This window comes from Leucopleurus acutus (genome assembly GCF_964270905.1).
Source record: "Leucopleurus acutus genome assembly, chromosome: 8".
NCBI classification, from domain to species: Eukaryota; Metazoa; Chordata; class Mammalia; order Artiodactyla; family Delphinidae; genus Leucopleurus; species Leucopleurus acutus.
Window position 1 is genome coordinate 9,111,111 of NC_139151.1, and position 468,390 is coordinate 9,579,500.

Genomic DNA, 468,390 nt, shown 5'->3' on the forward strand with positions numbered 1-468,390 from the left:
ACCATATCATGGGCTACAAAACATACTTCAACTACAAAAGAATTGAAATCATGTAGACTGTGTTCACCAAACAAATGGAATCAAACTAGAAATCAGTAACAGAAAGATAAGAGCAGACAACAAGGGCACCTACCAGGCACTGGTAGGGGACCACGGACACCTAAGGGGACAGGAGGAACCCCCAGCGACTGGCTTGCAGGATCTTGGTTCCCAGGCCCGAGGTTGGGCCTAAGCTCCTTTGGTGGGAGCTCCAAGTCCAAACTGCTAGACTAACAGAGAACCTCAGACCCCAGGGAATATCAGTTGGAGTGAGGCCTCCCAGAGAATCTCATCTCAGCACCAAGACCCAGCTCTATCCAGCTGCCTGCAAACTCCAGTGCTGGAGGCCTCAGTCCAAACAACCAGTAAGACAGGAATACAACCCCACCCATGAAAAAAAAAAAAAAAATGTTACAGACGAAGGAGCAAGGTAAAAACCTACAAGACCAAATAAATGAAGATGAAATAGGCAACCTACCTGAAAAAGAATTCAGAGTAATGACAGTAAAGATGATCCAAAATCTGGGAAACAGAATGCAGAAAATACAAGAAACATTTAACAAGGATCCAGAAGAACTAAAGAGCAAACAAACAGTGATGAACAACACAATAACTGAAACTAAAAATACTCTAGAAGGAATCAATAGCAGAATAACTGAGGCAGAAGAACGGATAAGTGAGCTGGAAGGTAAAATGGTGGAAATAACTGCCAGGGAGAAGAATAAAGAAAAAAGAATGAAAAGAACTGAGGACAGTCTCAGAGACCTCTGGGACAACACTAAACGCACCAACATTGGAATTATAGGGGTCCCAGAAGTAGAAGAGAAAAAGAAAGGGTCTGAGAAAATATCTGAAGAGATTATAGGTGAAAACTTCCCTAACCTGGGAAAGGAAATATTCAATCAAGTCCAGGAAGCACAGAGTCCCATACAGGATAAACCCAAAGAGAAACAGGCCAAGATACACTAATCAAACTATCAAAAATTAAATACAAAGAAAAAGTATTAAAAGCAGCAAGGGAAAAGCAACAAATAACATACAAGGGAATCCCCATAAGGTTAACAGCTGATCTTTCAGCAGAAACTCTGCAAGCCAGGAGTGGCAGGACATATTTAAAGTGATGAAAGGGAAAACCCAACAACCAAGATTACTCTACCCAGCAAGGATCTCATTCAGATTCGATGGAGAAATTAAGACCTTAACAGACAAGCAAAAGCTAAGAGAATTCAGCACCACCAAACCAGCTTTACAACAAATGCTAAGGAACTTCTCTAGGCAGGAAACACAAGAGAAGGAAAAGACCTACAAAACCAAACCCAAAACAATTAAGAAAATGGTAATAGGAACATACATATCAATAATTACCTTAAACGCGTAAGGACTAATTGCTCCAACCAAAAGACATAGATTGGCTGAATGGATACAAAAACAAGACCGGTATATATGCTGTCTACAAGAGACCCACTTCAGACCTAGGGACACATACAGACTGAAAGTGAGGTGATGGAAAAAGATATTCCATGCAAATGGAAATCAAAAGAAAGCTGAAGTAACAATTCTCATATCAGACAAAATAGACTTTAAAGACTATTACAACAGACAAAGAGGGGCACTACATAATGATTAAGGGATCAATCCAAGAAAAAGATATAACAATGGTAAATTGATACAAACAGATGGAGAGATATACCATGTTCTTGGATTGGAAGAATCAATATTGTGAAAATGATTATACTACACAAAGCAATCTACAGATTCAATGCAATCCCTATCAAACTACCAATGGCATTTTTCGCAGAACTAGAACAAAAAATTTCACAATTTGTATGGAAACACAAAAGACCCCGAATAGCCAAAGCAATCTTGAGAATGAAAAACGGAGCTGGAGGAATCAGGCTCCCTGACTTCAGACTATACTACAAAGTACAGTAATCAAGACAGTATGGTACTGGCACCAACACAGAAATATAGATCAATGGAACAGGACAGAAAGCCTAGAGATAAACCCATGCACATATGGTCACCTTATCTTTGATAAAGGAGGCAAGAGTATACAATGGAGAAAAGGCGGCCTCTTCAATAAGTGGTGCTGGGAAAACTGGACAGTTACATGTAAAAGAATGAAATTAGAACACTTCGTAACACCATACACAAAAATAAACTCAAACTGGATTAAATACCTAAATGTAAGGCCAGACACTGTAAAACTCTTAGAGGAAAACATGGGCAGAATACACTATGACATAAATCACAGCAAGATCTTTTTGACCCACCTCCTAGAGTAATGGAAATAAAAACAAAAATAAACAAATGGGACTCAATGAAACTTAACAGCTTTTGCACAGCAAAGGAAACCATAAACAAGAAAAGACAGCCCTCAGAGTGGAAGAAAATATTTGCAAACAAAGCAACAAAGGATTAATCTCCAAAATATACAAGTAGCTCATGCAGCTCAATATCAAAAAAAAAAGCCCAATCCAAAAATGGGCAGAAGACCTAAATAGACATTTCTCCAAAGAAGATATACAGATTGCCAACAAACACATGAAAGGATGCTCAGCATCACTAATCATTAGAGAAATGCAAATCAAAACTACAGTGAGGTATCACCTCACATGGGTTAGAAAGCCATCATCAAAAAATCTACAAATAAATGCTGGAGAGGGTGTGGAGAAAAGGGAACCCTCATTTACTGTTGGTGGGAATGTAAATTGATACTGCCACTATGGAGAACAGTATGGAGGTTCCTTAAAAACTAAAAATAGAACTACCATATGACCCAGTAATCCCAATACTGGGTATATACCCTGAGAAAACCATAATTCAAAGAGTCATGTACCACAATGTTTACTGCAGCACTATTTACAATAGCCAGGACATGGAAGCAACCTAAGTGTCCATCGACAGATGAATGGATAAAGAAGATGTGGCACATACATACAATGGAATATTACTCAGCCATAAAAAGAAACAAAATTGAATTATTTGTAGTGAGGTGGATGGACTTAGAGTCTGTCATACAAAGTGAAGTCAGAAAGAAAAAAACAAATACCATATGCTGACACATATAAATGGAATCTAAAAAAAAAAAAAGGTTCTGATGAACCTAGGGGCAGGACAGGAATAGAGGCAGATGTAGAGAATGGACTTGAGGACACGGGGAGGGGGAAGGGTAAGCTGGGACGAGGTGAGAGAGTAGCATTAACATATATACACTACCAAATGTAAAATAGATAGCTAGTGGGAAGCAGCTGCATAGTACAGGTAGGTCAGCTCTGTGTGTTGTGATCACCTAGAGGGGTGGGATAGGGAGGGTGGGAGGGAGATGCAACAGGGAAGGGATATGGGGATATACATATGCATATAGCTGGTTCACTTTGTTATACAGCAGAAACTAACACAACATTGTAAAGCAATTATACTCCAATAAAGATGTTAAAAAAAAGAAAGATAAGTGCAAAATATCCAAACAACACATGGAAATTAAAGAAAATATTTCTAAGTATTCCATAGGTCAAAGTATCAAGGGAAATAAAAAATACATTGAACTGAATGAAAAGGAAAATACAACATGCCAAAATTTGTGGCACAAAGCTAAAGCAGTGCTGAGAAGGAAATTCGTAGCAATAAATGCACACTTGAGAAAATAGGGAAAGGCTCAAATCATTTTCCTAAGTTCCCATCCCCAAGAACTTAGAAAATGAAAACCAAAATAAACCAAAACTAAGCAGAAGGAAGGAAGTAATGATAAAAGCAGAAATCAATAAAACCAAAAGCAGAAAAATAGAGAAAATCAATAAAACAAAGAGCTGGTTCCTTGGAAAGATCTATTAAAACTGACACAGCTCTAGCAAGACTAATGAAGACAATAAAGAGAAGATACAAACTGCCAATATCTAAATGAAACAGGGGATATTACTACAGACTCTGAAGACATCAAAAAGATAAGGACTACTATGAACAACTTAGATAAAATGAACCAATTCTTCAAAAAACATAAAGCACCACTACTTGCTCATTATGAAATTAATAACTTAAATAACTTTATAACTATTAAGAATATTGAATCTATAATCTAAAAACTCCCCCCAAAAGAATCTCAGTCCTTGATGGTTTCACTGGAGAATTCTACAAAATGTTTAGAGAAAAATTAACACTAATTCTATACAATCTCTTTCAGAAAACAAAAGTGGAAGGAACACTTCCCAACATTTTAAGAAACCAATGTTGTTACCCTAATACCAAAACCAGACAAAGACAGTGCTGAGAGAGAGAGAGAGAGAGAGAGAGAGAGAAAGAGAGAGAGAGAAACTGCAGACCAATATTTCTCATGAATATAGACCAAAAAATCCTGAACGAAGTATTATTCAACAGAATTCAGTAACATGTAAAAAGAATTAAACCGTTAAACACCATAATCATGGGATTTATTCTGTGGATGCAAAGCCAACTCAATATTTGAAAATTAATCAATGTAACACATCTTATTAACAGGCTAAAGAAGAAAAATAACATTATCATGTCAATTCATACAGAAAAAAAAATTACCAAAATTCATCATTCATGATAAAACTCTCAGAAAAACAGAAACAGGAGAATTTCCTCAGCTTAAACAAAGAAACTACAGGTAACAATTTCCTTAACGATGAAAGACTGATTTTCCCCCAACACTGGGACAAGGAAAAGATGTTTACTCTCACCACTCTTATTCAACATAGTGCTGGAAGTTCCAGTCTGTACAATAAGAGAAGAAAAGAAAAGAAGAGTCATAAAGACCAGAAAGGAAGAAATAAAACTGTCCCTATTTGTAGATGACATGATGCACCATGTAAAAAATTTGAAGGATCTACAAAAACACTCCTAGCACTACTCAGTAAGTTCAACAAGATCACAGAACACACTCTCAATGTACAAAAATCAATTGTACTTCTATATACTAGCAATGACCACTTAAACATCAAAACTAAAACTACAGTATTTTTTCCAGTGGCTCAAACAAAGTGAAATATTTAAATATAAATCTAACAAAATACGTATAGGCTGTGTAGGTTGAAAACTACACAATGCTGATGAAAGAAATCAAAGATCTTTGTTTAAATGGAGAGACATACTATGTTCATGAATTGGAAGACTCACCACAGTAAAGATTTCAATTCTCCCTAAATTGATAGCCAGGTTTAACAGAATTCTTATTCAAAACTCAGCAATAAGGAATGACATTAGCAAGATGACGAACTAGGTAACTCCAGGCCCTCATTCCCCCATGGAAACATTTTAAAAAAGCAATTAGAGACTTGCTAAAATACCTTTATAGGAGCTCTGGAAAACAGTCAAAGGTCTATAGCAAACAAGTGAACATCCAACCAAGAAAAACCCACATTAAAAATGATAGGAAATTTCATGGCATTTTTCACTTATCCCTGCCCCATCCCCTTTTCCAAATGGTATAGTCAGGAGGAAGCAACAGCCCACAGCCAATACACGCCCTCCAATGTGAGTGAGCAGAGCAGCCCTTATCGGCAAGCTTCTAACCTGTATGGGGGCTGCCTGAGGGACTGCTCTGTTTCAATCAACTCCAGAGCTCAGGTAGGAAAAAGCAGAATAGCTCAGATCTCAGGCTGTAAAAAAACATGGGAAGCAGTAAGCACTGCTGGTGAAAGCTGCAGAGGGACTGCAGACTAAGAGATGCCTAGGCAAGAAATTATGAGTGGGTGGTAGGAATGTAAAAGGGTGCAGCCACTATGGCAAACAATACGGTGCTTCCTCAAAATATTAAAAATAGAATTACCACATGACCCAGCAATTCTACTTCTAGGTATATACCCAAAAGAACTAAAAGCAGAGACTCAAATAGATATTTGTATACCCTTGTTCACAGCAGCATTACTCACAAAAGTGAACAGGTAGAAACAATCCAATTGCCCATCAAAGGATAAATGGATAAGCAAAACATGGTATATAAAATAATGGAATATTATGCAGTCTTAAAAAGGAATGAAATCTGTTACATGGTACAGTATGAACAAAGCTTGAAAATAAATGCTGAGTGAAGCGAAAACCAGACACAAAAGGAAAAATATTGTATGATTCTCCTTATGTGAGGGATTAGAAGCACTCAAATTCACAGAAACAGAAAGAGGAGTGGTGCATGCCAGGGGATAAGGGGGAAGGGGAAATGAGTTATTTTCTAATAGGTATAGAGTTTCATTATGGGAAGATGGTTCTGGAAATTTATGATGGTGATGACTGTACAATGGGAAGGTACTGAATGCCACTGAACTGGACACTAAAAAATGGTGAAAATTATAAATTTTATGCTCTATGTATTTTACTACAACTAAAAGTAAAACCCAGCAAGATAAAAATAAAACCCAGAAAAGATTATTCTGAAATTTATCTGAAAAGGCAAAGGACCAGAAGAGATAAAATAATTTTGAAAAAGCAAAATGGAAGGAATCAGTCTACCCAAATTGGTATTAACATATACACACTACTACATATAAAATAGATGATCAACAAGGACCTACTGTATATCACAGGGAACTCTACTCAATACTCTGTAATAACCTATATGGGAAAAGAATCTGAAAAAGATGGATATATGTATATGTATAACTGAATCACTTTACTGTACATCTGAAACTAACACAACATTGTAAATTAACTATACTCCAATATAAAATAAAAATTAAATTAAAATTTATAAAAGATTCATATTATATAGGTATAGTAATCAAGAATGTGAGGTATTATTGGATAGACAGACACATACATCAATGGAATAGAACAAAGAACACAGAAACAGAACTACAAATATACCCAAATGATTTTTTATAAAGGTGCAAAAGCAATTCAATAGAGGAAAGATAACCTTTTCAATAAATGGCAGTGGAACAACTAGATATTCAGAGGCAAAAAACTTACACTTGACCTAAGGCTCACAATTGAGCCTAATTTTTGAATTATACAAAAATTAACTCAAAATGTATAACAGTCTTGGGCTTCCCTGGTGGCGCAGTGGTTGAAAGCCCGCCTGCCGATGCAGGACACACGGGTTTGTGCCCCGGTCTGGGAAGATCCCACATGTCACGAAGCGGCTAGGCCCGTGAGCCATGGCTGCTGAGGCTGCGCGTCCAGAGCCTGTGTTCCGCAATGGGAGGGGCCACAACAGTGAGAGGCCCGCGTACCAAAAAAATAAAAACAAATGTATAACAGTCTTAAGTGTAAAATGAAAAACTTAATAGAGGAGAAAATCTTTAAGATCTAGGTCTAGACTCTGTCTAATAAATACCAAAAAAAAAATCCATAAAAGGAAAAATTAATAATTGGGCCTCATTAAAATTAAAACCTTTTTCTGTCTTCAGACCTGTTAAGAGAATGAAAATGCAAGCTATAGAATGGAGGACATATTTACAAACCACATATTCCACAAAGAACTAGTATCTAGAATATATAAAGAACTTCTACTACTCAATACTAAAAAAATCCAATTAGAACATAAGTGAAAGACATAAAGAAATATTTCACCAAAGAAACAGAGATGGCAAATTAAGTACATGGAAAGATGTTCAACATCATTAGCCACTAGGGAAATGCAAATTAAAATCACAATGAGATATTACGACACACCTATCAAACAGAATGTCTAAAATAAAAAGTAGTGAAAATACCAAATGCTGGTGAGGATGTGAAGAAACTGGACTGCTCATATATTGATGGTGGAAATATAAAATGGTATAGAAAAATTTGGAAGTTTCTTCAAGAGCTAAACATGGAACTACTATGTGAATCTGCAGTTGCACTCCTGGACATTTATTCTAGAGAAATAACTACATTCACACAAATATCTATACACCAGTGTTTATACCTGTTTTATTCATAACAGCCAAAAAAGTAGAAGTAACCTAGATGTCTTTCAACAGGTGAATGGTTAAATAAACTGTGGTACATTCATACCATGAAATACTACACAGCCATAAAAAGGAATTAAGCTGGTATAGGATAACAGCCTGGGTGAATCTCCAGAGTTATGTTGAATGAAGAAAGCAATTCCCAAAAGTTACAACACTGTATGATTCCATTTATATAACATTGTTATAATAATAAAATTATAAAGATGGAGACTAGATTAGTGGTTGCCAGAGGATGGGAGGGAAGTGAGTGTGGTTAAAAAAGGGAAACCTGAGGGATTCTTGTGGTGAAGGAAATGTTCTCATGACTGTATCAACGTTAACACTCTAGTTATGACATCGCTTTACAAGATATTACCATTGAGAGAAACTGGGTAAAGAATAAACAATATCTTTCTGTATTATTTCTTACAACTACAATTTTGAAGCTACAATTTTCTCAAAAACGTTTATATAGACATATTTACATACAAACACACACATAATACTAAAATACACAACAACAAAGTGTAAGGTCTCTTGATTATCCAGAGTACTTGGAATTAATGTCAGACTTTACATAATTCTGTAACCCCCAACCTAACTAGAAAAGAGTTATAGTTTCAATCTAGAAAAGGAGGAAAAAATAAATGATTTTAAAGAAAATACCAAGCAAGACAAAAACAAGACAAAAAAGGGAGAAAATAATATAAATACAGTGGGACAAAAGTAAGATGGTAGAAATAAATCCAAATAATTACAAGTAATTATAAATCCAAGTAATCACACTGATGAAAATTAAATAAGTGTGCTAGTTAAAAGACAAAGATTGTCAGATTGGATTTAAAAATAATCAAAAGAAGTATACTTCAAAAGAAGAATATTTTACACACGATTTCGAAAAGTTAAAAGTAAAAGGATGAAAAAGATATGCCATGCAAACATTAACCAAAAGAGAGCTTGTGATGCTGGATTTAGTTATTTATTTAAAAACCTTTTTTTGAATTAACATTAAAAAAAAAAGCTTGTGAAGCTGTATTAATATCAGGCAAAACACATTACCGTATCTATAAAGTGGGTCACTTCTAAATAAATAAATGATTTAACTAACTGAGATATGACCAGTTTGCACCTGTATGCAACCTAAGCACATAGCCCCAAAATATACAAAGCAAAATTAATAGAATCAAAAAGATAAATACACAAGTCCACATAGTGGATTTTAACTTACTTCTTCAGAAATTCATTGAATAAGCAATAAGGATATAGAAAATTTGAATATGATTACCTGATTACATAGATATATATCTAGAAGTCTGTCCCCAACAACTATACATACCATATTCTTTTTAAGCACAGATAGAGTTTTTATAAAAATTAACTATATTCTGAACCACCAAGCAGGACTCAACAAATTTCAAAATACTGAAACCATACAAAGTACGCTTTATGACCACTTTTAGCTTTTTATTGAGCTAAAAATCAATTTAAAATGCTCATGAAACTATTACCACACAGGAATTCTCTATTAGGGATATACCCAAGAGAATTGAAAATGTATGATCACACAAAGACTTGTACAATATTGTTCACAGCAGCCTTATTCATATAGACAAAAAGTAGAAGAAACCCAAATGTCCATCAACTGATGAATAAACAAAATGTGGTATACATGTACAATGGAGTACTGATACATGCTACAACATAGATGAACTTTGAAAACATTAAGTAAAAGAGGCCAGACACAAAAAGTCACATATTATACAATTCCATTTATTAAGAATCTAGAATAAGCAAATCCAGTCATACAGAAGGTAGATTAGTGTTTCCCAAGGGCAGAGGGAATTAAAAATGGGGAGTGACTAAGGAGGCTCACACAGCATCTTAGATAGCCTCATCCACCAGAGGGCAGACAGCAGAAGCAATAAGAACTACATTCCTGCAGTCTGTGGAACAAAAACCACATTCACAGGAAGACAGACAAAATGAATAGGCAGAGGACTATGTACTAGATGAAGGAACAAGATAAAACCCCAGAAAAAAAACTAAATGGAGATAGGCAACCTTCCAGAAAAAGAATTCAGAATAATGATAGTGAAGATGATCCAGGACCTCAGGAAAAAAATGGAGGCAAAGATTGAGAAGATGCAAAATGTGTTTAACAAAGACCTAGAAGAGTTAAAGAACAAAAAAACAGAGATAAACAATACAATAACTGAAATGAAAAATACACTAGAAGGAATCATTAGCAGAATAACTGAAGCAGAAGAACGGATAAGTGACCTGGAAGATAGAATGGTGGAAATGACTGCCGTGGAACAGAATAAAGAAAAAAGAATGAAAAGAAATGAAGACAGCCTGAGACCTCTGGGACAACATTAAACACACCAACATTCACATTATAGAGGTCCCAGAAGGAGAAGAGAGAGAGAAAGGACACGAGAATATATTTGAAGAGATTATAGTCGAAAACTTCCCTAACATGGGAAAGGAAATAGCCACCCAAGTCCAGGAAGCACAGAGAGTCCCAGGCAGGATAAACCCAAGATGAAACACACCAAGACACATAGTAATCAAATTGACAAAAATTAAAGACAAAGAAAAATTATTAAAAGCAACAAGGGAAAAACAACAAATAACATACAAGGGAATCCCCATAAGGTTAAACAGCTGATTTCTCAGCAGAAACTCTACAAGCTAGAAGGGAGTGGCACGAAATATTTAAAGTGATGAAAGGTAAGAACCTAAAATCAAGATTACTCTACTCGGCAAGGATCTCATTCAGATTTGATGGAGAAATCAAAAGCTTTACAGACAAGCAAAAGCTAAGAGAATTCAGCACCACCAAACCAGCTCTACAACAAATGCTAAAGGAACTTCTCTAAGTGGGAAACACAAGAGAAGACAAGGACCTACAAAAACAAACACAAAACAATTAAGAAAATGGTCATAGGAACATACATATCGATAATTACTTAAACGTGAATGGATTAAATGCTCCAACCAAAAGACACAGGCTTGCTGAATGGATACAAAAACAAGACCCATATATATGCTGTCTACAAGAGAACCACTTCAGACCTAGGGACACATACTGACTGAAAGTGAGAGGATGGAAAAAGATATTCCATGCAAATGGGAATCGAAAGAAAGCTGGAGTAGCAATACTCATATCACATAAAATAGACGTTAAAATAAAGAATGTTACAAGGGACAGGAAGGACATTACATAATGATCAAGGGATCAATCCAAGAAGAAGATATAACAATTATAAATATATAGGCACCCAACATAGGAGCACCTCAATACATAAGGCAACTGCTAACAGCTCTAAAAGAGGAAATCAACAGTAACACAATAATAGTGGGGGACTTTAACACCTCATTTACACAAATGCACAGATCATCCAGATAGAAAATTAATAAGGACACAAAAATTTTAAATGATACAATAGAACAGATAGATTTAATTGATGTTTATAGGACATTCCAACTGAAAACAGCAGATTACACTTTCTTCTCAAGTGCACATGGAACATTCTCTAGAATAGATCACATCTTGGGTGACAAATCAAGCCATGGTAATTTAAGAAAATTGAAATCATATCAAGCATCTTTTCTGACCACAATGCTATGAGATTAGAAATCAATTACAGGTGGAAAAAACATAAAAAACACAAACACATGGAGGCTAAACAATACATTACTAAATAACCAAGAGATCACTTAAGAAATCAAAGAGGAAATCAAAAAATACCTAGAGAAAATGACAACGAAAACACAACAATCCAAAAACCATGGAATGCAGCAAAAGCAGTTCTAAGAGGGAAGTTTATAGCTATACAAGCCTACCTCAAGAAACAAGAAAAATCTCAAGTAAACAATCTAACCTTATACCTAAAGGAACTAGGAAAGAAGAACAAACAAAACCCAAAGTTACAAGAAGGAAAGAAATCAAAAAGATCAGAGGAGAAATAAATGAAATAGAAACAAATGGTACAGATGAACTGGTTTGCAAGGCAGAAACAGAGACACAAATGTAGAGAACAAACGTATGGACAGCAAGTGGGGAAAGCGGCGGGGGGAGGGGGCTGGTGGCAGTGGGATGAATTGGGAGATTGAGATTGACACATATACACTAATATGTATAAAATAACTAATAAGAACCTGTTGTATAAAAAATTAAAATAATATAAAATTCAAAAAAAAAACAATAGCAAAGATCAATAAAACTAAAAGCTGGTTCTTTGAGAAGATAAACGAAATTGATATACCTTTAGTCAGAGTCATCAAGAAAAAGAGGTAGAGGACTCAAATCAGTAAAATTAGAAATGAAAAAGGAGAAGTTACAATGGACACCACAGAAATATAAAGCATCATAAGAGACTACTACAAGCAACTCTATGTCAATAAAATGGATAACCTGGAAGAAATGGACAAATTCTTAGAAAGATATAACCTTCCAAGACTGAACCAGGAATAAATAGAAAATATGAGCAGACCAATTACAAGTAATGACATTGAAACTGTGATTAAATATCTCCCAACAAACAAAAGTCCAGGACTAGATGGCTTCACAGATGGACTCTATCAAACATTTAGAGAAGAACTAACACCCATCCTTCTCACACTCTTCCAAAAAATTGTAGAGGAAGGAACACCCCCAAACTCATTCTATGAGGCCACCATCACCCTGATACCAAAACCAGACAAAGATACTACAAAAAAAGAAAATTACAGACCAATATCACTCATGAATATAGATGCAAAAATCCTCAACAAAATACTAGCAAACAGAATCCAACAACATATTAAAAGGATCATACACCATGAACAAGTGGGATTTATCCCACGGATGCAAGGATTCTTCAATATACTTAACTCAATCTATGTGATACACCACATTAACAAACTGAAGAATAAAAACCACATGATCATCTCAATAGATGCAGAAAAAAGCTTTTGACAAAATTCAATACACATTTATGATAAAAACTCTCCAGAAAGTGGGCATAGAGGGAAACTACCTCAACATAATAAAGGCCATATATGACAACTCCACAGCAAACATCATTCTGAATGGTGAAAAACTGAAAGCATTTCCTCTAAGATCAGGAACAAGACAAGGATGTCCACTCTCACCACTATTATTCAACATAGTTTTGGAAGTCCTAGCCACAGCAATCAGAGAAGAAAAGGAAATAAAAGGAATACAAATTGGAAAAGAAGAAGTAAAACTGTCACTGTTTGCAGATGACATGATACTATACATAGAGAAATCTAAAGATGCCACCAGAAAACTACGAGAGCCAATCAATGAAGTTAGTAAAGTTGCAGGATACAAAATTAAAGCACAGAAATCTCTTGCATTTCTATACACTAACAATGAAAGATCAGAAAGAGAAATTAAGGAAACAATCCCATTCACCATTGCAACAAAAAGAATAAAATACCTAGGAATAAACCTACCTAAGGAGGTAAAAGACCTGAATTCAGAAAACTGTAAGACTGATGAAAGAAATCAAAGATGACACAAACAGATGGAGAGATATACCATGTTCTTGGATTGGAAGAGTCAATATTGTGAAAATGACTACCATACCATGTGAAAATGACTACTATACTACCAAAAGCAATCTACAGATTCAATGCAATTCCTGTCAAATTACCAATGGCATTTTTTACAGAACTAGAACAAAAAATCTTAAAATTTGTATGGAGACACAAAAGACCCCTAATAACCAAAGCAATCTTGAGGGAAAAAAGAGTTGGAGGAATCAAACTCCCTGACTTCAGACTATACTACAAAGCTACAGTAATCAAGACTATATGGTAGTGGCACAAAAACAGAAATATAGATCAATGAAACAGGATAGAAAGCCCAGAGATAAACCCACACATCTATGGTCAGCTAATCTATGACAAAGGAGGCAAGGATATACAATGGAGAAAAGACAGTCTCTTCAGTAAGTGGTGCTGGGAAAACTGGACAGCTACATGTAAAAGAATGAAATTAGAATACTTCCTAACACCATACAGAAAAATAAACTCAAAACAGATTAAAGAGGTAAATGTAAGGCCAGACACTATATAACTCTTAGAGGAACACATAGGCAGAACACACTATGACATAAATCACAGCAAGATCCTATTTGACCTACCTCCTAGAGAAATGGAAATAAACAAAAATAAACAAATGGGACCTAATGAAACAAAAGCTTTTGCACAGCATAGGAAACCATAAATAAGACTAAAATATAACCCTCAGGATGGTAGAAAATACTTGCAAATGAATCAATGGACAAAGCATTAATCTCCAAAATATATAAACAGCTCATGCAGCTCAATATTTAAAATAAAAAACAACCCAATCAAAAAAGGGGCAGAAGACCTAAATAGACATTTCTCCAAAGAAGACATACAGATGGCCAAGAGGCACATGAAAAGCTGCTCAACATCACTAATTATTAGAGAAATGCAAATCAAAACTACAATGAAGTATCATCTCACACCCATTCAAATGGGCATCAGAAAATCTACAAGCAGCAAATGCTGGAGAAGGTGTGGAGAAAAGGGAACCCTCTTGCACTGTTGGTGGGAATGTAAATTGATACAGCCACTATGGAGAACAGTATGGAGGTTCCTTAAAAAACTAGAAATAGAATTACCATATGACTCAGCAATCCCACTACTGGGCATATACCCAGAGAAAACCATAATTCAAAAAGACACATGCACCCCAATGTTCATTGCAGCACTGTTTACAATAGCCAGGTCATAGAAGCAACCTAAATGCCCATTGACAGACGAATGGATAAAGAAAATGTGGTACATATATACAACGGAATATTACTCAGCCATAAAAAGGAATGAAATTGGGTCATTTGTAGAGACATGGATGGACCTATAGACTGTCATACAGAATGAAGTAAGTCAGAAAGAGAAAAACAAATATCGTATATTAACGCATATATGTGGAATCTAGAAAAATGGTACAGATGAACCGGTTCGCAAGGCAGAAATAGAGACACAGATATAGAGAAAAAACATATGAATACCAAGGGGGGAAAGCCGGGGGTGGTGGTGGTGGTGCTGGTGGGATGAACTGGGAGATTTGTTGACATATATACAGTAATATGTATAAAATACGTAAGTAATAAAGAGATAAATAAATAAAAATGGGGAGTGACTATTAATGCATATTCCTTTCTGGAGTGATGAAAACGTTCTGGAATTAGATAGTGGTGATAGTTGCACAACTTTGTAAATACACTTAAAGCTGCTTAAGGCTTTAAAAGGTGAATGTTATGGTATATAAATTGTATCTCAATAAATGTTTTTAAATAAAAACAATTCCCAAAGCTTTGGAAACTCAGAAACATAATTCTAAATAATCCATGAGTCAAAAAGTAAATCATAAAGAAATTAGAAAAAAATTTGAGCCAGATGACAAAAATACAACACATGAAAATTTGTGGCATGAAATAAAGTGATACTTAGAAGGACATATGATTTTAAATACTTATATGCAACACATATAATTGACACAGGACTAGTATCCTGAATGTCTGTATTTACAGAAAACACACAGGACAGATGAAAACATGTAGAAACTGAACCACAGTGATGCAATCAGAAATTCAGACTAAAGAAAATTTACACAGTAAACCAGTTGGATTCTTCTACCAATAAACTGCAAGGGGAAAAAAAAATCAGAGAGAGGGAGGATGAAAGGGGGACTTACAGACCAAAAGCAACTTAGACACCAGTCAATTGCTAGTATGGACTTTATTTGGATCCTGTTACAAAACATAATGTAAAAAATAAGAATTGGAAATCTGAACACTAGATGTATATCAATGAAGAGCAATGAGAAAAGGATAATCTTTTCAATAACCAGTGCTAAGTTAGATAGGCATATGGGGGAAAAAATGAAAATGGATTTCTATCTAATATTATACACAAAAATCATTTTCAGGTAGATTGTAGATCTAAAGGTGAAAGCCAAAACCATAAAGCTTTTGGAAGATAACATACAAGAAAATCTTCATGATCTTGAAGTAGGGAATGAGTGTGTAAATAGGAAACAAAAGCTGCTAGCCAGAGGAAAGTCTTAATTGGACTACAAGACTACAATCTTAAATGAAGTGTGAAACAATAAGCCACAGAATGGGATACATGCAACACAGAACAAAGAACTAGTATGCTAAACATACAAAGAACTGAAATCATTAAGAAAAAGAAAAAGCAGTAGAAAAATGAGCAAAAGACTGGAACAGGCACATTGTAAGTTACTCAACCTCATTTAAACTTAAGAACAAGCAAATCAACAACACACTGAGATATTATACACCAACTACTTTGTGAAAATTCCACTGACAACATCAAATGTAGGTGAAAATTTGGAATACTACCATGAAAATTCCTATGCTTTAGTACATCATTCCAAACTGTTTTTCTAGCAATGGCAAATTCTTTTCCTATGGCAATATAAGTTGGTACAATCACTTTAGAAAACAGTTTGCCATTATTCTACTGAAGCGGAAAATATGCATATCCTAAAACCCAGCAATTCCACTTCGATACATACAATAGCATGAATATAAAGTAAAAGCAACAGACAAAAAATACATACAGCCCCATTTTATTTATATAAAGTTGAAAAGGGGCTTCCCTGGTGGCACAGTGGTTGAGAGTCCGCCTGCCGATGCAGGGGACACAGGTTCATGCCCCGGTCTGGGAGGATACCACATGCCACGGAGCGGCTGGGCCTGTGGGCCATGGCCGCTGAGCCTGCGTGTCCGGAGCCTGTGCTCCACAAAGGGAAAGGCCACAACAGTGAGAGGCCCGCATACCGCAAAAAAAAAAAAAAAAAGTTGAAAAAAGGGAAAAACTAAACTGTATCATTTAAAAATGCATAAATAGCTGAGAAAACTAAAGTAAGTCAAAAGGATTACTATAAAAATAAATTTTGTGATCACTTTCAGGGGGAAGGAGTAGGTTATGATTGGGAAGAGGTACATTAGAAGGCTGCTGAGTGTCTCGAAATGATCTTTCTTCAATTGAATTGTGGTTAAGCAAAGGTTGACTTTACAAATGCTTGTTAAGCTGTACATATTTTATGTATTTATATTTATCTCCACAATCACACACACTGCACACACCAAACTACACACACACACACACACACACACACACACACACACACCATAATGGATCTTTTCATCAAAGTTTTAGCTGCTATAAATTCTTCTCCCCACATTTCCACACTCTGCAAATTTTCATTCATAAGCAGCTATTACTTTTCATAATGGGAGTAAGTACCTTCTCCCAATAGCATAATGAACACTGCTGAAAAATTATGGCAGCTAATGTTTATTGATTACCTTTTTATGCAACACAGTATACTACACTCTTCATATACATTAACACATTTAAGATAAAAAACAACTCTAAAAGGTAGCTATGATCAGCCTCTTTACGGAGGTAATTGCCAGTGTTCACATAATTATAAATGTCAGAGTTAGTCAATCTGAACTGAACTTTTCCCACCATTCTACACAAAGTCCAATAGTTGATAGTTTACTAACCCTTCATTCACCTTCCCCTTACAATATTCTGTGGCATTTTCCTCATCTGATATTTAACTACTTCATTCATTTATTCAACATTCATTCATTTATTCAACACATTTATTTAGTATCTACTATATACAGGATATACAGGGGTGAAAAGGAATGACAAAGTCCAAGCTTATATTTTAGTGGGGGAGGCAGACAATAAACAAAAATTTCAGATAGTGATCAGTTCTGTGAAGAAAATAGAATAATGTGATAGTGATTAGGGGGTAGCAGAAACATTTGGGCTGAGATTTGAGTGCTAAATCAGCTATGCAAACTACTAGAAGGGGTTCCAGGCTGGGGATGCTATAAATATCAAAGTCCTGAAAGGGAAATGAGCCTTGGCATATTCAGTGAAGAGAAAGAAGGCTGCTCTGCCTGCAGTACAGTGAGCAAAGAACACAGAGAGTGAACCATGCAGGGTCAGGTCAGCCAGAGCAAGGAACTTAGATTTCATCTTGATGCAGTGGGAAGACATTGGAAGCTTTTAAGGGAGTGTCACAGAACAATTTACCTCTAAAAGAAAAAAAAATAACTTAGGACCTATGTTAAGCAAAGACTGTTGGGGTAGGGGGTGAGGGAGTACAGGTGGGAAATGACAAGAGTGGAAGTGGGAAGATATTCGTTTTTATTAAGAAACCCAGGGAGGAGATGAAGGAGCTTGAACTAGAGGGGTAGCAATAAAAATGGAGAGAAGTGTTCAGCTTCCAGACATATTTTGAGGGTAGAGCAAATAAACTGAATGTCTATTTCTTTGTTAAGTATTTATTGCATGCTATAATGTACAGGCACTGTTCTAGGTGCTGGGGATGCAGAACTGAATAAGACAAATAGGGTCCCTGACCTCAAGAAGCTTATATAGTACATATTCCAATGGGAGAAATAGACATTTAATAGATAAATAAAAATACCCCATAATGTCAGATAATAAATGCTATGATGAAAAATAAAGGAGCGTGGCAGAGGTGGGGTAATATATTAGGTAAGTCAGGAAAAAGACTTTGCATAGGAGGTGACACTTAAGCAAAGACTTAAAAGTGAAGCACAGGCCACACAAATACTTTGGTAAGTACTCCTGGAAGAGGGAAGAGCAAACGAAACGATCACCTCAACGATCTTGAGGTGAGAATGTACCTATGTTGTGAGCAGAAGAGCAAAGCCAAGGTGGCTAGAGTGGGATGAGCAAGTAAAAGTGGCAGATGAGGCCAAAGAGAACATATCCCATAAAGCCACGTAGGTCGTAGAGAATATTTTGAATTTTATTTGAAGTGTGACAAAAAGCTATGAGAGTTGAGAGCAGGAAGGGATACTTGATTCACATTTTAGAAGGACCAGTCTGACTGCATTTCTGAACTACTGAAGGACAAGCAATATGAAAAGAGAGATAACGATGGCTTTGATTAGAATGGTACTATTAGAGGTATTACATTTGCTGAATTAAATAGGAGTTGCTGAATTGAATACAAAATATGAAAACCGTGTCAAGGATGATTCTAGAGTTTTGGCTTAAGAAAACTAGGGAGTGAATATAACGTTTACTGAGATGGGGGAAGCTAGGGAGGAATAGGTTGGAGGACAGGGATCAAAAGTTGTTTTTGTTCATGAGATGACTATTAGTCAAGGGGAAATTTCAGGTAGGCTGTGGCTATAGAAGTCTGGAGCTCAGGGGATAGGTCAGAGACAACTTTGTTTTTGAGTTACTAATGGCTGGCTGACAATTCTCAGGAACAAAATGTCTTTCGTATTTGAGGAGGTACTGGCTCAATTCTTAGGAGCCACCTGTAAGTTCAATCGCATGCCTCCTATGGGTATACTGCAGTAATACCATTTACCAGGATATACTACATATGATAAACTCTATAAAATTTCATGTCCTTGGCTTCCTTTTTTTTTTTTTTTTTGCCACATCACACGGCATGTGGGATCCTAGTTCCCTGACCAGGGATCAAACCCGTGTCCCCTGCAGTGGAAGTGTGGAGTCCTAACCACTGGACCACCAGGGAATTCCCTGTTCTTGGCTTCAGACTAAGATAATTGATTAAGTTTTATAAATTACCAAGAAAAGAGAATACTGGGTCCCAATCTAACATTCAAAAATTAATATAAATTTCATTGAAAGAACAAGGTCTTACTAAAACTAATAGGTAAAAAAAAGCCAGGAATCAGATCTATGTCCATTATAGCTTCCTTACATCCCCTGCGCCTTCTTTCATGCCTTATCACCTAGAAGCTTAGTCACCAATAAGTTCACAGAGTTAGCTATTCATTTTCAAAACAGAATTTATTTCTGTAATAAAGAATTAAAATATAGCTGTGAAAGTAGAAAATAATATAGAAAAATATTTAAAATGTGCAACAGTAATTTTGAGTAAAGGTAGTTAAGCACTAGAGGTTATGCTCAACTTCTACTTGAAAGACCAATCATATATATTATTACCTACACCAGAAAAAACATACCTACTTGCAATTTTAATTAATAATTATAATTCAAAAACAGGTTTACACACCTGGTCAGGCCCTTTTAAAAATATAATATAAATCTTGGGGATATATTTTTTGAAGCTGGCTTCACTTCACAGACAGATAAATCTACTGTCCCAAAATCACAAGGTTGTTTTTACTAATTCATCCATGTAATCAAGCCAAAGTGGAGGAAATATGTACTTTTTGGATGAAACCTAATGTTTTGGTAAAAATGGAACAAGAGTATCATTTTTCATTATGTTGGTATAAAAGCTGGTAAGCTCATGTATCCCCAGAGCTTGGTTTCCACCAGGTGGGTCTCAAATTCAGACACTAAATGCAGATGAAGAAATATCTAGTGAATTCTATCTATCCCTTCCCCAAAGTTTTACTTACAATTAAGATATAGGTATTATTTGTATGAAGAACATACAAAAAGAATTGGAAACTGTTTGGCTAGAGGGAAGACAACTCTTCAGGGACTACTGTTTGCAGTTTGCAGAACAGGATAATCTTCTCTAGGAAGAATAATGTCCACATAGCAGCACTATATTCACCAGGAATCCCAGAGCCAGTGGATCTATCATGTAGCAGGAAGCCAAACCTTCTGGCTGCTCACAACATCACTCAGCTTCCCTTTAATCTTCAGGAAGTGTCTCTTGAATTCCAATCCATCACCCTATATTAGGAATAATATCCAAAACTAATGTCAAAAAAACAAGAAAAAGAGACTATGCCATAAAATCAAACTTTCTTTAGGGGTAAGTAGAGACAAACATCCATGGATATGTCCAGATACAGTTATCTTCCGGTCCTCTTATGAATACAAAATATCTTGGTAGAAGAAATGGCTACCTAAATAATTCTGACTTGACTTTGGGCCCATCACTGCTCCCACCACCCTGGGCCCAGAGAGCAGAAACAATGGCATCCTGTCCATTTCAAGGGTTGGTATCTCTGTACCTATGTCATTGTTTTTCATAGGTGTTTATAAACTAAATAAATAAGCTACACAACTATGCTTTAAGTCCTGCCACAACAGAGCCAGTGATTCAGTTATGAGAAGGGTTTCTCTACACTAGGATCTTAATTTAATTCCATACCAAGCATCTGGACAATAGCACTGCAGCAAATCTCCAACGTAAAGAATGTGACCAACTCCTCCAACCTCATTTAGAGCCACATACAATCTTTCGGTAAACAGAGAATATGCTCTTTTGGTCTTATATGTCAAAGGCTTTAAAACTGTAACCTCAGAACCAATAATTTCTAAAGAAAGAATCAGAAATGTGAACAAAACTCCATGTATATGAGTATTAATCATAGAGTAGCTTGTAACAAACAGATAAACGTTCATTAATTATAATGTACAAACATTTGGACAAATCATAATTTTTATGAAAAAATATTAAATACAAATTCAATAAGAAAAAGCTTAGAATGCTACAAAATATTAAGGGTAATTATTTTAAGGACAAAAATAATTTAGGACTATTTTTATTTTTTTATTTGTTATTTATTTACACATTCTACAAAAAACAAAAACTTTTATAATAAGGAAAATGTCATTTGAAAAAACTGTTTTAGAATAGCTAATGACAAGAACAAATGTTCATAATATTAAATTTAAAAAACCAGTTACCATATATTTATAAATATAATGCCATTAAAAAAAAATCTACACATAAGAGTAATTCCATAGAGGATATATTATAAGTAATAGTAAGGTTATTGTAATACAATATCAAAAATAAATCTGTATTCTCTTTGGATGACAAAATTAAAGTTGATTCTTATCTTCTTTATACTTTTTTGTGTTTTTAAAATTTCTAAAATGAACATGTAATACTTCTTTAAAAATAGCAAAACAAAGTTTTTTCTTTTAAAAAGTGTTCTATTCTACATACCTTAGAAAGCCGGAAGTCGACCAAGATCTTCTCATCCATTTCTACCAAATTCACTTTGAAAATAAGTTTATTGTTTCTTCTATCAGTTGTTGATACAGTAACCTAAGACAATGAAAATAAGGTCAAACCAGATGTGTGGGCAGAAAATACTCTAAATAAAAACTATAATCTTAGTTCAGTGATACTACTGGGATAAAAATTTGAGAGACGCTTTTATAACAGGAGCTGTGCCAGCTGAAAATCCCACTCCTTCTAGGACTTTCCTCTCCCAATGGGTATGTGTGTGTCCAACCAGACCGACCTGTAAACAGGACGCAGCTCCGTTATCGGGGATTGAGTCTATGTGAACTCTTAGCAACAAAATAAATTTAGTATGTTACCAAGATACAACCAAAAGAGGAAACAATTGAAGAAAATAAAAACGAGGGACTTCCCTGGTGGTCCAGTGGTTAAAACTCCATGCTTCCAATGCAGGGGGTGTGGGTTTGTTCCCTGGTCGGGGAACTAAGATCCCATGTGCCATGCAGCATGGCCAAAAAATGAAAAAAAAAAGAGAGAGAGAGAGAGAGAGAGAGAGAGAGAATAAAAGCAGACTGAGAGGAAAAACAAGATTATTAAAACATAAAGAAAAAGAGAGGCCAGATTTGTGGGTAAAAAGCTATAGTGGCAATCAGAAGATGGTGAAGGTCTTAAGAGGCCTTTCAACTTCCACTTTCAGTGTTTTAGAAGCTCAGGCTAGAAGAGTGACATGGAAAGAAAGGCCAGGCCAACAGCCAGCACCAAGACCCCAAATGTGGATGAGGCTGGCCTGGACCACAGAAAAGCCGTCAACTCCAGCTGGATGAATGAGCCCAAGCAAGATCAGCAGGTTTGCCTAGTTGAGCCCAGCACAAATTACAACAACATTTTTAATAATTCTCACCTCAAGAAATGACTATTAAAGAAACACAGGTGTACCACAACGGTGCAACACTGGAACAACATTATGTTCTGGGAAAACACAAGACACTCAGCACATCTGAAGTAGGTTATTAAACTTCAAAAACAAAGAAAATTTTCCAAAGATTCAGGCAGAAAGAATTAATTGAGGAGTAATGTTGGTAAAAATGGGAGATTAGGAAAATTCAAAAGCCCATTAACTCCACAAAAGCAATGAAAAATCTGGCAAAAACTGTCAGAATCAACTTTTTCAGAACACTGAAAACTAACGAAAAGCTTGCAGCAACACAGGGGCACTCATACAAAACAGACGAGCTTTCTCACGTTGTAACCACCTTATTCCCAACTCCCACTCCTCAGCTCAGTAGTAGCCTTGAAAATAACCATCCACATTCCAGGTCCAGGTACAAATGCAAGAATAAACCTCATTCATAAACTGTCTTAAGCTGTTCTACCTTCCTGGAAGACCTGCTCAACACACTTGTCTTTATTTTGCCTGCCTAACTACACAGGACTTGTGTTAAAGTTGCCACCTGGGGAGCATCTGTCAAAAGTACCTACAGGCAAATGCTTTAACCCTTGCTTACTGGGGTAATGCAGAACAGTTGGGACAAACAGATTACCTAAAAAGGCTGAAAGGAAAGGTTTAGGAGTGAGATGTTTTTGAGGGATAAGAGTTCTGAAAATCTCTCACATATTCCTGGGACTGTAAAGCCTATACTTATGCCCAGGGCACTGCACATGCTCAAGAAAGGTCTGAGAAGGCTCTAAGCTCTGCCTCTGGCTGACCATGAGGCACCACACAAGCAGGAAGTGAAGGCTAACGCAGAGCTGTAAACTGCCTGGCTGGGTATTGACGGCATGCCCCAATACGCACATAGAACCCCTCTGCAAAAACTAGCTTTTGGTTCCAGGAATTTAATGTTTAATCATTACCTGACCATTGAGCTAACAGAACAAAGATTTCAGAGATCACACACAACAAAGAAGACAGACACTATAATATTTGATCAGAAATGTCACTAAACAATTAAAAACTACATCAATTGTCAATGATAACAAACCCTGGGAAGAGGGGAAAATCTATTTCCAGGGTTGTCACATTATAATATTCAAAATGTCCAGTTTTCAATAAAAAAGGATAAAGCATACAGAAAAATGAGAAAATATGGCCCCCACACAGGAAAAAAGAAGTCAGTAGAGAATGTTCCTAAAGAACAGAAAGAAGAATGAAGAAAAATGAACAGAGTCTAAGAGACCTGTGGGACATCATCAAGTGTATCAGAATATGCACAATGTGAGTCCCAGAGAGAGAGGAGAGAATGGGGCAGAATGAAGATTTGAAAAAATAATGGCCAAAAACTTCCCAAATTTGATGAAAAACAATCCCATCCAGGAAGCTGAATGAACTTCAACTAGGATAAAATGAAAGAGATCCACACCAAGATACATCATATTCAAACTGTTGAAAGACAGTGACGAGAGAATCTTGAAAGCAGCAAGAGAAAGTGACACATCATGCGCAGAGACCCTCAATAATATTAACAGCTGATTTCTCATCAGAAACCACGGAAGCCAGAAGGCAGTGGAATGACACAAAGAGCTAAAAGGAAAAAACTGTCAAGAAGTCCATATCTGGCAAAACTATCCATCATAAATGAAGAAATGAAGACATTCATAATTAAAATTTGATAGAGTTTGAAACTACCAGACCTGCCCAAAAAAGAAAGAGTAGGTAGGGGCTTCCCTGGTGGCTCAGTGGTTGAGAGTCCACCTGCCGATGCAGGGGACATGGGTTCGTGCCCCAGTCCTGGAAGATCCCACATGCCGTGGAGCGGCTAGGCCTGTGAGCCATGGCCACTAAGGCTACGCATCAGGAGCCAGGGCTCCGCAACAGGAGACGCCACAACAGTGAGAGGCCCGCGTACTACAAAAAAAAAAAAAAAAAAAGAAAGACTAACGGAAGTCCTTCAGGCTGAAATGAAAGAATGCTAGATAGCAACTCAAATCCACATGGAGAAATAAAAAATATTGGTAAAGGTAATTTATATAGGTAAATACAAATAACAATAATAATCAATTTTGTTGTTTGTAACATCTATTTTTTCCCTACCTGATTTAAAAAGACAGCCACATAAAGCAATAATTATAAATCCATGTTGTTGAGTACACAATGCAAACTATAATCAAAACAGAACTAAAGTGGTACACTAACATCAAACAAAAGACTGTAACAAAAATTTTTGCAAGAGACAAATAAGGACATTATATAATGTTAAGATGATCAAGAAGATATAGCAATTATAATCATATATTTATCTAGAATCCAAACTCCAAAATTTATGAGGCAAAAACTAACAGGGTTAAAGTAAGAAATAGAATTCAGCAATAACAGCTGGAGAGTACAACATTCCACCCTCAATAATGGATACAAAAATTAGACAAAGATAAACAAAGAAATAGGGCTTTCCTGGTGGTGCAGTGGTTAAGAATCTGCCTGCCAATGCAGGGGACATGAGTTCAAGCCCTGGTCTGGGAAGATCCCACATGCCACGGAGCAACTAAGCCCATGCGCCACAACTACTGAACCTGCGCTCTAGAGCCTGTGAGCCACAACTACTGAACCCACATGCCACAACTACTAAAGTCCACATGCCTAGAGCCCGTGCTCCACAAAAGAGAAGCCACCACAATGAGAATCCTGTGTACCTCAACAAAGAGCAGCCCCCACTCGCCACAGCTGGGGAAAGCCTGCGCACAGCAACGAAGACCCAACACAGCCAAAAATAAATTAATTAAAAAAAAAATTAAAAAAAAAAGAAAAACAAAGAAATAAAAGACATGAACAACACTATAATGCAACTAGACCTAACAAATATGCCTAGAACACCTCACCCAACAACAGAATCTACATTCTTCTCAATCACACCTGGAACATTCTCCAGTATAGACCATATGTTAGGCAACAAAACAAGTCTCAATAAATTTTAGATAATTAAAATAATACTAAATATCTTCTCTGACCACAATGGAATGCAATTAGAAACCAACAACAGAAAGGATTTTGAAAAATTCACAAATATGTGGAAATGAAACAGCATACCTAAATAATCAAAAAGGAAATCACAAGGGAAATTAGAAAATACTTTGATATGAAAAAAACTGAAAACTCAAAATATCAAAACTTATGGGAAGCAGCAAAAGCAGTGCCCAGAGATACATTTATACCTATAAGATCTTACACTAAAAAAGAATGATATCCAATCAACAACTTAGCCTTCCACCTTAAAAACTAGGAAAAAAAAAAGAGCAAGGTAAATCCAAAAGAAGGAAATGATAAACAGTAAGGAGAAGAGAGAGATAAATTGGCAAACCTTTAGCAGACTAACCAAAAAAAAAAGAAAAAAAAAGATTCAAATTACTAAAATCAGGAATAAAAGGATGTTACTACAAACTTTACAGAATCTAAAAGGACTATAATACTACAAAAAATGGTATGCCAACAAATTGGATAACCAAGATGAAATGGACAAACTCCTAGAAACACACAAACTCCCACAAATGACTCAAGAGGAAATAGATCTATAACAAGTGAAGACATTGAGTCAGCAATCAAAAAATTTCCAACAAAGGAAAGCCCAGGACCAGATAGCTTCACTGGGAATTCTACCAAACTTTTGAAGAATTAATATCAATACTTCTTAAACTCTTCAAAAAATAGAAGAGAAGGGAATACTTCCTAACTTGTGCTACGAGGTCAGTATTACCCTGATACCAAAGCCAGACATCACAAGAAAACTACAGATCAAATCCTTTATGAACACAAAAAAAATTTTCAACAAATACTAGCAAACTGAATCTATCGAACACACTAAAAGAATTATGCACCACGATCAAGTGGGATTTATCTCAGGAATGCAAGATGGCTCAAAATACAAAAATCAGGGCTTCCCTGGTGGCACAGTGGTTGAGAGTCCGCCTGCCGATGCAGGGGACACGGGTTCGTGCCCCAGTCCGGGAAGATCCCACATGCTGCGGAGCGGCTGGGCGCGTGAGCCATGGTCCCTGAGCCTGTGCGTCCAGGGTCTGTGCTCCACAGTGGGAGAGCCCACAACAGTGAGAGGCCCGCGTACCAAAAAGAAAAAACAAAAAAAACACAAAAATCAATTAATGTAATATACCTTATTAACAAAGGAGAAAAGTTTAGCCAAAAAGTAGATACATCCCAGATGTCCATCAATGGATAAATGGATAAACAAAATGTAGTCTATCCACACGATGGACTATCATTCACCCATTGAAAGGAATAAAGTATTAATAAATGGTACAACATGAATTAACCTTGAAAATATTATGTTGAGTAAAAGAAGACAAACACAAAGGGTCACATACTATACAATTCCATTTATATGAAATGTCCAGAATAGACAGTTCACAGAAAGTATATTAGTGGTTGCCAGGGAGGAAGGTATGAGGAATGACTGCCAATTGGTATGGAGTTCATTTGGGGGGCAGTGGAAGGTTCTAGATTTAAATGGTGATAGTTGCATAATCTTGTGAATATACTTAAAACTACTAAATTGTACCCTTTAAAATGGTTAAAGTGATAATTTTTATAGCATATGAGTTTTATCTCAATAAATCTACCTAAAAAAAAAAAGAGTGTATTATCTATACAAATGAGAGGAAAATCAGGCTGGCCTCAGATTTCTGCACAATCATATTTTTCCCTAACTTTTAATTTTGAAAGCTTATAAATCTACAGAGAAACTGGAAGAATTGTGCAATAAATAACCACAAACCCTTTATTGGTCTTATCAACCTAGATAGCATGTTTACTTTTCTTTTTTTATGTGATTGTCTTTTTTTTTTAGCTTTTAAACTAAGTTATCAACGGCACACACTTCACTATGTGCCTCCTGCAAAGACATTCTCCTACAAACCACAATATTATCATCACACCAAAAATCTGACACTGATTCAAAAACATTATCTAATATAAAACCCATATTCAAATTTCCCCAACTGTTCCAATAACATCCTTTACAGCTTTTTTTCTTTAAATCCACGATCTAGTGAAAGATCATGCATTGCATTATTTATCAGGCCTCTTTGGTCTCCTTTAATACAAAATATTCCTCTTTTTGTTTTTCATGATATTAAGATTTGTGAAAAGTCTAAAGACAGGTTAGAATGTCAATGTTATAAAAATGCTACAATAACATAAACAACAAAAATTGGTAGATGGGAGCAGGGAGATGGAGGAAATATGGGATTGTTCATGGATCCATCTTTCATAGAAGGGAGTTGATTGTTAACTGTTACAATTTAAGTATAGTACATAGTTTTAAAGAAAATGACTTGAGTCTCTCAGTGTCTTTAATAACCTTAAAGAAGTCTTTTAAGAAATATTATTTCTTAAGATAAAGAACATTTTACTTAAATTTCTTCAGTTTCAACTGTTTCTTTTTCAAATTAAACTAATTATATTTTTAAAATATACTGACAATGATAGTTTTTTATTCAAATATGTAAATTTTTCTTCAGGAAAAAAATATAACGAAAATCAATGAAACATACCTGATTCATACAACTTTTCTTCCACTGATAGCCCAATTTCTCACAAGTCTCTTTCAGACATTGGTAAGATTTGTCAGCATCCAATTTGGTAAAAAATCGTGTCATTCTTTTGACCAGGCGTTGCCAGGGGTTCTACATGTCAAACAGAGGAAAGCTGAATAAATCACCAGATTTATCACCAAAAGCAGTCATATCATAGCTATTTGGTCTGAAAATTTTTTTCTCTGACTTAAGATTCTTATACATCAGAGTCTCCCCTAGGAATTCCCTGTTGGTCCAGTGGTTAGGACCCTGCGCTTCCACTGCAGGGGGCATGGGTTTTATCCCTGGTCAGGGAACTAAGATCCCATGTGCCATGATGTGGCCAAAAAAACAAACAAAAAACAAAAAAATCTGTATCAAGTTTTAATATTATATTTCTTAGATTTATATATTAAAAGAAAAAAAAGACTTTAAGACAATAAAAAATAAAGGGCTGCCATTATTTATTTGAAAAACTTTACCTGTGAGGATCCTGGGGTGCCGAGCAACTGACTGTTCAGAAGCATATGATCAGGACATGTGGGCTGGGAAAAACTGATCCCTTGTACCAGTTTATCAATGTATGAAGGGCTGGTGTCCCATAAGGAAAGACCTGTCCGTGGTTCTGGCTGAGAAGTGGAGTACTTCACATTTTCTTCACTGCAGTATTAAGATATGGAGAAAAGTATATCTTTAAATAAAATTCATCAGGCCTTTCTTATATCACATTACCATTCTCACACTGAAAAACATATTCATCATACGAAAACAATATATACTTGTATTATTTTTCATGGGGACTATTATATCCAACAACTACTTGATTTTTTATTAATCAGTCTTACCTAGAAGCACTGTTTACTGGAGAGAAGTCCAAATTCGACTGAATATGCTTAGAGAATCCGCCAGGAGACTCTGATACACCACCTGAAGTGACTCGGGGCCTCTTTGCCCCTAAAAAAGAAAACATAAATACAAACGCTTTCAAGTTTTCTATGCAGATATTTTTCAATTAACCCAGCTGACAACTTGAAGAAGTAAAACCATATCTAAATTCATTTATTTAACACAAAATACTTATACGACAAATAGTGGCTCTTCCTACATGATTTTATGAGAAACGTGGTCGTTAGGAACTTAGTAGGACTCACTTGCCAAATTGTATAAACTACACATTTCATAAATCCTGACCTCTAAGTATGTTCCAAGTGCAGGCCATAATTTTAATGGTACCATTTATAGTAACAGAATAATGTTCGATGAAGACTGAGAGACCCAGCTAAGGCATCAAAAATTTTTAAAATAAAAAATAATTTGTGATGATGACAATGAACATTATGAATCTGCTCTACCCAATCTTCTTTGCTCCTCTAGAAAAGCTTTACCTAAAATAATCATTATATAGAATATGATGCTACTATAAATTCATGGCTACTACCCTCAGCTGGATCCTCAACCTGGACAGTTAGTCCTACGTTTCTCTAGTCAGTTTCCTCTCCTTTTCCACAATGATTCTTTCAAAACTTCTATACTCCTGTCAGATTAACCAAGACCACCCTCCAGGACCTCATTACTTAGCATATGATACCATCTCCCATTTCACAAAGAAAATAAAGTCACTGGAAACTCCCTCAACTTGCCACTACCAAATCTGCTAACTTACTTGCATTCCTACCCATCCTCTCCCCTTCCATCCTCCCATCAAATGTCCATCCCTCTACTTGTAGTTGAGCCCATACCCTCCTTTCTCCTCAGGGACATTGATGCTCTTTTATTCCCTCCCTCTTAGACTTTGAGCCTCTTCCTCTCAACTGGATCTACCCCCAAACCATTTAAACATGCTTAAGTTTAACCAACCTTTTTATTTATTAATCCATTCATTCAAATATTTTATTAAGCCTACTATGTTATCAGGCAGTAAGATGGGAGAAATGGCATGTTGTTATGCTGATAAGAAAGATCCAGTAAAGAGGGAAGAGTTAATAATGAAGCAGAAACAGAGAAGAATTGCTAGACTGAATAAGCAAAAGAGAACTGCATCTAGTGCTCAAGAGAAAGGGCTGGTTTATATCTGGAGCAATTTAGCCAGAGCAACAGGAGAAAGCAGAGTATACGAGCACAGAGGCAGTTAATCAGGTGGGTAGAGATGGTGGTAGGAGTTTGTGGGAATTCCTTTGTTATTGCTTCTGTTTCCCAGCGAAATAGGAAGTATTGTCACCAACTGAGAGTGAGGATGGAGAAGTTGAAGAGAAAATGAAAGGTATAAAAATGTGATTTAGGAGAGTAGCATTGTGAAAGAAGTGGGGAAATGCATTATGATTGCCTGGAAGGATTAAGGGCCCACTTGAGATCAGTGATCTTGAATTTAAAGCAGACAGTGCTGCATATTTTTCTCCAGCTGCAATCAGCTGTGGAGGTATAAGTGTAGAGTGGGTATAAAACAGGATTAAACTTAGGTTAGGTAGACTTGCTCAGTAAGTATGATGAAGAGAGAATGGGCAATGGACTTCCCTGGTGGCACAGTGGTTAAGAATCCATCTGCCAATGCAGGGGACACGGGTTCAAGCCCTGGTCTGGGAAGATCCCACATGCTGCAAAGCAACTAAGCCCGTGAGCCACAACTATTGAACTCTGTGCTCTAGAGCCCGCGAGCCACAACTGCTGAGCCCACGTACCACAACTCCTGAAGCCCATGTGCCTAGAGCCCATGCTCCGCAACAAGAGAAGCCACCACAAGGAGAAGCCTGCGCACCTCAATGAAGAGTAGCCTCCACTCGCTGCAACTAGAGAAAGCCCGTGCGCAGCAACAAAGACCCAACACAGCCAAAAATAAGTCAATAAAATAAATAATTTTTTTTTTAAAGTGAGAATGGGCAAGGAAGTTGAAGATAAATGTAAAGAAGTCATTACAGGGCTTCCCTGGTGGCGCAGTGGTTGAGAGTCCGCCTGCCGATGCAGGGGACACGGGTTCATGCCCCGGTCCGGGAAGATTCCACATGCCGCAGAGCGGCTGGGCCCGTGAGCCATGGCCGCTGAGCCTGTGCATCCGGAGCCTGTGCTCTGCAACGGGAGAGGCCCGCGTAAAGCAAAAAAAAAAAAAAAAAAACACACACACACACAAAAAAAGAAGTCATTACAGTGACTAACCTTGGGATTTAAAATAGTGAGGATGGAACTTGGGACCGAGAAGGGGGCAGATAAAAGATAGTGAAAAGGTAGAATTGATGGACTGCAAGTCCAGGTGGGATCAAAGTGTTGCTGGAGTCAGGGTACTAGAGGGAGGAAACCAGAAAAAAATATACTGGTGGTCCAAGCAGGATGCTTGAAGACAAGATCGCTAGAGGAGAGAAAGTCAAGGAAATGTGAGGTGATGACAGTGGAAGGACCATCTAAATGAATATTTAAATTACCAAGAACCATGACAAAAATTATGTCAAGAGCTGTGTTGGAGAGAGTGAAAATGTGGCAGGAATTTTAATTTGAGGTTCAGAAGGTGATTATTACGAGGGAATAGTGGGTGGTAGAGTCTGATAATAGGATTCAAAATGACGGGCAGAGGAATATGAAGAAAGAACAAGGAGGATGCCTGCTCCACTCCCAGATCAAGGGTATGAGGGTGCAGGAAAGAAAACACCTACCACCTGAGAAGATGCAATGTCATGAGAAGAAGCAATGTCCTCAGGGGAGAGCTGGATTTCAATTAGAATAAGGTGAAAGGTAAAAGAAACATTCAGGGAAGAGTTAAAAATTCCTCATTCATCTCTAGCTATTGTTCTCTCTCAGCCAAACTTCTTTACTGAGCTGTCTACACTCTGCTTAACTCTCTTTTACACTAGAATCCCTGTACAATAGAGTTTATTCTTTTTTTTTTTTTTTTTTTTTTTTTTTTTGCGGTACGCGGGCCTCTCACTGTTGTGGCCTCTCCCATTGCGGAGCACAGGCTCTGGACGCGCGTGGCATCTTCCCAGACTGGGGCACGAACCTGTGTCCCCTGCATTGGCAGGCGGACTCTCAACCACTGCGCCACCAGAGAAGCCCTAGAGTTTATTCTTAACTCTCCACCAAAACTGTTCCTGCCAAGATCATGAATAACTGCCGTATCATGGAATCCACAGGACAGATTTACTCCACATTCTTCTGATGTCCCATCTCTCTGGCTACTTTTCTGTTTCTCTGGCCTCTGCCCATCACTTAAACACTGGCATTCCTTAAAATTTCACATACTCAATTTAATTTACTACCACAGTTTAAATCACCATCTATTTACAGAAAGCACCTAAATCGACATCTCCAGCTTAGCCCTGTTTCCTGAGTTACACACATGCATGCACACAAGCACACGCACACACACACACACACACTCCTATGAGACAGTTTTACTTAACTTCTCAAATTCAAATAAAATGTCCAAAATCGAATAAAATTTCCCTGCAAATCTGTTTTTCCTTTTGAGTTACATCCAAGTAAATGGTTTCACCATTTACACAGCTGTTCAAACCAGAAAGGAGACATACTTTGACTACTCACTCTCCTTCATTTTCCACATATAAACAATCACCAGTATTATCAACTCTAGTTCTTAAATTTCTCTGGAATCAACTTCTTCTTTCCAATCCCACTATCACTAACCTAGTCCAGCCTACCATCTTCTCACATCTAGGATCAAAAACAGTGAAAAAAAGTAGCTAGAAAGATCTTTCAAAACCAAATACATAAGCATGTCATTTCCTTGCTTAAAGTCTCTCAAAAGGTTTTCCCAACAGCCTTCGGTTAAAGCCCAAGATCCTTAACGTGGCTTACAAGGTCTTCCACGGTTTGGCTGCTATCTACTTCTCCAACCTCATCTCAAACCTCTCTCTCTCTCTCTCCCTTCTCCATTCACTTACTTTCTCAGCAAACATTTACTGAATGCCTGTGATGGACCACACACTATGCTAAGCACAGGTGATGCAATGATGAACAAGCCAGACATGGTCCATGCCATACTGGCCTTCTCTCCAGTTCCTCAAATGCACCACTTTCTAACCTCCAAGACATCCCAGATGCCGCCTCCATGTTCAGAATCTGCCACTCATCTTGCTACTACTCTTCTGGCTAGCTCCCCTTTAATCTTCAAATCTTAGATTTAACGTGATTTCCTCAGCAAGATAAGTGTTCTTTGTCACTTAAGACTTGGTCAAATTCTTAGCTGTAGTACCCTGACTTTCCACTTTATAATTATTAATGAGCTTAAAATTATTTTTTCTATTTCTGGTTTTTGTACTAGACATTATAATCTTCATGAGGACAGAGACCACAGCTCTTTTGTGTTGTTGACTTATACTGACTTTACAAGTACCTTTTTTTCACAGAAAAAAAAAATACTTGTATTTTAAGGATATATTACCTTTCTTGAGTGGTTTGTTGTACCATCTATCTTTTTTGATGTCTGGGATGGTAATCCTTACTGATGGATTCTCAACTAGGATTTTATGCAGCAGAGCTGAAAACAAAACATTAAGACAAAATTTATAAAAGACTGAAATAGATTAGAAAAGCCTACAGCTTGTGGTGTAGAACACACATCCTCTATTGCTTTCCTTATGTCCAAATATTATTTCTGGGGAAGAGAAAGAATAAAGCTACTGAATTTTTGCTTTAATTTCATGCATTCTTTGCTACTGTCTATATTTCTGAATATTCTTCCCAGAGCTGACTCTCAGTTATTTGCAAATAAATAGAACAAGAGCTAGGTGGAAATGTTTCTCTTCACTTGGTATTTATACAAAGATAGCAAAAAAAAACCCCTTTTATCCATTTTCAATACCAAACTTCACTGTTCCAATATGTCATATTAAGTCCTCATTCACACAATTTTACAAGGGAAATTTACTTTCCAATAACTTTTTAAAAAATATTTATTTATTTGGCTGCGCTGGGTCTTAGTTGCGACACATGGGATCTTTGCTGCTGCACACGGGATCTTCACTGCTGCATGCGGGATCTTTAGTTGCGGCATGTGAACTCTTAGTTGCAGCATGCATGTGGGATCTAGTTCCCTGACCAGCGATCGAACCCAGGCCCCCTGCATTGTAAGCACAGAGTCTTAGCCACTGGACCACCAGGGAAGTCCCTCCAATAACTTTTTAAGAGACAGTAATAAAAGCAACCATCATCCTAAGGTACCTTAATTATATTGATAAAGAATTCATTCATCTCCCAACACCAAAATAATTTTCTAATGGACTGAAGATTTAAATGAAAAAAATAAAGCCTTAAAAACATAAATGAAAACATAGGTAATTTTTTTCTAATGCTGAGGGTAGAAAAGACCTTTCCAAACATGATGATATAGTCAGAAACCACAAAGGACAGGTACTAGATTCAAATAAATAAAAATATAAAACTTCTGGGGACTTCCCTCGTGGTCCAGTGGGTAAGACTCCATGCTCCAACACAGGGAACCCAGGTTTGATCTCCGGTCAGGGAACGAGATCCGCATGCATGCCACAACTAAGAGTTCACATGCTGCAACTAAGAAGCCCACATGCCGCAACTAAGACCCAGTGCAGCCTAAATAAGTAAGTAAATAAATAAATAACTACTTAAAAAAAAAAGTTAAGTTTAAAAAATATATGTAAAACTTCTGCATGTCAAAATAGCATAAACAAAATAAAAATACATGACAAATTGTCAAAAATATTTGTAACGAATGCAAAGATCTAATGACATTAATATGTTTTTCAAAAACCTCATATAAAGTAAAAAGAAAACCTCCTACCAAAAATGAGCAAACTAGACACGTTCACAAAAACAGACTAAAAGCTAATAAATATACAATGAATATACAACTTCATTGGTACTAAATTTAAAATAAAAATAAAAAACAGAGGGGCTTCCCTGGTGGTGCAGTGGTTGAGAGTCCGCCTGCCGATGCAGGGGACACAGGTTCGTGCCCCGGTCTGGGAAGATCCCACATGCCGCGGAGTGGCTGGGCCCGTGAGCCATGGCCGCTGAACCTGCGCGTCCGGAGCCTGTGCTCCACAACGGGAGAGGCCACAACAGTGAGAGGCCCGCGTACCGCAAAAAAAAAAAAAACAGAATACAGTTCTTATAATGTAGGCCTATTAGATTAGTCAAAAAAAAAAAGTTTAAGGGACTTCCTTGGCAGTCCAGTGGTTAAGACTCCGCGCTCTTCCACTGCAGGGGGCACGGGTTCCATCCCTGGTCAGGGAACTAAGATCCCTCATCCCGCACAGCATGGCCAAAAAAAAAAAGTTTAAATGTAAACTAGTTAGACTGTGATGAAATGGTACAAACTTCCCGGAAAACAATTTGGCAAAGTAAATAATAATAATTAAAAACTGTATACATCTTTGACCCTGCAATTCCACTTCTGGGGTTTTACTTTAATTAAATAATTTAAAGGTATGTGCAAAGATTAAGTTATATGGATGATCATCATATCTCTTTCACAGCAGTGAAAAATTAGAAAAAATCCTGAATCTCTAAAAAGGTGAACTGGATAAGTATAGTAAGCCATGTCCATATAGCAGAATACCATCACAGTCTTTAAAAACAGTGATGTAGACCTACAATTATAGTCATGAAAAAATGTTCACAAAGCATTAACACACAAAAAAATACTGGTTACAAAATAACATGTATAGTGGGATGTCATTTTTTGTGAAAACACACATACTTATAAATAATATACATATATAACAAACACATAGTTTTTACTACAAAATATAGAAGCACATATCAAAACATTAAAAGAAGCTATTCCATGGGAGGGAGGGAGACGCAAGAGGGAAGAGATATGGGAACATATGTATATGTATAACTGATTCACTTTGTTATAAAGCAGAAACTAACACACCATTGTAAAGCAATTATACTCCAATAAAGATGTTAAAAAAAATAATAAAGAAGCTCTGAGTGCTGGGATTATAGGGTTGGATTTTACAATTTTTTAATTTATTATTCTTCTACTTCATCTATAAAGATCATGGATTATTTACATAATGATTTAAAAGTTAAAAAGAAAAAGAATGTAAGAAAAAATTCAAATACCACTAGGCTTCATTATCCAAGAAATCAGTACTTTACATCAAAATAACCCAGTTACCTAGAGGAGCAGAATCGATTTTTTTCCAAGGGTTGAGGTATGTTTTTTTTTCTTTCCAATCACAATATTCCTGACAACTATCACTAGGCTGGTCCCATGGCAATTCTGAAAAAGAAACAAGTCCCAGTTTTCTGAGTGTTCAAATAATTATACAATTTTAAGGGAAAATAATCAATGACACAAATCTAGTAAAAGTTTCCTCCAAATTAATTCAATATGGTTTCCAAACTAAGAATGCCAACTCTAAGAAATTTTAGAGGCACTTCTAAGATAGATAGTCCACTTCCTGCCTTACTCTTTTCCAAAAGTATTCACATGAATTTTAAAAGAGAGAGCTACTGTGATATTTCATTTAATAGCTATACATACTTCATTTTTAAAAACCTTTGGGATTAAAAGTTCCAAATTAGTTATAAATAAGTTAATATTAAAATACTATTACATAAATATGGATCCCCTTGATTCATTTCATTTATTTTGGTATAAGAAACCTGGCTTTCCTAAGGACAGGAATTTTATCATGATTAAAAAACTCAAAGCTGCTGCATAGCACAGGGAGATCAGCTTTGTGACGACCTAGAGCGGTGGGATAGGGAGGGTGGGAGAAAGGCTCAAGAGGGAGAGGATATGGGGATATATGGATACATATAGCTGATTCACTTTGTTGTACAGCAGAAACATACACAACATTGCAAAGCAATTATAATACTCCAATAAAGATGAAAAAAAATTACGCAGAAAAATAAATAAATAAATTAAAAGCTCTTACCTCCAGCCAACATTGCAGTAAGTACTATTCCACAGGACCAAACATCAACTGGTTCTGCATGAAATTCTTTTCTCTTTAGAAGTTCTGGAGCAACATACGGTAAAGTACCACACATCTTGTTCAATAAACGCTCTCGATTATTATGCCGAAACACTGTCGCCAAACCAAAGTCAGAGATTTTGAGGTTATCTAAACCAAAGGAAAAGAGGATGGCACTGGATAAAAATGTTTTGTAAATAGATATACTTAAAGGAGTTGAGTTGTATTGGAAAACCACTGGTGTTATGACCAAAAAGAAATTTTAAAAAAGAAGAAATTAAAGACATTATCATATAGTTAAAACTAGAAAAAGGCCTCATGGCTTCTATTAACTTAAGACAAATATTGTCAATACACAAACAGTATGGACCAGATTAAAGAAAGATCCTGGAGTCAAAAGGGCCTTCTAGAAAAGAGCACTCCAGACTTAAACACTGAAAAGAGAGCCATGCCCTCATCGGGTTGTGCAGAGGGCAGGAGGGAGACATCAATAACATACTAGGCACAACTTTTCCAGCAGTGGACAAACCCAGCTGGCTGGACCGAAACTAAAGACCCACAAACCACCAGAACTTCTTGTCAAGGTGGCTAAGTTTAGAAAAGGAGGACGAACTCTGTACAGAAAACAAACCAGAAGAGCAAATTTCCACTCTAACTTCCCATCTTCAGCACACACAAGCTATCGGCAGATCTTTCACCTTAACTACACTTAGTGAATATCTACCGTAACTGAGTGACACTGTGCTAGCCATGTAGGTAGATAAATTACTGAAGACTAACAATAACAACTGCTGTCGAGGTTATGAAAATACAGAACATTACAAGATCTTACAGAAAGGGAATATAACCTAGTCTTCAGAGATAGGGGAGACTCCCCTATTATTAGGTATCAACTGGTAAAACTTTTTTAGAAAGCAATCTGGCAAAAGATGCCAAAATTTGAAATATTCCTGCTCTTTGAACTAGGAATTCCCACTTCTAGGACCATACCCACAAAAATACTTCCACAAATTCACAAACATAAGGATATCCATACCATGACAATACTGTTTGTAAATAACTTAAATGTCCATCAATAAAGAAATGATTAAATCTTATAGTACACATGTACAATGAGATTATGTAGGTAACAAAAAACAAACAAAAAAACACAAGGTATATCTATATGTACTGACATGGAATCAGGTATAAATGGAAAAAACGGCAAGTGCCGTAATAAATCTTCATTATGACATGACCTAATTTTTATATTGGCCTGTGCATTAATTTATAAAATAGTCATCACTGCCTTATATTTTTTTAAAGCTAGAAACAACTTAAATGTTCCAAAACAGGGGACTGATTCTTTAAAAATCAATTACATCCACCCAATATAATATGCAAGCCACTGATGTCTACTTCTATGACTCGGGAGGTGGCTACTGTAATTATCCTTTTAACAGCTATATATGACACAATCTTGACAAATCACTGAGATTAGGAGTTCCAAGTTACCTATAAGCAATAATCACTGAAAATACTAATGGATGACCACAATATTCCTTACAGTCTGTAGTTTCACTATGTCTGTGACATAATACTTACAGAACTGTATATAATAAATTTTAACTTGAGGAGTGTGGTTACTTCTGAGAAAAAGAAAGGGGCACACATTTGGAAGGAATACAGAGGAGGACTTCAACTATATTGATAATATTGTATTTCTTTTTTAAAAAATATTATTATTGAATAGAAACAAAAGATTATTTATATAATACGCAAGATATGAAAAATCATTATAATCAACATGCACTCACCTAACACCTAGTTTAAGTACACTCTATTTTCTTTGAAACCTCCTATAAATCCTTCCCTTTCCTAACTGCAATCCTTCCTTTCTAGAAGATTTTATGTAGCTTGAAACCTATTTAATAAAAAAAGGACTTAATTTGTATATGAGGAATGGGAAGAATTGATTATAATACCATCAAAGCTATTAGTATTCAAAAAGTAGTGGACATAGAATGAAAAATAGAAGCAGAGGGAAGTCTCCCAGCTTGTGCTCTCATTTCTTGGGATTCATCAACAGACCATTCTACAGTTCCTTTTCCCAATACACCAAATTTTTTGAATATCTAAAATTTTGCTACATACTTTATGGAACAACTTGCAGAAGGCTAAATAACCAAAGAATGGTCTTAAGTAGCTAGGTTAGTAGATGGGTTAATAAAAAGATACCTAAAAGATATTAACCAAAATATTAACACTGGTTATAAATGACTGGTGAATTTCTGGTGATATTTTACTTTCTTTTTTATACTTTTGATCTTATTTCATGATTACTTTTATCTTTATAAAGAGAAAAAAAACAGTATTTTTAGTTTGGGAACAAAGTTTTCACATTCCAGATATTACATACTCACATCTCCATTATTTATATAAGCTGGCTTAATTTATCCCCTTGTATGAAGGTCAATTATAGAGTTCAGAAAGAGGTAGAAGAAGGCTGATAAGAACATACACTGGTACTTATGATGGGGCATGATAATGCCAGAAACACTAAACCTCAGGGTTGGACAAGATGTGAAAATTACTTTGGTCCAACCAGCCAAGCAATGTTTAAATTCCCTTTACAATATCCCTGATAATTAATAATCCAGTGTTTGAATCTCCTGTTAAAAACCTACTACAGGGACTTCCCTGGTGGCGCAGTGATCAAGAATCCGCCCGCCAATGCAGAGGACATGGGTTTGATCCCTGGTCCGGGAAGATTCCACATGTTGCAGGGCAACTAAGCCCGTGCGCCACAATTACTGAACCTGAGCTCTAGAGCCCATGAGCCACAACTGCTGAGCCCACGTGCCACAACTACTGAAGCCCACGTGCCACAACTACTGAAGCCCACGTGCCTAGAGCCCATGCTCCGCAACAAGAGAAGCCACCGCAATGAGAAGCCCATGCACCACAACGAAGAGTAGCCCCTGCTCGCCGCAACCAGAGAAAGCCCATGCTCAGCAATGGAGACCCAACGCAGCCAAAAATAAATTAATTAAATTAAAAAAAAAAAAACCTACAACAAAGCAACCTATTAAGTTCTGGGGCAGATCCATTAATGAGGGTCATCTTTGTACTAATCCAAATTGCCTCCACATAGTTTTCACCCACATACTGTGAAGAACTGTATTTAACAATTAGCAAATTTCCCTTGAGTTCCTCAATTATGCCTTATTTTACATAGTTTCTAGCCCTTTCAGCATTCTGGTCACTCACCTATAAAAGTACTTCAGTAGTCTACATGCCTTTCACAGTACTGTCCCAAACACCTATTATTCCCGCCATGGCCTTCCGGAGAAGTGCTGGACTGCTGCCTTCCTCATTCTCACCTTATCACCTTAATTTTCCAATGATCAAATTACATGGGTGACTAATATGAAGTCTGCTGCCTAGTAAGTCTTTTTAAACCTTCTTTGCTGCCAAAGACATGCCATTAAACTGTACTTATTTCGTTAGTTTTTTTCAATCCAAATACTGAATTGAGTAACGATCCAGTATGTGTTAAATCTGACCCACCTCTCTGGTCTGCTAAATTCATTCATCTAATAAACATTGTTGAAAACCTACTATTTGCCAGGCACCATTCTAACACATTAAACAAAACAGACAAAAATCACTGCCTCATATGCAGTGGATATTTGTCACCTTTTTCGATTCTGATTCTATAAGCTAACACTAACACTATCCATCCCTCTCAGTTTTTATGACACCCATAAAATATAACTAAAAGCCCTGCATCTTTATCCAAGTCATAAATTAAAAAGAACAAATATGTCAAGGCTAAGGTCCAGGGTATTTCAATTTCATATTTTTTGCCCTGAAATTTTGGTAATGGAAAGCCTTGATCCTGCCTTTGTATGGCTGTACTAAAATGATTAGGTAGCAGCAACAAAATGCTAAACTTACCCCTTTCATCCAATAGGAGATTTTCTGGTTTAATATCCCTGTGAGTTATTCCAATACCATGCAGATAAACCTAAAAGAGAAGCAGAGGAAAGCATACCAGAATAGGGTAACTTACTTCACTAAGACTAATTTTAAGTAAAAGTTAGAGACAACTGTACCTACCACCCCTGCCATGAGTTGATGGAAGAACCTCTGAGCATCTTGTTCAGGCATGCCTATGTCTGGCTCTATAAGAATTAGTTATGAAAGTTAGTTCACCAGGTAAATATAATCAGTCATCAACCACACAGTCTCCTAATTCGAAAGTTAAACATTTGTGATTGTACTTTAGCAAAGAGAATCTAATGCTAACAATGAAAAGATTCTGAAGTCCACTAGTACATATAGTACTTAATAACTCACATTTCCCCATGTGTTAAGTGGCAAAAATAAATTAACATCACAGGAAAAGTACAGAGAAATAACAAACTATCACCCAAATCAAGAATGCAAGTCATACCTTGAAAGCCCCTACTTATACTAACCATGATTTATTTGGTATCTTTCAAATTCTCCCCTAATTTCTTCTAAATGCTATGCCAATATTTTTTCCACTCCTGAAATGTAATTGCCGAAGTGGAAGCCTACACAAATCTAAGTTGATTTCACTAAATACTTAGGAACAAATTTAAACTTCGTATAATTTCTCGCACTACTACAAAACCATGAATTCCTGTGAAGTTACTTCAGGAAATACAGTTTTATTAAAAAGGTTCTATTGTCAGTTATCTTTTTATATTTTTATCTCCCTCATTAACTTTTGATTTCTTTTATTCTCAACTTTGCTGAGATAGATACTGAAGATTCTAATAATCACTTTTTAACTGCTAATACAATAGCTCTAAATAATAAATTTAGATCCACAGAATATATTTTATGTACTTCTTACTGTTCTTTAATATCAAGACTTTGAATCTACACAGAAAATTTAAGCAGCAAGCACAGATTTTACTTAATATATATAAAGCAATCGTAGAAAATTCTCAATTTCACTTATGTAACAACTTGCTATTATTTTGGATCTGTAAATGTATGCAATGATTTCATGAGACTAGAATGTCTACAAAGAAAAAAAACTTTTTCTGCATATGCATACATCACACTTATGATTCTTCACCATGAGACCACAGTTTACCATTCTTAAACTCTACATAATAGCAATCCCACCCCAAATCACTTATACAACTTGGGAAAAAAGTTTCTTTGATGACTCTACATATGTATCCAGTGTTTACATAAGTTGCAAAAACAAGAAAATTTACTCCAATTTCACTATTGCATAAGCAAGTCTGAATGGACAATGAAGAAGCAGCAGTCCCAAGATTAAAAAACAAATTTAAAAACTTATTTAGCATAAGAATTATCTTCAATCTTTTCCATACCTATTCTATCAAAAAGTTCTCCCCCACTACAGTACTCCAGAAATAGATACTGGATATTGCCTTCTCTCCTGTGACCATAGAATTTCACTACATTCTCATGATTTAACATTTTATTGATACAAATCTCTTTCTTAATATTTTCTGGACAGTCTATGGCACGCTTCATGTCCACAATCTTCACTGCAACTGCTTCTTCAGTTCTTCTATTCACAGCAAGTTGAACTCTAAAAAGAAAAAGGAAGAGTTATAGTATTCCAGACATTTGAATTATATTTCTTTTAAAACTTCAAAAGGCTAAACATAACTCATCCAAAACTATTTTACCTTTACTAGTTTCTCCACCTGGGAGAAACCAAGGGAATGGTTTATGCCATGTTCTCAACAGATACTACTCCTTTCTGAAATGTGAAGTATGATAGCTAGTGTTCCAAAGAAGTCATTATGCTGTACATCCAAGTCATTTAATAAGTTCTTAATAAACTAAAATGGGATAATAGCAATTGTAGGCCACATCACTTATACACATGCTCTATTCATTTAACTTGTTTTTCTTCCACTTTTACTGAGCTATAGTTGACATAAAGCACTGAAACGATTATCACAAGTTTAGTGAACAACCATCATTTCATATAGATACAAAATTTTAAAAATCGAAAAAATACATATTTTCCCTTGTGATGAGAACTTAGTATTGACTCTTTTAACTTTCATATATAACATACAGCAGTGATAATTATATTTATCATGTTGTACATTACATCCTTAGTACTTATTTATCTTTTAACTGGAAGTTTGTACCTTTGGACCACCTTCATCCAACTTCCCCTCCCCTACACCCTGCTTTTCTGGTAACCACAAATCTGATCTCTTTTTCTATGAGTTTGTTTGTTTGTTTTTGAAGCATAATTGACCTACAACACTATGTTAGTTCCTGTTACAACATAGTGACTCGATATTTCTATACATTTCAAAATGACCACGATAAGTCTAGTTAGGATATGTCGCCTTACAAAGATATTACATAGTTCTTGGCTATACTCCCCACACTGTACATTTCATACCGGAGACTCATTTATTTTGCAACTGAAAGTTTGTACCACAGGTATTTCTCTCCTCCCCAGCACCATCCTCCCCTCTGGCAACTACCTGTTTGTTCTCTGTATCTAACTCTGTTTCTCTTTGTCGTTTGTTCATTTGTTTAGTTTTTTAGATTCACCCTATTAAGTGAAATCATGCAGTGTTTGTCTTTCTCTGTCTGACTTATTTAAACTTAGCATAATACCCTCTAGGTCCATCCATGATGTCCCAAACGGCAAGATTTCATTCTTGCTCTATTCATTTAATTGTAATAACATTACCTAGCATTTATTAATCCGATACTATATGTGTCTACAGTAACTGTTCTAAGTACTTGTGGGATATGCCATTTTACAGAGGCACACAAGGACATTAAGAAGCCTGCCTAAGAACACAAAACAATGACCAGCAACGTGACTCCAGAGTCTGTTCATTTGCTCATTTAACCACTATGTTTGAACCCCAGGAAGGAGTATGTGGGAGGAGAAACTGACTTCAGAAGTCTCCTCTAGCTCTTTAGGAAGAGAATGTTTTTGTTTTGTTTTGTTTTTAAAAGGAAGAAAACAAAATAACCCTTACAAAAGATTGTGTAGCTTCAGTTCCCCAAAGTTTTAGATTTCAAATGCAAAGATCTGTTCTCCAAAATAACCAACTTGTACTCAAAGTGTGAAGTCGGGGTAAAAGGACTCAAACTCACTCTCCATAGGCACCTTCTCCCAGGGTTTGCACCAAGTCCCAGTCTTCCACAAAGGGCACTGCCATGACTCCACTAAGTCCCGCGGCTGTAAAAGCAGGAACCCAGAAAAGACGGTGGCTGAGGACACGCTTCAATCATCTGTGAAGCCGCTGGGCTCCGCCTCTTGCCGTGATTCTTCAAGGTGAATCACAGCTCCTGGTTTCCCTTTACACCTCATCCATATTTTACCCAAGTCTTTAAAGCACAAGCAAGTATTCTAAACTCTGGCATTTCGTTGGTAACTCACAAGCCCCGTTCCCACGCAAAGCGAAGGCTGAAACGCCGCCTTCCAGGCGGCCGAGGAAACGTACCAGTGGCGCGGAGGAGTTGGGGGACCAGTGCTTTACGGTGGGGGACTGGGGAAGGGGGTGAGAGGTGAAGCGTCGGGCTAGAGTAAGGGGATGTGGGCTAGCAGAGGAGGAAATAATCGCTACGAGGACCGCAGCCGCTCCTCCCGACCCGCTCACTCCCAGTTCCCACCCACGCCCCGTCCCCAAGGCCAGGAGGAGCTCGGGGCGGAGCCAAACTGCCCCAAGAAGCGGAAGGAAGGGCTGGGTGACACGCGGACGGCTGGGGCCCAAACCTCGGGTGCTCTCGGCCGGCAGAGGAAGTCTTCTCTCCAGTCCCCGTACAACGGGGTCCGCCTGGCACCCCACTCCACCCTCCGAAACCGCCCCTCCGCAGGAGTCTCTCCGATCCTCTAGGCTCGGCGCTGAGAACTTTCTCTCGCTGTGCCCCTCCTAAATCATGTAGCCCCCGAACTCCGGCTCCAGGAACTTTTCCCCCTCTACCGGCCGCCCTTCCTCACCAGGCCGTCCTTTGCCCGCCACGACAGGAATCCAAATGCGGGGCTTTTCCCGCCAAAACTTGCTGGCGTCACAGTGTCGCAAACGCGCGCTCCCTTGCCGGAAAGCAAGGAGGCGCGCGTTCCTGGGCCGGCTGCTCTGCAGATTGGGCCGGCCAGGGCCTGGCGCCTGCATTCCCCGCAGGCTCACGCTGGCCGGGGCCGGGTTACTTTCAAACCAGGAGGAGATCCTGGCTGAAGAGGTTTAAGAACTGCCGAGCGCATCGGTGTGAATGACCCCCGGGCCCAAACGCGAAGTGGGACCCGGCGTGTGACCTCGGCCGGCCGGCTGGCCGCCCGTCCTCGCGCTCCCGGGGAGAGCAGCACTGCGGAGCTAGCTACCGCCGCCCCGGACCCCCGAGCATCTCGCCCCGCTGCCTGGCAGGGTAGCGAGGATCACACTCCGTAAGTGCTGTCTCTGTAACTTTAAAGCGCGGCCCAGATAAAACTGGAGCCGAGAAGCCAGGGACAGCTGTTGAGCATTGATCCTGTTTAGAATGAAAGGAACTTTGTGATAGGAGCGAGAAGCATCAAATACTGGCTGCACTGTAATGGGGGGTGGGAAGGCATCGGGATGAAGAAAGCTACTCTTTTGTAGCTGGAGGTAATGTCAGGATAACCAGTTTTACCATGTCTCGTCCGAACAGGCACCAAAACAATACCTCCACTCAACCTTTTTGAAGGAAGTGCAACTGCATAGCTTAGTTCTACCTGCTCTCTCTTTAATGTGTAAGAAACGGGCAGGTAGAAGCAAAAACGCTGCATTTTACAATGCAAATTTTAAAAGCAGAATAACCAGTTTAGGTGTGAAAGTAAATTCTGAAAAAGGGACTGGCTAGAGAAAACAATGTGGAAAAACTGAAATAGATACTCCCTCTCAACAGTAAACTAGACTGGGAACTCAAGGCGCAGGCAAGATCATCTATTCTCCAATTCTTAAAACTGGGCCACATACAATAAGCATAACTAGCTCTTGATTGTGATACTGGTAAAATAAGTGTAAAATATGTTACACAAAAATGCATACATTTGTTTAAAAGACAAAAAACAAGACCAGAACCCTTCGAAATGCTTATGTGAGAAGTTTTTAACCGTGACATCACTGTTTAGGTTTCGTGTAATAAAGTAAGTTTTCCAGATCGTTTACTCCATTTTCTCTAGTTTCTGCACTGCATGCTGCAAACAAAGAATATGAAGAAAGGAAGAGGAGGACCAGACCGGCACAGTTCCTTTGTGTCTAGATAGAATAAAGGTATCTTAGCCTGAAAAAAATAAGGCATACACATCTCAGGCAGAGTATCAGTTAAAGAATAGATGCTCACAAAAACCTGTTCCCTTCTGAAACCTTACTAAAATAGTAAATTTTAAGAGTAAATATTAAAATAAATTAACTTAATAATGAAATATTAAATTTACTATTTTAAAATAGTAAATGTTTAAAAGGCAATAACCCACAAACACAGAACACGAAAAACAAAATTTTTGCAAAGTGGAAAGTCTTTAGATGAATGGTAATTTAGATGAAAGAAAGATGAATCCTAAAGCCAGCAATGGGAAAGCAGAAAAGCAATTTGGTTTACATCATAGAACTCCCTAAAGGCTCAAGTTGAATTAGTGACAACAGGTACTGAATGAGGTGAAGGTGGGGCTAAAAGAGGGTGAAAGACTATGTATGAAGCAAATAGACCCTTGGGTCCTCTCCCTCCTCTATGTATACAAGGAACTGCCCCTCCCCGAAGCTGGTACTAGACTTGAGAGGGTAAATACATGGTTATCTGAACTGGATAGCATCAGGCACAATTAAGGGTTAGGTACCTAACTGAAACCAAAAGGATTAAGTTTATGCACTGAAGGTCGAACCTGTGAGCCTTCTTTCCTCACTTTACTCCCAGAAATCTGGCAGCCTGGCTTGTATCCTTCAGAGGACATAAAAGCCTTCTCAAGGGAATCTTACCTATATAGAAGAAAAGATCTAAAGATACCAATATCAGGGATTTCATAATGTTAACAATGCAGCCAGATCACAGGAGAATGAAGCCCACATTCAATAAGCCCCACCCCAAACCAAACAGACCTTCCAGTCATCTTTTTAGGGTCCCACTCTTTAATAAGAGCAAACAAGCAAGACTTTGAAAAGGCCTTTAATATGAAAGATGTCCAAACAAAGGAATATTCAAACAAAAAGCTCTTGGATATTAAAAAAAATACATGATAGTAGAAAAAAGTAAACAAAATAGATAGGTTAGGAACAAAAAGTTTAGGAAATCTCCAGAAGGAAGAATAAAGATGGGAAACAGAGGATTAAATATAAGAATATTGGGAGACTAATCTAGGAAGTCCAAAATCCAAGTAACTTATTTTTCACAACAAGAAAGGGAGTCGGGGAATCCACAAATGACTCAAGAAAATTTCCCAGACAAAAGAACTTGACCTTCCATACTTTTCCCATACTTTCCATACTTTACTTTTCCAAGGTTAAAGTACCCAGCTTCTGAACACATCATTGGGAAAATTTCAAAATAGTACATACAAAGAGAAGATACTAAGAGGTCTGGGGAGGGAGTGAGAGGGAATGGACACATACAAAAAAAATAAGAATCAGAATATCATTGCATTTCTCAGCATTTAGAAGACAGAAAACAATGGGCCAATGCCTTCAAAAATAATTCTAAGGAAAAGTTAATCCCAACCTGGAACTCTATACCTAGGCAACCTATGAATCGTGTGATGACAGACACTCAAGACCTCAAGAAATTTATCTCCCACACACTTTCTTAGGAAGGTAGTGGTGATAAATCAAGAAAGTCAGGGGATTAACACACAATATAACAGTGAAAGGATACACCAACCCAAGAGGTGGGTAGCAAACCTAGAGAGTAAACCAATCCAAACTGGAATATACCAAAACAGACGACATCTCTAAGAATGAATACCTAATGAGTTGAACATACTAAAAGGAAGCTGGCACAAATGAAGGTGAGTCTGGGGAGAAATCAGTGACGAGTACAAAACACAAGTGAAAAAACTCCCTTCAAAAATGTTATGCAGAAAAAAAAAAGTAGTAACATTATATATACCACATGGCCTAGTTGTGAAAAGCCTTAAGGTAAAAACTACTGAGTTAACCTAAACCATAACTATAATAGAGCCTTGAGATGGTAAGAATATGTGTGTCCATGGGAAGAGCAGGATGGTGAAAAAGAACCAAATCCTCAATTTCCACACCAGAAAGTCAACAGATGATACCTAAAATTGAAAAACCAACACATAGCAAAATAAAGCAAGTCATTTAATGATATGGAGGTAAGTAATATGAGAATCAGCTGAGTTGAAAGTGGGTACCTCGGTGGGGGGGGGGTGTGGAAAACAGTGTTGCTTTTTAGAATTATTTGATTTTCTTTTACACTAAGTGCACTGTAACGATGGAAATTAGAAGTAAATTTTTAAAAAATATAGCTTCATGTAGCCTAGAAAGTAACAAAATTAAAATCATAAGAGTAACAAGTACAGTGATAAAGGGTTATCCCATTCCTACAGAGGTAAATCACTAATGATCTCTAACTGGTATTACTCATATTGGTTAAAAAAACAAACAAAAAACCCACGTCTGAATAACCTCTTCCACTAGGGAGGAATTCTGTATATAAATCAAGTCATGTATCTACATATAGTAAATCAAATCTTACATCAGATCTAAATCTCACCCACAGTTGAAGCACGTGGTACATAAAACTGGTTTGGAAGGCTGCTTCCTGGGTACACAGGTAGACCTGAGCATACCTTTAGGAGCACCATTTTGACTTATCTGAAAGTCACGTCATTGCTCCTGTTTCTTAAACAGGTAACAGTAAAGAGTTACCTTGTATTTTTTTTTTAATAACTAAGGGTTTATACACATCACTGACATATGTCTAAAAATACATAAAATACCCTATTGTAACTGAACATAAGGCTGTTTGTCCTGACATTAAATATAGATGGAACTCCTGTGCTTTTTGTAGCTAATTTGGCAAGGGCTTCAGAACTAGATCATGGAGCTTGTTAGTGATATATAATAACAGAGGCTGAGACTAAGGGAGAGAGAAGCTCACCTTTAAATATTCACAACAGTTTTAGTGCATGAGCTAAAGGAAATCGCTAAAGGACAAGTGAAAGTACTGAAAAGCTAGATTTCAGATAGATACGTATGGTTACAAATCAGCTAATTCAAAAACACCTACTGACCATCAAGTTCTATACATGATGTTGGAGGAGTTTCGTCCTCTCCATCGAGAATAATTTCACTGTTTGCCTTAAGTCTTCAAAACTACTGATTTAGTATCACTGGATTTACTCCTGCATAAAAACAAAAACACCTAGCTAGTCCCAAAGAAACTGGTGAGATCAGGTCTGGCTAGCCACCTTCTGTCCCTTGTAATCAAAGAGCCTCTAAGGACAAGAGATGTTGAGAACAGAGACATGATGGCAATGCAGCTACCTTTCCTGCCCAGAAACGGCACTCCTCTGGTCCCACAAACTTTTATTCATTCAGTAAAAGCTTACTGAGCACCCACTATGTGCAAGGCATTGTGCTAGGTACTGCAGTTTTTGAAATGACAAAACTGTTTGTATATGTAGGATCTGAGCTAGTCCTTGATAGTTCTCCTGATTTGAGAGAGAAAGACAGAATGCCCCTACGTGGCTCATTTAGGGAGCCAAGAGCACAGATGAGGTCTGTTTTCTGTCCTTCTATCAGCCCAGCATAAACTTTAGGCTTCCTCAAATCAGTCATAAGTCAAAACAAATAAGGCACATTTTTAAAAAAATTCCCCCCTTTAATTGACCAAAGTAAAGCCATGACATTTCATTTGGTAACCTGCTCAGAATTATAAAGATCATTCCATCTGGCTCAGCCCATACTGCCCAGGACAAAACCTCCCGACAATTCTAATCTCGTCGCGCTCTGTTCTTATAAACTGCATATTTTTAAACCATCTTCAGCGCCCTAAATGTGACACACTCAGTGCGAAGCAGATCAGAGCCGAACGGACGTAACATTTATGTCCTTGACAAGCCACGATTATCCAGGTCCTTCACCTGCCAACAGAAAGGTATCAGTTTAATATTTACAATCATCAGGTCAACATGGGAGAGCTTCTCTACTGAGCTGGGTTCACCCAGATGGGGACAGATTATGTTGGATTATGCTTCCTGGTTTGGCTCTGGTGTGGGACTAGCTACTCTTCCAAATACAGCAAGAGTTCTCAACCTTTTCTTACGTAAGAGATATAACACACTTCTATGTGACTCTCTATGCCATAAGTTCTTCAGTGGGAGAGAAGAAAATGTAGTTCGAAAACACACACACACTCTCCTTCTCTCCTTCTCTCCCTCTCTCCCTCTGTCCCCGTCTTTCTCTCTCCCCCCACCGCTCCAAGACTGACAATCACTAAAACAGATCAAGTCTGGCTCCAACTGGAAAAATATCACTGTAACCACTTCCAGGATGACAGAAGACTGGAGTGTCTACTTTCTAAGAACAATCTAAAATAAAAATATTCTAAGTGAGTCACAAGCTACTTTTTAGACATTAGAAATATCCCTATTTTATAAACATGTGGCCCCGTTTTTAAGCACTAGAGCTGCTTTCTCAGTGTTACATCTGCTCACCTTGTATATCCTGACCAGCCAATGTTCTGTGGTATATGCTTCCTCCAGGACATCAAGCTCAAAGTCTTTATTCCCAATCTCAGCATTCCGAACACGGTCATAGCCTAGTGGACGCTCTAGAGAGTGACAAAAATGGAGACACACATCTTTCTACAGTGCTTATTTCCTACAGAAATACTAAGTCAACTTGATTAATCATCCCACTGGAATGTTATTCCCTAGCATGCAGTTTGTTTAGACAGTAGGGCTTGCAGAAAAGGACATCAGTTAGTAAGGGCAAATCAAGTGTTACCCTAACTCACAGCCTCTCCGAGATGATGCTTGGCAGAGTGCATGGAGGTTATCTCTTCTAAGAGACAGAGGGCTGACTTCCAAGCACCTTTGTTCCTGAGGATTACCACCCATGGCCTCTGTGATACACTAGCAACCCTTCTGAACCTATCAGATGTCACAGGCCTGCATCTAATTCAAAAGTAGTCCCAACTGCAGAACTAAGAAAGGAAAGAAGTCAAAAAGAAAGACTTAATCAAATTACTTTCAATTTATCTGAAGAAATGTAAAGTCCTTTATCTCGCTCTATCCCCTTTCACATTCCTTTCTCCACTACAATACCGTTTACTGAGAGGCAATAAAAAGTAATGGGCAAAAGCACAAAAGCTAGAGCCAGACTGCCTGAGTTTAACCTGACCCTGCACTAGTTATGTGCCTTTGGGCAATTAAGGAACCTACTTGTACCTCAATTTCCTCATATATAAAATGGGAATAATATTAGTATCAACCTTTTGTACTGTTATAAGGATTAAATGAATTAGTAGATATAGAGCACTTAAAGCAGTGCCTGGCATATAAAAAACACTGTATGGGGCTTCCCTGGTGGCACAGTGGTTGAGAGTCCGCCTGCCGATGCAGGGGACAGGGGTTCGTGCCCCGGTCCGGGAAGATCCCACATACCGTGGAGCGGCTGGGCCCGTGACCCATGGCCGCTGAGCCTGTGTGTCCGGAGCCTGTGCTCCGCAACGGGAGAGGCCACAGCAGTGAGAGGCCTGCGTACCGCAAAAAAAAAAAAACAAAAAAACACTGTATGTGTTAGCTATTACTGTTGTTACTGTTGTTATTATCAGGAATCACTCACTGGCTTCTGTGTAGACTTGTCCAAAGCGGTAGTAACACATCTTATACATGAGGCAATTGAGCAGCACTGGAGAACCCTCACGGTCCACACGGAATTCCCCAGTTGGAGTATAATAATCATGTTCCTTGATATGTTTGCCTGTATCTGTGCTCCCTCCAATCCGGACCATCCACAGAAATTTGTTGATGTCTAGAAAAAAAAAGAAAAAGAAAAAACTGCTGTTATCACAAAGGTTGCTGGAGCTAAATCACCTAATGAAAGGTCACTATGTCTAAGGAAATTCCCCCAAATACTTTTCTAATGGGGTATAGTACCATTTAACTCTAAGTTATAAAAATAACAAAGCTAATGTATGGTCAAAACTTTTTTCCTCAAAATATACAGCTTTTCCTATAGATTTTCCTGTAGACTCCTAAAATCCTACGCTATTGGCCCAGACTTAGGTCATAACTGAAGTTAGTCCCAAGTATTAGCTAGGGCTAAGCTGTCCAATATATTAGCTATTAGCCACACGTAGCTGCTGACACTTGATATGTGGCTAGTCCAAATTAAGATGTGCTATAAGTATAAAATACATGATGAATTTCTAAGACTTAGTCCAAAATAAAACAAAAAAAATGGGTAAAATATTTTGGTTACACATTGTTTTAGATATATTCAGTTTAATAAAATTATTTAATTCATTTTCCCTGTTTCTCTTTACTTATTTTGATATGGCTAATAGAAAAAAAAATTTTTTTAATAAATTTATTTTTTTATCTTTGGCTGTGTTGGGTCTTCGTTGCTGCGTGTGGGCTTTTCTCTAGTTGCAAAGACCAGGGGCTACTCTTCCTTGCGATGCGTGGGCTTCTCGTTGCAGTGGCTTCTCTTGTTGCGGAGCACGGGCTCTAGGCATGTGGGCTTCAGTAGTTGTGGCACATGGGCTCAGAAGTTGTGGTGCACGGGCTTAGTTACTCCACAGGATGTGGGATCTTCCCGGACTACGGCTCGAACCCCTGTCCCCTGCATTGGCAGGCGGATTCTTAACCACTGTGCCACCACGGAAGCCCCGCTAATAGAAAATTTTAAGAATACATACGTGGATCCCACATGTCATTGGACAGCAATGACCTAGGGAGTAGCAGCTTTACCAAAAAGGTAGAGAAGAGAGAATGTGCTCTCTCTTGACCTACAGTTGCAAAGTTACAAACTTCTAAAGCACATGTATGAGAAGTCAACATTTCTATGTAAAACACACTACCAGGCTCCATAAATACTGACAGCACCATCAACTCAGGTTATCTCTTAGAATATGTCACTCCCTGTATCTCCCCCAAAGGCTTTAGGGAAATAGACGATTAGTATAAGATGAATCATTGATCCGTAAGAAAAGATTCCTACTGCCCTACTAAAAAGGGTTCCAGGGAATATCACAGTGGTGAAGAACACAGACTCTGGATCTGGACTCTGGATAAACTGCCTGGGTTTGAATTCCCACACTGCCAATTCTAGGTGGGTGACCCTGAACAAGTTACTGAACCTCTCTGTGCTTCAGTTTCCTCATATGTCGAATTAGAAAAACAAGAGTATCTGCAACAATAGGGCTGCTACAACATTATAAGTAAAAGCATGTTACCTTACATATTGTTTGTCACATAGTAAGTATTCAAGAAATAATATTATTATCCTCATGGAATGTCTGCAATCGTACCTCCGTCTTTCAAATGGAAAACCTGAAGCACAGCGACTTGCCTAGACCACACAGCCAGAAATAGGACCAAAAATAAAACCCCAGAGCATCAACTCAACTATCTTAAGAGTACTGATTTTATAGCTCCCTGGCAGGTATGTTTGAAGCAAAAAGCTGACAAGCTTTGAGAATGGAAGACTGCACAGCAAAAGAAATGATCAACAAAATGAAAAGGCAACCTATGGAATGGGAGACAATATCTGTAAACCATATATCAAATAAGGGGTTAATATCCAAAATATATAAGGAACTCATACAACTCAATAGCAAAAAACCCCCAAATAATCCAATTAAAAATGGGCAAAAGACCTGAAAAGACATTTTTCCAAAGAGATTCAAATGGCCAACAGATACATGAATGAAAAGGTGCTCAACATCACTAATCATTAAGGAAACACAAAACTACAATGAGGCATCACCTCATACCTGCTAGAATGGCTCTCGTCAAAAAGACAAAAGACATGCTGGTAAGGATGCTAAGAAAAGGGAGTACTTGTGCACTGCTGGTGGGAATGTAAATTGGTACAGACACTACAGGATCAGTGGGGAGGTTCCTCAAAAAATTCAAAATAGAACTACCATGTGATCCTGCAATCCCACTTCTGGGGATATATCCAGAAGAGATGAAATCAATATCCCAGAGAGATATCAGCAGTCACTGCAGCATTATTCACAATAGCCAAGACATGGAAACAACCTTAGTCTATCCACAGATGAACAGATAAAGAAAATGTGATATATATATATATATATATATATGTATCATGGAATACTAAAGATTTCAGGGAACTATCCATTTCTACCACATACGTGTGTACATTCGCATATATAAAAATACACATGCACACAAACATACATACATACACAAATACTTTTCTGTACTATTTGGATAAATTATTATTATTAGCAAGAAAAAGACCTATAATCACACACAACCAAATGGTGCTGAAACAATTGCTTGTGAAAGTTCAAATCCATGGGACCACATCCCTGCTATCATCATTCTTCCTCTGCTTGTACAAGACACACCACACACAGAAACTAGTCTTATTACTTTATACTGACACTTTACATATACTCTCCAGGTGGATTTGTTAAGTCTGTCTATATCAGAAGCCAGACATAATCTAAAATCTGAACATCTCTAAGAAGCAACCACATATTCAAAGAAAATTAAGACAGAAATATGAGGTAATTATTAACTGCAGAAAACAAGTTATTCTAGATAAGAATGTAACCATGGTGTACAGGTTGACTCAGCAGTAAATAATATTTACTTAGTCATGATGAAAACACTTTATCTGGATTTAACCAAAAACTGATCATTAACTCTACTGAGAAGATGCAAGACAGAAAGGGGGAGGGGATCATACAAAGAACTAAACTCCTTATCTACCTTAATAAGAAGTTGACACAGCATATCTAAAATGATAGATCAATGAATAGCAGGATATACATATTATTTAGAAATATGTACATAAGTACTAGAAGAAATAACTGAAGGAATAATTTTCCTGGGAACTGACGTTATAAAGTAGTTTAGGGGCAGAGGACTTTTTTTTTTTTTTTTTTTTTTTTTGTGGTATGTGGGCCTCTCACTGTTGTGGCCTCTCCCATTGCAAAGCACAGGCTCCGGACGCGCAGGCTCAGCAGCCATGGCTCATGGGCCCAGCCACTCCGCGGGATGTGGGATCTTCCCAGACTGGGGCACGAACCCGTGCCCCTTGCATCGGCAGGCGGACTCTCAACCACTGCGCCACCAGGGAAGCCCTACCATTTTTATTATAAACCTTCAGAAGTATTTAACATTTAAAAATATAAACAGGTATTGCTTTAATTTTTTTAAGGCAGAGAACTATATTTGGATGATTCTTCTAAACATACGATTTTGCTAATAATCATAGGGAACATGGTTAACATATGCCATATAAATATACATATATAAAACATTTTAAGTTGGCAGATGATTCTATGGCTTAAACCCACTAAAAAATGTTAATTCTTAAGCTCATTTTCAGAAGCCTTATATTCTCTGTTGTTCACTGGTTGTGGAACTACTCCTAAGTCTTTAGACAATTATAGCATGCCATATCTACATGAGAAGAATTCTTTATATCTACTTCCTACCTGTTGCAAAATAAATAAATAAATAAATAAAAATAACCAAATCTCAAGTTGCAAATACTTAAAAACTTCCCCAACTAAGAAAATATGTTGATAAGATATTGGTAAAAGGATAGAAAAATAAAGAGATTCATCTAGTTTTCTTAGAATCTATGCCTTGTAGCTAGAAGTAGAATCAAGTACATTACCATCAGAGGAATACCCAGTAAGGCCTCCAAAAATGACCAGCACATAGCTAACATCAAGCTCCCTCATGATCTCATAGGCTTTTTCTTCTGTGGATGCCATTGCCTAGAAAAACACACGCACGTTTCTCAGCGCAAAAGTCCAGGCCATATGACCCCTCATGGAGAAGTATTTCCCACTAAACCCTGTGCATCAAACACTCAAATGACCCCTTCACCTTACCTGCCCTACTCGAGAAATATGGGTATTATTCCATGTGTTGTTATCCACTAAAATAGTCCGATTCGCCATAGCTGTAATCTGGTAGCCATAATCCCACCATGACATGACCTTCGCATCCTGAAAGAAGAATGGGAGATGGAAATAACAAGCTTCTCACTGCCTCCAAAATCAAATACAAGAGGGGTGGAAGGGCATCTGACAGGAAGTGAGATATTGCTAATTAATCAGTTTCTTCACAGAATAACATATGCCCAACAAGAAAATACATCTTGGTACCTGGTCCTACATTTACATACAATCATGAAATCTCACCGCAAATTATACGACCCAACATTGCCAATACTTTCATCCCAGATCATCTCATACAAACAAGCATAATGGTGCGGGAGGTGTAGTGGGCTGTGCAGTATTTCCATATAAACAGCCTGGTGTCATCAGATAACCGTATTAAATAAATGACCAAAAACAAAGTCACAATAATCAGTTACTAAAAAGAAGAAGGGTTGGGGAGGGGAAACAAATCACAGGCTAGGACGAAAAAGGATTAAGAAATTCTTATAAGAATCTAACTCAGGGCTTCCCTGGTGGTGCAGTGGTTGAGAGTCCACCTGCCGATGCAGGGGACATGGGTTCGTGTCCCGGTCTGGGAAGATCCCACATAACGCGGAGCAGCTGGGCCCGTGAGCCATGGCCGCTGGGCCTGCGCGTCTGGAGCCTGTGCTCCGCGACGGGAAAGGCCACAACAATGAGAGGCCCGTGTACCGCAAAAAAAAAAAAAAAAAAAAAAAAAAAGAATCTAACTCAGAAGTGCCATTCCCAGCAGCTATTGGAAAGAAAATCACTTCAGATTCTCAAATGGTATAAACCAAAATGTTAAAAGTGGTTATCATTAGGTGATCCTTTATGGAAAATTTATGTCTCCTTTTTCTTTTCTTTGCTTCTCTTTTCGGATTTTTCTACAATAAACATGCATTATTTATTAACTACTTTTCTTCTTTTATAATTGGAATGGCCTACCTCATGATAAAATCACCATGCTGTCAATACAAGTGTCCAAGCAGAGTGCAGATAATTACCAGTAAAGGTCACTTACAGAAAAAATCCTGAATTGAATGGAGGTTGACCTTTAAGGCTCATTCAACACCAGGTTCGATAGCTCCAATTTCTCCAAGCTTTCCACCCATCTAAAAGCTATCTGATTCACTCTAACATCAAATGTCTCTCCCTTCCTCCTACCGCACAATCCCACGCCTCCCAAATCTTCACCTCTGGAGTGTTGTGACGAAGCCAATAGTACGCTTCTCGGAAGTCATCAAAAATGATCCTACTACCATCCCCACCACGAGCAGACAGCACAATGGACGGAGAAGAGTAGGCCTCGCTGGTCACCCAGGTTGAATGAAAGGTATAGGTGATGAGAAAGAAAGCCATGACGAGTATCATGCCACTTGCCACCTAGACAAGGAAGAACAACTGTGCTGTAAACCAAATTAAATTTATGTAACACAGAACAGCTTCTTACACACAGTCAGTAATACAGATGAGATGACTCAGAATAAATTAGAGGCTATGAGTTCATTCCGAGCTCTTGTGACAGTGCTCTACTTTACTCCCCCTCACTCAAACAAACAAACAAACAAAATACAAATGCAAACACACACACAAAGACACACACAGTTCCCCAAGCCAGTTCTTTGCGTTGCTTAATTCTCACTTCATTCTTAATAGGGTAGGTAGAATCCTGTTGCTTCTTGTTCTTCTTGTCTGGTCTACTTATGTCCAAATTCTTCATATAAGTGGACAGCACCTGAGAGACTCCAATGCCAGAAAGAATGCACATAACAGGCGCCAACACTAGCATCAGACGCACCTAAAAAAAAAACGGAAGCAAGATCACAATCAGTGTTTTACAAATTACAGATTTCAACCTATTAGTGGATGATGACATCAATTTAGGGGTTTTCAACAAACATGATTTGTCAGTGAAATGGAACAAAAATAGAAGAGAAAATACTTGATACATCTATAGTAGAATATATATATTTTTAAAGTTTGTTTTTCAGGTCTACATGTATATATGTATACCCTGAGCAATGATATGATATAAAATGTATTTCTTAACTGTGGTTTGGGATCAAAAAAGTGTGAGAAGCACTAACTTAACTGCAATATATAAACTCTCTTCTCTCTTTTAACAACCTAGCACTCAGAACCCAGGCCTTTAGAAAAAAACATCATCTCCCATTTTAAGACACCAGAAAGAGAGGGGAAGGAACCCGCCCAGGGTCAATTTCTCCAACAAGTGACAAAGTGCCTCTCCCTAACACAAGGGTTATGAATCCAAGGAAGGTGGGCCCCACAATCAGAATGTATGAGTGCCCCATACATTCCTGGGAAGGATCAACAACAGTGAGCAGCTTTACCACGCAGCCCCTCAAGCACTCAGAGGGAAGCCCCTGCACAGCATCAATACTGAACCTGCCATGCAGGGGTACGAAAAAAACCCTCAGAGCTAGGGGTGGAAAGGTTCGCTAAGACTGCAGGCATTCATTCCTCACCATCACAGCTGAAAAGTACATGCTGGTCACACCATACATGATGATGAAAATCCGGGCATCAGACAGGTTGCTAAAGCAGTAATAAAGACCAACTACAAAAGTAAAAGTAAAAAGAAGTGAAAAGCTGAAAAAACAATCATAGATACATGCAAAGATGTTACTACGGCACTCTTTAAAACAGCAAAAAATCTGAAACCACATAAATGTCCAACATTAAGGATGTAGTTAATTACAGAATATTTATAAAACAGAATAAAATACATCAAATAAAGTACTGCTGTGGAAGTTTTTGGACCATATGCCTTCCTCTTTACACACCTCTGTACTTAAAAAACTAACAAATGATATATCTTATATATTATTTCTCTAAAGTAATACTAAATAACAAATTATCGTGATTATGAAATTTTAAGTCAGAGGAAAAACTCTATCATCTGACTTCTAATCAATAAATAAATGGATGAATATACATCAAAGCGTTAACAGTAGCAACAGGTGTGTGGTGAGAACTCCTGAAATTTTACTTTTTGAAATATTTGTCTATATTTTTACAAATGACAACTTACTTTCATAATAAGAAAAAAAAAGTTACTTTAATAAAAAACAAAGTCCCTACCACTGGTAAATTCTAAGATATATCTGAATTGGCCAGAAGATAAGTTAGATGAAGAAGTTTTACAGTCAGCTATGCCTATTCTCAAAATTCAATACTGCCAAGAAGATAAATGGGGAGGAGTCAGGGATGAGGGGTGGGGTATACTAGAAGCACTCAAAAACCCTGAACTAGGGCTGAACTGTAACTTATGACACAAATGAACAGAAAACTGTGAGACTCTGAACTTGCCAGTATCTGCAATTGTTCAACTTCTGCTCTGCTTCAAATATTAGAAAAATGTGCTTAGCCATCCTCTGTACTGCATAGATAAACAGGCAAAAAACAAAAACAACAACAAAAGCACAAGGATGAGGGTATTTTACTTATTTTGAATCAAATGATGATTCTTAGAAAGAAGACCACTTCAGAACAAGGCAAACAGACCTGGAAACATGAAGACGAGAAGCTGCAGGTCGAAATAGTACGAAGACCAGGTCGTAGGCTGATGCTCAGACACAGAGGCAATGATGGGGATGTTGTTCTTGGCATAAGAAGGATCCAGCAGTGAGTAGAAACGGCCTGTCCAGGGAGATATTTTTCCTGGCAGCAAAGAGGCAACAAATATTTCACAATTACTTCTGAAACAAAATAACATGTGATTCTAACTAATCACAACTTTCCATTTTAATAAGCTTCTCTGAGACAGAGGACTAGGTTTTTGTTTAAATGCCACCAATACTTCGAGAATTTCACTCCTTCCTTTCTTTCAAACTTGAGAGTATTTATGTCAGCACAGTCAGTAGAATAAAGTCAGGCTGTATATAAACTCAGAGAGAAGGGAGGCAGAGATACTTCCTAGAAGGGTTTTAGGACCAATCTGGTCAAACCAAGGCCAATGCTATAAACTAAGTCACTCAGCCCTCCAGTGGTGCTCTGAATACACAGAGTCTTGGGCAAAATCAAATCAGACTCTGAGAAGTGTATGTGGGGAAGATGAAGAGAGGAGGAGAACGTGGCATGCTACCCAAACTAAACAGTCACGGTTTTGTCATATGGGATTAGATGAGGCCACGCTGTAGGGCAAGCAATGTTAGGATTTCTCCCACCCTACCAATAGGAAAGAAAAGGACGGACACACACACACACACACACACACACACACACACACACAGAGGAGAAAGATTAGCATGGTAAAATACAGTCCTGTCACCAAGTGTAGGTCTTCTGAGATTAAGAGCTGATCTAATTTGATTTTCTTTCTATGCTGAATCCAGACACTGGCTGACAATAGGATTGAATGTGCAGAAGTTGGACTTTATATGCTTGAAATCAAGAGAAATAGGAGGAAAGAATGAATCTTTCTGTGGCCAGGAAATAACCCATATTTTTGGAGTTTATTCTATGTTCATACCCATTTACACTTAATACTAAAAGCCTTCCCTACCTGTCAGCATGAGGAGAGCTCCCACAGTGAGAAGGACAAAGCCTACCAGGGAGATGACACTTCGGAAAAGAACTTCAAATTGCTGTGGATTCAACTTGCTGCGTAGATAATCCACAAAGGCATGGATCTGGCAGAGACCAAAGACCCCAAAGGCTGCCATGTGCTCTGATGAAAGGACGGGCTGTAGGTGAAAGCATATGTATGAGGTTGTTAGGAAAAGAGCAACAAGAACAAAAGAATTATCCTGACCAAGTTCAGACCAAAGGGTCCAATGAGTTCTAAGGCCACCAAGGAATTAGGACCAATCCAGAGGAGGGTCTAATTCACCTACCTCATTTTTCAAAGAATATTTAGAGTCCTCCAGAGTGTACCACACTGTATCATTATCACATCTCTGGCCTTTGCTCAGGCTATTTCTTGAGCCTCGATTGCAATTCTCACTTTCCCAAAATTTGCATTCACAGAAATTCTGATCATTCAAGGCCCAATGCAAATACCATTTCCTCCTAATCTACCAAACTGAAATCCATCTCTCCTCTATATTCCACACACTTTAGATCTCTTCCATAACTTAGACCAATGGTCTCAAACTCCACCAGGCATAATCATGGCAGGGGACAGGAAGAGGGGGGGTTTAGACAGACTGCTAAGCCCTACCGCCAGAGTTTCTGATTCAGTAGATCTGTGGCAGGTCCCCAGAATTTGCATTTCTAATGAGTTCCCAGATGCTGCTGACACTGCTGGTCCAGGAACTACATTTCTAGAACAACCAGACCACAGACTAGTGGTTCTAGAAGCGTGTGCTTCTTTCCCAACAAGACTGTGACTTCCTTAAGGACCAGAACCACATTTTTACTTTTAACATTTCCCAGGTATTATTAGCAAATTGCATACAGCAGGTGATCAGTAATGAAAAACTTGCTGACCTGAATAAGGGTTCCACTTTCGTAAGAATTTTACATGACAAATCACACATACCACATTATTCTCTGACTTAATAGCTGTCTCTTAACCCTGTGGGGTAATGTGGTTAAAAGGTTCAGACTTTGCTTGCTAAAGAACTTTCACTTGGGCCCGATTAAGAAGTTCAGGGGTCATTACTATTAAATGGAGTCACTCGCATTAAAAAGGACTGAAAAAGATAACTGTGATCACTCACCTTAACTCAGCTCAACCAAAATATCCCTCCTCCTCCCATAAACCTAAGCCAAGTTAGGAGTCATTAAATTCAAACTTCATGAACAAATATTAACACACTCCAGGAGGCAGACTTTAATGACCAATAACTCTGTTGCTTCAGTTAACAGAAGCAGTGTTAGCAAGGTCAGACCTGTGAATAAGTTTTACTATCCTCACCAGAATCCAAGATAAATCAATTTAGTTGGAGCTGCTTAGAAAAAGTGGAAGAAGCTAAAAACCTCACTCAGTCTAGGGCTCACCTGGAAACCCACAAAGGAGATCTGCATGGAAAGGATGGTGCCCAGGCAGTAAACAGTACAGTAGGCCACATAGATCCGGTGGGAGAAACGTCCTGTGAGCATCAGCACCAGTACATGAAGCGGGATCAAGTTGATCAAGAACACATAACCTCCCCATGAAGAGACCTAGGACAGGATAAAAAAGAAAAGTTCGTCTGAGCACTCCTCCTTGGATCACCACCATTGTACCTTAGGATGTTACCTGTGACCTTTTTTTTTTTTTTTTTGCAGTACCCAGGCCTCTCACTGCTGTGGCCTCTCCCGTTGCGGAGCAGAGGCTCCGGACGCACAGGCTCAGCGGCCATGGCTCACGGGCCCAGCCGCTCCGCGGCACATGGGATCTTCCCGGACCGGGGCACGAACCCACGTCCCCCACATCGGCAGGCGGGCTCTCAACCACTGCGCCACCAGGGAAGCCCTACCTGTGACCTTTTTAAAGAACATCTCTTTACAGTAACCAAAAACTTTATTTACACCAAGTGGTTTAAAGAGTTTAAATAATTGACTTCTTTAAGTAGGAAAATCAAATTAACACCCATTACTGTAACTCAATCCTCTGTTTGCTATGGCTCCTGCCATCACGATCACAAAACAAGAGGCCCCCAACTCTCAGCATTAATCTGGATACACTCTACGGTAAGGTCACACAGAGGATTTAAGGATTCAAGGGAAACGTGATCAAGTGGAAGCAGTTAAGGAAAGAAGTCTCGGTGTTTACAAGATTGAACAGAAAAAAATATATGTCAGGAAAGGAAAAATTTAAGGGGAACACACCAGAAAAGAGAGTTGGCCAACCAATATGTACCCATAGGAAATACAGTATCTGGAAACCTTTAAAAATTAAAAAAATTATCTCTATCTTGCTATTATACAATGGATATGCCTGCCTGCCTTGGATTAGGCTTTGTATGGACACAACAGACTATATAAAGACTTTTAGCCTCTAGTTCATGGTCTCAAAGCCCAAGAGCTACTTCCAATTTATATCAGTTGATCCCGATAGGTATTCAGACATAGAGAGACTCCTGAAAGTAGGGAGTGAAGAGTTACCATGTAGAAATAAGCAAGGGCACACTTGGCTGCCCAATAGATGGAACCAGTCTTTACTGCTTTGATCCACATGTAGTAGGTGAGTAGCATGCAGAAGATGGCAATCCCTGCAGAAAGAACACAAAAATCCAGTAAAAGGCCATGCTGGAAGAGTATTTCATACTGTTCTGGAACAAACTACCTGGATTCATATCTCAGACCTACTACCCATTAACAGTGTAATTACTCTACCTCCCTTTGTCTCAGTTTCCTGTAAAAGAGTCCATAATAGTATCTACTTCATAAAACTATTGTGAAGACAAATTTAACTATTGCATGTAAAGCACTTAGAACAGTACCTAGCATGCAGCAAGCACTCAGTAAGTATTAGTCATTATTGCTACTATTCTTTCCAGGCACTAAATTCCCTGCTGTTTCAGTCCTAAAGATATCCCGTACTATCAAGCACCAGCCTGCCTCTACATCCTACCACAAGCTGGTCCGTATGCCCTGACTGCCTCTCTCCTTAACATCTGCCTAACGAAGTTCCAACTTCAGGGCCCAGTTCAAATACAACTACTTCCAAAAAGCCTTCCGTGATCCCCAAATCTGAATTAATCTCTCCTCTCACCACATTCCCAAAGTACTCTGCTCACCCTTCTCTCATGGCACATAATACTATCTGCCCATTATTATTAATTTTTATAGTCTGCATTAATCTGTGTTAATAGATTATGGGCTAACATAATTTTATTCATTATCTATCCCTATAATTCCTTAATTATAAGCCAATACTCCTATTCATTAACTATCTTTATAATACCTAACACTGTTTTACCAATAACATTCAATAAATACAGGCTGAATTGGAAATAAGTCAATGAAAGTCACTATAGTTTTAAGAATATCCATTCCTCTCATCTAGGAAAATAAAGCAAATGATTACAATGTTAAAACAACAGTACCAACCAACACTAAAACTTAACTCTACTTTTAGGAGTACAGAGATGAGCCAAAGGCCTTATATAAGGAAAATTACCAGCTACCTTTCTAGAGGAAATGACAGAGAGAGAATATAAACTTGTCTGAGGTCCCTTCCTGCCTATTATTATTTTTTTTTTTTTGGATGTGGACTGTTTTTAAAGTCTCTTTTGAATCTGTTACAGTATTGCTTCTGTTTTATGTTTTGGTCCCCTGGCCGAGAGGCATGTGGGATCCTAGCTCCCCGACCAGGGATCAAACCCACACCCCCTGCACTGGAAGGCAAAGCCCCAACCACTGGACCACCAGGGAAGTCCCTTCCTGCCCATTTCTCATCTTCTCACCCAGACACCATTTTTGCTATCACTAAACAACAGATTTGAACCCAGATTCTACTGCACTTCATGAAGCTCTACTAGATAATGAGGTGAACAGATCCTCTTCAGCCCTTTAAGTCTTACCTTCATTATCATAGGAGCCAGCTACAGATCGGGAGATATAGCCAGGAACTACAGCAATCATGGCTGCAGCAAGAAGTCCAGCTCCTGCATCCTGTAAGACAAGAGGGGTAACAGGAAGTTAACACCAATACAGCTATGAAAGAGAAGAGAGGGTCCACTAGTCCATTCTGCTTACAATGGGCCCAGTGAACAGTCTGACACTTTCCACGGTAGATGTGATGCTAGAAATGTTTGTAGCACAAGAAAGCTACATACTTCACAACCAATTCCCCGCGATGATGGCAAGTCTGAAACTGAGTACACACATGCTAAGAACAGACAAATCATGTAAGCTGTCAGATGCTGCCCCAGAATGGGCTGTTTGGCTGGAGTATCCCCAGACTTATGAGTCCCTACCCCTAACAATATCTGCACACCACAGGAACACCAGTCACCCCTCTACAAGCTATTCAAGGACAACCAAAGGAAGACCATACGTATTTGAGCTAAAAAGCCAACGAAGACAGGTGACAATCTCTCTGGACTAAAGATGCCAGGATCTTAGATAATAAAGCTGGAATATTCCTAGGCAATCTGTGAACTCAGGAGAGAAGAACAACAAAGTATAACCCACACTCCAAAAAAGGAAGGACTTGTCTGTTCGTAAGAGTCAAATTTGGAACAAGGGCAGCAAGGAGAAGGATGAAAACGTTTCCAAATTAAACTCAAGCCCTCCTACTAGTTTATCACCTCTCAGGTATCTCCCTGACACCATAGCCACAAACTAAGAATAGCATGCAAGGAGCCAGGGTCAGCAATGCAGAAACCTAGAAGAAGAGAGTCAGTATTATGGAGTCTACTACAAAAGCCAAGTGGTTTAAGAATTTTTAAATAAACATTTGAAAAAAAAAAAATCAGCAAATAATTGCTAACTGTCCATTTCCTAGTAGGAAGTAGGAAGTCCTACTGTCCATTTTCTAATAGGAAGAACTAACCACTTCGGAACGCTTCTTGTAGTTATTTTTCCTCTCCCTTAGATTGTGAGGAATTCAAAATCTGAACCTCATTTTAAATATTTTTTTTCCCATATGTAGCAATTTATATTTGACCTTCATATGTTCTCTTCTAAGGATAAACAGTTGCTAATGACAAGAAACCACATATTCTCGGGAGGGGCTGGGGTGAACTCAGGAATTCGGCTCAGCAAAAGCTGGCTTTAGCCTCTGGCTCCCTGCCCTTCTAAGGCTCTCAGTCCCCCACCCTTTAGCATCAACTTGAGAGGTTCAACAACATTCATTCCCAAGCCTCCTGTCACCCCAAATCCTTCACCTTGAGCTCTTTGGTAAGGTGGTACGTGACGATGGTGGTGAAGGAAGAGAAGAGAGGGGCCAGGAACACACAGACATTCCGAATGTCGATGGTGATGTGGAAAAAATGGAGGACATGGTAGATTGCAGCAGAGGTGATCATTAAGCCTGTAACCAGAAGAAGAAGGGCCAATAGGTTATCCTAGTAAGACAAAGACCTTAAGGGAAAGAGAAAGGGAAAATCCAAGTATCAATAACGTGGTAACACCGGTTTTGACAAACCACCAGAAACACTAATACAGCAACTGCAGGAGGTCTATAAATTTCTCTCCTATGGATTCAAGCAGAAGTCCAGAATTTATGGAAAACTACCCATTCCCGCTCTCCCATACATGTTCTCCCTTCTATATAAGATCTACTTTTAGGAATCTGCAAGCAGAATGAAATTACAAGTGTCACAAAACGAAGATACTAGAAATAAAAGACACTGTTCCATAATATAAAAATATCTTACTGCTGCAAAGGAAAAAAATCCTGTTCCCCTCACCTGGGTAAATTGTTCCTCCAATGATTCGTCCCAAAGGGTACCAGGCCCGGTCATCAAACCAGTTATGGAATTTATAAAATCCCTCCTCAGCCAGGAACCGGGTAGTCCGATAATTAAAGTACCTATAACAAGAAAGAAATGAATTGTGTCTCCTCCTCTCCATACCCAAACACTTGCCTCAGTTTGCAGTGACTTTTGCTCCTCAGGTTACACCACTGAGGAACTTATCATTACTCCAGTAGCAGTTAGTTTGGTACCAAAAAGTATTTCAAGCATGAAAATCATTTTACATCACCATAAGCCTCCTCATTTATAGCTCCATGCTTGTCTCAGTTAAAGCACTGATTCTCTCGGAAGGAAATGCAACCGCTGTCTAACCTTATAAGAAAACACTCAAGAAGGATGCTTCACCAGGCTGGCATGTAGTAGGCATTAGCCCCAGTCAGAAAATTCAAGCACTCCAAAGACAGGACAGCTGAGATGTGGACACCAATAAACTTGACTCTTTTCAAGTGACAGGAACACACCGAAGAATATTTCCATACCACAGGCAAGGAGACAAGGATAACTTGAGGTGATGAGCATCTCTAAAGATGTGGGTGTAACACCATACGCAGGATGAACATTTTTTAGTCCACTCCATAACACAAACTTCTTAATAAGTGTTTAAACTTGTAATTAGATCTACTCATGTTGTTATCTAAAATAGTTCTGAATGCCACCTCCATGGTAGCATAAAAATACAGACTACATAAAAAATACTTGACATAAAATGCTTACGGTTATATACGGACACAGTTCTTTAGGTCCAAGCTATGTAACCCCTTCTCTTAAGTTTCTCATTTAAAAAGAAATAAAAAAGACAAAAATATATATGGAAGTAAGAAAAATATAAACAAATAAATAAAATAAAGGGAGCTGTTTAATCACTAAAGATAATCATTACTAACCATCTTTCCTGCCCACCCCTCTAACCCCATTTCCTCGTTGGTCAGTCAAGTTTTAGCAGCTGAAGTAAGTAAAGTAGCAGATGGCAGAAATCTCTATCCTTCTGGTTGTTGCTGATGAATGTTATTTTGGTAACTGTCAGGGAGACAGAAGGGATGGGGGTAGAAGGCAGTCAACGTGTGTCAGAATCATGTCCTTTACCTAACAGTAGGAGAGGCAGAGTCACACAGAGGAAGTGCAAGTTAGTGGGAAAAGGTCTGGCCTGGGTTCACACCCTGGGCCTCAGTTTCCTGCTCTGCAAAAAGAAGTGTCAAATCACATGATCTGTACAGTCCCTTTCATCTCTACAACTACAGAGCAGATGCTCTTGCTTTCCCTGACCATCTCATCTCAGTGTTTGCTCATCTAGAGGGTCTGAGAAAAAGCCCTAACAGACTGGTGATCAAGAAACAAAAGGATGTAAGTTTCCTCATTCATGAGAGAGAAAACAAAAAACAGAAAAAACTGATTTGGGAGGCCCCAAAGAAAAGATCTGTATGCCTCCAAAGTGCTTTCAAATATCTACACAAAACAATACGACAAATCTGTAAATACATGCAGGTATTAAACTTGAATCCATGCTCCATAAACTGAATATGCTATTTTTAAGATATCAATGATGTTTCAAGAACCTATGATTCTGGTTCTCCAAATTTTTAATTAAGCCTTAACGTTAGGTAATATAATATAGTTACTCCAGTGTCTAGGAACAGACAAACGTAGATTCACATCCTGGCTCCTCCATTTACTCTGTGTGTAACCTTGAATGGTCTCTGCCAGCCTCAGCCACATTTGTGGAAAGGAGACACCACTACCTCCTTCTCGTAGGGTCATTGTAAGGATTTATAGATAATCTGTAAAACAGTTCTTGGAACAAAATGAAGCTCAGTAAATGTTTTTCACCTATGCCTCTTTTTATCTAATAAAATCTCCAATCCAACTCACAGCTTTAAATTTTCCTCAGTGTCTTACAACTTAACCGATAGGCCCAATTTCTAACATATTCACTGTTAAACAGAAAAAAGTCACAGATCTCAAGTTTATGACCTATAATTTTTCTTTTGAACCTCAAACACACACCAGGCCCAGGCCCCTTTCCCTCAGTCTGCACCATTAACTGTCTACCAAGCTGAGAAGCCAGGCTTCTCTTAGCTTAGCCAGATCTTAAGTGATAGGCACACCAGCAACGCCTCTCTCATTTTTTAAGAGTATGAGAGACTCGCTCAAATTCCAACAGAAATGTTTCAAAAGGAGACAATTATCTCCTTTGGAAAACTTGAGAGTTTTCCCCCCAAAATGTATAGAAAGTCCATCTCCATTACGGAGAGCTCACTGGAACGTGAATCTGATAACCATGAACCTAAATGCTTCCCAAAGGAAATACCAGACCAAGCAAAGGTACTCACGGATCAAATTCATGGATGACACTTTCAAATCTCAGGACAGCAAAGAGACGAGTGGAGAATGCTGCAAAAACCAGAGAACCATTATTTTAATGGTAATGTACCATGAAAAACAATAGTAGGTAGTAATATTATAGAGATAATAGTATTATCCAGCACACAAGTCACAGGAAATACAAAATGATGCTGAATAAAGTATTTATCCATTCCTTCCACACAGGAGAAACAAAGAAGTTCGCCTTCCCCTGACAATGACACCTACATTTCCACTTAAGTAGGACACATTTAACTACTTATTGTCAAGGCCTATGACAACACATTCACCTACTAATATTGCACCCAATTTACATGGTCGTCTTGTATATATGTTGACCTCCCCTCCCCACAACCTTACCTCCCCAAACCTTAGTTTGAAGCAAACTAAGAGGTAAGGAAATCAAGACTACTTATGACTCATGAAGAGCTAGAAAAACCTAAGAAAACAGAGTAAGTTCTGGAGAGATTTTCAGAAATACTAAGGCAGGCAACCACAGAAGACAAGTATCTTTTACAAAATTCAGTATCTCAGAGTCCCCGGTATCTCTTTCAGTCCTAAGAGAAAACAGAATTAGTACAGCGTGCTTCTCATTCTTTCCCAGATGATCAATAGTCCCAACTTTTATAATCCTTGTGTTTCTTTTATTTTGCTTTCGCAAAATTCTACTGATTGAGAACAGTAAAAAGAACACATTGTAATCTGCTGGAAAAAAACAAGGCATTTAAGAGAGCCATTGTTGATTTTTCAAGATTTTCTCCTTTCCATATCTGAAGGAAGAGAGGTCCACGTGCACACTCACATAACACAGCAGCCATTGACAGAATTAGAAGCTTCAGAAGTGTGTCCTGCTTCTCATAGGACAACCGTAAAAATCCCAGCTTGGTCATCTTGACATCAATGGGTGGCAACAGATGACACTCAAATAGCTAAAATGGAAAAGTCAAGACCATAAGATATTAAACACCTTCAATTTACCTAATTCAGTTTCATATTTTATGGTGGTAGAGAAACACAGAAACAGGAGTAATGCGCACACCAGAGAGGGTCAGGGCTAATACTAATACCCAAGTCAAGCCTGAATTATGACCAACTGGCAAGTAAGTAGGCACGTCAGGTGTGTGAGTCAAGGACGAAAAGGAATGAGACTCTATCACCACAATTCTGCTTCCCAGTCCTCGCAGCTAACAAGCACATAAGCACAATTGGCAACAGTGTGGTACAACAGGAGTAAAGAAGAAACACAGAAAAAAGGGGGTTGGAGGAAGACATGCAAAGAAAACAGGAAAGACTGGAAATACAGAAAAGAATAATTAAATGGAGAAACAGAGCATTCAAGAAAAGGCAGGAATGTATGAAAGAAAGCAGGGAATGAGCACAGAAGTGAAAGCAGAAGGCTGAGAAATAGAAGTCATGACTGAATCAGCACAGTTTACAGCCCTAAATTTCAGCTTCAACTGACTGGCTGCAAACTTTCTGTTCCCAATCCCAGTGGGGTTGCAGGGTCAACGAGAGAGCATGACTGCTCACTCACTAATGCAGGTACAGTCATGCACTCAGAAAGAGAGGAAGATACACATAGATCACTGCACTTTCAATCGCTTACATCGCACTATAACTACTGCTCAGATCTACACCCACTTCCCATCAGCTGTCTCAAAGCATCCTGGAATTGACACTGCTGATTTAAGCCACTAATCCCAGAGACAGCTCATGGAACCAGATGACAATCTGGAAGGAAAAGAGAATAAAATTTTCCTACTAAAGCAAAGAAAGGTTGGGCTGGGGTGGGGGTGGGGGGGCGTACTGTATTAAAATAAAATGTTGAGGGAAGCAGGCTGTAGACCATTCAGAAGAGTGATCACTTGGCGGACAAGATTTATCAGCACTAATTAGGAGGTTAGCTATTTCTGTTTAAGACAGCACTGCCTTCTTAAACCATAAACTGGTCAAGGACTAAGTGACAAAGAATATGATAATAAAGAATATGCAACACTGTACAAGACTGCAGGGGAAAAAAAGGAACCTGGATCCTTCCTGATCTTTCTCCCACTATTACTAGAGGAAAGGAGCGGAAAAAATAACACTGGACAGGGTGGAAGGCGTGAAGAATCATATATTTCTAGCTCCAACTGTGGGAAATCAAGCATCTTTTCCATAACTGTCCCAGAGGGGTGGTTTTACATTTAATCCTAATCCCAAAGGAAAACCTTATCTTGAAATCAAAACTAAACACCTAACTCCAGGAAGTCCCTAATCCAGCCACATCCCTCAGGTTTGTACTTGTTTTCTCCCACGCCTGAAACAGGAAAACTTACCACCGCTGAGCTGATATGAGCCACACGCCTAGAAGACTAAGCGGACGAAATGAGTACTAGAACCTCTACCTGAAAACTGAGTAAAGAAGCTGGTAATTTAGGCCAGGACCTTAAGGGAGTTTCCATACTGTGCTCTCTGGTCGTGTTCGCACACCGCTAAAGCAAATAAAGGCAAAGTCACTTTCCTTAAAGCACCTGGCATCTGCCCTCCACCTCGCCTGTGCCGGCAAGCTGTGGCCCCCTGTCCCACCCTGGCTCTAGTTCCGAAGACGGCAACTTGCCCACCGGCTGGCTCACACTGGCCCCACCCTCCCCCACTTCTGCTCACTCCTGCGCGTCCCTCCTCCCTCCGTCTCCCACCTTCACGAAATGCAACACCCCGGACACCACCCAGCGCCATCCCACCGCCTCACCACCCCACCGCCTCAGCATCCTGAGCGCCAACCCCTCCAGGACTAGTCCCAGGGTCCGATCTTTTCCACGCCCTCCTAGCCTAAGCGCCCGCCCAATCCTAGACCCCCGCCATCCTTCCATTCCAGGTCGTCCCCCACACGCCCCACGCCCCCTTCTCTGCAAGGCCTCAGACTCTGCCCGCGCCCACGCCCACGCCTGACGCCGTTAAAGCCCCACCAGCGCCTTGGACTGCACTTGCCCCTAACCCTCAAGTTATATCCTAGGGTCTTCTCACCTGACCCGAGTTCCTAAGGAATCCGCTCGCCTCCCCCTGCCATCCGTTCAGGGGCGCACCCAACCCTCGCAGCGTCGGGTCCGCCTCCCGGACCTCTCCCCATTGGTTGACTCAGGGCCAATACGACACTTGAAGAGAGCGATAGGATGACGGAACTGTCTGTCAGACTCGGAGGCGTGGACGAAGCCGCGCTCCCACTTTTTAACTGGACAATACAGGTATCATTTAGTAGCCGGAAGGCGGGACTTCGTGCAACCGCCGAGCCATGATAGGCCAGCTCATGAGAGCGAGAGCGCGGAAAGAACACACTCGGAGCAGTTTGGTTGAGGGCCGAGCAGTGACGTGTCAGTCTGCGGGCCGCGAAGGAGTCGCGAGCGGAAGGTGTGGCGCGTTTAGCATAGTCACGTGACAAGAAGCGGAAACTACGCGAAGGAACGGGCAGAAACTACAAATCCCGAAAAGCCGGGCTAAGGTCGCTCGCCTCCGTTTCTGAGAGTTTCGTTTCTTTATAGGTAGAAATTGATGTTGCCTAATATAAGGTTAAAGGAGAGGTGGGAAGAATTTTCTACCTATTCTCAATGAAACCTCAATCGTTTCCCGGTCCAGACCTCTACATCTTGTGCAAGATCTTGTCTGACAGTTCGCTCAAGAGCTGTTTGACTTTGCTCTGGTAAACTGCGATGTACAAGAGCCCTGCAAATGTCACGAGGCATTTATTTCCCTTTCTTAAGCCCCTGACCTCGTGAATGAGCATGCCTAGGGCTAAAGAGGTCGTCGGGGTTCGGTGGGAAGAACCTACGCCGCGGGCTGAGTCCCACACGGTCGCAGAGGCGGTCCTCCCAAAGCGTAGACAAGCTTCTTCCTGGAACCAGCTTGCAGCCTGGCGGTGCTTTGCTCACCCCTTTGTAAGTAACCTGCCAGTGAAAGCTGCCTTGCCTCTCTTCCCCTTCTCTCCTCACACATAAAGAAACGTTGCTTGAAGGCACGGAAAGGGGCGAAGTTTCAGCAGCCAATTCCATCACCTCTCGGACACGCACTCCCACTCCCTACACATCTCAGTGAGCACGAGCCACACCGACAAAAACGGGAGCATCCGGCAACTGTTCAAATTTAGTGCCTGCGGCACTCCTTTCTCTTCGCGGTTACTCTACTGTTGAATGCAACCGACTAAACTTACTGAAAGCATATTAAATCAGTACTTCAAAATCACGTGTAGTTTTCAAAATATACACGACCAGGTTCACCCCAGGATGAGTCAATAGATCTGCTTTTTCGTTTTGTATTTATAATGTGTTCAGTGTAATTTTATTAACAGAAGGAAAATGAAGCTGAACCTGAAGGAACTGCAGAACTTCAAGCAAATGCTTCTTCAAAACGAGTTTTTCTTTAAAAAAAAAAAAGGAATTAAAATTAGAAAGATTCCTTTACATAAAAAAAATACTGCTTCAAGAACATTTAAGATATCGAGGTTCTTTTTTTTTTTTAATTACTAAACCTGTTTCTTAAAGGGATATGTTTGACTTTCCAGGTGGTACAATTAAGTCAGCTTTTTCAGAAGTCAAAATATACTACTAAAGAATACAGTTCAAAATCTAAGCCAAGAATCAACTGTACTCCAATAACAATTTCTAAAAAATCTAATGCTATTTTTAGGATGATTCTTTAATATCAGTTGATAGGGAAAGGCTTATCTTACAAGTAAAAGTCTGGATGGCAAAATCATGGGGAAAATTATAGTTATTATAAACCCAGAGATTATACACGAACATTCAGGGTATCAGTTAATCTCTCTCCCTCCTGACTTATTGGACCAGAAGTTTTGATTTGGTTCCGAAAAACTTTTTACAGTCCTATCAGTTGCTTAAAATAATGCTATTTTTAGCTTGCTTTATAGGAGTTGTCATTCATGTGGAGCTTTTGGTCTTTCCTGAAGTGTCTACTTACCTCTTTTATATTATTGATCGAAAGAAACATGTCTTCATCTTACCTGGAGCAGACCAGAGTAACAGTACGTTTTCTTCTTGAAGATGTTCTCCCCCGAACCCACCTTTCCAAGTATGCTGTATAGCTGTATTATCAAGATTTCTTCTCAATGCACTCTGATTCCACTGTTTCATGTTGTTTGGTTGGGTGTTTGTTTTAATTAGTCATCTATTTCTTGGAATTTTCACTTCGATAGATTCAAGTAACTTTTTCAGAAAAGCTGAATGGAAAGCAAACAATGCCTTTATTTTGTCCTTGATAGCATAGCTAGGTTTAGAGTTCTAAGAACGAAATTGGGACCCACCCATCCCATATACAGACAAGCACACATAAAAGCATACTTTCAAGGCACTACAATTTTATCTTCTATTACTCAGAGTTGTTCTTGAGAAGTCTAATAGCAATGTGAGTCAGTCTCTTGGAGGTAACCTATTTTCCTGGTGTTTCTCCATAGAGATCCCATCTGGTTTTTTGGGTTTTTTCTTCCTTTCATTGCTTTTCACTTGGCAGTGAAAAGCATCTATACGAAAAGTCCAATTTTCATCGTTTAAGTCCCGAAAATTTCCTGATTTTATTGTCTCCATGCTTCTGTTCTCATTTTCTGAAACAAATGTCAGATCTGATTCTTGGATACCTCCACGATTCTTAACTTTTTCCATGTCTTAATCTTTTTGCTCTTTGTTCTGAGAAATTTCCTCAATTTTACGTTGTAGTTCTCTAATTTAGCATCCTCGGCATCACTTCTATAAGCCATCTCATTTTATTTCCACAACTGTTTTAACTTCCAAGAACCTTCCTATTCTGTCCCCTTTTCACAATCTGTTCTTACTTCATGGATGCAATAGTTTACCAAGTTTCTATGAAAGTAGTTATTAGAATTTGTTAACTTTTATTTCTAGAATTACTTAAATTTCCTCCAGGTCCAGGTGGGGTTACTGTGTATCTTAGAAAAGCTCCTGAAATGATGCTGCTGTTAACCCATGGTTAAGAACTACTTATCTAAATGATCAAATGGTTACTCTTTGTCCCACAGGTCTGAAGGTACAACATTTAAACTTGAAATCAGAGAATGAGTCCAAGGATGGAAGCCTGAACACATGGCATAATCTCTTATCCTACTCAAAGATTCTCTGAATTCCAATGTTTTATCCAACTTTGAGACCTATGGAAAATAATAGTTATCTGAACACGTAATTCTTAAGAATTTGATCATTTCTCAGTCTCCTGCACCGTATCGTTAGGTCCAAGAGGACAGCAGTCATCTTTTTGGTTCACCCTTGAATCCCCAGTGCCTTGCAGAGCCTGACAGAGAAAGCGCTCAAATGACTGTTACGTACTTAAGTCATCTGTTCCCCTCACTTGATCCTTTACTGGTTCTATGGTCTCGCTTTAGGTTTATCCAAAATATTTCACTGAATGTACAGCTGTCATTGTTAAAAAGACCAAACTTACAGTGACCTGGAGTCAGCTTCCTTATAGCTTCTGTGGGTTGAACGATAGCACAGGAGGAATGTTAGGGTGGGGGCAAAGAAGGGGGTTGGTGAGATGACTGCTGAACAGCCTTCCATCACTACTGAAGAACCAGTAACATCTACCAGAGCAACCTCCACACAGGTAACCACGGAGCACAGAAGCTGAACAAATGTACTACTTCTATAATCAGAAAGTAAGTGGATGGAAAATGAACAGTGAACAACTATAGCTGCCCTTTTATTCCCACATAAGTTATCCTTTAAGGTGGTTCACAAACCCCTAACCATTAGTTGCCCTCTTCTGGGTTTATTCCAGTTTGTCACAATTTCTCTTAGATTTTCTCTTGGCCCCTTACCGGGTGCAGAGCAATGAACAAGTGCGTGCATGAATTTGTCCATTTAAAAGTTTCCAACAGACTTAACATACTCAGGTCTAGAAAGCATTTACTTTGTACAGTTACTATAATGGACAACTCAGCTCTAGATAGGATAAAAGGGTCGTGTTTTCAACACACATACCTGTCCAAGCTGTGATGTCTGCCCCTGAAGAGAGATTTGTGAACATGATTCCTTAGATCCTCCTGGCTGTATGACTGAAACTCAAGCTCTCACTTTCGTCTGTAGTGATGTGCCCTCCCTTATTTTCAGTTACTATTAGTCTGCCTTAAACTGCCATTCTGAACTTGGCAAAAACAGAGCCTACTCTCCCTTTGACCCCAATTTCCTAATCGCTGCCCTCACTGCCCATATGCTAGTGAAAAGAGAAGTTTACACTGCTTTTGTGTACATCTCATGAAATTAGGAATACCTACAACAATAGACATTTGGTAATCTAGCCTTTGTACCGGACTGGCCTCTCAGTTACACTAATAAAACTTTACAGATTCCTCACATCCAGTGACTTACAGCATTTTCTACAGCCAGGCACAGTGCTGGATAATATCACTTGCCTTCCTCTACTCAACTTCCCTCACCCTTCTAAGACCAGCTTAGCTGACACAAATACAAATTTCAGGCAGCAAAGATGCGGCCATTTTAATCTCATTTTAAAAACTACAACAACTAATCTTAAGTAAGGCAGTCGCTGATCAGCTGCAAGCTGATGAAATCCTGAGGTCTTCTTCAACCACCCCCTCGGCAACCTGGAAGTAGTTCTCTGCAATACTACTGTCAAAGGACCAGAGGGATATTGAAAATAAATCTTAAACTGTCTTTTACAATTTTTTGTTCACGAGCTGGAAACACCTACTTCCAAAATACCCACTATTTTAAAACCTGTATATTCAAATTTGGTTCACATCTGCTGGCAACGATTTTTAAATCCTTACTTTGTCCTGTACATAGTAAAGGTTTCTGTTAACCAAATGTCTAATCTCTTCCCTAATGAGAATGTTCAATTCTTGAAGTCTAGAAGGCCCTCTCTTCCTTCATGAGTACACAGGACGGATGCACATATAGACTTTAAAACAACTCAATCCCAAATTCTTTCACAAGATGTTAACATGATTATAATCACATAACCCAAACTTCTTCAGGGAACATTTTTCAGAACTAATCTTCCAAATTATCCAAGACAAGTCCTGGGTTCCATGCATATGTTTCTTGAAGTGACTTGTAAATTTCAACCATTACACATTTGTGGGAAACAAGCTCACGTTTGTGATGTCTTAAAACTGTACAAGTGCTTTGACGCCTGCCCCTCCCCCCATAGTCTCTTTAAAATGACAGGAAAACACCAACCAATCACAGGTTTAATGGGTTTAATAAGTTTACCCCTTCAGTTCCTATTTGCAGCACCCAATATTCCTTTGAAATACCAGACAGACCCAGCAGTGGCCAACAATAAAGTTCAGACCTCCAGAGTTTAAAAGTTCAGGTTCTCTGAGCATTCTGTGTTGCAGTGGCACTTGTCCAAAATTGGTACCTCCCTATAGCTGGGGAAGCTTTAAATGTACCAGTGAAAAAAGCTTTTTCCCCTTCAAGGGGAAGAAAGAAAACCACTCCTCAAAACCCAGCAGATCTGGCTGTGAGGTCTTTCCTCCTGTCCCATCTCTTCAGGCTTGTTTTCTTTTTGCAGTGGAGCAAGAGACCAAATCTAGCCTGAGTTATAAGAAACAAGACAGTGATGGCTATAACGGGAGTGACCAGGAGCAGCAGAGTCTCCTTTACTTCCCACGTCCAATATATGTGCTTCACAGAAAAACCAAAACAACAGGTCCACAAAATACAACAACTAGAATTACAAAAATCCATTCATCCAAGGGTGGTGGAAGGCAGGAAGGGGAGGTGGGAGGATAAATGGCACAGGGAGAAAAAGTATTCAAATCAGTCCAGGCACGGGGGCTGGCAAATGCTAGAAAAGAGCTGCAGAAAAACCTGTGGTCCTTTCAGACTCACCGGTGTTTAAAATCCATACTGGTGTCAGGACGATCCTGCCTTACGTGCACCAGACAAAAATCCCGATTCCTCAGAGAGAAGGTAATATGCACAGGGCCCTTGGCAGAGTGGGTCCTGCCTTCCCTGGTCGGGGAGGTGAACAAGAAAAAGAGCTGACGCGGCATCCTTCCAATCCCACCCATCCCCTCTGGGTGGCAGGCGACTCAGTGGCCCTCAGCAGCCTTCAGTTTGGCAGGAGATGGGTGTGGTGAGGGGAACTTCTCTGCAGAAGTTGAACTACTCAGGGCAGACTGCAGGTAGACCGTCTTGTGGAAGAGTCTGTTGCTTAAGAAAACCACCAAGGAGAAGAGGCGCAATTGGAAAAGGCTAAAAGGCAAAAGAGACCCAACCTGTTAGACACCCCCAGTTGAGCAAAATTGTTTTAATTATTTGACAACTTACTTGACTACTTTCAATTTAAAATGATACAGGGGAAAACAAGACACCAGAAATTTGATCAAGCATGTACAGAGGTTAGACACACAGATTAAACAGGCAGCAACTAAAGAATGCACTGGGTCCTGTCAGAAGTGCAGTAGTATCACCATCTGCAGTATCGGGGCTTAGAGGAAACAAAGTTCTATTTTAGATTAATTCTGATTCAAGAAGTACCTTTCTAGGGTACAAACTTCAAGCTGTGTCTGAAGATATCATATGCTATGTGTATTTCATTTTCAGGAGAGCTTCAAGAGAAAGTTAGTTATGTTAAAGATACACACTTAGCATTTACTGGATAGCAAGAACATGCAAGAACCCAAAGCAGATTGGAAATTTCTAATAAGTATATCCTCACTGACTTAACCAAAATTGATCAAAAGATTGGGCTTTTCTCTGAAGTGATAAAACTTTCAGAGTGCTAGTGTTACTAAAGATTCATTTTAAAATACTTTGTTTTACTGTCATTATCAATAAACTCCTGTAGCCAGAACACATGGCCCACTATTTTTAAAAAGTTGGCCATTCTTACAAAATGAGCTCTACAGGTATAAGTGCCTTATTCGGTGAACTGTTACATTTTAAGAATATGTATAATAGCAGAATTTCTGAAACACATATGTGCACATATGCATGGGGAAAATTTTGGGATACATCCCAGAAGTGTTTCTCTTGTTGAACTGTATATTAATAGTTTCCTGCAATGTAAGGCTATTTTTAAAAAACCTTAACAAAAATGTCTCATTCACATGATTGCAGTGTTATGGCCCCAACACTTTAGACCAAAAAAACTTAATACATTTTAGCTAATACTGGCTAATACTTACTATGCTTTGCCAGGGGTCTTTGCTTCATTGGCGCTGATAATGAATAAAGGAAAGAGGATAGAGAATAGGCAGCCACTGTTTAAAAAAAAAAAAAAGAAAAGAAATAATTAGTCACCTTCAAAACAGCCATGACTTTGAAGATATTAGAAGCCCAAAGTTCTTTGCCTCCAGTGCTAAATATCATGGCTTGATGGACCCTTAATGTATCAAACACATCTTTAAAAAAAAAAAAGGATTTTTCTAAGCGCTGGCTATGTTTAACATTGTTCGAGGAAGCAAAACAGAAGAAAGAATATGGCATATATGATCATGCAGACTATATTTTAATGATGAGAATCCCCTGGCGGTCCAGTGGTTAGGACTCCGCACTTCCACTGCTGGGGGCACGGGTTCGATCCCTGGTTGGGGAACTAAGCATGCAGCAAAACGGGGCAAAAAAAAAAAAAAAAAAAAAAAGCTAACTGACAAATGTCTATGACTATCTGTCAGGGAGAAAAAATCCTACAGACCTCCTGATGGCCAAATAAGAATGCAGAATGCCTAGCACAGAACCAGGCATACAGAAGGTGCTCCCTACACTGAGTATTTTTACCAGTCCCCTTCAAGTCCCTATAGTCAAATTACCTGACAATGTAGGAGGACTGCATTGCTGTGAGGAAAGCCAAGGGCAGACCAAATCCAAAGTAGTAAGGCCAATTCCTTTCTATGTTTGACAATCGCTGGTGCATTTCAATTCCTAAAACAAGGAGCCAATACAATTAGGCTGCATATTTCCTTTTAGCCAAATGACTAAATAAGGTAGACAATTTATTTGAGGTTTGAGTTGTAGGTACAGACCTGCCATTTAGAATACAACTAAAGCATATAAATTAGAATTGTCCAAATCTGATAAAACTTCTATGCGAAGGTTTTACAAATGAACAATCACAATTTCAAAACTGGCAGGCTAAGTGAATTCTGAATTACAACACCAGAATCCTTTGTAAGTATCAGTCTTGAACAAAGCAAGAAACAAAAAAAGGCAGCTATCCTCTAGGAATCAATTAACCCCTTTCAACCAACCACACCCAAATATGCCAAGGACTTTCAAAATATTCCCCAAAATAATCTGTATGCACCGACGTCAAATTAATTTCTCTAATTCAAAATAACTCGTGCTCATTTATGCCATCTTATGGCTGTCAGAGCTACGTGACATTAAGCTCCATAAGGATGATGCTACACTGCTACATTCCCCAGCAACAAAGTTAAGGGTTAACCCCCCCAAGCCAAATCTAAGTCCCCTCTTGCCAAAAAGGCTGCTTCATTACAAAGACGATTTGCCAAGGGCCTAAGTATTGAAGAATTTAAGAAGTCTACTTAGCAGCACCATTTCCAAATTGGGCCTCCAAGTTCTGAGTTTCTTTAGACAGGCTTACCTTTATTGAACCAACGATATTCGAAGCAGTATAGTGAGTAGAGAAGAGACATATGCAGGAGACTAACCAGCTGACCAACAAGATGGATGGGAAAGAGACTCACAAACATCCCCTGAAGAACAAGTATGGAAAATCTTAATTCCAAAGCTTCAGAGACCTGACACTGTTCACCTGCCACTCTGAGTCATCACTCTCTACCCAGATAGCCTGATAGTTGCTTCTCAAGTTTCTAAATAGCAAGAGAGTGAAGAATGCTCAGGGTGGCAGGGAGGAGCAGGCAAATTCATGTTTCTTTACCATTTTATGATTTTAAGTCTCTAGTTGTTTCTGTGAAAAAATGATTTACAAATCATTGCCTCCCATAAACGTATCTGCTGAGTATAAATGTGACACCCTGTCTTTGTGAAGCTCCCTCTAGTGAATCTTCTTTTCTTAATCTGCTCCATATGCCCAGAAGGCCAGTCTCACCTGGAGGAGGAAAAGAGCCTGCAGCAAAAGGTTGAAGAGCATGTCAGCAATTATTTTGCTGACACTAGGGAATGGGTGAGGCTTCCTCCCTGATACCTCGAAGGCCAGGTCAGCTATATCCTGTAAGAGAGAAAAGAGCTCAGCAAAACATGAATTAAGTGGCCTCAATACCCAGCCCCAAAGCTAAGGCCACTGATCTGCCATGAGACCTGCCAGGGGAGAAAAGCCCCTGGACATCTGGCCATGAGATGCTCTGGTGACCTGAGAGGATAACTCCATTTTACAAGAGCACAGAGATCACCCACTGGCTGCTTGACCAAGAAAAGCTAAGGCGGTGAAATCGCTCCCTACATGGCCACTAACTTCGCAGGCTGAAACCTGCCACCTGGCGATCCATTATGCCATAAAACCCAGACTCCATTCTGCCCTGTACCTACCTGAAACCAAATTGCATTCACAACTTTGCTAAGCACAAACAGGGGGAGCACCCAAAGAGCACTGAAAATTGACGTGAGGAAAAACTCGAGCCACGACCAAACATCCCCATGTAGTGACGGATCACCTAAGAAGGACGGAAAGGCTTGTTAGTTTAACTGGAGAAATGGAAAACCAGAAGACCAAATATGCAACCCCTACTGCACACACATACATCTTTGGTTCCTGCCAGCACATCACTGCACCTATTTCAGAGAGTCTTATTCTTCATAGACACACCAAATTCTGGCCACAACTCCAATTCAGAGTAGCCACGGAGATGTGCTGCTTACCTTGAGACAAACCTGCTTACCGGGTGGTGACTGATATGTCAGTGACCAGCAGTACACTGTATGCAGGAAACCACCCTGGTTCAAATCCCAGCTATGCCACTTACTAACGGTTTAACCTTGGTAACCAATTTCCATTTCCTCATCTATAAAATGCTATCTGTAACAATACCCAAAGGGTTGTTGAGAGATTTGAGTTAAAAACATCTAAAGCTGCAGGTACAGAGGAAGTATTCAATAGACTGAGGGAGACACAGGGAAACACCTCCCACCTCGGCAATGGACATACTTACCAATAATTTGGGCCGTTACTGACTGAAGCACGGGAATAAACACTCGATAAAACAAAAGGAGACTGAACTAAAGGAGAGAGGAAATAAGGTAAACATTAAAAGCCCTTCTTTAAAACAGGAGTTCCAAGTTTCAGTGTAATTATTTTCCAGATGGAAGTGTCTTTTACAAATTAGGAGCCCTGAAGTGGTACCAAAATTGGACTCAGTTCTATTTCCCAATTCTCCAGCTGAGGAGTACAAACCTGACACTGCCTACGAAAACAGTAAAACTTCTGGGGGACTAGAAGAACATTTCAATTAGTAGTCACACCAAACTACAGGCATATACTAGGTACACAGTCATATTTTATTAATTAAAGCTAACACCTAAAAACATCTGTGAAATGTTTAGATTAACAAGTTGAATTATACTGAATTTCAAGTCCAAGAAAATACTTAACTATTTGTTCTTCAAAGTACTCAAATTTCACTTAAGCCTGTGTTGGTTCTCAGTCAGCTGTAGGCAACCTTCTGGTATGAGTTTCAATAGTAATCAATTCGAGGACATTGCTATGACCAGACAAAGGGAGAAGCTTGCCCATATCCATCTCTTTCCCCTCTGAGCCCTCATAGTTGCTCTTAACCAAAATGTCCAGACAACGTCACAAGAAACTGTTACCTATTAACATTAAAACTTGTAAGTCATTTAAGAAAAAAGTGTATATTCAGGGCTATCTATTCCTGACATTTACATACAAGTTTTCTCTGAGTGGGAATAAAATGAGTGAAGGTGCACAGAATCCTGGTCATGGCCTTAAGCACATATTAGCAGGTGAAAGCTACCTGTCTCAGTTTCAAGAAGACAGTTGAGAACCATGAACACCAAAATAATCTGAATAAAGATGCTTATAAGGCACCTGGAATTTGACGAAAAAGAACTTACCCAGAATACTCCACCATTCCAAGCGCAGCACTGAAAAATTCTACTAACAATACGTGGTTCACTGGAAAAGACCACATGTATTTAGCTTAAAAGGCATAAAGGCTATTCCCATAGTATCATTCAGTAGCTCTCCTTTTTACATCTTTTGTTCACATTTTATTTTTCCAGCACCTACTGTTATCCCAATGTTCTCTCCTAATATCAATAAGAAAACGCTAAAAATATTTCAAGAGAAGCAGTTTTTCTTAAAAAAAACAAACACACAAAAAACTATATTTTCTAAATTCCAAGACTGGAGACTAGAAGAGGATGTCTGAGCTTCTTCTATCAAAATCCACACAGGCACTCCTAGAAGTATCCACCAATCCAAGTAATTTTTTTATGGCTCTCTATTCACCATCCTGATTTCTTTTAAACACCACGACATTTTGAACAAGGATTACTGCTAGACACCAGTTTAATTCAATGTGAGGGGAGTGGGGGGAAATCACCTGTAACTTTTTTTGGGGAGAAAGCACAAAAGACAAATAATGGGGTATTGAAACTCCAAGTCACTATGTAGTGTCTGAATTCTATACTAAGTTTAATCACTTCCTTAAGTGCCCACAGAAGGGAATTCAGATGTTTTCTGACATCAGCCTCCACTCCTTACCTCTCTTGCTTCCTCTCTATACTCTGGGCTCTCCTCTGAGCCAGGACACTGCTTGCCCTTCTTCGACGCTGCTCCTCTCTCTTTTGCTGAATTCGAGCATCTAGCTTTGAGATGGTACAAATTCCCCAGATGGAGTCTTTGATTCCCTATACACAAGAGTATTACTTTTAAAGAGGGAAGATTTTGGATCAGAAGACTTTCCAAAGTTACATACAGGCAAGTGATGAAATAACAGTGGAAATCATGGTACTTAAGTTTGCTACAAAGCTTAGCGGACCCTTGATACTTTTGTATTTTGAAATAATTCCCAATTTACAGAAGAGCTACAAGAACAGAGAACTCCCTAATACCCTTTCTCAGGATTCACCAGCTATTTTGCCACATTGTTATTTATTCTTGTTTATATATATATGTATATATATATGTGTGTGTGTATATATATATGTATATATACATTTTTTTAGATCATTTGAGTAGGTTGCTGTGTCATGTCTCTTTACTTTTAATTGTTCAGTGTGTATTTCCTAAGAACAATATTGTTCTTAGGAAATATATATAGTTATCTATTAAAGAAATTAAATATTGAAACAGTTTAATCTACAGTCCATATTCCAATTTCCCCATTTGTCTCAGTAATGCCCTCTATAGCATTTTTACCCCTCAAGTATCAGACATCAGTTCAGAATCACATGTTGCATTTAGCTCTCATATCTCTTCAGTCTCCTTTAATCAGGAACAGCTCCTTAGTGTGTCTTCCTTTATGAAGTATACAGGTCAGTTATTTTACGGGATGCCCTCAATTTAGGTCTGTGTCCTCATGATTAGGTCCCACGTTACATATTTTTGGCAGGAATATCACATAAGTGATGGTATGCCCTTCCACATATTACATCCAGAGGCATGTGATGTCTGTCTCACCTTGCTGGTGATGTCAATTTTACATATTCAGTCAAGGTGTTATCCAGCTCCATTGTATGGTTGCAAATTTTTGTCCTTGCAACTAATAAGTAATCTGTGGGCAGACATTTCTGAGACCAGGCAAATATCCTGCTCATCAAGTCCTCTCCCCTAGATTTAGCATCAATTAACAATTCTTGCCCAAACCAATCTTGAATAACATGGTTGCAAAATAGTGGTTTTCTACTCCCTCTAACACTTACCGATACTATAAAGCCAAGTTATTGCCCTCCTCTATACTCTTCCAATATCAATCTAATGTCTACAAGTACGAACTACATCCTGTACTAAACTAGCAATACGAGGGTAGATTAAACACTGGTCTCAAGAAAGAACCAGGGCTGGACCAAGGCTAATGGAAGACACAAAGAAATAATCACTGTAAAAGTGTGCAAAGCTGTAGGATAAGAGCATGCCACATAAGACAGAAACAACATTGTAGTGTAGCTGGAGAAGAATGGCTTTAAACAGTGTATGCTGAGGAAGAGGGCTGTTAAGTCTATAAGTCACTGACGGGGGCACTTGCCAATGACTGGAAGAGCCCCAATGGCAGAAAGATTACTGTTATTACTACAAACATCAGAACTGCCTATTACCCAGTTCAAAGGACTGCACTCATTTATCCACCCACTCCCATATTGAGCATCTTCAATGAGCTAGACAACATATGGAAATGCTCAGGAAACTTATAACTCAGCAGGAAAAGTACATCAGTAAACCAAAAGAAAAAAATAAAGAAATAAAAATTTATAGTTTAGTAAGTACCACAACAGATTTATGTCCAAAGTAGAGTGGGAAGGACTAGGGTATTCAACTTCATCAAGAAGCAGAAAAAAGGGGACTTCTCTGGTGGTCCAGTGGTTAAGACTCCACACTTCCAATGCAGGGGGTGCGGGTTCCATCCCTGGTCAGGGAACTAAGGTCCCACATGCCACGCAGCCAGAAAAAGAAAAAAAAAAAAAAAAAAAAGCAGCAGCAGAAAAAGGCATTCTGGAAGCAATGGCCAACCTGGATTTAAGAATGGCATTTTCACCTATTGTTATGAGCAAAACAAATTTTAGAGAAAACTGTCAGGATACAGAGAAATGGACAAGTTTATGAAGTACCTGCCGATAGGAGCATAAATTGGCAGCATGCACCTACCTGGTCTTTTATCTACGAGTAATGTTTAATCTTATTTTGCTTTTTAACTTCTAAATCTTCTACAAACAGTTTAAAATTAAGATAGTTAAGTTCAAATGGCTTAGGGCCTAGTATGTGCTAGGATGATGACAGCATCCCCACTTCTGAGATACTTACAGTCTAGTGGGGCAGACAGACACACAAAGTTCACGTCGTACAACTGATCCAGGGTTGAAATTTTATCACACAAAAGGACATAAGGTATTAAAAGAAGATCACATGAATTCTCTTTGGCCCTTCTAAGATATTCCTTCAATTCCCCCCTCTTTGATTCAAAGATAATAAACTTTTAAACACTTCCACTCCCCGTCAGAACTGGCCTCTCTCCTGCTCCCGGGAATAGAGCTACAGGGGCTACAACTAGGGCATTAGACCTCAGACAGCCACTATAATGGAATGTTATGCTACTGATCATGTGGGTGACTACGTCCTAAACAGATCTCTATGGGACATTTTTCTAGAGCATCATCATCTCCGCCTTGTAGAATGGGAGAATAAGACAGGTCCTATAATGTAGATCCAGACAAAGTAGTTTAGGTAATAGCACTGTACCAATGTTCACTGCTTGGTCTTCAACAACATACCATGGTTACATACGATGTTAACATTAGGAGAACCTGGTGAAGGATATAGGGGAGTTCTCTGTACAGCCCTGCAACTCTAAAAGTATTCCAAAATAAAGTTTAGGGAATTCCCTGGCGGTGCAGTGGTTAGGACTCCATGCTCTCACTGCCAAGGGCCGGGTTCAATCCCTGGTCAGGGAACTAGATCTCATCAGCCATGTGGCATGGCCAAAAATATATATATATATTGATAAATAAAGTTTATCAAAAAAAAAAAGAGGGTCTGGGGCCAAGCTGGACAGGGTTTCAATACTACAGACACTCACTAGACAGTTCTCCCAAGCTTCTGCGAGATGCAGGATAATACCTCTCCCTCGAGTAGTGTGATTAGAATGAAAACTTGTAGGTGAAGAACCCAACAAACATAATAAAAATTTCAAAAATACCTAAAGGATTTTCTAGTCAGTTCCTGCAGCAGAAGGGTCAAAAGATGACTTGACGTACTCACTCTGGCAAGGTCCTGCAGAAAGGTTTTGACACTGTCAGCCATCTCTTCACCGCCCAAACTATCAACTACACAAAGGAGAGAGAAGTGTCCCCAAATGTCTCATCATGAAGCACCTGGAAACAGACGGAGCGTAAGCGGGGAAAAATATTTATCTTCAAGTTACTCACGTACATTTCTACATGATGACGTTTTCCACATACTTCTCTAATAGGAGTGCAGTAGCTTCTAGCACTTAGGTAGATACTAGCACTGTTAACTAAGTGAAGTTACACCTGTAACTACTGAAAAACCTGAAATCAATAAATTTTTAAATCCCTTACCACCCTTTCACTTTTACATGGACTAGTAATCCCTTCTCTGGGCCTTGATGTCCCTAACTATCCCTCCTACACGTCCCAAGTACTTTTGAGATTTGAGATCATGAGATGGGTGATAATTACACTACAATATCCTCCTAAGCAATATCTGTGCTTGATGTTACTTGAATACAAATACAGGAGCAAAATGAAAGTTCTAACAAAAATTACTAAATATGCACTTCATACACAGGGTCCTCCAGCACACAGATAAGTTCAAAGTATGATGTGAAATTTCCCACCAAGACCCCCAAATATGCCTTCCCTGTTTTCCAACTTTAAATGTATACATATATGTACAATTTCAACAAGCATGCAGGAAACAATGAATTTTAAACTAGGCCAAAACAAGGTTAAGTCCACGTGTATAAACATTCTTTAACACACTACAGCTTTCCCATTTTATTTATTTCTTAGGTGAATGAGAAATCTAGCTTCATAAAATAATAACTTGAAAGTTCACGTGTATAAGTATTTTTAAAATACTACGCTCCCATGTAATGTCTAAGATGAATGCAAAACCCATTTTCAAAAATTTAATTAAGGACTTGGGATTCTAAAATTCTCAAACCTGACTAAACCAATCTAGGGTATTCTTAATTTAAGAGATAGACCATAATGACAATTTCACAGGCAGCTTCTATACACCTCGAATTTCAAAACATAAGCACACTTTCCCTAATGACCACTTCACCAAACTGTACCTTATTGACCCAACTGGACTACTGCCACCCAGAACAGGAAGAGCAGGGAATACAGCAGAGGGAAGGCAACTTGCACAACACTGTATGTACCATCTTCTCCTTGGGTCAAATCCTACCCAGATGCACTCACTTCAGGTAGAGAAGTTTCTAGGGTAAGAAACTTTTGTTAATGCTCCCACTTAAAAACAAACAAAAAACACCTGAGTGATAGGATACTCAGTGACAGGTGAATAGTTAATGCTCAATGATGATATATAAGACACTAGTTTCTAAAGATTATCATGGATTCACTTTTAACCATCTACTTCCTCATCTATGAATTAAGAGTATTAAAATTTTTCATAGGTTTTGAGTACAAAGTGCAGTAACATGAAAATAAAAACTTAACTTCTACATAAACATAATCCCACTACAGAATGAGCTAATGTGGGAGTTTAAGGAAGCCGATTAGTTAGTCTGGGTTTCTCACAAGGTGCTGACACAGCTGGAAGCATGTGGGTCCTAATCCAAGGAGAGGAGCTGTGTTACCTGAACCATGGCCATTAACAACTGGCTTCTGCAAGTACCAAGTGGCAGGTTACCTACTGACCAACAGTGGCCTGTGAAGGACAAGTCACTTCAATTTTATATGCAGATCCTATTTGAATTATCCGGAATATCCAGAAATATTATCCGGTTTGACAAAAAGCTCAGGCAGGGAGAAAAGCAACCTGCCACGATTTGAGACCAGAGACTGTATAACACGGAGGAAACCCTCCAACTGTGGTGGACGTAAGTGAGATGCATCTGGTTCACAGCATTTCACAGACGGAGGAACTGAACCTCCAAAGTTAAATGGCTTGCCCAAGATTACAGCACGTGAAAGGCTACAGCGAACTTCAAAACCCCGGTGTCTGAACCCTCAGTCGGGGCTTTTTACTCAAGTTTTGCGATGAGGATTTTTGTTTAACCCGAGCATCCCATGGACAAAATGTCTCGTAAGCCTGTAAATACAACTGGCCATTAAATTCCTAAACAGTCATGAGAACTTATTAAGCATCTACTGCGGCACGGTCCTGTACTTTCTAAGTCACTAAACCCAGAAACCCAAGTCCGGAAAGCAGGAGGCTGTCACATCCCACTCCAGTTTCACTAAAGGTAAGCATCCTCACATCCCACCGGGCTCCCCGGATGCTCAGAGCCCACAGGTCCCTTCGGACCCGTTTCCCCCCCCAGCTCCTTGGCAAACCCGACTGGAAGCTGGTCTCCCTCCGCCACCACAGCCGTGCACGAGGCGCGGGGCACGCTCACATCCCGTCACGCGCGGAGCTAAAGACAGCCGCGCCGCACCTGGGCAGAGGCTCGCCGGCTACCGCGGGCTGCGTCCCGCGCCCCGGCCCTGCCCCGCCGCCGCAGCACCTTCCCGCCAGGCGTCCCCGCGCGCAGCCCCCACCCGCACCTCCCAACCCCGCGCTCGGGCCCTGCTGCCCTCACACGCCCTCGCCGCCCTAGCCACCGGGGCCCCTGCCGCGCGCGCAGGCTGCGCGACGCCAGGGCCTGGTTCGGCAGAACTGCACCTACCCGGCAGCTTTGCCCCCGCGGCTCCGGCTCCGGACCCTGGCCCACCGCTGGCCCGCTCGGCTCCTCCACGCCCCTCCGCACCCCTTCGCGCCCGGCCACCCACTCCCGCCAGGGCGCTCCCAGGGCCGGGGCCGCTGCGCCCACACTGGGCATGCCCGGGCCGCACAGGGCCGCTGGGAAGTCGGGCGGGCGCAGAGTCCAGCCGCCCGGGCGGAGGGGGCGGGGCCGCGGCGGCGGAGGGGGCGGGGCCGCGTGGTGACTGAGCCTGGGAAATGCAGTCCGTCCTCTGGGCCCACCCGCGCCGCTTCCGGGCTTGCCGTCCTTCCTGATCCCATATCGTGTTCTTTGCTCTCTCCCATTTACTTCTGCAGGTTTGCTTGTCTTTCTATTATGAAGCCTAACAACAGAACAATAAAATGCAGAAGTATCTTGGTCTCTTTGGTTGGAGACTTCAGTAACCAAAGGGTACTAAGCAATGATGGGTTTAAATCAAGTCATAAAATAAGAATAGGTCAAGCTGCCATGCAATTCGGCTGCATTAGGCGTGTTCTCTGACAGCAAAGTGTTGGCTGAGATTAAAGCGATCAAGTAAATAGAAATGAAACTGTTTTCATCTCTGTCCCCAGCAGTCCGTCTCTACCCCAGGGACGGCAATTTCTTGGCATCGAACCATCAAGCCTGACCTATAACCTTTTTCTCCCCTATTCCCAGCTTCTTATATCTCTCATTCCCCATTTTTTCCTCTTTTCTCCACTTCCTATTTTCCTTCACCTCTAGGTGTGCTTAGAGCTGCTCTGCTCAGGCCACCTATAAAATCAGATTTTTACAACTGGAAGCCCTTTAGTATAACCTTACATAGTGTGAGCCCAGGTATCAACTGACTTACTCAAGGTCAGTGGCAGAACAACTACCCAGACCTCCTGACTCTCCTCTAGTTAGTTCAGTGGGCTGGGAGAGTGGGGTCGTTGACCTCTTCTACCCTGCCCAACTTCCAGCCCCATTCCAGAACAGACGAGTCCCCTACTCTGAGCCTGTGGAAACTACCTTCTCTTTCAGGAAGAGGGTCATGAAGTCGAAACTAACACGATGGGAGAAGAGAACTAAGCATTCAGAGTAGCAGAAGCCCTGAAATAAAAGGTCCAACCTGGGATTTATATATGTAAACTCCTTTGGAGAGGGGACCTCTTTCTTATTTATTTTAGCCTTGGCAATAATCTCATTTTCACTGAGACCAGATCTATGAATACCCACTGGTTTCCTTTTCTTATAAATCTATTGCTTGATTTACTCCACGATTAAAATCATCACAAAGAGGAGACATTCCTAAACTTCCTTTTTGCCCCATATGAGTAAATATCTTCAACTATTTATTATAAGGAACTACATAGAAAAGATTTTTATTTCTTTTGGAATTTTGATTAAAATAAGCAGTTTGCTGAGGCTTAGATATCTTATTATAAAGAGACTAAGTGGTTTAATGATAAAGTGATTATTGTAATTATTAATTACAATAGCAGCAATTCCTCCAAACTCTATCGTTTCTCAAAAGTGTGAATTTAGGGGACTTCCCTGGTGGTCCAGTGGTTAAGAATCTGCCTTCCAGTGCAGGGTACATAGGCTCAGTCCCTGTTCAGGGAACTAAGATCTCACATGCCACAGGGCAACGAACCCTGCCACAACTAGAGAGCCTGCATGCGGCAACCCAATGCAGACAAAAATAAATAAATAAATATATTTTAAAGTGTGGATTTAGGAAGAATTTAGTAGATAGGAGTCTACTCTAACTTGCTTGATGGAAGGACATCTTACAAATCCCAACATGTATAATACAGTCCAGATTTTTAAAACAATAATAATTATACATTGCATTTTTAAAGAGCTCTTGCATACTTATTAAAGATTAGATGCCATCTGTGAAACAACTAGGAGGGGCATTATTTTCCTCATTTTACAAGTGAGGAAGCTGTGTGGCAGAGCATGAAACTCAGAAAACTTGATCTCCAGTCTAGCTATGAGCCTCAGTTTCTATAGCACAAGGCTGCTAAATGGGACCTATATGAAGGTCCCTTCTTACTCTATGGTTCCTTGATTTAGTGAATTGGTGACAATACCAGATCCAGAGGCCAGATATCCTAGTTTCTAGCCTTAGAATCTTCCAGGGGAGAGAGATGCTGTGGTTTATTAAGTATCTACCATGTACCAGGGCTTTCCTATTTATTATTTCACAACAACCATCTAAGTGTTGTAACTGATCAAAAAAAATCCAACCAGGTTTGGCGGATTCCCAGAACCATGCCTTTTTCTTTACCATATCTGCCTTCCGTTATGGATCACAAGGCCACCCAGATAAATTTAGGCTTTGTATTATCACCACTAAAGAAGCACTCCTCAGATTTTAATGTGAAAAACAATCACCTGGAAATCTTGCTAGGTTCAGATTCTCATTCAGTCCATCTGGGGTGAGGACCAAGACTCTGCATTTCTAACAAGCTCCCCAGCAATCTACATAAGCATTCGCGTAGTGCCTGTTCTCTATCTACCTACCTTGGCTAGACGTTTGGAATACTTAATGCCCTCAACTTGCTTCTCTTCAGTGGGAAAACAGACAAGGTAATGCAATGTGATAAAAATGAAGTCTTGAGGAACAATGAGGAATTAGCAAAGAGAAGAAAGGGTGGGAAGGCAATTCTACTCAAGGAAAAAACGCAAGCAAAGCTACCCGGCATATTTAGAGCACTGTTATTTGTTCATTATGGCCAGAATAGAATAGGAGGAGAAATGGCAAGAGATAAACTTCCAATTTACTGAGTGCCCTCTATTTGCCAGACCCTTTTCATATAATAGGATTTAGTGGTAAGCAAGACAGACAAGATGTCTGCTTTAATGGAGTTTACATTCAAGTAAATAGATAGAATAGAATAAAATAAGGTAATAGTGATAAGTGATTTTTAAAAACAAGCATGAAAATGTCATAGAGAAAGGCTGGCAGGGCAGCTGCCATTGGCTATTTGAAGGGAAGGAGCTGACTTGAATGTGTTGAGATTTGAATACAGAGAAGAAGCCAGCCTTGTAAAGGTCTGGGGTTAGCAGAGGGAACCAAGTACATAGCCCTAAGGCAAAAACGCGCTGGTATGTGGCAGGAGCAGAAATAAGGACAGTATGGCTGCACATATGATGAAGTCATAGTTGCCTGCCTCTCCTTCACCTCCCACATCCAATCAATTACCAAGTAGTTTTGATTCTACCCCCTAAAAAATGTGTTCAAATCCACGCCCTCGATTCCATCTTGACTGCCACCATCACCTTTCACCTAAATTATTGGAAAAGTCTTCCTGCTTCCAATCAGCTACCTCTAATCCATTCCCTACACAGCAGCCAGATAGAGCTTTAGGAAATGGAAATCCGATTCTTCTTTCTGCCTAAGAGCCTTCAGTGGCTCCCATTCCCAACAGAATAAAGTCTAAACTCTTTATCGTGATTTATAAGGGCTGTGGGTGTCTGGGTCTGCATACCTCTTTCACAACATGCCTCTCTGTACTCTTTCAGTCATCATTCCTAAAATACACCAACTTCCTCTTCCTTCTGAGTCTTCTTATGACATTCCCTCTGCCTTTCTCCATCCTCTCCATGCACACACCTTTCTCCTGGCGAGTCCTCCTCATCCAGCATATCGGCTGTGAAACCTGCCCCAACTACCTCCCTGCTCCTCCTTTGAGCTCCTGGAACACCCTGAACTTCTCTTATCAAAGTATTCACCCTGCTAAATTGTAATCACTTATTTAATTATCTGCCTCCCCCATTAGACTAGGGGAAGACCATCACATTCTTCTGTTTTATATCCCCATGCCTAGCACAGCGTCTAGCATTGGAATAGGGACTCAAAAATTTGTGAAAAAATAAGTGAATAAATTAATGGAAGTTGAGATAGGCAGTTAAGTGATAGCTTTAAGTCATCACATAAAGTTTGGACACTGTCTTGGTGGCAGCAAGGACCTACTGAGAGACTTTAAGGAAAATGATACGATTATATTCGTATGTACAAAAGACCGCTCCCGTAGCAAGGAGACACATGGATATCAGGTGAATGAGATTGGCAGTAGTGAATGTAGAGGCTAGAGGCTGGTTGTTTCCATTATTCAAGGGAGAAATGATGAAAACCTGAATCTGCAGAAAACAGTTTAGAGAGATGGCAAGAAGGAAGAAACTTAAGGACCTGGTGATTGGGTGAGGTGGTAGAGAGAAAAAGGGCTCAAGACTGCACTTATATTCCTAGGTTGGCTAACTTGATGGATAGAGATGTCATTCCCTGAAACTGGAACTATATGAGAAGTAGAAATTATGGAGGAAGATAAATTATATTTTAGATATGTTGAGTTCCAGGTACCCGCCATATATACAACTGGAGATATTTTAGGAGGCAATTGGATCTGGACTCAGGAAAGAGATCAGTGCATGCATTTGAGGAAACTACTCAAGTCTGAGGAAGGGTCACCTGAAAGGCTTAGAGGAAATAATCCCTGAACCTCACAAAGAACTAGGAATACTTCGTGTTGCCACCAGCCACAGTGGAAAAACCCATGATAATTAAAGGACGTAGGGTATAATAATGCCTGGAAAAATATTGCCTCAGTAGTGGGAAAAACTAGTTCCTACTAAAGGCTGCTCTGACAAAGCAGCCTACCTTTTTTGTCCTCCATGACAATGTTTAAATGCTATCCTCATCCTTGAAAGTACTAAAGTGTTTCATGGAAGGTAACTATATCTCAGGGAAAAAAAAGCTCAAGAATATGTATATTAATCCAAAAATAGCCAACTCCCAGCAAGGAAACATTCATAGTGTTTGACATTCAAATAAAAAATGACCAGGCGTGCAAAGATGCAGGAAAATATGCATAATAAGAGTAACTGCTCAATAGAAACGTCCATGAATGACACAAAGGATGGAGTGAGTCAATAAAGGCATAAAAACCTAATGTAACTGTTACCTGTTCAACAAGGTAAAGAAAAAAATTGAGTAAGTTGACACAAGAAGATACCAAAAAGGTCCAGATCAAACTTCTAGAGGTTTAAAATACAATGTCTGAGATGAAAAATTTTTGAAGAAATAATGGCTGAAAAGTGTCCAAATCTGATAAAAACTATAAACCCACAGATAAGACCTAAATCAGAAGAAACATGAAAAAAAAAGTACAGCAAGACACATCATAATCAAATCGCTTAGGGGGAATTCCCTAGCAGTGCAGTGGATAGGACTCCGCACTTCCAGTGCAGGGGGCACAGGTTCGATCCCTGGTCATGGAACTAATATCCCGCAAGCTGCGTGATGCGGTCTAAAAAAATTTTTTTTAATAAAAATTGCTTAAAACCAGTCAGAGACGAAAAAGAAACATTATGTTTGGAGAATCAAAAATAAGAAAGACAGTAAACTTCTCATCAGAAATAAAGCCATATGAGAAGGTAGCAGCAACTTTAATTTTTTGTTTTTTGGCCTCCGGGCATGTGAGATCTTAGTTCCCCGATCAGGGATGGAACCCAGGCCTATGGCAGTGAAAGCTCAGAGTCCTAACCACTGGATCCCGCAAGAAATATTAATGGAAGTTTTTCAGGAAAAAGGAATATCACAGCAGATAGAAACCCATGTTCACGCAAAGGAATGAAGAGATCTAAGAAAGGTAAATATGTGCGTATAAAAGAGTTTTTTCTTATTTCCTAGATCTCTGAAAAACAATGGGATGTTAAGAGCAAAAATAATAATATATTGGAGGTTTATAACATACGTAGAAGTAAAACGAATGACAAAAATAGTATAAAGTCCAGGAAAAGAGTAATGAAAGAATACTGTTTTAAGGTTCTTATCATATACACAAATATAATATTACTTGTAGGTTGAACTGTAATCAGTTAACGATGTAAGCTATAAACCCTAAGACAACCAGTAAAATAACAAATCAAAGAGCTATAGTTAATAAGCCAAAAAGGGAAATAAGATAGAATCATAAAATATAGTTAATCCAAAAAAAAAAAAAAGAGAAAGAGAAAAAGGGAGAGAGACAGATGGGACAAATAGAAAACAACAAGATATTAGATTTAAGTTCAGTCATATCACTAATCACATTAAATGTAAAAGGCCTAAACACCTCAATTAAATGCATACATTTAATGAGAAAATGCATTGTAAATTGTACATCAGTAATATTTTGCTAGCTGCCTCTTTTGCCATTTCTGGAAGCAGGTATTCTAGGAGTCTTGGCCACATGGTCTGTAGATAGATAGTTAGAAGGAGCCCAAATTCAGTTGGCAAAGATCCCCTGCACAAATAAACCAGTGAAAATATATTTTAGCAACTGAAAGACATTATGAATAATACATTATAATGTCCTATCAGGCAGTGATTTGCAAATAAAATAGTAGAAGCCTTACTTTATTCACTTGAACTAAAATATTCAAATAAATTATTGATCATCATAACTGCTATTCATTGAGGGCTTCCTACGTACGTGGCAGAAACTGGGCTTGTATATACGTACATTACTTAACATAAACCTCAGCCAACTCTATATAAGTGTTGTTATCAATTGTTTCTCTCTCAGCTAACAGATAAGGAACTGAGATTTACAGAGGTTAAGTCATTGCCCAAGGACAGGCAGATAATAAGTGGCAGAACCAGTCCAAACACAGATCCATGTTACTCCAAAGTTTATACACTTAACCATTGTTCTATACTGTCTCCTGAAATTGAAGAGGAGACTTCTGGTTCAAGATGGTCACTGATACCAAATAATTTATCAAACATCTGCCTTAGACCCAGTCCTGACACAGATGCTAAGATACACAGGTGTATGTATGTATATATATATATACACACACTTTTTTTTGGATATCAGTTATAGCTGAATGAGTTCATTGAACTTAGTTTATGTGTCATCATCGGTCTGGGCATGGCCTTGCTTGTTTTGTCTGTTTATTTTGTAATTGAAGTATAGTTGATTTATAATGCTGTGTTAGTTTCGGGTGTACAGCAAAATGATTCAGTTATATGTATACATACTTTTTCAGATTCTTTCCTTTATAGGTTATTACAAAATATTGAGTATAGTTTCCTGTGCTATATAGTAGGTCCTTGTTGTTTACCTATTTTATATATAGTAGTGTGTATATGTTAATCCCAAACTCCTGATTTATCTCTCCTCCACCTTTCCCCTTTAATAACCATAAGTTTGTTTTCTATGTCTGTGGATCTATTTCTGTTTTGTACATAAGTTCATTTGCATCATGTTTTTTAGATTCCACGTTAAGCGGTATCATATATTTGTTTTCATTTATATGTTCCCCTTTATCACAAATAAAGGTGATCAGGGTGATTCTCCCCTTCCTTTCTCTATCCTGCCCTCCATAAATGTTCCAAAATGTTTGCTATGTGTCATTCTCTTTGTATTTGTTCTTATAAAATGTGAACTGTTTTATTGTATGTACATAATTTTACTTGCCCTAAGGGATGCGCTAGGGCTCTCAGCCTGTTTCTTTTTTTCTGCCCAGGTCTGTTATGACGGTGGCACCATGTTGATACTAATTGACAGCTAACCCTTTACCTCTCCTTGCTGCCTGAGGAGGTGGTTTAATCTTGTCTTTTTTCTGCAGACCCAGAAGGACCGTTCAGACATGGCTTTGAAAGTCAGATGTTTGCACACCCTGTGACAGGCTGAGCAGGATGGACTGGGTGGAGGAGGTTGTTACTCAGGTTCAAGTGGTTGTCGCCATCTGGCAATGCAACCAATGTTGCAAGATCATCAAATTCAGTGAGTGAGGCCAGAAATCAAGATTTTCACGTGAAATCTCCTGATTTCTTAAATGTTGGAAAAACTGAAGGCCAAATCAAATACCTCTGCAGGCTGGGTTCAGCCGAGAATTGCCATAGCCCGACTAGTACAGTAAGACATCAGAGAAGGAATGGGATTGGATTTGTGTTTCAGAAATTACGAGGAGGATGACACAGAGCGGAAGGCAGGACACTGAAGATTATGACTTGAGGTTTGAATGTGAGTAAACTGAGGGGCTTACGGAATGAAATTCTGACACGTGCTACACGGAGGAACCTTGAAAACATTATGCTGAGTGAAAGAAGCCAACACAAGAGGATAAATATTGTATAATTCTACTTAAATGAGGTCCCTAGAATAGAGACAGAAAGCACAATAGTTGTTACCAGGGGCTGGGGACAGGGGGAGGCTGGGGAATTATCGTTTAATGGTTATGAAGTTTCAGCTTGGGATGATGAAAATGTTGTTGAGGTGGACGGTGGTGATGACTGCAACAGTAACATGAGTGTACTTAATGCCATTGCAACAGTAACATGAGTGTACTTAGTGCCATTGAACTGTACACTCAAAAAGGGTTAAAATGGCAAATTTTATGTCGTGTATATTTTACATACACACACACACACACACACACACACAAGTTTACTCCGAAACCAACCTCTTCTGTCAACAGGAGAAAGATGAGTTTATTGCTTAGGACAGTAAGGGAGAATACCACCTGGACAGAACTTCCACAGTATCTTAGAGGGCAAGGTTAAGTCAAAATTTATTGAGAATTTGAAGTTTGGTTCAAGGCAATTCTTTCCATACTTGGGGACTTGATTGGGTAAGACTGAGTAAAAATCATGATAGACTAGGAATGATAGAAAAAGCAGGGTGAGGATTGAGAGCAGAGATTTAAAGGATCTTTTTTAAAAAACAGCTTTATTGAGATATAATTCCCATACCATACAATTCACCTATTTAAAGTGTACAATACGATGGTTTTTAGTAACTTCACAGAGGTGTGCAACCATCATCACAATCAATTTTAGGACATTTTCACTAACCCCCCAAATAAACCCCCTACCTGTTAGGAGTCACTCCCCATTTTCCTCCAACTCTCCCCATCCCCTCTGTTGGGAGAAAAACCTTTCCCTCTGCTAATTTAGGTTCAATAATGGGGGTCTTTGAATTAACAATAGATGAATAGGAGAAAGGAAAACAAGTCTTATTCATAGGCATGCAGGACCGTTCTGATGAAGAGGCTCTCTGAACTGCTGTGGGTAGAGGTTTATATATCAATTTAATAGAGGAAGGAGAAAGGAGAGAAAGAGAGCTTCTATGTGAAGTACAAAAGGTTTGGTGTTTTGGGGTTTGTTTTGTTTTAAGAAATACAAAAGGGCTTTTAGGGAAACAAATGCAAGACAGTTTTGTTTGTTGGTTTGTTTTTTGCGGTACGTGGGCCTCTCACTGTTGTGGCCTCTCCCGTTGCGGAGCACAGGCTCCGGACGCGCAGGCTCAGCGGCCACGGGGCCCAGCCGCTCCGCGGCATGTGGGATCTTCCCGGACCGGGTCACGAACCCGCGTCCCCTGCATCGGCAGGCGGACTCTCAACCACTGCGCCACCAGGGGAGCCCTGCTTCATGTTTTTTAAATTGTGGTAAAACACACATAAAATTTACCATATTAACCATTTTTAAGTGTGAAGTTCCATACTGTTAAGTATATTCACATTGCTGTGCAACCCATCTTCAGAAATTTTTCATCTTATAAACTGAAACTTTACACTCATTAAACGACAACTCCTCATTTCCCCCTCTCCCTAGCCCCTGGCAACCACCATCCTGCTTTCTGTTTCTGTGAATTTAATCTAGATACCTCAGAATTTGTCTGTGACTCGTTTATTTCGCATAACGCAATGTCTTCAAGGTTCGTCTATGTTATAGCATGTGTCAGAATATCCTTGGATTTTTCAAGGCTCAATAATATTCCTATTCCATTGTATGTATACACTACATTTTGTTTATCTATTCATCCATTGTTGGACACTGGGTTGTTTACCCTTGTCTATTATGAATGATTCTGCTATGATCATGGGTGTGTCAGGGAGGAAAAACTTTTCCTCTACTCTTTTAAGTTCAGTGCCTGGAGCCTGAGAATTAAACTGACAAAAGAATAAATAACAGGAGAAAAGGCACTTAATTTTTTTTTCATTTTTATTTTTGGTTGTGTTTGGTCTTCGTTGCTACACATGGGCTTTCTCTAGTTGTGGCGAATGGGGGCTACTCTTTGTTCGGTGCGCGGGCTTCTCATTGCGTTGGCTTCTCTTGTTGTGGAGCACAAACTCTAGGCACGCGGGCTTCCGTAGTTGTAGCACACAGGCTCAGTAGTTGTGGCACATGGGCTTAGTTGCTCTGCAACATGTGGGATCTTCCCGGTCCAGGGATCGAACCCATGTCCCCTGCATTGACAGGTGGGTCCTTAACCACTGCACCACCAGGGAAGGCACTTTATTTTTATAAATGTTCATGTGCACGGGAGGTGACAAAAAAGAAGTAAAACTCAAAGAAGTGTTTACACTTGGGGGGTAGTTTACCCTTTAACAAAGGAAAGAGAGTTTGTGCTTCAAGGGACAATAAATTCTGGGGAAGTGACTAGGAAATATAGGAGGAACTGATGGAGGATAAGGACTATTTTAGTAAGGTCTGTTTATGGAAACTCATCTTGGTGTCAACTCCCTATCTTCAAAGATAAAAGTCTCTTATCCCTCAAAGGGAAATTTACCCAGTTTTCAGGCACAGAAGGTAACTATGTTTTTCTGAGGAGCTGCCATTTTTTGTTTGACAACTGATAGAAGCAGAGAGAAAATTCACCATAGCAAAATCTGAATAAACTAAATTGTATTTCAAAAATGATGTTCGACAACTATGTAAGACAAACCAGCAACAACAAACCTGTATATTTTTGAGAGAAGAAATAAATATTTTGACTTTGGAACTGTGAATGATTTTTTCTTATTTTCTTTATTTTTGAATTTTATATTAAAATCCACTTCTTTATATTTGAGAGAAAATATTGGTGTTTATTTAAATAAAAACCAAACAAACAAACCTGGTGTGGCCTACGATTGTCAACCCAGGGAGGAATACCGTAAGGAGAAAAGCAGATTCTCAGACAAGAGAGCCAATGGTTGCGACAGCAGAGCATGTTTTGCATTTTGCCATTTTCCTAGCTAGACAAAGAGCCCGGATGTATTATTGTATTTACATATTAGCATGATCTTCACAATGTGGTGTCTATTTGGACCTCACACTAGGTAAAACAATGGACTTGAACTAGGGCCAGGCACCTCTCTCCCTAGGTTTAGGGAAGAGAGAACTTGAGTGGAGGTAGCAGGATTTGGTCCAAGGTCCAGCCTGGAGACATCAAAGATAAACAAATCTGTCTTCCGACATCCGCTGGACTGAGACCCTTTCGGTGCCTTTTTTTTTTTTTCCCCCTTGGGGCCATACTGGTCTCTTTTTCTCTTTTGTTAGGTAGGTGCTGCCTATGGGAATGCAGCAGCTTTTCTTAGTAACCATGGGAACCTTATTGGCATGGCAACCTGGCAGCCCGAGGGAAAGGCAGCAAGGGGAGGAGGGATGGGAGTGGTGGGAGGTAGTTCTATGGAAGAAGGGAGTGGGTAAGCAGGCTTCCTTCCTGCTGAGGAGAGAAAAGGAGGAGGAAAGATGCCCAGCTCTGTAGATGGCCCCAAGGAGAAGCCTCTGATGAGTTTAAACCTCACTCCATAGTCCAGTTCAGGAGGGGCTTGGGGCAGGGTTATAAGCCAGACTGGACACCAGGCCCTAAATCTACTGACCTTTTCTGTCCTATGGCACGGCTCAGCAGCAGCAGGAGAGTCATGGGGCTGGGGGCTGGGAGACACAGAGTGAAACATCTTATAACATGAGAGCATATTCTGACCTTAAGGTTGTTTTTGTTTGTTCTTTGTTTTTAAAGTTTTTATTTAAACAGCTTTGATGCAGTGTAATTTACATATGCTAAAATGAATGTATTTAAAGTGTACATTTTCATAAGCTGTGACCTATGTGTATACCAATGAAACTATCACAGAAATCAAGGAAACAAACGTATGGGTTATCTCCAAAAGTTTATTAATGTCCTTTGTCATCCCTCCCTCTTTCACCTCTCCACCTTACACCCTCCCCCAGGCAACCACTGATCTTTCTGCACTATACATTAGTATGCATTTTTCAGAGGTTTATATAAATGAAATCAACTGTATGTACCTCATTTTGAACTGACATTAAGTTTTGATTGCAGGCAAAATACCATGCAGAGCTTTTGTTGGGCTCTGAGAGTCCAAGCACCTTTTGTTAAAGACGTCTAGGGCTGAGGAAATTTCCAAGCAGTATCTAGAGCAAGAAACGGATCTATGCAATAAGGTTGAGGAAAGCTGAGAATGTAGTAAAAACAAAAACAAAACAAGATCCACTAGGGAGAAAGTACTTCTACTGCAGAGGAAGGAGTGAGCAGCAAGGAAGCTGGCAGTGCCCTGATGGTCCTGTTTCTAGGCTGAGCTAGAATCCCTGGGTTTCTGCGTTTCTCTCATGGACAGGTGTGAACTGGGCTATCCTGGGCTGTGGAGTCAGATGCTGCCCTGCCCCTTACTTACCTGTAGAAGCCTCAAACAAATTAGTCTCTTAGAGTCCATTTCCTCTTTTCCTAAGACAGAGGATAATAATACTCTATAGGGCCATTGAGAAAATGAAATGAGATTAAAAACTTTAATAAACAGTAATAGTAATCAAAGCTCCTTGCATGATAGGCACACAAATAATAGCTACTCATTACTTTGCTGGCTCTAGGAATGGCTCTGTTTGGCTGGTTCTGTAGCATCGACTGAGATTTGACCAATTTTTTTTTTTTTTAATGCATTGACTTTAAAAAAAAAAAAAAACAGTTTTGGGCTTCCCTGGTGGTGCAGTGGTTAAGAATCCACCTGCCAATGCTGGGGACACAGGTTTGAGTCCTGGCCCGGGAAGATCCCACATGCCGCGGAGCAACTAAGCCCATGTGCCACAACTACTGAAGCCCACCTGCCACAACTACTGAAGCCTGCACACCTAGAGCCTGTGCTCCACAATGAAGAGTAGCCCCCGCTCCACGCAACTAGAGAAAGCACGCACCCAGCAACAAAGACCCAAAGCAGCAAGATAAATAAATAAACTTATTTTAAAAAAGCTTTATTGAGATATAATCATATATCATAAAAGTCACCCTTTTAAAGTGTACAATTCCATGGATTTTCATATAATCACAGAGCTGTACAACCATCAGCATCATCTGATTTTAGTACATTTTGATCACCTCAAAAGAAACTAAAGAAACTACACACCCATTAGCAGCTACTCTCCATCCCCAGCTCCTCATAACCTCTGGCAACCACTAATCTACTTTCTTTCTCTATGGGTTTACTACTCTGGACGTTTAATATAAATGGAAGCATGCAATTTGTGACTTTTTGAGTCTGACTTCTTTCACTGAACTAAATGTCTTCAATGTTCATCCAAGTTGTAACATGTATCAGTACTCTCTTCCTTTTTATGGATGAATAATATTCCACTGTATGTTCTTTATGCCTTCATCTGTCAATGAGCATTTGGGTTGTTTCCACTTTTTTGGCTATTATGAATAAAGCTGCTGTGAACATTCAGGTACAAGTTTTTGTGTGTATGCACTTATCAAGTTTTAGTTTATGGTTTATCAAGCCCCATGGCCTACATATGATCGGATAAAGAAATGGTCAATATGAAAAACAGGTTGACATGATTATTTCTTTTAAAATTTCCCCCAGACTGTACTGTACTTTACTCTTATTCCCCTCCTTACTCTTACTCTCATCTCTCCACATAGAACAGTCTAGTCGATCTCATGCATATTTCCAGATATGGCAGCTGAAATGTTCACAAAGGATGTTTCCCCCCACAAAACATATTCTTGAAGTGTGGAAAGGGGAGAGGCAGAGAGGGACAATGATATGTAAGCCAGACATTATTCAAGGACAATTAAAATATCATTTAGAAACATTGTTTTAAACTTTATTGAGATAGGCTATCCATTCAAAAAGTGTACAAGTCAATAAATTATCACACACACAGCACCATTTAGGAATTGCCTACCTTTACCAAAGTGAGGATAGATATAGCGTTCTCAGAAAAAATATGGAAATACAGAGTGCCCAGTTAAATTTGAATGTCAGATAAGCAATGATTAATTTTTTAGTGTAAGTCTATTCTATGCAATATTCATGACAGTTTTTTTTTTAATCCATTGTTTATCTGACATTCAAATTTAACTAGGTGTCCCATATCTTTCCTTGGAAAATCTGGCAATCTTAGAAGGGGAAATTAAAGACCATCCAACGAATGTAAATCAGTTTTATGACAGGGTAGCAACTGAGGTTTGGTTATAGGAAATCTCAGAATAAAATGGAATTTGGAGTTAATTTGTAGATTTAATTTACTTTGCTCTCTCCCTGATTTTTGTTTTTTGTTTTTTTTTAGGATCCTTTTGGCTGCTTCCTCGTCCCTGGGGTTTTGTACAAGTAAGTGTTGGGTCATCTTTCTTTCTTACAATATCTCTATGAAACACCTAGGAGTCTACACATGGGGAAACAAAGGCAAAGGTATTTAAAGACACTCCAAGATCCCTCAGTGAGTTTGGGGTCAATTTAAACAAGTGTTGCCATTGGTGTTTGAAAGAAAATATAGATTTTAAGACAGAAGTGTGGGAGGGATAAATTGGGAGACTGGGGTTGACACATACATGCTACTATATATAAAATAGATAAGTAATAAGAACTTATGATATAGCACAGGGAACTCTACTCAATACTCTGTAATGGCCTATATGGGAAAAGAATCTAAAAAAGTAGATATATGTATATGTATAACTGATTCACTTTGCTGTACACCTGAAACTAACATAACATTGTAAATCAACTATACTACAATAAAAATTAATTTAAAATATAACTTAAGTTATATAGATTTTAGATTTATTAAATTTAAGAGCAGGAAAGGATTTTATTAGAAGCCCTTTATATTATAAAAGAGGAAACTGAGGTTCAGAAAGCCTAAATAATTTTCCCTAAGTCACAAAGCTTACTAACAGTAAACTTGACACTGAAATCCCAAACTCTGGACTCCTAGTTTATGGAGCTTTTCCCAATGTAAACTAAATTTGGTCCCTTCCCTCTAGTTTTCCTCTCCTTTAATGTGGTCTGGATAATCAGATCAGCTATAATCACACAATTATGTGAAACACTAAACTGGGAATTCTTCTTAGATCTTCCAAGTAGTGGTAGAGCACTAGATTACTTAACAGGGAGCAAATATTTTCCCAATATTTGGGAAATTAATAAATATTTATTTACAATAAATATTAAATAAACAACAATAATAAATAAACAATAAATAAACAACAATAGTAAATAAACAATAAAACAAATATTGTTCTAAACAAGGGTTTCCTGAAGGATTTGAGAACAATTTCTATTCATTTTTTTTTAGCTGCAAAGAGCTGCCATTATCAGATTTGGGGGTGATCTTTCTTTTCTAATAGGCAGTGAGTGAGATTCCTCTGATTTATATATTTTGCATTTTATCCATGTCCAATCATTATACCCAACGAACAAATTCTTACCTCGTAAAGAAGCTGGATTTGTCTGAATATGCAAATCTAAAAAAAATCAGCAGATTTTGGAATGATCATAGATTGCCAAGCCTCTCAAAGCTTCTGGTTTTACATTCATTCTATGTCCAATTGCTTTGTGTGTTTCTAAGACAACCGTTAGTACTTGGCCTCATCAACTTCTTCTCACACGTTCCAGGAATCTGATCAATATCCAAGAATGAAGTTTTCCTTTCACAGCTCTCCAAAGCTCAGTCTCAATGCCACGCCATGTCAAGGACCTCGCAGGATATTTTTTAGTCCGTGTATTTCAAAGGGAGCAATCTTGCCCATCACCAGCCCAGCATACCTCTTGGTGTTCAGTGTGGTTAATCTCTCATCTTGTAGGACATGACGACTAGTAGAGACTGGCTTATTTGAATCCTGGCTACAATGACTTTGTGAAAAAGACAAACTGTTGAAAAGAGACTTTGGGGAAGAGGTGAGTTTTTTTGCTCATCATTTTCACAGGGTTGAAAACGCTTTGTGACCCAGAGTCCTGCCTTAGAGAAGACAGCTGTGGCCTAGAGCAGGATTTGCAGAGCATGCTGGGCTCTGAGGGTTTGCTGGTGAAGTGAGTTTTACATGGCTAGACTGGTGCAGTGAAATGGCAATTTTTTGGGGGGGCATTTTTATTCCCTCAAGTTTGTTTCTGAATCATCTCTGAATACCAGGGCATCCTGGAGATAGCAGAAAATAGAGAAGATTTCCTGAGATTAGGGGGGTGGGAGTCAGTCAGTCTTCTGGGGTTTATACAAATGATGTCCCTGCTTGGACTGGGGAGGGTCTCTCTTAAAGAACCAAACGTTAACCTAAAAGTGCGCTGGTGGAGCTGAACCATGTCATGAGTGGTCTCCCCTCATGACCTGGCTTCTAGGCTCTGTTTCCTATTGTGAGCAGGTGACAACAATAGGCCTATTCTCTCCCCATTCACCCAGGACACATGCTGATCTGCGCTGATGAATCCCTTGGCAGCCACCGAGTAGGGAAGATTAATGACCTTTCTTTTTTGACCACTGTAGATCTAAAATCTTCCCCCACACTGGGGAACCTCATTTTCCTTTTCCTGGTAAAATCTGTGGCTCTCCTTTCTTGAAATCTTCAATTCTTTTCCTATATAGAAAAAAAATTGTCATCACACTTACACTTATGGAATTTCCACTGTCTTAAGAGACCTCATTCTTTATTTGCCAGTAGCTCATGTATTTGGTCATTTTTCATCAGAAAACAGAGGTGACTATTCTGGAATTTATCATTGTTCTTGGGGGTGATTTACTGTCAATTTTTGTAATACTGCTTATTGTTTTTGAAAGTAATATGGTCTTGTTCTCGATGCGTGTGCTTTGTGGTAGGGAGTCGCTACCTGCTGACTAGATGGCTATGAATGGAACTTGAATCTTGGGGAATATCCCATTTCCCTTCTGGAAGCTAATCAGGGAGTTTAATCAACCGTGGAGCTTGAGGACTGAGATGCCGGGTATAGGCTTGAATTGAATGTTGGTGTTCAAGGACTACCAGTGATAGAAAAATCAAGTCGTCTTACAAGGTTAGGAGGTATGAGCTCATCTTTATTTGCTGGGCTGTGACTGAAGTAGGTTTTCAGTAAAGATTCAGCAGTTCATTTCCAGAATTTCATGGAAAATGGGCTTCTTCGAGAAGGATCCTTTTAAGGAAGATAAAACAGGATGAGCACAATACATAGCATGTTATCACTGAATTTCTAAACTTAAAAGGTCATTTCTAGCCTTGAAAGCCACTTTTAAAAAATGGAATGGGCAGCCCTGTGATGTCAAGTTTCTCATCACGAGAGGTCTCTAAGTAGAAGCTGTGTGTAACATAATCTAGGAAGGATATTGGTTTCTGCATCAGGTGGGTGTTTAGACTAGATGACCTTTAAATGCTCTATGTACTCTAAGATACTTTGGTTCTATCAAGTAGATAAGTTCAGTTCAGGAACTAAAATAAGCCATGTTATCAGTGTAATGCTAGGAGTGATTGTCTACCTGTACTGCCAACAACCAGTGGTTTGTACCTTATAACCCAGTCTTAATTTTTTTTACTTGAAAGGCATGTGTGTGACTTTTCACATATCCAATCTTTAGTCCCGTTAATTCCCTCTGTAGGAAATGCAGCCCCATCCTAGCAGAATGTTCACTCACTCCTTAAAGATTTACATATAAGGTAGTGGTTCTCAGCTGGGGCGATTTTGCGATTTTTTTCAGCCCTACAGGTCGCCTGGAGACATTTTTGGTTGTTACAACTCGGGGGTTGCTACTGGCATCTAGTGGCCAGGGAAGCCTATGGCATACAGGGCAGCCCCCAATGGCAATCCCCTAGCCCAAAATACAACAGTGCCAGGCTTGAGGTTATCTGGTCTAAGTTAGGTGACCTTCGGGGCAAACCCCCTGCTCTAGTCCCCAATATCACATAACAATCATAGAGCTTTGTTTAAAACACTTTATATCGTCTTTAAAACACCTTTGTCCACTGGGAGTGTCATTTATTTAGAAACTTTTAGAGCTCTAGGAACTCTTAACACGTATAAAATAAAATTGGACTTACTCCTATTGGAGAAGTGGGGAGGTGGGAATAGCTCTACCTCTCAGTTCTATGGAAGATTCTTGAAACTCCTAACAACAACACACAAGCAGCCCTTATCAAGCACTTCCATACACTAGGTCCTATGCCAAAGCTTTACATGGATTGCACACAGGATGTATTAATGTATGTTGAATGTTGAATTATTTAATTCTTCTAGGGTTCTGGATTTGTTTTTAAGACTGCCTTAGCAATGACACCAAATCATTGGATTTCAGGCCCACCTTAATTCAGTATGATCTCCTCTTAGCTAATTATTTCTGCAAAGACCCCATTTCCAAATAAGGTCACATTCTGAAGTTTGGGGTTGCTATGGTCTGAATGTTTGTGTCCTCCCCAAATTCACCTGTTGAAAACCTAATGCCCAATGTGATGGTACTAGGGGGTATGACCTTTAGGCAACCTCATGAATGAGGTTCCTCATTTCCATCTGAGACCATAATTACAAGAAGCACATTTAAGAGCCATATTTCTTTCTTTCTTTTTTGTGGGGGGATACGCAGGCCTCTCACTGTTGTGGCCTCTCCTGCTGTGGAGCACAGGCTCCGGACGTGCAGGCCCAGTGGCCATGGCTCACGGGCCCAGCCGCTCCACGGCATGTGGGATCCTCCCGGACCGGGGCACGAACCTGTGTCCCCTGCATTGGCAGGCGGACTCTCAACCACTGCACCACCAGGGAAGCCCTTAAGAGCCATATTTCTAACAACATTCTGTTCATGACAATATGTATACGTTCCATGGTGATAGAAGCTTTCTTGATAACTCTTCTTTTTTTCTGAGCCTTTGCTAGAATCACCTTTAACCCATATTTCTACCAACAATGTCTTCAAGACAACCTAGGCTTTTTCTGTCATGTGCCTCAAAATTCTTCAAGCCTCAATCTCTTTCCCAATTCCAAAGCCATTTCCACATTTTAAAGTATTTGTTATAGGACTTCCCTGGTGGTGCAGTGGTTAAGAATCCGCCTGCCAATACAGGGACACATGTTCGAGCCCTGGTCTGGGAAGATCCCACATGCCGCGGAGCAACTAAGCCTGTGCACCACAACTACTGAGCCTGCGTGCCACAACTAGTGAAGCCCATACACCTAGAGCCTGTGCTCCACAACAAGAGAAGACACTGCAATGAGAAGCCCGCGCACCGCAACGAAGAGTAGCCTCTGCTCGCCGCAACTGGAGAGAAAGCCCACATGCAGCAACAAAGACCCAGTGCAGCCAAAAATAAATAAATTTATATAAATAAATAAATAAAACACTCCCTCCTTTTTTAAAAAAAAGAAAAATGTGTTACAGCAGCACCCCACTACTGTGCACCAGTGCCAAATCAAATCCCAGAGACAGAGTTTTGGGTGAAGAAGAAAAGAATAGCTTTGTTGCTTTGCCAGGCAAAGAGGGACACAGCGAGCTCCTGCCCTGAAAAACTGTGTGTCTCAACCCAGGAGGATTTGCTGAGGAGTTTTATAGCAGTGGTTCAAGTGTGGGGTTGCCCATAAGATCAGGGTGTGTCCAGGGCCTGCACTCCTTTAATCTGGTCTCAGGTAATCTCTTGATGAGTTTCTTTGGTTCCTTTAATCTGGCCTCAGGTGGTCTTCTCTGGAATGAAGAATACTGACATCTTCCATTTCTTGGGGGTTTTACTTCTATAAAGAGCTTAAAGATGTAGTTATGTGTATCCCTTGAGATGGAACCAGGACCTGTCCCAAGGCTGCACTATTGTTTCTTGGCTGTTTCTCCCTTATCTCTGCATCCCCTCCCTTCCCTGATTAGCAACTGTTTGAATCTGCCCTTTGGAACTCAGGGAAGGTCATGGCGGCTGGAGTCTATTCCCTACAAACAAGAAATGGGGGACATGGAAAGGTTTCTGTGCCCAGGAGCCCCACAGGGTCCTGCTCGGTGTCACTACCAAAATCTATGTTAGTTTCCTATGGCTGCTGTAATAAATAACCACAAACTGGATGGATTAAAACAAGAGAAATTTATAGTTTCATGGGTCTGGAGACTAGAAGTCCAAAATCAAGATGTCAGCAGGCCCATGCTCCCCCTGCAGCCTCTAGGGAAGAATTCTTCCTTTCCTCTTCTGGGTTCTGGTGGTTCCAGGCAATCTTTGGTGTCTCTTGGTTTGTAGTTGTGTCCCTCCAGTCTCTGCCTCCTTCATCATGTAGCTTCTTTCCTGTTGCTCTGTGTCCTCTCTACTTATGGGGACATCAGTTATTGGATTTAGGACCACCCTAATCCAGTATGGCTGCTTCTTAACTAACTACATCTGCAAAGATCCTGTTTGCAAAAAAAGTCACATTCTGAGGTTCTGGGTGGATATACACTTGGGGGGGAGACACTATTCAACCCCTTACAGGTTCCAAGTAGCACAGTTTGGAAATCAATGCACTAAACTCTGCACCTATTGAAGGCAGGCCTGCCTGCCTTCAATTTTTACCCTCCCCGCCCCCCCCAACCCCCCCCCCCCTCCAGGTTCTAGCACACGTCATAGAATGCTTTTTTAAAAACGTTGCCTGGAATTCATACCTCTGCATTCACAGCATCGTTATTCACAATAGCCAAAAGGTAGAAAAAACCCAAATGTCCATAGAGGGAAGAATGGATAGAGAGAATGTGTTATATACATACAACAGAATATCTCTCAGCCTTAAAATAGAAATGGAAATGGAAATGGGATTCTGCCACACGCTGCAACATGGATGAACCCTGAAAGCATTACGCTAAGTAAAATAAGCCAGACACAAAAGGACAAATACTGTGTGATTCCACTTACAAGAGATACTGAGAATCGTCAAATTCATTGAGATGGAAAGTAAAATGGTGGTTACCAGGGTCTGCAGAGAAGAAGGAATGGGGAGTTAATGTTTAACTGGTACGGAGTTTCAGTTTGGGATCCATGAAAAAGTTCTGTATATGGATAGTGGAAACGTTCGCAGCTTTCTCGGCCAGAAGCCAACCCCATCCTGCGTCTTTGGGAGGTAAAAGCGTTTATTACTTTTGACTCGAGGTCTGAACCCGGTTCAGCGTGGCAGGCATCCTTTCACTTGCTCACCCCAGCCCCCAGCAGAATAGAAGGGGGAGGCCAGAAAGTCCAGGGAGGTCTTTGAGTGTGTCTGCGGGCATCCGCCTGCCCGTCCACTCGGCCACCCGCTTATGCTTTTATGGGGAAGCTACAGTGTCAGGCCCTCCCTGTGAGAAATCCACACTGGGAGTTATTGCAAGCGCACATCTTGAGCTTCTGAATATTCATGAGGGAAGCAGAAAGACCAATGCTAAAGGGGGGAGAAATAGTAATTCATAAATATTAATAAAGGCAGGCCACATGCACCAAGTAGGGCTAGGAATGTTAACGAGAAGATGACGTCCGGGGCCTGCGCGTGCCCGTTGGGCGGGTGCCCGGCGCGGGCGCGGCCCCCGGAGCCCGGGCACGAGCGCGGGGGAGGTGGGGGTGGGGGAGGAGGGGGGCCGGGGCGGGGAGGAGGGAGCGGAGCCGGGCGCCGGCGGAGCTGCGAGGGGAGCGCTCGCTGGCTCGCGGCTGCCGCTGTCGCTGAGCTGCGCTCCGGCCGCTCCCCGCGGCCAGTGGATGGGGGTGTCCAGCTGAGCCCCGCGATCCGCCTTCCTCCTCCAGGACCCGCACAGGTGCAGTCGCGGGGGGCGACCTTAATCCAGACCGACCCACTGCCGTGGGTGGGGGTGGACGGGGGTGGGGAAGGAGGCCCCGCGACTTGGGATGCTCCGGCCGGCAGGTCTGGGGGCGCCGAAGCTCCGCACCCAGGACGGTCCCATCCCGGAATCGGAAAGGGAGAACCCGGAGGCCGTCGCCCTCCTGCCCAGCCCTTCACGGGAGAGCAGCGGGGCGCAGCGCCGGCGCCGGGAGATACCGGATAATGGGCACTTCAAGCATCATCGGAGCCGCGGCCCCCTAGCCAGGCGTGTGCGTGCGTGTGTGTGTGTGTGTGTGTGTGTGTGTGTGTGTGTGGTGTGTGTGTGTGTGTCGAGAGGCGGCGCGGTTTGGGGACTGGGGGAGGCAGGGAACGCAGCCCGATGGTGCTGGAGCAGTGGGTCGGTACCTCCTCTCAGGACCGTTATCTGGTCCGGCTCTCTCAACGCCCCAGAATCATCTATGCCTCTAAGAACCTGACCCCGCACCCCGCCCGTGCCCCTCCTTGGGACGCCGAGCCTCCTCTCCCCAGGGACCGTGCATTCCTGCAGTGTCAGAACCGCTGGCAGCTGCCGCAGACGCTGGCGGAGCGATTGTTTTACCGCGAACAGGTCGGAGAAAGGACGGGTGTGATGGTGGTGGGGCACGCTGCCCTCCTGTGGGCCCAGGGCCTCTGGGGCTGGGAGCGCATCTGACGGAGCCCCCAGGGGGTACATCACAGCCCTCTCTTCTTCTCTCTTCCCTATTCCTGCCCTACTCGCCGCGACACCTCCCGACCCCCTCCGCTCCCATGTCCCGGTCTTGTTTGGCTGAAAGGGCCGTGGCCGTTGGAGTATGCGTGCGGCCTGCGCGGGATGTCCCCGGCTTTCTTGGAGCTCCAGGCATTGTGCTGCTTGGAGGAGCCTTTCTTTACCCCAACAGACTGGGGGAGGGGGATGTGAGATGAGGGTGAACGGAACAGCAGGAGGAGGGGGAAGGGGGAAGCGGAACCACAAAGGGGTTGCTGACTTCTACGCGGTGAAATACTCTCTTTCCGTCAAAATGTGCAGCTTGGCAGGAACATGTACACTGACTGGGCTTTGCTGAGGAGCAGTGGGAAACCGAAGGTGGGTCAGGGGAGGGCAGCTTTAGGGATGCTATGGGGGGGTGGGTGGGCATAGAATCAACTGGTCTGTGGGGCAAGTAGTGGGAAGAAGGGGAGATGGAATGGGGCCTGTGTGGAGGTGCAAAGGCCCAGCAGGGGGAGGCATGGTGAATTCTCTGCTTCTCCGCTCAGCAAAGCAGGCACTGGGAAACGGTGCTGCAGCCCCGAGCTGCAGCTACTATGCACCATTGTGCTGCACGAGAGGCTAACCGTGTGTTTCCTACTGGGTCTCTGTTAAGTTCTGAGCCGTCTTTTCTTTTCCAAATTACACCATCTATTGGGAACCAAAATAAATGGAATAGATTATAGGACATAAGCAAACTATAGTCCTGCACTCTTATTCTATGATAAAGAGAAAAAGACAAGACCACCCTCCTATGGTTCCTTCCTTCTGCCATTCTTCATGTATTTTTTTTTTTCAAATTGATTTTGGAAGTATAGAGAAAGAGGATAAGCTCTCAATTGAATTATCCCTAGCTTTTAAGGGAAGGAAGCTTCTGAAATGAGCTGTGACTGAAGACAAGGGCAAGCTTGCCAGGATGCAAGAGTAGGACATCTCATTTGGGGGGCATAGTTACCCCACCAAGAGAGAAGAGCAAAGGAAGGAGGGAAGGGGAACCATTTAAGAAGGACTGCCAGCTCTAACCCAGAGACCCCTCCTTGAGGCCTTGGTGGGGCCAGTCAGATGCCTGGCTCTCACCTCCTCTGCCACAGCCTGGGCTCTTTCTACAAATTCTGGGCTCAGTTTGGGAGTCAAGTGACTTTGATTTTCAATGCAGGCTCTCAGTTTTAGTTTCCTCCCCACCTGGTCGTTCATGCGGAGCTTCTTGGCCCCTGGGTAGTGAGTGAGTTGATGAAAAGAAATCAGGCTATATTGCAGATTGTTCAAATGATCACATTTCTGAACTACAGAGCTGTGATAGCCATTTCTTCTTTTATAATCTTCTAGGTGAATCTATTTTCTCCAGAGCCTGGGCTGAGGATAGGTGCTTTCAGGATAATCTTCTTTGTTGCCAACGCTCAAAACTCAATCGTAGCCCTAGGTTCCACTTGGCTAGCCCTCTTGTTACTGGTTAATGTTATAGATTGTGCTGTTTCAAATCAGCACCCTCCTTGATATCACCTTCTCACACCAGCTCCCTTGTCCTCTCCAGGAAGAGTACAGATTTAAAGGAAGTGTCATATCTGGAGTACCAGCTGGTTAGCTTTCATGTCTCTCTGAAATGGAACCAGTGATCTGAGTGGCTTTGACCACATGAATTGAAAATAGCAGGGGTGCCTTAGTAAAAAAGATGGTAACATTCATTCAGCGATAGTTCTCTCATTTGATAAGCATTTTGAAGCGTCACACCTGGAATTTCATGGCAAGGATAGTTTTTCTTCTCCTTGAAGCACTCTCACCCGACATTTCCACATAACAAGTTAGCCTCGCTTTCCTCATATTATTGACATTTACTGGATACTTCATGCATTCCACACATTGTGCTTAGCACTTCCAAGATTATCTCATTTACTCCACCAAATAACCTCCAATATAAGTGCTATTTAAACACCATTTTATGGATGAGGAAGCTGAGTCAGAGAGGCTTATAATTTGCCCAAAGTCTCATAGCTAGGAAGTAATAGGAACAGGATTGCACCCTGGGGCCCGGCATTAGCCATCAGAGTCCTTCCTCTCTCCATACGAATCCCTTGTCTGTAAAACCTTCCTTACTCTCAGTTGCACTCAGTGATCTTTTCTAAACTCACTTTTTTGGCACTCGGAGGTTCCTAATCTTTTTTGTGCTATGGGCCACTTTGCCAATGTAGAGAAACCTTTGGGATCCTTCTCTGAATATGCTTTTAAGTGCATAAAATACAATATGGTTATATTCAAAGAGCCCTTAGGGGTCTGTCGACCATAGGTGAAGAAGCTCTAGCTGGTAATTAGTTGTGGGTATATTGCTTAATAGCTGGATTGTCCAATATGGTAGCCACTAGCCATACGTGGATATTGGACACTTGAAATGTGGCTGATCCACATGGAGACATACTGTGAATGTAAAATACACATTTCAAAGACTTAGTATGAAAAAAGAATGTAAAATGTCTCATTAATATTTAAAACTATGGATTACATTTTGCAATGGCACTATTTTGTGTATATTAGATTAAATAAACTATACTATTAAAATATATCAATTAAAAGTATTAAGTTAATATGTTATTAAAATTAACTTTCAGAGGCATTAACTCTATACCAACACCTTCATTTTAACAAACGAGGAAATCAGGACCCACAGTGCTTGTCACTCAGCCAGCCTTTGGCAGGTCTGTTGGCTCCTGAGCCTGTGTTCTTTCCAAGCTGTCATAATACTGCTTTTATATCTTCTTGTATTCCAAGGTCCTGTTATGTTGCCTTTGCAGACTGTAAATACTCAGAATATGTTTTGATGAGATGTGTTGGTAACTGACTTAATCCCAGGAAAATCCCAGTAAGAACTGGCCGGGTCCTCACCTGGCATACCCTCTGCCTCGCTTATTTAGAGTTTTAGTTTTGTAGGTAGAGGCGGAGAATGGCAGTCCTGGGGCAGAAGCCGTGGTTTTTGCTGTCTGTTTGGTCCTCTTGAGGTAGTGGTTCCAATTTAAGCATCTATCTGGATCAGTCATCACGCAGATAGGAGGGAAAAGTTTGGTTGCCTTGCCGTGTTTCAGGGAAGGAAGCTGAGTATGTGGAGAAGGGTATGATAGACAATAATGCTTGTGCTGCCTGCAATGGAAAATGAAAACTGCGTGAGGGGGACAGAAGATCATTTGTCAGTGAGCACACATTGATTGATTGCCTCGCCGCAGGCAGTGTGTGCTAGAAACCATGGAGGGTATCCAGAGGACGTCTCTGCCCTCGAGGAATTTAAATTAAAATTGGGGAAGGGCTTGGATGTACGCACAGATGGTTAAATCACAGCGAAAGGCAGTGTATGTAGAGGACCCGGAGCTGTTGGGAAATGAAGGGAGGTGAGTGTACAGCCTTCCAGGGTGTAGTGCCCAAGGTGGTTGTGGAGTCTGGGCTTTGGAGCACATGAGTCTCTGGGTCTTATCTCTTACAGCGTACTAGGTCATTTAATCCATTCTTCTAGTTTCAGACATATGCTGTGTGTCTGGGAAAAACTCAGGTGCTTGTTTGAAAGTCTGTATTAGTGTTCAATTAGTCTATCATTTATTGATGAGAGTAATAATATCCAGGTCTATGAAGCCCTATCCAAAACCCTTGGGGCCAGGCATGTTTCAGAATTTAGATTATCTCAGATTTTGGAAGGCGATAATAGAGTGCATATTCTGCATATCATCCCCCGGGGCCTGGGGTATCAATCTCTATAATTTAAAAAAATTAAAATTTCTGCAGCAAAACACACTAAATAGGATAAATTAAAACCATGAACAGCTCTATATTCATGTAGATCAGGTTTAGTTGCCAAACGTGTTTAGGTCAGGGCAGGTTTTACCACCAAATAAGTTACGAAAAACTTCCAGGTGTTTTCTTTTTTTTTAAAAATTATTTTATTTTATTTATTTATCTCTGGCTGTGTTGGGTCTCTGTTGCTGCGCGCAGGCTTTCTCTAGTTGCGGTGAGCGGGGACCGCTCCTCATCGTGGTGCGCGGGCTTCTCATTGCGGTGGCTTCCTGTTGCGGAGCACGGGCTCTAGGCGCGGGGGCCTCAGTAGTTGTGGCTCGCGGGCTCTAGAGCGCAGTCTCAGCAGCTGTGGCACACGGACCCAGCTGCTCCACGGCACGTAGGATCTTCCCGGACAAGGGCTCGAACCCACGTCCCCTCTATTGGCAGATGGATTCCTAACCACTGTGCAACCAGGGAAGCCCAAACTTCCAGTTTTGAGAGCACATGGTTAGGGTTGTGGACCTATTATAATAGTAATAATAATAAAATAATAGTAGAACATAAACTGAACAACATAGACATTTATTATCTGCCAGGCACTGTTCTAAGCACTTACCAGTGTTTACTCCCTTAACCCTTAGGACAGTCCTTTGAGATAGGTCCTGTTATTATTTCTGTCCTGAGAAGAAAAAAAGGGAGCACAGAGAAGTTAAGTTACTGCTAAGGTCACAGCTGGTGAGGGGCAGAGCAGGATGCAAACCTAGGCAGTCTGGTCCAGAGGCTGCATGCTTAACCATTAGGCTTTGTTTTTTGGAGCAGGGAATTGGAAGCAGGTGTGCCTCCAAAATGTATGCTAATTGGGTTAGCATTATTCACACTAACAATGATATTTGAACTCCTTAAGGGTATAATAGTGAGGAAGTACGGAAGCGATGGACCAGTAAAGTGGAAGTTTTGTTTTCAGAGGGATGAGAGTTATGGAATAAGTGATTATGGTTCCTCAGCAGAGTTGGCACAGAAGTCCAGTCCAAACTCACATCACCCTGTTTAATTCTTCTAGATAAACGAATCCTGAACATTGCAGTTGTTCTATTGCTGTGCAAGAATGGAGGCCCCACTGGTGAGTTTGGATGAAGAATTTGAGGACCTTCGGCCCTGCTGCTCGGAGGACCCAGAAGAGAAGCCACGGTGTTTCTACGGCTCATCTCCCCACCATCTAGAGGACCCCTCCCTCTCTGAGCTTGAGAATTTTTCTTCTGAAATAATCAGCTTCAAGTCCATGGAGGACCTGGTGAATGAATTTGATGAGAAGCTCAATGTCTGCTTTCGGAACTACAACGCCAAGACCGAGAACCTAGCTCCCGTGAAGAACCAGTTCCAGATCCAAGAGGAGGAGGAGACCCTGCAGGATGAGGAGTAAGCTGTCTTAATTGCCCTCTCTTGCCTCAGATTAGAGCCCTGGAATCTGGGGCTTCCTGACGTAGAACGAGTTTCTGTCCTTGGGTTCATGGCGTATTACTTATATTTTTCTTTGTGTGGCAGCGCCCTGGTAACTGCTGACATTGTTCAGTTATGTCCCTTTACAGTTACTCATAGAGCTTTCTTAAGTTGAAACCACAAAGGAACGAAGGATTTTTAGGAAATGGGTTTTCTTAGATGCAAAATTGAATTTCAGGAGCATGGTACATTTGGGGGTCTGTCTATCTTCAGCTTTCTTTATATCCATGGTAACCCACCCAGATATTAGAAATAAGGACCAGAAAAAAATTTAGTTAACTGTGACAGAGGAATATATGTCGTTGGAACAATTTGCTTTACAAAACACCAGGATTGTGAAAATCTGCAAATTGTTTATAACCCCTTAGGACTGGAAAAATTATCTACAAATGTTAAGATATGTCCAAATAAGAAAGCATACACGTTGAACCGAGAGAACAGGGAATCACCCTGAACACAATAAAGGTGACACCAGGTGAAGTGGCTTTTGAGTATGCAGATTCCCTGGGTCACTTACTAGCCACCTTGCGGGGTCTTAACAGAAGTCAAGAAAAGGAATTTGAGAAAAGTGCTGTTCAAGGAGGGACTAGAAAAGAGAAGAAGGGAGTGATTTGTCATATAAATTAAAGAAAGGTGTTTGGGGCATTTAGTAAAAATAGGCGTAAATTCCCCGTAGGGATAAAATATGCATCAACTGTTCTTTAGGGATCACACAAGAAATGTCAAGTTGTTGGCAGTGGAAGTTTGGAGCAACTGTACTTTTGGTTTCTCTTTTTATGGACTTGGGTGGGAAGAGTTGCCCCTGAGTAAGTGGGGGAAGAGTTTTGTCCCACAGGATTGAACCTGATTGTATTGGGCAGATAGTTGCTTATTTGATGACTACTGAGACTGTATCTCTGTGAATACAAGGGTTGTATATCTGTCTGTCTTATTCATTATTATCTCTCCACTGTCTGATTCAGCACATGGTGTGTAGTAAGTGATCAAATAATATTTTTGGAGTGAATATTGAATATTGAATTACCTGGATAAGCAATAATAGCTAGCCTCGTAGGTGCACTTAATGTATTTCTAGGCCCATGCCACTTCCTTCTTTTCTTTTTAATTAATGCTAGCCTGAAGGCATGATCACAGAGAACATTTCACTCTGGTGACCAGTACTATAACTGTGGGCTACGTGTTTCAATTCAATCTTAAGTTTCAAATTGATTCTTTTAGATTCTGAGCCTTTTATAATTTGCCCAACTCCTCAAGGTCAAAAAAGAATGGCTCTGGGGCTTTATTATACAGAGTAGCTTTTACTGCTATCTACTTCATTGCACCAGGCAATGGACTAGAAACACGATGAATTGCGATTTTCATACTCTCACTAACTCGCTGTGTGACCTTGGGCTTGTCACTTAACTCTAGTTGACTGCGTGGGTCCTCATCTTTGGGACCTCCCGAGCTCAATCTTGATGAAGCAGGGCTAAGGACTTGCCAATAAGCTAATTTCTCACCTCACCCAGGCTGTGCTCGGAAAATTCCTTTTGCTTCCAACAAATCATTTCTCCCCTGTCCAAACCACCCCTTTGCCTCATTAAGGACAGAGGCCCAGCAAGCAGGTTCTTACTCTTTCCTAGCACATTAGCAGAGGCCACTCAATGTTAATTACCATCACATGAGATTATTAGTCTTATCCTGATTTTTCTGACTTGCCTGCCTCATTGACTGCCTCAGCTAAATGACCAAAGGTTGAATAATTCCTTAGAGATAAAATATGATTTGGGGAAAGCGTGGTGGGAAGAATCTGGGACGAGAAATCGTAACACAGTGGTTTCTAGGCATTCCGCGTATCTAAAGCTTTACAACTTAAAATAAAAATGTGAATTAAATTACACACTTTGTTTTAGAGACACCTATCAAGCTATTTCAACTGTAAAATTATGATGAGGTAAAGGAAGAAGATAATTTAATATCCAGCGCGGTTAATAGTCTCCTGAGCCCTGCTCTGGTGTTCTAATAAACCTGCCTAGGTTTAGTAGTTAGAGATTTATTTCATCCACCCATGAGTGGAAAGTGTTTTGGGTGGGTTAGAACCATACAATAGAGGCTTCAAACAAAAACAGTGAAATTCGTGGTCAAACTAACCTCCTGAAAGAGCATGAATCAGAAAGCAGGGTCAGTGATTCCCTTTGACGTTTTGACTTCTTTAGTTTTCATTTGGAACTATGTGACTCAGAGGGAATAGGCTGAGATGTCAACTCTTCTCTGATTTGTCAGGGCATGGAAGTCCTAGGCATTGAAAGAGTCAGTATGTATCTATATGTATTTCTTGTTTCTAAATTTAGAAAATATTCCAGAATCTCTTCTTTGCATATGTAGGAACACCCTTTCCTTTGTCATAAGAGATCCGACCTGGAGGCCTACAGAGTGGGAATGGTCAGCCCTCACCCCACTTCCTGCTTCTCCGGGGTCCCTGTCTTACAAGGACCCTGGAGACAGAGGGGCCAAACATGTGAGAACACTGACAGTCCTGTCCTTCCGGTAGAATTACTGGATTAAAGGTCATGTTAAAAATCAAGTTCGCATGATAAATAAACACGCTGGAGTCAGCCATGCTTTAAGTCGAAGAGAAGTGACTCCGAAATAATCAGATAGGGAAAGTTGACAGATGCCTGTGATCTTTAGGAAAGTTAATTCTCTTCTCAGAGGTTCAGTTTCCCCATGTGGAAGGCCGAGATAGGATGGATTCTACTGAAGCATTTGAAAGAATCTAAAAAGTTGTTCAAAGTCATTGATGTGTTAATAATTCATAACTCCTAAGTATTAACAGCAAAAGTATACTCATGTTAACACACATCTAAGTGTGGATATTGGCCTGACTCGACACAAATAAAACTGGACAAGGGCAGTAGCCAGCCTAGAGGGGCTTAAGGGAAATGTTCCCAAGTTGGAATTCTAACAAGCACTATAAGCTGTCCACCATATTGTCAGGAATAGGTATGTAGGGGTGTGTGTGTGTGTGTGTGTGTGTGTGTGTGTGTGTGTGTGTGTGAGAGTGTGTGTGTGAGGATTGATGTAGCCTTGATAGCTATGTTGCCAGTTCCAGACCCAGATTTTTGGATACGTGTCTTGTCCAACCTGTTCTGTTTGGTTTGCTCATCCTCTGCTAGCATCCTTTTCCAAATCCCTAGCCCTCCATGGTGAAAGATACTTACGGTCATTTCTATAGGCATCTAAGCCCATGATATAAAATATGCACATGAAAAGGCTTTTCTGTTATTACAGGGACTGAAGGAGCAAATTGGATCTCAGGTGCCGTGGCAGCGTAATGACAAGAATGGAGGGAACCTGTTTAATCTTAGTTCTTTGATGAAAGATATAGTGGATAGCTTTCAAAGTCTCCTTTCCCCGAGATAAGTGTCAATAGCAGGATGCTTCTCAGGAAGTGGAGTTTTACAGTCCACCCAGGATGCTTCTAACAGGGAATATATCTCTTCCCAAGAACCGTCTTAGGATAAGATGGATAACCCCTCTGGGGAGAAAAGTCCGTCCCATTCTCTCCCTCACAGAAAGCTTTGTGTTTTTCCCTCCCACCGCCATTCTTCGTTCCTGTGCCTGCCTTTGCCGTCCATTTTACCTTCCCCGGGCTGGAGATCTAAACAGAAAGCAGGCGTGTACCCTTGCTGACCTTCCCATTTCTCCTTTCATAGATTGATGAAAGCACCGGGTCCAGAATAATGCAGTTATAGACTTTTCACGCAGAGCCGGCTGCTGAACTGCTGTTCTAGGTTGTGATTTGGAACTTGCCATATTGTTCTGATGCCCATGCCCATCATAAAGTTCATAAAGAATTGGAATAGTTAAGTGGGTAAGAATATAGGCTCTGTAGCTGTATTGCCTGGGTTCAAATCCAACCTCTGTCATTGCTGGCTGTGTGAATCTAGATGAGTTAATTAACTTCTCTGTGTTTCAGGGTTTTTTTCTCAGTATCTGCCTTATAGAGTTGTGAGGAGTGAATGAATTAATCCACAGAGAGTTTAGGATAGTGCCTGGCTTATGCATAGTAAATGCTCAGTAAGGTTGGCTGCTATGGTTATTATTGTTAAATGGGCACTGAATGAATACGGGAAGGGTGTGCAAGTGATGACAAAGAGGTGAGAGTCATTCTATTAAAGGCTGCTTATGAACCTCAAAGGATAAAAAGTATGTCCATCAGAAAGCAAGAAGAAAACTTGAAACAGAAAAAGGATGGCTTGATATCCCGAGGAGATAAAGGTTTAGGGAATTGTCACTAAAGGTCTAGAATTAGAAGGTAAAATCCAGAGTATGTCAGTGAAGGCTCAGGTGAGAAAAGTTGCCACCCTAAATGATTGGAGGCAGTCTCCAGTTGTCAGTTTAAGGATATAAACAGTTTCAAGGTCATTGGAAAGTGTGCGGTCCGTTAAAGGTTCCAGCTTCCATCCTATCTAGGAGAGGTACAAAAGGCTCCTGCCTGTTTTGGGCTTTGCTGAATTTTATTTTTCCGGGCGCCTGCTGCAGGGTCAGACCTGAAGGTCAGTGCCTGCATGCAGTTGTTCATTCTCGACGCAGAGTGTGTAATGCAGTGATGCACGGAGGACTTGACTGCTGACCTTCCTAGTGGGTGTGGCGCTGGGACTTTTGGAGACAGCAAAGCATATTTGCCTCTTGGCTTTAGAATGCTAATGAGACTTGGATTTAGAATTAGGCTGGATTAATGAAGCTCTAATAGTGCTTGATGGAAACGGGATTATCACCCCTGTTTAAGACGTAGACTGAAATCCTGCTGAAGAGATGTCGAATGAACACTTGATGAGGTCTCTCCAAGTGCCTTCTTGCAACTGTACTACAAAAAATGAATACGTGGATAACCAAAGCAGTGCCATTATATTGTGTTTTCTTGAGTTGCTTTTTTTCTATCACCAAATTGTGTGCATTGTGCACTAGGAAAATCTCCTTGATTATATACCCATATGTCATATGTCATTCCAGATCTTATATCTGTTAAGAACACTCCCCTCCCCCATTTTATGTATCTGATTTCAAGTGTCTGTGCTCTGAAATATACATAAATATATATATATATACATATATATATATACACATCTTGCTATATATATAAAATGTGCACTTATCTTTTCAGCATCTTACACCATACTTTGTCACGTTTTGGATTTGATTCGTATGTGTACATAGTTGCTTATTTTTAAATGACCCTTTCCTTATATTAGTAAATCCAAATAAATTGTACTTTCTTATACCTTGTTTCACAGGTATCATTCATGTTTGATGTGCACAGGCACCTGAAGGAGATTGCACTGAGCCCTCATTATTTCATTACCTAATATTAACTCAAGCGCTGCTGGCTTCCATGGACGGCGTTCATTATTTTAGGAGCTTGGTTTACTGATTTACATTAATCTCTTAGTGCTGACTAATTTATTCATTTTCCTGTGTGTGAGAGTTTGTGACTTTGGGATTTTCCCCAAACCCCTCCCCATTTTTTTCCCCAAGAAGATCTTTCTGAAATAAGTGAGTTAAGCAAAAAGAATTGTAGAATACCCTTTCCTATAATGTACCTATCAGAACTTTAAAAAAGAAACGTAATAAAGGGAACCCCATCTTCCCCCACTAAAAACTAATTGTGTAGACAGTGGTGTATTTATTGGTTCCTTTCATACATTTTCTTTGGAGTCTCCATGATAGAGACAGGGCACACTTAGACTCTACATTGCTAGAGGACAGGATTGTGCCACTCTGGGATCCCTAGAACGTTTTGGGTAATAAGTTACATTTAATAGCATTGGCATCATCCCCTTACCTACACTAGATGTCAAGGAATTAATTCTTGACCTTTTAGATTGCAGGCAGTTAACTCTTAAACAGCATGGGGGATTAAGGGTGCTGACCCCCTGGGTAGTTGAAAAATCCATTTCCTGCTGTTTCTGCCTCAAAAACAAAGGAATTAGTAAACCACAAGGGCAATAAGCTGAAACAATTTGAATAGAAGCAGGACTCAAAGCCTACTTCTTTTAAGTCCACATATTGTGATCTCTAATCGAACACAAACTTTCCTCCACACTTAGTTAAAGTGAAGAACTGTAAAATGAAAATATTGGTACTACAATATCTATTGGAAAAGAAATCCACATGTAAGTGGATGCTCACAGTTTAAACTCGCGTCGTTCAAGGGCCAGCTGTATATATAAACTAGACAATGACCCTGATCTTTTTTTTTTTTGCGCGGTACACGGGCCTCTCACCGTTGTGGCCTCTCCCACTGCGGAGCACAGGCTCCAGACATGCAGGCCCAGCGGCCATGGCTCATGGACCCAGCCGCTCTGCGGCATGTGGGATCCTCCGGGACCGGGGCACGAACCCGTGTCCCCTGCATCGGCAGGCGGACTCTCAACCACTGCGCCACCAGGGAAGCCTGACCCTGATCTTAATGAGATTCAGCCAGAAAATCTGCCCAGATCAATCTCTCTCTTCCTCCCTCCCCTTCTTCTCATTCTTCTCTGCCCATAAAAAAGGAAACATGGACATTTCTTAAGTTCGTGAGACAGGAGCCATTTGGTTGAGGGGCAGATTTAGTTTCAGGGGCAGTTTATCTGTTGCCAGAGGTGTTTTACTTGTAGACGCTACCATTGGTTTCTCAATGGTGAGAAATTCCTCTTCTCTTAAGCAAACACCTTTGGCACTGAGGCTCCTGGCCAGGGTCTATTCTCTTGGTTCCTTCTCTCCTGGTAATGCCTGAAATTCAGTTTTGAAGCTACTTCGCTCCTGCATGCTGGAAGGCAGATGATCTCAGCCTGGCACACACAGAAGCCTCTCTCCTCCCCTGGCCCAGCTCTTCCTTCCTCCAGGCCAGGCCAGGCCACAGATGTGTGCTAATGAGAGCTTCTCTTTGTTTACAGGGTTTGGGATGCTCTGACAGACAATTACATCCCTTCACTCTCAGAAGACTGGAGGGACCCAAACGTGGAGGCTCTGAATGGCAACAGCTCTGAAACTGAGGTACCTCTCTGGGGCCCCCAGCTTAGCAGGGCTTGAGAAGCTGTGGATTCCAGTTAGAAAAACATTCAGTAGTGCAACAGTCTTCCCCATTATGTACTGAAGCTCGACATCATTACTGGGAAAGTAGGAGTTGTGGAGGAAGTGAAAAATAAGATGAAGGGGGACATCCAGGGTATATGAGGTGATTGGAGTGATTGTAAAGACTGTGAATGCAGATCACTTCTGTTGCTCATCATCGACCTACAACATGCAAAATAAGGTGATCTGAAGTAAGAGAGGAGAGTCAATATAATGGGCTTTTTTTGTGTTGGAATAATGATGGTTAAAAAAAAAAATCAGGGTTTTGCATCTAAGATGGACAGTTCAGTCCCATCAAAAAGTGTTGACAGACTTGTGACCAGCTCAGGGCCTGGCTAATGGCCAGAGTGGGGACCCAGATAATAGTGAGGTGACCATGCAACGGGGAGGAATTCTTTATGAAACTCATTAAACAGGCACTTATATGGCTGGACCTGAGTCACGGTCTGTGGTTACTGATGCCGAAGAGGAAAGTAGCCTACAGACTTCTGAAAAAGGAAAGAGAAGACTTATTTTGAGTTGACTTGCATGGGTTATGGAACGTGACCTTTCAGAATATCCAAACTGCCCCTCCTAGCTGAATATACATATAGAAAGCTAAATCACGTAAGGGCTCTGTCCTTGCTAAAAGCCTGTTTCTACGTTGCTTTGTCTTCTAGTTTCATTTATAAAGGAAATTTGACAATTTCTTATCAGGAAGGGCTGTCACAATCCTGTGCGCACAGCAAATGAGGGTGGGAGGTGGATCTGATCTTTCTAGGTGCCCCAGGATTGAGTCCAAGGAAGAGCGAGAACCAGATTTCCCCTACTGGACGACATTTCTGCAGATCATTGGCCAAAATAGCACAGCAAAGAGATCAGCAATTGGCCGATTTGTTGAAAAGGTGGCTGAATACCCTTTTTAATTCTTCTAATACTTAGCCATCCAAAATACTTAAAACCGCAAGAATAGACTTCGAAACAAAGAGATTTGCTTCAACCCTACTTAGCATGGATGTGGGATGTCTCAGGTCCTGTTTTGAACTCCCGAGCGCTTTTTTTCTCTTGCGGTACTTATATGGATCGTGTTTAGTACTTACCCAAAATGCAAAGGAGAAGATAGGCAATAATGGAATAACCCTAGTGACTGAAATGAAATCAGGTCCGTCATGGTGCAAAAGGCAGATTTTGCTTTGTTATCTCCTTTGCCACCTTTCCAACTCATTTTGTGGATTAAGCCAAAGTATATATAAGATAGCCTACCCTTCAAAAGGACTCTAATTTATCCTCATTTGCAGATTTCCAAGAGGGTTAATATTTCAGGGCAAACTGAATGACCCTGAGAAGGATGATCTTGAGCTCTGCTCCTTGTAGAATATTCTCCATCTGACCCACGGGAAATGGACGGCGTAGCAAAAGTGGATGGATTAAGGTTGTTTTATTTTAGCCTCCTTTATTATCTGGATTCATTACAGTAGAAGCTCTTTTCACTGACATCAGTTTAAACGACTTGCTATATAACCAGTGCTCTGTATTCCTTCTGTAAAACATGCCAACCGAAAGCCCTTGGCATGCGGCATGAACACGACTGGTAGGCTTCTCTCTGGGAAGTCTTATCTCTTCTTCCACTTAATTCATTGCCAAGAATCAGTTGTGTTTGTTCCCAAACCTGTTCATGCTTGTCCTTGTGACTGTAACTAATGTAATGAAATGTTATGGAAACTGTAGGGTTATGACTGCAAAGAGTCATTTTTGCTCTTATAAAATCAAAGTAACACATGTGTGTAATTTTAAAAGTCAAATAATACTTTTAAAATAATACGAGACAACAAAAAATATAAACGGCAGTCTCTGACTTATCTTTCCTGGCTCCATGGAGGCAACCACTTCGACTTCTTATAGCTGTTTCTTTTGGCGGGTACCTACAATTTTCTAAATAACACATTTATGTTACTACTTCTTTGATTATCTAAAATGAATAATTTTGGCTGTTGTCCATTATGGAAGATAAGATTTAAGTCTCTCGCATCACCTCAAATACTCACATTTGGCCTTCCCCCTTGTCACCAATTAAATCAATATTACAAGTACACACTAGGGTAACTGTGTAAATACTATTTCTGGCTGAATCATGTAGTGTTCTATAAGAATATTTCCTCTCTTGTACAACTTCTTATTTAACCTGGAGTGAAGAATTGCCTTGTTTTTTCATTTGCTTAGCTTCCTGTATATCTATCATTAGTTCAACCCCAAACTCTGAGTGAACTCTACATCTCATAATATGTTTTAAAAAAATCAGATGGTCTTTCAATTCAATCAAAAAAAAAAAAATCCAAACTAGTACCCTCCATCTTTTTGCTATAAACTAATGTGGTTGTACTCTAGATCTGGTGCACAGCTGTTGTCCTGGGAAATCTTCATGTCTCTCTATCCTGTCCTCTGACTGCCATGCTTTTATTTTTCTGGGCATGTTCCCTTGTTTTGGTGAAAAAAATTCAGTATATTCTTGAGAAAGGGTAGAGAGGAATATATTTGTTAGAATAGATGAGAGTGTCTTTATTCTCCCATCATACTCTTGATTGAGAATTTGACTTGATAGAGTTATTTTAGGCTGCAAGTGAATATTTACTCAGAATTGCAAAGCCATCATTATCTTTTCCTCCAGCTTTCAGTGACGATTGAGAAGCCCCATTTAGAATCCATTCTGACTCTTTGTCTTTTCTATGTGACTCTCTTTTGGTTCTCTTTAGAAGCTTTCAGAATATTCTCTTTTTCCTTTCTCATTTCTTTTACAGTAATGTGCCTTAGAGTGAGCTTTATTTTTTCATTCAGATGAATTATAATCCATGGGCCCTTTTGACCTGGAAGCTCATGACTTTAAATTGTGGCATGGTTTCTTGTTATTTCTCTGAAGATGAATTATTTCCATTTTCTGCCTCTGTTGAGATGATTATATGGTTTTCTCCTTTATTATGTCAATGTAATGAATTACATGAATTGAGTTTCAAATGTTAAATCAACCTTGCATTCTTGAGATTAAAGGCAACTTGGTCATGGTATATTACTTTTCCTTTTTAGTCATAGCTTTACTGAAGGATAATTGGCATACAATAAACAGCACATGTTAAAGAGTGCAGTTTGATAGGTTTTGACATATGTATACGTCTGTGAAACCATCACCACAATCAAGATAGTGAGCATGTCTGCACGTCCATCACTCTTCCCTTTCACCCCCCAATCTTCAGGCAACTAGCTTCTGTCATCATAGATTAGTTTGCATTTTCTAGAATTTTGTATAGGTGGAATCACGCAGCATGTACTCTTTTTTCGGTCTGATTTTTAAAACTCAATATAATTATCTAGATATTCATCTATTTTATTGCATGTATCTACATACATTCCCTTTTATTGCTGAGTAGTGTTCCATTATATTGATATACTATAATTTGCTTATTCATTCACATGTTGATGGACATTTGGTTTTTTTCCAGCTTTTGAATATTGCGAATGAAGCTACTATGAACATTCTCGTATAAGTCTTTTTGTGGACATGTCTCTGTTTCTCTTGGGTAAAAACCTATGAGTGGGATGTCTGAGTCATATTGTAAGTGTCTTTTTCACTTTTTTTTTTTTTTTTTTGTGGTACGCGGGCATCTCACTGTTGTGGCCTCTCCCGTTGCGGAGCACAGGCTCCGGACGCGCAGGCTCAGCGGCCATAGCTCACAGACCCAGCCGCTCCGCGCACGTGGGATCTTCCCGGACCAGGGCACGAACCCATGTCCCCTGCATCGGCAGGCGGACTCTCAACCACTGCGCCACCAGGGAAGCCCTGGACAGCCTTTTTGATTTTAGTCATTTGAGTGGGTATATAGTAGTATCTTATTTTAATTTACATTTTCCTGGTAACAAATGATGTTAAGCATCTTTTCATGTGCTTATTCACAGACCATGCATCTTCTTTGGTGAAGTGCCTGTTCAGATCTTTTGCCCATTTTCTTAGTGGGCTGTTTGTGTTCTTAGTAATGAGTCATTGGAGTTCCTCATGTTAAAAGATAAAATGAGGCATATTAAATTTCTGAGAGTTTACCTGAGCAAAAATCTGTTCGAATCAGACAATGCCAAACCCAAAGTGGGTAGGAGTGCTCCATCGACAGGAGCTAGAGGAAGGACTTTTACAGAGAAGAGGTGGGAGCAAAGGAAGGAAATTATCTGATTGGCTGTAGCTTGAGTGGTTGTATCATCTGGAAAAGTCTGGGTGGCTGTTTGTGAGTGGCTGTCCTTTGGTTTGAGTTCTTAACCTTGAGGGATTAGAGGTTTTGGTTTGCTTAGGAGGCTCCTGAAGCATTCAAGTCATCTCAGTCTAATAGCCTCTTTGTTTACTTATTTTAACACATATATATTCTAGGTATAGTCCTTTCTCTGTTGTATGTTTTACAAATATTTTCTTCTTGTCTATGGACTGTCTTTTCACTTTATTAACAGTACATTTGAAGAGCAAATGTTTTTTAAATGTGATGAAGTCCAGTTTATTCATCTGTGTTTAATAGTTTGTGCTTTTTATGTAGTACTTAAGAAATTGCCAAGCCCAGGGTCACTAAGAGTTTTTTCTTAAGTCTTCTAGAAGTTTTGTAGTTTTAGCTCTTATATAGTTTATGATCCACTTCACGTTAGTTTCTGAATATGGTGTGAGGTTAATGTCAGGGTTCATGTGTATGGCTATCCAGTTGTTCTAGTACAATTCATTGGAAATATCCTTTCCATATTGAATTGTCTTGGCACCTTTGTTGAAAATCAGTTGACCTAAATGTGTGGATATATTTCTGAATTCTCTGTTCTGTTTCACTGATATATGTGTCTATCTTAATGTCAGTATTATGCTATATTCATTACTGTAGCTTTATAATAATGTCTTGACATAAAGCATAAGTCTTTCAACTTTGTTCTTTTTTTTCAAAGTTGCTTTGGCTATTTTAGGTCCTTTGCATTTCTGTATAAATTTTGTAATCACCTGATCAACTTGTACAAAGAAACTTGCTGGACATTCAACTGTGATTGTATTAAATCTATAGAACAATTTATGTATGTAGATCAATGTTAATGTGATGAATTACACTAATTGATTTTCAAATATTAAACCAACCTTTCATTTTTAAGATAAATCCCACTTAGGTGTGATAGATATCCTTTTCACATAATGTGAGATTTGATTTGTTTATATTTTATTAAGGATTTTTGCATCTATGTTCATGAGGAATCTTTCTTTTTAATTTTCTTTTCTTGTAATGTCATATGGTGAATTGGGAATTTTTCTTCTTCTATTTTCTGAAAGAATTTGTGTTATATTGGTATTATTTCTTCCTTAAATGTTTGATTGACTACACCAATGAAACTATCTGGACCAGAGGTTTTCTCCGTGAAAGTTTTTGATTACAGATTCAATTCCTTTAATAGATATTGGGCTGGGCTTCCCTGGTGGCGCAGTGGTTGAGAGTCCGCCTGCCGATGCAGGGGACACGGGTTCCTGCCCCGGTCCAGGAAGATCCCACGTGCGCGGAGCAGCTGGGCCTGTGAGCTATGGCCGCTGAGCCTGCGCGTCCGGAGCCTGTGCTCCGCAACGGGAGAGGCCACAACAGTGAGAGGCCCACGTACTGCAAAAAAAAAAAAAAAAAAAAAAAGATATTGGGCTATTTAGATTTTCCGCTTCTTCCTGAGATGATTTTGGTAAAGTGTGTTTCTTAAGGAATTTATTCATTTAATCTAAATCATAGTATTGACCACAAAGTTGTTTATGATATTCTCTCATTCTTTTAATGTTAGTAAGATCTATAGTGATGTTCCCTTTTTTATTACTGTTATTGTTGATTTGTGTTTTCTCTCTCCTCTGTCCCTCTCCCTCACCCCCTTCTCATCAGTCTGTTTTTGGGTTTATCACTTTTATTAATCTTTCCAGAGAACCACTCTTTTTTTTCTCTGTGTTTTTTCATTTTCTAGTGTGTTGATTTCTTCCCTTAACTTGATTGTATTCTTCTTTGTATTTAAAATAGGGTTTTACTTCACCCTTTATTTTTTAAGCTTCTAAAGTGGAAGCTTAGGTCATATTTTAAACTTTAAAAAAATGATCTTAGTCTATTTGGGCTTCTATAACAAAATACGACAGACTGGGTGGCTTATAGAAAACAGAAATTTACTTTTCACAGTTATGGAGGCTGGATATCCACGATCAGGGTGCCAGCATGTTTGATTCTGGTAAAAGGTCTCTTCCAGCTTGCAGACTGTCAACTTCTGACTATGTCCTCACAGGACACATGGTACAGAGGAGCTCTGTGGAGCCTCTTTTATAGACATACACTCCCACTGATGAGGGTTCCACCCTCCCCAGCACCTCCCCAAGGCCTCCTTATACCATCACATTGGGGGTTAGGATTTCAACATGAATTTTGGGAGGACACAAACATTTAGTCCATAGTAATAACATAAGCATCTTAAAACAATAAAATTTCTTTTAAGCATTGCCTTAACTGAATCCCACAATTTTGATGTGGTATGTTTTCATTATCATTCAGTTCAAAATATTTTCCAGTGTCCTCTTTCTTTTTTGGCCTATGGGTTATTTAGAAGAATGTTTATAGATATTCTGTCATTGATTTCTCATTTAATTTTGTCAGAGAACAAAATCTGTACACATTAAATCTTTTAAAATATATTGAGACTGACGTATGACCTAGCACATGTTGTATCTTAGTGAATGTACTATGTATCACTGAGAAGAATGTATATTTTGCAATTGTTGGTTGTGATGTTCTAAAAAGGTCAACTAGATTAAGGTGGTTTATAGTATGGTTGGACTCTTTATATTCTGATTTTTTGTCTGTTTATCTTATCAATTATCAAGACAAGAGTGTTAAAAATTTCCAGTTATTACCCTGGATTTGTCTATTTCTTTCTTCAGTTCTATTAGTTTTTGTTTTATATATTTCGAAGCTCTGTTATTAACTGCATACACTTTTATTATTGTTATGTCTTCCTGATTGACCCTTTTATCATTATGAAATATCCTTCTTTATCTCTGGTAATACTGCTTGTTTTGAAATCTGCTTTGTCTGATATGAATTTAACCACAACAGCTTTCTTATGCTGTTAGGTATACATTTTTTTTAATCCTTTTACTTTTCATCTATCTGCGTCTTTAAAATGTGTCTTTTATAGATTGTATGTAGTTGGGTCTTTTATATTCAGTCTGACAATGATAATCTGTGCTTTTTAGTTTATTGTGTTTAGTTCACTTGCATAGCATTTAGTTCATTAACATTTAACATAACATTGCTAGTTTGTGTTTAGGTGTACCATCTTGCATTTCTATTTGTTCCATCTGGGTTTTTTGTTGTTATTGTTCCTCTGTTTCACCTTTTTTTTGGTTAATCAAATACCTTTTGGTATTCCATTTTATATCTACCTTTGGAGTTTTAGTTATACCTCTTTGTATAGCTGTACCTTTTTTTTAGTGGATGCTAGGTTGGCATCTGCTCTCTAGCATCTCTTTTTTTTTTTTTTTTTTTTTGCTGTACGTGGGCCTCTCACCGTTGTGGCCTCTCCCGTTGCGGAGCACAGGCTCTGGACCCACAGGCTCAGCGGCCATGGCTCACGGGCCCAGCCGCTCCGTGGCATGTGGGATCTTCCTGGACCAGGGCACGAACCCGTGTCCCCTGCATCAGCAGGCGGACTCTCAACCACTGCGCCACCAGGGAAGCCAGGGAAGCCCTCTAGCATCTCTTTTGCTGTTGTCTTTTCTCCAGTTCTCTTTGTCCCTGTGGGATATTCTCTTTTGATCTCTTTACTCTCACTTTAGCAGAGTTTCAGGAGATAACTGCGTGTGCTCAATCTCCCACGTACCTTCCTTCTACTGTTCAAAAACAGAAACAGGAAACAAAAGTTGTGTTGTAATGTGGATGATGCAAGAAAGACTACATGAAATTCTACTCGGAGGCCCACGATGGAAGAAAAGGTCTTGGCCTTACGTTAGGCGCTTGGTGAATGAATAAATGTACATTTATGTTTTTAGGTCAAAATAATCTGCTTGAGCTATGTATGTATGTATGATTATTATTCACAATTCTCCACTTTTAATTGGGTTTTTCAGTTAATGAACCTATTCTGTTCCTGACTGTGATGTAAAAGATGGTCTCTTTTATCCCTGTTACTTTAATTGATAGCAGATGGTGGTCCTCTTAGACAAGAGGAAATGGGAGTCTAGGACAGTAAGTTACATCCTTCTGTTTTCAGGTGAATAAGCAGCTCATTTATCTGTGGAGCTGGGACTGAATATAGGAGGTGATAGTATTGCCATTCAGTCCTCTCCTTTTCATTCCTTCTTTCAACAAATATTTGTTGCCACGTGCTGTTTGCTGTGTACTGGTGCATCTCCCTTTGGGGATATAGAAGCACTGACTTAACCCACACAGATGGGTTAAGTTGCCCTTTCCTTGGGCTGGGTACATATTGGTGATTTTTTTCTCTTTCTTTTACTTTTTGACTGGAGGTGAAAATGTATCGCTACCTCTTAAATTTGGTCAAGAAGACAACCACCCATGTGAAACAGTCGTGGTAAGGAGAGGGAAATATCGTGCAGTAGAAATTCCCTTTCCTGTGAATGGAATCATCTGGAATGCTTTAACAAACAACACTGGTTAATAGGCATTATTGGACACAAGAACTTGATGTCATTTTAATTCTCACTCAGACTCCTGTGCACCTAGATTTAGCATTCTCATAGTCTCCAGGGAAGATTCTCTGCATTTATTTTTAAGCTTTAAGTGACCAAGTTACAGCCCTAAAGGCACACCGTTTACCGAAAGCAGGAGGAGGAAACAGCTTGCTGAATAGTATGGCCAGGCTCATTTCTGGATCTTGGTCTTCTATTCTCAATTCTGGAAAGAAGTCACTCAGAAGAATGAGGTTTTTTTCTTGGAAGAGCCATAGTTCACTTCAATAATATGGAGACAACTTGAAGATTTAGTCTACAGAGAAATTTCGCCCCAATTTGACAGCCTTCTCGTTTCCACACAAGAATCTAAAGAACTCCCTGCAGTAGTTCCTCTGCATGTGTCATATATTAAGGATAAGAGTATTCATACACTCGTCCGTATACCTATGTGTATGAATATATATGACGAATACTGTTATCAATATACGTAAATGCTGTCATTTTCCAAAATCTTTCTCACCAGCCTTCCACACTCTGTACAAGATGCTGTCCTGGGAACGGAGGGAAGGGAGGGAGTCTGTAAACAGCACTGAAAGGAAAGAGGGCTTGTTGAGAAGTGACGGGAGCAGAACAGAGTCCACTAGATAGAGGCAAAACATGGGACCAAGCTTAGAGAGGGTGAGGAAGATGAGGGAACCAGAACAAAAGCTACAGAGTGAGGAGAAAAGGAGAGGGACAGGGCAGATGCAGTGAAAGCAGAGGATGGCAGAGATCTACGTGGGGAAGAGGGAAGGGGCCAGGGCTTTCTTGGGAGGACTTTGTGCATGTGTCTCCTTTTATTTTATTTCATTTTGTAGCGGCAGACTTCTGAGATCTGAGAACATATGGGTTAGGTATAGCTCCCACGATACTACGAACTCATGGTAACTTTCACAAGCTTATAATTCATTTTCAAATCTCGTTTTACCCATGCCTGAAAAATCAAACCAGCAGGCTTTGTACCAGAGGGGAGAGAAGGCTCTAACTAGGGATCATCCATGCCGCTGCCTGGCTTCCCTAATGTCTGAACAGCAAGAAGGGTCTATGCCTAAAAGCTCTCCCCTGCCTTCACCGGGAGCTCAGAGGGAGGACCTTGGGAAGGGCGATGGTGTAGTTGAAAGATGCAGTATTAACAGCCAGTGAGGTAAACTCGCTAAAATTGGCCACATCTCAGAAAATGTAAATATTCCATTTAAAAAATCAAATTACTATGAAAAAAATTCTGGTTATAGACTAACACTTGCTGTCAGATGCTTATAAAAAATAATCCAAACAGAAAAGAAAACTTTGTTTCCCAGCATGAGCCTAACTTCTACCACAGGACTTTCTAGCCCTAAGAAAGTTCTGCCATGTGAGAGTAGTTGTGAACAAACCGTGGCTACAGGAGTTTCCTTCTGCACAGTGGGGAGCTGCAGAAAGCAGGCGGGTACCACAGGTGGTGGACTTGGCGGAGAGAGGAGCATATGGGTTCGACAGCAGAAATAGATGTCACCATCTGGCACAAAACCCCTCAAATAATCCCATTACCTCCCTGTCCTACCCCTTATCCAGGTTGAGAGCAGAGGGCCTTTGAGATATATTTGATGTTTTCTTTATGACATAGTCCCGGTTTTAAGCAAATGTAGCTAGAAGGTGATGTGTTTTGTTGGGGGTACCTGCCAAGGTGGAGTTCAAGGAAGAGGGGAGAAGTTTCTGAGGATGGACTCCCTCTGACATGATTGCTTGGATTGGAACTGGGATGTTTCCTGCAGGTGCTAATTAGAACAGGAAAAGTGTAATCCCCAGGAAAGAGGGAGATCAGCATGCCAGCTGTTGGTGCGCAAGTGAAATTGATTCCTGGATGACAGGTGTCTGCAGAAAGATTTCCTTGAGGCACTTCCTGCCAGACCCTAAATGACTTTCAAACGAGACTCCTGGACACAGACAGCTTGTTAGGTGGTTTAGGGGCTTATCTTGTGCAGGTTTTGAACATCAATACCAGGATATGGCCGCTTGGGACACCGACAGTAAAGTCAGATATGCTGTGAATACCTTGCTGGACGTCTACATTTAGAATCTCAAGGGTTGGGAGCTTTCAGAGCCTTACTTGGGATGATGGAAATCTGGAGACACGTGGCAAATGTTTCAGTATGTGCTGTTGCTGTGGAGTTTGTCCTTTGGTTGGTGTGCTTAGGTTGTTCTGTTGGCATGTCCAACGGAGCTTCTGTACATCCTTCATCAGCTACGACACCATGCCTAGATTCCAATGACACGATGACATTTCATCAAATTTTAAAAACATGATTATTTGCACTGGAACAGCCCACCCCTTTAAATGCCTAATAAAATAAAATCTGGAAACTGATCCCCAGATTGAAATTCCTTATATAAACAAGTGTGCCTTTGCTGCAGGAGTTGGTTGCCATTGTTACTCACCTCAAGAAGGTTCCTTGTTCATGTAAAAATGACCTGTCTGTCGGTTAAAGAACAGTTCTGCTCCCCATGGGTCGGAATGGTGCCGGCCACACATGCCTTATTGTCTTTTTCTAAGCTGGACCCAGTGATGCGTGCTGTGTGGACAGGGTACGCTTGGAATTGGATGAAACTCTGCACACCTCTTCAGATTTTCTCTTTACACAGGGGATGGCCAGAGTGGCCTCTGTCAGTGTCATCTATTCTAGAGACTGGAGAGAATCCTAGTTCTGCTGATGGTCAATCAGAATTCCATCCCCCACCCCCCACCTCTTTCAGATCCATGAGAAAGGAGAGGAAGAGTTCAATGAGAAGAGTGAACATTATTCTGGAATCAGTGAGGAGCCTCTGCTCACAGCAGATCAGGTACGAATCTCTCTCTCTCTCTCTCTCTCTCTCTCTCTCTCTCTAAGTTCTTGGAACTTTTAGTTCCTTTGATAGACAAAAAGTCTGAATACATACCTGCCACATCCCTTTCAGGCAGTAGAAAAATGTATGGTCTTGTGGTGGCTGTGTCTTTGGTAAATTTCATGTCTCTTTAAGCCTCAGTTTATGCACCTGCTGTAATTAGGGATGTAATTCCTGACGTGTGTTGGATGTGGTCCATGTTTGATAACAGCCAGAGATGGGCTCAGCGTTTACTGCCTTCATTTCCTGCTAAGTGTCTTTATTGCAGCTCATTGTACTTGGCGTCAAGACACTTAAACAAGGGTCCCAAATAGCTGTTCTACAAGAATAGAAATGGCAGAAGAGGCTTCCAAGTGATGGACATTTTCTCATATTTCATAGAACACTGAAAACATTGAGCCTTCCAAAAGAAGTATTAGAAACACTTGTTTTTTTTTTTAAAAAAGATCTAATGTTTCACATTTTATTGAGTTACTTAATTTTAGTTTTAATAATTTGTTACTTAGGGAAAATACTCCTGAGTCTCTGGATTCCTTATTCAACCTTTGAGTCAACAACTATTTATGGGCACTTGCTTTGAGCAGGCACCTTTCAGGTGTTTTCACAGAGTGGTTCTGAAAAAGCTCCACTAGGAGTTTTGGTTCCAGAAAGTGCTTTTCAGTAAAAGGAACTCTTTCATATCTGTGGTAAAAAGGTGGGCTATAAACAGATAAGGATCAAGAGATTAAAGGGAACCAGATTAAAAAGAATAGGGGCTAGCAGTTACCTTGTGAATTTGGGGGGAAATACAATTCAGTGACACAAGTTCAATGATAATGACTCTGAAAGAGAAGCTCAGCCATAAAATTCTAAAGGGTGGTCGTGTAGTTCGCTCGTGTTCCATGAGTGGCTTGCAGTAGTCAAAAACTAAGTATCCCTTAAATTTGTGAGTGGAGATGGGAAAGCTTGGGAATAAAATAGAAATTATTCCAGAGGAGGGGACCTAAGTGCCTTTATCTTTGATCCAGCCTAACATAAAGGAACCCACTTCAAAGACCAGTTGGCCTTGGAGATGGAGTCCATCACAGCATCGAGAACAGACAAATATATAGATGCACTGTTCTGACCAGACTCATGGATGACTTCTTTCAGAAGTGGTCTTTGCTTATTCCATTTCCTTTATGTGTAAACAATTAATGTACAAAGTAGTTCAGCCTTATTCCTTTTGGCAGTTATCTAATTTTACTCTCTCTTCTAGGAGCTGTCCCCTACAAGAGTCTAGATTACAGCGGGGATTCTTATCGATTTTCTGCTCTCCAGAACCTACCTGTCCTTTTATTATGTCATTATCTTTATTTCCACTTTTGTTGGGCAGCTTTAGTTCCTGTCCAGGTGAATTCTGGAGGAAGAGCTGTTTTCCTCTATGTAAAAAAGCAACTCCCCATTTTGAGTTATCCTAGGAACACTTTGGTTTTTTTCCCATCTTAAGCATCATCACAATGAATGGACTGGATTTTGTGTTTGAGTTGGGTGGATAAAATGTCTTTCCACTTAGAAAGAAAGTGCTCAGAAAATTGAAGTAAATGTTCCCTTCCAGGAAGCTCTGCTTCATTTCCTGAAAGAGCAGTTTATTCCCAAAAAAGCACTCATCTAAATGATGTTCTTGGAAGAGGTTTGACATTAAAGAGGACTTTATATCAAAGGAAGAGTGCTTGTAAGCCTTTGGTCAGATCTAGTTTTATTATTATCCAGTATTTATTAAGTAACAATATTGCTTTAGGAATTTTACAGACAGCAAATTAGGAGCATCCTTCCCTGATCAGAATTCAAGCTGGGATGTCCCTGCAGCAGAGAAGAGTGAGCACTCCCTTGTGTACCTTCTCCAGGTGATTGAGGAGATTGAGGAAATGATGCAGAACTCCCCAGACCCTGAGGAGGAAGAGGAGGTTCTAGAAGAGGAGGATGGGGGAGAAACCTCCTCCCAGGCGGACTTGGTCCTCCTGCAGGAGATGCAGGCCTTGACCCAGACCTTCAACAACAACTGGTCCTACGAAGGTGAGAGTCCTGGGGGCGGGCTCACGGAGGACAAACTCAGCTCTGCCAGGCAGGGCACATGCTTCACATGCCACTAAGAGAACCTCGGATCTAGGGAGTTGGCAATACCTTTCTTACTGGACATCAGGAGAGAAGTTAGCATTGCTGGGAGAGGAAGCAAGATTAAAAGGATAAAACGACCTGCTGTACAGCACGAGGAACTCTACTCAATACTGTGTAATGGCCTATATGGGAAAATCTAAAAAAAAAAAAAAAAAAAGAGTGGATATATGTATATGTATAACTGATTCACTTTGCTGTACACCTGAAACTAACCCAACAGTGTAAATCAACTATAATTCAATAAAAAATTTTTAAAAATGAAAACAATGGTAAAACAAACCAAAGGACAAGACTAAAGCAGAACGAGTAGAGGAAATCTGAACCCACTATTCACAATGATGCTACCGTGAAATCAATGAACAAACCTACAAATGGTAATGATAATAAGAGCTCGTATTTTTGGAGAGCTTTGGAGGGCCAGGCGCTGTTCTAAAACTTTCTATGCATAATCTCATTTCACGCCCGTGCCAACCCCATTAGGATTGAGCTAACTGAGTTTCCAAGAGGGTAAGTGACTTGTTCCGAGGCCACCGTTGCAGAAATATAATTAAGAAATAAAATCTCCTCCCCACCCAGAAAACCTCTCCACAGAAGTAGAGGTTTTCTTTCTGAGAAAATGAAAACAATTTCATTATTGAATTGATGCATGTCACAGTCAACCCACTAAAGGGATTGCAAAACTGGAAAGAAATCTAACCCGTGTCTACAGCTAACTGGACACAACCCATTACAATTTTGCAATTTAGAGTCAGGTGGCAAGTTAGGCCCCTGTTTTCTTTCTTGGGGATGACTTTTCAAAGCAGTGGCTCCCAGGTCCTTGAGGAAGCACATCTGAGTCCTGAGACTGGCCAGTGGCTTATTTAACCATTAAAATGATGCACATATATTTGAAAAACAGAGAGAGAGATTCTGAAAGAAAAAGGGAGGTGAGGGGGGCTTCCCTGGTGGCGCAGTGGTTGAGAGTCTGCCTGCCGATGCAGGGGACGCGGGTTTGTGCCCCGGTCCGGGAAGATCCCACATGCCGCGGAGTGGCTGGGCCCGTGAGCCATGGCTGCTGAGCCTGCGCGTCCACAGCCTGTGCTCCGCAATGGGAGAGGCCACAACAGTGAGAGGCCCGCGTACCGCCAAAAAAAAATACAACAAAAAAAAGGGAGGTGAGGAAGAGGGGAAGTCTCTTCCCTTATTTTCAACAGGGAGAATCAAGCCTCTTATTTTAGTTTTTTAACATCTTTATTGGAGTATAATTGCTTTACAATGGTGTGTTAGTTTCTGCTTTATAACAAAGTGAATCAGCTATACGTATACATTTATCCCCATATCTCTTCCCTCTTGCCTCTCCCTCCCACCCGTCCTATCCCACTCCTCTAGGTGGTCACAGAGCACAGAGCTGATCTCCCAATGCTATGCAGCTGCTTCCCACTAGCTATCTATTTTACATTTGGTAGTGTATAACATGTCCATGCCACTCTCTCACTTTGTCCCAGCTTACCTTTCCCCTCCCCGTGTCCTCAAGTCCATTCTCTATGTCTGCGTCTTTATTCCTGTCCTGCCCCTAGGTTCTTCAGAACCTTTTTTTTTTTTTTTAGATTTCATATATATGTGCTAGCATACAATATTTGTTGTTTTCTCTTTCTGACTTACTTCACTCTGTATGACAGACTCTAGGTCCATCCGCCTCACTACAAATAACTCAATTTCGTTTCTTTTTATGGCTGAGTAATATTCCATTGTATATATGTGCCACATCTTCTTTATCCAGTCATCTGTCGATGGACACTTAGGTTGCTTCCGTGTCCTGGCTATTGTAAATAGAGCTGCAATGAACATTGTGGTACATGACTCCTTTTGAATTATGGTTTTCCCAGGGTATATGCCCAGTAGTGGGATTGCTGGGTCCTATGGTAGTTCTATTTTTAGTATTTTAAGGAACCTCCATACTGTTCTCCATAGTGGCTGTATCAATTTACATTCCCACCAACAGTGCAAGAGGGTTCCCTTTTCTCCACACCCTCTCCAGCATTTATTGTTTGTAGATTTTTTGATGATGGCCATTCTGACTGGTGTGAGGTGATACCTCATTGTAGTTTTGATTTGCATTTCTCTAATGATTAGTGATGTTGAGCACCCTTTCATGAGTTTGTTAAGCCTTTTATTTTTAATGCATATTTGCCCCATGTCACATTCAAGTCTTAAGGGGTGGAGTCAAAATTTGAAACTAGGCAGGTTAACTGCAGAGCCCACACTCTTAATCTGTGTATCGTATTAACTCTCTGACACAGGTTTGTGGTAATTATGATCCTGCAAAGAAAGAGGTGGATGAAGCGTGAAATTAAAAGATGTAACAGCAGTGGCAAAACTGAGTATAAAATTCATCCATCTGCGGGGATAGTGGTAACTAGGCGGCCGGAGGGGACACGTTCCCTGGGAGCGGATCCGAATGGGGGTGACGGGACTTATAAACGACGGAGAGGGAAGGCAGGCTGGTCAGGGTATAAAGGTCCAAGCATAGACTAGAATAGTGGTGAAAATAGAGGCATGATCTGAAGAACTGCACCCTCTAAGTAAAACCCTGTGGCTCTGAAGAGCAGAGGCAGGGCGATGGCAGCAGAAGGAATCTGCTGGGAGGGATGGAGTGGATTTGGCCCTGGTGCTGCATTCACAGCCGCTCCAATCAGGCCATTCTCCGGCACACAAAGGTCCCACACATAGAACTGCTCAGCAAAAGACTCGGGAAAACGGCTGAAATGCAGAGTGAAATGGCAAAAACAGAAGGAGGAGGACAGCTCCAAAGAGTGAAATTAAAGGGGAAGGTTGAGCTAAGTCAGCAAATCCCCCGGCAGAGCAGGAGCAGAAAGGGAAAGGAAAATGGATTCTGATGTAGAAACAAAAGATGCCACTAGGAAGGGGCACATTCAAAAATATGCTCCCGAATCTACTTTAGGTGAAGAAGTCTTAGGGGACAAGCATTTAAAACAAAGTGATTGGTGTCCTGTCTTCCCAGGTTCCCTTTCCTTTTCTCTGACAGTAGCAGGCGACTCGGTACCAACAAGCCAGACTTCATTTTTCTGTACGTGTTGCCCATCTTTACATGTTTCACGTATTTTTGGGCACGTGCACCACGACACAGGACAGTAGGTGTAAAGAAGGCCTCAGGTCGCTCTGTTTATTTTGCTGTCGGCTGTGTCTTGATCAGGTTTTGGGAATAAACACCACCTTTCTATTGCTCCTCAGCACGGATGCCAAACCCCTTCATCATGTATTTTCCCCCCAATTCTTGACCCATTTCACATGAGGAATATTACAGAGACAGAGGAAAAATAGGGAGATGGAACAAGGGACCAAAAACCACATGTCTGCCCACACACGTTTTTGTGGACAGAGTCCACAGAGTCCACAGTCCTTGGGGGCTGTTTTTCCTCCCTCCTTCGTTTCCCCGAGATGATGTTCTCTTCCTCAGTCGATAACTGGCTCTCCCTGCTGGCACGCCCCTAAATTGTGAAGGTCTGTCATGGCCCTTTGAGGAACTGTCTGGGGCCGGGGGGTCTCCTCCAGACCTGTCAGGCGGCCAGGGCCCCGGGGGCCTCTCCAGTGGGCTGGGCTTGATGCAGTGACCCTGCAGGATGGTCTACCCCTGCAGGACTGAGGCACATGTCTGGGTCTGAGCTGACAGAGCTGCTGGACCAAGTGGAGGGCGCCATCCGAGACTTTTCAGAGGAGCTGGTGCAGCAGCTGGCCCGCCGGGACGAGCTGGAGTTCGAGAAGGAAGTGAAGAACTCCTTCATCACGGTGCTCATCGAGGTGCAGAACAAGCAGAAGGAGCAGCGAGAACTGATGAAGAAGAGGCGGAAAGAGAAAGGGCTGAGCTTGCAGAGCAGCCGGATAGAGAAGGGAAGCCAGATGCCACTCAAGGTAAGAGGACAGCCCGGCACGAGGACCAAGCACACCCACGCCTCCGGGCTCCCCGTTGCAGGTCCCGGGACCAGCCCTGCCGTGACCCCAGACAGACCTGTCCTAAGCCGTGACAATGAGCAAGGACACCCTGGCAGACAGCAGGGCCACGAGAGGGAGAAGAGCCCACCCGTGTCCTCTGCCCCCCTAGAGGACGCCCGGTCTAACTGCAGGAGACAGGATGTAACACGGAAAATAAGTGACTATGGCGTGTGCTCTCTTAAGCTAGATCTGAAAAAGTGGGTTGAAAGCATTTAGGATTGAAAGGGGTTGTGCCCTGGGACGAGCCTGCTACCAGCACAGCTTAGGGTCCTGAGTCATCTCTTTAGGACGTCCATAGAGTGTTTCCGGATGGAACATTATGACGCCTTGTGATATTGACCAGATTCTTCTAACCAGTGGTTCTCCATCAGGGAAGCTCAGCAGAATCAGCTAAGGAGCTTTTTCAAAATACCTTTTCCTGGGCTCCCTCTCAGACCTACTGAATTGGGCCCGGGCATATGCATTTTGGAAAAATCTTTCCAGATGAGGACAGTCGTTTTACACCTGCCCTTCCCAATGGCTGGGCATTTTTTTTTCTTCCCTGAGACATTTTCATCCTCATCTGTCCAAGTTTCCCTCTGCTGCTTTATTTTTCTGTGTACACAATGGAGGCTGAAATGCGGAAACCCAGGAGTGCGGGGGTGGGGGTGGGGTCTCGTCGCCCGAGGCACTCACTCAGATAAGAGCCTTTGAGACTCTGCTATTGCTTCTTGCAAAGCTCAGGCTGAAATTTTGGCCTGTCTCTTAGCCCAGGTCTTACCTTTGCTTTCTAGTCGCAGAATCGGGGTCCGGATCTGGGACAGTGTGGAAGCTGACGGGTCCAGGTAGCTTAGGGAGGACACAGGTGTCCCTGGGGCAATGAATATGAGCAGGAAGCACTTGACCTTCTGAGTCTCGTTGTTCCCCCCCCTCCCCAGCGCTTCAGCATGGAAGGCATCTCCAACATCCTGCAGAGCGGCATCCGCCAGACCTTTGGCCCCTCAGGAACTGACAAGCAGGTACAACCCATCTCCCTGCTCCCAGCTTCCTTCCCAGATTCTTGCAACTTGGTCTCTCCAACAGAGCAGGGGATGCTGATTCACTAGAATTATCCCTGCACGGGGCCAGGTTGCAGGGGGAAATGACCTAATAATTTCTTCCATTCTAAGGAGGAACAGAAAGTGTCTTTTTAAAGGCAAAGTTTTTTGAGCTTTAATATGAGAGGGCCTGGATAAAACTTAAAACTCAACACCACTTGTAGACCTATGAGTTCAGTTGTTTTCAGAACAAAATGCATTAAAGGGGAATCCACTTCATGAAAGATCCCATCCAAGAGCTTCATTACCTCTGCCACACTGGGCCACCAGGTGAGCCAATCCCACCAAGACTGCCTCTTCACTTCAGCTGCCCTGTTGACTGTAACCTGCGCTGCGGGGGTCTCCCGTTGAGCTCCATTTAGTCAATCTCTTCTCACCTGAGAAGTGGCTAGCAATTCTGGCTCTCAGGTGCCTGCCATGTGCTAGGCTCTGTTGCTTAGGGCAGTACAGAGATGAGGAAACCCTGGTCCAGCCCTCATACAATGCATAATAGTCTAACAGAGAAGGCCAGTTTGTCACTAGACACCTTTGAGATTGTGCACAAAAACTGTGTATGTTTTAGACATATTTGTAGCTGAATCCTAAGTGTTAGAATTCTGGAACTACAGCCTGGGAAGAGATTTTAGGAACATCTAACTCCCCTGAGTTCACAGCAGTGAGAACTAAGGCCCAGAGAGATTAGGCGTTTCCCCAGGGCCACGCTGCTAGTGGCAGGGCCAGGACTGAAACACAGGCCTCCTGGTCTAGAGCTCTTCTCACTCACAACGCCCAGGCTCCCTCAGAACCTTCCAGGTCTCTCTGGCCGGTGTTCTTTGATATCCCACTGGACCCTAAGATGATTTTGTTGTAGGAGCACCTCATCTCCAGCAGAGGGAGCAAACCCAACATCCCAGACCCAGGGCGGGGTTGAGGTTTTCTCACCAGTCATTTTGACAGAAGAGAAACCATTCATTCTCAAGTTGCACTGCAGAAGATAAGAAAATATCACCCCCCACCCCCTTAGAATGTTGTCTGCTTTCAGCCTGGAGGAGAAAAAGCTCACCAGGATTCCTAAATAATCAAAAAGTTTCTAGTGTCAGAAGAATATATCCGTTGGAGTGGAAGGACATTTTGCCTGGCTAATATGGTAAAGTCTTACTTTTAAAGAGACATTTTCCAAAAATGGGGAAAAAGTCCTGAAACGATGGTGCGCACATCATCATGGGTGTTGTCGAGAACGTCAGATTTGATGGAGCGTGTTTTTTAGAGAAAAGCCCAATCCCCATGCAAGCTGTCAACCGTATCTCAGCCCCCGGGGGCCGGACTTCTGTCTCACATGCTGCACACCCTGCTTGTCTTCTAGTACCTGAACACGGTCATCCCTTACGAGAAGAAGGCCTCGCCCCCGTCGGTGGAAGATCTCCAGATGCTGACAAACAGTGAGTTCCTCCCATTCGCAGCGAGACCAGGGGCTCATTTCCCTCCCTCCCACACTGTGAGTTGCACCCATGATATCTCAGTCCGGAGGTGTCCCCAGAGCAGTTTCTATGGGTCAAAATGTGCTCCACACCGTTGCATCACGTCCCCGGCACGGGGTACAATTAAAGAGTTCTGCAGCGATACCCAGAGCTGCCTCGTCTTTTCCCCGTTCCTGTAAGGGAAGAGACTTGCCAGAGAAAAGGAGCTGGTGGAAGAGGCTGGGGCGGTGGCCGGGTGGTAGTGGTGTGCAGGGGCTCTCTGTGGTTCATCCACAGGTCTCAAGGCTGTGCACTCTCTGCCTTGCCATTTCTCTCTTCTGAAGCTTGAGGTTGCCTCGCGTCCCTAAGGCAGGGAGCTCCTTCTAAGGGACTGGCTATATTTACTGAGAAGCAAGGTTTCTTGAGTGGGGTAAGGCTGATTAGAGAGAATAGAGTCTGGTTTTCCTTCCAGGCAATGACTGCTTCCTCTCTTCCACTCTGACTCTAGTGTTAAGTAATATTAAGAAACATTCTGAGCTATGGGAGAAAACAGCCTGTGATAAAGAGCCTTTTGGAGGCAAAATCTCTTTATAGACATCAAACACTACAACCCGCAAAGGGCCGGGGGGCACGTGGTGTCAGCCCTCAGTGTCAGCTTGATTCTTTTAGGAAGAGAAAAATCCTAGGCTGAGATGTGGGGACGGGCTCAGTGAATCACGAGACCGTCCATCTCCCTGGCAACCGTGCACTGCATTGAGTGACACACTAACCGGGCTGTGCAGCCCGCAGCCCGTTGCTGTGCTGCTGCCTCGGCGGGAATGGACCCCTGCAGGGCTATTTGACACCCTAGGGAATGGGAAGAGGAGCTTCAGCTGTTTGGCTGAGGAAGATAGATACCTCCTGGGCCCAGTGCTAAAAGTGCCCAAACGGTTTCATTTTTATCGTTTTAGAGAACTAAAGCAGGAGGTTCTGGTAAACGGAAATCTTGCCTACATCAATAGATACTGCGGCCTTGAGAATCTGGAATTTTAAATTCAAAGTGCATCGGCTTCCTCTAAACTCATTTGGAGCGCCTTTATTTGCATACATATGCACAAAGATTTTTTTTAACGGAAGCAGATAGAAACGAGCTGACATTTATAGGTGTTTGTATTTTCACAAGGAGTAAGCATTTGGAAAATAATTTGGACAAATTATGAAGGTTGATATATGTAGAGTACTCTATCGTGCTCTTTTTTTTTCTATCATGCTCTTTTTAAAAAAGGAAGAGCTATAAATTTATTACAGATACCTATTCAGGAATTCAGTGTGAAATCCTTTCATTTTAATTAAGAAACACTGGGTTTGTTTATACATTTCAAGTTCATTTTAAAAGTTAGGGCTAGAGTATATCCATCATTTAGAATACTTTGGAAACATAGAAATGTGAACAAAAGAAAATAAGTAACTTCTTGTCCCCTTCACTGTGGTTACTGTATGGTGTTTTTCAGCCATAGTATTTTATGCCTTTTCCATATGGTTGGGATTATACTGGCTATAAAATTTCATATCATGATTTCAGTCACATCAGTTAACATTTGGTTAACATCCTTTTTATGGCTCTCTCTTCTGTCATATGGACATACGACATTCCAATATTTTATCCCTTTAAAAATAAAACTGCCAACTTTCCTGAATACCAATTCTCCTGTAGATTATGAAAGCTCTCTTTTTGGGCACATCCTTGTATGGGTTCGTGAATAACAACTCCTCTTTCCCCAACTCCTGAGTCAAAAATGTAGGCCAGGGCTTCCCTGGTGGCGCAGTGGTGGAGAGTCCGCCTGCCGATGCAGGGGACGCGGGTTCGTGACCCGGTCCGGGAAGATCCCACATGCCGCGGAGCGGCTGGACCTGTGAGCCATGGTCGCTGAGCCTGTGCGTCTGGAGCCTGTGCTCCGCAACGGGAGAGGCCACAACAGTGAGAGGCCCGCGTACCGCAAAAAAAAAAAAAAAAAAAAAAAAAAAAAAAAAAAAAGAATGTAGGCCAAAGACTGGCTCCGGGGACTGGACAATTTATATGAATTTTGGATTTTGGAGATCACCTTAGTCACATATTGACTGAGTGCAATTATTGTATTTTTACGCCTATCTTCTTGGTGGGCAGCATTTAGTCTGCTCGTGCTCAGTTGCAAAGTATTTTCAGCCTATTACATCGAAATGAATCCATGTCTAAAAATACGGAAGAAATAAAAGAAAACATTGCCTGGATGGCCTGAGGTCCAGTCTTTTTCTGGAGTTGGCCACGGACTCATGCCACCATCAGGCTCTGTTCCTCACCCACTCCTGAGCTTTGGAGTCAAGTTCCATGACCCTGACTTGCAACGAGGCAAGGTAATCAATGGAAAACAGGACCTAGGAATGGACTGGGGGGTCCCTCCATTGTAATGGTTGCCTCCTGACCCCAGCTATCAGGGCCAGCTGATCTTTAGTGTTTTCTCCACTTGCCAAAAGTAATACATGTTCATGGAAAAAAACTGGACACTGTAGAGATACCATGTAGAAGGGAACAACGCCCGGGGTCTCACACTCCAAGGTATCTGCTTTTGACGGTTTCATGCACATTCTTCCAGATTTTTCTATGAATATTAGCATTTATTATTTACTCATTTAAAATTAATACATAAAGTTCTGCAGCCTTCTTTCTTCATTCTTAAGTATGTCTTGTATACAGAGATCGCTCTTATCTCTCATGAAGCTGTATGAGACCGTGTATATATTACATACACCATAGTTTACTTAAGGCATCCACTGATGAATAACTATTGTTGGATAACCCACCCCTGCCCTCACTTTTTGATAGTATAAGCAAGGTCCAGGTATTTCCTTGAAGGATTTTCTACAAAGCTGACTTCCACAACATGAATCATGAATATGAGAAGATGCTTCCTAGTTTAATAACAGAAAAATCTATTTTTAAAACTTTTATAAAAAGCCTTTAGGCTTTATTCACGTCCCTATTGTTTGCTTCAGGTGTAGGTCATATCCTGTTTCAACAAGAAGTCTGTAAGCTCCTTGAGGGTCATTAATACTCTTGCATTTCCACAAATTCTAGTGCTGTACTGGGCATAGAGTAGAAAATATTTGTGAAATTGAATTCATTTGCAGTTAATAAACTGGAGGTGAGAACTTTGCTAATATCTGTTTATACGAACAGAATGTCTTTAAAGACAGATTTATCGGTGGTTCGGTGACGTGACAGCTGTTATTCTTAACATTTGGATTGCATCTGAAAGCTGATTCCTTTTTAAAATTGCTTTGTTTATTTTTATGATCATTAAAGATACATACTTAGGAGGAGATGTGGAAATTATAGATGAGCACACACACCAAAAGTAAAGGATAAAAGAGAAGTCACCTCATCCACAGGGCCACCCTGACGCTTTTTTTTTTTTTTTTTTTTTTTTTGCGGTACACGGGCCTCTCACTGTTGTGGCCTCTCCTGTTGCAGAGCACAGGCTCCGGACGCGCAGGCTCAGCGGCCATGGCTCACGGGCCCAGCCGCTCCGCGGCACGTGGGATCCTCCCGGACTGGGGCACGAACCCGTGTCCCCTGCATCGGCAGGTGGACTCCCAACCACTGCACCACCAGGGAAGCCCCGACCCTGACTCTTTTGATGGATTTCCCAGCAGCCCCCTCCCCGCCCCAGCAGGTTGAATGCTGACTCTTGCCAGAGGCTTCTAGACTTTGCTCAGTACTCAGTGAATGTCTTGTTTCCTTGACTCTGTCTCGCTCACTTTGGGTTGGTGGGTTGTCTGGCCCCAGAGGTGAGCCCTATGCCCTGATGCATCTTAGCTCCTTTCTCTCTCCTTCTCCAGTTCTCTTTGCCATGAAGGAGGATAATGAGAAGGTGCCCACTTTGCTGACGGACTACATTTTAAAAGGTGAGAGCGGCCCAGGCCTCTGGGAGCAGAAGCATCCTCTAGGGCCCCCTCCCCCAGGACTCCTGCTGGACACGTGGAACCCGCACTGCAGCCCTCCCAGGGCATCCACGCCAGGCCAGATCGGGCAGGGCCAGGGAACTCAGTGGACAATTGTGGGGAGGCCCTCGCCTTTGGATGTTGCTAGGAGGCCTGAGGAGGAGATTCCATCACCCCCGAGTCACCAGAGTGACTCCACACAAAAAGCAGCCAAACCAACAAAAGACTTATTGTGAAAGTTCTCTGCGGCTTGGGCTATTTAGTTGGCAAAAACAAAGCCAGAGGATACCTTTAACAGTTTCAACTACTTGAAAGGCAGCAAACTAGAGTCATGATTAGCTACATCCTTTCATAACTTTTTTGTTTCATCTTTTATTATGAAAATTTTTAATATATATAAAAGTAGAGTGAACGGTATGATGAACTGCCATGTACTTAACATCCAGCTGTAACAATTATTAACTCCTGGCCAATCTAGTTTTCATTTATATCACTTCTCTCTTCCATGTTATTTTGAAGCAAATACCAACCACTATATATATTTTTCATCCATGAATATTTCAATGTACATTCCTAAGATATAACCACAATATCATGATCACAACTAGAAAAATAAAAAATGTAAAAGTATCTTTGAGGGACTTCCCTGGCCGGCCAGTGGTTAAGATTCCACACTTCCACTGCAGGGGGCTCAGGTTTGATCCCTGGTCGAACTAAGATCCCACATGACTCATGGCATGGCCAAAAAAATATATATATATATATCTTTGATTACCCAACCAGTGTTCAGGTTTCCCTGATTTTCCTATAAATTTTTTTCAGGTTATTTGTTTGAATCAGGATCCAAAGAAGGTCCATATATTACAATTGCATAATGTATCTCTTAAATCTCTTTTAATATATATAGGTTCCCCTTTCCCTCCTCTCTCTCATTCTTTGTATTTTATTTCTTAGAGAAACCAGGTTATTTGCCCCATAGCATTTCCTCATTCCGGCTTTTCCTCAGTAGTTGTGTCCTCATGGTTTCATTTAATACGTTCTTCAACCTTTTGTATTTCCTGTTGCCCAGTAGAGCTAGAGGACTGATCACATTCAGATCGTCCACACCAGACCAGACCAGGCAGGGCCAGAGAGCTCAGTGTACAATTGTCCACAAAATTTTTTATAAGTTTTAGGTTATCAGTGGTTGTAAACTTCCATTGCGAGACCTATTACCTGGTTGTCTTTCTTTGGGGGATATTAATATCTGTATTAGTCTGCTCAGGCTGTGAAAACAGAAGACCAGGTGGCTTAAACAACAGAAATTTATTTTCTCGCAGTTCTGGAGAGTAGAAGTCCAGGATCAAGGGGCCAGTAAAGTGGGTTTCTAGTGAGGGCTCTCTTCTTGGCTTGTAAACAGCTACCTTCTCGCTATGTTCTCACACGGCCTTTCTTCTGTGTGTGTGGGGAGAGTGCCAGAGCGCTCTGGTGCTTCTTCTTACAAGGACACTAATCCCGGCAGATCAGAGCCCCACCCATATGACTTCATTTAACCCTCCCTCCTTAGAGGATCCATCTCCAAAGACAGCTGCACTGGGGGTTAGGGCTTCAACATGAATTCTTGGGGGGACACAAACATTGACTGTGTAACACTCTCCATCAATGGTCATTCATTGTCCAGATTCTGTTTTTCATTAGGTTTTGCTCCACAGGCACAACCTTGGGCGCAGCTTCCAAAGGCTTGTGGACTTCAGTTTAGAACCTCTGAGCTGTATTGTTTCCATAAGGCTCAGAAAGATTAATATTAAATTTCTGCAGGATGAATGTAGGCTAAACATTGGGAAGAACTTCTGACTCTTAAAGTTTTAAAAGAATATCCCATTTCTCAAAGGAGGTGTGTAGAAATGGGTTCTGTAAGTCTGGGAGCCCGAGAGCTAGACTTTACCCCTCACGATCCACTGAAATGTCAGTGAATTTATAAAACTAGTTAACATTTACTGAGCACTTTCTATTTGCCTCTGAGCAACCCTGTGGGGTAGGCAGAGGCACAGTCTACTGTATACATGAAGAAGCAAGCACAGGTAGGAGAACTTATTTCCCGAAGGTCATAGAATTAGTAACAGCCAGACCCAGGATGTGAACCCAAGCAAATGGGCAGCAGAGACCATGCAGTTAATCATTACACTGAACAATCGCCTATCCCTGGCTCTTCCTCCTTCTGGAAGGAAGACACGTGATCACCATCCTTCCCTGGTTCTAAGGGGGCAGTTCTCTGCTCAGGACGCAGGCGAGAGGCTGGCGTGACCGCTCTCGGCCACGGACACCCCGGGCTGGCAGGTCTGGCCACACACTTGCTTTGACATCCCTTCTCTCCTCTTCTCTTTCCAGTGCTCTGTCCTACCTAACCTTGCCCTTGGGAGCAGCCTTGCTGCGGAGGTCACTGAGCAAGAGTCATCCCACCGCAGGGACTGCATGACACCACGTAGCCTCCGCCGTGTATTTAAACGTGTATAGCTTAACCTGGATTAAACATGAGCAAATGCGCGGGGTCCTTTGCTGTTGGCTTCTAGTCCTAGTAACCATTGGATGCATGACCGAGGGGCAGGGCTGGTGACGTCACCTCCTCTCTGCCTGTGTCGGAGGGAGGTAGACGCTGTCGCCACTCATGGTGTAGTCTGGCTCCAGCCCTCAAAAACAGCTTCCACCCTAAGACTAATTTTGAAATAAACCTTCATTTAATTAATATTCCTCATGTGCTTTGGCGTGTGGTGTCCCTCGGCCCTCTGGTACAAACCTCCAGAGAAAGGATGTGTAGCTGCAACCACATGATGCTCGTGGCCCGTGGCAGCCAACACGGTGTTTAGGGCTGGGCCGGGTGTGGGTGTGCATGCCATGCCCTGTGGCGGGGCTGCAGACGGGAGGACGAGGCCATCTGCAGACACCTAAGATCTAGCTGCTTGACAGTTTTACAGGGAGCCGCACGCTGAGTTGGAGGAGCTACTGGTTAGAGAGGAGATTGTGAAGTTAGCGCATGGCAAGTGAAGCTCGGGGGGAGCGGCTGGGCAGCTGGTGCCTCCTGTTGGGATGGCCGGGTTGACTCCAGGAGGCCCGGGTGCTGGAGGGCATCAGCTCCGCTGGGTTCTCCCAGTGTGGGGGTCCCGGCTGCTTTCCTGACTGCTCCCACCGACCCCTGGTACCCTCTGGCCGTGCGTGCCCTCCTTGCCCTCCCTGCAGCCCTCGACTCCCATGTGCTGTCCCCGGCATTGGTGGCAGGCAGTTGCCAGCCTCTTTGGGCCAGCAGGTGAAAGCTGTCCTCGTATCCGGAGGGGGCGCGATTTCACCACGACCTGAACTGTTTTGGCTTCCATCTTCTGGCTTGAGTGATATTAACTCTGCAGATTCTCACAGCCCTGTCTTAAAACAAAACTTTTATCAAGTACTTGCTATGCACCTGCCTCTAGCTTTGTCACCTCTACAAATCATCTTGCATCTCAGCAGCCCTACGTAGGTAGTAGCATTGCCCTGATAGAAGGATGCGGAGACCAAGAAGCAGAGATGCTCAAAGTGGTGGAGTCAGACTGGCACCTCGTCCTCTTATCCAGTTAGATCTGCACCCCCTCTTAGGAGTTTGGTGTTTGTGTGCCACACGGAAAGCCGTGCTTCACCACACTGGCAACTCCACAGAAGGCCACAGATCGACACAGGTGACAATAGAAGGCATCCTTGTTGCCCTGCCTCTCACTTCCTGGGCCTCTGCTTTTCTAGGAGCGGTGCCGCAGAGCAGTAGCAGTCTTCCCTGGGGGTGAGGGGGGGAAACTACCCCAGTGCCTGCAGCTCAAACTCAGGCATCTACACAGAGCAGGACTTCTGTGTGGGCAGAGCCCCGGCCACTATAGGAAGGTGGAAACACCACAAGGTACCCAATGCAAATCCTCAGGGGTCAGCACGTGTACCTAAGTACCAGAGCTTTGACAAAAAGGGGCCCCTGCAGCTCTGCATTCTTTGGTGCCACGACCAAGGGGCAAAGGGCCACTGGCAGGGTGAGGTCCTTAGCACGATTCACACTTTGCCAGCTATGGGGGGTGGGGGAGCAGTGAATTCCCAAGAGCCTTCCTTCCTGCCTTGGATTTGTCAGATCTGGGTCAGCCACTCCTTTCCCCCAATTTATCCTGCCAGCAGGTGTCTGAAGCAGCAGAGACAAGCTAATCAAAGCTGCTGGCAGTTAAAAATAAGCCTCAGGTGCCAAGGAGATGCTCCACCTCGGAGGAGGTGAGTCTAGCAGGACGGGGGTGGGGTGGGGGTGGGAGTAGCGGCTGCCGTTTCCCTCCTGTTGTCCACATCGGGAGCCGAGGGGGATAGTAAATCAATGTCTCGTGGTTTTGCATCACCCTTTCCTCTGTCCTTGCTGCTCAACATGAGGGGCCCAGACCAGCAGCAGTGACAACGCGTAGAAACTTGTTAGAAACGCAAAACTCAGGCCCAGCGCCCAGCAACCCCCCGCCCCACCGTTGGAAGCTGCACTTTAACGAGATTTCCAGGTAATTGGTGTTTGTGTTACGTTTGGAGACGCTTTACTAAGCTTTCAGTAAAAAGCTGGAGCCCTGACTCTCGGAGACTGAACCCTCAGAAAGCAAGGATGGTGTGATTAACAGGTGACCTCACTGTCTCTCCCCCCGACTCTGGTCCTCATCCCTCAGGACTGTTGTGACGTCCAGGAAGAGTCCCAGGGTGGATGGATACTTCAAACTCCAGTCAGTCCCGATGGCAAAGCTCAAGTCCACCTAGGGACTTGAGCTAGGCACTCAGCCAGGGCCACCGGGCAGCCAGGGCCTGCAGGGCACCCTCCTGGGCAGGTAGGACTTAGTCCGGCCAGCAGGCTCCTTTACTGAGGTGCATCCGCATCAATTAAAGGCCTCCATGTGGGTTTGCGAAGCTTAATCTGATCCAGTCTTGGTGAGGAAATGCCACTGTAGGGCCTGATGCCAGCCTTTGGTTGTGTAGAATTGAAACCAACTATCCTATGTTCCCACATTCCCTTTCCTGGCATCTCTGCTTCAAGACGGGAGACAGATGTGGTATCTCAGAAAGAAAACCCAAAGGAAAATAAATAAATAAATTAATTTTAAAAAAAAGGGACTTCCCTGGTGGTACAGTGGTTAAGAATCCGCCTGCCAATGCAAGGGACACGGGTTCAAGCCCTGGTCCAGGAAGATCCCACATGCCATGGAGCAGCTAAGCCCGTGTGCCACAACTACAGAGCCCATGAGCCACAACTACTGAAGCCTGTGTGCCTAGAGCCCGTGCTCCACAACAAAGCGTAGCCCCCGCCTCTCCGCAACTAGAGAAAAGCCCGTGCGCTGCAACAAAGACCCAGTGCAGACAAAACTAAATAAATAAATAAACAAATTAAAAAAAAAGAAAACCCAAAGGGAAGGACGTTGGGATACTAAGTTTTATGGGATGAGTTGGATTTTTAAAATGAAATAAACCTTTTGCGTGCTCGCTGGAATAATATCTGGAGTATAACTATCTTCAGCTAGAGGCCCGGGAAGAGACGGGGAAAATCATAAGGTGCAATCCAACGGGTGTTCTAGTATGAATGATGAACCAAGTCCTAACGGGCGTGATGAGTCCGTTCCATGGGCTTTGAGCATCACTGTGTCCTAGGGACTCCCCCAGTGGCCCCGTCACAAAGAGCGCTTCCGGTCTCACCAAAGGCCAGGAGCAGGGGGCACCCCAGGGGCCCAGCCCTCCTTCAGCAGAAGCGTGAATCGGGAGGGAGCCGGGAGAGGTGACACCCGGGCCAGCGCCCACAGTTAGTATGCGTGGAGGGGAGAGTAATTAGACGCAGCTCTTGGAGAAGAGACGCGTTCTTGATGGCGCAGGGGGGTGAGAGGAGACGCCTTAGGATTTCTGCCTGAGCCTGAGCTTTGCCCTCCTCCTCCCTTCATGAGAGAGGGGACGCAGAGGCCACTCTGCTTACCAGGAAGGTGCTTGGCTTCATATTACTGCCTTTCTTTTAAAAGAACAATGGGCCACCTTAGCCCACAGCCTCGCAGCTCCACCCCCCCTCCGCCCAAGCCCTCATGCATATTCATCCTGCTTCAGAGCACAGCATGGAATATGCAAATTGGCCAGGCAGGAGCTGGTTGGCGTTTTGATAATAGCTTTGTCTGACAAACCCCAGAGACACACGCACATCTAGTCCCTCTCTCTCTTTATCTCTCTCTCTCTCTTCCCCCACCTCTCTCCCCTTCCTCTATCCTGTGTCCCCCTCTTCATTCTCCCACTCCCCATCTGTCAGAGAACAGGAAAATGAAGCGAGTTAATGAAAGGCCAGGTGTCTGCATTCCAGTCCAGTGTATTTCCACTTTTCTCTCCTCTCCTCCTCCTTGAACAGAACCATTTTGTTTTTCCCATTAAAGTGTTCCTGATCCGACAACGCCTGGGGCCCCGGGCCCGCCCTCTGCTCTCAGTGCCTCCCCCACTTTGTCTGGGCCCCATTCTCTGCTCTCTCTCCCAGAGATGAGCTCCCTTCTCTTTGTCCTTCCATCTTTCAACCTGGTTTTACTGTCAACAGTCGAGCCTAAAAAAACCCAAGAACCTGGCCTTGCCCCCTGAACGGGAGGGAAGGAATCACCTACACAGGCTGGAAGTGAGGGGGGCTTGGATGTCTGTTGTCATCACTGACAGATTACTCGGACTCAGCAGTTCCTGACCTCTCGCATCCATCTCTACAACACATCTGAGCAGCCATCAGCAATGGCGCAATGGACCTGCCTTTGCCCCGTTCTTGGTCCCCGTCTGTTGATAGTCAACAGCGGCCTCTTCCCCAACACTATCTCCCCAGCCCCCTGCCGCAGCACCGCTCCTAGAAAAGTACGCAGAGCAATTTCTCAAGGACTTAGGTCCTACCCTCCCCCCCACCCAATGGAAATGGTTACTCCTAGAAAAGTCTGCAGAGCAATTTCTTAAGGACTTAGGTCCTGCCCGTCCCCCCAAAATGTAAATGGTTTCAGCTGGAGGTGGTGGGCTACTGGGTAGATGCTCTGCCTTGGGAGAAGCAGCTAAGGTTTGGATCCCACGTCTGTGAAGGCTGTTTCATCTGGGAAACTTACAGGAGAAAAGCAGAGGCAGGGGCAGGGATGCAGGCACCTCCGAGGATTTCAGGGAAGAGGGGAGTCTCTTCCATTGACCTTGAAGGCCAGCCCTGATCAAGCCAAAGCCCAGGAGGCAAATTACCTCATAGAAGGAGCATGGGTTTGAGGCTTGGGTTCAAATCCCAGCTCTACTACCTATTCGTAAAATAATTTTTGAGAAAATTATTTAATTTCTGTTTCCTTATTTTAGAAATGGGATATTAATAATATGCCAGTAATTCTCCCAGGGTTTTTTTGGAATCATTTACAGTATCTAGCATATATGCTAAGTGCTCAATAAATTGTGACTTTTATTGTTGCTGGTAAACTTCCAGGAACATAGAGAAAGGACTGGGCCCTATGGCCTCGTAAGCCTCATCATTTTTTCAATCCAGAAGCAACCAGGAACACCTGAAAACAAAACCAAAACAAGATAGGGTGTGGCCTGTTCCCCTCAAATTGGCCTCACCACCCCCACCCCCTTTAGGCTCCCTAAATCCTGCTTAGTGGTGGCCCATCTGATTCTAGGACCAGTGGCCTCTGGGCTCTCCTGCACAGGCGACAAAACCAAGAGGCAGAGCTGGGTCATATTCTGATTTCTCAGCAGGTTCATTCAAGGTGGGTGGTGGAGGAGGGACGGTGAAAAGTCACATTTATTTTTGCACTTAGAGAAAAGGTTCTATTTTCACTGGCAAGGAGACAGGTAGAATGACAGAAGAGGAAGCACACAGGCCACTCCAGATGCAGTCAGAGAAGCCTCACGTGCTGTAGGATTACAACGTGATCCGATCAGGTGGGGTCATGAGGATAAATTCAAGAGGTTGGAGAAAGGCACTGTAGATACCCCGCAGAGGAAGTAAGCCTCGAAGACCACTGCTTCCTCCACCCGCCGCCAGAGGGCAGCTCTCAGCTCGAGGGGTGGAGGTTGGCGGGATCCGGTGAATCTATGCAACGCTGGAGGGCCCCGGGCTCCCGTAGCTGGACGTGGACGGCAAAGGTGGGTGACAATTTACAATGCGCTGTGGATGGGGTTCCCACAGGGAGTGGGCAAGTTGGGTTTACTGACCCTTGGTGCCCTTTCCAGGACTGAGAAACAGTGTTTTCACTCTAGCCTGGGATCCTTGTTGTGTGCAAAGACCCCTGGAAGGGGCGGTACGGAGGGCAACAAGGCCCTTTCGGCTCAGAGCGACTCACCGCGGAGCTTTTTCTGCAATCAGGCTTGGGTGAAGCGGTGGTTCAGCATCTCCGGGGTGCTATTCAAAATGCACCGACCTCAGCCCCACCCTTGGAGAGTCTGCTCTAGCAGACTGAGAATGGAATTTGGGCGCCTTCACCTCCAAAACCCTGCTCAGCAATTCTGAGGTGCCTCCTGCAGAGAATTCCTGAGGTGGGAATTGGGAGAGAGACGAGATGCCCCTGGGCATGGAGGTGCTGGGGGGATTTCGTCACAAGAGAGCTAGGTTATTTCATCTCCTTCCAAAATGTGACCCCACCTGCATACACAGCGCTATGCAGGCAAAGGGGCAGCAGGAAAAGTGGAGTAGGCTAGCTGCTGGGGGCCTGGGCAGTGATGGGGTCTCAGCTTCCCCAGGAGGGCTGGGGCCGTCCGCAGGGAGGAGAGGCATCCCCAGGAGAAGCTGGGGATCCGCTGCACTGTCGTCCGCGGGACTGAGTTTCATAGAAGATCCACCAAAGGGGAACTTAAAGACCCTCCCCTCTCACCCCCTCGCTGTGCAGGTGAGGAAGTGAATTTAGATGGTCCCTGTGTGTGAGGGGAAGTACTGGCAGAGTCTCAGTCAAACCCAGGGGAAGCCAGTGCTCTTTCTTTTCCTGCAAAGGAGTCACGGGAGGCCCGCAGGTGGGCAGAGCTGGCCTTACATGAGTCTGATATCATAAAATGTGGCAGTACTGTGGGGGGAAGAACCACCCAGAAATTCACGAAAGAGCAGGTGGATGGGAGATCTGCACACCTGAAGTGAGTTCTCTGGATAATGCTTGGGTGTAATAAGATGAAAAAAATCTGAAAATGAAAAGGTATAATGAGATATACACAACTGAAGGGAATTGTCTTAAATGGCTGATTGTAATGAGATGCACATAAATTGTCAGGCTTGTAATGAAAAGAAAAAAAATTCTTGCCTGGTAATACTGGGTGTAATGTCTACACCTGAAATAAGTCGTCTCAGTGCACTGAATGTAATGAGATGCACATAATTTTAAAGAGTGTAATGAGATGAAAAATAAATCAAACACTTGTCTTAAAATGAAAGCGGTACTAAGATGCATACACCTGAAGGGCATTGTCCTAAATGGTTTTGGTTTAATGAGATGCATTTAATTTGCAAAGGGGCTAAATGAGATTGGCCGAGAGAGAGACTGAGAAATATAAAAGTATAGGGTACACTTGAAAGTGGTATCATAAAATCTGCCTGGTATGTGGGATGGAAATAAGATGCTACCTTAGAAATGTGTGGAGGACTTCCCTGGTGGCACAGCGGTTAAGAATCCGCCTGCCAATGCAGGGACACGGGTTTGAGCCCTGGTCTGGGAAGATCCCACATGCTGTGGAGCAACTAAGCCCGTGCGCCACAACTACAACTGCTGAGCCTGCACTCTAGAGCCCGCAAGCCACAGCTACTGAGCCCAAGTGCCACAACTACTGAAGCCCGCATGCCTAGAGCCCGTGCTCCACAAGAGAAGCCACCGCAATGAGAAGCCTGCACACCACAATGAAGAGTAACCCCCATTCACCACAACTAGAGAAAGCCCATGCACAGCAACGAAGACCCAGCACAGCCAAAAAGAAAGAAAGGAAGGAAGAAAGAAGTGCGTGGAGTATGATGCTATTGGCATTCTTTCTGCCAGTCCTCTGTGACCTTTGGCCTGGGCTGCTCTGCAAAGTTAAATTATCCTCTGTCCCCCATACGATGCCAGGCACATAGTGGGCACCTGTGGATACTCACTGAATGATTAACTGGCTTAGGGAGTTGTAGTGTATTTAGCAAAAGGAAGTTAAGGGGAGCAGCTATAAAACAAGGAACGTCTAAAAGGCACCTGAAAACTACTTTCTGAGAGCGATGTTTCTCAAAGTCTTTAGCATCTTGATCAGAATCTGGGAAAAATCTAGTCGTGGGACCTAATCATATATAACAAGCAACCTGGTGGTTTTTATGCCGCAAGGCTCATGATCGCCTCTGAGGGTCAGGTAGGCAGGCAACGTATGAGTGAAGGTATCTGGATATCAGACACAGGTACCTTTGCAATTAAAGGTGGGAGATTCTTCACTTCCACAAATATATTCTCCCCAATTTTTTTCAAAGGCAGAGCCCCCCCCCCTTTTTTTTTCCTGCGGTACGCGGGCCTCTCACTGTTGTGGCCTCTCCCGTTGCGGAGCACAGGCTCCGGACGCGCAGGCTCAGCGGCCATGGCTCACGGGCCCAGCCACTCCGTGGCATGTGGGATCTTCCTGGACCGGGGCAGGAACCCGTGTCCCCTGCATCGGCAGGCGGACTCTCAACCACTGCGCCACCAGGGATGTGCAGAGCCCCCCCCCCCTTTTTTTAAAGGAACCATTGTTTTATTTTTATAAATTTACTTTTATTTATTTTTGGCTGCATTGGGTCTTCGTTGCTGCGTGTGGGCTTTAGCTGCGGTGAGCGGGGGCTACTCCTCGTTGCGGTGCACGGGCTTCTCGTTGCGGTGGCTTCTCTTGTTGCGGAGCATGGGCTCTAGGTGCACAGGCTCAGTAGTTGTGGCGCACGGGCCTAGCCACTCTGCGGCATGTGGGATCTTCCCGGACCAGGGCTCGAATCCGTGTCCCCTGCATCGGCAGGCGGACTCTCAACCACTGCGCCACCAGTGATGTGCCGCCTTGACTCTCGATAGAGCAATGGGTATAAAGCTATATTGTCCTTTTTTAAAAAAACCACTCAAATATTGGAGGGAAAGGCAAAAAAGGAAAAGAATAAAAGGGAGGAGGAAGCTTAATTAGTCAATGAGCCATGCAAGGAGCGGCCGCCCAATAATAAATGACCCTCAGCCTTCCGGTTGGGGATCACATGAGTTGCCATTGTCATGACGACCTGGAGGCTACATCATGGGGGCGGCAGTGACTCAACTACATTCAGCTGTAGCCGGGTGGGAATATAGGTCCCGAGTTGCCTGATTGCCCGATTTTTGAAGAGAAACCAGGAATCTGAATTTTTATGTGCAACCTTCTAACTTAAATGTTGGCCCCCAAATTTTACAAAACAATATATGATCCAGACAAAACATGACCGTGAGCTGAATTTGACCTGAGTGTCTGCTGTATACAGCTCTGAATGATCAAGTTTGAGGTCATTGTCCTAGGAAGCGATCATAACTCATCCATTATGGGGATGTTAGGAGCTCACTTCAGTCTCAATCTTCCCCTAGAATGTGAATTCCCTGAAGGCAAGAACTATGTCTTTGTTGATCACAGTTATGTCCTCAGTATCTAGAACTGCCTGGGACAGAGTCGGCGCTCAATTAATACATGAATGAATGAGTTCGTGCCGGCTGCAGTGTGACAGCCACTGCCCTCATCTGGTCACATCCAAGGCAGCAGAGAGGTCCCATGGTCGAGGAAGTTGAGCTCTGGTCATGAACTTCCCTGAGCAGGAATCTCCAATCAGTTCATCTCTCATGGGCTCAGGGCTGGGGCTAAAAGTTAGTCTGAACATTTCCCAGGGCCCTGATACCACAGCTCCATTTAGGGGGTAAAGGAACCTCTCCCCCACCCCCACCCCCGCATTGTCCCACCTCTTACTTCTGCATGGATTGTGGCACGTCTTCTCCGTGGGTTGGGTAGGATTGGGGTCATGCACAGACAGAGCTTGCTGCCTTCTCAAAACACAACCACCCACATCTCAAATGATTTAGGAAACCACTTTTTAGTTAGAAGCATTGTGTAAAAGATGGTGGAACTTGAGAGAAACACTTAGGAAGGGGTGGGAGAGGCTGGGGTAGGCCACTGTAATTTCTGAGAGTAGTGTTTCCTAAAATGTGTTTTGTGTGTAACTAGTATAATTGAATAGACATTACTTGAAAAAAAAAAAGATAAATTTGGGGAACATGTTAAACAGAGACAGGTTTCTTTCCTGCAGGACTTCTCAGAGGCTTTAATGTACTAATGCACATTATGAAACTCCTCATCAAAATATAATATGCAGTTCATCCTAGACTAATTAGGCTGTGGAATTTTTTTTTTTTTTTTTTGGATGGCATGTCTTTTAAGACTGTGTTCCTTGGCAATCACTGCTTTGAAAGCTGTCTTCCTGGCTCTGGAAGGTGAGGTTCTAGGTGTCACCGTCCTGTGGCTTTTGAGACTTTTTTCACTGCCCAGGGGTAGCGTCTCTGCTGTGTTTGCAGAGTCTCCAGGTGTGACTGGGGGCTGGGCTCTGGGAGGGCGGTGACCCAGGGGACCGCTATCCACGCTGCGTGGAGATCCGTTTTGCCTGTGGAATCACTCCCTTTCCCATCTTCAGCCTGGCCAGAGGGTGTCCACGGGTAAGCGTGAACTCTGCAGCCTTTTTGAACGGGAACGAGGAACCCTCCCTCCTGCGTCTAAACCGATACCCCAGTACAGGGCCCAGATAAGGAAACCTCTAGGTTGAAAGTAACATGAAAGACTGCCTCTCACTTAGCTGGGGAGATAGCTGCCTCTAACTTTCTTCCCGCCCTAGGGAATAGAGTGCTGAATTATGGGGGTCAAAGGGCAGGCTACGCTCTGGACACAGCTCCTGGATTCAATGTGGCAGTCAAGACTGCCTCTCCTTCCTGATTCCCGGGACCTTTCACCTGAGGGATAGGGCATGTGAGGGCTGGGGGAGGGGCAGTGGTGGCCCCGGCTTGGATGGAGGTCGGAAAAGCAAGGGGCTTTGAGGGTAGAGTGTGGTGGAAGAGCTCCCCTGCTATGGGGGCAACCTGCCAGGAGAGGGCAGTGCAGAGCCTCCTCCCGTCTGCCCTCCTTCATCTCTTTGTCTTGGAGCAGACACGTCTGCGCTGAGTGTACTGAACTTGGCCGTCGTCCTCCCCAGAGAGATAAACTGAGGACACCCAGAAAGCCTTCTTCCTTGGTCCTTTCGTGGGTATTCAGGTCAACAAGGAGTATGCTGAGGCCTCCAAATTTTCTCTGGTCCAGGGTCCCTCTAACCCCTAATCACAGAAAAAGAGAATTGCGTGCCAGAATTGTGGTAGGTAATAAGGTTTACTGAAAACTCGGCCACATTCAGTACTGGTTTGGTGGATACATCAGAAGAGGTTGCATAACATTAATTAGGCAGGTGGAGGGGGCTGGGAGGAGGATGTGTGGGCACATGTGTGCAGGTGTGCCTGTGCTGGGGTGGGATGCCTGTCCAAAGTGATAAGTGGAAGGGTGTGCATGTGAACAAGAAAAATGAACCAGAACAGGAAATGTATTTTATCCCACTTCACGTTGCAAAAGTCTCACGCCAAAAAAGCTAGACTTTCCTCTACCTATGGCATCAAAAGGGAGTAAAAAATGATTGGATCACCCAGATTATAAATAAGGTTATTTGTTTCTCAAAAATCCTTATTAAAACATTAAATATCAGCTCTTTTGGGGGAAGAAATACATTCATTTCAGGGAGACCTCAGGAAAGCCACCATCCTTTTGCTCCTCCTTAGGGGGCCCCGCGGGGGCCCTTGAGTTGAGCCAGGCAGCCGCTCACATCCTGCCACTGATGGAGATGGCCAACGCACGACTGACAAATGAAGCTAGTCCATTAAATTAACTTCAATGGAAAGCACACGTGGGATCAGTCCCGTCATTCACAGCCATAGGGGTGGAAGGGAACGGGAGGATGGGGTGCCAACCCCGGGGGACTGGATGTTGGGGTGGGAGGGTGTGTGTTGGGCAGATGGTGGGAAGACGCCTCCTCCTGGTGGAGCCCCAGTTCCTCCAGTGCTGTGTAAGTGATGGCGTGTAGAACAGTGAGGCGGGGGGTGGGGCACCTCCTCCACACTTTGGATATTGATGAGAAGAGGGACGTAGCACCTTCTCCAACCCCTGGCTTCCCACTGGGCTGGATGCTTCTTTCCAATGTTTCTTCTGCCTCCTCTGAAGGACAGAGTGAAGACGAGAGGATGAAGGCTGGTGGAGCCGGCCTGGGAGCAGGGGGACAGCAGTGAGGGACAGGAAGGGTGGACAGATTCCAAGCTAACCTGGCTCCACCCTCTCTGATGGCCCCTGGAGGGGGTGGAACGTCTGGGGAGCTCCATCTGAGGGCTGGAACATCCGGGATAAGACACCGCTGTCCTGTTGTTACAGGAGCTGAGTTCTGTGACCACTGGGGATAGCTGTGGTCCCCAAAGTCACCTTGATATGGCTCCTAGCCCAGGTTCTGCCATCTCCTTGGGTCCTGGAGCCAACCCAGGTGAAGGGACTCCGCTTTACCTCCTATAAATGAGCCCACCAGCTTACCACTGATTTCCAGGAGAGAGAGAAGGCAGCTCCGGTGGCTCCCATGCCTCTCTCCCAAGTCCACGGCTGCCTGTGCCCAGAGACAGGGCCTTGGAGGGCTGAGAGGAGCTCCAGGAGTCCAGGTCCCACCCTGGTCTGCCAGATGCGACGCCTCAGGCCGTTCCCCTCCTCCAGCCATGGATTATACGTTGAGGCTCCCTCCTGCCCTTGAATGTCTCTCAGAGGAGCTAACAGCCCTCTGGCGGTGGAACGCAGACCCCCTTTGTCTCTCCCTTTCCTCCTAACTCTGTTCCCTGGCAAAGGCTCACTCTGTGAACAGCACTGATCCACCTCACGGCGCAGGGCTTGTACACAACTCAAGTCCTTCAGTGGCGGGGGTTTGGGGGCGTGGGTGCCATCTGTCCTCAGGGATTTGGTGAGTCCAGATCTCACTCCTGCCTTTCTGTCCAGGCTGCTCGACTGGCCCCGCCAAACGGAGTCCTCTGCAGCTCTAGGGAAGTGGGGCCAGGGTACTGGTGGAGGCTTGGTGGTTGGGAAGGAACAGGTGTTTCCTCTGCATTTCCTCCAGCTACTGATTTTGGGAAGCCAGGGTCCAACTTCCTCGGTGCTGCCTGCCCGTGTCTCCTCCCCCCCCCCCCCCCCAGCCTGAAGCCCTCCTGACGACACTCCTGCTCGGTGATCAGTGCCACCCGGGCTGCCCGGCTACTCCAGGGAGTCACTGTGCTCCAAGCCCAGGTCGCTGACATTCGTTGTCTGCAGCTCGTCGGCCTCGTCCTCCAGCTCCTCTTCCTCTTCCTCTTCCATCTCATCCTCATCCTCTTCTTCTGTCCCATCCAGTGAGTCGTCGTGTGCGGCCATCATAGCCTGCTGCATGGCCATGGTGGCATTGTCTGAGGACAGGGACTGCAGGTTGTCCAGGTTGATGGAACCTATGTGGGAGAAGAAGGCAAGGGTCAGGCCCAGGAAAGCCAGTGGCTTCAGTGATGAGCTCCTACGCTGGACAGTCCCCTGGCGCGAAGTCTCCCGTCCGTTCCCCTGTCAGCCGCTCCCTGCCCCATCCCAAGCAGCAGCGCTCCTGGGGTACCACTTCCTGAGCATCTTCTGTGTAAGTATGTCAAACACTGTTGCCTTTCGAAGAATTCTGTAAGTAGGTGTTATCACGCCCATCCTCAAGAGGAGGGAACAGTCTCAGACAGTCGAGTCATTAGCTCAGAATGACACAGTCAGGCATGATATAGCTGGGATTCTCTCCCTGGTTGGTCAAGCTCAAAATCTGTTGATTTCTACTCTACCCCATAAGACTATTGCCCACCACACAGAACCGGTACCCAGTCATATAAATGCACGTAGACATGAAGGTATGCCTGCACACATGTACACCTCCACTCCACTTCCCACACAGAGCTAGCTTCACATGCTAAGCTATAAAACGTTGTCTGGCTCGTGGCTCATTGAATTATTCATTGTGCACCAGGCGACCGGCAATTAGAAACGTGTATACGAAGGGTGTGATGGAGAAGCTGTGAAAACAATGCTCTTCCTGGCCTCCGTTCGCAAGCCAGCTGCCTGCTTCGGTATTTATAGATGGCCCTGGCTCTTGGGGAACTGTGCGGACACGGGTGCTGAGGAACTTCAGGTGGGTGTGGGACTGAGGAGGGGGGACTCTGCTGAGGAGCCACTGACTCAGATGACCACCAGCTGACTCCCACTCATCTCTGTGAGATTGCTTTTGGCTTGTTAAAGTATACGCAAAAAAAAAAAAAAAAAAAATCCTCTTCTTTCAGGCTGACATACATCGTTTGATGGGGATCAGGTAGGGATACCTATTGTGACAGAGCTGACACGGCCACTCAAGCGTGTAGACTATCAGCCCCTGACTCTGTGCACAGCTGCGCCCATAGGAGCTCCAGGAGCCCCTCCCGACCAGCTCCCCACCCCCATCTACGGTACCCTCAGCCCCAGCTCTTACCATCGGGGTTTGTCCCCGGGGCACCACCCTGCTGCTGCAGCACCCCTGCAGCAATGGAGTTGGGCCAGAATCTTTGGGTGGGCCGGTGCTGCGACTTGATTTTCTTGGCTTTGGGGGCGGGGTCGGGGTTGCTGGCGTCAAGCATGGGCTGCAAGATGCGCCTCCGGGCGTTGATGAACCTGCCCAGGAGTAAGATGGAGACGGGTTAGTCACCACCAGGGGGCGGGAGCATGTGTGCGCAGGTACGTGTGTCTGTGTGTGGGTGTGTGCACGTGTGTATGCACACGTGTGCGTGTCTGTGGGCGCGTGTATGCACACGTTTGCCTGTGTGTGCAGAGAGCGCTAAGCTGCTTCCAGACTCTGAGAAGCTGGTCCTTGTACGGAACGGACCCGGGTCTGGTCTAGGTGTGGAAGCACAGCTGTGATGAGCCCTGGGCACCGAGGAGCTCGTGACGTCACCAGGGGGCTTGGTGACCACAAACCAGCATGGGACGAATGCGTGAGAAGGGTCAGGAATCTCTGCTCCAGACCGGTCAGGACTGAACAGAGGAAGGAAGAGCCCCCCAGTCAAAGGCACTAACCTCTGACCTGACCTCTCTCCAGAGGGCCAAGGGTCTGCTCCCATCCAGCCAGAACTTGCCCTCTGAGGTTTCTATGACACCCCAGGCGGCCACAGAGGAGGGGGCACGGGAGCCCTGTGGGGTGAGGACTACCAGCTCCTCCCTATTCTTCCTGCTCCCAGCCCTGCAGAGCGTTTCAGCCTGAGCTCTTTTTACATGGGTGGTGAGTAGACCAGATGACCACCGGTCGCCTCGGGTCGTGGGATGCAGGCACCCCTGTGTGTCCGTGGTGCAGGTGGGGCTGGGTTTTCTGCAAGAAGGCAAGAAGCTCCCAGTGATGTTCCTGACACAGTTTCCCAGGAGAGGGCGCTGAGAAGCTGCAGATGAAGCTATAGGTGTTGATTCCGGGTATCTGCTTCCAGCCCACATGCGATGGCTGGCATGGTCGCCAGGTTGAGACTGAGGCCAGGCTGGGCACTCTAGCCTCTTTCCCCCGCTATGCATTCCCCTGCCCATCAAGTGGGCCCTGGCTCTGAGAGCCTCTGGGCAGGCGATACTAACTCACCAGTTATTCACTTGCAGGAGGGTGAGGTTTGTCTGGGCTGCGATCTGCCTCTTCTCATCCTCCGTGGGGTAGGGGTGCTGAAATGAGAGGTGAAGGGCTAGTGAGGGGTGGGCCCGTGGTGGCCTGGTCCCCCTAGAGACCGTGCCCACAACACAGGCAGCATCGCGGGCCAGGTAGCCCCAGGGGTTTGGAAGCCCAAAAAGGGGAAAGTGTAATGTTCCCCAGAAAGAATGGCCAAGGGCTTGGAGGGAGGCTGCTCTGTGCCTGAGGAGGGCTACCTGCCCTGAGCCCAGCCCCCCATGGTGGAGGACCAAGTGGTTTCCCAAGGGTTGGTACAGTTCAATACTGATCGCTTCCAAAGCAGTGTCACATTCTCACTTGGTCCACCCCCCAAACAGGCAGGTCAGGCATTATCAATATTAGGATTGACAATGGCCTCAAAAGCCCACAGGACTCTCAGAAGGTGGTAAACGGGTGAACGAATCCATTTAATTTAAACTAACTGACATTTACTGAATATCTACTACGTGTGCAGATTCATGCAGGCATCCTAGGAGACAGGAGATAAATATAATGATGACTACGACTTGTGTAATACTTTGTAGCCTATGAAATGCTTTCATGCACTTAATTTCACTTCATAAAGCATATCGGTAACACTTGGTAAGAGGCAGGTTAGGTGCAGAAACTGAAGGACTATCTCCACTGTCCCCCAGCACTCAGTTCAGAACTCCCCGTCAGAACTCAGTTCTGACGTTGGTCCGGGCTGCCCCCATCACTTCATGCTGCCACTTTGTGAGACGAAGTCAGTGTCTTTGTGGGGGTGAGTGAGGACGTGGGGCAGGGCCTTCAGTCCTGCACTGATTACACGTTTGTCTCTCTCTCGGATCATGTTTCATGAGGGCAGAGACCAGCTCTTATTAATGTATCCCCAGCACCCGCCACATGGACCTGAAGTACAAATGGCTGCTGAGCAAAAGAAACAAGGCGGTGCGTGCTGGGGTTTGGATAACAAGCACCGGAGAAGCTTAGGAGAAGTGGGTGTTGGCCAAAGCGCTGGGGAGACTGAATAGGTCACATTAAAGACTGGGAAAGTTTGGGGTGGCAGAGGGTTAGGGGACCTTCTGGATCCCACCGGGTGGTGAGCCCCACGATGTCTGGGTCTATGTGTCTGTGTGTCTTTCCCAGGCTTCTGCATAACACCTGGCACCCAGCAGACTTGCAATATAGGTGTGATGAGCGTCTGAACGGGTCAGAGCCTTGCCCTGGCAGCTAGGGGAGGTTCGGGAGCTCTCAGGGTAGAGGGCCAAGCTGTCCTCAGGTCAGAATCATCCCCGTATCGAGGTGGTAATCATCCCCTTATTGAGATAGTGGTGCTTGGGCTTTCCAAAGTCCTGAAGACGGGGGCTCAGATTCTGGCTCTATCAGGAAGAGCTGTGAGATCTCAGGCACATCACTTAACCTCACATGATAAAGTCATCTAATGATTAAAAGAAATTATACTTGTAAAGTGCTCAATAAGAGATCGCTCTTCATACTACTGTTGGACAATGTTGGCAAGGTGCTTAAAGCCTCTAAGGGATGAGCTAGAGATCAACAACCTCCACAGAACTCTCATTATCAGTGACAAAGGAAAGGAACCTCTTCAGTGTCCTCAATGTCCCTCGACTGAAGCAGCAATCAGGGTTGTGTGTTGTTTTAATTCACACTTCTGACCCTGATCACAACACCAGGGCAGCCGGGACTCGTGATCCATATAATATTAAGATTCTAACAAGAAGGAAAGCACGTTGGTGTCATAGGAGCCAATTTCATCTAACTGGGAAGGAGCCCAGGGAGGTGGGGAGGAGACTGTGGCCTCCCAGGGGCTCCGTGCATCTGACACCCTCGGGGGAGGGGTGGTGGCCAAGCCCTCCTCCCCTGCCCCGTGGAGCTCCAAGCTCAGTGGCCCTGATAGGAGCTGAGCAGCCTCCCCGTCATCCATGGCAACCGGTCTGAGAACACAGCAAAAATATAGTAACCTTTCGGCCTTCCCGGGCCCCACTAGGTCCTTCATACCTCCATGCCTTTGCACATGCTGTTCCCTCTGCTGGAAAGCTTTCTCCCACTTTTCCACTGCGTACGTTTCTGAGCTTCTGCAAAGACCTTTCACACGTCAAGTCCTCTGAGAGGCCTTTCCCCCCAGCTCCCCGGGGCAAAGTTAGTCACTGCTGCACTTGAATAACTGCCTTTAGCCCGCTATACGGTGATAGATATCTCCCCCCTATCCTGGGAGTTGCTCTCAGGCAGGGACCCAGTCTTATTAGACATTGCATCTCCAGTGTCCAGACCAGTAACAGGCAGAGTGGATATTCAGTGTTCGTGTATGAAACAGATGAGTGAACCAGCACAAGAAGGAGATGGCTGACTTGTTCCCTGAGCCTTGCCGACTGCGCCGGTTCATCAACCACAAATGCTGGGAAGCTGCTACCTCGGAGGTGGCCGCAAGTGAACGATACCCGGCCATAGAGCTCGCAGCTTAGAGGGCAAGGCTACAGGCAAAGGAAAAAGCCTCTATTAAAAGGTAGTGTGTCTTCAGCACTGCAGTCTGTAAACTGTTTTAGTAAAGAGCTCAGATTCTGGAGGCAAAAAAAAAAAGAAAACGTAGTGTGTAAGTACCCGTCGGGTGGTAAGAGAAGTCAGGGGAGCCTTCCCTAGGGAGGAGGGGCTTCAACTGGATTTTGAAGAATGGCCAAGCCATCCCAGTAAAGGAGGACCTGGGCCTTCCAGACAGGGGCTTTGCACTGGGACTTAGAGTCAAGTCGGTCAGATGCAAATCTCGTCCGTCATTAGAAACCTCCAGAGAAGGAAATGCTTCAGCGCCACCCAGATAATATTTGCTGCTGTCTCTAAGGAGGCTTCGCGTGCGGGCCGCCACTCTGAGTGGATGTCATCAATCCACAGATTAATGTGCTCCCAATTAGTGGAGAGGGAGGAGAGGCAGGGTCCCTGAAACTGGCTGGTGGTTCTCTTATGGTAGGGATACAAAGCCCTTATCCTCCTGGGGGGCAAGTCCCACCACCCATCGCTCCTGGGACCAGTGTCCCGTGAGGCACGCAGTAGAGGCCATGGGGTGAGTGGCTGCATCGGGCACGGCCTTGGGGACAGGTGTGTCGCCAGAACGTTCCTGGCACCACGTCTGGGTGCTCGTGGGAGCAGTCCAGCTCGTCTACGCCTCACACCAGATGATTCCTGAGGACAGAGTCAAAATAGTCCTGGCCCCTGGACAGCCCTCGATTTGGTCAGTGCTACTTTTAGCGCGATCGGAAGGGCTCGAGGCCAGGGACGGGGAGAGGAATCCAGCGAGACGGTGCTGAGCCATCAGGCTGCGGCAGCTGCTCTCTGATCACAATTTGGAGGGGCTCCTCTAGAGTCGGGAGGGAAGGGCACAGACAGCAGCCCTCTAGGAGAGACAGAGAATGGACCAGAAAATTCCAGCTCCTTTTCAGGGCCAGCGGGGAGCCTCAGGGGGCTGGGCAGTGCTGCCTGGTGGTTAAGAGCATGGCCTTTGCAGAGGTCGCGTCCTGCACCCACCACTTAACCAGCCGTGTGACCCTCCTGGCGATTCACTGTTTGACGTATGCCATCCTCAGTTTCCTGGGCTTAAGATAGAAATAAGAGGATGGTGGCTACTCCCTGGACTTCGGGGGTGATTGAATGAATGATGCAGGCAAAGCATGTGCGCTGCACTGACTCACTCTGCACCACATGGTGAAGCCTCCCAGACACGGTATCGTTGAATATTTAGTCTCTGGGGAAGGGAACTGCAGGATTTATACTGAGTAGGCGTTTCACGACACCACAGTTGGCATCGGGAAGCTCCTCTGACGTCTGACCAAACTCTTTCCCTGACACCTCCCTTTTGGCCCTGGAACTCAAGTCTCTTCTGGGCTAAAATGGAGCTGAAGGCATCTCTCAGTCTGAACTATGGGTTCCCCCTAGGGTCCCGGGTCTGAAAGCAGCTCAGCCAGGCTGGCCCATGGGCCCCTGGCCACGTCTTTCACTCAAAGCCCACCCAAGATGGTGCACCCACCTCCTAGCCCAGAAAGACCCGCGGGAGGCCGGCCACGTCCCGGAGGGACACAGCGCGTGGGAAGCAGCAGCCTGCAGGTGTGAGTCGGAGCTGCCGCTGGAGCAGGGGCCGCCTGGAGCTGGCTTTCCCACTTTCCTGCACTGGGGTCAACCACACCCTCCGTCCCTTCTCGCTCCAGACCAACTGTGGGCACGTGATCTGCTGCGGCCACACTTCACAGCGTGGCCGCTGCTCTAGAAGAGCCAGAGACCAGCCGGAGGGAGGCAGCCAGGATGGTGAGGGGCCCTGAAACAACCACATTTCATCACATCGAAGATGCGGGGCACACCCTGACTTCAGAGATGCTAGAGCAGTTTGGGGTGGAGAGGGGCGCACAAGTCACCCAAGGACCCTCCCTTTCCTGCTGTAGCTGCCCTTGCTCATATGTCCCACTCTTCCATTTCTCTCTCTTTTCAACTCCCCTCCCCACTTACAGTTGTGCACACACAGAAAAGCACAAAGAACGGAAATGCATAGCTTGGTGTAGTATCACAAACACCCGTGTGACCACCCGCCAGGTCAAAAACTAGAATTCTACCAGCACCCCAGCAGCCCCTTTTCTGCCCCCTCCCAATCACATACCTCCAAAGATATCCTCCCCAAAGATAACCTGATGTTTATGGTAATCACTTTTTTTGCTTTTCCTTATAGTTTTACTATCTATGTTACATCCCTAACCATTATGGTTTAGTTTGGCCTGGTCTGGGACTCTATATAAATGGAATCATATAGCATGTAGTATTTCACGCCACAGTATGGTGTGAGATCCACTTATGGCTGTTCTATGTAACAATCACATGCATGTTCATTGCCGTATAGTTTCTCATTGTAAAAATCTACTGCCTTCTCGTTCTTCACCCTCCTGCAATTACAAAACCACTCTCCCTCCCTCTGGCTTCTTCAATCCATCCTTCTCATGGCAGCAAGATTGGTCCTTCTTAACCTGCTCCCAACCCCTTAGGTCCCCCTCCATGAGCTCTGAGCCCTCACCCTACCCAGGATTCCACACACTACAAGGATGATCTGTTGTTTTTCACCCCAACCAGACAGGCTGCAATGTTTGAGAAAAGGGTCCACACCTGTCTTTTCATCCCCACCTCATTGGTGCCGAGGAAAACGCCTGGCCATGCCGAGCGTTCAGTATGTCTTCGTTGAATGATCATAGGACCCTAGGTACTTGTCACCATTCCCTTTGTGTGTGTTTGTGGGTGTGAAGATGGGTAGGAGAGGGTGGGGGAATTCTAGCTTGTATCAGGCTGCCTATGTATTAACGGTGCTATTCCCACAACTGATGGTTTCAAGCATATTTGTGGGGGAAGGGGGACGGGGAGGGGGTACCTTCTACACATGAGAAAACTGAGCCCAGAGGCATTAAACGCTGGCCCCAGGTTATATGGGGGGTACATGGCAGAGCTGGGACCCATACCCCCTGTGTCTTTAACCACATCCATTCCACCTCTGTCAGCTACTGCGCTTTTTAACGTATTGTTGATATTCACCATAGGTGCACAGAAACACCAGGGGCCTTCTCTGTTTGATTCTTTTGGTATTGAAATATAACTCACATGCCATAAAATTCACTCTTTTTAACTGTACAATTCAGAGGTTTCAAGTATATTTACAAAGCTCTGCGATCATTACCACCATACGTTATTGTTGATAACGTATTGTTGATATTCACCATAGGTAGGTATTATTATCTCCATTTTATGAAGAGGAAATTGACATCAGAGAAGTTAATTGACCCGCTCAAGGTCATATAGTCAGTAAGAAATGGAGCAGGGCTCAATCTCAGGTCTGTCTGCCTCCAAAGCCTTGTTCCTTCTACTGTACCAGGCTGCCCTAAAGGAACTAATCTTTTCTACAGACCAAACATCCCCAGCCTTTAACCATTCATTATGTGACACGTTTCCTGTCGGAATCATTTGAATAGACATTTCCCCATCCTAGCTGCCGTTCTCTGGACACAACTCGTCGAAGGACCTTTTGATATCTGATGCTCAGTCCTGGACACACTATGCTGGATGTGTCTGACCAGCAAGATGGGCAAGCCCCCCACCTCTATCGAGTCATCTCTTCCCCAGCCCCTTGCGTGTGTGTTTGTGTAACAGCACTGGATTACATCACGGGTTGACCGCTCGTAGTACGTGTATGATTTATTCCCCCGATTCATTGATCAGCCCTTTGAGTGCCGAAATCATGTGTCCTACCTGAAGCTTAGGTTTTAGTGGACAGTTCAGTTAAAGATCTGTGTTCTGGTGGAGAGAAGCCCCCCCGGATTCAGGAAGAACAAACAAGAGATCTTCCCCTACTTTCAGGGAACAGAACTAGACCTGGGTAAACGCTGAGACTGGAGAGCACAGACTTTGTCAGCTTCTCCCTTTTTGGTGCCTTGCTGACTCTTCCCAGCACCCCTCTCACTAATCCCCGGGTCTTCATGTTATCCTACAGTCAGCTTCCTGAACTGGAGGCCTCTGGCCTCTAGGGCTTCACGGTCAAATGCCCTGCAACTATGTTCATGATGATGGAGATAAAGCTTTCATCAGATTCTCAGAAGGGTCAAGGACCTAGAAGAGGTTGAAAACAATTGCTAGGAACCTTTCCTCTGGCACCCCAGTCTGGCTTACCTCCTCAGAATGCTGTGTTTAAAAATGTTCTAATCTCATCTTCTACCAATAATAGGCACTGGCACTCTTCCCATGAAAGTGATCTTAGCTGAGTGGGTGTAGAAGACCAAGCTTTTGGATGAATTCATACCTAAGCTGTGAAGGAGTGATGGCCTCAGGGCCTCGCTGTAGGTATTTTGACAAGGATTGGCTCATTTTAAGTGGGTCTCTGATGAGTGAGATTTCAGATAAGGTGATGAAGTTAAAGGAAAAAGTAGTAGACAAAATATTCTGGAACAAGAATGGTTCAGTCTCCCTAGGCCATTTTCTTGCTTTTCAATGTTTCCTACTTTCCTCCACAGATTCCCTAGAAGTGTCAAGCTTTCTCTCAGCGTTTTCCAAGGCAGGGCAGATGGTGGGGATTCCTGGAGGGAGACGGGGGGTATTTGTAGCAGCAGCTGTGTCAGTATCAGGACAAAGTACCTTCACATCCATCATCTTATTCTAGCTGGGTATCGTGATTCCCATTTTACAGCAGAGGAAACTGAGGCTTCATGAGGTTAAGCAATTCACCGCAGGTCTGCTGGCTACGAAGAGGGGGCAGTGAGACTCAAATCTAGATCCTGCCTCCGAGTACCATGCCCTTTCCATAGACTGTCTCTGTTGTAAGAGCCACCACTGTTCTAAGTCAGCTGTCGATGAAGCCTGTACATGGGCCTCTGACAGGGATGGATGCATGCTTCCTTCAGAGCTTAATACAATGCTAGGCACAGGGAAGGGGGCAAGAACGTTTGCTGAGTGACTGAAAGCAACACCAAGGCGCAGAGGCAACCAACCGGATCTCACCTCCACAAGCCTTCCCCGGCTGGGAGCCCTTGTGCAGGGCACACACTGTACCCGGGTGTGCGGCAACCCTGTTTCTCCCAGCAGGGATGAGCCCAGCATGTGAGGCTCTAGCCCTGTGGGTGAGGATAGCTGGCAATCTGACAAGGAATCTCACAGATAAGGACGGGCTCAGAATCGTGGGGTGTACACGAATGTGTGTAGCAGTATCACTCAAGGCCCAAAAGTTGAAACAACCCAAATGTCCATAAACTGATGAACGGATAAACAAAATGTGGTCTATCTACACAATGGGACACTGTTCAGTCATACACAGGAAGGAAGCACTGCTATAGGGTACAATACAGATGAACCCTGAACACATCACGCTAAACAGAAGAAGTCAGTCACAAAAGACTCCATATCGTACAATTTCATTCACGTGAATTACCCAAAACAGGCAAACCCATCTAGACAGAAAGTAGATCGCTGGCTTCTAGAGGCAGGGGAGTGACGGCTAACGGGTACAGGGTTTCTTTCCAGGGTGATGAAATAGTCTGGAATGAGATGGTGGTAATGATCGCAGAGCTTTGTAAATATACTTGAAACCTCTGAATTGTACAGTTAAAAAGAGTGAATTTTATGGCATGTGAGTTATATTTCAATACCAAAAGAATCAAACAGAGAAGGCCCCTGGTGTTTCTGTGCACTCAGCTTTTGTGACTATAGCCGAGTTTATACGAGGGCCCTGGAGCAAGGTCCTCAGCTCTGTGGGGCAGGGGCGAGATGGCTGCAAGCAGAGGGCAGCTGTGACCCTGGCTGGATGCGTGCCGGGCTTGTGGATGTGATGGATACGGAAGGCAGAGGAGGGATGAGATAGTAAGACAGCCTCACTGTATCTAAAACTAGGGCCCGGCTATCAAAATCCTGCAGCTGTCCCAGGACGGGGCTCTGGGCCTCCGCTGAGGGTCGGGGTCCCCCTTTGCTTCACCTAGACTTTGCATGGGAGCTGAGAGATGCTGCGGTTTCTTGCGTCAATGCAGAGGCAGTAACAGCCTAGTGGGTGAGACGTTAGAGGCTCAAGCCACACAGACCTGGGTTCAAATCCTGCGGGACCTTGGGGAATGCGTTACCTTCATGGAGCCTAGTATTGTTATTGGTAAAATGAGGATCATTTCACCCGCCGGCTGGGCGGGTGAAACGAGATGATGCAGGAAGATGCTTGGCCCGCACCCTGGCGCACAGAAGTAGCTAAGGGAGGAGGGGCTCCTCTGATGGTGGCAGGGCCGCTGGGGCTTGGTTTCTTCTCTAGGCTCCCCCCACCCTCAGAAAATACTCTGTAAACTTGCTCCTGTGCTTGGGTAACAGCAGCACAGAGAACAGGCACATTTTTGACGGCAATAGGCAGAATCACCCAGGCAGGACAGGGGGAGGCTGGGATCTGGACAAGAGGGGATGAGGGCAGAAGCGGGGGCCGAGCTGCGCCCCTCCCTCTCTCCTCCACGGAGAGGACCCTCTGCCAGGGTTTCTCACCCTATCTGGATTTGTAATGGAATGACTGCTTCCAGCAGGAGTTTAGCTGCTTTCAGCCAAAATGCAGTAGCAAGAAAATCTCACTGGATTCTTCAGGGACCCAGAAGCAAGGAACTGATGGATGAAACCATTCCAGTCTCACCGCAGCCTAACAGCAAAAAGGCTCCGGGGTTTAGCCTCCATCTCAGGAGCACGCTGTCATCTGAATGCATTTCTATAGCTGCTAGTGCCCCAGAACAGTGGAAATGACAAGAAGCCTCGGACACAGGGCAAAAGGAATCAAAGAATACTAACTTCTGCCTGAGGGAAAGAAGAAAACAGGAAAACCAGCATCTACAATAGAAGTTCTAATAACCGATCTCTATTAAACAAGTCTACAGATTATACCACGCTCTCCCTTTCTGCTGTCAACCATTAGAACTGCTGTCTACAGTACCCTGACGGCTTGAGATGAATAGATTACTCTGTAGAATGTTCATTAGCCAATTTATGTGCTTGTCAGAAAGTCAGCAGTGTTTGTGTTGACTAGTTTATGCCAGTTATATGTGTTACTGTAATTATGTAACTTTATTCTGTAAACCAATAAAGTATGAGTGCAAAAAGCAAGAGTTGTTGCTAAGAACACTAAGCGGAGTGCTTTGGAAAGACTCCAGACTCAAATTTGCTTAAAAGTGAGATCAGGTGAGACAAGTATAAGAGATTGGGATACACAATAAAAGTCTAGAAATATCCTGCAGACAGATTACTTCCCCAAAGCCAAAGTTCTTATTCCATTTTAAATAAAGATGAAATTTATAGATCTTATAGGAGAAGTTTGTGCAAGTAAAATGACAAACTTTAATCAGAAAATGACCTTGTCCTTATATCAAAACATTAGCAAACAAATATATTATGTATGTCTTTTAAATCAAAATAAAATGTATCTTACATGTACCCCTATGTTCATAGCAGCACTATTCACAATAGCCAAGACACGGACACAACCTAAACGTCCATCAGCAGATAAATGGATAAAGAAGATGTGGTAGACACACACACACACACACACACACACACACACACACACACAATGGAATACTACTCCGCCATAAAAAAGGCTGAAATAATGCCATCTGCAGCAACATGGACGGACCTAGAAATTATCATACTAAGTGAAGTAAGTCAGACAGAGAAAGACAAATACCATACGATATCACTTGTATGTGGAATCTCAAATATGACGCAAATGAATATATCTATGAAACAGAAACAGACTCACAGATGCAGAGAACAGACTTGTGGTTGCCAAGGGGGATGGGGGTGTGGGAGGGAAGGATTGGGAGTTTGGGGTTAGCAGATGTAAACTAGTATATATAGGATGGATAAACAACAAGGTCGTACTGTACAGCACAGGGAACTATATTCAATATCCTGTGATAAACCATAATGGAAAAGAATATGAAAAAGAATGTAAACATATATATATATAACTGAGTCACTTTGCTGTACAGCAGAAATTAACACAACATTGTAAATCAACTCTACTTCAATAAATTTAAAAAATAAAATGTATCTTTTTAATGGCTGTTTCTTTCTTCAAGCAACTTTTCCAATTAAACAATCAACAAATTAGTTGTCTCCCCTGCACTGGATATGAGAACATCACTGATATTGAGATCTGCCCTTTTTCATACCTTTTCTAAGACTGAACAGCTACTATATGCCTAATACCATGTTGCCACAGAGTGGGGTTCTCCAAGAACTACAGTCTCAGACTTGTTCTCAGAGCAACAATGAAAACAAGAGTGACTCAGAGTGATCAAATATTTGGGAAAAGCTTCAAGCCATGCCCCCCCTTGCAAATTCACGATGCCCCCCTAGTATACTAAGGGTAAAGAAATAAGCTAAACTTCGTATAACCAGATTATCCCAAATCTGTTTCATCAGGGTACCCTTTCTTGGGAGCAACACCTATTACATCCTGTAAAGGTACCCACTTTGGGAAGCAATACTTTGGGGCCCAGAGAAGAGGTATCATGTATGATCTCTATTCTTAAACAATTTACAGCTGAGTCAGAGATATACAACATGTAGATTCGACACACACATATACACACAGAACAGGTAAGTAACAGTATTAGTCAATGTATTCTTAGGGTCAAATGATGGGAGAATCAGGAGGTATTACAGATCAGAACAACAGGTCAGCCATCCACCTCTAAATAACTTTCACAGATGTTGGGCCTTGGCCTCAAAAACTTGCTCTTGGTCTGCTGTTCTAGAAAGTTCACACTTCTTGAGTGTGATTGTGTATCAGGCATGGCTCTTTACATAAGTTATCTCATTTAGTTTTCTCAACCATGGAAAATGGGTATTATCTCCTTTTTCAAAGAAATAAAGTGATTGCCCAGCTAGTGGAAGGGCCTCAATTCATACTCCTGCCTGTCTGGCTTGAAAGCCTGTCTTCCTTCCACTGCGCCCTGTTACCAAGAGCCTTCACAGGATTTTTCCTGAGCTGGGGTTTAGGGGAACTGTGTGCCCACCTGTATCTGGGGAGCCAGCCTTGGCCTGCAGGGGACAACTGCGTCATGCTAAGTCCCTAGAGCCTGGACTTCTCCCCATCTTCTTCCTCCCCCTCTTCCAGAAGTTCTGAGTTCTGACTTTAAAGGCCCACGGGTCACTCTCTTGTCCTCTCTCCATGGCCTCTGTGGGGAAGGCATTAAGTGGGGGAGGACTTGCCAATGTCAAGTGCTTTATCGACAGTATCCACACTGAGTGCACTCTGCGCTGCAGAGGGCCCGGGGCGGGTGACGGGCTCACTCACACTGTTCAGCAAGTCCCCGCCATCGTTCCAGGTCCCTCCTGCAGCTCTAACCTGGGTCCTTCTTTCCCCTCTGCTTTGTGCTCAGCTGCTACACCCTCTCTTCCCTACCTCTACCTTCCTCTGCCTTCCCACGTCCGGCTGGAGGTGGCCGTAGAGTGGAAGGGAAAGACCCTGAGCCTTTGAGGGGGCTCAGTGGGGCGGGGCGGGGGGCGAAGGGCAGGGTGAGAGGCAGGACATGAACTGAGTCCAAGGTCAGAGGAGGGATGGATAGTGTGACCCTCTGTCTCAGGCTGAAGACTTAACTCAGGGGTGAGTTGCCATCGGGTACGGGAGGCACCGGAAGTGACAGGAGTCAGTGGGGGGCACTGGCCTGGACGTCAGGCTCCTCTCCCTCCTATACTTGCCTTTTCTCCCCTCAGAAATAAGGCTGTAGGTGTGTTCACATCAGTCTTCAAACATGCACACGATGGGGGTAAGGAAAGGAAGAGAAGCGAGGGAACGAACATTTAATAAGCCCCAGTGTGCTAGGGTCTTTGCACTCATTTCACTGCTCCGTCACGATCGCCACAAGAGGTGAGTGTGGCCAGATCACAGAGGAAGAGGGAAAGCCTAGATGTGAAGCTGGGTTTGGTTGCCTCAAAAGCCCACGAGCTTTCCACCAAACCCACAGCCCTACAGTTACACAGCAACACAGCGTAACACGTGGCCTCCTCTAGGTCCATGGCTGGGGCCGGGGAGGTAGCCTGGGTGCCCCCAACTTGGGTGTTACAGCTCAGTGCACAGAGACAGAACCTCCCCTACAGAGGCCCTCTTCCCGGCGCTGGGGCTGGGAGCTTCGCACAGACACTGGGCTCTCAGGGCCACCAAGTCCATCTGAGCCCTCTGGCTCTCTAACAACATGGAAGAGAGAACAGGCAGGAGACCTGGGCATCCCCACCGCGAGCTCCAGATACTGAGTCAGAACAACAGGCCGAGGCTGCACCTGGCTTCATCCCTAGGCTCCGGGAGTCTCTCCAACCTCCTTTCCTGGCTTTAACCCTCAGCCTTCCAGCGCTTTCTCTCCAAATTTGGTTATTGTTTGCTCCCAAGGTTGTGCCTTCAAGATGTGCTTCCTCAGCAAACGCTGGGGCGGCCCCGAGTCCTCATTCCCCAGGGCCGGCGGGGAGGGTGGGGGGCGCAGAGCTCAGGCCACATCCCGCACCTCAGAGCAGTTCTGGCCATCTGCTGGGGGGCAGGAGACCCTACGATCCCCAGATCCTAGGACCACCTGGGCCTGGGCGCCCTGGCTCTTGGAGGTACTTCCATTTCAAATAAAGGGCTGATGACTGACTAATTAATTAGTTCCCATGATCTGCTGGCTTTGTCTCCTTGTCTCTGAAGAAAGAGTCCCCCTAACTCCTGATTCTTCCCCACACTTTTCCGACCAATATATCTACAGACTCAAGCTTGGTATCTGTCTTCTGTCTGTGTGTCTATTACTCATGCCAGGCCAAGAGCTTGCAGTCCACTGGGAGCCCGCCTGTGCTCGAAGAATCTACCTCCCCACCCCAGACACACACACACACACACACACTCAGCCCAGAGTCACTGGCTTTCTTTATTGCTCCAGCCCTTGAATGATACTAGGAGGTTGCTAGTGATAATAGTGTTAAAGTCACTTCTGATAGTCAAGGCCTGTCTGCTGCAACTTACACTGCACACAAACACAACTACCGTCATGGTAGGTGCACAGGGCAGGTGCTTTATAAACATTATACTTAAATCTGAGGCCGTGTCGTCATTTTACGAAAGAGGCTATGAAAGCAACTGCTCTGCGTTTCTGAGCTCGGCTGGTTACGCGAGGCCAGGATTTCTGCCTGGGCGGCTCCTCCGGGGGGTGGGCTCAGCCACGGCTCCCCAGTCTGTGCCTCCTCTGGCTGCCCTGATCAGAGGGAAACGGACGCACACCCTCTGCTTCCCTCCGCACTGAGGACTCGGGAAGCAGAAGGGTCCTCATGGAGAATCAGCATTTTCTTCTACGGGAGAGGGCAGGGGTAAGCATGGCTGACCGCGGGAGGAGGTTCTGAACCAGTAAGCACAGCCCTGGCTCCCACGGAATCTCACCCTGTCCCTGAAACCACCCTGTCCACTAGCCCAGTACTGCGTTCTCTCCAGAATGTGTCTGTCCCCATTCCCTCATCGATGTCACACTTTTTTGAGGCAGCAGCCGCAAGCACTGGAACTCCCAGCTGTAGGTCCCATTTAAGCCTCCCTCTGCCCTGGCCTCTGGAAGATGGTATCCCTATCAGAGGGCCTCTCTTTGAGGCCACACCCTCTGCAGATCTAGGGATGATGGTCTGGTGCCCCAGGGCTTATTCATACCCCATGCTGCAACTCCACACCCCAACACACACACACACACTCACCATGAGATGCTGGAAGAGCCAAGAACGCATTATATTGGTGGCATGCTTGGGCAAGACTCCTCGTTTGTTCTTGGACTTCTTATCCTCATTTTCCAGGAGGGAGGTGAGGTCAAGGTTAACCTTCAGGGCACGTGGAGAAAAAATCAGCATCAGCAGCCTGGCGGGCCAGCGGCTAGGGACCTGTTGCCATAGAGACAGCAGCCTCTCGCTGCCAGTCCCCTTTCCCAACTCATTCTGAGGGCCCGGGGGAGGTTACCTTTCCTGTCACCCAGCGCCAGCCTCTCAGAGGATGGGAGAAGGGAAGACGGTGAAGAGGGAGGAGAAGGGGATGAGAGAGGAGACAGAGGAAACAGGGTCATGCAAAGGGCACAGGAGAGAGAGATTGGCCGTAAACCATCCAATAGTTATCAGCATTCCTGGGGTACGTTAGAGTCTGCACAGCGCTTTCCTATCCATTACCATGGTCAGCCCTCACATCAGCTCCGTAGGCTGGTGGGGCTAGTGTGCAGCTGGTGTCAATCCCTCATCTGTGGATAAAAACTCAGAGGCTCAGAGAGGTTACGTGACTCATCCGAGATGGCAGAGTTAATGTCAGATCTCGGGCCTCTGACTTCAGATCTTCTCACTCCCACCCTGGCTCCCTTGTGTACGCTCTACCCCACTGAGCTACAGAGTGGCTCGCAGTGTAGACCAGGAATAGGAAGTGCAGGATCCCTCGATGTAACCCCGAGAGGCAGCAAAATCCCAGTTGATAAAACCGTTCCAACACCCACCTTCTTTTCTGTCAAGTGGGGGTAATGATACTCCTTAGAGGACTAATGAGGATGTAAGGAGTTACTGGTGTAAAGTGCCTAGCAGGCAGTAAAGCGTCACGGTTGCCCTCCCCCAAACCCATGCACATACGCACACACCTACACTGCACACACACACTCACCTGTGTGTTCTGGAGCTGGATGGCTCCCTGGGGGATTGCTTGGGTGACCACCTGACCCTGGGAGGTTACCATGGTAACCGGCTGGTATAAGGCTCCACCTGAGGAGACAACCACTTTTGGAGTCCCCTGCCATAGGGGTGGGTAGGAGTGAGGGCAAGCAGGGTTCCCAATGCCCTTGGCACTCACGTGTAAACACCCTCTACTCTGGAGGCATTCAGCCCCTGTGGAGGAGGGGTGGGACGGGGATGGGGTCCAGAGAATAGAGTCTCTCTGTGTGTTTGGCGGAAGGGTCTCTGACGGGCTTATGAGACTTTGACCCAAATTTGTTCCAAACCACCATCATCAGGTCTTGCTAACCATCTACAAGCTTACAGAACACTTTAGTCAAGAAACGCAGCTGGAAGCCCCTCCCTCGGCAGGGGGCACCTCTCCCATTTCCTAGGACGTTTTGTTCAGTGCCCTGCCCCCCAACCCTGGAATTCCCTCAGGGCCACCCGGCCTCCTCCCAGGGGTGTTCCCCACAATCCGCTGCACACACCTGACACCACTTGTGAGTTGACAGTTGTCATGGCGATGTTGCCCTGCTGGAGCGCTGAGGCTGGGACCACAATCCCCTGGGGGTTATTGGAGACTCCGGACATGGAACTGGGGGAATTCTGCAGGAGGTCCTGGCAGTAAGGGAGGCGTGGTTTGTGACAATGCCACTAAGAGCTTAGATGCCACAGCCCCAAATTTCTCCTCTCCCCTCCCCCTTCCTGCCTTGCCTCCTCCCTTTTCCTGCTCCTCTCAGACCCAAATCCAGAAAGCAATTCTCATGGCTCCCTAGAAAGTGTGAAGAAGGCTCAATCTGAAAAAAAACCAACCAACAATAGTCATGCATTTAGCCATTCCATTCCCCTGCAAACCTGAGACATAAATTATCCCAGAAACCAGCGGTCCGCACCTTGGCTTCACTTTGCAAGTTCCGGTATCCGTACCTAGATTCCATCCCCGGCGATTCTAATTTAATTGGTCAGGGGTGTGGCCAGGGCTTTCGGCGCGGGGGTGGGGGGGAGGGGCGGGTGTTGAAAGCTCCCCAGGTGATTCCAACCCCAGGCCAGGGCTTCACCTGCACGTCCTTCGCACTCAGTTGTCTCCAGATGCCCCACCCCCACCGCAGGGCCTCGCTTCCCCGTACCTGTATCGCAGCACTTATTACACCAAGATCCACACAAAGGGGCCTCCGACATATTCTCTTTGTATCCTTAGCACGTAGTTTAGGGCCTGACACATCACGGCTACTAAAATATTTGCTAAATAATAATAAAATATAGCCGCCTGGCCCCTTCATAACCTGTCTTCCAGGAATCTCACGTGAGCCTCCCCTCTGCCAGCCTCGGGCACATTCCATCGGCTGCTTCCTCTCCCTCAGGCCCCCAACACAGAGCCCACCACGGAGGTCCCCTCTGCCCCACACTGTCACTGCCTGCCCGTTTCCCCCAGACAATGCAAAGCAGCTAAGAAAACCATTTTTCCCCCTGGTACCCTCATCATTGCCACGTAAGAGCTGGGCTAGGATCGCTTAGACTTGATGTAGAGGGACAGGAGGGAAGCTTGGCCGTGGGTCTCCAAGAAGGGCAGCAAGGCCTCCCTGCTTGGCGGCCGGGCGCTCTGCTCTGCTCTGCTCTGCTCGGGAGGGTTCGTGAGGAAGGAATTGGGTGTGAGAGGTCGGGGTCTCCAGGCTTCATCTGGAGACAGCAAGGCAGGCGCGAATGAGGTGTAGTGCCCGGAGCCCGAGGAGACCCACCAGGGTCGCTTAGCACCTAGCCTCCGGTGCCCCCGACCACAGGCCCACATGTAAAAACAGGGCTTGAACCGGGTAACCTGCCCAAAAGGCCAGCTGGAAGGAATTAGGCAGGAAAGGCCAAGGAAATAGGGGGGAAAGGAGGCCCCTGGCTTCCTAGCTTTGGTTTTAGGACCAGAGGAGCTTGGGCCTTCGGCTGCAGGAAGGTCTAGAGTGTGGAGTGAAGAGAAACGTGTGCTTGGAGGAAACCTGGAGCCAGTGACGGCACACAGGGAGCGACAGACAAAGGAGAAGCATCAAAGGCCGGGGGACAGCTAGGGCGCATCACCTCCCAGACCCTGGCCCCCGGGAAGCCGGCCAAGCCTCTCACAGAAAGAGGCAGTCGGTCCTGACTTACACGTCCCATTCGATTCAGCTGCTTAACCCCCCTTGGCGTCTCCTCCGAGCTGCCTTTCCTACCCTCCTGTACTGTCCGGCTCAGGGCTATAAATACGCAACAGCGGGGCGGGAGCCTGGCTTCCCCTCCTCCGTGCCGGGGCCTCCCATCTGGCTCCTGGGAGGAGGCCTCGCTCCCATACTCGGCTCACCTCTGCGGCTGTGACCTTGGGGAAGGGAGGGAGCGGCTCCTGCCTCAACTTTTCCTTTCTGGGATCGGCGAGGGCCTCCCCACCAGCGAGGTTTATTCTTTGAGCAGAATTCTTGGCCTTCTCATTTGTACAGCTCCGGGGTAATGCTGAGTCTGACCTGCAGAAGCCTAGAGACTGGAAGGGCCCTCACAATCTGAGTATTTCAGCTACCTGAGGTACAAATAAGGAGCTGAGGCTTAGACATCCCAGCGACTTGCCCACGGTCCCCCAGCTGGGTAGCAGCAACAGGGCTAGAACACAGTCCTCCGTCCTCCACAAACACTGGACCCACACCCTGTGCCAAGAACTGGGCTGCAAGGTGCTCCTGGAATCACAGCGGTTCAATAGCTGTTGAAGGCAAGTGAGCAGATTAAAAACAGCCCAAACCTGGAAGTACGGAGACAGCGTGGGCACCCAAGGAATGAAGGTGGATTGGGAATTAGCACCTCCTGCCTCAGTCTCTGGCTCGTTGCTAACACCCAGGAATCCTCAAAGCCTCACTCTTCAGCTGTGAGTGTGCTCCAAGCTTGAGCTCCCCTCGTCCCAAACTCCCAGCCAACCATTCTCCCAGGGTGTAAAGCAATACTGAGATGACGTGAGGCTGAGGCAAACGTGGAAGGTAAATTTAATGGGGGGCGGGGTATCCACTCCATGCCACTCACCCTAAAACTAATGGCAGTGACTTTTCAACAACCTCTGGTTTGGAATCACCCATGCCACAGTGCTCGTTGAATAAGGATATTTGGGAATTTCAAACGTAAAAAGTTGTCCCAGACTTTCTCCTCCAACCCCACCCCCTGCCCCACGGAAAAAATATCCAGCAAGGTTAGAAAAACACAGGCAAAGCCAGTAAAATAAATATAAGATGTATGCCTTGGGATTCAACCAACACATTTTTACTAGCAGAGGCAAAAGGGTGAGCTATCACCAGCTTATTCAAACTCTGGCTGGCTCTCAGACTTGTGGCTTGGCTAGCCTCCATGCCAGCTTCCCCAGTTTAGGTAACTAAAGGCAATTTACGCATTGGCTCAGACCCTTCTCTTTCCTACCCTCTCCTCCTACTCTGGGTCTTTGCTGGGAGGTGCTAAGAGGCCAAGTTACATTAGTAAAGGAATGGGACGGAGAACTTCATGGGTAGAGACCGTGGGCAGGGCCTGGGCTGGCCCCACCTTAGCTGGGACAAAGAGAGGAAGTGAAAACTTGGCATCCCTGAGGTCTGGAGAAATGATATTCAACTCTTACATTTGAAAATATGAGCTGTTTCACAAACCTGCCTGAGAACTGGGGTGTTTTTTTTGTTTTGTTTTTATTTATTATTGGCTACATCGGGTCTTAGTTGATGCATGCGGGATCTTTCGTTGCAGCGCGAGCTCTTCGCTGTGGTGGCTTCTCTCTAGTTGTGGAGCGCGGGCTCCAGGGCGTGTGGGCTCTGTAGTTTGTGGCACGTGGGCTCTCTAGGTGAGGCGCGCGAGCTCAATACTTATGGCGTATGGGCTTAGTTGCCCAGAGGCACGTGGGATCTTAGTTCCCTGCCCAGGGATTGAACCCGTGTCCCCTGCATTGTAAAGCGGATTCTTTACCACTGGACCACCAGGGAAGTTCCCACTGGGGTGTTTTTTTAAGACACAGATTCTTAGGACCATTGAATTAGACCATCAGCAATCCGTGTTTTTTAAAAACCTCCCTCACATGGTCCCAAAGATCAGATGGGTCTGAAAACTACCTATTTATCATACACACTGAATATCAGAGAGCATTCTTTCACTGTGCTATTTCATTTTAATCTCACCACTACCTATGGGGTCAGCAGAGGAGAGATTCTTCTATTTGCCTGAAGAGGAATTGAGGTCCAGAGAATGGAAGTGACCTTCTTGAGTCACATGGCTCTGCCTCGAACCCAGGTCTTCTGGCTCCAAGTGTAGCACCGATGCTCCCATGGAGAGATGAACTTTGGAGTGAGACAGCCAGGCTCCAAGGTAAGCACAGTGTCCGGCACATTTAGGCACCCAATAAATCATTTCCCACTTCCTTTGGCTAAAGTCGCGCCACTAGGGAATGACACAACCAGGGTTTAAAACCTGTCCTAGACACGTAGGGCCTCGTGGGTTCCTTACTTAGCAACAGCAGAGGTTCATCCGGGGCTGCACGCCTAGCAGTGGTGGTCACGCCTTGACACATGCCCCTTCGTTCCTGCCTCCCTGCCTTCGGTGTTCCTGGGCCAAGGCCAAGCCCCAGAAGTCGAAGCTGCGGTCTCTGTCCCAGACGAGCTCCGAGACTTGACCTTGCAACTATTTCTGGTCACGCCTTAGTTTCCAGCCCGCTAGAACCTTGTCTCTACAGAGACAACGGGGCTGCGTCTCTGGAGACCGTGCACCGGTCTTTTCTGAGGAAGGATCTATGACAGCGGCAGTGGGAGCCCCCTGGGGAGAAGATGTTGGCTAAGCACACAGTGTTATTATCTTCTCGACAGCTTCCTCCTGGGTCTCAACAGACTCCAAACCAGGTAGATGGTGCTCTGCCTAGACCCACACAGAGCTGTTTCCTGCCAGGCTCCTTGGCCTCATGAAGAGGCTAGAAGCACATCTGGTAGTTTCAGTGACATTTCAACATCCGGAGACTCACATCCCTGCTTGAGTTGTCCAGGAACCAGGGGCTGAAAGCTGGTTATCCAGTCCAGGAATTCTTTGCCGTGATCAGGTGCATGACAGTGGTGTCCGCAGGCCTCTGGAAACTGCCAGAAGGCTGGGAATCATGGGCACTTTCCTGGCTCTTCTGGTGGAGCCGTTCCATCGGGCTGGGGAGCATCAGTCTCTTACTTTCTAGTGGGAAATGGGCCAAAAGGCTGAAAACTTAGAGTTCCCCAGCAATGACGTCTTTTAGGGCATGGACCAGGTGACCAAGAAGTCAGGTGGAAGTCAATGAGCTGGCCTCCACAGACCTCATTCCACTGTTGCTCCTTGTGTGCTGTTTCCCAGAGACACAGAGAGGCCAAGAGCCTCTCGGGAGGGGCACAGCGAGGTAGGGGAGCAGCTTTAGGATGGCTGAGAGCTCGCACTCCTGGACGCCACCCGTGGGCCAGCTTCCAGGCCCTCGTGTCCTGGGGCCATCAGTCATTCTTTCTGAACCACAGTGGTCACTGGGTGAGTTTTACTCCACATTTCATTTTTGGAACAAAAAAAGATGACTTGTTCAATAGGAAGCCATTACTAAGAAAAAGTGAAAGGCTCTGCAATTACTTTTGGAAGCAGAGGGTGGAGACGGTGGGGAACAAATGAACTGGCATTGACTGTGAACTCTGACACGATGGTCTGATGTCAGCCCAGGAGGAGCTGTGTCAGCCCCTCGAGTCATCTTTCTTCACTGTTAATAGCGAAAGGGCTTATGCTGCGTGGGAAGACTTAATTTCCACTCAAGGAAGAGACTCCTGGAAGAAACCACGATGGTAAGAAGAAATGAAGGAGTGAAGGAAAGGACTGATTAGAAAAGTTTTCCTTTAAGTTATTTTGAAATAGCTGTAATTTTTATTGGACTAGGATGCCTGTGAAACAGGGGAGTGAACTGGATGACCTTGCGAAGGCCCTTCCGGTTGGGGATTTTAGAAAAACCAACGCCATTCCCTGGGATGTATTGTGAGTGGGTGGAGGGAGTGGGGGGGCAGCGGGAGTGGGGGCCCCGGCTGTCTGCCATCCCCCCCCAGGCCACTAGGGGTCTCTGCTGATCCACCAGCCCAGACCATCCTCCCTAAAGCCTCCGGAGCCTCCCAGGAGGACGGGTTTGTTGCTAACTTGCCTAGACTGGGGGTGGGGAGCTGGCCTGCTGGAGAGCTTGTCTTGACCCACCCGGGCAAGCCCTCGGCCCATCCTCTTGACTCCCTTAATGCTCCCTGTCAGCCTGATATGCTGGGCAGGCGGCACAAGGGTTCTCTCTCATGCGCGTGTCACCTCCCCCTGCTTGGCTGCAGGGTTTTCAGGGAAAGAGGGGTCTTTCTCTGAATTCCCCCAAACTGCCTAGCACAGCGCTGGGTGCAGGATAGATGCTCAGTAGATGGGTGGCCTGAGTGGGCTTCAGCCTGGAACGGGGTGAGCGTGTGCCTTTGGGGGGCAGGGACATTGCCACTGTCCCCAGACACCGTGTTCTTGGCCGCGTCCCTCCAGTGCTGGCAGAGCCAGCGTGCTGTCTCAGGCTGGGAAAAGCTGGGTTCCCAAACCCGGGGAAGCCAATCACATGTACGCAAGCCACCTAATCCCATTCCTGTTCCACTCCAGTTGGGAGCTTTCGTCTCAAGGGAACAGCAGCTGCTGCTGCTCTTAAGGAACATTCCCTCAGAAAGAGGGAGCCGCTCAGGTTTCTGAGCCTGGCAGGGCCGCCCCCTTGGGGTCCTGGCCCCCGAGCGGAGGCCGGGGTGGGGGGCTAGGAACCCAGAAGGGACAGCCTTAACGCCCAAAAAGGAGAAAGGCAGTGGAACTCCCGGAACTCAGCTTCCTGTCACTTGGGTCTGGGGGTGACCCCTTTTCATCTCAGCAGTGACCTTGCAGGGTGGGTCACCACCCCCAGCTCGGCCATGGGGCAGAACTTCCAGGGGCTGGGCTGAGGTGCTGGCTTCCCACGCCCTTGGCCTCCAGCTAATGTTGAAAATGCAAACTCTGTGGGTCAATAGGTAAGTTTCCCCTTCCCCAGGTGAGGATGTACTGATGAGTTCCCTTCCTATTTTTCTGGAGAGTAGCACAGCTGCAGAGTTACATCGGGTCGGCCGAGCCCGGAATCTCAGAACCATGCTTACTCTGTGGCCTCTCCCTTCCCTACTTTCAATGTATTAGCAAATCCAAATTCTTGCTTCCCAGCCATTGGTTTCTTACTCGCTGGTCTCTGAATCCCTGATCTACAGCTAGGTAGGGTCATGCCTCCCCACCCAGGGCCCAGGACGCTTGGTTCTCCTTCCTACGTGTCACAGAAGAAGTAAAAGGATCTAGTAAATGAAAATAGACTCATCCCTGACTCTGCTGCTTAGTAGGTGTGCGACCTTGAACCAGTGACTTAACTGCTCTGAGTTTCCCTTTCCTTGGGTGTACAATGCAGAAAATAATGTGCACCTTGCAGGCTGGTTGTGAGACATAAGCAAGATAATCTATGTCAAGCACCTGGTACACAGAGTGCTTGGGACCAGGGAGCTCAATAAACGTGGACGTTCTCCCCTTTCTCTGCCAGTTCTTCCCTGAGCAGCTCAAAAGGTGGCCAGTCGGTTCATTTGTCTCCAACGCGTCTCCAATCCTTACCCCATTACCTACATTCTCCACTGCCTTTAAAGTCTTTGGCAATTGGCTGTGGTGATCAGACTCAAAGCGTAACATCCCACAAATTTGGCCGCAAGATACTCCATCATTACATTCGCAGTTAGAGATTGTGTCACAGTGGTTTTCATGCCCTTGGAACCCAGCAAGCTCATTGGTGCTTGAACAGATGCACATGGCATGAGTGAGTGATGTTTCCCCCATACCCCGGCCCCTTCTCTGCAGGGACTGTGAAAGGCTCTCTCTGTTCCTTACCTTCTCCAGACTTCTCTCTACTGTGGGAACATTCACACTGAGAGCTCCCAGGTAGTCTGCTAACTGCCCTCCACTCCCCCAAGCTTGCCTGAAATGCCCCCTCCTCTAGGAAGTCCTCCCAAGGCCAGTGAATCTACAGTTTCTCCAATCACAATAGGATTTGAAAGTCCTCCTGCTGGCCTATTTGATCCTTACAGAGGTTTGCTCGTCCTGTCTCTGGGCAGGAACAGACAATGGCCATGAGGGCATGCAGGCTGGGGCCTGGGCTTTCCCCGGGGAGGAAGACGGATGCTGAGTGGTGACTGGGCAACCTCAGGCCATACACATGCTTTGCTCAATCCAGACCCCTTCCGGCGGCTGCCTTCCTGCCCTTCCTCAGGGTCCCCTTGCCCCTGAGCACTCTGTGCTCAGATAATTTATCTAGATCCTTGGGTGTGACTCAAGTTCCCTCCCACTGAGATTGGGCACTCATCATGGACGATTCCCTGTGTTCTCCCAGGACCTAGCGGGGTGCATACAGTAAGCTTCCCCTAAATGCTCGGCAAGTGAATGAGAACTGTGGCTCTGCCCGATTTGCACTGGAACAGAGCTGAGGTTTAATCTCCACGGGGAAAGAGGGATGGATTTCAGGTCAAACTAATGCTTGAGGGGGGCGAGCATGAGGGTCTCTCCAGTGGAATGGTTTATTTGGGGCCATCGAGGAAGGGCTTCTTCACTGAGGATCTGCCCCCACAGGAAGCCTGGGTTCTGCCGAGTAAGAATCCTGGGTGTCATTAGGTGCAGGCAGGGCAGGGTGGCCTCCTCCAGAGGGGAAAGGACAGGCTGTGGCCCAAGTCCTTGGAAACCCCGGTTTAGCTTTCCTGCTTGCTGAAAGCAGTCTCCCCCGCTCCGAACCCCCTTCCACCCCCCCTTCCCCATAGAAACGGAAGACCATGCGGAGAGTATGCCCCGACCTCACAGAGCTGGATGGGGACACAGTATGGCATCTGAGAGAGGGGGACCAATTTGAATAAAAAAACATCTCCCACTCTGCAACACAAGGCTGAATGATTAGCACACAGGCAAAACCATGAGCCAGCAGTTTGCAACAAAGCTGGCAGGCGGCTGGAATGTTGATCCTGAAGATCGTGTTCCAGAGGGGAGACACCCCTCCCCAGGCCAGGCTGGGCTCGGCGCGGCTATTTCAGGCTGGGGGGATTAAGGTCGCACCATGAAGAATGTGTGCACAGACGCACACGCACACGCGCACACGCACACGCACACGCTCCTCCTCTCTCCTCTGCCGAGCTGGCTCCCACGGCCGGACCCCAGTCAGGCCTGCCTCCTGCACTGAGTCTCTTGGCCCCGAGGGTCTCTCCTTCCTGGGAAGGCCCAGGCCAGCCCGCGCCCGCCTTGGCGAGGCAGAGATGGGAGCCTGACCTGGGGATGTGGACGGGGCAGCGCGGGGCACATCCTGCTCACCTTCTCCCGGACACACACCTGGGGCACTGCACTGACCCCACCCCTCCCCTCCCCCCACGACTGCCGCCGTCTCTCTTTCCAACCCCTTCCGCCTCTGCCTGTCGTCAGTCTCACTCTCCTCTTCCTCGGTCTGTGTCTTTGTCTTTGTTGTTCTTCTCCTCTCGTTCTTCAGCCTCTCCGTGCCTCCCTCGCAAACGTGGCCATTGGTATTTGCCTCTCTCCCCCTGTCTTTCTCCCTACTTCCCCTTTCCTCCTGGCCTTCCTGTTGCCCTCGCAAACGTGGCCATTGGTATTTGCCTCTCTCCCCCTGTCTTTCTCCCTACTTCCCCTTTCCTCCTGGCCTTCCTGTTGCCTCCCTTGATTTCTCTCTAGATTTCTCATCATATTACTTCTTTCAACAGATATTTACTGGCTGCTTATCATTCGCCAGGAGAGGAAAACGTGAAGTCACGTGGGATATTTACCATATAAATGGCCCACTGTGCCCAGGAGTTAGTTGAGAGGAAGAAAAGCCCATGCTTTGGGGTGGGGTGTCAGGGAGGCCTCCATGGAGAGAGCAGCCTTATTATTGCCGTTGGGGAAGAGGCTGGGTTTGGTCCTGCAGAGATGTGCCGTCATCACCCAAACACACAGGCGTGGAAAAATAGTGACCTACGAGGGCATCAAATGTCAAGTGAAAGGATGTGAAAACTCTGGGGGGCAATTGGGCTTTCAAGCAGGAGAATGGCTTGAATAGAGCTTCAGAAGATAAAGCAGCAGCAGAAGGCTGAGGTGTGCATATGTGAATGTGTGTATGTGTGTGTGTATGTGTGTGTATGCGTGTATGTGTGTGTGTGTGTATGCGTGTGTGTGTGTGTGTATGCGTGTATGTGTGTGTGTGTGTGTGTGTATGTGTGTATGTGTGTGTGGGGGGGGGAGGGCTTCGAGGTAGCCAGAGAAGACAGAAGAGCAGGTTAGGAAGCTATGACAGCAGCTCGTGTGTAATTCCCTTATTTACCCACTGAAGCCTGAACAAGTAGGTGGGGCCAGTGAGAAGAAATGAAGGGACAAATCTGAGAAGCAGCAAATGGGACCACCTCGCTAAGTGTCTTCTCCTCTCTTTCTTGGTGTCTTTGTTTTTGTCTGATCGTCTGAGTTCCTCTTTCTAAGCGGATCAGAGGCCTTTCTGCAGTGGTCACCCCAGGACCAGCTTCACTGTCAGGCACAGATGTGATGCTTACAGTGATAGGAATCAAAGTTCCTTCCTCTTTCCTCTAAGCTCAGAGGCACTGAATGCAGGGATTCCCCAGGAGGACTGATTTTTGCAGATAGCACCTCCGAGGCCTGGCTCACCCAGAGCCCACGTTATCCTTCTCTGCTAACCCGCGTCTCCAGTGACCCTGCTTTCTGCACACCAAGTTGTCGGTCCGGGGACCCCAAGCCTGAGGGGCCCACTGTGGCTGCAAAGCCCTCTGGCCCTCCTTTCTTCTCCCACTGCCCTGGTTACACCCCCGATGCCAGAGCTCGAGCTGGGGTTGGAGGGCCCAGGAGGGAAAACCCAGGGCCTCTCCAAGGACCTGATTATTTCCAAAGACTTGTGCTAATTTTCTGATATGATCCTTACATCTCTGTGAGGCACTAAATCCTCATTACTTTTCCTGACCGATGCATTCTAATTAGATCAACACTTAAAACAAATTCACAATAGCCACAGGATGGCTTTCCATCTCATTAACTCCTCACTTATTATTTTCATGAAAATTACTGATAAAAATGTGCATCTCCATTTGGTGAGGCCTCACAGCCTCCTTGGCTCCTATCTTGCATCTCTCCCATCACCGGGGCTGCGCAGCATCGCCATGGTAACCCACAATAATAGAAACTAATAAATTACAAACGAGATGCTCGTTGAGCAATTATTGTCCTCTTTTATGCAAGTTTCTTGCTAATTTTGATCATAAGGGAAAGTACAATAAGACTCTGAAGGAATGAGTCTATTTCAAGAGAATATTAGCAAGCAGAAGCCTGGGCGGCTGAGTTTAGATCTGTAATAAAGTGATTTGGTGATTTCAAGCAATGGGAAGAGGAAATAAACTTCCGGCCTCGTGTCCCATACAGTACTCACTATCGAGTCCCACAGAGACCCCACTGGGGTGGGTTCGACGTGATTCCTGCTATCAAAATGTACAAGGCATGGCTGGCCTTCTAGGGGTCACCATGTCCTTTCCTCTGCCTCCACCAACCTAGAGAGATAGATTACACGTCTCGATCCTTAAAACTTAAGGATAAAAATGGCACCACCTTTCTTTGGCATTCTTTCCAGCACCTCTCACCAAGCGTTCTTAGAAAGTTTAGCGGGATCCCCAAGCCTGATTGTCTCGTGGGCAGAGGCTAGCGCAAACCCCCTGGGGGACCCTCCATGTGTCTGTCCTGGACTCAAGAGCTCAGTGGGAGAAGAAGAAAGTGGTGAGTCTAGGGCTTAACATAGACACCAGCGAGTTGGGAAGGTATCACCAGGAAGCTTTCTTCGTTCACAGGTTTGGGGAAGATATTCTGTCCTGGAGAGAGAGCCCATTCTCTGCCATTTCCACAGTTCCCAGTTCCCAGGATCTTGTGAGGGGTGACTTTAGGTGACTTACACAGCGGCCCCGGGCCACAGGGAGACAGATGTGCCAGGGCAGGGCGAGCAACTAGAGAATGATCGGGAGAAGCTGTTGCCTCCTATTAGGCGGGCAGGGTTCAGGGAAGGCCCACTTCCCCACACTCCCCTGCCCCAGACGCAGAGAGCCCATCGAGCTCCAGCCCCCTTGAGGAGCCTGCGAGGCTGGGATGTCTGGGTCCACTCCCAGCTCCGCCCGCGCCTCATCCTCCTGCAAGGCTCTCCATCTCCTTAACTCTCGTGCTCATTTTTTGGGATATCTTGGACCAGGAAGCCAGGAATCCCTTTGGACATTGTCCCTCTCAGATCTGGTCATCTTCTAGGGAATACTGACACCCTGGTATGCAGAGCTCTGGGTGAAAAAGGGACTGAGCTGCCTGCAAATAGCAGGAGGAGTGGATCAGAGGTGAAAGGATACAGTCAGTCTAAACCATTTTCCTAGGTCTCCACGGGACCTTCAGACATTCTGACACCTCGCTGAGGAGCCTGGCTGGGAGACAGGGCCCAGCCCCGCGTGTTACCTGTGAGTGAAGGTTTATGGAGGGCTGGTTGGGGGAGCAGGGCCCCCCGAGGTCATTCCTGAGCAGGTTATCACTGTGCATCTTGGTTTTGAGGCAGGTGATGTAACGGTTACAAAAGTCCTTGCAGAGTTCATTGACTTTCTCCAGCTCCAGCAGGTGGATTCTCAGGACCTGGATTGCCTTCACCATCTGTGGAGGGGGAGGAGAGGTGAGCCCAGGTGTCTGGATCCCAGTCCCCTCACTGCCTTGCCCCCCCCCCCCCGCCGAACAAGTCCCAAGCCCACGGACAGAGAGGAGCCCATGCTCGCCCTAGGGACGTACGCTTTCCACCCGCAGGATTTAAATTCTCCTTGTGGGTAGCTGCCGATTGCTTCCTTGCTTTGAGTTCACTGTTATCACAGCTGTTCTTGAGGCAGGTGTGGTATTCTGAGAACAGCACTGTGCTTAGAGGTTAGAAGGCCAGGTCTCAAGCCCCCTGCCTGCCATTTACAGTCTGTGTGGCCTTGGCCAAGTGCTTAAGCTCTCTGCGCCTCATTGTCTGACAAATGGGGACCATTACGCGCTCCCTGACAACCTTACAGTTTTGTGGAGAGGAGCACCTGAGGGAAGGCGTGAGCTGCAAAGTGTGAGGCCTTGAACAGGCACGAGGAAGACCGAGATCAGAGCTCCTTGCAAGAGCCCCAAGAGGTCAGGGACTGGCTACTCTTAAACACGTATTCTGAGTACCTCATGTGATGCCAGTCACCTAGCAGACACCCCACCAATGCATGTTGACCGACTGCATCGTCCAGCATGACTTAGCTGGGTGCTGGGACACCCAACTGTCTGAGGTGGCCTTTTGCGTACCCTTTGGTACGTGTGTCTGCCGCCTCTTCAAGCGGATGTTCCTAACCTTTTCAAGGCAAGAAGCTATTTCTCAATCGAGGCTTTTCCCTTTATCGTTGTTATTATTATAAAAAGAAGGTGCTATGGAAGGTATGGAAAACAGAGGATGAAAAAGACTGCCCTTGATCTAATCACCCTAAAAAGAATGACGATTTCTTTGTTCTTTTTCGCATGCGTGTATTTCAACACAGCTTCAATCACCTTGTATGTACAATTTTGCTTCCTGTTTTTCCCCTTAGTTTACCAAATGTACTTTTCTAAGTGGCAGGAATGTTTCCTCTATTCTCCCTTCTAGACTGCAAGCTTCTAGAAGAGAGGGGTGGTGGCTAATTTGCTCACCCCATTATCCTCGTTACTAACACAAGTGGATACTGAGTAAATATTTGTTGAATGGGTGAAAGTTATTGAGTAAATACATTTTAAATTGCTGCATATCATTCCATGTGTGTGCCACACTTAGCCAATTCCTTATGGTTGGGCATTCAGGTTAATTCCAATTTTTTAATTTTATTAAAAAACATGTTACAGTGACTTATCTTCCAACCTTATAGCTTATTCGTGTTTCTGCATTATTTCCTTAGGACAAGGTCCCGGAAGTGACAGGAAAAAAGCTATGGACATACCTTTGGCTCGTGATAAATATGGCCAAATTGCTTTTCAAAAAAGGTGTTGGAGCAATTGGATATCCACAAGCAAAACAGTGAACCTTGATTTAAATCTCACGCCTTATACAAAAATTAACTCAAATGGATCAAAGACTGAAATGTAAGACATACAAACTATAAAATTTTTAGAAAAAAAAAACAACCCAGGAGAAAATCATCAGGACCTAGGGCTACGCAAAGAGGTCTTAGACTTAACACCAAAAACATGACCCAGAAAAGGAAAACTTGATGAATTGGACCTCATCAAAATGTAAAATGTTTGCTCTTCAAAAGACCCTGTGAAGAAGATGAAAAGATAAACTACAGACTGGGAGAAAATATCTGCAAACCACATATCTGACAAAGGACTTATGTCTAGAATATATAAAGAGCTCTCAAAACTAGCCAGTGAAATAACAAGCAATCCAATTAGAACTTGGGCAAAAGACAACATCAGACATTTCACTGAAGAGTATATATACATACATGGCAAATAAGCACATGAAAAGATGTTCAATGTCATTAGCCATCAGGGAAATGCAAATTAAAACCACAATGAGATATCACTATACACCTATCAGAATGGTTAACATTAAAAATAGAGGTAACACCAGATGCTGGCAAGGAATTAGAAACGGGACCACTCATATGTTGCTGGTGGGTATGAAACATGGTCCAGCCACTCTGAAAAACAGCAGAACAGTTTCTTATGAAACTGAATACACCACTCAGCTCAGTAACTCCAACTCTTGGGCATTTATCCCAGAAAAATAAAAACATCTGCTTCCCCAAAACCTGTATGTGAATATTCCAAACAACCTTATTCTAATAGCCCCAAACTGGAAACAACCAAAATACACGTCAACAGGTGAATGGATAAAGAAACTATGGTACATCCATATCACGGAATAGTACTAGGCAATAACAAGGAACAAACTACTGATACACTCAGCTACTTGGATGGATGTAAAGGGAATTATGCTGAGCAGAAAAGAAAAAGCCAGTCTCAGAAGGTTACATACTGTATGATGCCATTTATATAACATTCTTGAAACGACTAAATTTTAGAGATGAAGAAGAGATTAGTGTTTGCCAAGGGATGTGGTGGGGGAGAGAGGGAGGAACTGCCCTGTATCTCGACTACCATAGTGTTTCCATGAATCTACACATATGATAAAATGGCACAGAAGTACACACACACACACACACACACACACACACACACACACACACACACACACGGCTGCATGTAAAACTGGTGAAATCTGACTAAGGTTGGTGGATCATACCATAGTCATTTCCTGGTTGTCAAACTGTATTCCAGTCATGCAAGAAGGGGATCAGGACTTCTCTGTATTAATTCTTACAACTGCATGTGAATCTATAGTTCTATCAAATCACAAAGTAAAAAAAAAAAAGTGGGGCTCGCCTTGGAGACCATTTATGTTGACATAAGCAATATATAAGCATCCCTCTTAGCTTTGGGCCGGCATTTTGATGCCCAGGAAAACAAGGATGGGCATCGCTCCCAGAGAATCCTATCAGGTGTGTCGTGCTGCGTGGCTAGAAGCCAGGGCCACACCCACTCTGAGCTTCATCTGCATTTCAAGTGGAGAGCAAGTGAGGCGCCCCCAGGTTGGCATTTGGATTGTCCCATGGGTAGGGATTGTGCTTGACTAATTAAAGGCTCTGAGTACTGAATTAGACTAAGTGTCACTCAAAGACAGAAACCAACAATTGTGTGTTTTCAAGCAGGGCTCAGTCACAGGGTCTTGTCCTCAGGAGATGCCCCCTCCGTGGGGCTGAGACTAAAGGAGACTGTGCCGTCCCAGGCAAAGAGGAGAAGAGTGACTTTAGTCCAGATTATTTGGACCAAAAGATGGAGTCGGGCACTGAATAAATTATTTGCTCTTGCCTAAATTTTCTACTTGACAATATATGGTGTTTAATAAATACTCATTGACTGACTGATGGATAACAATACCCAAACATTTCTTATTCTTACTATGTCTCAGGGACTGTGTTAAACCCAGCACATGCCTGATTTCTTACACATAACCACCTCTGCAAGTGGGTACCATTATTGCCCATATTTTACAGTTGAAGGCAATGAAGGCCACAGGTAGAAGTTTACTTGCTTAACGTCACACAGTCGGTAAGTGACAGAGCTGGAGCGTGAAGCCACGTTGCCTGTGTTGCTTCACCGGCAACTAAGGGTCTCAGGATTTACACAGAGAAAATGTCAGTTGATAGGGTGCATGGTTTAGGGAGAAAGTGGCTTAGTGACAGGAAGTACGGGCATCCAGGAAACTCAAGTTTAGGATTTCCAGAACCCTCCCTGGCAATGTTCCCACATTCGGCTGCTCTGGCCTGGCCCGCAGGAGAGCCAGAGTACCTCAGCGTGCTTCCCCACGCGTAAGAAGAGGGGGTTGGACTGTCAGGTGCCTTCTGTTTTCTGATTCTCTGAACGTTACAGGGACTTCTGATGGTCCTGGAAGGGACCACGTGAGATGATCTAGGCCAGTCTCTAGGTGACTGGATGGTCCAAACCCTCCCGGACACATGGCTGCATCTCCTCTCCTGAGGCCCTCTTACCACCTCACGCCATCTCCATGTTCTCTCAATCTGCTGAGTTCTTCCAAACATTTACTGCAATCTCTGCTGCCTTAATATAAAGTGCTGACTCAGCCTTCTGTAGGCACCGAGAACATCCAGGGCTTCCATCAATACAAGCTCCCTTAATTTAATGTTACACATTCAACAAATATTGAGTCTCATTATATGCCAAACACTGGACAAGACCTCTGACTTAAATAAGTTGCCCAGTTAGCTTTGTCTTCCCCAGACAAAATAATCCTAATTCCTTAAACCTTTCTTCTTTCTCCCTCCCTTCCTTCCTTCCTTTCATTTCTTCTTTCTTCTTTCTCTGAGCTTTCCTTTACTGGACTATCCTTCATTTTCAATCAACATTTTATTTATCCATTTTAAAATCTTTGCGTGAATACACACATACACACCCATACACACAGAAAAGTGCACCTATCTATTTATAGCCAATAAATCCTCATTAGGTAAAAAGAATCAGAAAATACAATTAAGTAGAACAAAATACAAAGTAAAATCTACCCAAAATAGCTTTGCTCAAATGAAATACGCATGCAATGTGTTTAAATAGATTTGGTGCACGGTGGCCAAAAGTGGACCTACATTTTGGTCTAATAAAGTACAGGTGAAGGATTACTTTTTTATGAGGTAATAGACTTGGTTTAAAGATTTAAGAACATAGAGTAAATCATAATGGTATTCCAAGGCAATGAATATGTAGGACCTATTCAGTATTAGAGGAAAAAACGGGCAATGCCATTAATGTGGGGCAGCTGCCTGGCCTGGCGCAAAGCCTGTGGGATTTACCATCAGACAGCTTGGATTTGAGGCCAGACCTACTATTTACAAACTGGGTGACATTGGGCTAATTCCACGACTTCCCTGCGACTCAGTTTTCCTCATCCCTGTCTCACAAGATTTGATAACGGCTAAAAGAGATAATAATGTGAAAGTGCTTTATAAACCACAGGGAACCAAATGCATATAAACTTTTGCAACCTCTTTTAATGATTTCTAATATCCTGTTGGCTTTTCTATTGCTGTTCCAGTTTCAGATAGTGGAAGAATCATCATCCTCAGTTTTTTCTTCTATATTTATGTTTAGTAAGTCATCCTCTATCTTATTTTTATGCAATTTTGGGTTTTTGCCTCTAAATCAGAATAAAACTCTGACATATTAAACTATTTTTCCTAAGTGATCAGGGTCATGTAAAAAGTTATTCCAAATCTTCTAGTGCGATAACAATTCCATTTAATTTAATATCGTCATCAAATGTGATGAGTGGATCCTTCATTCCTTTTCTCTCCGTTTTGCTTCATCTTTCAGCTTCTCTCCCTCCCTTCTCTTTCAAAAGAAAAAAACAGCCCTCTTCTTCTGAGCAGAGGGCTTCACAAAAGCAAAACAAGATGCACCCTTGCATTTCAGTCTCATATCACATCACACGAGCCCCACAAGTCTCAGGAAAGCCCGCAGGACCGGGGCCTCTAATTTTCTGGGAAGTCGCATGGCATGATATCCTGAATCTACTATTTTCTGCCTGGGGTATTTTGGACAAGTCATTTAACTTCATCTATAAATGTAAGCTGATAGGTAATACTTACACTGTAGAGTTGTGGTGAACACTGAAAAAGATCATGTACACGTATGTCCTGGGCACACAGGAGCTGTGTGCTCTATGGAGATTCTTACGCCAACACGCCCCTCCCCCCCACCATCAAATACTTTTCCGAAAAGTGGCCTCTCTCTCGTAGGATTGCGGCCTCTTCATTTGATAGTACTGTCCTTGCCTTTCAAAACATTTATATACGTAGCACTTTACAATTTGCAAAATGCTTCTCTCTCCATTACCTCATGTGAGTCTCAGAAACATGGGGACACACAGGCAATGTTATCACTGTGCTAGAGATGAGGAGATCAAGGCTCAGAGATTAGGTAACCAGCAAGATTCCACGCAGTAATTAGGGAGGGAGGTAGCTTTGCCCTGGAGGGCAGATTCTGTTTATCCTCTCCTCCTGCAATTTGGGAAGCTGAAATGTTCTCCCTCATTTACGGAGGAAGAAATTGGGAAACACACATTCCTTGAAGTGCTCTGACGCTTCCTGCATGTCACTAGGTCAGCCAAAGCTAAAATCTATTCAGGAATTTTTCCAGACCAGACCAGACCAGCCGGACCTGGCCTGAGCAGTTGGAAATGTGGGGTCACTGGAACAAGGCCTGGGACATGGAAGAAAGGTGAAGTCCAGAGCCTGTAGACTGCTTAGGGAGGCCACCTCGCAGGACAAGTCAAATGCTTTCAAGTCACAATGTGGCACTTGCCTTCCCACGTCCCCAGAGTTTGGAGAAGCACTGTGGTTCAGGGGAAAGAGGTGGGCTTCAGGAGCTACACCCACCTGGCGCAAACCCCAGCTCTGTAACTTACTGACCATAGGGCTCTCGGTCTTGGATTCCCCCTTCTGTAAAATGGGTATAATGATAACCCTCTCATAGGGCTATGGTGAGAATTCAATAGCAGAGCTGGGTGCTAGAGAACAGCGGGTTTTGGAGGCTAGGTCTGGGGTCCTCCACTTACTGGGACGCTCTGGACAGTTCACGTGATCTCTGCACTTCGGTGTCCTCATCTGTAAAGTAGGATAGCGACAGCAACCCCCTCAGAGTCGTACTGAGGACAAAATGAGATCTGGCCAGAAAAGAACTAAAGACAAGTGCAGAGGAAGCACTAAGAAAAGACTGGCTCTAGGGCTGCGTCACTGCTGAGCGTGGGCCGGGCTCCACGCCTGTATTTGACCCACGTATGTGCTGTGTGGTCTTGAGCTGGTGATTTCACCTCGTGTCTCAATCTCCTCATCTTAAAACGGGGATAATAATAATCTGTGCCTTGTGGGTCTGAGAAGAGAATTAAATAAGATAATACAGGTGAAGTGTTCAGAACGGCACCTGGCACCCAGTAAGTGCACTATAAATGTTAATTATTACTGGCTTTGATTATTATTTCCTTTCCCTGTTCTGGTGTCTTGTGGGATTTTTCTGCTCCCATCAAGGCGAAGAGAGTGTGGGTGGGAGGCTGAAGGGAATGGCTCTCTGAAGGGGGCCGCCCGCGGTCTCGGTGGGCCCAGGGCTCTGCCTGGCCTCCTTATTCACAGCCTCTGGCCTCTGGCCCTGCCTCTTCAGAGTGGGCCCAGGGGCCTGGGGGGGGCCCATTTTGGAGCTGGTTTTGCGGTCAGGCAGCTATAAGCCACACCAGGGTCTCATTAAAACGTGCCCCGTAAGTGTTAAAAAAGTTACACATAAAAAAATTCCATGCATGAAACTGAAACCGTACGTTTTAGAGCTTCGGTTTGAAATCCTGCATAATATATAAAACGTCGGCCCTGCACTGGGGGCCCGTAAATCAGATTTCATAAAACAAAAAGCTTTCACCTTTCAAAGGGGTTTGGGGAACTTGCGAATTTTACAGACTGGACCAACTGCCAGTCGGAGGCTGCTGGGCCCAAGCAGGGGATCCGAGGCCCAGGTGCCAGAGGCCTGGTGAACGCTGGGTGGGTGTGGGAATTGGAGTGAGGGTATCCCCGGGGGAGCATTCCAGCTTAGCCACCATGGGGGTGGAAAGCCACCCGCATGGCACTGAAATGGGGAGGTGGAGAGGCTCAGAGAGCATGGGTACCAGGGGGAGAGATGCTGGGGGTACCCTGGATAAATGAGGCGTCTGTTACCCCCCGGGAAGCAGAGAGGTGGGTGATGGCGTGCAAGGAGCCAGCAGACCTGGATGCTGACAAGTCACTTCTCCAGACTCCAGTGTCCCCATCTATAAAATGGGCTGCTTTCCACGCTTGTGGTTTCCCCACCAGCGTTTTGGGATTCTAAGTTTCTTTCGGGCAGCTGGCTAACCGGGAAGGGAGGTTCCCTCGGAAACCTATACTCTGGGAACTTCTCTGGTCTCTGAGCATCTCCGGCAGAGCTTAGTAAGCAGTGCCCATGGGAACTCGTCTGAGAGACCGTGGAGAGGGGCAGGTAGACACAGAGATCTGCGTGGACGAGAGGAGGGGACCAGCTGGAGGGGGAGGGCCCGCGTGCCCGTGGCGGGCCTGGGGGAGCTGGGGAGGAGGCAGGACCCGAGCGCCCAGCGCGGGACAGAGTTCGGGGGATCCTCGTGTCCTCCTGACAATCCCATCTGTGAAAGTCAACATTCAAGGGCAAAGGAAAGCCGCCCTGACACACATATATATAAAAAATAAATCTCTCAATTATCTCAGCTCATTTGCTTGGGGTCTCATTTTATGTCCCTGCTCCGCTGCGCAGTATATCTGTCCGGATAAAGAGTTACAGTCCGTTGGGCTACGTGTGTGGGGTTGTAAAAAACACAGATGCCAAATTAACTGGCTGTGGCACTCAGCAGCTGATTGAGCTGATAATGACGCGATCTGACCTTTTTCTAATTTCTAATTATGTGCATCTCGGCTGTGCTGGCTGCATGATTCTTGTTGTAATGATGGCTCCTGTGATCGGCCTCTTCATCTCTCCCCTCCCGACACAGGACTACAAGTGGGGTGGCAAAGGGCGCTGCCTGACACCCTCCCCCCACTGGAGGTAAAGTTGCAGGCTGCAGGCCACACAGTCTCTCTGATGGCCTGGAGGTGAGGTGAGGTGGCTGGAATGCCTGGCTTTAGCGATACTGCATTTGACCTTAACCTTCTGGGTGCCGTGCACTTAGTTCCACAAGCCATCTCGTGAATATTTTATGAGTGTCACAGGAGACAGGCGTATTGGCTCTATAGACGAGGAAACTGAGCTTCAAAGGAGCTGTCATCAAAGTCACCCAGAGGGTGAGCTGTGTAGCTGGGCTGAGGTCCTTGGCTCCTTCAATGGTCTCCATTTAAATAATCGACCCATCCATCAGTCATTGACTGCAGCTAACTCTGGGTCAAGCAGGTCCACATGAGGAGGTGGGCTGTCCAAGGCCTGCTCCACCAGGGGACCACTCCCAGCGCAGTCCCCTGAGATAGAGGCCCAGGGAGCACCGGGGGTCTGGGGCCATTGGGGCAGCTCCTACAACATCCGCGTGCCTAGGTCAGGTGTGGCACGTAGCAGACACTAACCAAGTTTTGTTGGATTAATGAAGAAATCTGAGTCTTTTGAGTGAACAGAACTCTGAGAGACCCAGGTAGTGTGGGCCAGGGGAGAACAGGGAGGTGGCCACACTTCTTGGTATTTTCCAGGCTGGGCTAGAATAAGAGGCTGTCCTCGGGGGGTCCTCTATAGCTCACCTGGCAGGGGGTAGTGGGCAAGGTCTGTGAGGTTTGTTTCCCCAGGACTCCTACCTCTGAAGGTGTAAATTCTTTCATATTACTCAGCCTATTGTAGGTATTTCCTACCAATTTAGGCCTCAGTCTCTTTTGGGGTCAAGGGAGAGGAGTGCCCATTCCAGCTCCTGCAGAAACGGCTGCCTCACTTCCTGGTTCCGTGGCTGCTGCGGGTGTAGCTTCTAAAGACCTGATTCACAACTGCGATTCTGAGATTCTGAGCAACCGAACAGCAGGCACTTACTGCTGGACCAACGGGAGAACCTGCACGGGGACAGCTGTCCTAGGGGACCTGAGAGACAGTGGTCTGGGCTCCCAGGAAGGCTGTCTGCTCAATCCCAGCCAGGGGAGAGGGAGGGCCAGGCACAAGCCGAGGTGGATTTGCGGCTCCGAGAAATCTGCACTGACGCTCCCGACCCCGGTCAGGTGCTTATCCTCTGTCCTCTAAACGCGTCATAATACTTCACAACTTTCCAGGCCAGGCTGGGGGGCTCTCTTGGTAGCTCTTCTGGCCTCCATAAAGGAGCATAATCAACTCTTGAGAGAAGCAGTGGGGTGGATAATTCCCAACACAGGATAATACCCACGTCATTTAAATCTGTTCTGCTGGTGCACCGTGTGTGTGTGTTTTTCTTCCTTCCTTTTTGGAGTCACATTTGCTTTTCTAATTCTGTCTCTCTTTTGGGAGTAGGTACTAACTAAACTCTGACTGCAAGAGGTCAGTGCTCTAATCAATCAATTTGTGGAAGAAAGAGTTTTTCAGAGTTTCCAAATTCATCCTGCATCATCTCGGTAATCCACCCACAGAAAAATCAAGAATTGTGGTTAATAATCCCAGGATGACCGCTGTCAGGATGAACAAACAGAGCACCCTCTCTACAGCTCTCTTTCTCAACAGGATTCCCAGGGCTAGATGAGAATTTCAGGCACCATCTAATCTAGTGGTTACCAAGCCTTATTGAAGATTGCAGCTGTCTGGGAAACCTCTAAAAATGTACCTTCACGGGTCCCACCAAACTTACTGAATCACGGTTTCCAGGTGGTGGGCCCCAGGCCCGTGTGCTTTTCAAAGCTGTAGTGATGATGTGGATGACAAGCTAGGTTTGGGAGCCTGATCTACTGCGTCCCCCTAAATGGGCAGGACATCTGCTGATCTTCTCAGTGTGACTCTGTTTCCGGTCTTCCTATCCACCGACCTGCTTGACGGTGCCTGTCATCCCCACCTTCCACACTGTAGCACATGGCCATCAGCTCCTCTCTGGGCAGCCCAAGACAGATTTACCAGCGTGCCAGGGCTCTAGCTCTTGGAACAGCTACACCAGACATTCTGGGCGCCATGACCCTCCTTTCCTCCCGTCTGCACTGCAAGGGGGTTGTAGGTGATGCTACTAGTGTTGCAGCGGCAGAGGAGGGGAGAGCTTTGGCAGCAACACCTTTGCATGCAACTCTTGGTTTAAGGTTCTCAGATGCTGGAAGGGTACACCTAGTGCCTGACCACGGGGGGCATGCAAATTTCTTTGTTGAATGCATGAATGAAAGGGTCGCTTCTAGGGCATCTGGAGGGCATCAGAAGGTAGGGAGAACCTAGCCAGGGCGGGTTGCAGGGTCTTTACCAGGTTGTCCAGCTCTGGGTCGTCGCTGAAGAAGGGTTTGTGCTCTTGCTCTTGCTGGTGGACAAAGTTCTCGATGTCCACGTCAAAGCTGGCGGAGGTGATGCACTCCGAGCCCTGCGTGGCCTGTTCACATTTCTCAAACAGCAGCGTCAGGAGCGGGAAAAGAGGGTGCCTGCGGGGACATCAAGAGCTCACACATGCGCACTCAGAGACTTGCTGCCGTCGGGGCTCAAAGCCACCAGGGTCCCTTCCCACATTGCCGTCACTTCTTCTCCCAGGGTCCCACTCCCTGAGAAAGGCCCCAGTCCCCATGGTCAGCCTAGACGGCAGCATTTCACGCCCTGGCACAGAGAATTCAGTCTCCTGATTCCTAGGGCCTCAGAGGCTTCTGTCCCTCCCCACCAGGGGCCTAACTTTTCTCTTTGTGCAGAGAAACTGCACAGATATTTGATGAGGGATGCTGGGTATAACCCTTCCCAGAAGTAGGTGTCCATTTCTGGCTCAGTGTCAATCTGGGAAGGAAATATGGGAAATGTCCAGAAAAGTGCTGGATGTGAACATGTGTGGTTGGTCACACACCCTCCCGTGGCTGCGTGGAGCCAGCCGAGGGCAGCACCTGTGTGTTTGCAAGTGTACATGGCGGGGTGTGGACCTGAGTACTCGTCACACGTGGTGGGCAGAAGTCTCCACCTGTCCTGCATCTGTTGACCGACTCAGTTTAGGTCAGACACCCCAGTCACACGTGTAACACTTCCCTACACGTTTCTATCATCACACACTTAGCACAACTGTAATTAAATAATTCTTTGCATCATTATTTGTCCAGTGTTTTCCTCCAAGGCTGTCTCTGTCTCAATGATCACTGTATCCTTAAGACCTTGCCCTGGCGCTGATAGCAGGCACTTAATAAATATTCGGTGATTGACAATGAACCAGTAAATGATGAATACGTGAGTGTGAGTGTGAGTGTGCGCATGTGTGTGACGGTTCTGTGATGGATGGATGTAAGCTGAAGTGCTTACCTGGCGACTCTATGGGTCTTGGCTTCGACATCACCCACTCTGGGAAGGTTCCCTGACTGCCCCTCCCCTCAACCTGTGCCAACGGCTCCCTGGGCTGTTTGCTTTACCACCTGTCTTCCGCACTAGACTCTCAGCTACGTGAGGGCAAGAAGCAAGCCCACCTCATTCCTCACTGTCTGCCCAGAGTCTAGCAGCGGCATGTGGATACTAATAAATCTTTGTTGAATATATACATGTTAGGTGTATGACCCCATTTGCATATACAAGTGCATCTCGTTCTCATTTCTCTGCAGCATGAGTGAACAACTATGTCTTCACACCCGGCACGTGCACATGTGTTTACATGGGTATTGACACCGGACGCTGGAGCCCCATTCCCTCCCACCATGGTTCCCAAAAAGCAACGGCACATCCCTCTCTGGTTGCTCACCTCAGTGCCCTGGAACCACAACATCTAGCTCCTTTCTTTTTGAGTAAGCTCTGCGAGCTGGGAGAGGAGAAAGTATGTATGTTGGGTCTGGTCCCCAGGCTTCTGCCAACGGGGATGCTGTAGCCAGCACTGCCCAACAGAACTTCTTGAGGTGATGAAGACATTCTACAACCTCTGCTGTCCAATACGGTAGCCACCAACTTCATGAGGCCAATGGACATTTAAAACATGGCTGTTTTTGAATTATGGTTTTCTCAGGGTATATGCCCAGTAGTGGGATTGCCGGGTCATATGGTAATTCTATTTTTAGTTTTTTAAGCAACGTCCATGGTGGATGGACCTAGAGTCTGTCATACAGAGGGAAGTAAGTCAGAAAGAGAAAAACAAATACCGTACGCTAACGCAAACATATGGAATCTAAAAAAAAAAATGGTACTGATGAACCTAGTGGCAGGGCAGGAATAAAGACGTAGACATAGAGAATGGACTTGAGGACACAGTGGGGGAAGAGGAAGCTGGGACAAAGTTAGACAGTAGCACTGACATATATCACTACCAAATGTAAAATTAGATAGCTAGTGGGAAGCAGCTGCATAGCACAGGGAGATCAGCTCAGTGCTTTGTGACCACCTAGAGGGGTGGGATAGGGAGGGTGGGAGGGAGGCTCAAGAGGGAGGGGATATGGGGATATATGTATACATATGGCTGATTCACTTTGTTGTACAACAGAAACCAACACACTATTGTGAAGCAATTACACTGCAATAAAGATCTATTAAAAATAAATAAAATATGGCTCTTGTGTCTAGGACACTGAATTTTTTATTTTGTCTAATTTTAACTAATTTTAATTTAGATAGCAACATGTGGCTAGTGTCTACCATATTGGAAAGCACAGTAAGTCCTGAAAATGAAAACAGATCATGCTTCTTCCCTCCAGCATGCTATGATTAAACATGCCGAGAAGGACTGAACATTCAGCCTGCATAGTGTTTGTAGGCTGATGGGGGACCCCTGTGAGCCTGTCCCATCCTGGGATTCCAATAATTCTGGGCAGAAAGGCAGAAGGTGCTGAGACCCATCCACACTCAAACCTATACCTACTGGTCATTCTACTCAAGCTCGGGGGCAGCGGGGGCTGAGGGGAGATGAATTCCTGCCACAGATGAGCTGCGTGGCTTGGCAAAGCTGTCTCTAGACATTATCTCCCTGACCCTTGTTTTGGGAGCTGATGCGTAAATAGCTGGGCTCCAAGGCTGCAGGCTGGGTCACAGTCTGGAGGAAAAAAGGGTCAATATCTGAGGGTAGCACATCTGCAGCCCCAAATTGCTAGAAGAGCTATTTGGCCCCCTCAGGAAGCTGGTGGGAAAACAATGGGTTCGCTCAGCCATCCGCTGAAGACAAAGAGAAAACCAGGTGAAGGGGTTAAACTCCAGTATAAGTCTTCATTTGCAGCCACTAATACCGCAGCATATTATAGTCTAATCTAACCTGATCCCAGTTTAATGCAAGATTCTCCCGGCCCTGAGTGGAATACCAAAGGAAGCCTTCATGGCTGTGATTTAAGCAGAGACCTGCAGTGGTTTAGCTGAGGGACATGAAAGGCAAATTCCAGACGGTGTTATGAATTATTGCGCCTTATGAACCTTCCTACTCTCAACAGATGCCTGCTGCCGTTTAAACAGCCACTAGATCAATTAGGAGTGAAAGGCACAAATCGACTCCGTACAAGGGCACTAAATTACCAGGAACTAATAATCCGCAGCATCGTGCCAGGTGGTGGGGGGCACAGCCCCTGCCCCATCCCCACGGCGGCCGCGGTCACTGCACGTCCCTTCCTCACCGGCTGGAGGCAGTGTGGGCAGCTGCTGACGGTGTGTGGGTGTGCTGGTGCACGTGCGTGCGCCTGGGTTGAATGTAGGCTGTCAACGAGAGCAAGTGTGAGCGTTGTGTAAGTGGGTTGCCCTAGGTGTTTTTTTTTTTTTTTTTTTTTTTGCGGTACGCGGGCCTCTCACTGCTGTGGCCCCTCTCGTCGCGGAGCACAGGCTCCGGACGCGCAGGCTCAGCGGCCATGGCTCACGGGCCCAGCCGCCCCGCGGCATGTGGGATCTTCCCGGACCAGGGCACGAACCTGCGTCCCCTGCACCGGCAGGCGGACTCTCAACCACTGCGCCACGAGGGAAGCCCGCCCTAGGTGTTTTTATTGCGTGTGCACACACGGTGTTACGTCTCTGCTGTACTATGCGCACATGGGTTGTGTGTATGGAGCTGGGGTGCGGAGTTTGTGTGCTGTGAATACAGGGTGCCTATGCCCTCTATTGTATGCAGTGTGTGTGCAGGGCTACGTGTTATCTGTATGCAATGCGTGTGCGAGCATCATGTGTTTTGTGTACACAGCGTGCGTGGCATGTGGGGCGGGGAGGAGGGAGCTGCCGGTGACTGTGTCTCCCAGCTACCAGCTCTGGAGTTGGGCTGGGGGGAGAGGGTGAGCTCGTCTGCCACTGTCCTGGCCTCTGCAGGGAGGAGAGTGATCAGGGAGGGCCTCTCTGAGGAGGTGACATTTGAGTTAAGCCTGGAAGGACAGAGGAGGCAGTCAGGCAAAGGTCAGAGGGAGGGGCATGCCAAGCAGGGGAAAACGCAAAGCACTTCAGAGAGAAATGAGCTTGGCGTGTTTCTGGAACAAAATCCAGGCGCTTGTGGCTGGAGCAGGGTAGGCGAACGGAGGGAGATGCCGACGAAGAGGGAGCAGCAGTTAGATTCGAGGTCTCGCACAGAGCTGGGCTTTTGGGGACTGGGGTGGAGGCACTGTCCCCTCCACTGGGGGACAGCGTGCACCTTCCAGGCACAGCTCTAGCATTGGTCCATTTTATAAACCTCTCCCCTGCAGGTGTCAGATCTCCCGTGTGTGTGTGTGTGTGTGTGTGTGTGTGTGTGTGTGTGTGTGTGTGTGTGTGTGAGACGAGGGCATATCTGGGGGTGTTTTCTATGGCTTCTGCCATCTCTCAGTAGAAGAAAACGTGCTTTCCATCCTCTCCCCCAAGTTAAGCAAGGACCCGTGGAGCACAGAACAGGCCTCCTGGTTGCTGCCATGGCCCCTCTCCCCAGCCCCTCCCCGACTGAGCTGCACTATCAGTTCCCCAATCCTCCCTTCATACCTCACCCTCCCCAGCCTCCTGCCTCTGGTTCCACCCGCCCTGATCCCTGGATCCCTGAGCCCAGGAGTTCGGATGACATCTGTGCTCACCCACAGCTTTTCATATGAACCATAGCCAGGGTTGGTAGGGCTGCCTGTGGCTCCCGTGCTCTATCCACCTGCATCTCTCGATCACCCTGACCGCTACCTGCTACCTCAAGTGCGGGGACTGCTGAGATGCTCTGTACCACCCCTGAGAAACAGGCTCAGTTTCCCAGTGACTCAGATGGGTTCTGTGGCTGCAGTGATGCTATGGCCTTCTTTAAGGCTGTTCCCGGCCCAGTTCCCAGCCCCTTCCCCAGTTGCCCATCCTACACCTGCCTAAGCGTTGACCTATATTTTAAGCTATCCTCCAACATCATCCCATAAGACTGGGGAAGAGGCTGGAAGCCACCTTCAAGGAGTCCTTTCCAGCAGCCTCCACTGTGGGCCTGGGGTGGGGTGGGGTAACTAGAGCAGAGACCAGGAGGGCTGGGCACTTTACCCTCCCGGGACATGAATGCCCTTGTCTGAGCCAGGCAGGGGGTCGGAAGGGGGATTTCCGGTCATGCGTGGGATACTGGTCCTGTCATTCTTGACCTTCCCTGAGCTTCAGTCTGTCGAACTAGAAAATGGGTTTTAAGGAGTTCCTCTTCCCGCTGTCCAGATCTCTCCCACCGTGGATCAGTAGTACCCTTCAGAGGCTGCAAGCAGAAACATGGAAACTCGGTCCCCAGTGTCTGGACGATGATGAACGAGACGTGAGAGATGGCCATTAGCCTTTATTTCCGGAGAGCCGAGGACATCTGACTTCCAGAAGAGCTCGCCTTCTCCCTCCCCGACCTTTCTCCACGCTTTTCCCTGTGTCGCCTCCCACCTGGCCGCCCCCTCCAGCCCAATCTCTCTCTTTTTTTTATTTTTATTTTTTTGAATTTTATTTTATTTATTTTTTTATACAGCAGGTTATTGGTTATCTATTTTATACATCTTAGGGTATATATGCCAATCCCAATCTCCCAGTTTGTCCCACCACCGACCCCCCTGCCACCCCCCCAATCTCTCTTAAGCCGTTCAAAATTTGGAGAAAATAAATCTCACTGCACTAATTCAGGGAGAGTTTGAGCCTCGTTGGTGCAGAACAAATAAAAGGAGTGAACTGGCATGACATTTTACTGCAGAAGAGAGGTCGTTTCCAGCCACTAATAGAAAGGATCTGACACAGACTAATAAAGAGAAATGAATTTCTCTAATGGCCTCATTTATCACATTCAGCACTGTGCCTCTGCCTGGGTGCTGGGAGGGCGGGCTGCCCCGAGTGCGGACAGTGCCAGGAGCGGGGGGCGAGAGAGGACCTCAAATAAGATTTTATTATATCTTGTTTTCTTTTCGGAGTCCCCACCCCCAGGCCCACCGTCATCACCTCTCCCCAGGAGCATCTGAACCAAAAGCAAACTCAAGATATACAGTTCTTATTAACGATCCAGAGAAATAAAGAACCCCTCTCCACAGAATTGCAGTCTTGTGCTAGCTTAAGAAGGTGATTAAACCAGATGTGTTGATTTCTACAGGGGTTTAAGCTATCGTTTGGTTTAATTACTTCTGACATTTCTGCCTTCGTTGTTTTCTGCATCACCCAAATTTGCGGGCCTAAAATGCCCAGCCTGGGGCCAGGGTGCGTAGGGCTGCCCCTGGGAGCGCCCCAAAGGGCCTGGGCCTAAACAGGGCAGGATTTTGGCTGAAGCCCTTTGCAGAGTTGAATGTCACCCTCTCTCCAGCAGCAGCGAGGCTGAGACCCCTCGCTGAAGCCCCAGATTTTCTTGAGGGCAAAGCGATCCGGGCCCCCTTCATCCCCCCACCCACACACATATTTCTAGTGAGGCTTCTGAGAGCGTCCTCAGGCAGGAGAGCTTCAGCGCCTTCCATTTTACTCCTCCCTCTTTCAAGACAGATGTTCTCACCGCAGATGGCCCAATAGGTTTCCCTCACATTTCGAAGACCTCTTGGGATGGAGACCATAACTTCCTTGGTAATTTTTATACTCGTATCTAACTGCAAGTTCCCCTATAAGGCTGAAGCTCATTTCCTTTTGCTAAAAGGACTCAAAAGAAGACAAGTGGACTTTGTTCTGCTTCCCTTCGTTCCTCCTTGGACAACCTGGGTTAAGAAAAACGTTTTTTTTTAACATTTCTTTCTGCTCATAGGGCCATAAACAGAGAAGCAGAGATAGGAAAAAGAAAGGATGCCAAAATATAGAGCTTCAACAGATAATAAACAAGGACCTACAGTACAGCATGGGGAACTATACTCAATATTTTGTAATAACCTATAAGGAAAAGAATCTGAAAAAGAATATATAAAACATATATATATATAAACATATATATATATAAATAAAACTTAATCACTTTGCTGTACACCTGAAACTAACACAACATTGTAAATCAACTATACTTCAATTAAAAAAATTTTTTTTTAAATAGCGCTTCAGAGAGGCTATAACGCGAAGAACACAAGAAACACGGAACAGATATGAAGAGAGAAACAGAGCCCCACAGACTGGGGTTGGGGGGTGGCGATGACAGTCGCACACATGGGGGGACATCAGTGTTGAGCTCCCTTTCTGGGTGGTAAACCTTGTGATTCACAGTCATGCCACTCTGTCACTTCTGAGCCTCTCAGCCATCCCTCCCTTTGTGACCTTGGCCAGAACTGCAGACCTCAATTATGGGTCCAGCCAAGTGTGTGGCAGCCTGCCTGGCTGTCCACTGCCTCTCCCTGTGACTGACCTTGGAGCCCCCAGGCCTGTCCTGTACCTCCCTTCACAGCCCAGTGTCAGCGCTCACCACCCCCTGAGGCTTGTCTGCTTCCTCCGATGGGGACGGGGTGGGATGTCAGAGCCTCTGACCCTTCCTAGCTGGGATGTGAGTGGACGGTCCAGAGGAGGGAATGCATAGTAGGAAAGGAACATTTCTGGATGGAGGTTTTTGGTGATGAGGCAGTGGGACCAGAGCCTGTGCAGAGGACATCAGCCACTGGCCAGTGAGGTGGGGGTAAAGGGGGGCAAGCATCGACCCAACCTGGTCTCCACGGACACACACAGCGGAGGTCTCAAGTTGTCAAAGGCCCACCACCCTGGAAACCCTACCCGGGGGCTGGCATTGTAACCCTTTATTTCTAGTGCCCCAGGTCAGGTCACTGAGATCAGAGACAATACCCTGGAGGCACCTTTCAGGACGATCCTGCCCCTTTCCTGGGCATCTTTTCATGGCCAGAAGGCCCATTCCAAGTAGTCATTCTGAGAACTACAGTGCAATCTCTCCTTGATGCTGATAAAACAGAGTCAGCATCGTCAGAGCACACCACGGTGCTTCACAGTATGGCCTCAGCTTTCTTGTCAGTGTTTCTCCTGGATAGACTCAGTGGAGAACATGGTAGTTGAACAGACAGCAGGTGGCCCTGGGCTCCTGGCACCTTCATCACCCCCTCAAGGATAGACTTTGGAGACAGATAATTAATTGTGTGACTCTGGGGCAAGTTACTGAATTTCTCTGAGCCTCAGTTTCCTCTTTTATAAAATAGGGATAACGCCACCTACCACAGAGGTTATTGTTAAGAATTACATGAAGGAACAAGTAGAGTGTCTGGCACTCAGTAAGCTGTCAATTAACGCTTGTTCCATTTCCCTGGAATGGCACAGGGGCACCTTTTCTTATTCAGGTCAACATGGACGCTATCCACTCCAATAAATGTATAATCCCATCTCTACTGACTCATTTGGCAGGGAAACAAGCCCACATGCCAACTCAAATAGAGGCACAGAAAGAGGAGGAGGAGGGGCAAAGGACAACTTACTGGACCTCGGAACCCCATTTTTGAAACCAAAAAACACTGCCAGTAAGAATTTATTTTTATTTCCCACAGGACAATGATTAAATTCTATTGACTACAGTTGTCTGTGCACAGATCTGTCTTCCTCACTACATGGGGAGCTTCTCTGGTCCACGAACTCGTCTTACCTCTGAATTTCCAGCACAGTGCCTGGCACAGAGCAGAGGATCAATAAATATTTGGAGGATCAATGAATGGGGACAAATGAATGAACGAAGCGAGCACTGACAGCAAGCGGAGGTTCTGAGACACAAGCCTAAAGTTCTTTCGGGCCCGGAATCCACTCCCCTGTGGTACCCAGGTCAGCTACAGCCATCTGGCAGCTTCAGCCACAGTTACTACAAAGGGCCCCAGTCCTCCTCTGGGCTCTGCTGGGTGTGTGGGGTGAGGGCTGGCAGGGTCTCAGGGGCAGACGAGTAAGTGTGAAGGAAGCGCTCGGCCAGCCCTCCTCTCCTCCCCTCAAAGGCACCAGATGGAGAGAGCAGAGTGGGGTGGGGGAGACCAAGCCAGCAGCTCCTGGTTGGATGTATTTTTACTTCAGGTGTGACGTTGAAACCATGCGGGTGTATTTTTAGTCCTGCCCAGTGGGCGGTATGTTCGCCTGGGTTGCCTTGGAGAGGACTTCTTCTTGTTGCTAAATTGGAATTGCATCTGCTGGGTTCCTGGGCTCCAACCAGCTCTCCTCCCCCAGGTGGGTGGACAGGTCCATCCCTGGTGAGTGTGGGGCTCAGGGGAGGCCACAGTCTGCTTTGTCTCCATCCCTTCACACACACACACACACACACACACACACGCACGCACACTCACACCCTTCCCTCCTGGCACATTAAAAAAAAGTAATAAATGTGAAATCTCAACAAACTGGTTGTTAAGGCTGGTCTACAAGGGCGAGAATACAAAGAACCTAAAATTTGAGACCTGGTAGGATCGCATCTCCAGCCCCTTCATTTTCTCCCCAGTTTTACTAAGAAATAATTGACATGCATCACTGTATAAGTTTAAGGCATGTAGCATCACATACTATGAAATGATTACCACGATAGGTTCAGCTAACATCCATCTTCTCAGATAAAAGAGAAAAAGAAAATTTTTCTCTTGTGATGAGCCCTCTTAGTGTTTACTCTCTTAACTTACCTATATATGATAGAGCAGTGCTAGCTATAGTCGTCATGTTGTACATTACATCCCTAGTACTTCCTTCTTTTATAACTGGAAGTTTGTACCTTTTGACCACCCTCCTCCGTTACCCCCTCCTTCTACCCTTCACCTCTGATAACCACAAATCCAATCTCTTTTGCTCTAAGTTTTTTTTTTAGATCCCACATATAAGTGAGATCCTACAGAATTTGCCTTCCTCTATGATGTATTTTACTTAACATAATGCTTTCAAGGTCCCTCCATGTGAATAATATCCCACTGTATATATAAGCCACAACTTCTTTATCCATTCATCCATCAGTGGACATTTAGGTGGTTTCTGTGCCTTGGCTATTATAAATAATTCTGCTATGAACACGGGGGTGCAGATGTCTTTTCGAGTTAGTGTTTTCATTTCCTTTGGATCCCCAAAGTGGGACTGCTGGATCATAGGATAGTTCTATGTTTAATTTTTTACGGATCCTCCATACTGTATTCTGTGGTGGCCGCACCAATATACAATCCCAACAGCAGTGCACAAGAGTTCCCTCTTCTCCACATCTTTACTATCACTTATCTCCTGTCTTTTTCATGACCAGCCTCTTCATTTTAAGGGGAGGTAACTCAGGAAGAGAAAATAGAAGTATCTTTCCTGCAGTTAGGCAGCGCGTGAGAGGCAGTTTCTATCCAAGTCACCAGAGAGCCAGCCAGTCCCCGACAAGAAAGCACCAGAGGAAGGTCTGGTGTGGGAAGGGGAGCTCCATCCATTCTGTCATGGCAAAATGACAGTGACACACATCTGGTGGCACTTCGTAACTTACATTTCATGTGCTTATTGCATTGAAACACCCAATATTTTTATTATTCCCATTTTACTGATTAGCAAACTGAGGGGCCATGTGGTTAAAGAATTACATCAGGCAGATAAGTGACTGAGTTGAGATTTAAATCTGGGTATCCAAACTCCAAATTTTGTGTTCTTCCCCCTTTCCCAGGTACTGTTTTGAACCATTATTAGAATCACTTCATCCTCCTCTCCCTTTTTTTCTCTACTGCCCTTGAGTCCTATGCGTCCTGGGGTCACAGAACTGAGCTGCCACGTTTACCCTTTGAGCATCAGGACCCGTGCAGCACAAGACAGTCTCTACCTCACCAAACAGGTTTCCAAAAGAACTTTCTCTCATAATAATACTTCTGTGTGTTGGAGAAGGCTTTGACGTTTTTATAGATCTTTCATTTTCTCATCTTATGCCTACCCTGTGGGAAAGTTTATCTAAAGAGGTTACATGAGCTGCTCAGCGGTAGAATCAGAGCTTAGGCTGAGGTCTTAGTCCTATGTTCTTTCCACTTGACCACAAAATGGCCCAGTGCTTGGGAAAATCAGACAGTGGGGCTTAGAAGGGCTAGACTGGCTTAGTCCAGCCCTGGTGAGAAGCCATGGGCCACATGAGCCCTCAAAGGCCAAGCTTGCTGGCTCCTCGCCCCTCCCACCTGATGCCCCCCCCCCCCCCCGCCATTCGCACCAGCGGGAGGCCCAATGGCTGGTGTCTTCCCTCTAGTAAGGGGGACCGATCCAATCTAGTACTTGTCGCAGTAATTCCTCACAACTGTGGCCACCATTCACTGTCAGCCTTGTCTGTGCCAAGCACTGTCAGCTGTTAGCATTGGTTACCTCCTTTAATCCTAACATAACCTTGTGAGGATAAAAGTCACTGGGATTCCAGGCTCCTGGATCTCTTATCTGTGTGCCTTGTCTTGGCGGGGTACCTGGACTTCTCAGCTCTGCCTCGGCCAGGTGGTGAGCTGTGGAAGGATCAGGACCCGCTGCCTCTGAACACACCTGCTCTCTGAGCCAGGCAGCCGCAGCCTCTGGGCCTGCCAGCGGCATGTGCAGAGGCTGGGTCCGGGGTGAGGGCCTTCGAGATGCCGGCAGGAAGGGCAGGGAACAGGCTTTGCCTGGTGCCGGGGAAGAATTGAGCACGGGTTGACGTTCAGATTACGGCTCCAGCAGGATCGCTCCCCTGACTGTAGTCAACAGCTACAGTTATGTTTGCTCAGATGTCAGTGAATCCAACTGCTTCCAAACGCAAGGAGTGTCTGCTGGAGCCCCAGCCCATAAAACCCAGCTCAGAATGCAGCCTGGAACATCTGCTCCCAGCACCTAGTCCAGAAGCATCTGGTCCTGACTCTTCTGCTTGGAATGGCTAAACTTCTCCCACACCCTTCTCAGGCCACCACACCCAGCACGTCCCAGGAATGACCAAGCTCTATGCCAGGGAAGGCACAGGGTTAAGCCCCGGGGTGAGCTCCCTGGAGACAGAACACCCCTTGGTCACAAGGTGGAAGAGTTCCCTCAAAGACAATTCATTAGGAGGTACCAGTTCCCAGGGTCCTGGCCAGGCAGCTGCTAAAGAGGACAGTCACACAGCAGTCAGCCCCTCTGCCCAGCCCCAAGCCCAGGGGGCTCCCGCCTCCCCATTCACCAGCCCGGCCCCAGGAGAGGCCGCTTGGCTATCATTTCCCTTGGGCTTCACCTCCCTTGGGAAAAGCAATGCTACTCTCCTACACTGCGCTGTGGGCCAGAGGCCTTGCAGTCAATTCTACATAGAGTTTTTTGAGCCCATTAGATGTGCCAATTTTATATTATAGCTACTTCCTATCCTATCTTCTTGCCACTCCCTGGACTGATTCTTTTTAATTCAGAACCCCTCTTGGAACTTGACACGATGCTTCCGCGTAGCAGAGCTCAGTAAATGTTTAATTGAATCGCGGTGCAGGACCACTCAGCTGGGAGCCCTTTCCTGTCTTGCCTCTTGCTGGATCGCCCCTCAGCATTTACCTTCTAGCCCGACCAACCCCTGTTTCCATTCCCCCAAACATCTCATAGCCGCTAACCGCTGCAGAGTACTCTCCACATGCCAGATTCTTTATCCAGCACTTCATGGTATTATCTCATTTAATCCTCATGACCAACCTAATGAAGAGACGGCACTATTTTCAGTCCTATTTTACAGATGAGGAAACAGAGGCCCAGAAAGGTTTACTGCCCAGTGGCGGAGCCAGAATGGAAACCCAGGCGATCGAGGTCCACAGGCCCTATTCTGCAGCCTGGATTTCACCTCCCTGAATGCCCAGATGCCTCACATGCTGAAAAGGCCACGGGGACCATGCTGGCCCCTTTGTTTAAAACACCCCCATCCCATCCCACCCCAGGCAGCAAACACTGATCTCTGTGTTAGACATTATCATATATCATCTCATTTTAGTCTAGCTATGACTATTTCCTTTTTTACAGTTGAGAAAACAGATTCAGAGGGACTAACTTTCCCAAGGCGACCAAGCTGGTTATCACCACATCTATTTTTAGACCTTGTCCCACAGCTCAGTACAGCTGCTCTACGGCCTTTGTCCCTCTAGCTATTGGACCATTAGGATCGAGCCCGAACTTCAGTGACCTTTAGAGGGATAGTCTCAAGGGAGCGATCTGAACATTGCCCACTGCCCCGTTCTGATCTTTCCCTAAACAAGTGTGGATTCTAGAGGGATCCGGTCTGAATGCAACAGGGGCAAATGTATCATAAACAAGGGCTTAGCAATGTGTACTGCTTTCGTTGAACTAGAAGTGGACTTCAGCGTGAACTGTCTAGGGCTGGGTGCCACATGGGCAGAAGCTCTGAGTGTGGTTTACAGAGAGATGAGACTGACAGGAAGAACTACAAACACTACACGGAAAGGCCGAGACTCTGACAGCTGAGAAACTAAAGACTGGTTTGATGTGGGGTTTCTGGAGCTGCTGGGAAGGAACTCATTAACGGAGGAAACAGGAAAGCCTTGGAATCTACCTGGAGAACGTGGAGGCATCAGGGCTTTGCTCAAGCAGATGTTAAGAGTTGGACGGCACTGGGTAGAATCTAGGAAGGAGAAAATTCACTGCCTTGGGGTTCGGGTGAGAAATCACAACTGCAAACACTTACATAGCGCTTATTCTGGGCCAGCCTCTAAGCATTAATTCGTTACGTGGGAACATTTCAAATTTAGAAGCGGGGAGTGGGCCAGACAGGTCAGTGAGGGCCAACGAGTGTAGGATCGTGGCTAATGCTATGAGTTAAAGCATTCCACAAAGTCGGCTGTAAAGGTGCTGGTAAAACTGGGCACCTGTAACTCGGCTACCCGCAGGGGTTTGTGCGTGAGGCTGGGGAGAGCCGACTGTGTGCATCTCTTCCCACCTCTGTTCAGCAGCACCCTGGTAGCTTGAAACGGGCCACGGTGGATGCAGTTACACCACGGAAATCGACAGGTGCTACATGAGGGCTCTCCCCTCCCCGCTCCCCCCGGAGCCAGTTAGCCAGCACACCAGCCTGGAACCATGGACTATGGACGGGTCCTGCCTCGCCTACTTAAGGAATCCGCTCAACGGGCCCTGCTTTAGTACATGCTCGTCCAAGCTGCTGGGTCTAAGGTATTGTGTAAGGCGCTGGGGATCAATCAATGAAAACGCATAGACCCTGACTTCATGGAGGTAACGATCTAGTGGTGGAAACAGAACTAATATTAACACAATCGGTTCAATTGTGAGTTAACGCCACAAAGGAGAGACACAGGGTCCTGCAGTCACCTCACCCTCCGCACCTGATTCGCAGCTCAATTCTCTGGCATTTTTCCTGGAGAAGCAAAGCACAGCTGTCCCCACCCTTCTCTCGCTGTTCCTGCCTCCAGGCCAGCACTTCCTGTCACTAACAGGTAACTTCTGCAGTGCCCGGCGGGCCATTTCCTGGGTCCCCAGACAGTATTTCAGCCTCAGGGGCGGAACCCAGCATGCACAGAGCCGTCTCAGCGGAGCCCCCTCCTCCCCCACTGCACCTGGCCAGGCCCAGCTCCTGCCACTGTTCTGCTCCCCAGGACATCACGGTTTCCATGGGAACCCACTCACTTCAAAGGGGAACGGCAGAGACTGGAGGGGAGGAGGGACAGTGAAAGCTGGATCAACCTCACCCTCTTGGCCCCGTCCCTGTGCTGCTGGCAACCTAACCTCCAAGCTCCCCGCCACCTAACACCGTCCAGTCCGCAGCCCACCGGTGGAGAGGTGGGGAGGTGTGGTCCAAGCTAAATTTTAACTTCTTGGGGGGAAAACCCCAGGGGTGAGGTGCACCTGCGTTAGGAGAGATCTGAGCTGGGTCCAAGCCTGCGGTCCCCGCTCCATGGGGCCTCCCCTCGGCAGACCCCTCTCAGCATTGCTCCTGGGCCACAAACACAATTACCCGCGATGTGCATCCAATCATGGGGTCTGCTCGGATTAGACTGCAATCATTGATCTGAGCGGGAGCTCCCGGCTGCCTTGCTGATTAGCCCAGGTGATGCTCTGGTATGATCCAATTAAAGACAGACTCTGCCTCCCTTCCCCCCTCCCCCCACCCCACACGCAGAGTTTCCACATCAGAAAGAACCAATACATTTCATCAACACATCCTCCTACACAAATAAAACCTCAGGGCACCAGGAGGCTCCCTCCCTCTTGTCGCACTGCCCGATGCCGCCCTGCGGGCCTGGCCAGGGAGGGGCCTCCCCCACCTTCGTTCTTCGAAGTAGTTCAGGGAGGGGCCTCGGCGGGGACACCCAAAAGTCAGCGCTGGCACTAATCTCCGTGGAGAGGGGATGCTTACATTTATGGACATGAAATGCCGACTCCCTGAGGTGCTTTGAGCAGCCAGGCCGCCCCAGGTGGGCAGATCTAATTAGAATTACCTGACCCTATGGGAGGTGGAGTGTCTCCCCTCAGCCCGCAAGGGCGGTGGAGAGGGCGGCTGGCACTAATGGGAGAGGGGTGGTCATGGGAGACACCCTGGGGGCCCTGGGGCAAGCAGGGCTGCAGAAGAAAGAACTGGGCAAGGGTGCTGATGTCCCTCTGCTCCGTCGTCCTGAGATGCCGGGCAGCCTTGTTTGGCTGGACTGTTGGTGGTACCCAGCCTGGGGTTTCTTCTTCATGGTCAGACAGCTGCAGAGATAATTTGCTCAAATGCCATGGGCTGTGAGGTGACAGCCCCGTGGGAGAGGGTGAATCTCAGATGTGGAGGTGAGGCATGTTGGTTGAGGGAAGATCTGGGCCTTTGTACTTCAGGTGACGTCATGGTGGACAGCTCCCTTGGGGACGCGGCCCACCTCCTGGCTGGGCCTGGGTGGGGTCTGAGCCTGGGATCTTGGGAAGGGCTATGGAGCACGTGGGGCCCATTGGCAGGAACAAGGGAACCGTCTGCTTTGTGCCAGACATGGAGCCAGGTGCTGACATGGGCTGTCTCGTCATTCTTGCCGAACCACTGATTAGGTTCTGTCCTGAAACCAACGCTCAGAGAGACGAGTACAAGGAGGAGGTAGGGCTCAAGCCTAGGTTTCCAGAAACTTTATGTTAGGCCACTAATTTGGGGTCTTTCTAGACTAAGATCTGTGCTCACTACAGGTCCCTGCCCCTGGGGGTCCGAGAAGGTGTCAGGGATCCGTCTCCAGTGCGAATATGAATCACCTGGGATCTTGTCAAAGTGCAGATCAGGAATCCTCAGGTCGAGTGGGGCCTGAGATTCTGCGTCTCCAGTGAGCTCCCAGGTGACGCGACGCTTCTGGCCCATGGACCGCACTTGGAGCAGCAGAGATTTAAAGGGGGTGTGATGACTGTACCCAAAGTCATCAGACCACGGGGCAGTTTTCAGAGGCCAGGCCACTCTCGCTCCCTGCTTCTGTTCCGGCACAAGGTGAGGCTACAGGCCCTGTGCAGCCTCATCTTCCCACGCCCAGCTGCTCTGGCCACTGGCCGTCCTGGGAACACACCAGGCTCTCCTCTGCCGAAAGTTCCTGACCCCCCATTTCTCCTCCTGCTGAGCTCTCTTACTCAGCCTTGAAGATCAGACTCTACTGCTTCCCCCGTGAAGCCTTCTCTGTCAAAGCTCTGACCACTCTATGTTGGTTTCTTGTTTGCATTATGTCTCCGTTCCTGGAGAGGCAGGGAACAGCCCATGCATAACCTTTACCTCTTTCCCCTGGAGCCCAGCACAACGCCTCCACGTGGTAATAGCAAGGGTTCAAGGCAAGTGTGAAGGGAGGACAGGAGTGTAGGTCCCATGCTGGGGGCAGGGGAGCTGGGGTCCTCCTCAGGGTCTCTGATAGGTCCTGTGACCAGATCCTGGCATTCTTTGGGGCCCAAGGCAGAGGTCTCTATCCACAGGAGCTGGGCCTGGCCTGTGCGCCGGGCAGGCTGGGGCCCGGGAGCTGTGTTATCCAGGCCTTGTGTCAGGACCTAGGGATCAGGGCCCACTGCTTTGGACTCCCAACTGTTGGCATTAGAGGCATTCAGCTCATCTGAGTAACTAAAACTAATGCCAGTGATAATGATCATAACGGCAATAATTACCACCATTGCCATAAAGCCACTGTCATGGGCGGGGCTGGGTGGGCCAGTCCACGTGTGACTGGAGTTAGCGCCCGCTGCAGCGCACATTCAGCCAGGGGTCGGCCCCACTGCTGATGCACGCGAATGTATGTGCTCACACGAGCGAATGGGAGCAAGGGTCCAGCCTCAACGGAGTGCTGGCTTGGGCGTCTCTTCTTAGTGATGTGGGCTCCCCATGGGTAAAGGGTGACTGAAATCCCTGCTGGGACCTCGCTCAGGTCTGCCCTCAGAGGACCGCATCTTCACCCCAACAACGTGCACAGCACAGACCGGAATTTCCCTGAGCCCTTCCCACCCTCTGCTACATTCAGGGCCCAGCCCTGGGTACCAGGGGCTGATGCAGAGTAAAACGAGACAAGCCACCTGCTCTCAGCAAACCGCCCATCTCGGGGCGGGTGCCAGAGCCTACACAGTCGTGTACAACCTCTACTGCTAAACACCAAAGACTACCATGAATCGCAGTGTGGGCCAAGCCCCAGCCGCATTAGAGTCGCCTGGAATGCTTGTTAAACATTCACACCCTCCTCCTACAGCTTGACCTGCTGATTCAGCATTTCTGAGCACGGAGTCCAGATACATGTGTTCTGACGAGCGCTCCCGGTGGTTTCCAGGCGTACTAAAGCTTTGCTCACAACCGAGTCCTGGATGGCGAGCGCTGGAATGAAGGCGACGACGGGGCACGTGGGCCAGGACAGTCCTGAGGCAGCTGCCCGTTTACTGAGTGGAGGGCTCTGATGCTCGTCAGGGCTCATCTCCCCAGCTGGGCTGAGGAAGAGGCCCTCCTGGAAGACACAGCCCAGGCCTCATCTCCCTCCCTGGACAATTCCTGCATGGCCAGCTGAGGGCTCTCTGGAGTGACTTCAGAGAGAAGGGACCTGGCCCTGGCTACTGGTTTCCATGAGCCCACCTGCTGGCCTGCACTCACATCTCTCATGGCTGAGCTGGGCCTGAGGCCACTTGGGGGCTCCTGCGCATGGCCCGGCTGAAGTGTCTCCTACCTGTACACAGCTCGCTTGTCAGCCTCCAGCTGGGCCTGGGGGTCGATGGGGGCACTGGGCACAGGTGTGCTGGCAGCAGCCGAGGGTGCGGCGATGTGGACAGCCTGGGCCTTAGAGGGGGCCTGAGCGGTCGCCGTCATCTGCAGAGACAGAGAGGAGGCGTGGGTTAGTAGGGCCAGGACCACTGGTTCCCCGGCTGGAACTGTGAGGTCCACCTCATCCTGTGGGGTGAGTGTGTGGAAAGGAGAACGTGTACGAGAGAAATGTGAGGGTATAACGAGCGTCCATTTGTACATATGCTGCAGTGGGAGGAAAGCTGGTGCTTCCTCAAATGAGAAAATTCTGGGGAACGATTTAGGACCATCCAAAATCAGGTGGTGTGGAAGTGAGCTCACTTTAAAAGCGACGTAGAGGGGCTAGGGGCCTAGATGGGGAGGGCGGGAGGGAGGCTCAAGAGGGAGGGGATATGGGGATATGTATATATGTATACATATCACTTTGTTGTACAGCAGAAACTAACACAACATTGTAAAGCAATTATACTCCAATAAAGATGTAAAAAAATAAAATAAAAGTGATGGTTCTTAATGCAAATTAAGGTGGTGGCCTCTGGCCAGAAGCAGAAAAAGACAGAATGATGAACCCTTTAAATTGTGCTTATGAGTCACTTGGGCTGTACTGGGCAGTGTTAGGTTTGATTTGATGACTTTGGAGAGCAGGAAAAAAAAAGCTGAGTCAGTTCTCAACTGGGCAGAGGTTTATCCCATTTAACACAAGCCAGAGGTAACTTTTAATGGTTTTGACTGACAGCTGAGTGTTCTGCAAATTTGGTTTACCTGGGCACTTGAAGATAAGCAGGTTGTAGTGGACGATGAACAGATTTCTGTTCTTAGCCATAACAAATATTTAGCGTAGTGGTTCTCCTCCTATGTTACATGTTTTTGAAGGTGCCCCTGGGTTCCCAAGTTTGTGCCAATCAGAGCACCTTTTAAAAATATATTCTATATTGGACTTTCCGTATAAGATTTCATTTAAAGAAATGGTTAAATGGCTTTTAAATTTTGGGTAACCGTCATAACAGAACTTAATGCTTTTATATTTTATTTTCCTTAAATGGATCCCTGAAATGTCACGTGTGGTGACATGCCTCAACTATTGCTTTCCTCCAACCGGCCCACAGAGCCTGACAGCTCTCACCCACTGTGTTCTTGGACTTGACGCCCTTGTCTGCCTCCCGAGCTAATACCTTGTTCACACCTTCATCCCCGGCACCCAACTGACACAGACTGGATGCTTAGTGTTTGCTCAGAAAGTGAATGAGGGAATAAACAAGTGAACACACCTTGAAAGAATCGTATACTTCACAGCTGGAAAGTTTATCATATGATCTAGGTCCCTGCTTTCTGGAAGAAAGAGTACTGTACTTCCACGAATACAAGCACAAAACACTTGCTGTCTCATTTTCTTCATTAGATCTCTGTTCACGTGACACATCTTCACAGTAAAATAGAGTCCCTCTGCCCCTGCTATCCCCTTACTCTGCCTTATTTCACAGCCCTTATTATGACTATATATTTCATAGCCCTTATCATGACCAGATACTATATATCTACTTGCTAAGTTCTTTTCTCTCCCACCTCCAACTCAAATGTAAGCTTAAAGAGGGCTGGTTAACAGTTGTGTTCCGAGGGTCTAGAATAGCCTGGCACTAGTCAATGCTCAACAAATATTTGTTAAGTGAATGAATTAATGAGTGATGGGTGGTAAATAAAATTGAGACTATAAAAGAAATATACTGTATCCCCATCATTTTTTGTTAGGAAGAAATATCCTTGTCACTGTTAGCTGAGCTGGGGGAACTTTCCCAGACTCAGTGCTAGACAGAGCATCATGGTACCTTGAGGCCAGCAGGGTACCATGCTTGACTCTTACTGTCTCCTGTTAATAGCTTTTTGACTTTGAGCAAATCCCTCAACTTTCCTAAGTTCCTCCTTTTCATCAGTAAGCAAACTGGTGTCCTTTTAGGATTCATGAGTATTAAAGAGGTGCTATAAGGAAGAAAGTAGAAACAAATGCTGTTCTAATTTTCAAAACACAGAAATAAGGTGGAATCAGACAAACTAAGTATACTTCTAACCTTCACATTGATCTGGGCTAGTTTCTTTCACTCACCAATGCAACTGATTAGCTTTCCCAATACTTCTCAAGTCGCCACCATGTACTAGGCACTGGGGTGACTAGGATGAATGCCTGCTATAATGGAGCCCAGTTCTGGGTTTAACATGATCACCGAGCTGGCAGATCAGGAAAATGGTAGACATTTTCATTTCCATGGTGTAAATGACCTCAGCAAGGTACCTCCCATGATATCCTCGTGGAAAACGTGGAGCGACGTGGTCTGGTGGACAATTGTGTGGATTAGGAAGCTACACCCAAAGGATGACAATTAGAGGAGAGATGTCAGAGGGAGGAGGGCTTCTAGGAGATGCCACATGCTTTCTCCTCAACTCTCTTCTTCAATATTTTTATCAGTGATTTAGAGGATGTCTGAAGAAACGCTCAACAAACTTATGGGTGACGTGAAACCGGGATCCGAACGATCTTTACAGATTTTGGCAACGTGCTAAGTCTAATAAGATTAATTCTCGTCTAATAAGTTGGAATTTAACACTTCCAACACTTCAGCCAAAAAAAAGAAAATCGATAATATAAGTGCAGAAGAGGAGAGACATCGTTTAGCAGCACCTTTCAGTTGACGGAACGCTCAGTATGTCCACAGTGTACTGTGTCTGTCAAACAAACAAACAAACAAACAAAAACCCCAAACTGATGCTCTGTGAGGACCCATCAGCAGAGGCACAGCTCACACGAAGCTTCCAGCCCCACCTACTAAGCTGAGACAGGTGCAAGGAAGTACACTCAGAGGAGAGTGGACCAGGCTGCTCAAGGGATTCTGAGGAATATTTGCAGGAATCTGCAATGTTAAGGAAGATTTGGGGGATGGGAGGGAGATGGAGGGACGTGAGAGCCCCCTTTGAATATCTGAATGAGGGATTAGATTGTGTCAGTTCTGTTCTGTATGCCCTAAAGCGTCAAACTACAACCGATGCATTACATCTGTAAAATGCAGAGACACATTTGGGCTCAACCCAAATAGTAAGTTTCCAAGCCTCTGAGCTCTCCAAGGCTGGGCTGGGCTGCCTCCCGGAAGTGGTGAGTTTTCACTGGTGCAGGGGCCAAGCAGAGACTCCCGCGGAGGCGATGGACGCTCTCTAGCTGGGTGGGCTGGCGTAGGTGACATCTGAAGTCCCTTCTAACAGTGACAGGCTCGGACGCCGTGAGGGTGCTTTCATGACCACTGCCCACCCCCAGGGTTGGCGTGGGGCTCAGATTAGATGACGTACGGTGTGTAAAAGTGCTTTGGAAACTCTATAAAGTTTTCCCCATATGGAGGGGTGGTTGTAGTTCTTCAACTCCAGCACGTGCATCTTTCAAAAAGCAATGCACGGCTACGTGCACGGCTCATTTAAGCGTAAAATACAGGGTAGGCTGGTGTGCTCTGCTCTGCTCAGTCCACGAAGGGTGAATTTCCTCGTGTCCTTGAAGGAATCCACAAGGGGTTTCTATGCAGATGAGCTTCTAGGAGTGGGAGGACTGAGGGGAGGGGCTCCTTTTCCTCTCACCTCCCCTTTCTAGACAGGACTCTGGGGGAAGGTGTGGCCAAAAGCCCAGCTGGGGCCCAGAGGAAAGTGTAAAGTCTGTCATACAGAGGGAAGTAAGTCAGAAAGAGAAAGACAAATACCGTATGCTAACACATATATATGGAATCTAAGAAAAAAAAAAAAGGTCATGAAGAACCTAGGGGTAAGATGGGAATATAGACACAGACCTACTAGAGAATGGACTTGAGGATATGGGGAGGTGGAAGGGTAAGCTGTGACAAAGTGAGAGAGTGGCATGGACATATATACACTACCAAATGTAAAATAGATAGCTAGTGGGAAGCAGCCGCATAGCACAGGGAGATCAGCTGGGTGCTTTGTGACTGCCTGGAGGGGTGGGATAGGGAGGGTGGGAGGGAGGGAGACGCAAGAGGGAAGAGACATGGGAACATATGTATAACTGATTCACTTTGTTATAAAGCAGAAACTAACACACCATTGTAAAGCAATTATACTCCAATAAAGATGTAAAAAAAAAAAAAAAGCGGTCACTTGTCAGCATCCCAAGCGCCGGCCCCAGCTGAGAGGCTGTTACTGGGGCTCAGAGAGCCGGGACGGGGGAGAAGAGAGCAGAGCTGGCCTGAGGAGGACGATGATTCAAATTTATTTAGCTCCTGGGGGCCAGTTCAGCAAACTCTGCATTTCCTCCAGGTTGGGAGAATGTTTATCTTCAAATAGATTTCTTCTTCTAGCCAGAGACACCCATTTCTCAAGAACTGGAGCTCAGAGGGAGAGGCCCGCAGCTGTCCCAGGGAAAGGGAGCAGGGGGATGAGGGTGTCGGGTGGTGAGGTTTTGGGGGAAGGTTCTAGGCCTAAAGAACAGAAGCGGGGGGAGAGGCTGGACAGATGGAGGGCGGAGATCCCTTGCTCTGGCCTATGAAAGCCAACTGGTAAATTGTCAGGAATTTTGCAAGCCGGTTGATATCATATCGGTAGCCTGAAGCTGACCATGGTGGGAGTAATTACACCACAGAAACTGGCAAAGGCTGCAAATCAATCCTCTTTCTAACCCCCAACCAGAGAGCTGGTTGTTAAACATTTATCAGCACGCCACTAGTGTCAGAGTTTCTCTCCAAGTAACTTTCTCCTATTCTCCTCGATCTGGCATATGAAGAAACTACACTCTATGAGGCCACTTGGTGTGCCCACAGCTGGTCTCAGACCCGGAGCCTTCCTCCAAGGACGGCACTGGACATCCTACCCAGGCAGGCTGTGAGGCCTGATTAAGAGAATAGGATAACGACTAGCGGGTGGGGAAGGATGGCAGCATTCCCCAGGCGGGCCTGCCCGCTGGGAGCTGCGGTACTGGGTCCAGAACCTACACAGCGTCCTTGCCGTCCTCCTGCCTCCCATAGATGCTCTAGCCACTGGACTCTTCTCTATCATCCAGCTGGAACCAGCCCTGCATTAAGCTGGGAGCAAAAGGGCCCTGTCCAGATTCTCAGTTTGTGACCCCTTGAGATGAAAGTTCCTGATGCCCTGCAGGGGCTGAGAGATCCAGCCTCTCCGACGGTCTAGTCTGGCCATGAAAATGAGCAGGGGATGCTGTGTGGTGTGGTTTACAAGGTGCTCACCTGCCTACCTAGTCGCCCTCACTGACACTGGAACGCCCCATTGATACTTTCCTTCCTGCTAAGGCTCGCCCTTTCCCAGTTGTAGGGGAGAGTGGCACGTTGTGTTCCAACAAGCTAATGAAGTCTCTCCCTGGGGGCTCACATCCAACAGGGATCCCGTGCAATGGGTTGGTGGTACTCCCATTTTACATATGAGAAAACAGAAGCCACTGCAGCAGAGAAATTGCTGGAGACCACAGACAGTTTCTGCCGAGGTTGAGACAGGAACCAAGGGCTTTCTGACTAAATCACACTGCGGGAGTGATCGTATTTAATTACTTTTCTTTGAAGAGGAGAATAGGAAGACTTTTCCCCTGGGTGGAAAGGGGCAGAAGAGGAAGGGCGCTAGCGTCAGATGGAGTGTCACGCCCCAGCATCAGGCTCTGGGTCTCCCTTGAGCCCACCCATCCTGTCGCCGGCCCCCATCTCTCCAGCCCCCAAAAGACCTCACAGATCAACTCCCCAAACACTGGTCGTGCCAGAAATGGTGCTTCCGGTGGAACCCAAGTAGGAAGAGCAGGGTGGTTTGTTAATTGACGGTGCCTCAGTGCTACCGTGTTCACCTCCCTGACCGCGCAGGGCTTCAAGCTTCAGGGCGCACAGACCTGCAGCGGCCGCCTTCCGCCAGCTGCCACGGAGAGCTCCTCCCTTCTGCTCCTGGGAGGTGGGAGCAGGTGGCTCAGATGGGGGATACTGCCAGGGTCTTTCTAGCACCCCAGGGAGGGAGTGTGCACGAGACATTGGCGTCAGATAGAACGGATTTCCGCCTTTGCCACTCGCGGCTAGCCGACCTTGGACATGTAACTTTGCCTTTCCGGGTTTCAGTTTACTCATCTCTGAAATGGCACTGACGCTCCCGACCTCTCACCACTGTCGTGAGGTTGGCTGCCTCCTTCAGTGGATGTGGCTGCATCAGCTACGGGTCAGGGCCCTCTGCTCTGGGCTTCCAGGCCCCGAGGACACCGTTCAGCCACGTCTGCCCACTTGCCTCTCCCCGCACTAGATTGGGGCATCCTGGAGGGCAGGGACCACATCTGTTGTAGCCCCAGCTGCAGCCCCAGAGTCTGAGACAGAGTGTCCACAGCACCTACGGGATGCAGGGATGACTGGTGTGGAGTGGGTGGGCCTTCCCATCCATTGATACCTTTTCAGCTGCAGATGGACCCTCCTGACCCCGAATGCCTCAGGCCACAACAGAGAAGTCACAGTCCCCGACCACATATTTATTGGGAGTGGTGGGCATCCAGCCCAGAGCTGGTCAGTCTTTCTGATCCAGGGTCCTCATCTACACATCAGGAGTAGTCATAGCTAAGGTGCAGGGTAGTCAGCATTAAATGAGATACTGTATGCAAAGCAGCGGGCCTTCATACGTTCTCAGCGCACGGTGGTTACCGTTAACATAATCCCTGCAGCCAGCGGCCCATACTCCAGTTGGCCACTTTTGCTTCCGCTACCTGTGCTGCCCTGGGAGTCCTGACCCTGCTGAAGGAACCCTCTCTCCCATAAGCACCCAGAGAAGTGGGCGAGGCATGGGCCCCGGCATAGGGAGAGGGGCCGTGGTATCGTGGAAGGAGACGTTACCCATCGCTAGCGATGTCACCTTGGACTAATAGCTCAGTTCCTCTGAGCCTCAGTTTCCCTCTCAGGTAAAAATGGAGCTAATGATACCTCTCGCCAGGCCTACAGTGACCATATGTGAGGGTACATTATTGCGCACCCCGGAGGCTCAGTGAATCTTGGTTTCTAAGCATTTTTAATGCTTCTTTTTGCTAGCCCTGTCCTCTGAATCCAAACCCCACTGCCTGTCCACACCCGGCCCCAGACACCCTGGCACCTACACCTCCCATGTCCCCCTGCGTACACCTGTCCCCCTGCAGCAGCCCTGCTCTTTACGACGCGTACATCCATGCACCTCCCACAGGTCCTTTCTGCAAACCCTGGGCAACCTAGGTCTGCACCTTGCCAGCATGACTCAGCACATACACCCCTCCTAAGGGGGCACCCCTCTTCTGACCTGGGAGGGTGCGGGTTGCCCATCCCCAGAGCTGGCCCACCAGGCCAGGGAAGCCTTGTGTTCTGAGAACATGGGGGGCTGCACAGGCCCAGCCCACTAGGGGCCGCTGAGGCTCCAACAGGGCAGGGCTGGGCTGGGCTGAGCTGGGCTGGGCCTGCCGGGGGTGCTGACGCTCCCTGAAGGGCCAGGGCAAGCCAGTAGAGCCAGATCTGGTTTCCTCGCAACCAGGAGAGAGTCCAAGGACCTGGGATGAGGTCAGGGCTTGAAGCCATTTAGTAAATATCAGGTTTGGCCTGAATAGGTGGGGGGCACAACGGATGGTTTTTGGGGGAGGGCACAGCCCACAGGGCGCCCCAGGCCGGGACCTGCTCACGGACTCAGCCTTGTCTCCGGTACAGCACCCCACCCCTTGCCCGCACCCCAGCAGACCCTCCTGCGTGTGGGTGCCTGAACCCGCCCGATGCTTTACATCTTTATGCCTTTGCATCTGGGGCTGCCTCAGCAGGACCTGTCCACGCCTCCCCACCCTGCCCCCCCCAACCCCCTACCACATGCAAACCTACCCCTCTTTCAAGACTCAGCTGGAGGCAGCATCAGCTCTCCCAGGAAGCCTTTCCCAATCCTCCACACCTCCTGCCCAGGTAGCCTGGACCCCCGCCTTATCTGCCTGTGCGTCAAACCTTAAACCCCATGACACTTCGGGCCCCCATTTGTCTGTCTCCCTGAGTGGACTGGATTCCCAGCTCCCATCATCATGCCTGGCTCCCATGGGGTCCCAGCATGTTTGTTAAATGACTGAATGACCGACTGGTTGAGGAAATGAGAGAGTGATGTGTTAAAAGGCTCAGGGATCCAGAATGGAGAGGAGTCAACCACGGCTCCTCCAAATACCCCCCAACCCAGTCAGCCCAGGGACAGGAAGGGCCGGAGGCAGAGAAGAGCAGCCCGATTTCGCTGAAAGAGCCTCCTGGAACAGCAGGCCTGGGTCACCTACATTCTCATCCCAGGACCGACCAGATAGAACAAACCACAGGAAAGTTACGTCGTGGTGTAAAATGGGGGTCTTAAGCAAGCAATTAACTTAAAAGGGTTTGTAGGCAGTGGTTTACAAAACGAGGCTTGAAAGTGTTTGCCGCCCTGCCTGCACTTCTGCGGGTTGCTGACCCGTGGCTAAAGGGACGAAGGCTGTGGACTTTCACCTCCCAGCTTCGTGCACTTTCCTGGGCACGGTCTTTCCCATCCATCTCTGGAGGACCCCTCGCTTGTATAATAGTCCCACACCAGTGAGTCCCAGTATGTTTGTGTATGTGTGTAAGGAAGTGTGTTTACAGCTAGAAACACATACTTGATATGCCTATTGTGTTCCCAATACAAAGGAGAGTAATTAAAGTTCAATCCAATCTTGGCTACTGGAGCCGCACAGAAGATAGAGTGAAAAAATCAATGTCAGGGTCATGGGCGAAAGAAAGCTGGAAAACACCATTGGACTTTTCACACCCACACTCGCAACAACCCGGTGAGGCAGGGAGGGCAGAAGTTATTCCCACTTTACCGATGCAGAATGGCCCCAAATAAGCTCCACGAGGGTGGGAACTATTAATTCTGTGTCCCCGGCACGTGGCACAGGGTCTGCAAGACCCACAGAAAGCACCTGATGTTTATGAAACGGCTGAGTGAGTGAAAGAAATAGTGCTGTAATTACTTGTCCAAATTTGTATAATTCATCAGCAGTGCAGTGGGTTCCTGAATTTCTACCACACTGAGTTGACTCAGCCCACGCTTCCTCCTCCAGACCACAGACTCCAAAGACAACACGCAACGAGGGCCGTGCTCACCCATCCCCCTCCCGCCGGGCTACGCAGGCACCGGAGCTCCTAGGAGATCAACCGGAAAGGGGGGCAAAGCAGGTTCCAGCTCCTTAGGCCCGCTGCTGATGGATCACCTGTTCCTGATTTATTTTAAGCTTTGTCTACTCGGGCCATTAACTATTTTTGTAGCTGTTTAAAGCACTCATTCTGCTTGGAAGCAAGAGGATAGACAAAATGTCTGTGTTTTTTGGGTAAATATAAGAATTCAGGTAGGAAGTTCATCAAATAAAAACCCTAAACAAGGCCATGAGAGAGAGCGTTTCTTCCAGCAAAGTCCTGTTCCTAGCCCACGGTCTCCTAAATGAGGCATAAGGCCCCACAGTCAGACCCAAAGGCTATTTTTGCCTTTGCCACGCTGAAGAATCCAGGTCTGGTGTGAGCTGGAGTTGAGGGACACGTCCAGTTTAAAGACATGGGTGGCCTAAGCAGGCCAGAGAGAGAGGTCACTGTGCACAGAGAGAAGAAAGGCCCAGCAGAAGATAAAAAAGAAAGAGAAGAGTCCGTTTTGATGAGTCAAAGTGAGGGAAGCCAGGTCACCCATAGCGTCCCTGGGGTGTTGGCCCCAGGGGCAGAGGGAGCCGTCAATCACAGCCACAGAAAAGGCTTAGGGGGACTCTCAAAGCTGTGGAATTAACTCTATTGCTGCAGAGCCAATGTGTCTCACCAGCAGCTGAACAGGAGGCCCTTCGAGGCAGGGGGCTCCAGCCCTTAAAGGGATGAGAGGAATGTAAAGTGTGAAAACATCTGAACCCGCTTCTGCCCGGCCCAGCTGCATGGCCTGGAAAGGGGGGCGGGATTCACAGCCAGGGGCCCCAGCCCCCTCCCTCCCCCTCCCCCTCCCCCTCCCCCTGCAGTTAATGAAACCAGCATGGGGACCCTAATAACTGATCAAAGCCCATCCAGCTTCCCCAGATGTCTGCTCCCCTGGCTCCGTGCAGAGGGGGAATGATGCCGGGACAGGGAGGGAAAGAAGGTACTCAGAGGGCAAGAGAGACGGGTCTGACCTCCCCCGACACGGCTGGCCCAGCCTTAGCCTTCCTGGTACAAGATGGGTATCTCCAAGCACAGCGTCCTGCGCTCCTGAACACCGTTCTCCTGGCTCTGAGGGTTGCAGAAGGATGCAGGGGGACAGAGGGTCCCAAGCAAGTGCTTGACTTCCTTCTGAAATGAGCTTCCCATACTGGTCCTGGACTGAGAGTTTTGCCTTTCTTGCCTCCCTCTGGTCAATAACGAGGCTGCACCCTTGGTGAATTACCAGAACCCTTTTAATATCACCCATCGTGACGTCATGCTACATAAGCACCCAGCTACTTGCGTAGCAGTCGGTTCCTAATCCAAACTGCGAACTGAGTGCCCACATTCATAGGGGGCTGTGCCTAGTGGCTCAGGCTGGATCCCACTAGGATTTCTGCTTTCTAGTCAAATGCTCACGCGGCCCACATGCTGGGGACACGCAGACAGAGGAGCACTGAATACATACACATATAGACCAGATAAAGTGTTTGTCTTGCCTATAAGCCCAGGGCAAAGGTATCTGTGGAACAGCAGGTATGTGTCTGTGTTTGCGCAAGAGTGGGGGGAGGTTACTGATAGCAGGAGTTTGTGCGTGTCGTATGGAGGGGGGTGTTTAAGGTGAGGGTGGGGAAGCTGCTGCCTCCTCCAGTAAACCTAACAGTTTCCTAAAATTGCTGGTGGAGCTACAGAGGGAGAACTCTGCTTGGTGGGTGGTGTTGCCCATGGAGTGTTACAGGAAACGGGAGAACCTGAATGACATTTCAGAGGTGGAGAGAGTGCATGGATGACGCGAGAGGGTGGTGCTGTTACCACGAAAATTCTGGGAGGGAGACTGGAGTGGTACTTGCCGGGAGAGGGGGACAATAGCAGAGGATCCCATCAGGATCAGGGGAGGTGCTGGGGTGGTGAGAGGAGGGATTGGGAAAATCCAGGTGACAGCTGGCCAGGCTGAGGCAGAGATGCAAAGGAACGGAAGAGTGATGTAGGCACTGAATGGAGGGACCACATGCCTAGCTCATATCCAGGTCTCCCTGGAGACAATGTTTTCATTAAACTATCATCGTAGAATTCCCACAGTCCCCATGACTTGCTCTACCTCTTGGGGCATAAAGTGAGGGTCTGGATCAAGGACTCAGGTGCATCATGCCGGAATTGAGGTACAGGAGGTGGACAGCAGAGGGCGCTGTGACTCCGACAGTATTTAACGGAGCCACCAGAAGGAGGAAGCAGGCCACAGGAAGGGTTCCAGTGCGTTGTTGCTTTTGTATTTTCTAAACTTACGATCTGCCTTTAGTGTACAATAAACACAGAGCGACATCCTTACAAGTAATCATGGAGTGTCCCCAGGACGGACTGGAACAGAACTGAGGGGCCAGAAGCTGCTTAGCTGTCATACCACATGGCTTGTGCCCAAATAGCATGGGGCCATAACCATTAATGCTTCTGGACTAAAATGGGAAGAAGAAAAAGCCTCCCTCATTTTTAATAACTTTATTCCCCAAACTTCAAAAATGAAATTGCCAAGTTAAGAACTTGCCTTGAAAAAAAAATTCTAATTTATTATAAAGAAGGTCCGGGGCTTGGGAATTTTTTAATGCAGATTCCTAATTTTCCAAAGTGAGATTCTCCTGTGCATTTGAATAGATTATGCTCGGTATTGCTAGCCCTTAGCACAACGGGAACATTATTAAAACGACTGCATGGGTCTCAGAGGAAGGGCCCTGCTTCTCCCTTCCTTTTTCATTTTGGGGACTTTGTAGCAGAGACTGTCCATTTCTACCTGTGGCAGAAACTGGGTTTCTGAGGAGGTGATAAAGAGATGTGCTCAGGGGCTTCCCTGGTGGCGCAGTGGTTGGGAGTCCGTCTGCTGATGCAGGGGACACAGGTTCATGCGCCGGCCCGGGAAGATCCCACATGCCGCGGAACAGCTGGGACCGTGAGCCATGGCCGCTGAGTCTGCGCGTCCGGAGCCTGTGCTCCGCAACGGGAGAGGCCACTTCAGTGAGAGGCCCGCGTATCGCAAAAAAAAAAAAAAAAAAAAAAGAGATGTGTTCAGCAGTCCAGGTCTTGAGAAAGCAAGTCATACTGGGTCCAAAAGTAATGAGATTAGACCTGAAGGAATGAACAGGAAGTGGGGGATCCCCTCCAGAGAGCCCCGTTTAGGAAGTGATTCCCCTGTGTGCCTGGCCCACACTCCTACTGGGCCCGGCTTTCCTGAGTGTCAAAAAGCGGCTGATTCGCCAGGGTGATGAGCTTCGCCTGAGAAGCAGGGCTCAGCCTCTGACAGCACAAAGGGAAGAAGGCAGGAGGAAGAACAAGTTCCCCAGCAGAAAACGCATGGAAGACATTCCCATGTGGCAGCCACTCCCAGAAGCCCCGAAGAGTGGAGAGAAGGGCGCCCCGAGAGCCAGCTGGCCTCCAAGTCTAGCACTCTGGAGAGAACAGCCCTTCCCCGTGAGTCAGAAGACTTTGTCCTGCAGACCTCACCCACGTCCTCCACCCCGCCCATTCCATCCATGCCCTAAGTTCTCCCCATGATCCCCCATCCTGGTCAGTTTCCTTGGGAACCAGTTTGGCTCAGGGAAGGCCCATGGGAATCTAGCCACAGCCTAGTGGCCTAGCCGAGGCCATAAAGACCCCAGGCCTTGGCCTGGTCACTTTCCCATGGACACTGAGACTTCATTCCTGGACCGCTGGGGTTACAGGGAGATGTGTGGCTTCCCCGGAACAAATTATTCCTTGGCCGTATATGTGAGTATTTTCGATGGTGAGGTTCTGGTGGCTCCTCAGAGAAGAGAGCCTTGGGACAGCCCCTGCGTTGGGCTTCTGCTCTGAGGCCTTGGATGGGGGACTGGAGCCTTCCTTCCTCCCCCAAAAGGCTAGAGCACCTCAGTGGTGGCTTCCGGGGGGCTGAGCGCCTTAGGGCTGCAATCTCACCTCCCCACCTCCCTCGGCAGCTGGGATGGGTGAATCCTCAGCTGTATGCTGAGGTTTCTCTACTTCACTGCACCCGGGTCAGCACTTTTGGACAACACAGGCCCTCGCTGCAGCTCTCCTGCTAATGCCCACCAAACCCAAACTTCTCCCAGGAAGGCAAAACAGGGGGTGGGGCCGGAGGCAGAGAGGCAGCCGCCGCCAGCTGTGCCAATCCAGTGCTCTCTGACCTCTTGGCCCTACCCTGGTCTGCCCCTGAGCCTTGGGGATGGGAGTGTGGGCCTCGGCACCTACCACCTGTTAAACACAGGCAGTGTCCCGGTTGCCATACCCCAGTCGCACTGTGGAGCTCGGAGACCAGCATCCAGCTACAAAAGAACTGGAGCTGATGCTCCTGCCTCTTCATCAATACCCCAGGTTCCCCAGCACTGCCTAAGCAGACAGCAGATGGGTCTGGTCTACTGAGGAAGGATGGTGCTTGTTCCCCATTATGGCCCTTACGTTCCTAGGTCTCCACTGGTCCAGGCCGACTTGGTTCTGACTACAGAGAGAAAGGTCCTGACATAGCTGCACACCTGGAAGCTTTCAAACAGAGGAACTGTACAAATGCCAAGTCCAACCCACGGTCGTTTGTGGAGAGCTACTGACGTGAACAGAGGGTCTGCTGAAGCTGAGGTCAGGGTGGGGAGAGCCCAGGAAGGAGCACGGAGTTGACAACTGGGAGCGGGGTCGGGGTCGGGACAAAAGGACGTGCGCTCAGAGGTCAGTGCTTCTGCACTTATACAGGGGTAGGAGTCAGTGGGGGTCCGCGTGCTGGACACCCTGTAGAGCGGTCATTTCATGGGCGGATAACAGGACGGATAGGGCAGCACCGTATGCTCACACCAGGCTGCGGGTGTCGGGGCCACAGGACCTAAAGTGATGCACCCTGGGTCTGCGTCTTCGTGTCCCTTCCATATGGCACAGAGCTTCCCTGTGGTCAGGAGAAGGGCTGTGTCTGAAAGCCTAATGAGTGATGGATAGCAGAGCTGGGCAAAGACCAGCGATGGACAAAGAATGAGAATGATGGCCTGGTACACAGTAGGCGCTCACCGCACATTTGTGAAATGAATGAAGGAATACTCTAGCTGGGTGCATTTCACATTATACGTACTCAATTAATAATAGAGAAAACAGGGAAGTGCGGAGGTGGAGGCTTCTGTGAACGCACAGCCTCATGATGAACTCTGAGTCTCAAAGAACCAAGCGTGGAGGGAAGGCGCACACGCGGAAGCAAAGTTCAGAAGTGACTGGTCTCAAGGACTTCCAGAGAGCAACCCACAGAAGCTGGGCCAGGCTTCCAGAGGAGGAGAGGAGAGAACAGGAAGACAGGGTGGCCTGCAGGAGGTGCAGCCAGCCTGGGAGTCTCGGAAGAACCCGGGCAGGGTCTGCCGTGTCTGAGCTGAGGGATGGAAACTGGGAACCCGAGGAAAGGATGGGAGAGTGTAGAGAAACAGTCCTGGCCATTTTCTGGATAGAAGCTGACAGAGTCCTGAAGAGAAGGGAGATTCCTCCAATAGGCAGGCAGAGACCAGTGACTAGGGCGATCCGGCAGAGGAAACCTTTGCTCAAGAGTTTCCCCAAACACTCAGAGGCACACTTGATTTACCTGTACCTGGGTCTCCCCGAGTTCGGGGTTCAGTGTGTCTGTCTGACGTCTGCTCTGAGCAGTGAGCGGGGGTGGGAGTGTGTGGCACAGGACCATGACTAGGTGCAGCACCCTGGGGTGCCACTGTCCTCCATGCCGGTGACAGCTCCTCAGGCGGGATCTGAACCCAGGGCTTTGCCAAGGGCGTGACTCCCTTCAGGGGTCTGGCTTTGCCGGGCTCTCTCAGAGAGGCTCCCCAGGCCGGGCAGGGGAAGGGCTGAGGGAGGCCTGGCCCTGCCCTCCGCCCCCGGGAAGGCCACCACACCCCTCCCGGCGGTCAGTCACACTCACCTGTGGGCTGTCCTGGTAGGGAGGGGGAGGGACATTCTGCGTGGCCATCATCGTCAGAGCGGGGGCTGGGGAGGCATGTTGCATCATGGGATGGATTCACATGGAGGATCTGTGGCGGGAGAAACGGGGCCGCACCGTTAATAGCTGAGCGCAGGGAGCCCCAGGGACCAGCGGCTGGACATGCTCCCAGGCTGGGCCACCAGGATTCACTGGATACAGCAAGGGCTGTAAAACAACCTGTGCACCCGCAGCCCTGCTTTGTTCAGTACCAGCTCTGGCCTGGGCGGGGGGCGGGACTTGGCTGGTGGCAGCTCGGGGGGTTGGCGGCCATGAGGGCACCCCACGGTCAAGGGTGCTTTCCCTTCCCCAGGCCTCCCGGAGCTGCCACCTGCACCCTCGGGGCGGAAGCCTCAGCCCTCACGGTTCCAGATCCCCCCTCCCTGTCCCCAGGGTCTGCCAGCACCACACTAACCCCCCAGGTGTGCTCACGACGCCCCCTAGTGGTGGAGAGGGACGTGGGGCGCTGGTTCCTCCTCAGACTGGAGGGTGGAGCGAGTACCGTAGGGCGACCACCGGGAGGTGTTCCCGGAAGGGAAGGAGGCCGGGAACAGGGACCACGGGCACACAGACGTGCCTGCACATTCTCTTAGAAGACTTTCCTTGGCCTTGGTTCAACCCTGAGTTCAACCACACGTGAGGCCAGAAGAGCCGCCCGAAGCAAATGGTCCTCTTACAGAGGCGGAGACAGAGGCCAAGAGGAGAGAAGTGTGTGTGTTTGAGGGGGAGGGGAGTGCCGGGGAAGCCGGGATGGACCCAAGCTCTCCAGACTCCCCGTTCCGTCGGCTCTACTGTACCAACCCCCACCCCACCCCATCACCCGTAAGCGAGCTGCCCCCATTGGCCTCAAGGTCTCTTCTTGAATCACAAAGTGGTGCGTAAGTGGAGACAGCCTGGCAGTACCACCCAAGGAAACAGAATGCTGAAAGAGCTGTTTAGCTGCAGGAGATGCCCTGAAATATTTAGAGCTGGAAACCACGGCTAATTGCCTGATACAGGAGGGTGCTGATGAGCGGGCAACCTTTGAGAGTACGACAGTCAGACCGTCCCTCTCCTTCCTTCCTCTCCCTGGGGACCTTGGGGCTCCGTCCTCTTTCCACCTGATGTCCTCCCACCACACCCTCCCCAGGGTCTTCCAAAATGTTCACATACCTGAATTCTGTGGGAGTTCGAGGGAGTCAAAGGGAGGGTCTCCAGGACCCTATGTGGAGTGTGTGTGTGTGTGTGTGTGTCTTGTTGTGTTGGTTCTTTTTCAGGAAGAGGTGGACAGATCAGCTTTGGCTGACCCGAGTCTCCGAAGTACCAGGTGTGCTTTGACCTGAAATGCATATGTGAAAGCACTGGAAATCCAGACATTCATTCAATGAATGTTTATCAGGTGTCAAGTACACGCAAAGAACTGTGCTGGGGTGGGGAGACAGATGAGAGGAGGCAAGGCCTTCCCCCCAGGGAGGGAGGTGATGGTCCAGCGGGAAAGAAGAAAGTGAACAGAGCTTCCCAGCGGGAAAGAAGAAAGTGAACAGAGCTTCCCGTGGAGAAGGCACGGGGTGGGGGGGGGGGGGATGCCTTTTCCTGTGCTGAAACGTTCAGACTGCAGGTAATTCCTCTTTGCCTCACCGCTACCCCTACCTCGCCCACCCTGGCCTCACTTCAGAAGATCGGCTGCCAGGACGTCTTTGCAGCAGAAGCACCCAGGGTCACCCTGTCTTACACACACTAGGCACCGGGATCCAGGCTTTACTTCTGCAAAGAGGCTCGGAAGGGAGCCCTGGGGAAGCCAAACTCCACAGGCGGGGAACCATTGCCTATTTTCATGGCTGGGTCTTGTCTGGGAGGTGGAAAACACCCAAGGAAGGAAAGAGCGGAGTGAAGAGCGTTCGGGGGGGAGGGAAGAGGATATACTCCTCTTGAGACATCAGAAAGAACTTGAGAATGATTTCTGAGATATTAAATTGGACGTGGAATCTCTCTCTTTTGGACCCGGAGGGAATAAAGGAAAAAGGGGTATTTCAGGGGTGTGCTAGGCTCAGCCTTTCCTGTGACTCTGGCAGATGAGGTAACTTTGGATGAGGCCTACGGGTACTGAGGCAGGATCCCTTCCGGGGAGCATCAATCTTAGATGCTCCTTGGCCGGAAAAAGCGAACTTCTGAGGGGCTGCAGTGCCAGCAGCCTCCAGAAGGGGGAGCCTGGGGGCAGAGTCTGGAGGCAGATTTTCTCCCCTTTTAGGGGCAACTGGTTCCCTTCCACCTTGAGTTTGGGTCTTTTGGTACCTCATTCCACGGATGAGAAAGTCATCACGAAGGCAAAGCACAGGAAGCTCAATGAGGAGGATCTGGGGTAAAAAGAGGAATCTTTAGTCTGCATTCTTTTGTTCACTGTCCAATCAATGGGAGGTAGGGTCGTTTTAGAGTCTCTGTCCCTAGAAATACTTGGAACAGCTGGATAGCTGCCCTACCTGGGGGTAAAGAGAGATGGCTAAGAGTAGTCTGCACCCAGAAACAACCACCGTCCAGGCTGAGAAGAGATTTTTCAGTCTGCAGCCTGCTGGACTGTGGAGCAGGGGCTAGAGGCCACGGGAACAATTTTCTGAGGACCCAGATGGCCCTTGCCCCTCACCCTCCTCCCCTCTGGGGTCACCACAGGCCACTAGGCCACTGCCCCATTGCCCTCTGGGGGCTGCTCCTGCAAGAAAACAGGAGGCCTTTTCATCAGGGGCTTAAGTTTCCTTCCCTGCTCGCTCAGGCACAGAAGCGTCTGGTAACCTGATGCTGGGGGAGACGCAGTGCCCATCTCCGGAAGCTCGCCCTTTTCTTCACACGCCCCCTCACCCGCACATGCGCTCCTTCCTCCCTCCAGCTGGGCTTGGGGGGCTGAGGGTCCATGCGGGACCATCCTCGAGAGGAGTGTGGGAATCTGACTTCTCTGAGCTGAGGCTCCACAGCTGGGATGCTGGGAACTCCTTGAGCCATCGCTGGGCACCCGGGCCTCTGGGGAAACCTGCCGTTTTTGCACTTTCTTTGGGAGCGTGGAGGGCACAGCAGGCCTGTCCAGGGCCTCCGGCATTTGTCTGTGGCCGGAGGCTGCTCCGCCCTGTCCAGGGGCCCCAGCCCTCTGTCACCAGACACCAGGGCACTGGAGGGAACACAGCCAAGACGCAAATGGAGGACACACGAGGAATGATTTACCACCGAGAAATTTCCCACGTCAAAGATTGTTTTTAACGTTGAAAACCTTTCTTATACGGCAGCTAGGAGGGAAAGAAAAAAACCAAAACCCTAATGCAACACTCAACCCCACAATGATATCCAAGAAAAACGAATTTGTCACTGACATTATCTTCAAAAGGAGCTAAAACTGCCATTTTCCAGAGCTCAGGAGCCGAGGAAGGCAGTGTGCACGGGCTGGTGGTGGCTGAGGGGGCCGAAGGACAGCCCTCAGGAAGAGGGGAGGGGCACCCCGGGAGCACCCACTCCGTTTCCTCAACTCCAGCTCCGAGCCAGGTGAGGCCCTCCATCTGGAGCCCAAACGCCAGCGTGTTGACAAACAGGCTTGGGAAAAAGATCGAAGCTCGTTAGGAAGGAGCTCATTAGAACTTGTTGACATGAAACCCATTAGACCAATTAACATTCCATTAACGGCCTGGGGCACCCAGGGGTTAACGGTGCCCTGCAGTAATTGGGCTGGGGTGCCGGGTTGGGGGCTCAGGGCCTTAAGGATGAGAAACAAAGTCTAATTGGGAACTCTCGGACCAGCCAGCCCCACAGCATCTGTTCTTACTCCCTGACCCTGGCTGAACCTCCACTGTAGGGCCTGAGGTAGGAGAGGGGATGAAGGGACCAACTTCCCTGTGGCTCCGCACTGTCCCAGCCCATCACCTGCAGACTGGGCGGGTGGCTGGCACAGGATAGGGTGGGGGGACATTTCCACCCTCTTGCACTCTGATGGTCTTGTCTTCTTCATCCACCCCTCCCTTCCCCTCCCCCTCTCCATACCCCACTTCTGGTCCAGTTTCTCTCTTAGCCCCGGGAAGTAAGTCTCCTCTCCTCTCCTGGATAGGTTTTCAAAAATGTTTCCCACTCTTACAGAGCCTCTTTGGAGAAGCTAGAATCCTTGAGGGCCCAGAGCCTAATTCATCTGAAGAGCACTGTAAGTCAGGGCAGAGGAGTCAGGGAGCGAGAGCTGGCCCTGCTCTCCTTCCTGCCTTCCTTCCTTCCTTCCCTCCTTCCCTCCTTCCCTCCTTCCCTCCTTCCTCCCTCCCTCCCTCCCTCCCTTCCTTCCCTCCCTCCCATCCTCCCTTCCTTCCCTCCCTCCCTCCCTCCCTCCCTCCTTCCCTTCTTTCTTCCACACCAGGGCAGCTAAGAGGCAGCAGTGAGGCCCCCTAGGAGCCCTTCTGGACACACACTAACAGTATTTTATCATTTGCCTTCCCTTGCTGCAAGAAGAGGCTGTGGAAGTCTGGGCCTCAAGTTTCCTTCTCTGTAAACTCCCATGATCAGACAGAGCCTGTGCTTAGGGTCAAAAAAGTCTGGATTCCACAGGCAGCTCTGCCATTTCTCTGTGCGACTTGCACAAGTCACTTTCTCTCTAGGTCTGCAAAATGAGGGACTTCACCAGAATACTCTGAAAGTCTTTGCCCATGGTTAGCACTGAACACAAGCTCTGCTGAGTAGAATGGAAATATCTGAAGCTCCATTCCAAAGGCTCCCTCATTTGAGAGGGAGGGAAGGAGGCCCCTGAGGCCAAGAGAGCCGGGAGCCCTCCTCCGCGTCCCCCCAGCCCAGGAGCCCCCAGGTGGCTACCACCCCCCCACACACACCCCCAGGTCCGCCCCTCTGAGCAGCTGCCCAGACCTGGGTTCTGACGTCTAGACAGATTGGCAGGAGGCTGAAATAACACCGTGAACTCAGCAGGAGGGACCAAAAGGCTGCATTAGTAACCTGGCTGGCTTCAGCTTCTCCCCCCGGAGCAGCCGCCTCAAGCCTGGCGCAATGCCGTTTATTTTCCTTCCGCGGAGAGCCTGGTCCAAAATGAGTCTCTGGCCCAGCTCCCTTCCCAGAAGCTGCCTGTAGGTGGCGCCGCGGAGCCCTGCTTTAATTGCATTATATAATATAACCTGTTTACTAAATCATGTAATCAGTCGCTTTAGGATTTACAGCTTCGGATGTGTACAGAGGATTGGACTTTGAGTCAAATTTAAAAACAAATAAGAACGAGAGGCAGCTGTTGCTGATAGTGTGATATTCATCTTTTGGAAACAAATTCACCCCACTGCTATAAATTATGCCTGGAAAAAAAAAAGTGTTGGTGGTGGGAAGGAGTTGGCTACGGCTCCTCTGCTGGCAACTCAGAGCGATGAATCTTGAAATAACGGTGTCAACCTGTCACTGATTTCATGTGACTCTGTGGATTTATCTAAAGAAACGCAGGCGTGCGCGTGCGTGAGCGCGCGCACACACACACACACACACACACACACACACACACACACACACACACACACACACACACACACACACACACACACACACACACACACACACACACACACACACACACGGTCTCTTCCCAAAACCCAGTAAGGGTTAGAAACCGCAGCTGAGAGCTGAGCGGCTAAAGGAACTCGATGGTCTCCGAGCCTTGGTGCGTGGAGTCAGTATAGCAGTGACAAGGGCGAGGCCAGTGTGGGGATGGAGGGGAGGATGGAGGTGAGAGAGAGGGTGCACCTGTGGGTGGGGAGCTTCAAAATGTGAGGAGGTCTGGTGGAAGCGTTTCAAAGTGAGGGAGAAGTGAAGGGTCCTGTGGAATGGGGAAGGGCCAGCCCCCCAGGAGCCACGCCCTTACAGCACAGCAAGCGCTGGACCTGGGCCTTTTCACCCCAAGTGTTCTGGGAGCTGGGTGGAAGCTCAGGGCCTGAGGTGACCGGAATGCCGTGGCCTAGCGGATGCTGATACCCCACCCCATCTTTCTGACCTCGGGGTGTTGGGGGCAAAGAGAATCCTCTAGTCTGAAAAGACCAGGCTCACAGTAGGGGCGTGGGAGCCAGGAGGGTAACTGTGTCTACAGTGAAGGAAGGACGGCGGGGAAGAGCTGAGCAGGATTTGCACTCAGGATCAGATCCCCGGCTCACTCGCTGTGCTGCAGGCTGGCTGGCTAAGAGGTCACACCTCCCGCATTACCCGGGTTCCGGGGGCCACTGCACCAGGCACAGAGCCCAAGTCCTGGCAGAACGTCCCAGTCAGAAGGGCCACTTCCCTGGTGCCCCTCCGGTTCCTGCTTGGAACTCTCAGCGGGAAATAATTCTCTGCTGACTTGAGAAGCAGCAGAGATGACAACCAAGACAGTAGGCAGCTCAGGCCCCTTGGCCACCCACAGCCCTCTGCTCTGATTGTGCTTCACTACTTTTCTGGGAAGCCCACTTGGGAGGTGGTCCAGGTCATGCCCTCTCGTGATGGCACTGGTCTCTAGGAAACAGAGGAGCCAGCAGGGGCCAGCATGAGTTTGACCAGCTCTGCCGGCTTCCGCCTCCCTGCGAGATGGGAAACCGCCCTCTCTCCCCACCTCTCTCTCCTCCTTCAGCCCTGAGCCACCATGTGGTCTTTGGAAGGGGTAGGAGCCGGACTGTGAACAGTCCCAGCAGCGAGGCCCCCCCACCTCCCCTTCCCCATGCCCAAGGCCATTTTGCTCTTTGCTTTTTATCTGGAATAACAATATATCCCCCGTGGGGGCGGGTCAACGGGGTCATTTATGCACTCACGGACCTGGGGATGAGCTCACTGGGAGACTCAGTTCTGGGAGGAAGGGGATTATACTCCACCTTGGATCCCAGTGTGTCCACAGTGTAGTGGGGGGAGCTTCATGGTGACATTCCCTGCGTGGGCTGGAGCTGCTGGGAATCTCAGACCCATGTCAGTCACCCTCCACACCCCTGACTGGGTTTCCCAGGGAGGAGCCCCATCCTGGCCCACTGCCTCTGATTCATGGGGGCCCCCACCACATCAGGGCCCAGAGTCAGGGCTGTAGCTTTCTCTCCTTTACTTCCTCAGTGCAGCTCGTTTTCATTTTGGCTTCAAAAAAATAATGGACCAGGGTCAGAGTTAGGAGAGCAGCCCTCGCTCTGGCCCTGGCATCTCTCCTGCCTGCTCTCGCTTCTCACACGAGGATCAGAAGGTGACAGAGTCCCCCGCTTTCCTCCCTGCCTTGGCTGTCACACCTCTTCTGGCTTCAAAAAGCCGCTGATATATTTTACAAACTGAAACAGCAATTTAATTCCCCCTGATAGCGGCAATTGTCCATTAGATCTTCCTACCGAGGAGCTTAACAATAATTCCTTTCATCTGACTGCTTGCTTCTCGATCTGAGAATCAATCCCATAAATAGTAGGCAGAATGTTCACGTTACTCGCCCCCTCCAGCTTTTAGCATTCTGATGAAGATTCTCATCTCCTCTTCAAGCACTTTACAACTTGGCAATTTTTCCCCCTTTGGTTCCTTTAAACAAAATAAAACAAAAAAAAAGCAGAAAGGGAGAAAAAAAAAGCATGCTAGTTATAAGGGTAAGCACAGCCCTGCATTCTTCTCACAGAGAAGTGGTTTGCAGCCTCTCCTGCTGGGAGGCAGGGGGATGACAGCAATGACCCCTAATGGTCGCCTCCAATCTGCCTTAAGGCAGGTGCTGCTCTGCCCCAGAGGCACCATCAGTCTGGTCCTAAATTTCACACTCACCCACTGTTGGGTCCTCCCTCTCCAGGAACCCCCTCCCCTGTCACTGCATCCCAAGAATGGGGGTCTCGAGGCCATCACTGGTTCCAGTCACTGAAGCCTCTCCCCACACCCATGACCAGCTTCCCGCCCATCCCTCAGGCAACTCTCGAACCTGGAGATAGGATTCTGCCCTCTCTTTTTCATCTCCAGCCCCCTTCATCTCTATCCAAACAGCATGAGTGGGAGAGGTGGGGAGGAACAGAGAAAGGAGAGAGCTTGAGGCCTTTCATTCAAATATTTTTCTTCTCTTTCAAACATCCAGGCAGCCCTAGTGGTCCGGGGCAGAGGAGGGCCCTGCAGCTCTGCCGTGGGAGTGGTGCAGGTGGATTGCCGGGGCAGCTGGGAGTCCCGGGCTTCTCCCCTGGCGCCCCGTCACGTGCTCCTTGTCTACACACATGTGTAGAGAAACAAATCTAAAAATGAACCCAGGGACTGAAATCCCCCTCGACCAACCTGATGCCCAGGTTTATTATTATTTGTCGAGAGCTGACGGCAACCGAGCTGAGAAGACAACTTGGGCTGGGTCCCTGAGGCTCACAATACAACAGAGACAGACAAACAGCTCAGACGCTGGGGACCCCAGTTGGAAGGAGAGCTTCTGCTTCTGCTGCCCCACCTGCCTGCTCCCTCCCATCAGTCTTTCTCTTCTCGGAGGCAGTTGCCTTGGAGGCTGCCACTCCCTGGGCGCCAGGAAGAGGAAGGAGAGCAGGAGAAGTGAGGGACCAAGAAGGGGAGGGAGGGGTCTGGGTCGGGGGGAGTCCACAGAGGTAAGGGACCCTGGTGCCTATCGAGTGTGTCACCCGCAATGCTCTCAGATTCTCCTGGAAGCAGAGGATGCTAAAAGGGTCAGCCAGGCCCCTTTTCTCTCTGAGAAGGACTGCACCACGTCCTCTGGCTGGATGATATCTGGCTCCATTTTTTTAAATTGCCTCCAGAAAAAAAAAAAAAAAAAAAAGATCAAGAATCAGGGCTGTGGAAGCAAGTGGCCCTTTGGGCTCAGTTTATCATTGAAAAGCCACTCACCCCTGATACTTCCTGACTCAGCCAACAGCTGTCCTCCCCCTGGGCCTCTGTGGGGACCCAGGTGAGCTCGTGAGAAAAAGGTGGGGGGGGGGGCTTCCCTGGTGGCGCAGTGGTTGAGAGTCCGCCTGCTGATGCAGGGGAAGCGGGTTCGTGCCCCAGTCCGGGAAGATCCCACATGCCCCGGAGCGGCTGGGCCCGTGAGCCATGGCCGCTGAGCCTGTGCATCCGGAGCCTGTGCGCCGCAACGGAAGAGGCCACAACAGTGAGAGGCCCGTGTACCGCAAAAAAAAAAAAAAAAAAAAAAGGTAGGGGGACCAGGTAGAGTCCACAGTAATGAGGTCAACTTGTGGGACGAAAGGACGCCAGCTGGGCTGCTTCAACCCTTGGTCCTCACTGCTGTTTGGAACGAGAGCAGGTACACTGGCTCCATGTTCCTGATCCCTTGGAAAGGCAGCCGCCGTGGGGAGGGGGAGAAGGGGAGGATGGAGGCTGCCACTGAGAGGTGGTGATGCAGGGCAGCGAGTCCGTTCCTGGGCTTCGCCACCCAAGCCCCCGCTGAGCAGGCAAGCCCTGTCTACCTCCTGAGAAACGTTTCCTCCACGCCTCTTACTGTGCTTCTCTGCTGCAAGGCCCTGTATATTACACTACTGCACCCTGTCCTTCATCAAAACTTTGCTCAGAAGCCTACTCCACGAAGCCTTCTTTACTTTCCACTCCTGGACCGTGCTCTCACCGGGAGCCCTGCCGCTGGGCAGAAGGCGGGCACGTAGCATGATTTAGCATGACGCGTGTTTCTACGTTATGGAAAAACTACTTCCCAGCCACGTCCCATCCTGCCCGTTGAACCCTCTGCTCCCCAGCAGACAAGATCCTGGTTTTGCCTTGCATTTCATTCTGGGGGAAAAAAGTCTGTGCAATATGATTTCACAAGGTCTACCTCCTTACAGAGCCTGGATATATATACAATTACAATTAAATTTCTTTGGTTTACTGTTAAAATATCAAACAAACAAATCTGGGACGGATAAATCTTTAAGCCCCAACAATCATTACACCTCAGTGAGAATGAGTTTGTTTCCCTGGAGCCAGTTTTGCTCAGGGCGAGATGATACCCAGAATTATTAACGACTGCCATTTACCATGCCCTCACCGTGCACCAGGCATTATGCTAAAGCTTCTTTCACAGACAACCATATGGTGTAGGTGTGATTGCTGTCTCCTTTCCAGGATGCGAACACTGAGGCTTGGAGAAACTGAGAGTTTCCAAATGTGACACACGGCCTCATTTCAGAGTCTAAACGGTTAAGACCTAGAGGTCTTGGGGCAGAGGTGGGGAACACTAGCGGAGTGGCAGAGCCCTGGAAGTGGAGCAGGAGAAAGACAAGGCTGACTGTGGAAATACTACCATCTGCAGTCAGGACACCCAACATGGGCTGCCCTTCACTTCTTTTTTTTTTTTAATATTTATTTATTCGGTTGCGCCGGGTCCCGGTTGCGCCTCGCTGGCCCCCCAGTTGCGGCCCGCGGGCTCTTCAGCTGTGGCATTCGAACTCCCAGTTGCAGCATGCATGTGGGATCCAACCCTTCGACCAGGGATCGATCCCGGGCCCCCCCCCCCCCCGCACTGGGAGCGTGGAGTCCCAAGCACTGCACCACCAGGGAAGTCCCTGCCCTTCACTTCTACATGCCCCGAATTTCCAAGAGTCGCATGGTATCGACACACCTAAATGTCCCCCGTTTGCCAAATGTGGGCTTTTGTACCTCACTAACAAGCACGCACTTTGTGTCTGCAGATGGTGAGGCCTCCTAACAGCAACCGTTCATTTCCTTCAGCCCTGTCTTCTTTGGACAGCAGGGTGTGTGCAAATTTATTTAAATACTGTATTGCACTTGCTCTTATTATTGCATAAAAATAAGCGCAAGATGGAAAACAAAGTGCTGATAGCAGCGATAAGAAGTCAGGGCCTCATAAACTCGATGCAACCAAGACAGAGATGCTTCCATCATCGCTGAGAGAGGCAGCTCTGAGCTTCCATCGTGGACTCACTGGACTGTGGGTTCAATTATGAAGGGAAAGAACAAAATTCGAGAACGAACGTGAAATGATGGAACACATGGTTGAATACTGCATGTAAAAGGCAGTGTGTAATGGGGAATTTGATCAAGTGTCTCAGCTGTGGGAGCACAACGCTGGAGCTGGAGCTGGGTGGAGGCGGGGCTGTCTGTGCCCTGACACCACACCCCGCAGGCAGCTCGGGGCCAGGGCTCTGACTCACACTGGCTGGGATTCAGGCAGTGTCTCCTTCCCGAGCTGCGGCCCAGGTGGGGCGGGGCGGGGGGGAAGGGGGCATGCAGTCAGCCGGCTCCCTATGACTGTCTCTGCTTGGCCTTTTCTCCCCACCCCACCCATGGTTTTCCGGGGACCACCCACAGCTGAAAAGAAGTCCCTGTTCTGGAGAGAAATATGCCGTGACTCACAGGTTAGGGGGCACCTGGCTCTTTCTTTGGAAAGCCTGTCCAATTGGGCAGTACTGGCTTTTTTTCAGGTTGAGGGCACCCCATTCTTAGGGAGCATCCAGCCCTTGTCATATCTACCTGGGTCCTGACTTTCTCCCCCTGCAGAAGCCCTTTCCTGCAAAGCTTCTTTTCAGCGTCGCTTCCTTCCTCTCTCATTCCAGCGGTTCCAGGCAGCATTCTGAAAGGGCGACCAGTAAAGACATCTTCGCAGGCCAGCAGTGGGGTTTTTACCCACACCCTCTGAAGCAGGAAGCAATTAAACAGAAGTGCAGAGGACCAGAGCTGTGTTCTACCTCCCACTGGCTCCTGGCTGTCCCCTGCCAAGCTCTATCCCCTTCAACCTCCAGCCTTGGAAAAGGGTCTATAGTTCTCGGGTTTCTAACAGGGAAAACCTAGTCATATGCTGGCCCTTTCCACTGCACTGTTTCAGATTAGCAGCAGAATCTCTGAGCACTAGCAGCTTGTCTGAAAATTATAACGCGCATCAAACCTTAATTCTGCCCTTTGCAATGATAACCCATTCCCTATCGTTGTGGTCTCAGTGGAAAGAAAGAGTCCTGCCTTCAGTACAGAATCTTTGTGGACTTGAAGTTCAAGATTGTGCCTCTACTTGTGCCAGTAAGACAGACCGACCCCAACTCTCACGGCAGGACAAGGACAGGAGGGGGGTGCAGTGGGGAGGAGACAATTTCACACAGTGGACTCTGGCCCTGGGGGACCAATGAGGGTGCTCTGACTTAGAACAGAGAACGACCTTCTGGGATCTGAGCACTTGTTGATCTGGGTCTTCCAGTATCTGGCTGGTTCAGGGAGAAGGAGTGTAGCATCTCAACTCCCAGATCTAGAGATTCTGTCCAGAGCAGATTGATCTGGGTAGGCAGGGGAGCTGCATATGAGGCATCTGCTCCCAGAGCCCATCTCTGGGGAGGGGAGGAAGAATAAATGGGAATTCTCGTCCAAGATGCCTCCCCGAGGGCACAGGTGGTCCCAGGCTGAGGCAGATCCCTGCTAACAGCAGGCCTCTCTGATCTCTGTTTTAGGGCCTGGCTGTCTCAGGTCACAGCATCTGCTCTGCTGCATTGGGAAGAGAAGTCTGCTGTCTCTTTGTTCTGGAATTCATAAAAGTGAGAAAAAGGATCTCACCTAATGAGGCCCTTGCCATGGCGAGGGATCATTTCATGGAACAGGAGCTGTGTGTGCAGGTGAGCTGAGACTGTGAAGAGTAGAGGAGATGGGCAGAGGGAGATGAAGAGGGAAGAAGGCCCATGTAAGAATGATCTGGAAGGTCAAGGAGAGAGGTCCCCAAGGGGGACATTCAGGGGATGCTGAAGAAATTTGAGGTTTCAGGGAACTCTCTTGGGAGGCTGGCCGCTACGGCTGCCCTACAGCTCGACCTCAGCTTTCCCCTCACTCCTCATTCTTAGCTTCTTCCCCAAGCCCAGGAGCAGTGTTGGACCCAAGGCTCCAGAGCAGACCCTCCAGAGCAGATTGACGGAGGGCTGGCAGAGCAGTGACGGGTCTGACTGCTGCCCCGTACAGAGGAGAGATCCCATCCAAGTACATGCAGCAAGTTGAGCCGGCGTCCTAACCAGAACCCAACAGTCATTTACTGAGCACCTACTACGTGCCAGGCTCTGCGCTGGGCAGTGGACGTTCCAGAAGAAGAAAACAGAGACAACTGAGTGGGATAAATAAAGATATGAAATGAAGCAAGATAGGTGACTTCAGATTTAAAGGGATCCCAAGGGCAAAGGAAGAGAAATAAAAAAAGGATCAAACAGAATCTCAAGCCTCAGCACGTAGTGGTGAAATTTCAGAACTTTAAAAAGAAAAGAAAGCTAAAAGTAGATTCTCACTGCAAGACTGGAAATAAGAAGGTGGTGGAGCAGCGCCGTCAAGATCTATGAGAAAAAGGTGTTGAACTTGGGACCTGATCTGTGTTCTATCAGTCAAGCTCGAAGACAAGATAAAGTCCATTCTGGACACGTGAAGACTCAGAGTTTACTTCCCTCCCATCAATATAAAAATAACTAGAGGTGGTATTCCAGCAAAACAAAGAAGTTGGAGGAAGAAGACAACAGAAAACAAGATAGAGCAGCAGCCCAATGGGAGGGAATGAGGGGTGGCTGTCAACGTGGGGGCCCGGGAGATTCCAGGCAGCAGTCAAGTGGTGATGACAGGATTCCATTCCCTTTTCTGTGGTCAAATCATACGATGTAGCTCTGTGGCTGAATAACATTTCCACCTTATAATCAACCTAGAGTCAGAATGCGGAGGTAACCACAGTTATTTAACAGAACATGAATCTTCTAAATCTTAACATAAAGGTAGCACACAGACGATTATACTAAATAGTATAACACTATGTACTATGTACTATATATGCACTGTATTATATATAATACTATAGACTAAAAATAAATAATATCAAACATAGTGTGATCAAACGAATACAAATTGGAAGGAGAAGAACGCGTGCTCATCTCCCCAGCTTCCACAGGGGGGAGTTCCTAAATAAATGCATACATTAAGAAAGAGGGACCGAGGGACTTCCCTGGCGGTCCAGTGGTTAAGACTCTGTGCTTCCACTGCACAGGGCGAGGGTTCGATCCCTGGATGGGGAACTAAGATCCCATGTGCCGTGTAGAGCAGCCAAAACAAATTAATAAATAAAATAAAATATCTTAAAAAAAAGAAGGACTGACGCATATTATAGGACATAATAAGCGGCCACAAAATCAGCTAAATCAGAACCTGCTCGTCAGGGGTTAACTTTGGATGGTGAACCTAGTGGGTAGAGGTGTGGGAAAGAAGGGAGGCTTTTTAGAATACTATGCAGCCGTCAAAAATAACGGAGTAGATCTATTTATTTTGACCTGGAAAACTCTCCATTATATAGCCTAGGTTAACAAAGCAAGTTTTTAGAACAGTATTGAAAACATAATATTTAACTGTGTTCAACTAAACACCCAAACCAATAAGATGCAGTCCCTGTCCTCAAGGAACCCGCCTGCAGCCCCTCTCTGTGGCCTCTGCCCTACACCAAGCAGCCTGCTTCTGGATCGTCTCCCTCGCTCAGATTACTGCAAGATGCAGATCTCTTTCTGTCCTAGGGAAGAGCTGTTTTCTGTATGTTTCAAGTCACGAATGCATGTTCTTGACTGCAAGTCATCAGTCCAAAGACTGGCCTGGATGAAGCTACCCAGGAGAGGAAAGCTTCACACACAAGTAACCGGTGGGGGGAAAGCCAAGTGGGGAAGGAAAATCTGAAAGTTACAGATGCCGAGGCTAAAAGGCACCTCACAGAGCTCTGGTCCACCTCCCTCACTCACAGATAAGCATACGTGGGGCCTGATGGAAGGTCGCGCCTTTGAATTAGCGCCCAGAAGAGGGAGAGCTGGGCTTGCTACGAGCCAGAGGCAGGAAGGGAGCCTGTGAGATGCTGGAGTAGAGGCCTGATGCCAGGGCCCCGCAGAGAAGCCCACCGAGAGGTGGCAGGGGTGTGTAGGGCTGGGGTCCACTTCAGGAGCTGCTCAGGGAGCAGATGGCTTGGACTGGATCATCCTTCCTTAGTGTCCACGGAAGCTGGGAAGAAGCAGCTTCACTGTGGGCAGGAGGGAGCACACTGGGGAGGGGCTGGGAGCGGAGCTGAGGTTTTCTGAGCGTCCACCAGGTGCCAGGCTCACGTGAGGTACCATCCGGCAGTTACAGCCTTTCACCCTCACACAAGCCCTGTGAGGTAAACGTGATTATCCCAGTTACATCAAGACAGTGACGGTTAGAAAACTTAAGTCATGTCACTTGCCCCAAATCCCACAGCCAGCAAATGGCAGACCTAGAATCTGAGTCTGGGCTGGTCTGTTCCAAAGTTCCTGCTCAAGGAATCAGAGGGCGTCGATAAATATATGGTAACCAATTGATGAGAGAAGTGTCTTTCTCAAACTGGGATACAGCTAATCCTTTTTCCTTCCAGAATCCTGCGTATGGACTCAGCCCCTCTACCCAATCCAAGAATATCCAAGCACATCTGCTGGTTCTGGGAAACTAGGGTTTACTGGCCCAACAGGACCCTGAAAATGCCCACCTCAGAGGGGAACAGGATTGGGGCTCGACTTCTCCCAGCTCTGAGCCCTGACGTTGCCTCCGAGGACACGGAGCCTGCTGTGTCGGGCGTGGAGGGAGGTGGGCTGGGACGGACCACGAGCACAGTGGGGAGGAGAGAAGCCGGAAGCCTGGATCCTTGGTCTCTGGTGCTCAGCTCTGTCCCTGCTCTCCGCCAACCCCAAGGGCACCCTCATCGCTCTCGCCCCCCCTCAGATGCTGGCCCTACTCCCCCCACATCTCCCTAGGCACCTCCACCCCCATTGAGCATTGACTTCAGGGGGGAGGCAGGCAGGCCCAGGAGAGTATGTATGTCAGTTAGGGGTTGTCTTTGACACGTGGAGATCATTAACGAGGCTTATTTTTAAATTGTAATTGCAAAATGTAAATGCTCCCCAAACTGATGTGTAATTGCTACCCACTCCACCCCAGCCTTTCCCCTCTGGTGCCAGCTTTGCAAGGAGAGAATTAGAAAATAAAAAGGGGGTGGATTATGTAAGCAAAATGATTTTAAAAAAAGAGAGCGAGAGAGCTAAGAATTTAAGTGAGACAGCTGGCGGCTCCCTGATTGCCACACTTCCAGCTTAGCTGCAAAAATTGTGCTTGTCGATTGTACCCACCCAAGCAACAGTGTCAACTGTACTGAGTCCCCAGAACAGACCAGACTGGCACTCCCTTGGCAAGATGGCTCAGTGGTCTGTGTGTGTGTGTGTGTGTGTGTGTGTGTGTGTGTGTGTGTGTGTGCTGGGGAGTGAGGGGGAAGATCAGGGTGATGTTTGAGGTTGCCTCCATCTCATCCATAGAAGTCTTCCATTCTATGGAAAGACACAACCCACAGCAGGACTTAGCAGTCCGTCAACCCACGTCCATCCTTCCCCAGATTCTACGTATTCTCCTCCACGTAGGGAGGGCCGGCGGAACCTCCATTCTCCCAGGCATCTAGACTCCAGCATCCTGGAGAGAAACAGGACTCTGCCTATTGAACTACCTCTGGAATAGGTACTTCGGCAGGAGGAAGCTCTTGCCAGGCCCAGAGAAATAACTGGACTTGGGCAACAACACCCATCCATCCACGCTGGTTCACCAGGAATCTCTAACCCTTAACCTCCTTTTTCTCTTTTACCGTCCGCCCCATCTCCGCCAAGCCCTCACAACAGCCACTGTCTGCAGTGAATTCCTTTCCACATCACTGGGTGCACAGGCTCTGAAGATTGTTGAAAAGACTGTCCCCCCAGTGGGCATCACTCAACCCACACTTGGGGGGAAGCCCTGACCCCTGGGATATGCCCTCTTCTCTGGCTTTCACCTCTAGGAGCCCCAGCGTGCTCCCCACCCCGTAACACACCTAAAACAGAGCTCCCCAAACAGCCAGAGGGCACAGGAAGCAGATGGCCAGGTCTGGCCAGATCTGCCACTGTCAGACAGGCGGTCCTCTTCAATATCCATGGCTTTCCTAACTACCTGCCTCTCTCCCTCTCCTTCCCTCGAGAGAAACCAGCTTTTGTGAGGAATTTGGCAATGCTTACTGTCCCCCCAAAACGAAGACCGGGGAACTAGAAGGTCATGGTGGCCCTAAGACATCAGGGAAACTTACAAAATCCCGGGCAGGGTCCTTTGGAGTTGGGGCCCCATCTCACCATAACAGATCCAGCCCTTATCATGGTATACTGGAGAGAAAAAAGGCTTGTTTTTGGATAACTGGATTTCTAATCCCTGCCTATACTGATACTTAGGTCTGTGAGATCATGAAGTTACTTAAGGGGATTTAAAAAACCCTATCTGATAAGAGGATTAAGTGAGATTCTCTATTCAAAATGCTTTATACGCTCTAAGGAACTATTTCTCATAGCTCATCACACACACTTGGGATACAGTTTCCTCCGTGTTCATGAAAAACACTTGGGGTACAGATTCTCGGTCTAAACCCGGACTCACAAATCAGGATCTCTGGTGTGAGGTCCAGGAACTGAGTTTTTCACAAACACCCCCTGGTGATAACACTCGCTCCAGAGGGTTGTACAAGTGTTACCCTCATCGTCGTACACGCAAGCAGCAGCCCATCCATCTGTAGCAACAGCAGTTTATCGTTCATGGAATACGTAGAAGAAAAGAGAGGTATACAGGGACGAGGCATAGCCCTCACCCCATCCTCCAGGAGTCGAGCAGAAACAATACAGTGCTGTGGTTTCTGAGGTCGTGTGTGTGCTGTCAGCTAATGCTATGGGCTGGTTCTCGAGGTCTTCGGAAGAAAAGATCATCTGCCTGGAGGGTTTAACTTTGTGTTAAAGGACGGAGAAACGTTTCTTACTGTTCGGGCGATCCCGGTGGCCTCTGGGAGGGCCCTCAGGAGACTCACTCCCCTCTTCTCACTTCCAGCTGGGCCAGCAATTCTTCCTTGTTGGCTGGAGCCAGTGCACCTGGGAGAAAGGGCAGAGCAGCGCTCAGGAGGGGAGGCTCGAGGCGCAGGGAGCGAGGGGACGCGCTCGGTGCCCCACTTCTCCCAGGCTGGCGGTAAAGGATACTCCTTGTGCTCTCCAGGACTCCTACCACGCCCCTCTCCTCACTGGCTGCTCAGACCCACCGGAACTGTGTTAGAGCCCAACCCTTGTCTCGGCGGGAAGTGCCCTGTGGTCGCCGTCTGGTCTCCTGGCACCAGGCACACAGGCAGCTCCCTCTCCCGCAAGGGCGGGCAGGTCCCTGAGTGATCCTGGGTCCCGGGAAGCCACAGCTGGCTTCTTGCTTTAAAGTGCAGGGAACTCAGAGAAAGGGCAGCAGTTACCACCTGCTCAGGTGTGTGGATGAGTTTCAGATGCTTTCCCAGGGGTGGGGGAGGCTTCGGCTGGGAGTCCGGACGCTGATGGGGTGCGGGGAGGGAGGAACAGTCAGGAGGGTGGTGGACCCAAAGCCGTGAAAAACAGCCTTGGCCTAAAGCGGGCTTCAGCTGCAGGACTTAACTATTTACTTTTAGATTAAAGGGGATTCATGTTGTTTCTCAATATTTGAAATGGACCAAGGTAACCAGAAGTGAGGTTGGTGGTCAGCGCCGGTTATAAGGCCTGGCCTGACACTTCCCAAACATGTCAATTTCTCCTTCTGGATCGAGTTGCTAATTTGACTCCGATGAGGCTGTGCTTGGGGCCAGGATGATGGGGTCATGGGATGGGCGTGGAGGGGGGCTGCTGATACCTGGGTTGCGTTTTCAGGGCTGCCTCAGGGAGCACCTCCAGCCCAGAGCCCCAGCCCTACAACCAGAGGGAAATGCATCTTCAACATCCACAATTCCTTCCTAGTTAACACCATCTTAGTCTCCCTGTAAAAACAACTCGCACCTCAGTAAAGAATGTAATTAGTGGCACGGCAACAGGAGGAGCTAAACAGTGGCCAGGCTGGGAGCTGCAGTGGGAAATGGAAATTCAGACATTTGCTCAAACAAGACTTTCCCGCTTCCCAGGCGCACACACCTGCACTGCTAGGAGGCGAAGGTGGCAGAGACACAGCATCCAGGATCCTGAGGGGTGTACAAGTTCCTGGCCACAGGGCAGAGGAAGTGGGGGAGCCCGGAGATGGGATGAGCTGAGAGGGGTTCCAAGAGCAGGCAGGGCAGTTCATGAATTTCCATGAACAAAATCTCTCTAGGTTGAAGCAAAACCCCCTTCGCCACCCTGGGCCCAGGTTCCTCCCAAGAGGAGATGACGGATATGAGACACATTCAAAGCGGCAGGAGGCTCAGGCCCCCCTGGCCACTGCCCGGAGAGGATGCTGTGAGCACAAGGTACTCCCGCAACAGCCTGTTCCTTCTCCACTCGCCTTGCCTGTGACTTCTGTGAGTGCCTCCCGGTACTCTGCCCGCCCCAGGCAGCAAACCTGGGGGACGAGTCCGCATCCTCCCTCCCCGAGCCCACCTCCCTCCCTCCCCCATCACTTCCCCACTTCCCACGCTTTCCAGTCCAGTCCAGGCGGAAGGTGGTCTTCCGCCTTTCCGCTCCCTGGGACACACCTAGAGAGGGCCCTCATCCCTGGCGACGCCAGCCAAGCCACCCCAGCTTGTTAGCCGCCCCCGGACTGAGCTTCCCAGTCACCCGGCTTCACCCCGCATCCACCCAGGGCCTCCTGCGTGCCAGCCAGTGCCCGGGATGGGTGCACGGCTGTGTCACCCCCTACTGCAGAATTTTCAGGGACTCCCTCCTTACAGGCACCTACGGGTGTTCAGTCTGACCTGGCACCGCCCTAACTGCCTTCGGGGCACAGCGTCTACCCTTTACCCATAGGCTCTCTTCCCTCCATCCAGACGCAACCCCAGACCGGCCCCATAACCTCCCACTGCTCTCACTGCCACAATCCTACATTTCTACGAGGCAAGACCCTCACCATTCTTCAGGGTTCAACCTGAACATTCTGGCTTTTGCCTCTACAGCCAGACGTAATTTTACCTCCTCTGTGTTTCCAAGTAGCACGCTGCCTGTCATCCTGTGAAAGCTCTCGCCGCGCTCTGTCTCATGCTATGGTTATCTTACACGTCTCTCGTCTCTTTCCAAACTGGAGGGTCCTCTTGGGCAGAGTCCCTGTCTTCTATCTGCATCATTTTTTAGTTTACAAAGTACTTTCATACGTAATATCTTCTTTAACTCTTAAAACAATCTTTAGAGGGCGATATTTCAATATAATAACTTAATTTTTATTACCTTTACAACATTATATAGGCTTATTGCACAAAATAAAGAAGAGGGAGAAATTTTTTTTTTTTTTGGGTCACGTGGTGTGGCTTGCTGGCTCTTAGTTCCCTGCTGAGGGATTGAACCCGGGTCCCAGCAGTGAAAGCACCGAGTCCTAACCGCTGGACCGCCAGGGAATTCCCAGAAATGTTCAAGTTAGTTGTGATCCTACCATACAAAGATAACCATAGATAATATGCAGAGTAAAACTCTTCTTTCTTCAAAACAGTATCATTCTGTTTGCTCCGGAAGCAGCCTTTTATATTTAGCAACATACCATAAATACCTTTGCATATAAGGGAAATATACACTATAATCTCAGTGACTATGTGGCATTCCATCTACGGACGTACTACAGTTACAAATGTCTATTATTTGTTGTTTAGATGATTTCCAGTTTTTGCTGTTATAAACAAATAATGCCCATTCTTGTAGCTGAACTTTGCTCCAGACTTGATCATCGTTTTAGGATAAGTTTCTAGACGTGGCGTCGCCAAATCCAAAGGTCTATTCCTTTTAAAGAATTTTAACCGAGTACTTGCAGAAGGTCACACCGTTTCACGTCGCATCTGCAGTTTATGAGAGATGGCTTTTTCCCTGCCAGGGAGTTGACCCCATTTTATCGAGGTTGATAACATGGCTTAGGAAAGTCAAGCACTGGGCTTGCCTAAGAAAACAGCCAGCGAGCAGCACGTCTTCTGACTCCAGACATTTCGCTCTTCCAACCTCCCCACTTCCTCTTATATTTCCTACAATCCAAAGGGAGAGGCTGCAGTCTAAGTGCTAAGTAAATGCTGGGCTTCCCGATGTTTGAGGCAGAGGTGGTGTGCCCTCCGTTGTGGGGTGGGCCACTCCTGGGGCCTCTGCCGAGCCTCGTGTCCCGGGTGTCTGAGACTTATTTTGGCAGATGGCAGCTCTGTTCTTGGGTAGCTTTTTACTCTTCCCTCCTCCCTTCTTCTGGGCAGATGCAAATTGCTTCAATTTAGACTCCATGTATGAAGAACCTACCATGTGCTGGGGCCTGGGCATGCAAAGATGAAACACACACCCACACACAAGCTCTCCCTGCCTTTGAGGTGCTCACGGTCTAATGATAGGGACATAACGGTACCCTGTCACGTGTGACAACGCTGCTTCAGCTGTTGGCCCTACCACCCCTCCTCTGCCAAAGCCCACGGTGCCAGGGGCGGGGGGCCTGCTGTGTCCTGCAGCGCCTCCTTCTACCTGTGTCCTTTCTCGAGCTGAGGGGGCCGGAGCTCCCTCCCCATGACCTGCTGCAGTGCCTGCTGTTCTGTCTGTCTTTCTGCTCCAGCTGTGCCTCTGCCCCCTGCCCTCACCCTTGGACGGCACTGAGGAGCGCAGCCCCTAAGAGGGAAATCACACCCGTTTAGGGGAGAGAAGCCGACCCCCCCGCCCCCACTCAGAGACCAATAAATACGCAGTTAAGAGAGGAAGGATGGTCCCGGCAACGCCAGCGTGCCCTGCGCAGGGCACCGCTTCAGGACTGCAATCTGCATACATTTCCCCTTTCCCAGAACTGACAACTGCCTGGTTCCCACCAGCCTGGAGAAAGCTCCCAGGCAGAAATATAGCCTGTAATCTCTTTCTGTCAAGGACAGCTATGCCTCTGAGCATAACGAAGGCAACTCACAGGATAGGAGGCCCTGGGGAGAATGAAAGACAGTCTGGGCTGGGGGACAAGGAGACTGCCCACGGTCACGGCCACCTTCCCCCACGCTCGCCCGCCTTGCCCCGAGGAGGGTCCTGAGTGCGCCTTTTTAGATCTTGCCAGAGAAAACCCAGCCCCCTCTGTTTTGTGGCCATACAGAGTCTGGCAGGCAGCCTGTGACACCGCTGCCCTAATCTTGAGGCGGGGCTGGGGCCCAATTAGCAAGCAGCTGGACAGGCAGGGAGGTAGACAGACAGGGAGAGAGATGGATGGGAAGACATGGGCCCTGTGTGACCGATGGCCCAGATGCTTCAGGGACAAAGGAGGAAGCAGGACCTTCATCTTGAAGATAAAGTCCCTCTGTCTCCACAAGATCCCCAAGAAATGGAATGTTCTCACCTCTGCTCTTTAGCTCTGATCAGGCCCTTCCCTGCCTCCTCAAGGTCATTTTACTGGGGCACCCTCTGACCTCTGACGGGTGGGCAGGCTTCCCTAGAGAACACCTCTGCCTGTTTAGCCAACCTGACTTGCAGATGAATAGGACAGCACTGAGGAATGAGCCTCTGGAATCTCTGGCCAGAGGCCCAAACCAAAGGCCTTCCCCCTGTCCACTTTGGGGGAGTTGCCCCACCCTGGTAACCATCCCAGGAGCAAAAAACACCAAAGTCTTTGTCCTCATTGGCCACAGAGCCTTGAAAGAGTTCATCCTCACTCTGGAGACCCTCCCAGGCCCTATTCTTGCGTAAGTGCAGCCATGGATGTGTGGTTTGCCTCCCAGGACCCTCAGGCATTTCCCCAAGGATAGAGTCTCTTCCCACCTCCCTGCTGGGGTGGCTGGTTCCAGCTCTGCCCCAGGTTTGCTCCGTGATGTTGCACAAAACCCTTCACCTCTGAATTCTGGTCCATTGCCATCATCATCAATCTTCGTCATTGCTGTCTGTAAAGCAAGAGGCCGGACCTGACAATGCGACCCTGTTCTCTGACTGTTCTTGATCAGCTAATTGAACTCAATTGTCCCAGCAAAAGCCTCAGATTTCACCAGAGCAATGAGACCCATCTCAAAGAGACCAGATTCCAATCCTCTAGGAAGAGAGGGACTCCTTGGAGGCTAAAATAGTTTACAGGCTCGTTTATACTGTTTCTCCCCTGCTCAAAAGTCTGTAATGACTTGCCAAGGTCTACGGAGACAGAACCCAAGTTCCTTAGCCTCCTTTTTTGTGCTTCGTAATCAGCTTCAACCTAACTCTCTTACTGAATGCCCCGGTCTTTCAAACCTGAGCCTTTTCTCCAGCCGCGCTGGGCTGCCCTGCCTCACAACGCAGCCCACGCCGTATCTGGGTCCTCTGCCCCCCTGGCTCAGGCCATCATGCCCCCCTGGTGGGCCCTGTGCCCCCGCTTCCTCTCTGCTACCCAGGTCCTAGCCAACCCTCAAGTCCTACCTTTCTCTGAGCTTCTGCGGTGGAATGAAGTCAAACCCTTGCTTCCCCATCCTAGGAGTGGCCCTGAATCTTACTCAGTTCTGTGAACTTCTGCCTCCCGTGTTAGTCTAAATCTCCTCAAGGGCATCATAAGTGTGTGAGGACAAGACGGGTGTCTTCAATTTCTCTTATGCCTCCATATACACCGAGGTTAGTCGTGTACCCGTGGAGATCATCGACAGGACCAGTCTTGTCACATGAAGGGCGACCACTACTGGAAAATACTAAACCGGATCCGTGCTTGACCAGTTCAGCTAGACTTTGCCTATTTAGTCATTATTCCTCATTGGCAAAGGCATTACCATTCTCTATACTTCAGCGTGTCTCTGAATTGAAAGATTTGACCAAACCATGGGTTATTTCACATGCCTCTTACACTAATATTAATAAGTGAATGTGGAAGACATAGTACAGGGGGGAAAACTTTGAAGTCAGACAACCCTGGATTCAAATCTTAGATCCCCTCTTCCCAGCTGTGTGACCACCCAACTCACAGGGTGTTTATAGGGATTTAGTGGTATTACATGAGACATATGATGTGCTCAGGGGATAATAAAGGACTCAGCACTGACACAGACAAAGCCTGTAATAAATGGTGACTATCATTGTTAAGACAATGACAGTTAGAATAGTTTGTTTAGATCTTGTTTGGCAAAATCATACTCATCCTTCAAGATTCAGCTCTGTAAAGTTTTCTCTCAATACTGCCCTACCCCACACAAGGCAAGTCATTCCCTCCTTTCTGCTCCCCTGATAACTGGGAACGTATCTCTTATAATAGGGGTCCCTGACCCCCAGGGCCTCGGACCGATACCGGTCCGCAGCCTGTTAGGAACCAGGCCACACAGCAGGAGGTGAGCGGCGGGCCAGCGAGCAAAGCTTCATCTGCCGCTGCCCATCACTCCCCATTGCTCCCCATGGCTCCCCGTCGCTCCCCGTCGCTCCCCGTCACTCCCCGTCGCTCCCCGTCGCTCCCCGTCGCTCCCCGTCGCTCCCCATCGCTCCCCCTCACTCCCCATGGCTCCCTGTCGCTCCCCATCACTCCCCGTCACTCCCCGCCGCTCCCCATCGCTCCCTGTCACTCCCCGTCGCTCCCCATGGCTCCCCCTCGCTCCCCATCGCTCCCCATGGCTCCCCCTCGCTCCCCATTGCTCCCCGTCGCTCCCCATTGCTCCCCGTCACTCCCCGTCGCTCCCCATGGCTCCCCCTCACTCCCCCTCGCTCCCCCTCACTCCCCGTCACTCCCCGTCGCTCCCCATTGCTCCCCGTCGCTCCCCGTCACTCTCCATTGCTCCCCGTCACTCCCCGTCGCTCCCCATCGCTCCCCGTCGCTTCCCATGGCTCCCCATGGCTCCCCCTCACTCCCCCTTGCTCCCCGTCGCTCCCGCTCACTCCCCGTCGCTCCCCACTGCTCCCATTACTGCCTGAACCACCCCCCCTGCACCCCAGTCCATGGAAAAATTGTCTTCCACGAAACCAGTCTCTGGTGACAAAAAGGTTGGGGACTGCTATCTTATAAGATAAAGTCCAAAGTTCTTAGCCATGAACTTCAGGCTGTATCTCACTAAATTATTATTATGTGTCCCTATAGGTGTCCCTCCCATTCAGCTCTGAGCTTCCTGAGCAAGGAGATCCTCACCTTTATGCTTCCAGCTCTGGCCGAGCATCAGGCTCCACGTGCGTTTATTAAATGAGAGAAATGAACAGATGAGCAGGAAGGCCAGGGGCAGTCAGGAGACCCGGGCAGAATCTGACAGGACACACGTTAAAGCCTGGTCATAGGGAATCCACCATGGAAAGCAAGTGCCCCTTGAAATTCAACCAAGACCAGCCCCCAATTTAAAGCTGCTTAACTTTTCCAGCTGGATTAGCTTCCTTGGGGAAGCCATCAGCCCCGTCAGAAGCCCTTTGAACATCTCTGCCAAGCCCTGCCTCTCCACCCCTCCTTCCCCTCAGCTGGGCTCAGTCCTTCTCTGGCTGCGCCCCGCCATTCCTCCCCCGGCGGTCAGACCCTCCAGCTTCGAAGCCCCTGCTCCCTCACCCGACCGGGCTGCTGCAAGACCCTGGGTTCTAGGACAGCCTTCCCAATCCAGAAGCAGGAGGTCAGTGCATCATGATACAAGCTAATCATTCTTTTTTGCCCCCAGGCAGAGTGAGCTACATGTTCCTCCTTTCCGTCTCCTCTGCCACGCCTCAGTCCAGCAACAGCCTCCTAATCAGTCTCCCTGAGGCCCACCCCATCCTCCACTCGGCTGCCACGGGATGTTTCTAGCAGCTTAGAGCATCCTATGCACAATTCTCTTAGCACTCATCCTGCGAAACTGTGATTATCTCTTTGCCTTCCCCACTAGATCAGATCATCCTAAACTGACTGTGTTTAGAGCTTAATGTGCATTTTGTACATATGAGGTGTTCAATAAATATTGGTTGAAGAAAGGAGTAAATAAATGTATCCGTTCAGCAGAGGAGATGTGGAATGTATAGCACACAACATGCTAATGTCTCTTACAAAGAATTATATTGCCTGGTTTTTTATTTATCCTTGCCACAGCCTTATAAAGGAGGTGTTATTAGTCCTACTCCTTCTTCTTCTTCCTCTTTTTTTTTTTTTTTTTTTTTTTAATACTTTTTGGCCACACCGTGCAGCATTCGGGATCTTAGTTCCCCGACCAGGGATTGAACCCAAGCCTGCTGCCATGGAAGCGTGAAGTCCCAACCACTGGACCACCAGGGAAGTCCCTAGTCCTACTTTAAAAGGGGGAACTGAGGTTAGAAAAGCGAGTTGCCCAAAGTCACAAAGCTGGTTAAGGCGTGAAGTGAAAGGGCAGAGTTCAAGGGTGGCCTCCTCCGCTCCCCTGCCCACCTGCTTCCCAGGCAGGGAGGGGATACGAAGAGGCTGAGCTGCGTCTGCTCTGCCTCACTTGGGAAATAAACAAGAAGAATTCTTCTTCTCATCATTTGGTGAGTCGGTGACATTTCGTTTGACAAAGAATCTAGGAAAAGTCTCTCCTGGGACCAGTTTTGGGACTAGGCTGTGATAATATTGCTTTATTGAAAAAGGATGCTAGGAACTGAGCTCGGGATGGCCTTTTACATGGAGTAATTTATGCAGGAAATGAGAAACAATTTTTTTAAAGAAACATACGTTGATCTACACATGGTCACAAAGACAGAAGTGATGACAACACACACACACACACACACACACACACACACACACACCCAGAGACACTGTTACAGACAAGCAAAGGCATAAATTCCAGGTCTCGGTCACGACCATGGCCACACACCTCGGAAAACACCAAAAGATTGCTAGTGTGGTCAGTTCAGAGCCCTGTGTACACGCCCACTTGCAAAACAGCCTGATGGCTGTGACTTCCCCTCATGTCTTCCAGGGAAATTGCGATGTTCCCCCACACATGTAAATTTCAGTCATTAAGGAACGCACAGGAAGCATGACATTGAAGAGATTAATCTCTCCGTGCCTCCTTGCCCTTCTCAGGGCCCTGTTCCCTCCCGCAGTGATCACACTGCGTCTGGAGAGACTGCCAACCGGATGACCTGCACCCCAGGCACAAGTCCCCACTCCGGATTCACACCGCCTGCCTCACCAAGGTTTCAGTCATAACCAGCACCTGGAAGACGGCAAAGAAACCAGAACCAGGCCAGGAAATGAAACATCTGTAAAATTCTCATTCAGATGTCTCTCAGAAATGAATCTCAGATATGGCAAGGATGGGAAAGGGATTTTATTTAAAATATCTTCCTCGCTAGGCTGCCTGTGAAGGGCTGGGATTCAAAAGGATACCTGAAGGTCAGGAATTCCCCTCCAGCCATGGTGATTTTGACCCATGGCTGAGAGCTGAGAGCAACGCCCAGGATCCCTGTTCTCGTGGGATCAGCAACTGGGAAACTCAGAGAGGCCAGCAACCGCACTGGGAGCCAGGACACCTGGCTTCTGTCCATAACCCTCCTGTATGAGCTCAGGGTGTGACCCTGGGCACATCACCGCCTGGGCCTCAGTTCCTCTATCTGTAAAGTAAGAAGGTTAGGACTGGGTGGTCACTTCTGCTGTGGTCTCATTAGGAGACCCCTTGCTTGGCCTTGGCCAGGTGCTAATTAGACTTTGCACACCTATACGTACGCACAATGGTTATACATCCCAAAGCATGTCTAGCCACAGCGGTTAACACTTTGCTTGAGCTTGACAGTAACTTTGTAAAGTTGGTAGTACTGGAATCAACGTACACATTTTACAGATGGAATAATCAAAACTGAGACTTCAAGTGTCTTGGTCAAGGTCACAAAAAGAATCAGTATTCATTTAGATTACATGAAATTCAAATCTTCCCTTGGACATTACTCCCTATTAAAAGGGGAAAATATGTACAACATACCTTGGAAAGGCTAAGTTTGCTCTGGAAAATATTTGTTTCTATTCCCTAGTTTGGACTTGTTAAGTATAATAATAACTGTGATTTCAAAGCTTCTGCTGCCTTTTTGCACGGCTTAGGGTGGAGGCCAAGGGCAGATGTTCTTTCATTTAGGAAAAGGATTTAAGGTTTTCTGGCTATTAAAGAGGAGGCCAGGCCTACTCTGGGAGGGGAAAGATGAAAGAAAAGGGAACTCAGTTGTTATCCACTCATTCAACAAATGTTTATTGAGTGTCTGCTATGTGCCAGGAACTGTTCACAATTGTTAACAAAAAAGATAAAAATCTCAGCATTCAATGGGTTTACATTCTGGTCTGGGTGGAGATGGGAGCAGTGGACACACAATAACAAGATAATAAGGAAAATATACAGGGTCAGATAATAAGGCCAAAGGAGAAAAGGTAAATGAAAGGAAGCAGAGTATGAGGACTTGAAAGTTCCCCCGCTAACTTCCTGGCGAATCTAGGCCAGAGTCTTACGAAGATGGAGGAGCATAAAACTCAGAGCAGAAGGGAGAAGAAAGAAGGTGTTGGTTGGGAGAACAGGTGAAATGGTGGCAGGCCAGTCTGTGTAGGAGAAAACAGACAGCGAGAAATTCCTTCTGCGGGGATAGGAGAGGGATTTGAAGACCTTACCTCGTTATCTCCTGTGTCAAGTGTAACGTGTTCTGCTCCCTGTCCTAGAGCCATACCCCCCTCTGGCATCTCCTGGGGCTGGGACCAGTGGCACTTGCCTTGGCCACAAAGTTTTAGGGGGCACCCCAAACATCAGTAATGGGGATGAAAACAGGACCTGTAACTGTGCCCAGACTAGACAGACCAGAATTCAATGAGAAAGGAAGAATCAGTAATACTGATCCTCCCAGCGTTTAAAGTGTTGATGTTTTGTTTATCATGCATTTTTGTCATTAATTTTCATGTCTAAAAAATATTGCATTAAAATATTATTTCTCTTCATTGCTGAGTTTTGGGGTGCACCCTTAAATGTCACACCTGGGGTGAGGGAGCCTGGCGGGCCTAGCCACCACAGTAGTAAAAATGTACCCACGCAGCAGCTTTGTTATGGGAAAGAAAGAGAAGGGGCCGCACCCACAGTGGGGAGAGCTGGGCAGGGAGGGCCAAGGAGGCCACACACCCAGGATGGAGGGGGAAGGGGGGCAGTTGCTCCCTGGCAGGACCTTGCAGCAAGACAAGAGCAGGAGAACCGAAACAGCCTTCCTCTCGGGGACTCCTGGGAAGCTGGACCTTCTGCAACATGGGAGGAGATCTCCAGTTGTTCTTTAGGGATATTCACAGGAAAGGTGGGCTTGGGGGACACAGGGATGGTGGCAGATGGCTAACTGCTCCCTCTTCCAGCTCGGCAGCCAGGGGTCCACCGTGATAATTAAACCGAGAAGCCACCGGAGTCCATCCATCGGGAGTTCTGGGGGGCCCTGCCGGGATGAGACCCTGACCAGTAGCCCAGCGCAGTCGGAAGGGGAGGGGAGGGCGGTCTCTAATTGCCTTTGCTCCCTGGGAAAGGAGAGGGTAGCACCTTGTCACAGTGTCTGCCCAAGAGATTATGAGCCCCCTGAGGATAGGGAGTCGGGGGTGGGGGGGGGCGCATGTCCAGAACAAAAGGGAAGGTTCTACAGGAGGCGGCCAGTGTCCGGGCACATCAGCATTCCAGCTCCACAGACCTGCCTCAAAGGGAGGCGCCGGGCCCCCGCCGGTCTGCTTTCTTCACTGCTCCCTGCTTCTCTCCAGTGCCCTCCAAGCCCTGGGACCTTAGATGACCATAAATAAGTCAGGGATTTGAGACCTCTCACGATATGGCCCCTACCGAACATTCCAGGCCTAGGTCTCATAACTCTCCTTCACGACCTCTAGGTCAGGGGCTGGCAAATAATACCCAAGTCAAATCCCAAGGCTGCCTGTTTTTGTAAATAAAGTTTTATTGGCACACGGCCCCACCCTTCCTTCACTATGACCTATGTTGTGACTGCTTTCCACAACAGTGGCAGAGCTGAGTAGCTGCAACACAACACAAAACCTGAAATATGTACCGTCTAAAACATTCCATTGAAAGTTTGCTGAGCTGGTCTAGGTTGCAGGTAAGCTGTGTGCATCCTCTCCTGCACAGTCGCTCCTCACTCCCTCCGCTAGGCCTGCCGCTGGTTCTGCTCTCCAGGACCGACATGCTCCATTTCCCTTCTCTAGTAGCTGAAATACGGCTCATCCTTCAAGGGCTGAGGTGAAACGTTATTCACCCCGGGATGTCTTCTGAATTCCTGCAAAGAATGGCGCACACTTCTGTACAGCCATGGCCCATCGTTAGGGTGACCACATAAGGTACCACCCAAACCCGAACAGTTTTGAGAGGGGAGGAGAGTAATAATTACACAGACACTGCAGGCGTCAGCTGAGACCATCCCAGGCAAACCAGGCCATCCGCTGGCTCTACCCTTGGTGCTTAGTTCCTTCTGCCTCCTATGGGGTGACTGTTCACATACCCGGCTCCCACAATAGGCAGGATGCTCCAGGGCAAGGGCAGTGTGGGCTTTGACCCTCAGAGTATCTTTACGTATAGGCTAAGATCAATTAATGTTCATTGAAATAAAAGAAGGAAGCGCTCTGTCCTAAACAAAAGCAGTTTCTGTAGCAGCAGCAGCTGGAATAACCGAGACAGAGGAGCCATTAGCCAAGTGGGGAGGAGGTGCTTGCAGCTCCTGGAGGTTGCTTCCCCTCCTGACACCTCTCAGGGAGGCTTGCAATGGTCAGAGTGGTCACAACTGCCTGAGTCTCTGCAAGCTAGGAAAGGAGACGCCCCACTTCAAGGGTGATCGTTTATTTTGGCAGGTTCTGAGCTGAGGCTGAATACTGGATGATCAGAAATTAGATCTACATCTCCCTGCATAAAACTCCAGCACATTCTACAGACTTCAGCTCACCAAAGTGGGAGACAGGAAACAAAGAGCAAGGGAATAAGAGGACCCATTTAACATATAGATGCTCGCCATCTGTTCTCTACTAAACAGCCGGGAGACCGCTTTGAAGTGAAATTTCCATTCTACCCCCTCCCCCTCTTCTCCCTGGTTTCAAACAGTTGTTGGCTTCCCATTCCTCTTGAGATCAAGACCAAAATCATTACCTTGGCCTAGAAGGTCAGGGTGGTCTGGCCCTGCCCAGCTCTCCTGCTTCATCTAGTTGGCTCTTGGCCTTCCAGCCACCCAGGCACTGGTCCCTCGAAGAGGACATGCTTCTTCCCACCACAGGGCCTTTGCACAGCCATCCCATCCTCCTGGAAGATGCTCTTTCCTCATCCACCTTTGACTAGTAAGTCTGCTTCACTTTCACATGTCAGCCAGAGCCACTTCCTCAGGGGAGCTACACTGACCACTCAGACCAGGGAGGCCTCCTTTGCATATTATATTGCATTTCAGGATTCAATTTGAGCACTTAACTTGGTTTATAATTATATATTCATTTGTGATGATTTGGGTAAGGCCTGTTTTCTCCACTAAGCTGTAAGCTCCATGTGGGCAGGGACCCAGGTTTGCTCGGCTCACCTTGAATCCCTGGCACAGCAGCACTTGCAGGTATTGGTTGAATGATCGTCCTCACCGGCCTGAGTCAACCATCAGGAAGGTGACCTCTGGCCATCGCTCAATGTCGTAAATTAAAGTGGTTGGAAATAAGAGCTGGGGGTTAAATTCCTCTCTCTTCTCATTCTCCACTTTCAGCTCTTCCTCCTTTTCCTCACAAAGCTGTATTTAGGGACCTATTATACAGAGGGCCATAAAATAGTTTACCCAGGGCTAGACACAGGCTGTGAGCTCATAGGTCAAGACAGGCAAGAGATGTGGACAGACCCTAACAGGGCAGATCGGCAGCCAGTAAGAGGGCTGAGCCAGTACCAAGCAGAAGGAGGGAATGAGGGTCTCCTAGCAGGTCTTATTTCCTCCACAGCATCTTAGGCTCAGAGAACCCAGAGGAGTCTTTTCCACTGCTCAGGTCTCCTCCTTCCTCCCTCCCTCCCTTCACCAGGATTTGTGTGTGTGGGGGCATGTCAATCTCCCTGAGGGTAGGGACTGTGCCTCGAACGGCTTTGGATCCCCCAGAGCTCCTGGTTCAAGGTCCAGCACATGACGCGTATTTGTGGGTGTCTGTTCTGATGTGGAGGGTGTGCAATGCGGGCTGCCTGCCTGGGTGGAGGGCCAGAGAACAGCTTTAAGGCCTGGTGCGGGGTAGTGCCAGGGAGGCCACGGGGCACTGTGGGTCCAGGTGTGCAGAAAGGGCCAGGCAAACGCTCAGGTCTTCACAGCCCAGCCCACCACTGGAATAAGAGGCTGCCGCTCGCTCCCTGGGCTGGCTTGTCAGAAGAGCAGAGTGGCTCACCGTGCCCTCTCAGGCCGGAGAAAGACGCGTCCACACCACCGTTCACTCACCCACCCACCACAGCAGCCTTGCGGCAGCCTGGCAACTGCACCCTGGGGTGGGGTCCAGCCCCACCAAGGAGAAAACAAAGCAGCTGCCTCTGAGCTGGCACCAATCCCGCTCCTGTGAAGAGGCATCTCTGCGCTGGGCCAATAAATAATAGAAAGTGCAAGTGGCCCAGGGTAGCGACGGAGCCGCTGGGCCTCAGGCAGGATGGGCGAGCGGCCCCCAGGTCGGGAGCACAGGGATTAAGAAGGCATCAATTTTAATGTAGGGAGAGGGGTTTTCTTTCTGCTTCACAAACAGCAAAGTGAATGTTTGAGCATCCTTGCAGGGGGTTAATGAGGACTCTGACTAGTTATTCGGATTTCTCCACACTGCCTCAATCCATCCTCCTAGGGAGGACGGGAGGGAGGCGGTGGGACGGGAGCGCTGCAGAGAGCCGCTCGATGAGAAGACAGAACCTCTGATCTCTGAGCAGGTTGCAGCCCGAGGAAAACTGCAGCCCACTCACACCCTCTCCCCTCCACCTCCACACACGGTGGTAGAACAGAGGGCTGGACGGGACTCTGAGATGACCCGTCCAGCCCCTTGGTCAGAGGGCCGACCAGAGGGGCGTGACTCTGGCCACACGGAGGATCTGCGAGAGCGCGCGCCCAGGCCAGAGCCCCGCGCCTGGGGCTTTCTCTCTGCACCAGAACCCCTCCCCGCCTTCCCCTGCCCAGCCAAACTGAATATTTTGCTTTTCCCTCCAGGGAGCCTGCTCCTCGGGGATGAGCCACTGTCCATCCGTCCGTTCCACCCGAGGCCCTCAGCTGGGGCTGTCCGCTGGGCTGGGGGACCGAGGGGCAACCTCATCAGGAAACCTCCGCTTTCCGGTCCAGGCTGGTTCCCGGCGCAGGGATGGAAGGTGAGGCTTTCTGTGACGGAGCCCCCCCCGCATCACTGCCTCCTCTGTCCCAGCTGCCCGGCCCCCTGCAACAACCTGCCCCCTCTCCCTGCTGACTGCAGGTCACTAAGGGACCTGGCCACTTGGCCCCAGACACGCAGGGCACAAAAGAGGGGCAAAGGCCTGCAGAGACGCAGCATGTGCTCAGGAAGAGACATCGCCGGGCCATCTGGACGCCAGCTCTGTGCCTCTCCCGCTATTACAACGCAGATGGACTTCTGAGCCAGGATCCCCACTCCCCTCCCACCCCCAGGTCCCAGCCCATCTGCTGCAGCCCAGGACCCAGAGCTAGACCCAGCCCCAGATCCATAAGGAAGTGATGTCACAGTGGGCACCGCCCCTCTGTTTCCCCGAGATCATCCGAAGTCCTCCAAACCCCTCTCTCTGGAAGTTCCCGAGGAGCTGCCTCTCACATCAACTCCAAATTCTCAAAGTGTACGTTGAGGCCCTTCAGCTCTCCCCAACGCGACTGTTTATTCTCCCCAAGGACAGGGACTGTCGTCTTGGCCCCAGGCACCCGTGGCTGTGCGCCCTGGGCTCTGTCTCCCAGTTCATTCTGAATACCAACAGCGGCATGCGGGATCTTAGTTCCCCAACAAGGGATCGAACCCGTGCCCACTGCAGTGGAAGCGCGGAGTCCTAACCACTGCACCGCCGATGTTTACTGAAGGTTCCGGTGTGCCAGCCATGGCACCCAGCTTTACGCACGTGATCTAGCTGACCCTTGCCGACCATGTGAGGTGATGGCCCTGTGCACTGCGCAGCAGAACTCTCTGCCGTGAGGTGTCCTCTGTTTGCAGCATCCAGGACTGTAGACACCACATGGCTAGTAAGCGCCTGGATTGTGGCTGGTGCGACTGAGTAACTGAATCTGTAATTTAATTTAATTTTAATTTTAATAGACACGTGTGTCTGGTGGCTACCAAACAAGACAGCAGACTCCAGGGTCAAGCAGCACACTCCGTACCACGCGGCTGGTAGGGGCATGGCCAGGACTCAGCGGGTGTGTCTGCTTTTCCCGTATTGCCTTTGAGGCGTTATCAAGTGCGTGAAGAAACTCAGGCAGAGAAGGTAAAGAAATGGTGTGTAACCGTGGACAGCTCGTGCTGCATCCCAGCACCAGGTACAAAGGTGAGTAAGACCCAGTCTCTGCCCTCAAGGGGCTATAGTGCAGATGAAAGACAAATACTTTCTACTTGGGACAGCGGGACTGAGGTGCAAAACTGAAGGAGGTAGGATGTTGTCCAGATACCCCACGGCACCCCCTCCCCAAACTCGGCCACGCCCAACTATGAGCCCCACTGTCTCCACTCTGCCCACTCTCCCCCCACGTTTGCTCCTCATTCTGGATGAATGGCATCATTGTCACTGCAGGCCCTCAAGAAGGAAACCTGGAGACACCCTCAGCTTCTCTTTTTCCTTCCTCCCCTTTCTCTTACCTCCTTTCCATCACATGCTGCTATTTCATCCTAAATGTACTTTAAATACCTTCCCCTTCCCAGCCCCACTGTCTAAGCTCCCTGCTGCCCTCACGCTGCTGCTTCTTCCCTCTCTCACATCACCCCGTGCTCCAGCCGCACGGCGTCAACAGGCATTTCCAGGAGCTCAAGATGCTTTCCCAGGCCCCGGTGCTTTTTTTTTCTTTTTCAAATGTCCATCAGCAAAGGAATGGATAAAGAAGATGCGGTACATATGTACAATGGAATATTACTCAGTCATAAAAAGGAACAAAATTGGGTCATTTGTAGAGATGTGGATGGACCTAGAGACTATCATACAGAGTGAAGTAAGTCAGAAAGAGAAAAACAAATATTGTATATTAACGCATATATTTGGAATCTGAAAAAATTGGTATAGATGATCTTATTTACAAAGCAGAAATAGAGATAGATGTAGAGAACAGACGTATGGCCGCCTCTGTGCTTTTGCATCTGCTGTCCTCTCTTCCTGGGATGCCCTTGCCGGCCTCATCTGCTTGGAGAGCTATGCATTCCCAAAGAGCCTTCTCCGGACTCTCTCCCGTTGCAGGCTTTATCTGAGCGTCATTCCTCTCTGGCGAATGGTGACTTCCACTTCTGCGCTCCTGTGACCCTGAGCTCTCCTCTTTTATGCCGCTTACCACCTTGGGTTACAAGTACCAGCATTTCCCATGGCATTCTCTGAGATCGGAGACGGTGGCTTTGTCATCTCTGTGTTCAGAGGGCCTGCAGTGTGCAGCACGTGACAGGAGGTAGACAGGACGGGTGCGGGTGTGTCTACCCGAAGCACCTTCTGCCCCTGCCTTCCCCACCTCCCACGCTCTGTCTTTCTGCACTAGGAGTCTCGCAGGAAGGTGCCGAGAGGAACATTCCGGATTCACCTCACAGCCTGCTCTCCATAGGCACGGCAGGGTGACTCCCCGCGGAGCCTGGCACTCAGCATGAACTCCCACAGCTTTGAAGAATCTCAAATACAGCCCGCTTCAGCTCCAACCAAAACGGGCTTGCGTCTGCCACCTGCAAACAGCCTTTCTCACATCTCTCCCTTTGCCTCCGGCCTCCCCACCCTGGCCGCCTCACCTTCCCAGTTCCCTCCACAAGGCGCTGCACTAACAGAAATATCAGGCACTGCGCACAGGAAACCTCAGTTTTATTCACGACAACTTACCGCCCTGTGCAGTGCACCCATCCAGGGACCAGCGTCATCAGAGTGACATCTTGCCTGTACAGAGCACGTCACCATTTACAAAGCAGTCCCTTCCACATCTTCTCACTTCATCCTCACAACTCTCCTGAGTGAGGAGGAAAGTTAGGCCCTGTTCTCCCATTTTACAGATGAAGAAATAGAAGCTCAGAGAAAGGACGAGCTGGATTCTAGATTCAAAGGCAGATCTTTTGATTCTAAGTTCAGTGTTCAGTTTACTGGGAGGATGGTGACGTCACCATCCTGATTACAGAGGAAGAATAGGTTTAGAGGAGGTGCTGGTGAGTTTACTTGAGGGTGTGTTGTGCTCAACGTTTTGACGGGACACCAGGGTAGAGGAGAAAGCTTGGAACGAATGTCTGGGGCTGTAGTCTACTCCAGTCCACCATATGGTCTAGCCACAGAAAGCCATCGGCTGTTCTCCAGACACCATCTTGCTTCCTTACCTTTGTGTCTTCCTAAGGAATTTATGGCCTCTTCACCTCTGACTTCTGATACACTCCCCAGCCTGCCGTGACCACATCAATGCTACTTCCTGCAGGAAGCTTTCCTGGATCTTCTCAGACAGAAATGGTCCCTCTTCCCTTTGGGCTGTCACAACACTCTGAATAAACCAGCATTGTCATCTTTGTCTTATCCTGTCTAGGGCTATGGTAGTTTGTATGTCTGCTTCCTCCATCGTGTCTAAAGCAGAGACAATTCTTGTTCACCTCTGTACCTGGAACTATGCCTTGGGCATAAGAGGTGATCAGAAAATATTGGTTGGGTTGAATTTCATTGCTAATTATGTTGGGTTTTTTGCGGTACGCGGGCCTCTCACTGTTGTGGCCTCTCCCGTTGCGGAGCACAGGCTCCGGACGCGCAGGCTCAGCGGCCATGGCTCACGGGCCCAGCCGCTCCGCGGCATGTGGGATCTTCCCGGACCGGGGCACGAGCCCGCGTCCCCTGCATCGGCAGGCGGACTCTCAACCACTGCACCACCAGGGAAGCCCAGCTAATTATGTTTTTAAGAGAGGAGGCTTTGACCTATGTCTTTCTAACGGTGAATGTGACATGTAATGGACATCACATCTTTTGTCCGCATTTCCAAATCTGAGCTGTGTGATGACTTAAAAGCACATGTGCAGAATATGAAAGGATGGGCTTATAAACAAGAAGCAATACACAAGAGTCGCCTGAACCCATCAGCAGTGGGCTGGGAAGGCCACAGACCAGAATGAAGTGGAGCCTGGAAACCTCCTCCCCCCACCTGCCCACCCTGCCACATACTCTCCCTCTCCTCTCTCTTAAAAAGCAATACTTGAAGCAAAACAGAGACAGAAATAAGGGACGGAGGCAGCCACAGCCCAGGGCAGACGCAGGAGGTTACAGATGACAGAAGGAAAGTAAATGATTTAACTCCCACTTTGCTTTGTTTTCTTCAAGGACAGCGACCGTCAAACTAGAAAAATGATTTATAAAGGTTTCAAGTTTGCGATAGGTGAGGAGATGGTAAACGAGCCTCTTATAGCTTTAAATAAAATCAAGGCTGCGGACACCAGCAAATCACATCTCAGAGTACAGAAAGAACTTCAAGATAGGATTGGAGAACCACTGCTAGCTGTTTGTGAACTGATGAAAAGAAACAGTTTTCAGAGATGGAAACATGCAAAAGTTGTATTTTCGTAAAGTGGTAAACATCAGATTCTGGGAGCTACATGATAGTAGGTTTGATATTAATTGCTAACAAAAATTCTAAATTGGATTATTTATGAAAGAAAGAAGTGGTGACCAAAAACCAGAATAGCTTCACTGAAAAACAGTCATGTCAAACTAACTTTACCGCACTTAAAAACACATAGAATTCCTAGGTTGGTAGATAAAGAAAATTCTGAGAAGTATCTTGATTTCAGCAAGATATGCAACATCTTCCATGATATCCTTCAGCATGTTGTCAACTATATTTCAGTTAAAGAGAGTAAGCTGGATGGGAAGAGTGGTAGGTGAGCTTTTAGCTGGATTGGGATTGTCCCCAATCAGTATTGACTAGCTGATTTCAGTGTGGAGGGAGGTCTTTCACATTGAAATAAATAGCTTGGGCTGTTGAGCATTGTTACCAACCATTTGCATAACATTATAGAAGGTGTGCTATCATTCCACTCACTGAAGGGATACTTACTGTGTTTAAAGACAGAATTAAGATTGAGAAAGGGCTCATGAGGCCAGAAACACAGGCTGAAAGCAAGGCGATGATGTCGACTAGAGAGAAGTGCAAATTTATACTGTTAGCGTGAAATGCAGATTGTATAAGTGAGAGAGATGGAGCTTAAAGGCATCACATATGAAAAAATAGGGACGTTTGACTGAAAATTCAATAGGTACCCGTGTTATGATGTGGCTGCCCCAAACAATAAAAAGGTAATTGCAGGCTTCCCTGGTGGCATGGTGGTTAAGAATCCGCCTGCCAATGCAGGGGACACAGGTTCGAACTCTGGTCCGGGAAGATCCCACGTGCCGCGGAGCAGTTAAGCCCGTGCGCCACAACTACTGAGCCTGTGCTCTAGAGCCTGCGAGCCACAACTACTGAGCCCACGTACCACAACTACTGAAGCCCGCACGTCTAGAGCCCGAGCTCCGCAACAAGAGAAGCCAAAGCAATGAGAAGCCCGTGCACCGCAACGAAGAGTAGCCCCCGCTCGCCACAACTAGAGAAAGCCCACACAGCAACAAAGACCCAACACAGCCAAAAAAAATTTAAATAAGTTAAAAAAAAAAAAAGGTAACTGCAACCTGAGGCTGCATTCCTACAAGTCCAGGTGAAGGAGGCAATGGCTCAGACTACTCTGGACGGTTGTGTTTGCTTCCGAAGGGGAGCACTGATCACCTGCAGTGCATCTGGGGAGGAAGGCTGGGATGCTGCGGAATGGTATATACCTGCAGAACAGAAGACTTAGGGACGGACGTGCGTATTGTCTTCCGTGTTTAAAGAGCTGCTCTGCAGAGGAGGCATTGGTCTTACACTGCACGCCTGGAGAGCAGAACTGGGACAGAAAGCTGGAAGGGATAGAGACAAATTCCCCTTCATGTGAGGGAGTTCTACCAGTGAGAGCTGCCCCAGCAGGAAGAGGTGCTCTCACCAGGACTTATTAGGAAGAGAACGAATGTCTGCTACTGGAGATGCCTTCACAGCTCCGCAGGTTAAACCAGTCGACCCCCAAGGCCCCTGCCAGCTCTAGGACATGATGAGACCCCTGAGTGAGGGAGATGCTTCTGACTGGGGCCAAGCGTCTCCAGGGTCCTTCGAATGCATTGTAGAGGTCCCCATTTCCGTCGCCGGTGTCATAAATCTGGTCCCGCATTCTGGGCAACGGCTCTTGGGAGAGATCATAGTGGTCATGACATGTGGCATTTGGAAAAGCGCCCACATGTTCCCTTGTGCTTCTCACAGAGATTCCCCCGTCCGAACACTTCTGGGAGGAAGGTGGCTCCTGATGTCTGGGTAGAGGTAGGAAAGAAGACCGGGATGTGGCTGCCATCCCTGGAGCTGGGAGGGCCAGTGGAGCTGGCAAGGCCCAGCCAGGCGCAAGCCAGAGAGCGGGCCACGCGGCCAAGAGTGTCACCACAAGCTGATAACTTGTCAGGAGTAGCAGGGAGCAGTAAAGGGGCACGGTCTGAGGAAGTTCAACCCAAGAGCCAGTGGTCTCCCGGGATCGTGCACTCAACACCCACTGATACAAATGAAGTATCTGTGAGGGATTCTTCTTTCCAGCCATCTCTGTGCCTTTGCCCACCCTGTTCCCTCTTCTCAAATGTTCTCCCTCCCCTCCCAGTTTGCCTTTTCTGGTTTTGTTCACCCTTCAAGGCCCATATCCTTTGTCGTGACTTTTAGTCTCCCAGTTGAAGACATTTCCCGCTGCAGCACTCCACACGAGTTGTGGTAAGTTGATTTTGTGCCTGACGTGTCCCCTCCACTAGGAAGCAACTCCTTGAGAGTAGAAAAAGGTTCTTTTGCATATTATTAGCCTGCATGTCAGCAGCAAGATGGTAGCTGGTAGAGCATTGAACTTGTATCCAGAGTTCTAGTCCTGGCCTGGACCCCAGCTCTCTAGGTATCATGTTCCCGAAGAGTAAAATGAGCACAGAGGCCAATCCCTAAGTTCTATTCAAGCCCACACCCTTATGATTTTGTTCAATAAAGGTTGTTTTAGGTATTTCCCCCTTTATCCCTAATGTCAAATCCTGTTCATCTTTTGGTCTGCTTTCATTTCTGGATCTTTTTCTGTTGCTGTCACTCATCCAACTATCCATCCACCCATCTATCCATCCACCCATCCATCCATCCATCCATCCACCCATCTATCCATCCATCCACCCATCCGTCCATCCATCCATCCATCCATCCATCCATCCACCCATCCATCCATCCATCCATCCACCCATCCGTCCATCCATCCATCCATCCACCCATCTATCCATCCATCCACCCATCCGTCCATCCATCCATCCATCCATCCATCCACCCATCTATCCATCCATCCATCCATCCATCCATCCACCCATCTATCCATCCATCCATCCATCCATCCATCCATCCACCCATCTATCCATCCATCCACCCATCCATCCATCCATCCATCCATCCATCCATCCATCCATCCATCCATCCACTCATCTATCCATCCACCCATCCATCCATCCATCCATCCATCCATCCATCCATCCACCCATCTATCCATCCATCCATCCATCCATCCATCCACCCATCTATCCATCCATCCATCCACCCACCCATCCATCCATCCATCCATCCATCCATCCATCCATCCATCCATCCATTCATCCATGCGTCCCCACTTTCAACCAACACGTAATGAACATCTGCTTTGTGCTAGGTCACCAAAAAGACTAAGGTCTGTTTGCTGCTCAGACGGAGGGCACGGTTATAGCAGGGGACACAGCCATGTCAACAAATACAGTAAGTCCCCTACACATGAACGAGTTCCGTTCTGAGAGTGCATTCGTAAGTCCAATTTGTTCATAAGTCCAACAAAGTTAGCCTAGGTACCCAACTAACACAATCGGCTATACAGTACTGTACTGGAATAGGTTTACAATACCTTTCGCACAAATAATACATAAAAAACAAACACAAAAAATAAACACTTTTAATCTTACAGTACCGTACCTTGAAAAGTACAGTAGTACAGTACAACAGCTGGCATCCAGGGGCTGGCACTGAGTGAACAGGCAAGAAGAGTTACTGACTGGAGGAGGGAGAGGAGGTGGGAGGCGGTAGAGCTGAAGGATTGTCAGCAATAGGAGATGGAAGGCGAGCTACAATGTCACTCACGCCTGATGACGATGGAACGCATGTTCGCATCTTTGAAAGTTTGCAACTTGAAGGTTCGTACGTAGGGGACTTACTGTAATGAAACTCCAAGGCAATAAGTGCTGTACCAGAGGTGAGGGTGAAGTGTGCTGGGACCACAGGGGGAGTGATGCGGAGGAGGATGCTGAGGGTCAAGGTACCAAAGCCACTCATCACCCTCTCAGCCCTGCCTGTGAGCCTGATGCCTTGAATCCTTTTTCTTGGCCAATTCTCCCAATATAGCACTGAGAAGAAAGATGGGATTTGTGTGAAACAGAGACAGAATGTAGAGGGCCTGGCCTCAGGGTCCATAGAGAGTCTGTGGTCAGACCTAGAATAAGCCCCAGCCCCCTCCACAGCCGTGCTGGGGTCTCTAAGATCCAGAGTCTGCGTTTTCAAGCCGCTCACCTCTCCCCACCCCATTGCTGCAGCACACTCGGCAAGTCATTTATTCCTCCATAACATTTGCTCGAAGGAACGTTGCCGCTGAATTATGGCTGGGACCATTATCTCACAATAACTGTCTGGGAAATGTTAATGTTAATGCATGGATCATGCAGAATGCCACATTAGGGCTTTTATGGTGGACATAACATTTTTATGAACTTTTTTCTCTGGTAGCATCAGCCTTTGATGGAAAGAAAAGAAAAAAAGAGAGAAAAGAAAAGAAAAGGAAAGAAAGGAAGGAAGGAAGGAAGGAAGGAAGAGTGGGAAGGAAGGAAGAAAGAGAGCCGGCACGGGGAGAAGAAATGCCATTTGAGAGCACCCCGGGCTGAGCTAGTGAGGGCCACTCACCCCGGGGCAGGCCTGCCCGGCAGTGTTCCAGTGGCCGAATATCTTCAGCATTAGGTATTTGTGAGTGGGGAGCAGCCGGCCAAACTTGCAAATGGTGGGAGACAGGGTCTACTGGGGCAGACCCATAAAACTTCTCAGCCTTTTCAGCCACCTGCTGCCAGGCGGGCACTGGGAGCCAGTGGGGGCCGAGGGAGGGCTGGGGAGGGGTGTGCAAGGCTTAGCGGGGCGGCCACCCTGCCGCCTGGGTGAGGGGAGGGGGTCCCTGGCAGAACCGCTTCGGGGGCTCACCTTGGGGACGGATGGCTAATGGCTTAAGGAGATTTTAACTTCTGCCATTAAAAGACAAAAAAAGGAAAAACACAACCTTGGGAATGGCAGTATTTTACACCTGGCTTTTAGAAAGGACTAATAAAGGCACTGTTTAGCATTTTATATCCTTACTCAAAAATAACGATCTTAGGTTCTCATCTCAGACATATTTTAAGTGAGCTTGTGTCTCCTACCTCCAGAATATTCTTTCAGGAGGCTGGATTTATAGCTCTGTTCTTTACCTGCCCTGGGCTCCAATTTAAGTCTCATAAACACCGTATTATGGTCAGTTTGCCTCTTCTCTCCCCTCCCTTTCACCTTCGCAGTTGCCCCCGATGCTGTTACTGCCATTTTTCTTCCAGACAGAGGGCTGTTTAGCTCCTGACCCAGCAAGACGCCTGTTTACAGCCGTTCCTTCAAGCACAGTGACACTCAGGCTGGGGGTGGCGTGGCCACGCTGCTCGGCGGCCCCCTCCCCGGTGGTGCCACATCCCGGCCCGAGGGAGGCTCCATGAGTCAGCCCCGTCCAGCCCGTGGGTCCCTCTGACCTGGGACAGGCGGGGCAGGTGGGCCTGGGGGACAGTGCACGGTCTCTGGAATCGCGGGAGGCTGGCTCTTGTTGAGAGCACAGCTGCGGGCTTGCTGCGAAGACCTGACGAGTTGGCATGGTTCCATAGAAAGAACCTCCAGGCTCCTGTTCTACGACAGTGTGACCGGATGTGACCTTAGGCAGGACACTCAATCTCCAGGAGCTACCCTTCCTCCGGGAAAGCCTGAGGGCCCGAGCCATTTGAACATCTCCCTGCGCACGAGTCGGTGGTTCTGCGGCCTCGCAGACCATCTGGAGGTTGCCCGTGTGGGCTGGGGCGTCTTGTCTGTCTCTGAGGCAAGGTGAGTGCCACAGGCATTGGGCCAGATGGGTTTAAATCCAGACCTCACCGCTTCCCAGCTCAGAGAACTTGAACAGGTTTTCACAGACTCTGTTTTCATTTCCTCGCATGTAAAAAGGCCGTCGCGGGGCTGACCGTGCCAGTTGGGAGGAGGCTAACCTGCCTTCTAACCTGCTCAGCAGTTGACCGCTGTGCCGCGTCTGAGTGAAAACTCCACGAGGGCAGGGATCTTGGTCTGTCTTCTTCACAGATGTCTCTCTAATGCCTAGGACAGTTCTTGGCACAGAGTAGGTCCCCGTCACTGCTTAGGGAACGAACGAACGTCAAAGGGCGTCTGGGTAAATACGAGCTCCTCAGGATTCCCACCCTCCCCCCAGGACAGACCCTGGGCATCTGCCCTAAAGCTCCTCAGAGAAGGATGCTCCCCAGGCCTATGGGGCTTCTCAAGTCTCTTGACATAAAATGTCAGTTTAAGGGACATTGGATGCACTCACGACCTGGGATGCAGAAGGCGTCTGCACAAGCCCACGCTTCTGTTCCCTCCAACACTGAGAGCGGGTGTACCTGCTTGGAGCACCCCCTTTCCAACTCCCCCCGCCCCGCCCCTCCCCAGGCTGCTCCCCTCCTTCTCGGGCTGCCACACGCTCGCTCCTGGGGACCCCCTGCCATATGTTCCATTCCAGCTCTAAACTGTGTGCTAATTGTTCTGAATGAACAGCTCCAGCTGGAAAAGCAGGCAGGCCGTTTACAGACCTTAAGATAACACCCAGCTTCCTGTAATTGAGGGGGTTTCCAGGGAAGGGCAACAGAACGTCTTCCTTTCAGGGCCAGAGCTGGGCGAGACAGGTCCCTGGAGCTGGGGCTGGGACTGCCGTCCAGGGCATTATCAGCTCTTCTCGGTCTCTACCCAAGCAAACCGACTTCTGAGCAGCCCCACCTGAGTAGCCTTCCCTGTGGAGGCCCAGAACCATTTTCTGGATCCATCAGGCTGCCAAGCTCCCTACGTGTGTGGAGGGTCCCCTCCAGCCGTGCTCCTTGCCATTTCCAGGGCCTGGCAACCTCCCTGCATTCTTCAAGAAGCCTATTGGGATTGGTCCGTACTAAGCTGCTAGTTCAGACAGGCAGCACATGTCTGTCTTGGGGCAGCAGGAAGGGAGTGGGGATGAAGGGCGGGTAGAGGGTTAAGCAGTGAACACGTTACCGTAAACACCCCTGTACTTGTTCTCGCCCACCAGCCTCCTTGTGCTCCAGTGGTAAGGGGCATAGATGGGGTCTTTTTCTGTGTCATCTTCCTAGCGCCTGTCCCTACACGGACACTCAATTCCGCCCACGGTTCTGCGATGCTGATTCAGCTCTGTCCTCCATTTATGTCAACGTTTCCCCAAAGCAGAAAGAGAAATGTTTAAGTGGCAGTTTTCTGATAAAACAGGAGCCCTGAGGATTCGAGGAATCTTAGAGGCCCTGACGCTGGACTTCTGACTCGGGGTGGGGGAGGCCGAGGCCAGGCGTGGGGTCGCACTGCCCACAGGTCCAGATCAGCGCTGGCTCTGGGCAGGGAAGGGCCCACCGCTGCACCTGCATCCTTCCCGGGCCTGGGGCCTGCCTGGGGATGTGGCGGGGTGGCCGAGCTGTGAACAGAAGCTTGGAGACGGCAGCCCAGTGCCAGCTCTCCACAAACGAGCTCTATGAGCTCAGGCATGTCACTTGGTCTGGACCCCCGTTTGCTCATCTATAAAAGTGAGAGTAATGCAGTGCTGGCTCTGTTTACCCCTCAGGGTAGTTTGAGGGTCACAAGAGAAACAAGTGCAAGAAGAATATGAAAACTGAAAAGCAGAATTCAGAAGTACGGGATTGAGGTTATGCTTTTCTCCCGGGCTTGGGGTTTCTCTTACCTACTTGGGGGTTAAGGTTTTGGAAGAGGCGGAGACACAGCCGTCTGTGTGAAAGGAATCTTCTGCCTGGTTCTTTGCACCCAGCATAGCAGCATCAACGTGAGCTGCTGGGGAAACCAAGCAGAGGCTTGGGCCCACTCAGCCTGTGTCCCTTCTAGAGCCTGGAGCTGACAGAGGCCAGACCTCTGAGCAAGCGGCCTCTCACAGATCTCCTTGTTTAGGAGGAAGCCATGGGAGGAAGGCTTTAGGTTAACGAAAGGAAGAGCTGACCAGCTGTGAAAGGAGCATCTTGTGGGCTGGGAAGCCAGCGTTTGAGCTGGGGGTTCAGGTTGGAGCTGAACAACCACACTGCTCCAGAGGCTTCTGGGTCCCCAAGGTTTCTCACGACTCAGAAATCCCCTGATTTCTGTGACCTCCTGGGAAAGGAGCGGTGTGGAGGGCAGGGAGGGGGGGATCCTGAGCCTCCCGTTGAGGGGGTGTCCGGCCAGAAGAGGAAAAGCCGTGGAGGCTCCCGGCCTATCTGTCTGCCCTGCTTCCTCATCAGGCACCATTTGTACACGAGATTGAAGGCTCCTGGCGCTGGGAGCCTTGAAAGTCTTGACCCTGGAGGGCCTGACCCAATCCCCTTGGCCCTGTGGTACCCCCGGTACATGGGGTGGCCAAAAGCTCCTCCACAGTCAGCCTCTCTCTCGCCTGAGGAGGGCAGCTAGGAGGTAAGCCAGGGGCCGGCTTCCTCCCCGGAGGGCCCCGAGCCCAGCGGCCAGCCCAGCCTGCTGAGGGCGGTGGGGTGGGGTGGTCAGTGGGAGCGTCACAGGTGGAGAATTACACCCATTCAGCATCAGAGGAGAGTGAGAAAAGCAGATCTCGAATCAGACAAGGCTTCAGTTACTCAGTGGGTTGCCAGGGGCTGGGCCAGCTCAGGGCCGCAGAGTTGCCTCGGGTACTCCCTGCCCTCAGGCCCAACTTCTAGATCTGATGGCTGAGTGCGGCCTTTCAGCTTGTGTCATCATGCTTTCTCCTCTTTGCCAGCAATGCCTTTGCTCCCTTCCTGTGCGAGGAGAAAGCCCACTCATCCTTCAAGGTCCAGCTCGGATGTCACCTCCTCTGAGAAGCCTTCCTGGATCTCCTCCACGTGGCACAGCCAGTCCCTCTCTGGATTCTCCGGGCAGACAGCTAGCTGTGTCGGAGATGCCATGACCACATAGTGCACGGTCAGCACCAGGCCCTGAGCCCCTTGCAGCGATGAGCTTGACCCAGGGATCCCCAGCAGGACCGCGCACAGAACCTTGCACACAGTAGGCACTTACACATTTACAAGCGAGCAAATGTGCCGTCACATGCTTGCCCTGGCCTAAATACATCTGTGAAACTCACACCCAGAAAGGAGGAATTAGAAAGATGGCTGGGCCTCCTGAAGCTCGCCCTGGGGAAACATTTGTGTCTCCCTCTCCTACTTTCAGCCTCATGCCCAAGCCCACAGCCCACCAAACCCAAACCTTTTTTTTTTTTTTTTATCAACAATGAAACAATAGATGATCTTTTGACATTTCCAGGGCTGTTTGGAAGGAGGAAAGATAATATGTAATAAATTCATATACTTCTATGTTTTTCTTGGCTCCGACAGCTCTATTTCCATCTCTTTATGCAGAAGTCCTGGGGAGCTGAAATCCTTGATAATGCCAAACAATTCAACACTGTATTCTCTCTTTACTGTCTGCACCACAAAAAAATATCGACTTTATGCTGGCGGCTGTGGGAAGTGAAATCAGATGCCACATTCCTTCCTGCCTGCAGAAGTCAGTCCCGCTCTGGGGGCCCTGTGCTTTCCCAAGGGTCTTAGGCAGTGAGAGTTTAGGACCTTTTGTCTGATCGATCCAACGGGAAGGACGGCCTGGTGCCCCCCTCTCCCCAGGGGATATGGGCTGCAGACTCTTGCACCCCTGAGGTGTCCGGGATGAGCTGAGACATTTTCTCTCTGGCCTCTGTCCTCACTGCCCGCGGTCCTTTCCCAGTCCCCGCGGCGGATTGGCAGCATCTGATCTGACTCCAAACAAAAGCTTCCTGAGCCAGAGCCAGGCCAGGGCCCTGGAGGTGAGCGGAGCAAGCTGACGCCTTTGAGCTCAGATTCTCAACTTGTGCAGCGCGCTTCAGCCTGGGGCTGAAATAAGCATCTATTACCAGCACCTTCCTTTCCCGGAGAAGGAGGTCCCGGGACTAGACAGAGGATAAGACTTGCCCAGGGCCACACGCCACATCTGCTAGAACTTGAAATCTCATCTTCTGACCCCTAGGTCAGAAATGTATTTTTGGGGGTCCATCCATCCTTTGAGTCACCGAACAAATATTAAATGCTCGCCGTGCGCCAGGCATGTGTTCAGATCCCAGGAAGCTTTCCCTGAGTCTGGAGGCTTTGTTTGCAGGTTTCCCCACAGAGACGAAATGTGGGACTCTGCCTGTTTGGACCTGGGTATGTTCTGTCAGGACAAATAATACCTGACATCAGCAGGCACTACAACTCCCCTCCCCACTCCTGCACATACCTCTCTCTCTTTCAACCTCTTACACACATAGACACACACACACACACACACACACACACACTCACTCACCCGCACTCCAGCCACCCTCAAGCACGCTGAGCTCCCAGAGGCAGCTCTGCTACATTATTGGACCATCCCCTCCTTTCCATGTAATTCTAAATGCCGGGGTTTGAATCTTGGTTCCGCTACTGCCAGCTGGGGGACCCTCTGTGCCTCGGTGACCGCATGTGTAAAATGGGGACGGTACTAATCATCCCCCAGATAGGACTGCAGGGGACACACATGCAAAGTGTTCAGCACAGTGCCTAGGACATGGTGTTCAAAAGCCGCTTGCTGCTCCTATTATTTTATTATTATTATTCTCAGTCTGATAGGGAGGGACCCAAAAGGGCTAATGGGGCGTGAGAATAGAGAAATCTCCAGCCCTAGCCTTAGGCCAGCTCTGTTCCAAAGACGTGATTCCAAAATCAGGGTGGGAGCCACTCCTTTCTGCCCACTTCTTATCCCCACCCGTCCCCAAGCCACAGGACAGCTTCAAAGCGCAGTTGCAGGCTTCTTTCTCTCCCTCCCCTGGAGAGAGTTCAGGACAAAAAGCAGAGGACAGTGACCCTGGCCCTGGACAGTCAGCCCAGGGATGACTGAGCATCAGTCACTTACGGAGAAGGAGAGTCCTCCGTCTCCCAGGCAAGGCCCAGCTCTCTCAACCCCAGCACAGCCTTGAGGGGAAGGCGGGGGATGGAGTCTCAGAAACAAATGGAGACACAGGAAGAGACCAGGCTGCTTTGGGTCCCTCTGGGTTTGCTCTGCGGCTTCGAGGGAGCATCAGGGTCACTTCTGGCCCAGAGCCTGAGCTCGGGAAAGCCGGGAGGACAGCAGGCAGGAGGATGCGAGGGGGCCAGCGCTGCCCCCCTCTCCGAGGCTCCTCACTCTTGCTCTCTGAGGTTGGGGGATGGGGGGTGAGAAGGAGACCCTCAGGACAACAGCCTCAGACTTCTACCAGTGCTATTTGTGAAACACTTACATAGCCTTTCATTTCCCCAGAGATCCTCGGAAATAAATGTGGCAGATATAATTAACCCCATTTAACAGATAAATATGTTGAGGCTCAGAGATGCTAAATAGCTTGCCCAAGGTCATGAGGAAGTGGTGCTGCCAGGATTCAAATCCACCAATGCTGACTCCTAGTCAAGCACACTTGCCCTCCACCACCCTGCGCTGCCCCTGGGCCAAGTGGTCAGTTCTCCACTTCCCCAGGGAGGCAGCTGAGGGGCTCAGTAACTGATGCCCATCCCACACCCAGGGAGGGAGGTAAGCAACTTGACTTACCCACTCAGACTGTAGCTGGGATTAGAACCTGACCTGGGGAAACCTGACAGGTGTTTCTTGGACTTCCGACGTGATAATCAGCGGTCAGGTAAGGACCGAGAAAGGGAAGAACGGGGCGACCCTGGGAATAAGTTGAAGGTCAGGAGCCCCAATATAAGCACCAGGTTTGCCCACTTCTGACTTAGCCCTGCAGCTTAGCTTGCATTCATGCATTCATGCATTTATTCATTCATTCATGCATTCATTCCTTTATTCATTCCAAGTGTTTACTCGGTACCTGATGCTATGCTAACAGCTGCCCTTTCAGGACCTCAGAACCGGGTGCTTGGGAGACCTTCATGCACACAGCCAAGGCTAAATGCCCCCAGAACTGTAGGAGCACAGGAAGGAGGCACTGATTCTGCTCTTATCCACCCCAGAGCCCCCCAGCTACTGCTTCTGTGCCTCATTCCAGTTTTAGAAAGATCCCGCCACTCAGGTGGCCAAGCTGAGTGGTGAGCAGCCCAGGTGTGCAGCGAGCAGGAAGTGATGTTCCCGCAGCCCTGTGACCATCCACTGGCTCCAAGGCACCCACGTGGGTCTTCAGCCAGGACCCTCATGTGCACAGATGGCCCCCAAGGCTTACGTCTCTCAGCAGGCTTGGCTCTTCTTCACGGGCAGCTGGACGGGTGCCCTGGGCAGGGCCCTTTGCGTGCTCCATCCACACTCCACAGCCCAGGAGCTCCTGTTTCCCTGACGCCGCCTCCTGAGGGACCTGACCTCACTCTCTGCAGTTCATTCCACCAGGCCTGCTCAGCCACTGCTCCCCAGCTGCCCTCATTCACATGGGTCTTCCCAAGCCTCAAAAGCCCACTTTTCCCTTCCAGCCCAGGCTCAGCTCTGTCCAAAAATCATCTGTTGAGGGAATTCCATGGCGGTTCAGTCGTTAGGACTCTGCACTTCCACTGCAAGGGGCACGGGTTCGATCCACGGTCAGGGAACTAAGATCCCCCAAGCCGCACAGCTCGACCAAAAAAAAAAAAAAAAAAAAAATCCTATGTTGAATGTCCACCCTGTGACAGGTCCCATAATGTCACACAGTAGCAAGAACAACGTGTTTAAGAGTGTCCTCAGAGGGGTTCTGGTTCAGAAGGAGTCACACAAGTGTGACAATGAGCTAGTCTATCCGGAGGGTAACAAGGGGCTCAAAGAAGGGCACAGGTCCATCCTGTGGTGGTGCACCCCGGAGGTGTCACTGAGGGGTGGGCAGGAGGGCGTTCCAGACAGAGGAAGTGGCATTTGCAAGTGTAGGAAATAGCATCGTGATGCAGGAACTAGTAAGAACTTTGTGAAGGAGACAAGGCTGGTGAGGCGGATGGAAGCTGGGCTATGCCCTCACATGCCAGGTTCAAGAGCTCTGCCTGAATCCTTCCAGGAATAGCCAGTTTTCTTGAATGCATAGCACTCGTTCACAGAGATTCACCTCCAACGTCACCTTCTCCAGGGAGCCTTCTCTGACTTCTCCAGATGAACCATTTTCCTGCCCATGCTTTCTGAATGATGAGTTTCTACCTCTCTTACAGCACTTACCACATTGCTCTAAGTTTTTGTTTAAACGGCTGTTTCCACCGCCAGGCTGGACACTGAGAATAGTTTTCTATTCCATTTTAGATCCCCAGAAACTGGCAGAGGACCTGACATACTTAGGTGCTTCTTCAATATTTCATGGATGAATGAATGAGAGCAAATTGAAGTCAAATGATCTCCTCATTCCCTCTACCCTGCTCTCTGCCTCTATTCTGAATCTTCAGTTTAAATAATAAATGTTGATTTATATCTGTATTTATCTGTTTTCTCATCTATATAATGGGAATAGTAGTACTCTATGGATTGTTGCAAGGAGTAAATGATATCAGTGAATGTGCTTTAAGACACAGCTCAGTACATGGTAAGCACCCTGCAAATCTTACGTTCCCTTCTCTTTCATGCAGCTTATATTTATTAATCACCTGCTATGTGCCAGGGGCTGTTCTAGGCACTGGGTTCACAGCATTAAGGAAAACAAACTCCCTATCTTCACAGAATACACTTCTAATTGGGTGAGATAGATAATAAATAAACAAGCAAATGCATAGTATTCCAGACGGAGATAAGAGCCCCGGAGCAAAAGAAGGCAGAATAAAAAGGACGGGGTATCAGGAGTTGGGGAGGGGGTCGCTCTTTTCTGTGAGGTGGTCAGGAAACCTCATTGGTTAGATGACAGCACAGCAGAGACTGGAAGCGGCCAAACAGTGTTCCAGGAGGGAGGGGGGATTGGAGGAAGAGCGAGGAGGCCAGCGTGGCTGGAGCAGAGCACGCCGGGAGATGTGGCACAGCTGGCAGGGACCTGGTCAGGTAGGGCTGGGCAAGACTAGAATTTTCATTCTGAACAGAACGGGAAGCCGTTGGAGGCCTCTGAGTAGCAGGGTGGTGGGATCTGCCTATCATTTTAGATGGAGTTCCTGGCTGAGGGGTTGACAACAGACTGAAAAGGAAAAGGGTGGAGAAGCAGGACAATGGGTTAGGAGGCTTTTGCTATAATCCAGGCAAGAGACAATGGAGACACGGACCAGGGTGGGCACGGTGGTGACAAGGTTGGCCCGACGAGGTTTCTGAATTCGTGGATGTCGAGTGTGAGAGAAAGAGAGGGGCCAGGATGACCTCTAGGTATTTTTCCTGAGCACCTGGGAGCACGGATTCGTCCTGCACTGGGTGGAGAAGGTGCCTCCCACATGCTAGGTGTGCAGAGGTGGAGAGAACACAGGCACGTTCTCAAAATGCTCGCGCACACATCGGGCAGGGCGAGAATCACACGTGGAACAGGACATAGCAATCTACGAAAGAATAAACCAAATGAAGCCAAATGCCAGCATGGCCCAGGCAAGAAAGGTTATGGCTGGCCAGGAAGGGGGGCAATTGTGTTGGCTCTGAAACTGCGCTCTTTGAAAGCCACCTTCTCACGGAATCCGGTGACCTTGTCTTGACCTCATTTCCCTTTAACTCGGTGTCCCATCTGACCCTGGGATCCACCCTATTCAGGGCGGCCCCTCCCCGCTGCTCCAGTTCACTGCGAACACCTTTGGTGTCCACCAAAGGCCACTCCGAACCTTCACGATACGCTCTGGCTCCGAGAGGGGCACACACGTACTCGTGCACACACGAATGTTTGCACACACACACACGCATGCATACACAACCACACGCACACGTGTGCGTGCACACCTGTGCATGACCCATGAGAGGGACCGACTCTCAGATCTACCTCTAGAGCTGACCGCTCTCCCTAGGACTTTCCTCTCAGCTGGCTGTTTCCTTTGGGCATCCGGTTGTCACCCCATGCCAGGCTACGCTCAGGACCCACCTCCCATCAGTTTTTCGGGCAGCCTTGCTCCTTTCTGCCAGTGGCATCGTGGTTGTCCCCACACTCTGGCTCCGAGGCCTAGATACATCATTGTCTCGTTCCTCCACCCATCCTTTTATCCATTAAGCCCCACCCCTACATTCTCGGAGATGTTCCCTTCTATCCCATGACTGAATTCCTGCAAAATGTGGCCCTGCTTCTAGCTTCCCTGCCTGGTCAGTCCTCCCAGAGGCCCCACGTGATGGACCCCAACTAAAGCATGACCCTTACTATCCCACTTCTCTGGGGTCTCATGCCTGGCAAGACAGAGCTCCAATTCCTCAGCCTGGTGTGCACTTCTCCCTGTAATCACAACTCCCTCCTAACTCTCACTGGGCCCCAGTACTCCACCTGCGGCAGGTGGTGGAGGAAGTTAGCGACTCCACTCATGTGCTCATGGAATCTCACGACAGCCTTGCGTGATAGTCCCTCACCGTATTCACTTGCGGACGAAGAAATGGCTTCTTAGTAAGAGAGACATCCTGGAAGCCACAGAGCTGGTGAGTAGCAGACGCAGGATGGACGCTCAGGCCTTTTTACTTCAAAGCCCACACCTTTTCCATCCTAACCACACTGTGTCCTAGACATGCACTAACCTTTCCATGAGGAGAGCTGGCTCTTGTTTCCCGGCTCACTCACAGTGCCTGGCCATGCCACCTCTCCACCCACCCTTTACCCTCCCCTTTATCCTTCATCCTGGTGGCCCAGCTCCCAGGGCCACCCAAGGCTCTTTCTCCATCCAGTTCCACAGTCCCAGCCTCCCTACTCGGCTCGGATTTCTCCTTTCTTGTCATGCCTACATTCGTTCTTTTCTGGACTTCTCCTCTGGCCACCCGGGTAGAGAATGTCTCCAAGGTGACAGTCAGCCCATAGGAGGCGGAGGGCGCTTATCTCAGACTTCTGAATATCCCACAGTTCTCTTTGGGCCCAAAGGAGGTGGTCCATAAATATTTGTGGAAATGAAAATAATGAAAATACAATAACAACTAGTTCCTTAACAGGGATATTCAAAACAACTTCAAGCAAGAATCATATGTATTTTGGTTTAACGTCTTAATTTCCTCCAATTAACATGGAAATTATTGTCTGAAATTACAAGTTAAGTGGGATAGTAATGTTAGGAAGCTTGGTTATTTAAGAAAAATATTATTACAACGTTAATGGCAGTGAACTACAGAGTTCAGCTCAGGAGACAACTTCCTTCCTTAACAAACAGTTTCCACTGCTCAGAATATTCTGTAACATCCTGAGTTTTTCCCTCCCTCTATCAATGTCTGGGGAAATGAGATTAACAGTAATACCCTCAGCCATTTTGAAGACATTTCAGTAAGAAGGTTAGAGGGAGAAAGGAGATGTTGTATTTCCCCAGGAATAGTGTGTATGTGTGTGTGTGTGTGTGTGTGTATGCATGTGTGTATGTGTGCGTATGTGTATGTGTGTATGTATGCATGTGTATGTGTGTATATGAGTATATGCGTGCATTTGTGTGTATGTGTGCATGTGCACGTGCACGTGCATGTGTGTGTATGTGTGTACGTGTGTATGCGTACATGTGCATTGTGTGCGTGTGCACGTTTGTGCGTGTGTACGCGTGTATGTGTGCATGGGTGTGCATGTGCGTGCATGTGTGTCTATGTGCGCATTTGTGTGCATGCGCATGCATGCATGTGTATGTATGTGTGTGTGTACGTGTGTGCTGTGTATGTGCATGTGAGCGCGCGTGTGTTGTGTGCATGTGTGTGCACGCATGTGCGTGTATATGTACACATGTGCATGTGCGTGTGTGTGCGTGTGCGTGTGCGTATTGTGTGCGTGTGTGCATTGTGTGCGTGTGTGCGTGTGTGTGTAGTACAACTACTCTGACAAAAACTAACTTCCACATGAGGCTGATCATTGGTAAGGCCTGATTCTTCCCAAAATTTAAAGAGAAAAGATTTGCAGAAGACAAAAGACCCCAGAGGGTGCGAGGCAGAGTCTTTCAGACACAGGCCAGAGGGGTTTCTCCACGAGGCCGGACAAAGAGCAACGAAATGAACTTTTGAAAAAGGAATTTTTCTTCCCCAGAAAGCAGTTCAAGGAACACCTAACACCTGGGCGAGCTCCCCAGGGAGAGACGGCCCCTCTCCACCCCCGTCTCCACCCTCCCTGGAATAGCGCTCACAACGAGGACACACAGGGAGGGCCAGCGACGTTTCCCTCACTTGCCCGACAGCCACCTGCCCACTTACAACACATGGCGCTGGCCTAAAAAAATATTAAAATTTGTTTCTGTAATTAGGCACTTAAAAGCATATGGCAAAGAAGGTAAAGAATTTAAGCAGCATAAAATGTTAAGTATGAAAAGCTAAGTATTTCTCCTACTTCTGACCCTGGATCCCAGTTCTGCCACCCCACGGCCAGAGGAAATTACTGTCACAATTTTTATGCCTCCCTCCCAGGGATGTTCTGTGCACACGCAAACATGTAGCTTTTTGACATATATAGCAGGGTGCTCTACACTGCTGCTCTGCACCTTGCTTGTTCCCTTCGGTGTTGGCCTGTAAATAGCTCAGGTGGTCCATGGTGACTGACGCCCCCTCCCCAAAGCAAGCCTGGTAACACCCTCAGTCTGCCCCGCTCTCTGGGTTCTGGTTCACCCTGGACCTCTTCCCTGCTTCCACAGTTCACACGCACATCAAGAGTTGATAACTGTCCCCAGTCTCGACCTGCTGTATTTCCTCTCTTTCAGGGCAAGCACTTCTTTGGTATAAAGTAGCCTTTACTTAGGTCTGAGAGAACCCCCCGCCTACCTTCTGGGACTGCAAAGTCACTGACAGATAGAAGGGAAGGAGGAAAGGAAGGGGTGACTGAAGCCAGCGTCAGGGATGGAAGCCATCTTCCCAGCACGACTAGATGCTCTAAGTCCCAACGGTCTTAAACTGAGGGCTACTAGGTGCCCAGCCTTGTAGTAGGATCTGGGGATTCGAAAATGAAGCCTGCCTTGGGAGGATACCGCGGCAGTGCCTGCAGGATCCAGATTGAACGTTACTACCAGAAAGGGTTCCTTGAAACTGAACAGGGTGGGGTCAGCCTCTCACCCCCACCCATTCCTGAACACGCACCAAAGAGGACCTGGTGGGAGTTGGCACTCGCTCATCTCGTGCAATCGCCTCCACCGCCTCCACCAGAGAGACTGTCATTAAAGCTTTGTCCCGGGCTCTCGGATTTACATGTACAAATAATCGCTGTCAGGGGCACGGAACTCCGGAGAGCAATGATAGATTCTGGCGGTAGCAGATGCAGGAAATAAAAACAAAAATGAAACACACCAGCCTGGCAAAATGCGATGCTGAGAGAAATCCTAGGGGAGAGAAGAGCCTGCCGGGGAGGTGGGCTGGAGAGGGGCTAGCAGATCAAGTATCGATTGGTTAGCCTTCTGCAAAAGCCAGCCTAGGATTCTCTTTTAAAAATTGTGGTCACATATACAACATAAAATATGCCATGTTAGCCAGTTTTAGGTGTACAATTCAGTGACATTGATTATATTCACACTGTTGTGCAACCATCACCACTATCTGTTACCAATACTTTTCCATCATCCCAGACAGAAACTCTGTACTGTTTTTTAAGCAATAACTCCCCAGCCTCGTGACCCCTCAGCCCCTGGTCACCTCTAATCTGCCTTCTGCCTTTACAAACTTGCCTATTCTAGATAATTCATAAAAGTGGATTCATTTAACGTCTGTCCTTTTGTGTCTGGCTTTTTTCACTTGGCATAATGAATTCAAGGTTCATCCATGTTGTAGCAGAATCAGAACTTCGTTTCTGTGGCTGAATACTAGTCCCCTGTACCCTGTATGTACCTACTGCATCTCGTTTGTACATTCATCTGTTGATGGCCACTGGGTTGCTTCCACCTTTTGGTCAATGTGACTAACGCTGCTGTGAATATGGGTCCACAAACTGTGTTAAGAGTCTCAGTGGTCAATTCTTTTGGGTGTATCCCTAGGAGTGGGATTGCTGGGACATGTAGCAACTCTACGTTGAGCTTCTGGAGGAACTGCCATATTGTTTTCCACAGTGGCTAGCCTAAGACATGGGAGGATGACTCGGGCCTGCTCTAGGAGGTGGCGTTCTGAGTACCTCCGTCCTAGGGGACCCCACAGTCCTCTCAGGCCTGGCCAGGGTGAGAAGAAGAGTCCAGGGCTGCGAGGCTTCAGAGCAGCACCTGGTCGGCCTGGCCCTCCAAGCCACTCCCCGGGTGCCCAGCCAGTTCCTAGGGGAGGGCCCACTGCAACCCCCCAGTGTGGGGGGCAGGGAATCTTAGGGTCCCACCTGCCTCCTGCTCGACGTTGAGAAAGTGAGGCCCAGAGAGATGCCAACATCTGACCTGAGTGCACCTGACTCTTCCTGCTGTACCAGCTGCCAGCGCTGGGCCGGGGTCTTGGGTCTTAGTTCCGGGTCCTGGGTCCAGCTCTGCTCCCTCTCAGAGACACCTTCTCCCAGTGGTGCTGCCTGGTTAACTCCTGTGTGCCCTTCTAGGCTCGGCTCAGGTGTTACCACCCCCAGTGAAGCCCCCATCTCCTCGGTGGAGCTGGGTACCCTCCTCTGGGCTTCTCGGCACCTCAGAAATTCACTGTTATGGCTGTCCTCCCACACTCACTGATGTCTTCAGCTTACGGATGTGTCCTCCATTGTCCTGTGAGCAACTTGGGGGCAGAGAAGGAGCATTTTATCTGTGCATCCCTAGGACAAACAAGGCCTGCTGCCTAGTGTTTGCTGAATGAATGAATGTAAATAAATGAAGGAACTGCATGCTCTTTGTAACCATACTGCCTGAGGAACGTTTATTGACTGACTGAATGAGTGAGCGGATGAACAAATGATATCCCCAGGACTGAGCGCGCCTGTGGAGCAGACTCGTGGCTCACAGTCAAGCCCTCACTCATGTATTCATTCATTTATCCTGATCACTGCTAAGTGACAGACTCCATCAGGTACTGGGGTTCAGACGCAAATAACGCTCAGCCTCGGTCAGCAGGAAGCCCACAGAAGAGTGGAAGGAGACCAAGGTAAAGAAGCAGTGGGTGTCAAGCGACTCCATGTCCCCCAGAGCACACAAGGACTTCCGTCATATCAGAAACCAGATCGGGGCCTTCCTGGTTCCACCACTTGCTGACACCGCTGCCTGCGGGAGGGGCGATGAGCACGCTGCACACCTGTCCGCGCTGCTCTGGGGATGCAGGGGCCGGAGAAGTAACGACCAGGAGGATTTTTGGAGCTCCCAGAACCCAGCCCAGCTCACATCAGAGACCTCATTCCCCTTTAGGGATTCACTCGCACTGCACAGCTGGTTAATTTTTCATCAAGGGGTGGGGGAGAAACACAACATCCTATCCATTTTATATTATTTATTTATTTATAAAATAAATTCATTTTTATTTTTGGCTGCGTTGGGTCTTCGTTGCTGCGTGTGGGCTTTCTCTAGTTGTGGCGAGCGGGGGCTACTTTTCTTTGCGGTGCGCAGGCTTCTCATCGCGGTGGCTTCTCTTGTTGCGGAGCGCGGGCTCTAGGCACACGGGCTTCAGTAGTTGTGGCTCGCGGGCTTTAGAGCGCTGGCTCAGTAGCTGTGGCGCATGGGCTTAGTTGCTCCGTGGCATGTGGGATCTTCCCGGACCAGGGCTCAAACCCGTGCCCCCTGCATTGGCAGGCAGATTTCTTAACCACTGCGCCACCAGGGAAGCCCCATTTTATTTTTTAGATGAAATAGGGGCAGATTGTGGTTGCCAGGTGAGACCCAGCCCTCGCAGGGCTTGTACTGATGCTGTGGGCTGATTAATGGTTATTGGGCAAAGGCGGCACAGGCCTCCGGTGAAGGTGCTTACACATCTAATGAGCACCGCATGGCACGCTAGTGGTAAGCAGCAATTTTTTTAAGTGATTTAAGGTCCTAGTCTTCCATCCCACCTTCATCTCCTCTCCCATTAGGACCAGGTCAGGCGAACTCCGTGCTCTGGCTGGGGTGGCCCTTGTTTTGTTTCTTTATGAGTACCCCCTTCTCCCACGGAGCCTCCGACTGCAGCACCAGGGGCAAAAGTTTCTGCTCAAATCTGACCCAGAACCCAAAGCTCGGAGCTGAGAATGGAGTCTCAGTTTGCTCATCCAGAAGATGGGAAAGGGAAGAATAAGAAAACGGCCTTATATGTAACTAAGATTGGAGGTAGCAAAGGGCTTTCATGCCCATTATCTCACTTAATTCTCACTCAAAGTATTTACTGGCTGCCTACCAGGTGCCCCAAATTCGAGGTGACCCCAGCAGGTCAGTGGGACAGATATTATCACCCCCACGTCAGAGAAAAGGAAACTGAAGGACCAAGTTGCGGTATCTGCCCAGATCACACGGTGGGCCAATGGCTGAGGTGGGCAGAAAGGTGGCAAAGAGGAGATGCTCTTTCCTTCCCTGCTTCCCTGGTGTGGGCTCGCTCCACTGCGGGAGCCTCCCAGCTGGCAGCTGTGTTGACTTCCCTGGTCAACAGGGCCCCTGGTGGCTACGGACATGGCTTGAAGAGCTGAGCATTCCCGAATCCATGTCCATTCTCCTGAGATGTTCACACCCTGGGCCACTGGGAGAGATTGTTTCAGGTCAGCAAAAAGGTAAAAAGCACCTGCTGTGTGCCTGGTACCGTGCTATGTGTTCCATGTTCTGTGTGAGACAATAGCCATGGTCCCCTTGCTCAAGGAGAAGGCAACTTTATTGTTGAGACAAAAATCTCAAATGACTGATAGAGGGTGCCTGTTAAAGAACAAACACCAGGGCTTCCCTGGTGGCGCAGTGGTTGAGCGTCCGCCTGCCGATGCAGGGGACACGGGTTCGTGCCCCGGTCCGGGAAGATCCCACATGCCGCGGAGCGGCTGGGCCCGTGAGCCACGGCCGCTGAGCCTGCGCGTCCGGAGCCTGTGCTCCACAACGAGAGAGGCCACAACAGTGAGAGGCCCGCGTACCGCAAAAAAAAAAAAAAAAGAACAAACACCAGCGCTTCTCCACCTTTATGATTCTCATGAATCACCTGGGGATCTCCATGAAATGCAGATTCAGTGGGTCTGGGCTGGGAGCTGAGACTGACGGAGGCATTTCTAACAACCTCCCAGGTGACACTGGTGCTGCCGGCCCTCAGGCCACACTTTGAGTAGCAAGGCTTTGGATGGTCCGTATTCTGACAGGCCAGAGGAGCTCGGGGGTCAGCTTCCTGGAGGAGATGCACGGATGCCCTGTTCCCAGGAGGGGAGGGACACAGGCAAGACAGAAGGAAAACGGCTACAGCCAACTTCACTAGAGATTCTGGGGGCCGAGGGATTACGGGGACACAGAAGAGGGCTCCTCGTGGCCTGGTAGAACACACAAACCGGCTGGGTTTGGAGGCAGAGTAACCAGTCCCGACCATGGGACCGTGGGCTGCTGGCTACCTCAATCTGGGCCTCATTTTCCTCTTCTACAAAGGGAAAGTTCATCAGTTCCCAACCTGGGCAGCACATTAGAACATCTGGAGAGCTTTTAAAATAAAACAACACCTGGAATCCTTCCCTAGAGGTTTTTATATAGTGGTCTGGGGTAGGGCTCAGGCCCAGGTCGTTTTAAAAAGCTCCCCGGTGATTCTAAGGGGCAGCCTGGGTGGAGACCATTGCACTGGGTGACCTCAAAGGTCCCTCCTAACCTTCTCATCTTTACATTTGGACAGAAAGCACCAGGACTCCCAACTTCTGTTCCTGGGCATGTGGCCTGGAGCAAAAAAAAAAAAAAAAAAAAAAGACAGTATTAGAGAAATCCTCAGAAAAGCTTCATCACGATGCCAGAAATCTGAGCATTCTCTGGTGGAGGCCAGGTGGAGGGGTTGTCCTGCCCATATGGTTCCCATTAATCCCAGGGCATGTTTCACATCCCTGGCAGGTACTTGGAACTGGGAGCAGCCCCCTGGGTGGCCCTCGGCAGGGGCTTTTCAAGCCAAGCCCTGCTGACAGGCCACAGGGCTCTGTGGGGGCCCTCCTGGCTTCCAAGTCACTTGTCCCCTCTTGGGGGCAGAATCCCGGGCAAATTAGAAACTAAAGAAAGCAGATGCAGAAGCCCTGGCAGTCTGTCACAAAGCGTGAAGGCCTTCGGTAAATTCTGCAGCTCAGCAGCTGTCGCGAAGACCCAAGAGGAAGGAGATTTGTTTGTTCCCCAGAAGACTGAGTCTTCAGGAATTTCTAGCCCCTGTCCTTACCCCACCCACTTAGCTGGGAACTAGCCCAACGCCAGGTGTTGCTGTCTGCCTAAAGATTCCAAGGCTTTGGAAGGAGTGGCGAGGGAGTGACCACCCCATCTGGTGAGGCCCTGAGGACCCCTTCCTCCCTGCCAACACAGGTGGAGGAGTCGAACTCTGTTTCCAGAAGGACCCCAGAGTATTTGGCTGCTAACACATCCTCTCCCCAGGTTGCAGCCATGACAGCTCTGTGCGGGGGTCTGGTCTTTGCCAAGTCGCCCCACCAGGCCCAGAGACGCTAAGTCAGGTTGGTGGAGCTGGGAGTGGGTGAGCAGCCTGGATAGAGACTTCCTAGGCTGAGCCCAACCTGAATCCTCCCCAAAGGGATGCTGCTTCTCCTCTTCCCACCGACCACTCCCTAAATGGCACAGTGTGTGGTTTGGTCTGAACCCTGGGGACAGACAGCCCTGGAGCGGAGTCCCCATGCCACTGCGTACTAGCTACGTGACCTTGGGCAAGCTAACAAACCTCTTTGTGCCTCAGTTTTCTCATCTACAAAATGGGATAATAAAATGTGCACTTCAAAAGGTGATGGTGAGTATTAATGTGGTAAAATTGTTAATAGTGAGGGAGAGAAAGGCCCGAGTCAAAGAGGGTCTCCCTATCCCCAGGTGGCAAGCTTCTGGGCACCAGGGAACTCAGAAGGGCCTGCTCTTGTGAGCTGGAGGAGGGCGCCCACGTGCAGCATGTACTTTCCAGGATGAAAGCATCGGCGACACTGTCCCTCTCAGGAAGGGACAAGAAGAACCTCCAGCCACACTCTGCCTGACACTTACAACACTCGCTGTCCTTCTCTGCGCGTTCTGGCCAAATCACCCCTGGGAAACTCTGGCCAAACCGCACTGCCAGTCCCTGGAGCAGGAAAGGGCCAAGGGCCCCCTGCAGATGTCCCTCCCAGAGGGAACCTGAGGCCAGGTTCACAGGGAACTGCAGAGGAGAGAGGAAGGAAAGCCACGCTGCAAAGACCTGCCCAGGCCCTTATGCAGCTGGCCGGCCGGGTACCCAGCTGGGAGGCCCAGGAGGCTGACACCAGGGCGCCCCCAGCCCCAGGGGCCAGCAGCGGGCAGAGGGGAGAGCCGCTCCCAGAACCTCAGCGGGCAGCAAGAGGTGGCAGAGTCGGTCAGCAGCCACCAGTACCTGGGACACAATTCTTTATGAAGTCTGGTGAAGTTTACTTTGAAGGAATTGAGTCCAAATCCATTTTTACACAAAATTTCAGTTTGGGGGGAGGAATTTCTATTTCAGAAGGACTCTTTTCTTTACAAAATTGTTTACCATGAGACTTTTCAATGACAGCTTCCTAATTCCTTTAGGATATTACTTGATTTTTACAAAACCCAGCTGACGCACAAAGTTTTCAGGACTTCCAATTTGTGAAACACCAAAATTTCTTTCAGGCACCAACTCTGCATTTTTAACCCGCCTGTAAGCATCAGTGTCCTGCCCCAAGTTCTCCTCTTCACCCTTCCTCTATTCCTCCCATGTCTCCCCAGTTCCACCCATCATTAACTGAGTGTGTACTGTGTGCCCAGCACTGGGATGGAGGCTTGTCTAATGGTCCCTCATTAATCCTCATGACACGACCCTCACCACGCCCCATCCCTCATTCGTGGCACACCCAGGACCCATGGGATGCTGGTAAGTATTTAACAACCTGCTCTCTGGAATAATACTCCCACACGGCCAATGTCAACCTACCAATGAGGGCAGACAGGCAGAATAAGTAGCATGCCATCATATAGTATTTCCACCATTCAGACACAGCAGGCGTAAATAACTTCAAAGGCACAGATAACAGTAAAATGTAGTAGAATGCTCAGGAACCCATGAGTTTTGAGTATTTATTACCTTTATGTTCAATATAATTTATTTAATTTAAGCCTACATAATTTAATTTTAATAATAGCTATGTTTAACCATTGGCTTGCAAAATTCCTGAAAATTTAACGATCAGCTCTTGCAAGCTGGTACGAGCCGGCCCCAGCGCACCACTGCCTAGGACCAAACTACTGCTAAGGTGGGGCTGCTACCTCTGCTGCTTCTGCTGCATTTACTTACAGGAATAATGATGAGGTCAAGCGCAGCATTCTAAATGCAGTCTTTCATGGGAGCCTCATGGCAAACCTATGAGCTAAGTCATTTATTATTCCCATTTTACAGATGAGGATCCAGGTGAGGCTATGCTGAAGCTTAAGAGAAGTTAAATGATGTATAGCCCAATATTAGATCAAATCTAAACTCCTCAGTCTAACTGTCAAGGCTATGAACTGGACAGCTGGGTCTTCTTCACTTCTTTAATTTCATTTCTCAACCCCATTCAAGGCCCTTATCCCCAGTGGGCATCGGGAGAGAACTGGGAATCTATGGTACGTTCTCTCTGTCTAGTGTGAGAGCCCTTTTCAAGGCAGAAGGGCTGTATAGGAGCACCAGCCTGGGTTCTAGCTTTGGCCCTGTCTCTGAGATACCAGTCATGCCCCCTAAGCCTTGGGGTCCGCAGCTGAAGAATGGGGGGAACAGCAGACTCCATGGTCTTGATCCCCCCAGACTTCAGGCTGCCATGGGACAGCGTGTCTGCCTAACAGCCCATTGAAAGCCCCAGGGGAAGCCTGGATTCCATTCTCTGCTATGTGGCCGGCTCATTCCCAGATGGGGCTTCTTCTACTGCTCTCAAACTACAGCAGATCCCCACACAGTCAGTTTCCAAGAAGAAGCGCACTGGGTACCTAAAAAGCTGGACCAATCCGTGCCCTCACAGAAGCTGGGGGACCTCGTCTGTGAAACAGCCATAAATGAGGCGTGGTCTGGGCAGATCTGGGGGTGCAGGCGGGCAGAGGATCAGATGACCTCCAGAAGTCTCTGGTGTCCTCTCCCTGAGGAGGCTGGTCTTGCGGGTTTCCCGAACTAGATGGATTCCAGGCCTGGAATCCATCATTCCCTTCATAATACAAATAATCACCAAATGTGCTCAAGCACTCGGTAGCCTGGATATTCACTCTAGCAATTCTCTGTGTGGACGGTGATTAGACCATCATTATCTTAATGCTTCTTAATTTATCTTTCTGATTAGCAACTTACCATTTTATTTGCAAAAAATAGCCTTCTGCTGGGTGGAAGCCAGCCGAGCACAGCAGCTGTCATTTTCTCTGTACTAAATCAGGCCAGGCTTAAGTTGGTTCTCTGGTGATGCTATTTCTTGTGTCTTGGCGCTAACACGCACCGCTATCTATCATGGTTGTCGTTGCAGAGTAGAGGCTCATTCCCGGCAGGGCTACAGGCTGAGGGGTCACCTCTACCCAAGGAAGGGACCAGGATAAGACATCTTTCCCCTATTGACCCACCCAGGGAAGGGCTCCCAGAGCCGGACCCTCATACTGCCTTTAGGGGACAGCCCATGGGGCCACTCGCTGCTAAGGGACGTCAGTGGTGCGTGGAAAAAGATAACAGCTGCCATCTCAAAAGCATATCATGTAAAGCACGTGAGACCCATGATGTCATTCCATTCTCAAAACAACCCTGTACTCGTGTACCATTATTATTTCCATTTACAGATGGACAGACTAAGGCGTAGAGAGGTTACATAATTTGCATAAGGCCCTGTGGCTCGGAAGTGGCAGAGCTGGGTTTTTTTTTTTTTTTTTTAATTTATTTATTTTATTTTTGGCTGCATTGGGTCTTCGTTGCTGCACGCGGGCTTTCTCTAGTTGTGGCGAGTGGGGGCTACTCTTCGTTGCGGTGCATGGGCTTCTCATTGCAGTGGCTTCTCTTGTTGTGGAGCACCGGCTCTAGGTGCACGGGCTTCAGTAGTTGTGGCTTGTGGGCTCAGTAGTTGTGGCTCGTGGGCTTCAGTTGTTGTGGCTCACGGGCTCAGTAGTTGTGGCGCATGGGCTTAGTTGCTCTGCGGCATGTGGGATCTTCCCGGACCAGGGCTCAAACCCGTGTGCCCTGCATTGGCAGGCAGATTTCTTAACCACTGTGCTGGTTTTGAACAAGATCCTTTTCCCTTTTCACCTGACCCTTCTGTTTTCCCATCTTAACCATGAACGAATCATACTGCCTTCTGATTCCTATTTCCTTCCAGAAAACGTCTTAATTGTTTTCTATCCCTGAAACACACAGGTCACGGCCCTGGTATATTGCTGATCTGACGTTGTCCCTAAGAGGTCCATCCATTTACTCTGCCTGGATGTTCAGATCCTACACTTCATATTTCAACTGTTCTTGCCTCCTCCAGAGAGCAGCATACCTAGATATTCACATATATGAGGGAAGGCAGAAGCTTCAGTACTCGACTCCTAAAGTCTCCAGAGAAGGTCCTTAGGTAGAGGGGACTCACTGAAGGAGGAGGTGGCTGTAATATTGTGTCATGGTTCTTGAGGCGCCATCCACTTATCCATGTATTTTCCTGGGTAATAGATATGCCCTCACTAAGCTCTACCTATGAGACTCTAGTCTGCCCAGTCCAATGCGGTGGTCATTTGCCACATGTGGTTATTGAAATGTAAATGTAACATTCAGTTCCTCGGTTGTACCAGCCGCATTTCAAGTGTTCAATCACTACATGAGGCTGGGGGCTACCAAACTGGCCAGCACAGGTATAGAACATTTCCATCATTGCCGAAAGGTCTACTGGACAGCACTAGTCTAGATAATTCAGTCCTCTAAACCCACTTGGAAGCCTAGGTTGGATACCTATAAGGTGCAAATTTAATGGATTAGAGTTAGCTATTTCCCTCACTTTGGTTAGTATAGCCAGCGCTTTTCAAAGTGTGGTCCCAGCATCATCTGGGAACTGGTCAGAAATGGAAATCCTCAGGCCCCATCTCAGGCCTGAATCAGAGACTCTGCAGCTCGTGCAATCTGTGCTTTAACCCTCCAGGGGTTCTGATGCTTACCAAACGCTGGTACAGCCGTCCCTCGGTATGCACTGGTGGCTGGATCCAGGACCCCCGCGGATACCGAAATCCATGCATGCTCAAGTCCTTTATATATCACAGCATAGTATTTGTATATAACCTATGCTCATGTGCCCATAAACTTTATACCATCTCTAGAGTGCTTATGATATCTAATACAATGTAAATGCCATGTAAATAGCTACTGGAGTGCAGCAAATTTGAATTTGCTTTTTGGAAATTTCTGGATTTTGGGGGGAATGTATTTGATCAGAGGTTGGTTGAATCCATGGATGAGGAACCCGTGGATACCGAGGGCCGACTGTGTAGAGAAATAATGATGCCACGTGTTCAGAGACTGCTGTGTGCCGGCCACGGCACCTACAAGTATTATCTCCCTTACCCCGGCAACGATGCTGTGAGATACACCTAAACCTCGTCGTCCCATTTCACAGATAAGGAACTGAGGCTCTGAATGGGAAGCAGCTAGCCCAAGGTCACACAGCTTAAAAACTGGCAGAGGCAGTTTTCAAATCCCATTTGGTCTGACTCCAAAGCCCATGCGCTAACAGCCCCTCGTTTGGAGCTAGCAGAGAGCTCCTCCTGCCTCTGAAGGTACTTGGAGATTCTCCTCATTTGACAGGCTGAACAGTGAGACCCAAGATGGGAAAAGGGATGAGGCCAAACTTCCCACGTAGCAGCCACGACAACAGCAGTATCCTGGCAACGACAGCTCCAAATGGGGAAATGTCCCAAATGGGGAAATGAGTTGGATGAGGGCAACTCAGAGGCCAGAAACCTCCCCGCCCCCATTCAGCACAGTGGTCTTTTTCTGGATCTTTCTGGTTTGGGCAGGCCAAACTCAGGCATCTTGTTTTAAGGGTACATGTGAGTTCGGAGGGCTGAATTGCTCTAAAAATAAAATTCTTCCCTGGAAAACTGTAGATTTGCTTTTCTTAAGAGTTCAAGAAAACCTCCCGTGATTGTCGTAGGGGATTAGAGCTAGAAATCGCTGTTCTTCTTTAATCTCCGCAGTGGTCCCTAGGCTGGCGAGCTGGATTTCACGGCAAAGGAAACATGTGATTTGTTTTGTCCAAAAGTCGTGTTCCCCAAACATTCAACAAACATCCATTGAGGACCTGCGTTATCCAGATACTTTCCCTCAGGCCATCTCATTTAATCTTGAGAGCAACCGTCTAAGGGCCTGTTATTTAAGGCAGTGGTTGTTATTACCCCCATTTAACAGATGAGGAAAGACAGCCAGTCATCTGGGAAGTGGCCAGTCAGAATTCAAAGCCAGGTCTGCCCATTTTGCAAGTTCTCATTCTTTACGACATACACAAGCCGACTCTGTCTGGCGCTGGAGTAAATTAAAGAAGGGAGTGGACTCTGGGGATCTGGGGACAAATACAAGAAAATCTCAGGCACAGCAGCCTGATAAATATAGAAAGGGAAAGAAGTTCTATGTGACGGCAAGTCAGCCACTGGGAAGGCTTCGAAGGAATATTTCTAAAGGGATTTGTACGAATTGGGCCTGTTCTACACGTTCCTAGAATCACACTTGACCGAATCCCATGTATATATTCCAGGCTCTCAATCCTTTTCCTCCTGAGGTAGTTCTGAGTTGATTCTGGCCATCAGCTCTTACAGCTCCAGAGGGGAGGCTTGGCCCCAGAAAGTGGCCTGAGCTCCGGAGGATACTGACCCCTGGGCGACTCTGATGTGACAGTTGGGCTTGTCAGCCCTGACCAGCAAGTTCTGAGCTACCTTTAAATTGTACGCAACCCCTGGTTCCAGAAAAGCTGTGTAGCCAGTGCTCAGGAAGCCAGTGCAGCCACTCAGATCCCCGGTTTCCTCCGGCTCCCCCTCTGTCTTAACCCTCTTGCTTGGAGACCCTCCACCTCCTGGCCTAAGACAGAGGTCCCACCCTCTACCCTCCTGGAAAGCAAGCAGGTCTGGGGAGGGGGAGAGAAGGAGCCAGGCATAATCCTTGCACTACTCAGCCACAGGTGTCCAGTCGCCCTGGCACCAGGGACAGCCAGACCTTGCCATGCCTGTGCTGTCACCGGCTGGGCTGGGAGGGCCAAGGGGAGCCCAGGGAGATGTGTGGGGCATGTGAGCACGTGAAACTTGGAGACTCATCCTTGGGAGGACTGCAGCCAGGCCCTTTACTGGGAGCACTGAGTAGAAACACGTATCTCCCCCTCCTCCCCAATACTCCCTGTGACACTCACAAAGGAGTCTGCACCAGGGCAGCCCACTTGAACTCAAATCCAGTAAGGATTTCCTAGAGATAGTTCAGTTACTCTCTAAGTTATGGAAAAAAGCTAGAGAAGACCCATCCCATTCTCTCCCTAACTTAGACTGGCTTGGGCTTGTCCTTCCCGAACATTTTTGATACTAAAGTCTGAAGGAGAACTCCCGAATACCAGAAAGGAACTTTTTTAGGGGAGACGTGGCCTCCCCTCGCTTCTGAGCAGATGGCCTGGCCCCCTCCTCCCCCAGTTCTAATTTCCCATTCAAGATCCCAAATGCCATTCCCCAGATGCCTGCAGGTTAAGAGGGGTGGTTATGAGCTGAGCTTCAAGCAGCCCCAGGAGTCTGGGTGCAGGTTCAGGCTGTCACGAGGTGCATATCAAAGCAGGAGTTTAAAAACTGTACTGGGAATAGTGCAATTATCTCGCTTCACCACATTTCTCAGCCTCGACTGAGGTTTAATTAAAGCCAAGTAAAAACAGAGTCGCCATTTCAGATATCACCCCCACTGCATGCTGGTTAAAAAAAAAAAAAAAAAATCCTTTATCAGGGACTTAAATTTTTTTCTGTGGGTATCTTCCAGCTCAGTTGGATATTATTCCTTCATAACAGCCACTTTAAAGAAAAAAATATATATTTAATATATATGTATAAGATGAGTTAATCCCCCATAATCTCCTTGAGTTGTACCTAAAACACAGTTTCTTGTAGGTGACCTTTTCGGAAGAGGCTGTTCCTATGGCAACCCGCATTGTTTGATTCAGTCAAGAGAAAAATGGTGCATGGAAGTGTATTTAATTTTACTTAATTTGATGCTGTATTTAACACTTGCACAGGCTGAAAGGAGAGAGGGGCTGAAAGGCAGAGCCAGCTCATCGGGCCACGTTCACCAGCATCCTATCCTGAGGGCGCCCCAGGCACCATGATGCACTCAATACCTGCTCCTGGCTCAGGGCTGAGGGAGAAGGCTCTGAGGAGTTCTGCAGGAAAAAGGAGGGACAGGGCCCACCAGGCAGCCCCTCAGATGCTGGGCCACCCGGTAGCCACTGCAGGTTGAATAAAAACGTAGCACACGTGGGTGGCAAAGCTTTGGACCAAGAGTTAAGAGGCCCGGGTAGGGTCTTGGTTCTATCACTCCTGTGCACGTCCTCATCTGAGACATGAGGCAACCGAATCCAAAGAGCTCTCAGGTATCTTTTAGTGCTAAGCCTGAGTCCTGTGTGCAAGTCTATGCGCAAGTCTGTGTGCAAGTCTATGCGCAACTCTACGTGCAAGTCCTGTGTGCAAGCAGACTCTGAACTTCACGGAAGGAGCGCTGGGCTCCGGGTAGACACGCAGTAAACGATTCATTCATGTAGTCAGACAGGAGCCCACTCCGGGGCGCGCCACAGCCTGGTCCTGAGAGGTCTGGGTACAGCCTTGCCCACTGCAGGTCACAGGCCCTGCACCTACTTCTTGCCACACAGGCGTGCCCACAATCACAGACGGGGGTCCTGAAGCAGGATAAGCAAGGGCACTTGACCAAGGTACCACCGAGGGTGACAGGGATGGAGGCCCTAGTCCAAGCTCTCCGTGGCCCCTCCAAGCCAGGGACGTGGCCCTGCTTGGAGCAAACGTGGCGGCCACGAGGCGAGAGAAGGCACAGCGAGACCAAGTGTCCTCCCAGCCGCAGCTGCTCTGCCCCTGCTCCTTCTGCCTCAGCTTGGACGAGCAGCGTCCACGAACTGTACACCTACCTCTGTTCTCAGTAAATTCCAACCCCACTTATTAGCTTGATGACCGCAGACAAATCGTTTAACCTTACAGGGCCCAAGTTTTCTCATCTGAAAGATAAAGGCATCGACTGGGGATATCTAAAATGACATTCTCTGTGATACAATTCTACTCTTCCATTCCCATATGCAAACAGCTAACACACGTCCAGGGGTGGACTGGGTTACCACCTAGATCTGCAGTCACCACACAGCGTTAACTGCAGCCAGTCAGCCCCTCTCCTCAGGTCTCCAGCTGAAGCCCCCACAGTCCCTCAGGCCTCCATCACGAGCCGAGCCCCGCAGTGCCACTGCCCTCCACCGCACACTGCGATGACTTTGAGGACAAATCCCATCATGCCTCAGCTTCCCGCCTACCTGAGTCTCCAGCAGGATCCTAAACCTCCCAGATCCGGCAGCGCTGTGTAGATACTCAACTCCACGCTGTGTATGTCCCCCCAACCTCCCCCTCGCTCTTCCCTCCCCACGTCCTCTCACTATGCCCTCTGGAAATGCAGGTCTGCTCTATCTCCTTCACTTTCTTGCTGTAAGTGAATCCTGGCGTCCCACACCAGCCCTGCCCTGGCCCCAGGATGTGTTTTCTTGGAAGCCCTTCTTCTTGGTGGAAGAAGTTTTGTCTCCCACATCTGATGTACTTCAGAATGGAAAGGAGGGTATGTATCTTCCTTGCTCCCCATCTGAGCTGTCTCTTTCTACTTTCAAAAACCCAAGCTCATTTGAAGAGCTCATCATCAGACCTCGTGACCCCCCCTACATATATAACGCTATCATTCTACCAACGTCCTGGTCATTCCCCCTCATTCATGGACGACTTCAGCACCCAGATCGCTGAGGCCTTCTGCGCTACTGTTCCCGTCATCATTGTTGGAGACTCCAACATCCATGAAGACGATTCATTCCATACCCTGGCCTCTTAGTTCCTGGACCCTCCTGGCTCCAATGAGCTTTTGCTCTGCTCACACGGTCGTTCCCTAGACTTGGTCACACCAATTACTGAATCACCCACTAAATGTAGATTTTCAATGTCCCACTTTCTGACCACCCTCCTTAGTGCTAGCTTTCTCTGACGCTCCCACTCCAGCAATTCTCCAACCTTATCAAGACCTTTGTTTCATTAAAAAAAACAACAACAACAACACTTTTTTATCATCCACTGCTACCACTCCCCGCCTGCGCCCACTTTCTTCCCTGCCCGGCTCTGATTCCACAATCCACACTCCAGCTACTCCCTTGGCCAACAGCCTGAACCTTCTAGCCGCCCTCCTTCCACCGTACTGGTCCAGCGGGACTCCAGCCTGGTGTCCTAGCCACTTATTCGGGGCCTGCATCAGGGCAGCTGAACATTGCTGGAGAAAAACGACACAGATTTACTGACTAGACTTGCTATAAACATGACCACAAATTTCACTGAACACTGTCAGAAAAACCTACTACACTTCCCCAGAAAATTCAATTTCCCAGTCTCTGGGGAAACTATCATACTTCCTTGTCTCCCCTCAAGTCTCCAACACTCCCTCCCCTGTCCCGTTCTCAGCTGATGACCTTGCTGTATATTTCATAGAGAAAATAGATTTCTGTAAGATGAGAACTACCTCATCCTCCCATCGACAAGTCCTGCGTTGTATCTGCATCAGAACCCACATACGCTGCCATCCCCTCCCCCCAAATCCAGTGGAAAAAGAATCCTGGCTCCTGTGCAAGGTCAGCACCTGCATTGGCCTCCTGTGCCGTTCCAAACTTTTTTGGTTCTTTGCAACTCCTCTATTTCTCCTTGCATTACCATTTCTCCCTCTTTCCTGGGTCATTTCCACAGGCATACAAACATACCTCCCTTAAATAAATACTCCCTTGAACTCACTCCTCCCTCGACCGCACTCCGTCCTCATTTTCTACTTCCTCTTGAGCTCCCTTCACAGCACATGTACTCAGAGGAGTTGTCTCTGCTCAGCATCTCCACTTTCTCACCTGTGATTCTCTTCTCACTTACTAAAGCCCACTCCACTCACCGTTCCACTAATGACTAATTACCGAGATTACGAACGACTAGATCTTGCCGAAGGAAAGAGCCAGTTCTCTGTCCTCGTATGGATCTCCCAGCAGCAGCTGGCACAGTTGCCCAACTGTTCCTTCTCAAAAAACTTTCTTCCCCAGGCTCTGTGACGCCTCCCTCGCGAGGTTTTTCTTATGCCTCACCGGCCCTCCTTCTCCGTCTCCTCTGCTGGCATGTCCTCAGCACTCTTCCTCCCTGCACCCTCTCTCCCTGCGTGATCTCACGGGAGCTCTCAAACCTCTCGCACACACAGGGCTCTCAGAGCTACTTCTCCAGCTGTATCTTTCCCAGGTCTCCAGACAACTGTATTCAACCATCTACTCAACACCTCTGTCGAGGTGTTTAGAGGCATCCTAGACGTGGCACATTCAAACCAGATCTTTCGATTTCCCTCCTCAAATCCACACACTCCCCTCCTGCCAAGCCTTCCCCACAGAAAGTACCCTCTCCACCCACTTGCTAAATATCTACGTGCCAGGCTTGATTCCTCCGCTCCCCTCAACCGCATCCAATTAATCAGCAAGTCCCCTCGGCTCTCCTCCCAAAGTCAACGGGAGCAGAACCACACGAATCCAACCACTGTGCTCTTTACCCACTGCCATGGCTGAGACCACGTCAACAGAGGCTCCCGCCAGGTCTCCTTGACTCCCCCAGCAGCCACACTGGTCCTCTGCCCACAGTCAGCTCTCCCCTCCCTCCCACTCACAGCCTTCCAGTGGCTCCCACTACATGTTCAGTCAGAGCCAGACGCCTGGGCGTGGCCTGCTGAGAGCCTCTGCATGGCCCCATCTGCCTCTCTGATCTCATTTCCCTTCATTCTCCCTCTCGTCTACTAATTCCCAGGTGTGCAGGTTCAGGCCCACCCTGGCTACTTTGTTCTTCCTTTTCCTTCTGCTGGAGATGCTCTTCCCTCCTATCTATACATGGCTGCCACCTTCTCATCCACAAGGTTTCAATACAAATATCCCATCCTCAGAGAGCCTTCCCCAACCCCAGCCAAGGCGCTCTCCTCCTGGACCTACTTCATCTTCGTCACAGCATTTAGCAGGACCTAACATTTTCTTATTTCCATGCTTGTCCCTTGTTTATTCCCTCTTTCCCTGCCCACTTAGAATAGAGAGTCCCTCAAGGCAAGGACTCTGTCTTGTTCAGCACTCCTCCCTGCACCTGCCGCAAGGCCTTGCACACAGGAGGAACTTAATATTTGTTGACTGCCTGCCTGAAGGAAGCAATTTGTGGCTAGATGTAAGGGCAGAGGAACTCTGAGACCCACCGCAGAGGTGGTGAGGGCAGGCCCTGCTGTCTCACTCACCTCTGTGCCAGGACCCGACCTGCACTGCGCCCGGCTCACAGCCAGTGCACGAGGAATATGTGGGATGCATAGCATCTTGGAGTTGGATGTTCTCCTAGCAGCCCTGATTAACCTTCCACCTAAAGCAGGATTTTCCATGTATTCTGACATCCCCATGATGTCAGGTGGTCATTGAACCTTCCAAGACCCTCGAATGTTCAGTGAGGAAGCCCAGCAACTGAGAGGGTAGCCGGGGCCACTGCCCATAGAGCCTGGCCTGGGGTGGGGGGACAGCCTGCAGCCCCAGGTCAGTCCTCCTCTCTGCAGACTGCACTCTGTGGATGTCCCCCCCCAACGCCTGTACTCCTGTTTGCACATCCTTGCCTGTGTTCTTGGTGTCTACTTGGTTCTGTAGTTTATCAAAAAGTGAAAAAATAAAAATAAAACCCGGCCACGGTTTGGTGACGAGCTCTCCGCCGTGCACAAGCCCAGCACCACAGAGGTGATGGTGCCGCTTGTAGCACGACCCCTTTCTGTGTCTCATGAGGGAACAGGACCCCCTCTGGGAGCTGGGATGTCTTGTCTACTACTGCCGAACATCCCTCACCTTTCTGGGGTCAAGCACTCCCTTCCCCAGGATGCTAAGGTCACGAAGGCCAGGTGGCGCAGTGGTTAGGGACGTGGGTCATTCAGACCTGGGTAAGACCCGGCTTACGTGACCATGGGCAAGTTACCTGATTCTCTGAGTCTCGGCCGTGAAACGGGGATAATGACAACACTTAGCTCAAAGGACTAGTAGAAAAGTAAATGAGGTCGTTAATGCAAGGCGCTTAGTACTGCTCTGGACACACAGGAAGCCTCCGATAAATGAGAGTCGCCAGAGGTATTAGGTCCTCCAGTTCCACCCTCTGGCCCCGGGGCCAGTGTAATGCCACCTTCACCAGTGTTGGGAGGAAGGGACTTCTCATTTGGCCTCACCCTGGTCTTACTTGGAGTGGAGAAGATTCTTATTCTGCTGGTTCTGCTCCTGGGACGTGACTGACCGTGTCACAGGTGTCTCCGAGGATAAGTTCCCAGAGGCAATGGGGTAGCCATGCCTACACCCTCTTGAATCTCACAGCTTAACAAGGAGTTAAGCCCTCACCCAAGTCTTTGTTGATTATGGGGAAAAAACCACCAAACTACGGTATGTTAGAGCTGAAAGGACCCTCCCTGTGCCCCCTGAAAGCATCTAGTCCCACCTTCTCATTTTGCTAATTAGGAAACTAGCCCACAGGAGCCTACAGGGTCCCACAGCGAGAGCTGGAGCCTCCTAACTCAGGATGGTACCCTCCAATCTATCCTCGCTCCCAAAATCCCTTCTGGTGTAGAGAATCATATGTAAGAGACCAGGCCACGAGGGACCTTACCCCTAAGTCTCTCCATCCAGGCCAAAGCCGAGAAACTTCTTCTTTGCACCGTTTTTCCTCAGCCCTTGAGGAAGAAAGTGGCCTAAGGGGAGTCTCCAGGACAGAGGGCAGCTCAGTGCCAAGAAGACTGGCAGCGGAGAACCTGGGCTGGCTTCCTGCTGCGTCCCCATCCCTGGTCTTTTATCCCACCCGCCCACCCCTCCTTTTGCATTCTCCTCTTTTCTCATTTTGCCTGGGCTGCCTGCCTTTTCGGCTGTTTGCTCAAAAGCTGGGCTCTGTTTGCTGAGCCGTTATTCATTTCCATATTACCTGGGATATTTTCAGCTGCTCCTCTGGGCTTTCAGGAGCATTTCAAGTGGTGAGAAGCAACGTGGGCTGCAAAGGCAAACACACAACCATGACCTCTGAGCCTCGCCGGGGAGTTTGTTCATCTTATCAGTGGCTTCCTGACAAGCACAGCCACCGACTCCTGGCCCTACGCTCAGCCTCTCACCCCGTGCTTCTGGGGAGCAGGCCATGCTTTCAGAGAAACAGGCAGCTAGTTTTCTCAAATCCAAGACTGAGGCGGCGGGCTGGCTTGGGTCAATGACATGTAGGGCCTTTGGCCCTCCCTCCCCTTGCGGGATGGCCTCCCTGTGCCGTGGCCCGAACCAAGAGACAGCATCTCAGAGGCCCTTTCATCACCCCCAGAAACAAGGAGCAGTGAGGCAGCCGGAGGAGTGGATCCCCTCTCCTCCAGCAAACGGCCTCAGGAAGGTGCTGATTCACCGCTGCTTGCCTATACACAGCAGGCCCAGTGCTGCAGACACAGGGCATATGTGGGAACGACAAAGGAAGGGAGACGCCAGAAGGAAGAAGGCTGCTCCTCTTGGGGGGACACTGGAGCGTTGCCCCTGGCCCCTATTTACTTGACAAGCTTAAAGCCCAAGGAAGAACTCTTTAATGCTCCGCCTGGTCCAGGGTGGAACCGGGCCGGAATCCTCTACATTATGGGGGGAAGGGGAAAGACATGGGCAGTCAATTGACTGAGTCTTGGCCGGCCCATGTGTTAGTCCCATGACCTTGGCAAGTCAAATTTTCTGCGTCTCAGTCGTCTCAGTTATAAACCTGGGACGATGACAGGACCTATCTCACGGTTAATGGGAGCATCAGTAAGTGGTGAAGGGCTCTGTAAATGTTAGGTTTTACTCATCCAGAGTCAGACATTCCATCAGCGGATCAATCACCCAAGGAGCCGGAATCAGCCACGTCGAGACAGACTCACGGAAAAACACCTGCCATGCTCTCTTCACACCCCCACTCTCTGAGACCCAGAGGCACCACGGCCACCGGCTCTCGCCCCCTGCCTCCAGGCTTCCATGCAATTTGTTCCACATGTTCCAGGAGACCAGGCAAGAGGCTTGGGTTACTGGGTGTTTGTCAGGATTAGTAAAAGGCCCTGAGTGGCTCTGGGCTTGTCACGCTCTCTGGGTTTGTCACGTAGCACTGGTGGCCCATGGCCCCGCCACTCCAGGCACTAGACATCAGAAAAGCAAGAGTATCAACAGGGCAGAGGGACCGGTGGTGAATCTGTCATGGGGGACGGGCAGCGGCGGCCTCCCCATCAGCATGCCGGGCCCCTCAGGGACTCCAACTTGAGTTACCTCACCTCGGGGCTCCACGGGCTAAGTGAGTGGAGCCAGGAACAGGCTCTGGCCTGTGAGCTGGAGCAGAGCCTGCAGAGGAGATGATTCTTTAAGTAACTGGTGGGGTTTTTTTCTTGAAGAAGTCATCAAGTTACTGCTGTCTTTCGCCTAACTCTGCTAGTTTCATGATAGGACAGACACGGATGGACTAAGTAGAACTGAAACCAGAGCCTCGGGGTGCAGGGACCGAGTCTCCGCCAAAAACCAAGCACCCCGCAGAGTGTCTCAGGCACAAGGTCTGCATGGTGAGTACTGAGTGAATGAATGAATGAGTGAGATGGGGGAGGCGCTGAGAGCTGAGCCAGGCGTGCACTCCAGGTGCAAATGATGGGAGAAGGTCCACTCAGGAAAGGAGAACACGAAGCACATATCCAGGTATTGTTCAGCATCAGAGAAGTCCAGAAAGAGAATATGAATCTCTTTACCCATAGGACATAGTGGACAAATGGGAACGTGGTCTTAGGAGAAAGGAAGAAGCCCATTTTTCTAAAAGCAGGGCAAACGCCTGGCAGAGAATGTGAATATATAGCCTAGAGACCGGCTAGGGCACAGTCTGAGGGTACCAATCCTGTGGCCACTGCCATAGGGAGGACAGGGTGACAAGGCACAGAGCAGCAAAGTTATTCAAACCTCTTCCCCACCCCCAAACCCCCAGAAGTATCATCAGCTCCTTGTGAATGCCACGGAAATCAAGTCACTGGGGGGTCACCCTGGAGAACCTTCTGTTTCATCCCCGAGGCAGCTGAGGCTCAGCCTCTTTGATCCCAGCCAAGCGGGAGCCCCTGACAGGCTTGGAAAACCCATCCCCCAGGGCCTCTCAAGTCAGACGTCAGCCTCCCCAAATAGCCCACGCCTGCCACAGACCCAGAGCCGGGCGCCCAAGTGCGGGCAGGAGAGTGGGTGCCGGTTCTGATTTCCATGTTTCTTCCCACCATCCTATTTCGGGAGACGCGAAATGCAGATAACATCGGCAGAGCCGGTCTGGGAAGGTGGGCTGGGAGCTGGGCGCCATTTGTTCCAATTTTCTCCTCAATGGAACCCCAGGTTGACGAGGCCACGCTGGCCTTCCAGACGAGTAGCAAATGGCTAACTACAAAATAAAGATTCTTCCAAGACACTAGCTGTCTCCTCCTTATTCTCTACCCCACCAACCAATTAATGAGAGTCTGGGCCACAAGTGAATGGGCGATTTTTAGCTTGGGAACACACACTGAATGATGTGATGCCAAGCATGGGGACAATTAGAAAAGCTCTCCAACAGGGGGAGAGACTGATAAATGCCGCATCAAAACCAAACTTAAACCCCCCATGACTTCAGCCCAAAGCCTGGGCCTCTGAGATGACACATGGAGGGGCGTGTCACAGCAGGATTAGCAGACTCCGTCCAAATAGAGCCACTTACCGACTGCAGAGGGAGGACCACACCTGGGGTCTAGAAGCAGAGGATGCTGATGTCACTCACCTGGCTCTCGGGATTCCCTCCCTGGAGAGTGGGGGGAGGGGTGGGCAGGTGCTAGTGCAGTCTTGTTTCCAAGGTTGTGCTAAATCCAGAGGAACTGATACATCCAGAAACACTGCACTCTTCAAATACTAGTGCTTAAAACCTGGGGGAGGAGCTGCTCTGGTAGACAGGTTCCTCAAGGGCCATAAAGATTGCTAACGGGGAGGGGGAATGAGCAGTGGCAATGGTGGAATATTCGGGAACAGGGGACGTTCTCATCTCTGTCGCCTGTCTCGTTTACTGGTGTGTCTCTAGTGCCAACAACAATGCCCAGCACGGATGAAGCACTCAGTAAATTAAAAAACAGTTGAATGCAAACGTGAACCCTAATCTCTAGGAGACTGTTACTCTTCCCAAGCCAATCCTTTGTGGGAACTCACCAAAACAAAAACGCGAGGACCACCACCACAACTTGCCTCCACCCCCAAGGTGTAAGAGCGACTGCATCTAAATGTCCCGGCATCCTTCAGGACATGCAGGCTACCAAACGCGCTTGAGGAGACCTAGACCACCCCCAACCCATTCTGCTGAAGAGAGAAGCGAGTTTCCCGTCTTATTCCCAGACTCACTCTCAGCCCCAGGCTGGGCAGTGGACACCATCTACTTCCATCAAGCAAACTCACACAAGGGACCAATGGCCAAGGGGCCAAGCAGGCTTTGCCTGGAAGACTTTGTTGCATCTCTGCAAATGCTAGCGGGCAGGTTGAATTCCCCAGCCCTGGCATTAATTGTAGCCCATGTGTTGTGATTACAAAGTGGAATTAAATGACATGCCAAATTAAAGAGTTATTTTTTCTAATAATATTTTGCATAGGATGTGTTTATAACAGCATTAATTATTTACGCTGCCATAGAAAGAAAGCATAAATATAAAGAGAGAGATCAGACAGTTCCTGTAGGAGAAATAAAATGAAAACCTCCATCAGGATGATGAATACCTTCGGGGTTCTTTGGGGGAACTTCGGGCTGGTGCTGGGTGGAGGTGGAGAGAGAGGGGCATCTCAAGAACGAATCTGACGAACGTTATCGAGGCTTTTGAGGGAGGAATACGTTAAAAATGAAAGTGAGTACAGAAAGTTTAAATATTTAATATCTGCATTAATTCCAATTCACACTTTATTTTTCCGATTAAAAATGTACAAGAATTCCCATCACTTTCATCCTCCTCCTGTGAGACGCTTCGCAGTCACAGTTTCAGGGACCACCTTTAGCAGCACCCAGGTTAAAAAGGGCATGAGACAGTAGCACCGCCCCACAACCGCGTGGAGCCCTCCCCCGCCCCCGCCCCCAGGCAGCTACAGTTGTTGGCCTCGGGCGCCAGAATGACTGATGGGACCAAAGCCCCTTCCTGGTCTCCTCAGCCTGTCCCAGAGGGGACCACGGAATTCTCAGAGATGACGCAGCCCAGTTGTGGGTTTAAAGTGCTTGCCCGAGTGCAGACCGAGTGCAGACCTTGTGGGTAGAGGAGAAACACCACCACTGAACCGATTTCTCCTTGAAACAAGAGATTTCCGTCACAGAGAGCCCCCAACCCCCGTGCCCTCCAGGAGCTTTTATTCTAAGGCCTACCAAGCTTTCTCTGCATTAAATGATGTTACCGTGAGCCAGAGTTAATTTGGATATGCAGGGGAGGAATAACTTCCTGAAGATCTAAAGGTCGCAGTTGAGAGTAATCTGCATCCGTGCAGCTCCCAGCTTCGGCCCGGCCTGCAGCCCGGCGTTAAGATGGCGAGCAAACCCCGCTCATAATACTAACAAAACATACATCTGTGTGCCTTGAAAAGGCACTTTCCCACATCGCATCTGACCCCATGGTTCCATGAAGTTGTCAAGGGGCTGTTACAGGCCTTCATTTTACACACAGGAAACCCACGTTCCAAAAGGCCATGTGATAGGTCCAAGGTTCCCTACTCCGAATCAAAATTCTTCCCACTGTTATATCGATGCAGCTTCTCCAGCATATGGTTCCCAAGTACTCAATGCAGAGGGAAAAGGGAAAACTGGACTGAGAGATGCCTTTTGAGCCCACTCCCTGACTTCTGAGCTGCAGTCGGCCTGGTGACACCTTCAGAGATGGTGACAGTGTAGGGGGAGTGACTGCTCTCTGCTCACCTAGAGGGTCCGCTGGGTCCTGGCCACCGTGTTCCTCCCGAGACTCTCGTGACCCTTAGGCCAGAGACCCTCAGAGGAGAGCTGCTGACAAAAGTTGTCTCAACATCACAGATGTAGAGAACAAACATGGACACCAAGGCGGGAAAGCAGCGGAGTGGGTGGTGGTGGTGGGATGAATTGGGATTGACATGTATACGCTAATATGTATAAAACGGATAACTGATAAGAACCTGCTGTATAAAAAAAGAAATAAAATTCAAAAAAAAAAAAGTTGTCTCAACATCTCTCTGACCCTCTGGGCTTTAAGTTGTCAGACACTGATGTGGCGTTTTCTCCCTTCTCTCTCTCACAGCTCTCCGCCCCCTCCCATCACTTACCACAAACTCCTGTACAAAACACCTTCATAAATAGTGCTGATTTAGCTTCTTGTTCTAGTCAGGCCTCTGCTCAAAGACAATACCCTGCCCCCAGCCCCACTCCTCCTCTTGTGTCGACTGATCCACAAAGCGCCTATAAATCAACAGAGAACACACCCACAGGCTCCCCCCTCCCTCCATCAGAAAGCTGAGCAGGAAATCACGCCTGTGGTGGGATCAGAGCTTATCGATCTGGTCCTTGAAGATGTTTGGGGTTGTTTGTTGTTTTTACTCCCAGATACCCGCTTGAACAGGCCCAGCCCTTTAAATGAGATGAGCAGAGCGAGAAATCATCCCAGCTGAACGTCTGGAGAGCAGACTTCCTCCCTCTTCCTCTTTCTCACTTTATTCAGAAAGCCTGCTTCTGAAAGGGCACGGGGAGGGAGGCCCCAGCAGGTAGAGGGCAGGACCGGGGGAGCTCAGAAAGACTGGCTTCCAGGATAGCCCCTCTCTACCAAGGCTCTGGGGCCAGCGCCTCCTCCCATTTGCTCCAGGGACAGGAGCGAGGTCTGCATGGTCACAGGAGCGCGCCCGCATGTACGCGGAGATATGTCTGGTAGAACAGCTGCTGGGGCTTCGCCAAGAAGTCTACCCGCTCCTCCCCACTTCACTGGTTGTGAACTTTTCAGATGATGACGGGGGAATGGAGGTAGCAGAAAAGAAGGTAATTTAGACAAACAAATCTGCTGGTCAGGGTCCATGCTGCGCAGGTGACAGTAACAGACACGGTGATAGCAATCACAGAGCTGACACCTTGCAGGGATAAAACCCCTTCCTCCTAAGGGCTCTAAACAGTCTCTCTCTCACCGATATAAAAATCAAAAGAGAGGTAGGATGTTTGCAGAAGGCGCACTCCTTAGATCCTAGCGCAGTGAGAAGCACCTTATAGGCATTCTTGTTTTTCCTCATTTCCCTCTGTTCTGTCCTCATTTCCGTGTGCTAACTAAAAGGATTTAAAGCCTGCGCCTAGAGCAGAAAGAAAGCACTGAGGCCTCTCTTGCCACCCAGCTCTTGTGTGTAGATTGGTTGTGCTGCTGTAAGAAAAGGGGCGGAGACCCGGTAAGAAATTCTGTGGCTGTGCACGTGAATGAGAGGTGCCTGCTGTATCAGGGTGTAGGATCTGGGCAGCCAGGAAAGAGGAAGGAAACAGGGGAGAGCTCTGGGCAAACTTAAGTGGGATCACCTTCGTTCATAAGCCTACTTTTATTTTTAAAAAGCTGTTTCCCGAAGAACTAACACCCCCTTTCCACCTCCAGACCCTCAACCAAACCCTCCAGAAAAGCAGGCCTGTCCTGCAGTCTCTCTCTTGCAAGCATTTTACTTGCTTAGGGAGAGTGAAAGCTTCAAAAGTAAAGGAGGGCTTCCCTGGTTGTGCAATGGTTAAGAATCCGCCTGCCAATGCAGGGGACATGGGTTTGAGCCCTGGTCCAGGAAGATCCCACATGCTGCGGAGCAAAAAAGCCCCTGCGCCACAACTACTGAGCCTGTGCTCCAGAGCCCACGAGCCACAATTCCTGAAGCCCACGCGCCTAGAGCCCGTGCTCCACAACAAGAGAAGCCAACGCAATGAGAGGACCACACACCGCAACGAAGAGTAGCCTCCGCTCACCGCAACTAGAGAAAGCCCGCGCGCAGCAACGACGACCCAACACAGCCAAAAATAAGTAAATAAAATAAATAAATAATATATTAAAAAAAAGTAAAGGAGATCACAATTGCTAAATGCCCTCCACAAACAGTGAGACGTACCCATTCACAGGCATTTTCCTGGAAATGAGGTAAAGTGGGAAAGCAAAGGACTGGGGGTCAGGGGACTGATCAACTGTGTGACCTTGGATAAGTCGCTTAACCTGTCTGAGCCTCAGTTTTCTTCCTGCTAAAAACAGAGAACTCTTACCTTATGGGGGTTTAAGTCTCCTAAGCTAATTCTTACTGAGTTCTTGCGCATTGGTCATTGTCACATTTACCATATCATTCAATTCTCTCAAGAACCCTGTGAGAAAGGAACTATTCCTCCCTTCTGAGAGACGGGACAACTGGGCAGAGGGCTGAAGTGACCAGCCTACAGGATGGAGCCCAGGTGTTCGTCTCCATGGCTTACATGGTGTCCACTCCACCACAGCTGTCTCCTGACGGGCAGATGAGGTCACGTCCACGCAAGGCCTTTGGAAAGTGTAAAGGCTGGAGAAGGTGAGGTGTTGTTTCTGAGAGTTTGGGCAGTAAAGGGAGGAGAGGGGCACTTTTCCATTTTTAAGCTTCGCCATTCGGGGTCCTCTTTCTAGACGCTTGGCAGCCAGAATGTTCTCCTCCCCTTGTTCTAGAAGCACTGCCTCACTTTTTAAAGCAGTAAAACCACAGATGACCCTGGAACCTTCGGGGGCAGTTGAGGGCAGAGGTGGACCTGTGAGGGCTTCCCTCCCTCCTGAAACTGGAGACAGCCCAGCGCTGCTTCTCCACCTCTGCTCCGGCCCTCTGAGGGTCCAGGGCAAGACCGCACCAGACGCCAGTCTCCACCTGGAATGAGATCATCTGGGCCACGCTGAGCAGCCAGCCAGGGGTGAGGAGGTGGGGGAGGACAGGAGGGCTGAGACCAGCCAGGGCTGGGGGTCTTGTCACAGGGCCCTCTGTGGTGCTGGCAGCTGGGGGGAGCGTCTCCGATGCTGAGGGACTCCAACAGAGCAAGGCCTTGCAACTTCTTGTAGAGGCTGTTTGCCAGGGGGGTTTGTTCACAGGATTTGAAATAAGGGTACCATGGTCATAAGTGTTCAGGAAGCCCTAGGTTAAACTGGGTTTTCCTGAATACTGGACTTGTTAAAATCTTTACAATTGAGACAAGCCCTGTAACTCTTCAAGAGGGGGTGTCCAGGCAGCGTCTCCCAAGTTGGTTAGCTTTGGCACGGAGCCCTCTGTGCTGCAGAGCCCACTTTGGGAAGTGCTAATCCAAGGCAACTCTCCCATTTCACAGATGGGGCCAGGGGAGGATGGGAACTGATGCAGCTTCTAAAATTGGCCACCTCCCCGAATGCCCCGCATCCCCAGGGGGCTGAGAATCCCTCCACACCTGTTTCCGAGGATTAGGGAAATGTGTCTGGCTGCAGCTGTGGTGCATGGAAGAAAGGACATCTGTCCCCTCCATGGAAGGGGGTGGGGTAGTAAACGGAATGAAGGGAGGGGAAGGAAAAACGAGGCCCCTTGAAAGTGAGACGCCACTGAACACAATAGAGGAGCAAGACAGCTGGACACGTCACCCCAAGAACACTCTGTGTCTCTACAGGTCTTAGCAGGGACCACCCCGGTCACTCGTCAGGACGCCAAGTCCCAACCCCAGGGCCCAACCCTGAAGTTATCAGGCTTACTCAGAGACACTACCCCTGATCCCAGTTCCCCCATTTGCTAGTGGCTCCTTTCTAGAAATAAACGTGTGTCCAGTGACAAAGTCCTCACAGCCCCCAAGGTCACAGTAGCCCCAGCTGTGCTCCAAGGGACCTGGGGAAGGAGCTCTGGTCTCCCTCACAGTTTCTGGAGCTGAACAGCAAGTTCAACCAGGGAGAGGAGGGAGGCGGGGAAGTGATTCTCTCTGCGCAGGAATGGAGGCGTGATGCCCCCATGCCTCCCCACCCCCAGGCAACCCATTTCTGGCCCCCAGCCTCAGTTCCTCACCCAGAAAATGGACCACGGTCCCTGGTGGTTCCTAATCTGTCTGTTCTCTAATGAGTCTCCCTTTCTGAAAGTGTCAGGCATGGCCCCAACCTGCTCAGGTTAAGGGAGTTTATTGCTAAGGGGCTTGAGAAAGATGACCTTTCCCATCCTCTAAAAATGTGGAGAGGACTGACTATGACCCTGTCTTCCCCTGTGGTCTCTGAGGGTGGGGTGAATGGGATTCCCATGGTCCTGGAGGAGCTGGATGGAAGGGTGCAGAGATGGAGGCCAGTAAAAGCCCCCTCCCCCGCCCATTAGACACCATTCCGGGACTTTCTCCTCCCAGCTCTGAGCGCCGCCAAGGCAGCTGTTGTCCAGATCCAGACAAAGACCTGATACTTCTTCCAACCAGGCCGAGCCAGGCGGTCCGTGGATGAGTGGGGGGTGGGAGGGTGGCCAAGGGGCGGGGCGAGGGACAGCCAGGACCGGAAAAAAGTCTGCCTGTCTTGTCCTTTTGGTCCACACCCTTTGTGCTAAGACGAGACTGGAGATAGCCACTTTCTGTGAGGCCCAGCCTGGCCCTCGGGCAGCCTCTCCCCCTCCTGCTTTGCTCCTCAGCCACATGCCCTTGGGCTGAGCTAAGTCCAGAACCCGGCTGAGTAGGGGAATTGTTCTGAGAAAGTGGCCCGTTGGCTGGTTGCTATGGAAACCGACATACCACAGTGCTGACCCCGGAGAGGTTTAGCACACTCCCCCAGCAGGGATGCCAGCAGCTGGACTGCAGCTGTTACCTCGCAAGTGGGGGCTGGAGCCTCCGCCAGCAGTCCCTGCTGTTGGCCTGAACTAGTCCGGGCAGCAGATCCCCTGCATTTGCTCCTCCACCCCCAGTCCCCTCACAGCCTCCCCCTCCCCCTCCTGCAGCCGGGAAGGGAGCGCTGAGTCTTCCCAGGCAGGAGGTGGTGTGGGAGGAGCAGAGCACGCACCAGGGAAGCATGGTGCATCCTTGAAGTGTAGTACAACATCTGCCCATTGTATTGCTGGAGAAACTGAGGCCCACAGACAAGCAGGGGTTGGCACCCGGCCAGCATCACTCCCGGACACAAGCATGGGGATGAGGGGGCATCACTGACTGAACAAAAGGGGCACCAAACATTGACCACAGAGATAGAAAGCGGGACACACGAAGAAGAGGAGTGAGATGGGGAGCAGTGGGAGAGGAAGACAGAGCTCCAAGCGGCAGAGAGAGTCAGAGAAGGAGACAAGAGAAGGGTGAGGAGGGATGAGGCTAAGTCCTGGCTAGTTCTGAGCCCCGCCCTCCCCTCCAGCACGTGGCCTGGAGGAGGCATCAGAGAGGATGGACTGGGAGGGCCAGCGGTGGAGGGGTATAAAAACTGGTTTCAGGGCAGCATCTCCAACCATCCCATAATGCCTCGAGCTCCCCAAGTGGCCCAAAGCAAACACGTCAACCCGCCTCCCCTCCGAGTGTGAAGCTTCAAGACTCAGGACGGATGCTAAACAAACACTCCCAGCCGGAGAGGTGAGATGGCTCTCCGTGGGCGCCCCATCAGCCAGCCATCCCTGTGTGGCAGGAACACAAGTTCCTTCCATTCCCCGAGTAGTCGAGTAGCCTGCCTCACACCCGGTTTGCTCTGACCCTCATCCCCAGCCTTGAAGGTCCCTTGGGCCCTGGGCCCACTCCCTCCCCCACTTCCCTTCCTCTAGAACTGGGTCGTGAGCAGGTGGCCCCCCTCCTCTCCTCCAGAACCCGTCTCACTGCTCCTGATGAATTTACACCCTTTTCAATACTCCTCCCCTCCAGCCACCCTAAAATCGTTGCTTGCAGGAGACTGGAGGGCAGCTCTGCATCCTCTCATCCTTTTGAGATGCTGGGCAGTTGTTCTCCTTGTGAAGGCTTCGCTCCACAGACATGGGAACCCCTCAGGAATGTGCCACCAATGTAAACTCCCTCATTGAAGACCATGCTCTGGGGCAGGCCAGCAGCTTGCTTTTGCATTGACCACCTTTTTAAGCAAAAATCTGGTACTTACGTGAGTGATTTCTATTGTGTTTGCTGCTCCGACAAGTACAGCGTCAGAGCTGGTGTCCTTCTCCTCTGGCCTTCTGAGCAAGACCAGCTGGGTAGTTATGGACACTTGGCCTTGACTTGGGGGTAAGAGACGCTGCCCTAGACGTGCCCCCGGCCAGTGAGGTAATCAAAAGGCATTTATTGAACAACGACCCTGCACCTGGCACTGTGGGTGTGGTGGCCAAGGGGGCATGTGGAAGAAGTCTCGGGCAAGGACCCCTGTCCAGAAGAAGTTTGCAGTCTTAATGGAAAGCAAGATGGACCCACCACACGAAGCAGACAAATCAGGAGTCAGCAGCGGAGCACCCTGCGTGCTGATGCCACAGGCGCTGAGGTACCGCTCTCCAAAGAGATGCCATGGGAGGGTTCCTGCCCACTGCCCAAGGCCAAGTGCAGACACTCTCTCGGCATCGACGGTTCTTTGCGCAAACCGTGGTGGTGAGGGCAGAACCAGATCTACCAAACCCTCCCAGTGGTGCAACTCCAGCCAGAGCTGGACATAAGACACAGATACCCGAATCCAGGAAGCAGCAACATCCCATCCCGACAGCAGGCATCTCTTTACCCTCTCACCAGCCCTTCAAATGTGAGAGATGGGCCAGGACCCAGGACCCACGGTCTGAATCACTTTAGGACTTGTTCAAATTCTGCCTGAATAATGACCAGCATTTACAATTTCCACAATCACTGTCTCATTTAAAATCTTCTCCACCTCCTGTGATGTGGGTGGGATTATGATTCCCTCGTTACAGACGAGGGGAAAGAGGCCCAGGGAAGTGAAGGACTGAAGGCAGCAAAGCCAGAATTCTACCCAGCCCTGCCGTGTGGGCCAGCCCCCTTCCCATGACCACAGGGCATCTCTGATAGTCTTCTGTTTCTCACAGAATCCAGCACAGGGTAGCTGGTCAGTAAGCATCTCTTGCACAGCAGGAAAGCACAAGTCGCCCTGAAGGCCGCAACAAGGCGTGTTCAGCTGTGTCCGTGCGTGTGGCAGGGATGCCGGTAGAGGATGCAGCCCAGCCTGCAGGCACGGTCAGCCTCCAGGGAGGGTCACCCCAGCCGCTGAGCTGCCATCTTGAAGGGATGGTGGCAAAGGAAACTGAACTACAGTTTTAAGTCGAATTCACTTCTAAAGCATCTTCAAAACCCCCAACCCATGTGAGCAGCCAACATCCTTCTGATTAAAAAACCAAAAATTGGAGGGTAAGGGTAGGTGGGAGATGAGGATTGAGTTGGGACGGTCAGCAGAGAGCAGGGTGTGTGGCGAGGAGCAGAAGATCAGCAGGTAGACAACACAGGAGGCCAGGCAGGCCCCCAGCCAGGCTCCCCACGGCGGGGTCCACAGCCAAGCTTGAGTCAGTCCTCTGAAGCAAGGGAAGGCAGGTCCTCCCCAGGGTCCTGAGAGAAGGAGATGCCAAGGGTGCCCTTCAGCTGGAGCAAAGCATTGAGCAGGAGAATCCGAGGGGCCAGGCTTAGCGAGCGGGAGCCGGACCACAACGCCTTGTCTGTGCAGATGCCTGGGGAGCACCGACGCGCTGGGGCAGAACGGCCCGGGCACATGGAGTGATCTAGAACCAGAGCCACAAGCTGGAACAAACAGGCCACTTTATTTATTTATACTTTATTGGTCACTTATCACAGAATTTTTTAAAACGCTGGAGCTGGTGGAGATTTTAGGGACCACTTTGTATGTGCCCTGGCTCAGTGCCTAGAACAGAGTAGGTGCTCCCAAATGTTTGTTGAATGAATGAATGGAGAGAGAAGCAGAACTTGGAAGCCTGTAATTGATGCTCATAATGATGTGCTGAGATCCTAAGACACTGACGAACCTTCTGAATCATCCAGGAGAAAATTGTGCTCTGCACGCTTGCTGTCTTTCAGGGTAGGGTTTGAAAACCAGTGCTCTGATTATAGTAACTCCTGGTGCATCAGAATTCAATCCAATTCCATTTGATCAGCCTGCATGGGGTTCCTAGCACGTGCCAGACCCTGAGCAGAAGTACCTCCCTGCCCCTTCGGCTCCAGACCGCTCTCACGGCTCCGTTGCTGCCGCAGCGGCTGAGGCTGCAGCAGGAGCTCCACGGGCCCCAGGGTAAGAGGCATGTTCTGTGTAACCCCTCGGGGCCCGAGCAACTTCTGGTTTGGGTTAAAGGGAACCTAGCTGCCCCCCTCCTGCCCAGCCCTCCCACATCAGCGGAGTCCTCCCACCCGTCGGCAGCCTGGGGAGGCCAAGGGAGGGGTGGAAGGCTGCCACGGTGCCTCTCTCCCCTGCCATTTCCTCTGAGGCTCCTACACTGGCCCTGTTTTTCAGACCTCTAGTAATAAAAACAAGCCAATAAAATGAACATGAAAATATATTCATTAGGATTTATAATGCTCATTAAAACTGCCTGTGTACGAAAGCATGACTTAGCTTCATGTAAGTGGGGAAAAAATGCAAATTATACTGCATGCAAAGAAGATATTTCCCTAATCGTCCAATCAAATGCCGGCCCAATTATCTGTGGCCAACCCAATGGGTTAAAATTATACTCTCTCTCCTTGGACACAGTGAGGCGCCTGAAAGTGTTTCATTTTAATAAAAATGAAATCTGGACCCTGCAGAAAACCAGCTTCACTAATGACGTGTTTACACAGAGAAAGACAATTTCTAGTTAATGGTGATTACTACCGAGAACAAATTAAACTTCCCAGAGTATACGGGTTAGAGATAATGGGAAAGGGGAAAAAGAGTTATGGTTTTAGTGTGTGTGACTGCATGGGGGACAGGGGGACAGGGAAGAAGGAAGCTGAGGGAACCTCAGGAGGAGGCTGAGACGGCAGGGACGCTGGGGTGGGTGCAGGGAGGAGAGCGCGGGACACCGGCTGCATTGCTTCCACCAGGTCCAGCGACCCGGCTTGAGCAGTGGCCACTGGCAGCTGGCTCTGGGCTCTCAAAACCCCGGGGCGGGCTACCTTCAGCAAGGGCAGGGCCCCATTCTCTCCACAAGCTCAGACCCCCGGGAATCTGCCCTGTTTCCTTCTTGAGAAGGCAGGTGACTGATTCCTACCAGTCCCCAGTCACTGGGAGCATATGGAAAGCACTTCCGATTCCACTCCACTGGCTTAGTGATGACAGAGAGCAGAGGCAGGCTTTTCCCAGGGAAAGTCAAGTGAGCAAACTTTTCAATAGGCGATGGAGGAAGCAAAACAGACAGGAGGTAGAATGAGAGCATAACGACGACGAGGATAAACTAAGTCCTCCCCATCTGGCGGGCACCATTCTAAAACGTTATCCCTTTTCATCCTTACCCGTGGGGCAGCATTATCATCATTATTTTCCTTATTTTTTTAAAATTTTATTTTATTTATTTATTTTTTATACACTAATAGATAACTAATAAGAACCTGCTGTATTTTCCTTATTTTTAAAGCAGAAACTGAGGCTGAGCAATGTTTTCTAACAGTGCAATGTCACAGGCCTAAGTAAGTGAAGAAGTCAGTTCTCTAACCCAGATGTATCTGATTCCAATGCCCACACTCCTATTAGGCTACACTGTCTGCTGGAATAAATACAGAGCCCTTACTACTGGTATCCTATAGGCTATAAAAACGAAGCCTCCAGCTCACTGGCCGGCCCCACCTGCACTCAACTTCCTATCCTCTCCTTTGGCCATTGGAGGCCATGAAGATGCTCTTTCAAACAGAAAAATCCTAAGAATTGCCAGACCCCTTCTGCTGTCTCGCCTCTCCCCCCATTTCCTACAGCCAGGTGAGCCGGGGCAGGGAAGGGAAGGGAGCCAGGATTCCTCCAGCGCTGAGTTTTAATGTATGTTCTTTTGTAAACAAGAACAATGATTTGTGAACAGGCCCAGAGGCAGTCCCCAAATCAGGAATTCCAGCTCAGAGGCACAGAATAATACAGCTTTGGGGAAGATTTAATAACAGTAAAATTAAAATTGTAACTGAAGCATATGAAGAATGTGGTACACACAGGCACTGCAAAGAAAAAAAAAAAAAAAGCCCTGCGCAGATTAGCCCCTATGGAATAGTGATTGGTTGAGAGCAACAGTAAACAGTGCACAGAAATGCAACTTAATTATCTCGCAGTTCTTAACATTCTACCAAAGCCAGGCGGCAAGCTTTGATGTTGGAGGCAGCAGCAGCAGCTCCTCTGTCTCCACTGCTCCTGCTGGAAGATCATTACTAAGAAATCTGCATCCATTCCAGCAGCTGGGCTGGGGAAGAGCAGCGGGCTTTATCTGCTGAGAGCCCAGGAGTGGCCAACGACCTGGGAAGAAAGCATCTCTCCGGGGGCTATCAAGCCAGGGGACTGGTGGACAAAAAGAGAGCTCTAGAGATTGGGGCAAAAGGATCAGGACACCAGTAGGGGAGGCCCGGTGGAGCACCAATCCCCAGGGCTAAGTGGATAGGCGTCTTTGGGGAGCCTGGGGTCTGTCAGCCCAGGACTGGCTTAGCGAGCACCCGGGTACTTGCTGGATGAAATCTGGCCTGCCCCTAGGCCGCCACCCCAAACACAGACAAAGTGAGTACTATCTGGTCAAAATGTCTCTGTTGTTCCTGGGTTTGCCCCTGAGATGCCCAGCCAGAGTGCGAGGCAATGGGGAAGAGACCCAGAGGAAGGAAGACACTTGCTTCGGAGTCAAATGTCTCTTTTAAGGATGCTTCTGATGGATGTCTGAAGAGACAGATTCAGTGGGCTCGTTCAGATCCATTTCCTTCCTTTCCAGAGCCCCTCTTTATTCTCTGTGAATGGATATTCTCAGGAATTAGGGAGATTTTCACCTGTTTGGTACATTGGTTAACTGCAGTCCTACCTGGAGACAGGAGGATGGGCAAGATGACCTTCTTTGGACTCAGGCACACACAAGGAATGTAAGAAACCAGGATTGTGGACCATGAAGTCTCCACATCCAGGTTTGCTCAGATCTCCGCCTGCTTCCCTATGCTTGTCCAATTTCCTGGGAAGGCTCCTGACTTTGTTCAGTTGGGTCCTGAAGTGCTATCAAGACTGTGTCCAGTTGATCCCTAATCATGAGCTGGCCTGTGGGATCCCAGCCCTTGGTGATGGGGTCCTAGGGTACCAGTCCTGGGGCCACCCACCCAAGGGCTCACCTGATGAATGAAAAGAGGGTCACACAAGTCCAAAGGAAGTCTTTGATTCCTGGACAAAATAACCAATACAAACAGATGCCCAGATTGCTGAGAGGGGCTGGGAGAAGGAAGAGATGGCTTTTCCCTGAACATGGAATGGGGATGCTGTGATAGCTCCCCAGCAGTTGCCAGTGCCCTGGAATGAAATGTTCCCTGTGTTTCTTCAGGACTGGAGAGTGACACCTGGGAATCTGCTCTGGAGGTCATCTCCTTAATCTTCCTGGGCAGGTTGAATGCCCCCGTTTCAGATGATAAAACTTGGCCCAAGGAACATCAGAAAAATAGTGCTGTTCTTTCTGTATTTCTTTTACTCCTGATTCCGAATTATAATGGAGGGAGGTCACTGAGACCCACAAGGGGATAGTGGTGTAATCTGAGGGGGCTCATTCTGGATGCACTACTTCCTGGTGGGGGGCTGGGCAGGGTAGAGACAATCTCAGTATTTTTTTAAAAATTTTTTTCAAGCCAATCTGAGGATTATTTATTTATTTATTTATAATTTTTTTGGCTGTGCTGGGTCTTCGTTACTGCGTGCAGGCTTTCTCTAGTTGCGGCAAGCGGGGTCTACTCTTCGTTGTGGTGCGCGGGCTTCTCATTGCGGTGGCTTCTCTTGCTGCGGAGCATGGGCTCCAGGCATGCGGGCTTCAGTAGTTGTGGCACATGGGCTCAGTAGTTGTGGCTCACGGGCTCTAGAGCGCAGGCTCAGTAGTTGTGGTGCACGGGCTTAGCTGCTCCACGGCATGTGGGATCCTCCCGGACCAGGGCTCAAACCTGTGTCCCCTGCATGGGCAGGTGGATTCTTAACCACTGCGCCACCAGGGAAGCCCCAATCTCAGTATTGATATGTTATCTGGGATGCTGAGCTTTAGAGACTGGTGTGTAGAGCTGAGCAGAAGCTCTCCAGAGTCCCCCCTCGTTTGGCAGGGCAATCTCCAGTAGTGAAGAAAATGCACCCCAATCCCCCCACCCTACAGCCCCACCTTCACTGCCCCGTAACCCACCATCCGGGTTAAGCTCTACTAAATCACACTGTACTGGACTCTCATAACCTTTGTCTCATTAGGAAAACACCTGGCTCACTTATGGTGGTGTGCAGCCCCCTCCCCCACTGATATATAAATCCCTCGAGGGTAGGGGGCCTGCAGGGTTGTTCAGCCCCAGTGCCTGGCACAAGCCCAGCCCTCCAGAAGCCTTGGCCGAATGGAAGAGTAAAACGCGGAGAGCCAAGAGCCTCGGGCCCACTGTCCTTCTCATCGTCCCTTTGTCAGTGTCACCCTGGGGGTGGCTCAGTCTCATCTCAAACACCCGGACTCAAGACGAGTGAGGCTGGAGCTCAGGGCCAATGAGGGGCAAAGGCCCACGCTCCTAGAGCCTGGAGACCCAGCGGAAACACATACAGCGCATTCACCAGGCGGTGCCCAGAGTGGCTCTGAGCCCTCGGCAAGCATCAGTTCATTTCAACTTCACAAGGCGGGTTTTTGATCCTGCCAAGTCCACTAACTGGCTACGTGACCTTGTAATAGTCACTGCCTCTCCTGGGCCGCATTTCCTCTCTCGTCTATGAAATGGAGAGGATTGGGCACTAATCTGGAATACCTGCTAGACCGTGGGCTCTGAAAGGACAGGGGCTGCCACAGGAACTGTGTTGCCCATGCATTCGCAGTAAGTGACACAATGCTGGGCACGTGGTAGGTCCTCAATGAATATTTATTAAATGCACAGAGTGATGTTCTGTCTAGCTCCATTCTGGGATCTGAAGACTTCTTACCCTAAATTTCTCATTGTTCTGCAGCACAAAGATCAGTTCCCCATTTCCCTTGGGCTCAGGAAGCCTGGCCTCTTGTTTCTAAGAGCCCCAGGGGGCTTCAGACTTAGAACTCACCTGGATCCTTGTCCCCAGTGTTATGGAAACTGAGGCGGGGAGGCCTGACTCAGCTCCAGAGCTAGAGGGAGAGAGCAGGCAGAGGGTTCTGCGCTACCCAACTTGAATGATAGGCAGGAAGTGGTCAGGACCGCCCCCCATGTGTTGCCACAGGGTACAGAGGCTCAAAACAAGCCTGCGAGTTAGGGCAAAGTTGATGGTTCTTTTCATCCACAGATGTAGAAACTGTGGCTCAGAAAGGGTAAGTCACTTGCCCCAAGTCACACAGCTATTTAGTGATCAGGACCCCTGGCTCTCAGAGCCAGTGCTTCCTTTCTCCTCCTTCTCCCCTCACTGCCCACAAGCTGTGACCGGAGCCCTGACTCTGTAGGCTAAGGAGGGAGCTCCTGAAGAGGTGGCCTCCGCCTCTCCTGAGGGCAACATCTCCCGGAACCCCATCACAGCCTGGGAGGGGTGGCAATTGCAGCGAGATGTGAGGGGATGGAAAACTGTTGGTGACTTTTGCACTTGAATATTTAGACACATTTCATTCTTTGTAAAAAAAAAAAAAAAAGGCTGCTCGGCAATTGCCCCGGCGCTAAATTTTTGCGGAAGACGTCAAATGCGCACACCGCTTCCCTTTGGTTGTCTAATAGTGCAAGTGGCTTGCCATCTCTGTTTGTTTGTTTCCTTGGTGTGCGCTCTCTTCAGCCCCTGGGAGCCCGAGGAAGCCTGGTGTTACATAAGCACCTCATCAGAGTAAACATCCAGCTCCACGCCGCTTCCTTCAGTCCTTTCCCTGGAGGGGCACTTACCTCACCCCCGCGTTCTCCCAGAGCACAGAGAGAATTGTGTTCCTGACGCTGCCCCTTATTGCCAGCCAGTCGCCCCGGGGAGCTGAGCCCAGTCCGGAGCGTAGCTGAGCAGCATATCTGCTCCTCCTGCAATGGACAGGGCGCGGGGAGCTCCTGTAAGCTGACCTCCCGGGCCCCTCCGGAGCATCCTGTCTTCCCTAGTAGTATTTATTTACTCATAGGATAACTGTGCACCAGGCCCAGTGCTGGGTACCAAGGATATGAAGAGGAGTTAGCCAAGATCCCTTCCCAGGGAAAACCCAAAGTAGAGCTGAGGTGACAGACACTCAAAGAACTCACTACAAATCAGCAGCTATAACTGAGAAATGTATGTATTCTGGGAACCACGGAGTGGGCGAGTGCTGGCTCTGCTCGGGAGTCAGCGGCATTTGCACAGGGCCTTGAAGGATACACATGAATGAATGAAGGAATGAATGGGTGAGTGAGTGAATGAGTGAGTTAAGATATATAAGCTGAAAAAAGTAATTCATAACAAGGGGCATGAAAAGCACGGGAAAACAGCAAGTGGAGGACGGAACAAGCCACTTCTCCTGGCCTGGTGTGGCCAACTGCCTCCTTCCTTGATTCTGAGAAGGAAACCGCAGGCTGGGCATCCTGGGCCTGCTTACTTAACCTCTCTGTGCCAATAATAATATCCACATGATAGGACTGTGGCAAGGACTAAATGAGATACTTCAGGCAATGCTTAATAGAGTGTGTGGGGCGTAGCAGGCCTTGATAAATGGAGAAGTCATTATCATTACTTTTATCACTATCACCACCACCAGTGCTCACAAGCTTACAGGGATCCTAAAAAACAAAAAACGTGCCTCGGAGGCATAAAAACACTGCTGGATGAACTTGATTCACCACCTGGTGTAAGCTTACATTCTTCACTTCCAACCCAAACATATCCTACTCCTTCTTGACTATGAAATAGAAAACGCTTTAGAAGAGACAGCCCTTTACCACGGGAGCTGCCTGGGCAACGCTCGGAGGCCTTGGTACAGGTTGTGTTGCCTGGGTCGGAAGTCAGAGCTAAGAGGTGACCTGCTCAGCTCAGAGCACAGGTGCTCAGCTCGGAGCTCGACGATGCGGCTACAGGTGGCCCTTTATCGGAGTGAGTTGACGCCCACATGCCACCTACGGGCCCTGCTGGCGAAGGCACTGGGATTCCGTAGCTGTCACTGGGGACAGGGACCCTGCATCTCCTGGGATTTGAGCCTGGTGGTCCCACATCCTGGGGGAGCTGCACAGACCTCCCACGGGCCTTGTCCTGGATATTGGGACCCCACCACACACATTCACCGGATTCCCCAAGCCAGAAAGCAGATCTAATCCTTAATGCCCCCTCACCGTCACCCCTACCCCCACCCCAAGCCTGTCATTTCTCCACCTGTAACACCTCACAAACGTACACAGCTTCTCATTCTCCTCTGCCACCTCCTCCAGGCAGGGCACCATCATCACTTGCGATAGTTTCCTAAAAGGTCTCCTTGCCTTTTTAAATTTTTTGCCTTCCTCCAATCGCCTCTCCACACTGAAGCAGGAGCAATCTTTCCAAGACAGATCTGGCCAAATCGATCCTCAGCTTAAAATTCTTCTACGTCCCCCAATCCTTCGGTAGCCGAGCCTTCAAGACCCTCCATGATCTCCAGCCCCTCCTCCCATCACAGCCCCTGTCCCACACGGGGCTCCTGTCAGATGGAAAAGCTTGCATTTCACTCACCCGCCAAGCCCTCTGTAGCTACGGAAGTTCCCTCGGCCTCAGGTACTTCCAGCCACGCCCTTGTCACTTGGCTAACTCCTCATCCTCCGGTATCAACCCAGACCCCAGGCCCCGCCCTCTAGAAGCCATCCTTGACCCCACTAGATTTTACCAGTGCCCTCCTAGGTGCTTTCAGGTGGTCCTCCCTTGCCTGATTACAGCATTTAACACGATGTACTAGAAGTGCCTGCTTACCTGTCATCCGCCTCTGTCCTCCCACTGACCTCTAAGCTCCCAAAGGGTATATCCCCATCCTGAATGATGCCTGAACATAGCAGGCAATAAACGTTTGTTGAATGAATAACAAATGAACAAGTAAATGAGGAAGCAGCAAATGAATGAATGAATGAATGAGTTAGGATATATAAACTGAAAACAATAATACACAACAGGAGGTCATCACCCAGTGGAAGCTGACACAGGATGGAGGCATGAAGAGGTCAGGGGCTAACAGGAAGGGAGGGGACCTGGCAGAAAGGCAGGGAGGACATCAGAATAAAACGCCCCTGTCCATCCTGCTCCAGAGCCCTGGACCCCACCTGCGTAAATCTCAGCTACCCGGAGACAGAGAGTTTCATCAATAGGAAGACTTACGCTATTTCATAAACTTTCTTTAAATTAAAATCAAGCAACGCACACACATACACATATACCCCACAGACATCTTCGTCGCTGAAAAGTTGCTCCCTATAAAATAAAAGAAGCTGTTTAAATGTCTTCCTTCCAAGCTAGCCCCACAGAGCTGGAGCTGAGAATACATTAGCCTTTAATGAAGTGAGACTCTCATCTTCCAGGAGACACCTCATTTAGCGCAATTGTTTCAGAGCCATTACAGAAAGACAATTACAAGGAAGCGGGGAGAGTAATTGGAAATGCTGGCAGGAGTTGGGCGAAATGATAATAAATAAAAATATTCAACCTAATAAGCTTCCAGGAGGGGGTGGGATGAAGAAAATCAACATAATTAGAACTGAACCTTAGCAAGGAAAAACAGACAGCAGGGTGGCAAGTGCTCAACTTGTATGGGAAGAAAGAAGTCACATGCAGCCCGTGATGGTTCCGGGGCTGCAGGCCTATGGACCCTCCGGAAGCTGCTGGAGGGAGAAGGGGGTGCCCAGAGCCCAGAGGCACTGGGGGCGCAGAGTGTGCTGTTCCCGGCCACAGCAGCCTGCGTGTGTGGGAGAGGCAGGCCCAGCCTGAGCCATGGGTCCTCCAAGTGTGGAGAGCAGGCGGAGGGAAGCCAGGGAGGAGCCGCCGAGCCCAGATTCTGCCGCTGACAATCTCTGGTTCTGCAACCCTGGGCAAGAGGACTCGGCTTCTGGTCTTAAGATGATGGAGGACAGCTGTTAAGATCTGTAAGTGTTCTGTCTTCTGTGCCCGCCACCTCCCTCTATTCAAACCCACCCCTTATCTGATAGGTCCCCTCTTGGCTTCTGAAATTTCAACTTGGGAGCCTAGAAGTTAAGCTTAGAGACTCAGCCTAAGCATCATTTATACAAAAATCATTCCTGACCCCATTCTACCCGCCCACCCCACCCCTGCCGGAAGAACTACCACTACCGGCTTCCCCTGGGCCCTGGCCATGCCCAGCGGCTACAGCACAGCCCCTAGAACACAACTACATTGGTTGATGGGTTCTGTCCTCCCTAAATGACTGTCTAGAGCATTTGCAGAGGAAATGGTGTGAGGCCTGGCCGTTTGTTTCAAAACACTCGCAATGAAGAGGGGAGTGCTAATTTACGTTATGATTTCTTGTTTGGTTGTTTTTGAAAAAAGGGAATGTAAGTAACTTGAGGTCAGAGACCTCAAATTTGACACCCAGTACCTAACTCAGAACCTGGTACAAAGTAGGCATACACTTATTTTTTTGTTGCATAATGTGTCTCTAGTAAATATGTCAAGTGTACTATCTGGGAGTAGACAGCTGAGGATTAAATTGAAGTCAAATTTTTTAAAACTTTCAAAGATTCTCAGATAGTCTCAATTCAAATAAATATTATTCAAGCCCCATGTAATTTACTGAGTGCCTGTCATGTGCCAGGCCCTGGAGAGTCACAGGTGAAGAGGGTCCCCAAGTCACGGTCCCGAAGGAATTTGCCAGCCAGTGAGCTTCAGGCTGTATAGTTTTAGGCATGACATGAGGCCACGCCAGGGGATGGGACATTTGTCCGGAGACAGTAGCAAATAGGCACTGGACTCATCTCCTGGACAGTGGGCCAGGGGCCCAAGTCCATGGTCCTCAACACTATCAGTAAAAAATGTGTAATACACGCTCAGTGCATGCATATATAAACAGGCATGTGTGGGAGTGTATATAGTCACCCTACTGCTCTACCAATATGAGATGTCTTAGGGAACATATTCAAAAATAGAAATCTAAATAGGATGAGATAAAAAAATACATACAAATAAAGTTGTAATATTTTCTTCTCTTATTCCAATGGCCCACCTTGCTCACTCTGTTTTGGAGACTCCATGTGTAGAGTATCAGTGTCTGGGACTTGACAGGCCTGCCATACAGAAGTAATGCCGGTCTGCTCAGCACACCAAACAGAATTTAACACCTGTTTTTCTTGTGCTGGCCCTAGCATCCAGTTTCCAGTAACTGGTGACAAATGTAATGAATGGTAATCCCATTCATTTGGCAAACACGTGTGATAAATTCAGAATGTGCCAGGCGCCATGCCAGGTGGAGTGAGGGCTATAGAAGCATCAGCCATGTGCCCTGTACTGACACATCTTCATGGAAGAGGATAGACAGATATACTCAGGGTGCAGGTGGACTCCGGTCAGTGTCAGGAGACTCAGGCCAGGTGCTCTGGAAGGGAGAAGAAAATGCTTGGTTTTCCCTGAGGGCTCTGAGGCTCGTAGAAGAGGTGGTGTGAGACCGGGGAGGAAGGGCAGGAAGGGCAGGGTTTGGCCGTGCAGACAGAGAAGACTTTTCAGGAAAAGGAAATGCCGGGGGCAAAGACACAGGGGCAGTAAATCAAGGGGCGCATTCTTCTCTGCAGATCCTCAGCTCCATCTGGAGATCCCATATCCTGAGGCCGGGTGAAAGAGAGAGAATAATACTTACTAGAATTGCACATAAAAGGGACAGGGACGTGCTCTCAGGCTGAACACCCTGGAAACTAGAGAGCAAGGCATGCTGCCATGACAGCCTCCCTTCAAACATGCCAGTGGTTTGTCCCACAAAACAAGCATTTATTGAGCACCAAAGGCTAACAGGAGAGGAAAACATTCTCCTCTGTCAGGGATGAACTGCGCATGACCTGGCCTGCAGGCGAGAACAGATGACCCCTAGGGCCATGCTAGTTCTAGGATGCTACACTTCGTACCCTTACCCTTGGAGAGCCAAGCATCTCCAATAAAGATATAATCGACATATGATGTGAATAATAGTCACAGAAAGATGCCCGATGTGCACCAGGAGCTCAAGGAAGATAAACCCTAGCTGAGATGTTGTTACACACATACTCATCACCAAGAAACTGAGTTCTAACCAAGTAAATGAGGGGTGATGGAGGGTACTCGAGGCAAAGAGGACCTCGTGTAGAAGCAGAGAGGCACAAAAGGGTACAGAAACCCCAAATCCTGCTGGTAACAGCAGATGGGCCTGGGATCCAGCAAAGCCAAGGAAAGCAGGAACCTTTGGGGTCCTGGGAGGAGACAAGAAGCCTGGGGATCGCTCTCAGGCTGACCCTGCTGAGCCTGGAGCTGGGTATCACACACACAGTGGTGCTTAATAAATGTGTACTGATTGCAGACTGTCATTTCTAGGAAGGGCTGGGATAAGCAATTCATTCTTATAAAGCCCCAGGCAGGGCCACATGCTGAGATGCATTTATTAAAGTCTTCTCATGAGAGAGGGAGGGAGGGGAGAGAAGAGGGAAGGGGAGGAGCTGAGACAGGGGCTACCCACCCTCATCGACAGAGCCCCTCATCCCTCCATATCCCAGAGCAGGCACAGGGTCCAAAGGGGAGAGTAGACCCGGGCTATGGAGAAGAAAGGAAAACCAGCGACAATGCTCTCTGCACCCAGAAGCAGGGTCAAGCATTCCTACCATTTCCTTTAATTTTCCCAACGATCCTGTAAGATGAGATTTTATTACTCTTTAACAGATGGGGAAACTAAGGCTAAGACCTGGTCCCGTCTCATCAAGGGAGGAAGTGGGAGAGGGGACTGAGGTTTGAATCCATTGCACCCTATTCCTCCAGATGCTGCCCAGACTGCAGGGCAGATGGGGAAGGTGAAGGCGAGCTGGACACCCCCAAGTGTGTGCTGCCCCAGGTCCCGGGTCCCCTCCAGCCTTCCCAGGTTCTGCCGCCCCCGACATCACTAGGTGAAATCCTAGGAGCTGGTGCGGACCTGCCCCAGAGCCCAGGCCAGAGATGGCCAGCAGCCCTCTAGGATCTGGAAGGTTCTTTGTTAAATGTGGTGCAGAAGCATCCTTAGCAGAGGAGCCTTTCATCCCCTTCTCATCCTGGTTGCTTGCTCCAGCCTTGATTTACACTTTGCATCTAGAATGCAGCACACCCTACAGAACCCCTGGGACCTCCCCAGGCCCTGCCATCACTCCCCTCCCAGGAGGTAGGAGCCCTGGGTTCCAGTCTAGCCTCTACCACCAAACCCTCGGTGGCCTTAGGCAAGGTGTTGCCTCCTTTGAGCCTCAGTTTCCCCTCTCGGTACCAAGGAATTCAGTGACCCCTAAGTCCTTGAGCATCCCATGAGCCTCTTCTTCACTCTCCAGACTACTCCTTTTCCTCCCTGCCCCATCCCACAAAAGCCAGGAATTCCTTCCCTTGGGTGAGTCACCATCGCAGGCCCCTGGGAATCCCAGGTGATGCCATCCCAATGGGGGCAGGCAGGCTAGGACCAGGGCCTCCGCACAGCCCGGCCACGGTGTGCTGGCCGGGAGACTTGGGGAGGGGGCAAGGTCCCCAACACAAAGCCAATCCCAACTGCTTCATTCACGAGAGATGTCCTAGTGCAGTGGGAAGTAGGCTTTGGGGTCGTGTGGACTTGAGTTCACATCCCATCTACTCCTCTTTCTAGTTGTGGAACAATGAGCGTGTTGCTTAACCTGTCCGATTAAGCCTGGCTCTCTGATCTGTTCTATTATTAGAGGACCTGCCTCACAGCGTTGGTGGGAGGGTTACAGCAGATAATGCACTGAACAGAAGCTATTCTTCTTCAGCCTCCTGGATAAGGATAATAGTAGGACTCCCGACGTACTCGACAGTACTGGAATCACATGGTACGGGGAACAGAGCTGCCACCCACGCTCAGCCAGCCACCCAAGCTGAGCAGTTTCATGATGAAAAAACCCACCTTGCAGCAGGGAAGACTCCCTCAGGAGAGACCCAGATGGGTCACTTGAATGTGATACACTTTCTTTTTTTTAAATTGGGTTTAAAGTTATAAAACAACAGCAGTGAACTCCTCCTGCGCCTGCAGGTACTTGGGCCCACGTGGGGACTGGGGGCATGAATTACACTCACCCAGCCTCCCCCATAAGGCCGGGTGGTCCCGAGCCCAGACACACCCGCCGTGTGGTCCCCTGCACCAGAAAGCGGCTCCACACCGGTCCCAGGCCGGAGGTGGGTCTGCCTCGTGGACCAACCTCACAGGCACCCTCAGACGCCCACCCCCAAAACCCACCCCAATTCAGTCCTAAGTATTCCTAAGGTGCCTTCCCATTTCCCGCTGTAATAAATGGCACAGAATGCAAATGGAGCTGGATGTGGGACCCAGATGTTTGCACTAATTTAATGGAGGGAACACCTTGGATTAAACACTTTGCAAAACACTCACAAATAGGTTCAGGGCATGAAAAGCCTCCCAAACCCCTGGCACTTGGCTCGGCTGCCTGGGGCTCCAGGAGCGTTGCCCGGGGTGGGCAGGCATGGGGGAGAGACCAGAGCAGGGTGGAGACAGGATGCCTCCAAACACAGGGAGAAAGTGAGGGAGCCAGGTTCCCGGGAGGGCTTCCAGCAGATTCTCCACCGGCTGGGGCTGACTCCACCAAGAGGCAGGATCTGGGAGGGTTGGGGATGGTGGTAGGCAGCGTCTGCCTCCCCACGTGGGTGACGGCTCGCCTGTGAGGACCCACAACGGGCAGGTGCCTCCCTGTCCTTAGGACTCAGCTCCAACCTGGAGGCCTCACTGCCCACCTGGCTGACATCCAGTCACCCACCTGCACGGAACTGGGGCCTCCAGGCCCAGAGACTCCAGGGAGGATCAGCCTACTTAACCTTTTGGACCTGAGAGTGGGTGGGAAACCTCTCTCAGAAATTTGGGCGTTATTTGCACAGCAGTGCTAATTTCTCTGAAGCTGCTTCTTCCTTGCCTGCCCCTACAGCTTAGGGTGCTTCAAAAGCTCAAATCCTGTGCACCTACCAAGCCCCAACCCTCCTCTTCACCTTTCACCCACCCATCCATCCATCCCCTCAGCTCTGGAGCTACAGAGATGAGTGACGGCCGGCACCTGCCCTGGTGTTCACGGTCCCAGATGCCATGTGATAAAGGCCCTCAGGGAGGCATACTGTGCAAGCAGGGAGCTCGGGACAGTGCAGCAACTAGGCACAAGAGGGTCAAAAGACCAGTGGAGAAAAGGGGAAAAGCTTACCTAGCAGAGGGAACAGCACATGCAAAGATAATGAGGCACAGAAGACGGGGCAACGGCTGAGACTCAAGAGAGACCATTTGTGTGGGTCCACTCGGGGGATAGGTGGCACAAATGAAGATGGGCCCTCTTCACCAGACCCCTCCTCCCACCCCGGCCCCTGGAAGTCCCCATAGTTGGGCCAATGGGGAATCAGTTCCCATAATAATTGCTCTGTAAGCCTCAGAGTTCCGACACGGCCTGGATGACTCTATATTCCTGAAAACAGAATCCTTAATTTTCAAACACAATGATCACTTCAAGTGTGATAACCATTATAATAATAACCCCTTACACTTGCTTTATAGTTTATAAAACACTTTCACATATCTCTTATAATCTTCCACCAACAACCCTTCAAGAAAGATAGAATAGGTAGTGTTAGAATTCCTGCTTTCTGAATGAGAAAATTAAATCCAAAGGTCCCAGCTACCTAAATAACAGGGCTCAAGCTCAAGCTCATTCACTCATTCAGTGCAGCCCAGAGTGTTTGTTGAGCACCTATTTATGTACCAAGAAACCCTTCAGACTCAGAGCATAGATAGCATGGTGGGGATGTTAAGATGGTTACAAGCCTCGGTGAAGAGACAGAACATGGGCACCAAGGGAAAAACTTCAGGGCAAAAAGCAAAGCACTGAAACTCAGGAACCAAGAAAAACATAAAGCACTGTCTTCAAACACTGCCTCACACAAACACACCCTGCGGCCTGCACAGACACAGGCAACAGGCATATGCCCTTATCACATAGGAGGATGCGAGCCGTTTCTCCTGGACTTCCCCCATGCTCTACAGCATGGAAGGCAGACTCCTTTATCCTCACATCCCCACCGCTAGCTGGGCAACAGACCAGAGCCAGCAGCCGGGAGCCATCTGTGGGGCCTGGGTTTCGCCCATCCCCCAGCACACACACAGACGCACAGGCCCTCCCAGTGCAGGAACCCAGGCATTCCAGCACGGGGACAGCCCAGGGTGCAACAGCTGAGGTTCTAGTCAGGATGGATGGATGGATGGATGAATAAATGGGATGGATGGATGGATGGGATAGATGGATGGGATAGATGGATAGATGGGATCGATGGATGGATGGATGGATGGATGGATGGATGGATGGATGGATGGATGGGATGGATGGATGGATGGATGGTTGAATAGATGGATAGACGGGGAGGGAAGACTGGGAAGCATAAGAGCTTTCACCTACCTAGAGGTAGAGCCTGCTGGGTCCCCACCACTGGACCCAGTTACAAGTAAACACTGCCTTGCTCTCTGATGAGGATAGACTATCCTCAGTGCCCTCTGCAAAAACAATACCCACTTCACAGGATCCACGTGAGAATGCGCAACAGGAGATGCTGACACACCTAGTGCAGGGCCTGGCACACAGGGGGAATTAAGGCTTTCCCACCCAGGAAGTAAAGGTAATGGATGGGCAAGTAACTCTGCAGAGCCCCCACAGAAATCAGCCTCCTGCCCCGCCCCCATTACCCATCCTGGGGTTTGGAGGACTTACTAGAGAAAACCTCTCCATCACTCCACCCCCTACCCCTTGGTTCATTCCTTCATTTTTTCATTCAACCAAACCAAACTTGCAGGGGGCCTCTCGTGGCCAGGGATGATTCTAGGTACTGGGATTAGGAGAAGAATAAGATTCAGTTCTTAACCTGGATAGATAGATACATATGTTTGAGGTGCTGTGACAACGCACAGGGTGAGGGAGGACAGCAGTGTTTCAGGAAAGGCAGGAAGCGCCGTGAGCAGTAGTCAGAGAGGAGATATGTGAGCTGGGTATTGCAGGAGGCACAGGGGCTATTCAGGACGACGAGATTCCAGGCAGAGGGAACAGCAAGTGCAAAGGCACTGAGGTGTGAAGTGATACAGAGTATTTGGGGGGAACTGAGCAACCTGGTATATTTGGGTACCAGGAATAGGAGTGTCTGTAAGTAACAGGGAGGAGGGAGCTATGAGGCGGGCAGGAGATGAAGCAGGAAAAGTAGACAGGGCTGAGCTGTGAGGCCCCTGGCCAGCCAGGCCAAGGAAGCCACAGACAGTAAAGAACCCCTGGGGATGGAGGAGCACAGGCATGACGTGGGCACACGCTCACAAGAGCGTTAATTAGGCTCCAGCTATTGCTGGCATGGTGCTAGGCTCCTCCACATACAGGAGGCTAGCCCTCGCTCAGTCTGATGATACATGAATTTGACAAGGTCTTCTCCTCTTTGATTCAGGCAATTATCGCTGGAGAAATGGCCAATTTGGGAGCAATTTTTCTTCTCTGAAGAGCCAGGCTGGCCGGCTAACAGTGAAGGCCAGGGGAGTGTTCCTGCATCACCACTGCCACCACCCACAGCCAGAGCTGCTGGGAGCAGTGCCTGGAAATCCCGAAGAAGCTCTGGGGATCTGGGAAGGACTTGAGAAGGGTAATGGTGGAGGCCACAGGAGCCACAGAGGAAGCGTAAAGTGGGGGGAACCCCTCAGGCTGGATAAAGATTGATGGGTACCTGCATTTCCAGAGAACTGGAGAGAAAGGCCAGGTGGGTGGTGGCAGCCACCTCGTAGCTCCAAGCCCTGCAGGAAGCTTCCCGAGGCCTGCTTAGCAGGGAAGGTTCTCCCTCCCCTCCTTCCTCTCCTCCCCTCCCTCCCGGCCCCCCTTCCCTGTTCCTCTCCAGAAAGGTTTATGGAGAAGACTCCAAATAGCCCCTCTCCTGCAGTCACGGTCACACCAACTGAAAGGAGATTTAATTAGCAAAATCTCGTTAGGCAAACGAAATTATCCGTAAGACAATAGTCCTCTGGACAGGGGGTATGATTAAACAAAGCCATTAATTGAGAGAGTCGCTTTGGCAGCCCCCGGAAGCACTCAGCTCTGGGCCAGCGGAACAGACCCGGGCCCCTCCGCCCGCCCCACCCCCTCCCCACGTCATCTCGGCTCTTCCAGGGCCCTTCCAGTGGGGGCTGCAGACCTCTCTCTCATCAGCGGCCCCTCTGCCGCCACATTCCTGCTAAAGTGCCTGATTGCATAATGTCTATTTGCATAATGTAAATTGCAATCTCCTAGCTCGGGAGGCAGGAATCACAGAACAGCCATTATTTTTTTTACCACGCCACAAAAATTCTACATTTAGAAAGCAGATTTGCAGCTCAGAAAGCCGTATAAATCTGAATCTGCCACAAATGTCATTAAATCACACCAGTTAAGCCGGACCAACGAAGAGCCCCTGTCACTGTTCTCCGCACACTCAAGGACTCCCAGGCCAGATGGAGGCCACGAAAAAATGGAGGCCGTGGCAGCGGGGCTGCAGCAGGAGCTGCAAAGGCAAGAAATTCTGTCTCGTAAACCTTCACACACACACCCCACGCACAGGCCCCACCAAGACCTGGCGGGCAGAGGACGGAGAGGGGGCGGAAGTGGTTTGAGTTATTTCTAAGCTTGTTGCCTGATTTCTTGAGGGCACTCGGTCTGCAGACTTTTAATTTATGGAGCAGAAGAGAGTATGCGGGGAAGAAGCCTGCACCTTCCGCAAAGGGAAGGGGAGATGCCAGGTATTTCACGCGAGGGTGAAAAGTCCGGGCCTTCAGCAGCTCTTTCATGACCTTTTTCTGTCTTCTCCCAAGTCCCCTCCAGCCAAGTGAAGGAAAACCGGGGACAAATCCTGCCCTGACTGGGCTGGGCTGGACCGGATTCTGAGCTCCTTTTAAGAGCTGTTTCCTAGGGGCCACTGGAGAGAGAGGTGAGTCACAAGGTCCCTAGCAAAGGGCCTTCCCTCCAACAACCGTTCATGATTCCAGTTTCCCCGCAGCCATGTACCTGGTTACTTTTTTGCCTCTTTATTGCTCATTCAATATTCATCTGTCAAAGGGCAAGATGCTAATGTGTATTATTAAAATATCAATAGTTCATGAGTGAACTTTTATGGAGAGTACAGCTAAAGGAAAGATGCTAGACCATCTCTGTCAGCAGCAACGGAGAGGAACCGTCTTTCCGTCTCTACTTTTTCCTAACGTACTGGGTGAGTGGATGGCTGAACCATTACTGTATACATATTGTGTGCCAGGAATGGCTCTAGAGCTCGCACGTGCTGGATTTCATTTAGTCCTCACAGCCGTCCTGGGAAGGGTGTACAATCCCGTTTCCATTCTAGAGACAAGGAATCTGAAGACCAAAGAGATGTATGCAGAACCACAGAGGTTCTAAGTCATGGGGCTGAGACTCAAACCCCAGCTTTGGACTTCAAACCCAATGTTTTTCCCCCCAAGTTGAAGCCTTGAAAATACAAATGATCTTTTAGGTTTTTATCTGTTTCCTTCACCTGCCCAAATTAAACATTGGTTTCCTGACCTAAGTTTCACAAAAGGGGAAAGGAGAGAACAGGAAATCATTCCGTGCTTTCACACAGACCCATTTCCACAAAGCCGGCCTCCACTTTAGAGGTGTCTAAGTCAGTTCCCAGAATCTTTTCTGAACATTTAACATCTTAGAACTGAGGGTAATATTGGAGATGATGTCACCAGACATCCCCTGTTACAGGAGAGTAAACTTGAGATTCTTGGGGCCGCATAATGAAGTGATTAAGTCTCTAGGATAGAGTCATAAGTTCGATTTCAACTCTGTGACTAACTTACTGTGTCACTGACTATGGTACCTCTCTTGTCTCTGAGCCTCTGCTCCCTTTCTGTATGTAATACCAAGATAGTAACAGTGTCTCATGAAACAGTGCGAGGGTTTCAATAAGAACACGCACATCACGTGCTGAGCAGAGTGTCTAGCATGTAGTAAGTGCTCAACAAACGAGTTATTACTATTAATATTAAGTCGACTTGTGGAAGACTCCAAGACTCTCCCACCAAAACTCTTCATCAAAACCAAGCCCCTTTGCCCCTCGCTTCCCTGCCCCTCCCTTTCACCATTAGCCATTCTCATATCTTGGCCCTGGTTCTGCTCCCACCCTGTGCTTGCTTGAGTTTTGTTTCTATCCCCTTAAGTCACAACAAGGCATCCAGGGTACTCAGATTCTCTTCCAAAACTTAGCTGCATCCGGGTCCCGAAAACGGCAAAGGAACTGGAGCCTGGTCCTCAAAGGCCCCGCCTCCACAGGTTACAGTGTGTGTGGCAGAGAGGAAGCATGGAGAGGAGAGGACACGAGGATCACGGAGGAAGGGCTGCCCGCATAGCCCACGCCCCCTGCACACCCTGACAGACCCAACGGCCCCTTCGGTCTGATCTTTGGCTGAAGCCTCCCCCAGCCCGGAAGGCCAGGGAGTGGAGGGTGTGGGGGCTATGCCTGGGAATGAAGGGCTCAAGGCTTGTGGAGTCCTTGTCACAGGTCTAAGGCCCTCTCCAGACCTGGCACTTCAAGCTGTGGGTTGCAAACTGGACCCATTCTTGCAGAGAAGGACTATAACGTAGCGCTGGGGTCCGCAGCCTGTTAGGAACCGGGCTGCACAGCAGGAGGTGAGCGGCGAGCTAGCAAGCTTCATCTGCCGCTCAGCATGGCTCGCATTACCGCCTGAAGCATCCCTCCCCTCCCCCACCGCACCCCCACCCTCCCGATCCGGGGAAACTGTCTTCCACGAAACCAGTCCCTGGTGCCAGAAAGGTTGGGGAGCGCTGTGGTACCAACTGCAGGGCCTCCTAACACCAGCGTGTCCTCGGGGAATGCCCCCCTGGGGGCGGAGCCTAGCCTGGCTGTAGGGGGCGGTGCCTTTAAAGCCAGACATTGGGTGGGTTTAGACAGTCTGGTTCTTGGAGGCAGGTTTCCTCAGCTGCCTCGGGAGTAGATGAGGCTGTGCTGGGCCAGGCCTGAGTAGTGCTCCCCAAAGACGGCTGCTACAACATAGTACCCCCCAAACACACTCTTCATCTGATGTGCTGTGGGTACTCCTGCTTTGAGACGTGGCTGCAGGGGCAGTGTCCATGTCCCCTTCTCTAAACCCAGGTGGGCCTTTGTGCCTGCCCCCAACCAGGGCAACGTGTGAACGTGATACTGCCGGGCTTGGGCAGTGCAGCCCCGTCGATCCACGTTATGAAGATGTCCAGGCCACGTGGAAAGGGCACGTGGACCTGGTGGACAGCCCCAGCTAGCGCCTCAGCCAACAGCTGGTATCCACCCCCAAGGGATGAGCGAACGAGCCTCCAGATGATTCCAGCACCCAGCTTCTGCCCCAGCAGAGACCCCAGGCCTGTGGCTCAGAGGCAGTCTCCCCACCGTGCCCTGTTTGAACGCCTGACTCACAGAATAAAGGAGCATAATGAACGGTGTTAAGTCACTGTGTCTTGGGGTGGTTTGTTACACAGCCATAATAACTGGAACACCACTTGAATTAAATTAGAATGTTTGCTGTTTCCCTCTCAAATCCAGCCCTCACTTCAGACTTGCAGACTGTTCCCTCCTCCGCAGGTCCCGTCCCACCTTTTCTTCCTCCCCCTCCAAAAGGCAGGCTCCTCCTTAGCAAAAAACACTCCCAGGAAGATCCTTTGAATCTTCCCCTTTCAGAGTCCCAGGACCTGAAGATCCCCACTCTTCCCCGTTCCTCTGTGCGGGTCCCAGAGTGTCCCTACGAGGGAGGTCCCCCAGGTGTGGGTGGGCCCGGGCCAGGAGCCCGGCTGTTCTCGGGGACGGGGACGGAACGTGCAGACTTATTTCCCCTACACGTATCCCGGTCTCAGGAAGCTTCACGCTCGGCTTGCTCCTCTCATACTGACTTGACTGATGAGGTCCCTCTAACCTCCGGTGCGAGGAGACATCGATTCTCGCAAAGGTCATTATCTTCCTACTCTGGCTCCCCCCACCCCGGCCCGATCTCCTAGGTAGGCTTTCCTGGAACAGGATGGAGGGAGGCACCCTTCCCCGGCCCGGTGTCTGGGGATCGACCACTCCGAGCCGGGCGGAAAGGGGATGCCCTGGGAGCCGCGCCCTGTCAATCACAGAGGCACCAACACTGCCGCGCAGGCCATTAGGCGGAGGGCCGGCGCCCTGCTCACTCACCGGGCAGCCATCGGCAGGATGTTAGACGATCGCAGGGCGGCCATTCTTATGATTTATTCAAATGCTCATTACAGTCAATCTATTTTTACACAGAGGTGAAGATGTGCGCTGATAACGTTTAATCATTTAAAATTCCGTGGACTGGTTGGGAGCCAATGTACTATCAAAGTCGCAGCCGCTCAGCCCCCGGGAGCCCCCGAAGCAGGGTAGGGAAGCTGTGCAGCCCCAGGCCAGCCCTTCCAGCTGACATTGCCTGAGCGGCGCCTAGGTGGAGGGTGCAGAGGGGAAACAAGGCGCAGGGGATCCCAGACTAGCCTCCAGGAGCTCACAGCCTCGCTCAGGGCACACAGCGAAGCGCGGGCAGAGGGATGCCCAGCAGAAGGATGAGGCGCAGCATCTCAGAAGAGGGAGAAATCACTTCTAGCTGGATCACCGAAGGAGGTCGCAACGAGCAGACTGGACTTAGGCCAGGGCCTACAGGTGGGAAGCCTTATGCCAAGTGGGAGAACCAATATGAGGAAATACACAGACGGATAAGGCGGGGAGCAGCTCCTGTGCTGATGGAAGGGAGGCGACCAGCAGTACCTCCTTTTTCCTCCCTCGTGTCTCTCCAGAAACAACCAGACATAAAAGCAAGCGCGAGCTATGAACTTGGCCCAGGTCCTCCTCTCACGGCCTCCGAAGCTTAGCCTGCCCTTGCAACCTCTAGAGCTTTCCCTCTCCAACACTCATGACACGCGTAACACATCATGTCCACCTTAACGCACAATCAATACAGTCTAATTAAATAGGATGTCATGTTACAGGGCCTCTTCGTCACATTCGGACCTCATCTAATTAGAGGTCCACTGTATTTCACATTCTGACCAGCTCATTGAGACAGAGCGCGTCTCTCACACAATGCATGGCTGTGAAAGATCGGGTTCAGGGCTGGTCTTTAACCCATAACCTTACTGACTCAGCATGGAAAACGCCAATCAGAGTTACTCACAGTTCACAGTCCCTTTTCTGGTGAGCGGCATGGAGGACGGCAAGCCTCAGAGTCCTGCTCCAGAGTCAACCTGTCAGCGAAAGAAAACATCTTTGTAGACTGTGTATGATTCTGCTGGGAGCCAGCGCCAAGATCGGATGGGGGTAAACTCAGAAGTGGGTCCCGCCCCGGAGCACAGCCAGGGCTGGCAGCCCTGTGTCCCCATTGCTGAGCGGGGGCAGTTTCCTTAGCAAGGAGCTCCTGGTGCAAAACGACGGTTGTTTAGAGGACTAACCGGGACGGAGAGACAGGGTTTCTTGCGAGTTTCATCCCCTTCCCCAGAGAAAAAGAGGCTCATGGCTGTGGAGAGCGCTGAGCTGACCAAGGCAATGATCATTTGCCGATGCCACCTGTCTGACGGAAGACCCCGTGCAGGGGGACAGAGCTGAGCAACCCTTGGGGAAGCTGGCAATCTGTATGGGGGAGCTGCCCGAACAAGCAAACGCCCCCGCTGATGCTGTGGTTTATGGCAGGATCATGGAAAGTCCAGATGTAGGAGGGCACTTTCAAGTAAAAGTGAAGAGTCCCATTGGGTTAGAAGGGAGATGTGCATGGAGAAAAATGATGGGGGCGTGACTGGAAAGATCAGAAAACATGACTGCTTTTAATTCTCTTCTTGGGATAAAGCAATAACAACAAGAAGAAGAAAAACCCAGCACACATTTATCAGGTGTCTGCTCCACGAGCTACACTCTCCAGGTGCAGCAGGAATGAAATCCACAGCTCCTGTAATAAAAGTGCCGCCACGTCAGTGGTGAAATAAGAATATCATATGAAACATCACCCAATAAGATGAGAACATACATAAAGTAGTGCTGAACTATGTGGTAGAGACCATAACTCTCTCTCCACAGAGAAACGAAGTTGGCAACAGCTGGGGCCTTCAAGGAAGTTTTCAGGGGGAGGCAGACCTTGACCGGGGTCTTGGAGGACTGGTCAGGAAAGATTCGGCTGGTGGAAGAAGAGAGAGGGTATTCCAAGAAAGGGAGCACTCTGAGCAAGGGTGACGGGGGAAAGCATGGAGTGACCAGGGACAAGGCAAGGGCTGGGCCGCCTGAGAGACTAGAGGAGGGAGTAACTCTGAGTAAGCAGGGAGGGGCCAGAGCATCTGGGCTCCGAGTGTCGGGCAGAGAGGCCAGGCTTGCGCTGTGAGCTCCTGGAGCCACTGAAGGTTTTCCAACAAAGGAAGGTCATGAAGAAGAGGACACTCCCCACCCCACCGCTCTTGAGTATTTTCCTTTTAATTAAGACAGAGAGGCTCCCTGGAAGAGGTAGAATTTCAGATAGAAGATTCAGGCATGGGGTGTAATACAACGCGCTCATGGAAAGATGTCCCTCTTGTTCATGATGATGTCGCCCAGGAAGAGGCACTTCCTCTGGGGCTGTCTACTAATATCTCCAGGACCAAGACTGGTGACTCACGGAAGGACCTCGGAGACGAGACCAGACCCCTGAAGGCAAGTGCGTGAGGATGACTGCACCTTATGCGTCTTTATAGCCCAGCATGTGTCAGGTTCTCAGCAAGTGTCTGTTGAAATGTTCAGTGATGGACTCTGTTCATTCTAATCAGTTTCCACAACCAGCCCCTGGCTGGCAATGGGCTCCAACTCGTAATCTTCTAAACCACTGACACATTGCTACTGAGCATATGTCAACTCAGTACAGGAAGTTTCTCGGCTGAATTGCATGGAGTGGGGATTTATCCCTGCCCTCTTGGGACTGTCGAGACACCAGCGACTTGGAAGAAGACACGGCAGACTTGCCATTTGCACGTGCCGCTAAGCTGTGAAGGAAGCCACTCTGCCGGGGAGATGGATTCTGATGGGCAGTGTTATAAAACTTTGAACAAGCTAAAAGGATGGCCCAAAACTAAAAAGTTAATTTTTTCCTCTACCAGTTTTTAGTTCTTGCACAATAACATCATGATAACCATAAATTAAATAAATGTGAAAATTTTTAAAAATTTCCCACAATCCCATCACTCTAAACCATCATATTATTACAGTCTATGCCCACAGGCAAATCCAGTTTAATTTTTTACAGAGTTGTAGAAAAAGATTGGACACGAATAAATATACCAAACCCTACTCTTCCATTCAAAAATCAATTGCAAAAATCACAGATTGGGGTGACCTGTTTCTTTTAAAAAAAAAAAGACAAGGGTTATTTGAGTTAAATGCAAGCAGAGGTAGAGCCCTGCCAGGGTAGGTGTTGCTGCCAAACCCATTACATTGATCCTAGTTGCCTAAATAGCTATACGGTGGCCAACCAAGGGGAGAATGGTCCCCTTAGACTTATCAATCCACATTACTTTTAGATGCAGCTGTGGCATCATGTTTTAATAAATTTGACAGTGATGAGTAGAAGAGAGAGGTGAGCAAAGACATCTAGCTCTTTTAACTAAAGTTAAAAGTTTAGTAGTTAAAAGCACAAGCTCTGTAAGCAGACTGTACAGGTGTCCATCCCAGTCCCACCACTTCCTGGCAGTGGGCCCATGGGCAAGTTACTTAACTTCCCTGCGCCTCGGTTTTTCATCTGTAAAATAGGGCTAATGAGGGTTCTGCCTCTGAGGTTGGCTGTGAGGGTTTAATGAGTTCATATACCGTAAAGCGCTTAGAACAGTACCTCACACAAAATAAGCACTCATTGCATGTTAGCTTGTCATTGTTGTTATTTTCCTTATTAGGAGGCCGTGAGACAGAAGATATGGGAGAAGAAATTAGAGATGGACCTTCATTTGTCCCTCTCTAATATGACCCATTGGTCCTCTCTAATTCTACTGACTAAAGCAACAATCTCTCTCCCACATGGTGGTCCTCCAAATATTTGAAGAAACGATGTGACAGAGAGGCTGCGTTGCTATACACGGTAGAATTAGGGCTAACTGATAGATATCAGAGGAAGCCAATCCTCAGTTCAATGCAGGAAAGACTTCTGTAGTCCTATGCACCATCCAGCAATGAGTTAGGCTTCCTTGGAAGGTAGGGAGCTCCCAACACGGCAAAGGGAATCCTGTATTGGGTGAGAAGATGCCCCAGAAAGCATGGTCTCCCAGACTTGGCTTCCCCATCCATAAAATGTTAAAAAACATTCTGAGACTGGGAGGGTTGACAAACATGCATATTGATAAAACATTAATAGTGTCTTCTTTCACCACCATTTCATAAAGTAATTCAACCCCCAAAAGTAAGGAGAGCAAAAAGGACCACCTTAAAAAAAAAACAAAAGGACCACCTTAAAAAAAAAAAAAAGGACCACCTTTTGAACTCTTTGAAGTGAATGGAGCATCATGAAAAGCATCCCCCCCACCATCTCTGTCTCTTCTCTCTTTCTGTCTCTATCTCTCTCTGTCTCTAACTGTCCATCTCTCTCTCACACACACATATACACACATATGTGCACCTGCAACCTCTCCACATTGTCCTTGTTTTTCACTCCTCACCATGCACCAGCAGACACGTACTGGGGAACCACGTGCGTGATATTTTGGGGCCTTCCAAAGCCAGCAGCCTGTAGTCCTGGAAGGCAAGTGGTCATGTCAAAGGCCTTCAGACAGCGGCCCTGCAATAACGCAACCAGAATTGAAACTCAGGCCTACCTTACTCACCATGAAGATAAACTTGAATCATAAATGGAATTGAGCATTCACATTTATAAGTATGAGGACATTTATGAAATGGTAAATGAGAGAGCTGATGAAAGTTCATTGTTAAGAGGTGGGGAGAAGTATAGAAGAAAGCTTCCCACGGGAGGGAGCACACTAGAACTTGACCCTCCATGCCCAAGGACAGCTGAGCGAGCTCCCACGAAGCATCCTAGGTAAGTTGAAAGGAGGAACAGAGATGAGCCTGGGGCTTAGCAAGGACCACAGAAGGCACTAGACCAAGGGCGTCATGGGTTCACACCCTGAGTCCATCGTTCACTTACCGTGTGATCTTGGACACGGAACTTTAACCACACCCTGCCTCAGTTTCCTCATCTGCAAAATGACAGTGCTTGACTAGATGATCCTTAAACCAAAATTCCATCTGACATCTATACATCTCTGAAGCTGCCCAGACTCACCCCCATATCACAGCTCAGTTTATGATTGTGGGTAAGAGTAAAGACACGGGAGTCAGACAGTTCTGAGTTTAAGCCTGGGTCCATCACCTTCCTAGCTTTAACCTCTACAAACCTCAAGGTTCGCACCTTTAGAAGGGGGATAAGGGTAGCGCCTTTACGTGAGCTGATGCGCCGAGAGCATTTTGTGCAATGCCTGGAACATATTCATAACGACGAATGAGGCTGCAGTTGCTGTCTTTCAGCGTTAGGAGGGCTAACAGCCCAGGAGGGCTAGCAGAGTCTGGATGGGAAAAGGGAGACAAATCAAGAAGCCTGAGGGCTTCTGCATTCATCCCACTGCCTGTGACAGGCTCCTCTGTTACTCCCCCAGCCAGACCTTTAGGATGAGGACAGATCCTGACAACCTGTTCTCAGACCCCGAGAGTCTCCCTGGATGGTCCCCATCTCTGAGAAGCCTCTGTAGGCACATAAGCAAAACTCCCAAAAGAGAAAGAAAACTTGAATAGACCCTCCCAGGAGGAAACGCCTGCAGGGCCACTCGTCCCCCCACGGTGTGTCCTGCGTCTCCCACCTCATCACCCGAGTCCCCTCTCTGCTCCACGTCTGCTCCCCTCGCCCCCTGACGACAGCTCGCCGTGGTTTACGTTAGTCCAGTGAGGCTGTCAGCGACAGCATCACAGACCCCGGCCACCAGGCTCTCAAAGACACAACAACTGGGCAACCGAATACTGAGAGGATCACCTGGCACTAAATGTGTGGCTCTGAGAAACGTACCCACGCAGCACTGAGGGTGCCACGCAGGCTTCCTCAAAGCCTGGTAAGAACAAGGCTGATTCCCCACTGTCCTCAGCCCCCTGGGCTGCAGGCAGTGCTGGGCACCCAGCTGCAGAGGACCTGGAAATTGTCCCTCAGCCATGCTCCCCAGGCCCCGTCCAGGCCCGAGACTCTAAGCTGGACCCCGTTCCTGTAAGTGGGCACCCTTGGAGGTGAGAAAACACCGAGACCCGAGACGTGCTTATTCTCCATCGGGAGCACCCCCGCTCTTCTTCCTGGCCCATCGTCGCTGACCTGCCGCAGGCGTCCTTCCCTCTCCCCAGGGCCCCCAGTCGGTCTCCTGGCCTCCAGCCTGGCCCCGCTTTTGCCCACCCACTACCTCCCGCGGCCTGGGATCTTCCTGAAACACAAATTGCGTCATGTTTGTTCCTCCTCAAAACCCTCCAAGGACAGCTCAGTGCTGGCAGAGGTCACCCACTGGCAGCCCCTAGCTGGCCTCTTGCCCGTCTGATGTTTTTGTAAATTCTGCCAACATCTGAAAAGTGGGACATTTCACATTTGAAAATCCAGGCTCCTAAGTTTTCTCTAAAATTTGGATGACCTAACAACGCTGATCTTGCATTTCCACGTGGCAATCACCAGATGACGCTGAGTGTCAGAGGCCCCCATTTTCATCAGGCACGGGTCCTCCTGTTTGCCCCCCAGAGAGAGGACAGGTGCGCCTGGAAGCCGCTTCAGTCGCAGGGCGGGGCACCTGGAGGCTGACGCAGGCCGCTTGCTGAGGGTTCAAGGTGACAGCACGGAGGTGGCTCATCACACTCTCAGATGCGCTGTTCCCAGCCAGGCCCACCAAGGGTCCCTCCCTCTCTCACGCCCCTGGGCAGCTCCTCCATTCCAAGTCAGGAGACAGCCGGCAAAGGTCTTAGGGATTTTTCCAGGAATGCCAGTGACTACCAGGCAGGTGCTGAAGAGGCCCCACCCCGGGGTCCAGCCTCTCCTCACCCCCAACTCAGTGGAGGCTGAGTCCCCTCCCTTTATTTCCATCCAACTGTTCCCATCAAAGCCCTAACAGCACATATTTTGTTAATTGTACAAACCTAATGGGGGAATGCATTGGCAAAAAGGGTAATGGCCGTCAGACCAGCAATAAAACAAAATTAATGGCCCATAGGAAGAAATCATGTCCACTTAATCCCGGCTCTGAAACTCTAATAGAATAATGGAATACCAGCAGAGGGGTTTCTCTCTCCATGCAGATTGCTTACACCATGTTAATCACTTGCAAAGCAGGCCACATACCACTCCGCTCACATGACCCTCCAGGGAAAGTAGCAGACCAGAAACATTTAGTGCCAGGCTCGTTACTGACACGCATCGCCAGCGGCAACACCTTCCCCCATCCCTGCCTCCCCAGGTGACTCCAGGACAGCCAGTGTGAGGTGTCATTGCGAGCCATCAGGTGTGGTAGGCCGGAAAGTGAGACACATGATACCTAATAATAGCGGACGTTTGTTGAGCGCTTACTATGTGCCAGACACTGGGCTGGCTGAGCACTTTCTAGGTACTGTATTATAACAGCTTCATCTTCTGGAGCTGCAGAGTCCATCAAGATAGCCACTAGCCACATCTGGCTTTTTCAATACAAATTCTAATCAATGAGAGTTAAATAAAATCTAAAATTCAGCCTCAGTGGCCGCGTTTCAGGTGCGCGACAGCCCTGTGTGGCTAGTGGCTGTTGCACTGGACGGTCTTTCCATTGGCACAGGCGGCCGTGCTGGACAGCGCTGCTCCAGAACTTCGAGACCGTTTTAGCTCGCCCATTTAACAGATTCCGAAACCAAGGCACAGAGAGGTGAGGCAAGCTGCCCAAGGTCGTGGCTGATCTGGGTTCTAGCCCAGGTCTAAGTCAGCCTGCCTCCGGAATCCCGACCCTCCACACAATTTCTTGATACAACCAGCAGTCCAGGCAGCTGGGAGGCCTTTGGAGGGAAGTGGGCTGTCGAAAGGCCCTTCTGTCCGCTGAAGGCCCCACGACCCCCAGAGAGCAGACAGACCCCAGTGCTCCACTGGGGTCTCCCCACAGTGAGACCACTACGGGGTCTCAAACCCGGGAAGGTCATCTGGAGAGGGAGGTCTTCATACATCACCCAGCCCAACCTCCTTCAATTTATGGGTGAAGAAACCAATGCACAGAAAATTAAGTGGCTTGTCCAAGGTCAAACAGCTGATTAGGAACAGAGTTAGGACTACAGTCCAGGTTTCCTGACGGCCGGTCCTCACTGGCCGAGGGAGAGGACAGAGCCATGCCCTGAGAGAAGGTGAGAGAAGGAGGCGGTGTCCCTCCAGCCTTCCTGGAGGGTCCTGGGCCAGGTCAGAAGAGGCTGAGATGCGCCTAGGGGTACTCGGCTCCGAGGAGAAGAGGCAAGGGAAGAACGAGGGGCAGGCGCCAGCCTAGAAACTGCAGCGGTTCGAAGCATGATACTGCATTGCTACTATCTTTGGGGAAAATAGCATAGCAGGATCTATTGCAATTAAAAATACACATACACTTTTCCTCAGCCGCCCTAGTTTGAGAATGTATCCTATAAAAAGAAAAGTACCCAGGCATGAGGATAATGCAGCAGCTTCTGCAGTGGGACAAAGTGAAAAACAAGCTAGATGTCCACCAGTAGGGGAAGGTTTGGGTAACCTGTGGTACAGCTATACTATCAATAAACGCAACTATTCCAAAGAACGAGTTAGAGCTACATCTTTTGCCGTGAGAGATGGCCGTAATGTTCCAAGTAAGAAAAGTAAGTAGCAGACTGATGTGTGCCGTGTGATTCCATTTTTGTAAAAGCGGACAAAACTCCAGATTGAGCACATCCACGTGCATAAGTCTGTGAGCACAGAGGTGGTGTGGAAGGAACAGCCCGGATGTTCACGTGGGTGCGAAGGCCCACCGTTGTTAGCACATCTTTGCCTTGTTTCGGGTTGCAGAGAGCGCTGCCCCTTCTGTAATTTTTGAAAAGAAACTCAATAAGGAAAAGAAAAGTAATTGATATAAGAAAGAAAAAGAGGTTGGACTTCGGAGGCAGCCAGACCAGACTGCAAACCTGCTTACGTACTGGCTGCATTGCATCGGGCAATTTCCTCAACCTCTGTCCATCTTGGTTTCCTCACCTGGAAACTGATGATAATAATATCATAAAGGGAGGTTGAGGAGAGATGGATGAGAAAATGAATTTAAAGCTACTCAACAGCCTGGGCCTTTTTATCAATGTTGAGGGACTAGTCTGCCCAGTACACAGAGGTACTTTCTGGATCGACCCTGCTGGCCGCTGTCATAGGACTTAACCAGATGCTTCTCAAGGCCCCCATATTCTGCCTTATATTACAGTTCTATTATGTCTATCTCCCTCCCAGACCATAAGTTCTTTGTGGGCAGGAACAGTACCCTGCTTATTTATTCATTCATTCGATCATCCGTTTATTCCATTTATTATTAAGTTAATAATAACTGAATAATTATGTCTTAGGCATATGCACCAAGCACTGTGTCTGACATTAGAGATGTAACAGTGAACGAAACAGAAAAGTCCCTGCTTTCGTGGGGCTCGCATTCTCATGGGGGAAACAAACTATAAATACAATTAGACAATGTCAAGAGATGATAAGCAATAAGAAAAAAATTCAACAGGCTTGGGAGCAGAAGTGACTGAGAAGGGAGGGGCATCTTAGAGAGAGGAGACAGGAAAGAGCCTCAGAGCTCACTGAGAAAGTACTCTTCGTGGCATATGCCGCAGACCCAGTGAGGTTAGTAGTTATGCAAACGATGTTAGTTTAAGAACAAAATAAAAATAGATTTGATGGAGAGCAGAGAATAATGAAGACACCTTAGAAAACGTCCCTTCACTTCTGGGTATACACCCCAAAGGATTGAAAGCAAGGACTCAAAAAGACAATTTGTACCCCATGTTCATAGCAGCATCATTCACAGGAGCTGAAAGGCGGAAGCAACCTAAGTGTCCGTGGACGGATGATGGATAAACAAAATGTGGTCTCTATGTAAAATGGGATATCGTTCAGCCTTAAAAGAGGAAGGAAATTCTGACACGTGCTGCAATGTGCTGGAGAACATTATGCTACGTGAAGTAATCCAGTCACAGAAGGACAGATACTGTATGAGTCCGCTCACATGAAGTACCGAGAGTAGTCAAATTTACAGAGGCAGAAAGGAGAATGGCGGTTGCCTGGGGTTGGGGGAGAAGAGATGGGGAGTTTTAGTGAATTGATACAGAGTATCAGTTTTGCAAGATAAAAGGGTTTTGTAAACGGATGGCGGTGATGGTTTACAACAATATGCATGTGCTTAATGCCCCTGAGCTGTACATTTAAAAATGGTTAAGACGGTAAAGTTTGTTACGTGTATTTTACCACAGTTTTGAAGAAGAGGATAAGGGAACCCAGGGCAGACAGAGAGAGCAGGGAACCCCAAGTCTCTGCAGCCACAGCGGGGGGAACACAAGAGACTGGGGCTCCCAGGCCAGTTGGCCAACAGGGGTGGCAACTTTCCTATGGAAACATCTGAGCCAAGGTGATTCCAGAGGGCTGAGGCTGGACAAATGAGACACGATTTAGGGTGAAAAAGAAAAGGAACTGGTGGGAGGTGGACGGCGACGGAGAGCCCTGGGCCCCTTTCTAGTCTGAAACGAAAGACAGTCAAGGAATGTATCTACAGCAATAAAACGGTGAGCAGGAAATCTAAAAGGAGAAGGAATCAGAGGCCAAGAACAAGAGGGGAGGATCTGGTCTTCCAGTCTGATTCGGCAGTGAGCGGTATGGTGTGCTGGAAAGGGTTTTAGACAGAACCTAGGGGATGGTGCTGGTTTTCCCGTCCCTTTCTGTGTGTCACCCTCACTCTCTGGGTCTCAACTTCTTTGTCTACTGAACCAAGTGGCTGGATCAGAGCAAAAGGAATCTTAAGGTTTTAGGGGTCCACAAACCCCTTGAGACTTTATCCAGAATGGTATTTGTGTGTACATTTTTCTTTAAAGAGATTTCCAAATTTTATGAAGCTTTTAAGGCTGTCCATGTCCCCAGAGAGATTAAGAATCACGGGAGGAGATATTCACTAGGCTCACATTCAACTAGAAATTTCTAAGATTCTGAGAAATCTTAAACTAAATACTAACAAATCTTTGGGCCTAAAGAAATCAAGATGTTTATTCCTGCCTTGCCTGCAACAAGAGATATTATACAAACGAAGCAAAATAATGATATGTTTTGAAAAGTTAAAATTATTTCTCTCGTGCAAGTAAAGATGGTTATTTTTGTTGTTTCATGGAAAGCAGGAACATTTCTGCACCAGGCTTACAGGCAGAGGAGGGAGGCCAGCTTGTCCGGGTCCTGCATCCCGGACAAAGGCCGCACGGCAAAGGGATGGGATGTGCTACGGGTCAACCCTCCTTCGATGGAAAATGAGAAGGCCCTTGATTCCCCTTGTGGAGAGCGGTCTAGGCCAGAAAGGAGAGTAAACACAGCCTCCCCAGGAGGTGCAGCCCAGGCAGAACACATGCATCCTCTTGTGCCAACAAGTCGTCATCTGGCATAACTTGGGAGGAAACTGTCAACTGTGTGACTGGGAAAGTGGCAGGCTGAGGATGTGTCAGGGAGAAGAGCGCAGGCAGAGGACAGCATCTGCCACCAGAAAGCAAGCACTGAAAACCTGCGTCCTGACGAAGGCAGGGTCACCAGGGTGCAGGGGACCTCAGCACAATGGCAGCACCAGCCAGGAGGAGCAGCCCTGAGGCAGTGTCAGAACCACGCACTGTTGGACCTGGATGGGACTTCAGAGACCCTCTATCCCGCCTCCCCTTTTCACATTTGCAGAAACGGATTGACAGAGGGATGGAGGCTTACCAGGGAAGTCCAGGATTGGCAGCCTGGCCAGTAGCTCCCTTCCTTCATGTATAAAATGTGTTTTGCACGCCAGACGCTTTACTAGGTCGGAGATCAATAATAAAGGACAAATCAGCTCCCCGCCCCCAAAGAGCCCCGTCGAAACGGGAGAGACAGATGCCAGCTGACTAAGGGGCGAAATGTCATCCAGCAGGTATGTAGCCACCACAGAGGAGGGCTCCCCGACTTCAGGCAGATGGGGGTGAGATGGGGACCCAGTCGCTCCCTCTCAGACCAGGCAGTGCCAGGGGTAGGGGGAGTGTTCCCTGGGCGGGCAAGCCAAGCCTACAGCCGCCAGCATCTGAGAGAAGGGTGCCCGGCACAGCAGCCCTGGAAAGGAGCCTGGAGGGTCCGGCCCCGCGGGGAGAGGCCCTGTGTGGCAGGCCAGGTCCCTCCAAACAGCGCTTCCCGCTCGCTCATCGCTTCCTAACTTGCCCCCGGGGCCTGGTCCTGAATATTGCTTCATAAATAACAGAAGAGGGCTCCAGCTTGCTCAGCTGGGGTGAGGCAGATGCGCACAGCACAGCTGATTACGAGGGAACTGGCTGAGCTGGGTGGTTCTGGAATGCGGATTCTCTGCAGAGGGGTGGTTCTGCGGAGCAGGCAACCACTCAGCTGGTGTCCCCACCTGGATCCCCAGATCACAGCGGGATGCTGAAAGAGCGTTTGTTTCCCATTGTTCTGAGCCACTAATTTGGCTCGGGGTAGGACCCCAATCTGAGAACAAACGGAGTAGGAAAACTGTACCTTTCCTAAAGGAGACCCAATTTCACCATAAACAGGGGAGGAGCGGGCGGGGGCAGATTTTCCGAGTCCACCGCACGCGCCCTCGGCCTCCCTTGCAGGCGTCGCCCGGCTGCCCTGCCATCTGCCGAGCCTCACCTGCTCAGGGCTCCTCCGCGGTACCTCCAGCAGGGGACAGATGACTCTGATGGCAGTTAGGTAAAATGGGATCCCTTGCTAGCAGTAACTACCCAGAACAGTCTCCCTCCTGAGCTGCTGACAGTCTCCCCCTGGCACCTGCCAGCCAAAGAACTGGCGGGCGCCACAGGCCGGCACAGGCCACCCTCCCCGTGCACAGAGGGGACCGCGGAGGCCCTCTTCGGGCGGGACTTGATCAGAGGGCCCTCTGTCGGGCTGCAGGAAGGCCGGCCTGGGACGCCCCTCTGGAATGACACAGAAGCCGCTCTGTTTCTGGCAGAGTGAAGAGCGAGCACCCTCCAGGGGCAAAGGAGAAGGAAGAGCTGGCGAGCAAGGCCCCTGCAGCAGATGCTTTCTCAAGACTGATGGGTAAAATCTCCCGGAAACAAGAGGCCCTTCTCATAGTGAAACTGCCGTCTCGTGGCTTAAAGTAACCGAATTGGAGAACCTTCCCGGTGACGGTCTTGAAAACAAACTAGCAACCCTACCACTTTACTCTCAGCCTCCCAGCAGACAGGCCAGAGTTTCTATGACAAAGAAACCAGCATGTGATTTAGCTGTTCAGTAACCTCATAAGTTCAACATATGGGTATATAGTATAGTAGGAAACACTGGAAAGTAAACAAATTTTTTAAAATCTCTGAGCAGTCAAATTACAGGTCACAAAATCTTTCCACTGAAGTTTGTGAACCTTACTCACAAGGACACTCCCTGGCTTTACTTTGAGCTTTTTACTGATTTTATGTGCATTTCTAACAGGCTCAGTTATCTGGTCCCTTGGGCCTCAGCTGATTCGAAGCAATAAAAGAGGAGGGGGCTTGGGCTTCGCCAGAAGACACGCTGAGGGGATGGAGGGTTGACCAAGGAGATAACGAAGGGAAACGTCGCGAATCGTCACATAAGTTTCAGTCACGGTCAGGAGGTTAGGGAGGAGGTCCACTGCTGATGTTTAAGACACCTTTGGAGGACTTTAAGAAGTAAACCTTCAGCTATCCAGAAAATCCCAAAGAAGTCTCCTTCTTTTTTTTTTTTTTTTTTTTGCGGTGCGTGGGCCTCTCACTGTTGTGGCCTCTCCCGTTGCGGAGCACAGGCTCCGGACGCACAGGCTCAGCGGCCATGGCTCACGGGCCCAGCCGCTCTGCGGCATGTGGGATCTTCCCAGACCGGGGCACGAACCCGCGTCCCCTGCATCGGCAGGTGGACTCGCAACCACTGCGCCACCAGGGAAGCCCAAGAAGTCTCCTTCTTGATGCTTCCAGGCTGCTGGTTTCTTCCCGTAGGTTGTCTTGATCTTGTTCAGAAGCTGCTTGTATTCGTTCCTGGTGGGCTCATTCATTCACTCACAGGCATTGACTCTTTGGATGCTGGAGCAGCCCAACGATGTACAAAGCTAGATGAAGGCAGGGGTTGTTTTGATGCATCACACACACACACACACACACACACACACACACACACGCACGCACGCACGCACTCCAGGGGCACCTATTACACATTAGGTGCTCAACAGACACATGTACAGATGTTAGAAAACACATCTGGAAATGGAGGGACAGGCCAGTCAGACTGTCTTTTTCAAAAAATATTTATTTATATTTTATTTGGCTGCGTCAGGTCTTAGTTGCAGCACGTGGGATCTTTGTTGCCGCGTGTGGGACTTTTAGTTGCGGCATGAGAACTCTTAGTTGCGGCATGTGGGATCTAGCTCCCTGACCAGGGATCGAACCTGGGCCCCCTGTACTGGGAGCACGGAGTCTTAGCCACTGGACCACCAGGCAAGTCCCCAGACTGTCTTTTTTCTTTTTTTTTTTTGGCTGCATTGGGTCTTTGTTGCTGCGCACAGCCTTTCTCTAGTTGCAGTGAGCGGGGGCTACACTTCCTTGCCGTGTGCGGGGTCTCTTGTTGCAGAGCCCTGGCTCTAGGCGTGTGGGCTTCAGAAGTTGTGGCACTCGGGCTCAGTAGTCACGGCACATGGGCTTAGTTGCTCCACGGCATGTGGGATCTTCCCGGACCAGAGATCGAACCCGTGTCCCCTTCATTGGCAGGCAGATTCTTAATCGTGCTCCATCAGGGAAGTCCTACCAGGCTGTCTTTGACCAAGTCCCTAGCTGGTCACGTGAGAATCTTTGTGGGGAGGGGCTATAAAATTTCAGTAGTCAACTAAAAATGTCATCTTATCAAAACTTTAAACTGCTCTACCAAGAAAAACAAAAAGACAACATGGCATCAGGCCTGAAAAAATGTGGAAAAGATTCTCCAGTTCATCTCAGAGAAACTTGTCACCCCTCTGTGAGTCTGGCTTCCCCATCAATAAAACAGTTTGGAGCCATCAGTGTCTGAAATGCTTCCAGCTCCCTAGTCAACAGGATCCTAGTTTTATTTAAGGACTGACCCTCTCCACCCCCACCAGCTTGATTTCTTTTATTTTCACCAAAGCTTTGGAAGGAAGGATTTTGATCAACAGTTCCGGCCTCCAGGCAATCATCCAAAAACATGTGTGTTCTCTTCAGACCCCCTGTAGATCTCTGCCCCAGGTGCCCGACCGGAGGAGACAGCAAGCGACTCTTCATCCTCTCCCCAGCCCCTCAGATGGCACAAACGGCTCAGACGTGGGACATGGCACTATCATTGTTCTGGGGACAGGAAGTCTTTATGACACTCATAAGGGACGGTGGGCAAGGGGCTGGAATGCCAGCAATTTGTCCTGAAGAATTCAGGTTAATAATTTATAGAGGCATTCTCAGTAAATTTAAGAAAATTGAAATCATATCAAGTATCTTTACTGACCACAATGCTATGAGATTAGAAATCAATTACAAGGAAAAATCGTAAAAGACACAAATACATGGAGGCTAAACAATACATTACTAAATTACCAAGAGATCACTGAAGAACTCAAAGAGGAAATCAAAAAATACCTAGAGACAAATGACAATGAAAACACGACGATCCAAAACCTATGGGATACAGCAAAAGCAGTTCTAAGAGGGAAGTTTATAGCTATACAAGCCTACATCAAGAAACAAGAAAAATCTCAAATAAACAATTTAACCTTACACCTAAAGGAACTAGAGAAAGAAGAACAAACAAAACCCAAAGTTAGCAGAAGGAAAGAAATCATAAAGATCAGAGCAGACATAAATGAAATAGAAACAAAGAAAACAATAGCAAAGATCAATAAAACTAAAAGCTGGTTCTTTGAGAAGATAAACAAAATTGATAAACCATTAGCCAGACTCATCAAGAAAAAGAGGGAGAGGACTCAAATCAATAAAATTAGAAATGAAAAAGGAGAAGTTACAACAGACACTGAAGAAATACAAAGCATCCTAAGAGACTACTACAAGCAACTCTATGCCAATAAAATGGACAACCTGGAAGAAATGGACAAATTCTCAGAAAGGTATAACTCTCCAAGACTGAACCAGGAAGAAATAGAAAATATGAACAGACCAATCACAAGTAATGAAATGGAAACTGTAACTAAAAATCTTCCAACAGACAGAAGTCCAGGACCAGATGGCTTCACTGGTGAATTCTATCAAACATTTAGAGAAGAGCTAACACCCAACCTTCTCAAACTCTTCCACAAAATTGCAGAGGAAGGAACACTCCCAAACTCATTCTATGAGGCCACCATCACCCTGATACCAAAACCAGACAAAAATACTACTAAAAAAAGAAAATTACAGACCAATATCACTGATGAATATAGATGCAAAGATCCTCAACAAGGGCTTCCCTGGTGGTGCAGTGGTTGAGAGTCCGCCTGCCGATGCAGGGGACACGGGTTCATGCCCCGGTCTGGGAAGATCCCACATGCCGTGGGCCGGCTAGGCCTGTGAGCCATGACCGCTGAGCCTGTGCATCCGGAGCCTGTGCTCCACAATGGGAGAGGCCACAACAGTGAGAAGCCCGCGTACTGCCAAAAAAAAAAAAAAAAAACCTCAACAAAATACTAGCAAACAGAATCGAACAGCACATTAAAAGGATCATACACCATGATCAAGTGGGATTTATCTCAGAGATGCAAGGATTCTTCAATATACGCAAATCAATCAACGTGATACACCATATTAACAAATTGAATAATAAAAACCGTATGATCATCTCAATAGTTGCAGGAAAAGCTTTTGACAAAATTCAACACCCATTTATGATAACAAACTCTCCAGAAAATGGGCATAGAGGGAGCCTACCTCAACATAATAAAGGCCATATACAACAAACCCACAGCAAACATCATTTTCAATGGTGAAAAACTGAAAGCTTTTCCTCTAAGATCAGGAACAAGACAAGGATGTCCACAATTGCCACTATTATTCAACATAGTTTTGGAAGTCTTAGCCACAGCAATCAGAGAAGAAAAAGAAATAAAAAGAATACAAATTGGAAAAGAAGAAGTAAAACTGTCACTGTTTGCAGATGACATGACACTATACATAGAGAATCCTAAAGATGCCACCAGAAAACTACTACAGCTAATCAGTGAATTTGGTAAAGCTGCAGGATACAAAATTAATGCACAGAAATCTCTTGCATTCCTATACACTAATGATGAAAAATCTGAAAGAGAAATTAAGGAAACACTCTCATTTACCATTGCAACAATAAGAAAAACATATCTAGGAATAAAACTACCTAGGGAGAAAAAAGACCTGTATGCAGAAAACTATAAGACATTGTTGAAAGAAATTAAAGATGATACCAACAGATGGAGAGATGTACCATGTTCTCATATGGGAAGAATCAATATTGTGAAAATGACTATAGTACCCAAAGCAATCTACAGATTCAATGCAATCCCTATCAAATTACCAATGGTATTTTTTACAGAACTAGAACAAAAAATCTTAAAATTTGTATGGAGACACAAAAGACCCCGAATAGCCAAAGCGGTCTTGAGGGAAAAAAGCAGAGCTGGAGGAATCAGACTCCCTGACTTCAGACTATACTACAAAGCTACAGTAATCAAGACAATATGGTACTGGCACAAAAACAGAAATATAGATCAATGGAACAGGATAGAAAGCCCAGAGATAAACTCACGCACCTATGGTCAACTAATATATGACAAAGGAGGCAAGGATATACAATGGAGATAAGACAGTCTCTTCAATAAGTGGTGCTGGGAAAACTGGACAGCTACATGTAAAAGAATGAAATTAGAACACTCCCTAACACCATACACAAAAATAAACTCAAAATGGATTAGAGACCTAAATGTAACACCGGACACTATAAAACTCTTAGAGGAAAACCTAGGAAGAACACTCTTTGATATAAATCACAGCAAGATCTTTTTTGATCCACCTCCTAGAGTGATAGAGATAAAAACAAAAATAAACAAATGGGACCTAATGAAACTTCAAAGCTTCTGCAAAGCAAAGGAAACTACAAACAAGACGAAAAGACAACCCTCAGAATGGGAAAAACTATTTGCAAATGAATCAATGGACAAAGGATTAATCTCCAAAATATATAAACAGCTCATGCAGGTCAATATTAAAAAAAAAAAAAAAACCCAATCCAAAAATGGGCAGAAGACCTAAACAGACATTTCTCCAAAGAAGACATACAGATGGACAAGAAGCACATGAAAAGCTGCTCAACGTCACTATTTATTAGAGAAATGCAAATCAAAACTACTATGAGGTATCACCTCACACCAGCTAGAATGGCCATCATCAGAAAATCTACAAACAACAAATGCTGGAGAGGGTGTGGAGAAAAGGGAACCCTCTTGCACTGTTGGTGGGAATGTAAATTGATAGAGCCACTATGGAGAACAGTATGAAGGTTCCTTAAAAAACTAAAAATAGAATTACCAAATGACCCAGCAATCCCAGTACTGAGCAAATACCCAGAGAAAACCATAATTCAAAAAGACACATGCACCCCAATGTTCATTGCAGCACTATTTACAATTGCCAGGTCATGGAAGCAACCTAAATGCCCATCGACAGATGAGTGGATAAAGAAGATTTGGTACATATATACAATGGAATATTACTCAGCCATAAGAAGGAATGAAATTGGGTCATTTGTAGAGATGTGGATGAATCTAAAGACTGTCACACAGAGTGAAGTAAGTCAGAAAGAGAAAAACAAATATCACATATTAACGCATATATGTGGAACCTAGAAAAATGGTCCAGATGAACCAGTCTGCAGAGCAGAAATTGAGACACAGATGTAGAGAACAAACATATGGACACCAAGGGGGGAAAGCGGCAGGGGACGGGGTGGTGGTGGTGTGATGAACTGGGAGATTGGGATTGACATGTATACAATGATGTGTATAAAATGGATGACTAATAAGAACTTGCTGTATAAAAATAAAATAAAATAAAATTCAAAATAAATATAATTTATAGAGGCATTTCTTTAAAAAAATTTTTTTAACTTCTGAAACAAATTGCATACAAAATGTGTGACATTTGAAGGAAATTTTCCAGTGTTGCTCAGTGAAGCATAATAAATATATGCAGCCCATAATAATAAGTTACTTAAACTCAGGGCACTAAATCATTTATTAATTGTCTCCTAATCCTTTCCAGCTACGACGAAAACCAAGAGTGTGGCCATATTTCACATACCAGTTCATAATGCCTCCAGTGCCAAACAGCACGGCTGCCGCTAGCTATCGCGTCCATTTTTCATTCCGGTACCAGACTCTGAAGATGGGCCTGGAGCAGGGCCTGAAGCTGAGGGGACTGCTGCTGTCAGCAAAGGGGTAGATGCACCCCAAACACAATCCAGCCCACTGACTTCTTCCATGGATGTTCATCTTGCCTAGAGTTCCCCTCCCCGGGGTCCCCTTCCCGTCCACCTCTCCCACTGCCGTCAGTACATGCTGCCCCTAGGTAGATATTAATCCTGGGAGACCACAGGCCATTGTCTCCTGGGATGCCCAGCACCAGGCTCATAGCCCCAAGTCCTCTCCAGCAGCGGAGGGTGAGCCAAAGAGAATCAGAACAGAGATGGGAAATGGAACACCAAGACCTGCCCATTCTCGAGGACAGGCTGACCCAGTGGGGAATGTGGATTTCTGCTGTCATATCCACTTATTAGGCCTCCTCCCCACCCCTAGTGCTCCAGACATTAGCCTCTGCTCCCTGGGAGACTCTGTATTCAGACCAATGCCCAGAGCCACCTGTAGTCCCAACCCTCTCTTGGGACTGTCATACCCACGCAGCTGCGCTGACCGTGTGTCTGGCAGGAGGGAACATCACCAGCAAACTAGAAGTCTGTAGCCAGATACGCCGCCTGCGGGTGCATGGACAAGTAGGACAAGGTAGGGTCCCAGGAGCTGAGTGACTGGAGAATTGCAGAGACTGAGTTCAAGGGTTGAAACGATTCTCCAGGCCTCTTTGCTTCCCCCAACATGCTTCTCTCCTGTACAACCAACTCAGAATCATGCCATCTTCTACCAGGTACCTGAGTCTGGGAAGCATCTTTCATTCTGCCTCTGCCCTGCTTTTCACTCCCACACCCAATCTAGGGGGTTTCACTCCCAAAACACATTTCTCAAATCTATCCCTTCCCATCTCCACTACCACTGCATAATTCAGAGCTCAGGGGTGAAAATCAGCAGCTCTTACCCAAGTTTTGTGGGATTTGCACAGAGTTCCTGGTTCTGTTCTATTTTTTTTAAATGTAATATGTAATCTGGTTCAAAAATCAAAAAGTATATAAAAGTTTACACTGAAATGTCTCCCTCCCATCCCTGTCTCCCACTTGCTGAAGGAAACACAAATATAGATTCCTGTTTTCCCCTTTTATGCACACTTTTCTGCACCTTGGTGGACTTTTTTCTTTTTACACTTAATATATTTTTGGAGGTCTTTCCATATCAGTACAAAGAGAGCTTCCTCATTCCTCTTTTTTTGTTGTTGTTTTTGGTGGCCCGTACAGGGATCATTCCTCTCTTTTTTTTACAAAATTTTTTTTTAATTTATTTATTTGTATGAGTTGGGTCTTCGTTGCTGCACGAGGGCTTTCTCCGTTCCTCTTTTTAAATGCACAGTATTCTGTTGTCAGGATAGTCCATAATTTAGCTAATTGGTCCCCAATTAATGGACATTTGGGTCCTGTCCAATCTTTTGCTATTACAAATAATGTTGCAAAGAATAAACTTATGGGGACTTCCCTGGTGGCGCAGTGGTTAAGAATCCACCTGCCAATGCAGGGGACACAGGTTCGAGCCCTGGTCTGGGAAGATTCCACATGCCGCGGAGCAACTAAGCCCGTGCACCACAACTACTGAGCCTGCGCTCTAGAGCCCGCGAGCCACAACTACTGAGCCTGAGTGCCACAACTACTGAAGCCCGCGCACCTAGAGCCCATGCTGTGCAACAAGAGAAGCCCCCGCAATGAGAAGCCCATGCACCGCGACGAAGAGTAGCCCCCTTCACCGCAACTAGAGAAAATCTGCGTGCAGCAGACCCAGTGCAGCCAAAAATAAATTAATTAATTAACTTTAAAAAAAAAAGAATAAAGTTATGCACATGTCATTTCATATAAGTGCAAGTATACTTTTAGGATCAATTCCCCAATATGAAATTACTGGTCAACAGGCATAGGATTTATAATTCTGAGAGCTATTGCCAAATTGCCCTCCAAATGAGGTTGTACTGATTTATACTATAAGTCAGCCTGTTTCCCCAGAGCCTTGCCAATACAGCGTGATAACAAATTTTGGAATTTTTGCCCATTTAAAAGATGAATGAATAATGCTAACTTGAGACAGTTTCAATTTGCATTTCTCTTATTATGTGTAAGATTGAACATCTTTTATATGCTACGAGCCATTTGTATTTTCTTTTCTGTGAACAGTCTGTCAGAATTATTTGCCCATTTTTTTCTATTGGGTTGTATTTTGTTGTTGATTTTTAGGAACTTTTTGTATGTGAGGGAAAACAGCCCTGTGATTTGAGTTGCAAAACTTTTTTCCCCAGTTTGCCATATGTCTTTGACTTTGCTTAAAATATTTTGCTGGTGCTTCCTAAAATCTTTAATTTCAATTCCAACAGGCCAGGAGCATTCACTCTCCCATCTGTCGCAGCCCCCTAACTCCCCAGTTTTACAGTTGACTTGCTTTACTGTTTTTAATTGTCAGCCAGGACTGCTGACTGTGTGATGCCTGGAACTGCTGCCACCGTTGTGTGACTCAGAGGAAAGCTGGTCTGAAAACAGCTGATATACAGAGGGTGACAGAGAAAGAACCTGGGGGCTTACTGATGTCCTTGTGTCACTGAGTTTACCCAACCCTAGAGCAGTCCTGGCTCTGAACTTCATAATATGTAAGAAAATGAATCCCTTACTGTTTAAGCCACTTTGGGTTGGATTTGCTGCTACTAGCAGCCAAAGGCATTCTAACCAATACACACCTTGAATGTTCTAGCAAAAGTCTGGTCTCTTACAACCCATCCCCACGGCTACTGAGGCCTGTGTTCTAGAATATAAACCTCACAATGCCACTCCCCTATTTTAATACATTCCATAGCTCCCATCACCTGCAAGATATGATCCAATTGTCATAGCACTCAGTCCAACCCTGCCCCCTCCTCCCTTCCTGCTCCTGCTGTCTCACACCTCCCTGCTCCATAGAGGGGCCTTTCCCTCTTTCTCCTAATTCCCAGGACAGTCTGTTCTGTCATCACCTCCTCCAAGCAAATGGCAGACCAAGTCCCTGTTCCTCACCCCATCACCGCCATGAGCATCCAGTGCTTTCCCCTAGGGCTGCACCCACCTCGTTGTCTATACATCTTTTTACATGCCTGAGCCCCTACCCTGCTCATTCCCTGTGAGCTCCTTGAAAGTGGGGGCAATATCGTGTTTATTCTGCATCCCTAGCTCGGGACCCAGCACGTGGCAGGCGTTCAGGTAGTGTCTGCAGACCTGGATGGAGCTCCCCAATCTCATCTCATGTGTTCCCCCAGATGCCCCCTCAGACCTCCTTCCTACCCAAGTCCACGTCACTCTATAGAGAAGCTAGAAGAAAGGTCCCATCGGAACAGGCCTGCTCTAGGGAGGGAAGCAGATGACCTATTAAATCACCGAATTAAGCCGCACTGGTGGCCGCAAGGCCTCAGCACATCACCTACTGCACCAGGAAGTCAGGGTGAAGAGCTGGGCTCCAGCCGCTCAACCAGCTGTGTGAGCACAGAGAAATTACCTAAGCCCTCTGTGCTTCAGCTTCCTTATTCGGGAAAGAGGGATGAGATGAAGATGTACTGAGTGCAATCAATTGTCTCACAGAAACTGGTAATAAGAGCCACGCCGCCCCCCGCTTAGAGTTGCAAGCAGCCCCTGGAGAATCAGGCAGACACAGACCCCTCGCTACACAGGCCCTCTTCTAGTTCAAACACCAACGTGGGGACCACAGAGCAGAACTATATTTATGGGACGATGGGGAGAGGAGAGCGCGGGCAGTCACTGGGCACTTCCGTGTGCAGCCCATGCCGCGTGGTGCCTACCTGTCCCCCCCCCCCTCCCCGCGCGCATCACCGCCACACTGCGAGGCGCCGCTTTCCGTCCGATTTAGAGAGAAGCGAGGCTCACAGGAGCCCAGCTACTTGCCAGAGTGTCCCTGGCAGGAACCCCATGCATCAGGGCTCGGGGTCTCAGCACAGCTCTTTACTGCCTTGTGCTGCCCCACGCCCCATGGAATGAGGCTGGCCTGACAGACCCAGGACGTGGAGGCGGAGACCAGGGAGGGGAGAGGAGACGGGGATCCAGGGGTGAGAGACGGGGAGAAGGGAGAGTGAAGGAGAAGCTCTTAGAAAAGATTTCTCTCTTGTCACCAGTATGTCTGTGAGTGTGTGTGTGTGTAAGACCCTGTGTGTGACTGTGTGTGTGTGTGAGCCATGCGTATGATTCTGTGTGTACGCACATGTACGTGTGTGTGCGACTGTGTGTTACACGGGAGTGCGACTCTGCCTGGGTGTATGTGTTGAGGAGGGGAGAAGGGGAGCCCGCACGGACTGGCCTCCCTCCATGCTCACTCACAGGCAGGCCACATCGAGCCTAAACATGCCTCCCGTGAACTCTGCGTGGCGGCAGCAGTGGGAGACTTCACCTATTAACTCGCCTCTTAAAAATGCCCCGCTGTTGCAGGCAGTTGCAACTAGCTATGTGACATCAGCGGGCCCGGCTCTGTTATTAGCCCATGAGTGACCCTGCCAGGCTGCCGAGGGGACAGCAGAGGGAAGAGGGGAGGGAGGAGACGCCTTTCTGATTCAGCCAGGCTTCCCTGGACGGACCTCCCCGCACCCAGATGCATCATGGCTCCTCGGTCAGAGAGGACTCTGAAGAGGCCCTTCTGCCCACGTGTCTCTCAGTTTTCAAAGACGTTCAGAGCGCAGGGGGAGACACACACATCTTCCCAAGCCAGCAAACAGAAGCAGCAGCCCTGACCTCCGGCTAGGAAACGAGTGGGAGGGGGCAGGGGCCACAGGAGAAGAGGCAGCCTTGGTTCCCAGCCAACTCTCTCAGGTCCTCTCGGCACCCACCAGGATTTGTCCCCCACCAGGACTGCCGCTGAGTTTCTCTCTCCTTCTGCCTCTCATTCCATCTGACGCTGTCCGTGGTGAGAGAAATGGGGCCCAAGGTCACACGGCCTGTCCAGAGCAGACAGATCTGGAAACACAGGTCTGCCCCATCGCTGCCTAATCCCCTGGCCACTGCTCCTCCAAAGTCCTCTGAGCTCTGCCTGACAATAGTCACAATCAGTGAGTTTCTCCCTGAGAAGAGCAAAAGAAGACAATCTTATGCGGCCTGGACCCTACACAAATTCTAACCCTTTCCCTGGACTCCAGGGAGAAAAAACCAAACACACAAACAGCATTCCATCAGCTGGAGAGAACTCATCGTCTGCATTCTCCAAACCCTGTGAGGACCCAGTGTCCCCAAATCAATCTAGACAGGGGCCAACACAGTTGACAATTTCAGTGAAAAGGCCCTTCTTTAACCATTCCCCAGCTTCTTTGCAAAACAAGGTGCAGAAACCAAACAGCTGAGCACAGAGCGTGACCACTTAGGCCTGGGGAGAAAGGCTAACCTTCAGCCAACCTTCCTTGGCCTTGCCATGCCTTCAAGGGTACTCTGCCTCCCCACTCTGGGCTTTGTGAATTACAGGGTAATGGACAACAGAAGCTTGCTTCCTGGCTCAGACCCTGCTTTTCTAGCTGAAAGCCCTCGGGCGAGTTCTATCCATTTTACAGGCAGGAAAAGTAAGGCCTGGAGGATGCAGGGTCCGCCAAGCTGTGTCGGCCAAGATCCTAACTCCCAGTCCAGAACTCTTTGCACTGCCCCCTCCCCACCCCAGGCTGCTTTTCTTTCACTCATTGTAGCCTTGATCAGAAAACCAATTATCACCACACTAACTCCCAAGGCCGGTCTTCCTGGAAGGAGGAAAATAGTACCCTAGTAGCAAGCTGATATTTGGAGGTTCTGAGAGCCTCCCAACTGCTCCGGAAGACCCAGCCTTCCCCTTCTAGGACTTAGCATCGCTGCCAAAAGAAGGCAAGAAAGCTTCCAACAAAAGTTTGTTTTCACGGAGATTTTATTTCCTTCGCTGAGGCTCTCCGTCCACAGATTTCTCTTCGTTGGCGGTTGCATTCAGAAGTCACCAGATACACAGCCCCTGACCCTTCGAGCCCTCGGGGGATCTCACGCCTTTATCTCTCCTCCCAGGCACACAGGCTGCCTGCTCCCCACTCAAAAGGCCCTTTGAGCCACTCTGGAGAGAGAGGGGCTCTTCAAATGGACAGAGCTTCAGTGGGACTGAGCCCTCCACGTCAAGGTTGGGGGAGTGAGGACAGTAAGAGAGAGAGAGAGATGGAGGGGGGCGTGGGGAGAGAGGGAGAGGCAGACAGAGAGCTGGAGAAAGTGAGGGGGGGCATAGATGGAGGCAGGGGCGCTGCGTGTCTCTGAGTGTCAGCAACTAACCGCATCCCTGTATCAGTCAGGCGGCAGCTGTGCTCCACGATGATGGGGCCCTAGCTAGGGACTCAGAAAGAAGGATGCCTGTCTCCCAGCCTGTCCACAGGCCTTGGCTCAACTTGCACCGAGGCAGGGACAGCCCCAGCAAAACTCGGAAGGGGATAACATTTGTCCTAGTTGGACAGACCTTTCCTTTTTGCCCTTTTTGGGAATCAGCTGCCCTCCCGGGTACACAATTTAGAGCTTTTGCTCTGGCCGTCTCCCTGAGCCAGGGAAGAAAGGGGCTAACAGTATGAATGCAGGCTTCACGAGCAACCCCTCCGGGTGTGTGCCTTAAAGAGAGAGGGAGGGAAGGGAGCGAGAGCGAAAGTAAGAGAATCAGGAGGATAAATGCTTAGCTCTGGGGAATAAATTGCTAAAGGTAGAATTACAGGTTCAAGAGGTGGGTGGGATTTAGAGGCGGCAGTGAGCTGCGGCCACCTCCAGTGATGGAGGCCCAGCGGTCCTTAACGGCGCCCTCCAGGAGGGGGGTCCTGACATGTGACGTCACGGGCACAGACCAGAGGGTCAGGCAGAGCTGAGTTTGATTCTCGGCCTACAACTTGCTCACTTTGTGATCGTGGACCATTTATTTAATCTCTTTGGGTCTCATCTCCATCATCTGCTCAACCGGGGATAACGGCATCTCAAGGGTGGTGTGAGGACAGACAACAGACCCCAAAAGCCAAGCAGGGACCCCGGCACACACACCCCCCTCCTGCTGTGAGGACTGGGGTCGAGTTGGACAATCCGTACTTCTCTTCAGGGTTCCACTGCTCACCATCTCACCCTTATATCCCAGATTGCATGTGGTCGGACAGCAGAATTTTAAATGTTTACGTCTTTAAGTGTCTATTTTAACTTTTCCCATGAGGAGACAAAGAGAATTTCCAAAGCATTTTTCAAAACTAGTGTCTTATATGTTCTTCAAATGGTCTTATTCCCATTTAATAAATGAAGGAATCAAGAGTCAGAGATAGGAAGTGACTTTTCCAAAGCCATCCAGTAGGTGAGCAGCACAGGTAAGACGAGGCCAAGCCCAGTCAGCGTCTAATAACACAAACTCGACTAAGAAATGCCACCCTGCACAGGGCAGGGAGGGGGAACAGAGGGGAAGAGGTTTGGGGCTTCTGCACTAAGGGAAGCCACAAAGGATGACAATTTTATGAAGATGGGGGATGCTAAACAAACTTTTAAAGCCTGGATTTGAAAGACCAGAGTCTGCAGGCAACTCAGAGGGACATCCGTTGGACAAGGAGACAGAGAGGAGAAAACAGCTTCACATAATTTCTGTGGCCAGAGCAGGAGTCCAAGGAAAGCTGTCCACTACATCTTTGACATGAAGACCCAGGGGAGGGAGCCCTGGGCCAGACTGGGGTGCAGGAGACTGAATATGTAGTAGAATCGTAATCTATTAAAGTCTGTTTCTCAAGGCAAAGTGAGTTCTAAGGCTGGGCCCTTAATTACCCATCTGCTTACAGAACATGTGTCCAAGATCTCCACTACACGGTGATAAACATCGAGGAGGGGAGGAACTAGAGTAAGCGGCCGGTCCTGGCCTAACTTTAGGACCCGCCAAGAGGACCTGCTGTCGGGTGGCGGGCTCCGTGGCTCACGTTTCCTCTCCGCACGCATCTTCCGTTAGGCCAGGGATATAGAAAGATGGGCTGTGACGTTCCTTCTCTCTCCCCTCTCTTCCCATCCTGTTCAGTGGGTCCCCTGACAGCACTGAGCTCTGACCGGCCCTTTAAAAGCACTCTCCTAATCTTCTGACCAGTGTTGACCTGCCCCCAGGGCCAGGCCAGGTGGAGTCCCACTTGGACTAGAAGAATGATTCCTGGAGGACGGTCCATCCAGGGAGCCTGGAGTCTCAAATCCATAATTACCAGCTCTGGAAAGCGCACCATCCCTCTGCCCGCTCCGACACACACAAGACCGGCTGCATGCTTCTAGACTGATCTCCCTCTTAAGCAGATGCAAAGGGACTCTTTCAAAGGGAAGATGAGGAATCCCTCCTGGGTCCAGGGAAGCCACCAGTCTGTATTATGAAGCAATTTCAGACAGTCTCCTTTGGCTTTCAAATGTACTTAATCAACATGAAAAGGACTGTGAGGGCTGGAGCTCCTACAGGTAGAACTAACAGGAGAAGAATAATGTTCATAAATCATTTAGCATGCACTCCAAACAGGGGTGTGTTTTTTTCTTAAAGGAAAAGGCAAGGCCAAAGAAATGGAGCCATACAGGAAACCCAAGCCGCTGTAACTTCTCCCCAAATGTAGGCTGTCCCCAAGTGGAGTTTATATCATTTTCATCTGCGATCTGACCCTTGATACTGATTTTTCCAGCTTGGGTCCCTCCCCCATCCCGAAGGCTCAGACCAGCAAAGGGGTCAGCACCGTGGAAAGACAGCTGATAAAACAGCTGCACCCCTACCTCCTCTGCAGCCCAAATCAGGGACTGACGGTCTCTCCTCAGCAGCTGACACCACCCTGGGGCAGCTGGGCCTGAGCTGGGAGCTCCAGGGGGAGGGGAGCCAGGCTCACGGGACCCAGGCAGCATTCTTCAGGCCTCAGCTCAAATGTCACCTCCTCAGAGGGGCCTTCCTTCCACCCCATGTGGAGCGACGCCTGTGGCCCAGCCACTCCACCATCTCAACCTGCCCTGTTTGCCCTGCTGAGCAATTATTACTTGCTTTACACTATATTAGATAGATGTTTATTGTGCCTCTCCCCCAGCAGGATGCGAGTTTCATGAAGGCAGAAAATGTGTGTTTTGTTGACAATTGAAACCCCAGCACCTAGAACAGTACCTGACATATAGTATAAGTATTCAATAAATATTTGTTGAATGGATAGATAGATAGATTTTAAAAAATGGCTCCTTTCCCCTCATCCAGGGAACATTCCAGATAGAGAAACCCTTGTCTACTCCAAAGTAGGAAAATGGTAGTCAAAAGATAGAAGCTGTTGCTGATTTCTGATTCTGACTGTCACTTTAACCCAGAATACACTATTCTCGCTCATCAGCCTCACCTTCTCCACCTGCAGAATGGGTATCACGCCGATGAGAGGAAGAAGAGGGAGAAATCAGGGAGAACTAATGCTTATCGACCATCTCCTGCCAGTGCCCTGTGCTAGGCGCCTGACTGATAAACGCCACCCCGTTTAATCCTCACAACCACCTTGAGATTGATATTATTATCACCTGGTCCCAGAGAAGGACCCTGACTGTCAGAAATATAAAGTAATTCACCCAGACTTGCACACCTAGGAAGTGACAGAAAGGGGATTTCAACCCAGGCCTGCAGATCCCAAAGCCAATTCTACTGTACATCACACAGTGGCAACACATTGCAGAGTTTATCCTTTGACCCATGTGAAAGGTGCAATGTCCCAGAGGAAAATCCAGGCTGTGCCCACTAGAATTTGGAGATCCTTAACTTTGCCCTTTTCCAGAAGTTGACGTGGGACACTCAGGCGGCCAACTTGTCCCAATTTCCCTGAGACTTCTCAGGTTTCCTCATGAAGGTCCTGTGTCCCAGGAAAGCCCTCAGTCCCAGGCAAACGGGAACAGCTGGTCTCCCCCGGTGCGAGGCAAACACAGCTAGAGACCCTGAAAACTCTGAGCTCAAGAGCTCGGGGCTTCCTGGGAAGGAGCACGGCCTCCATGTGCTTCCACAGCAGCGATGGGAGGGCCCAGCTGCGTCCGGTCCACCCGGCTGTGTGTCCTCCAACACCGCGCGCCTGGGACTGATTTGCAACACAGAGGTCTCAGCCCATGGTGGCACAGCGGAAGAGCAGGAACCTGTATGGCGTCCTGGCCCCCATTGCCCCGAATGCAGACTTTGGCCTCAGAACAAGAACAGTGTGGGCTCCTTCCCTAAAGGACTGCAACCTCCAGGACAAGATGACCTTCTGAAAGCAAGGAGGGCAGATTCCTGGAATTCCAGCCAAGGAGCTGAGTAAGAAGAGCAGAATTCAGGACGGCCAAGAAGTTACCAAGAAGCACCACAGGGCCCACGGGGTAGACTGTCCTGGATTCCCAGATCACAGGCACGAACTCGAGGGAAAGGTCACCTCCGTGGGGTTCTCTTTCTGTACAAGAAGCCGTCCCTCTATTCCCTGGCCAGGCTTTGGCAGAACCTTTACTGCATATTTTCCTTTTCTTTTTTTTTTTTTATTGGAGTATAATTGCTTTACTATGGTGTGTTAGTTTCTGCTGTATAACAAAGTGAATCAGCTATACCTATACGTATATCCCCTGCCTCCTGAGCCTCCCAGCCCCATCCCATCCCACCCCTCTAGGTCATCACAGAGCACCTAGCTGAGCTCCCCGCGCTATACCACAGCTTCCTACTACCTATCTGTTTTACACATGGTAGTGTATATACGTCAGTGCTACTCTCCCAGATCACAGGCACGAACTCGAGGGAAAGGTCACCTCCGTGGGGTTCTCTTTCTCTACAAGAAGCCATCCCTCTATTTCCTGGCCAGGCTTTGGAGGAACCTTCACTGCATACTTTCATTCTCCTGCATCCACAGGGTCCATCCCCCGGCCCCCCTCCTCCACTGGCTTCACCTCCATCTGGACCACCTGACTCAGAGTAGGGGCGGGTCGGTTCTTCCCCTGGGGCCAGGACTACAGTAAGAGCCCAAGAGCCCAGAAGGTCAGCGGAGGCCAAGTGCAGGTGTGGGTGGGAGTGAAGAAAGACGCTAGGGCGGGAGCGGGGGTTGCATAGGACACGCTCCTTCCCACCTTCAAGACTTCTGTGTTCAGGACCGTGGGAGAGGGCCCCTTTGTTCATTTGTTCTTTCACAACAATGGTGGCTCTGACCTGCACCTTCTACCCCAGAGCTACGGGCCCGCAGCCCACTTATCCCCTCACCCACCCTCCAGCCAGCCCACTCAGCCCTGTGCTCCCAGGCACATTGCTTCACAAATGCCTTCAACTTTTTCACCTGGGCGTTTTCAGTGTCCGCCTGCTCTGGGTCTTTGAGTTTGCCTCATGGCCTCCCTCTCTTCCTCAACATATATCTTTAACCTCCCTCTCCCTTCCTCTCCACTCAAAAACAAAGCCCTCTTCCTCCTTCCCAAGGCCAAGCCCACCTGGGCTCTGACCCTCCATCCCACAGCGCCCATCACCTGTGAGTGCACGTGTATTCACGTATCTGCAGTGTCTCCCTCTGCTCAGGCTACCCCCCCAGACCTACCAACACACAGTCTCCCAGGCCCAACTATCACTGTTCTAGGCATGACAGCACCGCCAGGCCCATCACCATCACAGGTGTGATAGTGCAGTGGGAAGAGCACTGGCCCAGAACCACCCAGGACACTTATTGGCCCCGAGTCCCAAGAAACTCAATTTCTTCATCTGTAACATGGGTACAATGGCCCCTGCCTGACTCCCTTAAATATTGTAAAGATCAGGTAAGATAATGGACTTGAAGTATTTTATATATTGTAATTTGAATGTAAAGAATTATTTAATTTTGGGGATAAACAACAAGGACCTACCATAGAGCACAGGGAACTATACTCAATAATTTGTAATAACCTATAAGGGAAAAGAATCTGAAAAAGAATATATGTATATGTGTAACTGAATCACTTTGCTATACACCTAAAACTAACACAACAGTGTAAATCAACTATACTTCAATAAAAAAATTTTTCAAAGAATTATTTAATTTGTAAATTATTTGCTTAACCCTCTGGAATGATATCCCTCCCAGCTCTCTCTTTCCTTTCACCACCAAACTTTTGAAAGAGCAATTGGTATTCACAACGGCCACTTCCTCACATCTATTCTCTCTCTTGATCCCCTGCACCCTGGCTGCTGACCCCACCACACTAGTGACACTGCCCTTGAGGTGGCCCAGTACTCCTGTTCACACGTGCAGGGGCCGTTTCTCAGTCACAGCCCCCCTTCAAGGCAACAAGTGCCACACTTGTTGCACTTGGCCCCTCTCCCTCCCTCAAACCTGCTCATCTCCTTATCTTTACCATTTCTCTTTCCGGTACCACTTCTATTCCTATCATACAAGCTGTAGAAATCATGCAACGCTTGTTGATTCCTCCCTCTCGACCACCCATACTCTCCTCGAATTGTCACCTCACCCCCCAGATAACTCAGGCCCAACACACTCCCAGGGGGCACACGGTAGATCCTACTGGCCCAACTCCCACATACATCTCCATCTTCCTCCTTCCTTTTCCGTCATCAACATGCTTGTTAATTCCTTCAGTACTTTTCTTTCCCAGACAATTACAGTCATCTCCTAACTTACTCCTCTCTGCTCTGATCTGCCCTACATTAGTGTCAGCAAGACTTTTCTATAAGGTAAAATCTCTTGTGAAACCTCGTGGACTATAGAATAAAATGCAAATCCCTAAGCTTGGCATAGAAAGCCTTCACGACATGACTCCAACCTAGCGTCCCAGTCTTAACTTACAGTCTCCCTCGGTGCCAACCCTACACTCTAAATAAATTAGAGTATTTCTTGTTCCTGGCCTATGTGCCATGCTTACCTGCCTCAGGGCCTTTGCACGTGTCCATCTATCTGTTGGAATGCCTGTTTTCCACTACTGTCTGTTAGAACCCTACTCTTCCTTCAAGCCCAGCTCAAAGCCATCTTTTCCATGAAGTAGTCCCTAGCAACCCCGGGGAGGAGTAATGTTTCCTTATCCAACTCACAGTATGTCAACTATGATACTTATCATCTTTGTGTTATGGCTACTTAAATCCTTGTCCAGTCTCCTCCTTGAGACTCGTTCATCACTGAATTACATTTAGCACACTCTTAAACCCACAGTAATTATGCAATAAATATTTGTGGAATAAAAAACTGAATGACACAATTAAGTCTCTCCAGCGGTTTCCAATCCAAGTGCCACATGAAAGATCTGCCTGCTGATTGTTGGCGACCGGCTTATCTCCTCCCCCATCCAAGGGTCCTCTGGCAAAGCCAGGCTGACAGCCAGCCATGCCCCCCCACACACTGGCTTCCCCCATCTCCTCACTCCCATTCACTCCTCACTCCTTTCCAGTCTCTTCCACCCTGACCCGCCACTAAAACCACACTCCCCAGGATGCCAACGGCTTTCACACCAACGAAGTCTGTGAATGCTTTTTTTAGTCCTTCTCTACTAGGTTTGCTGCTGCTGCTGTTGCATCTGACTCTATGGTCTCGTGCTCCACCACAAAGCTTTCGACTCCTTTGGTTCAATGATGCAACACTTCCATTACCCTGTCCAGATTCTTCTCCCAACTCTCTGTTACCCTCTGTGTCTTTCTCTATCACCTCCCTTCAATGTGTGTTCCTCTGTCTTTGCCCACTGCTCTCCTCCCTCTGCACCCTCTCCCTGGCAATCTCATTCCCGTTCATGGCTTTGACCACCATCCATGGCTAATGGCTCTCACACCTCTACCTCCAGTTCCATCCTCTAGCGTGTATTCAATTTCCTGACAGACAACATCTCCAAATAAGTGTCCCACAGATACTGGAACTCAATACACTTAAAAAAAAAAAAAAAGAAAAAAAGAAAGAAAGGAGAGAAGAAGGAGGGAGGGAAGGAGGGGGGAAGGGAAGAAGAAAGGTAGGAAGAGAGGAGGACACACAGCCCAAAGGCCCTTTGCTCCTCCTGAGTTTCCTGGCACAGTTGCTGGAACCACCACGCACCCAGTACATAAGATGAAAACTCAGAAGTCTCCTTGGAGTCCTTCCTTTCCCTTACCCTCTCAAAGCTCTGGGATCTGGCCCCGCCCCTCTAGCCACAGCGCCCCTGCCTCGGTCCAGCCCTCATCACTGCTTGCCTGGAGTACCGCACTAGGTTTCTAACTGGCTTCCCTGCATCTGGCCTTGCCCACGTGGATCCAGCCTTCTCAGGACTGCCAACATGATCTTTCTAAAACACAAGTCTGTCCAAGGCACTCGCCTGCCTAAAATCCCTCAATACTAACAATGGCTAAAATTTACTGATCATTCTCTTTGCTCCAAGACGGCTCTCTTAGCACTCTGTGCTGATTGACTCAGTCTTCACAACAGGTCAATTCCAAGACTGCTCTCTTAGCACTCTGTGCTGATTGACTCAGTCTTCACAACAGGTCAATGAGGTAAGTACTATTTTTATACCCTTTTTACAGATGAGGAAATTGAGGCGCAGAGAGATGATCATTCGCCCAAGGTCACGCAGATAACAAGGCAGAGCAGGGCCTCTGGCTCCAAAGCCTGTTTCTCCAACGCTGTGTCACGCTGCTTCTTCAAGGGCTCCCCATGGGCTACATGAAAACGCCAAGCTCCTTAGCTGGCATTCGAGGCTCTCCAGGACCCGGCCAGCCCTGCTTCTCCATTTGCCTCCTCTCCGGACCTGCCTCCTGCTCCAGAAACCCTGGGCTGCCCACTTTGCACATCCTCAACAGACTGGTTCGTGTATCCGCGCCTTTGTGCAGATGAACTCTTTGCTTGACTCTCTCCTCCCCCATATTTGGCCACATTTGGATGACTTTCCACTCAGGTCAGTTTAGAGGTCACAAGGGACAGATCCTCCCAGCCTCCCCGATGGCCATCGGCCTGAGCTGGCTGTCCCTCCATGATGCTCCACAGCCCCTCGCCCTTGAACTTTCCTCCACAGTTCTCCCCAGACTGTAGACTCCTCAAGGGTGAGGACTCTGTCTTATTCCCCTCGTCTCTGCAGAGTACAGCACGGTGCCTGGAACGCAGTAGGTGCCCTGTAAGTATCTGCTGAGCTGAACTAAACTCTGCCTTCCTTGGCTTACCCCGTCCCACCCCAATCAAGGCCCAGGCCCTGTGATCATTTCAGATCACCCCGGTGCACAGCCATTTCCTTCTGCTCGGAATTCCCTCAGCACACAGAATCTGGGCCACTCATTTAGTAATTAATCAGTCCTGTCCCATCTCGTGACACCTCCTGCATTGTAATCTTCATTATTATTTAACTCATATTGTTACTTTTCTTCTCACGAACCGCTTCCCCAGTTAAAGGGTAAACTTGGAGATGGAAGTTAGGGGATGGGTATCACTTGCATTTTTATCTTCCTAAATGCCTTGTATATATTAAGTGTCCAATAAATGCTTGGTGATTTAACTAAACACAATCTGGGGGAGCCAAGGTTGGGCTGTAAGGCAATGAGAGAAGGGGGAAGAGACCCTGACTTTAAAGCAGGGGCTGCTCAGAGGGGCAAGATATTTGAGGCTCAAAGGGGCATAACCCAGTCTCTACTCATTCTCCCCCCCAAGCAAAAGCCTCACCTGCTGGCTTTGAAATAGACGTTTACTTGGATGTAATAAACATTGACTTAAAATTTCTGGATTTAGAATCAGGAGTCGCAACATATCCATAAGCGCCAAAAATATCGCTCTCTGACCTCCGTTAAGAAGCTGCCAGCCTGGCCTGCTGGACACCAAAGCCCACATTCCATCAGTTCCCCCTCAGCGGATCTAAGGACCGTGGGGAGATCCTTCAGGCCAAGTGGTAGAGGAGAGAGCCCACCGAGAACCTGGGGCTCCGTTCAGCCTTTGACAAGGGCTCACTCACCCCTCCCCTTCCTCTCTGGAAGCAACTCCATGCCGAGAAACAGGCTTTCATTAAAAATAAAAATTATCTAGTCCACTACGTGCCAGGCAGAATGCATACAAAGATAAATGCCAAGAACCCAGGCCTCAAAAATCATCCACGATTAAAACATGTACTGAGCATCTTCTTCTAGGAGCAACACGTAATGAACATGTAATGAGCACGAACTCCGTGCCAGGCCCTGCAGCTGAGTCTTGGGAATAGAGGAGCATACAGGACAAGCCCCGACCTTCTAATCATAACCAACCGCTGTGCACAAGGCACCGCAGGGACACAAAGAAAGATCAGACACGGTCCCCATCCTCCAGGAGTGTGCAGTCCAGTTCTGGAGTTCGGTCCTTTGTGTACAGGTATGCAGTATCCTCACAGCTGCCATTAGTCTACACGACAGCCAGTCCCACCAGAGCGCCTGTGTGCCAAGCACAGTGGACCCCGGAGCTCAGAGCATGGGCGGATGGCCTGGAGAAGAGGCAGCCTCGGCCAGGCCTGGGGTGTCGGGGAGAGTGTCACAGCGGAGAAAAGGCGTTGGCAGAGCTGGGAGAAGGACCATGTGAGGCCGAGGCGCAAGGAGGTTTACTGGGAGGCAAACCTCTCAGGCATACAGAGTAAGGGGCCTGGACTGGGGCCAGTTCACATTCTAAATGGGGGCCATGTGACGGGGTGAGGCCCAGGGACAGCCAAGTGCCTTAAAGACACAGACACTTGGATGGGCGGTTCGGAACTAGGTAGGGCGGTCACCCATCGAGGGAACTTTCACTTAGCAAACAAGCACAGCACAGTAAAGCCATCAGCCCCTCACTGTTCACGGCGTGGCCCACAGACCAGAGCAGCAGTGTCAGCTGGCAGCCTGTTCAAAACGCAGGCTCTCAGCCCCACCCAGACCTCCTGATTCAGAAGCTGCATTTTAACAAGGCGCCCAGGTGACTCATTTGTTCATTAACGCTTGAAAAATGTGGTTTTAGTGGCCCCTTCTCCCCTGGCCATCTAACTCCCAGGCACTTTGGCTGCATCTCGGGGACCAAACCAGGGCCCTGCCAACCCCCACCCCCACCCCCACCCCACCATCCTGCCATGACCTACACCTCGTCTCCTCAGAAAGGAGGAGGCCTTTGCTTCTTCCCTGTGCAGCTCGTCACCGGGATCCTCTTCCGCTCCCAAGTCTCTATGATTCAAACAACTTTGAAAATGAGATTTACTCTCCAGGGTCTGACCTCTCTCCCTGCTAACCCCCAATTTATAGACCTCTGGTACAAAGCAGTTCCAGGTGCCCCAAGCAAAGGGCAGCACTGATTTTTTTTCCCCTGAACCTACGGCCCGCCCTCCAGACAGAGGATATGAGCCTGACGCTGATCTAAGTATTTTACCTGCTGCATCTCGAGACAATCTTTAATCCTCAGCGACCTGACGAGGTAGGTGTTACAAGTATCCTCACGGTACAAACAAGGAATCCAAAGCTCAGGGCCAGCCCACCCTCTGGCGTCCTGCTCCAGGACCGTCTGCTTTCTTCACTTCTGCTGAAAAGCCCTCCTTGGGTACAGGTGGAAGCAGCAAATGTGATAATGAGGGAACACGCCCTCTCTCCAGCTCGATCCTTAATTCTGAGAAAGTAGGACCGTGTCTTAATCATCTTCGTAGGCCTCACAGTGTAACACGATAGCGTGCCTACGGTAGGAACTACATTGACGTTCGGTGTCTGTTAATGACACAGAAATTCTGGAGTCCTGAGTTTTAGTCCCTGCTTCAGGAGACAGGCGCGCGGGCACACGCTCCAGCCAGCCACACAGCACGTTAAGTGGATCCGTTTGCTGACGGAAGTCACGCACGGGCTCCAGGCATCTTGCTGGCTTGCAAAGGAAAGACCACCCCACCTAGGGCTCGGGCTAGCCTGACTGTGCTCCCAGAAAGGCCTAGAGGGAGGGTATTTGGGTTTGCAGCTTGAAACGGTAGGCCTCACTGAGAGGTCGGGGGTGGGGGTGGGGATGAATGCAGGGGGTTGTGGGAGAGAGAAAACCAAGGCCTTGTAGTCCTGTCTCCGCAAACATTTTACAAGCTCTTCCCTCCCGGCTTCTGCTGTCTCCTCATCTCCCTGAAGGAGGGAGGCGTGGGGAGGAAGCAGGGGCCTGGCACCCCATGCAGCGGCAACACTCTGGCTGGGTATCAGGCCAGATGATGAATACTAAGATAAATACTTAGAGGCCAGACGTGGGGTCCCCGCCGTGGACCCCCTGTGTTGGAGATGTTGTGCACAGTGTGTCCACGAGGCCTAGAGTTACGGCTACCAGACACCAGAGCCTTTCAGCTAAGACTTGAGATGAAGAGCACAGAAGGGAAATTTTACCACAGTGAAAGTCCATCACGAGGGCCATATATTTAGAGACTGCAAATGTTTTACGTCATCAGGAAAGGGTTTTTTGGATGCTAAAAACACTTGGAAGCCGGGGGGAGGCAGTGAGAGAACAGTGAGTGAATTTGCCCATCTCTGAAATGAAAAAGTAGTTTAAATAGTATCATCAAGGGAAGCTTTAAAAAAAACAACCCCTCTAGGGAGGTGGAAGTGGGTTGAGGGTATCTGACCAAGAGGACTCACACCCCCCAACCACAGCCCCTCACCAGAGCCCCAAGAGCCCTAACTGAAGGGTGGGGTGGAGGGCGCTGGATGGGGTTCGGGTTGCCCCTGGGATACCTTTGTCTGCCTGTCTGGGCAGTTTGTTGGGTACCAGCCCCAGCCCCTCCTGCTGAGTCGGGGATGTGGAGAAAAGCAGGGAACACGAAGATCACTCCGCTCCTAAGTGAGGATGTCTCCCCCGAGGTGCACCTGCCGCGTGCCCAGGCCTCTTGGGGGCAGACACTTCTCCATGTGGCAGTGTGGGTACCGCCTCCATGGAGGCTGTAGGAGGATGCAGGGTTTGAGGGGGGAGGTGAGGAGGGGGGAAGTGGAGCCCAGAGCCTAGCGGGCACACCCCGCCCACTGTCCCCCAAACCCCACCCCTGTCAGCATTTGACATTTCCCCAGGACCCAGAGAGATCAGGGCTAATGTTCCTGGGGGGACAGAGGTGGGGGGAGTCACAGCTGCAGCCTGGCAGGCCCCCGGCCCCCTGCACGTCTGGGGTGAGATGGGGGGCTCTCTCGGGGATGCCATTCAAGCCCTGTCTTTTGGGGGAAAAAAGCCAAAGAAAAACATGTATTTATAACATGAACTTCCCTCCTCTCCTTCCCCTCAGCCAACTGATTAATTAAATGAATACAAAGGCCGTCTTGTTGGGAGCTCCAGCCGCACGGACCCTCTGTGTTTTCTTTAAGCCGGCCTAGCAAACAGGAAACAAAAGGCTTAATTCTGTCTGGTTTCATGAAGGGGGCTGTATGTCACAGTCAGAGGCTGGGGCTCGGCCAGACCCCGTGGAGCAGCCACAAGGCAGCTCGCGACCCCCAGCCCCCCAGCCGAGCCCACCGCCCCCCAGTCACCACTCTTCCCCAAACCCGAGCTAATGCCAAGCTAGCCCGGCTCTTGGGGGAAATGTCTACACACGGGAGAGAAACTAAAAGGGAGCTGGGAGTGCCTAAGAGAAGGCTCTGGAAGAAAACCTTCAAGGGAGTGAAGTCGAGGAATTTGATCCACTGGGCTGTTAACAATGGGAGAGCTGGAAGGGGGCTGGGCTGGGGCTTTCCTGATGGGTGAGGTGAAAAACAAACATTTTCTAGCTGTCATACTTCCTATTCCAGAATCTCTCAGACAGTCTCCAGCTGGGCAGCACACAGTTGTCCCCATCTCCCTCCCACAGGTGGGAGCCACAGCTCAGAGAGGGAGCAAAATGGGCAGTCGCAGCACCGCACGCCTTCCGAAGCCGCCCTGACCGTGCCCTGCACGGTCTCCTTCTCCCCAAGCCTTTGCCATCTCTCCTGTGGCCAGGCCTTGTGGACGCTTTCCGTATTTTCTGGGAATCACCAGAACTTTGAATGGGGAGGAGGGAGGCTGCTTTTTTTTCTGCAGAGGAAGAAAGCAATATTGGGGAAGGATTTAAGCTGCACTGCTGTCATTCCAAAGGGCTCCAGAGGTTTGTTCCCCAAAGTTCATGGGACCAAAGGACGTGCGTGGCCCCGGCACACCACCCTGTCTCTCAGATCTAACCTGGAAGTGACAAAGAAGACCCCACTTCCTCCTTGGGGGTAGCAGGACAGAATCAACAGCAATCTGGGTTCCGCCCCAACCTAGGCTCTCAGCTCAGAAAGCGTTCGTGGAACCAAGACCCTGGGAGGCCAGGGAGAAGGGGAGAGAATGAGGGATGACGTCATAGAGAAGGTGACCAGGCCAAATCTCGGCCGGTGGTCTGAGCGCATGAGCCCGGTCAAGCCCTCTACTTCAGAGCCTGTCAATTCACTCGACTCGACGACCTTTATTGAGTTCCTGGGTGTGCCAGTGTTCTAGGCTCTCGGGGGACGTCAGAGTGAACAAGAGACAGACCCCCGCCCACGTGGAGCGCACATCCCTTTGAAAGACAGCAAGAAAGCAAGCGCCCCGCCTGGCCCTCTATTCATCCATCTGCTCAACAGTTGCTTATTAAGGGCACTGAGACTGAGACGCAGTGATGATCACCCCAGACACGGTCCTTGACGTCCTGGAGCTTGTCTAATGGGCAAGTCAGATCCTAAACCTCAAACCACACAAATAAGTATGCCACTGCAAACTGTGCTGGCCACGATGAAGAAGCTATGCGGGGTAGGAACAATGGCGCCGGCTTCCGTGTAGCAGAGAGATCAGGGCACGGGCGTGAGGGAGAAGCCACCCGGAGGCATTGCATGAGGCCAGGCAAGAGACGGCAGAGGTCTGGGCCAAGCGCGTGGCGCGGGGAGCGGAAGGAAGTGGTCAGGCCGAGACTCACCTTAGATACTACGTGGAATGCGATTGGCTATGAGGAAATGGGGGAAAGGTCAAAGTCAAGGATGATCCCTGGTTTTCGGCTCAAGCAACCTGGTGAATCCTCCTGCTGTTCATTGCGGTGGGGCAGGTTGGGAAGACACAGAATAGGTTGAAGGGGAGGAGATCAAGTTGGGGTGGCCCTTTCTGTTCCCCCCCCCCCACCCCGCTTCCAGTCCCTGGAAAGAGAATCTCCGCTCATCCCTTTGCCTTATCTCCTCCTGAGACTAATGACTGTGACCTGGAGAACAAAATGCCTGGACAGTGGGACCCTCTGGCCCTACCTCAGTTACACCAGGGAGACAGGGAGGCCGGCAGCCAGGACCCGGTGCTGCGCCTTGAATGCAACACCAGGTGCACTCCTCATGTACAGCGCTCAGAGGGCATTAGTGTCACTGCTGTGTAGACGGGAAGACTGAGTCACCTGCCATGGGTGCCGGGAGCCCAGGGTTCCCTCAGTGAGTGGGTGCTGCTTCTGTCTTAGCTGGTCCACAGAGCAGCAAGGAGAGACCCAGGAGCCCCAAATCACTTGATCTGGGACAGTGAAGTGTATCACATTGTTTTCTTTTGCACTAACTGAATTAACCTCCTGGTTTGGTTTTTCTCGGATAGATAATAAATTCAATTTGTACTGAATGAATGTGTGAGAGTGGCAGGGCTGCCTGGACCCGAGTGAAAGTCAGAACAAAAGAGTGTTTTGCAGTGAGGAGAGAGGGTACCCAGACGAAGGTGGTAGCAGCCTGCATTCCACTCCAGCGAAGTTCCTCGGCCGAGCGGACAGGAGCCTGGGCGGGTGGCCTGGGCCAGGGGAGCAGGCAGGTGCCACCTGGGGGTGGGCTGGGGACTTTGACAACCACCAGCGAGAAGGAAAAAGAGAGGAAAGAAGAGGGAAGAGAAGAAGGATCTGCAAGGAAGCAAAAAGGAGAGCAGAGAGGGGAGGGGAGGGTGGGTGGCATGGGGTGGGGGGAGCATCTGGGTCTGAAGAGCCCAGAGGTCAGGTCTACAGGTTTAGGACGAAAGCCCGGCTGAGCAGGCTGTCACTGGTCAAAGGGACTCCAAGGAAGTGGAGATAGGAACAAACCTACACGGATGAATTTTCCCGAGTTCATCTGCGCTCCAGTAAAATTGACCTCGGCGCTCTTATCGCCAGATGACGATGGACAGGAACGAGTGTACTGAAGCGGAACCCAAAAGCAGGTTTAGACCAGAGGAATGGCCCTTCCCCTGCTCCCCCCATCCTTCTCACCCCTCTGGTAAGGCGCCAAGGAGGGCACCAGAGGTTGAAAGGTTGGTCGACGGGGTGTGTTACCTGCTTCCCATCCCACCTTTGCCTTTCTGGCCTTTTCATCCAAAAAGCTGATGGGAGTATGTAGGATTCCAGACACAGAATTCTTTATTCTCTTCAAAGAGAAGCCGGTTATAGAAACGATGGTGGAACATCTGACCTCCTCCGTACGAGGACTCCACTCTGGCCCCTGACCCGACTCATCTCTCTTCTGGTAAGTAGACTTGAGAGCCCCCAGCAAGTCCCAGGAAGATGGCCATCCGGGCCTCAACCTGAGCATGGGCTGGCAGACACAGCCAGGGATGCCCAATCCCTCCCAAGCTTCTCTCCACTACAAGGACCTGCCTTGAGGTCTAGATGGAAGAAACAGCTGCTTCCCGGAGGGCCCTCCACTGGCCTGAAAGGCCAAGATTATGCTGCTAGCATGCAATGTAGGGAGGTAACAGCCAGGTTTCCCAGGAGCCTCCAAGCTGCAGCCCACAGCTGTGGTGCGGCCCCCAGAGCCTGCTGCAGGGCAGGGTGAGCAGGAGTGGAGATGGCCCAGCCTGAGGTCACTGTGATCCTTTTCCAGGAGCCCCACCAGCTCTGTGCACAGGCAGCTGCTGCCTGCACAGCCCCAATCCCCTACTGACCCCAACTTTACAGCAATCCGGGACCTCCAGGGATGTGCACGCTCCCCAGATGACTCTCAGCTCACCCTTGCTGCTGCCGCAGCGGAACCTCGGCCTGGGTCTCTTTCTTCCCTGCTGAGGGCAGGCAAGGGCTCTGAGGCAGAGTTATTTATCACTAACAAGTCCCCAGAACGAGAACCCTCCCAGCCTGAGGCCTCAGCGGAACCCTGAGGGAAGCCAGGACTCCCAGGCAAGGCGGGGGTAGGGCCTCTTTCTCAGGTAGGTGTGGAGCAGAAGAAGACGTTTCTCTGGGGCCTCAGTCAAATAGGGGTTCAGAAAGAGAGATCCCTACTCAGGGACCTGGTCCGGAGGCAGAGAGGATCCGTGTGGGGAGTCAGGGCACCGGGAGCAACCTCCGGCCTGTGCTCACTGCCCATCCTGGGCAGTAATTAAATGAGTCTGAAGGCCAGAGTGGCTGTAATTGAGAAATTTCATCTTCCTCCCATCTCAGACATAATGAATTACACAAGGACCAAGGTCTCCCCAAGTGTCATTAGTCAACTATTCTGAATACCCGCCTTCTCCAACCAAGCAAGGCCTCTAACCCCTCAGAGAAACAGGGGCCTAGCTGGGGCTGGCTTCTACAATAGCTCTGCCCAGTAGAACTTCCTGCAGTGATGGATAGGAGGCTACTGACCTCTTGAGACGTGGCCAGTGAGAGTGAGGAACGGAGTTTTTAATGTGATCTCATTTTAATTAGTTGAAATTTAAATAGCCACATAGTGGCGGCTACCATATTCTTACCCAATAAGGTAGAAGCCAATGACCTCAGGGAAGAACCTTCTCCATGCCTTCCCAGCACTGACACAAGGCCTCTTCTCTAAGTGATGCAGCACAGTGGCCCTGCCCGGGGGAGGGGGGCATGTTTTATCCTCAGAGTATCAGGGCTACTTCCTTCCGGGAGACTTTACAGGCACGCGGCGGCTCTATACTTAGAATCATGGAAAATTAACTTGGATGGGACCTTGGACATGGTCAGATCCAAATCCTTTGCTCTACTGATGTGGGAATTCAGGCCCAGAGAGGTGAGGCAGCTCGCCAAGGTCACAGAGGAAACTGTAGCAGGGCCATCAGAAGCCAGGTTTGACGTCACTGCCCTACGACCTCCCTCCCTCCCTGGACTGCCTCTGAACACCAGTGTGCTCTCCCTGACAGCCACACTCTGCCCTCATACAGACTGGAGCTTCTCAGTGAGGAAATACACAGCCCTCGATGAGGGTGCTGGGGAGACCCCACGGGTCTGGCGATGGGCACAGAAGGCAGGCTGGACAGATGAGTCTCCTGGACTCAGACCCTGCTTCAGGCCCTCTCCTGAGCCGCCATCCTCAGGGGATGCCTAGGCCAGCCCCTGAGGCACAGTCAGCACTCAGCAGAACGAGTGAATGAAAGGAAAAATGAACAAACTCAGGGCCAGGTTTGGGGCACACCCAGGGATGCACACGCCCAGGGAAAATGACCTGCAACCCTGGCTCAGAGTCCTAGAGGAAATCCCGCCCACACTGTTTCCAGGTACAAGCTTTCAAATGGAAAAGTCTCCCCTTCGAGGAATTTTGGCACCATCTACACTCCCAATACTCAGAGATAGAGCCTCTCAGGATGCCCGTCTCCAGCTTCCCAAGCAGACCTTGTGGTGGCAGAGCCTGGGTGCCCACGGCCAGGACAGAGGCCCTAAACCAGGTGTTGGTAACCTGGGGTCCCTGCATCCTAGGATCCCCGTCTGGGACACTGTTAACAAATTTTGCGCGTGCGTGTGTGTTTGTACCCTTTTCTTGGGAGAGAATCCACCTCATTCTATCATGCTCTCAAAGAGGCCATGACACCCAAAATCAATTTTGGAGGTTGGAGAAACGATCAGCCATTGCACACAGAACTCCTCCTCCACAGAACAGGATGTTCCATGGCATCTCAAAGTCAACACTTGTAAGATGAGACCCTTGTCCCACAAGAACTTCGCTCTTTTCATGAATAGTATGTCAATCCACTGAGTCTTCAGGCTGGGGATTCCACCCTAAGGCGGACTCCCAATACCTGGTCAATCACCAGGTTCTATTGATTCTTCGGCATAGCTCTTAAGTCCATCCTCTTTTCCATTCCTCCCACCTTGACCTGAACCTCACGGCCCCCCGTCGCTGCCCGGCTGCTGCCAAGTCCTTCCCCTTGCTCCGGCCTCTCAGCTCCAAACCAGCCTTATCTTCTTACAAAACTTCAGTTTTATGTTATGACTCATCTGCTTACAATATCAAGAATTGAGGGTGGGAAAACCATGTGTCTTGAACCTGTGTCATAAGCCAGTAAGCAAGAGAATAGAAGGTAAAACAGAAAGACCACAAGCTTGGGAGCCAGACCAACCTGGGTTCAAATTCTGGCTCTGCCTCTTCCAAGTTATGTGTTACTGAGCAAGTTATTTGAACTCTCTGAATAGCAGTTTTTACACCTATAAAATGGAGGAATAATAAACACCTTCCTTAAAGAAGCACTGTTTCTTGTGTAGTGGTCAAGAGCTCTGCCTCAGAATTAGACTCCCTGGGTGCTAATCCCATCTTCCCAAATTTAGCTGTGGGACCTTGGGCAAGTTCCTTAACCTCTCTGTGCCTCAGTTTATCTATAATATCAGAAGATAATAATAGTACCTACTTTGTAGAAGTGTTGTGAGGATTGAGTTAGCGTGAAGAGCTCAGAACAGTGCCTGGCACGTAATAAGTGCCAAATACATTTTCGTTATTATTATTATTATTTTTTTTTTTTTTTTGCGGTACGCGGGCCTCTCCCTGCTGTGGCCTCTCCCGTTGCGGAGCACAGGCTCCGGACACGCAGGTTCAGCGGCCATGACTCACGGGCCCAGCCGCTCCGCGGCATGTGGGATCTTCCCAGACCGGGGCACGAACCCGTGTCCCCTGCATTGGCAGGCGGACTCTCAACCACTGCGCCACCAGGAAAGCCCCATTTTCATTATTATTACTGGTAGGATTTGTGGTGATACTTAAATTCTCTGAAGCATACAAAGCACCTTGCCCACTGTCTGCCAAATAGTCGATGCTCAATAGGTGACAGCATCTTTCCCTTCACTAAAAATGTGCTGAATTAGCCTGTTTTAAACTCGCGGAGTTCACATTAGTGACAACATATCCAAGTGGGAACATTCCAGCAGAAGCAGTTAGGAGGAGGAATGAGGCCTAGAGGGACATTGAAGGAAGAGGGGGATTTGGGGTCCTCTGATTCATGGACTCACCCAAACCCCAAGGAAGGGCTGAACGTCCCCCTCTGTCAGCCAGTGTAATAGTGTGATCCAAACTCAGGGTGGGAGGCAAGAGGGCCGAGCTCCCCTGCTGTGCAGTGAGGGCCCTCCTGTGGGGACACAGGGGGCTGGGGGTACAAACCTCCCTGCCTCTGGACCCCCAAGACCTACTGGACAGCAGCCTTCCCAGGAGACTGCTAGAAAAGCCGCCTGCGTCAGCAAAGACCAGGAGAGGATTACTGCTCCCAAGAAAGGTTAGGGGTGGGAGCTGGGCTGGAGGTGGGAAGGCGGTGCCAGGGAGCTCTTACCCAGGGATCAGAGGACGCTGGTGGGAAGGGAGGAGCTCAGTGCACGGAGCTCCCACGGCCTGCCCCACGAGGCACAGCGGAGCCTGGCGAGGCCCACCATTCGACTTCGGAAAACCCTGAGACATCACGTTGCCTTTGGCTGTTCCCCCTCCTCCAGGGCCCTGCCAGCAGTTTCAGGCTTGGAACAGCTACCAACCAGCCCTGGGATATTGCCTTAGCTTGGGAAGGGCCCTCGCAGCCATCAGCATACTTGATACTCACAACGCTCCGGTGAGAAATCTATAATCCTACCCCCATCCTGCAAACGAGGAAACTGAGGCTTAGACGGTTCCGTCTGGAACGTGCCTTGTTCCAGCCTGAAATCCTGGTCCCCAGCGGCTCTGAACTTCCGGCTCTCTGTACCCTCACAGAGCTGCCTCTCGCTAAACCTCTCTTCTCACCAGCAGGGACCCTGGACCAGGTTTGCACGGCGAACTCCTGCCATTTGCCGGCTCCTGTTCCCAGGCCAGTGTCCATCTCTGTCTCCATCGCAGGGCTTCCTCCCTGGGTTTGAGGAGGGGGAGGGAGGGGGTGGGAGGGGGTCCGGGTTAGCGCGGGCACAGGACAAAGCAGCCAAGCCTCTCATGATAAGGAAGAGCTGGCGGTACATTATGCACACATTTGTGAGTTCTGAGTATCACAGAGAGAGAAAGAGGCACATAAATTAAAGTGGCCAACTTGTATGCACACATGCACACTGGCACGGGCAGAAGGCTGGCTTTAAATGGTAAAAATTAGCAGCTTGAAACAGGAAAAAACCTCAACTTTGCCTCAGAAAGATGCAGGGCAACTTCACAGAGTTTTATGTGGCCCATAAATTAGAGCTGAGAAAGGGCCTCTGCAGCATTCCTCGGGACAGACGGGGCTTTCCGCCGTGCAGATACGCTGTGTGGCAGCATTACAAATGTCCCAAGCAGTTTATATACAACAGCACAGCGTGAGTTTGCTGGGGGAGATTGGAGCTGGTAATTGCTATTCTAAAACTGGCCTTGTAAGCTTGAAGAAATGTTTTGAGGGGGGAAAAGAGCCAATTTAAGAGCTTTATAAAGCCATAAATGCCTTCCGAGCAAACCAAATGTAATCTATCTAGGGAGACGGGTCACCCCTCAACCCCGATGGCAGACCCCGCGGTGCTGCTGTACGGCCCAGAGAAGTTGCCCTGAAGGCCCCGCCGCAGCAAGTGGGTCACCTGTATGCAAACAGGGGACTGTCCCAGATGGCCCGGGTGCCTCAAAGTCACCTCCCCGGGCAGGGCTGCCATCAGGCTACCTGAGAACAGCCTTCCCATCCGAAACCACACTCAGCTACTTTCTCTGCCAGCCAGTGTTATTTCCTTTCCCCCAACAAACAGGACCAGCTGGCCCTGGCTTCCTACGTGCTGCCCAGGTGTCCTACCTCCTGTGGCCCCTCGGAAACAGGGAGGGGCTGGAGGGTCCAGAGACACGGCCTTGGTTCCACCCAGAGAGAGGGGCTTTGTGAGAATTAAGTTAGGAAATGTACGTAAAGCACCTGCCACACAGCACTCCGTAAAGAGTAGCTATTATTACTTTATGGTTGCTGTGACTTAGGGGAGGAGCAAGTGCGCCCTGAGCAGAGGTACCACCTTCTCCAGGCCCAGCTCCCCCAGGCTCCCGGCTCAGGTGGAAGGACATCACTGAAGAGCCCGGCCAGCAGCACACGGGCGTGGACGCCGCCCGGCTCCCCGGGGAAACCGTTCCAGCGCCTGTTTCCTGACTTAATTCGCCCTTATCTCCCCCAGATGCCTTCAGACACATTCTTTCTCCGCAGCCCCTGCCCTCACCTTGCACGTGATGCCAGGACCCCAGAGTCCTCTGCTAACCCTGATCATCAGCTCAGAGCCTCTTCACGCCCCGAGATGTACGAATGCCCGCAGGTTTAAGGCTAGAAAAGCCGAGACCTCCTGGAATAGAAGCGGCCAGATCTCCTGCTCCCCCGCCCTCTGTCCTCACCCGCCGGCCTCCATCTCACGGCTCTTCCACAGCGCCCTCCGCCATGATAATCCCACTCTCTTTTCGGGTGTGAATATTTCCTAACGGAAAACAAAAGCCATAGAGTGCACAACTACCCGCGTTCCATCGTGTTTTAACAGCTCTACTGATGGCAGGAAACACCACACAGGAGCCGTAGAAACGGATTCAAGATTAAGCTTCCAGTGAAATGTGTTTTTAGTTATATGTACGTTCATAGTTGTTGCGACACCTTATTAAAGTTGAAAGCTACGTGTAACGGCATTACCGGTGGCCCTTCTCAACACCGCTGAGGTCAGGTTTCCTTACGGCCCAAAGCAAATGTGACCCAGCCGCCTCCAAGCAGGCAGCTCCCGTGACCTCTCTTAGCCCTCCTGAGCTTCCCCCCACCCCCTACGCCCCGCACCACAACTTCTGAAAGGCGGGTCTTGGAGCTGAGACATTCCTCTAAGGCTCTGGCAGGTGGCTTTGCTGTGACAGACATCTCACAACCCCAAATCAGGAGACTGAAGGCCTTCCTTGACCCACCCCTCCCCCAAGACTCTTACCTAGGAACAATCTTGGCCTAATTGCTGTCCCCCCAGATTATGCCAAGCAAGTCTCTGGGAATTTGCTAAGACCATGTCATCCTCCTGGTTTGCTCACCTTCTTCGCCTCTGCTTTCTAAAGGCCTATTCATCCTCGGAAAGGGTTGTAGTCCATTTACAAAATAAAATCAACACACAGGAGGTAGGCTGCTGCTGCGGACGGTACAGCCGTCCTTCAGGATCCACAGGGGATTGGGGCCAGGATCCCACAGATACCAAAACCCGTGGATACTCAAGTCCCTTAGGTAAAATGGTGTCGTATTTGCATATAACCTACGCACATCCTCCAGTACACTGTACTTTAAATCATCTCTAAATTACTTATAATACCTAATACAATGTAAATGCTATGTAAATAGTTGTAAATACCATGTAAATGCTATGTAAATAGTTGCTGGCATGTGACAAATTCAAGTTTGGCTTTTTGGAACTTTCTGGATTTTTTTAAAAATATTTTTTGATCCGCAGTTGGTTGAATCCACGGATGTGGAACCCACAGATACAGAGGGCCTGCATTTGAATCCTGTATGTGCCGTGTGCATAGCTGGGTCACCTTGAGCGAGTCTCTTGACTTCTCTTGTCTTCATTTTTCAGTTCATCTACAAAATAAGAGTCTGAACTACGTGATCATAAGGGTCCTTTCGGTCCCAGGATTCCTAAATGAATACCTGCTAAGGGTTTCTGGGAAGTATTTCTTTTCTACCTACCAGGCACTTGGTGCCAAAAGGAATAAAAACATGAATAAGACACGGCTCCTGTCCTCAAGGAACCTGCAATTTCATTGCGGAGAAAGGCCTGTGAGAACAAAAAGTGAAACTACAGCAAATACTTTAAGCCCCCGTGCAAGAGAGCAATGTATGAAAAGTCATGAGGCAGTACATGATTAGACGCCAAATGAGTTGTGCAGCAATAATTGCTCTAGGCCAACGAGTTCAGAGGAGGAGAGAGCACCAAGGGACAGCTGGTCACAGAACATTGTACTGGCGAGGTGGGCAATGACACTGGGCCTGAAGGACGCATGCACGGGGACGTGCATCTGTGGGAACGGCTGAGCTTGAGCCCTTCGTTAGCAACAGTGGTCTCTAAAGGGCAGGGTCAGGGGACAGCGCATCAACCAATGAGAGTGGAAATGAGATTTCATGCAGAGACACCGAAAGGGGAGCACTGTCGACAAAAGCAGAGGCTGGGCTGCAAAAGGTTTTAAGTGCCAGGCTCAGGGGCCTGAACTGTGTGCTGTACCCAAGCAAGGGGCCAATGAAGTGAGCACGGAGCACGGCATTTTGGGGGGATGAATCAGGCAATGGTTTGCAGAGTGGACTGGAAGTGAGAGGAGTCCAGTAAGGAGAGCAGAGAGAAGGCAACTCTAGCAGTCCAGGCAGAAGTTGACAGCAGCTGAACCGGGGTGGTGGCAGCGAAGATGCAGTGACAAGCCAGGCACAGAGAAGGATGAGAGGACAGCCTTGGCCTCCGAAAGTTACAGACTGGCTGATCAGTTATTTATCACCCGAAATTGGACACTTTTGACGTGAAAGGGGAGCCATTACAGTTACACTGGGACAACAGACTTAAGCCAGGACTGTCCTGGGCAAACCAGAGAATGAAGGGGGGTGGTGGGGCTGTGGATGGACTCCAAGGTTTCAAGCCTACAGGACAGGAAAGGCTTGGGAGTTGACAGGGATAGGTGGGAGGATGGCAGCATAGAGCAACAGAGAAATGAGGGATGAGAGGAGTTTGTTGAAATTGAGCGGCCAAGCGGATTTTGAATCCTTTAAAGACAAGAACTGCATCTTAGCTGAATGATCACACAGGTATTTTGCTAAATCGAATCGAGACAATAAAGACTTTTTGAATTTAATCTAAAGAGGACTGATGGCTGGAGGAATAGGAGGCAGGGCTACCCTTCTCCCCTTGGTTTTGTTTGTTGTTACGTATGTCTTTAGAATTTCAATAGATGTGCCTCTTGGTGGGTTTGTCCCCGTAGCCATCTGCAGTCCAGGGAAGTCTCATCAGGAACTGATGATTCTAATGTGCTCTGAAAACATAAACGGGGCATCGAAATGGCCACCAGTGGCAGGGGACTCTCAGCAAATCCTGCTCCAAGCAGGATAGAAGAAGCAGGGAAGTAAATTCACCATGTCCCTCTTCCCAACTAAAATGCAGAAAATGAGGCCAAAAAAAAAAAAGAAAAAGAAAATTCAACCTAAAAAATCAAGAGAGCAAATATGCAGCCTTCCCCTGCCCTTGGCTAATGTGGACTTTTGTGTGAAGACTCAGAAAACCTAGGACTTTTCTACAGGCTGTTGCACTGCCCCCCACACAGGGATTCTCTATTCCAGGATCATGGCCGCACTTCTTCCATGGCAGACACACAAGTCCACCAGTTGGGTCTTATAACACTGTCCAGAAGAGGATCTTACAGACATCCAGTGACCCAGAAATCTGAGGCAGAAACATCAGCTATGAATTATCCAGGAACGGGTGGCTGCAGTTAGGTGATCAAGCTAATCTCCCTAAGAGTGTTGATTACGACTGAGTTAACAATACAGGGTTTGGGGTAGGACGAAGGTGCCTGACCCAGCACCTCTCCTCGAGCTACACAAACTTTGGTCCTAATCCTCAGAAGGGGTTCCCTCTTGGAATCTCCCGATGGAATCAATTCCACAAGTCTCTCTAGCTGATCTGGCAACACCAACATCATGACAGAAAGATGACGTTGTGGCTTGCAGTGGCCCTCAACTTTTTTCCGCTGCACACCCCTGCAGTTGACAGCAAGCTCTGTAGTCATGGTGAATTGCTGCAGCAATGACTCCCTACTGGGAGCGGATGACCTCTGAATGAGTGATCAGTCAGAATGGGCTGAGGGGTGGCAGTGTCTTTGAGAAAGCCTTCCACCCCTCCACCCCCGGGGAGGCTCTGATACACCCACAAAGAAGAGCAGCCCTCACTCTCTTTCCTTGAGAATTACTGGACAGAAAACAAGTCAATTTACAAATCAAGAAAGTCACCATATATACCCAACTTCCTTTGAATACCTACCAGCTTGTATGAATGACCTCACTCCCTTAGCCTTCATTTCCTCACCTCTGAAATGGGAGAGGTAATAATAAAAAGCCTGTTTTCATGGGCTATGGTAGGATCAAATGACGTAATGAAAGTGCCTGCAATATTGTAGGAACTTAACAATTTGGGGGGTTTTAGTTCAACTGACATTTTAATAGTGTGATTAGTGTTGCCATGAAACTGATATTTTCTAATTATTGGGTATTTGCTCTGAACAAGGCTCCAGCTATGATTCTCTGCTATACACTGAACGTTTGTGTGCTCCCAAAATTCATATGATGAAATCCCAATCCTTAATATGACGGTATTAGGAGGTGGGGCCTTTGGGAGTGATTAGGTTATGAAGGTGAAGCCCTCATGAATGCAAACAGTGCCCTTATAAAAGACACCCCAGAGAGCTCTCTTGCCCCTTCTTCCATGTGAGGGTACAGCAAGAAGACAGGCATCTATGAACCAGGAAGTGGGCCCTCCACAGACACCAAATCTGCAGTGCCTTGATCTTGGTTCTCCCAGCCTCCATAACTGTGAGAAATAAATTTATATTGTTTATAAGCTATCAAGTCTACAGTAATTTGTTATAGAAGCCCCAAAAGACTAACACATTCTCCTTCAGGAGAAATCCATTTTTTCAGTAATAAAGCAGATAGTTTCCCCCATCCCCACCTGACCCAGGGCCCTAGGAGAGGTCCATCAGCAAAAGGGCAGTAGACACCTAACATCATACTCAATGATGAAAGACTTTCCCCCTGAGATCAGGAATAAGACAAGATGCCCACTTTTACCACTGCTATTCAAAATTTATTAGAAGTTCTAGCCAGAGAAATTAGGTAAGGAAAAGAACTAAAAGGCATCCAAATTGGAAAGGAAGAAATAATCTATGTGTAGATGACATGACCCTATATATAGAAAATCACAAAGAATCCACAAGGAAGCTACTAGAACGAATAAATTCAGCAAAGTTGGGAGATACAAGATCACATGCAAAAAATCAGTTGTGTTTCTATACATCAGCAATGAACAATCTGAAAAGGAAATTAAGAGAGCAGTTCTATTTATAATAGCATCTAAAAGAATAAAATACCCAGGAACATATGTAACAAAGAAAGTGAAAGACTTTTACACTGAAACCTAAAAAACATTGCTGGAAGAAACTAAAGAAGACCTAAATAAATGGACAGACATTCCATGTTCACGGATAGAAGACTTACAATTGCTGAGATGTCAATATCACTCAAAGCAATCTATAGATTCAACACAATCTCTTTCAGAGCTCCAACAGGCTTTTCTACGGAAAGAGAAATGCTGATTCTCAAATTTATATGGAATTGCAAGAAGCCCTGAATATCCAAACCAATCCTGAAAAAAAAAAAAGAACGAAGTTGGAAAGCTCACATTCCCAACTTCAAAATTTACCACAAAGCTACAGTAATCAAAACAGTATGCTACTAGGATAAGGATTAACATATAGACCAATGGAATCAAATCAAGAGTCCAGAAATAACCCTATACATCAATGATTAATTGATTCTGACTAGGGTGCCAAGTCCATTCAACTGGGGGAAAAAGAGTCTCTTCAACAAATGGTGCTGGGACAACTAGATTTCCACATGCAAAAGAATGAAGTTAGACCCCACCTCATACCATTAACTAGATGGATGAAAAATCTAAAGTTAGAGCTAAAACCATAAAACTCTTTTGAAAAAAACCATGGAGATAAGTCTACACGACCATAGATTTGGCAATGATTCTTAGATATGTCAACCAAAGTATAAGCAACAAAATAAAAGTATATAAATTGGACTTCATTAAAATAAAAACTTCAAGCCAGTATTTCCTCAGATGCCCCAATAAACCATTGCAAGGTAAAAACTAATAATAAAATAAAATAAAAACTTGTCCATCAAAGGACATTACCAAGAAAGTGAAAAGACAACCTACAGAATAATAGAAAATATTTGCAAATCATATATCTGGTAAGAGTTTGATATCCAGAACACATAAAGAACTCCTACAACTCAACAACAAAAGGACAACTCATTTTTAAACTGAGCAAAGCACTTGAATAGAAATTTCTCCAAAGGAGATATATAAATGGCCAATAAGCACATGAAAAATGCCTCACCATTAGTCATTAGGGAAATGCAAATCAAAACCACAATGAGATACCACTTCATTCCTGATAGAATGACTGTAAATAACAAAAACAAAAAAAAAAACACCAGAAAATAACAAGTGTTAGTGAAGATTTAAAGAAATTGGGACCTTTGAGTTTTGCTGGTGGGAACTTAAATGGTGCAGCCACTGTGGAAAATAGTTTGGTGTTTCCTCAAAAGGCTAAATGTAGAATTACTATATGGCCCAGAAATTCCACTCCTAGGTACATACCCCAAAGAACTGAAAATAGGGACTCAGATACTTGCAGTATTATTCACAATAGCCAAAAAGCAGAAACAACCCATGTCCCTCAACAGATGAATGAATAACAAAATATGGTACATACATACAGTGGAATATTATTCAGTCATGAAAAGGTATGAAATTCTTCTATACGCTATAACACAGATGAACATTGAAAGAGCCAGTCACAAGAGGACAAATATACTATAATCCACTTGTATAAAATAGCTAGAATAGGTAAATTCATAGAGATAGAAAATAGATTAGCGTTTACCAAGGGCAGAATAGAAAGCGGAATGGGGAGTTACTGCTTACTGCGCACAGAGTGTCTGTTTGGGGTGATGAAAAGTTTTGGAAATAGATATGGAGATGTTTGCACAACATTGTGAATGTAATTAATGTCACTGAATTATACACTTAAAATGGCAAATTTTATGTTATATAGATTTTACTCAAAAAAGGACAGTAGAGGGCTCCCCTGGTGGCGCAGTGGTTGAGAGTCCGCCTGCTGATGCAGGGGACACGGGTTCGTGCCCCGGTCCGGGAAGGTCCCACATGCTGCGGAGCGGCTGGGCCCGTGAGCCATGGCCGCTGAGCCTGTGCGTCCGCAGCCTGTGCTCCGCAACGGGAGAGGCCACAACAGTGAGAGGCCCGTGTACCTCAAAAAAAAAAAAAAAAAAGGACAGTAGAAAAGTTAGGGTGTAATTATTTGATTTCTCATGTGAAACTAAATTGAACCCAGGGAACCTAAACAAAGAGATAAACCCAGATTGCTTTCAACCTTGAACTCAATAGTTATAAATGCCCATGGGCTTTGTAACAGCCTCTACTCGGGCTGAGACACGGGGCCACTGGGCACAGAGAACAGTGAACAAACTCCAGGAGAGAAGGACGAGGGGTACTGCTTGCTTTCTGCAGAGGTGCTGGCACCCAGTACCCACAAATGGAGTGAAACTTGACAAATGTTTGTTGAGCACCTCTTATGTGTCAGGTGCTGCACACACAGTGGTAAACAGTGAGTAACCTGCTTGGAGCCCTGGCCTGTGCTCAGCCGCCAGGATGTCTTTCTTCATGGTTTGTTTCAGGTTTCAAATGAAAGGACTGTATGGATAGAAACGCATTATACGGGTGTGAGATGGTGTTGTCATCATCACTGTTAGCACTAGGGATTTACTGGGTCTTCTTGGAGGATGCCGGCCTAGCCAGCCTCCGACTCAAGGCCAGGGAAAGCGATCGGATGCTGCTGAGTGTGGGGAGGAGAGGTTCCAAGGAGAGAGCAGGGAACAGCGGTCAGCACGTGCAAAGTTCCGGAGGCTCAGGTCGCTACCCCACGAGGAGCCCAGACCACAGGCTCTACTCCCCTGGAGAAGGCTGGCTTTTCCCCCTCCAGGCTGGCCGGCTCAATGCCCTACCACGCAGTAGGGTCTTTCTTCGATCATTATATTCCTCCGCGCACGCCCTTGTTTATGGCTCCCCTTTCTCTGTCTATTCAATCCTCCCCAACCTTCAAGGCCTGGCTCGCCGGAGACAGGATTGCTAACGGAAAAAGTTTACATGCAGATGGGCCCGGGTTCTGATCCAACCTGATCAACTGGGGGGCGTGGCCTTTGCCATATGTAAAAATAGAGGCAGTCATACCCACATCCCAAGCCTGCTATAACGTAGTAAGTGGCAAGGGTTTGGTACTTCACCCACCTCTTCCATCAAGTCTCTCCCGACCCATCAGCCCTCTTATCTCTCCTTCCTCTGAGACACTCTTCCCTGTGTCTCTCATTTGGTAATGAATCCTCTCTGTCCTGGAACATCTCTTGTGATGATCCAATCTCAAGTATTGCTATGTAACTCCTCCAAAATTATTTAACTTTCCATGTTTTCATGCTTCTCTCTCCACTCAAACTGTAATCTCCTTCACGTAGAGGCCAAATCTTATCAGCTTTGTTTCCCTCCCTGGTGGCTGGCACACGGTGGGTGCTAAATAAATTGAAAATAGATCTGAGGCAAATGGAGGGGCCACAGGCAACAGAGGAAAACCTCACAGGAAATAGAGCATGTTCGGCTCAGAGTAATAGCCCATTGGCGTTCTCTGCTCTGCGTGAAACCGTCCCCTGCCCATACTGGCCCTTCAAGAACACTCCATTCCTCGAATGAGTAGAATGAGCCCGGGGCTCATCAAGGTCAATGCTAGAGTGGAAATCCAGGCAAGTAGTTGATCTGAAGAAAATCACCTCTTTTTGTGAATTTTAGAATGTCTTGTAAGTAGTGTTTATCTTCTTTGTTTCGTCTGACCATTAAAGAGTCAGTGTAAAAAACAACTCATTAAAAAAAAAAGAGAGAGAGAGAGTCCATGTCCCATGAGCATGGCTCGCCCTGCATTAGGGAGAGGTGGGCCAGGAGGAGGCTGCAGTGGCCGGGGGTAGCTGGCCAGGAGTTTAAGATGTGTCTCCAGTGATCCACAAAGCAGAGGACTCACTCTCGGAAAACATACGTGTCACATGCTGCAGCCAGCAAGTACCATGTCCCTTGGAACTTAAGGGACTCCCAGCCCATGGGGCCAGGAAGCCCTCTGTGCACGGAGCTGGGAGTGTCTAGGCCACAGCCGCTCTGAGAGAAAGGAAATGGCTGCTTCTCCCCATCCCACAACCAACACTGGGAATAAAAGCAATGGCTCGGATGGCTTAGCCCATTATATGTAAACCTAGCAGGTGCCAGGAGTTCTACACACATTAGGCCATTGGAGTCCCAACACAACGCCATCATGGAATTATGATAGTCCCCAGTTTTACAAAAGAGGACCCTGAGACTCAGGTTAAGATGATTGGCCAAAGTCAGGCTGACAGTACGCAGCAGATATGGGATTTGAACTCTGGTCTGGCTGAAGCCAAAGGCTTTTGTCTTTCAACTAGGCCTTCCAGTGACTTCTGCTATTGCTGGGAGATTCAGAAGCCAGATGGAGGGAGCAAAGGGACAGCCTTTAGTGGGTGCATGAGGTCACGACATCCTCTCTGTCTTAACTGACTCTTAGGGTGACAAGCTGCCCCAGAGCCTGGGACCGAGGGGTCCGCCTGGAATTGGGACTTTCAGCACTAAAGCCTAAACACAGTACAGTCCCTGGCAAACCGAGATGGTTGGACCCCTATGACTGAGGCTTTCCTGTGCCCTGTGGCTCCAAAAGAAAGCAAATGTCTTTTCTGAATGCAAACACAGCTGAAGGAAAATATTGATGGCTCCCACTCTGAGTAGGGGGATAGCTTTAGGCCTGCCCCCCAAGCACAGCCCCAAAGGGCCAGGTCACCAGGGCAAAGAAACCTGTCTGCATCCCAGCTCCAGCCTAAGACCAAGAGTGGCCAGTCTGGGTGGAGCTGGGGCTTGAGGGGGGTGGACAGAAGAGCAGAGGTGCTCAGTACCTGAAGCCCTCTGGACCAGATTCTTTGGACACATCTCCCCCATCAAATGCTCACTACAACCCCATAGTTGGGGGATTTCTAGCCCATTTGACAGACAGAACAGCCACAGTCTTAGAGACCATTTAGAGGATCTTCTCAGAAGTTTGCCCAACATTTAAGAATCCTGAATCCTGAGCATCTGGCCCTCAGATCTGCCTAGATCTAAGAATCTGGGCAGAATCCTCAAGACACAAGCCCATGGGGAACTGTTTCTATGGGGAAGGAGGTCAGGTCACATCAGGCCCTCTTCCCAGCCCTCGCTGGGCAGCTGGTAAAGGAACTCACTCGTGTCTGCTGTCCCCAAGTACATGCATCAAGAGAGGAGGAGACCCATCCCCACTGCAGGGCCCCCACCAGGCCCTGCTAACCACTGTTCTCATCCATATGAGGACCGAAAACCAAGAGGGCAAAGCATCTTTCTGACTATCCACACACTCCTCTTCTGATTCAGGCAGCACCTCCTCCAGGAAGGCATCCCTGACTCCTGCAGCCACAGCGAGACCTCCTCCCTTGGCTTCATACAACCTCTTCGTGATGTGTCACACATTCCTGTCCTGTGCTATTATTTAACTTTATAAATAAAGAGGACGGACACTGGTGGGAGACTGCCTGGGTTCAAATCCTGGCTCTCCCACATACTAGCTGTGTGACTTTGAACAGGTGGCTTAACCTCTGTGTGCCTCAGGTCACCCAAAAGTGAAGGCGGCAGGGCATCCACCTCAAAGAGCGGTTATGAGAAGTCAATCAACTATAAGGTGTAAAGTGTTTGGAAGAATGGTATGTAGCAAGCACTCAATGAATGTTTGCTATTATTCTTCTTCAAATATTAATATCGATGCTACTAAAGTATTGTCTCCCTAGCTAGTTAGTAGTCTAGTCTAGTTAGCTAGACTGGAAGTCTCTGGAGTGCAGGGCCAGAAACATGCTTCTTGGCATTATTCCCCATGTTAGGTAGACTTGCACCAGGTAAGAGCTATATAACAATTTCCTGTGCACTGGCCTTTGCAGAAGACTGACAGCCCATTCATTTTACTTCCTAGTTCTAGATGAGCAGAAGCAACAGAGATTTCGGAATGAACTTATGGCCCCTGAGGCCATGTGACCCCAGGAGCAGAATTCATGGAAGTCAAGCCGCTCTGGCCATCCCCCACACACCCCCCAGAAGTGGAGGCCCACAGAGCAAACCTCTCATCCCCCAGGAGCTGTGTCATGCAGAAAAGCCAAAACTTTGTAGAAAGAGTCCTGGAGGGAATCCCAGAGGCCTCAGTTCTCATCCTGGCTCTGTTCTGTGTGATCTTTCACAAGCCTCTTAACCTCTCTGGGCCTCTGTCTGGTCAGGTGTTAAATCAGAGAGTTGTTCAGAGACTTAGCTCCTCCCAATCCTGACATTTCAGAGAAAGGAAAAAGCATCTTTTTTTTTTTTTTTTTTTTTTTTTTGCGGTACTGGGGCCTCTCACTGTTGCGGCCTCTCCTGTTGCGGAGCACAGGCTCTGGACGCACAGGCTCAGCGGCCATGGCTCACGGGCCCAGCCGCTCCGCGGCATGTGGGATCTTCCCAGACCGGGACACGAACCCGTGTCCCCTGCATCGGCAGGCGGACTCTCAACCACTGCGCCACCAGGGAAGCCCGGAAAAAGCATCTTTGAATGAACCTAACCTAACAAATCATTTCTCTGCAATCAGTTCCCCTCACTCATTCATTCATTCCACAAACACTGGGCTTTTTTCACTATATGCAAAAGCACCATTCTGGATTACAGCTGTGAAAAAGAAGAGACAAAATCTGATAATTACAGGAGAAAAATAAAGGGGGTAGGGAGAGCCAGGGATGGGAGAAAAGGAACTTCATTTTAGATAGGACCTTCAGGGAAGGCCTCAGAGAGAGGATGACATCAGAGCAGGTACCTGGAAAACCAAGGGAGCGAGTCAGGCAGACGCCTGGGAAAGAGCTCCAGGCAGAGGGAAGAGCCAGTGCAAAAGCCCCGAGGGAGGAGCATGCCTGACCCCTCCAGGTACCACGGGGGGGGGGGGGGGGCGGGGTAAGGGCGGCTGGAGAGCGAGGGAGGAAGACAGCGAGAGGAGCTGGACTGGGGAGGTAGGGATTCAGCCACAGTGAGGACTTTGGCTTTTATTCAATGATGCATCCATATCATTAAGGCTTTGACAGAAATGAATTTGACACTGTTCGGTTATATGATGAATTTGTTCATTTTTCGCCTCTCCACCACGGACCTGCAATCTATTTATGATTTTTATTATTATTACTTTCGTTTCTGTTTCTCTTTCCAGGCCTATCGCCAAGCTTTAGCCTGGTCTCCACATCAGAATTTCAGCCTGGGTCGTCCCACCTCTCCTGAAGGTGCTGCCGGGTCCAGATCAGGCTCCTGTGCTCTTTCCCAAGCTCTTCCAAGGTGTCCCTCCGACCTGTCAGTCTGCCCTGTCCCCCTTGCCATCCATCAACCCCTTCCTCTCTCCCCAGGGCCTTCACACCGACTTTCCCCTGCACACACACACACCCTGGAATACTCTTTGCTTCCTTCTTTATTCACTTATGTCCTCCTCTCCCTTCAGGTCTCAGCTCAAACTTCTCTTCCACAGAGACCCCTCCCTGCTCTCTCTAAATAAAATCTCCTATTTAAATGCTCTCATAGTTTCATGTTCTTCCCTTCAAAGCTCTTGTTACACGTGTTTTCTCAAATTTATTTGTATGACTTTTTTTTTAAATTAATGCCTCTCTTCTCCATCCCCCTGTAAACTCTATCAGGATAGAGGCTATGACTGTTTTTGATCCTTTCTAGCCCAGGCACCAAGGCAATGCCTGGCATACACTCAAGGTACCCAATAAATACTGGAAGAATAACTGAATGAGAGAATAAATGAGTGCCCTAGGCCCCCGGGTTACTGGCACGCTGGAGGCAGAAGGCCAGCCAGCTCAGGCCTCTTTGGAGGCCCTGTGGGCGTGGTCAGAGCTCTGAACTCAGTGGGGAGCGGGCAGGCTGGGAGGGGAAAGGACCTGAGCCCACAGAGCCCCTGTGCCCACACTGGGCACTTACCTGGGTTATCTCATTTCATTGTCATGGCCGCCACTTGAGTTGAGAATTACTATCCCATCTTACAGTTGAGACAACTGAGCTCAGGAAGTAAGTTTCTCTAGGTCATATTGTAAGCATGTCTATAGTCAGACCTAGTCTTCCTAATTCCAAAGTCTATGCTCTTTCTGCTCTGCCCCAACGGCACTGGCCTGGGCAGTTTCTAACCCAGCTTTGCCACTGATTTCCTGTGTGACCTTAGGCAAGTTACTGCCCTCTCTGAGCCTCAATTTCTCCATATATAAAATACAGAGGTTGGAATAGATGTCTTATCCCCTTTCCAGTTCTGAGATTTCTGAGACGTTAAGATTCTATGCTTCTAAATTTATAAACTCACATAATGGGTGCTAAAGTACCTAGCTCAAGGTCAAGCACATAGCAGATACTTCATAAGTGTTCATTCCTCCCTCCCATCCTCTCAATTCCCTGTTTCAAAGAGTCCCTGCTTTGCAGCCCTCCCAAGGCCACCTATGCTGCCCTGGTTACCCCAGGAGCCCCAGAGCACTGCGCCTCCCTGCCACTCTCCTCGCCCCACCTTCAGGAAAGCCTCGCAAGCAAGCTCTGACATCCATGCCTCCAGCTGTGCTCCCCAGAGAGGCCACGCCTCCTTGCACCCACTCCCTCCTGCCTCCTGAAGGGGAACTCTGGTCTGTGTCCAGCACTGTAGAGAAGGAAACGGCGGGAAAGGAACCCACGCATCCTGAGCACCTAGTACCAGAGACTAGACCAGGCTCACTGAACGCCTGCAAAGAGCCTTTGTCCTCCCCATTTCACAAAAGGGAAGAAACTCAGGCTCAAGGAGGTTAGGAAATTGCCCAAGATCACACATCCAGCCTGTGGCAGAAGCAGGGCTTAACCCCTACCTGTCTAACCCCGAGGCAGATACACCTTGCCAGCCCAGGGGATGCCGATGCCTCGGGGCAAAGGTCCATCCTGTACCACCAGCTATTCCCTTGCAAGCACCTTTTTGTTCACATCTGTGTAACTTTGAATTTACAGCCCTAGTGACTTAAGCCCATCAATCTCTGTCTAGCCGCCCCCTCCTGCCTCTCCTCATTGTCCCCTCCAAAGTACCAGACTACAAAATATTCATAAGTTGTCCCCAGTGTTTCCAAAAGGATGGCATGGCCTCAGCCACCGCATCAAGGAAATAAGCCAAGAGGTTTACTCCATCCCCTCTAGCGGAAGAGGCCGGGTCTTCCAATAAACATAGTCCTCCCGACGGTACCAAGAAAGAAGGGTGAGCCTTCCTCCCCAGCTCACAGCTGCTGCCCATGAGGGCTTTCCAGAAATCAGAGTCAGGTAAGACGTCTTGAACATCAACATCACCGGGCACCCCCGGATACGATCAGGGCCCTAGCTTTGGAAGAATAGGCAAGGGATGCCTGCATTTTCTAAAGGCTCCTCCTGAAAGCTTTGCCCTGGAGGAGTGCAGTAGTACGCGTTGGGAGGATGGGGCTGTGTGGGAACAGCGTCAGCTGTGCTCTTTGAAGCAGCCTGGACAGGAAACTCAGGTGAGAGCAAAATCCCTGGCTGGCTGTTTCTGGTGCCCACTGTCTTTCTCTCGCCTCGTTCTGCCCTTGCCTGGGATGGAAAAGGAGCCCCTAGGGAAGGAGGGGTTGGCCAGCTCTCTTTCTGGGAAGGGTCTCCTCTGAGCATGAGGTCAGGTGAAGCCAGCCGATGGTGACTAGAATCCTCGCCAGCTCCCCGCGAACTTCAGCCTGAACCTCGTGTCCCCAGGATGCCCTCCAGACCCCCAGAGGATGTACACACCCTGGCTATACTCTCGTGGCTTCCTGGACTTCTCCCCTTATCATGGTTTCACTAAGTACCCACAGAACTTGAATGCCCATCTCCCCCCAGCAGACTGTGAACTCTGCCAGCAGGGAGCCCGTCGGCCTAGTTCACGGTCGTATCCCCATCCCCAGCACCTCCGCCAGGTCTGACATGTACAAGGTGCTCAGTAAAAATCTATAGAATGAATGTTACCCACGGGGCGGAACCCATGGCCTGGTGCGGGCTGACGGGACCTGGCAGAGGCCAACCCCCGACACCAGGCCCCAGAAGGCCCCTGCACTGGACTAGACGGGACAGCCACTGGCACGTAGTAGGCCCTTGTGTGCCTACTGGAAATCTACTGGGGAGAGTAGATTTAATGGCAGCTGGGTGCCAGAACCTGGAAAACCACCTGAGGGTGCCATTCGCACCCCAGCCGTGGGGCAGGCGTGACGGGCCATCCTGCCAGCTTTCAGTCACTTAAACAAGGTCATCATCCCTCTGTGAGTGAGCACGAGAGGTGGTGTGTGTTTGTGTGTGTGCTCGACTCCAAACTAATAAGAAATAGAGTCTGTGCCAACCGATGTTCTCCCCAACACGTTACACGCGAGGCACAGTGCAGGTGCTTTCATTTCTGTTTACATAACGTGCGTAACACATCCTTGTCCACTAACTCACTTGGTCCACAGCCCTGGCGGTAGGCGCTGTCACCACCATTTACTGAGGAGGGCAGTGGGGTCAGCGGTGAGCATACGGCTGGGTCACGGCTCAAACCCAAGGCTCTGGCTTGCTTGGCACCGGCCTGCCTCAGTCGTGCTCCTTGTCGCACCGCAATCTCATCACCCACGACGTGCCCAGGCCGCAGCCCTGTGTCTTACACTGAGCTTGCTGTGACCTGCAGCAGGGGGTCTGGCGTGGGAGGGAGATGGAGCAAGAAAGCAGCAAGCAAGCCTGCAACTCTCCCCCAAACACGCGTCTCCCTAGAGCAGGGAGCGAACTGGGCTGGAAAGACCACGGATCCAGGCGGACACCGACCCAGCTGCGCGACCTGGGTAAATTCTCTCACCCACTCTGAACCCCCCTCGCTTTCTCACATTCCATGACCAGATAAAATAAAGAGTGAGAGCGGCCGGCACCCGGTGAAGGAGTGTCCATTCCTCTGTGGCCTTGGGCAGCTCCTCAGAAATCACAGGGCTCAAGAACAATCCTTTTCTTCCCTTGATCTGCGTGCCAGGTGGCAGCCCCTCTCCTCCCTCCCCGGAAGGGTCCAGGCCCACTGTGGTCAGGCGGCACCGCCAGCACCAGGACTCTGCAGAAAGAAAGCCCTGCCGGCAGCTAATGGCACTGCCCAGAGTCCAGCCTGCAAAGGCAGTTCTCTCTCCATCTCTCCCTCCCAAAGCCAATGGAGACGACTTTGAAAAGTATTCCAGGAGACCAGATGTCCAGCTTGGAAAGGGGTTTTCCCAGCAATCTGGGAGTCAGCAGGAGGTAGCACCCCGCCCCCATCTTGTTGCCACTAAGAGGCTCTCATGAACAGGATGCCTTCCCAAGGAGAGCTGTGCCAGTGCAAGGAACGGTCACTTTCCCCGGGAATGGCCTCCAGGGAAGGCTGCGGAATCCTGTCCAGCTCTTTGGCTCTCCTCCAGATTAGACTCACACATGAGGGTCCCCAGGGGTCTGCCGCCCCACTGTGTGTCTAGCTCTCTCCTCCCAGAGCTGCGAGAGGCCTAGGAGGAGAGGGGCCACGAGACGAGCTCCCATCGTGGCAGCAGAACAAGACCACCACTTCTACCGGGGCCACGGGAGAGCAGCAGACTTGAGCTCCCAAACCACTGGGCTCTCCTGCTTGACTTCTGTCCGCCTGGTCCTCCTGGAGACTGCAGGACTCAGAAAGGCCCCCCCTCAGCAGGCGCTCCCCCAGCCCCTGCACCCAAACAAGGGACGCCCAGCTGCCATTAACTCTACTCTCCCCACGCCCTCGCTCACTCAGAGTGAGGCAGGTCCTACCTCTATGGGCCAGACGTCCCCTGGTGCCTCACCACCTCTTCCTGATCCAGGTGCCTGGTGGTCTGGAGCACACGCTTTAGCACGTAGAGCCCATAGTTACAGAATAGTAGATCCGGAAGGGGCCTTGAAGATAGTCTCATCTAACCTCTTCCTTGTATAAAATGAGGATGCTAAGATTAAGAGAAGTTAAGAGATGTGTCAGAGGTCACACGGGAGAGGCCCCGAGTCCCATACAGCACACAGCTGGGCATGCACTGAATAGTGGGCTCAGGCCCCGCTCGTTGATGGATGGAAGGACCGCCAGGGAGGGCTCGGGAGTGAGAACAAGCACCTGTCACCACGAGGCCCTGGGAGCACAGCCGAAGTCTCTCTGGGCTGCTTCTCTCTGCCTCTGACCTGGAATTGAACTCACAACCCACACAGAGCAGGGCCTCACCTGAGAAAGGGCAGGGACAGCCCTGGACTCCCGGCTTAGCACAGGCCTGAGAATAGAGCAGTGCTCAGTGACAAGGGACCACGGAGTGAGGGCTGTGACAGGGACCTCTGGGGTGGGGCTCGCTCCCCCTGCTCCGTCATGGACCCCCTGCGCCACCCTGGACTCGGCCTACTCGGAGTCAGCAGGCCCGGCCAAAAATGGGCTCAGTGTTCCCTGGTGTCCGTCACGATGGAGAGCCGGAGGACCACGGGTATAGCCCCAGGACGCTCTCTGCACCCCGGCTGTGGGACGGCTTCCAGCCTGGGTAGCAGACGGAGGCAGGGAGTTGGCCCTGCAGCTCTGCCACTGCCCCACTGCCACTACCCCACCTCCCTGCCCGAAATCCACCTCCTCCTCTCTGTGCTGACCAGCCCAGCCCTCCCGTAACCAAAAGCTCTGTGGAAGTGAAAAAAAATAGATCTTCTAGGTTTGGGTTTCCGTAACAGCCCGTAGGTCTCTGCAGAATTTGCCAACCTGGACCTGCCACTTCAGCCACTCTCTGAGCCCAGGTTCCTCCCACTCGTAAAGTGATACAACAACTGCTTCACACTTCACCTACTTCACAAAGTTGAGAGGCTCAAAAGGGAGAGTGCATGAGAATGTTCTTTATTAGGAAAGAAAACTAATATTCACCATGAGCACTTACAGATACTTTCTTCTAGAGTGTTCACAGCGGTCCTGCGTGCTCCATATTATTACTATCCTAACTAGGGAAGACGACTGAGGATCAGAGAGGTTCAGCGATGTGCCCAAGGACACACAGCTTAGTCATAGTAGAACCAGGCTCAGAACCCAGAATGTGACTCCAAAGCCAGTGTTCCTTCTTCCAACACCACACCCTCTCAACAAAAGAAGCAAACAGTGCTTTTTATGAAAAAGCCAGAGTCTTCAGACAAAATGCTGCCCTCGTGGAGCCGCCCCTACTGCTAGACTTGCCCATTTGCCCTGGGAAGGCCATCGGTCAAGTCAAGACCAACTCCCCACTGTCTTGAGAGACCCTACAACACAAGGGCACCCGAGGGCCGAGCCCTCACAGCCCCTGCCTTGGCGGCCGAATGCCATCATGATACTTGTTGGTTTTGTGGTCGGACGGTGGTTCCAACGACTGTCCGTTCGTGAACGAATCCAATCTGAGGAAACACAAAATCACGGAACTTTGGGCTGAAGGGGGCCTCTGAGAGCAAGTTCCAGCTCCTGCTTGGACGGCTGAAGAAACTGACATCCACAGGTCAGTCACGTGTTGTAGGTCACACAGCAAGTCAATGGCCAAGTCCGGAGCGGAATCCACTGTCCCTGATTCCCAGTCGGAATCCCTGTTCTCCGCATCCCAACCGCTCTGACGTCGGTCAGCTTCGCAGCCCCCGAGAGGGCCGGGTGTGGGGCCTACAGTCTCTGCTGTCTCGGGTTAGGAAGAGCAGGGATAGCAGGTGAGAGAGGAGTATCACAGTCAGCGATGAAATGAGTTGGTCGGCCTCCTGCACTAAATCATAAGCCTAAGTTCTGCGCATTGAAAGGTCACTCTGTGAAAGCAGTGCGCCTCCAACAGGGAGGCCTGGGAGGTTCTCCTGAGGCAGTGGTGGCCCCTTCTGGCCCCCTGGCCGTGGTCAGAGGAGGCTGAACTCTTCACGCTGCCCCCCAGCCATCGCCATGACAGCACCAGAGCACCTTGACCTGGACAGTCTCATGTTCGCCCCTCCCCCTCCAGCCCCGCTGAGAGCTCCCCTCCACTCTGTCCCCATCACTCGGCAGCCTCCCATCCCACTTTTGCCTCCTTTGGTTAACGATTGATTTCTGCCTTCTTTGCTTTTCACCTCAGTGCGTGTGCACAGCATCTCTCATGCATTTGTGTGTAAGTCTGTCCTCGCCCAAATTGCACAGTCCCTGAGGACAGGGTCTGTGTCCCTGTCCGAAGTCTGTGTGCAGCGCACAGCGCACGGTTGTTTGTTCAACACTTGCTGATGTGCCAGTAACCTGTGGAAGGCCTAGGCCATGTCCTGGGGGAGGAGAAAGCCAGGAGAAGGGAGGCTGGATGATGTACCAACTGGAGAGGAAACCCACTGAGCCTGCCCTGGGTGCCAGACGCTGTGCTCGCACTTTCCAGACACTCTCTCCACAATCCTATGAGCTACGTGCTTTTATTTCCCACTTTACAGTTGGGGAAACTGGATCAAAGATGTTAAGCAACTTGTCTAAATCCACACGATTAGGTAACTAGTAGAAGGAGACTTTCAGTGCAGGTTTTATCTGATGCTAAGCCCACACTCTGCACTTGTCTTAGCGCGCAGGCTCCTTGAGGACAGGGACTTGGTGGTTACACGTGTTTGTTCCGTTTGCTTTTGCTGCTGTATCCTCAACACCTAGGACTGTGCCAGGCACAGAGGAGACACTCTCTACATAGTTGCTGAACGAAGGAACAAAGGAATGGATGGATACCATGCTGCATCTCCCTAGCAGGACAGAGCAAGGGATTCTGATGCCAGGTTACTGGTTCCTCTATTTCCAGGAATCTTGGACAACTGTGTTCCTCTCTCCACCCAGAAAAATAATCCAATAAACTAAGGATCCTCCAAAGGCCACGTGGCGGATGGCTGGGTTAACTAGGCATGGGATGGGGCTGGCAGGGGATTGCGGGGGAGGCAGAAGCATAAGCTGAACACAAAAGGCTGGACAATGTGAGGGATTTAAAAGGTTCTCAGTGCCCTGTGACCTGCTGATTCGGGGCCACTCTCCGGCCCCTTTGGGCCTGACCCTCCTCCCCCACCAGGCACCCCACTGCCTTGACTGAGCTGTACTGAAATTGGCCACATTCCTATTGAGCAAAGAAACTAACAGTTACACCACCCACTCCGGCCCCATCTGAACCCTCCAGAGTCTGCTCTGGGCCCTAGGGCTAGCCGCTTTTCTCCACATTCCAGCCAAAAATAATATAAGAACGAAGCTGTTTGGCGGAGACTTAATCTAATCTTCATTGCTTCAGTTTTAAAATATCCTGCCTGGTTTAGGGTTTCTTATTACACACAGGGATGTGTTTTTAGTGAGATAGGTCTTAGCAGAACCGTCCTTCTTGTAATTAGAAACCCAGGCAGGCAGGGCCTGCAGCGAGCCATCCAAGCCAAACAGCAGACCCCCCTCAAGACAACACGTTGGCAGCAAGCTCTGCCCGAGCTGCCCGAGGGCTTGGTTCTTCCTCACTCCTGGGGGATCAGTACCGAGGAAAAGCCGAGCTCTAGTTGAAGGGCTGTGCCTTCCAACTCCCTCCACCCTCATCCTGTGTGTCCCAGCTCTCACCCCTGATCAGACTGGAAATTAAGATGCTGCCCAAGACTGCTGGAGAAGTATATGCAGAGGAAAAAATTATCCCAAGAAGTCCCCCTCAACGATGAGGGAGAACTAAAGGCAAGCATTCCACTGGAGCCTGTCTCCAGTATCAGGGATAGCTTTAAAAACTCAGGCGCCGGAACGGAAGGAGGCTCCAAGTGCGTATACACTTTTGTATAACTGCCGGGTGTAACTTCTCGGGCTTTCTGGCCCAGAATCTGCTTTGATCTGCCAGCATGGAGACTGCTAAGTGAGGTTCAAGCGGCGGCTAGCTCCAGACCAACGCCCATCCCCCCCCAGCCCTAGCCCGACCAGATGTCACACACCAGTCCGGGCTGTGGCCTCTTCTTCCCAATGACATAAAGAGAAGAGGCCGCATTTCTGACCAGTCAGATTCTGTGTTCATCTGATGCACGAGAGCTAGTCCAGGTAGCAGCGCTGGGAATAAGCATGCTGGTTCCCCCAGCTCCAGCTTAACTGCCTCTCCTGGAAAAGTGCAGGTGCATTTTGGAATCACAGCAGGGACTTCAAATTCTAGGATATAAGAAAGGCAGGAGTTTAGCCCCTTCACCCAAGTCTAAGGACTCCTGAGAGTTGTGGGGAAAGGCTCTGGGGCCAGGCAGGGCAAGAAAACACAGTGAAGAAAATGACTTTGCTGCTCAGAAGCCTCCTCTCTCCCATTTCCTTTATTATTCAGAGTGCAGGATTCAGGCAGCAGTCACTCCTCAGAGCCTAATGAGGAATTCATGTGATACATTCCACTTCACAGATGAAGAAACCGAGATCAGGAAGCTAACTGACCCACTGTAGTCATGAAGCCAGAGAGTCACAGGGTATAAAACTGCCAGGTCCCCAAACTCCAGCCTAAACACTACTCAGCATGCTGACCTGCCCGCCTTGATTATCTCCTTCCTCCCTTTCCCACCAGGTATTAGATTTAATTAAATTAGCAGATCCCCATCACAACAAGCCTGGCCACGCAGCCTGTACGGAACCCAGCCAGTGCAGCTCCTCCTGCTAAATTCTGCTTCTCAACATAATTCAATCTTCAATAAGTCACGGATCTCATGTGAAGTGTTTTATACAAAGCATGTTGTGTTGGCTAGAATCAAGGCTGATGGTGGCTCACGATGATTTCACTTCCCATGGAACTTCCTCTGTGGCATCATTTTCACCCTCTCCATACTCTGATCTGCATTTTGTTTGATCCAGACACTTTGCTTCACATGCCAGCACCTCAGGCAATTGCATCACACATTTATATATATCTTACAGCATCGCTGTCCTGGTGCCACAGGAAAAAGGAAAACTTATAACAGCGTTTCTCACCTTCCGCGAGCTAATTTAGAAAATGTGCTCCAAATTAAATAAATCGGGAACAAAAGTTTGAAATTGGAGATAGAATTTCGGGGGTGGGGGGCGCTAAATAAATAGCAAGGAAATCTTGCAACATGTTGGAGGCCTATACATTTTATAGGTTGTTTCTTTAATAAAAACAAATTCAGTTGCTAATAACACAGTATTATGAAGCCGCTAACATTTAAAAATCTAATTTGGCCTGCTCTGCTGCTGTTTCTGTTGCACATTGCATTCACCCAGGGTAAGGAAGGCAGGTTGAGGGGTTTCGTTTGGTTTCTAAACCAGGCTAATAGAGAGCCCTTTAAAACCCAGCCTTTTTTGCTTTCTAGGCAAGCCTTGGTCCCTAATGAGTTACAGCCCCAGGTTGGAGATGGACATAGCAGAAAGAAATTTAACACACACCCTAGTGCACCCATAAAACTCAAGGCCAAGGGAGAGGAGGTATGTTTCCAGTTAGGCTAGAACTCCGTGAATTCAGGATTCTCCACTCACAAGACAGTAATTCTCCTTATTTCATCACTAACTTACTTCAAATGTGTTTATACAATTTATTGCTACTGAACTTCCAGGCAACTGGTGTAGAGTTAATGAAACCCAGCTTGGAGAAGCTTTGAGCTTTGAACAACTAACCACAGTTTAAATGGTTATGACATGCGGTCAAAGCCACAGCCCAGCCCCACTGCAGTTTCTGTGTTAGGACCTAGTTAAAAACCTTGTCATCTCACCTTTGGTGCCAAATCAATTGAAAGAAGGAAAAAGCCTTCCATGTTTCTTCTCAAGGTTCCCAGCCTTTCTCCCTGACATTTTAACACATCTATCTCACTGAATGCAAGGCAAAGCCCCTCCCCCAGTCCTGAGTAAATATTTTAGTTGCAGTTTGAATGGGCAGCCAGTTGAAAGCCTAAAATCCAGTTTGAGTTTAATTGAACAGGGTCAGGCCTACATAAAGCAATGTGGAGAGGGGGTGTCAGGGGTAGGCACCAAGCAACCTTTAAAATCAGACTCAGTGAAAGTCCAAAAGGCAATACAGGAAGGTACAGATGGCACTGGACTGGAAAAGAAGTGAACTCGTCTTTTCGAATGACTTGGACATTGATTTTTATTAATCCTCGTTGTCATACAGCCTCCTCCCCCAAGCTCTGTCCATGTGGGAACTCCAGGACGCTCCCTCTTTTTAAACAGGCCCATTTTGGAAGAGTAAAGGGGAGGTACTGGATTGCCAGTGCTGCACAATAAAAGCCCTTTTTGAAAGCAGCACTTTCATTAACTTAAAGCAATCTATAGACTTAAAAGCAGAGAGCAGTAAACTCCCAGAAAGGCTCATAAAACAGCCAGTCTCAAGTTGGGTACACTTCAGTGCAATTTGCACAAGGCATTTTACTGTGTGCGGTGGCCGGGCCCATCTCCCTCCGGTAACCCCCTGCCCCTTATTCCGAGCAGCTTCTATTTCTCTGGGCTTGCATGCCTTTAGCGCTCACAAAGGGGAAGCGGTGACCGCGGAGTCTCCGTGGGGTCACGGCTCGCTCCCGCCCTCAGGCTCTCGGCGGGAGAGGGAGAGCACAAATTCCAAGCCTGCAAAACAACAGCCTCGGAGCTCCGCCGCTGGGCGGTCGCCGCGCCCCGGGCCGCCGCGGCCACTCATGGGTCGAGAGCCTTCTGCGTCCCGGAAGCGCCGTCTGGCTGCCCCAGAGAAGGGTGCGAGGGCTGCGGAGGGCTGGGAGGGTGGGTTCGCGACTGCAAAGGAGAAATTGCAGATCTTCCTCCCGTTCACCCACCCTCCCTCGCCAACACGCTCTGCTTCCCTAGCGGCCCGAGGGATAACCTCCCTGCCGAGTAGGGACTTCTCTCCCACCGCCGAGCTAGGCCGGAGCCAAGCGGGGTGCAGCTCGAGTGGAAGATCACGAGCCCAAAGACTGGAGACCCTCCCTACCTTCCCCGCAAGTTCCTGAAGCCTTGGGAAGGCCAGAATGGCAGGGCAGGCAGGAGGGCTAGGGACTAAGGCTTTGCGCAATATAGCTTGTGTTTGGACACCATCATTTTCTCAGATTTGGGGAGGAGGAGATAGTCTAAATTTGCCTAAAATGCTAAGCTTTAGGTTTCCACTAATTGGAAAATATTTCAACACTCTGGAGGAGTCCCGGGACAAGTGTGGTAAAGGCAACGGACCCCGAGTTCGCCCCTTTCCCAGGCGGAACGTCGCACCGGCGGCCCGGCTTGTGGGCTTCCGGGCCGGGCCTGGGAGAAGTGCAGACAGCGCCTGCGGGTCAACAGCTGGCGGCTCCGGTCAGGGCTCCAGAGCCCGCCCTGCCCTCTGCCGCAGCCCGGACTCCCAGGGCTCGGCCTGACGCCTTCGCTGCTAGCGCCCCCCGCGCAGGCCGCGGCCCCTGCGGGCCACCGCACCCGCCCGGCCGCGCTGCGCCCGCAGACCCGAAGTGGCTTCCGGAGCCCGCCGAGCCGCTAGGGTCGGGTCCTCGGATCCACCCCGAGCCCTGCGAGGCTGCCCCGTCGCTTCTCCCAGAACATCCCTTCGATTTGTCCGCTTCCCGGAATCCTCCTAAGGCCGGGTCCAGCGCGCCTTAAGTCCTTTCCTCCAGATCCGCTTTTGGGGAGAAGCAGCAGGAATTCGGGACTCGCCTGCCATGGCTCCTATCAACTACTTTCATCGCCTACCTAAACGCTTTTCAACCCACTTAGCGTGGGGAGTCACGCGCGCGACCCTCCCCAAATTCCAATTGCTTCAACCACCCCCACCCCCACCAAAGCCGTGAACCCCTGGCTAAATCCTAAAAACGCCACCAGTTCCTCCGATTCCAGCCTCAGATGTAACCCCGGGCCCCTAACTCCAGACGCCCGCCCCCCCCCCCGCTCTGGCCGGGGTATAGATTCGATCCCTAAGCTATTGAGCGGCCCTTCGATCCCGCTTCTGAAAACAGCTCGGTTCCTAAAATCCCAAACTCTAGCCTGGCCCTGAAGTCCAGCCCTAATGCACAACCACCTCCCACCCCCCGCCCCACTCCCAGTCCTAGCCCGGCTCTCCCCACCGCGCCGGAACCTCGGGCTCTCCCGCTGAGAGCCCCCGGAAAAGGCGGCACGCTTTGCTCGTTTCTTCCTCAGGATCTGGAGTCGGGAGAGCCCCGCACGCCTAACCCGAAAGAAACGCAAACTTTGCGCGGCAGACTCGGGACCCTGCCCCATCCCCCTCGGCTCTCTGCTTTGGGGCGCCTTCCTTCCCCCCCTCTTACGAACTCATGCCCCCGTTCTACAGCCAGGAGGGCTCCCTATTCCCGAACCTCGCCGAGGGCCCCTGCGCCTCCCCACACCTCGCCAAAGACTCCCAACAATCCGCGGAAAGCCAGTAACCCTACAAATTATGGCTCCTCCCGCGGGTAGGGTCCCTGAGCCCGGCCCCTGCGATCCCAGCTTGCCTGGCCCACAGCTTGTGCTCCGCTCTCCCCACGGATCCGCCTGCGAACCCCCACCCTGGCTCCCCAGGCCTGGCGGGACGCGGCCGCGGCTCCCGGACTCCAGGCACCCGGCCCGAGTCTGGGGCTGCTCCTGCTTCCCGCCGCTCGAAGGCAGCCCCAAGCTGCTGGCGCAGAGTAAGCGCCGGCCCAAAGGGCGCCCGAAGCCGGGAGAAAGAAAGCGAACCTGGAGCCGGCCCGCCGCTCCCAGCCTCGCCCGCGGAGCGCCCAGCCCCGAGCTGCCCGCACCGGGGCTCCGGCCCGCGCGCATGTCCCTACTCGGGTCCCCGGCGCTCCCAGCTCGCAGCTCCCCGCCCGCCCGCTACGGTGTCTTGGGCCCGCGGCGGTCCGAGTCGGCAGCCCCGCTCCTCGCACCCGCGGACAATGCGCGCCCGGCCACCGGCCCGAGCGGGTAGAGGCGGCGGCGGCGGGGCTGCGCGCTGGCCGGGCCCGGGCGCGGGCGGGCCGCGCGGCTCCGGCCGCCTCAGTCCCCGGCCTCGCCGCCACTCGCGCTGCTTCGCTCCGCGCTCTCCCGGCGCTTCCCCAGCTTCTCTGCACGCTCCCGCCGTCCCTCGCTGCTCTCTGCCTCCCTCCTCCCTGCTGCCTCCCTCTCTCTCCTCCCTGCTGCCTCCCTCTCTCCCTCTCTCCTCCTTGCCCTGTCGCAATGAATAATACTCTGGCTTGGGGACTGGAATAAAACACACGCGCTCTGAGGCAGCCGCCCGCAGCAGCAGCAGCAGCAGCAGCCGCCGCCGCCGCCGCCGCCGCCGCCGCCGCCGCCGCGCCGCCGCCGCCTGCAAAAGCGTCTCTGACATGGAAATGAATGACAGCTTACCTGATGCCAATCTTCATCAGACTGACACCGGCGTGACAACACAGCCTATACTTCCCAGCACTGCTCGGGACGTCAGCGGCACAGGGACCCGCCCCCCGGAGCCCCCCCCTTCACACACCTCCCCTCTCCTCACTCCCCCTTTCTCCCCCCCCACCCCCCACCCCCACCCCCACTCCCGGCCCCGGCCGCTTCCAAGTCGGAGCAGCCGCTGGAGTGTCTCCCTCTGCTGGAGGCTTTTCTAAGACGCCGGGCGCGGGCCTGCTCCAGCGGCCTGGGAGGCAGCAGAGCGCTGGAGAGACAGACTGCGAGGGGGCCTCGGACACAGGAACGCGGCGGACCCCCAAGGAGCTCGGGAACTCTGCCCTCGCCCCCCAGGCCAAGTCCTCCTCGGCAAACACCAGAGGCCGAGTTTCAAGACATCCTGGGCTCAGGGGCTGGAGATGAGGTGAAATTTTCTGTGGACCCCAAGAGAACTCCCCAGAAATTATGAAACTTAAAACTGGCAAGAAATCCTTCTCTCCACCACCACTCCTCCCCCACCCCTACCCCATTCCTGCCTGGCTGGCCTCATTTCTATGATTGCATTTGAATAATTCTCATTACCCTGGCCCCAGAAAAGTTGCTCAGGTGACACTCTGGTTAGTTATTCCTAGTCTCAAGGGCTTTCTGCTCTGGGCTTCCTGGGGCGTTTGGTTCACCGAGGGGTGACTGCAACGGTGGGGCAGAGGGACAGATAAAAAGGTGCAGAGGCTTTGTCAGTAAATCACCTCTTTGCAAATGCCGGGCAGGCCTGTTTTAAGCCACTGCTATTTTTATTCTAAAAAGTCGCAGAGGTCTGGGGGTCGGGTGGTGTAATATAAAGAGGGAGGCCAGCTGGGCGGTTTCAGCCTGGCCCTGCCAGGGTGATTTCCGGGGGGGGGGGGGGAATTCACCTAAGTGCCTTCTAGGAGGAAGACCAACGCAAGCATGTGTGGTCAGACATGTGCCTTCTTTCATTCCGCAAAGATTACGGTCCTACTAAGTGAGTGCCAGGTGGAGACACCCAGCCACCTACAGATGCAGGCTTGCTCGCTTCCACAACTTAGCACATGGCCCTCTGCGTAAATGGACAAGAGAACCCCTTCTTCCCCCATGAAATTTGCTTCTCGCTCCCTGTAGGGGAGCCATTTCAGCCACAGTCAGCAGCGATTGATCCGATGACCCCAGAGCAGGCAGGGGGCCTAGACAAAGACACTGATGTAAGCAAGGAAAGCAGAAAGTGAAATCCAAGCAGGCCAGGTTTTGGGTAAAGAATCTGACCCAAGAAGTTGAAGGCTGCCCCTTTGCTCTTTCCAGGCCCCTGGGTCATTCCTTGTCTGCCTTCTCACGGGCACGGATGAGAACCATTAGCTGTGGCTCAGAGGAGACAGTTGAGACCTTTTTTGAATCACATCCCAGATACAGCAAATACTGTTTTTCCAGATCCTCCCAGTCCCCCCCAGATTCAACTTCCAAAGTTGCCTGTGGAAGAAACTTCACTGGAGCCCCCATCGTAAACGGAGTTCAATGCTCTCACCTTCACACAGAACCTCCGAAGACTTCACTATGTGTATTCATGTCACCCCAGCCTCTGATCTGTGGTCAGAAACTCTGGCTGCTGACAGCATAATCGCTATTATATATTATACATTGTATAATAATATAATAATAATGCATGCACTTGCCCTTTTTATGTAGTACAGAAGCAGCCAGATTCTCCAACCCAGAGGCTGGAGGTCAGGCTGCCATAAACTCTCAGAGGGAAGCCCTCTTCAGATACAGGAGGGGGAGGGGAGATCCAGTTGCCCTGGCCCAGGACGCCTGGAGAGAGGGTTTTCTCTCTTTCCCAGGACTCCTAGTGAGTTGCTGTAGCTTGCAGAGTCAGAGGGGAGAATCAGGCTGAATGTAAATACTTAACCCCATCAGAGAGGTGTCAGTGAGCCGTAAATAGTACTGCAGGCAACAGCCGTGCATCACTGATTCACACTTGTCACACCCCTCATTTTCTGAAATCTAGTTCGGTGCCCATCTCTTTCTCGGTACAGGAGATCCATTGCCATGAGCTATTCATTTTTAGAGTGTTCTTATATACTGTGATTTCTACTAATACCCTATCGAGGCTTTAAAATTCACATTGTAATTTTAAGTAAATATATCTTGCTTTGACTATCTTCGTAATTTGCAAAAGCTTAAAAAATGATTACCTCAGGCTTCCCTGGTGGCACAGTGGTTAAGAATCCGCCTGCCAGTGCAGGGGACACGAGTTCGAGCCCTGATCAGGGAAGATCTCACATGCCGCGGAGCAACTAAGCCCGTGCGCCATAACAACTGAGCCTGCGCTCTAGATCCCGCAAGCCACAACTACTGAGCCCGCGTGCCACAACTACTGAATCCCATGCCTAGAGCCCGTGCTCCGCAACAAGAGAAGCCACCACAATGAGAAGCCCGTGCACTGCAATGCAGACCCAATGCAGCCAAAAATAAATAAATAAAATAAATAAATGTTTTTAAAAAATGATTATCTAAATGTAACCGTTCTTCTTATAATCATTCAAAGCAAATATTTCTCCTGCACCCCCTGGAAGCTCAGCTGTGTGCTAGAGCTAAGGATAAAGGGCAGAAGCAAAGAAGTTCAAGTACCAGCTCCTGTCCTCTAGGAGCTTCCATTCTTGTTGAAGAAGGCAAAGCACCAATACATAAAACATTAAATAATAATAATAATACAAGAATCCAACAGAAGACATGGCTAGTAAATAATTAACGAAAAAGTGAATCGACAACATGTCAAATTCCATGGGTTCCATATCTAAATGTTGGCTTTGTCGGTGAGTAGAGAAGGGATAGAGTGGAAATTAAGTCTGTAAAATTCACTTCAGATATTCTCCCATCTCTCCCCCATCAGCCTTCTGAGAATGAAGAAGAGGATGGAGAGGGGCACACATGTCATGTAAGTCACCAACCCGTCAACATTAGAACCAAACAGGAGTTCCTACCGATCCTAGCCATCCTCTTATATGTTGGCGTTCTTAAGGCATGGTTCTGGGCCATGTTCTCACGGTATCTGCACTTGATTTGTCTTTAGTGTAAGCAGTTAACTGCAGCCCAGGTTGTCCCCTCTGAGCCCTAGACATATATAATCAATGGCCTAGCTGAATCCTGTCTGTATCACCCTATGAATACAAATTTAAGACTTGTCTGTATTAGTCTGCTTGGCCTGCCATAACAAAATACCACAAACTAGGTAACAACAGACATTTATTTTCTCACAGTTCTGGAGGCTGGAAGTCCAAGATCATGGTGCCAAGTGGGATCAGTTCCTGGTGAGGCCTCTCTTCCTGGCGTGCAGATGGCACCTTCTTGCTGTGTCCTCCATGGCCTTTTCCTTTGTGTGCACCAGAGAGAGACAATGACCTCTGGTGTCTCTTCCTCTTCATATAAGGGCACCAATCCTATTGGATTAGGGGTCCACGCTTATGACCTCATTTAACTTTAATTACCTTAAAGCTTATCTTCAAATGTGGTCACAGTGCAACTTCAACACGTGGGTCTAGGAGAGACACAATTCAGTCCATAACACTGTCCACATGCTTGTTTCCTTTATTCTCAACTTAATTATTTTTGATGAATCTTGATAGATTGTGCGTTCTTTGACGATAGGGACAGTATCTTTTTTTTTTTTTTTTTTTTGCGGTACACGGGCCTCTCGCTGTTGTGGCCTCTCCCGTTGCGGAGCACAGGCTCCAGACGCGCAGGCCCAGCGACCATGGCTCATGGGCCTAGGCGCTCCGCAGCATGTGGGATCTTCCCACACCGGGGCACGAACCTGTGTCCCCTGCATCAGCAGGTGGACTCTCAACCACTGCGCCACCAGGGAAGCCCTGGGGACAGTATCTTATTTCATCTTAAAATCCTTAGAACCTGGTACAGTGCTCAGTCCAGAAAACATATTAAAGAAATACTTGTTGAATTGAATGGAATGGAATTTCTCTCTCTATCATTGCCCCAGTCCAGTTGAGAGACTTATCACCCATCACCTGGAGTATTTTGATGATTTTCTAACTGGTCTAATGCCTCCAATATGCCCAGTACTTCCTATACACTATCACCAGAATGTTCTTCCTAAATCAAAGATTGTCTCACACCTTGGCTTCCCCTCAAAATCCTCAGTCACTTTCCATTGCTTATAAGATTCAGCCTGAAATGCTTAGTGGGCCTTATAGTAAAAAGGATGGCCTTCAGTGCCGTTCCTCAGCATGGCGTTCACACTCCTCTCCTCCTCGTCTGGCCCTGTCCACCTTCCAGGCTCATCTCCTGTATTCCTACCTACACCTCACAACTCCACCTTCAGTGGTTCCAAGTGGACTTCCTGCATGACCATCCCCTGGGGAACCTCTCTATAGTTCAGGGTTCCTGGTTCCATCCTCGGAGAAAACTGGTCTAGAGAAGGGCCTGGGAATCTGCATTGTTAAAACTGCTGCATGAAGAGAATGAGAAGACAAGCCACAGACAGAGAGAAAATATTTGCAAAGACATCGGGTAAAGGACTGTTATCCAAAATGCATTTAGAAACTCTTAAAATTCAACATTAAGAAAATAAACAACCTGATTAGAAAATGGCAAAAGATATGAACAGACACCTCACTAAAGAAGATATACAGATAGCAAGTAAGCATATGAAAAGGTGTTCAACATCATATGTTATCAGGGAAATGCAAATTAAAGCAAGATACCACTGAATACTTACTAGAATGGCCAAAATCTGGAACACTGAAAACAGCAAATGGGAACGAGGCTGTGCAGCAACAGGAACTTTCACTCATTGCTGGTGGGAACGCAAAATGGTGCAGCAACTTTGGAAGACAGTTTGATGGTTTCTACAAAAGTACACATACTCCTACTATATGATCCGGCAATTACACTCCTTGGTGTTTACCCAAATTAACTGAAAACTTCTGTCCACACAAAAACCTGCACACAGATGTTTACAGCAGCTTCACTCATAGTTACCAAGTCTTGGAGGCAACCAAGGTGTCCTTCAGTAGGTGAACAGATAAACTGTGGTACATCCAGACAGTGCAATATTATTCAGCACTAAAAAGGAATTAGCAATGAAGCCATGAGAAGACACGGAGGAACCTTAAATGCGTATTACTAAATGAAAGAAGCCAACCTGAAAAGGCTACGTACTGAATGATTCCAACCATATGACTTTCTGGAAAAGCAAAACTGTGGAGACAGTAAAAGGATGAGTGGTTGCTAGGGCTTAGAGGGTGGGGAGGGATATGAATAGGTAGAGCACAGAGGATCTGTAAAGCAGTGAAATACTTTGTATGATACTCTAATGATGAATACGTGCTCATTATACATTTATCCAAACCCACAGAATGTACAACACCAAGAGTGAGCGCTACTGCCAACTGCGGACTCTGGATGATGACGTGGCAATGGGGGTTCCTCAGTTACAGCAAATGTTCCACTCTGATAGGAGAGGTTGATAATGCGGGCAGCTGTTCGTGTGGGGGGGAGCAGGGAGTATAGGGGAAATCTCCGTACTTTCTGTTCAATTTTGCTGTGAACCCAAAACTGCTCTGAAAACTAAAGTTTATTAATTTTTTTAAAAAGCCACTGTGACGGAGAGGCTTGGACACTTGCATCCTAGCCACCCCTGGCGCTCGTGGGTAACAGAACACACCACACGCTCCCAACCCTTCCCGCACTTGCTCGTGCTGTGTCTTCAGCCTTGACTTTTCCTTCCCTCTTTCCCTACCTTCCAAAGTTCTATCTGCTGTTAAGACTTAACTGAAAAATAACCTCTTTTCAAAACTTCCTTGGATTCCCCAGCAGAAAGCACTAGCTTTGGAATCGCAGGGACCTGGCTCAAATCTCCACCCTGTCACTAAGTAGCCCAGTGTCTGGGAAGTTCTTGACGCTCTCCAAGTCTCTGTTTCTGCTCTCGTGAAATGAAGATGATAATAGTATCCAATTCTTGAGCCTATGGGGATTAGGTGAAATCACGAAGGCAAAGCACTCAGCACAGTCCCTGGCACGTGGGAGGCTCTTTAATAAACAGAACCATTCGATTTAATGGCCCTTTCCCAGGGTTTCCACAGCACCTGCCTGCGCCTTTATTATAAAGCTTATTTATTTGGCCTGAGGATGGGAGATAGCGTTTACTGAGAATGCTGTGACAGGCTCTGAGGCTGTAAACACAGATAATGGGAACAAGGAAAGGAGGAAGGGGGTGCTTACTCTTTACCTAAGGCCCCGTCTTGAACCTGGAACCAGGTGGGACTGCAGTGCTCTGGACAGCCAGGGCCAAGTGAGGAAGATCCCATTCCTGATTAAATGCATGAAGCAATGTCCCTCGGAGACTGGGTTTGGGGACCAGAGCAGTGAAAATTCAGATGCTATAAATCCTCTGAAACGTAGGGCTCCAGGATTGAGCTCCGAGTTGGAAGTGGGGATGTCGAGGCCCCTTGTACGTCTCTGATTCATTTTTTTTTACCCTGTGAAAGCCTCTCTGGGTATTCCATTCCATTCAACTCCCACCCTCTGAAGCATGGGGGCTGCAACCTGTCCTCTGGGCACAGATAGGCAGCTAATTGGGTCATGTCTCTAACCAGCTTCTCTAATATAGGAGCAATATAGTCCCCAAAGCCTTGCAAAAAAAAAAACCCATCTTTCTTATGGTGCTGATGTACATTTGGAAAGATTCTTCAAGCACTGTCTCCCGCCCTTGCCTTATTCTGCCAATCCCTGCCCCTAACACACACACACACACACACACACACACACACACACGAATATAGAATATATACGCTCTCAAGGGAGCTGCGGCCTTAGCTCCAGATGAGAGAGTCTGTGGGAAGCAGGAAAGGAAAGAGAAGAGTTCGGAGTAATTCTTCATTTCTTTCAGGTTCCAGCAAGGAGTGGGCAGTATCATGGCCAGTCTGAAAGAACTGAACAAGAGGACTGTTGAGAGAGAGGATATCTGGACTGTAAAATGCTATGATGATTTCCAAAAACGGCATCCCAAGAATTTGGTCTCAAAAAGTTGAGAAAGGAAGATACAAAGCCGTGCTGTCCCACATGGCAGCCACTAGCCACCAGAAGCTACTGAGCACTTGAAATGCAACTGTGCAATTAAGATGTGCTGTAAGTGTAACACCCATAATGGATTCAGAAGACAGTATACAAAAGGGTGTAAAATATTTATTGATAATTATTTTATACGTATGAGATATTGCAATGGTAGTATTCTGGATACACTAAATTAAACAAAATAGGTTATTAAAATATTTCACCTGTTTCTTTTACCTTTTTAATGTGGTTATTAGAAAATTTTAAATTATTATGTGACTTGCATTCAATTTTTATTAAAGCCTCTTTTCTGGGCTTCGGTTTTGCCCTGGTATAAACTGTGTCTAGATGCTGAAACCTTTATCATTGATCATGTATCACTCAGGCTCACCAGCTCTTCAATCTACTCTGTTTCCTGCCAACACCACCCAGGACCAGCCGAAGGGTGATGGGGTGGGTGGAGGCCAGCAGGACATTCAATGCCTCCTCCCTCAGACTGCAGAAGTTGCTAAGATCTCCCCTCCTCTGCCCCCAGGGTTACATGGAGCTTTGAAACATCTACTCTCTCCAAAACAAAGATCTCTTCTCCTACCTGTACTGGAGGACCCAGCCCTGAACCTCTCATCCCCCATATCCTATTCAACCACCTCATCACCATCACAACTGTCACCTCTGCTTTCAACGTCATCTCCCTTGACTCCATCCACACCCTCACCACCCTCATCATCACCACGTCTCACAGATCTGTCCTGCATTCTTCCACCCATCCAATGGACCATCCCTACCCTGTCTCCAGGGATGACCCTATCCGTATTTGTTGCCTTTGGTGCTGCAGCCAATCTCTAAGCCCTCCTGAGCTGAGGACTGTGCATGGTTGGACACCCATCTTCATTCTGGTGACTGGGACCTACAGCAGCCTGACAGCAGGGCTCAGAGAACCAAGCAACAGCTCTGGGAAAGGGGGAAGGCCACAGCCCCGGCAGAAGCTGGTCATGTCTCATCACGTTGTAGGGGGAGGGTGAAGAAGAGTGGTCTAGTGAGAGAGCAAGATACCCAGCAAGGGGAGCATGGTTTGCTCAGCAGAGAAGAACAAAAGCAGGCGATGCCAATAATAATAATAGCCAATATGTATTGATTATTTGCTCAGTTGCAGACTCCATGCAAAGTGCTCAACATGCAATGTCTCAGGAGATGCCCACAGCACTCCCGTGAAGGTTAGGTAAGGAGAGTAACTTGTCACCAGGGGTGGACTCAGGCGGGCTGCCTCTGGAACCCACACTCCAAACCATGGTCCTGCATTGCTTCTTCAGAAGCATACATGTTCACTCCCTCATTCACTCACTCATTCGTTCTTCTTCAGCATGTGTGTACTGAGAGCCACTAAGAAACGTGGCAGCTCATTGGTTCCCATTCAGCATCCAGGCTAGCCAGGCACATCCTAAGCCCTTGGACTATAAAGATGAACGAATCACCCTCCCTGAATGCACAGCGATCTTGTTCGGGGGCCAAGAGAGAGGTGGAAAGCTTAACTCTGTCTTCAGATCCCTCTCCCATTCTGCAGGCAGACAAAGTGAGGCCGGGTAGGAGGGGCAAGGAAGGGGTGAGCTTCAAATCTCTCCTCCTGACGAAATGGGGCCAGTATGAGTCAGCTTGGATTCTCCAACCAAACCAGTTTGTCATCCAGCCCCAGCCTTCCCTGGAGATTCTGCAGACATACTGTGTCACTGCTTAGCTGCAGGTCCTCTAGACAGACTCAGCTTGGCTTCTTCTGCTTTACACCCCACTGGCAGCTGTCACATCGTGCAGTGGGAAAGGCCACACTCAAGTCAAAGCTCATCCTCTCCAGGAACTCTACGTAATTCGGACACCCATGTCCTGGAACCTTCTGAATTCGTATGCACATTTCCACTATAGTAGTATGCGATGGAATGCCACTTTGTACGTGTTCTTAAATTTCAAATATGTATGCATTAGCTCCCCAAGCAGATTTCGAACTTTTTAGAAGCAAGGAGTGTTTCTTTTATATCGTATCTTGTTCTTCCCAATCTCGCAGCATTTGGTAGCAGACCCAGCCTATTTGAATGGCCTATTAAATGCTGATGGTTTGATGTACTGTGTGCAGACATAACTGTGTGTGTGTGTCTGTCTGTCTGTCTGGGTAGGATCCTGAATCCGTACGCACAGCAGGGGTGTTTGTGCATCTGAGGATTAGTGTGAGCATATGCACACGTGTGTGTATGAATCCTCCAGCTATTACAGTTATGGAAGCTTAGACACACAATCCATCAATTTCCAGACGTTATCTCTCATGACAATTCCCCGCCAAATCTTTGAGCTGCAATTAAGAAAGTAGATAATTTGAAACATTTTCCCCTGCATGTTGAGATGGATTATAATCCTGATTTGATAAAGACTCTTAATGACTCATTAGCCACCCTTGGCTTCTCCTAAGGTCAGCCAACTTCCCAGGCACGGGGAGGCAGTGACCCTCAGGCCATTACATGTTATTGCTTCAGCAGCACTAAAACAAAAAGACACGACAAAGGGCCTTCCCTGGTGGCACAGTGGTTAGGAATCCACCTGCCAATGCAGGAGACACGGGCTCGATCCCTGGTCTGGGAAGATCCCACATGCTGCAGAGCAACTAAGCCCGTGCGCCACAACTACTGAGCCCGCGTGCCACAACTACTGAAGCCTGTGTGCCTAGAGCCCGTGCTCCGCAACAAAAGAAACCAACGCAATGAGAAGCCCGCGCAGCACAACGAAGAGTAGCCCCCGCTCGCGGCAACTAGAGAAAGCCCGCGCGCAGCAACGAAGACCCAACGCAGCCAAAAATAAACTAAAAAAAAAAAGACACAACAAAGCCACAACCACCCCGCAGCTCTTGAATTCTCTTTTCTTCAGCTCCTAAATTTGGGCGTCGATTTTCTTTTCCTGGCATTGAACAAAGCCTCTAATTTCCTGACAAACAAATGCTCTCCCCAGAGTCTGCCTGCAGCCAGAAGTGGCACACACGGTGCGCTGCAGCCTTCCCTCTGCTTGGGTAGTGGTAGAGGCGGTCACTTCTCCAATCACAATGCTTCCTAGGAAGTGATCCCCAAGACCAGAGGGTGGGGATCTTGGGAGCAATGAAGATTTCAAGTTGTTTACAGGTGATAACCACATAGCAGCCCCCTCCTGCCTTGGCTGACCAGGGGTCAGAAAGTAGAGAAGGCCATGAGAGGGTACCCCACCCACTCCTTTCCCTCCTGGCAGAGAGGCAGCCCCGGGCTTAGATAATTAAATGCCTCATAGAAGCCAAAGCCATGGTTTCCCTTGGGTCATCCACTCTAGAATTTAAGAATCTTGACTCTCAGAAAGTTCTTACTCATGTGTGGACCTGTGTGGACATGTGTGCAGCACACACACACATACTCATCACAGCTGAACGTGTAGGACACACATCCACACATCCACAGAAGCACAGAGGCAGCACACACACATGTGCCAGGACTTCTAAGAATGGTCCCTGACCCTGAGATCAGGTAAGGGAGTAAGGAGGAAGGGGAGGCTTAGTCAGTCAGCAAATATGTATCTTTGCTACATGACTACCATGCGGCAGGCACCGTGCTATAGGATGGTACAAATAGTATGGATAAGCTGGTGGTGGTCCAGCATAGCTGGACCAGGGGCTGCCGCATTCTGAGTTGGAGCAGGTGGGAGTCGCACACTGGTGGTCACTGGCAGCCTTCTGAGCTCTAATTCCCTTCCCGTCCCTCCCCCACGTGTGTTCTCACCCCTCTCCCGCTCTACTCTATCCCTGCTGTCACAGGGTAGGCTTGGGGTGAGATAAAAAGCCTCCACTCCCCCCGCCCCACTCTCGCCCTGCGCCTTCGATCAATGTGACAAATGCTCTCTGGGCAGAACCCCTGCGCTGTCTTCTCTGCCACCCACCCCTCTTTCCTTCCCAATGAGTCCAGGGAGATCTGAGCAGAGGGGTGATGGATAGCCCTGTCTTACTGTTCCAGACTCCGAATCCTCCAGGGCCTGGGAGAGCTGTATAAATCAGAGCCTGGGTTGGGCTCTCACCAGTGCAATGACTCGACAAGAGGAATGGAAGGCGCAGGACCGTAAAACTGTCTACGGGCTAAGTCGTTTCATTTCAAGTCAGGGCCAGAGAGAGAAAATGTTTGGTTCTTGGGAGACAGACTCATTTGGAGAGGATGGATAAGCTGGTGGAGGGAGGTCTGTGTGTCTGGATGCCCAGAGAGAGGGAGGCCGAGAGAGGTGGGTCCCACAGGAAGACCCAGGATGGGTCATCCCTCATCTCTGTGTCGACTCATTCTCACCATCCAAGAGGAGTGGCGGATACTCATGTCCCAAACGTTGATAATGTTTGGAAAACTTAGCCGCTAGTGAGGATGGAAGGTTCTCACCCAGATGGCTGGCAAACCATAACTGTCCTTCCTCTGAGGTAGGAACAGGTCTTGGGGGCTTGGGGCGGAAAGCACCACTGGGCATGGCTCTAACCATCACTGGGATCAGGAGTCATTCCGAGTTCGTTCACTCAAATGTTGACTGAGCAACCCTGAGTGCCAGGCACTGTGCTCCATGCTGGGGCAAAGCCTGCTCTCAGGGAGCTCGCAGTCGAGTGGAGGGACAGGGAGGGACTCATAAATCAATGGCACGCACTTCATTATCCTTTATAACAGCACCTGTGACAAATCGCATTTATCGATTTGCTTGCTGTTCTCCCCTCATTAGACTGGAAGCTCCTTAAAAGGAGAAAGGAGGGGGAACCAATATCTGAGGGCCAATTATATCCCCTGTCATGCACTGTAGTCACTTCATCTCCACCATCACGCTTCGTGGTAGATTTTATTATCCTCATTTTACAGATGAGAAGATTGAGACTCAGGGAGGTGAATTCACTTGCCCGAAGCCAAAGCAGTGTGTGGGAGAGCTGGGACTCCACCCAAGCTGGCATGTCCCCACACCCTGCTCAGGGTCTCCCCATACTGTGCCCTCAGCCCCTGAAGCAGCGCTTAACCCAGGATGCCATTGACTATACCAAGGAGGGAGGCGTTAGGAGGAGTGTGTTAATGCTGGGGGGGTGGGGGTGGGGGGAAGGGTCGGGGAGAACTTTGCAGAGGAAGAGCTTCCTGAACAGTTTTAAAGAACAAATGGAATTAGCCAAAATGACAAGGGAAGAAAAGCCAACACACAAATGACACGGAGACATGAAACAGTGTTGTGTGGAATGGCCACCTACTCAAAAGCCCCCGGCTTCCCATGAGCTCCCCTCGCCCTCCCGTGCCAGGCCTGAGAAACGGGAGCTCAGCAGTGACACACGGGGCTTCTGTACTACGGAGTGGAGGGTTTTTGTTTTGTTGTTATTATTGGTATATTTCCTGCCACCAGATGATAAGATCCAGGTAGGATCCAGTCTGCTTTGCTCACAAGTATAATTCTAACCCCAGCGTGGCGCCTGGCTCATTTTGGAACGAGGGACAGAACTGGACCAGGAAAAAGGGGGGTGTTCCCTACATCCCTGCCCTCCCTGGAGGCTGGTATAACTGGGCGAGTCTGGGAGCCCCCTCCTGTTTGGGGTCACGAAAAAACATTTTAAGACCAGACAAGCACCAAGGTAGGACCAAAGGAGGTGAGGCCCAGGGGCCTCGAGCGGCTGGCAAAGGCCAGCCCTGGCTCCTCTCCATCTTCTCTGCTTCCTTCTCCAATTCAGGAGCCAAAACCAGGCTGTGAGCTGAGAGGAAGGGGCTGCAGAGCAGACCATGAACCTGCCCCTAGTCTTTGGCTTATGCTACAGGGACAGCAAGAGTCCTTGCGAGGCAGAAGCCTGAGGAACACCAACATTCAAGGGACAGCACAAAGAAGAGGAGCCAACAAGGGGAACTGAGGAGCTGTAAGACCCAGACAGACAGACGGCCACCCACCACCTTCTTCGCCATTGTAGAGGCATCACCCCAGGGAAGCCTAACCAACTGACCCTCTAGAAACTACGAAGGTTCTAACCAAGCACAAGAATGCGAGAAAGAAAACTAGAGGATTTTCCTAGAAGGAGGATTAGAGAGTTTCACAACTAATTTTTTTAAGAGAATGAAGAGGGAAGAGTGGTAACTGGCTCAACAGAGAGAGGAATCACAAGCCAAGGGTGTGTGGGGAGGGCGGATCCACCCTGCAGAGCCCTGAAAGGTTCAGCCCTTGGAGGCATCAAGCCCCTCAGGGCCAGGGTCGAATGCCTGGCTGGACAGAAGGCATCGGTGGAAAGTCTGTCTATACAAGGGGTCCTCACTCTCCCCACCCGGCCAGTCAGCCATGCCCTTTATCCTCCAGGAAATAAGAGGTTTTTCCCTTTGGAGAAACTAAATAAGAACAATATTGGACTTGGGAACACCAAGTATGGTGGAAGGTGAAGAGGATTAAGGAGAGGTGACCTTTAGTCCTTTCCCTGGCCTTGCTCGCAACTCTCCCATACCACCAACCAGTAGATTAGAAGATTCTACTTTGAAGAACTGAACAGCCCCCGAGAGAACTCCAGTTAGTGATATCCCAAGCTCCCTCAATAAAAAGATTCATTTTCCACCCCTTCACCCTGCTTGAAGCCCATCAGTCAACAAACTCTGGCACTTACAAAACAATCTTCCCAAATCAACTTTTAGTGCCTCTTTCTTAAATATGAATCAACAGTTGAGATTCATCAGTTATTTAAAGAAAGCCTCAAACGTGAAAAAAGAAGCAAGCAAACGGGAAGAAAAGGAGATCTAAGTTGATAGTTTGCAAGGAACAAAAGAAAAGTTCAAAAGGAGCAATAACACCAATGCTGAAAGATAAAGGGAAAGGCTGTATTCCTAAAACAAGAAGAGATTACAATGAAAACGGAAAAAAATCAAAAAGCCTCTTTTCAATTAAAAATATAATTAAATATTTGTCAAAAACTCATAGGTTTAGAAGACAAATCTGAAGAAATCTTGCAAAGAGGGAGGAAGCAAAAGGAAAAAGAGACGACTAGGAGAAAAACAAAGGATTAGTCTCCTGATTAGCCCTGCACAAAAAAATGAGAAAAAGATATATACCAATCAATGCCTGCCACCGCCATCATTATGACATTTTAAATCATGAGGAATAAATAAAAGTTTCTAAAAAGAAAAAAAAACAGGTAAAAGAAACATGAATAAGAAAACATCAACCTTCTTCAAAAACAACATCAGATTTTTAAAATACCTTCTAAAATCTGAAAGAAATTTTTTTTTTTTTTTTTTTTGCGGTACGCGGGCCTCTCAATGCTGTGGCCTCTCCCGTTGCGGAGCACAGGCTCTGGACGCACAGGCTCAGTGGCCGTGGCTCACGGGCCCAGCTGCTCCGCGGCATGTGGGATCTTCCCGGACCGGGGCACGAACCTGTGTCCCCTGCATCGGCAGGCAGACTCCCAACCACTGCGCCACCAGGGGAGCCCAGAAAATATTTTTTAAGCCAGAATTCTATATTCAAATAAATTATCAGTCACATACCAGAGTAGTATAGAGATATTTTCAGATAGCCAATGACTCAAGACAATTACCTCCCAAGCACTCATTCTGAAGAAGTTATTGGAAGATGGGACTTAGTAAAGTTAGATGATAAAAAGATGGAGGATTCAGTAAATAGGGGATCTAAATGAGAAGGCAGAAAAGAAAATATTCAAAAAGATGATAAAGGGAAATCTCAAGATGACAGCTATCCACTATTTCAATTCCAAGAGCAGCCAATCCAGATTGGAGCAGAAAAACAGAAAGTTCTTAGAGGGATAACTATAGGGAAAAAAATGGAACAGATGGGTTTGAACGTATGGAGCATAGTGTTGACAGGTATGTAGCAGAATTGTTAAACCATTTGAAAGAAATTAATTATAAGTACATTTGAACATCATGTCAATAAAAAAGGAGGCAATTATTAACTACAGGAAAAAAAATCAAAGAGCTCTACAAAAGAGGACACATGATCACAGTACACTACTTGACTCAGGAATAAATAATATTTGCATAGTCATTAGTATATAAACACAAATATCAATTTAACAAAAAAGAAAATTTATGTTGGAGAGATAGAAGGAGGGGAAGTGTAGGGATGAAATTGGGGGAGAATGATGTGGGAGAGCTAAGTTCTCATCTACCATGGTAGAAAGTCAATATACAATTTCTAAAATTAGTAAATCAAGAAATAGCAATACAGGATATTATTTTAAAACATGGCAGTATATTCAAAAGAGAAATAAGCTATAAGAGCTGAGGGTGATTGCCTTGGAGAATGGGAGTGTGAAGGAGTGAAGCAAGGCAACCATTGATTTCCAAACTATGTACATGTATTCTTTGATTAAAATTAAACATTTGAAATAGGGCCTCTATGGCTCACACACAGTCCATCTTAGATCCTCAGGATGTGAGATCAGATGAAAATTTGCCACCAAAGCTCTGATGAAAATAAATGATGCATTTTTACCTGAGTGTCTGCATATACCCAATAGGCTTCAAAGGTTAAGAAATCTCATCCTGGCCCCCCATTGTGGACATTACAGGCAATTCTTAGACATTCCGAGATATTTCATGTCTGTGCATGCAGGTCTTTCTGGTTAGAATGCCTCAATAAACAAACATCCCAAGCCCCTAAATGATGAACTTCGCTTCAACCTTTAAAACTCTTCTAAGCTACTGCCTCTTCTAGAAGGTCTTTCCTGATGCCTCTTCCCCAGAGCTCTTTTTCCCTCTTTTGGCCTACTTCTGACTCTTCTGTGTGTACATCTAGCAAAGCAACCATCACCTTGTGTTTCAGTTGGAAATAAGCCAACTCTCCAACAAATCCTGTGATCTTCTCTACATTCATCAGCTTATGCTAGTTACACTGCAGGATAAGCAACCACAGAATCTCAGGTACTCACTGCATGAAGGTTTATCTCCCATCAGGTTATGTGGCAGCTGTGGCTCTGGTTCCACTCCATGTCTTCTCTCCAGGTGGGACCCAGCTAGAGGTGCACCCCTACTCTGGACATGCCACTCTTCTCCAGATAGGAAAGAGAAAATGTGTGTGGGACCATAAAATGTCCCCAAAAGCCTCTGCTCAGAAGTGACTTATATCACTTCTGCTGAAATTTCATTGGCCAAAGCAAGTCACATGACTACGTCTGATGTCAATGGCACAGACAAGTATAATCCTCGCACGGGGAGAGGCAGCAAATTGGGTACGATAATACCAACTACTATGGTCTCCTTGGTGGGGTCCACATCTTATTTTTGTATCCTGGACCTAACACTATGCTTGGCACCAAGTAGATATTCAGTGCATTTCATTGACTTGAGCGGAATTATCAAATATACAAACCTGAGAATAGAAGGAGATTTGGAAAAGGGAAAGGGCTGACGTACAAGCTCATGGTATGCAGAATAGCACTGGACTTGGAATGAAAAGACCAGGTTCCAAAAGCTGTGACATCTTTCTGGGCTCATCTTTAAAATGAAGGAGATGACCTAGAGGATCTCTAGGGTCCCTTCTGGTTCTATACTTTTAGGAGTTTGTAGTGGGTTCCTTAGTACCTGCTTGCCAATGTGCCAACTTCTATTAGTCGTGGTGTCAAGGCCTACAATTGGAAAAAAAATAGGCCCCCAGATCACTTTCTGTGTCAAAACTGAAAATTCACCCATGTCTGTGAAAGAAAATAAAGCTATACTTCAAAAATGAATATGTTTTCAACAAAAATATCATGGCAAATGTGTTGGGTTTTTGTTTTGCGGTACGCGGGCCTCTCACTGTTGTGGCCTCTCCCGTTGCGGAGCGCAGGCTCCGGACGCACAGGCTCAGTGGCCATGGCTCACGGGCCCAGCTGCTCCATGGCATGGGGGATCTTCCCGGACCGGGGCACGAACCCATGTCCCCTGCATCGGCAGGCGGACTCTCAACCACTGCGTCACCGGGGAAGCCCAATGTGTTTTTTTAATAAACTATTTTCTGTTTTGAGCACATTGTTCTAGGCAGCAGGACCTCCAGTTATGGGAAAGCTATCAAGGCACTGCAGAGGGGGGATTACACATCTCAATGCATCAACATTGAGTTCAGGTTCACACGTGGAAATTGTCACATCAGTTGAAACTATCTCACACATAATAGGAATTCCATGTTTGTTGAACAAATACATACCTGTCTTGGTTGGACTTTTTGGGCTCTGAAGCTATCATTCCCAGTCTAATTTATCTTTATTTCTGTATGTTTGCACTTGGTCTTTTTTTTTTTTTTTAAGCTTTTAGAAAAAAATTAATCTAGAAAGTGTTGAGAAATCCCGTAGCTGATGGCTGATGTACTAAGAATTATTTAACAGGCTGAGTCCCGAGCCCTGTGTTCTCATCAGCAGAAGGCGAATGCTGTGATGACCCTGTTTGATTAGAGAAATGTGTACCCTTAAGTTTCCACCCATAAATCATGGATGCCAGCACAGGTATCCACCACCATCAGATAATAATATCAACATGTACATAGCATTTACTATATTCCAGGACCGTTCCAAGTTCTTTACATATATCAACTCGCATAACTACCAGAGCAACCCCAGGAAATAGGTACTGTTATCTCCATGTTACTGATGGGGGAATCAAGGTACGGAAAGGTTAATTAACTCATCTAAGGTCATGCATTAAGAAGCAAGGCTGGGTTTTGAACCTAAGCAATCAGGCTCCAGAGTCTGGGCTAAAGTCACTTCTACTTTATTCTGTCTGAGGGTGCAGCATGCCGCCAAGTACGTTGGATCCATTCCTGGATACAGGTGTTGCCTGAGACCATCAGCATGCCATCACCCTCTCCCTCTTAAAGACCCTCCCCATCCTACTCCTGCACCAGCCAGGGAGACTGTGGTTTCCACCCTCAAATTGTGGGTGCTATGAGGAAAATCAGTGTGAGTGGCTCCCTCAAATGCCAGAAAGAGTCCTTTTTTAGGTGGATGCTTATCTATCCTCATCCATCTCCAAGTTCCTGGACTCCATGCCCCTTGCCTGGATGAATAGAAGGAAAGGTAGCCTCTCCCTGGGACAGCTAGGTCTCATTTCTGGTGGCCACAGCACTGCAGTCATCAGGCAAGGCTCTTTCCTGTAAAGACCAATCAATACTGCTCCATCCCACATCCCCAGCATTTCCTGCTCCTCGGTCTATAACTGCTATTGATTACAGCAGAGCTGGGAAGCAAATGCCAAAATATATCAATCACCAAGATGGAAAAGAGGCTTTATTAAAACCATTACACCTTCTTCTACCGTCCTGCCCACCGCAGCTTCCTTAGCCCAGCGGCCATTTCTTTTGGAAGGTTTCCAAGAACTTTGCAGACATGATCTGATGGCTGGTGGAATTTCCTCTATTTGGGGAAAATTTAGACCCAGAGAAGGAGCAAGAACAAGTCCCCTGGTGAGAAGATGGAAACCAGGTGTGTGAAAATATGTGCATGTGTCTGTGCAGTACGTATATGAAAATGTGCACGTATGCATGTTTGTTTAAAGAAAAACCTAGAACTTAGTCACATTTCAGAAACACTTATGTAATTATCGCTGAAATTTTTACCAGATTCCTTCTGGTCGCTTAATGTCCTTCACTAAGTGGTTTAATTGTGAAACTTCACTTTATAATTGGCTTCATTTTAATGCAGAAAGAGGTAGATTTGCATAAGCAAATGACAAAGAGTTAACAAAATCCATTAGCAGAGAAGGAGGCTGTCAAAGAGCCACGTACCTGGGCTTGGAATCAAACCTGTGGAGAGGAAGTCCCTGCCCCAACCCAGACCAGTTCTGCTGCCCCTAAGCAGACAGAAGGGAAGCAGAAAAAGCATTTCAAGTGCTTTACTGATTATCAGCACGAGAGGAAACCAGCCCATGTGCAGGAGACACAAAATGAGGAAGAATTTTTCTTGTCCAAAGACCTTTTCTTTGCAAGGAAACTCAGGAAAGGATTTTTAAAGAATCTCCAACTTTACACAGATCTTTTTTTTAAAAAAAGATTTATTGATTATTTATTTTATTTACTTATTTCTTTGGCTGCATCAGGTCTTAGTTGCGGCTTGCGGGCTTCTCTCTAGCTGTGGGCGTGCAGGTTTTCTCTCTAGTTGTGGGTGTGTGGGTTTTCTCTCTAGTTGTGGCGTGCAGACTCCAGAGCACGTGGGCTGTGTAGTTTGCAGCACACAGGCTCTCTAGTTGAGGTGCACGAGCTCAGTAGTTGTGGTGCGTGGGCTTAGCTGCCCAGTGGCATGTGGGATCTTAGTTCCCTGACCAGGGATCGAACGTGCGTCCCCCGCATTGGAAGGTGGATTCTTTACCACTGGACCACCAGGGAAGTCCCTATACAGATCTTTGACAACTCCTTTTCCGGGTTTCTGAAAAGAGCACTGGACTTAGAGTAGAAGGGAGTATGAAGACCCGACTTCCAGTCCTCATCTGTCACGAGCTAGCAAGGAGCCTCCCATCGGGAACCTCAACTAGATCATACCTGAATGTTTATGCGTCTCAAACTCCTACTATCATCACAGGTAACTGACAAATTTATTCAAAAAATACTTATTGAACCCTTGCCATGAGCAGGTACTATAGAAATTACAGAGACTCACAAGGAGGTGGGGTGAGGACCAAGCTGAGGGACGTGCGGATAAGCAATAGACAAGGCCCTGCTGTCACGGAACTTATGGTCTGATGGAGCGTTATGAACTGAACTGTGTCCCTCCCTAAATTCACATGTTGAAGCCCTAACCCCCAGTGTTACTGTACTTGGAGACAGAGCCTTTAGGGAAGTAATTAAGGTTAAATGAAGTCATGAGAGTGGGGCCCTCATCCAATAGGACTGGTGTCCTTATAAAAAGAGTAAGAGATATCAGAGTTTTCTCTCTCTCCATGCACACACAGAGAAGCGGTCACGTGAGAACACTGGGAGAAAGGGCCATCTGCCAGCCAGAAAGGGAATCCTCACCAGAAACCAACCCTGCTGCCACATTGTCTGGGACTTGCAGCCTCTAGACCTGTGACAAAAGAAAGCTCTGTTGTTTAGGTCACCTACTCTGTGGCGTTTTGTCATAGCAGCCCAAGCAGACTAGCACATACTGGGGGCCGGGGTTGGGGGCAGAGGGACCTCACCCAATTCTAGAGATGAGGGAAGCTTCCCAGAAGGACTGGCAAGGGAAGAGCTCTCTGGGTGGAACAGTTGCGTGGATGGAGCCTGTCGCATCAGAGAAGGAGTAGCAAGAACAAGGCTGAGGAGGTGAGGGGAGCCAGCTGGGGGAGCTTTCATGAGCAAACGTGTCCCTGAAGATCTGGAAGGCCGAGAAGCTGCTCTACGTTTGGAAACTTAGGACCCACCTCATTGATGCTTCTGATTCTGCTGGGAAAAAAAAAAAAAAAAAAAAAAAAAAGACAGCTTGGGTTCTACAGGCACGAAGAAGTAGTTGGCTTTTCTTGCCACCCTAGCCAGTGAACTCTCTTCGGCATGTCTGTATATGTTCCTCGTGGAAATACTTTGCTGTTTGGTCCATAAGCTTCCTCCTAGCTTTTCAGAGCATCTGCTGGGACAGTGCCCTCTTCAGGTGCTTGCCTTCAATTCTGCAAAATTCCTTTGCTTTTTGTTAATAATTGCTAGTACTTGTTGAGTTAGCTAAGGCTAACTGTGTACCAGGCACTGTTTTAAGGGCTTTATGTGTATTAGCTCTTAATCCTCAAAACCACCATATACAATAGATTCTATTAACTCTAGTTTATGGATGAGAAAGCTGAGCACAGAGAGATTAAGACACTTGCCCTGGGCCACTCAGCTAAATGGAGAGGTCAGGATTAAAACCAGGGTAGTCTAGCTTGGGTGTCCATACTCCTAACCACAAAGCTATACTGTCTTTGGCGGTGGGGGAAGGACAGAAAAACCAGGACTCAGGTAGTTTCTCATGGCTAGTTTAAGTGCCAGAGGTCCTCTGACTCCAGACGTTATGCTCTTAACCTCTTGAGGGAATGGAGAAGAGGTAGAAAGATTTGAGAGTTACTCCAGAAGGAAACTAGGTAGACTACCACGGAACAGTTGAAGAATAAGGGGGAGGGAGACGGAGAGAAATAGGAGGTTGGGGTGACACCCAGGTCTCTGGTAAATCGCACAACCAAACCTTCATCATCTTGTGCCACCTTCTGCATTTATTCATTCATTCTTTCATTCATTTAACAAATACTTAGCCAGAACCTACTATGATTCAGGCACTGGGCTGGGAAAAGAGGAGCAGGTAAATACTGAGAATAACCATGACACTCACCTGCCCCTTCCCATTGCCCTCATCCAAGGAACTCAAGGGCTTTACATTCTGGGGGAGGGAGCTGATATATGAATAAATACAGCAAATTATCACAGTGTGATTATATATGTCCGTGAGTATATGTCTTTCTATCCATAGAGCATTAAAAGGAGGATAGCCGGTCTCTGCCTAAACGTGTCAGGGGAGGCATCACTTTGAGGAAGGTGCCATTTGAGCCTGCTGTGAAGGGTGATGGGATAACCCTAGGAGGGTAGATGGGCTCCTCGGAGGGTCCCTGGAGAGTATGTCATAGATCTCTGAATCCTTGGACACGGAGGCAAAGAATTGAGAATGCGAGCCGTGAGGGGAGGCTTAGAGGGCATCTCATTTCAGCCCTGTGTCCACAAATGAGCAAACTGAGCAGGGCCAGCCCTGCAGGCACAGCCCCACGAGTGTGGCCCAGCCCTAGCCCCAGCCCCCCAGGGTCCACGCAACCGATCTGTAGCCGTCAACAGCCAACAAGACAGCGCCAGTGTTCTGGGTTTTGTGACCCAGGGGTGTGGAGAGCAAGGGAGAGGGAAAGGGAGAGGGAGAGGGGTCAGGAAAGTCTCCGCATCCCTGGTCTGTACAACTGGAGACAGCTCTAAACTCCCACCTCCGCCTCCCCCAAGGCCTCCCAGTCCTGGCTTTCGAAGTTAGGCTCAGTTCCGCCTCTCTCTGCTACCTGCTCTTCCATTTCCACACCTTCCCAACACGTATTTCAGCTGCAGATTCTCATTCAGCTGGCCGCAGCGAGCCCGGTTCCCACTGGTCACCCCCAGCCTCGCATGCTTCCACGAAGGTCAAAGGGTTGCCGTTCAGCAATCAGCCAGCAGGGGGCAGTCCTGCAGCGAGTCTCCATCCTGCCCCGAGCCTCCCAGCCTCAGCCCGCCCAGTCACAACTCCTTAGAGATGCAAATTGAGAGGCAGCCTTCCTAACCCGAGAGGGCTGCTAATTCTCCGGCGAGTACGCAGATTTCCACCCTGCCTTTGCCTGGGTTTATTTGTTTTACTTCGCGATAGATTTAATACAGATTCCCCGAAGCAGAGAGGCAGCAGGACTATAAACTCTGCATTTTGAGCAGCCTCAGTTACCAGGCTCGTGCGGGTTTTGATCCCTGTTTGAATTATATTTATGAAATTTGACATGGATTGGGGTCTGGGGTGTGCTGGCTCCTCGGTGCTCTGGAGCTGCTTCTAGGGAATTTACAAGGGTTGATTTGATTATGGGGACTTTAATTTCTCACAGAGGCTAATTTCAAGGAGGCTGAGAGCCTGGCTGCTGTGTAACAGGAAGAAGGGAAAACAAGACAGTAAGTTGGGTTGCCCCACTATAGACAGTGTCAGTACTGTTTTCTCATGCCCCTTGCAGGGCCTTAAGTCAGACACCCCAGGGACCATGTGCTGGGAGGAGGAGGGGTCGTGCTGTGGAAAGTGCCCACAAGAAGCTCAGAGTCCAGGAAAGAATCAGACGCACATATGGGGCAGACAGAACTAAAACATCTATGAAGAGATATTAACAAGAATGGCACACGTTAGCGTTGTGTAACAATGTAAACTGGGCATGAGGGGATCTGGCAGAAGGGGGGAAATTGCAGCTCATCCCTCTTACTGGCACCTGGGCCCAATATGGCAAAGGGCAGCCCCTCCCTGCTCCCTCTCGGACCACTAAAAGAAAGAAGGCACAATGAAGAGGAGTGCAAGCCGGGTTCTTGCCCCAGCTTCTGCGGCTACTTCTTTGTTCAAATATTGGGTAATACGTTTCATTTCACCACGCCTCAGTTTCTCTATCTGCAAAATCAGAATCACATGATTGTCACAAGGACCAAGGAAGATAACTTGGGTAAGAATGTATGTATGCTATGTTGGCTCTTTGTTGCTGCACGCGGGCTTTCTCTAGTTGCGGCGAGCGGGGGCTACTCTTCGTTGTGGTGCGCGGGCTTCTCATTGCGGTGGTTTCTCTTGCTGCGGAGCACGAGCTCTAGGCACACGGTCTCCAGTAGTTGCAGTGCACGGACTCAGTAGTTGTGGCTCGCAGGCTCCAGAGTGCAGGCTCAGTAGTTGCGGCACACGGGCTTAGCTGCAACGCAGCCTAAATAAATAAATTAAAAGAATAAATGCTAGCCTCCTTAGCCATGCATTCAAGGCTGCACTCTCTTCAAAAAAGAAAAAAAGAATGTGTGTATGCTGGAAAGGACTGGAACATAAACAGTCAGTTAGAGACCGGGCCATTTTCTCCATTAGGAAAGGATCACTGATTAGAATGGGAAGGCCTGAGGCAGAGGGGAGGTATGAAGGGAATTCTGCAAACTTGTCTTGAGACCTGGAGTTGGGCGCCACAGCCCAGACAGGTACAGAGGCCAGCTCTCCGACCTGGTCCTTCCACTCACCTGCACGCGAAGCCTGCCCATGAGCAGAGGCCTGGCTGGGCCACCTGAGGCTGCGCCAGCAGCAGGAGACTCCAGGCATTGCTCCGGGGAGCTCTGAGGGCCTGGACCACTGGCCGGAGCTGGGCAGGGAGGTTGGGCCACAGACTCATCTTCCCCGGGAAACCCCAGGGTCCCAGCAGAGCCAGCCACAGGGGAGAAGGAAGCGCCCTTGCCCTGCCTCCCTTCTCTGGGTCCTTTATCCAGAGGCTGGGGCCAGGAAGGGAGCCCAAGGGGCCTGAAAGGAAGCTATGAGAGTCACTGAAGCAAAGGGACAAAGAGAAAGAAGAGGGCAGATAAAGGAGGAAGGATGGAGCCCAGGACGTGTGGACATGTGTTCCTCACCCGTTGGGAGAATCTCCAGAAGACGGGCAAAGTGAGAGGCACGCAAAGGGGACAAGAGAAGAAAATGGCCAGGCTTTGCCAGGGGGAGGGCAGCTACCGGGAGGTAGAGGTTGAGATTAAATGGAAATGAGGGGCTTGGTCACCATGGGGAAAAGCTGGACGCTTTGGCAGCAGTAAGTCTATTAGGAGGAAAGCGTGGGAGGATCAAAGCCGCTGTGGGTGTGTCTATACACACAGCGGGGTTGGAAAATAACCAGCTAATTCATTCCCAAGCAGGGGGTGAAGACCACCGGTTGAATAGTTGAATTCTCTCCAAAACAGCAATCCTCCCCCACTGTCACTTCGCCATCCTAACTGTTCCTCTGGCCTCAAGAACACGCTAAATCAAAACTGTTAGTTGTCAAGATTTTGTTAAACTTGCTGACCCTCCACACACACACACACACACACACACACACACACACACACACACATACACACCAGTGATGTGTATGGCAAGGAAAGGAAGCCCTAAGTCCTGCGACAGCGATAGAGGAAGGGAGACAAGGCTGAGGCCAGGAAGGGGCGGGTGTGGATGACGGACACAGAAACTAGGATAACCAGATACCTCGATCTTCATAGAACCTCCTGAGGGAGTATGATGTCCAGCAACTACAGACCACAAGGCCCAGGGGCTGGCCACACTCCTCTCCAGATTGTGGTGGGGCAATACCACCCTTAGACCCCCCACCCCATCTCTGCCTGACCCTGCTCTTTAGAAGAGCCCGTGCTGCCTCTCCTCCAGGGCACCCCTCCCCAGGGACAGGAGGCAGGAGCCTTGCTCCCCCTTCTAGGTCATATTGCAGGTACCCAGGCCAACCAAGGGGTGAGCGTTGGAGGGGGAGTGGGGGGTTACGATGAAGACACACCTTGGGACGGGCGCCAAGTGGCACGAGGCTCCTGGAAGAGCAGCGCGATGCTGGTGATGGGAACAGGGAGGCGTGCTCGGGCCGGGCATCCCCGTGCACTCTTGCCTTGGCCCTCGAATGTCAGAGGCTGCCCTGAGCAGCGGGGAGCCTGGCTTCAGAGCTGGAGGTGAGGAGACTGAAAAAAGTAAGGAATCCAAGATTGCTGAAGGTTCGAAGCTTCAAGAGAAAAGGGAGCCAGAGGAGGAGCCATCAAATTCTGGGCATGTGTGGTAGAGGACAGTGGAGGAAAAGAGAGCCGTGAGGACATCTCCTGTAAGATTCGGTACGTGCTCAGACCAAAAATCATTCATTGTTTATCTGCTATTCAGGTTTGATAGCTTGTCCTATATTTTATCTGGCACCCTCTCCTTGAGGCCGGAGGGGCTGGAGTGGTGGCCAGGAGGCTATGTCACGAGTTGGATGAGTACAAGGGGATCTTCATAGATCTAAGAGGTCGGGATCTTCATAGATTTAAGAGGTCAAAATCTTCCTAAAGCTAAAACATGCCAGAGAGCCTTAACCGTACAGGGTCAGATTCTTCCAGCTCTGATGGGTTGTGAAAGACCCGGTCATTTTCGAAGGCCCCTCACTATGTAGAGAGTATGGCCAGATCCTCTTATCTCTGTCAGTGACTTTGAGATGGAACCAAAATCCAAGTAGTAGACAACTGAGTCCCCCAAGGAAAAAAAACGTCTTTTTCTGCACCTACTGGAATCCCAGAGGCTAACTAGATCCAAACTGATAAGAAAGAATTTCCCCAACTGAGAGCATGTTGCCTCAGTGCTTCATGTTGAAAAGGGGGACTCTGTCAGCAAAAGAGGAGTGTCATTACCTTCTTGCAAAAGTTTACACAATTCTACACTATTTTTACCCTAAAACTCTCCTGCTACAACTGATGCTCTTTAAAGTTCTTTTCTGAATTTAACCTCTCTGATACTACGTTTCAGGAAGAAAGTAAATAAAGAAATACATAAATTAATAATAATCCTATATTTATTTTGAACTCAGTTATGAAAACAGAAGCAAAAGAAATCAATGGTTACCAAATGAAAAAGGATGGACTCAAAGAAAACAAATTTTTTTAATTCCCAAAAGTTTTACAATGGTATGACAAACAATAGAGACTATAATACAATTAAAACAACAATAATAAAGAAACATAACAGCAGTGTCCTGTTAAGTAATTGGATGGGATTCATCAGGGCAGCAACTGGAGCGTTTTTTAATTTTCTACCTGCTGGAGGTTCGCCTCTCCCAGTCTCAACAAAGAGATAAACTACTTGTCAGAGACGAGGCCGTCACAGAGCAAAATTGAATTCTTCAGTATTTGTTTTCCTCTTCGTACCTCCTCCCCAAAGAGGAAAATCTGATCTTTTTTTTTTTTGATCATCTTTTAAAAGGACCTAAACTCTAGAAATGATTCCCTCTGTCCCGGAGGATTACTTGATGGCTACATGCAAAGAGTTAATTGCACCATGGTTCATGCCGGGAAGCGGGTTTAATAAGAATTACTAATTGCCTTTCCTTATGAAGGAATCAACTTTGAAAAGGCAAAAGACAGAGGCAGACCCAGGACCTAAACAATGCATCTGTGGCCAGGAAAAGCCAAATGGTACCATGGTGCTTTCAACAAATGAAAGTCTCAGAAATTCGAGTCCAGAAGAACAGTGGGGCCCAAGCACTAGGAGAACTATATAAAAAAGAACCTGCAACTGAGCAGTCAGGGCCACATGCTCCTCCACAGCAGTGATTTAGCTTTAGGAAAACCACAGGATGGTTCAAACTGGACTAATGTTGTTAACTTAAACTTTTTTTAATTTTAGAATCTTGTTAGCATTTAATCAATTCTTAGTTGTGAAAAGCTACAAACAGCGGGAAGTCATACCTACTTTTTTGTTTGTATCTTTTAGGCTACATTATGATACAAAAAATTTAGGTCCATATTAGATGTCTGAGAGAACATTTTTCCTCTTTGAGAAATGGCCTGAACGTTAATCAGATATGAGTAACAGCGGTAGAGTGGAAAGGCTTTGGCCTGGAAAGTCAGAACACTCTGGGGCCTGATTCTAACATAATTCACTGGGCGTCTGGGGCAAGTCTGTGCCTTTTCACTTTCTCAGGGTTGTTATGAGAATCAAATGAGATAATGGATGTGTAGTAACCATTTAAAACAGGGTTGCTCAAGGCATGTGAAGGCATTTTCCATAGCATCATAATAAAATCTAATTTGAGATGGATAGTCCTTGGGTTTGCCTACTTGAACTCAGTGAGATTAATAAGAGTGCTGCTTCCAGAGACTTCCCTGGCAGTCCAGTGGTTTAGAATCTGCGCTTCCACTGCAGAGGGTGCGGGTTCAGTCCCTGGTTGGGGAACTAAGATCCCACATGCCACATGCGGCAAAAGAAAAAAAAAAAAAAGTGTTGCTTCCATTGTCTTCCTAAGAAGACTGCATGGAAGAGAAGGAAGGAGACAGAAGACGAGCATGCACTGAGCCTGCTGGTACCTTGCGTAGCTCAGAGACACAGCAGGGCTGCCCCTCCAGCCTTGTTCCCTGATGGTGTTGGTGGGCCCTGCTGCCCTATTGATGCCCAGCTCTGCTTTCTTTGTTCTCTTGCCTTCCAGAACCCCCTTCTGAGTCAGTCTGGGAAATGAGACAGAAAAGGTATTACTTAATGGTGTCTGGGAAGAGTTGTCAATATTTCCTGCTCTGGCCCTTGCCCAACTTTCCAGTCAGCAGTACTCGAGGTTGGACCCACCTAAGTGAAGCCCAGGCAGGTCAGTTCAGTCGGAAATTCCAGGCATTGAGTTCTCTGAAGGAGAGGAAGCAGAAGTAGAGAGGAATGGGGGGCATGTTGGCACCAACTAAATGTTTACATTTTTTGGAAAACGGACGCAAATAAAAATTAGTGGCATCTTAGTAGAGAATCTAGTAGTTCCCAGACTACAGCAGCATTTTTGGTCATTATTCGATACCAAAAGGTAAGAGGCTGCTCAAATATTGCTTTTTCTTTCTTTCTTTTTTTTTTTTTTTTTGGTATTTTACCCCCTAGAGTGTGAATTATCCATTGTCTTAACAACAGAGAATAAAACACAATTGCTTTATATAAGTAAAAGTAAATTCAATATACAATAAAATACCATTTACAATAGCAACAAAAAATATTTTTAAATAGTCTAAAAAATAATATATAAGACTTGGAGAATATTTTTAAACGCTATTTTTTTTTTAATTTTGTTTTTGGCTGCGTTGGGTCTTTGTTGCCGTGCACAGGCTTCCTCTAGTTGCGGCGAGCGGGGTCTACTCTTCATTGTGGTACGTGGGCTTCTCATTGCGGTGGCTTCTCTCGTTGCAGAGCACAGGCTCTAGGCACGCGGGCTTCAGTAGTTGTGGCACGTGGGCTCAGTAGTTGTGGCACACGGGCTTAGTTGCTCTGCGGCATGTGAGATCTTCCCGGACCAGGGCTCGAAGCCGTGTCCCCTGCATTGGCAGGCAGATTCTTAACCACTGCGCCACCAGGGAAGTCCCTTAAACCCTATTAAAGAATGTAAAAGAAGACCTGAATGAATGGAGGAGTCTATCACACACATGGGAGGGATGACTTAACTCCGCACAATGTCAATTCTCCCCAAATTAACCTGTAAATTTAATTCATTCCCATCAAAATCCCAGTAGATTTGTCTGAGAGTCAGGGCAAAAGAACACCTGACAAACATTCTAAACCTGTGAAGAAGAATAAAGGTCTGCTAATGCTGGTTTAAAAAAAAAAAAAAGAGCAGGAAGAAGGAACATACCATTCCAGACACTGAGAAATATGACAAAGCCAGAGTTATTAAAACAGCGAGGCACCTCAACAGAAGAGAGAAATGGGCCAGTGGGATGGAAGAGCGAGTCCGGAAGCAGGCTTATATGTGCATGAAAACTTGGCGTGTGATAAATCTGGCATCATAAATCTCAGTAAAAAGATGAGTTACTTCGTACGTGGCAAAATAAATTTGAATCTATTTCATTACTGAATGAGAAAATAAACTCTCTACAGAGTCAATACTTCAGTGTCAAAGGTAAAATCATAAACTAATAGCAGAAAATATATGTTAATATATTGTGACCTTGAGGTGGGAAAAGAAACCATGAGGAGAAAAATGGGTGGATTTTACATCACAATTAAAGGCTGTCATTCAGTGAGGTACACCATCGATAGAGTTAGCAGATGAGTACTGCCTGGAAGAAGACATTTGCACTAATAGATGTTCAGGGAATCCCAACAAATTAGTAAGAAAAAAAGAGGAGATAATAGAAAAATGAGCAAAGTATAGGTCTACAAATAGGTAGTTCATAGAAAGGGAAATCGAAATGGCTTGCACAGCCCAAGATTCAACAGAGATAAAAGTTCTATTTTTTCCATTCACTCCAACACCAGATGGAGCAAGAGATCCTTATGGCACTCGTGGGGAGGGGGCTACTTACATCTGGGGGAGCAGCTCTGTCTGCCTCTGCGCCACATGCCACACTGACTTGGGCTCCTGCTCTGCCTTCTATCTCCCATCCTGCCGGCCTCTCCCCTCCTCTGACTCTCCCGCTTCATATTTTGCTGTGCTAGAAACTTGTTCCCTTCCTTGGGCCCTGACCCAGCCCATCTCCTCTCTACCCATCACCCCACCCCACATCTCCAGAGTCCTTTGCCCTCCTCAGGGTCTACATGGGTCTCCGGTAAACTTCACACACCCAGACACGGAAGGAAAGAGAAAAACTCCTGCCACAGCACTCGTCAGCGCCCTGGGAAGAGGGTGTGTGGTATTCAGGAAGGCCGCTCAGTGGCTGACCAGAGGCTGACGTACCCAGAGTTCTCTGTCTCCTTGTTAAAACAAACAAACAAAAACCAGAGGACTATATTAGAAGGAGTATAAGTAAATTATAACGTGAACTCACCAACCCACCCTTTTAGTAAAATGTATTGCACTCCTGCTGTGTAGCATCTAAGTATGTTTGGAAGGCAGGGGCTTCCAAAATGAGTAAGACACAATCCTTGGTGTCCAGGAGTTTACAGTCTGGTAAAAAGGTAAGGCTCACACACAAATATCTATGATGTAAGTGCAACATGGTAAGGTCACTGAGAAAGTTACCCCCCAATGCTCCGGGTGTTCAGAGTGGGAATGCTCACATTGGAAGGAAGAATCAAAGGTTTCCTGGGTGATATAACTTTTGAGACAGGGGACTTCCCTGGTGGCGCAGTGGTTAAGAATCCGCCTGCCAGTGCAGGGGACAAGGGTTCGATCCCTGGTCCGGGAAGATCCCATATGCTGTAGAGCAACTAAGCCCATGCGCCACAACTATTGAGCCCACACGCCGCAACTCCTGAAGCCTGTGTGCTGCAACTACTGAAGCCCGTGGGCCTAGAGCCCATGCTCTGCAACAAGAGAAGCCACCATAATGAGAAGCACGTGCACCGCAACGAAAAGTGACCTCCCACTCGCTGCAACTAGAGAAAGCCCGCGCGTCCACAGCAACGAAAACCCAGCACAGCCAAAAATAAATAAATAAAAGTTTAAAAAAAAATAACTCTTGAGATGGATTGCAATTGATGGAGAGAATTTGTTATTAACATAATTTTCAAATTAATTTTAATGCATTTGAAAAATACATTGAACATTTTAAAAAGATGATCAACAATCTTACTTCTTTTTTTAAAATTTATCAGCCATAATCCTTAGATTTTCACAGAAAGAGAAGAACAGTATCACAGGTAAAGAACAGGAGTTGGAAGAGAAAAGGCAAGTCATGTGCCTGGAGTGTACGGCAAAAGAAGAAGATGAGAGAGGACAGGGTAAGAGGAGTTGGAGTCTTGCTGCAGAGGGTCCTAAACACAAGAGTTTGGAATTTTGGACATTATTCAATAGGCAACCTCAGATAAGAAATGGTAAAAGGAATTAGGGATTTTTAACTAGAAGAACAGAAGATCTAGGAGGCTCATGGTAGCAGTAATTCAATTATATAAACTGCTATCATGTGGAAGAGAGATTAGGCTTTTAATGTGAGGATCCATAGGTCAGAATTTGGGTCAAAAACTGGAAGTTTCAAGAGCAAGTTTTCAGTTCTATGTAGGAAAGGACTTTCTAACAAACAGACCTGTGCGGTAAGGGAATGGACGGCCAGTGAGAATTCTGCCCTCTCCATGGAGACGCTCACTCAGGCAGAGGCCCGGTGAGCCGTCACTGCGGACAGAGGACTCATGCATCACGCAGAGAGCCGGTCTGAAAAAGCTGTAAAGTCTTGTCTAGTGTTAAGATTCTACAGTAAAATGGGCAAGCAGTGACGGATGTTTAAGTGAGGGCTTAAATAATTAGAGCTGTGCCTTACAAAAACTCATCTGGCAGAAATGTATAGATTGGGTCAAAGTAGAAACAACCTTAAAACGGATGAGCATGAGGCCGATGGGACAGCTCAATAAAAAGCAAGCAGGACTCTGGTTAAACATGGTGAATTAGACATCCTTGTTTATCTATTCTCCCTCGTAAAATCCAACTAAAATGACAGTAAATAAAAAGGACACGAACCCACAAAGACAAAGACTATGGAATAGGAGGCAACAGCAGATGAGAGAGGTCAACAAAATCGGACTTGGAGTGGGAAGCGATGGGAACCTCTGAGGGCCACAGACCTGGGTGAGGCTGGAAGTGGGCAGCCAAGTAACTGCCCAACATCCCGACCCCACCCCGATCCTCAGCAGATGAGAGGACCTCCCTGGAGAGACTGAACTGGAAGAGGTCCACATGCAGGGACAGTAGTCACAGCTAAAGGTCAGGTGACGGGCCATTCTGAAATGGGGGTCGGGGGGTGGGAGGGGAAGGGAAAGATTGCATACTGAGAGGTGAGATCCCATGGTCCCCTTCCCTGGCTAGGCTCCCAAAATGTCAGCAGCCAGGCTTATACTCACCTCCTCCTTGGGCAGAAGACTAGAGAATTCCTTTCTTGGGAAACTTACCAGCTCAAGAGAAAAGACTAACCAACACTGCTATTTGAGAGCCCCCAATTAAATGGCCAGACCCCTGCCCAATCACTCTGCCACAAGGTCCACTAGTCACAAGACCACCCCTCCGCCGCCCCCTCCCCCACAGAATCTCTATCTGATCTTTAGGGCATCATTTTAAAATACTAATTCCAGGCAATGAGTACTGAACATTTGAGAGAAATCTCTACCATGAAAGACCTAATGATCAAAATACAGGAACTTTGAGGAAATAGACAATGCAGAAAGAAGAGGAAACTTCAAAAATAGAATAATTAAAACTTACGAGAATCAAGAGATGACATTGTATTCATAAAGAAAGAATATGATGCTATGAAAAAGAAGAGAAAACAAGAGCCTTTTAATATTAGAATAAAATATCTAAAATAAAATATTAAATAGAAAAACTGGAAAAAAGTTGAGAAGTGCTCATAGAAATTAGAGCAAAATAGAAGAAAAGGGATAAGTACATTTGAGACTCCATTTAGAAGGCCCCAAATCCAGCTAATAGGAATTCCAGAAAGAGAGAGGAGAGAACTGATAGGATGAAATTATCAACGAAATATCACAAGAACATTTCCCAGAACTAGAGGCCACAGTTCCCTAGACTGAAAGGATCTCTTGGGCACCCAGGACAATGAATGAAAAAGTGACACCAAGGAATGTCACCGTGAAACTTCAGAAGGTCAGGGATAAAAAGGAAATCCTATTTGTGGAAGCATTATTCATAATAGCCAAAAAAGTGTAAGCAACCCAAATGTCCATCAATTTATTAATGGATAAACAAAATGTGGTATATCCATACAATGGAATGTTATTTGGCAATGAGAAGAGATGAAACACTGAGTCATGCTACCGCATGGAGGAACCTTGAAAACATTTTGCTAAGTAAAAGAAGCCAGTCACAAAAGACCACATATTGTATGATTCCATCTATATAAAATGTTCCGAATAGGCAAACCTATAGATCAGAATGTAGGCTGGCAGTGCCGAGAGCTGAGGAGCAGGGGCTGGCAGTGGGGAATTGGAGACTGACTGCTAACAGATACAAGACTGGTATTTTGTGGAGGTGATCAAATGTTCTAAAATTGATTGCTGAGACGGCTGCCCATCCCTGTGAATATACTAAAAGCCACTGAGTTGTACATTTTAAACGAGTGAATTGTATGATATATGAATTATATCTCAATAAGGCTGATATATTAAAGAGAGAGAGGATGGAAGAGAGAAAGAAAGAAGAGAGGAAAAAGATTGCATGAAAAGGAATTGAAATCAGAATAGCAGTGGACTTTCTAAAAACAGGCTAAGACACACACACAAAAAAACTGGTGAAATAAGATCTTCCACATTTTGAGGGAAGATGTATATATATTTTTGAAGTATATATTATATACATTCTTTTCCAGATTATTTCAGAACATATATATTCTTTTTCAGATTCTTTTCCATTATAGGTTATTGTAAGATATTTAACATAGTTCCCTGTGCTATACAGTAGGTCCTTGTTGATTATCTATTTTATATATAGTAGTGTGTATATGTTAATCCTGAGGGAAAATGACTTTTAACTAATATTTCTACACCTTGACAAATTAGGAATCAACTATAAAGTTAAACAAAGACATTGCCAAAAATGCAAATACTAAGAAATATTTATTTCCTTAAATCCTTTCTATGAAGGTTTACAGAAGATTTGAATTTCTTCAAAATAGGCAGTAAACTCAGAAAGAGAAAGACCCTGGATCCAGGAAATAAGGGGCTCAAGCAGGAGCGGAATGAAAGGAATTCCCGAAATGTTGACACAAAGACGTGCCACAGGCCTAAAGCTCAACCCGTCTGGACTGGAGCAGGAAAAAGATGCTGTAGCTGGCATCTGCGCAGGAAAAATAAAACGAAACTGAACTGACAGGGAGCTGATGAATTATCTGACATCCATGGCCAAACTGGAGGAAATTTATAGTTCTCCTAGAATGTTTGGGGCAGAGCTGTCGGTGACTACATATAAAACTAAGCAAATTTTTAAAATACCAATATTAACTTTAAAAATAAAACGTACAAGAAAGGAAGTGCAATCATAGTACACGACATGGCTTAGCTACAAACATTTCCATAGTTAAAATACTATAAATTCTGAACATGAATTTAACCAAAAATTATATCATAACTAAATTAGGAGGCTTGAGGGAGGAGAAGTATGTATTTATGTGTGTGGAAAGTGTTAAAGGGTTAAATGGTCATCTTCCAGATGAGGAAGGCAACAATGACGGCAAAGCTGGGGAGGTGGAAGGCAGCATTAGAAGTTTAATGTTTTTTAGAAAATACGGACTCAATACTGTAAGGGAAATTTAATTTTAAAAAGGTAATGAAGTCCTGAGTTAGAGTAGTGGTTGGTGGGCATGAATAAGGAGATGGATTAGAGAGATGTGGAAGCTGGATTTGTGGGCTGATTAAATGGAGAGCAAAGGAGAGGGAAGCATAAAACTAAGAAAAAACAAACAAAATCACTCTGGTTTTAAGCCTGGTTAGGGTAATGGTGGTGCTGGGGAGCAAAGCAAAGCTTGAGAAAGTTAGCTGCTTGTAAGGAAGGTAGAAGTGACCTCAGCGGTGTTCTGTGAGGTGGGGTCCCTTTGTCTGCACCCTCTGGTGCACCTCTGTGGCTTCTAAAGGTACAGTATTCTGATTGCAGTTGTCTGGCAAACAGAAGCTGAGAGGATCTTAAATGTATAAGATTCTGGCACCAAAGGGGGTCTTAAGAAGTCCCTGAAATTAATTCCTTTGACTTTTAGCTAATCAAATCAAAGCCCAGAGAAATTAAAATCCAAGGGAAATTGAAATCGAGTTTCAACCAAGCAATGGTCAGCCATGGTAAGAACTCTAGAGAACGTAAGGAATTGAAGACCAAGAGAAGGCCGTTACATTTGGCAATTATGTGATCACTGAGGAAATAAGCACCCTGGGGCAGAGTGGGAACGGTCAGAATTGCAGGAGGTTAAAAATTATGTGGGAGCTGAGGCAGTGGAACCTACCTGCGTGCCTAGCACACACTCAGTGCTCCCCAAATATTAGTTTTTGTCTCTTTTTCAGAAAAACATGATTAAAAAAAAAAAGCTAGTAGCTGAGGGAGGATAGTTAAGTATCAATACTTAAAGGTGTTTGGAAAAAAAAAAAAAAATGTGCATCTAGACTGAAGTGAAAGCCCAGCAAAGACAAGTGACTAAAGGAACAGAGAAAAGCAATGACTGCGGAAGTGAGGGCCAGAGAACATGGGTGGACATTAATGAAAGACCTAAGTGCGACGATTAGTTTTGAAAAAGAGGGTAACACCAGACTATAGGGGAAGAGAAAATGATGGGGAATATCCAGGTGAATTTCGAGTGGGAAGAAAGGGATATTCAAAACCTAGATCAGATGATCTCTTTCTCAGGAAACAGGAGGCGTTAATTATCAACTGAAAGTGGGTGTTTGAAGGTATGAGCTTGAGGAAGACGGAAAAGCTTTGGCACGGTGGTTCTCCACTGGGGGGGATTTTGCCCCCCACCCCAGAGGCTCTTTGGGTTAGCAAGGTCTGGAGACATCATCTGTTGTCACCATGGGGAGAAGGGGCTACAGGCATCTAGCGGCATCTTGTGGAGGCCAGAGCTGCTGTTAAACATCCTGCAATACACAGGACAGTTCCCCACAGTAAAGAATTATGCTGCCCCAAATGTTACTCGTGTCAAGGTTGAAAAACCATGCTTTAGAACAACTATTGAGGGAATTGCACTAAGAAGTCAACAAGAAATGGGGAGGAAGATTGCTCAGCAGCTGCACGGGCCAACCCAGCTTCAACAGCATAAATTTATGGTGAATCCAATTGGTTGGGGTTTTCTTTGCTTTCTAGTTACATTAAGCAGAGAGAGCTCATATAAAAAGAATGTCTCATTGTGAAGGGCTTTACAAACGTGTCATAAATCAATTACTAATGGTATAAATATCTAACATTTATTACCTTAAACAAATCTTTGAGGTAGGCAACTATTTTCTGGTTTCCAGATGAAGAAACAAAAACACAGAGAGGTTAAGTAACTTGCCCAGAGTCACACAGTCAGTGCAGGGTAGGGAAAGGATTTAGACCCAAGTAGTTTGACATGAGTGCTGGTATTCTTCTCAGGATGCCATGTTGCCTCTAGGTGACCTCTGACATTGCTTCCACTTCTCATTTTGACACTCTTCGAATGACCTCCCAATTCTGGAATGTGGGTGTCCTAGCAAGGCATCTCTTTTGACAGCTCTGCACCACACATATCTCCTTTCCTTATTACACAGGATCCAGTTATTTCAACGATCCAAATCCTTGATGCTAAGGGCTAGGAAGGTGGTTAAGTTTTCCTAAGAGAGAAATCAAATATTTTATACATGACCTCCGAGAATAAACTACTTGAAGTAAGGTCAGCAACCTGACCCCTTAGAAATTCTGCAGAAGGCCAGTCTGTTTTATAAACCGATGTGTTAGCCATGCTCCTCTTTCTGAGAATACAGAGTGATTTACTGCCTCTGAGCATTATTCATTCTACCTGTAAAGCCCTTTTTGACTATTGGTCCTTGATCATACTCTCTGCCCAGCCTAGGTTTGGAATTATTAACCTCCTAGGGCTGTGTTTATGAGGACCTTGCAGAAGCACTGCTAAGGTTCAACCTTATATGTGCATTAACTCAAGGAGAACTCAGGGAAACCTAAAGACAGGCTTATGATGAATGTTGTTATGAGAAATGCCCAAGAAACATATGGGCACTTGAAGAGATTAGACACTTTAAAGCATCATTAATCCATCCTCAACCTGTTTGACTTTTGACCCAGCTCTGGCACCTGACTGCAAGAGGGCTGTAGGCAAGAGACCCCCTGCCTGGGTGGTAGCTGGCAGAGGCAAGGTGGCTGCCATGGGAAATGGAGAAGCAAACAGCTTCCCTAAAGGACACTGAGATGAGAAGCAGCTAGAAGGGGGCCAAGGGACCAGGATACCTGGCAGAGAAAAACAGCCTCCTTGCTCCAACCCCATCATTCCTCTCCCCAGCCTCTGCCAGCTCTGCCTCGAGGGTCAAGGGGCTCACGGGAGACTTCAGGGCTCCCGTTGTCCAGCTCCCTTCTTTCTCTCCAGTTCTCCTCCCGGCTTCTTTCTCTGATTCTTTATGTTCCCTGCTCTCCTAGTGGCCTTATGCTGTGCTACATACCAGCTGCCCTCAACAACATTCAACCTGCAACCTCCAAGTTACACATTTTCCTTGTACACTCGTTCCCAGAAAGTCTTCCTTGATTACATACTGACATAGAAGAAAGACAGGACCAGGAGGATTGGAGAATGTCTTTATTTCTATTTAATTACTAAATTATTTAGGTTTTTATTTTCCTGATCCTGATTCTGGCTCTTGCTTAACTACTAACTGATAGCACTTGTTCTTCAAATCACTTTTTATACTTTCCCAACAATTCACACCTGATGATTCCCATCACTCTAGAGCTAGGATACAATCATCAAGGTTTTAAACATGAGGAACTTCTGTTGACCCTCACTGAGTAGCAGATATTTGGGATTTGGAGATTAGAGCGTGAAGCGAGGGTGGGTTGCATATTTCATTCAGTGAAGGTTGTTGCACTTAATCTGGTCTTACGTCCCTTACGATTAGAACAGCCTTGCTTTGTCAACCTTAAATGTATCATGATGTCGTGCTCTCCATCCCAGGAGAAATGCAGACTTTCATCGCAGTACCTACTCCTCTGGGGAATCTCTCACAGCCCTTCAAAACGGTCACCCTCCGATCCTCTCATGCTATAGCAGGACGATCTGGGACGGTGGGTAAAATCCATCTGTTCTGACAGACAAGGAAACTGATGCCAAGGGGGAGATGGGGCTTCGTCAGGGTCGTGTACCTGAGGGAAAGGACCAAGCACAGAACCTAGAACCCTAGTCTCCAGTCCTCTGTACCTCCTGCTGCTATGCACAGAGGGGTTCTCCCCTTCCTGAGCCTCCATGCTGACCTCCAGGCCGCTGCCAAGTGTCATTCCCCGATGGCGTGTTTTTAATCTACCCCCTCCAGTATCTCCAGCAGTGAGGTTAGTGTTAGTTGGCCATTCCGTTTGTCTTTGGTTCTAATTATCAGCCCTGCCAGGGTCCCTCTCTTAAGCAAGAGGCCTGTTTTCATCAGCATCTCAAGTTGGCTGATTTCTGAGAAGGATATAGTGGTATGTGTCAGAAGCAGCTTACATCTTGAATTCCTGTCGGGATGATCAAAACTGATTTCTACCAGGAGCCTAAGAAAGACGATCCAGCCATCTTCTACCCCAGATGCTCCTCTGGGGTAGAAGACAAAGCCCCCGGGGTGCCACTACACTCTTTCTTTCAATTATATGGACTTTGAAACAAGTGATCTGTTTAGACCCTTGGACCAATTAAGGGATAAGAGAGAATGTTTGCTGTTCTTTGTTTCTTCGATGAACTCCATAAGGAAAAGAAAAAGAAGTAGGCGTCTATGTGACCCACTATTCCAGTGACCTGGAGAAGAGGTGTCATCTGTCAGGTCAGCCTCTCACCCAACTATCATGCTAGCCTTCTTGGAACACACTGATCCAAAGAAGGACCTAAAACAAGGAACGCATATGGGAGGTGCCCAATAAATGTTTGTTGAATGAATGAAAAAGAAGTTTGAACGTCCTACAGTATCTCTTCAGCTTTTAGATCACCCTCACTCTGGACCAGAGTCTAAAAGAAACAGAAAAGAAAGTAAAATGAGTTTGGCACCGAGACGGGGTAAAGTTGTGTCTAAACATGAGATAGAGATCGTGTTCGTTCTTAGCGTCCCAGATTCTCCACGTGCAACGACTCAGGAGATAGTATTGGCAGGCAGAAGAGAATGAAAACTCATTTCCAAGACCCCCAAACCAGTGAAAGTGTTCCATCTCCATGATCCAAACATCTAGGCCTATTCTTGACCAAAGGAAAGAGAGAAAAAATTCCCTCTCAGGAAACCCAAATTTTTGCAGAGCTGAAGAATTGTTTCACAGCTTTAGCTAAACAACGCCAGCTTGATTATCAAATATTAGAATTGGGAGAAACAAGCACTGATGCAAGTAGAAGAATATTCTGCTGCTGATTTAAAGACAAGTGAATCGCTAAATATTTTTATTAGCAGCAAATTTGCTGCTTGCTGGAACTAATTTCACGCCCTGTAGATATGGTGCTTAAGTTGGAAATGGCGTTAAATTGCTCTCTCCTTGAGGCGGGTAAGGCTTCTGGTGGCAACCACCGCTAAATGGCACAGACCAGGCCGCTCCTCTAAGACAGGCAGCTTTGGAGCCAATCGCAGGGAAGTCCTCAAGGAGTTCTTCCTTCTTCCCAAGAAATGTTTGTGTCTCAAATATCCAAACCTTTCTACAAGAGAGTTGACTAGAAAGGACCATTCCTCTAATGGATTGGTCCAACGGACCGTTCCTTCTTGGATTTCCACCTCAATCTTTTCTCTAAACTCACAGAACGCTTTTAGTTAGTACATCCAACTGTCACTCAGTTGTAACTTAGAGGGTTTCTTGTGTGTTAGTCCTATCGCTTCAACTGTACCATACAGCTCCTAAAAAGGAAAGATCACATTCTCCAGCCAGAATTGGAACCAAAGTGAGCAAATGGGCCCAACTTGCAGGTCAGGGAGGTGGAAAAGAGAACTGATGCAAAGACGGTAACGCAAAGGGTGAGACCAGGTGAGACCAAGGAGGAACAGAAAATGCAGAGGTCGCAGCTGCCCCGGGGGAAGTGAAAGTACATGAGCAACTGCAGTGGAGGCAAGGCCAGCTCTGAGGGTCAGGGAATTGCTGTGGCTCAGAGGTCAGAGCCAGAGGACACATTAAATAGTGAAGGTCAGAGCAAGCTGTGAGTGAACAAATAAAGCAACAGAATACAGAACACAAATACCTAAGGGGAAAAAAAGGGCAAGAGGCCCAAAGGTCAAAGCAACAGTCAAAAATGCGGAGAAGCTGAAGAAGTAGGAGCAAAACACACACAGAAAGGGGGGAAGGGAGAGGGGTGGACTGGGAGTTTGGGGTTGGCAGATGCAAACTCTTACATTTAGAATACGTAAACAACAAGGTCCTACTGTATAGCACAGGGAACTATACTCAATATCCTGTGATAAACCATAATGGAAAAGAATATTAACAAAGAATGTCTATATGTGGATAACCGAGTCACTTTGCTGTACAGCAGAGATAGTCACAACATTGTAAATCAACTATACTTCAATTAAAAAAAATACACACACACAAAGGTTGAGGTGCTCATTAAACAGATGCTTAATAATTGGTTAATACCAGAGTCAATATGGGTTCACTAAGGATAAGTTTGCCAAACTGAACTCATTTCCTGTGCAGTAGAGTTATGACCTTGATACATCGGATCACGTTGCTCGAAGACTTCTGATTGAGCTAAACTCTTCACCTACAGGCTAAAGCCTGAATTCCTTACCATGGCATTCATGACCCTTCGCACGCTGTCTCATTTTCTGCCGCTCATTTCCCTGACACTGGCACTCCATCTACATTAGAATATTTGCTGTTCCTGAACCAAAGACATTCACTCTTCCATGGTTGGCTTATTCTGTTTCTTCAGTCTGGAATATCTTTCCATATCCATTCTCCACTTATCTCACAAAAATCCTACATATCTTTCAAGGCTCTGCTAAAATGTCACCTCTTTTTTCTTTTAATTTATTTATTTATTTACTTCTGGCTGTGTTGGGTCTTTGTTGCTGCACGCGGGCTTTCTCTCTAGTTGCGGCGAGCGGGGGCTACTCTTCATTGCAGTGTGCGGGTTTCTCATTGCGGTGGCTTCTCTTGTTGCGGAGCACGGGCTCTAGGTGCGTGGGCTTCAGTAGGTGTGGCACACAGGCTCAGTAGTTGTGGCTCGTGGGCTCTAGAGTGCGGCCTCAGTAGTTGTGGCACACGGACTTAGTTGCTCCGCAGCATGTGGGATCTTCCCGGACCAGGGCTCGAAGCCGTGTCCCCTGCATTGGCAGGCGGATTCTTAACCACTGCGCCACCAGGGAAGTCTAAAATGTCACCTATTGTATGAAGTCCTTCTTTCTCCTCTTCCCCCTATGATGAAGTAACCTCCCCTTTCTCTGGGTTCTCTATACTTTATTTATACTGCTAATATTAATATGAAGTTATATACATGGCATATTATCTATTATATTTTATATTGAAAAAATATATATACCTCTACTACAAATTTGAGGTAATGCATATTTAATTATACACATCTTGATTTGGAGTTGCTGTATATATGAATGTCACCTCTATGAGTTCTTTAAGAATGATATCTTGATCATTTTTTGAGTCCTAAGCACCTAACACAGAACCTAGATGGGAGGTCAACAATAAACATTTACTGATTTGAATGGGAGAAAATGCCAAATACAATGTATCTTTAAAGTAATCACATGAATAATGTTGTAAAATGGGTCATTAGGCAAAACTGAAGCTGTCTGAACACATATTCAGACTGGAAGGAGGTCTCCACTGATACCAAGGTCTATCCTAGACAATATTTTTATTAATGACCTGGATTAAAACATACAAAAAATGTTTATCAAATGTGCAGGGAGGCCGACTAATATCATAGGAAAGAGAATGAAGACTTGAAAAATGAATCTAATAGGCTGGAATCTAGTGGTCTAGAAAACTAAAAAGTAACATTTAAATAAATGTAAAGTCCTGTATTTAGATTTCAGAAATAAATTGCACATACTGAGTACAGTGGAGAATTTACTTGGCAGTAATTAGTGTGCAGAAGAATTAGAAGCTTCAGTTAATCAAAAGCTTTAAAAGCAAACAGTGAGATGTGACCAGTAACAAACTAAGGTCTTCAGAGTCCCTGATGGTCACAGTGTCCAGCTCAAAAGAAGTTATCGCATCACTATACTCCATACTTTTAGAGCTTATGTGAAGTATTATGAGCAATTCTAGTGCCAGATTCTAAAAGATGCTTTAATAAACCACAGTTCATCCAGATAGCTGTGACGGGGATGGTAAAGGAGTCTAGAATCGATGAAATAAACAAAGAATGAGGGAACTCTGTGTGTGCTTAACTTGGAAAACTGAAAACCAAGGGAAGGTTTCACTGTATCCTCAAATATTTTTCAAGTGGCCTTTCATGTGTTGCTACAAATGGCAAAGCTTAGATAGAATGAGCAGGAATTATGAGGATGCAGAGTTTGGCTCAATGTAAGACCTTTCTCAGGTTTATAGCTATCCAACAATGAAGTGGGCAGCTTTGGGAGGTTGAGAGCTCCCCAACCCTGAATATATTCAAGCAGAGGCCAGAGAAGCAGATAAATATCTATAAGAGATTTATGGAAGAGCTGTCTCTGTGTATGTGTGTGTACTTTATACAAAAAGTATAAAGACCTTCTCTTGTTATATCTTTCAGTGGCTCATCAGAATCGGCAGGTCAATGCTTAGATTCCTTATCAGGCCACGCAAGCCATTCATGACACAGGCCACCGTGACCCCTCACTTCATCTTCTACCCTTTCCTGCCTTCCACAGTGCCTACCACAGACACTGAACTCCTGTCCCCGCACCTGTTCTGCTAGTCTCTCTTATACTGCTAGATATTTACATATGCTGTTCCTTGTGCCTGGAACCTCTTCTCTCTTATCCCTGTGACTAATTTCCAGTCATCCATAAAGGCCCAATTCAGCATCACCTTGGAAACTTTCCTTGGCCCCTCTAATTCCTCCCCTGTAGGTAGGAAGTACCTCAGATTTGCCTGTGATGTAGCCTTTATCACACAGGGTGTTTTCTTGTTTGTCTTGAAAGTAGAATGTGAACAAGCTGAAGAAAGGCACTGTATCTATCTCCACATCCCCATTTCTAGAACGCCACCTGATGGATGGGGGATGCTCAGTTCTTAAAGTGAATAGTATCAGGCCCTTATTCCTTAGGTCAAAACACAACCAAGGTGCCAGGCAGAAGCTGGAGTTGAATAAGTGGGCAATCAGCTCAGCTACGGAAACAGAAGGTTTGGGGAAACGACCATTCAGGAATGGCCATCCTTCTCACCGCAGATGAGATCACACACTGTGCTTTCTTTTTCTTTAAGGAATCTGGCTTCACTCTCTTCATTCCTCAAGCTTCCTGCTCTTTGTCACTCCCCTCCTTCCTTCTCTCCTTGTCCCCTGCTCATGTCCTGACTCCCCTGTCTCAACCTGAAGAATATGTTGGCAAAGCAATCAAAGAAGCAATTCTGTTTATAATCATGTATTTATTAGATAAACTTAGGGCCTCTAAGTTTGTGCATCAAACTCCTATGTTAATATTTTCTATTGGGGATAGCTTGGTATGGTACCCAAAGGTTAGCAAAACAAGGTTCTGGGGCAGAAAATTCCAGAAATGAAATGTTCAAGGTTTGTTTCCTTCTTATGGACAGGGACCTTCACCAATTAAAAAACATGGGATATTTGTGAGCCTGCACTGTCATGCTGGGCCACACCTAGGTACTCGTGTGCCTCTGAGAGAATTAGATCCCTAATCCTGATTTAGCTCTTAGAGCTTCTTCCTAAGGATCTGGCCTTTCAATCCCAGAACACAGCACCGATCTATAAAAAGCCCTTTCAATTTGAACAGCTGAGAACTCAAATAAGATTTGTACCCATATTTAAAAATCCCTCAATTCCGGGTCTGACCATCTCCTTTTGCTCAGAGCTCAAGAACCATGGCTACACTGCCCGCAGCCTCAGCTTGACCCTGTTCTAAAATACCCCGAAAGAAGGGATGAGAACACTCATTGGTGTGACCCCGCTGAACAGCAGCACTTTTCAGCTGCTCCTCGGGCACAGTGAACTCTCCATCCTGTGAGGCAGCGTGGGGCTCAGGCCTGCCATGGGCTGTAAAAATGCCTCAAGACTTCTACTAGTCCAGAAACCCCACGGTTCTTCTAAGACTCTCGCGCTTTCCCACAAAGCCTCATGTGTTTCCTTCTCCCACCCACCACAGGTCCCGTATGGGCAGCAGCTGCGTGTTGCCACAGCCAGCCTCCAAGCAGCTGCCTGGTGTCCTGCCTCTTGGGCTGCAGTCCTCTCCTCCTTCCCCAGAGTTGAGGAAATCAGAACTCACGGAATCCTTCTCCTGCCAGCCGGCTGTCTATCAGCTCCCCGGACAGGATTACTGGATCACAAACCCAGCCCAGGGCGGGGCCGGTGGTAGCAGATTCTCTTGCTGTTTGATCCCTTGTATCCTCCTCCGAGTCTGTAGGAGGACAGAGGGACCTGAAACTCCACCTTCTCACCAGCCTTGGCACTCTCCAGGAGAGGACTTCACAAAGAACAAAGAAATCCCACCCATCCTACAGGTGAGGAGAAATAAAATGAGCCTTTTCACTCGACATCCTGGGGAGGAATCACCCAAAGCCGGTGAGTGGCTTAGTGATATGGGAATCAGGCCCCGTTCTGACCACAGACTACACTAACTGGCACCCAGTCAGTATTTTTGACAAGTCAGATCATGTCACTCCTCTCTGCAAAGATCCTCCAATGCTTCCCATGTCACCCAGGAGGAAACTCAAGCCCTACAAGGCCTGGGCAGGAAATGAAGCCTCCTGCCCTCTATTACACCCTTTAGAAAACAGAGGTCTAAAAGTGAAGCCTGAGATTCACATAAATCAGCCACTCCCCATTTACCAGAACTCCAGCTTCTCACTCGATGATGAGCATAATCAAAGTTCCACTCCCTCTCTGTTCACCAGCCTTTTCCTCTTTTTCAGTTTAAGAATTAGACCCTAGAACGCCTCGTCGGCAGGAAAGGCCTTTCCAGCTATCAAATAAGCCAAATGAACCCAGTCTTCTCACGGCTGAGGACCCTAAAACATTTCATTTGATACGTCTGAATGGTAAAGCTGACCAAGTTCTTCCTTATTTGGGCAAAACAGCCCTTGCAGAGAACAGACAAAATGCCTGGCTCCCAGCTGTTGAGCCAACAGGTTGAATTTTCTCTGAAGAACATTCTGATGTGTAAGAACTGGCAAAGAAAAATCAGAAATCAAAAGCATGTTACTTGTCTCGTCCATTTCTGAGTCCCGCCAAAGAGGGACTCTCCCCCTTCTCCAAACCCCGGATGGCAGGGGTTTTCACAAGACACAGTGCTGCAGTAATTCTGAAGGAAGCTGTCCAGGTTTGCTTTCCGTTCTATTGTCTTATCCTGTCAGCTCCCTCATCTCCCAGAATCCAGGCTTAATAATTTACAGCGGAAAGACATTTAATAAATAAACGGCCAGATTGGAGCTGTCAGCTCTGCACAACGTGGCTGCTTGCATCTTCCGCTGGGCATCAGCGCTCACTCTCCCGGCTTGCTTCAGCTAAAACAATCCCATTTGCTATTTTCATAAAATTAGTTCCTCTGCAGTTTCTATTAATCAGAACGTTCTTTGGAGAGAATTATACTGGGATTTCATCACCCTCTGAGTTCAACGGTTATGTGAATCTGATGAATTTTTATCACCTCTATGAGTGGCAGAAGAGGTAAAACACACACACACACACACACACACACAACTTGGGTGGGCCGACGTAAGCGAGCAAAGAGCTCTTCTCTTTATCTGCTGAAGTCTTACAGACCTAAGAACCTAGACCAGTCTCCCCACACACATCTGAGCAGCTTTCTCCCCAGAACACATCTTGGGGTTATGGACTCAAAATCTTATGAAAACCATGGATACCACCGATCCCCCCAGAAAAGCCCACATATGCACATATACACTAAACCTTACCTTTTGGTGCGTTTGTGGACACCCACCTCCCCTCTCCACACGTATGGCCCATCCATAGGCTCCAGAGTAAAAACTGTGTCTTATGCTTTTCTAATTGTCTTCACCTCCCTTAAGAACCTTAGACTGGAATAGAAAGTCAGCCGCCTCTGAATTCCTTTGTTGAAAGAGAAAGATTATTTTTAAAGAAAGAGCATAAAAGTGAGAAAGTTTTTCAGGATGGCCATACTCCTTTTGAGAAATGAGAAAAGTGGAAGACAGAAGACAACTTATATTGGCTGAAATAATGAAAGTCCAAGTATCCATAAATTGATTATGGTGCAGTGTATTTGGATGAGACATGAGATCAAAATCAGGAAAGTTTTTGATTAACTCTCCTTGCCTCCAGATTATATAACATCGTTCCCATCATAAGTAAGATAAGCTCCATGTGAGAAAAGACACTTCAATGAAAAAAAAACTTAGACCAATGGAACCACGGTTCTAGTACCAGTTTTGTCCGACTATGTGATTTTTTTTAAAAATTATTTATTTATTTATTTTTGGCTGTGTTGGGACTTCGTTGCTGTGCGGGGCTTTCTCTAGTCGCGGCGAGCGGGGGCTCCTCTTCATTGCAGTGTGAGGGCTTCTCATTGTGGTGGCTTCTCTTGCTGCAGAGCATGGGCTCTAGGCACACGGACTTCAGTAGTTGTGGCACGTGGGCTCTAGAGCGCAGGCTCAGTAGCTGTGGCGCACGGGCTTAGTTGCTCCGTGGCAGGTGGGCTCTTCCTGGACCAGGGCTCGAACCCGTGACTCCTGTATTGGCAGGCGGATTCTTAACCACTGCGCCACCAGGGAAGCCCCTGACTATGTGATTTTTAAGAAGAAGCAACTTCTCTCTTTCAAGGTAAGATTTTTTTTTTTTAATTAACACTACATGATTTCGAAAGTCTATTTCAGTTCCAACATTCCATGAAAACTGATTCATTAGAGACCTCTAAGATGGTAAGGAACAAAATCATGGCAAGTTTTAGTTTGCAGTTAGGCAACAGCAGTTTGCTAAAAGCATGGACCATTTCCAGATGCCTGGAGGCGTAGCTACAGAAGATTTACTTGATTTGACCCTGGCTCCTCTTCCCCAGTCTGTCCCGTGAGTAGAATGATCCTTGCTGCAGTGTACGTCGTAAGGCTAACGGAAGAATTATGGCAAATACAAAAAAGCGAGGTAAGGACGAATGAAAACGTGATGTTATTACAAGGTGGTTCGGACTCGGTTCTCTCCAGGAGGCTTGTTAGGGACCCTTGATGACTGGGCCTGACCCCCTCTCCGAGGCCTAATTTTACTTGCCCTCAAATCCCGCGGTCCGCCGGAGCCAGTAGGTCGGGAACTGTGATGACCATTATACTCCGGAACAGGCAC

At 47.5% G+C, this 468,390-nt stretch overlaps 5 protein-coding genes across 9 annotated transcripts; 1 reads left to right on the plus strand and 4 right to left on the minus strand.

Moving 5' to 3' along the window:
- Positions 1-20,350: 20,350 nt before the first annotated feature.
- CHEK1 (checkpoint kinase 1) lies at positions 20,351-45,182 on the minus strand. Its single transcript, XM_082845398.1, has 13 exons — positions 45,133-45,182; positions 44,511-44,595; positions 42,737-42,960; positions 41,478-41,542; positions 41,316-41,385; positions 37,338-37,526; positions 36,569-36,673; positions 33,845-33,940; positions 29,304-29,412; positions 28,941-29,118; positions 28,438-28,569; positions 21,919-22,020; positions 20,351-20,690 (listed from the first exon to the last, which is right to left on the minus strand). Exons 2-13 carry the CDS (start codon positions 44,573-44,575, stop codon positions 20,595-20,597), a joined length of 1,431 nt encoding a protein of 476 aa, XP_082701524.1. The 5' UTR covers positions 44,576-44,595; positions 45,133-45,182; the 3' UTR covers positions 20,351-20,594.
- Positions 45,183-47,521: 2,339 nt separating this feature from the next.
- Positions 47,522-72,317, minus strand: STT3A (STT3 oligosaccharyltransferase complex catalytic subunit A; the record flags this gene model as incomplete). 3 transcript variants are annotated; one of them, XM_082845110.1, is made up of 18 exons in its annotated part: positions 72,245-72,317; positions 70,041-70,167; positions 69,208-69,268; positions 66,815-66,936; positions 66,290-66,435; positions 64,982-65,072; positions 63,561-63,667; positions 62,472-62,636; positions 61,033-61,213; positions 60,033-60,188; positions 58,994-59,085; positions 58,150-58,305; positions 57,702-57,890; positions 56,436-56,552; positions 56,216-56,318; positions 52,175-52,363; positions 51,043-51,158; positions 47,522-50,469 (listed from the first exon to the last, which is right to left on the minus strand). In XM_082845110.1, the coding sequence occupies exons 2-18, from the start codon at positions 70,126-70,128 to the stop codon at positions 50,431-50,433; spliced, it is 2,118 nt and encodes a 705-aa protein (XP_082701236.1). In that variant the 5' UTR covers positions 70,129-70,167; positions 72,245-72,317. The 3 variants fall into 3 exon arrangements, with proteins under 3 accessions (XP_082701236.1, XP_082701234.1, XP_082701235.1); XM_082845108.1 differs by lacking the exon at positions 47,522-50,469 and having other exon boundaries at positions 50,980-51,158; positions 72,245-72,293; XM_082845109.1 differs by lacking the exons at positions 47,522-50,469; positions 72,245-72,317 and adding an exon at positions 71,557-71,611 and having other exon boundaries at positions 50,980-51,158.
- A 5,126-nt stretch (positions 72,318-77,443) lies between these two features.
- Positions 77,444-89,900, minus strand: EI24 (EI24 autophagy associated transmembrane protein). Of its 3 annotated transcripts, none has more exons than XM_082843776.1 (11): positions 89,745-89,900; positions 87,125-87,237; positions 83,915-84,060; positions 83,263-83,323; positions 82,341-82,407; positions 81,721-81,845; positions 81,284-81,403; positions 80,816-80,927; positions 80,022-80,133; positions 79,398-79,472; positions 77,444-78,462 (listed from the first exon to the last, which is right to left on the minus strand). In XM_082843776.1, exons 2-11 carry the CDS (start codon positions 87,164-87,166, stop codon positions 78,300-78,302), a joined length of 1,023 nt encoding a protein of 340 aa, XP_082699902.1. In that variant the 5' UTR covers positions 87,167-87,237; positions 89,745-89,900; the 3' UTR covers positions 77,444-78,299. The 3 variants fall into 3 exon arrangements, with proteins under 3 accessions (XP_082699902.1, XP_082699901.1, XP_082699903.1); XM_082843775.1 differs by lacking the exon at positions 89,745-89,900 and adding an exon at positions 88,185-88,565; XM_082843777.1 differs by lacking the exon at positions 89,745-89,900 and having other exon boundaries at positions 87,125-87,432.
- A 20,890-nt stretch (positions 89,901-110,790) lies between these two features.
- On the plus strand, positions 110,791-151,441 carry FEZ1 (fasciculation and elongation protein zeta 1). The gene is made up of 10 exons (XM_082844515.1): positions 110,791-110,849; positions 117,110-117,465; positions 124,467-124,566; positions 136,094-136,180; positions 138,088-138,256; positions 141,996-142,267; positions 143,266-143,346; positions 144,767-144,842; positions 148,716-148,781; positions 151,185-151,441. The coding sequence occupies exons 2-10, from the start codon at positions 117,155-117,157 to the stop codon at positions 151,199-151,201; spliced, it is 1,179 nt and encodes a 392-aa protein (XP_082700641.1). The 5' UTR covers positions 110,791-110,849; positions 117,110-117,154; the 3' UTR covers positions 151,202-151,441.
- Positions 151,442-164,102: 12,661 nt separating this feature from the next.
- On the minus strand, positions 164,103-421,108 carry PKNOX2 (PBX/knotted 1 homeobox 2; the record flags this gene model as incomplete). The annotated part of the gene is made up of 12 exons (XM_082845810.1): positions 421,093-421,108; positions 348,527-348,596; positions 238,550-238,658; positions 223,407-223,546; positions 205,325-205,496; positions 194,281-194,469; positions 182,247-182,376; positions 181,709-181,806; positions 180,775-180,894; positions 166,495-166,571; positions 165,370-165,548; positions 164,103-164,329 (listed from the first exon to the last, which is right to left on the minus strand). The coding sequence occupies exons 3-12, from the start codon at positions 238,634-238,636 to the stop codon at positions 164,103-164,105; spliced, it is 1,419 nt and encodes a 472-aa protein (XP_082701936.1). The 5' UTR covers positions 238,637-238,658; positions 348,527-348,596; positions 421,093-421,108.
- Between the last annotated feature and the right edge of the window lie 47,282 nt (positions 421,109-468,390).

Coding starts and splice junctions, on each gene's coding strand:
- CHEK1 (XM_082845398.1), bottom strand. CDS start 44,575: ATGGCAGTGCCCTTTGTGGAAGACTGGGACTTGGTGCAAACCCTGGGA. Junction 41,543..42,736: donor AGAACTTTTTGATAGAATAG/GTATGGAAAAGA, acceptor TAATTCTTATAG/AGCCAGACATAGGCATGCCT. Junction 41,386..41,477: donor ATCAACTCATGGCAGGGGTG/GTAGGTACAGTT, acceptor CTTCTCTTTTAG/GTTTATCTGCATGGTATTGG.
- EI24 (XM_082843776.1), bottom strand. CDS start 87,166: ATGGCTGACAGTGTCAAAACCTTTCTGCAGGACCTTGCCAGA. Junction 82,408..83,262: donor GGAATGGTGGAGTATTCTGG/GTAAGTTCTTTT, acceptor TCTCTCCTTTAG/TTCAGTCTCCTTTTGTTTTA. Junction 80,928..81,283: donor AGGCTCTTTTCCTCCTCCAG/GTGAGACTGGCC, acceptor CTTGTTCTTCAG/GGGATGTTTGTGAGTCTCTT.
- FEZ1 (XM_082844515.1), top strand. CDS start 117,155: ATGGAGGCCCCACTGGTGAGTTTGGATGAAGAATTTGAGGACCTTCGG. Junction 117,466..124,466: donor GAGACCCTGCAGGATGAGGA/GTAAGCTGTCTT, acceptor CTTTGTTTACAG/GGTTTGGGATGCTCTGACAG. Junction 138,257..141,995: donor CAACAACTGGTCCTACGAAG/GTGAGAGTCCTG, acceptor CTACCCCTGCAG/GACTGAGGCACATGTCTGGG.